The 532544-nt window shown below is 44.2% G+C and overlaps 1 protein-coding gene across 14 annotated transcripts; it reads right to left on the bottom strand.

Moving 5' to 3' along the window:
• Window positions 1-54410: 54410 nt before the first annotated feature.
• Window positions 54411-395649, bottom strand: RUFY3 (RUN and FYVE domain containing 3). Of its 14 annotated transcripts, XM_069236855.1 has the most exons (20): window positions 328529-328738; window positions 328107-328294; window positions 290015-290050; window positions 288441-288614; window positions 249262-249379; window positions 240035-240136; window positions 223809-223932; window positions 223073-223134; window positions 221125-221190; window positions 219752-219821; window positions 195459-195551; window positions 168954-169037; window positions 138218-138385; window positions 109417-109514; window positions 104348-104467; window positions 92027-92159; window positions 81052-81128; window positions 78560-78587; window positions 71687-71761; window positions 54411-60635 (listed from the first exon to the last, which is right to left on the bottom strand). In XM_069236855.1, the coding sequence occupies exons 2-20, from the start codon at window positions 328282-328284 to the stop codon at window positions 60492-60494; spliced, it is 1950 nt and encodes a 649-aa protein (XP_069092956.1). In that variant the 5' UTR covers window positions 328285-328294; window positions 328529-328738; the 3' UTR covers window positions 54411-60491. The 14 variants fall into 14 exon arrangements, 13 of the variants coding, with proteins under 13 accessions (XP_069092956.1, XP_069092955.1, XP_069092953.1 ...); XM_069236854.1 differs by having other exon boundaries at window positions 328107-328738; XM_069236852.1 differs by lacking the exons at window positions 290015-290050; window positions 328107-328294; window positions 328529-328738 and adding an exon at window positions 395168-395649.
• Between the last annotated feature and the right edge of the window lie 136895 nt (window positions 395650-532544).

Below are 532544 nucleotides of genomic sequence, written 5' to 3'. Positions count from 1 at the left end.
TTTCTTTGTGTTGTGGAATGCTTCCGGGCTCCTAATTGAGCCCTACCATTTTTAACATTTATGTGCGCCCTCTGGCTGAGATTGTTCAGAGTCATGGGCTCTCGTTGGTGTCCTACTCCGATGACACACAGCTGGTGATGTCCATCTCCCAGAACGGCCATCTGAGCCAGTCTTCTCTATCCTTTGACCCAACGGAAGTTGCCTGCTGGATGTCTGCCTGTAAGCTGAAGTTAAATGAGGACAAAACAGATTATGCTGTTAGGGAAACACTCTAATTCCCTGGTCCCTAGCCCACTGCTAGACTACCTTTGCAGCCTTCCTAGCCCTAAAATGTCTCAGCATCTGGTTAGATGCTGGGTTGTCCATGTGTCAACATGCCACAAAACTCACTGCCAGGTGTTATGGTCCTCTGCGAATGCTATAGAAAATACTTAATCTCCTCCCCTTTATGGCCAGAAGAGTGGTCGTACAGGCCCTGGTGCTATCCCAGCTAGACTATAGGAATGTCTTATTCCTTGGCTCTACCTCCTTTGTCACAAAAATATTACTGACCATACAAAACTCAGCAGCCCATTTGTTGCTAAATATTCCCAGACATCTCCCTGTGTCCAAGGCCTTACGTGATCTATAGTGGCTCCCAGTGACACGTTGAGTTCAGTTCAAAACGCTCTGCCAGCTTCACAGGGCTGTTAATAATAAGGGCCCTACCCTGCTTTGTTCTTTAGCCATTCCCTGTCTTCCGGAGAGACTGCTCTGCTCTTCCTCTGCTCGTCTTCTGAAGGTGCCCAGGATCCAGAGGGCCCATTGGGGAGAGGAGGGCAAGGGGGTTCTATTGGCTTTAGGCATCACAATTCAAAAGGCAATAGATTCCAGAGCATAAACTTCCTTTTTGGAAAGCCTTGAAGGCCTGGCTTTTTGATAACTAATTCTCTTCCTGCTTATGACCCTGCTAACTTGGGTAGCCCTGCGTTCTATAAAAGCTCATTAATAGACTAGAATTCTATCCCTTAGATCAATCTTTCCCATCAGTACTCCGCTCCTTTCCTCATATCCTTCCTTACCTCAACTTTTTGATGGTTTTGCCATTTACATCAACCTCTCTCCCTTCCCTAGCCTCTTCTTTCTGGTTCTTCCCCTCTTACATCCACATTTCACCCTCCATTCTATACACAGCTTTCTACCATCTAGTCTCTTTGTTTCAGAAGTTTGCTTCCTTTACATCCACCTCTTCCCCTTCCGCTCCCCAAAAGGTTTTTACATGTTTGCATTGACTCTGTCCCTAGTAGCATTACTCTATTTTGCATGCTGTTATAGAATGGTGAGCTGCTAATGCAGAGGCCTGCCTCAGCTCAAGGTCTTCCTGGAACCACAAACCCAAAATGACCAGAGCTTTCAGAGGAGGTGAAGTGGCGTAGTGCCTACAGCTGGCCACTATGCTTCATCAGGAAGCAGGCTTGAATCCTGGCCTCAGCTCACCATCCTGTGAATCCAGGCAAATCTCTGTGATGGACAAAAAAATAAGCGTAGTCTTTGGCTCTTGTGGAGCGCTCTACTGCCTATGGACAAGGTTTGTGCTATGTAAAATTGCCAACAATACAATGTGGATCCTGCCTGTCACCTGTGCTCAGCTCTCATCCTCCAAGAATTAAAGACAAAGCATTAAGCTTTATAGTTTATAAAGAGATGCACATCTAGGCCCATATTTATACTTTTTTAGCGCCGCATTTGCGCTGCTTTTTTATAGAAAAGCGGTGCAAACGTACAAAATACAATTGTATTTTGTAAGTTTGCGCCACTTTTGCGTAAAAAAATGACGCAAATGCAGCACTAACAAAGTATAAATATGGGCCCTAGTGCCTGAATTGCACAGTAAGGAACTGGAAAAGGCTTTCCTGGTTGACTAAAATGTGATCCTTGGCAAATGCTTTATTTCACCAACCTCCATTTTGTAGTTTATCACAAATTTGTTGTTTATCATACATAAGTGCACTGTGCATACAGGTTATGCGTTTTACAGATACTGCCTGTGTTTGATATAATGGACTGTTTAATAAAAATCTATCCCACAAATAGGGTATACATGAACCCTGAAATGCCAGGGCCACTGGATTTATGCGATTTTGATTGGCAGCATTTGCCACAAAATCCATCTGCAGCTTTTTACAAAAACAATTCTGTTTCTCGCACAAACGGACCAAACGTTACTAAAAATGCAGCATCTGGTAGAGCCTTCTAGTTGCAGATTCCTTACCTTAGAAATTCCACCCGGCGTCTGACTTGATCTGGAGATTTTTCTTTGAGCAGTACCCTTGTGTGCTGTCAGGTGGCATAGGTCGATGCCGCGTCAGTCATTGGCATTGTGATCGCCGTGATGATGTCTGGGTCATTTATAGGTCAGCATAGTGAAATCAGTTCTTTTCTTTCCGTGCCACGGGCTGATCTGGAGAAGAGCTACCCTGGTCATTTGTTTTTACAGAATTTGACCTTTTTGTTGAGTTTTTGTGGTGACCCTTGGTGTGTCAGGATGACCCCGAAGACTGGGTTCAAGCCTTGTGGGTCCTGTCACCGTATGATGTCAGTGGGACCCAGAGCTACCCCTGCCCAACTCAAGGAGTTTTATGAGGCCATGGGCCTCATATTTGGGCAGTTCGACTCCTCTGCGGTGCCTTCAGGGCCTGGGGGCTCGGATGAGGGCCCTTCGGCTGCCACGCTGGTGGCTTCAGCCCGCAAGGGTCTCTGCAGATCTGCTACTAGACCCATGCAGACGCCGGTCGTACCATTGCGACCGGCACCGGCTAGGTGGTGGACACTCCTGAAGTCGGTTGTGCCCACGATCAACATTGACCCAATCCTAAACCCCGATGACCTGGAGCCAGAACGACTTAGAAGAGGCCTTCTCACCCCAGGTTGGATTCAGACCCTTAATACGCCGGGTATGAATACAAGGAAGGATTGGAGGGGACGCTGGACTCTTTGGAATACCAGCTAGATAACCCTGATTTGGACTGGGCACAGGAATTGGGCGAGGCTAGTGGTCTGGATACTTCTCCAGACACTGGCATGCTTTCTACTCCAGCTGCGGCTGAGGGAGCCTCTTATTCTATGGTGGTCAGTAGGGCAACTGAGGTCCTTGACCTAGAGCGGCCCACTGTAGTGGTCAGGACGAATCTCCTGACGGAGGTGCTTCAACCTGGGGCTTCCACCTCCGAGCCTCTCCTCCCCTTCAATGAAGCCCTAACTGATGTACTGCTGAGTACTTGGTCCAGACCCAGCAAGGTGGCTTCTGTGAACAAGACAATAGGTCGCCGCCATTGGCCTGCTCCGAACGACCTTAATTCTTGTCCCAAAGCCCCACGCCTGAGAGCCTGGTCATCTAGGCATCCGTGTCATCTGGCACATTCCCTTCCCTCCCCCCCACTCCTAATTAGGGAATCAAATAGGGTGGAATAGGGTCCTGGATTCTTTGTCAAGAGGCTCTGCGCCTCTGGACATGGCTGGCACATCAGGGCATTTTCCTGGTGGTTCAACATCTTGTGGGCTCTCTGAACGCCACAGCAGACAAACTCAGTAGTCGATACAGAGTCAATTACAAATGGCGTCTCCATCTGGAGGTGGCGCAAGGTCTCTCGCAAATGGGGAGAGCCTTTTTAGATCTGTTTGCCTTCACAGAGCACGCAATGTCCGCTGTTTTGTGTGTTGGCATTTCCAAGGCGGTACTTGCTCGGCGAAGCTTTTTGTCTTGAGTGAAACTTAGGCCTCCTTTACACCTTTCTGCCAATATGACTTCTGAAGAAGATCAAGAACGACCAGGTCCAAGTAATCCTTGTGGCTCCGGACTGGGCACGGAGAGTATGTTATCCAGAGCTAATGAGCATGGCAACCGATCCTCGAGTCAGACTGCCCCTTGGGGAGGATCTTCTGTCACAGCAACAGGGGAGGGTTCTCCATCCGAACCTGTCTAATCTTAACCTTCATGCGTGGAGATTGAGTGCCAGCAGTTGACAGCTTTTGACCTTCCACCTGAAGTATGCGATGTTATCTTAGCGTCCCTCCACCAAAAGGGTATACACCTGTCGTCAGCATAAATTTGTGGCGTGGTGTACAAACAAGTCTCTTGATTTCCCCCTCTTTGCTCCTCTCTCTTAGGTTCTTCTGCTCATACTAAGAGGGCTCTGCATTGGGCACTCTTAAAGTTTACTTGTTGGCTATCTCAGCCTTCCTAAGGTTGCTGGACCTACCTTCTCTTTTTAAATCTCCTCTTGTGGGTAGATTCTTTAAGGGTCTTACCCATTTTTTTCCTCCCACTCCATTTATCATGCCTCAGTGAGACCATAATCTTGTTCTTATCTGTTGTGTGCTCCCTTTGAGCTGTTACAAAATGGGCAGAATGCATTCCTAAGTCATCTTTCTGAAAGTCCCTGAGATGTCTTTAGCAAACCAGACTGTGACCTAAAAACTAAAATAGGCAAAATATCCCTCCACCTACCCCAAAAAACAGCCTACCAAGGGGAACGAAAAAAATACATTAATCTCCTAAAACCATGTTTAGACCATGGTCAAAGTAACGTGAAAGCAACTATTTGCCAAAATGGCACAAAACTGCTCCTAAAAACTAAGATCCTGATTTAAGAAAAGTGGCGCTGCTCACAGTGTAGCTCCACTTTTATTGCGCTCCTTAGCTTCCCCCCTAACACCACCATGTGTGTGCCATATCTAAAATATAGTGCACCCATAGCGGTAGTTAGGGGAACTAGCATCAAACGTTTTGAGGCCCTTTGAAAACAATGGCATGCCTCCTTTTAATGCCAGCTCTGAACAGGCATTAAAAATGCTGAAATAAATGCCCAAAGAAATCTTTTAGATTTCTTTGCACCATTTTTTTGTGCCGCAAACCTTCTCCCTCCCCGCCCACCTACCACTGTTTGCATCAGTGCTTAATTTGTAAATCAAGACGTGCCGGTTCCCAAAGCCCTCCTTGTAATCATGTGGCTGCTGCAATTAATAGTGCGAGCAGGGAATACCGGGGCGAAATAATCCTGAAGACACCTCGGGCCTCTTCAATCCATTTAAAGCCACTCCCTGCCCCTTCAGCTCACTCTAGCAGCTTTCTACTCTCTCCCTTTGTGACGCTTTTTCATTTTTCCCTTTCTCCGTCTTTCCACTACGTGTCTTTTGCTCGCTGCAATGCTTGAAGCAGAAGAATAAGCCCCAGCCCTCAAAAATAAGTGTCGGTGCTCAGCACCGGAAACAACAAGCACAAATTAAGCACTGGTTTGTATACATTATACCTGGTCGAGGCATAATGAGGTGCAAAGGGTTACAAGCCACTTTGTAAATTTGGCACTTCGATTTTGGACTCATTAGGCCACATTAGCGTTAAAAAAAAAAATTAGAAAATGACGCTAATCTGGCGCAAGGAGCTCTTAAATCAGCCCCTAACTCCTGTATAACAATCTTCTTTTCAACCCGCCCCCACTCTAATCCACATGCCTTTACTTCCTCATTTCCTCTTCTGAGAACAGTTCAACAGCCCATCGATGAGAATGCCCATTTTTACTTGGCAAAAACTCCTCCTACGATTGGCAGATGTCCCTCTATATTTGCTCTGTTCACCCAGTTCAATTGTTACCAATACTGCTCCTCGAGGTCCCACGTGCCGTGAATACCATATACCAGTCACTACCCTTTCTCTCTCACCTCATCCCATTTAAATTTAAAAATGTATTTCTCTCTTTCGACCTTGGGATTTTCTGAGCACAATACCATACATAAAATACATTTAAAATACTATTTACATAAAAGTGAACTTACAACAGTGCTACATTACTACCCTTCAATCTCTCCTCTCGCAAACTTGTCCAGAATCGCTTCTGAAACTACCACAACCAAAACCACCCAACAAGAACTTGCCAAACCCACACATGGCTATAGCACAGTGATACCTCCTCAAAACGTGTCAACACCGCACGTAGCAACAGTAATAACAAATGAAACACAAACTAAAACTCCACAATACAATACCAAAAATCGAAGCTGCTGCACTAGTCTGCTCTCACCCAATCAAATACTAAACTTAGGTCCTCCCTTCTTCACCTGTTCTTATTTAACCTTTTTCATGAACCTTCACCTTAGCCCATAAAATTTTTTATTACACACCCTCATAAAAGTATATTTTTCTCACGCCGACCCGACCTCGCTTCAGAACTCTTTTAATCTGTCTCGCAACCTAGGACTTTCTGTCCCAGCCATCTTGCCCTCCTTAAATCAAGACAACAAGACATTTATTCCACAATAACAGAATAATTTAAACTCCAAAAATTGCTGAGGGTAGGAGAAAGGAAAGATAACTTAAGTAACTTGAGGCCAGATTTACAAGGCCTTAGTGCCTCCTTGTGAGGCATTAGTGTCATTTTTTTTTCATGCTAATGTGGCTCAAGGAGGCTATTTTCGCCATGCCATATTTACAAAGTGGCGCAATGCATGCACAGCACACTCTGCGACCCCTGGTCCCACATTATGCCTGCGTGAGGCATAATGTATGCAAGGTGGGCGTTCTGGCATTGGAGGTCCGCAAAAACGGTGCAGTGAAATGTACAAGATTTACCTGCACTATTTTTGGCGTCATTTTTAATGCCTGCTCTGAGCAGTATGGCAAGAATGGAAAAATAAATTGGAGCATAAAACACCTGCACGGATTTAACGCGTCTAAAGCTCGGTCTGAGTGTCTGGTGGACAAGTGCCCCATGTGTTCAAGAACAGGCATGTCCAACCAATAAACCACGGACATATTTACTAAAGTTTTGTGCTGGCTCTCGCTTGATGAAACGCAACATAAAACGTATTGACAAATTAACTTACTTTATAAAATCTCGCCGTGCCACAGAAAATTGTGCTGCGCCACGCAAGTGCACATGAAAACATTAGTAAATATAACCCCCATGCATACAAAGCTCAGAAGAACAACAGTTTCCTCACTACTAGGGGGACCACCTGGCACTTACACAAATTCTGGATAGTGGCGCTAAAAATTCAGGACAAAGGGTCAAAAGTCTGGACAAAAATTCAGGACAAAAGGCCAATTTTACAGACACAGAATAAGTCAAATGAGCGTAGGTTCAATAATGTGAAAGTAAATAAACAGATAGCTGGGTTGTTAGTACCGCTTTCCCATTGGTCTGGCCCGGGAAGGCCTAGTTTGGGGCCTAGTTCCAGTCATCACTGCATTGGTCGATTGGCTCTGGATGAACAAAGATTAAAAAAATAAAAGAAATGCAGTGCATCCCAGGAAAAGATGTCATCAATTGGCCAAAGTCAGTCTAGGAAGCTAGTAATAAACAACTAGTGTGCACATATAAGGTATTTGGGCAGTGAGCATACTGTATAGAGTGCACTAGGATTTGCTGGCCGGGACATAAGCCAATCCAAGTCCAGCATACAAACCGTGGCCTCCGTCAATGGTGGTGTTGACTTCCCTTTGCTAATTTGAGTTTTTATAAAATATTTGCTGGCTGTTAAATGTCAATAGGGTCTTGGCTAAAGTCTACCTTCATATTCGATGCAGCTGAAATATTGCAGCCGGTAATACGAGCATTTTACAGAGAACAGAAGTGAGCCTATTCCGGTTGTGTCACAGTAGTAAAACAACTCATTTAGGCCCATATTTATACTTTTCTTAGCGCCACATTTGCGTAATTTTTTGACACAAAAGCGGCACAAACTTGCAAAATACAATTGTATTTTGTAAGTTTGCGCTGTTTTTGCGTCAAAAAGCGGCGCCAATGTGGCGCTAAAAAAGTGTAAATATGGGCCTTAATGCTTTAACCATGCAGTAGCATTGCAGTTTTACCTTATCACTGTCAGATGCTCTATTGGAGTGTATCACAAAAAGCCTGAAGTGCATGTTTGTGTGCCTGAATGAAGGCCTCCAAGGCTTTAAAACTACTTTGGATGTTGCGCTCAGACTTTCCTATAGGTATCAGCAGCTTCTTTGAATCAAAGTCCAAGCCAGAAGCCGTCATCCTCAGTCTGCTACAGCAAGCTGCAACTCGTAATACCACGGTTCACAGAAGGGTTATTAATACATTCACAATATATTGCTGAACAATATATTAATATTGTTCAGCATGTGGGCAATATTCATGCAGAATTTGTTCACATCTATCCAGTCAGCAATCTATCCGTCCATGCACCCACCAGGATCCATTCACCCAGATCTACCCATCCATCCAAGCACCCATCCATCCATCCATCCTTCTGTATATGCACCTACTAAGATCCATCCTTCTGTATATCCACCCCTGCACCTACTAAGATCCATCTGTCAACCTATCTCAGTCCATTCAGCTATCTACGCACCAAGATCCATTAATTTATAGATTCATCCATTCCAACATCTATGCGCTCTCAAGATGCATCCATACAACTATAAGTCTATCCATCCGAGCACCCTTCATTCATTCATTTATTCATTCTATCCATCCATGTACCCATCAAGATCCATACATCCACCCACCAAATGATCCATCCACTCACCCATCTCTATCAATCCAAGCACCTACTCATTCATCCTGCCATATATCCATCCATCCACCCACCCTGCAGGATCCATCCACTAAGCCCAGATCCATCCACCCTGATCTGTCCACCATCCAAGCACCCACCCATTCATCCATCCATCTTTGCACCCACCAAGGGCCACCCATCCATCGATTCACACACCCACCCCATGCACCATGCTGGATTCATCCACAAAGCCCAGATCCATCCACCCTGATCTGTCCATCCTCCAAGCACCCTCCCGTCCTTCCATCTATGTATCTATCTATCTTTGCACCCACTAAGCCCAGATTTATACTTTTTGACGCAAACCTGCATTAGCGCAGGTTTGCATCAAAAAAGTTTACCGCAATTCCTAGATGCCAGCCAGGTGTCATATTTAAGGAATGACGCTAGCCAGCGCTAAGGCCCGTTAGCGTCAAAATAAATGACGCTAACAGGGGAGGCATAGGGAAGACTAGTGCCAGTCTTTGACGCACAACCACTCGTCAGGTTAGTGCCCAAAATATGGACTCTGACCTGACTAGGGTCATTTTTTGACACACAACCCACATGGACATGACTCCTGTCTGAGCAAAGACAGGAGTCATGCCCCCCTGCCCAATGGTCATGCTCAGGGGCTTCTGTCCCCTGGGCATGACCATTGGGCACAGTGCTATGTGGGGGGGGGGGGACAACTTAGGCCCCCCCTATGGCACTTAGAAAACAAATAGAAATACTTACCTGGACTACCCTTGGATGGGTCCCCCCATCCTTGGGTGTCCTCCAGGGGTGGGTGGGGGTGTCCCTGGGTGCAGGGAAGGGCACATGTGGACTGCTTCCATGGTCTCTGACCATGGAAATGAGCCCACAGGTCCCCTAACGCCTGCCCTGCCCCAGGCATTAAATGAAGACGCTAAACAGGCTTAGCGCCATTATTTAAGGCCCTCAACCTCCCATGCGTCATTTTTGCATGGGAGGATAAATAAGGCAGAAATGCCTTAGAGTCATTTTTTTGGCCCGGGAATGCCTACCTTGCATCTCATTGATGAAAGGTAGGTTTCCACAGAAAGAAAATGACGTTAACTCCTCCTATATTTTGACACTCAACGGGATTAGTGTAAAAATATAAATATGGAGTTAATTAATTAATCTACCCACCCAAGCACCTGTCCCATCCAATCATAAATCCATTCATCTGTCTATGCATCCATGGAGGCACCCTCATCCATCCATTCATCTACCTACCCTTCCATTCATCAAGATCCATCCACTGAGAAATCTATGCTCCAGACCAATGCAACCATCTATTCAGCCATCCTGCCATTCACACATTCTCCATTCATGCCCAAACTCTCCATCAATACATCCACCTACTCGTAACTGTTTCTCTGTTCATCCATCCATTCATCAATCGAACCGTTAGCCACCTCACACATCAAGGTGCTCAGATGAAAATCTATTTAAGTAAAAATCATAGTGCCATTTTATATGATAGGAAAATAGTAAAAAAATAAGTTGCAAATAATAATGAAAGGCAGTACAAGCAACAAGCTAGAGCTTTTCAAATGCCTTACAATGTTACTGTGTTGTGTTAAAATATCTCTGTTACATTCAGTGCTCATTGGCCTTTGACGCTGCACTGATACCCAGTTCTGATGCCTGCATCCCGTAACTGTCGGCTGCATGAAGAACCAGAAAGCTATAAAAAGTAACTATCAAAATTACAGACAAATGCTGTCCATTTTCAGATCAATAACGGATAGCAGGCTGAAATTACGGACCATCCGTGTACTTTACAGACAAGTGGTCACCCTACTCACTACACAATGGTCCTTACCTATTCCAGCGAGGGCCTAATGAGTTCTTCTTGGTCAAAAACAAATGGCGCAAACTTACAAAATACAGTGGCCCATATTTATACTTTTTGACGCAAACCTGCGCTAGCGCAGGTTTGCGTCAAAAAGTTTAACGCCGGCTACAGCCATTCCAACACGCAAAATAATTGACGTTAACCGGGCAGCGGAGGTGTAGGGAAGACGGGGTTGTGCGTCAAAGAATGGTGCAAGTCAGGTTAGAGTAAAAAATATGGACCCTAACCTGACTAGTGTCATTTTTTGATGCACGACCCCATGGAAATTACTCCTGTATTAGCAAAGAGAGGAGTCATACCCCCCTGCCCAATGGCCATATCCAGGGAATTTCTGTCCCCTGGGCATGGCCATTGGGCACAGTGGCATGTAGGGGGGCCCAAGTTAGGCCCCCCTGTGCCACTTAAAAAAAATAAAAATAATAACTTACCTGTACTTACCGTAGATGGGTCCCCCCATCCATGGGTGTACTCCAGGGGTGGGTGAGAGTGGCAGGGGGTGTCCCTGGGTGCAGGGAAGGGAACCTGTGGACTGCTTCCAAATGAGTCCACAGGTCCTCTAACGCCTGCCCTGACCGAGGCATTAAAAAATGTCTCTAAACAGGTTTAGAGCCATGTTTTAAGGCCCTCCTCCCGTGCGTCATTTTTGCATGGAGTATAAATAAGGCGCAAATGCCTTGGAGTCATTTTTTGCCCGGGAACACCTACCTTGCATTTCATTGACGCAAGGTAGGTTTCCATTGTAAGAAAATGACTCTTACTCCATATATTTGGCGCTAGACAGGTCTATTGCCAAAGTATAAATATGGAGTTAGGTTTGCGCCGGATTTGCGTCGAAAGAAATGATGCAAATCCGGTGCAAACAGAGTATAAATATGGGCCTATATTTTGTACGTTTGCGCTGCTTTTGGGTTAAAAAGTGGCGCCAATGGGGCGCTAATAAAGTATAAATATGGGCCGAAGTTTTGCCATGATGGGACACTACCCTTTGCTGAATGCACCAAAGATGCATGAATGTTCAGGATCTTCAGTTCTCTTTTAAACCAGCTAAAGACCTTTTACTCGAAAAAAGATTCCAGACAGGGAACATGTAGGTATGCTGCTTGTCATTACTGTCTTCTGTATAGCTGCTGGTGGTTTTTTTTAACGTTATTAGGGACCCTCTGAACCGGAAGAACGGTATCTCCGACTGCTTCTTCATTTTTTGACACTTAACTGTCAGTTTGAAGGCCTTCACTGCTATTAGCAATACTGGCTACTCAGTTGCTTCTCCATGGCTATTGTTAAAAAATCTCCATTTCCTAGGTTCACGGGCATACCCACAAGTCATACATGTGCCCCTTTGTTGTCAAATGTCTCAATTTATTGTCTTGACTGAAGTTCTGGTAAGCACATAGCTCTAATTCTGCCAAACTCCTACAGTTCAAGTTTATTGAAAACAAGGTGTGTAGTTAGTAAAAACCATTACACTGTTATTAAAAAGAAAGGTCATATTAAAACACACAACATTCAAAGCAAAACAAGTTTACACGTTTTCCACATGGCCTAAGGTGCTGCAGCTGAAAGGTGCCAAAAGTTAACGTGCCCAAGTGTTAAGAAGTCATACTCATATCCTGTAACCCACAGTGTTTGCCTTTAGGAAGGACAGCCTTAAGTATGTAGCCACTTTGCGCCTGTAAAAAAAAAAAAAAACGGTATATTTTTGGTTACAAACCCCCCAGCTTTAAAGTACAAAGATGAGTAAAAAGTTCAAACAGCCGTCCTTACGTCCTATAACCATGTTTTAACCTACAACATGTTACGCATGATTGGGGGTGTCCTACATTGTCATTACTGATTAACCCTTGTCTTAACTCTTGCTCTACTCGTTTCTTGTAACAGCAGGGGATTATAAGCAATATCACTCTGCTACCCCTTTAAGCACACCTTTGTCATGGTCATCAAGCTTTTTTGATGCCTGCCGCAGAAATTTAGTGAACTTAAGATTTACAAGGCCCTTGCACCACATTTGTGTCAACATTTTTGCCACTATTGTAACGCTAACGGGCCACTACCATAGCGCCATATTTACAAGTTGGCGCAAACTAGGTTTGCACCACCTTGTAAACCCTTTGTGCCACATTATGCATAATATTTGCATGATGTATGCAAAGGTAGCGTTCCCTCATTAGTGGGTCGCTAAAAATGTTGCAATGGAATCTTCAAGATTTCATTGCGCCATTTCTAGCATCAGTTTTAATGCCTGCTTAACGCAGGTGTTAAAATGAGGCTCCTATTGATTTCAATGGGCCTCTTAACAATGTACTGGAGTAGCATCTTTTTTTTTTTTTTTTACGCTAATCCAGTATAGCGTTACAATAGCGTCAAAAAAATTACGCTATTGCCCTTAACATGCGTCACGGCACACCGTATTGGGAATACGGTGCTACCATGGTGGCATTAAGGGGCGCAAGGGGGGCCACAAGAAAAGTGGTGCATTAGTAGTGATGCGCCACTTTCTTGGAAATATGGCCCTTAGAATTTAAAATAGTGCCTGTTGTTTTAAAACTGCTGACCACTGCTTGTCTGCAGGTACGAATACCTCGATGATTAAAAGCAACCCTTAACAAATGCCTTTTCTCGTTTAACAAACCACTACAGATACAAGTCAGGTCGGTAATATTTTCTTCTCCATGCTTGCATTCGCCAGGGACTGTGTTTGCCCATACTGGCAGGAGGCCAAATTGATGTCTGATAAATTAATCGTTTCCCCCTCCTTGTCCACCCCGTCTCCAGGTGCAGCAGGGGTTTGAGAGCTTTATAGTAATTTATTATCATCCAAGAGTGAGATCTGTTTGAGAGGAACCCCTTGTCCATCCATAACGATGTAATCTTCATTGTCCGATTACTACCTTTTGTAAAAGTCTCAAGGGGGGGTACTCCTGTCCCACAGTAATCGAACCCCCAGATCCTCCAGAGCCCTGGTCCAGGTACTGCCTTGATGTTGCCAGTGGGTTCAAACTGACCTCTTCCTAGAGTGCTTGACAAAGCCGATCCCCTGTGTTTAACTGCAGGTTCCTCCATACTTTTAGGGAACAAGGACCTTAGGATGTTTGCCTTGATCCAGTCTGAAATGCGTGCGTCTCTCCTCTGCAATGCCTCACTTCAGTGGCTTATGTTTTGCACTAGTTCGGCTCCAATTACTTGTAACGGGGCCGTCTAACGAGCTCCACAGTGGACAGAAGGCAAGCACAACCATTACCTTTCCCCTGTAGGTCTTGCTTTTGAGGCAAAAAAAAAAACCTTCCAAAAAATAAGACTCCCCTGTAATTCTAAGATTTGCCCAGTCCTAGTTCTTGGCCTTAAAATTACCATTTTGGGGTTTTATGTATTTTCTTATTTATTACCATTCCGTCTCTGAATACTCAGACAGCCTGTCGATAAGCCGCAGGCCTATTTTCATTTGGCTAAGGAGAATCATGTCATCTGTGTACAACATCTTTGAAATAACCATTTCTCCTAGTTTTGGGGGGGGATACACATTCACCTCCTCTAGGGATGGAGTTACGTCTGATTTAAAAAAATAAAATAAAAAAAAAGGAGATTAATCAGGTATGATGCAAGCCCGCAACCCTGCTTAAGCTCTTGTTTTGTCTCTAGGTTCCTAGACAAAAAGGAGCCATCCCCGATCTTCACCCTAATCCAGGAGTCGTGTATAGCATCTGTATTGTTCTTAATAAACAGGCAGGGATACCATTAAGGGCTAACTTTTCCCAAAGATGGTTACGCTGCACCAGGTCAAAGACAATCTTAAAGTTCACAAAGCACAGATTTAAAGGTTCATTTTATAGATTCCATTTATCTATAATAATTAACAGATAAAAATATTAGTGGCTGTCCCTGCCCCCTTTAGCGAAGCCTGATTGATTTGCAGGGATAATGTCAATTGCAGTTGCCCAGGATAGAAGGTCTTTTAAAAGTAAACGTGGGTAATACTTTGCCTTAGTGTCTGTTAAAGTAATTAAACAATTTCCCAGACAGGAGCGGTTCCCCCCCCCCCTTGTAAATCAGCATAATTATTGTATTGTATTGTAATCTTATTTATATAGCGCTCACTACCCCTGACGAGGCGTTGAATCACTTTTCGATGAGTAGCACGCTACTCCGGAACCCAACAAGAATTAGTGATGGATTAGTATTGTTTAATAATGAGTACAGTTTTAGTATTATTATGAGTTAATTTGAGCCGCGGATATGAGAGTTTGTTAGTTAGATTGACTGGAGTAATGGAGGGGTGGAGGAGGAAAGAAATCCAGAAGTGTTAATTGGGAGTATATCCTTCATTTACTCAACCCAAAGGCTTGGGATGAATAAAGGGGGGCGGAGGGGGAAGAGTATGTGGAAGGGTTAGGGAGAGCATAGTAGCAGGGTAAGATGAATGCAGGAGAATTTAGTAGGTTTGTGTGGGAGGTCACAGAGGTAGAGTGAGGTTTGGTGAGTTAGATGTGGAGGTGGAGGGAAGAGCTTAGGCAGAGATATTTAGGAGATGAAAGTGGTAGAAGGGATTTGGGATGAGTCAGAGTGAGAATGGAGGATAGTTTGATAGAGACATGACATAAGAGTGATGAGTAGATAAGTGTGATAAGATGAGAGCAGGAATTCATAGATATCTAGTATAACAACCCAAAACCAGGAGCCATGCAATGATCCACGAACATGCCAAGCACAGAAACAACATATACACATACATACACACATATATATATATATATATACACATATACACACAAATACACACACATATGCACATACAATACATAATTAGAATCATGGGTAAAAAATACTTAGTCAGACAGGTTTAAAGAGTGTGTGTGTATTTTATTGTTATGACAGTAGCAATACATATTTTCCAAAGAAACTATAAATAAATAGAAATATACATATAATCTGAAAAAAATATTTATCCACATAGGCATATGCAGTTCATAGTTGTTTGAAAAAGGTGGTTATGAAGGAAAGAGCCAACTCTTGAGTAGGTTTCTGAAGACAAGAAAGTTATCTGTGGCTCTTATAGTTGGGGTAATGAATTCCATAGTTTGGCTGCTTGGACGGAGAAGGATGTACCACCTATAGTCTTTTTCTTGTATGGTGGTGTTCTAAGGCGGGTGCCAGTCTTGAGCGGAGGGTTCTTTGTTGGATGTATTTGGTAATTTTCTCTCTGATAAAAAGCGGTCCTGTTCCATGTATAGCTGTGTGGGTGATACAAAGCAGCTTGAAAGTGCATCTTCTGGAAACGGGTAACCAGGGTAGTGCTCTCAAGGCAGGGGAAATGTGGGCTTGCGGCTTTATATGTAGTAGTAGCCTGGCTGCGGAATTCTGGATACGTTGTAGTTTTTTCATAACAGATAGAGATGATCCATGGTAGAGGCTATTGGCATAATCCAGTTTGGATAGTACAAGCGAGATAGTAGCTTGCACCTTGTGTGGAAATCCGAGGTGGGGGAAGATGCGTCGTAAAGTCTTTAAGGTGATGAAGCTTGTGCGTGCTAATTTGTCTACTTGGGCATTCATGGCGAGCTTGGAATCCATGGTGATTCCTAGGCTTTTAACTTCCTTGGATAATTGAGGAAGTGGTCCGAGATAGTCAGGCCAGACGCACAGAGGGTCATAATTTTTCCAGTCACCACATATGAATATTTCTGTTTTGGAGGTATTTAGTTTGAGATGGCTCCAGGTCATCCACTGATCAACGGCTCTGAGGCAACTGAAGATTTTTGAGTTTTCAATGTTTTGGGGGTCTTCTAATTTAAGTAGTATTTGTGTGTCATCTGCATAGTTGTAGCATGTGAGATGGAAATCATTGATCAGTTCTGGTAAAGATATCATGTAGATGTTGAAAAGCAAAGGTGAGATGATTGACCCTTGGGGGACCCCTGCTTTTGTGAGGTAGGGTTCGGACGAGAAGGGGGGCGAGTGGATGATATTCGCTCTTTTTTGGAGATAGGAAGTAATCCAGACGAGAGCAATCCCTTGTATGCCGGCTTCGTGGAGTCTTTGAGTTAGGGTGTCATGGTCAACCGTATCAAAGGCAGCTGAGAGGTCCAAGAGAAGTAGTGCAGCAACTCCATTTCGGTTGACTGTGTTTTAAAGATCGTCCCAGATTGCCATGAGTGCTGATTCAGTGCTTCTTCCTGGGCGGAATCCAGTTTGGAAGTCTGAAAGTATCAAGCCCCTGTACGACTTTGGGATAGTTGCAAGTTCTAAAGCACTATTAAAAACAATTTCCAACTTTCCGCCCAAAATTTCGGGTTTGTTTTGTATAGCGTATTTGGTACACCATTAGGACCGGGCGCCCTCGCCTTCCTGCTTTTCCTAATCTGGCCAAATTTCTATAGGAAGTCTATGCATCACTGTGGAAGATCTTAAGGAAGCTAACATATTTTTCCATCCTAACCATACTATGCTAACCTTCCTATTCAGAACCTCCAGCCTGTTCAATGCTGCCAGTCTGTGCAGTTAAAGAAGCATGACTGGAGTTAATGGATTTCAGAAACATCTTCTCCCCACTGGATCACTCCAGTTCATCCACCACTGAATTCTGTCTGTTCCTCTCCTCTGGGGGAAGGTAACAGAATCTTGGAGTTGAAGCTGCTCTCTTCTTTTTCTGTGACATTGCTGCTACATGGAGATTCGTTAATGATTAATGATAAAAACTTTCTTGAACCAGCCCATTACGATTTGATGTCACAGTAACAGATTCGTATATGCAAAGCAGTCATCTCAAAGGCAAAAATGAGCAGTCTATCCCAGCATCTAATCCCTGCCATCCTCTCTTTACGCCTTACCTTAAAACCACTACTCTCTGCCTTCACTGGACTTGGAGTTCCTCCCTGCTCCATGAGCTCTTCTGCGATATCTGGCGTCTCCTACCTTGCTCACAATATTCCATATGCAGTCTACTTCCCACTTCAAAGAGAAAGCCTGGCATGGAGTTGCTCTCTTGGCATGGATCTCAGTGCTGTCATCAGGATCAGGGGAAGGCAAGGATCCAGACTTACTACAACATTGGTGCTTGGTTGTGCACACCAGTGAGTGAATCCTTTAGCACTTAAAAGATCTCAGCACCCAAACAGCATAAAACACCACCTTGCTGACGCACTATTTCGGAGACAGCCAGGTAGGAGTGTTAGGGGAGCCTTATCACTGAGCCAGATATGAAGTGGCCATATTCAAACTCATCTTGTAATATTGGCTTCTTGTGTCCTTTTTGGCTATGGTTGAATTAATATTTTGAGCTATCTGTCAGGGGTAACATTAAAAAAAATGTTCCAAACATAAACAGATTATGTGTGTATTCCAATGATAAAACTACCATTGTTGAGTTAGGTTAAATCCATCCCTACAGAATACCCTCTTTTCATATAATATATTGTGCACATATATTCTACAGGTTTAAAAGGGTATCCCTCAGTTTCAACTATGTGTTAACACCAGAGTTGGTGTGAGGATTTCAAATAAATACTTGTATTTCTATGTGAGAAAGTATGCGAGCTCACTGATCAGTGAGATTGGCACGAAGAGAGCACAAGATTAGTTAGCATTTTCCATTGTGACTGTGCCACGCAGAAGTGAACAGGAGCGTAACGAAATTGAAGCAATGGAAAAATATATTCTGGGAGATAGCAGCATTAAAATGCTAAAAAATTGATAGATGACAACTATGCAAATAGTAGAATTTAAAACTTTTTCAGTTTATCTGAAAACCACCAAACTTGCTTGTGGCAACAAAATTCCCATAATGAGGTCACAAATCCATTATTGAAAGAGGATTTCTTCAAGAACAATAATCCCAGTAACTCGAGTTTTGAGTGCCAAGGATTTTCAAGATGATGTCTCATTACCTTCTCTAACAAAAGAGACCTCCACGTTCCAGATACATATATATATACACACACACACACACACTCACACTCCCACTCCCCAAGGTACATAAAGATGCCACAAACCTACCCATACACCAATAATTTCTGAATGTTGATCTTTATTGGAACCACTATCATAATACACCCATGTCTTCCTTAAACCTTTCCGGAATCAGTGTTACCTACACCAAATGTACAAATTGTAATACCAATAATGTCATTCACTGCATAATGTGTAGGGAAAACTACATTTGATAAACCACGCAACCAGTTAGAAATCGTATCAAGAATGTGTTGCCACATGCTAGCAGCACAATTTATAGAACATTTTGAAGAAATGAAAAACATTGAGAACAAGGTCAAATGGTCGGTTTATGTTGCGACACATGATGTGAGAGGCAGTTCAATTCTTTCCAGTTTATCATTGGCTGAAACAAAATATATAGAAAAATGTCATAATGCAGTGGATAACCTTAATTAATATAACAAACTCTGGTCACTAATTAGGAAATAAGATCCCCTGACTATGCTGTAGTTTATACTGTACTTGGATGGGACACATGGTCCACGCACATAAGTGAGCCTATTTTTATGCCTCGTAGACCTGCACTGGAAATAGAAGTTGCTCTCCCAAACAACACTGTAATTATGTCAGGGGTCATGTTGGTTTATCTTATCATATATAGTACTAATGTGCTTAGACATTGGTTTTACTACTGCCCTATTACTGATAATTTAAACAAGTAATGTACCGATTCTTTTGATTGTAAACATTACTATGACCCACCACTTAAACAATGTTTTAATCAAATTTAATGTTCTCGATTAAATGTAAGATTTTCTGATTTCGAATAACTGATTTATTCTAGTCAAATCATATACACATATTTTGTCTACAATATGTATTTTTTGTATATATCTTTAGATATTATCTGAGTATTTTTTATAAGCCAGTGTTCCGCCCACACCTTGCTGTTTGACACACTTTGCAACATGAACTCATGCCAGCAGCGTTCTTGATAGCTCTGCACCCTGTATAAGTTTTATCACAAATTGGTGGTGACTTTGGAGAACAGGTGCGGAGACCCACACAAATCTGTGACAGCATTTGTTTCAGCTATGCAGGCTGCAATAGCTCTAACCCGGATAACTAGAGCTCCCGCAGTCAAGATGCTACTGGAGTTGAATTTTACTAATGATGGTAGGAGTTCCCCTTTGTCACTCATCTGTCGAGCTAACACATTTAATTTAGTACGAGAGATTTTTTTTTGTCTCATTCATCCTCTTATGTGCTTTGAGCATTCTACAAAGAAAATGTACTTAGAAAATGTACTTATGCCTCTTACATCTAATTTGGCGCTTTGAGGGTTCCTGTACAAACGCCAAGTATGTTTGTCCGTGTACTATGGCTGAGTATTTCCAGCCAATCTGTGCAGTAAGAAAGTAGATGGCTTGCTAATATTTTAATAACAATATGCCACATGTTCATTCACATTCTATGTGGCACAGCTATTCGAGGTCTAATCCACTTTTCGTCCCCACCCATTCTATCACTCGTTTGCTTGGTAGCTTCACAGGGCAAATGCCAATTTACCCTTTTTATACATCAGCTTGATGACCAATATAATGTATGGGCCCCTCAGTTTGTACTTTGGTGTGGCGGTACCACAGATTATTGTTTACTTTTTTAATATTTCATCAGTCACTGGGTTTGGTTCTATTGAAGGCCTTTATACAAATATAGTCAACAATTGTTACATTTACATTGTAAGTAACTAGTACCTTGCCTTGTTCTGCCCTGATGAGGCCTTGAATTATGTGGATGAAATGCATCAACCATATGTAAATGAGGTTCCGACAAAGAAAAAGTACTACAAAATTCGGATTGTTTCAAGGAGGCACTAAGAAAAGTAGATTTTCTTTCGCCTTCTCCCTCCTGGATTGCATTGAACTACCTCAGTGTGCATTACAGATAATTAACTTTGGAAAGACAAGGAATGGTAGTTATTATGGACTCTAAAAATCTACGTATAATACACTCTGGAAAATGCATTAGAACTGCATATGCGTTTAATTGTTTCTCTTGTTTGTTACAATGTTGCCTTATTGTGTCGTTTTGGACTATGTTTGTACTAATGTTTGAGCTGTCTGTCTGGGGTAGCATAAAATAATCTGTTTATGCTGCAATTTGGAAACAATTAAGTCTGTAATCCAATGATAAATCCGACTATCATTGTCAATGAATGATACAGATCATATCTATTTAAAAGAGGGTTTTCTGTTGGCGTGAATTTATTGTGGCCAGGTGTTACGGGGTTATATAGGCATCCCCTGGTTTCAAACAAATCACCAAGCAAAGCAGGTAAGATTGCCAATTCTATTATTAATTGTTGTTAGCTAACTTCACAGCCTCATCTGTGTTACATACCTATTGCCGGGATTCCGCTCTCCATAATCCTCATAATTTACAGTCAACCAGTGTAGCTCTGATCCTTCCTGTCTAAAAGTTACATTAGCATCTATAACAGTCATTTCCATCACTTCCTCCAGTGGGAAAACTGCATTCCATGTTGACCTACTGCAGAGTAACAAAGCTCATGAGGAAACAGTGGTGAGAAGTCTGAACCTACAAGCTGATACGCATCACATTGCAGAAAATCATTGGAGAGTTGGACCTTACATATAGCAAAACATACTGAAAACCCAATTAGATTCTGCACTGTTGCCTAGGTTTACTATTTAGCCAGTTTTAGACAAATTCTAAGCCACACTTCCTACTTTACCTCCCTTGAACCACCACCATCCTCTAATCAACAACACCTGAGAATATTACATCAAAGGGGCCATTAATCAAAAATGTAGACAGACATACACACCCCTAGGTGACCCAATTTAATAAACCGAATTCCGGGATATGACCAGACACTGAGGGGCTTAAACAAAAGATCATGTCACAAGAATTAATTACTTATTAAGTTTCTTCTGCTTTAATGCACAACAGCAGGCCAACATGTTTTGAACAAACAAAAATACAAATTATTAGACCTCACTGTAACAATGAATTAAAACAGAACACTAACCTATTAAATACATTTTAAAAAGACTGCAACATTCATACCACTTTGTCTTCCAAGACATTCTTGTTGGAAATGGCCTTTCTGCAGGGTCACACCCAAATGTTTTGCCTTCCTTCTCTTTTTCTGACCTCATTTTTGCTGGCTTTAGGACTCTGCACACTTTACAACTGCTAATCAGTGCTAAAGTGCATGTGCTCTCTCCTTAAAACATGGTGATATTGGCTCATACCCAATTAGCATATTTAATTTACTTGTAAGTCCCTAGTCAAGTGCACTACCTGTGCCCAGGGCCTGTGAATTAAATGCTACTAGTGGGCCTGCAGCACTGGTTGTACTATTCACATAAGTAGCCCTTTAACCATGTCTCAGGCCTGCCATTGCAGGGCCTGTGTGTGCAGTTTCACTGCCAATTCGACGTGGCGTTTAAAAGTACTTGCCAAGCCTTAAACTCCCCTTGTTCTACATATAAGTCACCCCTAAGGTAGGCCCTAGGTAACCCATAAGGCAGGCTGCCATGTAGGTAAAAGGCAGGACAGGAACATGTGTGTTCTATATTTCCTGGTTTCCTAAATTTGTGTTTCACTAATGTGAGGCCTGCTCCTTTCATAGGGTAGCATTAGGGCTACCCACATATACTGTGAGTGGTAGAACCTGATCTGAAAGGAGTAACAAGGTCATATTTAGTATGGCCAGAATGGTAGTAAGAAATCCTAATGACTGAAGATGGATTTAATATTACTATTTCACAAATGCCAGTTTTAGAAAGTGAACATTTCCCTGCACCTAAATCCTTCTGTGCCTCACAATCCACATCTGGCTGGGTTAGTTGATGGCTCCCTTGTGCATTTCACTCAGACAACCCTAAACACAGGATGCTCAGTCACACCTGCACACATCTGCATACTGAATGGGTCTTCCTGGGCTGGGAGGGTGGAGGGCCTGACACTTACAAGTCAAAGGATAGTGGCCTGCCCTAACACACACAATGGACTGCCACACCCCCTACTGTGACCCTGGCAGACAGGGTGGAACTAAAAGGGGACCTTGTGCACTTCTAAGCAACTCTTTGAAGTCTCCTCACTTCAAAGGCACGTTTGGGTATTTTAACAGGGCCTCCGACCCTACCAACTCGGACACTTCTTGACAAGATACTTACTGGGAAAGGAACTCTGAACCAGAACCTGCAACCTGCTAAGATAAGCTGTCTGACTGCCCAAAAGACTCACCTGACTGCTTTGCTGTAAAGGACTGCTGCCTTGCTGTTGCCCTGCTGCCTTGCTGGCATCTTGGTCTGCTGAGAAGTGTTCTCCAAGGGCTTGGATTGAGCAAGCCTCCTGTTCCTGAAGTCTCAGGGCCAAAAAGGCTTCATCTCTGCAAAAAAAACTCCTTGTGCAGTGAAAATGGATGCACAGCCTGCCGGAATCAACGCACACCCTGCCCTGCGGTGAGAAAATCACTGCACACCAAACCGGAACGACGCAGCCCAGCTCCCCGAGTGGAGACTGACGCAACATCAGCGTTGCAATGAGAACTCTGATGCACAGCCCACTGGATCGACACATTGCCGACCCAGAACAACGTAGCCCGACTTACTGGAAGAAGAATCGACGCACTGCCTGCCGTGCGACAGAAATTTTCCTGCATCACCCACTGCACTGACCCAGCTCCTGTGACTTTGTCCTGCACTCCCAGGATTTCTCTACATCATCTCCGGGTGTCCAAATACTCCACAACCTGAAGAGGATCCAAGCCGGAAATCAACGTAAAGCCCTTGCTGCGTGGAAAAACATTGATGCATCATCTGTGTGCGCCCGGGGAAACCAATGCACACTTCACAGTTTTTCACGCATCTCCTCCTCTGCGGTCCTGTGAGGATAATTTAGACGCAAACCAGGTACTTTGTGCTTGCAAGAGACACTTATTGCTGTTTGACAACTAGAGACACTATCATTACAAAAGTGATATTTCAACTTGTATTTATCAAACCTTGAACGTTCTGACCTTAATCTACTCAGATAAATATTCTATATGTTTCTAAACCTGTGTGGTGTATTTTTGGGGTGTTTATACTGTGTTATTGCATGATTTATTGCACAAATACTTTACACATTGACTTCTAAGTTAAGCCTGACTGCTCAGTGTCATGCTACCAGAGGGTGGGCACAGGATAATTTGGATTGTGTGTGACTTACCCTGACTAGAGTGAAGGTCCTTGCTTGGACAGGGGGTAACCTGACTGCCAACCAAAGCCACCATTTCTAACAACTCTAATTAAAGTATCCTTTCAAAAAAACTTATATTAAACCTCAAAGAGAGATTATGCCTATTAGGAGGACTAAGGCAGCTGCAAAAGACAGACAAAATATTCAGAGTATGGACACAAAATGATGAAGTAGAATTAAATGTGGAAGAGTAGTATCAGGTTTTAATATGGGTGTGAAGCACAGAGTAGATTATGGGTTGAAAATAAAATCTATATTTAATATTAAAGGACCTTGTGAGGGTGAATTGACATGTTCCAAAAATAGTGCAGAACAAAATGTGGAAACATTAAATACAATTAAAACTGATAATCTGACCACAGAAGACCTCTAAAGAAATTTTCATAACAACATTATTATAAGAAAGGAGAATATGTGATATTGAATCATGCTGAGTATCACAAAGAGGTTTTAAAACAGTTTTCTGATAAAGTAAATTGAATAAATAATTCATCTGTGGAATTAGTAACATCATCAAAATTACCTCTCTGAAACTGCAAAGCAAGCTGCATTCAACTGACACCTCATAATACCGAAGACCATGATTTTTTTTCCTTTCTACTTGGGCTGTATTAAATATATGTCCTGTAAAATATGAAGTATCTATGGTATTTTTCATAATCGTTTTTAACTTAGTCTCACTAATACAGTAATCAACACAAAAAAAGAAAATCACATTTGCCTGTCAGCCTACTCCATCGAAAGTCATTTATGCACACAGTAGTAGTTGTAAAAAATGCTTGACTTTCATAGTTTAAATATGTGGCTTGGGGCAAACTATTCCTGCAGGCAGATGGCAATGATCTCGCACCTCAGATTTTGTTGGAACAGTCAGCTGTCTTTGACCCTGCTGTCTGCCTGCAAGAGTAGTTTTTCCCAAGCCTCAAGTAGGATGTAGTGTACTCCTGAAAATCCTCCAAAGCATAATTCATTTCCAGATAATTACTGACCTTTCACAAAGACTGCACGAGGTTACCTTCTGCGGAAGCAAAGGAACAGAAAAGTAATCAGAGGAATACATTTGATTTAGGGAAGTTTCTAAAAGAGTTGTGTGGAAACACTTCTGGATTTAAAGTATGGGTTCCAAAAGGAAGAAATAAATCAAGTGTATAATAAATTATGAAAATGAGCTATGTTCTGGTCAAGCGGCCACACTTGCCTCAGGCAAGGATGAAGTAGAGAATCCAATTTGAGCATTAAAAGATAACACATTAAAAAAAAGATTTTAGAAACCCAGTACCACATCTTCACGATTGCCACAGTCTTTCCTGATCTTGGAAACTTTAGACTTTAAAAAAAGTCGATTAATTATAAAGAACCCTGGATAGTTTAGTGGTATTGTTTAGACCACCTCCATAAGCTATATCCTAAATAGTACTAAAAGCTTCATTTCGCTTATTGCCAGCTCAGGAACTGTAGCTTTCCTTAAGACTTGATTTTATTTCCTACTCATCTTCTCAATAATTCACTCTTGCAGGGGGCCTTAATTGTTTATCAATTAGGTTTCAATGCTTCTAGTTGTGATGTTTGCTGATTTAAGATAAACTCCAATGAAGCAGGAGAACATGCTAACTCCTCAAGGTTGATTGTTGACTACTCATCAACTCGCCGCCATGAGATTTTGTATATGTGCCCAACAGAGTTTACTTACTAGATTACTCAAGTGGTGCAATAATGATCTGATTGGGCTGAAGTTCCAATATCCATCAATAAAATGGCATGGACCAGGGCATAAATAAGGTCCCCAGAGCATGACCGGACATTTTTACACTCACATTTGTTTTAATTATTTAATTTGTCATATGTTATATGGTGGATATCTTGCTCATCCTATACACTAACATATCCAAGAATATCAGTTTAATGTCTGCTCACTGATATTGGTAAAGAGCATGTGGTTACATTCTTTCGTCATTGTCTCTTGACAAAAAAGAGGCCACAATTGAGAGACGCTTATCTGGGAATTGAAGAAGTTCCTGTTTGTTTCTGTATTTGTTTAGAGACATCGTTTAGCATTTTGATAGCTCAAGGCCATAAATGGTGACAACACAACTATAGAGTTACCATTTCCTTGCAAGCCCTTCGTAACGCTGCTGTACTTGTTGAAAGTTCACCCAGTCAGATGATTGCATCTGAGTATTAGGCAAACAGTTGAGGCTCTAGTGGGTTGAAATGTCCACCCCCAGGTCTCAAGTCACGCCTCCCCTGACTTTTCAGCAGCATTTTAATTAGCAAAAATGTTTTGCAGGCAGGCACCAGCAATTTATCTCTCAATTTCAGCTTACAGAAATTAGGTTACAGGAATACTGGAGAAGTGAAACATCCAATTCCGAAGCGATTCCCCCACGAAAATCCAGGTACTATGAGTCTCCCTACCCCAGAATAGGGAATAACTCTCCAAGCCTGGGTCTACGGAGCCAAAATCTACATAGTTTTGTTCATCTCTGGATAATGTCTCTCACTTGAGCAGACCAGATGTGAAATGGGAGTGGTGAGGTGAGGCGTGTGGATCCACGGGTCTCAGGGTCAAGGGAAGGACATAGAAGGGAAGCAATAGGCCTATTTGAGAGAGCACTAACAGCTGCTCCTGTGCTGCAGGTGGATGGGGTGCTCTCATCTCCAAGGCCTCTGCCTATGGCTATATTTAATCGTAGGGGCAAGTAGGGCATCTGGGAGTTGGGGCAGCAAGACAGAAAGGAATGTAGACAGCTCTTCCTGTGGTGTTGCATGGGGCAGGCAGGGGTTGGCCTGTGATTCTGTCCCCATCCCTGCCCTAAGCAGATACCTGGCCAGCCACCAGGTTTTACAGGGTGTGAAATCACTCTGTTACAGTGATTGAGTAATAAGCACACAATACTTCTACTGTAACAGGGGACTCATCCAAGTCTAACAATATTCTAGATATTGTGGTCTGCACAAGCAATTTTTAAACCAGAGCAGGAGCTTCTAATTCCCCAAGTATCTTTAGTCCGAATTCTTTAAAGGTCTTTTATCATGGGATAATGAAAATTCATGACATATGGAGGACAAAACCTAAAGGAGTATGGTCTCTAAACCTTCTACAGATAATTGTATCATCTGTGACTCCAACAGCTGCCTAAAGACAAAAATGTAATCAATAATATTGGAGGGCTCCCTGACTTGGGAATATTTATGATGGGGATAACGGCATTCTAATGAAAAGTGGTTAGCACTGCAAAAATTCCAATTAATAATTAAATCAAGTAGACATTACTCCAGCTGATTTAATGTGCCTTCGGGTAAAAGGTTACCAAGTTGAGTACTCTGCATTGTCAGCTAGTAAATCACTTTTTTTTTGCATTAAAATCGTCTTCTGAAATAGTAGGAGGCTACCTTCCAGGATAGCTCAAACTAGATTATTTCTCTTGAGGACTAGACCATGTTAGTAAATTGTAGCACTGGAAGGTGTAAAGATAACATTATACAATGGGACTCCAGCTGGCCATTCGAAGACAAGAGTGGAGAGTTACAACACAATCCAAATAAGGAGAAACTCACTCTTGCTGAGGGAGAATGTATAATTGGAACCTTATACACACGTCTAAGTCAGCAGCCTTTGTCGCCCAGGTGTTTTGCAACAAGATAATATTGGATTGCTAATACAAAATTAGCCACTCGCCGCTATCCATTGTGGAGTGAAGACCTGTAATATTCTAAGACAAGTTAACATTAGAGACTTTATAATAGGGCTTTAAAACTAGGCTAGCGGGCATTGTGGAGGGATTATGAAAATAATTCCTAAAAGGGCTGCTTGTCTGCAGTTAGTCCTTATCTTGCAAGTTATTTACTTTTGGTGATGTTCTTTCTTGTGGATATTCCAACCACAGATTCCTCACCTTTTCAATTGCCAGGATGAATCCATATTGATTTCCAAAAACTGTTTCTGCGCAACTACAGGTGGTGCCGTAGGACTCCATGGTGGCCTCATCCAGTCTCTAAAATAGATAGTGCTGAATCATATATAAGCTTCACCTCTGCACACTGAGGTCTGTTTTCAAAGCATTCCGTGCCTTTACACGCAGAGCATCAGAAACATGTTGAGAACTGTGACAGTGTGCAGAATCTAACATAAAACCTTATTAACGTCATGAAGTCCACAGGACAGGGAGGAGGGTTGGCAGGAAGGAAGTGAGGTAAGTAACTTGTTCTTCTGATGGATACTTCCAACCACAGGAGCTTCACCTTTTGAATAAATCCCAATGCAGTACCACCTAATAGTGGAAGGTCTGAGGACTGAACTTCACACATTAGAAATCATGCTGGACTGAGCAGGCACAATATTCCTCCCCACGGACCTGAGAATTAAGGGAGTAATGCCTGGTTAAGGTGTGAGTTGAAACCGATGTAGCTGCCTGCCAGATGTCCAGCACCAGAACACCCGTGGCAAGGGCGTTAGTGGTGGTCTACGCTCTGGCAGAAGGAGCCTTAAGGCCCTATGGAGACTTTTTTGGCCAAGGCATAGCACATTATTATACAAAGAACAATCCTTCTGGCTAAGTTCAGTTTCTGAAGGTAAAAAACCTCTCTCTCCTGAATCCTACAAAAATCAGCTCAGTCCCAATGGACACGAAACTGTAATATCACAATCCAAATTATCTGTAACACATATCATAAAACATTTAAACTATTGTCCAAATCATGATAAATGTCTCAAGGATTGCAAGAAAGCAAAACAACATATATACAAGTACTGATGATAGTCCTTCAAAAGTTCACTGACTTTATTCAATCCACTGTATCCTGAGAGTGAGAGGCCTTTCCAACTCCTACTCTCAATTCAACATAATTAACATCCAAATGGCTTCTAAAATATCATTCATTCCCATATGCAGCATCCAATTCTATAGTAAGCTATCCAACTCGCCGACGCGCATTTCTGTGGACTTGCGCAAAAAGTATGTACAGCTTAATTGCCGCCACCTTCCTCAGGTCATTTAATTCTTAATAAAGCATGGAATCTTCTTGGCCATTCTGTATCTAATCAAAATCAATATACATATATCAATCACAAATGCCTATAATGCCAAACATCTAAGTATAATGCGTCTGTTCACACCCACTGCCACATCTGAAACAGTGTCAGAAAGAAACCTCAAACCTCATGCAACATTCATCAAAAATCCAAAACCCATTTATCAAAAAATGCGAAGCCACCTTTTGAAAGAGGAAAAAATAAATAAAGGCTGCCCGATAACAGAATACCAAATAAAGCTGCTTACCAGGACCAACAAAAAAGAGAAGAACGGCTTGTCACTTCATTGTCCGATGCAAATGCCATTTGATACTACAAAAAGAAATCGCAAGGTTTCTAACACATCCAAAGCAAACTACACTAGAACATGTGCCTGACTCGCTTGCCTATTCTACCATATGCCTAGAGACGCCTCTTACCTCAAATTCATGGAAACGGGAGTTTTCCAACTATCAAGTCCAAATTGAATCGAATTAAACAGGACCTCCGCGTAACCCAGTTATTTAAAGCTGCCGTAAACGTGCGGCAGACCAGGATGTCATCAACAAAGAAAACGGATCTGAGTCAGGCACATGTTCTAGTGTAGTTTGCTTTGGATGTGTTAGAATCTTTGCGATTTCTTTTTGTAGTATCAAATGGCATAGGTATAGGGGCAACACAAACCATATACTCCAAAAGTAGAATACGAACCACGAATGGACCCCAAACCTATGTGAGCTTGTAGAGGGTTGCTGGGACTGTAAGAAAACAGTGAGGGTTAGAAAAATAGCCCACCCCAAGACCCTGAAAGGTAGGTGTAAAGTGCACCTACAACCCCCAGAGAGCACAGAAGTCATGATAGGTCTGGAAATCCACTGTTGTTGCTTTGCTGGTGTTGGTTTTCCTTGCAGAATACCCCCCCGAGTACCTGTAAGACAAGGGGACCAAGTCCAAAAGTCGCGACAGTGTCGAGAGTGGGCAGATGCCCAGGAAATGCAGGCTGAGTGTGCAAGGAAGCTGCCACCGGATGGAAGAAGCTTGGTGTTCTGCAAGAACAAAGAGGACTAGGAACTTCCCCTTTGGAGGATGGATGTCCCACGTCGTGAAGAAGCTTGCAGAGGTGTTCCCACGCAGAAAGACCGCAAACAAGCCTTGCTAGCTGCAAGGGTCGCGGTTAGGTTTTTTGGATGCTGCTGTGGCCCAGGAGGGACCAGGATGTCGCCACTTGGATGAGGAGACAGAGGGGGCGAGCCCAGCAAGTCAGGGAGCCCTCAAAGGAGCAGGCAGCACCCGCAGAAGTACCGGATCAGGCATTAGAAGAGGAGTGAACCGGAGTCCACCCGAAGTCAGAAAAGGGAGTCCCACGATGCCGGAGGACAACTCAGAAGGTTGTGCACTGCAGGTTAGAGTGTCGGGGACCCAGGCATGGCTGTGCACGAAGGAAATCCTGGAAGAGTGCACAGGAGCCGGAGCATCTGCAAATCACACGGTACCCAGCAATGCAGTCTAGTGTGGGGAGGCAAGGATTTACCTCCACCAAACTTGGACTGAAGAGTCACTGGACTGTGGGAGTCACTTGGACAGAGTTGCTCAGTTCCAGGGACCACGCTCGTTGTGCTGAGAGGGGACCCAGAGGACCGGTGATGCAGTCTTTTGTTGCCTGCGGCTGCAGGGGGAAGATTCCGTCGACCCGCGGGAGATTTCTTCAGAGCTCCTGGTGCAAGAAGGAGGCAGGCTACCCCCAGAGCATGCACCACCAGGAAACAGGCAAGAAAGCCGGCAGGATGAAGCAATACAAGGTTGCAGTAGTCGTCGTTGCTACTTTGTTGCGGTTTTGCAGGCACCCTGAGCAGTCAGCAGTCGATCCTTTGGCAGAAGGTGAAGAGGGAGATGCAGAGGAACTCTGGTGAGCTCTTGCATTCGGTATCTGAAGAATTCCCCAAAGCAGAGACCCTAAATAGCCAGAAAAGGAGGTTTGGCTACCTAGGAAGGAGGATAGGCTAGTAAGAAAGGTAAGAGCCTATCAGAAGGAGTCTCTGACGTCACCTGCTGGCCCTGGCCACTCAGAGCAGTCCAGTGTGCCAGCACACCTCTGAATCCAAGATGGCAGAGGTCTGGGGGCACGCAGGAAGAGCTCTGGGCACCTCCCCTGGGAGGTGCAGGTCAGGGGAGTGGTCACTCCCCTTTCCTTTGTCCAGTTTCGCGCCAGAGCAGGGCTGGGGGATCCCTGAACCGGTGTAGACTGGCTTATGCAGAGATGGGCCCATCTGTGCCCATCAAAGCATTTCCAGAGGCTGGGGGAGGCTACTCCTCCCCAGCCCGACACCTATTTACAAAGGGAGAGGGTGTAACACCCTCTCTCTGGGGAAGTACTTTGTTCGGCCTTCCTGGGCCAGGCCTGGCTGGACCCCAGGAGGGCAGAAACCTGTCTGAGGGGTTGGCAGCAGCAGCAGCTGCAGTGAAAACCCCGGAAAGGCAGTTTGGCAGTACCCGGGTTCTGTGCTAGAGACCCGGGGGATCATGGAATTGTCCCCCCAATGCCAGAATGGCATTGGGGTGACAATTCCATGACCCTAAACATATTACATGGCCATGTTCGGAGTTACCATTGTGACGCTGTACATAGGTAGCGACCTATGTACAGTGCACGCGTGTAATGGTGTCCCCGCAGTCACAAAGTCCGGGGAATTTGCCCTGAACGATGTGGGGGCACCTTGGCTAGTGCCAGGGTGCCCTCACACTAAGTAACTTTGCACCCAACCTTTACCAGGTAAAGGTTAGACATATAGGTGACTTATAAGTTACTTAAGTGCAGTGGTAAATGGCTGTGAAATAACGTGGACGTTATTTCACTCAGGCTGCTCTGGCAGGCCTGTGTAAGAATTGTCAGATCTCCCTATGGGTGGCAAAAGAAATGTTGCAGCCCATAGGGATCTCCTGGAACCCCAATACCCTAGGTACCTCAGTACCATATACTAGGGAATTATAAGGGTGTTCCACTATGCCAATGTGAATTGGTGAAATTGGTCACTAGCCTGTTAGTGACAATTTGGAAAGCAGAGAGAGCATAACCACTGAGGTTCTGGTTAGCAGAGCCTCAGTGAGACAGTTAGTCATCACACAGGGAACACATACAGGGCACACTTATGAGCACTGGGGCCCCTGCCTGGCAGGGTCCCAGTGACACAGACTAAAACAACATATATACAGTGAAATATGGGGGTAACATGCCAGGCAAGATGGTACTTTCCTACACCTGCCTAGAGTCATTTTCTGATGCAAAACCATCCATACCACGGCTCATGTCTTAGAAAAGACAGGAGTCATACCCACAACCCCAATGGCCCACAAAGGGGACCAGGGTTCCCTGGGCATGGGCATTGCACCCTGTGCCATGTATGAGGGCCCATTTCAGGGCCCCCTATGGCACTTTAAAAAAATAAAATAAAATACTTACCTGTACTTACCGGGGATGGGGTCCCACATACTCTGCTGTCCGTCTGGTGTGGGTGTCCCTGGTGCCTGGGTAGGGCACCTGTTGGCCTGTTCCACCATGGAAATAGGCCCACAGGCGCCCTAACGCCCGCCCTGACCCAGGTGTTATAAAATGGGGCAAAGCAAGCTTTGCACCATTTTTTGACCCCTCCTCCCTCCTGTGCACCATTTTTGCCTGGGAGTATAAATATGGCGTAAGGCCATAGAGTCATTTTTTTGCATGGGAATGCCTATCTTGCATCTCATTAAGGCAAGGTAGGTTTCCACGTCCCAAAAATGACTAACTCCATAAATTTGGTGCTAGACGGGTCTAGCGCCAAAGTATAAATATGGAGTTTTGTTTTGCACCGAATTAGAGTAAAACAAAAAAAAAATGAGGCATCCCTCACAAACTCAGCATTAGTTTTGAGCAGATTAGAAATGGGTCTGACTAGCGTTGGAAAATACTCAATAAATCTACAATAGAACTCGCAAAGTCCCAAAAACGATTTGACCCCACCTTTGTCCTGAGGAGCTGGTGCACTTACAATCGCATCCACCAGACCTGGTCTGGGATGCACACCTTCAGCTGTGATGACATGACCGAGATACTCTACAGACGTTTGTAAAAACTGACATTTTTCTCTTTTCAACACCACACCAGCACCATCAAACTTACTCAAGACCTGTTTCAAAATTGCATCATGTTCTTCTCGGTCACACGCATGTATCAACACGTCATCCTGAAAAATACACACCTTGTCTATGCCTTTGAGAAGTGTAGCCATTATCCTCTGAAATACAGACGCCGCTGACGCCAACCCAAACGGCATACGGCAATATTGATATGTTGCCCACGGGGAAACTAAGGCCGTGAAGTGCCGAGAATCCTGTGTCAATTCAACTTGGTGATAAGCGGTAGCCAAATCAAGTTTAGAAAATAATTTCGCTCCATTAATACAGGAGAGCATCTCACCAATCTTAGGTAAAGGATGGGAGTCTACCCAGATCTCTTTGTTAAGTGCCCTCAAATCGACACACACTCTCAAATCCCCATTTTTTTTCTTTGCGACCACCAATGGAGATAACCATAAGGAAGAATCAACGGGTTCAATAATTCCCTTTCTTCGTAAACTTTCTAATTCTTTTCCCAACTCATCTCTGACACTGAATGGTACACCTCTCAGCTTATGTTTAATAGGAATGGCCTTGTCCTTCACCTTAATCTTGTGCGTAAAGCCTTTTATCTTTCCTAACTCACCTGAGAAAATCCTTGGAAACGCATTCAACAAATTTTCAATATCAGAGGAGTCTCTAATAGCTGTCACCTGTTCACACGTACCTGGGCGCAAAACCATTCCAAACAACCCTTGGTGAAACCATCCTAAAATGTTCAGTCCTTTCACTGCTACATAGACCTTCCCAAAAATGCGTCGACCCTTGAAAACCATGATGTCTTCAAAGAAACCTACTAAATCAATCCTCCTTCCCTCATAAGAAATCGGAGTCCTATCCGGTGGGTTCAACTTTCATGGGCCCCAGTTTTGTTCAAAAAGCTCCCGAGTGATCATAGTGATTCTGGCACCCGAGTCAGCCAGTAACTTAAAATTTTTGTCTCCAACTTGAACAAAAATGTATGGATCAATACAGTGCTCGGGATTACCAGTTACTATGTCCTGGTCTCCCACAGCCAGAATCATCTCTTGCATTTCAGTCATCAATTCAGCCATCCTGTCATCATTATCATCACTGACCGCATTAACCTTAGTGATACTATTTTTGTTACTTTGACAAACCCTTGCGAAATGACCTATTTTGCCACATGATCTGCATTGTCCACCACCACCCTGCTCGACAACCTCGCCAACCTCGGCCTCAAACAACTGGTGAACACTGCCACCCACATCGCCGGACACACACTCGACCCTATCTTCTCTGCCAGCAAACACGTCTTCTTCAGCCACGCCTCCGCCCTTCATTGGACCGACCACAGCTGCGTCCACTTCACATTCCGACGCGAGACCCGCCACCTCCGCACTCAACCCATCCCTCGCCGACAGTGGAACAAGATCCCTGAAGAGCAACTCTTCGCCGCACTCGCCGCCAACCAACCCACCCTCACCACCGACCCCAACGTCGCAGCCCTCAACCTCACAAACTGGATCTCCAACTGCGCAGACAACCTTGCTCCCCTCAAACGCTCGCAGCGACAGAACAACACCAAGAAACCCCTCTGGTTCTCTGACACCCTCAAAGAATCAAAGAAAACTTGTCGCGCACTTGAGAAAGCCTGGCGCAAGGACCGCACCGCTGACAACATGACCGCCCTCAAGAACGCTACCCGCAAACACCACCACCTGATCCGCCCTGCCAAAAGGAATTTTTTCACCGACAGACTGGACAAAAACAGCCACAACAGCAGAGAACTCTTCAGCATCGTCAAGGAGTTCTCCAACCCCAGCGCCAACGCCGTCACACCCTCACAGGATCTATGCGAATCCCTCGCCACTTTCTTCCATCGCAAGATCAGCGACCTCCACGACAGCTTCGGACACCAGACCCAACCTAACACCACCGAACCCACATCCCCGACCATCACCCTCAACAACTGGACCCACATCAGCACGGAAGAAACCAAATCCATCATGAACTCTATCCACTCCGGCGCCCCTTCGGACCCCTGCCCGCACTTCATCTTTAACAAAGCCGACAACATCATCGCCCCGCACCTCCAGACCGTCATCAACTCTTCTTTTTCTTCTGCTACCTTCCCCGAATGCTGGAAACACGCCGAAGTCAACGCCCTACAAAAGAAACCTACGGCTGACCCGAGCGACCTGAAAAACTTCCGCCCCATCTCCCTTCTGCCTTTCCCAGCCAAAGTAATAGAGAAGACCGTCAACAAACAGCTGACCACCTTCCTGGAAGACAACAACCTGCTCGACCCCTCACAGACCGGATTCCGAACCAACCACAGCACTGAAACCGCCCTCATCTCAGTCACAGACGACATCAGAACCCTGATGGACAACGGTGAAACAGTCGCCCTCATTCTCCTCGACCTCTCGGCTGCCTTTGACACCGTCTGTCACCGTACCCTAATCACCCGCCTCCGCTCCACCGGGATCCAAGACCAGGCCCTGGACTGGATCGCCTCCTTCCTCGTAAACCGCTCCCAAAGAGTCTACCTCCCTCCGTTTCGCTCAGAACCCACTGAGATCATCTGCGGCGTACCTCAAGGCTCATCACTCAGCCCGACACTCTTCAATGTCTACATGAGCCCCCTCGCTAACATCGTACGCAAGCACGACATCATCATCACCTCCTAAGCCGACACCCAACTTATACTCTCCCTCACCAAGGACCCCGCCAGCGCCAAGACCAACCTACAAGAGGGTATGAAGGACGTCGCAGATTGGATGAGGCTCAGCCGCCTAAAGCTGAACTCTGAAAAAACTGAAGTCCTCATCCTCGGCAACACCCCGTCCGCCTGGGACGACTCCTGGTGGCCCTCGGCACCGCACCGACCCCCGCAGACCACGCCCGCAACCTCGGCTTCATCTTGGACCCCCTTCTCACCATGACCAAGCAAGTCAACGCCGTGTCCTCCGCCTGCTTCCTCACCCTCCGCAAGATCTTCCGCTGGATCCCCGCCGACACCAGAAAAACCGTGACCCACGCCCTCGTCACGAGCCGCCTGGACTACGGCAACACCCTCTACGCTGGGACCACCGCCAAACTCCAAAATCGCCTGCAACGCATTCAAAACGCCTCAGCCCGCCTCATCCTCGACGTACCCCGCAACAGCCACATCTCCGCACACCTGAGACACCTGCATTGGCTCCCAGTCAGCAAAAGGATCACCTTCCGACTTCTCACCCACGCACACAAAGCCCTCCACGACAAGGGACCGGAATACCTCAACAGACGGCTCAACTTCTACGTCCCCACCCGCCCCCTCCGCTCCTCTGGCCTCGCACTCGCCGCCGTCCCTCGCATCCGACGCTCCACGGCGGGTGGGAGATCTTTCTCCTTCCTGGCGGCCAAGACCTGGAACTCCCTCCCCACCAGCCTCAGGACCACCCAGGACCACTCCGCTTTCCGGAGACTCCTAAAGACCTGGCTGTTCGAGCAGCGATAACCACCCCCTTTGTCCCTAGCGCCTTGAGACCCGCACGGGTGAGTAGCGCGCTTTATAAATGCTAATGATTTGATTTGATTGAACACTTTTTGCTGGACATGTTTTTCCTCCTTTTACATGTAATGTGTAGCCACATCTAAAACAAATATTAGTCTGCTTGAAAAAGCGACTTGATTTGGTCACCTCGACTTTGTTGTGAGAAAACCCAGTATTCTTGCGTCTGTCGTCAGATCTCTGAACTACATTCACCTGTTCAGCTTGCACACATTCCAATTCTTTAGCAGATTTAATAGCAGTCTCAATGTTTTTAGAAATCCTGATGGAATCCGACAAAGAAGGATCTCCCAAGGACAATAACTTTTGCTTTATAGCTTTATCAGAACAGTGACAAATGAATTGGTCACGTATTAACTGATCCGTAAATGTGTCAAAACGACACTCTGACGCAGGTTTCCTCAATGCAGAAATGTAGGTATTAACATCTTCTCCACTTTTTTGCTCTCTCCTAAAAAACTTATGTCTTGAAATAACTAAACTCGGTGGAGCACCAAATCTGTTGGCCAATTTCTTAAGAGCTTCATCAAATTTGTCGAGTTCCTCGTCTTCATCCGCCTGTACATTTGGTAAATGTTTAAACACTGACCTCCCCTCGAAACCTAAAGAATGGTGTAACAAGCATTTTTTTCTTTCCGGTCTAAACCTTGATGCTCCAATAGCACCCATATACGTTTCAAACGCATCATACCATTGCTTCCATGGTATAGCTGGTTCACCAGGTGTTTCCAAGAAAGGTGGCGGAGGGTTGACCGACTGCATGACTGGAGAAAGAGACAACACAGACACAGGGACTATATGAAACCTAAAAAAAATAGTTTATAGCAGAATTGGAAAGTCCAGTACAACTTCTGCTTGATCAAAAACACTAAGAAGGTTGAAAGTCACTGCCATTCAAAGATGGCCGCCACACTTTCCATCCAAAATGGGCCTCCCTGTACCATCACCTCCTGAATGAAGGTTCATGGGAGGAAAACAAAAAAAACTCACTGTTATATGAGCAGTCTAGGAGGTCATCAATGAGAAGAGCAATAGTACTAGCACGAGTGGGCTACGCAATGTCTGCCTGGGGTGATTCAGTTTCACAGCTCGTCGCCAATTGAAGTGAGCTAGAAACAATGCGAGCAGAGCTTGGTGAGTTCCAATTTCAAATGTTTATTTGAATAAAATAAACATAAAATGAATATCATCACCCCAGCGCACAGCAGTCGGCCCCCTGATGTCGCAGCATCCAAACCCTGCGTCCAACTGTTGCCCTAGAATCTCCGGTGTTCCCCGTTGCGTACTTAGCGCGAGGAACACTGAGAAACCAAGACACGGCCAGGTGTCAGCGTCTCCACTGCGCGTGCGGCATAACAGCTGACCGCCCCGCGCAGCAAGAACGCTGCTAATACATTGTGCTTTTTACAAGCACTACAAAGTCCCACACTGGAACATGAAGATCCATATCCAAATAGAAGATATTCCATTTAGGACGAACAAGCATAGTCCAACGACCACCACGAACTGAAGATTCCAGAATGATTTCTGCTCAAACCCTAGGAAAAAAATAGCATAAAAAAAAAATCATAGAATCCATGTAGGATATGACAAGCTTAAACATGTGAAAATCATTGATATAACATTTATCATAACATGGAGGGTAAAGCAAAATTGACATCTCAAGGTAAAATTAATACTTAACTTTTAAGACGATACATCAATTACAACAGGGTGGGATAATCCTCGCCTTTGTGTCCTTAATAGAATTGAAAATTCTTGAGCGGAAGCTCAAAATGTTTTTATTATATGTCAGGACCGGAGGTTCAGATTATGCTTGTTCAAAGCTGATCCACCACCACAGATGCAATATCTACAATAGGCTTGTAATAAAAAGCCTTAAATGTTGATTCAGACGACCAATCTGCCGCTCTCATAGTATCCTCTAACCTGACCCCCAAATTAAAGGACTTAGAAGCCATAGCTCCTCTAACTGAATGGGCTCAATGCCAGCTTCGGATAATAGCCATCTAATCCACCAACCATGGTAGCAGAAGAACCCGGATTCAACAGTTTTTGGAAAGCAAAAAGACCTGACCACCCGGGTCTCTCCTGAATTCACTCCTAGCTGCCTCGTATGCCTTCAGACATTGCACCACACAACTTAGAATTGTGTGGAAACGCTGGATAGGACACTGATTTAGTACTTGTTTTAGCACATCTGGAAATGGAAAAGGAAACCCAGTCAGGGGAGAAAATCCTTCCTGCTAAACATAGAGCCTTGACATCCGCTACTCTTTTGCAAGAAATAAGACATAAAAGTAAAGTGAGTTTGTCCGACAGCTGTTTGCGAGACAGGTATTTATTTTCTGGCCATGATATAAGAAAAGATAACATCACATTAACATCCCAAAGACACGAATAACGAGACCGAGGAGGATTAGATAAACGAATGCCCCTCTCAAGTTTACAAATCACCAAGTGATCGCCTATTGGTCTGCCAGAGATGGGTACATGCCCGGCCGAAATCGACGATCTATAGTTATTAATAGACCTATAAGCAAAACCAGATGCTGCCAAAGATGCTAGAAAATTAATAACTAAATGGACATCGGCTTTAAAGGGATCGGAATCCCGTTCTGCACACCAATGTACCCACTGTCTCCAAGAGGAGGCATATCGTTTGTGTGTGCTAGAGGACCAAGCTTGGTGAATGTGAAAGGAAGCCTGCGTTGAAATGCCTGGCAGGGGCCACTGTTACCGGAAATTCTCCATGCTACCAGCCGGAGTTTGCCTGTCACAATCAAGGGATGAGGATTCCCCAACAGGTCCTGTAACAGGGTGTCCTGAAATGGAATCAGACGAGGAAAGTCGCATACTAGTTCCAGAGCAAGAGGGAACCAAACCTGAGCTCTCAATAGAGGGGTTACAAGGAGAATCTTGGAACTCTGCCGGCAAACCTGCACCAGAACTCACAGAATCATGCTGAAAGGAGGAACCACATAACCCAGGAGAGAGGACCAATCCTGAAGAAAAGCATCGGTGGCTAACGCTTCCGGATCTGGTCTCCAACTGAAGAACCTTGGAAATTGATGGTTCAGCCGAGAGGCAAAAAGTCCACAGAACATGGGCCCCAACGCTGGTTGGGGCAGTGAAACACTCTCGGATGGAGTTTCCAATCACTGCCATCCCGGAGAAATCTGGAGTTCCAGTCCGCTACAGAGTTTTTCATCCCTGGGAGATAATCCGCAATCACCGAAATTCGAAGTTGAAGACAAAACTGCCAAAATTCCTTGGCAATCTGCACTAGAATCTTTCATTTCGTAATACCCAACTTGTTGACATATCTGACTGCTGACATGTACATCCGCAGCAGAATGCAACAATCCGACTGAAGATGCGACAGGCTCTGGATTGCAAATGAACCCGCGAGTATTTCCAAGCAATTGATGTGAAGCTGGATTTCCTCCTCTGACCACCGACCTCCTGTAGTCAGGGTCCCGCAACAGGCTCCCCAACTGCATATGCTGGCATCGGACTCCAGAATGACATCCGGAGAATTTCCAAAGATCGCCCTGCCATTCCAGGCCTCCAAATGTTCAAGCCACCAGGCTATTTCCGTCTTTGCTTCATCTGAAAGAGGGACCTTGTCCGCATATGACAATCCCTTTCGAAGACGAGATATCTTGAGCCTCTGAACAGCTCTGTAATAAAGGGGACCGGGAAGATAGCGTGGATTGAGGACAATAGGAGTCTCACCATCCAAACTAAATTCCCTAAAGACACAAGGTGTTTGGACAACAGGAGCCGTAATTCTTTCTTTATGTTGCAAACTTTCTGTTGGGGCAAAACCAACTGAGACTTTAGAGAGTCTATCTGGAATCCCAAGAAGTCTTTCTGCTTGGATGGAAGAAGAAAAGATTTGGATTGGTTGATCAAGAACCCTAGGTCTTGGAGAAGTTGAATCGTCCACGACAGGAGAACTAAGGGGTTCTGAGCCATGAGATCAAATCGTCGAGATAAACGATTGACCTCACTCCTCGGGTGTGGAGGGACTCTACCACAAGTCTCATCACCTTGGTGAAACACCAAGAAGCGGAAGAGAGTCCGAAGGGAAGGACCTGGAACTCGAAACATTGGCCTAGCCAAATGTATTGGAGAAAACACATATGAGAAGGAAATATCGGAACGCTCAAATACGCATCTTTCAGGTTCAAACGAACCATCCAATTTCCTACTTGTAGGATATCTCTCAGAAGATGGATTCCTTCCTTTTTGAAATGCCTGTAAACTATCCAGGCATTGAATTCTTTTAGGTTGGAAACTAACCTTGAACCTCCTCCCTTCTTGTCTACCACAAAGATGGGGCTGATAAAGGCCCTGGGGTGTGGAGAAGACCGACAAATGGCCCCTTTTTTTTTTTTTGAAGAGTTTGCACTTCTAAGCTTATGATCTATTGATCGTGAAAGGAAAAATGAGAAGGGGAGGAGGGGAAAACTGACAAGGGGATTGATAGAATTCCAGCTTGAAGCCCTGCACTGTCTCCAACACCCAAGGATCCTTGGTCAATTTGTGCCATTCTGTCAGAAATAACTGAACTCTGCCCCCAAGAATAACCTCTGTATAAGGAATAATTCTCACCTGCATTGCAGGACTCTTGAGACATTCTGTTGTCCTTTATAGTAGTTCTTGTGATATCTAGACTGTCCCACACGGGAACCAGTGGAGTAGTAAGTTGGATCTGCAGCTTGCCTCCTGTTGTAACCTCGTCCCCAGCCAAAGGACTCACGTCTGGGGCCTAGGCAGTAGTAACAGCCCAACAAGAGGCCCCACATACATCCAGCCCTTCAAAAAAGAGTATCTCGAAATACCTTCTTGAGAGACAACTGGGCTTTATCCATGGAGTTAAATGTAGCTGCGAATTTTAAAAAGTCCTTGATGAAGGGAGCTCCAAAAAGCAGTCCCTGAGCCACTGGCCCTGCCTCTGAGGTAGCCAGTTAATTTATTTGAGAATCTATTCAAATAAGGATGGATCATCTCCTTTCTGTAGAGATTGCCACATTAGCATTACCCAGGTGGCAAATAGCTCTTTGAGCCCATCGCACCAGAATATCAGGATCAATAGGGAGTTAGATTCTTTAGCAATGAAGGCCTGATAAATCAAGTAACTTGTCTTGACAAGATCTCCAAGCATGGTCTAGGGCTCTCTTAGGGTGTTTCAACCATTTCTTCATGAATGTGACCATCGTGGGTACATTATCTGGAGTATCGGTGACCTTTCCTTCAAGGATTGGTCTGGGGCACTCTGCTCGAAGTCTGGCTCTCACCTCCCTATCAAAACCTGCTGTGATATATTCTTGGATGTACAACGCCACCTCAGGAGGCAGGTCCAACTAGATGAGCGAGGATGGACAATGTCTTCAGGGTTGAATGTCAGAACTCAGGGAACCTTTGTGGCTTGACCTTTGGACTTATCAGCCCTTTTCCGCTTACTTGGACCAGGAAGGTCCCCTTGATCTGAGTTGGAATCCGACACGGGATCTGAGACTGACTGATCCGAAGAATGATCAGCCTCTTGCCAATCTTGTTGGTGAGAGGCACTATACCCATGCTCTTTCTGAATGGAGGCTGATAACCGATCAAAGATTTCCGAATGGACCCATTTTTTGGCTCTTGATTTACCCTTAGTGGTAGCAATTTGTCCAGATTGATCGTCATCTGATGGTGTGAGTGAGGGCAGCCGGCCTTTATGTCGGGCAAAACTTTCAAAATGGTAGGTAAGGGGCCCTAGAGACTTCGCTAAGGCTTTATTGACAGAGAGTTGTACACTATTTAAGGCCCCAACCAGATTTTCCTCTAAAGAAGGAATGTCACCACCAAAATATTCATCCTCATTGTAGGAATATGATTGAGCCATAATTTCTTTCGATGGGGTCCCAAAGGACTTTCAAATATGGGATAGCCAATGGCTACAGCCAAGGGGAGTGCACAACCCCAGCAGGCGGAAGATTAAACAAAGCGTGAAGGGAGCTGCCTGCAGCACTCTAGGAAGAGCCTATGCAAATTTTACAACCCTGAGCAATCCTGAGCTTCTGGGCCTAAGGGAGCAAGAAGAGCTCTTTGAAGCTGGTCCTGAAACAGAGCCCAGCAATCTATTAGACCGGATACTCAGCCATATAATCACAGGGCCATGCAAGGGTAAAGTAAACTTCCTCTCATCTTTTTTTAAATCGGAAAACGAGTGCATGTGCTCATAGCCCAGAGGGACTAAAATTAGGACTACGGGCGCAAAGCTCCGCCGTCCGCTCCCACTCCACCAAAAACAATGAGCCTATGTGCTCCACCCATCCTCTTCTGCTCATCGCCTTTGCCTTTGACTTGCTGTGCGTGTTACTCTGAACACCGCAGCTCCTGAAATAAATTCACCATGGAGTGCGGTCGCTGGATCGCCGTTTAGACGGTGCTGCTGCTGAAAAACAGCAAAGTCTGTTTTAAGCTTTTTATTGACTAAGTTGGACTGCCATCCTGTGTTTGTTTATAGCTGAAGGAACTTTCTTCTTCTTGAGTGTCCCAGTGTCTTGACGTGGCGGCCCTGGCCTTAGCCCCCTTTGGGCGTGGTATAGAGGCTTCCTGTGGGCAGGGGCCTGGCTAGTAAGCACAATAGAGTGAGACAGAATCCCTAGAGATCTGGCTCGCCAGGCCCTATCCGACCCCATCCTGGAGAAGAACTTTAGGCATGAAGACCGTGGCCAACAACCTGCACCCCCCAGGTACCCATCGGGCACCCCCCATCTGTGATACCGCCACTGTGGTGTATGAAAAAGCAGCCCTTGCTACCAGCAGCCCTGTTAGGGTGACCACCTAGCATTGAGGCAAATTCTGGACAGGACTGTAAAAAATTCAGGACAAAGAGTCAAAATTCAGGATAAAAATCCAGGACGAAGGGTCAAAATTCAGGACAAAAATTCAAGAACAAACGTCAGTTTTACTGACACACCCAAGGGAGGCCATGGCCCATTACATTACCAGTGTATTTGTTTTAATCTTTTTTTAACATAGCACTATTTATTTACTGTGAAAAAACGTATGGGAAACATTCAGGTAATTAACCTTCTGCTAGTTTAAACAAATTGAACAAAAACATCTGTCTCACCCCAACCGTCCATGGACTCAACCAATTTTTTTTTTTAATGACGCAGTGGAGATGGTGTGGGCGACAGTCTCACACCTAATGTCAGCATGTGAGGTACCCACAACTTTTCTGTAGTCTCACAGCACTAGAGTGTATGTTTGGGACTCTAAATTTATCTCAGAACTGGGAGCCCAGACTACCAATCAAAGATAATAAAAGAGGAGGAGGAAATTGAGATCAAATGGGAGGTTGTTGCTAAGAACTGGATAAATAAGGAAGAGAAGAACAAGGTGTGACAGCTCCTAAAATCAGAGAAGATAGGTCCACAAAGACTATCAGAAGGTATTGGGTACCTGGGCAGTTGTCTCTGCAGACAGGAGAGAAACAGAAGGGGCACTGTCAAGTGGTTGAACAAGCAGCACACACCCACCAACCTGGCAAACTCTTCTGGTGCAATGGCCGCTGTCTGAGCTTGTGAAGGGTGAGCAGGGTCAGACCCCTTGCAAGGTTGTGCAAGGCTATTGCTCGCTCTGTCCATGCTTTAATATGGTTTTGAAATTGAGCAAAAGCCACACTAGTGATCTGGGTTATCCCCAGGTGTCAAGTACACACAGAATCTTCAAAATAGTTGTGATGTAAATTGCACGAACAAAATGTAAAAATATAATTAATGTTTCTTAAACAGATGGCACTGTTTTCCCCTTGACATACAATTAAACCTCAGATTGAACGGGGAACCAGTTACCTTTCAATACCTAGTGATTAATATCTACCATTCTCCCACTGATTTGCAGTATGGAAATCTTGGCAGTGTCACAGTCCCTTCAAGCCCAGTTTGCTTTTTGGTCTTCTCTTCTGCTTTCTGTAGTGGGCCACGTGGCACTAGTGAAGATGGTGTGCTACCCTGATGATAGTATTATTTTGCAAACCTTCCCCTGCTCGTCGTCCTTTCCTTCTTCAGACATGCCACACATCTTATTTGGTCACTGGGGCGCCGTTGGGTAGCTCTTTCCACTCTAAAGCTAGCCAGGACTGCAGGTGGATTAGGCCTTCTGGACTTAGAACGCTAATATGCAGCTGCACAGGTCCAATGGGTGGCTCGCAGGCTTTCTGTCCACTCCCTGCATAAGACGGGGTTTTACCGTATAGACTTCTAAGGAGGGATTACTGCTCATTATTTCCTACTGACCATTCTATGGATCACCATCCAGGGTGATCATGCACACTTTTCTCTTGCCTTGCTAGAACCTGTAAACTCACTGACATGAAGAAACCCTGTGCTCCTGCACTACCTTTGCTAAGCCTTCCCACTCACACAGGACTGCTGTGCTCAGAGTAACTCCATCAGTGACATGCTGCAGGTGTCTTAAATTGGGGGTTTTGTTTCTGGACGGCAAGCTACTAAATTTCCAAACCCTTGAGGGAGACTACCGTCTTCACCCCAGTCAATTCCTTACTTAGAACCACCTTAATCATGAAATGCCCTATTTCATGTCCGTCACCTAGCACTAACCCTACATGAGGTGTGCCAGAAGCTCTACACCATAGGGACTTGTGTCAAACTGATCGAATGGATGTACAGACCTTTCCTGCAACACTGAGACCACTCCAGGTCTTCTCGTCATTTTACCTGGGTGACTGATGTGGCCAAACCTCTGCAAGATACAGAATGGACTAAAATACTGGACTTTCCCCACAAAGTATCCCACGGCCATCATTTTAAGTACATTTATAGAGCTTCCGTGCAAATGCATTCCACCCGTTGCTTGCCATTGGCTTTGTGGTTTGTAACTCACATTTCATGCTTTCACTTTGTTGGCTTTATGTGTTTTAGGCTATGCAGCTTGAATTCGTCCCTTCTCCTGCCCAAAGCTTATTTACAGTATCCTTCAAGAGCTCTTTTTCTGTAAACAGGCCTAAAAACCTTGTTCTTATCTCATCACATTTGCTGTGCATTCAAATAACAAGGTCAAATGTAAGGCTCTGTCTTCGGTGGGAACTTAGTGTTTACTTTTCTTTCTCGGACTTTAAAGTGAGAGGATTTATGCAACGATCTTGCTGGATACTGGGGTTAAGAAAGAGTTTTTTTCTATATCATGACAACATGTAAATACACTTCAGAATATATCAGAATTAGGAGTACAAATGAAGCACATTTTTGTTCATTCTGAACTGTGCTGGAAACAAATACCTTTATATGATTAAAACAAATCATTGCATTAGGTGATGCAATTTAAACACATTGTCTGGGCACTGTATAGTTTTATTTGAAAAACTGTATGTCTGTGCAATGTAATGGTAATTTCAATCAAAAACATGTTGTCTGTAATGGCAGTGTTACCGCACCATGCATACTCCACTCTGCACCACTGCACCCTACTCTGCATCACTCCGCTTTACACCACTCTATGCCACTGCACTCTCTCCAATCCACTCTATGCTACTTCACACTACACCTCTGTACGCCAATGCACTTTACGCCTCTCTACACCACCGCGCTCTGCGCCTCTACACGCTATACCACTCCAGTCTAGGCAACACCAATCTAGTATGCACAACTCCACTCTATGCCACTCTGCAACACTGCACTGTACTCCACTGCACTCAGTTAATACACCTTATGCTAGTGCACTTTACTCTGTAGCACTCAACTCTATGCCCCTGCAGTCTACATCAATACATTGTATGTCACTTTAACCTACTCTATGCCACGGCACGCTACATCACTTTACTTTATGCCATCACACTCTATGCCACTCCACTCTATCCTGCACCTTCAACTCTATGCCACTTCACTCTACTGTGAAACAATCTACTTTATGCCACTACACTCTGCGCCACTGCATTCTATGCCACTGCACCCTACCTTACAACTCTCTACTCTATGTCACTACACTCTACTCTGAAACAATTTATTCTACGCCACTCTGCTCCACTGCACTCTACGCCAATGCACTCAGACACTCTACTCTGCAACACTGCACTGGCTGCCACTATACTCTATACCACTCTACTCTGTACTACTGCATTCTGCACCAATACACTATTCCACTGCACTCTATACCACTCTACGTTACCACACTTTACAGCACTATGTTCTGCGCCACACTAAACTACTCCACTCTGCACCATTCTACGCGACTGCACTCTATGCCACTTGAGTCTAATATGCACTCTGTCACTGCACCAATCTACACTACTACACTACTACACTCTCTGCCACTCTGTTGTACCACACCACTGTTCTCTGTACCACTCTACACCACTGCATTGACACTCTACTCTGCAAAATTGCACTCTTTGCCACTGTACTCTACACCACACTACTCTGTACTACTGCACTCTGCATCACTCCATTCTACGCCAGTGCACTCTGCACCACTCTACACTACTCCACTCTGCACCACACCTCTATGCCATGCGAATCTACTCTGCACTCTATGCCACTGCACCACTCTACACTACTGCACTCTCTGCCACTCTACTCCACCACACTGTCTGCCATTCTACTCTGCCCCACGCCACTCCATGCCACTGCACTCTAAACAACTGCACTGTACCCCCCTGCACTCTACTATGCACCACTGTGCTCCTATGCCACTCTACTCCACTGTACACCACTATGCCACTACCTTTTAGCCATGCTGAACAGCAGCCACTCTGGTGTATAACATGGCTAAAACACATTGGCAAAGCCACTAACTCTTGCGGAGATGAGACCTATTGGCTTTGCCAATGTTAGTTAGTACTAAGAGGTACCTAGGTCCCTAAAAGAACTGTGAATGTGTAAGTCCTTATTTTAAACATGCATTCGATGCCTCGTCAGGGGTAGTAAGCGCTATATGAATACAATTACATCATAATATAGGCTGCTACAATGTTTGTTAGTACTATGAGGTACCAAGGTCCCTGAAAGAACTGTGAACGTTTAAGTCCTTTTTTTTAAACATACATTACACACATCACAATATAAACTGCTACAAAATGCGCAAATAAATTTCTGTTAGATAAAAAAAGTCCTTCAAAAATACAGATTTGAATACATTTATACCTAGTACTAACATTTTTTTAATACCAGTCCAATAAAACCACACACTCCACAGCTCACCTTGGAACGCCCTTACAGTGCCTCTCTAAAAGAAAATATCTTTGTCAACAGAAAGCTTCAAGCGATTCCTTAGATTAAAGTCAATGGAGGTTTCCAAGCCCCTTTACATTTGCAGATTTACCAGTTGTGCACATTTGCATTTCCTTAGGGAAAGAGACACCCTGGCAAGAAGGCCTTTTCTTATCTGTCTGCCCCTCCCTACCTCCCTTCCTCACTCCCTCCCTCAGCGCACAGGAGACTTCCTGCCTTTCAATCCAACTGGGGAAACTGATCTGTCCCAATTACATTTTGTCCTCTAGGTGAATGGATAAAATTATGGACAAATGCTGTCCGTTAAGTCTTTCATCAGAGACAAAGGCCTGTGGCCTATAAACCCCTAAATGGCACCCACCTGGAGAGACTGCTCCAGGGGCGGCACTGGATGGACCTTGAAGTCAGTGACTTGAGGCTGGAAACTAAAGGGGGTGGGGGTGGGGGGGGGGGGGGTGGGAGAGGGGGCGGGAGGATGAAATCACACTGGCTTAAGGGGCTGAGAGAGGACAGTTCCAGCCCTGCTGGGACGTGCTGCCCCCGGTAGCACTGTGTGGACTGGAAGACAGGTGGGCGGCCTCACCTTCTCCCACACTGATCCTGGAGTGACCCCTGAGCTCTGCTGGGGCATGCTGGGATGCGCCCTCTGCTGCTTGGGATCTCCCCTCTCAGCTTGTTGCAGTGCCAGAATGGTGTGTCATCTGGACCACACCCCCACCCCGGCTCCTGCGGAGAGGGATCAGAGGAAGGGGCCAGACACTGGAGGAGAGGTGAGCAGGTGGTGAGGGGGATGCTGCAGAGTGGAGCAAAGCGGTGGGGAGCCCATGGGCTGCAATCGGCGGTAGGGAGCCAGTGCCCGCACCCCCATATAACCACTTAGTTGAGTGTGGCCTGAATACTTGGAGGTGGGCCCACGGACTGCAATCAGCAGTGGGGTGCTCACCAGGGGGGTGAAATGCGGGAGTCAGGGACCTGGCCCTTCAAGAAGCCTGCTGAAGCACTGAGTGCAACAAACTCTGCCTACTCCTGTGAGCATGACATGTAAGGAGGTGAGTCCCTGCTGGGGCTTCCTGGCGGTACCCTCTGATGACTCACTGGCATTGCAGTTCTCTTTGGAACTAAAGTGGATTGGGCCTGTGGCTGGTGCCCCGTCTGGTGACTCCCTGGGGTGACCCTATGCTACCTGAGGGGGGTGCTTCGCCTGGCTTCAGCAGTGAGTTGGGCAGTTTTGGCGCCTGCTGTGGGGGGCCTGGGACACAGACATCTACCCACTGGGGGTGGGAGCGGCGCTGGACCAGACTTCCTCCCTGGTGTACTCGGAGGTTCCATCAGCCAGACTTCCAATCTGCATGAAGAACATTCTGGACACTGTCAGCAGCTCATAGCCCTCGCCTCCTGTCTCCTCTGGGAGGCGAGGACCTATCCCTGAAATGTCCCACTCTCTTGCTGCGACTAATATCTTGGTCCCGCCTGGGAACCCTTCGTACGCGTCCTTGCCAGCACTACTGCTCGCTGTGGGTAAGAGGACACGGAAACGGGACACGGAGGCATGGGACCGTCCATGCCTGGACACTGGACAGGGCCAGCCCAAGGACATTATTTGCCCAGACGTCGAGAACTTAACCCCCATGTTACAGAATATCTTGCAAGCAATCACAGCCTTGCTGGAGGCCTTGGAAACTAAAATAGATACCCTAGGCACAGACTTAGGCCTCCTAAGGGATGCCCACAGGAAGCTTTCCGAGCGAGTCACCACAGTTGAACGGGGCATTTCGGGGGCAACCCCCACCATCTCCAATTTACCACCATGGAGTCCCACCTACAGACATTGGAAGTCAGGGCAGAGGATGCAGAAAATAGGTCTCAGCATAATAATATCAGGCTAGTGGGACTTCCAGAAAAGATTGAAGGTTCAGACATGATGGCATATTTAGCGAAATAGCTCTGCACTGAGGTGGCTCTGTAAGAGTTATCACCTTTTTCGCATTGGAGCATGCACATAGAGTACCGTCTCGGCCAACCCCACCGAGCCCCCATCTCCCCCGCAAGCCATTCCTCCCCAGCCCCACCCCGGAACACCTCGTATGCCAGCATCAATGAAGGGTCAAGCTTAGTATACAAACCTACTCTGCCTTCACTGGGGGGTGGGGAGGTGGGCCTCATATGGGTTAAAGTAGGGCTCCCCTTCCAACATCTGGCATCAGTAGCTGATCCAGAAGGTAAATATATAGCAGTGGCTGGTAGGCTAAATGGGCGGGACATCACCATCACAAACCTTTATGGCACAAACGTTGACCAAAGTGCTTTTCAGATGGGACTGGTGACACAGTTGTACCCCTTCCTAACCCAAAATGTTATCAATGGGGGCGATTTTAATTGTGTTTCAGATCTGGACCTGGACTGCACTCACCCCCAGTTATGTGAGCCCCCAGTACAACGATCAGCCCGATTATTCAGTGACTGGCGGGCAAATTGAGGGCTCAGTGATTTTTGGCATTGCACTAGCTTCCACACCAGGGACTACTTCTCCCCTCTTTATGACTTACATGTGTTTCATCCCAATTATTTTCAAGGAGAAAAATGGAAGAACTCCAAAGGCCAGGCTTAAATCCCACCACACACTAAAAAAGGAACATAATGGGGAGCCACGGGCAATAGGTCAAGAGAGCTGCAGGTCGAAAAAGTATGGTAACCATTGGATTATGATGTAACCCAAGAATTAAATCATTTAACAAGGTCAAGTATTTAATTTAACAAGGTCAAGTTTTTGATAGAAATTATTTTTTGATAAAGTTTCTTTTATTGGGCTTTTAGAGACATAGCACAAAAACAAAGTGAGCATATTGTGACAAGTAACAGTCTGTGGCGACCTCCAACAATGACAAGGATTATATATTACATTCCCAAAAGCCCAAAAAGCGAAGCCAAGCTTGCAAGTCCGGTGCCTTCGTCAAAGCCCAGTGCTGGGCAACCTCATGTCTACCCAACAGGATACCTAGACCCACCAGATACCTTTCAGGCCTCTTCCCACCCAGCTCTTCTAGTAAACCTAGGATCACAATCTGAAGCAAGCAGTCAATCGGACTACCTCGCACAGCAGACAAGACTCCCAGGAGTTTGGAGCACTATTGATAGATAACAGGGCACAGCCAGATCACGTGATAAAAGTCTGCATTATCCGCCCCACATCAACAACAAGCAGGCGTTAGTAGCCTACCTGCACTCTAAAGCCGTAATGGCATCAGTTTGTGTGGATGATATTCATGTGAATCATACAGAGCTGGGAGGAGATGGCTAACTCCTGAGGGGCCATAAATGCCTCTCACCAATCCCCATAGTACCCAACCATGACTCCCAGCAAGCGTGGAGGTCTGGGAATAAATCTGAGGAACGAAATACCAGCGAACGGGAGATCTGGGAGACTCCATCCTGTCCCAGTGGCGACATGAGAATCTTGACCTCCATGGGGCTAAACTTGGGATCTCCAGTAGGGCAGACTGATGAGACGGCAAGGCATGGTGGCTATTCAAAAAGCAGAACTGGGAGTGGTGTGAGTGAAAATCGTTCTGTAACTTAAAGAAGGGGTGTATATTAGAACGCTGCTACACTTCTCCCAGATGGTAGATGCCAATTACACCCCACCTCCCAATTCCCTCCAGGCCTGCCACATGGTGCAGTAGTGAGACCCTCCAAAAGGGAGTCTGTAGTGCAATCCTAACCCGAACTGGTAGCTGCCTGCCAGATCGTAGACCACCCCAGTTAAATCCAGCAAAGATCAGGGAACCAGCGACCCGTGTAAGTGATCTATGATAGTCTCCCACTTTATGAGTGAGAGTTCCACAAAGTATGCTGGGTCCTCCCACCCACCATGAAGCCAGTCATTCAGGACCACCAATTGTGAGGCCCAGTAATAAAGTTGCAGGTTAGCACCCAGACGTCCTGTCACAGGTGGATTGTACACATTTGCTGAATGCTACATGTGGAACCCAATGGTTCCATATAAAGGGATGCACCATAGCCTGAACGGAGCAGAACCACAATTTGGGGACATTGAGAGGGACGTTTTGCAAGTCACAGAAATCAGAGTAGCACCATCATTTTGAATAGTGTGACCCTCCCCATGAGATTAAGGGGCAAGGAAAACCATTGCTTAAGATCTGTTTTGACAGAAATTGTAATGAGATGCTAGTCAATTTGAGACTGGTATGCTTGAATGGGAGATTTTAAGGGGTATTCTGGCAAAGATAACTTTTAGATTTGGGAACAGGAGTGTCTCATTGATTATGTATATATTCCCATATAGCATTTTGATCTAGTATATAAGGTTTTAGGGTTTTACAAGAAACTGGGAGAGATCACTCCCCTTTAAGCGTGCATTTGAGACCCAAAATAAGTGAGGGCACCAGATCTCCCCCCTCCCACTCTTGGTGGAATGTTCCAGAACAGGCATAATCTGTCTCAGAGAAAAACAAATTGAGCTACTTGCCCATTTGCATGTTTATATTAGAATTGATGTATTAAGGATATCTACAGAAATTTTTTGTAATTGGTATAAGGAATTCATGATAAGCGTAGATGACTGTCTGAAGGATGACTATAGGAAAAGGATAGGGTGCAAACATTAGTAATTATCATTGAGAGACAAACCATGTTACTAATTACTTTTTCTGATAGTATTTTATAAACAGGAAATTTAGAAAAATGAGATTGTGGAGAGATGGACCTTCAGATAGTTACCAGAAGATGAGGTTTGGTAGGGTCAAACAGGAATATAGGTTATTACGTAATAAGAAATAAATGTTGGGGGTGAACAGAGAAGGTGGACAGCATGGGTGTGCAAGGAGGGTCAGAGAGCTCAGGAACCTCAGTCAAATAAAGGAAACTGGTATCAGAGGTCTTGCAGTGGCTAAACAGCCACTGGTAGAACAAAGCTTTGGTTCAGAAATTGAAAAGCCAACTGCATTTGCTGGATAAGGGCCTTGAAAATATCCCACTGCATGCACGACCATGGGAACAGTGACAATCAGAAAATCACCAAAAAAAACAGTTTGACTCCAAATTTAAGAGGGGTGGAGGGAAACTAATAGCCTTAGCATTCATCACTGCCTGCATTCTCCCCTCACGCCTAAGTCCCATGTTTCCTCTTTGCTACATCAAATGTAATATATTACTTTATCTTAATTGTAATAGAGTGACTAGAATCTGTTCGTATGCATGAAAGAAGCCATTAAACCCCATGGTCATCCTTCTCTGGGAGTTTATCTACCATTGTTACTTTAGTTTCACATTTGCAATTTAGAAAACCTTTGCCACTGACCCAGTTCCCTGTCTTACATTTGAGATAAATGCCTATAGCATACATTCCTTTCTGGTTACCTCTTCTAGCTTTCTCTGTAACCATCAATAGTTTCCCTTTAATCTTTAACTTAGGCCAACAGCTTCCATCATTTAACAAGCCAAACCTGGGCACTGAAGACCTTGAGAACCTTTGTCCCCTAACATGCCTGTCTTTCCTAAGTCACTATCTAAAAAAGCTGCTTCTAGCGACAAGCATTTCTGCACATAATCAGCTGAAAACCTATCGATGTGCCTTCCAGGCCAGCTTTGACAGCTAGACAGACAACATTCTGGTGGTGGATGATCTCAGGAGCCAAAGGCCTAACCTGACAGCAGTAGGAGGCTCTCCGTTTCATGGGTCTACTCTTTGGTAAGTGATGTCCAAGTTGAAAGCTTGTAACAAATATGCACCTTTGCTTTATAATATCACCCACTATAGTTAGGGAGGAAACCTGGCCACAAAGATGCTTGTGACTATAGGGATTTGCACACCAGGCACTGGAGTAGACTATGCTGGGCAATTATGTCTTAATTTAGGCAGTCTTAAAAGCAGTTACCAGATCAGAACCGAACACAGGCTTTAACAAACTGAGAGTGGAAGTGAGCTAAATGTAAGAATATCAAAATGAAGGTAACACAGTTAGTAATTTTGTATTCAGTGGATTTTTGTATATTAAAAATCATCAAGTTCCAGATTAAACTTGTTTTCTTTGTTGCACAGCATTTTCCGTAGGGTGCTTTGCCAAAGATGTTCTTAAAATTTAGATCCAACTGATGCCACGTTCTAAAAGATGGTTAATGTCAGCTAACAAAAGCAGTGGAATACACAGAGTAAAAGATGCCACTGGCCATCAACGAGTCAATTCCATCAGAAATGCAGCACTTCCAAGGACACCTTGATATTTTTTTTGCAACATGCAGAAGCGAAAAAGATGTGATGCACTACTTTTTATTACTTCTGCAGCATTTTGCCAGCCCGTGGATTGTAGAGGTTTGGGTCTAGGTTGGGGAGAATAGAAAATCCGCAAACATTCTCTGCAATTGCAACATCTGCCTTTTGGAATACATTAACTAAAGAGTGACCATTTTTTCTGTACATATACTTTCTCTCGCAGGCCCATCTTTAATGTTCCCAGGATGCCCATTCTTACATGTATACACAAATAGGTTCAAACAGCAAAATAGGCAACAGTAATGTGTATTTGAATAAATGAACTAATTATTTCTAAAGCACACCCCTAGCCACCTCCCTCCAACCTTAACAAAAAGGGTGCTATGGCGCTATTAAAGTGTTTTCTTTGTATGAAATGTTTTCATGGAAACCTTGCCTGGTATGTACTAGACATGTTTTGGAATAGCTGACCAAGCACAAAAACAATAAGGGACCTAACTATCCAGAATTCTATACTCAGATTTCAACACTTTATTGCAAGAAAAGTCTTGTGAAATAAGCAAGTTCTCTGAAGTAGTCTTTTAAAATTAACAAACAGATTCTTATTTCATTAATTAAATCTAATGAATTACATACAGCCACGCACCTTCATAGTTAACATTAATTTATCTTTATTATTTACATGAGCAAATACAAGCACCAGTACTCAGACTGAGAGTTGAACAATGTTTTTTCATAATATAAGTAGAATCTTTCCAGCAATGTTCCCCCCCAAATATAAATAGGATCTTCTTATCGATTTTGTTCTCGAATTCCCCCCTACCCCCCCAAAAAAAACCTTCTCCTCTCCTATCTGCTCTATACATGGCGCACAGATAGCAACACACTAACTAGAGCAGACAGGATATCAGCTGCTGTTTGGAAGACATCCGTCATTAGCAAGACTGTAAAATAGTCTTTAAGACTTTAATCCACAGGATACGCCGGTGGGCATCAACATAGCAGCCTCTTACAAAAAATGCCTACATTTATTTTTGCATCAAACGAGGCAACAGTTTAAAATTATCACTTTATTACCATCACAAAAGTATATTAAATGTTTCTTTGAGGGTTTCCTTTTCCACCCTTCTCTTGCTCTGGCCGACATAAGGAACAGAAAGCAATTACTGTAAGATGTATTGTCTATTAACTGAGAATATTCTTCACATTACAAAATAGCTAGTAAATATTTGATGGAGTAAAACCAGCGATATCGTTTTCTGCTAAGATGGAGACAGGCGCACACCTCATACTGTTTATGCACCCTCTGGTACTGTATACATTCACCACTGCTTCAGCAAGCACATAGCATAGCCAGAAGGATTACTGAGCGACCTAGACACTGATTTAAGTAGGGCCTTCTCCATGAATGATAGAGCCGAATGACTAAGAAAACAGACAAGTAACTTGTTTATTTTTTATGCTAAATGTTTCATATTCATGTGTGCCAGAGTGGCAGATAAGTATAAAGAAAAATGTAAAAGTCAGGAGCGCTGATTTTGCTTTTCTTCTCCAACACAATTCAACAGCCTGGGGCACCACAGTTACCTGATTGTTTTCCAGAAAGTGCCCCTGAATGATAACAATCCAATAACACTTGCCCAAAAAAAGGGGAGCTATCACGTAAGTGAAAACGCAATAGATGCACTTCCTTGGACTACAGAAAGCAAATTTTCATTGTTATTAAATTACTTCTTTGGAGACCATCTTTTTCAGGGCAGATAAACATTTCTTGGGGAGAAATACTGAAGCATTAAAGATGTAATAAATACAGTGGAAATGTAACTGTAGTGCTAACCTCTGATAATTTTAATTATGTAAATCAAATCTTGCTATGGTGCTGATTCCAAGTTACTAGTTTTGAATGGTTTCTGTGGATCCACCGGATACCATATGGAGCTGTTAGACATATAGGGCCTCATTACGACCCTGCGCCGCGGTGGAGGTCGGACTGCTGCCAAAGCAGCGGTCCAGCCTTCATATCACGACCCTGGTGGAGCCACAATGGTCCGACTGCCAGGTTGCCACCAGCCGACAGCCTGACGGTGCCGGCAGTCTGAATCCTGGGGATTACGAGTCCCCTTTCAGCTAGCCTTTGCATAGCGGTAGCCCTGCCATGCAAAGACTGTCAGAAAGGGGATGCTGGGGGCCCCTGCACTGCCCATACACTTGGCATGGGCAGTGCAGGTGCCCCCATGGACATCCCCGTTGCGCTTTTCACTGCCCCAATTAGGGGCAGTGAAAAGCACGACGGGTGCTATCACACCCAACGCTCCGCCACATTGCCGCCAGCTCAATTATGAGCTGGTGTCAATGTTAAGGCCCTGTTCCCTGCTGGGCCGGCAGGCAGAAACGCTGTTTCCGCCTGCCGGCCCATCAGGGAACTCATTATAGGGCTGGCGGGCGGAAGACCGGCGTGGCGGTCTTCCACGCAAATGAGTTTGGCGTCCGCGGCCCGTCTAACTTATAATATGGGCCATAATCATCACCTGCCATAACAAAAAGTTAACGTGCCTCAGTGAATAAATCATGAGTGTTTATTAGCTCCACTCCATATCTTTTTGTTCTTAACCTTTAAAATTTCCCACACATCTGGCTGGACACAGGTACACCAATGAACACAATTGCAAATGGCTTCTACTGGATTCAGTAGAAACAATGTGCAACTAGTTGAGTACCACTTTCATCAGAATCCCTAGACAACGAAAAGCTCAAGAGTACCCCCAAGAATGGGAGAGAGGATGGTAAGAGTGAGTTGGGATATAGAAAGAGGTAGAGGGCATAAGAGGTCCATCCTGCTAGCTGGAGGTTGTTGTTCTTCAGCTTTGGAAGACAGGACCTACCAGTTGGGAGGGAAGGAAGACAAAATGCAGCAATTTTCTCCAAAACAGTTTCTCTGCAACATTATTCTTAACAAGCTAATGCTTCTGAGGGGGACATTATTTCAACCGCAGCCAGTTTACTGCCTAATCATTTAAGGGCAGTCAAGAAGAAAAGTGCTTTTTGACACAGTACATATTGAACTGAATCTCCAGAAGGGCTTTTTGATAACAGAGGGTAGTGATTTTGACAAAGTGCTCGAAATTGAAGTGCTCTTCACCAGTTCAAATGAACAAGTTACCTACCTTTGGTATCACGTTTACTGGTAGAAACTATCAAATCTCTGATTCGAATCTATTCTTAGAATATTCCCCAGGTGTCATACTGGACCTGGAAAATCTTGAGCAGTACTTCTGTACGCAGGTAGGTGGCATTGTTCAGTTCTGTGTCAGAGCGTGTTGCGTCAGAAGTGATATCACAGTGCCTTTATATAGGCATCAACCCTGGTGGGCTGAGACAGACAGAAAGACACACACACAAAAAAATGTATTTTCATGCATAGGGAATATTGCCCAAACCACCCTTCAGTGGCCTCTCACTGACTGGTCACAGGTCATATTACGAGCAGGGCGCAGCTTTGCCTGGGTGCATTGGGCACAGAATGAGCTACAGCGCCCTATGGCAGTCAACGTACTTGACCACATGCATGTGAGAAACAGTTAATTAGTGAAAGGCAGTCTGATCTGCTCTTTACTGAGATACCAATCCAGCCTCACATTTAAAGCGGGACAGGGATCCCCCTTCAGGAGGTTGCAATAAGTGACTGTCCCACATCAAGTGGGATGCCTGGGGTCCCAGTAATAAGAGGTGCCCTGGATTGGTTTATTGAGTTTATCTCAGCTTTATGTAGTCTAACAGCCTCTCTGCTCGCATCTGTAATATGTTGCATGTGCAAAGGATTCACTTGTTTACAGAGAGCCACGGCCCCCTATATAAGAGGCCATGTCCTCTATGGATTGCATTGGCACTAATTGTGCACCAGCATAATATATACACACAAGCGTCTGCAGCCTCTTCTGTAATATCAAAGTGGCCCAGAGGCAGATGCCCATGTGGCTACTGAGGCAGTTTATATAGTACAGCCCCAGATCGCCAGTGGGGATGCCAATTCCTCAAGAGAGGACTGTTCTTTGAAATCCTTCAAAGAATTCATGTTCATATTGAAAGTAGACTCTGCAAAGACATTCTTGTGAGTATATCTGCTAGGTGAACACTAGTCTAGAGAGCAGGAAGAAGAAAAGTGGACAAGATTGGGTCCGGGCTCTCCAAAGGATTTGACTTATTTGTCTTATGTAGCATCCAAAGAAACAAGTGAAAAAGTATCTGAAAGTGGTGGTCACATAGTGAGGCATTGTGGGCTTAAGGTAGACAACTTCAAAGGTCACGCAGAATCCTTCTATGAATGACACCTAAAACAAAAGTTTCCTTTGTAACAAGCATGTTTGCCCAGACCTGACCATTAGATGGCTGAATATTGCAGAGTATGTGAACACAGAACAGGTTGACACTGCAAAAACACAAAACTCAGAAGATGAAAGAAATTCTCACTACCTGATGTAAAGGTCAGTGCTGTTAACAGCTCATGACAAGAATGTACAAAGGATGTATTTTTTTGGGGGGGCGGCAATGCACTGGAGGCTAAGACTTAGAATGCTCTAGCTTGGATTTGTGCATCTTTACTGAACCCAGCACAGCCTTCGAAATATGTGAGTAGAGCAGCTCACTAATGTCTAAAGCCCAGAACACATACAGGACAAAATTAATAATCATCATGGAAGTCTGTGGTCTGTACAAATTCCCCTTGAGGTTTTCTCTATGCTGCAATGAGATCAAAACAAATTACTGTTACCACAAATTTGACAAACCCAATGTACGGTTCATATTACTCAATGAAGACCTGTGTTGTCAGATGTGGAACTCTAGAATGCCACTTTCTCTGTTGTATATTAATTAAATGATCAATTAAAGGGATTTCATTTAAGCAGCAGCTAGCAACATGACAAAGGTTTCTAACTTCAGAGCTCTGTTGCATGTGGATCAGTAGGAACAACTAGACTGCATGTACACATTGAACTATTTGGTACCTGGGATACACAAGATTATTTTCCATGAAAAAGGTTTTTAAATTTGTGATTCAAGCAGATAGTATGGGACAGCTCTCTCCATAAGTTTACTGACATCAAAACAGATAACTTGTGAGGATGTTGCCAAGGGCAGGCATGCCTCATGAAGAAAAGGATGCACGTGTGAAAAAGTAGGCCCAAGACTCATGAATCAGATTCCCGTTGCACTACTACCAATGGAATGGTGTGATCACCTGCAGCACAGGTTTAAAAAAAAAAAAAAATCTGTAGCAGAAAAACGGGGTTAAGAATTTCAGAATGAAGCATGTTTCTACACACTATTTGAGTCATTTTTCAGCCTCACAAGAAGAGTGGCCAAAGGTATTGGATATTTATTGGTGGCATCTAAGAAAATGTTGACTATATGGACCACCAGTAAGGGGAAAATGGGATAAGATACAGCACAGTATCTCTAAATAGGCAATTTTCTATACACATAAATACATAAGTATTAATACTCCGGTACCACTAATGCTACTGTCCGTAGAACCAACATAACAAACGGATAGAAAGGGAGATATCCAGTCCAATATTATACAACTATACATATTTATATATAATAATAATTTCTGAATATTCTCCTAACAGTGTCTTTATACCCCTGCAAATTAATAAATTGCTAGGAACATACTGAAACCTTATCTAGTTTCATATATGTATATTTTTAAAAATAATAAAAGGTATTCATAAACAGGAGGTATGACGGTCATGGAGAAATGGAATGAATTTGTACACTTAATATGTGCATTTAGTAATCCCAATTGAAAGCAGCTTATTTAGTCAGTTATCCAGTTCCAGTTATTCACAGTATAAAGAAAGAAACATTTACCATGTCCCAAGAATCTGTACATTATTGCTTGAAATAGTCACTAAATATATGAAGCGGTACCATAAAATACAAATTCACAACTGTACAAACAGCAATACATTCATTGGTCTCAACAGAAAGTTAAGTACATTCAGAATATAAGCATGACATGTTGTTAGGAACAAGCAGAAGGGTGATGGAGGTCTCCAGAACGCCAACTGTGCAAGGGTAATTTCCTGCAAAATGGGAAAGCAAAGAAAAAAACACTTTTGGAAGCTACCTTTTGTTATAAGTTGTACATTTTCATTTCACCCACAAAGAAAGAAATACTGCCTTACCAATCAGTGCACAAAGTTGCACCGAGAATTTTTTTCAACAATAAAATGAAGAATAACATTATTGAAGTTTTTCATGCACGTAGTCGCCAGGTTGGTTGCAGTGCTCGTGCAAATGTGCAACAATTGACCATTATAGAAGAGGTAAAAAAGCACACATCCTTTCTCAGTGAACCTTGCCATCTCATTTGGAAACGCACGACTTTAATCAACCTCACTTCTTCCTCTAGCTGCCTAAAAGCATTTTAAGGTCTTGTTTTAGTAGCACATTGACTGTCGCGCTTAAATGTAACAATCCAACATGATAAGACAGGGAATTGAGAGCACATACTGAAATCAGTATATTTAACTTTGCGGACCCTGAATGCAGAGAACTGCACTTGCTGGAACAGTGATGCCACCATTTTGGGTGAGGGCGATTTCTCAATACCCCTTTTCGAACACTTCAAATGTAAGTGATGTGTCCTCAAAGTTTGTCTTGCGATGGAATCTCTGTAGTGCACCTGGTCCTGAAAACATGTCTGCAGACCTGTGTTTGCGTCTTCACAGTGGGCTTAACGAGTACTGCTGAATCAGCTGCTCATGGCAAGGGTTACAGACACGCTCTGGGTTGATGGAGGATGGAAGCGGTAGTTCATTGGCTGAGCAGGCATCACAGAAAACATCCCCACAGTTCTTGCACAGATTCTGAAGGGTAGGAAAACACAATATATAAGGTAAATGTATTCTCTGATCACTTTTGCACACTAATATAGTTAAGGAAATTAGCTGTCTTTACAGTCTCTTGCTTCATAAAAAAATAATCAGAGTGTCTCTCTATCACCCACTTTATATCAGTTGGGTCCCTCAAAAGTCATTCCTACGCCTATTCCTAATCTCCTTATGCATCGCCAACCCTGGTGACATGCTTCAGCATCTTCTATCATCTTTACCTTAATACCACAAAACGTCTTCTCCTATTCCAGCCTAAATATCACTGGATGGCCTTTGGATCACTCATGTTGAACTCATTCAAAGTCGAGGTCTATTACTCTCCCTCCAATTCACCAGCCTATATGCATAGTTTTATCCACTTTCCTCTTGAAATATGACATTCTTATTCTCGGCCTGAAACGCCAGGCTTCTCTTTAACCCTTGTGTATGTATGGAGTCATCTACTGATGCCACGAATGATTGCTATTGGATACTAATTATTAATAAAATTCACCCAAATCTCTTGTTTCAAACTAAAATACAAGGCACAAATTAATTCACTAAATCACATTACTGCAACGTCCTGCTTGTGGTTCTCCATTAATATTTCCTCTCCCCACTGTCTCCACCCCCCATATATTTTGGATAAAACACTGACACCTACAGATTATTGAAAATAAACAATGATCCACTGCACACCTGTAAGAAATTTGTAATCTATCACTCAGAACTTACTGGGCACACTAAAACTACCTTGTGTAATGTCCAATCTCTTCACCTTGAAGGCTCCCATGACTAAAATTCATTACCCCAGCGATCCAAGCATGACCCAATCTCAATTAATTAAAATTTACCCTGGAATGCCTTCACTGGACACCAAACCAATGCAACAATAATGTACCAAACATTAAATAGGTCCACTGACTTTTTTTTCTATTTATGATTGTGGCTTTGTTGTTTTCTCTCCCTTGCTGGCTCCACCAGAAAGCAGTGTCTTGATTCAAAATCCTCTCCGAGTTATGTAGTTTGTTATCAATATTTACCTACAAACCACACTTTAAGTTAACACATTTCTGCTCAAAAATATCCTCCCACTTGTTCCATAATAAATAAATAAAATATTTAGGTAGCTCTTCTTGGTGTCTCAAGGAACATTAGTGTTTCTAATTATGAACAACACTGTGTAGCTGCCAGAAGTGGCCCATATGAGGCCTGCCTCTTCAGATTACTTTTCCCGCTCTGCTTTTCAAATGATAACATTATTTGTCACATTTATGTGAAAAATATCCATAAGTATGTTTTCTGTGCTGACAAATTTAACCCTACAAAATGTGTCATGGTAGCTAAAGACTTCAGGGCAATAGCATACTTCTTGATATGATGTTCCCAAATAGTTTCAGAACAAAACATAGGAAAGGTTTGAGAAAACCTATTTCTATTATAACAAATTCTAAAACATGTAAATGGCATATGAAGAGAGGTCCACCAAAAAAACAACTCTGTCAAACAAATCAATCCTGATACAGCCTTATACAGTAACCCATTACTTCGTCTATTCTCTTTATTGAAAAATGTAGATCCACAATAGAAGCACATCAGAAAAATATCTCTCAGATATAAATGCAAAATTAAATAGAGAAATAATAAAGAAAGAATGGGATGAACTGTTAGAAAAGAGCATTCAAGTTCTAACCCTGTACGTGCTTCAGCATGTACACTTATGGGGAAGTATGCATCTATTAGGCCGGGAGTGGTCATAAATTCCCATGCTGTAGAGGGGGTATGACATCCTGGAAGGTGATCATGTGAAAATGTTCTGAGAGAATGTATTTGTTGAGGGGGGATCAGGTCTAAAATGGGCCTGAGAGAATTGGATTTGGAATTAGGAAGTACAGGGAGTACACACCAGAGCCTTGGTGCTGAGGTGGTACTTGCTCGATGGCACCTTTGTGAAGGAGTAATTGCACCTCTTTGAGCAGTTTTACTTGCTCTGGTGAGAGTCTGCTTGCTGGATGGTATGGTGGGTGGTGTGGAAGTAAGCTCTAGACAGTAACCACATTCCATGATGTCCAGCAACCACTAAACAATGGTGATATTCTGCCAAGTGGGGGAAGTACCCTTGAAAATGGCCCCTGACAGATGGTAAGTGATCAGGGGCTGTAGGGGGTGGGGAGTCAGGATTGAGTGGCTGTGGCTGCTTTTGGGAGGGACCCTTACCTCTACCCCTGGAGCTAACATCTCTATAGCTACCTCTAGAGAAACCTCTACCTGAGGGTGACAGGGCCTCTGGCCGATTGTACACCATGAGGCTTCAAGGCAGGTTTGTTGTGAACCTCTAAGAAAGAGAATGCAGAGAAAGGAGCTTCTAAAAGTGGGTGTCTGAAGTGCGCCCATTGCCTTAGCTGTTTCAGTATCTTTTTTTTTATCTTTTCAAGGATTTGGTCCTCCTAGGGCCTGAAAAAGGTTGACTGTCAAAAGGAAGGGCCAACAAGTTTTGCTGCACCTCTGGTTTGAACCCTGATACATAAAGCCATGCCTCACATCTGAGAAGGAGGCTGGATTTGATGCCACAAGCAGCATGATCAGGGGTCATGTTGGAAATTAAATTTCCTTTAGAAACAAACTCCTACACTCTTTTTGTGTTTTCATCAGGAAGGTACTGAAGGACTTTCTCCATTTCATCCCTAGTGGCTGTGTCGTATCTGCCCAAGAGACCTACAGAATTAACAGTGTACCAGTGGTTAGTGGACTGCACCACTACTCTGTTCCCTGCGAGCTTCTAGTCCTTTACCTTCTTTATCCGGCTGGGGGATTGGGGGTGGGGGAGGAGTGGGAGGGGGAACGACATCTCTGGTTGTTTGGAAGTTGGCCCTCTTCCACATTGTGTGAAACACAATAGAGTCCGGAGGAAGCTGACCTCAAATATAAAGAGAATCTGAGGGGCATGCCTTATACTTATCTCACGGAGTAACTATCCAAGGGTCCTGGAAAATGTTGACTGTGTGACGCAACACGCCTTTTAGCATAGGGAGGTATTTTATAGTGTATGGAGAAGAGGATCTCAAATAGGAAATCGTCTTCCACGTGATCTGAATAGAGGCGGAATTTATGGTAGGCTGCTGCTCTGGTGAGGAGTGCCTGTTATGTGGAGGAATCATCAGTTGGGGAGTGGAATGAGATGGTCGAGCTTTGTAAAAATCAGGGTTGGTGTCTTTTGGGGGCTCCACATTGTAAGTGGCCCAGGGGTCTGGTTGTGAGGAAACTGGAGTAGGGCACCCCTCCCCTCCCATGCCATGCCCCAGTGTATGGAAGTAGTGATTGCTGTGAAGTGTTGGAATGTGCCACCATGAGAGTAGTGAGTGGAAGGTGAGTCCTCCGTGGCCTGTGTTGGTGATGAGGAGCACTGGTGGCCTTAACTGCCCTTCTTTGTTTAGGAGCAGGGCTACCTCCAGGGCCTCTTGGAAAGAAAGATGCCTTTTTTGGTGGCTGTCTGGCAGTTCCTGGTGGGTGGGCGATGATTTGGCCTGTCTGATGATAGATTGCCAAATGTCTCTCTGTCAAGCATCAATCCTCTTGGAGCCGATGGAGAAGTGGCTTGACCGTTTTGTCGCCAACTATGGTGGAACTCGACCAACAACAAAGGCTTCAGGACCAACGGTGTTTCAGAGCTGATGGTTTCTGTGCCACTGGTTTCGGCTCCAACAGTTTACTCGATGCGCACACTACACTGGCTTCCCATAGAGAAAAGAATCACCTTCAAGATCCTCACCCACGCACACAAAGCTCTCCACGACACCGGACCAGCCTACCCAAACAGGCAACTCAGCGTCTACATACCCAACAGGACCCTATGCTCAGCCCAGCTCTCTCGAAATACCCTGCATCAGGAAAACAAGAACAGGGGGTCGCTCCTTCTCCCACCTCGCAGCCACAGCTTGGAATGCCCTTCTGCTCCACCTCAGATGAGCTACCCCCCTCCTCAACTTCACAAAGGAGCTGAAGACATGGCTTTTCAAAAAACCACCTCACTGATGGATGTTACAGGCACCCCTTCCACCAGCTCCTTGAGACCCTTGCGGGTGAGTAGTTGCGCTCAACAAGCACCTGATTGATTGACTGACTGATGCCGAGCTGGTCGCAGTTAGTGCTGAGGTGGCTGGCTAGGACTGTTTTTACAGTGACAAGCCAGAGCTGGCCATAAGTCGATGGTCAGTGCTGACCATGGTCCACCGGCAGTGGTGGTTTGATGGCCTGCTGCTAGTGTTCCCTTGTGGCTGTACAGCCTTTCGTGGAGGCCATGGAGTTGTACTGAGGAGAGAAAGGGTCTTTACTCGCAACCTATTGAGTGGCTGGAAGTTCTTTGATCTCCAGGTCGGAGCTAGCTGTCCTCTGGTGAGTACGGCTCCTCGTCGATTGCGGGTGCCTCAGCGTGATGATCTTCAAACTCTTCAGAGTCGAAGAGGTCCATTGGCTCTTCGCTGATCCTCCTCGATATCTCCAAGCATTGGACCCGATGGGTCTTCTTGGCTCTGAAGGAGTGGCAAGCATTGCAGGCAAGCTGTTTATGCTTAGGCAAAAGGCAAAGGTTACAGACCTCATGGAGATCGGTCAGTGGATATTTTGAGTGGCACAGAGAATGGTATCTAAAAGATTTTCGTTCCTTCAAGCTTGTGACATGGTATGGAACCAATCTGAAGTCCAGAGAAAAGAAGGACCCAAATGGCAAGGCCCCACAAGGGGCTGAGATTGATCTGAGGATAAGCCGGGTGCAAGGTGCAGCTGGAGTTGTCGACCCGGAACGGAAGGAAACAATACTGATTGTTAGGAGTTACCTGTGGGAATAGAAAAGATCACCAACGGTCTTGAACTGGAGCATGGGAGCACACATCCGAACCTGATAGCAGATAGAAAAAACCTAATAATGGAATTGACACCCATGCACATTACCAGCAAGAGGAGGAGTCACCAAACTTCAAGACTCGAAAGAGTTCTTCAATGAAAAAAATGTACACACAAAAGGGACCAACATTAGATGGCAGGAGTATGCACAGCATATGCATTTAAAGCTGCACAAGCCTCAAACATTCAATTTACAATTAACACACATGTTCTGGCTTGTCCTTCGAAATTAGCTCTTTTGCCCCACTGTTCGGAAAGGTAAGAACCTTCTACTAGAAAAGGAGGCATGATTGTCTGAAAATGGAAAGAACTCAGGCAAGATAAGTGGAGATGATTTCTGAAACAGGAGGGCATATCAACTCTTGTTGATCTGAAGGACCTAAAAGTTCAAAATAATGGATTTTCAGCAAGCCAGAAAAGCTGTCACCTGCTGTCCCATAGGACCCATCAGCTCCCTTTGAGAGTGAGGTATAGCAGCCTCGAGGGCGGAAGGAATACACCTGCTGTTGTCCTCACTGGTCCTTGGAGCTGCCACACCATTTCCATCATACACCACCTCAGCTAAGTGGTCACGAAGATGGTCTGGAAGACTGGAAACCACCTACTGGGCCATCTCCCAAAGGGCCTGGGAGTAACAGACCAAAAAGTACATGACATCAAAGTAGGGAAAAGCCAGGCTTCCAAATGAAAACACTTTCTTGAACCTGGGTCCATACATTTTGATTTTCTATCAAAAGGAGTGGAAGGAAAGAAGTTATGATTAAGTTTTATACAAGTGGAGGTCTGAACCACTAGGCTCTCAGGCGAAGGGTGAGATGACAAGCACTTTAGTCCATCCGGGATTGGATGAGAGAAGCAGGAAACTGGGAAGCACACTACTGAAGTGGACACCAGCATTTTTCTGCAGCCAAGACACGATCCATGGTGATATCACTGAAGGCCGCAATAGCGCTGGAAAAGAAGATGAAGGCTGTAGGGATCGCTTGACGATAGTAATGCTTTCTTCTAAACAGGTTAGGGTAGATCTAGGACCTCAGCTCATTGCACAGGGCTGCCACAGATGAGGTGATGTCCTCTGTAAGTGGATAAGATGGACAATTAAAATCAACTTCTAGTGAAGTGAACCTGCCACTGGCATTTGTAACACCAAATAAATACCTGATCATTGTCATACATGAGAAGGTTGTTTGCATCATTACTGCCAACCTCATCATTTACAAATCTGAATAAAGTCAGTCATCCCTAACAGTCTTGTGATGTGTAAAACCCTGAGCATGAGGCAGAGGCTCATCATTGAAACAGAATTTAACCTTCTTCTTGGCTTTGAAAAAATTGATTTGGTTCAGAATTTCAGGTGACTCCGAGGCTGGATTAGAAACCAGTGGCAGCGAATCAGAAAGCATCACTGACATCAGAGTCAGGGCCGAAAAAAATGTTAAAACTAAGCAGAGGACCAGGGTCTGTCCGGTCCTCAGCAGTGGAGTCCAGAGTCACTCAGTGCTAGGGAATAGGGCCTGCTGCCAGCAGAGGGATTGCTGAAGGTCTCAGACGCCTTGGGGATCAAGATACATAAGAGAGCGCTGAAGTAATATGTCTCATCATAGCATCACTGAAGGCTGCCACTTGGATGAGGTCAGAGCCAGGGAGGGGGTTTGGCAGCACTGGGCACACAGCCAGATCACAGCCAGGACTCTGACATATGTGTTAAAAAATGAGGACAGTGTCACATGGCTCTATCAGGCAGTAGATGCACTTAGTGTCACCACAGTCACTTACTTTTACTCATATTTTTTGCTGTTTTGTGTGGCAGGAATGCCAACCCAGGGTGTTATGTTTAATTACACAAAGTTCAAAACTAGAGGTAGTAGGACACATACTTAACAGGAAACTGCAGAACTGAATGAAGAATTGGGTGCCTTTCTCATAAAACATAAATCTGTTGAATACCTTTTAGCTGGGGGTTGAAATGTTTCTCTTTGACACAAGTTGGCACCTTTCAAAAGAAGTGTAGAACATAATTTGCGGCAAAGAGTCACTGAGCTTGTCCAAGCTAAACCATGGTCAAACTATATCAGATGCAATACAAAAAGCCAGTAGGTTTAGCTTTTGTACAGTGCAGGACACATTCACATAAATGCACAAAGACCAACAGGAGAGGGCAATGTAATGGGCAGTAGAGATAAGCTAAGTTATGTTAGTGGAAGAAGACCTACAAGACATGCCTGGGAGGAGAGGTAAAGTGCTTGGGGGGCAAGAAGTTGGGTGGAACCCAGGTAATGTGCCAAGGGGATTAGAGCGCGATGATGTGCCTGAGAGGAAGAATGATGGGTGATGTGTCTGAGGGAAAGTGCCAGATGATGTGCTCTGGGAGGAAAGCCCCCAGGTGATGTCTCCCAGGGAAAGAGCTCCAGGTAATATGTTCAAGGCGAAAGATGTTTGGTGATATGCACGGTGGAAAGCTCCAGATGACGTGCAAGCGGGGAAAAGCATCAGGTGATATGCCTGGGAGGAAAATGCCAAAGGATGAGCTTAGGGGGAGAAAGATGATCAGCCTGATGGGGAAAAGCAATGGATGATGTGTCCAATGGGAAGAGCCCTGGGTGATGTGCCTGGTGAGAAAGCGGTCAGCCCCTTTCTTCAACCGCAGGCTTTCTTCAATCAGCTTCTTTCAGCCTTTGGCATGAGAAACTGTAAATCAGTTCCTGGTTCACCGAGTGGATTTTTTATCTCTGTCCTTCCAAATGCTACGCACTAGGGGGTTAACATGGTACATTAGTACTGGTGTCAGTATCAACGCACTGAAATGCTAAGTCAAGCCTGAAGCTCCTCTGAATTGCGAGATGAAGGAGGCACTGTAGCCCTTAGAGCAGTGGTTTGCATCTCACTTGCTGTACTGCCCCAAGCACATGGAGTGTGATCTGTGCCCTGGTTTGAGGAGAGGTGAATGGTATAGTGCACCCAGGCAGCAAGCGTGATGTGCAAGATGTGGCACAATTATCTTCCAGACAGTGTGGTGCTGGGTCACATTTGCAACTAGTGTATATCAGATCAGAGGCCAGGTGACAGATTGTGATAGTCATGTTTGCACTGCTCCTGGACCTGCCAAATAGTTAATAGCAGCAGTAGCTTCTACGTCATCTGTCAGCAATGCAGTTCCTGTTCACATTTCACTTTATCTTGCATTCCCTAAGAATGTTTGTATTTTCAATATGATGTTTTTCTGTACTTCTTTCATGAGGCCCACTTGTGCACCAAGCCTGTTGGCCCTTTTGTGCAGTCACACACAAGCTAATTCCTGGACACTCAGTCAGATCCCCTGTGCACCCTGCAGAAGCCACTGTGGAAAGGTTTGCATCAAGGCGTGGGACATGAATTAATTATGGTAAAAGACAAGATGGAGGCACAAGACCTGGCTTAAGGTAATGGAGTCAATCCCCTTGTTCGAGGCAGCTCATGCCACTGTCACCCTTGGTGCAACAGAGAAGAGAACATGTGCTGTACTCCCCTAATTTCTCTGACATATATTATCACAAGCTGCATCCCCCACAGCACAAGAGTTTATTAGGAAAACCAAACCGTGATAAAAAAAAGTGACTTTAGCTAGCATTTCCCAAGTGCATTTGCATTTTCCAGATTATATTGTTTGATGCATTTTAATTTAATTAAACATATGACTTGTACAGCGCATACTGTGAACCGAGTTGCCTTCAGGATTATGGGTAAATTCAGGCTGTGGATAGGTGTTTACAATGGCTATGATTGAAAACTCTGGAGTGGAGACTGAAGACAGAGTGAGCTTCTCACAGTGCAGGTTGGTGGGTAATACATATGTTCAGAATATGAGCTCTTCCAGTGCTGGGGCTCTCTGGTACCCATCTATAAATCTATAAATAATACATCGGAGCCTGAAATTCCTGCATAAAGGTCCATTTAAAAAATCCTTATTGCAGGAGACTTGTAACATCTCTAGTCCTGTATAAACATGGCCACGAGATTCTGCGGCTGTAGCGTTTTTCGCATAATTATAGATCTGACCCATCTGCTACATAATCCGTCATCACTTGCTGCATAATCTGCAGATTTTATCAAAGTACAAAAATTATTTTTACCTCAAATGGATCAAAAGTTAATAAAATTGCAGTGGCCTGTGTTGATGTGAAGTAAGGAGCTCCTAGACCCAAGTTTGTTCTCTTTTTTAGCTTTGTTTTATATTTTACACCTTTTAGCTGCATTGCTTTTAGCATGGCTGTTAGCAGTGACATTTTACACATTTTGCGTAGATGATATAATTCTAGGAATACATTGTATGAGTTGCTTGTTTAGGTAGCCGTTTCTCAACATATAATCAGTACATTCTGTTCAAGGCTAGGAGCTCAATACACGATAACCAAGTGCCAGAGTTCCCCTTCAGGAGGGAGCTTCTAACATCTAGACACAGCACTGCATCAGGGCTGTGCTTCTAACACAGGGAGGCTTTTATTATATAAATGGTGCACTGACCTGAAAGAGGCAGAGGGTACTCCAGCCGCAACCGTCCTGGGACAAATGCTGTGTTTGACTTGCAGCTCTGCTAGTGCTAATCATCCAGCTTCTCGAGAGAGTTGCCACCCATACTACAGGCTGACTCATGATGCAGTTTCCAGGTATGGGGCTAGGGCTAATCCATTAGATAAGGGTACACCTGCTATGCTCTCAGTATAGATTGAGAGTTAGGTAGGAACCCCAAGAAATCATTTACCATAGGATTATCTTTACCATGTGTTCAGAATGCTGATAACTTGGCTCTGTTTTATCTGCTCAATGATCTTACTCTTGCTCTGCACAAATACGACTGTTTCAATAAATGTACTGAAAATGTATCTCATATTTCTCTTGTGCTTTTGCCTGGGCATACACAAGTAATACAACGAAAGGGTGAGATCTGTTTCAACAACTTCCTTGAGAGTCAGAGTGTCATGTTTAGGTTGTCATACTCACCTTCCACCCCAGTAAAGCTAGGGGTTTGGGTGAGGCACTGAGAGTTGGACTGGAGTTGGGCTGACAGTCTCTGATGGTGTGGAAGAACTCAGTCCCCTACATTCTAAAGTTCTGCTGTCCTAACATGCAGTCCTATTATCTTGGTAGGAACCGTATAATATGGACAGCCCTATGCAAGGGTTAACTAGTCATCTCTCAGGTGCTTATTACTGTATTTGGATGTGAAACTCGTACTAATGAGGTGAAACCTTTATCCAACAGTGGTATGTGAAAAAATGACAAAATTATGCAATAGTACTATCACAAAATATGCTGCATAATTTGCTTTTTCTTGCTGCATAATTTTGTCAATCCTTCTGCGTAATTTGACCGTTCCCTGGCGATAATTTAATTAACCCTGCCAATAATAAAGCAATGACATAGCCACTCAATTGTAATAACTTATTACAGTTGAGTTCTGACATCACAATACCTGCGGCCAGAGCCAGCAGCTAAGGTGAAATGCATAACACATAGCACAATAAAGCTGCAGTTTCAAAAATAAAAAACAAGCACAGCCTTTTCTTTCTTATGCTCTGTTTTTCTAGATGCACAGCGATAAGCAGAAAGGAAATATTTCTGACAACGTGCATTGTTTCTACACTTTAGGTAATTATTTGAATAACATCTCTTCAGGTTTCTTCGCATTCAGAAGTGCAGCATTTTCTAATTAAATTATATTAAACTAATTGTAATAACTTTTGCTTCATTTAATTTTGTGTTAGGGTTTCTACTTTTATTGTTCATGTTTGCAAACGTCTTACTTCATTCACATGAAAGAGCACCACCCCGTTTTCTAACCAAAACATCATTTTGATATAGAAACCAATACAAAACTAAACTGAAAACAGGGAGCCTTCAATAAAGTCCTGCTACCATTTCTTGCACTGCATCTTATCTGCCTTTAGTGTACTAATGCATATTTTGCACATTCAAACCAGACTTACTAGCTTTGCTTGACCATTGCTTTTTTTTTTCTCCAAACTTCACTTTCTAGATTCCAACACCATCATACAGATAAATACATGATTTTTGTAACAATGTGGATTACATTGTGATCTTGTTCTAAAAAAACATTTGAAGAGCAAGGAATCATTTGTCTAATGTACTATCCTAGGAAGCAAAATTACCTTATGCTGCATCAAGCTGGCATCATCTTTGCAAAGTGAGCACAACTGAGCCACAACAGTTTCTGTTGGCAGGTCCTAGTTCATTGATGGTTGGAGGAAGTAAGAAGGTGACACATTGTAAGATTCCTCATAAAAAAAGTTATATACACATATTTCATTTTAAGAACAAGTACTTAACTTTGTTAATACTCTTTCTCGTAGAAACTATCTACCCACAGATTCCTCACTGTTTGAGCATTCCCCTGGCGTCAGACTGGATTTGGGAAATGTTTCACCAGTACCTGGGCACACAGATAGGTGGCGCCGTTTGGCCTCGCACTGACGTCGCTCCACTCGGGAAATGACCTGTGGAGCCTTTATAGGTGCCACTTCCAAATGCAGCTGTCAGCTGCTTTCGAGGCTGTCTGCACCATCAGACACCGAGTCCCAATAGCAAACTGGTTGTGACCAATGTGCAGATTCCTGGACTTGGAAACTTAATAATGGATAGAGTTCAATCACAGAAACAGTGAGGATGTAAGTATCAGTGATGAATCTGTGGCTAAATAGATTCCCTATCAAAAAAGCCTTACCAAAGGTAAGTAACTTGGACTTCTGATAGAAACTTCTAGCTACAGATTCCTCACCTTCTGGGTAAATATAATAGTAGTACTTATTCGGAGGTGGGTCTGTGAATGGACTCAAACCAGAAGATCATGCAGGACAGAGTGACCAAAGTGCCCCTCTCTGAGAAGGTGCCTGTCCACGTAAGAAGTGCTTTGTGAATGTATTGAGGGATGCCCACGTAGACAATGTCCAGAACAGTAGCTCAGCCTGCCAATGCAGTAGTAGCAGCTTTTGCCCTGGTAAAATGGGCACATACCCATTCTGGAAGATGCTGTTTTTTGGTTCAATACGAAGAAGATCATAAGGCAAAGCCGATCAGCGAGAGATGGTTCTCCTCTGCACAGCCTTGCTTTTTCTCGCTCCAGAGAACCCCACAAAGAGCTGGTTGTCTACCAAGAGTTCTTTGATACGATCAATATAAAAGCTTAGAGCTCTCTTGGGGTCTAAATTGAGTCGTCGCTCCTCCTTAGAGGGGTGAGGTGGAGCATAGAATGACAGCAGGGTGATGTTCTGATCGACATGGAATGGAGTCACAACTTGCAAGAAGGATGCCTATGTCTGCAAAAGTAGCTTATATGGGAAGGTGGTGGTGTACATCCGGTTGACACAGAGCCTGAAGCTCACTCACACGCCTCGCTGATATTATGGCAATTAGGAACACTGTCTTGAGGGTCAAAAGCCACAAGGGACAGCTGTGAAGCACTTCAAAGGGAGTGCACATCCCATATGGAGGACCAATTCAAAGGCCCACTGTGGAATGACAAAGGGAGAAGGAGGAAACATGTTCTAATCCTTTCAAAAAGGAAACAGCAACATGAAATAAATAATGAGGGCTGAAAAAAGGCAGAAAGAGCTGAAAGGTACCCTTTAACTGTGCCCTGAGCAAAGTCTTGCTGGACTAGGGTCCAACCAAACAACAAAATGTCATCTTCTGAGAACCCTACTAAACCACAAATCTGTTCCAACAGGCGTTTACAGTTTTTGTAGAGGGACATCTGGCTGCCAAGATGAGTGTATGATATCAATGACCTGTGGAGTAAGGTCAAATGTGATCAGCTGTCACCAGTCAATCTCAATGCATGAAGGTGGAGAGTGTGAAGTCCTGGGTGCAGAACCTTGATTTGATGTTGTGACTCCAGATCCTCCCAGAAGGGCAGCCTGGTCGGAGGACAGTTGCTCAAGCCCACGAGTTCTGGACACCATACTCTCCATGCCCAATCCACTGCCATTATGGTAACTTGGGCCTGGTCAGTTCTTATCTTTTTGAGAACTCAGGTCATGAGTGCTATGTGCAGAAAGACATACAGGAATCCTGAGTTCTAGTCATGACAGAAGGCGTCTCAGAGTGAGCGACACCTCGGAAGCTCAGGAGTGTAGAAGTGCTGATATTGCGCTCTGCAGTGGCAAAAAGACTAAGACAAAGTTCTCCCCATTCGTGGAAGAAACCTTGCGCCACCTCTGGGTGTAACTGCCACTTGTGACCTGATAGGCACCAACGGCGGAGTTTGTCTGCCCTTGCATTCAATGATCTTGCAAGTTGGTTCACTACCAGGAAAACTGCTTGGTGGTTCAACAAATTTCAGAGGTAAAGGCCTCCTGACACACGGTCGGTGACCCCCACCCTGCCCTGTTTGTTGCAGTAGCATTTATCGGTGGTGTTGTCTGTGAGTACCTGTACCAGTCTCCCCTTGATGGATGAAGGAAGGTTCTCAGCACCAAGAGGATGATCCACAGCTCGAGAAGGTCGATTTGGAGCAGGCCTTCGCTGGAGACCAGAGCCCTCTGATTTCCAACTTTCCCAGGTGGCTGCGTCACCCCAGTAGGGAAGCATTGGTCACCGTTGTCAACTCTGGTTGGGGAAGGGAGAGGAATCTGCTGCAGACAATTGCGGTCCAGTAACCACTACGGCAGATTTGTCTGCAGTCTCTTCTGAGATCTGGACGTGTTTGGAGAGGTCCCCTTGATGTTAGGCACACTAAGAATTCAGAACCCATAGCAGAGCCTGCATATACCACCTGGCATGATTGACCAGCAGAATACCATCAATCTCAGTAGCTTCAGAGTCAACCTCTTTGAAATCCAGGACAGAAGCTGAAAGACTGAGATGACAGCCTGAATGTCCTGGACTCTCCTATTCAGGGCAAAGGCATGAAACCGAAGAGTGCCCAGAATGGCTCTGATGAAGGGGAGCGTCTGTGGAGGATTCAAGTGGGACTTCAGCACGCTGACAGTAAAACTCAAAGATGACAGGAGGTTTGCCATCATCTGCAGGTGGTTAATGATTGCCTGAGACAAGTCTGCATTCAACAGCCAGTTGCTGAAGTAGGGAAAGACCAGGACCCCGGACCACTGAATATGCTGCTACCACCACCACCACTTTTGTGAACACCCGAGAGGCACTGGTGAGACCAAAGAAGAGCACAGCCAAATACAAATGCTCCTACCCCAGTACAAACCCACTAATGGGTCTGCAGGACGGGTATATGGAAACATGCATCCTGCAGGTCCAACACCACCTTCCATTCTCCATGGTCGAGGGCTGACAAGACCTGGCCTAGCATGAGCATCTTGAATTTTTCCTTCCAGAGGAAGGCATTTAGAGGGCACAGGTATATAATAGAAGGAAGGCCTCCTTCCTTCTATCACACCAGAAAGTAGCACCAATAACAACAACCTATTTCTGCCACCAGCACTTTCTCAATAGCCCCCTTTTGGCAAACGTTCTTGCACTTCCCGCATCAAAATGGAGAGATGATCCTCTGTCCGTCTTTGGGGAGGGGTGATGGAGAAGAAGTAGAAAGTGTGGGAACACAGAAAGAAAGGGTAGGATATATTCCTTCTGAATGATTTGCAGGCTTCACCTGCCTGATGCTATTGTCTGCCAACCTGGCAAGAATTGTCTGATCCTGCCTCCCTTCAAGTGGCTGTGATCCACTAAGGGCACGCTAAAGTGGTTTGGTCAGTCCAATGACCTTGACAGGAGCAGTGAGCACCATAGCTACAACCACAAAACTGCTGGGCTCCTTGTTGAGGATGGATGAGCTGATGGTACGAGGTGCCTCTACTGAAGTTGTGAAAGGGGCAATAGGGCTGATACGATTGGAAAGGTGTGGCAGATAAGCCCAGGGAGTGTGCCTTGGCTCTACTCTCATTGAACCGTTTTAGAGATCTGGCTTGCTCCCAAACAGGCGAGTCCTGTAATAAGGTATGTCCAAGAGGGTTTGGACATTGCCTGAAAAACCAGTGGACCACAGCCAAGCATGTCACCGAATGGCTAGTGCTCAGAAGACGTCCAATGGCATTGGTGGTGTACAAGCCACAACGAACTGTGAACTTAGGACAGGAAGGTGATTATTAGGAACACCTAGGAGGACCTGGGCAACTAAATCCCAAAGGACATGGGAATAGCAACTAAATAGGCAGCTGGCATGCTATGATCTAAGAGCCAATGTTGCTGTACAAGAAGATTCTCTTTCCTACTGCCACATCTGTCTTAACTTCCGATCATAGGGGAGTAGTGGGAAAAGTGTTTGTCCTGCTTGTAGATGCTTGCACCATGATGCCTTTAGATAAAAATGCACAGTTCCCTGGTGCAGGGAGGCGGCATCTGGCGGTTGACTGGAGGGCCAGAGCAAGGTCCAGCCCACACACCTACAGGATATCTGTAAGTGCCTTTTTAAAATGTAGGAGTGGCTCAGTGGATGTTTGCCCACGGTGGAGGACTTCTGTCAGGACACTGGTCTTGACCCCCCCCAAGGTGGGAAGATGGATGTAAAGGACTTCAGCTGCCCTATACATCACCATGGTGTAAGAAGTGCTATTCTCAGTGGCAGGACTGAGGTGAGGATGGGGGGAGCCCCCAACTCCAAGAGGTATCAGGGCCACTAGGTCATCTTACTAACTCTCTTCATGGTATGGATTGCCAACCAACACAAGTTTCATAGTCATTGCCCAAATCTGTGCCCAACAAGGAATGCAGGGTATGTGTTCTCCCTTGTGAAGGCTGTAGATTGACTGGATGAAGTGGTGCCTCTAGAGAGCCTGAACCAGCACAAACTGAGTCATAAAGGACAAGTACCTTGGTCTTCCAGCATTGATGCAGTCAGCACCAGTGTCAAAGTGCTGGGAACCGGTGTGGATCATGCCACCAAAGGCAGAGTTGGACCTGGAACTGGAGACAATCCTGGGATGTCTTGGAGATTCCAAACAGCACTGAGGGTGACTCTGATGGTGGTTTCCTATTTGGAGATCTGCTCACTCCGTGGGGCCTGAAGGCGAGCTAGGAGGGAGCCGGCAAGGATCTAAAGAGTGAGAGCATAGCCTTGCAGACAAGCTGTAGGATAGGCTCCAAGATCGATTGACTTCAGGACCTACCATCTACAGATGTGCAGAAGTACTGCTGAAAAGTTTCTGGAACCAGTCTGACACCTGGAGAATATCAAAAGGTGAGGAATCTCCAGCTAGACGTCTCTAAGAAAATGTCTGTATGCAGGACTAGGCCATATACACAAATTACCCATACCCTCTGAGCAAGACAAAGATCCGTCTAAAAGACAGCCACTTCACACTGGTACGCTTATGTACCACTGACCCCCCAGTGAAGCGAAGCAAGGGTCTGGGCACCATCCTTAAACACATTTTATGCCTCCACAATGTTAGAAGCATCATGTACTTTGTCATCAATTGAAGACATTTTAATAACCTTCTAGTGTTTTGCATACTTGAGTTTGTCCTTCACTCTCAAATTACCCATTCAGTCTTGCTGGCCTAATCTGCTCATCACTTAATAATGGCACCTCTCCACATTTCAAGGCATTAACAGTCATTGCCCAGACAAAAAGAAACAAAGAGGACCAGCAGCTTCAAACTCACCAACTGTTGTCCTTCTCTTACATTATTTAAAATCCACGAGCAACCAGATGAGAACAAATTCACACTGTTTTTTCAAGACTCGAATTAACCTCTCCCAATTTGGCTTTTGCCAACTGCATCCCCTTAAGTGCTATTATAGCCATTTATCCCCTGATACCACTTTCACAGCAACCTCCACTGTTTATTACCTTATACTACACCCTACTTTTATTATCCTGATCTCACCTGCTCATCAATTGCTTCTGTCACATTCAATCAGTTTGTTCTTATTTAGTAACCTTGTGCTCTCCACACGCTATACCCACCTGACTTAGAACGACCTTAAGGCTCTGCCCTTGATCACGTTTTATCTTCAAAGTATGTCATTCCTCTTATGAACACTCCCTTTTTTTTTTTTTTTTTTTTTAGTTTTCTTCATCACAATTTTAGAAACTTTTTTTTCACTTAGCGAAATTCAGACCAACATAATGGACTGTCATACTATTCTATGTTGCTTCACACCTAAACTGTTTAATGGATACCAGTTTGTTCAAATGGAGGCCTCCATGTCCCCACATTCCACTTCACAGTGTATGCAGCATAAACTATGCTCCTTTCTATCCCCAGTGACCATCCATGTCTTTATGGAGCGGTGTCTGGTTGTACTAGCTTATCAGGCAATCATGGAACAGTGATAAACGTTGGCTTTATATCCAAGTGCCACAGCCAGACAAGGTGGAAGTGTTAGACCATCTAACTAAAGGTGAATCTCACTGAAATAGAGCCAAAGCCCATGACTGCTTTAGAAGCTGCGTGGGGGGAGATTTCGGTTTTTCCCAAAGCTCCACCTCTGCCTCAAACTGGGCTAGGGCATGAACAAATGATTAGTTGTTTGTCAAGACTTCCAGGTGGTGTTAAGTGAACAAGGGAACCGTCAGAGTACTGCTAGTGAACTGAAAATGACGTCCTGCCAATACATTTTTTTAGTTAAAAAGAGATGCAGCTTTGACTGCCAGTGCAATATCTTCAACCTTGCCTGTTACCCCACTTTGTTTCTTCATTACCACCGTAAATGTAGGGTATGCCATCGGTTTTAAAAAGGCCTCAAAGTGGGCACATCCAGAAGCTTTGTGATGCACAAATACCACAATGCTCATGTGAAAGACGTTGTAAGCAAGGATACATAAACACTCGCATTGGAACAGAGGCTCCCTATCAACCTCGGAATATGTGCTACAAGTACAGAGTGCTACTGAGCCACCGCAATTAGTGTGTTCAAATTGTTCCAAAGCAAAGCAGAAAAACAACAAAAGAAGCATTTGGATTTTAGATTCCAGAGTAAAATAGATTTTCCCATTGTAGGACACCGAATGCACAATGCAGAATATATTAAAAGAAACATGTTGTGACACTGACCTGTTCCTCTTTCATACTGGATGACACCCTACAAGGAAAAATTAACACGTCTTTGCAAGATATCCCAACCATTACTGCCTTAACAGGAGTGCTTACAAGAACCATATTTTCTGAATGCTGTATTTAACAAGAAACAAAGCCTATTTTTGTATTGCACCAAACCTCAAGATATGCCAAACAGATCTGCAAACACCCAAAAATACACACTCATATTTACAGATCTCTAACTTATCACATGCGCATTACATGAATGCAGTGCCTAATTTCTTAGAAAAACAAAAATAAGCAGGTGGCTAAAGCTTTTCTGACAATCTGCTTGATTCCACCTTATTTATGTTTCTAACAGCAGTCAGTATGGCCTCCGCCGTCCTAACTTTTTTGTTTTGCCTTTCTCTCACTTTTTTCTATTCAAAATTGAAGTTTATGAAGTCTTCCACCTCCATCCTAATCTGGAGAACAATATGAACACATTCCATTTATACCTTAATATGCTTAATTCACAATTACAATTTAATCATTAATTAATTAAAAGTAATAATATGCTTTAAACTATTCAAAACTATTTCATTTTCATTAAGAGACTCATGTACAATGGAATAGATTGGTACATTTTCAAGTCCCAAGAAATGTGAAAGTGAAAGACTTTAGGTACTGTACTAAGCATTTCTTTTTTTAATGCAGGCATTAAATATTTCTTCCTCTAAGGAAAAATAGCACAGCAAGAGAAGTGAATTAGTTAGTTAGCTCTTCAGACCAAACACTTGCACATTAATGGCTTCTGCTCACTGTTATTATTCAATATTTTTACTAAATTGCCCCACCTGAAAGAGCAGTAGGTTTCTATACAAAGTTGGCTGGGGACACCCGATAGATAATTAACAGCTCTGAATCACTACTGTAATGAGTATGATAAAGACTGTTTGATTTAATATAAATCCATATCAGATTCAAATAACAGTACTGTGTCTCTCTCTCTCTCAGAGTCTTCTTTTCATTACAAGCAGCTTACTTCTCACAGCTGAATCTGAGACATACCAAGGCCCATATTTTCTAAAACTCTACTAAATATATTTCTTTATTTTTCTTGCTAGTATTACCTCTCAGCGGCAGACAGGCTGAGGGCACAACTCAATGTTCTTCCTTCAAACCATTTCAAATTAAGTGGGTCTCCACAGCTAACCAGGAAGGACATGTGTAATAGAGGGCCACATTCACTGAGTCTATCCTTAACTAGGCCTTATGGAGAAAGTGCCATATTTCCTCTTGAAACTGCACCAGCTCTTCGTCACTGACATCCTAACACTAAACACAGATTGCTCATTCTCTTTAAATACAAACATTTCATTAAAAACAATTCTTATATATATATATATGTAATTTTCAAGGAAGTACTATCAAATTTCTAGTTACATTTTTTACTTCCAAGTTTAATACGTGCATTTTGGAAATGTTGATTCTTAAAATATTTAAACTGCAATATTCATTTAGCTGCCTTTGTAGCCTACTAGGGTACAATCCACAACTGCCAAGTCATTCGCATATAATAAGATGTTATAGTGTATCTTATTTTTTTCAGTGGTTTGTCATTAGCTGGCTTTAAGAATTTTTGAAACCAAGTTTCTACATTGCGCAAACAGATGCTGTGTGTAAACTGTACTGAAATTTTGCATTCATAAATGTATGCTAGAATTTATATTGTTTGCAGGCTCTGAGAACATAAGCCTAGGCATACATATCGCATAACACGGGTACATCAACACTTAAATGCATGAGAAAACAAATGAGGTTGCTCTTCGCCTATAAAGAGTGAGATATTTCCTCCGATCTGAATATTTAGGTGCTCAACACCACAAATGTTTGCAATACAGAGCTGATCGTCTACATCATTAAAAAAAGTACGCCTTATTGTACATAATAAGTCTTCCTCATTGGTCATTTATAATTTAATCAGCCACTTATTTGCCAACCTCTCAGGCCCCATGTGCTACTGGGGTAGGCTCTTTCTAGGGAGTGATTTTGAAGTTGTCTTTATTCATCTTGGTTTGTAAGCTACTTATATTCAGTTCTGACCCTGGACAGGATGTGTATATTCACTTATGTTTTGATTTATTTATGTGCGTCTGGTCAATATTCATGTTTCTACGTGGGCTCTTTTGTAAAACACAGTAACACCAGTGGGCTATGTTAATGCCACAGAAAACTGCATAAATAAAATATTCACTCTGCACACCCACCTGATCGGACATAAAATGTTGGGAAACATGTTCTTTTGAAATATATGCAGTGCTGCCTGCTTAACTGGTGCAATTAGTTAATCCATCAGACAGTAGTAACAAACGAACTATGAAAGGCTTGGAGCCAGCCTGACACAACAGCTGTTTTGATTGCATTTATGGTCTCCTTGAAACATCAAATCAATTAGTCTCGACCAGTCTACACATGTTAGCAAGTTGTGAGTGTCAAGGGAAATCAAAACAAATATCAAACCATACTTGTTTACATGAAAGTTGTTTTTTTGTTCTATTTCTTCTCGAACTCCAACCTTTTCTTCTTGCTTGTATTGCCTATCCTAATAAAAGAAGTACAACATTATTTGAGAAATCCACCATTAATATAAGCCACTTTTAAAAAATAAGCCACGCATTCTACTCTGTAAGCAAAGTGGAATTAGAAATTACCATGATGTGAATTTTCATATGTACAAAATTTGTCAGTTCCTACAAAAACATCTGCAGTGAAAATTAGTGAACTTGTAAATTGTGCTAATTACCATGGGGTTAAATGTTCATATTTACTATGACCTATATCCAGCTAACAATAATAATGTTAACAACCAATGGAGCTTCATTTTGTAGGTTTTAATAATTGTGTATAATGTAAACAAATCATTTCATTAAGGTATAGCTTACCATACAATCTTAAAATATCTACCCCATATATTAACAAGAACCAAAACCCAAAAAGCTGGAACAAAGTCATTGTACACATTTAGATTAACAAGAACCAAAACCCCAAAAAGCTGGAACAAAGTCAATGTACACATTTATTTAGATTAACAAGAACCAAAAACCCCAAAAGCTGGACCAAAGTCAATGTACACATTTGGACGACTGATATTGTTGTTAGAACTAGAGCAATTATACTTTACATCATTGAAACCTTATAAAATATTTCCTCATACGTGTATCTAAAGACTTGTCTCATCATAAATGGCCTAATGTAATGATATTAAAAAAATACACATTGCAACAAAAAAGTAATTGAAATTTCCCCCATTAACAAAAGAAAAAATCTTTGTTCTGTATAAAGTTGTGCATGTTTTTATAAATGGCCTGATATAATTAAAGCTGAAATTGAAAAACCTTGGGCAAAATAAACTGATCAGTTTTAGGTCCTCTCAACCTCAACTCAAAATGTACACCGATAAACCTATTGGCAGCAGTTTAGCACACTGATTTGTAACTGATAGTTTCTAACTTGGCCCAAACACATTGCCATATATGTCCTTCTAATTAAGGGATAACCTAATGTAGCAAGTGATTCTGGTGTGATATAACTCTTAAATCAATTACAAAAGACTTGACATTCATTTTCCCCCCTTTACTTGAAAGCTCTATTAACAACCTTTTTCTTTCAAAATAGCTTACTTTTAAATGCCCCGCAGCTGTTAAAGCCCAAAAAAGTATGTACTCTGAGGTAGTAAATTCTTACCTGAAAAGATGTGTGAAGATCTGAAAATGTTAAAGGAAACATGTGGCTATGGCTCTGGGACTTGTCCCACGTTCCTCAGTTGCACCTATGAGGATGGAGCTTGGTACTAAATCTAACATTTGTAAAGTAGAAAACTGTTTTCTGAGCTTCTTCCAGGAAATGTGAAAAGCAATAGATAACTTACTGATTCATCAACAGATGAACAGACTTCCGTTCACAAATCCTGGGAGTAAGAACATACCTCCACTCCACAATGTACCTGAAGAACTTAACTTCACAAGTTCCAAAGTGCAGTAGCAGAGACATACCACTGTCCTAATACCTACTTATTTACAGCCTTCTACTGGCTTAATGTCCCATTTCTTCGGACATACTTTTTCCCCCAATCAACAAACAGAAGCCGATATGTACAATATAATATACCAAATGGAGTACCTACTTTCCCCCCCCAAAAGCTAGTCTCAAACTCCACAAATACACTAAGGCACTGACCAGTGATCCGAAATTCCAGCGTAAACTAATATGTAGTCCTTAACCTTTCCTACCAGAATAAGATTTACAGGAACTAGTATAGTAATATTATAGGGGGCATGGAGTCAGATGAGATCCGAAGAGCTCCTGGTGAAGCGCCAACATTTATCTATAACCTGGCCACACAAGGCCACAAATCTGTCCCAGGGCAGGAAGAGTGATATCTACCTCTTCAGGCAGCAGATAAAACACAGTCAATTGTTGATGCTCAATCTCCACATGTGTAGGCAAAAATAACTTAAGCCAGGGTTCTCCTCTCTTTTGGAAGATGTCCTGTGATACTTTGGGGGGTAGACTGTATTAGTGATCTTCCTGCTTAGCTCATCTACTTTAGCATTCAAGGACTCTAGCAGGTGGTTCCCCAATCAGAGAAATTGCCTTGACACTCTAAGCAACTCCAGAGGCGCAAAACCTTTGCAAAGGATCCAGGACCCCACTTCACACTGCTTGTTGCACTACCACATGGCAGAGGTGTTTTCTATGAGAACCTGCACCAGCCTCCCTTGATGGAATGCAGAAAGGCCCCCAGTGCCAGATGAACGACCCGAAGATCCAAAAGACTAATCTGGAGCCAGGATTACGTGGAAGACCAAAGGCCTCTAATAGCCATCTTCCTCAGATGACCTCACCAGCACAGCAATGGCAGGTTGTCACTACCATAAGCTTGGATGGGGAAGGAAGAGTGACCTGCTGCTGGACCCGTTGTATTCGAGCTGCCGTAACTGCTTATCACAAGCCATGACCTCCGAGATTTGTATACTTGCCAAACCTTTGTTGATGCTGGGTCAACTGGAATTTCAGAATCCACTATACAGCTTGTATGAATCCTGGCATAGCTGAAGAGGAGGGTGCAATAGGCTGAAAGGCAAAGAAGTCTCAGAGTGGTGGCCACAGAGAGCCAGGACCAAAGCTCAAACACCTGGATCATAGCCTGAATGTCCTGGACTTGTGACAGAGGGATGGCTCTGAACTGCAACCTATGAAGAATAGGTCTGATGAACAGGAACCTCGATGTTAGGAGGCTTGCTGTTGTCTTATGGTAGTCTAGGACTATGGCAAGTCATCCTTCTACAGCCAGTCATCGAGATAGGGGAAAACGTGTATCCCTGAAGGAGGGCAGCAACCACAGAATCACTTTTGTGAACACAAAAAGCATGCTGGTAATGCCAAAGGGAAGCACAGCAAACGGAAAATACCCCTTGCCTACACCTTAAACCATAGATAACGTCTGCAGGACTGTACAAGAGGTTTATGAACATATGGGTCCTAGGTGCAAGGACACCATTCAGTGACCAAGATCCAGACCAGACATGAGCCTGCATGAGCATTTTGAATTTGTCTTTTGACAGGAAGGCACTCAGATGTCAAAGGTCCAAAATAGTAAATATGCCCCTATCCTCATTTGGCACAAAGAAGCAGCAAGAGTAACACAACTACTCTCTTTTTGAGTCCAGAACCCTCTCAGTAGCACCTGTCGGGAGTAACATTTGCACATTTCATAGCAGAATGGACAAGTGCTCTTTTGAAATTCACCCTCATGTGGGGGAAAGATTTGGTGGGGCAAAAAGAAACAAAAGGCATATCCATGCTGAACAATTTGTAAGACCCACCTATTAGAAGTTATGAATCGCCACCCAAGAATGAAGTGGTAATTCTTTCCCTTTGTAGGATAAGTAGGGGTCACTAGCATAAATTAAAATGGGTTGGTGGTTGCTGCTGCAATGGAAGGAGAATGGGAGGACCAAGAGCCCTGTTCTTCTGCATGCTGTCTGCCAGACTCACACCTTTGCAAGGCCTGGGATGAATAATGAACTAGTTGGGGAGACCGTCTTTGCCTCTACATCAACACTCTGGCATAGCCTCTAAGCTTCTTGAACTGGTGTGGTACTGCTTGCAGAGTCAACAGACCCAGGGAGCTCTACTTTGCTTAAAGCACTGCAAAACATAATCTACCTTTTCACCAAAAAGGCATTAGCCATCAAAAGATATATCCAAGGGAAACCTGTAAACCTCTGGAAAATCTGGTGGGATGCATCCAAGGGGGTAGGTGAAGCACAACACTGCTGCACCAGGTTGTATGATGACCAGTTATGTTTTTTAATCTCATATCATGACATCGATTGAGATCGAGCTGAAGTTGGTTCAGTTTACAACATCAAAATAAGCACTGGATCCTCTTCAGTATTGAGGCGTTTTGATGTGGAAGTGCCCGGTGCAGGTCTAGGTCCCAGAATGGAAGCCCGTACTCGAGTCCGAATGGGGTCTGAAGCGGGTCTCAAGGGTCAGGCAGAACAGAGGATGGATCTGCTGGTTCTTTGGGGCCCTAAAGGCATGACAGAGAGAGCCAAAAGTGCACCAAACATCTGCAGCATGACCTTCTTGGGCTACACCAGAATCAGTTGAAGAATCTGCTTCTTCATCGCAGACAGGAGACTACTTCCGATCATGACACCCTTGTGCCTTCCCTTTGGGTTCAGAGTGATGGGATTGGGTCTAGTTCACTTTACTTTTTAATGTTTGCTTTTGGACTCTGACCACAAAGTTGACTGCTCACAAGAACAGCCTCAGGCGCAGCATCAACTCCACAGCTGGAACTTGGAGGGAGGACAGGGACCATAACTCACAAAAGAGCTGCAGCTTCTTATGATCAGCGACATGCAACTTTACTTCTCGTCCCGGATCGACTTGGATGCAGGAGGACGCAGTTAGTGCAGGAGTGCAAGTCATGGCCCGAGCCTGGAGACATCTCGTGTGGGTCTGTGACAAAATCTGTTTCCCACAGTCACTGCGTGGTTTCAAACCTGTCATTTTAGCAGGGGACATCATTTCCTAGCACACTTTATTTGTTTAGAAATTGTAGTCGCCACACTGGGTTGGCACTTCTATGCAGCTACCATCTAGTTGGGTGCAAAAGCATTGCTGGAGAGACATTTCTAGATCTAGTGTGGTGCATGGGAAGTAATACAAGATTGGGAATCTGTAGGCAGAATCATCCATCTGAAATGAGAGAATTGGTTAAGATGCACTATATGTTGAATTTGACATGGCTCAAACAAGATTTGGGGTCCAACATGGTTGTTTTTTTATTTACACCTGTCTGGTACAACTCAAGTTCTAGCCTTTCCTTATCAGGCCCACTGAGTCCAAACTGCAGAAAAGTAGTGGTGGATAAATCTCTTGACAATCATGCAGCATCTACTGAACAAGTTATGTATCTTTGGTAACATGCTTTCTGGTGGATAGCCCAACTGCAGATCCCTTACCTTCTGAATTACCACCAAGTGCCAGAGTGCATCCAGAAAGCTCAAAAGCAAAGGGGAGAAACTGTTGAAGGAACTGTTGTGCCAGTGTTGAGAGGCCCAAGAAACATGCCATACTTTAGCTCCCTTTAAATTACTCCAAGGTGGAATCTGCTTTCGTGAGAAACAGGCGAGAGCTTGCAAATGGCATATCCATAGTGGGTGCATGGATGTCCCCTGAGAAGCATACAGATCTCACTCCAGCAATTTGTAGTGTACAAGCAGCTCAAGTTAACTTATTTGGCCACATCCTAGCTATCCTGGATAGTTTTAGCCAGAGAGGCCTGTAAACCTTTATGGACAGCCATCAAAATCTCACCAACCATGTCCCAAAGGACATGTGTGTAGCAACCAAATCAACAACTAATGTTGACCACCCTAAAGGCAATGCTGGCCAACAAGAACATCCATTTTCTGAATGACTAATTTCTTAAATTCTCTGTATGGTGACGACGTCAGAAATGCATTTTGGTTCACCTTGCTGGTGAAAACCTGGATCAGCACACTTTTAGGAGCAGTTTGTTACATCAGAAATTCAGGCAAGTCAGTGCCCAGCCGTGTGTCTGGGAGGAATTCATTAAAGGGTAGAAGAGGTACAGAAGACGTTTGCCCAGACATAAGTAGCTCTGTCAGCATATTAGTTCTGACTTATACAGGGGGGAGCTTGAGGTCAAGGATCTCAGTCGAACACCTAATCACAACAGCAAAAGATGTGATCTTTTCTAGCACGGCTGGATGGGGTAGCACCCAAGTGGTAGGGAGAGTGTCTAATCCTCTGGCCTCTTGTAGGTCCATATAAAATATTGTCACAAGAGTGTGGTGGAAATCTACCCGCTCAACTCCACAATGTTGACTGATCTGAGAGCGATCCAAAAAGCTGATGGAGCACCTGAGGGCGGCTCCGTAACAAAGCCAATGTTCTAGCTTAATCAGAATGAATGGAGTCTATGAGGCTGCAAAATTGATTTGCAGAGAGGCCTTGATCAAGGTCAGGATGAGTATGATTTTGAGTTGGACACCACTTTAAGTGGAAGTTCCTCCTCGGTTGCCAGTGGCGTTGAAGCCAGCATCAATGTCAAAGGAACTGGAGCAGATCTTGGCACCAAAACCCAAGTGAGCGCAGATATCCACCGGTGGTTACCCAACTAGAGGCCACTGAGGGCCCGAAGGCGAGTCAGAGGGAACAGGAAGAATGTCAAGGATACAACATGGCCTCCCTAAAGGCCTCAATTTACTACAAGGTCACTGATGGCCTGAGAAATTCAGGGTGCATCGGGAATAGCTGTAGAACCAGCTCCTCTGTGGCATAGAAGAGAGATGACAGAGTGGCATATGGACATCCTCATACCTTCTAAGGACACGGGGAGTGGCAGGATGGGGACCAGTTCAGCTTAGCCTTCTTGTGTTTCCTCCTGGACTTTGATTTAGACTTGCGAGAAGACTTCTGACTGTGATGAGGACATGTCACGGAAACAAGTCTGTGCTCTAGATTTCAACCAGGAATCGCACATTTTCTCTGGTGTTTCACTATTTACAGCTTCGCTTGATACCTGCATCTGCTTGGTGTTCATATGGACACAATCCTGGTATGATTTTGAGTTGTGACCCAAGCACCAAAGACACACCTTGCGGCAGTGGTTTGTTTGTGACAGACTCAGCAAGGTTGAAACCCTGTAGTGTTTGGAAGGGACAGAGTTCCCTTGCATTCTGGTTTAAGAATTTCTTTGTGAAAAAAATCTCGTCAACGAACAAAGGAAAAAGAGGAAGCAAAACTTTGGAGCCACATCTAAAGGTACAGAATGAAAGGAACTGACATCAGCGCACAAAGATGGTGCTTACATGTGGCTCCGTTCTTCTCTTCCAGAGCAGAATAAAGTCAGTGCGGACATGCAGGATACCAGCTAGTAGCACCAGGAAGAAAAGCTGTTAAATTTTCCAAATCCAGTCTGATGCCTGGGGATGGTCTAGCAGTAACGACTTTGGAGTTAGAAGTATCCATCACAAATTTCACATTTGAATTGATGCAGTACAAATTCATAAAAATAATTTATCACACTAATTGTGTTATACAACATTTATACTCAACGTATGAATGCCTGCTTGAGATGTCAGAAAGATGGGAGAATGTACATACACATGGAGAGGTCCTGTCTCCAGAACATGGTACAGAGGGAGGAAGTGGTTTGTATGCTGTGATTCATACCCTGCAAATCCTACTGAATATATTAAGCTATGTGTTATTGGTCTGAATCCAAGGCTACCTAAAAAGACATTTTGATGCATGTTTGCTGTTCTTTGCCTTTAACTTGCTCACAAGTAAAGTGCTGTCCATTGGCTGCATGCAGCTGGCACTCTGGTGAATTTGATGCATAAAGAAATGTTGGAAAGAAATGTAATGAAGGAGGTATATATGCTCAAAACTATAACTGACCCTAAAATAGGTGAAGATGTGGAAATGTAGTGGGAACAGTCACAACATTTGCTGCACCTCCAGATCACCTTCCCTTTACACTTCCGAGATATTGTCCGCAATATATAGAAATGTAGACCATGTTAATTCCAAAATTATTTTAAACCTTTTCAATCGTTAAAGAGAACTTTATGGTGATTGCTGTGCAACTATTGATATGGAACTAGTTGCTCTCTGATTGTTAAGATCAGTCAAAAGTTTTTTTTAAAGTGATAGAGATGGGTGTTTATCCTAATCTGCAACTTTGTATACCTTTTTTAGGAAAATCGTCATGGGATCCAAAGTCGTCTTTAGGCTCAAAGAAAACCTGAGTGATTTGCCACAGCATTTGAAGCTTGGGCTCTTTCTGGGTGATCAACTCAGAAAGGGAATGCCATGAAATTAAAGTAGGCAATCTTGGCTGACTTTGTAAGAAAATGATATAGGGATGTTTACATTCCTTAATGCTTTGTATCTCAGCTTCATAAAGACTTGCAGCTGTTGAAACCTCAGCACTAGATCTCTGATAAAACCCTACACTAGCCTTATGGTGTGTCTTTATTTCAGGGGAGACCCTGATAGGTGACACTCTTCAAAACAGGGACAGAATCTGTGTCAAGGACACATTTGTGCCGATTTTGTCCTTGGGACAAGTAGGCTGAATCCTCTGCAGCACAAACCCTTTAGCAGACTGTTTACATTATGGAGCAGGGAAATGGAATTGCCTGTAGTTGATGTAGTATTTGTGCCCATATGTTAATGCTGTTCGAACTTGTATTTATGGTTCATTAATGCAAAGCCTTTATTGTTAGGATGAGCCCTGTAAATAACACAATGTGTACACACACACACACACACACACACACACACACGTTTGAAGGGTTTAACAATATGAGGCTATGTATAATGCTCCCAGAATGCTCTCTGATTAGATGCAAATACTGGCGGATGCTTGCAAGCCACCTTGATTCTTTGCTTTCAAAAGAAACTGTTCACAAAAAAAAACAAAAAAAAAGCAACTAGGAAAAACATGTTTTGCAAGATTACTGTGAAATGTTAGGTACCACTTCTTTGCAGCATCATTTAGTAGAATGTGTTGATGCATGGCAGTAATTAAAAAAAAATATTCATAGTGGAAAATAAGTGTGATCAGTTTCAATACGAATTTGGGAAACACGAAAATAAACAAGCACTGGCAAAGCCAAATTGGTCTGACATTTGTAATTAGTCTGATGGCAGGGCCACTGAAATTATGTGATTGTGAGGCCGTATTTATTTTCGCAAAATTATAAATAATCCTCCTTTGTGACATAATCCCTTATCTGCTACGTAATCTGCAGATTTTAACAACAAAAAAAAGTGTTTCTAGTTCAAAAATTACAAAAAAATTTAAGACATTTTCCCACTCCGTGAAAGGTCATTTGCAAAACTGGATTGGTCACTTTTCTATTGCTTATTGCTATATTTGGTGATAAACCGGTACTAATAAGGTGCAATCAATGTCCAAAGAGTGTTACTAGGCTTAGAAATGACAACATTATTAAGTACTACTATTACAAAATGTGCTGCGTTATGCAGCATATTTTGCCTTTTCTTGCTGCATAATTTACTCACCCCTGCTGCATAATTTCAGTAGCCCAGTTTATGGCTTTGTCAATGCATGTCTTCTTTTGACATGGCGTTTGTAAAACTTTGTTTGTGGGAGCTGCCGGGCCCTCACCATTGTAACAAACATTGGCACAAAGCAAAAACACACATTGCCACATTAGTTCCTAGCACTGAACAAAACTACTTTGTGTGCTGATATGCTCCTTGTGAAAGAGCAGGATGCTATTACCCACAGTGAGAGAGATAGAACTTTAATAAAAACAAAAGGTCTTGGTTAATGTCAGACCCAATTAGGGGCTCAATTATTAAAGAAAGTCACAAAAGTGAACTCATTGTATATGTGGTTGCATTGGTGCAGAGTTCCGCATTTCCTGAATTCACAAGAATTTACAGAAGTAGACCAGGAAATCGTACTAGCAGGAAACATTTGTGAACTGTATTTTAGCATGAGTAAATATGCATGTGCAGATTTGCTCATGCAAAAATATGTTGAGCATTTACAAGTTCACTTTCCTCTCTAACCACTTTTACCCACCCCTGGAAGAAGTTTTACTTCTGCCCTTGTCAAGTTAATTGCAAACGTTTATCAGTAGGGGAAAACATTAGAGAAGAGCTGGTGAAAACCCTAAAAACATGCAAGCTAGTAGGTTTGGACAGACTCAAAAGGGCATTCCAACTCTTGAACTTTTTCTTACCGCTACCTCCAGCACCAGTATGTAGAGCTGCAGAAAGGTGGCAAACGAAGGTAATTGCTAGTATTCAAGCCCTAATATAGCAGTAGCATTGCCATAATCAGAGAGCCTTACATCAGAGGTCTTATATAATGAGATTGCTGCCATGTATTGCCACACTACATGGCGCCGAAGGGACAAGTAGATTTATTTTTTACAGGATGAGTAGATTCATGAAGCTACCTATACCATGAACAAGTAGCTATTTTAATTAATTCCACACCCCTTGTGTTTTGCAGAAGATGACATTTTTCAGCTATGTCTTTTAATGGACGTTTTATTGCAGAGTGCTCCGAACACATCTAGTAATGTGCATTATGTAGGACTAAACAGAAATTGTGTATGTTTTCCATATCAGCGACACTTTTTTTTTTTTTTTTTTTTACTGTTGTGCACTTCCAACAAAGTTTACTGTGAAAGACGGCTGCATTTGTAATTTCAAAATTTGTAACAAAAAACTAATTTGTAGTTAAGATTTCTTCTCGTTTAAAAAAAATAAGTGGTGAAGGCTGACCATAGCGAGAGTAGCTAATCTTTGTAGATTTACACTTGTTCATCACATGTGGACTGGTTGACAAAAATCCCATATTTATGTATGCCTGAAAACTTATGACAGTCCTAGATTTTCAGAATCACTCCTGGACCATAATTACTCGTGCACATTATATACCATCTGTTAAGGCCCCCTCCCCCTCAAACATACACAGACAAATATTTACCTTGTGGCACAACCTCATACTCTGCACTCCCCTGAATCAATGGGAGTGTTTGGTGTAACTTCACCTCGTTTACACATCTCACCATTCATTTTTTGGAATAGTTGTAGATATGTAAATGCTGGGGAAACTCAATTAGAAACGTGGGTGAACACCCACAGTTACAACTTGTGGGTGTTCATGTTACATGTAATGGCTAGGCACCTTCAGTGGAAACATCCACGTCCCCACCCCTAACCATAAACTTACTTTTAGGAAAAGCCTCTGTAAAAGTTATACTTCCAACATTATAAGAGAAAATTATCACTAGTCATACTAGAAGGAGAGATGCTAAACACATTTATCTTTAATCTGTACGTAATAAACTAGAATAGTGAATTCTAAAACAAACGAGCAAAGCAAACATGCTAAAAAGTCCTCACACTTTTGGATTCATTCTTGTGGGACTGCTGGATACCTCTACTTTGTGCAGGTGACGTTCTGCTTGGTTGGATGGTATTGGGACCAGGTGACCGCTTCTCCTTCTCCCGTTTTAATTCAATCTCAAGATGCAATCTGCAGAGAAGAGTATTACCAAAAATAAGAACCGCATCGTCCTGTCCAACTATTATGCAGCATTGCCTCTATCTATTTGAAATGACGCAATATTCAGACAATATAAGGTAGACAGGAAGTGGTGTGTATGTGGCAGTTTGTGGATAACAACCAGCCACATATGTCACCCTATAAACCCACGTGGAGCACAGTATCTGGCTTGCCTGTCACAGAACACAATCTGCACTGTGGCCCCCTCAGGACAGGTGCAAATTAGGTAAAAATAACAGAATCCCAAGACAAGAAAAATAAAACATTTAATTGTGCTAGCCTATCAGCCAATCTTTATACAGCACATATCTGAAACCACATTTTACAGGAATTCTGTGTTCTGAGTTGAGACTAGGTCTTGATTGGAGAACAGCCAGCAAAGTCGAATCTCCAGATGAACAGGACGTTTTCACTTCATGAGAGGCAGAAGCTTTCGACTCTTAGAATTGCCTGATTTCTGCTACAAGCTATGGCTACAAGGTACTTTGCGCCTGCAGAACGAGGCCCAATCAGAACAAGAGTGAACCACGTTTAGGATTTGTTTATAATCTGACTGCAAAGGACGCCTGGGATGCCATGCCCTTTGCATCATCAAATTTATTGTGTTGGGGCAAGAAGATGATAAACAAATCAACAACCTGGATTACAGTTTACTGAAGGAAGGCACAAACAAATTATTTCCACCTGGCACTCCTATAATCCACAAACACTGTTTAGGCCATGTTCTGCAGAAGGCCACCATGCCTTGGCTGGTCTAGTCAAACCAAATTTGCTACCAAGCAATGTCACCCTAAGACGACGAGAGGTTTCCCAAAAGAAACACGTAGTTAGGAGCATGAATACGAAATGAAAGCTAGGTATACCATTCTTGGTGCAGGATTCTGATATTACACTACAGTTAAATCCCACTGGTTTAATAACCTAAGCTCTCCTTAATACATTTTTAGGCCCCACCTCAGTACATCCAACAAGCATCCTGGTATTTGTTTTCACATCAAGCTTTGTGTATACGGAGGTGATGTGGACTGCAGCATGAAAACCAAGGTCTTTCGATCCGCTAAGTATCAAGAAAAGCTAATGGAGAGGCAAACTTTGTCCCCTGTTTGCAAACAAGTTTGGTAGGCCTTGAAGGCGGGGTTGCCATTCTACTTGTAACTGTACAATTACATTTGTGTTTATTTCTAAAAATAAAGTTATGTAATCACTCTTTTCTATTACCCCTAGATTAACAACACCATGCCTCTGCCCTAAGGAGATCTTCAAATTGTGGTGGAGACGAGAGGTGAAAACACATCAACACCCCTTTCCGGGATCAGGGCTTCTGAATATTTCAGAGATGCCCACGTTGGTGTCTGGCAGATGTGCAAGATTGGAGCTCTGTGTGCTAATGCAGTGGTTACGTTAGCTCAAGTAGAATGAGCATGCAAACCCTCAGGGGGTTGCCTTTCTGCCAGTCCGTAGAAGATCTTAATGCATCGTACAACCCATCTAGAGATGGTCCGCTTCTGCACAGCCTGACCTTTCTTCACACCAAAATACTCTACAAAGACTTAGTCATCCACTCGGGACTCTTTTTGTATGATCAAGGTAGATCACTAGGGCTCTTTTTGGGTCCATGCGGCAGCGCTCTCCTCTTCCTTAGGATATGGGGTGGGAAAAAATAGACAAGATGATGGATTGGCCGACATGCAAGGGAGTGAACATGCTTGACAGAAAAGAGGCCCTACTGCGAAGCACCACTTTGTCAGGATAGGTGGTGAGGTAGGGCAGCTTAGATGGCAATGCCTGCAGCTCACTCACTCTGCTGGCAGGTGTAATTGCCACAAGTAAGGCTGTTTTCAACGTGAGAAGCCTGAGAGGACAAATGTGGAGAGGCTTGAAAGGAGTGCACATCAGAAAAGACAGAAACAAGTTAGGATCCCATTGAGGCATAATGAATGGGGATGGAGGAAAAAGATGTGCAAGACCTTTGAGGAACCTATGTACAATAGGAGACTTAAACAAAGAAGGCTGATCAGGAAACTGCAAAATGGCAAAAATAGCAGACAAATATCCATTAAGAGTTCCCAGAATAGAGCCCTGCTGGACAAGGGACAGAATGAACAACAGGACTTCAGAGAGAGGGGCAGAAAAGGGGTCAGACTTGTCTATGCACCATGCCTCAATTAAAGAAAGAAAAAAAAAAAACAGAGTATTGTATTTATTGTTTATGCCCATGTAAACATTTTTATACAGGCAGTACTATCCACAATGGTAAATAAAGCAATACCCCATCATCAGACATTTTGCTGATAGCCATTTCAGCAATATGAACCTGCTCCATTTCATAGTGATTGGTACTATTCTGTCAAATAGTAGTGGAGGGGATGGAGAAAAAGCAGTGCGAAGATTAAAGTCCAGATACATTTAGGATTTTGATACTTTAGCACCTCAGGGCCCACAATGTGATTCGCAGATGGCAGTACATTTTTATTGATGGGGCTGCCAGATAATGTTATCCTTTCTTGAACTTTTGTTTTTGCACGTTAATACGTTATTTTAAATGCGAATCGAAAAAATAATTATAAATATATAGGTGAAGTGGCTGTTTTCACTGCTCAACTGCCTGCTTATCAGATTACACAGCCACCCACTATCCAAATGCCTACACACAAAATTCCATGAAATGAACTGAAACACAAACCTTTATATTTTCTGACTTAATCACCTACACCCAATGTGATCCAATGGCCACATTACCACCTTCTGCTTTATTTTTTTAATTTGCAGATGTATACAAACAACATACATCCTTTACATACAAGAGCTAAATCATTGTACTAAAATCAGCCCCTACAGACATTACATCCAAACCCCCCCCCAAAAAAAATCTCTACTTCTACTTCCCTCTCTCCCTTATCTTATTATGTTGTTATTAACCCCCTACTCCTCAAATAGCCTTGAACTTTTTCTGTGTACCTATGTGTTGGGCATACAATTGTTCACGCCCATAACTCTGCTTCATCCTTACTACGCATGTGGAATATGTAGGTGGGACACGTGACTTCCACGCTTGTAAAATCAAAGATTTTGCAATAAGAGGGGCAATGAATAGAGTTTGCTTTGAGCGTATTGTCAAACCCGGATGATTAGATATACCAAACAGGGCACCCGCCGGATCCGGGGTCAGCAAAACCTGAACTGCTGAACTGATCCACCAAAAGATTTTCCCCCAGTACTATGTCAGATAAGTGCAAGAAAAACATATGTACCCAATCCCCCTTGCACGTCCCGCAATGCTGGTAAAGACCTGTCATGTCTGGAAACATTTCTTTTAACCAGGCCGGAGTATAGTATAGCACCTGTTTAGAAGAAAAAAAACATCTTTTTAAGATTGGCCCCCCAAATTGCTTTACATGAAAAAATATTAAATCTCCTCCACTGTTGTAAATGAATTCTAACATCTGTTGCAGCCTCAACTAACTTAAAAAGTGATATATAATTTCGGGGGAGGACCATAAGATGGAAACCCGATACCAGCAGCCTATGCGCTGGAGATTCCCATAAAAAGCCTCAGACATTGAAGAGTTGGATAGCTCCACAGTCCTATCCACTGATGAAAGAAAATGCTGAAATTGCAGGAAAGGAAACCAGAGATTATCAGGAAGAGACATCCCTTCAGCTAGATGCTGCTCCCATGACTTAACCTTTTGGTCTCTTGTTAGGAAGTCTGAGAAATTAACAAAACCTGCCTGCTCCCACCTTTGGATGTACACCTGACTTAGGTCGAGTCCCAGCAGTGATGATTCCCGATGCTTTATCGCTGGGCAAAAAGTAGGAATTGTATACTTTTCCTGTATTGACTGAATTCTGGCACAAATTTCGCGTGGGAGCCTATACATCATGCGTTCGCGGAGTCTTGGTATTTTTTTAGAAAAGGGGGAAGCTGATTATTGCTCTCCTTTATCATTTCTTGAAGATAGAAATTAAGATTATGCACTAGAACAGCTCTTGATGCTCAATCTAAATGGGAGGCCTCATAGTATCTCCTAAAATCCGGAAGAACAGACCCCCATCCTCGACCGTTAGGGCCAACTTTGCCAGCTGTATACGCGGTTTTGTGTTAGCACAAATTAATTGGCGAATCATTAAGTCTATATCTTTGAAATACTTATAGGGAATTTTCAAAATCAGACTAGAAAAGACAAATAAGAAGGGAGGGATTATCATCATGATGACTAGCACCACACAGCCACATTGATACTGATGTATAAGCTCTTGAACTACCAATGCTGTCCTAACAGACAAGATTTTTGTAAAGAGCTTATAATCGTAATTTAATAACCTAATACGGCGATATGAATTGGGCTGTTTGGAAGGCTTGTCCTTTTTTTAAAAGCTCACCACTATGGCCTGCGTGAAAGAAGAAGGAATCTCAGCGCCCTTTAGTATCTCCTTAAAGAGGTCCACTAAAACCGCAACTAGTTGGCCCAACAGGGCTTTAAATACGTCTGCCGGAAGAGCAGGGGTTTTACCACTGGAAAAGACCTGAATTGCACCTGCAACTTCAACGAGGATAATAGGAGCTAATAATGATTTATGCTGTTCCCCATTCAAGCCTGGCAGTCGCAGTGAATTTTAAAAATGATAAATCTGTGATGGCTCTGCTGAGGACGTGGCCAAATACAATTTAGTGTAGTGGGCAAAAAATAAAACCTTTCAATGTCCCTAGCTTGATAGACAATTCGCCTAGTGCCTTCTTCAAATACTGATTTAATGACATTGTTGTTAGACTTTTGCTTGACTGACCATGCCAAGTATTTACCCGTATGCTCACTTTCCTCGTACTGTTGCTGGAAGCTTGTGCGTTGGTTAATTATTGAGCATGAGAGATAATACTCTGGAAAATTAGCCTGGGTCTCATTTAATCTACAGAACGTCTCCGGGCTATAGAATCCCACATGATTTTGAAGTGCTAGATCTAGATCTTCCTGGAGTTTATACTCTTTCTCTTTAGCTAGCCTAGTAATTTGTGCTTTATACGATATAACTTCACCTCGCAAATACCTTTTTACTGGCTTCCCAAACATTCAATAGGAAAGCCAAACCCTTATTAAGAATAAAAAAAACTCTAACTGATGTTTTGAAAGAATCAATCTAGCCTTCTTCTATCAGAAGGGATCTATCAAAGCTGCATCCTGAACATCTCCTCTGTTCTATACTTTTATCTAAGTCGACTATTGGCATGGAATGATCTGAGAAGGGTTTGGCAAGAACTGGCAAACTGCAACTTAGCAATGAGAAGGAAAAAGGAATAAATATCAATCCTCAAGGCAGTATTATATTGTTTTGAAAAACAGTTAAATTCTCTGCCCCTGGGATGGTCTGCCCTCCAAACATCCACCAATGCCAAATCAGAAATCATCTTTGACAGGAGGTAAGCAGACCTTGGTTTATTCTGATTTTTATTCTTCCTCGTGGAATCCACTCGAATATTAGGGACTGGAGTCTCCTCCAATAATTAAGAACCTGGACAGAGATTAACTGCTCATAGAGTGTCTGCAGAGAGCTAGCATCATCTTCAATAGGGCCATAAAAGCTCACATAGTGGATGTTCCTCGTTGGCACTGAAGTAGTAACGACTATCCACCTTGCCTGGGGGTCCCTGTAAACCTGGTCTATCTGTCCCTGGAAATCCTGTGTAAAGAGGACGGCCACCCCTCTCGTTGCTAGATTCCCCCGATGCAAAAAACAATTGCGCAATAAATTTAGGGAGTTTTGGCATTTTGCCCCAGAGTTTTAGATGCGTCTCCCGTAAAGGAAAGATATAAGAGCGAGATGCCCTTAGCAAATTGAGTACTCATGTGGGGTTGGGGGAGGGGGATGGGGTGTAGGGGAAGGATGCCACCCATTGGGATGGGAAGGCCAGGACGGGGATGGCCTTCATCGAGGAGGGGGGCACCTTGGGAGGCTATTGGGGTGGTTTCAGGCAGGGGGTAAGAGGGGAAAAGAAGCAGGTGTAGAATGGTTAATCAGGTGTGCAATATGGGGGTTGAAGGCCAAGAGCTAGGCCGAAAGACCGGGGGGTCCAATGCTTAAATACTCAACAAGAGGGAGATTGATTTTGGTCATTGTTTATTTTTCTATTCACCTAGTTGTTAGGGAAAGATCTAAGGATTACAGCCTGTAACTTGAATTGGGCTAATAATGCGGTTAAATTTCAAGCTATACCATGCCACAAATTTCTTCCAATGAGAGGCGTATACAGTTTTGGCAGAGGGACATATGGCTGCCAAGATTATGTGACAGCTTTCAGAAGGAAGGTCAAAAGCTGTCAACTGCTGTCGTATAATCTCCACGCAAGAAGGCGAAGAGTAGAGAGCTTCAGGTGCTGAACCCTTCCTTGCTGCTGAGACGGAAGATCCTCATAAAGGGACAGTCTGATCAAAGGATTGATGGAAATGCTCAACTGTCCGGGATACCAGACTCTTCCCATGCCCAGCCCAGTGGCACAAGGATTACTTGGGCATAGTCGTTCTTGATCTTCTTGAGAACTCTGGGCAGGAGTGGTATGGGCGGAAAGGCCTGAACTCAACTCGAATTGAAAAGCGCCTCTGAGCAATTGTGGCCTTGGAAACTCAAAAGCACAAAACTGTTGACATTGCACGTTCTCTGCGGAGACAAACATATCTGACCAAGACTGGCTGAAAGAAAACTTGCACCTCCAATGGAGGGAGACACCATTCATGGTCCCCTAGGAATTTTCAGCTGAGTTTGTTTGCTTTGGTGTTTAGAGAACCTGCCAGGTGTTGAACCACCAGGGATATGCCCTGCTGTTCCAGCCACGTCCAGTGGTGTAGAGTCTTCTGACAAAGGGTCCACGTACTCACCCTGCCCTGTTTGTAGCAGTACCACATGGAGGCAGTGTTGTTGGTGAACACCTGCACCATCTTTCCCTTGACAGAGAGAAGAAAGGCTTTCAATACAACACAGATCGCAGGAAGCTTCAGCACGGTGCTTCCACGACAGACCAGATGTCTCTGATCTCCACCTCCCGGACGGCCACCCCGTCCCAGAAGTGATGCATCTGCCACTACTGGCAGATCTTGTTGGGGAAGTGAGAGGGATCTTCCCCGGACCCAATCACTGTTCGTTAACCACCACTGCAGATACTTCACAGTTCCCCCCGAAGATCTGGACCCTGTATGAGAGAGCCCCCTGATGTTGAGCCTACTAGAGAGCTTCAGGTCCCACTGCAGAGCCCACATATGCCATCTGGCATGTGCCACCAGCAGGATGCAGGACACCATGAGGCAGAGTAGCCTCAGAGTCATTGTCACGGAAATCCAGATAGAGGCTGAAACATCGATATCATAGCCTGAATATCTTGAACTTGCTGCTTGGGAGGATAAACCCAAAACTGCACTGTGTCCAGAACAGCTCAGATGAAAGGGAGCGTCTGAGAGGGAGTCAGGCGTTACTTTGGCACGTTTATATTGAACCCCAACGAATGCCAGGGGTCCGCTGTAGCCTGGAGCAGGACGATGACAGCCTGGGGCAAGCTCGCCTTCAACAGCCAGTCACTGTGATAAGGGAAGACTGAAATCCCTGCTCTTCGAAGATGAGCTGCAACTACCACCATCACCTTGGTAATTACCCGAGGGGCGCTGGTAAGGCAAAGGGGAGCACGGTGAACTGAAAGTGCTCATAGTCTAAAGTGAACCGCAAGTACAGTCTGTGGGCAGGCAGGACGGGGGATCCGAAAACAAGCATTCTGCAAGTTCAGCGCAACCATCCAGTCTCCTTGGTCCAGGGCAGATAAAACTTAAGCCAATGTGAGAATATTGAACTTCTTCTTGAGGGGTTTGAGATTGAGTGATCGAAGGTCCAGGATAGTGTTCCTGGGGACCAGAAAGGAGTAGGAATAGCAACCACATCCTGCTTCTGGTGCAGTAACCTTCACTATGGCTCCCTCTGCCAAGGAAGTCGTACCTTCCTCGCGGAGAAGGGACAAATGGTTCTCTGTCATCATATCGTAGGATAGTGGCAGTGATGGAGAGATAGTCTCAAAGGGGAGTGGATAGCCCCTTCAGACTATCTGCAAAACCCACCTTTCTGAAGTGATGGATTGCCAGTGAGGCAGGTGATGGTAAATACTGCTGCCAAGTGGTTCATGGTGAAGGTGGTGTGGGGAGGGGGATGGAGGGTGGATGTGAGACAAACAAGGAGGGTTTAGAGGCTGCTGCAGATTCAGGGAGGTGGGACTGACTGGACCGCTGGCCACGTGACCCACGAGGTCGGGGAGTCCCGCGCCCTCAGGCATGCAGAGGCTGGGCAGCATGTGCGGGACAGTAGCTGACTGGAAAAGGGTGCAGTTGGAGACCGCATCAGGAAGTTAGTCTTGATGGCCACCGAAGGCAGTTGAATATCCAGGATCTCAGCTGCCCTCCTCACTACCATAGTGTAAGAAGTGCCCTCCTCCTTAGCCACAGTATGGGAAGAAAGCATGCCAGTATCTGGAGAAGTCAACTGACCTCATCCAACTTCACTCCAGTCCATTTTTTCATGAGGCTGGTATGCCAAAGGGTCCAGTGATCCCTCCCATTCATCCCTAAAGTCTAGCTCACAGGAAAAGGGCTCAGAATCAGAACGAAACAAGGCTCCGTTCAGCACTGGAGTCGGCATCATATGACGCACATCCGGCTGACATGTTGGAGTTGGGAATTACAGCAGGGATAGTGCCACCTGTGGGTACAGATGGCACCAGGGCATTGGCGTCAGGACTGGCACCGAGGAAGGTCAGGGTGCCACAAGTGGCGCCTGTCCGGATCCAGGACTGGATCCCCGGAAGTCCCAGGGACGGAGCTGCCGGCACAGAACCCAAAGGGGCCATCTCCGACCCTGCGGGCCTGAAGATGCTCCAGAAGGGTCTTTGCCCAAGAATGAGGAGCAAAGCCTCATAAAGCTCTTGACCTGGACCTCGACTTGTGTGGAGTTGAGTGCCAGGCTGCCACCAGATTTAGGGACTGCTCACTTGAAGCCTTTGGATGTTGGTCTGGCACTCAAGAGCATGACTTTGGGTTGTGGTCGGGCTCCAGACAACAAAGACACATGCAGACACAAGGACATCGCCTGATGATAGGATCTGCAGGGCTTGAATGCTGTCTTCCTAAAACACATCCTCGACACACCAGGAGTGAAATTCAAACAAAGACTCAACAAAAACTGGAAAAAAGCCAGTCAAAAATTGTCTGAGGAGTAGCTCTCTTTGGACAAGCGATTTGCTGGCGCAGAACGAAAAGAACTGACGTCTGTGCCCTTGGGTGGCACCTACATAGGACCCACAATGTCATATCTGTTGCGGATGATGTCAGCAACAGACATGGAACCAATCAACGCCATCCAACACCGCGGATGGGTACTGCTCACGAAAATCTTCCAGATCCAGTCTGACGCCTGGGGAGAATTCAAAGGTAAGGAATCTGCAGTTAGAAGTCTCTAACAAATAGGGGATAAACTGTCCATTACTAACTCACAAAGCGTTACCAGTAAAAAAAAAGCTAATAGAACAAAAGATCAGTACCATACCCACATTCTTTACTTAATGAAAGAGGGATGCATGGTAAGTTACTGAATAGGGCATACCTAGTAGTAGTCCTAAGCTTACGGTTAAGAAACAGTTGAAAATTATTTTAGCCACATCATTACTAGCAGCTAAGTAACTCAATGGCTCTGCTTTTTTTTTTTTAAAGAAAAAGATTTCTTGTAAAAGCCAGCCCAGCTTACACAGTAGGACCTGAGGATTCACATACGTTCTGTGAAACGGATATATTCTGCTGCACAGTGTGACCTTTTCTGGCAGCGGTATGCACATCAGGGTCCAGATAGCAGCAGTTCTTGGAAAAATGAGGTCTACGTTTGCAAGCACAGATCATCTGTTTTGAAGATATTTTGCAAATGCTGGAGCCCAGATAATCTCTTGTGAAATGAGGTTAGAAGCAATCAAGACCATGGATTATCTTCTGATTTACAAGAGACCATGAAACGTGAAATTGCCAATTTGATGACGGCTTCTCCTTTAAACTCACCGAGAAGCTGTAATTCACTTTTGGACTCTTAATTTTGAGAATTGTAATACTAGTAACCCTAAGTGCAGCCCAAGTTCTGGAACCTTTTCTTCCGGCTTTGAAGTAGGAAAGAAGATACATTTTCAAGGATTGGTTAATATATGCCTAATACTTTTAAAACTGTGCTTCACAAGACAGATATGCTGCTTTTGCATCAATTTTTAAATCTGTAGGGCAAAACAGTGTTCCCCCAAAAGTGCTATTTTCCATGACAATTCTGTGGAGGATTACGTAGCCTGAGTCTATGGAGTAGAAAGCTGTGGATATAATTTTTTGTGGGAAAATCTGATTTTTACATTCAATGATAAAAGCATAATCTAAAGATTGCACAGTGAACCTGACTTCGTCGCAGAAAGAGAGATAACTCACAACAAACACAGATGAGCTTTGCTTTCTTTGTGATTGGCAGTGTGATGTAGCAACGTCATTGGTGTTCAAGCTGTGACTAAAACAAATACACTGCTTCTAATGAGGGAGGGAGAGGAATAAACATCAAAGATGAACTGCAGCAGAAAAGAAAGCTTGCCCAGCGTTATCTACTGTATGCCAAAAACTGTGCCATGCTGATCAAAATACATTCAGGCAATGCATATATTCTGAAATGATGGAAGTATTTATCCCTATTTTTCAGGTTCCACATGCAGAGGAAGAAAAACCAGTGGTCATTTCTAAATTCCATAGCTTTAGGTGGAGCAATATCAAAAATCAGAAGAAATTTTAAAATTAATTCACGCACTTTTTTTGACAAGTGAAAAATTAAAAGTAATGAAGTACATTTATAAGGTGGTGTGATGTACGGATACTTATAAACAGGATACTGTTGCTAAAAGTGATGCTGGTGGCATGCAGGATCTGATGGACATACTTGGAGTCTTGAGCTGTGCGGTAAATATTTGGTGGTCTATGTACTGCACAGGAACAGATTTCAAAAAGTGAAGAATTTGCAAAGGGGTGGCATTTGTGAGAAGACACTTTTCTTTTTGACAATGCTAACTCCCTATTTGTGTGCCGCTACTCACACTTTTAGTGAGTGCCAAAAAACCTTATGGCAGTACTCCGTACACAAAGTCAAAATACAAGTTACGTAATTCCCTTCTTCTGCTATTTATTTGCTTTGTCTTCTACAGATAAAGGGTCATAGATCCACCATGAACAGTTCCTGCTTGATGTTTACTAAACAAAAATTACTTTATTTTCCCACTTCACATTCATTCGGTACAACATCCTTAAAAAACTTCCCCCTCATTTTTATCTAGATCACTTAACTAACAGGCGCACATGCCCATTACTCACAAATTCCTTTTACTAACCCACTTACATCATTTTATCCATACTCAAAACACTACCACACACAGGAGCACGAGCTCACAAACTTAAACTTACCACACCTAGGTCACAAGGAAAAAGTAAGCCCATATTACTAATCTACTAACTATTTAACTCTAATCTTGGGCTCCAGAGTAGAGTGATTCTCGATGCAAAGCGCTTAAAAGAGGAGAATGTCAAGAATCAGCTACTGGTGACATACAGCCAAGAGAAGGTTCCGAAATACAAAAGGCATCATTTTTGTATCAAACAGTTCACAATTACTAGGTAGATGCCATTTCTATGCAATATGCCCCAGTCGTATTAGCCTCATTATCTGATGGATCAAGCAGAGTAGTTGTCTATGTTGTGTAATTGACCAAATAAATTTGCAGGCCCACTACTGTTCTTGAAAGCCTGCCATTTTGTGCTTAAAAGTAAATCACCCACTTGATCTGAATTATTTATGTATGCAGTGTTTTTGGAGTGCTGCATATCACTGTTAAGCCACCCAAGAGAGCTTAAGAATAACAAAGCATAGGGTTATGCCATAAAAAAATAGAAAAGCCTGTATCACTAAAAATCATGTTTTGAAGGGAGGATCATGCATTTAAGATATACATTCTTTTAAAGACCCACACACTCAATGTTTTACCACAGCCAGCCTTCCCACCCATGAAGCTTTAGCAGGATGTTTCAATGAAGCATATCTATCACTAGAAGAAATCATGCAAACAATGTCTTCACCGCTGTTTCATGAGCTGTTCCACGTGTAGCTGCAGGCTGTCGATCTTGTCCCCAAACTCCTGCTTGAAGAGCCTGTTAGCCTCCTCTGCTGACTGGCGATCCCGCTCTGCCTGTCGCAATCTGGATTTGAGCCACATGAACTTGTGATAAAAAACAAAAGCCATGGCGGGGAGGAAAAACGAGTTTAAACAACAAAAAATAATAACCCAAATGGAATGGTGTAGAGAGGAAGAACAAGTAAAGCATGAAGAGGGGAAAACAAACAGTACAGAAAAGACAGAGATGGAAGGGTTGAAGGAAATAAAAGAAACAATGTGCTGTACAAAAAAGGTGGTGAAGCAGGCAGAAAAAAGGTCTAATTTTCAGTTCTTTAGCTTTGTTTAACGTGTCCAACTAGTGACAGATTTCAAAATCTAGCTGCAAACATCACGTACACATTTTTTGCTTTTTTAAGTTAAATCCGATTTTAATACAAGTTACATCTAATCTTTACAAGAGTAACTGGAAATTTCAACATAGGATATCTGTACTAATATTGGATTTGGTGCTTGTCCGAGCTTCTTTCACAATAGGTGCACCTGACAAAGTGCGCATGGGCAGTCACACATACCTAGGCATTTTATGCTCCTCAATAAAACAATACAGAAAACAAACAAAATTAATTGGTCCTCAAGTTGTTTTAATTTCACACCACAACATTTCTGAAGGAAGCAAGGATGATTTCTGGTAATATGTATTTTTCTAATGACGACAAAAACAATTTAAACAAATAACCTTGGGCACATTGTGGCCCAAGGTTTCACCAAGCGTACAACTAAAATCTCAAGAAAGAAGAGATGAGAGGCCAAGCCGATACTGGATGCCTAAGTAATCTGTATATCTGTGATACATCATATCCAGCTGCCATTAGTGCTTTAAATGTGAACAGGCTCTTAAAAGAACTTGGCAGGATGACACAAGTTGGATCGCCCTGCTGTCAATCTTCCCATAGAAGCACAAGCTCAAAAACAAGGAAGGACCCTTTCTGTGCAATTCTATTAGTTTAAAGTGGTCAATAAAATCCTTTCGACTGGGGTATCAAGTTTTGTTTAGAGGGCAAGGGTACATCTAAAGTAATTCATAAAGTGGAAAAACATGCCAACGTATTGCTCAAGCCTAAAAGTCTGCAAATTATTTCTAATGGGATCCCCCTGACAAAGGACCAACAGGAATTCATAACCATGAATTATTTTGAATTCAAAGGTTGAGGCGTCACGCAAATGGTAACAGAAGGAAAATGGGTAAACATCAGTTTAAAGTTTCAGAACCCAAGAACTGGAAATCACAACCTGTGATTGCACAATCTTCTGCATAGATCTCAGCACTGAACTAGAAGCTTCAGAATCGGCCAGTAGCCAAGGAACACATCTTGGTGAACTGAAGCCCCAACTGTAACACAGTAATAAATGTCCTCGGCTATAAGAACTCAGCTGTAGTTCCCAATACTGATCTCTCTTTCCATTTTAAATACCTTTGGAAGCAAAAAGAACCTCTACAGAGTAACATGCTGCATTTGGACACTGTTGTGGCAGACTGCTTAGGTAAAGGGATGTGAATATCCGAGACAAACTCAGTTACTCCATTTTTACAATGCTTTGAAGCAACAATAAGGTGGCATGTTGGAGCTATTTAAATTATCTTAATAATAAAAAAATAAAAAAAAGCTTTTAATGTTTTAATGAGTGGCATTTGGGAAAGCCGAATTGTCTCAGGGCGGTTATGCAATCCTTTGTTCTTGTTTATTTTTCACGTATTAGTCATTACAGAACCTTCAACTTATTACAAGGCTCTATCTGCATCCTAGTAAAAAAAATTATGAATTGTCAAATCAAGAAAAAAAAAACTTAATTAAAATGTGTGGTTGATGACCCAGGTGCAGGGGAGGGGCACTTGACTTCTACAAACCCAATAACCAGGAAAGTAGAGAATCGTAAGCGGTGGATATTCCACCAAAAATGCACTGTTAAGGATCACAAGCTTTATCCCATTGACAAACTGCACTTTACAAATCTTGTTACTATTTCATTGTAGGATAAATTGCGCATACACGGTCAAACTCGATGCCTTCTCTTTTACCAGAAAAACAAGGGCCAGTGCTCCCACAACAAAAAATGTTTGTCAAACTTTTTCAAATTTCAACAGAGAAAAGGACCTCGACTTTTTTTGTGTGTGAAAATTATCAAATTCACCACCCAAGACTGCCATTTTCCACCAAATGCAAACCGCCTCGAAAAATGGCAGCATGATCTGAATATTCTGTAGGCTAAAAGAGAAACGTGACGCTTTGCTTTCCAAAATGCAATTATCAGTTTGGGACACTGGCAGAAAAATCCTAGCCTGTTCCCTGCCCAAATTAAAGATATAAAGCATAAGAGAATGACTCAAAATATAATAAATTATCTTTTTAAATGTTTGCCTTCTTCTGTACGAGACAGATTGCTTGTAGATAGACTAGCAAATATTACAACTATCGAAGGAGTCTTTTTAAATCACCCATACACAAAAAGTAGAAACTATACTGTTCTACACAACCAAAGCGTAACTAAGGCGACAAAGTGAGGGCAAAATGAGCCCAATGCCACATGTGGGACGTGATCTGTGGTATCCTGAAAATATTTTGATAACAGACACGCAAACTGCATGACAAATTGGCATTCAGAGGAATAATGGTTTAGTGCAAACACTCATCAATAACAATTTTTATGTGCACATCATTTTTTTATCATTAATATATACATCTCATGATTGGAAGCAGCAGCAAGTGTTCTTAAGTTAGCAGAGGATGCAAAACTGATTTGCGCCCAAGACCTGACCATGGTTGAGCCGGGATGCACTTCCTTGAGAAGTGTAGGTGCACTTAGGTCAGAAGTAGCAGTTACTACAAACCTAAATGGACATGAGCTTCTGAAGGAGAGTATCCAAGCTCAAAGCCATGGCCAGGCTATTGGATGCGATGTATAACACTTGGCTGGTGAATGTTGTTGATATACATCTGTTTGCACACATAAATTGTGTTTGCACTGAACAACTACTGTCCTTTGGTGTGCTATATTGTCATAAAACCTTCTGTTCTAACACCACTTTTACATATTGACTATACCCACATATTTGTCAGAGCGGAATTTGTTTCTCTCATGGTTTCCAAAGCATGTGCAGATTTGCATTTTCTTAGTCGGCTTCTTGATGGGGCCTCCTCACTTGTTGAAACTCAATACAGTACAAACATGTGTCTTATCTATTTCCTTCCCACCAGCTGTGTATCGAAATTATCAGGGACTTCCAATGAAGAGTAATAATCAGTGGCACTTAATCTGGTAATGTGGTTGATGCCCTGTACTCTTGTGCTTTCTTTCCTCAACTTCTTCCAACTGCTTAAAATGAGTGAAAGAAATCATATTTCGGCGACATTGAGGACTGTTCCTCAGATTTCTTAAATAAACTATTCTAGGGACTGGGGTTGACGGACCACATAAAGATGTTCCAGATGTAGGAAGAGGCTTACTCCATCAGGGTGGGCGAAGAGGCTAATGCAAGGCAGGAAGGACACATGTTGAACCAGACTGCAGCAAAGGTGCACTGCTGTCCCATCATCTTACTGCACTAAAGCACCACTTAAAGTCTACTAGGATGTATGTTCTCAGTATTCTCACTACCCTTGTTTCCAAATGTGGTTTAAGTAAGTCTGTCTGGCAAAACCAAATATTAAAAAATAATCAGAAGTTCAGAATGCAGGTAAACATTTTCCCAGATCGCTGGATTCCGCTCTGACTAGGGTGAGGTCCTTGGCCCCTTTCCAGCCCTCCCCCCCACCACACTTTCCAAGCCACAAAAATCAAGTAATGTCAGTTGTGAGGGGACCGGTTGCAGAACGTCTACTGGTGCTTCTGTACGAGTTTGTTTGCTGCACTATTTAATTTTTTTGCCTGTTTCACCAAGTCCTTTTCACTATTCAGACATACAAAGGGTTCAAAGAAGATGTGAGTGAGGGGATAAAAATGAGAAGAAAAAACATAGCAAGAGAAGAAACCAGTTAAAAACTGTTACTATAGAAATAACAAAATTACTGCATAGATCACAAAATCAATGGGCGGTGGCATACATTAAGAGCATACTAATTCGCATGCCTGCATTAAAAGCTCATTAATTACCCTCCTCTGGAGCTCTTAATCAGACAATTTTCTTAAATGACTTACAGCTTTGATAAAACTTCCTCATGAATGAAACCTTCATGAAACAGCAAGTTCTGATATTTTTGATTTGTAAGATAGTTACTCACTCAGTGTTAAATAAGATTCTCTTCAGTGGTACACACGCATTTTGAAACATTCACACCCGTATAAAAATGTCCTGAATCAAAAATTAAGCATGATTCGTTCTAAGTCTAACCTACATATAGTTGGTTTTGATGACTTTCCCAAGGATATTCAGTCAGAGGTAGGCAACAACGTGCAAAGTAACTGTCAGGGGGATATCAAGAGCTGGAATGCAAGTGAGTTATTAGTTAGATCCACCATTTACAATGGGCAAACTGATGCACATCACAGACTATCCCTACTACGTGGTTTATTTTGCTTAAAGTAACACATGATGAGAAAAAAGAAAATATCTCAAAACCAAGCCTTTATTTCAAGGCATTCACTTGCACAACATAAAGGTGGTTGACATATCCCCACTCAAACACACTTATTGGGATGCTTTATTTGCCCCCTGAGTCTGACTGCAGTTTCAGTCTGTCACACTTCTTGAGGTTTAATCCCACACATACATTTTGTCCTGATCACATTTGCTGTTTTTGCCAATTGCTAACTCGCATATCATCATCAAGGGAGCATGGAATTAGACTAAAATGTACCCGAATAAGCAGCTACTACCAGATAATTGTGCAGACGCTCGTCCTCTGACAGATACCCATTTCTTCATATCTGTGGTAATGCTACTATGAAAGCCCTGAGCCACCCTCATGCTATATAAGATACTGTGTCGATTCTCATAGCACACTGTATCCCGACAGACGCATTCTTCAGTGTTACCTTTGCTCCAGTTGTTTAATGGTAGCCGCCATCTGATTTGTCTTCTCTTCCAAGCGGCTGTTTAATTCACTTTTCTGCTTTGCTGCCAAGTCTGAACTCTGAAAAAACATCATTTCAGCAATGTATTGAATGTTTAATTAAAAATACATTTTGAACACATCTATCTATGCAGAAGAAAAAGGCTGAATTTACATTATCACAAAATGCTAAGGCCGTATGTCATTCAAAAGGGTCGACACTTCTATCTTGCTGTGCCAAGGTGACGTATAAAGCAAAACAACTTTCAAAGATGGAGCTACGTTACTCATTTTGAAGGCAGGTACTCTGACCTCCTAAGCAATTTGGGAAATGTACATATTGGTATTGGCGTTCCCTTTAAAATCCCACTCTAATGCCAAAGTGTGGGTTCGAGAGCCGCTGATGCAGTAGCCAAGCAACATCCTTCTGCTCATCATCTCTCTGTGAGTTACCAATTATGTTTTTCTTGAGGAGACTCATGTCTCAAAAAACAACATGCGGAGTGGCTTCCATGGCTGGACTCAAACCTTCTTTAATTAGAGTACCTTTGAAATGCTACATATGCGGCTACTGCACTGGGGAAGAAGCATGAAGCATCTGAGGAGCCTGAAATCTTAATATCATACAAATTTACTGACAAGTCATTTTCCCGTTTTAATACCTGGTGAAAAGGCTACCAGATCATTGGCAGACACTCAGAGCTCCTAAATTGATTTATCCTTTCCACAAAAAAACTGAGGAGCAACCATGCCAAGGAGAAACTCGTTTTTCTTGAAGACAATGCAGGGCTCTTTACACGAAAGAACTTAAAGCTGATTCTCCTGGCAGAAGTAATCAACAAGAAAGGGGTCTCTGCAGTCAAAACATTTATGTCACAGGATATCTTATCCATAAATGGTTTGTACATCTGCACGGCTAAAAGCTGGTTAAAATCCCACTACGAATCACAAGACAGGGAAACAGAATCGGACATGGTCCCAGGGCAGAGTCACGATCGACATTATCTGTGGGATATAGTTTCTATTCCGAGGAGCATTTATGAGCAGAGACTTTGGGCGGTAAGTGAAAATGTTCCTCTGGGAGTAGGGCAGCCCTAGTGCTTGTGAACACAACACTAAGGGCTTCTCAGAATGAAGGGCTGATGTGGACCTGTGGTTGTATATGTAGGAGTTCCTGGTGTATTGTGAATTTGTTGTAATCTGGAAAGCCGATATGCCAGTGCTCAAGTTAGAGAGCATTTGTGTAGTCTGGGGAGGAGTGTGTGTGTGTGGGGGGGGGGGGGGGGCGGCGGGGATGAGCCTGAATTCAATGGAAAGCCTTACATTCCAATGCCCAAGATTTCTTCAATCACATAAGGTGGTGAATCATATCAAATGCTTCATTCTTGTCAACCTTGGACCGGGGTTAATTCCCTATTGCTTATATGGAGGATTATGTCCCACAACAAAGACGGAAGATCAGTACATCTAAATCTATCTCTAGATGTAGCACATTATTTAAAATCTGAACTGAGGTGCTCATTGTGGCCCAAAGATTTCTGGCCTGTATTATTTCGCTGCAAACACCACACTCGATCACACCATCTGAGTTTTTAATTTGATAAACTTTCTAATAGTGCTCTACTTGACGGGGTTTCCAAATTGGTTCATACATTTGTCTTATTGTTGTCCATAGTGTTATTATTTTCCCCAGTACTCCTGACTTCGGAAGGTTCCATCCCCTTGGAGGGGTTGCCCTTCTTTTTTTTTTTTTGTGGCCCAGGGCCTCACCCGATTGTGTTTAGTCCTTTTTTTGTGTCAGCACTCGCTGACTCGCGTGAACCGGAAGACAATGTTTTTCAGTATCGCGCGGCGTCTATTAATAGACTCTGACAGCGCCCGTTCCAGGTTGTTGCGGGAACGCTAGCCAGAGGTTAGGTCCAGGAAAAGGACCTCCAACATAATTGTGAGTATTATTTAGGTGCGACAGTATGATTTTGGCTTTGACGCTCGTATTTTTTAAATGTCCTTTGCTACTACCGATTCTTAGTCTTTAAGCCCCGGAGAGCGGACCGTGCATCTTTTGGACATTATAGCAACTACGGAAACTTTGTAAAGTACTGAATCTTAATTATGACCAGTTTCCACTTCTGTACAGGACTTTTTATAAACCTTGTGACTAGATTACCAATTCATATACCCAAAAACTTGTGTTTGCCTATACATAACTCATTATTATTTGTTTTATTATGAATAGTGCCTTTTGGAGTCCTTGGCATGAGTTTTCCAAGGGGCCCGATCTCAAATTAAGGGTGGTAAGCCTGACCTTATGTATTTGAACTATGTTTCATCACTGATTTATTTTCACATATGCACCTTGGCAATCACTATTTGTGTACCTCCGGTGTTGTAACCTTTCTTTCTTCTAGGGTGACTTTGTTTTGACTCAACCATTTTCCTTGACGTAAGTGACTGATTTGCACGCCTAAAATGTGGGTTTTTGTTTTATTTTGATTGTATTTTTGTACTTATTGGAGAAGAAGTATTGCTGTTTGGTCCTGATGAAGCGTCAATGGATCCTGTTGGACCGGAAGACGCTAAACATGTTGACCCTAGTTCAGAGGTACCTTAAGTGTCGTAGTCCTCTGTGGTTTTTGCTCTTTGAAAGTAATTGAGCATCAAACTCAATTTATGACTTTCATGGTCGTTTTTTAACCTTGGTCTTCATTCCCTGACTGAACTGAATAAAATTTTGATGGATTTGTTGGGATGAATAACCAATTTTAATTTTTTTGATTCTCTCCACTAGTGCTGGTGCCTGAATGCAGGCACTTGTAACTTAAACCGATTAGCTATAACTTATGCAATACGGTTAAGAGCCCCCATCCAGGGTGCCCGTCAGGTGTTGCATCGCAGGCCTGGCGTGGAGCATTCCCCGATGAACTTGCCAGTCATCCAATGTGATGCTTGAGGGCTTTGCTCCAGAGACTTTAGGTCTCCTAGAATGTTAGCATAGTTTGGAACAGTGTACCTTTTGTTTATATCCTTTGGACAGAAGGCCATCAAGTTTTACAGAAAAGCCCCTGGTTCACGCATAAGACAAGCCTAGGAAGCTTTTTCTTATGTGTGCGACTTTTTAGAAATTCATATATACATTTCTAAGGTTAGCCAAAAGATAGCTTCCACACTTCAATGGAGTTACAATACAAACAAGCATTTTCAATGCAACAGGTCTTGCATTTGCTTGAGTTAGAGCTATTAGCATTGTAAAGAAAAAAACACAGCGTGATGGCACTATTTGAAATGCAGCGCGATTGCGCTGCTTGGGAAAATAAACAGATAAAGTAGTCCGGATACTATGCTGAAAACATCAAGCCTCGTATGTTTTTAGTAGTTTACCGGTGCTGTGTAGGTGGGCTAAACACTGGAAAAGGCATGACATATGCATGCCTTTCACAAATGAAAGCAAATGGATTTTAAAAGGCAAGCCCACGAACCAATATAAGTGATGGACGTGACATGGGCATGGTTGGAAGCCCAAAGAGATAACAGAATGGGACGGAGCGCTTTGCGCTCGCACATAAAAAGGAACATCTCTTCTACTCTTTTGTAAATTAAGTCAAGAATATTCTTCTCCAGAATCTGATACAATGATTGTGGGATCAACATGCCTTTTTTTGAAGAGAGCCTTCTGGTGCAATTACAAAATGACGATAGACAACCATTTCTGCCTTAAACTGTCCTGCACCATCTTGAACTACAGTGTGACAAGTCCAAAATACAATATGCTGGTTGTGTGTTGAAAGAGCCACACTTTACACTTCCTCTAAATTCTAAAATGGCACAGGTCTTTACTTCCTGTTAAAAGATGACAATGATGAAGCATGTATCACCAGCGCAAAAAATCAACCTAATGGTTCTTTAAGGGCATTCCTGTATGTGAAAGTACATCAACGGTCATCAGCCTTTAAACAATGTCTCTCCAATCAGACCCTAGACAAGGGAATGTGCAATCAGATGTAGTGGCTGAAATAAAGTTAATCAATCAGTTTTTACATCAATTAATTTTAACATCCTATTCCAGATTTACAGGTTTTATTAATATAATTTTCAATTTATATATGTGTAAGCACTGCCATGGAGGAATTGTAAAATGAGGTTTTCTAAGATAAAAAAAATACCCCAGAAATGTCAAAAAATCACATTCTAAACTGTTGCCTGTTGTCACTTTGTATTTCAGAAACCACTATTCTGAAGCCGGCAAAAGGTAGTATGAGAACTATATAAAATCATTATTTCCATCAATCCTGTCTGCTATTAACACAGTTCAGACAGAAGTCTGCATTGATAACTAATTTTCCAGTAACAATCTCTCTCTCTACTTGCAGATTCCTCACCTGTCGAATCTCCTCCAGTCACAAGACTAGGATAAGAAAATATCAAATATCACCTCAGTGCATCGACTTGCGTTCCTATTCTGTTTTTTCCCTGCTTAGCCACTTCTATCCACCACATATGACCTCTGCAAAGTGGCCTCTTAAGTGGGCAGAAAGCTTGCCACAGCCATAAAAGTCAACTCCTACAGGGTGTGCTAATAGCATGCTAGTAGGCAGGTTACATTTGTGGAGAAGAAAGCAAGGCTCCTGAGGTTCCCAGGTTTGCTTTGAGTAGGAAGATGCCTCCTCCATCAGACTCCAGGAAAGGATGAGCAGACAAAACCTTCAGGTTTCCAATCAACGGCGAGTGTGACAAAAGACAGAAGGTAGTTTGCCCTAAACAACTAAGATGGGTTTTATTAATGTCTAGCTGGAAGGAAGTATTGGCACTGAGACCGAATTCAAAACCTATGTCAAAACGCTAGCCTCTTTCCCTGTCACGAGCAAGAGTAGTTCCAGCACCTCAGCCGTCTTCATCAGGACAGCTGTGATTGTAATCACGTCTTTCAACAGGAGTGCTGCAAAACACTCAGTCAACTTCTGGGAAGTATCCTGCCAGATGGCTTTTTTGAGGCAAAATAGTCCCCATCAACATTGCTTGCAAGAGGGAGGTTCTCCGCCTCACTACTGCCATCATCATCAAGCTGGACAATGCCAGGGATCTGTATGGCATCAGAGTGTCACTAAATAATTGATGCTTCCTTTTGAAAAACTCATCTCTAGATAGGGGATCTATAATAGAGTCTGACAGCTTCTCTGCTAGGTATTCAGAAAGCTTTATAAGGGGCTTGGTTTTGGGAAGATTCACCACACCATGCGAGGACTCCAAAGATGGTGCTGATCAATCCAAAGATGATGCAGTGCCAGTGCATGTACCACCAGCAAAGCCTTCTGCAGAGGGAAGACCTCTCCCAGCACAGAAATGGCATTAAGAGGAAGCTATGCGGGAGCGTACCCGCTGTTAGAGGTCCACTGGCTAAACCCATTACCACCATGGGGGCCATGCTAATGAGAGCCTGATGGAATAAAGCTAGCATTGCCTGAGTGAAGACTGTGATTTGTCCGCAATCAGATCCAGGGGCTGAAAACTCCAAAAGGACCGGAGAAAGCTTAAGGCTGGCATCAAGTTGACATTGACGTGCTCTAGCTTAGACAATAAGGATGTAGTCTAAACATGGTGATAGCTGGGAGACCTATCTCAAGAGTGGGAATAAGAGCACTGGCTTGATCAAGATCTATGGTATTTCTTGCACTTTTACTTTGCCGAAGATCTCAGGATTTGCTTCTGGATGGCAAATGGTCCTATCTGTAGAGAGCCCTCAATCTATAATAGCACGAAGGTCCTCACTCGTTGAAAAAAAAGTGGCATTAATAACCATACCTCCCGCTTATGGACAGCTATAGTGTGGTTTAGGCAGCATTTACTGCACTACCTGAAGTTGTGCTTTGGATGCAGTCACCATAAACACATCATGGAATTAGAAACAATGATCTGTTTATGGTAGAACTGGCATTTGTACAACCCAGATTTCTTGGAAGATGACATCCTGCCGACACTGCAAAATTTGAACCTGGTGAACAAAGGGTTCCAAAGAGAGACCTCCAGATCCCTGCTGAAGAGCACCAACAAAATTAACTGTGCACCCATGTGGGGCTTACATGGCTCTGTTGTGTCATATCTGGGTTGGTGTGGTGTCAAGCCCCCGATGCAGAGTCAAGAACCAACTACCAGATAAGGAGAGCTGTTTTGATTTTTCCAGATGCCAGTCTGGCGCCTGAAGGGCACTTCTGAACTGAAAAGGCAGTAAGAATCATAATTTACATCCAGAGACAAAAAGAAGCACTAGTACCATTTAAAGTACTCATACTAAGAATACAGATATACTGTGAACTTTGTACTAACAAAGAATATTAGCCTTGTTCTGCCTTTTCAAGGCACACCAGGAATGAATTATAATTTAGTCTTAATCCATCTGAGTTACCAAAGTCATTATGCCGAGATAAGATTGCACTCACTCACTCTTGGGGCCCTTCACCAAGATAGTTATTGTATTCACCATACTAGCACCAGAGTACACTCCCTGCTTTTCATGGCTTCTCACTATGAGATTGGTGACTGCACTCTTGGAATGAAATATTCCCAACAGCCTAAGACCATAAGAGGTAATCACAGGGGGTGTGGCCAAGACTGGAATGGAGTGAGACGTGCTTTGCTTTGGCCTTGGATCTCTATGGGCCTTTCACTCCTCTAAAAGCACTCAACTACCTGCCTCGCCTTGCCTGGAAGACTGCTCAGGAGTCTTCTGGACGTGGTTGCGGGTTTTGTGTCTTGGCTAGCGTCGCTCTGTGAGTGTCACTAAGCCCCAGCACAGAGGTGCCCCACCTGCCCACCATTTTGAAACCCCAGCTCAGGTGGCAGCCTGTCACAGAGGCTCCCACTGAGCTCCTGCAGGTGTGCTGATGGCATAACACCCTGTCGTTAGCTGGGGTAAGGAGGGGGTGGGGGGGGAGGGCATTTGGGTCTGCTGACCCCTGTGCTGCCCCAGTTCGGATGCCTCACTCTTGCCAGCGATCCTGCCTCCCCTCAGTCGGGCGGACTTTCCCTTCTGCAGCCTTACGTGTCGGCCTATAGGCGAGGTGGCTTTGGCATGACCACTCCACCCTCTGACACCACACACCGCAGCTGGTGAGTTTTGCAGCCTGGAACATGACTGTGTGGGGGCGTGCCTGGCCCATTTGTTCCAGACGCTGAGGAATGCGACAGGGGCCAGTGCTGCGGGCTGCACGGCAGGGGAACTCTCTGGGGCTGGGCATGAACTGGGTCCTCTGGCAGCCCTACGATTCATATAGGTGGACTTGTCCTCACTGCTGTAATGCCTATGCCACAGACAGATGGGGTGCTGACTGGGCCTCCAGAAGGCCAAAGAAGACATCAAAACTCACCTCCAAAACATGAAGAAGGCATCCTCACGACTATGTCCAAACATGGCTGACCTATGCACTCGATCAAAATCTCTTTTTCAAAGCTGTCATTCCCTGAGGCCCCTCACCTCGGTTTATAACCAACGATCGTGACACTTCTAGTGGGATCAGAGGGCTTCTGCGCCGGCCGCTGCTTGGACTTGAATACACTGTTGGGCCCTGCTGGCTCATTGTGATGTTTTACTTATTTTTTTAGCTCATCATTTCAGCCATGTGTCCCCTGGGAGGGTGGGGCTGGGCTGGGCCAGTCTCCATCCACTGTACCATACAGGGCCAGCTTTCATAGATGAGGAGCACAATGGCAACATATACTTAGCTACTCTGCTGACCATTCACACCTATGGCACCTTCACAAAATCATTTTCCTTCACTCAGTCACTACATGGGAAGTCAGGGTCAATTTAATGGGCCACTCTGGCTATGCAATACTGCTTACTAGCTCAGGTAGACCTAAATGTTTAGCTGCTCTGTTCACCTACTACTACTAAGGACTCCACACAGCACACTAAACTACTCTCCCTCAATGTAAGAGGCTTGAATTTGCCTAACAAGCATAAACAAGTCTGGCTCTACCTTTCCCAACGGGACCTAGATCTCATCTTTCTTCAGGAGACACACCTCGTGGGGTGTGACTGCACTGTGTGGCATACTCAAAATACCCCCACCGTTTCTGGGTGTACACCTCTACAAAAACTATGGGATTACCCATCATGTGTAAAGTGGGCTTTTGCTCTAAGATTTCAAAGGTCACCAATAATAAGCAGTGCGCTTTCTGAAAATGAACATTCTGAGTGCACTCACAGTCTAACCCTGCTTAGCATTTACGCCCTCAATCAAGTGCAAGACTCCTACATTCGATGTATATTCAAAGCAGCTTGCTGGTGTGGTGGGTGACATTATCATGGGTGGCAATCTCAATCTTGTATGGGATCCAGACCTTACCTGCAGCACTGCCTCATACCAGGTCACTGCTGCAATGTCTTCTGAACTTAAATGGGAACTCACAGAGCTGGGGTTTGTGGACGCTTGGAGTTATAGGCACACGAACCCAAAAGACTACTCCTTTTTACTTCTATGTCGATGCCTCCTATTCCCATATTGACTATGAATTCCTCGCACACCCTCTCCTCTGTGACCTTGAATCGGTTGCCATCTTCGACATTTCTGTATCAGATCATGACCACAAGGAGTTGGTTTGGACAAACAGCGTGCCCTCCGGAAAAGTCTCCCCCTCCCCTCACGCTTACCCCCGTAGCTAATGAGACCACCGTCGACACAAAGGAGATATGAAATGCAAGTGCGGAATACTTTGTGCTAAACGCCTCTTCAGACACGCCTCGCCATATGCACTGGGATGGGTTGAATGCATCAATCAGAGGTGTAATTCATCCATTTCCATCGTCAGAGCGAGGAAATCCCGATTAGTAAAGGCCGGCCTCACAGCAGAGATTAAAGCCCTTGAACAAATCTAACCGAACAGACTACTCCCAACAGATGCAAAAACGTCAGCTCGCGATCCTGCGGAGACAGCTACAAGCTTACAGCACTAATAAAGCAGAGCATTCCCTCCTAGCCCTGAAACACAAATACGAAGAAGAGGAAAAAGTTGGCACACCACTGGCTCGTAAATTGCACCATCAACACTTTAAAACTCACATCTCTAAAATACTGATGGGACACATGACCTGGGTAACCACCAAAGGGGCCAAACCACAAGCATTCAATAGCTATTACCACTTTACATGCAGAACGAGATCCCTCAGGCTCTGATTGATGCTTATCTGAGCGAATACATCAGGGCCCCAATTGACCCTCGTCATGCTGAACTCCTACAGGCCCCAATCACCTTAGCAGAGATCTAACGAGCCTTCAGGGAGCTGACCATCTGAAAAACTCTGGGCCCAATTGTCTTCCTATTATCTTTTACAGAACGTTCCTCTCGATCCTCCAAGATTGCATGCCAATACACTATAGCTCATTCAACTGGGACACTGGTCTAATTCCTGCCATAGCTGCCACAGAAATTACCCTTACACCCAAGACCGTTGAGGATCATACATTATGGTCATCATACTGCCCCATGGCTCTTTTAAACTCAATCGGCAAGATCTTCACGAAAATCTTGGCTAATCTGCTTAAATTACACTTCACCGGTCTTATCGACCGGGACCAAATTGGATTCATTCGTAATCAGCAGGGTGCAGATGATATTCGATGGGACGCACACTTGGTTGAAAAGTTCCGTTACCACACATCCCGGATTGCCTTCTTTCACTACATGTGGAGAAGGCATTTGACAGGGTAAGCTGGACTATCTCTGTGTAGTTCTTAGCAAGCATGGCGTAGGCCCTGGGATAATAGCCAAAACCAAACGTAATCCTGCCAGCTTCCATTTGTCTCAATAGACAGCACACCTGGCCCATCATACTAATCAGGGGCAAACGTCAAGGGTGTCCATTATTATCCATGCTTTTTGCCCTAATAGTGAAACCTTTAGCCATCAATATCTGCTAAACTGCTGCCATCGCTAGTATCCTTTTTAGCGGTCAATTGCAGAAAGTCAGCCTCTTTGTGGATGACTTGTTACATACTGCTACCTCTCTACTTTTAAAGCAGTGTCTGGTTTTAAAATAAACATGATTAAATCCTATGTACTAAACCTTACTATAGCAAGGCAGGAATTGCCCATGCTGCAATCTCAGGCCCCCTACCATAGGGCATCACGCTTAATGTGATAACTAGGCCTTAATATTAACCCCACATTGGATTCCTGGACACAGCCAACTGGCCAGAGTACTGGCAATCCATGCTAGAAGAACTCAGTCGTTGGAATCCACTACACATCTCATGGCTGGGTCTTATTAATGTTATTAAAATGAATGTCCCACCAGAATACTTAATCTTTTCCAAACTCTGCCCACTGCCTTTCCCTCCAACGCCATCATGAGGTTACAATGGGATATACTAATGCTTCCTACAGATTCAGAGGGGCGTGGATGGGGGGGTTGGAGGGGTTGGGGCGGAAGAACTGGTCTGCCTAACTTAGTCGAATACTACTGGGCAGCTCATCTCTGCTTTATCTCTTAATGGGTCGTTTGTGAAAGTGAAAAACACTGATTTCATATGGACTGTGTAATGGCGTGTCGTCCTTTGTGGGATTTAGCCTGGCTCCCCAAACACACCCGACCTAGAAGCGCATAACATTGCTACCCCCGCCAAAACAGACCTTGATATATGAGGTAAACTTGTCCTTATGAGGGGCTTAACTACATTCCCGTCTCCCAACACGCCAATTGCCCTTCAACCCGTACTTCACTCCAGCCCTTCAACCCCACTCCTTCAACCGTTGGGAATCTGGTGAATGTAGAACCATGCGTGACAGCTTTGCAGGTGACACCATTAAGTGCTCTGAGCAATGCAAACTAGTTTATAAGATCCCTGAAGCTTCTTATCTGCAACACTACCAACTGAGACATTGGGCACTCCATCCTCTCAACACTGAAGAAGCCACGCTGGCTTTCAAACTATTTGAAAATCTAGTCCGGGTCTTTTATGGATTCAAGGGTATCATATCTAAAACTTACCAAGTCATCTAACATTCAGCATCGCCCTGCAACCCCCCTTCCCCCCCCCCACCTTATCAAACGCAATGGCACTCTGGTACCTCAGAGTATCTTACAAAAGCAATGGGAAACACTTTGGTGTGACAATCCCAAGGATATACAAAAGCATACCTCAACTAGAAACGGCTTATAAAATTATGGTACTACACTTCGAGGCATCTGCATGCAACCTTCCCCATGGCACCTGCTACATGTTCAAATTGTGGACTGGTACAGGTGGCTGCCAACACATCTTGCCCCCTTATAATCACATTCTGGAAGGAAATCCTTGGGCACGTAAAAAGCGCTGAAGGGTTCCCAATCCCTGCGTCCTATCTTACTATTATATTCGGCATACTACCCCCCTTACATGTGAGGCTATGACCCATGCACAATGGAGGGATATTAATCACGTTATGCACTGCAAAACAGCTCATAGTCTATGCATTGAAGAAACCCACAACCCCTCCTATAGCCCTTTGGTTTATGTGTCTTTGACGCACAACTGCAAAGGAGCAATTATCCTGCAAACTGAGGCACACTGATCAAAAATTCACGTGTCTGGTAGCTGTTAGCAGACTACCTCTCCCAAACTGACAACTCTCCGAATAAGAGGTTTACTCTTCAACAGAACTGTGACTATTGTACCGGGCCTCCATCCTCGCACCTCTCAGATTGAGTAGTGTAAGTTTGTCCCTCCCAAGGTTGTATTTGACTCCTTCATTTTGTCGGTTACTCATACCTGTAATGTGTTCCACACCAGTGATCTCTAACAAAATATAGTAACAATCCTGTTCAGCTGCTTACCAATGTGCTATGCTATGTGAAAGCATTGTGGCTTTGACTCTGAAACCATGTCTTGTTTTACTTCTTGATAAAAACTTTAAGAAACAGATTTCTAGTGGAAAAAAACGTAACGAAAAAATAACAGTAGTCAACAATAATACACAGCTTCATCCCCTTCTACAACTTGGTTGTCCACTTTCATTTTCTTTGTAAAAGGGATAACAAAGCCGTCTGGCCCTGGTGCTTGCAAAATGGGCAATTACACCGAAATAGAAAAAAAGTGTGTCACAACCCAGCAGTGCAGCTTGGAAATATGTAGGGCCAAGCGGTGACCCTACGTAAGGAGGAGGCCAGGGGTTTTTGCTGTTACTCAATGTGGGTCTGCTATGGTCACCGAATTTTAACACAGTATTGTATCACAGAATGTTTTCTGGGAAATTGACCACCAGGTGTTTGGGGTGGTTATTTGTGGAACTATACCTTATGACTTGAAAATCTTTCACAAAGATTGTTCTTCCAACCCAATAAGTTGGCATGTTGCAATCATGTTGAAAAACACATTTTGCCGACTTTTGCTAACACTCCAACACCTTACATCAGTGAGTCCCTTACTACTACTGCTTTCACACTTAAGTAAAATGTGACTTTGAGTGTGACTTATCACCATCCAGGTGCCCCTTATTGCTTTCCTTCAACCTATACAGGACTGTTCGGAGTTTTCACATGGATCAAAGGTATACCACTAGGTGATTTCAACCTACAAACCAATGGTTTCCTCTCCAAATGTATGTGTAATATAATTTAACACCTAAGCACAATAAATCTTCAGTCATGGGCAAATGATGCTAAACATTCACCTCCTCCCACATTCTTTGCCCCAATATGTTCATGGAGATTATAATATCATGGGTGATCTGGTCCTAATAATTCCCCATTAATGCTGAACATTCAATGGAGAGCTTCCAATCCCAAATTGAATGAGGGAGGTTAATAAAGCAGGACAGGCACAAACTGTTGCTATAGGCCATTACACAGTGTCTGAGCAACTCAATGAACGTAGAGCTCTTCTTTAATAAAGAAGCTTACATCACGTGTTTTGTTTCAGCTCAGCTAAACTGACTCCTGTTAAATCAGAATTATCTCCTTAAAGTTGGAACCAGCCCCTGTGGGTCTCTCTTTCACTGGCAGATCTAAAAACCCAAACTAGTTGTTGATAGAGTTTGGAGATGTTATTATTCTAATGCCAACCATCTGTTCTTTAAGGTGGTGCTTTAGAAATGTAAAGGTGAACTTATTAGCCCTTTAATTCCACATGTTGCCATGAGGTGACCCAAAAAGAAATATTTTCCACTGTTCAAAAATTTACCAACCATCAGCATGGTGTCATATTGCCTGCTCTACCTCAAGAAATGTGTGATTCTTTGGATTTTTTAAGCTAAAAAGTTTGTAGATATAAGGCATAGCATTTTATTTTTTATGACAGACACGCTCGGCTAGGAGACAAAATACTGATTGATGATATATTGTACTATGACGGTTCATATATTTGAAACCCATATAGGAGTAAAGATCAATATCCTGGATGATGCAGTTTTAAGTTTCAGCATTTATCAAATATGAAATTAGTCCTATTTGCCATTCTAAATGGTCTCCGGTTAGTTGTAGGCAGACGCAGAATCATGCTGTTATTTTCCTTGATCTCTCAGCTGCATTTGACACTATCAATTACGCAATCCTTCTGGATAGACATGGAGAAATGAGATCGACTGCAGTAAGCATGAAATGGAAAATGTCACTTACCCAGTGTACATCTGTTCGTGGCATTAGTCGCTGCAGATTCACATGCTGTGCATAGTCCGCCATCTGGTGTTGGGCTCGGAGTGTTACAAGTTGTTTTTCTTCGAAGAAGTCTTTTCGAGTCACGAGACCGAGGGACTCCTCCCACCTCGGTTCCATTGCGCATGGGCGTCGACTCCATCTTAGATTGTTTTCCCCGCAGAGGGTGAGGTAGGAGTTGTGTATGCTAGTAATAGTGCCCATGCAATGGAATGAATACGTATGTACCAAATGAAGGTTAAAGTAATATATTTACAAATTTACAAATGTTGAAGATATACTTCCAAACGGCTACAGGCTCCCGGGGAGGCGGGTGGGCACATGTGAATCTGCAGCGACTAATGCCACGAACAGATGTACACTGGGTAAGTGACATTTTCCGTTCGGTGGCATGTGTAGCTGCAGATACACATACTGTGCATAGACTAGTAAGCAGTTATCTCCCCAAAAGCGGTGGTTCAGCCTGTAGGAGTGGAAGTAGTTTGAAATAAAGTTCTTAGTACGGCTTGTCCTACTGTGGCTTGTTGTGCAGATAACACATCTACACAGTAGTGTTTAGTAAATGTATGAGGCGTAGACCATGTTGCTGCCTTACATATTTCGTTCAATGGAATATTTCCTAGAAAGGCCATAGTAGCACCTTCTTTTCTGGTTGAGTGTGCCTTTGGTGTAATAGGCAGCTCTCTCTTTGCTTTAAGATAGCAGGTTTGGATGCACCTAACTATCCATCTGGCAATACCTTGTTTTGAAATTGGATTTCCTGTATGAGGTTTTTGAAAGGCAATAAATAGTTGTTTTGTCTTTCTAATTACTTTTGTTCTGTCAATGTAGTACATTAGTGCTCTTTTGATGTCTAATGTATGTAGTGCTCTTTCAGCTATGGAATCTGGCTGTGGGAAGAACACTGGTAATTCTACTGTTTGATTTAAGTGGAATGGTGAGATAACCTTTGGTAAGAATTTTGGATTTGTTCTTAGAACTACTTTATTCTTGTGTATTTGAATAAATGGTTCTTGTATGGTAAACGCCTGTATTTCACTTACTCTTCTTAGAGATGTGATGGCAATGAGAAATGCAACTTTCCACGTTAAGTATTGCATTTCACAAGAATGCATGGGTTCGAAAGGTGGACCCACGAGCCTTGTTAAGACAATGTTGAGGTTCCATGAAGGAACAGGTGGTGTTCTTGGTGGTATAATTCTCATTAGGCCTTCCATAAACGCTTTAATGACAGGTATTCTAAACAGGGAAGTTGAATGAGTAATCTGCAGGTAAGCAGAAATTGCGGCGAGATGTATCTTTATGGAAGAGAAAGCTAGATTGGATTTTTGCATATGTAGTAAATATCCTACTACATCTTTTGGAGACGCATGTAACGGATGAATTTGCTCATTATGGCAGTAATAAACAAATCTTTTCCATTTACTTGCATAGCAGTGTCTAGTGGAAGGTTTTCTAGCTTGTTTTATGACCTCCATACATTCTTGTGTGAGGTCTAAGTGTCCAAATTCTAGGATTTCAGGAGCCAAATTGCTAGATTCAGCGATGCTGGGTTTGGATGCCTGATCTGTTGTTTGCGTTGTGTTAACAGATCTGGTCTGTTGGGTAGTTTGACATGAGGTACTACTGACAGGTCTAGTAGTGTTGTATACCAAGGTTGTCTTGCCCATGTTGGTGCTATTAGTATGAGTTTGAGTTTGTTTTGACTCAATCTGTTTACTAGATATGGAAGGAGAGGGAGAGGGGGAAAAGCGTATGCAAATATCCCTGACCAATTCATCCATAGAGCATTGCCTTGGGAGTACCTGTGTGGGTACCTGGATGCAAAGTTTTGGCATTTTGCGTTTTCTTTTGTTGCAAAGAGATCTATTTGAGGTGTTCCCCAAATTTGAAAGTAAGTGTTCAGTATTTGGGGGTGAATTTCCCATTCGTGGATTTGTTGGTGATCCCGAGAGAGATTGTCTGCTAGTTGGTTCTGGATCCCTGGAATAAATTGTGCTATTAGGCGAATATGGTTGTGAATTGCCCAATGCCATATTTTTTGTGTTAGGAGACACAACTGTGTCGAGTGTGTCCCCCCCTGTTTGTTTAATTAATACATTGTCGTCATGTTGTCTGTTTTGACAAGAATGTATTTGCGGGTTATCATGGGTTGGAATGCTTTCAACGCTAGAAATACTGCTAACAGTTCTAAGTGATTTATGTGAAAATTTCTTTGATGTATGTCCCAATGTCCTTGGATGCTGTGTTGATTGAGGTGTGCTCCCCACCCTGTCATGGGAGCATCCGTTGTTATAACGTATGTTGGCACTGGGTCTTGGAAAGGCCGCCCTTTGTTTAAATTTGTACTGTTCCACCATAGAAGCGAGATGTATGTTTGGCGGTCTACCAACACCAGATCTAGAAGTTGACCCTGTGCCTGTGACCACTGTGATGCTAGGCACTGTTGTAAGGGCCGCATGTGCAATCTTGCGTTTGGGACAATGGCTATGCATGAAGACATCATGCCTAGTAGTTTCAGTATTATTTTGACTTGTACTCTTTGTTTTGGATACAAGGTTTGTATTACATTGTGAAATGTTTGTACTCTTTGTGGACTTGGAGTAGCAATCCCTTTTGCTGTGTTGATTGTTGCTCCTAAGTATTGCTGTGTTTGACACGGCTGCAGGTGTGACTTTGCGTAGTTGATTGAGAAACCTAGGTTGTGTAGGGTTTCTATGACATATTTTGTGTGTTGTGAACACCGTTTTAGCGTATTGGTTTTGATTAACCAATTGTCTAGGTATGGGAACACATGTATTTGCTGCCTTCTGATATGTGCAGCCACTACTGCCAGGCATTTTGTAAAGACTCTTGGCGCAGTTGTTATTCCGAATGGCAACACTTTGAACTGGTAATGTATTCCTTTGAATACGAACCTTAGGTATTTTCTGTGCGAAGGATGTATCGGTATATGGAAATACGCATCTTTTAGATCTAATGTTGTCATGTAGTCTTGCTGTTTGAGCAGTGGGATTACGTCTTGTAATGTGACCATGTGAAAGTGGTCTGATTTGATGTAGGTGTTTAGTGTTCTGAGATCTAGTATTGGTCTTAGAGTTTTGTCTTTTTTTGGTATTAGAAAGTACAGTGAGTAAACTCCTGTGTTCTTTTGATGACGTGGTACTAGTTCTATTGCGTCCTTTTGCAGCAATGCCTGAACTTCTAGTCCTAGAAGGTCTATATGCTGTTTTGACATATTGTGTGTTTTCGGTGGGACGTTTGGAGGGAGTTGGAGAAATTCTATGCAATAACCATGTTGGATAATTGCTAAGACCCAAGTGTCTGTTGTTATTTCCTCCCAAGATGTGTAGAACTGGCTTAGTCTTCCCCCCACTGGTGTTGTGTGAAGGGGTTGTGTGACTTGTGAGTCACTGTTTATTTTGAGGGGTTTTGGGACCTTGAAATTTTCCCCGGTTTCTTGGGAATTGGCCCCCTCTGTATTGTCCCCGAAAACCTCCCCTTTGATATTGTCCCTGGTAGGTTGGTGGTCTTGTTTGTGAGGTGCTGGTTTCTGTGGGTTGACCTCGAAACCCTCCCCTAAAAGTTGTTTTACGAAATGTGCCAAATGTGCCTCTGCCCTGCGGGGAGTAGAGTGCGCCCATGGCTTTGGCTGTATCGGTGTCCTTTTTTAATTTTTCAATTGCAGTGTCGACCTCCGGCCCAAACAATTGCTGTTCATTAAACGGCATATTGAGCACAGCCTGTTGTATTTCGGGTTTAAACCCAGATGTGCGCAGCCATGCGTGCCTCCTTATGGTGACTGAAGTATTTATTGTCCTTGCAGCTGTATCCGCTGCATCCATGGAAGACCGTATCTGATTGTTCGAGATACTTTGTCCCTCTTCCACCACCTGTTGCGCTAGTTTCTGGAACTCTTTGGGGAGGTGTTCGATGAGATGTTGCATCTCATCCCAATGAGCCCTGTCGTATCTCGCCAGGAGTGCTTGCAAGTTGGCGATGCGCCACTGATTTGCCGCTTGTGCTGCAACCCTTTTTCCCGCTGCATCAAATTTGCGGCTCTCCTTGTCCGGAGGTGGTGCGTCGCCTGATGTATGCGAGTTGGCTCTTTTACGAGCTGCCCCCACAACTACTGAATCTGGTGTCAGTTGTGATGTAAGAAAGACAGGGTCTGTGGGCGGAGCCTTGTATTTTTTCTCCACCCTTGGAGTTATGGCTCTGCTTTTAACTGGCTCTTGAAATATTTGTTTCGAGTGCCTTAGCATTCCTGGAAGCATGGGAAGGCTTTGATAATGGCTATGGGTGGAGGACAGGGTGTTAAAGAGGAAGTCATCCTCAATAGGCTCCGAATGTAGCGTGACATTATGGAATTCGGCTGCCCTAGCTACCACCTGTGCATATGATGTACTGTCCTCAGGTGGTGACAGTTTAGTTGGGTACGACTCTGGGCTATTGTCCGATACTGGAGCGTCGTAGAGGTCCCATGCATCCTGATCATCCTGGCTCATTGTGGTATGAGCTGGTGAGTGTGTTAATGGTGGAGTTTGTGCCGGTGATGCATGAGTTGATGGTGGTGGAGAGGGTGGTGGAGTTACCTTTTTTACCACCTTCGCTTGTGGTTGCTTGTCTCCTTGCTGGAAGTCAAGTTTCCTTTTGATTGGGGGAAGAGTGCCAATCTTCCCTGTATCCTTTTGAATAAAGATCCGCTTTTGTGTCTGGCTGAGTTGGTTGTAATTCCTCCTCAAATCTGTGTTTTTTTAGTTGAGAGGACAGTCCCTGTTCCTCTGAGTAGGAACCAGTTTTCGGTTCGGTTGCCGGGCGTTTCGGCACCGAAACCGTGTCCCTTGATTTTTTCGGCTCCGACAAGATCTTTTGTCTTTTCGGCATTGTGACCTCTCGGTGCCGACCAACTTCGGAGCCGCTGTGTCGGTGCCGAATTTTGTCTGCGTCACTCTCTCGGTCCTGAGAGTGCTGCGTGCCTGTATCTCGACCGGAGTCGGATGACTTCGACAGCAGCTCGCACTTTTTCGGTGCCGTTGGACGGTCACCTACTTTCCGGGTTAAGCCATGGCCTGTTGGCGGTGGCGTCCCCTCGGCTTTGTCAGTCTTTTCGTGTGATGTGTGTTTCGACGTCTTACTCACGGTTGGTTGTTCTTCGACGTCAAATTCTTCGTAATCCGACTCGTGGATGGAGAAAGATTCTTCTTCCTCCTCCTCGAACCGTTGTTGTCCTGTCGGCGTGGACGCCATCTGCAACCTCCTGGCTCTTCGGTCTCGGAGCGTTTTCCTCGACCGAAACGCGCGACAGGCTTCGCACGTATCCTCCTTGTGCTCGGGGGACAGGCACAAGTTACAGACCAAATGTTGATCCGTATAAGGATACTTACTATGGCATTTAGGACAGAATCGGAACGGGGTCCGTTCCATCAGTCTCGATGTTGTACGCGGTCGGGCCGACCAGGCCCCGACGGATGCTCGAAATTACCCCAAAGGGCTCCCGAAGCTCTTCAAGATTCGGTGTCGATTGGTTCTAACTACCCCGATACCGAACGAAACAATACCGACGTAGTTTCCGAGATTCTGACTAACTTTCCGACCCGAAACACGGAGCGAAAAGGAACACGTCCGAACCCGGCGGCGGAAAGAAAACAATCTAAAATGGAGTCAACGCCCATGCGCAATGGAACCGAGGTGGGAGGAGTCCCTCGGTCTCGTGACTCGAAAAGACTTCTTCGAAGAAAAACAACTTGTAACACTCCGAGCCCAACACCAGACGGCGGACTATGCACAGCATGTGTATCTGCAGCTACACATGCCACCGAACATTATGTTATGTCGATTTGTAGAAAGAGACTAATCACTTGTCAGTGTATCCAGCCACTAGAGCCAGCTTGTAGGTCAGGATGGGCTCCTAGTTAAACAGCCAGGTCTTCAGATTCTTCCGCAAGTGGAGGAGGGATGGGGAGGTCCTGATGTCTGATGGGAGATTGTTGCAGGTATTGGTGGCAAGGTAGGAAAAAGCCCCTCCTCCTGACTTGCTTCTGTGGATGCCCAGGACCTGTGAGGGGGCAAGGGATGCTGAGCATAAGGGTGTGGAGGGTTGGTAGAAATGTGGACGGGTTGTTGAGGTATGTAGGTTCGGCATCGTTGAGGGCTTTGCACACCTGCGTGATCAGCTTAAAGTAATAGTGTTTCAGGACAGGAAGCCAGTGAAGTTCTCTTAAGTGTAGAGTGATGTATGCACTGTGGAGTACATCCAGGATGAGTCTGTCTGCATTCCGGATGGTCTCGAGTATGTGCATGAGATGTTTGGATGCGTTTGCATACATTCCACTGACATAGCCCAGTCTGCTGGTTATGAGAGCTTAGGTTACTGTTCATCTAATGTGCATAGGAAGCCACATGAAAATATTGCAGAGCACTCTGAATTTTATAAAGGTGTTCACCTGTTTTGTCATCTCGATCTTGCAATCTAGGATGATTTACTGGTTTTTGAAGTGGTCAGTGGGGAAAGGGCATGGGTCCAAACTCTGCTGGCCACAAGGACGAATCCTGCAGTGAGTTCCTGGTTCCAAAAATCAGGACTTCTGTCTAGCCAGTGTTGAATTTGAGGCAACTGTCACTCATTGAGTTGGTCACGTTGGTCATGCTGGTTGTGAAGTTTTGTCTAGAAGTGCTTTTCTCGTCAGTGAGGAAGAGGATAAGCTGGGTGTCATCTGTGTAGGAGATAACATTTATTCTGTGGGTTCTGATGATGCGGGCGAGGGGGTACCATGTAGAAGTTGAAAAGTTGAGATGAGATGCTTGTATTTGATGAGTAAGGGGAAGTATTATGCATTTGATTCTGTTGTACAGGAAGAAAGTGATAGATCTAAGTGTGGGCCCTTGGACTCCAGAGTTGTATATTCTGGCAACGAGGTCACGTGGGATAAGATGTTGAAGGATGCTGCGAGGTTGAGGAGGAGAAATGCGGCGATTTCCCATTCAGCCGTGATGATCCTAATATAATCTGTTGCTGCAATGAGCGAGATCTCAGTGCTGTGGTTGCTGCTAAAACTGACTGCATGAAGTCCAAGAGGTTGTTCTGTTCAAAAGGTGTAGGAGCAAATAGCTGATTGTTGAACACCTTATCCATGACCTTAGAAGGGAACGGTAGGAGCACTGTATTCTAAAATATCTGGCAGCCTCGTTTTCTAGAAAGCATACAAAAATATCTTTCAGAATCCCATAGAGCTCTGTCCCACAAGACTATTTTTTAAAACTTTTGAATTGGACATCAAGAAGCAACCTTCCAACAGGCATGCTCATTCAGTAACTCTCTGCTGTATATGACTAAGGTGTCATCTGTGTAGTCATCAGTGATGTAATTTGAAATGTCATCAGTTATGTCATCAATGAACCTCATTTAATGTGTCATGAGTAATGAAATGAGGTGAAACAGTGCATCAGGAAGGGCAGGGATGGGGTCCTACTACCTCACCCTTAACTCGGGAAAGACAGTGATGAAGACAGCTGGTGACCATTCCAAATGTTGATCCCTAAATTATTCACCTACAGAGAATGGAACCTGTCCTATGTCTGCAAATATTGTTGTGAACCTGGACTTCAAGTTTGACTCCGAGCTCTAGCTCTCTACCTAGATCAACTCCATGACCACAATAAGCTTTAATCATCTAAGGCGGCTATAACACATCTAGCCTATCTTACCAAAGCTGATCAGAATGCTTCAAGATCAGAAATTCTTGGCTGTAGATAAGATTACAGCAGGTCGCTTTAACGGGGCACCACTAAAGTTGTATTAAAGCGAAGTCAACCAACAAAGAATGTGGCGGTTATAATCACTTTGAGGGCTCTCTGATTTTGCTCATGGTACTCCCCCTTCTGAGATCACTGTACTGGATCCCTGTCGAGGTCCGGATATTTTAAGGTGCTAGGCACTGTGCACAGAGCAGCACTGAGCTCTACTCCCTCCTTTTAAAGACATATACGGTTAGGTATTCTTTTGCCCACACTTAAAGAAATATTTGTGACTTGCCACCTTCACTAACAAAATGACTCATGTTAACACCTGGTCTAATAAATGTTTTGTTGGATGGCAGTCCAAATCTATTAGTGTCAGAAAAAAACCCTGGGTGAATGTGCACTCTTACCAATGTTTTTTTCTTGGAAAATACTGTAGACTTAATACAGGTCTATTTTAATTTTCAAAATTAATTGACGTGGTAGTGGTTGTCTATTTCCATAGCAGTACAGCCACAGACCTCTTAAGGCTCCAGTAGACAGTTCTGCACTCTTGCACTGAGTAGGACCTTCTTCACAATTATAAATGCTGCCTTGAATGTCCACAGAGTCTAATGTATTTGGCCACTCTATACTGTGTCAGAACTCCTATAACAGATAACTGGGTCTCAGGGACCCACTACCATGGCTACTTCTAGACAGACCCTCCTTAAATGCAAGGTAAAACTACAGCAATCAATTATCAGCTAAGGGTACATCCTTTCACATGATTTCATCATCTGCATATACATGGCATATACGTTACACAAAACACCTATATTCCCTCATAAGACAATGACACTCAAGTCTATTGACATGTAACAGACTCCCTTCGGACAGCCGCCTGTTTCCACAAAAGTCTGGGCAGCCTCAGAAAGCTGATTTAATCATCAAAACCTTAAACTTAATTCTGAATAGTAGTTACACCTACACCAATATATATACACATACATACATACATACATACACACATACAATTACACACACACACCCCACACACAAGTTTCAAACAAAAGACAATGAGCACTCATGGGGCGCTCAATAATCCAATTTATCAATTTATTCTATGGACACCAAAGGAAAAAAACACAAACACATCCCTGCAAATCGCCTTGTTCACTGTGCACGTCAAACCTATTTTCTGTTTTTAGATATACCATTATTTTTGCTTGTAATGGGTGACACAGAAACTCTACATTCAAAAACACTGAAAATGCATAATTCACTTCATGAAAGCAAGGCAGATAGTGGTAAAATGACAGACATGTTTCAACAATAAAATCTAATATAACTCACTTTATCATATATCATTTTCCGTTACTTGATTTTCCCCATTAATTTGGCACACCCAAACTTGCGGACATTCATATCAACAAGTTATTGTGTCTCATCCTGGTAAAGAAATTGACGATGGGGCACAGTTCAACTGATCCATAATTGCATGACCTTAAACTGGTTTCAGGTGGCAACAAAGGCAACATTAAATCTTAAAAAGACACTAATCATGCCCTGAATGGGCATAGTTCAATTGACCCATAACTGCATGACCTTAAACCAGTTTCGGGTATCTACAAAGATAACATTACCACATCCTGCAATTTAAAAATGAATCCTGGTAGTGAGAGGCAGAAACTGTTTAAAGTCACAAACAACTAAACCTATAAGAAACAAATAAAAACAAATATAAAACAGACAACCTAAAACGAGAATGTCACATTTTCCTATGACAAAGGGGTCAGCACATCGCTTACTCTTCTATATGCACCCAAAGTTTTTCATGGCTGTTGCGACCTTGTGGTATTTAAGTGCACACATTTATAGTGTATCTGGTTTCCAATTTCCTTAGCGCTAAGACTCTACTGCCTCCCCTTTCCCCCAACTGTACTATGTCCAAGCAAAATAATCTCAGCTAGTCTTGGTTGCTAGAGTGCATAGTTTCAGAAAGTCTGGCAACTGGGTACATTGGATCCCTTTTGTCTATTACCCGCATGTGTTTGTGCTTTTATCTTTGGTCCTCATGGAATAAACTGGATTATCAAGTGCCCCATGAGTGCCTGACATCCTTTGTTTGAAAGGGATATCTAATTTGAACCCGCCATCATAGATAGAGGCACCGTCCCGTTTGGATTGGCAACCACAGGTGGAGACGACAGTATATATATATATACACACACACACACACACATAAATATAAAGGATTAAGTGGAGCTACACACAGGCCTCATAATAATAAAAAGGTAACTAAAGTTTAAAAACCAATGAAACACTGAAATTCACTGTTAACACATAACTGACATAAGTAGAACTTGCACCACCATAGGTTACAGGTGTCATCAATGATATGTGAGGTCAAAAGCAGTGCGCATTGTACTTATGTGAGTTATGTCTAACCAATTAATTTCAGGGGGTTTTTATATTCTTTTTTATTATTAGAAGAACTGCATATAACTCCACTTCAACCAACGGATTTTCAGTAACTTTCAAAGGTTTTTTTGTTTAAAGTAAGTTAAAATCTTACTAGCTTACTTACGTTTAACTCAAATTTAACCTTTTGTTTCACAGAATTTTTATGTTTTTATTTTATGTCAAGTAAGAGCTTATAACCATAAGTCTGCGGCCAATCTCCTTGCAGCACATGGCCAAAGGCAGTGCACAGCAAGGAATTGGCCACAGGACCTGATCTATGGCCAGCCTTTAAACCCAAACTCCGTGGGTGGCCAACACCCCACGAGTGGCCAACCAGCCACAGTCCCTCACTCTATATTTTCCTTCTTTTTTTTTTTTTTTTTACAGTCCCACAGGGATCTTCTCCCTCTCCACCCCCCCAGCAGCACAGGGGTCCGCAGTATCCACTGAGGAAGCCCGAGAGACAACACAGTTGTTTATGCTGGGTCCTGCTGCACTCCTGCAGGAGCCGTCAGCTATCTTTTTTTTAACCTTAATTTATTAAAGAGATTTATAAAAATCACAAAAAGCACGCTTCTTTGGTAAAGATCCGGCTTTCTGCCAAATTTAGTAGAATTCTGTTCTGCCTTTTTTTCTGTATCATTGTCTACAATTCTCTATAGAAACTGCTTGGGGTGGGGAAAGTGTTTTGGGACCCCATCCTTATTTCTCAGCCCCTGCTTGATATATCACCCCAAAACTTTCCAGTAAGGAGATGAGGTGGATGAATTGTTTTCTTTTTACATTTAAAGTCTAATGAAGGTTTGTCAAACAGACCCAAAATTGCTAGGAGAACAAAAAACGCTCTTCCTATGAAACTGACTCACATAGAATTACACAGTTGCAACTGCCAACTGTGACATATATTTATTAACTAGGGGCAGTTACAACTGGGTAGGTACAATTAGGCTCACAATTCCATAGGAAATGGTCTGGTAGGGGCAGGGACACCAGCAACCATTGATTTTAATTTTGTGGCAGGGCTGCAGGGGGTGCAGTAGCTCCTCAGCAAGATCTAAAAAAAACAACAACAAAAAACAGTAAGTCTCATGGGTCACTGAACCCATGAACCCAGGAGAGATTACCATATACTTAGAGCTAGGCTCTATGCTGTTCAGATGCAGTGCAGGGCCCCTTCGTGATTGTTCCATGGCTACACTTTGTGACCTGAAGACATACTGATGTGCTATTTTCTTAAATAAGGCTATACTGAAAATATTTGATTCCAATCACTTTAAACATTATGGGTGTACTCTTATGATCTAATCACTGATTATAGTTATTGATGACTTTTTGTAAAGACAATAGGTCTGCTTTATATATGTTGATGAGCTGACCCCTTGATTAAGCCATAAAGCCCGCTTTCTATATTTTGGTTTTCTAACTCTTTTGCAAAGTCATTCATTCTGCCTTACTTAAAATGACACCCTTTATATTGTTACATCACATATGAAGCCGTGAACACCTACAGGGGATTGGATGCAAGGCCCGGACACAGGCCAGGCGCCAAGTCCCACACTGCGCTCCCCAGAGGCCATACGTAGTAGGGTGTGGTAGGCATTTATGGAGGAACACACAGTGCATGGCCACAAGCACCCACCCCTACGTCGCACATGGAGATGGACAACTTACTTTACGTTAAACAAACCATGGAAAATCACTGGGTGGGGAAAAAAAAGGTTAAAGGGACATTATAGCCGTTTGAAAGTGACAGTTAGAAGATACCGTTTTAAACTAACAAAACCACTGAATTCACCCGTTATAGTTATCTCAAGTAACTAAATTGCGTCTTTGCCATGAACTGCTAGCTACTTCTCATATTACATCACTCATAACATGTTTATCACATCACTTCAACATCTGAAATTACATTATTGATGACAACACTGTACGAGGCAGGGACGTAAGCTATAGTTGCTTTAATGAAAGAGTTGTAGATGCTTGAGATAACTAGAACTGGTGAATAATTACTTTGTCCTTTTCAGTGACATGTATACAAATACATATATTTATACATATGCAAATATTCACTGAAAAAACTAAGGTTAAAGTAACAGTTAGGTGCTGAACTACAAAAACAAAAGTTGATAAAGATAAAAAAAACACTATCATTTACTGAGCTAACTATATGTTGTGTCTCTGCCATGCGCTAATTTTCATCTCACATTTTATTACTCATGACACGTTAAATGAGGTTCATTGATGACATAACTGATGACATCTCAAATTACATCACTGATGACAACAACAGATGACAACTTAGTCATATACAGCAGAGAGTTACTGAACGAGCATGCCTGGGTACAGAGCATGGAAGTGCAGTTGTATATGGTGAAAGTTACATGGTGCACCATTTACAAAGCACAAATATTTGAAGCAATTTACAGAAAGTAGGAAAAGAGAGGAAGAATGTTAGCGTAACTGCAAAGGTGAAAAAAACATAAAACAGATAAAAATACATCCACTGAGGGGTGGTGGGAATTATGCACACCACTGGAAAAGAAAAAGAGTACATTCTATTGGCAAAACCAAATGGAAAGGTGGGAGCAGGTTTTTAGTTTACTTACATGAGTTTGCGATGGATCGATAACACTATGCTTGTCGAAGTAACCAAATATGAAAATGTACTGCATTATCAACTCAATGAAAAGTTATGTTCACTGAAATACGTATCAAATACTGTCCTGCAGTATTCCAAGAGATGGTCTGAAGGAAAAATCAGGAACTGTTTCGAAGCCTGAGGCTACTAGGAACAACTTATAAACTAGACTTGGACTTTTATAAAGTGAGATAAGGGAGCAGCCTTAGATTGCCATCTAATACTAGTGCCATATTACAATAAAAAGGCCAGGATGAACATGTTACCTAACTTCATTAAAATGTTTTCTGGTGGATACTCTACACAATAAGGCTTCACAGTGGGCATTGTAAAAAGGTATTTGTCAGCCCTTAGTACGGCTGCTGAATCATCCATCCATCCTTGTTCAAATCACCTGTTGTGATAAGATTTGCTAAAGTTTTGACATGTATATTCCCTCCCAGCCAGAAGTGGCACCTTTACTTTGTCTTGATTCTCTTCATGTTTATGTCCTTTAAGCCTATACAAAGCTGTTGCTGTGTCTCCTAACCCTGAAGACTGCCCTTCTCACTGCAATATCAGAGTGTTGCATGAGAACTGTAGGCACTGTGGGTGCACTCAACCTACACCAAGCTTTTCCAGACACATTGGTGCTGAGAAGTTGGGTGGTCTTCCTGCCATAACCGTCACTCTACCAGGGTTCTCTGCTTCCCCCTCTCCCTTCAAGAGGAGTAGCGGTCTCATCGGCTGGACCTCAAAAGTGCCTTAAGCTTCTGCGTTTTACAAGTAGTCTCTGTCCTTGGTATTTGCCACGCTCCTCAGGGGGCCGATCCCGACTGAACTCCTTTGGCTCCCTTGCCGGCCTGTACCATCTTAAAAAACAGATGCATCATTTACAAAGCCATCATGATCAGCACGCATTCTCACCATCTCTGGTGGTTCTCAGCACAACATAAGCCAGGACAATATCAGACTGGAGACCAGAAAAAAACAAGGCAGCAGGCCTTTTCCATCTTCACCCACAGGATGTAGAACTACATCTCCATGCCCATTAGGACTGTCCCCCAACGCTGCTCCAATTTAGCAAATAGTTGATGACTCACCTCTTTAGAGAACACTAATCACAATGCAATAACCTGCTATCCCTCGGTTCACTCATTAACTTTATACTGGTCTTTGACCACATACAGCGCGCTCCTCTGCCTTTTGGCTAGGTTGGCACTACAAAATAACATACACATACATGGGCACAAGCATATATTTTCATGTAGAACTACTGCCTTGACAGCCAGGTCCAGCTGGAAGAGAACTGACCCCACTCAGTTCTGCAAGATTTTGTGGTCTGAGCCCATTCCACAGCCCTTCCACGTGGGGGAGGTACTGATTCAGTATCTATTCTAGGATGAGGAATGTGCAAATAGAAGTATCCATCAGAAGAAAAAATTACTTACCTTTGCTAATGTTCTTTCTTATGAATACTCCAATTGCAGATTCCTTACTAATATCTCACTCCACCTATTCTATGGAGTGATCTAAACATATAAAAATGGCCCAAAGGCAGTATTCAGCACACTGTAACCAGTTGTTCATGCTACGCATCTGAGGGCGCGGAAAAGGAAAGTTAAGAAACTGCAGTGGTGGTACTTATATGCAGCTATGCTCTGTTCTTTGGAGGGGATGGAGCCCACACAAAAACCTGCACAACGCCACCTATCGGCCCACCGGAGAATTGCCACAAAATTCTCTGGATACAGTCTGGCACCTCGGGGCATTATAAAATAAGGAATCTGCAGGCAGACCTACCAATCACAACTGGCCTTTTTGACAGTGCAAGGGTGTTTCAGCTGGAGCAACTCTTCAATCAGAAGCACCCCCGCTATGCAAATGTTGAAGATCCTGTGCCCTAGCTAGTGTACTTAGGGTTCAAATAGATCCAGTACACTTACGTTAAATAGAGCTGACAGGATATCCAGCATGAAGCTCTTAACAAAGCCCGTAGTCTTAAGTAACTATAGGCCTGATTTAGATTTTGGCGGAGGGTTTACTCCGTTGCAACAGTGACTGATATCCTGTCCACAAATCTAAATACCATTGTTTCCTAAAGTATTTAGAATTCGGTGGACAAAAAAATCTGTCATTGTTGTAATGGAGTAACCCCTTCGCCGAGATCTAAATCAGGCCCTATAGTTAATGTATTACATTCACATTACGTGAGAGGCACAGAATACCTTGAACTCGGAAAACAGTGGCTGTGTTTCTACATAGTTATACACCAAACTAGATATGATTGACAGTTTCACATAATTTGCCTTAACTACATAATCTACACTACAGTAAAAACGTCCTCTCTCTTCTCCATACCTGGAGCTTAAAGGTCAGTTCCAGCTTTATTGCCCTGAGATCATCGAGTTGCTGCCGGAGAGCTGCTAGTGCATCCTGCTTCTCACACACGTCTTTCTCCAGCATCTTCATGGCCAGCTCCATTTCTTGTCTCATTCCAATCTGGACTTCTAATTCTTTCTCCACATCCTGAAAAGCAGACCAAGTGATACCAATTACTATAAATCAGGAAGAACACATTTCACAAATCAGAAAAATCTTACAAAAGACTGCATTGCTTGATTGATTCAAGCAATGAATAAGCATATCTGAGAGTGATCATTAACACAGACACACTTGTTATTCAAGTCCTATGGCACACTTTTGAAAACTGTCTTCATACGGTTACACGACATTCAGAGTTGTCACAGCACATGAGAAGGAGCAATGCAAACAACACTGGAACCAAGGAATGTGCTATAATGAACTAAGACGCCCCCCACCCCACCACCACCTTTGAAATAGCCTCTTTACAAACTCCCAGATCCACTGGACTCAAAGTGTACAGTTCACCCCTACCACAATGTCAAGGAAGCCAACAGCCACGCTGAAATTGTGCTTCAATCACTTCAAGATCAACCACCTTCTTTCTACTCACTAACGGCAAAGCCAGATTTAATACAGACATTGCCAAGATTCCTCTTATAAACTTAGGGACTCACACACACGCACTGTGGAATGTTCTACTGGCCAGGATATTTAATTCACCACAATCATCCATGGCAAATGGTTTGCAAACGCCAAATGCATGTTCTTTTTGATCATATGATTTACTGTCTCAAGTGACTTGCTCTAGAATTGTAAAATGTAGTCACACCTTTCCTCTTTTCAACTTTCCATCAATAACTCATATTTCTTCCAAGCAAAGTTCTATCTTAATACAAATTAAAGTTAACAGGGAACCTTAATCTTTGAAACGTACACTCTAGGGTTTTGAATGCTCTCCGTACTGTACTTTCCTTTACAAATTCTACATCTGGTCACTTAAGAGCATTAATCAAAAACAAGAACAAATTCTGCTTCTACCATCTAAGATTTGTATCACTTTGCTCCAAGGCTGACCTTAACACCCATCAAGATCAGGTGCCATAGTATATGTCCAGTATACTTGGTTGCTACTGCTACAAGCATGACACACTATCTGCCACTTCCACTTGTGTCAATCTCTGCCAACCATCACAAATCTTGCAGTTTCCTTTTAGTTGCGCTGTGTTTGCTGTCACTCTAGGATGCCATACTCAACGTACACCCAATTGTTTTATACACCTTCATGGTGCCACCATTATGGCCTAACACATCCACTACAGACCTCCGACAGACTGCAAGTTCTGGAATTGTCTCCACCTCATTTTTCTATTCTTCTACCTAATGGCAGCCGGGCCACCTTCAGCCATACCTGCCCAACAAAGTGTTCCTTCTGATACTTAGTTACTTCTTCATTCATCCTACTAATAACCACTCCTGCTAGAGAGTCAAGCTACTCTCCTATTGACAATATATACTACCAAGAAATTATATTATTGCAGCTAACAACCATCTAGCAATAATTGGATATCTATACCAGAAACGTCAGTGGAAACCAAAAGCTATAAAGATATTTCCCTGAATACAGCACTCCTCCTAAATACATTTTGAAATGTGCTCCTTATTGTGAAATTATCTGTTCTTTATTTAAGCATACTGGTGATTTTGTTTATTAAGTTAGGGGGAATGATATTCCATTGGAACTTTTCCATCAATGCTTTGCTTTTTTTTTTTTTTTTTTTTTTTTTACATTTTTCTTGATTTTATTTGTTAACCATAGAGGTCGCATGGGTGGTACCTGTAAGTAACTCACAGTCAAATCTTTTCAACAAGATCACAAAGTCCAGAGAGCAAGGGTGGCGAGGCAGATATTTTTATGAAACATACAATGTGGAAGAACTATATTTGCAGTATTTTATCAAAGCAATATAATACAAATATATGGGGAAACTAGGTAGTTTAAAGGTAGCTGAAACTGGAATTCTCATGTCTCCCACATCAAGCTCTGCCTCGAAAGGCTTAAGAACAGTCAATAAAATGCCTGGCATTATGATTGCAAATTACAACATTCTTCTAGGATATTGTTCTTTTCACTGACCACTTCTAGTGGAAGTATACAGAATGGCAAGCTGCTGCATTGTTTTTAATGAGTCGATTGGTGCTGCTGCACATGTGCTTTCTGTGGTGCACATTGCTGACTAAGCAGTGGCGTCTGGTGATCTCTGAAAATTATGGGGCATAAATAAGTGACCAGAATCGCAAAGAGTGAACAAGCATTATTTCTGCAAGGACGACGATTAGGTTCTTATCCTCAAGGAAAGTATGAAAAAAAAAAAAAACAATTGACTCTTATCTTGACTCCTTTTGCCTATATCTCTCTTGCTAAGTGTATTTATCTCCCACTCACTCTACCCTTCCTTCACTCAGTCTCCCACTGTCTGTGTCTACCTGTCAGTTACTGTTTCACATTCTGACTTATGTTTTCATTTCCCGTGTCTCTCTCTGGTTCTTTTCTCTCCCAATGTCTCTCTCCAGTTCCCTCTTGCTTTCTATCACCCTCTGCCTCTATTTTCCTTTGTTCCCCTCTAGTCCTCTCTCCTGTCTCCCTCCCAACTCTCACTCCCTCAAACTTACTACAAGTCTTTCCCCATTCTCTTAATTTGTTTCTTTATTTTACTCTTCCAATCTTGCTATTTCCCTGTAATTTTTTCTTGTGCCCGTTTCCTCTCATGTTTATTTTCTTACTGTTGCCCACACACTCTACACCCTATGCCTTTTATGTCACTCCTGCTTTTTTAACACTAACATTCCTGCTTCCCTGTTCACTTCATCTACTTCTAATCATAACCTCCATCTTCCTATCTCTTAATCCCTTACTTCCAAATTCTCTCTTGTTCCTCATGTTCTATTTCCATTTATCATATTCCTCCCTCTCAACTATTTCTGTCAATCTCATTACCCCTCCAAGACCTTCTGTCTCTATAACCTTTCATTCTTACAGTCGTCTATCTCTATTCCTGCCTCTCTGTAATTAATACACTTCCTCTTTATATAGATTTGCTCCTCCCCCATCCTGCCCAGTATCGTGGGCTCAAACCCATGGGTTGTAATTCAGAGTTGGGAAGATGAGTAGAGGGAATCACAGTGCAGGATTGTGTTTTGGTGCTCACTACTGAAGCCTGTCAGCAATACAAAGTAAAAGGCAGCTAGGTTGTTTATAATTCATGGAGGCAACAAGCCAGGGGCCCTGTAAAGAACCGAAAGGGATGTTTTCTTTTATATAACAAGTAAATATGCCTTGTTAGCAACATTTTTAACTTATGTATTCCCTCTATCACCTCTGTGACCCCCATCCCCCATTTTATTCACCAGAAATCAGGACTGACTTCTACAAAAAACATAACGTAGCTAGGGCAAGCATACCGATTACTGCAGCATGGGCACGGCAAAACGAGTACACCGCCTGCTTAAATGCTTCCATTTGATGCCATGAGTAACTTGGAGAGCGTCCCGCAGTTTGAAAAAATACATCACTGATACGAGGGCTTAGAATAGTGATATTCCCTTCATTTGATGATTTATCAACCAGACACATGTTAGAGTAGGAACAATTACTTTTTGAGGCATCTAAAGGAATGATGCTGATATTGGTACAACATGCGGAACAAAAGAGAGAAAATTTACTTAAGGAAATACAGGACTTAGAATTAGAGATACGAAATTTCAATTTATCAGAAGTGAAAGAAAAAAATTATAAAATATTGAAAGATGTCCTAGAAAAACATCAGTTGTACATTAAGACCAAAAAAATTGCCAAAATACAGAGGGATGATAGAGATTATAAAAATGGACAGATTTACACCTTTGCCAAAAGATTTGATGGCATTTCAACAAAGTCCATAGACAAAGATATTGATGATAATAGATATGCATCAGAAAGTGAATCAGAAATTTCTATCACATCAGGTGAACAGGAGAGAGAGGTACTAAGGGACAGCTCTAATGTAGCTTCCAATATGGATCCAAGTGCTTCCTCAGGTTTTTTATGGGAAGGCAAGAGATATCGATTAGGCAACAGAAGAAATTTTCCTCAACAAATGCAGTCAAAACAAAGACAACACCCAGTGGAAAGAGAAAAAAGGGTAGTCGGGGAAAACAGGACAACTGGAGTACAAACCAGAGCAGCCAAAATCATTCAAGCAATTGACATTAATGTGTCCTCAGGACGGCAATGTAACCAATAGCAGTGTATGTAATGATGGTATTTCCATTGATAATTTATCTAATTATGTACTATCTGAAGAACAAATAAATGTGCTAGGAAATGGTTTAGGATTTTGTCTTTCTAGTCATTGTAACATGACAGGTACATATTGATCTTTTCAAATTCTTACGACAATTGAAACTCAAAAAATATTTTGTTGAGAAAGAAAATAGTTCACACGTGGACATGAAAAATATATTGCCTAGCACATATACAATAAAAGATATAGGTGACATTCAAACCATACTTTCCGTAGATGCCATGGACAATGATGAAATCAATACACAACAGGTTCTGAGTGATTTAAACGTCAAACAAGGTCCATCACTTAATAGTGGATTCAAACCAAAATCTATCTTTACACCTGTACTACCCAGTGATAAAGCTTTAGATATTTTTAACAAATTGGTTGTGGATGACCTAAACAAATTGGAACAAAAAATCCATCATGGTAAATCATACATTTCACATATCATAACATAAAAAAAGAAAGATTGGCGTTACAAAAACTATGTGATAAACAGACACTGATTATTAAAGAAGCCGATAAGGGGGGTAATATAGTCATCCTAAATAGATTGGACTATATCAATGAAATTAATCGACAATTAGCTGACAAAACATTGTATACTCAATTGAAGGACAATCCATTACCCCAGATTGTCCGTGACCTAGATGTATTATTACAATGGATGGTTGGAACAATGTCTAATTTTGCTTTTGGAATACAGATACATCTTTAATACGTATCCAAAGGCACCATGCGAAGATACATAAACATAAGACATCGCCCCCTGGTAGACCGATATCATCGGGCATTAGTTCACCTACTGAGGCACTTTCAGAATATATTGACAGTTATCTGCAACCTATTGTAAGGAATTTACCGTCGTATTTGCAAGATACACGGGATGTCTTGATGAAACTAGAAGACATTACGTGGTATCCTGAAATGATTGGGGTTACCATGGATGTCAGTTCTTTGTACACATACATACCTAAGAAAAAGGGTTTGGAAGCAATTCGACAATTTCTTTCAAATCGATCAGCTTCATATCTGGAACATACTGACATGCTATTAGAAATTATTGATTTCAAATTGGAAAATAATGTGTTCATTCATGAGGGAGAATGATATAAGCAGGCTCAAGGAGTAACGATGGGTTCACGATTCTCACCATCATATGCCAATTTATATATGGGCCTCTTTGAAAAGACACATATTTGGTTGAATGGTCCGCCCAACCTAACTGAACATATCTTTTTTGGGGGAAGATATATTGATGATATATTAATGATTTGGACAGGAATTGAATCATTATTATTAGAATTTGTGAATTATATCAACAAATGATTTTAATATAAAGATGACACATGAATACAGTAAGGATCGGATACAATTCCTGGATTTGAAAATATTCATTGAAAATAACCATGTCCATTCAAACCTATATCGTAAACCAACTGCTTGCAATGCATTATTACATGCTGAGAGCTCTCACCCCAAAACCCAAATAAATGCTATTCCATTTGGGGAAATGATCGGGACAAAAAGAAATTGCAGCAAACCAGATATCTGTGAATTAGAATTGGATAACTTAGAGAACAGATTAATTCAAAGGGGATATTCAAAGCAAATTATAAGGACAGCTAGAAACAAAATTAATAAATTGCAGAGATCATCTCTCTTAAAGAATCGAAATAAGAGCAAAAATCTAGCATCACAGAGACCAATATCCTTTTGCACACCTTACAGCCAGAACAGTCAGGATATCTATAAAATCCTCTCCAAACATTGGAATGTTTTATTCACTGATCGCACTTTAAAACAAATGCTACCCTCTAAACCTAGTATGATCCATAAAAAGGGTACCACCATTAGAGATCTAGTCTGTAAGAGCTATTTACCACCAGTTAGGGAAAAATCAGAAACTGCAGTAAACGTAATATGTGCAGTATAGCTCTACACAGAACTCCTACTTTCAATTTCAATGGCAGTAAAACATATAAGATTCAGACTTCTCAATTGCAACACCAAATATGTAGTTTACATATTGGTGTGCGATTGTAATAAAATCTATGTAGGAAGTACCATCAGATCTTTAAAGGAGAAGATTCAAGAACATATACGTGCTTTAAGGAATAATGATTCATCATCACCTATAGTTTGTCATATTAAAAAGGGACATCGCAAGACAGAGATCCCAAAGATTAGATATATGGGCATTAGCTAGACTCTCGCACATCCTAGAGGTGGCAATCGTGAGATTGAACTTAGAAGAAATGAGGGAAAGTGGATAATTAGACTGAAGAGCATAGAACTGGGTATGAATTTAGATCATGAAATGCATCACTTTTTATAATCATATATGAGAGCGAACCCATGACCATCTATTGTATGTTTAAAAGTATGTTTTAGAATGTTGATTAAATCATTGAAATGAAGATTTTGGAAATATGTATCTTCACAATATCACTATTTTACAAACTAATGAATCTAACTGTATATACGTACAGTATAACTTTTGCATGGTCTCTGCTCTCTGGTTTCACTTTTCCTCCTTACGTTTTTCCATACTAGCATATAGAATGAAAGTTCTTATTATGAATATATATTATCCAACATTATATTATTGGATGATATGGGATTCACCATTATTAAATAATGGATCACTATATTAGGCATTTATATTCTACACTATGCTACATGCATGACTTGATGTTGATGGCCCTTTTCTTTAGGTTAATTTCTTGCTGTCCATTATCTTTATTAAAATAACGATCCTTTTTCAAAATGGCCACCGCACTCGAGAATTGAGGTTTATAGACATTCTCTGATTGGTAGTCAGAGTCGCTTTAAATGGTGATTTAATAGGTTTATTTAGGAGAGCTGCCATGTATGGACTGCTTTTTGAAAGAAATTTGGCGATGGAGAGTGTTCATGTCGACATCTTGATTGGGGGGCAGTGTTGCTTTCATCCGTGGCGGGATGAAGGCTCAGTGTATAATGGCCACCATGTTTGGGCGGATTTTTCTGACAGGTTTAGAAACAGCTGAGTATTTTTTTTTAAAGTTGGGTGATGTTGCTAGTGATGATGGATCGGCAGTGAATATGTTCACTATTTGTGATTGGCTGTTTAAAGATGGTGCTCATAAAAAACACAATGTTTTTATGACGCGTTCTTACGTATACATGTGATCGTCCCCTTTTTCTATTTGCACACCCTATATGAGGGCGCTCTGAGCCGCGAGTTGATTGACGCTGAATACACGTCGTTTGTTCTCCGTGAGCTTCCGCAGTTCATTAAGGTAATTAGATGTAACATTTCTCTCTGTTTTAAGGTGTCGTTGAGCACATTGAGTAAGGGTTAATACAATACTTAAAGAGATGACAGAGTTATTTCATCTGGTTGTCTTTACAAAATAATTTCTGATTGTGACATTGTTAGTTCTATTGGCAGAATATGTCACTTCATGCAGGGTGCTTGAGTTTTGACACCCGTATTATGGCCTTTCTAGAACTGCTTTGTACTGCAATACTCGAGTGCTAACTTTTTAAAGTAGTTTTAAACAATGGAGAAAGATCAATGATGGTAATATGGAGATCGGGCATTGATTTATGAAGAGGACAATGAGTGTTAATCATAAGGCTTGAGGACATAAATACAGACACATGGGGTGTCCATGTGGTTTAATGCCAATACTGTTACGTTATCAATGTGGTTCCCACTTGGTTCATTTCAGATGTATCTCGCTTGAGATGTTTTGAGGATTGTTGGGACATATGAATCTCTCCTTACGACTGAGAATGTTGATGTACAATGAAGAACATTAATTCTAAATAAAATTCGACATATACAGGTTGGTGGACATACTGAGTCAGATACTTTGTAGTAATCCAACTTTTTATCATTCTATGACAAAATACAACATCTTTCCGTATACTTTTAGTGACTTTTTGGAATACTATGGATCACATTATTGATAAGGAGGTACAATTAACAATTTAATTCATGTCAGTGTGGAATTCTGTCACTTGCAGAACCGTTCTCTTGCTCACAATTTCAAATTATGGATCGTCTATGCTCTCCTTAGAATCTTCATCCCCTTTTTATGTTTGGTCACTCTTCTAATTTCACTTGGACACTAGGTTGGAGGTTTTGTTTGGATTGGATTTTACACATAATGTGGTGCTGGTTTTGGTATGTAGCTTGTCTTTCTGCACAGCTCTTAACAGCTACTAACTTGACACTTGTATTGTCACATATGGTGTCAATATATTGAGAGGTTTTAATCTTTATCATTTTTGGTGATTTGTAATTACATTTTTTATAAGAATATTTTAATCAGCCTTGATAAAGTCCTTAACATGACTAAACATGTGTCGGCTGAATCCTGAAAATACAAGCAAGATTGTTCTTGGATGGACTTATTTTTGATTCAATTGTTCGATTGGCTGAATTTTGTAAATACAAGTGTATGGGTATTTAAATGGACGCATTGTTGACTCATTTTTCTAAATAGGTTGGTTATTATACTAACTGTAGGAAGTTGGCTCTGTATGTACTATTTCAAAGTAAGAAATAGCATGCACAGAGTCCAAGGGTTCCCCTTAGAGGTAAGATAGTGGCAAAAAGAGATAATTCTAATGCTCTATTTTGTGGTAGTGTGGTCGAGCAGTAGGCTTATCAGAGGGTAGTGTTAAGCATTTGTTGTACACACACAAGCAATAAATGAGGAACACATACTCAAAGACAATTCCAGGCCAATAGGTTTTTATATAGAAAAATATATTTTCTTAGTTTATTTTAAGAACCACAGGTTCAAGATTTACAAACAATACTTTAAATGAAAGGTATTTCACTCCAGTATCTTAGTAACTTTGAATTATCACAATAGCATGTACAGTTGTGGCAAAAATGGCAATAAGCTATTTTAAAAGTGAACACAGTGCAAAAATCAACAGTTCCTGGGGAGGTAAGTAAATGTTAAGTTCACAGGTAAGTAAAACACTTACAGGGTTCAAAGTTGGGTCCAAGGTAGCCCACCGTTGGGGGTTCAAGGCAACCCCAAAGTTACCACATCAGCAGCTCAGGGCCGGTCAGGTGCAGAGCTCAAAGTGGTGCCCAAAACACACAGGCGTCAATGGAAATAGGGGTGCCCCGGTTCCAGTCTGCCAGCGGGTAAGTACCCGCAACTTTGGAGGGCAGACCAGGGGGGTTTTGTAGGGCACCGGGGGGGGGGGGACACAAGCAGGCACAGAAAGTACACCCTCAGTGGCAGCTGGGTGCAGAGTGCAAACAGGCGTCGGGTTTTCAATAGGAATCAAAGGGGAGACCTGGGGGTTTCTTCAACGATGCAGGCAGGCACAGGGGGGGGGCTCCTCGGGGTAGCCACCACCTGGGCTACGAAGAGGGTCGCCTGGGGGTTGCTCTTGCACTGGAGTTCGGTTCCTTCAGAACCTGGGGGCTGCGGGTGCAGTGTGTTTTCCAGGGGTCGGGTTCCTTGAAGCAGGCAGTCAAGGTGAGCCTCTGGATTTCCTCTGCAGGCGTCGCTGTGGGGGCTCAGGGGGGGGGGGGGATCAACTCTGGCTACTCACAGGCTCGCAGTCACCGGGGAGCCCTCCCTGTAGTGTTAGTTTTCTGCAGGTCGAGCCGGGGGCGTCGGGTGCAGAGTGGAAAGTCTCACGCTTCCGGCGGGAAACGTGTGGTCTTTAAAAGTTGCTTCTTTGTTGCAAAGTTTCAGGTTTGTTCAACAGGGCCGCTGTTCTCGGGAGCTTCTTGGTCCTTTTAGATGCAGGGTAGTCCTTCGAGGCTTCAGAGGTCGCTGAACCCTATGGGATGAATCGCTGTTGCAGTTTTTCCTCGAAGTGGGGAGACAGGCCGGTACGGCTGGGGCCAAAGCAGTTGTCGTCTCCGTCTTCTCTGCAGGGCTTCAGGTCAGCAGTCCTTCTTCTTCTTCTTAGGTTGCAGGAATCTATCTTCCTCGGTTCTGGGAGCCCCTAAATACTCAATTTAGGGGTGTGTTTAGGTCTGAGAGGATAGTAGCCAATGGCTACTAGCCCTGAGGGTGGCTACACCCTCTTTGTGCCCCCTCCCTGTGTGGAGGGGGAAACATCCCTAATCCTATTGGGGGAATCCTCCGTCTGCAAGATGGAGGATTTCTAAAAAAGTCAGAGTCACCTCAGCTCAGGACACCTTAGGGGCTGTCCTGACTGGGGAGGGACTCCCTTGTTTTTCTCATTATCTCCTCCAGCCTTCCCGCCAAAAGTGGGGCCAGTGGCCGGAGGGGCGGGCATCTCCACTAGCTGGGATGCCCTGTGGCGCTGTAACAAAGGGGGTGAGCCTTTGAGGCTCACCGCCAGGTGTTACAGTTCCTGCAGGGGGAGGTAAGAAGCACCTCCACCCAGTACAGGCTTTGTTCCTGGCCACAGAGTGACAAAGGCACTCTCCCCATGTAGCCAGCAGCATGTCTCGTGTGTGGCAGTCTGGCAAAACTAGTCATCCTACACTGGAAGTCGGGTATGTTTTTAGGGGGCATCTCCAAGATGCCCTCTGAGTGTATTTTTACAATTAAGTGCACACTGGCATCAGTGTGCATTTATTGTGCTGAGAAGTTTGATAACAAACTTCACAGTTTTCAGTGTAGCCATTATGGTGCTGTGGAATTCGTGTTTGACAGACTCCAAGACCATATACTCTTATGGCTACCCTGCACTTACAATGTCTAAGGTTTTGCTTAGACACTGTAGGGGCATAGTGCTCATGCACCTATGCCCTCACCTGTGGTATAGTGTACCCTGCCTTAGGGCTGTAAGGCCTGCTAGAGGGGTGACTTACCTATGCCACAGGCAGTGTGAGGTTGCATGGCACCCTGAGGGGAGTGCCATGTCGACTTAGTCATTTTCTCCCCACCAGCACACACAAACTGGCAAGCAGTGTGTCTGTGCTGAGTGAGGGGTCCCTAGGGTGGCATAACATGCTGCAGACCTTCCCTGGCATCAGGGCCCTTGGTACCAGGGGTACCAGTTACAAGGGACTTACCTGGGTGCCAAGGTTGTGCCAATTGTGGAGACAAAGGTACAGTTTAGGGAAAGAACACTGGTGCTGGGGCCTGGTTAGCAGGCCTCAGCACTTTCAAATCATAACTTGGCATCAGCAAAGGCAAAAAGTCAGGGGGTAACCCATGCCAAGGAGGTATTTCCTTACACTAACATTCCAACATTGTTGAAATATGGGTAACATGGGATGCATTTCAAAATTAATATAATCATGTTAATTCAAGAGGTTTTATTTGTACTTGTCACATACTAGTTGTAGTATTTGTTAATCTTTTGCTTCTTCTTGTATTTAATTATCTCACTATAATTTTTGTTACTGTTTATAAATTCTTGAATCCACTACAATTGACAGCTAAGTACGTGTATATTCGTGTGCTCCAAAAGTTGTATTAACAATGATGAGGAGAGACATTCCTCAGAAAGAAAAATGGTGACTAATGTCACTGGGTTATGGCTGCACCCTTGCAGGTTCAGAGAGTTTCACCCTTTTGTCATCAACTGAATAGAATTTTTTTTTATTGACAGAAACAAAGCAAGGAAAATCCAGTTTGATTTTTTGAAAAAGATGCATCTATTCAGTAACGGCCAAAACCACTGCAAGTGCATTTTTTAACCAATAGAGACCCTCTATTGCGTCAATAGACAATTCAACATAAAAAAGGTCTCGCTAAACTATCCTGAAAATGAAAGTTCCCAATGGAGTCATTTAAAGGGAGTTTGAAGGGGCACATTACTGCACGTGCAATTCAATATTTATGCAATACGGCCTGTAACAGACTGCAATATTCAAATTTGTTGTGCAAGGGCTTATTGCATGAAAATCATTAATATATAATTTAGGCATCACTGTGTTTAATGGGAATATAGATATAAAGAGACTGTTCACAATAAAGTGAAAATAATCTCCAGCTGCCCCTGAACCAATTTTAACAATTCATGTACTTCTATCTTTCAATTTTATTAATTTTTGCACCGCTGCATTCACTGCAACGTCCACTTGGATGGTAACAAGTTTTACCAATGCTCCTAATGACAAAAGGGCTGAAATAATGTCAGAGTGTGCTCGGAGTGTTACAAGTTGGTTTTCTTCGAAGATATCTTTTTTGAGTCACAGGATCGAGTGACTCCTCCTCTTCGGTTCCGCTGCGCATGGGCATCGACTCCATTGTTTTATTGTTTTCCCGCAGAGGGTAAAGGAAGGAGTAATAGAATATATAGGTATAAAGTAAGAGATGTCCATGCAAATGTAAATGTATAAACAAATGTGTTAACTTAAACAAATACAGGCTTCCGGGGAGGAGGCAGGGTGCATATGAATCTGCAGTGGAACATGCCACGAACAGATGTACACTGGATAAGTGACATTTTCCGTTCAATGGCATGTGTAGCTGCAGATACACATGCTGTGCATAGAATATAAAGCAGTCTGTCCTCCCAAAAAATAGCAGTGACTAGCCTATAGGAGTTTAAGTTGTTTGAAATAATGTTCTTAGAACAGCTTGACCTACTGTGGCTTGTTGTTGTGATAAGTCTACACAGTAGTGTTTAGTGAATTTATGTTGTGCTGACCATGTAGCTGCTTTACATATTTTAGCCATTGGTATATTCCCTAAAAATGCCATTGTTGCACCTTTCTTTCGTGTAGAATGTGCTTTGGGAGTAACTAAAAGCTGTCTTTTTGCTTTGATATAGCATGTTTGGATGCACCTTACAATCCATCGTGCTAAACCTTGTTTTGATATAGGATTGCCTGTATGTGGTTTTTGGAAATCTACAAATAGTTTAGTCTTTCTAAATGGTTTAGTTCTGTCTATATAGTACATTAAAGCTCTTTTGATGTCTAATGTATGTAGAGCTCTTTCTGCCACAGAATCTGGCTGTGGAAATAAGACTGGTAGTTCCACTGTTTGAATAATATGAAAAGGTGATACAACTTTTGGTAAAGATACAAAGTTATGTTTGTCTACTTGGAAAAAAGGTTCCTCAAGTGTAAAGGCTATGATTTCACTTACCGTACTCTTCTTAGAGAACTAATTGCCACAAGGAAGGCAACTTTCCATGTTAGAAACTGAATTTGACACAAGTGCATTGGCTCAAATGGTGGTCCCAGAAGCCTTGTAAGCACTATATTTAGATTCTAAGATGGAACTGGTGGTGTTCTGGGTGGAATGCCGCGTTTCAAGCCTTCCGTGAAAGCTTTACTGACAGGAACTCTAAATAAAGAGCAATGTTGTATATTTTGTAAATATGCAGAAATTGCAGTAAGGTCTATTATTATTGAAGAAAATGCTAAATCTGATTTTTGTAAATGAAATAACTAACACAATATCTTGTATTGATGCTGAAAGAGGGTCTATATTTTTTGATCGACAGTAATATACAAATCTTTTCCATTTGTTTGCATAGCACTGTCTAGTAGTGGGCTTTCTTGCTTGTTTAATAACTTCCATACATTCTGACGGGAGTAGTAAATATCCTAACTCTATGACCTCAAGAGCCAAATTGCTAGATTGAATGCTTTGGGAATTGGATGTCTGATTTGACCTTTGTTTTGTGTCAATAGATCTGGTCTGCATGGGAGTTTGGAGTTTGGTACTACCGATAGATCTAGTAATGTTGTGTACCACTGCTGAAGTGCCCATGTTGGTGCTATGAGTATCATGTTGAGTGAAGTTTCACGTAACTTGTTGACTAGAAATGGAAGGAGTGGGTGAGGGGGAAAAGCGTACGCAAATATCCCTGACCAACTGATCCATAGAGCACTGCCCTTGGATAGGGGATGTGGGTGTCTGGGTGCGAAGTTTTGGCATTTTGTGTTTTCGCTTGTTGCGAACAGGTCTATGTTTGGTGTTCCCCACTTTTGAAGTACTTGAGGATGAATCTCTCATTCAGGAGTTTGTTGGTGATTTCTGCTGAGGACATCTGCCAACTGATTGTCTATCCCTGGGATGTACAGTGCTAATAGATACATTTGGTTGTGGTTTGCCCATTTTCAAATTATTTGGGGGCTAGAAGGGACAGCTGGAATGAATGTATCCCTCCCTGTTTGTTGAGATAATACATGGTTGTCATGGTGTCTGTTTTGATAAGAACATTCTTCTGTGTGAGAAGAGGTTGAAAAGCTTTGAGTGCTAGAATGACAGCTAATACCTCCAAGTGGTTGATGTGTAGCTGTTTCTGTTTGACATCCTATTGTCCTTGAATGTTGTGATTGTTTAGGTGAGCTCCCCAACCAATCATTGATGCATCTGTTGTAATTATGGTCTGAGGCGCAGAGTCTTGAAATTACCGCCCCTTGATTAGATTGGTAGAATTCCACCACTAAAGGGACATATATGTTTGGCGGTCTATCAACACTAGATCTTGGAGTTGACCGTGTGTCTGTGGCCATTGTTGTGCAAGGCACTGTTGTAAGGGCCTCATGTTTAGTGTTGCGTGTGGAACAATTGCAATACAGGATGCCATCATTCCTAGAATTTTCAGGACAAATCTCAGTGTATTGTTGATTTGGTTGTATTTGTGGAATTAGATTTTGGAAAGCTTGTATCCTTTGTGTATTTGGATATGCTGGAGTTTGTTGAGTATTTAGTATTTCACCTAAATACGGTTGTATTTGTGCTGGTTGAAGGTGTGATTTAGGTAGTTTATTGAGAAACCTAGTGTGTGTAAGGTTTGTATTACATAACGCGTATGATTTTGGCATTGTGTACGACTGCTTGATTTTATTAGCCAATCGTCTAGATATGGAAAGACATGTATATGTTGTCTTCTTAGGTAGGCTGCCACTACTGCCAAGCACTTTGTAAATACCATTGGTGCTGTTGTTATTCAAAAGGGTAATACTTTGAATTGGTAGTGTTTTCCCTGAATGACAAACCTGAGGTATTTTCTGTCGGCAGGATGGATGGGTATGTGAAAATACACATCCTTGAGGTCTAATGCTGTCATGAAATCTTGTTTTTGTAGTAGTGGGATGACATCCTGTAAAGTTACCATGTGAAAATGTTCTGACAGGATGTAAAGATTGAGGGGCCTGAGGTCTAATATTGTCCTGAGGGTGCTGTCTTTTTTTGGGAATTAGAAAGTATAGTGAATAAACTCCTGTTCCTATCTGAGACTGTGGAACTAACTATTGCTTGTTTGAGTAGCAGAGATTGGACCTCTTCTTGTAATAGAATTGTGTGTACTGTGGTTAGTTTGTGAAACCTTGGTGGAATAGTTGGAGGAGTGTTTATCAATTCTAGGCAATAACCATTGCAGATAATTGATAGCATCCAGCTGTCTGTGGTAATATTTTGCCAATGTGTGTGGAACTACTGTAGTCTTCCCCCCACAGGAGAGGTGTGGAGTGGAAGGGAGTGAGTGAAGTCACAGTTTTGGGTGTGCTGCAGGCTGCTTAGAGCTCTGGAATTTTCCCCTATTTCTGGAATATTGTCCTCTATATGTGCCTCTAAAACCACCTCATTGGTATTGTGTTTGGTAGGCTGGTTTTGTTTGGGAGGTTGATGCCTCAGAGCTGTGGTCTGAAACCACCTCGAAATTGAGGTTTTCGAAATGACCCTCTATATGGTGTAGAATAGAGTGCACCCATTGCTTTAGCTGTGTCGGAGTCTTTTCGTAGCTTTTCTATTACTGTGTCTACCTCTGGCCCAAAAAGATGTTTTTTTAATCGAAGGGCATGTTTAACACAGCTTGTTGTATTTCTGGCTTGAATCCAGAAGATTGGAGCCATGCATGTCTACGGATAGTGACTGCTGTGCTGACACTCCTTGCAGCGGTATCTGCTGCATCTAGGGTGGATCTTATCTGGTTATTTGTGATAGTTTGCCCTTCCTCCACTACCTGTTGAGCCCTTTTCTGGTGTTCTTTGGGGAGATGCTGTATTATATCTCGCATCTCGTCCCAGTGGGCTCTATCATAACGAGCTAGTAGTGCCTGTGAGTTTGCTATCGTCCATTGGTTTGCCGCTTGGGACGAAACCCTTTTCCCCGCAGCATCAAATTTCCTGCTTTCCTTTTCAGGAGGGGGTGCATCTCCTGAGGACTGACTATTTGCTCTCTTCCTGGCAGCACTAACCACAATAGAATCAGGTGCTACCTGATGGGTGATATAATCAGGGTCAGAAGGTGCAGGTTTGTACTTCTTTTCAATTCTAGGTGATATAATGCATGCTTTCACCCGCTCATTAAAAATATTTGATCTGCATGTCTTACCATGTCTGGGAGAATAGGGAGGCATTAGTACCTAGAATGAGTTGAGGATAGTGTGTTGAATAAAAAATCCTCTTCTAGTGGTTCTGTATGCATTGTAACCCCATGATAGGCTGCAGCCCTAGCTATGACCTTGTTATATACAGTAGTATCCTCAGGTGGTGATGGTTTAGAGGGGTAGCTGTCTGGATCATTGCTTGGGATGGGATCAGGGTCATAAAGCTCCCATGGATCAACAGTGTCCTGTTGTGAGTCATATGAATGAGTTGGTGAATGCATTGGTGTAGGGCTGGCGTGAGGAGAGGTAGGCAGGTGCAGAGAATGAGGAGAAGACTGAGGAGGTGCTGACTTCTCTTTCTGTTTTGGCACTTTAGCTGGAGGCTGCATAGTGTCCAATTGCTCCTGAAATGCTAGCTTCCTCTTTGTTTTTAAAGGAGGTGCTGAGACAATCTCCCTGTTTCTTTATGGATGTGGATTGCCTCTCATCCATAATTTGTAGTATTGGTTGTATTTCTGACTCCTTCTCAGAGGTTTTGTGGCTTTCTTTAAGTCTTTTCGAAAGTCCGTGTTCCTTTGTATATGCTGGCTTTTTCGGCTCCGACGTGTGTTTTTTTGGGATCGAAAAGGTTGAGGAAGGTCTCGGCTCCGAAACAGTTTTTCTTATTTTGGACTCTGAAATTTGGTGTTTACTGGAGTCTGAAACTGAGCTTTTTGTCGACTCTGAGGTTTTCAGAGGGGTGGCCTTTTTCGGTGCCGAAGTGGAGGGTCAGTCACAGACAGTTCTTTTTTCAGGGCCGGGCCATGGCCTTCCGGCAGTAGCGTACTCAAGGCGTTTTGTTTTTTCTTTTGTAAGGGTGCAGGTGCAGACGTACTCACATGCTAGCCGGATGTGACGGGTCTGTCTTCATCAAATTCCTGCTACGACTCAGAATCTCGGACTGAGACCGCTGTGTGCAGTAGTTGTTCTTCCTCTACGTCAAAATGTTCTCCACTCTTCGATGTCATTTCAAGCCTTCTTGCTCTACTCTTAAAGGCTTTTTCGATTGGAAGGATCAACAGGCCTCGCAGTTTTCTTCCCGATGGTCCGGAGAAAGGCAGAGGTTGCAAACCAGATGCTGGTCTGTATATGGGTACTTTGCGTGGCACAAAGGGCAGAATCGGAATGGAGTCCGATCCATGAGGCTCTACACGCGGTTGGCCCAAGTAGGCTCGAGTTGGGTGCGCACGCACGCCCCGAAGGGCGAACAAAGTTGTTTCCCGACTGTACTGCTGTGTCGATGCAAGAATATTAACCCGATCGATACAATACCGAAGAAAAGAAAGTTTTGCAAAGTTTTCCGAACTGAAATCTAGGAGCGAAAGGAAACACGTCCGAACCCGACAGCGGAAATAAAACAATCTAACAGTGGATTCGATGCCCATGCGCAATGGAACCAAAGACGAGTCACTCGATCCCTTGACTCAAAAAATACTTCTTGAAAGAAAAACAACTTGTAACAATCCGAGCCCAGCACTAGATGGCGGACTAATGCACAGCATGTGTATCTGCAGCAACACATGCCATCGAATATATATATATATATATATATATACGTGGCATGAGACGCTGCAGATTCACATGCTGTGCATATCCCGCCATCTAGTGTTGGGCTCGGAGTGTTACAAGTTGTTTTTCTTCGAAGAAGTCTTTTCGAGTCACGAGATCGAGGGACTCCTCCCCTTTCGGCTCCATTGCGCATGGGCGTCGATTCCATCTTGGAAGTTCTCTCTTTGCTTTAACATAACAGGTTTGAATACATTTAACTATCCATCTGGCAATGCCTTGTTTGGATATTGGATTCCCTGCATGAGGTTTTTGGAAAGCTACAAACAATTGTTTTGTTTTGCGAATTTGTTTGGTTCCATCAATGTAATACATTAGTGCTCTTTTTATGTCTAATGTATGTAATACTCTTTCAGCTACAGAGTCTGGTTCTGGAAAGAACACTGGGAGTGCCACCGTTTGATTTAAGTGGAACGGTGATATAACTTTTGGCAAAAATTTGGGATTTTTTCGTAGAACCACTTTATGTTTGTGTATTTGTATAAAGGGTTCCTGTATGGTAAAGGCTTGTATTTCACTTACTCTTCTGAGAGATGTGATAGCTATTAGGAAGGCTACTTTTCAGGTTAAGTATTGAATCTCACAAGAGTGCATGGGTTCAAAATGGTGGACCCATGAGTCGTGTTAATACAATATTGAGGTTCCACGAAGGAACTGGTTGTGTTCTTGGTGGAATGATCCTTTTTAGACCCTCCATAAATGCTTTTATGACTGGGATTCTAAATAGTGAAGTTGAATGTGTAATTTGCAGATAGGCAGAAATTGCTGTGAGATGTATTTTAATGGATGAAAAAGCTAACTTAGACTTTTGCAAGTGTAGTAAGTAGCTTACAATGTTTTTCGCGGACGCATGTAATGGTTGAATTTGATTATTATGACAGTAATAAACTGTCCTGCGAAGTTTTGGCATTTTGCGTTTTCTTTTGTTGCGAATAGGTCTATTTGCGGTGTTCCCCAGTTTTGGAAGTAGGTTTGTAGTATCTGGGGATGAATTTCCCATTCGTGGATCTGTTGGTGATCTCGACTGAGATTGTCGGCTAACTGGTTTTGAATTCCTGGTATGTATTGTGCTATTAGGCGAATGTGATTGTGAATCGCCCAATGCCAAATCTTCTGTGCTAAGAGACACAACTGTGTTGAGTGTGTGCCTCCCCGTTTGTTTAGGTAATACATTGTTGTCATGTTGTCAGTTTTGACAAGAATGTGTTTGTGGGCTATTAGTGGTTGAAATGCTTTTAATGCTAGAAACACTGCTAGTAGTTCTAGTTGATTTATATGAAGTTGTTTTTGCTGCGTGTCCCATTGTCCCTGGATGCTGTGTTGGTTGAGGTGTGCTCCCCACCCTACCATGGAAGCATCTGTTGTGATCACGTATTGAGGCACTGGGTCTTGGAAGGGCCGCCCTTGTTTTAAATTTATAGGATTCCACCATTGAAGCGAGGTGTGTGTTTGGCGGTCTATCAACACTAGATCCTGAAGTTGACCCTGTGCTTGTGTCCATTGTGTTGCTAGGCACTGTTGTAAAGGCCGCATGTGTAATCTTGCGTTTGGGACAATGGCTATGCATGAAGACATCATGCCTAGAAGTTTCATCACTAATGTTACTTGATATTGTTGGTTTGGGTGCATGCTTTGTATTACATTTTGGAATGCTTGTACCCTTTGTGGACTTGGATTGGCAATCCCTTTTTTTGTGTTGATTGTCGCTCCTAAGTATTGTTGTATTTGACACAGTTGTAAGTGTGATTTTAGGTAGATTTATTGAGAACCCTAATTTGTGAAGGGTTTCTAGGACGTATTTTGGGTGTTGAAGACACTGTTTCTGGGTGTTGGTTTTTATTAACCAATCGTCTAGATATGGGAATACGTGTATGTGCTGTCTTCCAATATGTGCCGCTACTACTGCAAGGCATTTTGTAAATACCCTTGGTGCTGTTATCCCGAATGGTAACACTTTGAATTGGTAATGTACTCCTTGGATTACAAACCTCAAGTATTTCCTGTGTGAAGGATGTATGGGTATATGGAAGTACGCATCCTTTAGATCTAATGTTGACATGTAGTTTTGTTGTTTGAGCAAGGGGATCACGTCGTGAAGTGATCTGATTTGATGTAAAGATTTAGTGTTCTGAGATCTAAGATGGGTCTCAGAGTTTTGTCCTTTTTGGGTATTAGAAAATACAGGGAATAAACACCTGTTCCTTTCTGATGGTTGGGTACGAGTTCTATTGCCTCTTTTTGTAACAACGCTTGGACTCCTAGTTGTAATAGATCCAAGTGCTGTTTGGACATGTTGTGTGTTCTTGGAGGCACATTTGGTGGTAATTGTAGGGATTCTATGCAATAACCATGTTGGATAATGGCTAGGACCCACGAGTCTGTAGTTATTTCTTCCCAATTTTTGTAATAATCTGAGTCTCTCCCCCCACTGGTGTTATGTGTTGGGGATTTGTGACATTGAAGTCACTGTTTAGTTTGTGGGGCCTTTGGGCTTTGGAATTTCCCTCTGGTTTTAGGGAACTGTCCACCTCTATATTGTCCCCGAAAGCCTCCTCTTTGACACTGGCCCTGGTATGTGGGTCTGGCTTGTGAGGTTGAGGGTTCTGTGCTTTGGGCTCGAAACTCCCCTCTAAAGTGTGGCTTTCTAAAGGTGCCTCTTCTCTGTGTGGAGTAGAGCGCACCGATGGCTTTGGCCGTGTCAGTGTCCTTCTTTAGCTTCTCTATAGCTGTATCCACCTCCGACCCAAACAACTGTTGTCCATTAAAAGGCATATTAAGCACAGCCTGTTGGATTTCTGGCTTAAATCCGGAGGTGCGGAGCCATGCTTGTCTCCGAATAGTGACCGCTGTATTCACAGTCCTGGCAGCTGTGTCTGCTGCGTCCATTGCCGATCGTATCTGGTTGTTGGAGATACTTTGGCCCTCCTCCACCACTTGCTGTGCACGCTTTTGAAACTCCTTGGGAAGATGTTCAATAAAATGCTGCATTTCAACCCAATGAGCCCTGTCATATCTTGCCAATAAAGCCTGTGAATTGGCAATGCACCATTGATTGGCTGCTTGTGCTGCAACTCTTTTCCCCGCTGCATCAAACTTTCGACTTTCTTTGTCGGGTGGTGGTGCATCCCCGAAGTCTGTGAGTTTGCCCTTTTGCGTGCTGCGCCTACTACCACTGAGTCAGGTGTTAGTTGTTGTGTGATGTACACAGGGTCCGTAGGAGGAGGCTTGTACTTTTTTTCCATCCTAGGTGTAATGGCTCTGCATTTGACAGGGTCTTGAAACACTTGTTTTGCGTGTTTGAACATCCCTGGTAACATCGGCAGACTCTGGTACTGGCTGTGTGTTGACGACAAAGTATTAAATAAAAAGACATCCTCAATAGGTTCAGCATGCAGTGCTACATTGTGAAAAGTAGCTGCTCTGGACACCACCTGCATGTAAGCAGTACTGTCTTCAGGTGGTGACAGTCCTGCCGGGTAGCAGTCTGGGCTATTGTCAGATACTGGTGCATCATATAGATCCCATGCATCTGGGTCATCCTGGGTCATCCCTGTGTGCGTTGGAGATTGCATCATAGGGGGTGTTGCAATTGGTGACAGTTGCGGTGAGTGCTGTGGCGATGGTTGTGGCGAAAAACGTGGTGGAGTTTTTTCTTTCGGCACCTTTGCTTTTGGCTGTTTCTCTGTGTCTTGGAAAGCAAGTTTCCTTTTCATTTTAATAGGGGGGGAAGAGTTCTTATTTTCCCTGTTTCTTTTTGAATATGGAGCCTTCTTTGTGTATAGTCTGGCTCCCCCATCTCTAATTCTTGTCCAAATTTATGGCCTTGTAGTTGTGCAGAAAGGCCTTGTTCTTCGGAATAAGAACTTTGTTTCGGCTCAGATGCTGGGTGTTTTGGCACTGAAACCTTTTCCACAGTCTTTTTCGGCTCCGAAGCCACCTTTTTCGGTTTCGGGGTGCCGATCTCTCGGTGGCGACTTTGCTCGGAGCCGGTATCTCGGTGTCGAGTTTGGTCGGAGCCAGAATTTCGGTGCCGAGTATACTCTGTGCCGGTATCTCGACCGGAGTCGGATGTCTTCGACACGTGTGTGCCCTTTTTCGGTGCCGATGGTTGGTCACCGAGTTTACGGGTTAAGCCATGGCCTGCCGGCAGTGGCGTCCCCTGGGCCTTCATGATTTTGGCATGAGTTTTCGCTGGCTGCTCACTTTCGGACTCGGAATCGGCAATAGAGAAAGTCTCCTCTTCTTCGAACTCGTGGTGTCCTGACGGCGTCGATGCCATTTGTAGCCTTCGAGTTCTCCGGTCCCGTAGCGTCTTCTCCGACCGAAATGCCCGACAGGCCTCGCAAGTATCCTCTTTGTGTTCGGGTGACAAACACAAATTACAGACCAAATGCTGATCTGTGTAAGGATACTTATTGTGGCATTCGGGGCAGAAGCGGAATGGGGTCCGTTCCATGAGCCTTGAAGACGCACCTGGTCGGGCCAACCAGGCCCCGCCGGGGTATAGAAGCCCGAGGGGCTACTGGAGCTCTTCTTTTATTCAGTGTCGATCTGCTATAACTAACCCGATACCGAACGCAAACAATACCGTCAAATTTTCCAAGATTTAACTAACTTTCCGAACTGAAACATGGAGCGAAGAGGAACACGTCCGAACCTGATGGCGGAAAGAAAACAATCTAAGATGGAGTCGACGCCCATGCGCAATGGAGCCGAAAGGGGAGGAGTCCCTCGATCTCGTGACTCGAAAAGACTTCTTCGAAGAAAAACAACTTGTAACACTCCGAGCCCAACACTAGATGGCGGGATATGCACAGCATGTGTATCTGCAGCTACACATGCCATTGAACATATATATCTATCTATCTATCTATCTATCTATCTATCTATCTATCTATCTATATATATATATATATATATATATCGTGTACCCAAAAATTGCCAGTAGGTAGTTATACTTAGGACCTAGTTCGCATAGGAAAAGTGTTTTTTGTTTGCCAATAACTTCTGCACCATTTGACGAATTCAGACAACATTTTAAAAACTAGTTTGTCACTCACTTAAGGTACGGTCTGGAAAGTTTCAGGGTGATTTGTCAAGCGGGGCTGAGAAAAAAGGTGAGGTCCCAAAATGCATTTACCCCCATAAAATTCCCATAAGGAATTTTTAGACATGGCTACAACCTGAACCGGTGAATGGAATTACACCAAATTTGGTGGTAGATCTTAGTCCAGAACCTTCCCTTTTTCATATGTGGTGTAAATTTGTTCAGTAGTTTTAGAGATATTAAAGGAAGAAGGAATTTGCATATCTGGGTGGAGCCTAAGCACAGGTTTTATGGTGAAATCTGATTGGCTGTCAGCACTGCAACAAGGAAGAACGGACAGCCATCTTGGGACCAATGTAGATGATAGCACCCCACTGAAATGCATTGTAGTGAATGGCAGGTTTTGAGGGTCACAAAAAGGAGAACGTATAAAGGGTGATAACAGAATTTAGTTACACTATAAATCATTTGTTGATGGTAGCATACTAATTTTATCAATTGTGGTGTGTTCTAATGTGATTTTACCCTGGAAGAAAGCCTTCTGCTATAATTTCATGACTCAAGTTGGAGACAAAGCTGTTTTCTCATGATTTTCCCCATAGAGGTTATGGAAGGTGCCCCAGAAGCTAAAATGAGAGCATATATTATCTGTTATTTCACTCTTATCTTTCGCATCCATATGAGAATGACTGCTGACATTTTCAGTAAAATGTACTTCCAACAGGAGCAGCCTGTCAATTGATTTCCTAGTGTTCTACTGCAGTCTCCCAGTGTTTCAGTGTTGCCAGATTTGTATACCCATCCCAAGCCCAAATCTGTCCAAGTTAAAGCCCAAATTCAGCCCAACGCGTACAGATATCAGCACAAATTCAGCCTAAAGTGACAACTCTCAAATAACGCAAAAATAGTCTACAGGAAACAATTTACACATCATTCTAACATCTATTCAGTATGCATATAGTGAGGGGAGGTTCACTGGGCACCTGTGTACCTCCAAAATCCTGTCCAAATTTACTTAATTTCTACTCATTGTGAAGCTCAGTGGCCACTGTGACTGTCACGGTTCCGGGCTCAAGTAACTCCCACTGTCCTGTCTAGCCCATCCGGTACTGCCATAGGGAATGGTGTGCTTAGGGTTGCGAATGTTGCCTTAGTGCACCGCAAGGATGGCAGTATCCAGTGCTGCATGCATGTAGCACATGACCATTTCCAGGTTAGCACTGGTATGCACTGTACCAAAATGACTTTCTCCAAGGTCACAGCAGGGTAGTCAATCTTCTGGGTTGTAACACGCATAAAGCCGGCATCCACAAACCTAAAGCCACTTCACCTCTAACCTGGCCCGCCGAAGCAGCTCTCAAACATTCCTCTGTTTGGTGTGATGAATGAGCTGGAGTGTGTTATCTAACAACTCCCAAAAGATTTCTGTGAGTAACCGTGCTTGGAGCGCATAGTTATGCCTTACTTGTTATTTGGGAGACACACGCATGGAGCACTTTAAACATTTGGCAAACCATCAAGAGTAAGCGCAAGGAGTTCATTATGGTAAAAGCGAATTGAGCAATTCATATGATTATTACGAACCTTTTGTAAAAAGCACATGGAGTGCTTTATCTGATTAATACGATCATGCTGGTGAAAGCACACGGAGCACTTACTATTGTTTATACTTCTGGTTCTAATACACGTGCATGGAGTGCTTACTATTGTTTATACTTCTGGTTCTAATACACACGCATGGAGCACTTACTATTGTTTATGATTCTGGTTCTATTACATGTGCATGGAGCGTTTACTATTGTTTATGCTTCTGAGACTGGGCTGGGTGGGGTCACACCGGGTGGAATATGTACTCCTTTGATTATTGACCTTGTTCCTCCTTATTTAAGGTGCAGTAGCATAAACACAGAGGAAATACCACTTCAGAACATTCAGGACCTACTCCCCTGTTGACACACATACACAAGTAAGAGGAAAGGGACTGTGGAATAGGTTTACATCGTCTCTGCGAGGCCAAACAGCAGGCTTAAGGTAAGATTTGCGGTGTCTTGACAACGACCTTTCAACTGGTACTTACGCCACCCAAATCCAAATCTTGCACAGGTGATGAACTCTACAAGAGCAAATTATAATCCTCAGTAATAAAGTCTATCAGCCTGAATGTCAAAGCACGATCAGAAGCGTGGATCGAAAAACATCACATTGAAATGGGTGTTAAGCATTTAAATCCTGAATCTTTTTGCAAATGTTGCGACGTCTATCTTATACTATATATTTTTTTAAACTTCAGCAGCCTATCTTACACTGGGTGCAGTAACTTTTTTAATCTGGTGGCTTACATATTCATAGCACTTTCACAGGCTGGGATCTTGCAGCACTATAAATACATGTAAACCAACCAAGATTCAAATCATCTAGATATCTAAAAGGATCACATTAACAAAGTGATTTACCTACGAGATCAACGCCTTTGCCCCAGATTAGTTTAACTTGCATCTATTTTTCATTTTAGGTGTGTTGATTATATTTTAAACAGTTAAATGTCGGTGAATGGGCAACAAAACTGAAAATACGTTATTCTGTGAGGCCACATGTCAGACCTTACCCACAACTCACTGACCCCACCCTCGTACTCTGGATCATAGCAGCTCTAATTTATTTTTAATGTATTTTGACTGCTGCCTGCCCACTCACCATTACGCATCAGCCTTTTGGCCTTGAACTCCATACAGCCCTGGTTGCACCTTGGGAATGGGCATGCAGAAATGGCTGTGCACCATGCCTGACTGCACATATGTAGTGCTGCATCCATGTTTTCGATGTGAGAGGAGGGGGCTGGAGAGCTTCCCAATGCTACATCTTAATTTAACATGGAGGGAAAGGGAGAGTCTGCTCCAAATTATGGATTGGTCTACATGCACCATCTGGAACTACTATGTGGGCTAGTGAACGTAGGTAAAAGGGTTCAGGGCAAGACATGAGGAAGACAACAATGTGTTTCTAAGATCTGACAATGAATAAGATCACTAGCAAGAGTACTGGGTGATAGGGGGAAGAAACTGGTCAGTTATTAAGAATATTAGTGATGGGCTAGATTTTCTTTCTCCTGTGACTGTAGAGTGGAAGCAGCACCTCAAGTGAGGCCTGACCCTTTCATCTTTCCTGTTTTTTCCACCTGCGCCTCTCTGTTTCTCCCATACTGCCAGAGACACCACAAGAAAGAAGGCTGTGAGGGTCATGATGAGGAAAGGGGCTACCAAGGTGAAAGGGACCTAAAAGCAACATGGAGTAGCAGGCCAGGGATGAAGATGGAGGGGAAGTGGCCATCCAGTGCACCAAAGGGAGAGTGATATTTGTGGCAGAGGTGGCTAATGTTAATTAGCCTGGGTATTGTTCTGGTTTATATGTGCCTCAGGTTCCTACCTGCAGTACCTGTTGTTTACCAGCTCCCAGTCACCACTCAAATGATTGCAGGAGTTTACAAAGAGCTCCCTCCTTAGCTATTCTCTCTGCCATCAGTGGCTAAACAACTGGGCTGCAGCAACTCCTCTAGTGCCATGACTTAGAGGTTTCCACACCAGCTGAAGGAGCGCAGAGGTCTTCAGGAGGGATGCAGGGACTATGGGATACAAGAAAGCAGAAGAAAGAGGTGTAGAGTTTAAAGTCTCCAAGAGGGGCATGAAGTTCAGAAGACAAGCAGGGACTGGGGAAGAGAGCACAGGCTAAAGGCTGTCAAAAGAGCACAGGTAGTGAATGACATGGTGGGCTGTGATGTGACCTGGGATGGTCTGCCACAAGAAGGGCCTGTGAATGCTTCCAGTGACCTTGGTGGGAAAAAACATATAAGCTTCTCCTTGCACGATACTGTGATCAGTCTATAGCTCCTTTCCTGAGACCAATGTACCTTGCATGGGGCCTTGCAATACCTAATAACTAAATAACTTCCAACTTGACATATCCATTGGCGTATGAAATATTTTGAGCTGCCCAGTTTCACCCACAAAAGCTGCATTTTCTTTGCCTTCCCACGCTTTCCAATTTGACCATTTCTATATTAGCTCTACAAAGAGTTCAGAAATTAAATCAGCACGCTGTTTGAAAAACCTTTATCACACATTTATGACACAGCCTTTAGTTGTGCAGTCCATAGTCTATCCAAGCTTGTATGTTGCAAGAAAAATAAATCTAAAGAAATGTATGGGGAAATTTTAATTGGGTCGTAAATAACCACTGCTTTGTGTGCTCTGCATAGAGGCCAAGCTAAGGATTGTATGAGCATGTAGTTTGAAAACCTTTTTGACAGGCATATTTTGAAAAACAAGCACACATGTTTTCAGCCACAACTTCAAGTCAGTCATGCCCCATCATAAAAATCCATCCATAGTCTGATTCCACCCACACACTTAGTTGTATGAAAATGAAAACTACAAAACCACATATGGAAAATTACAATTGCCATTTAAGTAGCCATCACTTTAATGAGGCCAAGGAGTAGATGATCATGTATTTTTAACACCTTTATGACAGTGAGAGGGAGAAGCTCACACGGATTTTAGTTTCAGCTTCATCTCTAGAGCTCTTAATTATGCCCTGCAGTAAGCACTGTACAAGGCTCCCATGTTGCACTCAAAACAAAGCTAAAAAAAAAATTGGGGAAATATCAACACATATTTACACAGTTGTTTTTATATAAGGTGAACTCCAAGTTACATTACGTGCTTTGCCGAATGAAGACAGGAACTTAACCGGGTTCCCCTTTTGTAACAAAGTAAGCAGTTCTGGCCGTCAGGCCAAACCTCCATCATGTTCACAAATCATGCCAAATGAAAAGCAACATGTAGAACGTAAAGGTCAGCATAACTCCTTTCTGCACAGAGCAACAATTTGCAGCAAACACTCCAAGCCTAATTTAATACGGCATCACTGATTCTCAACAAGGTGTTTTATGGAGGCTCACCCGTGCCAGCTTGAGGTAATGGTGGCACCTGGCAGGCCTGCTGTATGGGAAGTCTAAGGATGGTGGCGGGCCCTGTAGAGTGGCACATGCAGAGAACTTCCTTTTCCTTCACTATGCTCCAATAAATGACAGTGTTGGACTGGACTCAAGTCCATCCAAATTAAAACAGAAGTGAGTGCACTGCTGATGCAACTCTGTAGTTTTACTTTTATCGACTTATCTGGGCACCGAGACAGCCTTAAAAAATGCGCACAAAGGGCAAATATAAGCCCAAAAATAAGGCACCCCCCAATTGAGTTTTTTCCCCACACAAATGGGTAAAATATTGTCCATTTGTGCGTGAAATAGCCCAATCTGGCAACACTGGAGTGGTCAAAGTAACAACTAGAGCGCTAAATCTATCTTATGACAAAAGTGTGGCACAACTGAAGCCATCTTGATTGATAAACCTAAAAACATTTGGTAAAAGTAAAAACATTTAATTTGAAAGGAGCAAAATGCGGTGTTCATTTTGTCAGAAATTATGGTTAGTGCTGTAGAAAGAAAAATTAGGACATGTTTTCAGTGAGTTCTCAAACATCTTCCTATTCCATTTCATTAAACCTTTTGAACATGTAGACTGATTCATGCTGTACGAACACCAGCAGCAGACTGCCAGTTAACTCAGCTGTTACTACAGTGTTCTAATGCGCACCTAGAGTGCTAACATCCTGAATTCATGCCAGAAGTGTGGCACGTCTGAATGTCATCTTGATGGAAACAAAAACTGAAAGAATATTCTTCCAAAGGACACTACAGTAAATGAGGAAATTAGAGAGCTTTGTAACAAACAAATCTCTCAAGATGGCCGTTAGAGAAAAAAAGAGCCCAGAGCTAGCACACATATCACGAAAATGTAGCCTAAGAATAGACCAATGACAGAAGTGTGCAACAAAATAATGTTTTTTGCAGTTTTATATAGCAGAGACTTAACCCGAAGGTATTGGATTGCTTTACATGAGCATCAGTTACATTACACAAGGACACATTTATTTTGGTTTTAGGCATGGGGAGATTAGGTGATTTGCCCAGAATCACAGGATGTCAAGCTGATGCCGAAACTCAAACCTGGCTCCCCAGTTACAAAGGTATGTAGCTCTTGCCATAATGCCTCATTCTCGCCCCTAAATGTAACATATAATCAAGTGATCAACTGGATAAAAAAAAAAAACATAGCAAATAATTTAAAAGTGCTCTGTTGCTATTTGAGAAGTCAGAAAATGTCATCATTTTAGTTTTTTAGGGCACAAATCATTTTCTATGCGAGTAAAATCCTCTAATTTTCATATTTTTTAAAGGAAATGCTTTAGGTATTACAGTTTTGATTACATCAAGATGACATCAGGTGTGCCACACGTTTGTAATAAATTCAGAATGTTAGCAATCTAGTTGTTCATTAGAATACTGTGGGTAAGCAGAGGTCAGGGGCATGGACTTTGACAATTCAGGGCACGGAGGAGGGTGTAGAGGCAACAAGTTGACCACGCTGGGCGGGCAGGCAGGAGGGGCAGTGCCAGCACAAAGGACCATGGAAGGCAGGGGAAAGGGGGCAGGGGGAACAAACCAACCATGCAGGACAGGCAAGAGAGCTGTGGCAATATACCAGACCATTCAGGCAGGAGAGTCACAATGTTTTTAAGCCCAGAAGGGCTTCATTTTATCTGGCTTCTACATACAATTTCCTCTTTTTCAATGTAAGTCAATGGGGGAAATCAATTCCCTGTTTTTTTGTCCAAAATCTCCCTCTTACCAAGTTCATAATATTGACAAGTATAGTATACTGGATCACGGAGGGCAGGAGGAATGGAGTAGACACATGGACTCTGATAACAGAGGGAAGAGGCAGATGGGCAGGGGCCCCAAACTGACCTTACACGGCAGGTGCTGGGGATGCAGCAGCACAATACACCATACAGGGCAAGCGGGACAGCAGGGCAGGACAACAGAATATATTAGAAGCAACTGCGCCCTCGACATGCACTGCTATGGACTGCAGATATCACATCAATCATGACTTCTTTTACGACATCATTGATAATATCAATGTAACATTTGCAGTGAAATTATTGATGAGAACACTGTGCATGGCGCAGGTGCGAGTTTTAGTTAACTCAGAGCACAAGTTATAGTTACTTGAAATAACTAACGATAACATCTTAATTTCTATGGTTTTGTGTGTGTAAAACCTGAACCTAACTATAACATGTCACCTTTGTTTTTTTAGTGAAAAGAAATATACACACACACGCACACACAACTGAATGCATTCACAGTGATGCACTTCTGCCAAATTGTCTTGAAATGACTCAATTGAGAACATGCATATTTCTGGATATATTTAGCCTGTTCTTATATTGTATTTTGGGTAATGGAGTCATTTTGATGTGGTAAATAAACCTCACGTTCTGATATTATTGCTGAACACAAATACCATGTGCCAGATATTATGCCTTCTTACAAAGAAATACATCAGGAACCCTTTATCTAATGTCTCCAAGCTTTGCATGTTCTTACCAATCTAAGTTGGGTTTCCTCTTTCAGATGCTTCCTTGCTTCACTTACGGCACTTCCATTTCCTGTTTTGTCAGGCTTTGTTGCCTTTAAGAGAGAAAGAAACAGAAATGCAATTAGGCCTCTAAGTAAAGATTGTAAATATTTTAGGACACTTAACAAAATGAATACCACCTGTAAAAGCCAAAAATAATTATTTTAATAAAACTAAGTTGGAGCTCTGATGTTCATTGCTTACAATAAACGGCCAAAGCCGATTTGTCTGGGATTAATGTGCTAATGCATGCAGGGTACATGAGAATAAGCCCACAGGAGGGGACAGAGTTGGGTATATTTGTAAAGTAGCCTCTTGTGAAGTTCAATGCAAGCTTCTAAGTGAAGGTGGAAGCATAGATCCAAACAGTAGTTGAGCAATGAATACTGGCCTGAGCCAAGCCATGATTGACAAAGTCTCAAGCTAACAGCTAAAAGAGGTAGACAAAAAACAAACTTATGTGTCCTGTAAACCATAGGTACGTTTGACAGCTGCACTTTCACAGCCCAGATCTCAAAAGTAGAGACATGGGCAAGATCTCATCTCCCTCTTAACTAGCAAATATTGAAATAAATCAAGACAGTCCTGGTGCACTCTTTGAAACTGCACAGTTTCAGTAAGAAAGGACATGCAAACATCTCCCCAGTCAGTTGGCAGGAGCTTCCTGCAGTGCAAATGCCAATATAACATTTACTTAGTATCAAGATGCATTGAAACAGATGATTTGTGCATCATATATCTGGGTCACACAAAAAGACTATCATTTTTAAAATGAAAAAACAAACAATAGAAAGTGGGGCAGAGCAAGATAATGCGTTGTCACAATAGTGCTAATCGATGGGCCAGCATCATGGCCAGATACGATTACTACAAGTTGGGCTAGTTACCAGTCATGAAGGCCTCACAGAAGTCATAGATCCTCTAAGAAAGCCTTTGTTTTTCACTCAGCGTCAGATTGGCACCAAAACAAAGACCAATTGCGTAATCAAAAGAAGATGCACATACTCTGAACACAGCTTGAGCATCCCTTACTGAGTTTGTGTAACAAAAGTAAAGAACAAGTTACTTACCTTCGGTAATACTCTTTCTGGTAGGGACTGTCTAACCAAGGATTGCTTACCTTTTTTTAAACTTCCCCAGGCATCAGACTGGATCAGGAAACTTTTCAACAGTATCCCTGCCCAACGAGTGGTGTCTGCAACTCTGCTTTGACATTGCTTTGTGCTGAACGTCAAGTGCGTGGGCCTATATAAGCACCACCTATGAGAGTTCACCTCAGTTGGATTTGATTAGTCCACAGATGCAGACCTAAAATGAATCAATCATGGCCAGTGTGTGGATCTCTAAGATGGAACCTTATTATGTGAATGGGGAGGGTTAATGAGGAATCGGTCATTAGATCTTGTCTATACCATTGTTCTGAGTCACAGGATTGAATGGCTCCTCCGCTTGGTAAAACTGCGCATGGGCATTGATTCCTTTGCTAAATTGTTTTCCCGCAGGCAGGTGAGGAAGGAGTGGAAGGAAAGTGTAGGTAAAGTATGTCCCTGCACTGTATAAATACATATGTACAAATATATACAAGGGTTTAGTAACTGCAACGGCCACAGGATTCCAGGGAGTAGGGAGGGCAGATGTGAATCTACAGCAGTACATGCCACAAACAAAAGCTTACAGGGTAACAATCCGTTCGATGGCATGTGTGGCTGTAGATACACATGCTCTGCATAGACTGTAAAGCAGTCCCTCCATAAAAGCGGTGGCTAGCCTGTAAGAGTTGCAGTTGACTGAAAAGGTGTTCGAAACACAGCCTGACCTAAATTAGCTTGTTGGCGTGCTAGCACAACCACACAGTAGTGTTTGGTGAATATATGTGGTGTTGACCATGTAGCCGACTTACAGATGTCAGCTACAGGGATGTGACTGGTAGTGGAATGTGCTCTAGGGGTAACAGGTAATGGTCTTTTAGCTTTAGCATAACAAGTCTGAATACAGTTAACTAGCCTTCTCGCTATGCCAGATTTGGATATTGGGCTGCCTTTGTGAGGTGGTGAGAAGGCTACAAAGAGCGGCTTAGTTTTCTTAAACTTGTTAGGCCTATCCATGCAAAACAGGAGCGCTCTTTTACCATCTAGAGTGTTGAGAACCCTTTCTGCAACAGAGTCAGGTTGTAGAAAGAAGACTGGTTTGTTCAAAGGACTGATTTAAATGAAACTGTGAAACCACTATAGGGAGGAACCTAGGGTTTGTGGAAAGGACTACCTTAACTCTTTGCATTCAGAAGAAAGGTAAGGGTTGGTTCATGAAGTTCACTGACACGCCTGAGTGAAGTGATGGCAACTAAGCAAGCTGCCTTCCAGGAAAGGTATTGAAGAGGACATGAATGAAGTGGCTCTAAGGGAGGATCCATGGTGAGCACAATGTTAAGGTTCCATGACGGAGCCGGGATACCTTTTAAGGCCTTCCATGAAAGCTTTAATGACTGGGATTTTGATCTAAGAAGAAATATGTTGTCTGTTCTGTAGATACCCAGTTATAGCTGAGAGATGTAGGCAAGTGGCAGTGTAGGCTAGATTCGCCTTTTGTAAATGGAGCAAATAAACAATCTCGAACAGTAGCATCAAAGGGTCAAGACTTTTAGGCTGAAAGTAGCAAACAAAACGTTTCCATTTTGCAGCGTAACACACTGTAATTGTGGGTCTATGGGCTTCCGCGAGAATGTCCATATATTTCACAGAAAATCCTAGGTAAACCAAACTCTATGAACTCAGGAGCCACATCGCAAGGTTAAGTTACTTTGGGTCTGGATGTCTGATTTGACCTAGATTTTGAGTGAGAAGGCCAGGCCTGTGGGGGAGCTTCTTGTGGGGGACTACTGAGAGGTCTAGAAGTGTTGTGAACCATGGCCGAAGTACCCAAGTGGGAGTTACAAGGATCATGGTGAGAGATATTTGTCTAATCCTCTAAACCAGAAATGGAATGAGAGGGAGAGGTGGAAAAGCATAAGCAAATATCCCTGTACAGTTCAACCGTACAATGTTGCCCTTGGATAGATGGTGTGGATACCTAGAGGCGACGTTTGGGCATTAGGCATTTTCCTCTGTGACAAAAAGATCTATCTGAGGAGTTTCACACTTGGCAAAATATGGTTGAAGCACTGGGGGGTTGAGTTTCCGCTCGTGGACTTGCTGCTACATCCTGCTGAGCAGGTCTGCAAAGTTACTGTACGTCCTTGGGAGCTACTCTGCCACCAGGTGAATGTGGTGGTGGAGAGCCTGCCTCCATACTGTCAGAGTTGTGACAATTGGGACAACTGTGATACCCCGACCCACTTCTGCAAATAGTACATGGCTGCAGGGCTTAATTTGTAAATAAAAAATTTGCCGGTGCCCAAAGCCGCCCTCGTAAACACACAGCTCCTGCATTTAAATGTGCAAGCACGTAATACTGGAGCAGCGTAATCCTGAAGCCATCTCAGCCTCTTCAATCCATTTAAAGCCACTCCCTGCGCCCCTTCAGCTCACTACTGCAGCTTTCTGCTTTCTCCCTTTGTGACGCTTTTTCCATTTTCTCTTCCTCCGTCTTTCCCAAATGTGTCTTTTGCTCGCATCAAATGCTTGAGGCAGAAGAATAAGCGCTGGCCCTAAAAAAAAAGTGCTGGTGCTCAGCACCGGAAACAACAAGCACAAATTAAGCACTGCAATGCTGGCTTGTACTATGTGCGGACTAAGACAATCTTGTGAGATATGTGATGAAGAACGGCTTTGAGGGCTAGAAACACTGCCTAAAGCTTGAGGTAACTGATGTTTAGGGATTGGTGACCAGAACCGGAGAATCCCTGTACTGTGAGGTCTTAAAGGTGAGCACCCCAGCCTGTCAGTGAAGCGTCTGTAGCCAGAATGACCTGAGGCATACGGTCCAGAAAAGGCCACCCCTTCAACAGGTTGGTGGTGTTCCACCAAAGCAGAGAGCAGTGAGTATAGCAGTCTTATAACACTAGATCCTCCAGGTGACCCTATGACAGACCACTGACGAGACAGACACTGCTGTAGGGAACACATCTATAGTCTGGCATGGGAAACAATGGCAATGTAAGAGGCCATCATTCCCAATAGTTGCATAATGGTCCTGATTGTGGGTAAGCTAACCCTAACACCGCGTTAAGGATGGCCCCTAGACAAGGCTGTACCTGAAGAGGTTGAAGATGGGACATGGAGAAGTTCAGAGTGAAACCCAGTGTGTGAAGGAGGTCCACTGTCAACTGATGGTGGCACTGTTGTAAGGTACTGGCTTAGATGAGCAAGCCGTCTAGATACTGCTAAACAATTTGTGAGGACTCTGGGAGTGGTAGTGACCTCGAAAGGCAGGACTCTGAACTAGTAATTTTTGCCTGCACTAATGAACCTTAGGTATTTTCGGTATGCAGGGTGAATGGGAATATGAAAAGTAGGTGTACTTTAGATCTATGGCTGTCATAAAGTTGCCTTACTGTAAAAGTGGGATAATGTCCTGAAGGGTAACCATGTGAAAGTATTCTGACAGGATGCATTTGTTTAATGGTCAGAGTTCGAGAATAGGCCTGAGAGAACCCTCCTTCTTGGGAATCAGGAAGTATACTCCTGTCCCTTGGTGTTGTAGTGGAATGGCCCCTTTGAGAATAAGTCATTGACCCTCCTATTTGAGAAGGGTTAGGTGTTCCTGAGATAGCCTGTTACTGTGAGGGGGAATATTGGGAGGAGTGGTTATGAGCTCCAGACAGTAACCATGTGGGACAATGGAGAGGACCCATTGGTCCAGGGTAATATTGTGCCAATGTGAATAAAAGTGTTGTAGACTTCCTGCAACAGGTGTTGGATGAGCAGGGGGAAGATGGAGGTAGTCACTGCTTTGCAGTGAAAGAAAATCTGTGTAAGGTAGAACTCTATCCTCGTCCCGTATTGGTGTTGCGTCTATGGGAGCCTCGGTGTAAGCCCCTAGAATAGGTGGTTTGAGACTGTCTGAGATGTGATGTAGATGCCTCAGATGTCGTGAAAGTGTCTCTAAACCCAGGGGGACGAAATTTGCCTCTGTGTGGGGACTGAAGGGCTCCCATAGTTTTTGCTGTGTCCTTGTCCTTTAGGAGCATTTCAATGGCAGTGTCCACCTGAGGCCCAAATAAGAATGTCCTTTTCGAATGGCATATTAAGGACCACTTGCTGGACCTCTGATTTGAAACCAGAGCTTTGCAGACAAGGGCACTGGTGTTATTGCCGCTTGCAGCTGTGTCAGCAGCTACCAGGGCACAGCAAATAGAGTTAATAGAAATTCTCTGCCCCTCCACAATTATTTGCTGTCATCTTTTTCGATGATCATCTGGTAAGAACTGGAAGACCTCCTCCATTTCGACCCAGTGAGCCTAGTCGTATTTGGCCAACAAATGCTTCTGAGTTAGTGATACTCCAGTGATTGGCTACCTGTGCAGCAACCCTTTTGCTCGCAGCATCAATTTTCTTACTCTCCTTCTCAGGAGGAGGAAAGTCTCCAGTGGCCTGGCTGTTAGTATGTTAGCTGTGGTAGCAACAATTAAGTCAGTGGGGAACATGAGACCTAATGTATATAGGGTCAGAGGGAGCAGATTTGTATTTTTTGTCAACACTAGGCATAATAATTCCAGAGCAGACGGGCTCCTTGAAGATTTTGTATGCGTGACAAAGCATGCCAAGGAGCACTGGGAGGAACTAAATATATCTTTATGTTTAAAATGTTTAAGTATATCTAAGAGGAAGTCCTGTTCGATAGATTCTCTATGTAATTCTACATTATGAAAAGCAGTCTCTCATGCCACTACTTATTGGTATGAAGTAGTGTCCTCTGGTGGTCAGGGGTGTGTGGAGAAGAGGTCAGAATAATTAGAAGGGATAGGTTCAGGATCGTAAGTATCCCAAGGGTGTGGGTCGTGTTGTAGCCCACCTAAATACCCCCAGCAAAGGAGCCCTGCAGACTATCTCCCGGTGCAGGTGAAATGGGAGAATGAGGAGAGGAGGGAGGTGAAGGGGAAGGAGGCAGAGGAGGTAGTGAAGGCCTACGAGGTGGACTAGTGCCTTGTCCTTAGATCTCTTCTTTCGAGTTGGAGGAGTGCTCAAAGTTTCCTAGAAGGTAAACTCCCTTATCAAAACTATAGGTGATGGTGCAATTATATGCCCTGTACTCTCCTGAATATGGAGACGGCACTGACAAGCATCTATAATCTCCAGTATTGGCTCCATAAGAGAAGGGGTAGCAGAGGACTGGCCCGAGTACCTCTTTTCTGATGATCTTGGCTCTGTGTGTTTGGGCACCAAAGATTTTGTTCGATGTGATTTAATCGGCACCAAAGTGGAGACTAGAGGTGATTGATTCAGAGCGGAACTCAAATCGAGATGGAGGAGACCTCTCGGTCCGATGAAAGGGAGGTCAAAGTCACGGAGGGTGCCTTGGTCTTGGTAGATGTTTTTGGTGCGAAGCCGGAAGGCGAGGCAGCCGAAGTAGCCTTTCGGTTCTGACCGTAGCTTGGTGGCAGCAGAGGGCCGGCAACCTCGAGATGGGGCCTATTAAAAGTCTTGGTGTGGGCAGGAGGAGTCATGGTTCTCACAAGTTGTGCCAAGGTGATCTTGTGGCTTTCAATGTCCGATTGGACATCGGAGTCTGAAGAGTCCTGAATAGAGAGGGCCTCCTCATCCTACGTGGGCTTCTCCTGTGCATGCGCATCCCCAGAGAGGTTCGAGGTGTCTTGTGCGCCATTTCCAATCGACATGCTCTTCGGTCCCTAAGCTTCTCCGATCAGAAAGATTTGTAGGTGTCACAGGTAGCCACTTGATGATCAGGGGAGAGGCAGAGATTACACACCAGATGCTGGTCGTTGTGTGAAAATTGTGTGTGGCACTGAGGGCAGAGGCGGAATGGAGTCCGTTCCATCAGGGTGACATATGCGTTGGTGCCGCATGGAAGATAGACAGAGTTGGGCGTGGATGCCCAGAAGGGCATGTAGTCAGTGCCTGAACCGACGAGTTGAGGCACGCGATAAGGTGGAACAAGCACGAGCGAGGGTAAAGTAAAAGGAAAGATTTAAAACTGGAACGACTCGAAAGATGAAGCGGAAACACACGTCTCAACCCGACAGCGGAAAGAAAACAATCTAACCAAGGAGCCAATGCCCATGCGCAATATCACCGTGAGGAGGAGTCACTTGATCCCATGACTCGGAACACTTCGAAGAAAAACAACTTGCACTACTCCGGACCCAACACCAGTTGGCAGGAGTATGCACAGCATGTGTATCTACAGCCACACATGCCATCGAACCTTGTTTTTCTGATAGAGACTTCAAACTGCAGATTCCTCACCACAGTGACTATGAGACGCAAAGGGGTGGAGTTGTAGGCTGCCAGCACTCTGCTACACGTTCTGTACGTTTCATCCTATGGAAATACTTTTCTTGCCTTTCATGCTTCTTGCTTAGACCCACCCTGGCCTCTAGGTGCTCACAGCACTCGTGTGCACCTGTGCTCCCCGGTGTGTTCTGGCACCATTATTTGACTGTAGTGAGGTGAGGAGAAGGGAAGGGGAAAAGCAGGCAGCCTAGGAGGTAATTTGGCTGGTTAGGAGGTTGCAGATGGCAGCATTACCAGTAGTGTTAGGCTCTGGTATTGTCGGATGCCGACCAGGAGCTTAAAGAAGCGGCCAGTGCAGGTACTGGTGCAGCTTGCGTCCCTCGACAATGCTGCCCCCGCATTGCCTCCCTCAGCACCCCTATCATTCCACTGCATTCCCAACGCACAACTGCCCTACACACTGGTCTATGCAGTCTATACAAGGCACCTGTATCAGACGACTGTGTAGTGATTGATTCAATTGTAAGAGAAAGCATCAGTCCCCTGCAGAGCTGAACATCACGGAGCCCAAGCCTGTAATGGCCCTGTTGGTGCCCACTTGAGGCGTCCAAGAGGGACTAGGTAGAGGCACTCTGATGCCGTGACTCGCTCACGGAGTCAGACATAGTGTAATTTACTGATACAGCCAGCGATGTTTCACAACAATTTTGAGACAGCTCTTAAAAGTCCCCAGGGCATGGGGGAGAAGTGCACCAGTCCACCAACAGTATCAGGAAATCATGAGGCCAACAGAAGGGAAGTCACAAGAGTAGTCATAAGGGGACACAAACAACCATAAGAGAATTTGCCTTAAGTATAAATAACATAACACTTTCAACCTAACAAGTACAAGACGCGTCAAACAAGAGCAAGTAAAAAGGGACTTAAAAGCAGAAAGTTCATCCAAAAGGCCCAATGGCACTGAAACCTCCCTAACAAATTATTGGGAAAGCACTGCCAAATATCAACAAAAATAAACAGGTATGTGGAGGTTTCTATGCGAACAAGAAAGCTGTGCTACAGCAACAGTGACGTCACAGAAGTCAGCAAACCCAGTCTAATTTACCCACAGTTATTAATGCCAGTCAGCCATGCCAAAACACTTAAAGCGAATTCAACAGGGAGTGGAACCCCCCCCACAAAGGTGCTCTTAGACCAGTTTAGGATAATGTCTGATGGTCCCAATGATGTTCTACCTCTTCAGAATACTGTTAAATGCGAGGTGGGTGAGTCCAGCCGTGGAACTGCCGCCATGAACCAGGGTGGGATGGAAAGGATGAACCAAGACAAACATCACATGAATCATCAGTCACAGATAATGAGGTACTGCCCACACTTAGCCTGGCTTGCAGATTGGGCCCCGAATAGATCAAGGCAGGGATCATCCAAGGGCCTGACAATAAGTACCAGGATCGTAACAGGCCAGAGATCACTTTATCAATCATTGGTACATGAAGCACGATACTAGTTGAAGTTCATAGGGAAAAGCCAAAAATCAACTTCAACTCCAGTTTATCTACTTTCCCTGCCTTTAAGAAAGAAATGATGATTCATCCGCCCACTAAAATCAGATCAGACCACAAAGGGGACCCACTGAACATATACAATCACCTAACAACATCATCAAGTAAATCAGAGGAAGGGAACACTCTGGGATAGTCTCCAATGACTCCAAACTTCTCTAATTTGGCAGAGACTAATTACAGATGTGGCAAAATAGGTAATTATGGCAACAGCAAATCTCTCTTTTGTACCATTCTGGCATGAACATGAAAAAATACCTATTCATGGTATTTCAACATCCAATGACCTGGGCAACCTCAATCTGGAAATAATGACAATCAGTCATAATGCCAAAACAAATTAATTCTCCAAGCATACTATTAATCCAAAGCCAATAGCCCAATTAAGCGAATCTTTCAGAGACTTATAAACAGCCACTAAGGCAGCATGATGTAATGACTGAGTTCAATGACACTGCTCCTGACCTCGACAGCAGAAGCCCTGAACATGCAGTCACTTTAGATGGAGGTCCAAATTGGCATACTTTCAAGAATGGTAACCCAGCTGCAAGGACTTGATGAAAAAATGACATCCAATCTGCACACTTCCCTTTCTGGGGCTCATTGTTTCTGTAGAGACATAATTGAGACACTAGGGGTGTTACCCAGAATTTTACATATAAAGCTAAACGGCTGGCTGCAGACTGAAAAGAAAATCAGGTCACAAGCGAGGATTCATCTCCATTTAATAAGGTCATCATTAGTACTGCCTCAAAACCATAGACCAATAACATTTACCAAGTAATATCTGCATTTTCTTAAATAACCAAACCAATAAGCAAAGCCACCAGTGTATTATCTACCACTCATGAAGACAGTCTATCAATAACTTTGCTATTTCAACCAACAAGCGACAACCTAGCGGCCACAAGTACTGGATCACACCGTGGAAGATTCTAGGTTGGAACAAATTGGCCAAAGGAGGTCAGAAAATAATTCTATGCCGGAGGGGGTCACAACCCAAGTAAAGCTTACAGAAACATCTCAACCTTCTTCCTAACACTCTGATGGCTTGCCGCCGAGATGACAGAACCAGGGAATGATAGCAATAGCCCAGGAAATGAAGATAAACCCTCAGAGCACACTACCAAGTTAAAAAGAGATCCTGTGGGTCAATCAACAACAGTCAAGACCTAATGAAAAGCAGTGGCACTAGAGGCAGATCAGCCACTAGTGATAGGACATGTGGAAACCATTGTGATGAGGGACAAAGTACCCAAAAGGCCAAAATGACCACTGACTAACCAACAATAACAGAAGCTGATTGCATTGGGAATGCTGAAATGCCTCAAACTGAGTTGACTAGTAAATCAGTCCATCCACTGGCAAAGCAGAAATTCGATGTGGAAACACAATGCAATCTAGCATAACTAAGGGCCAGTTGACCCACCACTCAAAGAGGGGTGAGAAAGCAACTAGTACCGACTATTCACGGCACAACAGCCAGGCTTCAGCAGTCTCTGTTCAAACAATACAAACTGAGATTGCATCATCCTACCAGACATCAGAAGTAGTACCCATTCTGAAACAGAAAATGCAGCTGTCAGCTGAAGTAACAGACCCAGACAACATACATCAGCCTGGGAACACGACCTGGCCATACACTCACTCGAATGAAGGTCGTGACAGCAACTAGCAGGCGAGGCAGTGCTCAGTGCTGTTTCTGCCCTTATACCATAGTGAAGGTTTGCATGACTCTTTAATTTGGGGAAGTATTCCATGTCTTTTCACTGCTATTGTCATAATTTCCAACATTAAATCATGCAACACGGTGTGTGTAGACTTTCTCGAAGAGATATTCCCAAGTATAAGAAAAACATCTAGGACAGACAAAAATACCACCCTTATGTCCCAATGAAAAATCTTCCCCGACTATGGACCTGACGTACTGTACGAGGCACAGCCTAAATATCCATTGCCACTAAGACAGAGCAGAGCCAAAGGGAATATTTCCCCCCAAAGACCTAAACATGAGACAGCGAGTATCCTTTGATCTGCCCATGGTCCCAGCGAACCTCTGGGAAAGGGGAGAAAATATCAATTATTGAAGCAGGTGAGGGCCATGGTCCAGTCAAACAGAATATCATCAGTAACAAAGCAGCCCATGGAGAACCATCAAGGGAGTGGGAATGGCTGCCAGGGATTTAATCACCCACCGGCAATTGTTGGCTACACATGGTTCAAGGGAGCCCTGATCTAATAGCTAATCAATTATCCCTTGTTTCTTGGCATCTGGCAGTCCAATAATCTTAAAAATTATACCAACTGTATAAGATTGCTCAATGGATTTTCAGTAATGAGCCTGCAGGAAATCTGGGCAAAGGATGAGATGACACTAACTGGTTACATCTCAAAGGTTAAGTCTGCAATGAGACTTTCATAACACAGGTGATATTAAGTGGTCTCGCTACTTGTATTTCATCCAAAGTGAACTTCACCTGGTCCTCGTTTTAGATTAATTCAAATGATATTTCAGTGTCTGAAATAATTTCATAATAATGTAGGGGATTTTCTATATAATGTTTTCATTCCGCATGAACTGGTAAAAAACAGACTTATTCAGGACACATTATTAGTAAATCTAAAAAGCTAACAATCAGTATTCCCAGACCATGAAATCATTGTAATCGGGCAATTCAATGAGGAACTGTCTTTTGAATTCAAACAATCTCCGGTCTTCCACAAATAAAATATTTTTTACTGCATCCCAGAAACTGTGTCTAACCCCATACAGCGAAGGATCTCAAATACAAATGGTCGCTTTCAACCATATATAGCCAGGTCAAATCACGAGACACACCACTTAGCAAAAATCGCAGACTACACACTAATCACCCCACGATTACCAGAGACAATAGAATCCTTCCAAACAGCTTGTAGTGACAAAAGTGATCACTTTAGTTCTTAAAATTAAATGGAAACTGGAACTTAACAAAAACTTTAAAACAACCTCATCTGAGGACAAGATCTCTCACCAGTGCAAAATAAAATGAAACTTTTTTTCACAAATTAATTACAATAAGTGGAAGCAGGTTGAAGGGAATGTTCTCACAAACAGATCAGAGGAATTTCTGGATGGGCCAAAACGATTAAATCATTGGTAGACCACTAGCTAATGAAAGAGCACTGAAGATGCCCAATAAAATGAGGTGCGAGTGCAAAAAGTTAAAAAGTGACAGCAACTATATGGCACTCTGTAGAACTAAGAGTGCTCTTCAAAGGACTAAACAAATTAATCAAGCACCACCGAAAGTGCGGCGTGAGCCCAGCAAATAATCCTTGCATACAGAAGCGAACAAAAATATATAAAGCAAAATGCTGGAAAGCTAAAGCAGAATTCTAAGCCAGGAATGGTTTGATATCAACGAATGGGCCCTATACATGGGCTCCAATGCATTCTAGAGGTTAATCCACATAATAATTTTGCCTGTGTTGTCAGCAAACTGACAAGCAGACATGGTAGGAATTATTGTTAACCCTTTATTATGTTCAATAAAAACATTATTTGATGCAGCATGTATGAATTCTCCCTGACCAAACCTAGGGAGCCAATAACACCAATCGTCTCAAAACCCACAATCTTCTATTGCCTATCACTAGTGGCAAAGTGGCCAGAGCCATAAATGCATTGAAAACTAAAGGAGCATTTGGTCCGAACGGAGTCCCTATAGCAGTATTCAAGCAAGATTTAGTAACTCGGACAACCCCATTGTCCGTTCTGTAATAAGGGGAAATTATCTAACAGCATTATTCGTGACAATTAGCGAGGACTGATACTTCATCCCATCCATAAGAAGGGGCCAATAAACAACCTGCAAAACTACAGAACCATTGCCTTTCTGGATGTAAAAGCAAAGGCATTCACAAGATTCTACTAGGTGAACTAGAGGACTGGGCTGCTAGCCTGAACATACTTCCAAAATTCCAGATTGGTTTAGGAAATGCTGTAAAGCACTAGCCTACATCAGAGCCATAAGCCTACCGCAAACAAGGCCTGAAAGCAGAATTCCTCTCTTATATGCTTTTTTTCTGGAATACAGTGTGATCTTTGATAAAGTGATCTGCAATACCCTGTAGGAAAAACTGAAAGGCTGGGGAGGGGGCTGAGGGCGAGAGAATCCCCGAGATATTATTCAAAGCTATCCGACTTCTACATATGATACATGGGTTCGAAATGAACTGTGCAATGGTCCAACAATTTCAAAGAAAATCTCCACTGATCGTGACCTGAAACAAGACTGTGTACTGGCCCCAGTACTTTTCAATCTCTACACTGCTGATTTACAACCATCCTTGGCTGACCTGAGAACTTAGCCTCCTAAACTTAGGGGACAACATGTGAAAATATTAGGTCCCCAAGGACTCCACCTTAACCCCACTTTTTTTAATATATAGAACCTAATTGGTATTTCTTGTCCAATCCTTCAGTATTACGATCCTATCATACGTGGATGGTACTCAGCTCCTGATCACTTATCACTTCTGATGGCGACTCAGAAAGCATAAAAGAAACATTTACACTCTGCATGAAGGCGCTACTTGACTAGCTTAGGGCAAACAAGTTAGAATGAAACCCAGACAAAACAGAGATGTTTGGGTTGACCCCTCTCCCAGGATGGACAGGAGCCGACCCAGAGTTCATACTTCTGTATTCTTCACATGCTCAGGAAATCCTGCCTCAGAAATCCCAGGCTGCAGTGGTCAAGGTCCTAATTTTACCTAGGCTGGACTACGCCAGCATTCTGTACCTGGGTATTCCAGACTACTTAGTTCAGCATCTGGGGTTCCTCCTTCACAGTCATGGTAGCAGGCATGTGGAATTAGAAGCCTAGTAATTTGAGATCAATTATTGACAAAGTAACTTTTAAAGAGGCAATGAAAATGTAGCTATTTAAACTTTAGGGACTTTGGGATACCTGTCGGAATCTGCCTCCTCTTCACCTGTTCTTGATACAAAGCTCTGGGGCACTCACTGAGTAGCTGAGTGCTATACAACAGTCATTCATTCATCTCAAACAATCGCCACAACTCAGTTTTATAAGATGCAAATTCCTGCTTCTAACTCTAAAGTCTATTCAACCCTGCAAGAATCTGGATGCCAGTACCTACGACAGATGCTGCAGAAGTAGTCCTGAATCACTATTGCATTTATTATGCCTCTGTCCATTCTTATTGTTACTCAAAAGGGAACTTTTGAGTCCAAGCTTCATTTGACTGGGAGTGAGATCAACCAAAGCAGTACTTGACGAATGCCTGAGTGGAACAGTTGTGCAAGTTATGACAAGACTTCTTAATTTTTTTTGTTCTAGCAGTGACACAACCAGGGAAAACAAAAGTAAAGTTGCACATTCAGTCATGCCCTACGCCCACTCAAGCTTCAGGCCAAAAAGTATTGGTTAAATAAACAGCCAAGTCTTCCAAACACAAAGCACATGATGATGAATGTTCAACAATTATTAACTTTCTCTGCTGACCAGGACTGACCTCCATTGGACATTCATGGTATCTTAAAAGGTCTATTAATTATGTCTGCCAGAACTCGGATCAGAGGGCCACAGGGCACACAGGCTAGTGGACCCAACCCTGGTGGTTGAGGCCTTTCACTCCTGATGCCCTGGGGCCCGACCTGCTTGGGATCCTTCTCAACTGGGTCAAGTGCCCCTTTCTGCACTTGTCTCTCAGTGGTAGCTCTGGTCGAGCCTTCAAGGCTCCCTCTTTGGGATGTAGATTCAGGTCAGTGAACATGACTCCTAACTCAAAGAATTCCAAAGTCCAGTTCCTGTACTGCGAAGTCAGGCCACTTGAGATGGATGCAACAGCACCCGGCAGCGCAAGATGTGGAAGCGGGAATAAGGGTGAGTCCTCTGTCTCCCGACTGGAGCTCCAACAAAGGTGCGATGTCTAAAGCAATGTACTGCGATCCTCTGTTAAACAGTTTGATGTAGTTGGCAGGCTAGACTTGCTGGTCACAGCATTATTCCTCTTGTCTGGGCCACGACCCAAACATTTACCCACAGTGATACTAGCAGCCCCCTCTGGCATACAGGGTTGCACAGCTGCTCATTATCAGGCATACACTGTTGGTTTAGATTGCCCTAATCACAGTGGACAAAGGTCTAGTGTTCTAGACAAATTAAGTTCACCAGTGGCCCCTTCTGGCATACGGGGTCACTGAGGTGCAAGCCTGCTGCATCGTGCATGGAGCACTTTACATGGTTGAGATCACAGTGGCACTCTCCTGGCATACAGGGATCGGTCTTTTCACACGTGCAACGACCCAATCAGTGTGCAGCCCCTGTCCTCAGACCTCATACATGAATTCCACTCAGCAGGGCTCCCCACTGGACCTCATTCCCTCCAACGCTCTCCTCTTCCTCACAGGGCACAATGGTCTTGGCTAGTAGGTGGGCAATGGTACTCCAGAGCAGGGGGTTTTGGTTTCTCTTGGTATTGTCCCCTCACCCAGCAGGGAGACTAGCAGGCCTTGACCCCCAGTCCAGGTCATAGGCTGAAGTCTTGCAGAGCTTCCCCTCCTCACACACTCCGCAAGGCTGTTTGACAGAAGACACATTATTGGGGACTCCCCTTCTTATGGTCCTTTTCCAAACACCAAATCTGATCTAGGGTCTGGGTCTCTGAAGAAGGTTTGTGCCGGGGTTCTGCTTCTTCTGAAGTGGGCCCTTCTCATTTCCATCTTTCATCATGAAAGAGGTCTGTCAAAGCAGGCAGGATTCTGAAGCGGATTGTCCACAACACAATTAAAGAGAATGACCAAAGTTCACACCTGGGTGTCTGCCACAGTGATCTGAGAATCAAAAGGTTAATCACAGACTCCCAGACTGACTCTGTGATTCTCTTATCAGCCGCATCTCCCTTCCTGGGATGTGTCCAGGCCCTTTCCTTGTGATCTATCACTGAATCTAAAGCAATCTTTTGATACGTAAAGGAAGTCTCACCTTTTCTCTCCAGTGTGTCCCACCCAGCTCACAGGAATGCAACAATAAACAAATTTGTCTGGGGGGATTCCTCTCCTCCTTGTGTCTTTAACAGACATGCCTGAGTTCCTCCATACACACTCTGGGCCTCATTACGAGTTTGGTGGGCGGAAACTTCTGTGTTCAGGAGGCGAACTAGCACCTGTCACGCAAATCACTGTCTGCAAAGCAGAGAGTGATTTGCGCAACAGGTCTGGCCAGGGGGGGCCCCGGCACCCAGTCTCCGCCAGCCTTTACATGGCAGTGACACCACCATATAAATGCCGGCGGAGAGAGGGGTTGTAATCCACAGGGCAGCGCTGCATGTAGTGCTGCCCTGGCTGATTGGGACCAGCAGGCCGTCTGGCGGCTGAAAAGTGGCGGTGCTGGCGGTCTGACCGTGGCCGAACCACCACAGTAATAATGTAGCAGTCGGACCGCCACCGCGAGTCTGGCTGCCCCAGGACAGCCAGACTTGTAATTAGGGCCTCTGTGTCCAGCACTGTACCTCGATGCATTGTACCTTTACATGTACCCATGCATACATCATACACACTCAGTCTGCAAACACAGTTCAGCAATGAAGCTTTTGTATATTTAACCAGGGTGTGCTCACATACATCAACGCAAATCAACAAGTGATGGACGGAATGCTGAACATTGTCAAACATTCACCCCCAGTACAGTGATCTCGGCCTAAATCCATCGTTTTTTTGCTGCCCATGCCATTCCAGTTTGGACCCAGCCATATGCAAATCAGTCTTGACCCTGTTCCCCATGGGAACAGTCCAGCCCGAACTGCTAGGCCAGGTCTTCCCTGAACTGGAAACAAGCATCCTGGGACCGGTTTCGGGGTTTCACCCCTCATCAGCCAGGCTAGCTTGAATCCAGTGGCATCATGGGAAGCACGGGACCCACGTCTGGGCATACCCTTCCCACTTAGGGCGACAAAGCAAAAACAACAAGTGATGGACGGAATGCTGAACATTGTCAAACATTCACCCCCAGTACAGTGATCTGGGCTTAAATCCATCGTTTTTTTGCTGCACATGCCATTCCAGTTTGGACCCAGACATATGCAAATCAGTCTTGACCCTGTTCCCCATGGGAACAGTCCAGCCCGAACTGCTAGGCCAGGTCTTCCCTGGACTGGAAACAAGCATCCTGGGACCGGTTTCGGGGTTTCACCGCTCATCAGCCAGGCTAGCTTGAATCCAGTGGCATGGGAAGCACGGGACCCACGTCTGGGCATACCCTTCCCACTTAGGGCGACAAAGCAAACATACATACTGCCAGGACATACACTCACTATGTGTGCGCTGCACAACACTTCACCCTTCATATAATAATTCATGCAAGCACACATACACTAAGAGCATGCTTTATTCACACATGCACTGCACAGCCTTACATCTCTCATGTTATGTATTCCTCGGGAGTTTGTAGCCTCACTCCACGGACACAGAGTAAAAGGGTCCTTTTCACTGCTACCGATTTCTACATGATATGCTGCCACCACCGCGCTACTGCTACTCAACTCCTGGTGAAGGCAGTATCCTTCAACCACTATGACAGTAGCACCTTGGGCGCCCCTCCCAGTCTACCAAGAACGCAATATACGAGAAAAGCCGATGTCATTGTGCACAAGTATGATCTGTGTTCACCTATGACAACAACAAAAAGATCAGCATTAAGGATCCGGACAACTGTGCAGTTGGAGACTCAGGCCAGGGGTACAAGACTTTATCATGCAGAGAACTTTTCCATCCCAACGTCTCTACTGATTAATGCATTATAATAATATTCCATTGAGCTTCCAAAGCACAAGACACTTTAAGCACTGACTGCGTTTTAACATACTGTTATAAGGTCTCAAGATACTTTATGCACTGATCGATGATTTTGCCCATCTTCCATTGAAGAACATTATTTTTACCTAAACGTTTGTTTTAGACAGAGAGGGAATAAGTTATACAATTGTTTTTATGCATCTTCTACTGTAATGATTTCTATTAAGCAATCAAACTTTCATTCATTCACCTTTTGAATAGCTACCACACCATTACCTTGTAGGAGTTGGGTCTGTGGATTGGCTCAGTCAAAAAAGTCAATGGTGAGCAGGGTCAAGAATGATTTCCATATGGCTGGGTCCAAACTGAAGTGGCATGGTAGGCATAAAAAACAATGGATTGAGATGGGGCCCAAACGATTGCCAATAGCTGAGATTAATTCAAGCATTCCATCCATCACCTTGTTGTTTCCACATTTGCCACCCTAAGTGCGCCGGGTATGCCCAGACGTGGGTCCTGGGCTCACTGTGCCACTGAATTCAAGCTAGCATGGCTGATGAGGGGTGATACCCCGAAACAGGTCCCAAGATGCTTGTTTTCGCTTCAGGGTGGACCTGGCCTGACTGTTCGGGCTAGACTCTTTCCATGGGGAGCAGGGTCAAGACTGATCTGCATGTAGGTGGGCCCAAACGGGTGGCACAGTGGGCAAAGAACCAATAGACTGGGATGCAGCCCAGAGTAATTGGCAGTGGCTGAGATTAATTCAAGTATTCAATCCATCACTTTGTTGTTTTGGCATTTGCCGCCCTAAGTGTGCCGGGTATGTCCATCCGTGGCTCCCAGGCTCACTGTGCCAATGGATTCATGCTACCTGGCTGATGAGGGGTGGTACCCTGAAACTGGTCCCAGGATGCTTGTTTTTGGTCCAGAGAGGACCTACCTTGGCAGTTTGGGATGTACTGTTCCCATGGGGAGCAGGGTCGAGACTGATTTGCATATGGGTGAGTCCAAACTAGGGTGGCCATAAAAACGATGGATTGGGATAAGGCTTAAGCGATTGCCAGTGGCTGTGATTAATTCAAGCATTCCATCCACCATCTTGTTGTTTTTGCCCCATCTCCCCTGGAATACAGGAAAGCTTTCAACGCCAAGAGCACAGCTCTAAGCTCCAGCAGGCTGATATGGAGCAGGGCCTCCACTGGAGACCAGATGCCTCAGATCTCCGTCTATTCCAGCTGGATCCCAACCAAGAACTGATGCATCGGTCACCATGTGAGCTCTGGTTAGGCATCTGCTGCGGACCCAATATCGGTCCTGCAGCCATTGCCTCTCTCCTGCAGTTTCCTGTGAAACCTGAACCAGATACAAAAGATCCCCCTGGTGCTCTGCCCACTTAGATTTCAGACCCCACCACAGAGCCTGTAAATGTCATCTGGTGTGCTTGACCACCAGGATGCAGGAGGTCCTTTGTCCCAGCAGCCTCACAGTCATCAATGAGATTCAGGACAGAAAATGTTGGATTCTGCCTCCGACAGGGTGGCTGCGTGTTGGCAAAGCCAGGCTAAAGTGACTTGGGGGGTGTGGCAGGTGGAGGGATAGAAAACTAGGCCATGTGCTGTCCCTATTGCCCTCTCCTATGGGTACTGTGGCCATGAAAGGGCTGGGGAGATTGTTGCACTAGTTGAGCCTGTTGGTGATTCTGGGAACTCCTAGAGTAGCTATGGAGGAGGAAAAATTGTTGCTGGGAGCCGAGAGGTCCAGAGGGCATGCTTGGTCTCAGATACATTTAAAGCACTCAAGGGCAGAGTTTGCTTTTCCCCCAAAAAGATGGGAGTCATCAAATGACATGGCTGTAAGGCTAGTCTGGACATCTCCCGAAATCCGGGTGGACTGCCTCCAGGTGTGCCTGGGAAGGGCCACACTAGTGCCGATAGCACTTCCCAGAGAATCAATGGTATCGAGTCACCGCCAAAATGTGAATCTGCTGCATCACAACCATCCATCATGGCCTGAGAAAACAATGGCACTGGCTTCCTCTAGGGACCGTGGGCAATAGCTGGGCTTCAAAGTCCCACAGGGCATGAGAGTAGCAGTCTAGGGGGCAGCTGGTATTACCTGCTTTGATTGTCGGTCAGGGGGAGTAACGGGAAACAAGTATGGATTTAAGTTACTGGCCAAAGACTGTACCACAAGGCTCTTGGAGGTAGAATGCGAAGCAATAAATTCAGGATGACCAGGTGCAGGGCGGTGGCACTTGGTGATCTGCCAACTGACAGGTGGTCCTGAGCTGGGTTTGGCTCGGGTGCCAAAAAGCGTGTTGGTTATAGCTGCACTTAACAGAAGAAGAGGCTCAGAACTTGTTTGGCCAGGCTGAAGTCAGTCAACACTCTGCTCTTAACTTCATGAGTAGGAAGCTAAAGGTCGAGAGCCTCCACTGTCCTTCAAACAACCATAGCAAAGGTGGTGCTGTCTTCAGTGGCAGGGCTTGGGGACAAACTAGCTCAGTGTCTGGGGAGGTACCCAGATCACTGGCATCTTGGAGATCCTTGTATCAGGTTTGACAATCTCATCCTCAGCATCATACCTTCCATAATCAGAATCTGTGCAAAATAATTAATGGAGGACATAAGCCCTTTTGGAAGGTAGAGGCACCATGTCTGATTCAGAAGTGTGACTAAATGGTTGCAGCTCAGATAAAGGAATGTGCTACTTCATTTGAAGTTGAGACGGCGTAATCCCAGAATCGGACAGAACTATGGCTTGGCCCTCGCTGTCCAGTGTTGATGGCACCAACATAGGTGTCCACGGATCGCATTCCGGCATGGTTTGTGGTGCTGAGAGATACTGGTACAGAAGTCAGTCCAGAGCCCGAAGCGAATCTGGAGGGCCCAGCTGGCACTAAAGGCTGGCCCGCCAGCAGAAGTCCAGCTGGGAGGCTTCTCAGCTCCTTGGGGCCTGAAGATGTGCCAGAGGTAGCTGCTAGTGTGCCTAAAAGCCACAGAATGGCTTCGCAAAAGACCTCAATTTGATGTGGCAAAGCTGACAGGCATGGAAATTTTGGCTGGCACAGGACAAGAGCTGTAATCTGCTTCAAAGTACAGTGATTTCAGTAGCACATCCTGGAGGCACAACGATGCCCTCACAACCTTTCGGGAAACTGAGTGGCTGGACAGGCCAGAGTCTTGCTTGGACTTCTTACACTTTCTTTTGGATTTGCACAAGATTTTAAATCGCAAAGACGATCTGTTGCAGTACCGGGACCTACATTAAGACCTCAACCAGTCAGAGTGTGGGGAATTTCAGTGCTTTGCAATGAAGAGCTTCACATCACGGTCTTGAATGGCCTTAGAGCGCATTAAGGCTCAATCACTTACAGGTCTTGGAGTGGTAGCACGACCACTTAGGCAAACCACATGCGGGTCAGACATTTGTGTTCGACATTCACAACATGGCTTGAACAATGTACATTTGGGAGGTAACATATTCCCTTGCACAAAGTAGAACTTTTTTTGTCAAAATTATGCGTCAAGGAGAAGCATAGCTCAGAATCTGTGTCTGTTGGTGATGAAGAAAGGAACAAAGGTCAGTGTGCAAGGGTGGCATCTATATAGGTCTGTGTATGTCACATCAAGTGAGGAACAACATTGACGCAGGGTTGCTGGCCCCACCTATCAGTGCACAGGGGTACTGCTGAGATTCTTTTGGATCCAGTCTAATGCGTGAGGAATATTCAAAAGCTGAGGAATCTGCAGTTAGAAGTCTTTCAGAACTGTAAATTAATCAGATATGGTTAAACTCAAGACTAAAAACGCAATGTGTCAATTAGCTATAAGATTCACAGTGAGACCTGTGTTAAAAGAGGGTGACCCTAAGTGATTTACGCCAGGATTCTAGAACAGGGTCTGACTGTTCCGCTGTATCACATACCACAGCTAGTACACAAAACGAGACAAAGTCTGATTTGAACATGTTGAACAGGAGTAAAACTGGACCAGAGATCTGCTTGAGTTCTGAGTAGTTACCACCAGTTATTCCCCAAAAGTGAATGAATTAATTTACCCAACACTTTGGCCATGAAAACTACCCACTTTACTTGGAAGCTACCCAGACCCTCAGAAAACTAATACAAGGATTATAAAATCTCCAACCTAAACAGAAGATGGGAAACTTCCTTAAAAGAGCACCCACCAAGATTCAGGGGATTTACCACTCTCTAAGACTTGGCAATGTAATGTAATAACGCAATGTAATAACGAAACAGGACTAATCCGAGATGTAGAAGGGTCTGGGAATATCTCTGTGTTTCAAAGGCATCAAGGACGAGTAACAAGGCTACAGCGGGAAGGGATAGCCACTTACACATGATCAGATGAGGAGTTCCTCTTTAAAAAATACCTGTATAGCCAGATAATCTCAGGTTGTAGGCCAAAAGGTGTCACCAGCTGGGAATGCCACAGAGCTAGAATCTGGAATCTTCACACCAGTGATAATGGAGAAACTCTCTAAACTACAAGGTTAGAGTAATTAAGATAATCTCCCTGTGGTAGATTCAGAACCAGCAGCCTGAGAAAATTAAATCAGTCTGCCAGGAGCTGGTGCCTGGATCTTGCTTCGAATGAGAGAACAGACAGACTGCTCAGGAGTGACACTAGAGACGCCGTTGTACAAGGAAAATGCTACACTTAAGAAGAGGCACTGCATGGGGCCCAGGCAAGACAAATCAATGCCACTGCTGCAACAAGTGGAAAGGTCTGCATCGCTGTGCCAATGGGGTAGTCCAAGGTCCCCAAGGCAGGCCCACAGCTTAGGTGGCTAAATCAATACGTGAGCCCAAGGGTTTCATGGAACTTGTCAGGTATGACTTCTGACAATCTAGCACGCAGAAGCATCCAAGCATTAAATAAATTCTGACCTCAGTGTACAGTTCTACTACAAAAGGGCTCCAAGTGCAGAAAGATCAGCCTCAAATTAGGACTTTATGTCATAGGGTGGATACCTAGCTTATTTGGGTGGTGAGTTTTTCAAGTGGGCGCTAGGAAGAACTCAAGAAACAAGATTCCTGGGACTAAGCACCACTCCCTTGGAGCAGCATTCTCAGTTGATGCAGGTGCTGTGAACCAGAGTCAATGAACATCAGCACACTCATCTTAGTAGGGTGAGGGGTTAGCGATCAAAAAGTAAATGGAAGAGGGGGACAAGAGTTGGGCACCATCAACAAGCCAGGTTGGCTCCAACCGATACAATACTACTTCATTTCTTAAGATTAAGAATTGGCTGGGCATTGATTTACGGACCTGTCTTGGTTGCCTTATGGAGCTCTGAATCTATAATCCCATACCACGTCCCCGATGAGTTTTGGACTGCTTGACTTCGCTACTCTGAAGGTCAAACGGTAAAGAGGTATATTTGGTGCTCAGTTTTGGCCTCAATACCAAGGTTAAGCCCCAGAAAATCAGTGGTAAAATGCTATGGTTGTCACAGTCTAGAGCCAGTAACCCCAGTCTGCCCTTCGAGTGACACCTGAAAAAGCTCCACATGTACATTAACATCTTTCATTCAACTTATGTTTCATTTTCAAGTTCAACTTACAAAAAGATTATTTTCTACAACATTTCAGTTATCTTTAACTTATAAAAGCACACATTTTCATTAGTGTCCTGACCTGCAGGACGCCAGTCTAAATAAAGTGTAGTAGTCCTAAGAATGAGGTACAGGTCTGGGGAATTCCAACATCTCAAATTTAACTTTAAGTGTCAACTTACAGGGTTGTTTAAAATCATTCTTAGCAGTTTCAGTAGTCGTTAATCATCTCTTTACCATACAATATTTTACTTTGGATTACAGTCATTGATGTCATTTTTATCACTGCGATAACGGATAATCCGAGATCTAGGGTAGTACCATTATCACTCTCCACTACACCGTTCTGGTTTAAATGTACTTGCCCTGATAATCGAGAGGCAGAGGTCAATAGCAGTAACAGTATCATTTGGGTAGGGTTATTTCAGAATTTAAGGATGAGGAGGTTCCAGGCCGGCAGACATCCTATACCGGATTGGACATTCAGATATTTGCTTCTGAGGAGGTTTTTCAGTGATTTACTTGAGAATGAGGTAGGAAGGTGCATTTCCATTCTGAACTGGATTGGTATTCAAACTTTTTGAAGCATTCCTTGAAAAGGATGTGGATAGTGTAGATTTTCTGATGTTTAAGCAAGGGTAGGTAATAGGAGTTTATTTTGGCTTTTCAGAATCAGGGACACTCTTGGAACTTTGAGTTTATTTCTGAGCTATTTAGGAATGTTGAGATGGAGGACTTTGTAGGATAGGTAAAGTGTTTTGAAAGAGAATGTAGCGTTGAAAGGCAACACTTTATACAAAACCAATGTATATAAAATGACATCAGTTTTGGAGGGTGTAAAGGAATCTGGCTGTGACACCTGGAATTTGCCCATTAATTGCTTGGTTGACTGTGACTGATCTTATAAGGTCTGGTCTTTGGGCCTTTCTCAAAGCATATTCTTCTTTCACAAGGAGTATAACAGACTACTGTTCTTGAACTAGATAGATTGCAAAATCCCCAAAAACAGGCAATGGGTAATCAGAACAGCATACTTTAAAATGCAATGCTCAAACGCCTTGACATTAAGGAGCAAATTACAGCATATGCCTCACTACTTATTCTACCAAAACTGCTGGGTATGAAAATGGCAGACTGGTGTTGTGATGAAGAATCAGAGTATCTCCTCTGCGAGCACGGATTAATGAATTTAAGCCTAAAAAATCATTTAAGGGTCAATGAAACATGTACAGCGTACACTGCAAAATCTAGTAATTAAGAGTTTAAATATATGAAACTTGGGCAGATAGTCCATACTTGTGAGGAACAGGTAAGTGGCCTGGCAAACACACTTCGACTGACAGGATTTGGAGTTTACATAGAACAGCAACTTATTTTAAGTTCATTTTTCTCCATACAATACCCGCAATAGCAGTACACCAAGAGTCCTGCGAGTACTGGCACATCCTCATTCACAGGAACATTTTCCAGATTTAATACATTAATTGCTAAACTGCACTGCATTTTTCATTTGAAAAGAGAACCCTCAATATTTTGTGAAGCTGAGTAAGAAAAAAACAACCTTAAGTGAATAAATCTAAAGTGATATGTATAATTTAAAAACAATGTAACTTGAAAAATACCCTAAAGACTAGATATGATGGATAAGGAACATACTTCCTCCGGTCTCCAAAAAGGGGGGTCTGTGAGGACTATGTCTTATTTTTTATGTAAAATGCTTCAGCATCTCAATGGAAACAGTGATGTGTGTACACATGACTGTATACAATGATCAGATCCAGCCACCAATGCAGAAGCTGAGGAGAACACCCACCCTCAACCATTAGCTATGAAGTAATCCCGTGATCAGCCCATTTTCAACAGGTCACTCATCTGATTCCTGATACAGGCTTTCCTCATGCAGAACACAGTTGTCACACATTTCATCAGCCAGCCTAGAAGGTCATACATGCATGTCATATGTGCAACATTCACGGTATCCTCAAATGCCACACCTACATACTGCAGGTTCTTTCAGCTTAATTTTTTACAATTTTGAACATTTCTGAAACATCACAAAAATGTCAAGAGTTTAAAACCTTCACTGAAATGAGTGTATGCAAAACTGGCTAAATTCACATATTTCTACAGATAATTCCTTTTGATTCTCAATCGAAAATGCAAACAGCTATGAAAGATACCAAAAGTAACTTTCTTTAATCTCAATAAGGGCAGAAGTACGTATCTATGAATACGAAGAGGTGTAAATCAATGAAGTGAAGAAGATACAATTTTAAAGACACCACACATCAACTAGAAAAAGGAACTAATTACGTTTCGCTGTAGTATTTTCATGGAACTGGTGTCTGTGCGACTTAGGATTCACTTTCTGTAGATGGAGTGGTTCACCAGTGAGAATGATAGTATGTAAAAACTGACTAGAAATAGATTTTTGAAAACACAGGATCGAAAATCCACTGATAAAATATGTAACATACATTATTCCCTTAGAAACATTTCGACATGCATCCTCACCCCCAACACTAAATTATGCCAGGGCTTATCTTACAACATTACGTCAGCCCATTCTGCATCAGAGATGATGTGTTTGTAAAAATTCAATCACATTTTTATAGTATTACGCGTATAGCAATAAAGGTTTTAGAACAAACGTTTTAGTAGTCTCTGTTTGTTGGAACAGCATTTGGGAGCAAAAAGAAGCCTGCAACAAATTATTTTAAATCAGTTGTAACAGTTTCCACAATAAACAGAAAGCCAGACACAAACACAATGCATATATGAACATTGATTAAAGCTCAGTGTTATTTAAAGATAGCTGAAAAGAAAATATTACTCGGAAGGAGCACATGACTTAGGCTGCGAAGATGAGTTTAAACAAACTGTGCCAACATTTTTACATGAGGTCTGAGTGGTAGAAATGTCGAGTTTTTTATTACATGGCTTAAAGAACAATAATGCAGTTTATACAATAATTTTAAAGAAAGGTTATCTGTGAACGGATTATTCAATTAACAAAAAAGGGAGCATGCATTATAAAATGAAGCACACAATTTAAATGAACGCCACTCAGTGCTGATTCATGAATGCAGAGCAGGTTTATGACTGCAGCATCACATTAAGAAACACACACTAAGGCAGTACAGCAACCTTTTGATTAGTGTAGGAAATATGACTACCAACCTTACGATTTGATTCAAGCATGTAGGAACTTTCATCCTTCATTCTTTCCATCTCTTCTTGCATGGTTATGATCCTGTTGTTTGCAACAGCAAGCTGTGGATATGCAAAACAAGACAACATCTTTTACGAATGAAGACACTGTTTAAACTGCATCAGTGTTTACCAGATCTACCTGGTGGGTGATCGGTGCGCAGTCGGTAACATCATTGAGTGATATGAATTGTTAAGTAAACTGCTTGAGCCCACTGTGGCAAATGAACAGTGGTATTCAATGAGGACCAGGTTCCATCTTTAAGAAGCACACATTTATTCATTTAGATGGTACTTTGAGCTGCCTAACAGCTGCCTCAGGGCAGTCAATGAGCAAGACAGAGGACCAAGGAGAAAGTGAGAGAGATGGTATTTGGCGCAAGAGGAGGTGAGGGCAGAAGTGTGGTGAATACCAAGAGTAGAAAAGGTGCAATAAATCCCAAAATACTGTGCAAGAAGTGGTGTTAACCTGCCGGTATGCATGCTGAGAGAGGTGCAGGCAATCATAGCATTTTCTGAAAGGATAATTTTGAGATTCTTAAAGATGTCAAAGGAGGACCCCTGGATAATTTAGATATGCCACTGAATTTACAATTTTCGAATCCCGGGAAAGTGTTCTGGAATAGTTTCCTTAAATGTAGTGGCCGGACGGTTAGTAATGAAAGCCGCTGACGGTTACGCGCTTGCTGGAAAGGGCAAATAGTGCACGGGATTGTGACTCTACTTGCAATATGTGGCATTGCATGTCTTTCAGAAGGGAGTGCTGCGAACTTGCATGTTGGACTGGTGAATGAGTGGGCCTTCAGTATTCTGTAAATGGTTGTACAACAATACATTCTCTAAATAGCAATCTTTCTATAGTACAGCACGCACGACAAACAATAGATTGTTACTGGAAATTAGTAAAATCAAGAAGCTGAAGACTGAGGGCAAGCATTCTGGAATAATCTGGAGCACCATCCTTGTCAAGATCGGTTAGGCCCTAGTGCTAACCACATCAGAAAGAAACACTTCATCAAAGTGCAACAATGAAATGCCAGACCACCCATGAAGAGTTCATGCTCATACCGCTTCTTGCATAAACTCTCCTGTTGCTGCCTGGCCCTTATGCTAGCTCCCCTCACCCGGTATGTTTGCCTCTCTGCTAAATACCATTACCAGTGACGCAGCATCTCCACTTCCCTCCTTTCTTCTGCCCTATCTATTGCTTTGAAGATATATCCTCACTATATATCACAAACACATAAAATATCATTAACATCTCAAAATTCCTCTGTTACCATTTATTTAACTTTTTTTTTTTTTTAAATCTCATTTGCAAAGATACCGATGTAGAGGTTGGGAGCAACGTCTTATCTTTTGCGCATGTAGAAACTCAAAATGTCAGTCATTTTGTTCAGATCAGCAATCATGTTCAATTGTTTGACTGGAGTCGGGATAAACTTGCAATCTGGCTTGACCTAAAATGTTTGAATTATCTATTATCTTGTAATAAAGCTACATTAGTTACAAACTGGCATTTTATCGCTTTCCTGTTGTCATAGCCATTAGGGTCCAGAAACGCAAACATTTTTATACACGCAGGTGTTGTCAATCAGTGATCAAAATACAAGATTTCTGCATGCACAGGAGAAACTCTATTTCACATTAGAATTTTGATGTAGATTTCTTCTTGGTCTGGCGTCAATGTGTTTAAAAAAAAACAGCCTATAACACAGGCAAGTGCTTTTAGTGATGTTATAGGAAACCACGGGCAGGAAAAAGTGGCAAGCACTGGCAAAGTTTCACCTACGCAAGATCAATTGGCTTTGTCAATATTTTTAGGTAGAGCCTAAGTGTTCGACCTTGTGTATACTTTTAAGTATACTTCTTTTGGCTTAAAACGATTTCATTTGTTGGATGCAGTATCCTTGAAAAATTCTTGCTCGCTAGTGGTCAAGTTCTGGCTTTTTCTCCCTTCGAGCAGTAACCAACAACTGTATGTTTCCACTTTGGTTTCTTTTTCTGTTGCTGTGATGGACTACTTTCGCAATTCTTTGTTGCTGCCTTTTCGCTGTGGGTGTTGAAGGCTGCTAGCTGCCTGCGTTTTATTGCAGCATTCCATTCCTCCCACCTCCTTCCATGACGTTGACATTTGTTTTGGCTTTATTCCAGTGCTGTCCTCGTTTACCTTTGCTCCACTATTAAATCTTTAATAAAAGTAGCTCCTAGGCTTAGTTTTTGTATTTAATGTTGTTTTACCACTGCTCCGCGTCTGTTGATTAATGTTCTTTCAGACCAGCCCAGCGAGTGTTGCTTTAATCTTGAAGTAAGCTTATTTTTGCACCTGTGTATGTAACATTAAAATAAGCTTATTTTACAAAAGAAACACCTGGTGCCTGAACGTTTAGCTCACTGCCCAGGAAAGCCACAATATGCCTTTTCTCATAGAATGTAGCTAAACCTTGAAGCAATTATGTGAAACTTGCTTAGCCTGGCATCTGGAGTCTCTCCAGGGCCCCTACCGACAACCGCACACAGGGCATTGTTTATCCCCTTTATGGGGGCCATACATTTTCTCAGACTGCTCTGCTATTGTTAAGTTCATTAGAGTTTTGTTGAAATGCGAGGCAAGAACGCTTGGAAAAGTTTTAATTTTGTTAACATAAAAAGAAAATACTTTTCCAGCCTTATTTTCCAATTTCTGTTCAGACGTTTACACAACTCAAGGTAGTGCAGTCATCTTCTCGTATCTCCTCAAGGTCTTGTGTATGCATTGTGTTCTCTTTCATCATTGTTTCCGGGTTCTTTGCATGTGTTTTTTAGCCACCACTTTTAGAGACCTCTTGTCGGTACTGCAGTAAAAACTACCAGGAGCAGATACATTCTTCTCAATCTATGCAGCTCACCATTTGTTACACCCGCTTTGTGGGTCTCGCTCTTTGCATTTGGCAATGTTTTTGTATGCTTTGTGGAGCCCGCCCACTCATGGGAAACTGAACTGCCATTTCTAGTTACCCAAGTGCTTATAAAAACCAGTAACAGGATTTGTGTGGGCCTTTTGGGTGAGAAAGCCTGTGCCAATTTGGAGTCAGACAAGTACAGACCCTACGATATTGATAATATGTGCCAAGGGCCTTCTTGGCTATATATTCGGACCTCCCTGTAATGGAGATGTTTATTTCTTCTGGCACTGCAGTATCGCATGTTTGTGCATTTGTTAGATGGGAGCTCCAAGTTCGGTTCCTATATCATTGGTGTTTTGATGCAGGTTGTTCTTCAGTGACACTAGCACTATTGAAGTCTACGTCGACTTCAATATCTACCATTGTGCCCAAAATACCTAGTTGGTTAGGAAACCGTAATAATGCCCGGCTGAATAGCAACAGCAATCGTTGTGACTGACTAGTGGTAAATACTTAACCTGGGGTGATATTTTTCTATTAAGGAGTGGGTCGGCCTTATCCAAGTGATTCGTGGGTGCCTAAGGGACTTTAAAATCCTGGTGAAGATGTATGTAAATTCATTTTAAGCAAATAAGGATTAAAAGGCAATGTTTATAAAGTTTAAAAAGTGCACAGGGGGTCTTTCCTACTCTACACCTACTAGACTCAGGACGCAGACAATAATGGTTGGATATATATATATATATATATATATATATATATATATATATATATATATATACACACACACATACATACATGGCATGAATAATGTTCACACACCAAATTTAATTCTAGCCCTGTAATCTGAGGATTACCAAAGGGATCTTGTTGGTCCTGAAGAATTCATGATAATGAATAACCAAATGAAACTTGTCAGCCATATATATGCAGCGACTCAAAATATACCTCACAGCATTTCAACTTAAACTTTGCTTTTGGTTCCAACGAATGAAAAACAGATGGGTTCTTATACAGGAAATTTTAACTTAACCCTTAGATCCCGTCATTAAACAGTGGAAGAGAAGTACCTATAATGTCCTCCTTCCAAAAGTGGGACTGAGCTCACTGGAAGTCAGAAATTGCATGAGGTGTGAGCCCAATGATGAAGCATGCTGTACGAATAGCACTTACGTGAGTTTATAGGAAACAAGGGCTATTTTGTCCTCCAATTGAATCTGGTAGTAGGAAGTAGTAACTAATATATTGGGGACGGAAACTCTGACTTTTCAAGGGAAACCTAGATTTGTACCCCCATAACTCATCTTTCCCTCCATTTTTAGGTTGAGCGCGCAAGCTTTGACCTGGTGTAAGTATTGTGGGCTTTTAACCATGCCGATGTCACGCTTTTACTCATTTGTGGGCTTGCCTTTCAAAGATCACTTGACTGTCCCTGTTACATGGAATATTGCACGACTGCCGATATACTTCAGCATGGGCGTACTATTTCTTTTGTCTCTCTCCTTCGTGCTGCATGGCGGCCATGGCGCTCACAATGTGAACAGGCACAACAGCGTGAACTTGATCATAGCAGATTTAAATTAAGATGCTAAATGGCAACATTTTCATTTTTTGCTGCAGATAGAGGAAGAAGTTAAATGGAAGTGCTTTAGTTGCATGCAGGGCCACTGGATTTGTATGGCAGGAAAAGACAAAATTATGAGGCAATGTACGTGGCAAGAAAAGTCCAGTTATGAATTTACAATGCCAATAGCTCTAACTCAAGCAAATTCGAGACCTATTGCATTGCAAATGCTTGTTTAGATATGTTGCACAGCAGTGCGGGCTACTGTGCCAAATGGTTTAAAGGAAAGAAAAAACAACAACAACGATGCCAGTGTTTTGTTTTTTTAAAACAGTAGCCCTGTTTTCTTTAAGGAAATCAGGCTTTAAAAAAAAAAATATATATATATATATATATATATATATATATATATATATACATACATACATACATATACACACACACACACACACATATATGGAAAATGTCACTTACCCAGTGTACATCTGTTTATGGCATGAGACGCTGCAGATTCACATGCTGTGCATATCCCGCCATCTAGTGTTGGGCTCGGAGTGTTACAAGTTGTTTTTCTTCGAAGAAGTCTTTTCGAGTCACGAGATCGAGGGACTCCTCCCCTTTCGGCTCCATTGCGCATGGGCGTCGACTCCATCTTAGATTCTTTTCCCCGCAGAGGGTGAGGTAGGAGTTGTGTATATAGTAATAGTGCCCATGCAATGGAGTAAGTATGTATGTACATAATGTTATTAAAAGTGATATATTTACAAATGTACAAGTTCAATTTTGTATCAACTTATAATGGCTACAGGCTCCCGGGGAGGTGGGAGGGCACATGTGAATCTGCAGCGCCTCATGCCACGAACAGATGTACACTGGGTAAGTGACATTTTCCGTTCGATGGCATGTGTAGCTGCAGATACACATGCTGTGCATAGACTAGTAAGCAGTTATCTCCCCAAAAGCGGTGGTTTAGCCTTTAGGAGTTGAAGTTGTTTGAAATAATGTCCTTAATACTGCTTGTCCTACTGTGGCTTGTTGTGTTGTTAACACATCCACGCAGTAATGTTTAGTAAATGTATGAGGCATAGACCATGTGGCTGCCTTACAGATTTCTGTCATTGGTATGTTTCCTAGAAAGGCCTTGGTGGCACCTTTCTTTCTAGTGGAGTGTGCCTTTGGTGTAATAGGCAGTTCTCTTTTTGCTTTTATATAACAGGTTTGAATACATTTAACTATCCATCTGGCAATGCCTTGTTTGGATATTGGATTCCCTGTATGAGGTTTTTGGAAAGCTACAAACAATTGTTTTGTTTTGCGAATTTGTTTGGTTCTATCAATGTAGTACATTAGTGCTCTTTTAATGCCTAATGTATGTAATGCGCTCTCAGCTACAGAATCTGGTTCTGGGAAGAACACTGGGAGTTCCACCGTTTGATTTAAGTGGAACGGTGATATAACTTTTGGCAAGAATTTGGGATTTGTGTGTAGAACTACTTTATGTTTGTGTATCTGTATAAAGAGTTCTTGTATGGTAAAGGCTTGTATTTCACTTACTCTTCTGAGAGATGTGATAGCTATTAGGAAGGCTACTTTCCATGTTAAGTACTGTATCTCACAGGAGTGCATGGGTTCAAATGGTGGACCCGTGAGTCGTGTTAATACGATGTTGAGGTTCCACGAAGGAACTGGTGGTGTTCTTGGTGGAATAATCCTTTTCAGACCCTCCATAAATGCTTTTAGGACTCGTATTCTGAATAGTGAAGTAGAATGTGTAATTTGCAGATAAGCCGATATTGCTGTGAGATGTATTTTAATGGATGAAAAAGCTAACTTGGACTTCTGTAAGTGTAGTAGGTAGCTTACAATGTTTTTTGCAGATGCGTGTAATGGTTGGATTTGATTATTATGGCAGTAATAAACAAATCTTTTCCACTTATTTGCGTAGCAATGTCTTGTAGTAGGTTTCCTAGCTTGTTTGATGACCTCCATGCATTCTTGTGTAAGGTCTAGATGTCCGAATTCTAAGATTTCAGGAGCCAAATTGCTAGATTGAGTGATGCTGGATTCGGGTGTCTGATCTGTTGTTTGTGTTGAGTTAACAGATCTGGTCTGTTTGGCAGTTTGATATGATGCACTACTGACAGGTCTAGTAGTGTTGTGTACCAAGGTTGCCGTGCCCAAGTTGGTGCTATTAGTATTAGTTTGAGTTTGTTTTGACTCAATTTGTTTACCAGATACGGAAGGAGTGGGAGCGGGGGAAAAGCGTATGCAAATATCCCTGACCAACTCATCCATAACGCATTGCCTTGGGAGTGAGGCTGTGGGTACCTGGATGCAAAGTTTTGGCATTTTGCGTTGTCTTTTGTTGCGAATAGGTCTATTTGCGGTGTCCCCCATCTTTGGAAGTAAGTTTGTAGTATTTGGGGAGGAATTTCCCATTCGTGGATCTGTTGGTGATCCCGACTGAGATTGTCGGCTAACTGGTTTTGAATTCCCGGTATGTATTGCGCTATTAGGCGAATGTGTTGTGAATAGCCCAATGCCAAATCTTTTGTGCTAAGAGACATAACTGTGTGGAGTGTATCCCTCCCTGTTTGTTCAGGTAATACATTGTTGTCATGTTGTCTGTTTTGACAAGAATGTATTTGTGGGCTATTAGTGGTTGAAATGCTTTCAATGCTAGAAACACTGCTAGTAGTTCTAACTGATTTATATGAAGTTGTTTCTGTTGAGTGTCCCATTGTCCCTGGATGCTGTGTTGGTTGAGGTGTGCTCCCCACCCTACCATGGAAGCATCTGTTGTGATCACGTATTGAGGCACTGGGTCTTGGAAAGGCCACCCTTGGTTTAAATTTATAGTATTCCACCATTGAAGCGAGGTGTATGTTTGGCGGTCTATCAACACTAGATCTTGAAGTTGACCCTGTGCTTGTGACCATTGTGTTGCTAGGCACCGTTGTAAGGGCCGCATGTGTAATCTTGCGTTTGGGACAATGGCTATGCACGAGGACATCATGCCTAGTAGTTTCATTACTAATTTTACCTGGAACCTTTGGTTTGGGTGCATGCTCTGTATTACGTTTTGGAATGCTTGTACCCTTTGTGGACTTGGAGTGGCAATCCCTTTTTTGTGTTGATTATTGCTCCCAAGTACTGTTGTATTTGACATGGCTGTAAGTGTGATTTTTGGTAGTTCAGTGAGAACCCTACTTGTGAAGGGCTTCTATGACATATTTTGTGTGTTGTGAACATCGTTCTTGCGTATTGGTTTTGATTAACCAATCGTCCAGATACGGGAATACACATGTATGTGCTGTCTTCTGATATGGGCTGCCACTACTGCTAGGCATTTTGTAAAGACTCTTGGCACTGTTGTTATCCCGAATGGCAACACTTTGAATTGGTAATGTACCCCTTGGATTACAAATCTTAAGTATTTTCTGTGCGAAGGATGTATGGGTATATGGAAATACGCATCCTTGAGATCTAATGTCGTCATGTAGTCTTGTTGTTTGAGCAAGGGGATTCCGTCTTGAAGTGTCACCATGTGAAAGTGATCTGATTTGATGTAAAGATTTAGTGTTCTGAGATCTAAGATGGGTCTTAGAGTTTTGTCCTTTTTGGGTATGAGAAAGTATAGGGAGTAAACACCCGTTCCTTTCTGATGATTTGGTAATAGTTCTATTGCATGTTTTTGCAGCAACGCTTGGACCTCTATTTGTAATAGATCCATGTGTTTTTTGGACATGTTGTGTGTTCTTGGAGGCACATTTGGTGGGAATTGTAGGAATTCTATGCAATAACCATGTTGGATAATGGCTAGGAACCATGAGTCTGTTGTTATTTCCTCCCAGTTTTGGTAAAAATCTGTTAGTCTCCCCCCCACTGGTGTTATGTGTTGGGGATTTGTGACACTGAAGTAACTGTTTATTTTGAGGGGTCTTTGGAACTTTCCTCTAGTTTTAGGGAACTGTCCACCTCTGTATTGTCCCCGAAAACCTCCTCTCTGATACTGGCTCTGGTATGTGGGTCTGGTTTGTGAGGTTGAGGGTTCTGTGGTTTGGCCCCAAAACTCCCCTCTAAATTGTGTTTTCCGAAATGTGCCTCTGTTCTGTGGGGAGTAGAGCGCGCCCATGGCTTTTGCTGTATCGGTGTCCTTTTTTAGCTTTTCTATAGCAGTGTCCACTTCCGGCCCAAACAACTGCTGTCCGTTAAAAGGCATATTAAGCACAGCCTGTTGGATTTCGGGCTTGAATCCTGAGGTGCGTAGCCATGCGTGTCTCCGAATAGAGACCGTTGTATTTACAGTTCTTGCAGCTGTGTCTGCTGCATCCATTGCCGATCGTATCTGGTTATTTGAGATACTTTGGCCCTCTTCCACCACTTGTTGTGCACGCTTTTGGAACTCTTTGGGCAGATGTTCTATGAAGTGTTGCATTTCGTCCCAATGAGCTCTATCATATCTTGACAGCAAAGCCTGTGAATTGGCAATGCGCCATTGATTGGCTGCTTGTGCTGCAACTCTCTTCCCCGCTGCGTCGAACTTGCGACTTTCCATGTCGGGTGGTGGTGCATCTCCAGAGGTGTGTGAATTTGCCCTTTTACGTGCTGCGCCTACTACTACTGAGTCAGGTGTCAGTTGCTGCGTGATGTACTCAGGGTCTGTTGGGGGAGGCTTGTACTTTCTCGCCACCCTAGGAGTTATGGCCCTGCCTTTAACGGGCTCTTGAAATACTTGCTTTGCGTGTTTCAACATTCCTGGTAACATTGGAAGACTCTGGTACTGACTATGTGTTGACGACAGAGTATTAAATAAAAAGTCATCTTCAATTGGTTCAGCGTGCAGTGTCACATTGTGAAAAGCAGCTGCTCTGGACACCACCTGTGTGTAAGCAGTACTGTCTTCAGGTGGTGATGGTCTTGCTGAGTAACAGTCGGGACTATTATCTGATACAGGCGCATCATAAAGATCCCATGCATCTGGGTCATCTTGGCTCATCCCTGTGTGCGTTGGAGACTGCATCATAGGTGGGGTAGCAATTGGTGATGGTTGCGGTGAGCGTTGTGGTGATGGTGGCGGAGTTTCTTGTTTTGCCACCTTTGCCTGTGGTTGTTTATCTTTGTCTTGGAAAGCAAGTTTCCTTTTCATCCTTATAGGAGGGAGAGTTCTTATTTTCCCTGCCTCCTTTTGAATATTGAGCCTGCTCTGTGTATAATCTGGCTCCCCTGCTTCCTGCTCTTGTCCAAATTTATGGCCTTGCATTTGTGCTGAAAGGCCTTGTTCCTCGGTGTAGGAACTTGTTTTCGGCTCCAAAGCCGGATGTTTAGGTATCGAAACCTTTTCAGCAGTCTTTTTCGGCTCCGAAGCCACTTTTTGGGGTTTCGGTGTTCAGATTTCTCGGTGCCGACTCATCTCGGTGCCGGTATCTCGATGTCGAGATTGCTCTGAACTAGGGTCCCGTGCGAGTCTGTTCTGTGCCGGTATCTTGACCGGAGTCGGATGACTTCGACACGTGTGCCCTTTTTCAGTGCCGATGGACGGTCACCGATTTTTCAGGTTAAGCCATGGCCTGCCGGCGGTGGCGTCCCCTGGGCTTTCATGATTTTTACGTGAGTTTTGGCCGGGGCTGTTTTACTCACGGTTTTCGGCATCTGCTCCCTTTCGGCATCGTCTGAGTCCGAATCAATGGAGAAAGTTTCTTCTTCCCCTAACTCGTGGTGTCCCGACGGTGCCGACACCATTTGAAGCCTTCTTGCTCTCCGGTCCCTTAGCGTTTTCCTCGACCGAAACGCTCAACAGGCCTCGCAGGTATCCTCTTTGTGTTCGGGAGACAAACACAAATTACAGACCAAATGTTGATCTGTGTAGGGATACTTGCTGTGGCATTCGGGGCAGAAGCGGAATGGGGTCCGTTCCATTAGCCTTGAAGACGCACGTGGTCGGGCCGACCAGGCCCCGCCGGTGAATCGAAAACCCCGAAGGGCCACCGGAGCCTTTCTTGATTTGGTGTCGATCTGCGTTAACTAACCCGTTCCCGAACGCAAACAATACCGTCAAATTTTCCGATATCTAACTAAGTTTCCGAACCGAAACACGGAGCGAAGAGGAACACGTCCGAACTCGATGGCGGAAAGAAAACAATCTAAGATGGAGTCGACGCCCCTGCGCAATGGAGCCGAAAGGGGAGGAGTCCCTCGATCTCGTGACTCAAAAAGACTTCTTTGAAGAAAAACAACTTGTAACACTCCGAGCCCAACACTAGATGGCGGGATATGCACAGCATGTGTATCTGCAGCTACACATGCCATTGAACATATATATATATAATTTTAAAACAATCACAGCATGGTGGTGTGCTGATCCTTGAAGACAACCATCTCCGTAAGGGAGAATAATCAGAGCGAGTTGCCATTTCCAAACAACTTAATGAATATTAAATGAAGTAGGTTGGACTGCAGTCCACGCCACTTTCCAACTTTTTGAACCTAACTATCAGATGATCGGTTGGTTCGCAAAATAAATGTCAGGACACAAACATTACAATAAAAAATGACTATGCTGTTTGTGACCAGCAAATTCGTAAATCATGTCCTTAGATTTTTTTTGCGGGAGACAGCTTCAAATAACTAGCATTGGCAAAGCCATTAAGTCTCGCTTTTGGGACCTAGTGGCTTTGCCAATGATTTTAGCTATGTTGTACAGCATTCCTCAATGGTGTGCACCATTACTAAAATAAAAGAGAAAAGAAGTGTATGATGCAACCCCCTGTATCATTATCTAGGTGCAAGCATCAAAATGAAGCAAGTGCTTTTTTTTACAGATCTCAGTTGGATCAGTAAACAAAAAAAAAACAACGCACAAGCAGGTGGGGAAGCAACAAGGGGGCTAGGAGGAGTCAATCACAGGGGGTGTGGTGGGGAAGCAAAAAGAGGACTTTAATAAGTGTAGCAAAATATAATTGGTGAGTTGAGCAGATGCCATAGAAATAGAATCACCTGCGCGTAAAACGCCACCAACCCTCAGGAGGATGAATGTCGGTTAAGGGAATATGCACATAACAGGTAGACCGCAAGTTCTATTTGGATTTGGATTTATATTGTGAAAAACAATGCTAGTAAGGTAGCTCGGTGGGTTAATCTATCAGCTGTACAAACAAATGTATGTGTGTGGGAGGGTGTTTGAGAGTAATCATATGACTTATGATTTGTATATGAGACAGAATCAACCTAACCCAAGGAGCAGTTAATGCATTTTACAGAGAGCATTATTATATTAGCAGTAGCATCTGAAACTCAAGGTGCTGCCATTCAAATCACAACCATGCATGGGATCTGATCGAAACCAGATGAAAATCAACAGACTTGTTGTAAGTATGGGGGAAATAGCATTGTGCTACCCTCCACCATATCTTCATCTTACATCCATTCACATAGTAATGCACTAGGGCCATAGGCCATCACCAGTGGACTATCCAGGGCTCTATCCTATTAAATGCTACAGCAGACAGCCGTAGATGGGGCAAACACGCATATGGTTTGCTGCTGGTAACCTGCACCCGTTGCCAATTCCTCAATTACTGCCTGTGGTCATACCTGCCAAAGCTGAGGCGATGCAGACTCAGGGCCTGGATGTAAACAGGAGATGCTGAGACAGACTGATGGGATTAGAACATTCAGTTCAGCATCACGAATGGGAGCTGTGTAGGTATATTTTCAAGGAGTAAGTGGTGCTGACATGTCCCTGGTTCCACCAGTAAAAAAAAAAAGTGAAGAAAAAAGTACCTGCATGAGCCTGCGGCCAGTGGAAGTACACTGGCAGTGGACAGGAAGCTACTCTAGGTCCATGATCCATGGTAGATACAACACTGAAGCCACTGAGGAAGCAGGAAGGAGGCGCTTACCAATCAGAAGCAAGGAAACAAGAGTAAAGTCGAAGCCAACCAACATTAATGAGCAGGCTCCAGGCCAGTTTAAAGCTTTTTATTTTGTCAACAATAGATTTAGCTGGGTGTGCAAGCACATTGTTCAGGCGAAACCTAAAATACGTGTATGTTGTGAAGGAAAATGCTTGTAACAGCCACAAAGTTAAACATTTTGTGGTTAGCTACAAGCCTTTTCTATGCGTTTCCCTACCCTGAAAATACAGAGAAATTAACTGGATTCCATGACTGTAAAAATTAATTCTGCCTCCAATCTCATTATTTTGCAAGATCCTGGAGCGGTTTGAAAGGTTGCTATATCCCTATATTGAAAACTAGATGTACACTTGGATCATTTAATTTTAAATGGGGTATAAAGTTAAGTTCTGAGTGATGTAGACCATGCTTTCAGACAACAATACACAATGAACGAAGCTCCACTTCTTTTTCACCTGTCTTTTTATCCTTGTGCTAGAACAGATATTTGTTAGCAGTTTGAAAGGTTAAAGTCTATATGTAATGTAGACCAGCATCATTTTACTGCTTATAGTTATCTGCTGATCTAATTTCCCATGCATTACAAAGAAGTATTGCAGAGATCAATTCCTAATCGGTCTGTTGGTGCTAGGTTAAGAGCTGGACTGAAAAACATCAAAAATAATCAATGGTCCCTAACAAAGGCCTTGCCGCTCAAGCTTTGCCTGTAATCTCTCATGCTCTCCAAAAAAGCGTTAACATCTATGTTCAAAAGAGCCAAAAGAACCATGGAGAGAACACACTGTTAATCCCCATAATGGAATTAATGTACTCCATAAACCACATAGAAATAACCCAATATGCCTGTACCAGTTAAACGTCAAGGAAGCCCTAGCTTCTGATACACACCTCAGTGAAAGTAAGATTGTACTCTCGAAATAGGAAAGAAAAGACTCCATGTCTGCAGTCTTCTTTTCATGCACCTTCAACATAGGAAGGTCTAGGAGTTAAGAGTCAGAACAGTTCTAAAAAGGTAGATTCATTCATGATAAAGGACAGCAAATGCTGCAGATCCTAGAATCTCTGAGTTGCCAAACATCATGTTGGATCAGAAGAAGACATGTCAGGCCAGATTACCAAATAAATATGTACTGGAATCTCCGCTCTTTGCAGGTGATTTGCAATGTACCCAACCAAGTTCACGAGCATTGACGTCATACCTAAAGTCAAAATCTGGAACAAGTAATTGCCCACTACAGCTGCAGATATTTTCTGTAACTTGACTGAATCAGAACATACACATATAAATGCCTCAGATAGATGTCCACAGAACAGTCCTCAATGTCCTAGGACGAAGTAACCTCATGCACCAATAGGATTTTAAATTTTACTTGTGAACAAACTGGCTCACAAAGACAAGGAACTGCATGCAATCCCTCAATTCTGCCTGGTAACACAAAAGTATTGGAAGCATAGTGGCATATTAAAGAAACAGGATGTTTCCTTTGCCTGAGATGAGAAATCTATTGGAGAAGGGAGGATGCCACAAAGTCGTGCAACACAGAAACAGTGTCCTGGAAAAAACACATTAACCCTCAGTGCTAAGGCCCACACTGACCAATCCCTGGGGGCGAATTCCCAAGCCTGAAGATACAGAAGAAGGTATCTTCCTACAGGAGTCTCAAGGACAGTGAGGATAGGCGTATGCTTCGTCTGACTAGCGCAAGCATAATATGCCAGTTGTTGATGGTTTAAAAATGCTGATATCAGTGCAATGGGTTGTACTTCAAGCTGAGGGTTCTTGCACAGCACTCAACATCTGCAATGTTATTCTTAGCATTCACCAAAAAATGAATGAGCGCAAAATAATGGGTCTTTCTTCAAAAGATCAATTTTATCCTATGTTGGAATCCAGGAATGGACAACTAAAATGGTGCCACTACTGAATAAGTGAGGGCAAGATATCCCTCATCCAAAAATACCTCCAAGCATAAAGAAGCTATAGCGCGGTCTTTTTGACTTTGTGTCTAGGTTTGTTGTGCCCGTAAAAACAGCCTCAAATGAAAATAAATTAAGTGATGGTTTGCCCTGTATTGAACAAATCCCGAAAAAGGTGGTTAATAATGCATGCAAGTTAAATATACTTGTCCTGATAATTTCCTACTTTCTCCTGACGAGTAGCTGCAGGAAAGTAGTACATCTCCATGGTGAGCTCCATGTAATTTTCTGAAGAGGAACAATACAGTTGTTAAAGTATCTACACCCTTCACTTCAGAAAACTACTGAAAAGTGAGCTCAAGAGTGTGGAGTTAAGTAGATTTGCATCCTAACTGCAACAAGAATCTGCTCTTCCCATCAAATCAATTCTCTCAAAAATTGATGTATAACATCTACTAAAACAAAGACAATACTTCTTTTGATCCTTAAGCGTGTAATGGTGAAGAGAAATCATATGTCTATATAAAAATAGTGCTGTGAGGTCATACTTATAGCAATACAGCACTAGATACTATAATCTCTGCAAATAATCTATACTAGGTTTGCATCGTAGTGACCAAGTTACTTACCTTCGGTAATGCCTTATCTGGTAGAGACATTGTCTAGTTGCAGACCCCTTACCTTAGAACCTCCCCCATGTGTCAGTCTGGATCCGGAAATTTTTCATGGGCAGTACCTCATGTGCGCCATTAGGTGGTGTCGGTCGGCTCCATGTCCATTGCTGCCGTCATGTGCGCCGGATAGGACGTCTCGGGTCCTATATAGGTGCCACCCCAGCGCACTGATGTCAGTTTCTTTTAACAACCTTCCACGCCAGAAGCACAAAGCCATGAAGAAGACTGACTATTGGTGTGTAAAAACTAAGGCCCTGACAGGGAAGTCCCTGTCCCTAGAAATCTGTTCACACAGTGGAGAGAATGGGTGGGTGGGTAAGGAATCTGTAACTAGAATATGTCTCTAGCAGATAATGCGTTACAGAAGGTAAGTAACTTCTTCATCTGATAGAGACTTCTAGTTGCAGATTCCTTATCTTAGAATAGATACCAAAGCAATACCATTCTTGGAGGTGGGTCTGCGAACCAAGATCATACTACGAAGTTCTACGGGACCGAAAGGACAAAACAACGGACCTAACTGTCCAGGCAGTAGTTTTAGTAAACATGTGCAGGAAGGCCCATGTAGCTGCCTGACAGATGTACAGACATGTGCTAATGCAATGGTTGCAACAGTGATTGCAGCTCCTGTTCTGGTAGAGTGACCGTACAAAGCCTCCAAGGGTTGCCTTTTAGCCAATGCGTAGCAGAACTTAATGCAGAGAACAACCCATCTGGAGATATTTTTTTTCCCCGCACTGCCCGGCCCTTCTTTGCACCCATATAACCCACAAAGAGTTGATCATCCACTCGGAGCTCTTTGGTGCGATCAAGATAGAATGCCAAAGCTCTTTTTGGGTCCAGGCAGTGGACTCTCTCCTCTACCTTAGAAGGATGTGGAGGGGCATAAAAGGTAGGCAAGGTGATGGATTGGCCTACATGAAAGAGTGTAACTACCTTAGAGAGCAAAGACGCTCTAGTGCAAACCACTACTTTATCAGGATAGATGGTGACGTAGGGGGGCTGAGATGACAATGCCTGCAGCACACTCATCCTGCAAGCAGAAGTAATGACCACATGGAAGGCTTTTAATGTCAGAAGCCTTACAGAACAACGATGGAGCAGTTCAAAAGGAGGGCACATAAGAAAGGTCAGATCCAAATTTAAAACCCATTGGGCCATTATGAAAGGCAATGGAGGAAACATGCGGGAAAGGCCCTAAAGGAACCTATTAACAATTGGGGACTTAAAAAGGGTTGAGCAGGTAATCTAAAAAATGCAGAGAAAGCTGATAGATAACATTTGAGAGTGCCCAAAGAAGAGCCCTGCTGGGCCAAAGTATGAACAAAAGGACCTCAGCGAGAGGGGCAGAGAGGGGTCAGACTTGTCCGTGCACCATGTCACAAATTTCTTTCAACAAAAGGAGTATATCATTTTGGTGGAGGGACATCTGGCTGCCAAGATAACATTACAGACTTTGGGCGGAAGGTTAAAAGCAGTCAGCTGCTGCTGCTCAACCTCCATGCAAGAAGGCGGTGGCTGGACAGGTACGGGTGGAGAACCGTCCGGTGCTGCTGCGACAGAAGATCCTTCTGAAGGGGCAGTCTGATCAGAGGATCGATAGCCATGCTCAACAGCTCTGGATACCAGACTCTTCATGCCCAGTCCGGAGCCACAAGGGTTACTTGGGCCGGATGTTCTTGAGCTTCCTGAAAACTCTGGACAGAAGTGGTATGGGCCAAAAGGCATACAGGAGGCGTGAACTCCACTCACAGCGAAAAGCGCTGCAGAGCGAGTGCTGCATTGGAAACTCCAATGCGCAAAACTACTGACATTGCACATTCTCTGCTGAGGCAAACTGATCTACCCAAGGCTCTGCCCACTGCTGAAAGAGACCTTGCGCCATCTCCGTATGAAGACGCCATTCATGATAGACTAGGAATTGTAGGCTGAATTTGTCCGCTCTGGCTTTCAGAGAGCCTGCCAGATGTTGAACCACCATGGAGCAGCCCTGATGTTCCAGCCATGTCTAGTGGCGCAGAGCCTCCTGACAAAGGGTCGATGATCCCACCCCAGCCTGCTTGTTGAAGTACCACATGGCAGTGGTGTTGTCCGTGAACACCTGCACTACTTCCCCTTTGAGAGAGGGAAGGAATGCTTTCAATGCCAGCCTGATCTCCCGGGGATCCAAAAGACTGATGTGGAGCCCAACTCTGCCAGAGACAGATGACTCTGATCTCTGCCTTTCCCGTGTGGCCGCCCCATCCCTGGAGTGACTCATCTGTCACTACTGTCAGATCTGGTTGGGGAAGGCAGAGGGATTTTACTCTCACCCAACTGCAGTTAATTAGCCACCACTGCAGACCTTGCGCAGCTCCCTCCGAGAGCTGGACCATGTCAGAGAGATTCCCCTAATGCTGCACCCACTGGAACTTTAGATCCCACTCAGAGCCTGAGTACGCCATCTAGCATGTGTCACCAGCAGGATGAAGGAGGCCATGAGGCCCAGCAGCCTCAGTCATTCTCATCAAAACCCAGGATAGATGCTGAAACATCAATATCATAGCCTGAATATGCTGGACTCGCCGCTCTGGAGGATAAGCCTGAAACCGCACAGTGTCCAGAACAGCTCTGATGAAAAGGAGACCCTAAGAGGGACTCAGGTGTGACTTTGGCACGTTTATAGTGAACCCCAGAGAATGCAGGAGGTTCTCAGTCGTCTGGAGATGACAGCCTGAGGTGAACCCGCCTTCAACAGTCATCGAGGTAGGGGAATACAAACTCCTGACCTGGGCAGATAAGCTGTGACCACCGCCATCACCTTGGTGAACACCCAAGGGGCGCTGGTAAGGCCGAAGAGGGGCACGGTAAACTGAAAGTGCTCATGTCCTACCGTGAACTACAAGTAAGTTGTTAGGCAGGACGGGGACATAAAATTAAGCATCCTCAAGTCCACCACTACCATTCAGTCTCCTGGGTCCAAGACAGATAAGACCTAACCCAGAGTGAGCATTTTGTACTTCTCTTTTCTGTGGAAGAGACGGAGGGGCCAAAGGTCTAGGATAGGGAGGAGGCCCTTGTCCTTTTTGGGTACCAGGAAGTAGAAGGAATAACAACCATGACCTACTTCTGGCACAGGGACCCTCTCTGTGGCATCCTTGGCTAAGAGAACTGTAACTTCCTCGTGGAGAAGTGCCAGGTCATTCGATCAAAGGATGGTGGCATGGATGGAGGGGTAGTCTCGAAGGGTAGGGAATAACCCATTCTGACTATTTGAAAAACCCACCTATAGGACATGATGGACTTCCAACGGGGCAGGTGATGGCAAATCCTGGCTCCGAGTTGTTTCTGGTGGGGAAGCATCAGATTAGGAAGGTTTGAAGGTCACAGTAGAGAGGGTTAGGGGATGGATGGCAGTTGGACTGGCTAGACTGCCGACTCCCTGATCAACGAGCATGGTGATTCCCATGTCCCCGGCCACACATAGGCTGGGCAGCATGCGCAGCACGGTGGCAGTAGGGGAACGGATGTGGTTGAACATCCCTTCTGTAGCCATGAAAGGGGTGAAAAGCAGACTGAGGTGGGTGAGGGAGTGCTGCAAGACCTAAGGACCTGGCCGTAGCTCGGGACTCCTTAAAGCGCTAGAGCACTGAGTCTGCTTTGTCTCTGAAGAGACGGGTGCCACCAAAGGGCATATATACGTAAGGTTGGCTTAGACATCAGCCAGATGTCCTCAACCAAGCATGGTGCCGCAAGGCCACCGTTGATACAACCGATCTGCCTAGTGAGATGGTCGTATCCAACCCATATTGATTTGTGAACTTTGATGCATTGCTCCCATCAGCAACAACTTGAGAGAGAATGACCAAGCCTCCACAAGGACCTGAGGTGGCACTCCCGGAACGGTTTCCCATGAAGTGTGGGTGTAACGGTCCAAAAGTTATGCGGTGTTCATGGACCACAATGCCAGACATGAAGAAGGAAAAATCTTCTTCCCAAGCTGGTCCAGCCTCTTGGTTTCCCTATCCAGAGGTAATGAAGGAAATGTGCCAAGGGACGTGGAGGCTTGGATAACCAATCTCTCGGGTTGGGTGTTGCATCAGGGACACTGGGTCATGTAGAGCAGGTCTACTGTGCCGGGCGATGGTCCTGTTCACAGGAGCCTCTGTGCTGGTTTTCGACACAGTCTCCAGCAGGACACCAGGACAAAAGGGTTTCGGAAGAGGAGGCCCCACGCTGAAGCACCTTGTCAGGACGTTAGTCCTGACTGCCACCAAAACAGCTTGGGGCCCAGGACCTTGGCCACTCTTCGCACCACCATTGAGTAGGATGCTCTCTCCTCCGTAGCCATAGAAGGGGGAAAAAGCATGCCAGTGTCCAGACCACTGGTATCACACAGGTTCATGCACCAGTCCATGGGATCTGCTAGCTGGTATTCTAAAGGATCCAGCAACCCCTCACTGTACCCCCAAACCATAGGAAATAGGGTCAGGATCTGACATAGGGGGCAAGGCCCTTGCCGAAGTATGAGTTGACATTGGGCGATTCCGATCCGGCTCTGTGTTGCAGTCGACAATAGGGATGGGGTCGACACCATCAGAGAGCACGGGTGGCATCAGGTGCATCGACACTGGAACCGGCATCGGGGAAGGTCGAGCTGGTGTGACTGGCACCTGTTCGGATCCCATAACAGGTGCATGGAAGCCCACTGGAGCTGAGGCCGCAGCTGCCAGCGATGAACCAGAGGGAGCCCCAGCCAACCCCATGGGGTCCCGAAAGCGGTCCAGCAGTCGCACTGCCCAAAGATGAGGTGCAAGGCCTCATAAAATTCCTTAAATTGGGCAGCGGCCGCTCCTGTTCCAGGAAACTCAGATGCAGAGTCGGTTCAAAACGAGGCTCTGAGGATAGAGATCTCGAACTCTATAAACAAAAGTGGGGACTGGGAGATTAATGGTCCAGTGCACAGTCTCCCTACATGAACCTATACTATCAAAATAAGTGCACTGTTCCACAACAGAGAGAGAAACAAGAAAGATAATAGAGTTTAGAAGTGGCGGAGCTATACTAGATATTCTTTAGGAGTACCCTCAATCACCCATTTGGGTGACAGGTATCATCATCGGGCTTGCTCCTCGCCAGACTGGTGCTGCAATGCCTGGCGGTCCACCCAGCATTTTGGGTGGCACTCAACCATTGTAAAATTGCTAACAACGAAGGTCTGGGAAAGAAACTAAATCAGAAAAGGAGAGTGTAGAACAAGAGACAACAATGTAAAATTAGCTCTGAACCTAAACCACTGTTTTAATGCGATAGAAATAGGGTTCAGGCCAATATTAAAAACAAAAATGTAAGAGTGTTACTGAAAATAATGTATCATTACACTCTATAATCAGGGAAGGTAGTTCACCTAATCCTACATGGTCAACATGTTTCGCGTCTATGCTTGGTCACAAAGTGATCCAGTGACGCTTCTTCAGGACCCACGAAAAAAAGCCTTTGATTATCAAACTACTTCTCCTATGTATCAGTAATTTATCAAGTGCACATACAGTCACTTACAGAGTCGGAGACACAATATGTCTAAGTCAATCGGTCAGTATAGTCAGTTTACAGGCGTGCAGCAGAGGGCAGGTTCCCAGATGAACTGAGGATTCAACACATTCGTTTTCCTTGGTTGATGCTAGCGCAGACCTAGGGAGCCCAATCTCTAATATGGGATGGGCGACTATACTGACCGTACTGAGTGTAATGATACATTATTTTCAGTAACACTCTTACATTTTTGTTTTTAATATTGGCCTTAACCCTATTTCTATCGCATTAAAACAGTGGTTTAGGTTCAGAGCTAATTTTAGATTGTTGTCTCTTGTTCTACACTCTCCGTTTCTGATTTAGTTTCTTTCCCAGACCTTCGTTGTTAGCAATTTTACAATGGTTGAGTGCCACCCAAAATGCTGGGTGGACCGCCAGGCATTGCAGCAACAGTCTGGCGAGGAGCAAGCCCGATGATGATACCTGTCACCCAAATGGGTGCTTGAGGGTACTCCTAAAGAATATCTAATATAGCTCCGCCACTTCTAAACTCTATTATCTTTCTTGTTTCTCTCTCTGTTGTGGAACAGTGCACTTATTTTGATATTATAGAGATGTCGAACAACAACCCTCCCCTTCCCTCATCACAATGGCCGAAGGATGGGGTGAAGTCCAAGAACGTTTGCGCTTCTTTGACTTCTTATGCCTCGACTTACCCGACCGTTCCAAGGACTTGGAATGGGATGATGATGAAGAAGGGGGGCCCTGCGACTATTCAAGACTTTCCTTGCAACTGAGAATGGGAGCGACGCAGAGCCAAGCACTGGAACACCAGGAGCTTTAGGGACCGCTCCCTCAAAGCTTTGGGATTCAAGGCCCAACACTCTGAGCACTACTTCAAGTTGTGGTCATGCTCCAAACACCACAAGCACACAAGGTGGGGATCTGTCACAGACATCGCCTGATGACAGGATCCGCAGGGCTTAAACTCTGAGGGGAAGACCTCCTCGATGCACCAGGAATGTAAGCACTCAAAGTTCTTTGACATAAAGTTGAATAAAGGCAAATCAGAAAGTGGCTGAGAGGTAGCTCTTATCAGATCAGCGCTGGCTGGCACAGAAAGAAAAGAACCAACATCAGCGTGCAAGTGTGGGGCCAATACAGGACCTGCAAAATCATATACAGCACACACAATACAGACGATGGATGCAGAGATGACAGATGCCACCTAACGGCACACAGGGGTACTGCTGAAGAAAAATCTCCGGATCCAGACTGAAGGCTAAGTAAAATTCTAAGGTAAGGAATCTGCGACTAGAATTCTCTATCAGATACACCTGCTTGACATGACCTAATTCACAGACTGGTCCTCCTATGGCTCTGCTGCATCACTGATTTGGTATCAGAGTGGGAACCTTCAGCCAGACAGCCGCATGGTGAGTTGGCAGATATCTCTGTTGTAATTAAAGTACAAGCAAAAGATTAAGACCCAGATGAAGACCAGAGAGAGTCCATATTGACATGTATGATGTTGCGCTAGAGATACTGAGAGTGCACAGTAAAAGAATCCTAAATAGCTATCAGTTAGTGTGCTAAAGTCCCTTCTACAATGACCAAATTAGAGGAGAGCATGTGTCTTATACTATAATTGACTGATGCTAACTGAAATTAACCAAGAATAATAAAATATATAATATACTAAGAGACTAAGCTCTGCGTAAAGAAAGGTTGAGGGAGAGAAGGCAAACTAGCGGTCTATCAGAGTTTTTTGTTTAATTTGAGAAGCTTCTACCTGCTATTCTTTAAAAAAAAAAAAAAAAAAAAAAAAAAAAAAAAGACACCTTACTAAGCACTGTACCAGACTAAATGTACTTTGATTTTAGCTAGGCTATTGGAAGATACCATTTCAAATGGACGGGATTAATCACTATGAAAGTAGGAGTGAGGGTATTTAGCTTCACAGATGAAAGAGTACTTGTAGCCAGACTCACTACACACTTTTGGATAGTAGGAATGCAGACGTGACAGCGTGAGAAACGGACTTTAAGGTATTCACACCATACATAAACAAGAAAGCTGATTAAGGTCTGTTATAAAAGAAACCCCCTAAAATGGATACACAAGGATCTTCAAATATGTTCTTCCAGCAGAGTGAATAGACAATAAAACCACTGTACTCTTTATTTTGAACAAATTCTTTCTGCCAGAGATCAAGTTCTAGCTAATCTTCTCAGTCTCCTGTGTGTTAAAACTACACAAGACCATGTCCTAGTAACAGAATACATTTTTATGAAGTTCATGTAAAATTTCACCAAATATTAAACATTTCCTCTAAGCCTACTAGAAGCAAGAATCAAGGTTTTACAACATACTTAGTGTATATTAGAAAAATAGAATTAATCGGCAAATTTAGCATGCTTAACGTCTATGCTGAAGGGCTTACGAAAGGATCCCAAATGTGCAAGGAGAATATGAAAAGTTATACTACAAAACCAGATCACGTTGCTTAGGCAAGTATCAGTGACAGAAAAATTATGAAGGCACAATTTACATCATGGACATATGAACACAACATGGAAGAAGATCCCACTTACATGACCATGTAGAAATATGCCCCAAAATACTATGCTTCATTACAGAGCAAATGGGGGATGATCTGGTTTAGTATTAAAAATTACTGATGTAGGGGTTAGTGACCACTTTGAGGATAGTCAGAGGGGAAAGGCTAAATAATCCCTGAAATACGATTTTCTGACAATGTCTTCCAGAGCAAAAAGACAAATTGAACTCTCTGAAGAAATAAATATGGCTCATGGGCAATACAAAACAATGTAAACCTGAATGATTTGAGACTGATGTAAAATAGAAAATACAAATCTGCAGCTCAAATAAGCAGAAACGTTAGTCAGCAAAACTGTAGCCAAATCTCACACCAACAAATCACACATTTTGCATCAACATTTACCTAAGGTGTACAGTTATTGTTGAACCTTAGTACTCATTTATTATTTAAGCCAATTTCTTTCAATTCTAAGCTTTTGCTGAAAACTATGAGCTGCAAAGTAAAAGAAATTCTCAAATACAAATGACAGGCATGAACTTATGGATTTCATCTCACAGCATACAGGAAGGTTTACAGAAAAGTATCTAACCAGTAAGGGAATAAACAGTTAAAGACACAAAACACCAGCTGGGTTTATCAACAAATGTGCACTGGAGTACTCTCTGTTTCATACAGGATACTATAGGAGTCTAACATACTCTTTTTGAAAATCTTTATAGCAGGTTTTGCAGGTTTGAATGGAAAGATAAGTCTACAATCAACAATACACAATAATGTATGCGTAACAAACAGGAGACAAAATAAATGAGTTCTCCATAACCGATTTGCTGCATGCAACAGATATTACCTTACCCATGAAAATTCAGAGGCCATTCTAGAAAGCGGTCATTAGATTTCTCAGTTGTATGGGCAATAGAATGCAGTGCACAAAACTTTTGCAAACAAAATAGATGTAAGCTACATACCAGTGGAAGTAAATAAAACAAGGTACTACCCACTGCTGGTGGGAAAACTACAGGGAAAAAGTTGAACACTGGCTCTGAGAATATATGCTCCCAAACATACAGAACTCGATTGCCACAAGTAACGAAGAAAGCTACATTTTGAAACCCAATTTTAACATGAAAGATTTTTTATAGGTGAATTTTAACACCAAGTTAATCTTTTTTTTTTGTTTTTTGTTTTTTTAACAAATCCATAGTAGCGATATTGTGCCATTAATGTTCCATTTACCTCTTCAGTCAGTTTGGTGTTTGATTTTTCTAAAGCATCCACCTTGGCCTGAAGGTTATTCACAGTAGCACTGTCAAAAAAAGGAAAACATTACTTTTTTTTTTTAATTTCCTAATCCAGATATCATGCCACATACAAAAAACAGTTCCCATGTTGCGATTGATGACTAAAGAAGATGGTGAACAACCATACAAATGAAAGTGCAGTAAAACTAAAAGAGTCCACATGATCATTCAGGAGCTTCTGAAAGCAAACAACACATACGCTGTATAAAAGCCCTGAACACTAATAACTGAAAACAAATAGACTGACTGTATATATTTATAGTATTTAGGAGCATATTTTCAAGTGTAGATATAACACTATGGGAAGAGGAATGACTTACATAAAATGGGGAATTAGATGTAGTTACTGACAGGGAACAGAAGCATGGGAGACATCTATTAAAATAATGCAAGAGTTGGTTGGCTCCAGGAGGGAGGAGTAACAAGACCACACAGCAACATTAATTACGTTGGTCAGAACATCTGTGTGGTTTTGGAGACACAAAATGTGCAGACTTTTCAGACCTTATATAGTAACGCTGGTAAAACCGTATTAGTGATGATTAGGGTAAAAAAAAAAAAAATAAAGGCCTCATATTTCTTTTTGAAGACTAAGTGAGACGGAAACCATCTTAGATGTCAGGAACGTTCTTCCAGAGCGGTCCTATACTTATTTCCATGTTTTTTTCTTTATTCTTTACTCGTTTATGAAGTGATTTAAATCAATGGTTGATGCATACATTTTACAATATTGGCGCATGAAGGAGAGTTTATTTGCTAAATAACCATGTTTCTGTGAGTGTATTACAACACATGTGATTCACAAGGATTTGTGTCTGTTGGGAGCAAGTAGTGGGGGCCCAGGAAGATTCCACAGTTGGGATGATATGGTCAAATTTTCATTCTTTGTTATTCGTCGGGCTACTGATTGAAAGGTGTCTTTAAGTGGATTGAGTCAGGAAGGCAGTGATGACATAGGACAATATGGGGTCTTCCTCTGGACAGCAGAAGGTATTTGTCAAGCATAATGATTTCATCCTGCATTGAAGGGGTATTTGATGCCAGGCAGTCTCTGCTTTCTAACTAGCCTGAATAGTTCTTAAAGGACAGGAAGGAGTCCAAGACAAAAGCCAAAAGATTCAGCGTTAGTGGCAAGAGATGGTTTATCTTGTACTGCTGGCTCATCATCTATTGCCATAGTTTGCAACCACAGTTTGAAATTCTTATTCTGTAGGATTACGTTCATTTTGGTGGATCGCATGTTAGACTCCACAGTAAAAAAAATATTAAAATGGCCTGTCCAACAAAACAATGTAAACTACAACTTACCTTAATTGTCTGTTAAGTTCCTCTACATAATTCTTTTGGTCAAGAATGGCCGTAATTTGCCCATCACTGTAAAATAAAAAGCATACCTTGAGAACTCACCTTATTTTTTGGTTATGTTTGTTAAATAACTTTGTGGAACATAAAACTGCATGTGCTGAAACAATTCACTCTCAAAAATATTTCTGTAATGTTTGTCGCAAGTAATTACACATCAGTAAAATTACATGTCTAGGGCACTGTATAGTATAATTACATTTTACTATTAACAACACTTCAGAAGTGATCCACTGACTTGCTTTATGGTCAGACATGTCAACAAAACATTCTTTCTATCTGTTTTCTATATTAAGGTATTTACTGGGGAGTTTCTTAGTAAAAGTTGTTACCTCAGGTTTTGGTCAGCTTCTTATGGTCTGAAATATTTACTGTAAATGTTATTGCTTGATGGGCTGTTTGGCTCATTTTCAGAGTCTGGCATCAAGAGGGATTTGGTCTGATGGCCAAGTGGTTCTTCCTCTCTAGTATCTTATCATGCTGGCTAACAGCTTTGTGGAAAAAGGTGAAAAGCTACCCCGCAAATGCTTATCACACCAGTTATAATAAGAACAGCATGTAGGTCATATTATTTGAAATAATAATTCACTTGGGCCTTTAAAGATTGTTTTTCCCTTTTTTTTTTTTTAAATGAAGAAAGACAGTGGAGTCAGTGAGGTGTTCAACCTTGTTAAACTCATTAGCTGCTGTGCATGCAACGGAAACTAAGAATACTGCTAGTTATGCTCCATTATTTTTCAATTATGACATCTGTCTTCCTGTGCTCCATGCGTGAAAATTATGAAGATGGATTTTTTTGATTCACTGAGCGAGTGTGTGAAATGTCAAAAACCAAGTTCGACTGTAGGGGGCAAGATGTACTCCAAATCAACCTCCAAGTTGAAATCCGGATCCAGGTTGACAGATCAGAATAGACCTATGTCGGGGAAATTAAATGCTTTCAAGCTTTGCACCATCACTTGAAAACAAATACAGAAAAGCAGGGTTGCAAAGGAATGCAGGTCAAAAAGTTGAGCCTCCTGAGAATAAAGCTAAACGCACATTCTTATGTCTTCCTAGGTGTTTCTGATGCCTGTAGCAGATCCTATTTTTACCATGCAGTGCTAAACTCAAACAGCAATAAACAATCCCAGGGCTGCCTCCGTTCCCACAGGACCTCCAGTGACTTTTTATAGCTTTTCACAATGCAGCATGTGCTGTGCTGTTCATGCCGCTAGAATGTATTATTGGGCCACATCTGAACCCAACCGGGGGTCAGACCCAGGTTATCCATGGTCACCTTGGCTTCCTAGCTTTCCCAAGAGAGTAGATTTTTTTTTTGCATACCTCCCTCTCCCTGGTGGAAAAAACATGTAACAAACGGCCACACAGTCGCTAGAAAATATATGACAGAATAATTTAGTAACCACCTGACAACTTAAGTGTAAATCATATGCTTCTTCTTGAACTCCCATGCTTGCTTTAAGATTTTTCGAGATTTTCCATCCCTTAGTTGTAGGATTTCTATACACTTTCAAATAATTCAACAGGTTCAACTACTGTAATTTGACTTCTTATGATATCCTTGGGGAGAAAGGTCTTGTGATGCAACCTCATATGAAACAGAGTTTAAAGTGTTTGCAATACCGCTTCAGCTACTCAAGGAATTAACAACTGTGATTGTTTTGCTGCATACCTTTACTTAAACAGAGAGGATGCTTTGGCTCGGTCACGCTTTTAGTGGCAGAAAACCAGACCGTGGCTTGCACGGCCATGCACACATGCTTGCAGAAATGAACATGCGAAATCAGTACCCACGCAACTGATACAGAAACTGGTGCTTCCGTCACATCTACTTGTTAATTTTCACTATGAAACCAACTCCATGGGACAGAAATACACAGGTAGAACTCACCCTTCACTGCCTTTCGCTATGCTTCCGTCTTTCAAGTACATAGAAAAATCTATGACTCCCACCTGTCGTAGAAACGTAAAGATTTTACCATTATTATAATTCTATCAGTGTTATTCACTCATCCATGAAGCGTTTAACCATATTACTGACTTTACAGACAAAGGGATTACGGCCAACAATCCAGAAATGTGTTAGAAGATTTGACCATCAATAAATGTCATGTATAGATCTGTTTCCCGGTATACGAGAGGTTGTTCTGTGTAATTGGTTAACTAAAGTAATCAAATTTGAATGCCACATAATTAATGCTTTATGCAGACAGAAGACAAGACTGATAAGAAAAGAAATCCCAATTTTGTTGAGATAAACCAATAGAAACGCATAAAAAGGTTTAGCTCTCAAAAACACAGGTTGATCAAGGGATTCCAGGTAAGAGAATTCTCATCATTTGAGAAGAAATAGCTACCTGCAGAGACAAAACCCTCCAAAGTGGTGCACTTAACTCTTTTTTGACACACACATAAATTTAACTGTATCAAAGGCATTTATCCATACTACATTCTGGCCACGAGATTAATGACATGAAATGGTGATGCCTTTAAGATGCATACTATCTATCTCATAACATCAGAGCACCCACTTAAATCTAATCAAAATAGAAAAACAAAACAAGCAAGCGTATGTTTGGATCACATTGTTCATCCAACGTCCAAATGCTCTCACTTGCAAACTGTACCTGCGAATCCAAGTCTTCGCCTTTCATGCAGAAATTAGCATCAATGACATTCAATCCGACTAAGAGCCCGGCAATAATGGCACCTTCTTCTTCCATCATTAAAGCATTGGGTTCATAAAATTCACTGTGAAAGACAAACAAAGGGATTAATGCAGTAACCAGACTTCACAGTAAAACAAGTGAGCTTTTGCTTGAGATTGCATTAAAGACTAACAGACCAATCTCCCAGCTACTATTCCCATCCAAAGTCTTAGAGCAAATCAATAGATGCCTCACTAAATACCTCAACGACCACCAACTCCTTGACACCACTCAATATGGTTTCAGACCAAACCACAGCACAGAAACTGCTCTCACTGCCGCCACGCATGACATGAGCTTGACTATAAACAGAGAAGGCAAGGTGGCCCTCATCCTCCTGGAACTCTCTGCAGCATTTGACATGGTCTCCCACATCCATCCTCATCCTATGCATATACGATATTGAATACAAGGACATGCACTCCGATTAACCTGCCCCTTCCATACTAAACCCACTCAGTCAGCCTGAAGGAAGCCTGCAACTTTGTCGGCAGAGCTCCCCAAGTATTCTCAATGTGCCTGACATGCTTCAACGCATAGATAATTCCTCTAGCCTGTATCATCTACTCTTTTTAAATCAACCTTCTCTCCGACACAACAACACAGAACCTATTCCCTCCCTCACGTACAAGATGCCCAGTAACCAGATCAAGTTTAAAGCCTGCATGATTGAAATCGCTCACTGGATAAAGACTAACTGTCTGAATAACACCGAAATCATGATCTTCAAGAAGCGCATTTCACTGTGGGGCTCCACCTGGTGGCTAACAGAGCTAGGACAGACACCCACCTCCAACACTCATGGCAAGAACATTGCTATCGTCCTTGACCGCAAACCTGACATGATTACCCAAGTCAACACAGTCACCACTTCAAGCTTCCATACCCTGAAGATAATGTGGAAAATGTTCAAATGGCTCTCAATCTGCACCCAGAAAAAACTACATACGCCCCTGTCACAAGTAAACTGGACTATGGGAATACCCTCTAAGCCAAGATAAACAAAACGCACCAAAACGCTGCAGACCATTCAGAACTCAGTGGCCAGAATCACACTCAACCTTCCACACCTGAATGAGTTACACTCACTCTCCATACACAAACAAGAACAATTGAAACTCCTCCCCCTCCTTTTCAAGGCACTTCATTAAAGTGGCCCAACACTGCACCCAAATTCAATTCTTAACATGGAAGGTTGCCTTCCTAGTTGCAATTACGTCTTTACGAAGAGTAAGCGAAATACAAACCGTCACTATTGAAGAACCGTTCTTACAGGTACACAAGCATAAAGTTGTACTAAGAACAAACCCCAAATTTTTGCAAAAAGCGGTCTCCCCTTTTCATATAAATCAAACAGTGGAACTACCAGTCTTCTTCCCACAGCCAGAGTCTGTGGCAGAAAGAGCTCTACATACATTAGACATTAAAAGAGCTCTAATGTACTATATAGACAGAACAAAACCATTCAGAAAGACTAAATAACTGTTTGTAGCTTTCCAAAAACCTCATACAGGTAACCCCATATCAAAACAAGGGTTGGCAAGATGGACTGTAAGATGCATCCAAACATGCTACGTTAAAGCCAAAAGACAACTCTTAGTTACTCCTAAAGCACATTCTATAAGGGAAAAAGTTACTACAATGGCTTTTTAGGAAATATACCAAAGGCTGAAATATGCAAAGCAGCTACATGGTCAACACCACATACATTCACTAAACACTACTGTGTAGATGTTTTAGAAAGACAACAAGCCACAGGAGGTCAAGCTGTACTCAGAACATTATTTCAAACAACTTCAACTCCTACAGGCCGAGCACCGCTATTTTTTTTTTTATGGGAGGACAAACTGCTTTGTTGTCTATGCACAGCATGTGTATCTACAGCTACACATGCCACCGAACGGAAAATGTCACTTATCCAGTGTACATCTGTTTGTGACATGTTCCGCTACAGATTCACATGCACCCTCCCACCTCCCCGGGAGCCAGTAGTCGTTTAAGTTAAAAACATTTGTACATACATATATATATATATATATATATATATATACATATATATATATATATATATATATATATATATATATATATATATATATATATATATATATATATATTGAAAATGTCACTTACCCAGTGTACATCTGTTCGTGGCATTAGTCGCTGCAGATTCACATGTTTGGCACAGTCCGCTGCCTGGTGTTGGGCTCGGAGTATTACAAGTTGTTTTTCTTCGAAGAAGTCTTTTTGGCCACGGGACCGAAGGACTCCTCCCTCCTCGGCTCCATTGCGCATGGGCGTCGACTCCATCTTAGATTGTTTTCCCCGCAGAGGGTGAGGATGGAGTTGTTTGGTATAAATAGTGCCCATGCAATGGAGTGAATATGTATGTACGTTAAGAGTTTCTAATAATTATTTACAAATGTTCAGATGTTTAAGATTTATGATCTACTTCTAAACGGCTACAGGCTTCCCGGGGAGGTGGGAGGGTACATGTGAATCTGCAGCGACTAATGCCACGAACAGATGTACACTGGGTAATGAAAATGTCACTTACCCAGTGTACATCTGTTCGTGGCATCAGTCGCAGTAGATTCGCATGTTCTGCAATAGCTCGCCATCTGGTGTTGGGCCGGAGTGTTACAAGTTGTTTTTCTTCGAAGAAGCCTTTCGAGTCACGGGACCGAGTGACTCCTCCTTTTGTCTCCATTGCGCATGGGCGTCGACTCTATCCTCGATTGTTTTTCCCCGCAGAGGGTGAGGTAGGAGTTGAATTGTAGTAATAGTGCCCATGCAATGGAGTGACTAAGTATGCACCTATTTAAGGTTGAGATGATACATATATAAATAAATGAAGGTAACTTCCAAACTGCTACAGGCTCCCGGGGAGGCGGGTGGGCACATGCAAATCTACTGCGACTGATGCCACGAACAGATGTACACTGGGTAAGTGACATTTTCAGTTCGATGGCATCTGTCGCTGTAGATACGCATGTTCTGCATAGACTAGTAAGCAGTTATTTCCCCAAAAGCGGTGGATCAGCCTGTAGGAGTGGAAGTAGTCTGAAATAATGTCCTTAATACGGCTTGACCTACTGTGGCTTGTTGTGCGGATAACACGTCTACACAGTAGTGCTTGGTGAATGTGTGAGGCGTAGACCATGTGGCTGCCTTACATATTTCTTGCATTGGGATGTTTCCTAGAAAGGCCATGGTAGCACCTTTCTTTCTGGTTGAGTGTGCCCTTGGTGTAATGGGCAGCTGTCGTTTAGCTTTAAGGTAGCAGATTTGGATGCATTTAACTATCCATCTGGCTATACCTTGTTTTGAAATTGGGTTTCCTGCGTGAGGTTTTTGAAATGCAATAAAGAGTTGTTTAGTCTTTCTGATGTTTTTTGTTCTGTCAATGTAATACATTAATGCTCTTTTGACATCTAATGTATGTAGTGCCCTTTCAGCTACGGTATCTGGCTGTGGAAAGAACACTGGAAGTTCCACTGTTTGATTTAGATGGAACGGTGAAATAACCTTTGGCAAAAATTTAGGATTGGTTCTTAGGACGACTTTATTTTTGTGTAGTTGTATAAAAGGTTCCTGTATAGTAAACGCCTGAATCTCGCTTACTCTTCTTAGGGAAGTAATGGCGATGAGAAATGCCACCTTCCAGGTTAGGAACTGTATGTCGCAGGAGTGCATGGGTTCAAAAGGTGGACCCATAAGTCTAGTTAGGACAACATTTAGGTTCCATGAAGGAACAGGTGGTGTTCTTGGTGGTATAATTCTCCTAAGGCCCTCCATGAATGCTTTAATGACTGGTATCCTATATAGGGAAGTTGAATAGGTAGTTTGCAGGTATGCAGATATTGCTGCAAGGTGAATCTTAATGGAAGAGAAAGCTAGGTTAGATTTTTGTAAGTGAAGCAAGTAACCCACTACCTGTTCTGGAGTTGTGTGTAATGGTTGTATTTGATTAATATGGCAGTAGCAAACAAACCTCTTCCATTTACTTGCATAGCAGTGCCTGGTGGATGGCCTTCTGGCTTGTTTTATGACTTCCATACATTCTTGGGTAAGTTGTAAGTGCCCGAATTCTAGGATTTCAGGAGCCAGATTGCTAGATTCAGCGATGCTGGATCTGGGTGTCTGATCTTTTGGTTGTGCTGTGTCAACAGATCTGGCCTGTTGGGCAATTTGATGCAGGGTACCACTGATAGGTCTAGCAGCGTTGTGTACCAGGGTTGCCTTGCCCAAGTTGGTGCTATCAATATGAGTTTGAGTTTGCTTTGACTGAGTTTGTTTACCAGGTAAGGAAGGAGAGGGAGAGGAGGAAAAGCGTAAGCAAATATCCCTGACCAGTTCATCCATAGGGCATTGCCTTGGGATTGTTTGTGTGGGTATCTGGATGCGAAGTTTTGGCATTTTGCGTTCTCCCTTGTCGCAAACAAGTCTATCTGAGGTGTTCCCCAGAGTTTGAAATAAGTGTTCAGAATTTGGGGGTGAATTTCCCATTCGTGGACCTGTTGGTGATCTCGAGAGAGATTGTCTGCGAGTTGATTTTGTATCCCTGGTATAAACTGTGCAATTAGGCGAATTTGGTTGTGAATTGCCCAATGCCACATTTTTTGTGCTAGCAGGCTTAACTGCGTGGAGTGCGTCCCCCCCTGCTTGTTTAGATAATACATTGTTGTCATGTTGTCTGTTTTGACGAGAATGTATTTGTGAACTATTATTGGTTGGAAAGCTTTTAGTGCTTGAAAAACTGCTAGAAGTTCTAGGTGATTGATATGCAGTTTTGTTTGATGTACGTTCCATTGTCCTTGTATGCTGTGTTGATCGAGGTGTGCTCCCCACCCTGTCATGGAAGCATCTGTTGTTATTACGTATTGTGGCACTGGGTCTTGGAAAGGCCGCCCCTTGTTTAAATTTATGTTGTTCCACCACAGAAGCGAGAGGTAAGTTTGGCGGTCTATTAACACCAGATCTAGAAGGTGACCCTGTGCTTGAGACCACTGTGATGCTAGGCATTGTTGTAGGGGCCTCATGTGCAGTCTTGCGTTTGGGACAATGGCTATGCATGATGACATCATGCCTAGGAGTTGTAATACCATCTTTGCTTGTATCTTTTGTGTTGGATACATGCGTTGTATGATGGTGTTGAAATTTTGAATTCTTTGTGGACTTGGAGTGGCTACTCCTTTTGATGTGTCTATTATGGCTCCTAGGTATTGTTGTACCTTGCGTGGCAGAATTTTGGATTTTGTGAAATTGACGGTGAACCCTAGTTTGAAGAGGGTTTGTATGATATGATTTGTGTGATTTGAGCACTCTATTAACGAATGGGCCTTGATTAGCCAGTCGTCTAGATATGGGAACACATGTATCTGCTGCCTTCTTATGTGTGCTGCGACTACCGCTAGACATTTGGTAAAGACTCTTGGTGCGGTTGTTAATCCGAAAGGCAGTACCTTGAATTGGTAATGTATTCCTTTGAATACAAACCTTAGGTATTTCCTGTGCGATGGGTGTATTGGTATATGGAAATAAGCATCCTTGAGGTCTAAAGTTGCCATGTAGTCGTGCAGCTTTAGCAATGGCAATACTTCTTGTAGTGTGACCATGTGGAAGTGGTCTGATTTGATGAAAGTGTTCACTACTCTGAGGTCTAGGATTGGTCTCAGTGTTTTGTCCTTCTTTGGTATCAGAAAGTACAGTGAGTAAACTCCTGTGTTTATTTGTGTGTTTGGCACTAATTCGATTGCATTCTTTTGCAATAGTGCCTGCACTTCTATCTCCAGGAGATTGGAATGGTGTGTTGTTAAATTTTGTGCTTTTGGTGGTATGTTTGGAGGGAATTGTAGAAATTCTATGCAATAACCATGTTGGATAATTGCTAGAACCCAAGTGTCTGTAGTGATTTTCTCCCATGCTCTGTAATAATGACCTATTCGTCCCCCCACTGGTGTTGTGTGGAGGGGGTGAGTGACATGTGAGTCACTGTTTAGTAGTAGGGGTTTTGGGGCTTTGGAATCTTCCTCTATTTCTAGGGAATTGCCCTCCTCTATATTGTCCCCGAAAACCTCCTCTATACTGTCCTTGGTAACTGGACGGTGTGGCTTGTGAGGTGCTGGCTTGTGTGCTTTGACCCCGAAACCCCCCTCGAAAGGGCGTTTTACGGAATGAGCTGTAATTCCCTCTGCTCTGCGGGGAGTAGAGTGCGCCCATGGCTTTGGCAGTGTCCGTATCTTTTTTGAGTTTCTCAATCGCTGTGTCCACTTCTGGACCGAACAGTTCTTTTTCATTAAAAGGCATATTGAGAACTGCTTGTTGAATCTCTGGTTTAAATCCAGACGTTCGGAGCCATGCATGCCTTCTGATAGTTACAGATGTATTAATTGTCCGTGCAGCTGTATCTGCAGCGTCCATGGAGGAGCGGATCTGGTTGTTGGAGATGGCCTGTCCCTCCTCAACCACTTGTTTTGCCCTATTTTGTAAGTCCTTGGGCAGATGTTCAATGAGATGTTGCATCTCGTCCCAGTGGGCTCTGTCATAGCGCGCAAGTAGTGCCTGGGAGTTCGCGATGCGCCACTGGTTTGCAGCTTGTGCTGCGACTCTTTTACCAGCTGCATCAAACTTGCGGCTTTCTTTATCTGGGGGTGGTGCATCTCCAGATGTGTGAGAGTTGGCCCTTTTCCTAGCTGCTCCTACAACGACAGAGTCTGGTGGCAGCTGTGTAGTGATGAAAACCGGGTCCGTAGGAGGCGGCTTATACTTTTTTTCTACCCTTGGTGTGATTGCCATACTTTTAACCGGCTCCTTAAAGATGTCTTTTGCGTGGCGGAGCATACCAGGGAGCATAGGCAGGCTTTGGTATGAGCTGTGGGTGGAGGAGAGTGTGTTGAATAAGAAATCATCCTCGACCAGTTCTGAGTGGAGGCTTACGTGGTGAAATTGTGCTGCTCTAGCCACCACTTGAGAGTACGCGGTGCTGTCTTCTGGTGGAGATGGCTTCGCAGGGTATGCCTCCGGACTGTTATCTGACACTGGGGCGTCGTATAGGTCCCATGCGTCCTGATCTTGGTCACCCTGGCTCATGGTGGTGTGAGCTGGGGAGTGTGATGGAGTTTGTGCTGGTGAAACGTCAATCACGGGCGGAGGTGAGGGTGGTGGTGTAACTCTTTTCACCACTTTTGGTTGTGGTGTTTGTTCCGTCTGGAACTCCAACCTCCTCTTTCTCCTAATGGGGGGAAGGGTGCTTATTTTTCCTGTCCCCTGCTGAATGAAGATACGCTTTTGCGTATGGTCCACATCAGTTGCTTGTAGCTCTTCCTCAAACCTATGCTTCTGCATTTGGGAGGTTAGCGAGTGCTCTTCTGTATAAGAGCCTGAAGCTGGGTCGCTTGCAGTTTGTTTCGGCATCGAAACTTTGTCTGCGTGTTTTTTCGGCTCCGAGGTGACTTTTTTCCTTTTCGGGGCCGAAACCTCTCGGCGTCGATCTGTTTCTGTGCCGCTGTCTCGGCGTCGAGCCGTGTCCACACCGGCATCACGGTGTCGAGGCTTGTCTCCAGCACTTTCTCGGTCCCGAGAAGGCTGCGTGCCGGTGTCTCGACCGGAGTCGGACGATCTCGGCACTGTTTGGGCCTTTTTCGGTGCCGATGGTCGGTCACCGAATTTATGGGTCGAGCCATGGCCTGGTGGCAGTGGCGTCCCCTGGGCCTTGTAAATGTTTCTCTGTGTGGTTTTCGACGTCTTACTCACGGTTTGTGTATCGTCGAATCCTTCGGAGTCGGAGTCTTGGATCGAGAAGGTACCTTCCTCTTCCTGTTCCTCGAACTCCCGTTGGGCTGTCGGTGCGGACGCCATCTGAAGTCTTCTGGCTCGACGGTCTCGGAGTGTTTTTCGGGACCGAACGCACGACAGGCCTCGCAGGTGTCTTCGCTGTGCTCAGGTGACAGGCACAGGTTGCAGACCAAGTGTTGGTCTGTGTAGAGGTATTTATTGTGGCATTTGGGGCAGAAACGAAACGGGGTCCGTTCCATCGGCGTTCTTCAGCACGCGGTCGGGCCGACCAGGCCCCGACGGAGGATCGAAAAAACTACCCCGAAGGGCACCGGAGCTCTTCGATCTTCGATGCGGTGTTGAATGTAAGTACGCCGATCCCGAACGCAACAATACCGACGAAAATCTTCCGAAATTAGCTAATTTTCCGTTCCGAAACTCGGAGCGACAGGAACACGTCCGAACCCGATGGCGGAAAAAAAACAATCGAGGATAGAGTCGACGCCCATGCGCAATGGAGACAAAAGGAGGAGTCACTCGGTCCCGTGACTCGAAAGGCTTCTTCGAAGAAAAACAACTTGTAACACTCCGGCCCAACACCAGATGGCGAGCTATTGCAGAACATGCGTATCTACAGCGACAGATGCCATCGAACGTGACATTTTCAGTTCGATGGCATATGTTGCTGCAGATACACATGTTTGGCATAGACTATAAAGCAGTTACCTCCCCTAAAAGCGGTGGTTTAGCCTGTAGGAGTTGAAGTAGTTTGGAATAATGTTCTTAGTACAGCTTGGCCCACTGTAGCTTGTTGTGCATTTAGTACGTCTACACAGTAGTGTTTAGTAAACGTATGAGGCGTAGACCAGGTTGCAGCCTTACATATTTCGCTCATAGGAATGTTTCCTAGAAAGGCCATTGTAGCACCTTTCTTTCTGGTTGAGTGTGCCTTTGGTGTAATAGGCAATTCTCTTTTGGCTTTAAGATAGCATGTTTGAATGCATCTGACTATCCATCTAGCAATGCCTTGTTTAGAGATTGGATTTCCTATGTGTGGTTTTTGAAAAGCTATGAACAGTTGTTTTGTTTTCCTGATTAGCTTTGTTCTGTCAATGTAATACATTAATGCTCTTTTGATGTCTAATGTATGTAGTGCCCTTTCAGCCACAGAATTTGGTTGTGGGAAGAACACTGGCAATTCTACTGTTTGATTTAAATGGAATGTGAGATTACTTTTGGCAGAAATTTTGGATTTGTTCTGAGAACTATTTTATTGTTGTGTATTTGAATAAATGGTTCTTGTATGGTAAATGCCTGTATTTCACTTACTCTTCTGAGGGATGTGATTGCAATGAGAAATGCGACCTTCCAGGTTAGATATTGCATTTCACAGGAATGCATGGGTTCGAAAGGTGGACCCATGAGTCTTGTTAAGACGATGTTAAGATTCCATGAAGGAACTGGTGGTGTTCTTGGTGGTATAATTCTTTTTAGCCCTTCCATGAATGCTTTAATAACTGGTATTCTAAATAGAGACGATGAATGAGTAGTTTGTAGGTAAGCAGATATTGCTGCGAGGTGTATTTTTATAGATGAAAAAGCGAGATTTGCTTTTTGCAAATGTAGTAAGTATCCTACTATGTCTTTAGTAGAGGCATGTAATGGTTGTATTTGATTGGCATGGCAGTAGTAAACAAATCTTTTCCACTTAGATGCATAGCAGTGTCTAGTGGAAGGTTTTCTAGCTTGTTTTATGACCTCCATGCATTCTTGTGTGAGGTCTAAGTGTCCGAATTCTAGGATTTCAGGAGCCAAATTGCCAGATTCAATGATGCTGGGTTTGGATGCCTGATCTGTTGTTTGTGTTGTGTTAACAGATCTGGCCTGTTGGGTAGTTTGACATGCGGTACTAGTGAAAGGTCTAGTAGAGTTGTATACCAAGGTTGTCTTGCCCATGTGGGTGCTATTAGTATGAGTTTGAGTTGGTTTTGACTCAACTTGTTTACTAGATATGGAAGGAGAGGGAGAGGGGGAAAAGCGTACGCAAATATCCCTGACCAACTCATCCATAGAGCATTGCCTTGTGATTCGCGGTGTGGGTACCTGGATGCGAAGTTTTGGCATTTTGAGTTTTGTTTTGTTGCGAACAAATCTATCTGGGGTGTTCCCCAAATTTGAAAGTACTTGTTCAGAACTTGGGGGTGAATTTCCCATTCGTGGACTTGTTGGTGGTCTCGCGAAAGGTTGTCTGCTAGTTGGTTTTGTATTCCTGGGATAAATTGTGCTATTAGGCGAATGTTGTTGTGAATCGCCCACTGCCAAATTTTTTGTGTTAGGAGGCACAATTGTGTTGAGTGTGTTCCTCCTTGTTTGTTTAAATAATACATTGTTGTCATGTTGTCTGTTTTGACAAGAATGTATTTGTGTGTTATTATGGGTTGGAAGGCTTTTAACGCTAGAAATACTGCTAACAGTTCTAGGTAATTGATATGAAATTTTGTTTCGTGTATATCCCATTGTCCTTGAATGCTGTGGTGATTGAGGTGTGCTCCCCACCCTGTCATGGAAGCATCTGTTGTTATAACGTATTGAGGCACTGGGTCTTGAAATGTCCGCCCTTTGTTTAAATTTTTGCTGTTCCACCATAGAAGCGAGAGGTATGTTTGGCGGTCTACCAACACCAGATTTTGAAGTTGACCCTGTGCCTGTGACCATTGTGATGCTAGACACTGTTGTAAGGGTCGCATGTGTAGTCTTGCGTTTGGGACAATGGCTATGCATGATGACATCATGCCTAGAAGTTTTAGCACATGTTTTGCTTGTATCTTTTGGTTTGGAAACATAGCACTTATTACCTTGTGGAATGCCTGCACTCTTTGTGGACTTGGAGTGGCAATTCCTTTTGAGGTGTTGATGGTTGCTCCTAGATATTGTTGTGTTTGACACGGTTCTAGGTATGATTTTGTATAGTTGATGGAAAACCCCAGTTTGTGAAGGGTTTGTATGACAAATGTGGTGTCGTTTGCGCATTTTTTTACTGTGTTGGTCTTGATTAGCCAATCGTCTAGGTAAGGGAACACATGTATCTGTTGTCTCCTGATGTGTGCTGCTACTACTGCTAGACATTTTGTGAACACTCTTGGTGCAGTTGTTATTCCGAATGGCAACACCTTGAATTGGTAATGTATTCCTTTGAATACGAACCGTAGGTACTTTCTGTGAGAAGGGTGTATTGGTATATGAAAGTACGCATCCTTTAGGTCTAATGTGGTCATGTAATCTTGCTGTTTGAGCAGTGGAATGATGTCTTGTAGTGTGACCATGTGAAAATGGTCCGATATGATGTAGGTATTTAGTGTCCTGAGATCTAATATTGGTCTTAATGTTTTGTCTTTTTTTGGAATTAGAAAGTACAGGGAGTAAACTCCTGTGTTTTTTTGTTGTACTGGTACTAACTCTATTGCATCCTTTTGCAGTAGTGCTTGAACTTCTAGTCCTAAAAGTTCTAAATGTTGTGGTGACATTTTGCGTGTTTTGGGGGGGATGTTTGGTGGGAAGTTGTGGAATTCTATGCAATAGCCATGTTGGATTATTGCTAATACCCAATTGTCTGTTGTAATCTGTTGCCAAGATTGGTAGAATTGGCTTAGTCTTCCCCCACTGGTGTTGAGTGAAGGGGTTGCGTGACTTGAAAGTCACTGTTTAGGTGGAGGTGTTTTTGGAGTCTGGAATCTTCCCCTACTCCTTGGGAATTGACCCCCCCGATATCCCCTGAAACCTCCCCTTTGGAAGGAACCCTGATATGGTGTGGTTATTGTTTGTTGGCTGGTGGTGTCTGTGGGTTGGCCACGAAACCCCCCTCTAAATGGAGTTTTTCTGAAAGAGCCTCTGCTCTGCGGGGAGTAGAGTGCGCCCATGGCCTTGGCCGTGTCCTTTTTAAGTTTTTCAATGGCTGTATCCACTTCAGAGCCAAAAAGTTGTTTCTCGTTGAAGGGCATATTAAGGACAGCCTGCTGGATTTCAGGTTTGAAGCCTGAAGTGCGTAGCCAAGCGTGTCTCCTTATGGTGACAGCAGTGTTGACTGTTCTTGCTGCAGTATCGGCTGCGTCTAGTGAAGAGCGGATTTGATTGTTTGAGATCGTTTGTCCCTCTTCCACTATTTGCTGCGCCCTTTTTTGGTATTCCTGGGGAAGATGGTCTACGAGAAGTTGCATCTCGTCCCAGTGTGCGCGGTCATATCTGGCCAGCAGCGCTTGTGAATTTGCGATGCGCCACTGGTTGGCTGCCTGTGATGCTACTCTTTTCCCTGCCGCATCAAATTTTCGGCTTTCTTTGTCCGGAGGTGGGGCGTCGCCAGATGTATGTGAATTTGCTCTCTTGCGAGCTGCCCCTACTACCACGGAGTCAGGTGGTAACTGCGAAGTAATAAACACTGGGTCTGTGGGTGGTGGTTTGTATTTCTTATCCACCCTTGGGGTGATGGCTCTTGATTTTACGGGCTCTTCAAAAATTTGTTTTGCGTGCCGTAACATCCCTGGTAGCATTGGGAGACATTGATATTGGCTGTGTGTAGCCGAGAGGGTGTTAAATAAAAAATCATCCTCTATAGGATCGGAATGCAGTTGGACATTGTGGAATTCTGCTGCCCTAGCCACCAGTTGCGAGTATGAGGTACTGTCCTCTGGCGGTGACGGCTTTGTGGGGTATGACTCGGGATCATTGTCCGGCACTGGGGTGTCATACAGGTCCCAAGCGTCTTGATCCTGATCGTCATGACTTATGGTAGTTTGCGCTGGTGAGTGCATTTGTGGCGGTGTTTGTGCCGGCGATGCCTGTGGTGGAGAGGGCGGAGGCGTGACTTTTTTAACCACTTTGGCTTGTGGTTGTGCGTCATCCTTTGGAAGTCCGATCCTTCTTTTCCTCATGATTGGGGGAAGGGTTGATATCTTCCCTGTGTCGTGCTGGATGTACAGTCTCTTTTGTGTGTAGTCCGATTCTACACTTTGGAGCTCTTGTCCAGATCTGTGCATTTGGCGACTTATTCCTTGTTCCTCTGAGTAGGATGAAGGTGTGGTATTTTTCGGCGCCGAGAGAGAATTTTTTTTTCGGTTTCGGCACCGACAGAATTTTTGTTCCTTTCGGCATGGATTCTCGGTGCCAATGTTTTTCGGTGCCGGTATCTTGTTTTTGTCTCTCGGAGCCGCTTTCTCGGCTCCGAGGTTGCTCCATGGCGGTCCCTCGACCGGAGTCGGGTGACTTCGCTATGGGCGTGCCCTTTTTCGGCGCCTTCGACGGGTCGCCTGTTTTATGGGTCGAGCCATGGCCTGTTGGCAGTGGCGTCCCCTGGGCTTTCGGTTTGTCGATGGATTTACTTTTCGACGTCTTACTCACAGTTTGTTGCTGTTGTTCGACGTCGGAGTCTCCGGATTCTGATTCCGGAACCGAGAATGTTTCCTCTTCCTCGTCGAAACGTTGTTTTGTCGACGTGGACGCCATTTGTTGACGCCTGGCTCTTCGGTCCCGGAGTGTTTTTCTGGACCGGAAGGCTCGACAGGCTTCACAGGTATCCTCCTTGTGCTCGGGGGACAAGCACAAGTTACAGACCAAGTGCTGATCTGTATAAGGATACTTACTGTGACATTTTGGGCAGAAACGAAACGGGGTCCGTTCCATCGGCTTCGATGTCGCACGCGGTCGGGCCGACCAGGCCCCGATGGGGGATCGAAACTACCCCAAAGTCTTCCGATGATCGGTGTCGATGTACCTAACTATCCCGATACCGAACGGAACAATACCGACGCTTTCTTCCGAGATTCTGACTAACTTTCCGAACCGAAACACGGAGCGAAAAGGAATACGTCCGAACCCGACAGCGGAAAAAAACAATCTAAGATGGAGTCGACGCCCATGCGCAATGGAGCCGAGGAGGGAGGAGTCCTTCGGTCCCGTGACCAAAAAGACTTCTTCGAAGAAAAACAACTTGTAATACTCCGAGCCCAACACCAGGCAGCGGACTGTGCCAAACATGTGAATCTGCAGCAACATATGCCATCGAACATATATATATATATATATATATATATATATATATATATATATATATATATATATGTATATATAGAGAGAGAGAGATTTGCATTAGCATGGACATCTCTTTTCTTTTCACCTATATACTCTATCACTCCTACCTTACCCTCTGCGGGAAAACAATCTAACATGAAGTCGATGCCCATGCGCAATGGAACCGAGGAGGAGTCACTCGATCTTGTGACTCGAAAACACTTCTTCGAAGAAAAACAATTTGTAACACTCCGAGCCCAACACTAGATGGCAGAAGTATAATGCACAGCATGTGTATCTGCAGCTACACATGCCACCGAACATATATATATATATATATATATATATATATATATATATAAATACACACACACACATATAAATATATATCTCTCACTCCCTCCACAATGAAACCGTATTACACTGACTATAAGAGCAGACTAACACCAAGTGACAACTGCTCTTTCTTTCATTACTAAGCAGGGTAGCCACCATTAAAATGAAGGTGATACCTAGGTTGCTGTATCACCTTTAGCAAAAACAAAAGTAAAAGGATGTCTCTTCATCGGGGTGGGGGTTAAACATTCCTTTGTTAGGGCTGGTTGAAAATCGAGAATCTCTAATTTGCAATGTTTTCTGCAAGGAAGCCCAGGGGACTGAAGCTCTCTAACAACATTCAGTACCACTAAGCAGCTCACTGTTTACCACAATGAGAACTTAGGCAATGTACAAGAATGTAAATGGGAAATGTTATCAGGATTACAGCCAGGTTGGAGATGTGCTTCATATCTAGTGCGCATACCTGGTAATGTAGCCTTTCTGCAAGGAAATCTTAGGCCACACCAAAGCTTTTCAGGGTACTTAATTCCTCTGAACCCAGCACTAATTAGGATTGGAGATTATTTGTAAATGAGTCACTAATGGCTAAACAACTATTTACCCTGAAATAGAAGATAAAGTCCCCACCAAACACCTATGAGTGGGTCCCAAATTTATGGGTATTGACAGCAAAGTAGAGACTATCATGGGATTGGTTGGATCGTGGAAAATGTGAAATTGGAAGCCTTTACTGAAATATTTAAACAAAGGCTCACAAACTTTGGCTGGTCTTAGATCTCTTTGTTCCTTGAGACTTGCCAATGACTTACTTGATAAGCGAGAAATGGGGAGTTTTAACCTACTTACCTTTAAAATGATATAGCTGGTGGCTATTCCTAGGTTGAAAGTAGGGGTACGAGGATATGGGACTGCTGCTAAATGAGATGGCATTTTGTTTTGTACAAGGTGTCATATACAGAAGTGGTTGTTATAACTTCTGTTCAAACTTAATAAAACTCTCTGTGTGGAAAAAAATATTTTCAGTTTCAGGTGATGCATGGTCAGTGCACATTGAAAATCACTGTAAGCCAAGTCCAGCTCCTGGGGCTTGGAATTGTCTAACTTTGGACAAACTATACACTTCTGCGTCTGGAAAATGATAGAGAATTTATCAGTAAATTATGTTTGTAGAGTGGCCTTCAGGACAAATAGTTACAGGTGTATAATAGGTAACCCCTTATGGGTTACAACATGTCTGATTTACATTTTTGAAACCTTGCAGCACTATGGTCGAGATTTATTTGATCATTTACAAACATGAATTGAACATACCATAGATCAACCTACAAGCTAAGAAAGGTTTGCATTGGCATAAATTAGGTTTTGTGATTACCATACTGCTCCAGAACGTGTCATTAGTTCATGAAAGAGGGTTAGCTGAGTCACTCAGATGTCTTCAGTGCTGCAGTTACTTACCTGCATGGCTCCTCCACTTCTGCCAATAGTTGTTCCATTTTAAATAGACTTTCCATCGAGTCTTGCATTTTCAGTCTAGCTCGAGAGAGGCTAGCCCATCCATGCAGTTTTCAGTTCATCTGGTATTCTGTATTGTGTGACTATCAACTGTTATGGTTCAAGTATTATGCATAACTTCCAAAAGTGTTTCTCACATAATACACAGGTGCTAAGGATTTCCATTAAAATGTACGGCAAAGGCAAGTTGCTATGGCTCAATATGACAGTTTTAGTGGCTCCCATGAAGACTTGCTGGTTTTTCAATGCTTAAAATTATACTGTAAAGTTCAGCAGCTTTAGACACAAGCTATTAATGGTCTTCTCTGGAGAAGTGTTGTGTACCAACACTCATTTCACTATGGAGAGATATTTAATCAGCAGCACAGTATAAAAAATTGCCACTGAAGCAGTCTTAAAACACGCTATGCTCAGTCATGCTAGCAAAAGAGGTAGCTGAGAAAAGGGGAATGACTCACCTTAAGAGATCTTTTCTGTTAATAAGGGCCTTCATGTATTCTGAAAGTTTCTTTTGCATTAGTGCTAGGCGAAGCCAGGCTCTTCCTCGACCCACTGGTGTCCTATAAAAGTAAAAAAACACAAATATGTCATTTGGCAGTGGTAACAGAAAATGTACAAATAAGAATGGAGGCCATCGCCTTCCATGTCACAAAAGTCACATCACAAATGAAGTATTGTGCTGCAAGAGCCAGCTCGATGGCAAGACTCCAAGGGACAAAGGACATCAGTTTGCACACTTTGACCTCTGTTTATCTACGTTCTGAGTAACTTTCATTTGAAGACCCTGTTCTTACAGCTGGGCTAACGCCTCACAAACAGTGGATGAAAAATTACAAAATCAAAAAGAACATTTTACCTACCAGGCAACAGCAGCGATTGAAGGATGAAGCCTAGCAACAGACCAAAATTACTTACGGCCATTTAGTAAATTGAATACACAATATTTTGTAAACGAGCATTGGCAAAGCCAATAGGTCTCACCTTTCTGACTTACTAGCTTCGCAAATATTCTTTGGCAATATTGCCCAGCATTGGAAAAAGGTGTGAAGACACAAATGTACATGTGTCATGACATTGCTGTCTGTGCCATTCCACAGATTCACACATTTGTCAACAAGCATGTGCACGCCGACAGAATGAGGCGAGTGCCTCAATTTTTTTTATTTAGCTATTCACTACATCAGATGCCACTTGAAGCATTTAAAAAAAAACAAAAAAAAAACACTTTTGTTAAAGTGGAACAAGCCTGGCAGAAAATGACAGCTGGTGGGCCCTCCAAAAAAAGATTGTCATTTTATTTTTTTAAAGAACTCAAGAGATGAGGAAGCAAGTGGGAAGGATGTAAAGGGGAGACAATGGGAGAGCGCAATGGACAAACTTGAGGCATGTGAGAGTAAAAAAAAAAAAAAGCAGATGGGAAGAAATGGACAGGTTCGGGTGGAGGGCTGATATTGGAATGCAGAAAGCAACCTGAAAGGAAAAGAGCAAGTGGGTATGGCGCAGCAACACGCAGGGGGGTGGTAGGTAGTTGTAGAAGGGAGCATGACGGAAAAGAGATCGAGAAAACACATGCATTCTCAAGGGGTGCTTAAAGTAAAGTAAAAATAGCTCCCTAAACGTGAGCAGTGGAGGGATTCAAGTCAGTCAATTACACTGATAGAAAAAAACTGCTATGCTCCAAGGATGTGACAAACAAAAGAGTAAGGCAAGCCACTGGTGACAATAAGGCCAAACAGTAGTAAGCATTGGCAGGCTACACACAGATTATACGTTTTTGGTATGGCCCACAAAAGGCGTTTTGCAATTAGGCAGCTGAAAGTTGTCTGCAGGCAAGACCTCACGGAAAGTATTACTCTCGCTCCCATTTCTGTGCACATCCACTGGGTCACTGTTTTCCCCAGCCTGCCCAATTTTAACTCTCTTGTTTTCCTTTCCTACATGGCCAAAAGCTTAATGAGGGCAGTATGAAGGTATAGCAAAGATATCGGTCATGGGAGCCATCTGCACAGTTCAGTAAAGAATTGTTTTCTTATATGAATTCATTAAGGAGACACCTGAAAGAAAAGGGTCCTGGATCACAGCCTAGTAAAAACTGTTTCCAGTGCTGAAGCCTGTGTCCACAAAGTAACAGAACATGTGAAGAAAAGAGAAGGGTACAGCTCCCAAAGGCAGTCAAACCGTATAAACAAGTAGTGTCTATTTTGAGACTACGACAAACTGAAAAAATGGTAGTGTCATGAGTTCTGATTAATAGCTGGAAGGTACCGAAGGATGTATTAGTAACTCTGAACAGCTGCAAGTCAACATATTTTTAAATTCCTTTGTACGGGTTTAGCTCCTTCTTCGTATGAGGAAAGAAGCAAAAAATACAGAAGTAAGACGATTTTTAACAGAAACGTTTATTTATACAGGGGCTTTACATGAGGGTAGTGCACGGAGTTGGTATAAATAATCACCGATGCCCAAGCAGGTTTATCTGACACAGTGTAAACAAAAGGAGGATGTAGTATATGGGTTCTGGGAGCAATGTACTGAAACATGGGTGCAGACTGGACAATGCAGCATCCCCACAGAAGGCTGGGCATTCTATAAGCTGATGATAAACAGAGGCATAGATTCAGCTGCACTTTTCTCTAACCTAGTATACAGGCAGCCAAAAGTGCAAACCTTCACTCATTCCTACATTATGTTTTCTTACAATGTGAGTTCTAAATTCCAGCTAACTCGATGTAAAAGCCTTGGGATTTAACTAACATTTATGTCCCCAATTTGAAGGGCGTTACCCCATTACACAATAGTAGTTGTTGCATAAAATACACACCGACATTCCTCGACTGAGATGTTAATATACTGCTATTAGTGGAGTGAAAGGTTCAGCAGAAAACAACAGACCTCATAGTATTACGCACGTTTTGTGAGAGCACCTTTGGGAACATGTCCACGGGTCTTAGGCAACATATCCAATGCTGGACATCTAGGACAATGCAGACTGTCACCTAAGTACAACTTGCTGTATAACCAAGTTGGCAAAGAGAGGCTGAGAAAAGGAAAATAAAGAAGGATCTCTGGTAAGGATGTACATAAAAGGGAAGGCTGTAGGAGAAACCCCTAGAAATGGGAAATGAGTAATACGAATAAAAAAAGAACAAAAACGGAAAAACACCAAAGCAGGAGAGTAGAGGCAAAATGGTAGAGGTGAATAAAGAAAGATAGAGACGCCACCGGGATCTCCTTGACTTGGGGGGTCACTTGGGGGTCAGTTTGCTGAGAAAACACACTAATTATGTTCTGCAGTCAGCACTTTACATTCCCTGTAAGCCTCCGAACAATCTCTAAGGTGAGAGTCCGTCCTGTAAAAAATAAGCAACACATGAATAAGGAAGAAGTGCTGTAGGAGTCCGTTGAGGACTTATTTCAAAGGTTTCATTGTAGATGGGGAGATGGGAGACAGGCTAATGGTGGCATAAGTGGCTGAACAGGCACAACAGAAGGGCGTAACATGAGGGTGTAAATAATTTGGGGCATGACAGCTGAAGGATGCTGTGAAAAAGTAGCCTCTTTCTATAGCATGATTACCCCCACTTTTGGCCTGTTTGTTTGTGTGTGTGTGTGTGTGTGTGTCAGTGTGCTTTACTGTCTCACTGGGATCCTGCTAGCCAGAACCCTGACGCTCATAGTTTGTGGCCTATGTGTGTGCTGTCAGTCGTGCTTAACTGTGTCACTGAAGTTCTGCTAACCAGAACTCCAGTGCTTATGCTCTCTCCACTTCCAAATTAGTCACTATAGTTTAGTGACTTCATATTCCAATTCGCACACTGGACCCCCCATTATAAATCCCTAGTATATGGTACCTAGGTACCCAGGGGACTGGGGTTCCAGGAGATCATTATGGGCTGCAGCATTTCTTTTGCCACCCATAAGGAGCTCAGACAAACCTTTCTGCAGGACTGCCATTGCAGCCTGAGTGAAACAGCACACACTATTTCATAGCCATTTTCACTGCACTTAAGGAACTTGTAAGTCATCTATATGTCTAACCTTCATTTACTGAAAGCTAGGTGCAGAGTTACTAAGTGTGAGGGCACCCTTGCACTAGCAAAGGTGCCAACATGCTGTCCAGGGCCAATTCCCTGGACTTCGTGAGTGTGGGGATACCATTACACGCATGCACTACATATAGGTCAATACCTATATGTAGCTTCACAACTGTAACTCTGAATATGGCCATGTGAGGTGTCTAAGATCATGGAATTGTCCCCCCCTTACCAAATCTGGTATTGAGGGGGGGGGGGGGGGGGGGGCATTCCCAAGCATCCTGGGGGCTCCACCATAGACCCCCAGTACTGCCAAACCAGCTCTCCGCGGGTTGCACCGCAGCTACAGCTGCTGCCACCTCACAGACATATTTCTGCCCTCCTGGGGTCTGAGCAGCTCAGTCCCAGGAAGGCAGAACAATGCATTTCCTTTGGGAGGAGGGTGTTAAACCCTTTCCCTGTGGAAATAGGTGTTACAGGCTTGGTAGGGGTAGCCGCCCAGAGCCTCTGGAAATGCTTTGTAGGGCACAGATGGTGCCCTCCTTGCATAAGCCAGTCTACACTGGTTCAGGGACCGCCAGTCCCTGCTCTGGTGCGAAACTGGACAATGGAATGAAATTGACCACTCCCCTGTCCATCACCACCCAAGGGGTGGTGCCCAGAGCTCCTCCAGTGTGTCCCTGGCGTTAGCCATCTTGTTTTCCAAGGTGCGGGGACACTCTGGAGATCTGAGTGGCCAGGGCCAGCAGGTGACATCAGAGACCCCTACTGATAGGTGCATACCTGGTTAGGTAGCCAATCCCCCTCTCAGGGCTATTTAGGGTCTCTCGTGTGGGTTCCTCTTCAGATTCAGCTGGAAAGACTCCTCTAGGAATCCTCTACATTCTCTGCTTCAGCTTCTGACCGTCAGATCAACCGCAGACTGCTCCAGGAACCGCTGTAACTGCAACAAATTATCCAGGACGACTCCTGTGACCTGCAACTTCAACTCCAGCCAGCAACTGCAACAGTTTCCAAGGTGTGCACGCTTGGAGGACTCCCTGTCTTCACCCTGGGAGCCCCCTCTGCCACCTCAGTCCTAGTTAAGGCCCCCAGGTCCCTCCTGGGCCCAAGCAGCGCCATTTTGGCGGAAACTGCGACCTTCCTTGAACCAAGGATTGTTGGACGAAACCAGCAACAAACAGCCTGCATCCAACATCTCGACGTGGGCCATCACCTACACACGCACGAACCCGCAGCCATCTTCTTTGGTGCTCTTCTGCAGACTTCTTCTAAGCGGAGAATCCTCTTTTGCACCATCTTCTAGGTTGGCAGGGGCTCCTGTCCTTCCTGGAAACTTCTGAGACTTCTTGAATTGGTCTCCTCTCTTCACAGGTCTTCAGGTCCAGGAATCCACCATTTGTTGCTTGCAGTCTTGCTTGGTTCTTGCAATAACTCTAATCACGACTTGTAGTGTGTCCTGAGGGAACTTGCAGTACTTTACTCCTACTTTCCTGGGCTCTGGGGTGGGGTATTTTACTTACCTTTGTTGTTCTCTTACACTCCCAGCACCCCTCTACACATTACACTTGCCTAGGGGGGAATTCGTGATTTGCATTCCACTTTCTTAGTATATTGTTTGTGTTGCCCCTAGGCCTATTGCATTCTATTTTACTTTCTACTGTTTGCACTATTCTATGACTATTTACTTACCTGATTTTGGTCTCTAGTGTATATATTGTGTATAATACTTACCTCCAGAAGGAGTATTGTCTCTAAGATATTTTTGGCCTTGTGTCACTAAAATAAAGTACCTTTATTTTTGGCAACACTGAGTATTGTCTTTTATTGTGTTTAAGTACTGTGTAACTATAGTGGTATTGCGGGAGCTTTGCATGTCTCCTAGTTCAGCCTAAGTTGCTCTGTTACAGCTACCTCTAGACAGCCTAAGCTGCTAGAACACTGCCTACATTTCACTAATAAGGGTTAACTGGACCTGGTATAAGGTGTAAATACCTTGGCTCCTCGATATCGGGACTCTGCTCCCGACCTTTGAGACCCCTGCTCGAGCCTGCTGCTCGCCCGCTGTCCTAACTGGAGTGGCACTGAAGGTCTCCCCGGCCCCGAGTGCGCTCCCAGCTGTGTAGGTACTTGTCCTTGAGTACTTAGTTTTAAGTGTTTAATTTTATTCTTGGTTTTACCTTGGTTTCTGTTTTATTCTCGGTTTTACCTTTAGTTTAGTCGCTTGTCCTCAGTTTGCCGTCCAGCTCTTCCTGCTCCTGCCTTTTCTCTCGCCATGCCCCCGCCTCCCGCACTGCCCTGCCCACCCCTCAGATTACTTAAGAGGCAGCTGAGTGGCTCCACCAGTAGCTCATTGAGGTCTGGTCTCTGCGCCACTCCTCTACCTGACTCTTTGATACCGGGACTCTGCTGCCAGCTTCTGAGCTCCCTTCTCGAGCCTGCTGCTCGCCCACAGTCGTCCTCACTGGAGTGGCATTCAAGGTCTCTCTGTTCCTGAATGCGCATGCAGCTGCGTGGGAGCTTGTCCTTGGGTACTTAGTTTTAAGTTTTAGCATTTTGTTTTATTGTTGGTTTTACCTTGTATTTTGTGTTATTCTTGGTTTTACCTTTAGCTCAGTCACTTGTCCTCAGTTCGCCGTCCCGCTCCCGACTTTTCTCTCGCCCCACCACCGCACAGCCCCACCCAGGACTACTTATGTTGGCTGGGCACAGTAGGCACACCGCGGGCGTGCCTACAGCACACCAAATGCAAGCACGTCTGCGTCCAGCGACAGAACCCCTGGCTCTCCCACCACCCTCTACTACATTGCCAAGGGCCTCCGGGCCCTAGACTTCAGACGCCAGAACAACTGCTTCACTGCCTCAACTCGCTCAACCAAAGGACCCTTCACCTGTCACCTCTGCTGCTTCACCTGCCACACAAGAATTCCGTCCTGCACAAGAGCCTGCTTGAACGAACCCACGTTCACACCAGCACCCCTTCAGTGCATCCTGCTCAACACCCGCTCCCTCTGAAGCACTCCACGGAGGACCCAGACACCATCTCCACCCTCGTCCCTGACATGGCCTTCATCACAAACTTGGCTCAACCCAATTGCGAAACCCAACATCTCAGTAGCAACCCTCACCAGCTACAACATGTTTCACAAAGACTGTGCAAACACAACACAGTGGAGGAATTGCCATATTTAAGGACAGCGTCCATTGCACCATCACCAATCACCAACAACGACCCAACTCCCCGCATTGAACACCTCAATTTCCGACTACATACACAAGACCACAATAGAGGCACCCTCGACTGCCGACCATCGGGACCCCGTCCGTCTTCTGTGACGCCATCCCAAAGACCCACCCCCAATAAATTCCCAACAATACATCCGGCTCAGCGATCGCAACTTCCACGTAGACGACCCCAAAGACACCAGCACAGACACCCTCATTGAGAACCTCAACAACACTGGCCTCACCTAGCTAGTCACCGCACCCAGGCTCAAAGCCGGTAACATATTCAATGCCCTCTTCAACTCCAGCAACATAATCAAGTTCACCCACACCACAGAGCACACCTGGACCGACCACGCCATTGTGCACTTCATCTTCACAGGCAGAAATCAACCCGCACTCACCACAAAACAACAAGGCCACCTGCCGCAGTGGGGGAACAATTACCAAAACGCAATTGACCCAATCCCTCAGCACTTGAACCCGAAACCGCAGCAGAGCTCTACCAGGCCGTCTAGAATTTCACCACATGGATCACCAACTGAGCTGGTGAAATCGGCCCACTGAAACCAGCCAAATCCACCAAAATCTCGAAACAGGCCAGCTGGTACAGCCCAAAGCTCAGAACCTCCAAGCGCAGCTGCTACCAACTCAAGAAGCAATGGCGAGCCTCTAAAGACCGCTCCGACAGAGCCACATACAAGGCAGCCCTCAGTGAATACCACCAACACATTAAAGCAGCCAAGAGAGGCCATCACTAACTGCATCAACTTCATGGCCAACCACACTAAGGAGCTTTTCATGATTCATAAGGACTATGCCAACCCTCCTGCCACAGAGAAAGCCATTCACCTATCCCAGGAACTCAGTGACTCACTCTCTGACTACTTCCACTGCAAGATAACCACAATTTACGACAACTTTAACCTCCAACCCCCTTCCCTTAGTCTTGTCAACCGCAAGCAACCAGGAAACATCAATCAAATGATCACCGCCGGGACCCCTCTCACTGCCCAGACCACCATGGCCATCATGTTGTCCATTCACTCTGGGGCCAAACCGACCTTGCCCCACCATCTTTTCAACCTCAGCACCAACCCTTTCAGTACGGAACTCAGCTGCTTGGGACCACAGCTGGCCACCAGCTGAACTGGGACTCACGCCCACACCTACAACCCAGGTGTGCAACCTCGGCATAATCCTTGGCAGCCGACTGACAATGAAACACAAAATTAAAACAGTCACCTCTGCATGCTTCCACACCGTCCACATGCTCCGCAAGATCTTGAGATGGATGCCCATCGACTCCAGAAAAACAGTCACACCGGCCCTCGTCTCCAGCTGCCTTGATTACTGCAACGCTCTCTACACCGGACTGCCCACCCAACTACTAAGAAGACTCCAGACCATTGAAAACACAGCTGCCAGGCTCATCTTTGACCTACCAAAACTGACCCACATCCCCCATATCTAACCTCAGCCACCTCCACTGATACCCCATCCAGAAGAGATGCCTTTTCAAGACTGTCACACACACCTACAAAACCCTGCTCAAACAAGGACCATCTTATATCAACCACCGCATAAACTTCCACCAGCCCGGAAGACACCGTTGTTCTGCCACACTGGCCCTTGCACACACACCTCATAGCCGCTGCAGCTACACAGGGGGCTGATTGTGCTCCTATACCACGGCCAAGACCAGGAACTCCCTACCATTGCACCTAAGAACAGCACCAATCCTGACAGTTACGGAAAAAGCTCAAGACCAGGCTTTTTGATGGAGAAAAGGCACCAAAGCGCCCAGAGACCCGCACACGCTCTACAAATGGACTGATTGATTGATAAGTCTGTATGTGGGTAGCATAAGTGGACAAATGTGAGTCTGGCAGATGTTTAAAAGCAGCTAATCAAGTGTTTGAATGAGGAGTTGAGGGGGCATGGATTTGGAGAGGGGGCATGGATTTGGAGAGGGTCCTTTTCTGGTCGAGCAACTAAATTAACTATTGATTCTGCTTTGAGGACTGTAGTGGTGGTGGTGCCATGTAACTGCACCCAGGCTTGTAGAGAAATGTTAATTAGGGAAATCACCACATTTGAGAGGTTAGTCATGGCGAGCAAGAATGGATAAAAGGTGCAGGAGGATGATAGATACTGAGGCAAAGGAAATGTGAGTAATATGATGTAGTAGAGGATTTCATGGTCTCATCTGTGCAGGGTCAAGTTGATAGGGTAAAGTAGGGCAAATGGTGCAACTATAACAGAGATAGAATTGTTGTTCTTGAAATAACTGAAACATAATTAAACTTAAACCGTGAACAGATTTGTTAGCATAGGACATTAAATGAATCCACCATTATAGAATAGGAATTTAAACAGCTAGTTTTTTTTTTTTTGTAAGGAGGAATTATCTATATTTTCCTTACTTGAGACCGGGCAAATCTTTAACACTTGCAGTGATTTCTGAGGCTTCAGGGACTAGCTTTTCCACCAGTTCCAAAGGTCCCCAGAATGACTTGTTTTGTCCAAGGAATGTCTTCTTACCTAATAGAAAAATATTTGCCAAAGTGAAAAAAACAAGTAAAGAACAGAAGAAAAACTAAGATCAATAAATTATGATCCTGTACATCTGTGTCATCCTGATCAAAACCTACAGATTTTTCTCCAGCTCCCCAGAAGGACGTAATCTAGGAGGCACATGGATAATTAGTTTTGTACTTAAGCCCATGACACTAAATGATAAATAAAATGCACATTAGAGACGTCAGTGCCAGCAAAGGAAATTGTTCCCATAAAAAAAAAATATGTATGGAGTTATGACGTCTCAGATCAAATATCACAATAAATTCATGTGTCATAGCAATACATCATGATTGGAGAAGGCAATTTTCAAAGTGGAGGAATTTGATTTCTGAAATTTGTGGGTGTGTGCAGTGGTGGAGCTAGAATATTTGCGGTCAACTTAGCAGGACAAAAACACAGGCTCACCCCTTAACCTGATATTGTACATGCCAAATACCCTTAATCCTTATCCTTAATCCTTAGCCTGTCAAAAAGCAAATGTGTCAGGCACATTAGAGCCAAAGCAGCAAAAGGATGGGAATATGAACTGCTGCAGGCTAGCCATGCTTGCAGCGAGTAACTTACCTTACCAGCACTAATGTTATAATTGTGGTCATGGTGGAAGTGACAACAGATGTGATCATCAATTTGATGGCTAGCAATAAAGAATAAGATGTGTACTTAAATAGACCTTTGAGATGAAATATTTACTTCTAAACACTCAAGGATTCCTTAAACTTGTGGTGTACACATGTTGGCAGTATTTAAATGTCTATTGAACCAAAAGGTAAAATAAATGTGTCCATTAAAATCATTATGCTAACCTGTAAATACTATTTTCTATTTAAACGCTCTAGAAATGTACTAGCCCTCTTTTGAGACATACAGCCTTGCTCCACTGGTTCCCTTGGCTTAATATTCATTGAAAATCACAACAGCCACAAACAAGCCTTATCTTACCTTATCTGTTGAGATAAGACTGACAGAACAGAGCCATAAGGTTTCTGCATTTATTGCCTATTAGTTCACTACTACCATCAACACAATTTGTATGCAGGCTTCCACTCTTTGAATTTAACTCTATGGCAGCATACCTGGGACTGGAGTGCACCTTCTTTAAGACTGGAGTATGGCAAGAATTCATCATACTGGCAACTACCATTCCGATACCTCTAATGGCTGATACTTTGGTGGCATTTTTTTAACCACTCATCATGTTTACTAAATAGTGTGACAATGCCGCAAACACCTTAGCACATCAACAAATTTACAAGCACTTGCATGAAAATCGGTCCCATTTTTAACTATGTGTAACATAGTACACCCAGCTGCTCTGCTCAATGATAGAACCTCTTCTAAAGTATGACGATTTTATGTTTTGTTAAATCTGTATGTTCCGGATAATGGATCTAGGCATTAGTACAATGCAGGGTGAAAAATCAACTTGTCACTCGGCAGGACAAAGTACATTAATACCTTAATGTTTTTAGATTTGAATTTCGGAGCTAGATACATCTTCTACTCTTTTTATTTTTCTATGTAATTTTATCTTTGCAATGTGTAGATGATAAATGTCGCACATAAAATGGCTAACATACTATCATGTTCTACTGATTTGCACATTTGTATATTATCACCATTTCACTGAGATAAAAGAACGCTTAGTTGAAGAAACTTCTTGTAAATACAGTTGTGATCCATTAACATTTAATAATACTGTTCATCCTTTGTAGCAGCCTTCATAAAAAATACATTTATATTGGCAATTACCCTCTCTGGCAGAATTGTAGAGAAGTAGAACAAATGTCAAAATATTGACCCTTACCAAAGTTTAATTCCTATTAATAATTCTTTAGAGCTAGCAATCTAAAGGGAAACATTAAACCAATTGCAAACCATTTCACAAACTTCCAGTCAACTCATTCATATCACCCCAATAGCACACTCATTTTCATCATACGTCTATACATTTCTTCAAATCATTTGGAACCCTGGGAACCATCGGCACTGGGAGTACACTGTACACATCCGGAATCTTAGATCTCAAAAATGTAAGATTCACTATAGTATTCTTTAACTAGCAAAGGCTGCTGAAAAGCCACCTCTTTTTTACTTTACATATTTATAATTCCCCTTGTTTCTTGTCCTAGTGGCCTGGCACGACCTACCATTTGGAATGCTGTTGCTGCATAAAGCATCCCATTAAACTGACAAGCTCTACTGTAAATATTCTTGGACCACGATCAGTGTACAGACCCACTGTACAGTGACCAGAGAAAGTACATCAGTGCTGAGGCTAACGCAAGCCAGCATGTCAAAATGTACTAAGGTTGACCATCTATTTCATCTTGCATGGGGAAAGCATATTATTAACAAGGTGTCAAAGCTGTAGGAAGAATAGGATTCTGTTCAAGTAAGTGCAATTAATTTTCTTAGCTATCTGTTAACATGAATCCAGTACGACTGAAGGGTAACTTGGCATTGATCAGCCCCGCTTGGATGAAGAGACTTGCTTCAGAGTTCAACAATGACCAGTGAACGTTTGTGTGTTACAATGCCTTTGTGTTCTTCAGTGAATTCCTTTTAAAGAGGCTTTGGCACAAACGCTGAATGAGCTGGTTTACGGAATGGGATTTATTTTTCCAGGATACCTCTCAGCTTTAGTAATGCCTTGTGTTCTGATGGATCCTTACTAGCAGCCATTGCGTGATGGAACGAAGACCTTCTGTTAGTTCCGGGGAGGCTCTTGAGCTTATACTTACTTACCTGTGGGCTTGGGCACGTCCTGTCCCTTCCTTATCACTTTGCAACTTAAAGTAACATTTAATTCCTGACAAGTGCTTTTATAAAGGAGATTTGAGGAAGATTTTGAGGTTGGCTTAAGAGGTAGTCCAATGAAAGATTTAAACTTTAGCTTAGGAGAAACAGGGTTCTCTCAAACTTATTACTTTGTGGGCCCCAAGACATAATGTAGTCAACACTAATATTAAATCAATTTTTTGTCATCTTTGTTATACAGGGTGATTTTGACAGATGCTTTCTGAATTACCATTGTTTCATGTGTCCTCTAGTGGTGGTTGTCAAGAGAGAGAGAGTGTGAGTGTGTGTCAAACACATATAAGCTTGCTTTTGTTTGAACAGATTTTATGCTGTGGTACATCCCATATCAAAGTAGCCGTGGCTTTTTACTTGCAACTTAATATCCTATTCCACACCCTTCCAGTAACAAAGGAAAAAACAGGCTGTGGTAGAAGCTAGATATTGTTAATTTGGAGGACCCAAAACATTTTAATGTGCTTTGTGGGAGGACATGTTCAGATTAAGGCAAGTGTTGCTGGAGCAAGTATTTTAAGCAATGTTTCAATAAGGAGGAGATTGGTTCCATATATAATTCGAAGAAAGCAGCAGTCAGAATGGAAGCTTGTGGAATGCTCTGTCAAAGGTCTGCAGAGCTGGAGAGAGACTTGGCCAACTTTACATGTTGGTAACAGTTTTGAGACATGCTGAGTAGCACCCAAGGATTGTGCCCTTTCACTCCATTATATCGTTCGGAATTTGAAGCATCATGGGGTGATTTACTGAGCAAAATGCTAATGACAGATTCAGGAGAATAAGACATAAGTAACCTTCATCTAGAACATTAACTGACTCCACAACTGTTTTTACAAGTGCTGTGCTGCAGCTTTCCAGAACTCTATATAAGTTGGGGATCTTAAGAGACCGAACAGAAACTGGTTAGGTCCCTATTTGCCACTACTGGTTTATTTAAAGTGGGAAGAGGCATATTTTAGGCAATACAAGACCGAGTCTTGGGCTCGGGAAGTGTTATTATGGTATGTCCAGAAGAAAGGCACTGAACTGAAGAGCTAATCTCTTTGAGAACATAGATGGTATGGTTTCAAGGAAATAAGATGAAAAATTGATTTTGGCAATTTCTCTTAGCATCTTCAAATCTTTGACCTCTACGAAAGATTACCAAGTGGTGACTCATTTTTGTATGGCATCACAAGAATGTAGGACCACAGGTAGGTACAGGAGGTTGGAAAGTGCCAATTTACCTTAACCTAAAATAATATTTATAACTTTTCTCATGTATTTAAGGACTAATTGGAATTCTATCATATACTTATGTGTCACTCTCAATACTATTTCTCGAAAACAAACTGGACAGTTTTCTGCTTGGCCAATCTCTCTTCTCTTTCTTTTTTTCACTCCTTATTTTTTGCCAAAATGGCAGTACTTTTGTACCATTGGTGATACGTTGCTGTCTTCATTCTGTTTTTTTTTTTAAATACCATTGTGCTGATTTTTTTTAGAATTGGTTCTTTTTAGTTTTTTCGGGGCTGATGTGTATTATCCCTGTCGTAATTTCAGAGTGTTGGTTGACTGGTTTATTCCTTCTTAGAACCTTTGGGATAACATCAATAGACGAGATTACATTATCAGTAAGGGTGTCAAGCTCAATGTTATTGAGCTCTTTAACCCACTGTTAGGGTCTCTTAGGTTAGCCATATGTTGTCACTTTGAAGAGGAGGAAAGCAATAAGGAATGAATGACTAACCTAGAGGGAACGGTGCCTCGATCTTAAACTACCCTTCCATAGCAATTAAGAGAACTAAAATGGAGCATTTGTAGTGTGTGAGAGTAGTACATACTTGTGTATAGTTGTGGTCTATTACGAATGTAGAGACTTGTGACTCATCTAAGAAAGATAATGTTACCCAAGTAGATTGTGTTATTTGTTCTATTCAGTTAGGTTATCCTTTAATGGTATGTTGTCAACCATTTGAATGGTAGATGAGGTGGTTTAGTGGGAATTGGGTTAGTTATTTTGAATTCCACTGAAAGACATTCAAAAGGTGTGAATTCATCATTTTTAAAAACTCACATTTGATCAAGTCGATTTTAAAAATGGAATGCTGCTGTCTATTTTGGAGGTGCACATCCAGAGTGTACTCTGATAAGATGCATATGCATGGCCTTATTTTTGTAACTGTAGAAGATTACAAAACATTCTGCACAGATACCTCTAGCAGTTTAACGCTAAGATCAGTGCAGTAGTGTGCACACATTTTTCCATTTAGTGACTAAATATGCCCTTGTGGTGGATTTCCAGTCCTCTTCTAGTACTGCGGGTTCATTGACATATCTAGCAGTAGCAAGTATTATAGTTGTCTTGCTAAGCGGGTGCTTAAAAAAAAAAAAATGGCACTATTGACTCTGTTCTCACTAGATACTGAATTACTGATAGAAATGGAAAAAGTGTTGGGAAAAAAATTTGACCAGCTGATCCAAAAGGAATTATCTAGTGACTCCGGGTGTGGCTATCTGGAGGCCACGTTTTGCCATTTGGCATTTTGCCTTGTGGTGAATAGGTCTACTGTTGATGTTCCCTAATGTTGGAAAGTGATGATTTAATACAAGGAGTTAATGTGAGGTTTCTGAGGACTCCTACTGAGCATACTGTCTGCGAAGTTGCTCTTCTTTGTCTCTTGAAAGGAGTTATTTTAAGAGAAATCGCCATTGACAGATTTTGACAGTCGTATGGAGCGCACCCCCGTCCCTTTGAAAGTAAAACAACTTTGTGTTCAACTCTTTGTCTGAAAAGCTCTTAATGCTAACTCTAACTTTTAAGTAGGGGACGTTGTTGTGGTGACCAGAGAATCTGTATACGGAGATTGCCAATGTGAGCTCCCATCAAGCCTGTGTCAAATTGATTGTCCTTTGCAGTTGCGAGCCAATGAACAACCCTGTCCAGTAACAGTTTAGTCAGGTTCCACCATTGCAGAGTAGCTGAACAATGGACTCCGACACTAGATCTTCCTAATTCACTGGAGCACGTGACTACTGCCTGAACAGACATTCTTCTAAAAAAAAAAAAAACGCATGTACAGTATTGCATTTGGGACTTAAGCAGTAAAAAACACCATAATTCCCAACATCTTCACTATCATTCTAACCATGTAAGGTTTTGACATCTGGTAAAGAGAAAGCACCCTTTGAAATACCATCACTCACTCTAGACCTGGGTAGGCTTTGCCTGTTAAGGAATTGAGTGTGGCTTCCAAGAATATAAGTATGATTTTTTTCACACTGAATGGGAAGTTGAATGGTTTGTTGGGTGTGGGAAAAACAGTGACTGTCCCCATCCATCCATGCACGGAAAGACCCATGTGAATGCGCCTCAGGCGCACTGCCACTAGAGCTAGGCATTTGGTGTGCACCCATGGGAGCTTTGACTCCCCAAAAGGGGAAAACTTTGACTTGATAGTAAGCTCCAGTTATCATTCACCTAACATACTGGAAGTGAGCCAGGTGTATTGGGATATGGAAATAGGCATACTTCAGATTATGGGTATTCATACAATCAACTACATTCAGCAGAGGTACAACATCAGGCAGTATTGTCATCTTGAAGTAATGTGATGTAATGTGATGGTCCTGTGCTTTTTGACTGAGGAGTGGATGCAGATTATCATCTTTTTTTTTTAGGGATTAAGAAGGATTAAGAAGTACATTGAATAGACTACCTGTGCTTGATATTGTGTTTGAACGATTTCTAATCACTCCTTTGAGCACAAGTTCTTGAACTACTCACCTCCTCTTGCAGTGCCTTGCAATATTCTTTGCCAACGCTGTGCCTTCAGGGTGGAATGCTTGGATAGGTTCTACGAAGTTCTAGGCACTAACCATAGGCAATGATTGTGCGCACCTACTGGTCTGAGGTTATCTACCCCTCCAAGAAAAATATAACCTGTCTTCCCTCAAAAGGTCTAGTATGATCAGGGTATGCAAAAGTGTTTCAATGCTTGCTAGCAGGGGTGTCTCTACCTTGAGCGCCTCTAGTTTTTCCACAGCAGTTGCTGTGAAAACTGCCCTACAGACATCTCTGGTTCCTGCTCTAGAGGTAACTGATGTGGGTAGACGTCTTGGCCCAAATCTGAATGCACAGAGAATGGGGCTGGCTGTTGTGGTGGTGGAACATCTTTATTTCTTTTTTGGGACTGGAAAGGTTCTAACCTCCTTTGAAACAGCTTCCTCAAAGATGGGTTTTTTGTTTCTTATGAGGTGCCTGTTTGCTAGTTATGGGAAAGTAACTAGATAGCCCTTTCCTTGGTCTGTTTATATTGTCTCCTGCCTGTTATGAGGATAATCCCATTATTCTTGTGGCACTAATACTGCACAAGTGCCCCTTATCTTTGGCACTGGCCTCAGCAATGAAGACAGCTCATACACATCTTAACCTCGAAGCTTGGAGTCTCTGCTACAAGAATCTCCAAGTGTTGATGGATGTTTCGTTTTTGAAGCATCACCTCTGTGGGTAGGACAAGTGGAGGTTGTTCAGTCTAATAGTACTCAAAGACTGGTTTTGAGGTCATTCCTCAAAGGTCAGATCCTCCTTTGTTCTCAAGAAGTTTGAGCTATTTCCCCTTAGGGAAAATCTTTGGTTGAGAAAGTTTTTGTCAGTCTATGGCTGAAAAACAGGGTGAAGTCTTTGCCCTGGGTGAGTCTGTGGAAGTCGTGGGCAAAGTCCTTGGAGATTCTTGGTCTGCTGAAGCAGGCAATGAAGGAGACATATGTTAACTCCTCTTCTGTCTTTGGCACATCAGGTGGAGGCAAACTTGGTAGAGACGCAGAATAACACACCCACCACTGATCTCTTTGGTACTAAATTGTTTCTTCATGAGGAAGGCAATACAATCTGGACACACGTCCCTCTTGTGATACCCTCTGGAGGGAGTGGTCGAATACCCAAAGTTGGGCAGACCATGCAAATTTATTATTGCTCGAGGGATAGAATTTAAAATGTTTTTTTCTCCTTATCCCACGCCACACAATTTTCATACAGCCTCCAGCATGCTGGCTGTGAAGCACCACTGCCAGAAAATTTGAAGTCTTATGATTCAACGTCTTTGGTGTCTCGATAAACCAATTCTCCTGTACACTAGTGTCAAAATATCTTTTGAGTGCCCAACAATAATGAAGTTTCAAAAACATGGGCGAACCAGGTGGCAGAAAAAATAATCTGAGGTGGAGACTGTGTGCGGGTGCACTGTAGGTTTCAGGGGTGGGATTATGAATCACCTTGAAATCAAAACCTTTTCTTCAAAGAAAAACAACCTGATGGCAGGACTGAGCACAGCATGTGACTGACAGTTACACAGGTTGAAGATTTACTGCTCGCAATAGTGCGGTTTACAGTAAATATGTAGGAGCGAGAAGGGCTGTCATCATCCAGGGGGTGCCTGAGGTAAATAGTCAGAGGGAAACCCCACCATTATTTTCTGTGAAACTAGTTGCATTGTGTTTTTTTTATATAGTTGCCATTGTACTGGGTGTATTTTTAGATTTATTTAAATTCTATGGCAGGATGTTATCCCTGTCACTTTCCCTGTGCTACTCTCCACAGTCCAACAGCAACTATGGGATGTAATCTAATGCCAAGTTGTCCAGCCTGTTAGGGATGACCACCCAAGTTTAGCAAAGTATGGTTCAAATTTCCAACCCATGAGGTGCATTGAATGAAGCTCAAAAAGTGGCTGCTACTAAAAGTAACAGCTCACTAATAAGGTTTGGAGAGATAAAGGCTTAAAACCACCCTGTAGGGATTACTGATCTGTTACGCACACATCTCTGGGGCAGGCCACAGCCAGCTGTGTCATTTTTGTGGTTGGTTGGACACTACATGATCTGTGTTAATCAGATATGACTTAAATCTTACCTTTCCTCAGGCTTCCATCATCACAGCATGAAGAATTTACAGCTCCATAAATCACAGCGTCTTTTTGTCTTGGCATTTTAACAGACATAAACCTTCCGACCACTGTAGCATTTGAAAAAAGTCTACTAGCATTCCTCAAATTCATCTACAAAACAACCAACTCGAAATACAACTCTAATACGATTATTTCCGACATCTGGTTTCTGCAGTGCTAAATTGTACCACCTCTGCCAAAATCTGCCCTGGGTTTTCTTTCTGGTAAGCAGTGGTGCCCAATTGCCCTCTTTAGTTTTGACGTGGTAAGGCTTGGAGATATTAGGTACAAGCTCCAGCACCAGTAATAGAAGAGTGGAACCTCAACTAGAAAGTGATGTACTGCAACAGATATTCTGACTTCTCCCTTTGCTTTGATTCATGCCACAATGCACACTGATGTATGCATAGTGCACTGTTTGATTCATAAAAATGAATGTTTAAGTTTTATTGGAATAGGAAGCACTTGGTCACGAGAAAAATGGTGCTGAAGCAATTTTTATTTTCTCTTCCCCACTTTGAGGATTCTCGGTGTTGCGTTAAAAGTGATTAGAACTTAAGAACGATTCAAACACAATGATAGTTCGAAATGCCATTAAAATGTGTGGCAGTAACTAGTAACACATGCCATTAACAACTAAGATTGAGATGTACGTTAAGTGACACAAGAGGTATTCACTTCAATATATGAATGCTTGGAGTTCTTCTGTGTAAAATGCTTGACAATGGAACTATACCTTTATAGACTTGGTTGAAAACCAATGAAGCTTTACCAGCGTTCCCATTCAAAAGAAAATGAACTGCTTATAACAACAAAGCAGCTTTATGATGTAAGCCCTGCCTGACAGACACAAGAGACAGCACCATTTCAAAAGGGCCAAAAAACAATCTGGTCCTAGTGGGGAAACTACGGACTGAGGATTTTGGACTTCGTGAATTTATGGGTAGACGTACTGCCTTCAAAACTCAAGAAGAGAGAAAATAAAATACGGACAGGTGGAAGTAGACTAAATGACAACACTAGAATCATGCGTTTAACTCTGGCTTGCTACACAGAACTCAGGCAAGAAAGGGTAGATTTTGCCTGCCTATCTTGTCCAAGTAATCACTCCTACAAAAAAAAAAAAACAGGTGCTTGGTTCGCCAATAAAAAATAAAAAAAGACACTGGGGTGTGGCCTGGCCAGCCAAGATGGCAGACAACCATGGTGCTGGTGTGCTGTGAATGGCAGAAGCAGGGCCAACCCTTTGATCCTTCTCCTGGCAGGCGAGGTCGGTGAAATTCAGTACGCGGGCTGCAACCACCCATACTCCAAGATGGCAGAATGGGCTAGCAGGATCATCCCGGGCCAGCGGCAGTGCAGAGTTTTAAGGGTCACTGGCCCACCAACGAGACCTTCACTGCATTTGCTTCACGCCGCAGGAGCTGCTGAGACAAGTGACTGCCTGCGTTCAGGGGTGTGACGCTGTAACCTCCCTGGTGCCTGCGGGCTGGGCTGGCCTGCCCTACTGCTTTCATCCCACATGGGCTGCCTGATCTGGGCTTCAACAGCCCCCACTTTTCCTGTGCCCAGCACCTGAGCCAAGGGAGCAGCCTCACACTACAGTATTGCTGTTGGGGGTGAGACAGCCCCCAGCTGCTGGACGGCTCATGGCTGCTGAGATGGCGGTAATGAGGTCTTGGTCTTGGGCCAGGAGCCTGCAATAGCATCTTTGAGAACCCAAGGGCCCCCTTGAGGGGTGCCCCTTCTGTTAGTTCAACACCGCGGCAGGGACCAATCCATGTGCGAGAAGGGTGGTCTCCCTCCCCCCCCCACATAACTGAGTTTTGGAAGGGCCCACGCACCACCATTGGAGATACGTCCGACGGTGGGTCACCCTAGCCCCAAAAGAAGCAGTGGAAAGATGCCCGAGGCATAAATCCACAAATCTGACAGGGGATGTATGAGGGGGACTGTGCGGATTTCCTTGCCGCCCTTCTCTGTTCTTTCACAGCACCTACCTACCCCCCCAGGAGCCAGCGCCTTGGGTGCCAGGGTTTTGTCTGGACTGGATGGGCCTGGGCAGAGAGCAGCTGTGATGTGCTACAGGTCCTCTCTGTGACTCTAATCTGACGGGCTGGGGCCTACATTGCTCTCCTGTGGCTCCCCTGGACCAGTGCGCCTTCTGTTTGCTTGTGGTGTGACAACAGAAAAGGGCTTGGTGGCTGGCTGCTTATGCTGCCTGTCAAGCCTGTTGGTGCACGTGGGCTGGCCCTTTCCCTGTGGTGCGGCTGGGTGCAGTTCCCACTCCGCGGAAGATGTGTGCTAAGGTGGAAGGGCCCAAAAACATTCACCCTTGCTGATATTTCCTGCCCTGGGAGGACTGGTCATCATGGTTAGGGACAAAACACCCCAGGGCCAAGACAAGATGGACAAGTTCATGGCCCCAGTGGGTGGTTTAAGGCATACTCGGGAAGACTAGTTGCCACCAAGTGACAATACTGCGGTTATCCTGCACATGATCCAGGACTCCGAAGAGACACTAAAGGCTATGAGAGAGGAAGCTGGGGTAGAGGCAGCCCTATTGCGTCAGGACCTTGGCCACACTTTAGACCAGGTTAAAGAGGCTGAAAGGAGGATATCAGAGTTAGAAGACACTGTACAGAACCTTTTGTCAAACATCAACTGCCTGTCTCAACACAACAAAACCTTGATGGCCTGTGCGGAGGACGCTGAGAACGGAGGACGCTGAGAACAGAGCCCGTCAGAATAACCTCTGCTTCACTGGATTCCCAGAGAGGGCTGAGAGCTCGACCCCCAGAGGCCTTTTTGAACAGTGGCTGAGGGCCTGGATAAACCCTGCAGGGTTACCCCTCCTGCTTCGTTCTCAAACGGGCTCACAGATCTTTGATCCCAAAGCCTCCACATGTCTCCCCCCCAAGCCTGCGGATAACAAGATTCCTAAACTATAGAGACTATGACGACATCTTGCAGGGTGCCACCGCAAAGGAACACCTGATGTTCCAATTAGGAGATATGAGTTTCCCAGAATACACCAGGCTGGTCCTAAGAGATACAAATCTTATGATCAAGTGAAACAGAAGCTTTGCGCTATGCAAGTGCAATACATGCTTCTATAGCCTCCAAATCTTTGTTTTTTGAGTCTCCAGAGGAGGCCTAGCCTTGGCTTAACGAAGAAAAAACACTATCTACTAGCACCCCACCACAGTGGAAGTCGACAACTGCATCGCCATCCAAAGCTGTTTCTCTGAAGGTGCGAAGGGGCAGAGGCAACGGAAATGTTCCCACCAGTGACAATGCGATGGGTCATTGGAGTCTGATTGGGACAAGGCCAGCCGTCCAGCGTATGGGCTCACCCTCCCAGCTTCATCCTGAGCTTGAGATGGTGGAGGACCGAGATGCCACAAATGGGGGACAATTTATCTTCAGGTTTCTGCATACCAGTACGCTTGTATCCTATCCTATGAGGATGTTAGCTGTTGGGGGTTCTGGAGGTATGGGAGGGGGTTTCTAGTCCGACACACCTAAGTTACATCACTCCCTAGTTAGTTTTATGGTTTGGCTGGCGATGGGCGACAGATGCTTCTACTGCATGGGAAGTATAGGGTGGGTTGGAGTTAGGGGGTTTGTTTTCTGATTGCAAATGTTTGGCCTGGTCTTACTTGGGTTCTCCTGAGGGAGGGCTGTTACCGCCTCCGCTGGGAACCCTGTCTTAATCTGTGCTCTTACTCTGATTGGGACAATCTCTATTATGACCTGGAATGTTAAGGGCCTGCTAGATCGAATTAAAAGTGGGGCCGTACTTCAGTTTGCCCATAGACATAACCCTAAAATCCTGTTACTCCAGGAGACCCATTGGAATGATCACACCTGAAGTTTCCTGGCCCGCAAAGGGTATGACAGGATATTTCACACAGGCTACACTTGCAGTTCCGGAGGGTAGATATTCTTCTTCATAGGACACTCCAGCTAGCAGTGACAAGGATAAGGTGGGATGACCTGAGAAGGTATGGGTCTCTGGAAGGCTCTTTGTAGGGCACCCCCTAATACATCCTAAGTGATTTCATTCCCCCAGCCACCCACAAGTCCCAACTTGGTCTTTCTCAAGGACTTGATAGCAGACATGCCTCCTGGAGTAACCCTAATAAGAGGGGACTTCAACAATGTTGTGAGCTAGTCAGACTGACACAAACCCCAGGATGAGATGCAGTGGGGAGGGGGGTGGGGGGGGGGGGGGCAGCAATGGCGGACTGGGCAGCAGGATTGGGACTCTGATTCTTGGAGTGTCTGGAACCCTGGTAGACAGGCCTACACACATGCTTCGGTGCCACATGGCTCGTGGTCTCACACAGATTATCTGCTCCTCTTCGCATCTGTTGTGTGGTGCACTATGGGGTTACAGATCGTACCCAGAGGGATCTCTGACCATGCCCCAGTTTTTACTTTTATAGTGGGCCCTCCAGGATCCCACCCAATATGGTGGCTCAACACTTGGCTTTTGTTGAACGATGCTTTTGTGGAGCACTTATCCACTGAGCGGAAATTACTTCTTGACTTCAAATATCAGGGTTGTTTTATTTCAGCATTTGTTTAATTATTGGAGGTATGTCACAAGTTAACCTGCATTTTGACTTTGCATTTGTAAGGGAACCAGAATGGGCCGTGTTTAGAGCCACTTCCTGGTTGCCACTGCTTTTGACAATAGCCGGTAGTAAGTAAAGTGTTGGAAAACCACATCAATTAACACTTGTCCAGTTTTCTAGAACTGCATGATATTCTCCTTCCAATGCAGACAGGTTTCAGGTCTGAGTATAGTACTGATACCACATTACTGGTAGCCACTTTGCTCCATTCTGGATCGGGGAGGCTCAGCGGCAATCATCATACTTATTCAAAGGTTGTTAGAGATCGGCATTAAATGGATCTCCATTAAAGGGCTGGAAGCTTTTCTAGCTAGCAGGAGTTTCCAAGTATGCCAAGAATCGTTTGGCACTTTCTTTCTTCCTCTGTCGTGCGGGGTCCCACACAGATCTTCACTTAGCCCTACACCGTTTAATGTGTGTGTTCGCCCCTGACAGATATTGTCCACTCACATGGGCTTGCCTTAGTGTCATGTTAGATAATTCTGCCCCTCAACACCAACATCAGCCAAACTACCTCCCAACTAAATGTATGCCTCAGAGAAGTCAGACTGGATGTCCAGCAGTAGGCTAAAGTTTAAGAACAATAAAACTGAGGTCTTAGTGGTAGGCAATAACAGCCCGAGGTGGGTAGAGCTTTCATGGCCAGAATATCTGAGCCAACGCCCAGCCTCAGCCCAAGCTGTGAAAAGCCTGGACGCCTGGATAGATAACAAGCTCACGATGGAGACAGGCCATAAAACTCGCAGGTTCATACTTTGGCATTTTAAGATCTCGAAGGAAGTTCTTGCTAAAGCTACCATTCTCTACAAGAAGGGTAGTAATGCAGAGTTTAATAAACTCTTGCCTTGACTATGGCAACTCTCTCTATCTTAGGAGTCCGAAATATGTGATGGAAACGCTCCCACAAGAATCCTTCATGAACTACTGAAGCATCATTCAAGCTAGACCTGCCCTTCTAGCCCTGCACTGATTAACAATCCAAAAAAGATTCTATTTCAAGGCCCTCTGTATTGCAAATCGGGCCATTCCTGGAAAAAGCCCACTTATCTTTTAGTCCTTACGCTTACCCTATGCTCCAGGAAGGGATTTGCGATCCAGTAATCAGGGATTCAGGACCTAAGATCAAAAGGGCTAGAAGTGGAGGCCATTCTTTTAGGTTCCTCGCCCCTAGACTCTGGATGCTGCCAGCATCCCTCAGAAGCCAGCAATCAGAAGCCTCTTTCATAAAGCATTTAAAAACTCACCTTTTTACTCTGACCTTGAGAAACTGGTTTATTATAATGTAGTAGAAGGGTTGTTTCGCAACTAGCCAGGGGAGGCCCGTTTGGGTAGTTATGCACTATATAAATATAACTGAATTGACTCAACTGGGATACTCTGGGGGGCTTGTAAGGCCTCTATGAAAGAAATAGCCCGCTCCTAAGTTGGGGAAGGGACAGTGGGGAGAGGGAATGTCACATCGCTGACTTGAAGCTTCGCTCCTGGCACAGAAATGAGAGGACCCCAACAGGACCAGGAGCAACGTCAGTTGGAACCTGATAGAACTACCCTCTGTCAGGAATGTATAGAGGAGTCTAGGAAGTGCTGGGTGGCCTCTACTCAGTGAGTGTATGAGTGGGGGGACAAACTGAGTAAGCTTCTCCACTGGTTGGCTACAAAGAAGATTGAGACTAGAGTGATAGCCATTATTATGGACGAGATAGTGAGCCCAGTAGATGATTGCCAGGAGATTGCAGAGGTGTTCACTCGATATTATGAGCGGTTGTATGAGGCTCGGTTTCACCCAGAGGGTGAAGCAATAGATCCACTGGTGGCAGATATTTTGATGCCACAGCCTGAGGCATCCAACAGGGCTGCTTTGGAACAGGAGATTACCCTGGAGGAGTTTGGAGGTGCTCTGACAAAACGTAATACAGGGAAAACACCGGGGCCAGACGGCTATCCGATGGAATTCTACTGCAGGTTCCGGGCCAGAGATTTACCCCTCTCCCCCACCCCAACCCCCCTAGTGCTTGACCAGTTCCGTGAGGTCATCACTGCTGGGCATTTTCATTCAGACAATGATGTTGCGACGATAGCTGCCTCACTTAAACCTAGCCGCCCTTGCAGGATCTGTGGGTTGTTTCGGCCCATCTCCCTCCTTAATACAGAGGTTAAATTGTTTGACAAGTTACTGGCTATGAGACTGATAAAAAGGTTATCTTCCTCCTGGTGCACCGAGACCAATGTGGCTTTATTCCCCGCTGGAGTACTAGACATTGCATTTGACAGATACACTTGGCATTAGATCAGAATAAAGCACAGGGAAGCTCCACAGGGCTCCTTCTGATTGACTTCGAAAAGGCCTTTGACACTGTACACTGGTCATTTCTGGAGGAAGCTCTCTCAAGTTCTACATGCATATTTGAGTCCTGTATTCCAGACCTCAGGACCGTGTGCGCATAAATGGGGTGTTGTCCCACCAGTTTCCCATTGGTAGAGGCACCAAACAAGACTGTCCGTTCTCCCCCTTCTTGTTCGCCTTGGCCATGAAACATCTGGTGCCATTGATTCGCTGCAACGCCTAGGTATGGGGCTTCTACTGGGGCCTTACTACAGAGGACCGAATAGCCCTCTACACCGACATGGTGTTATTATTTTTGCCCAAGCTGGCCAAAATGGGGCTGCAGCTCCTTCACATATTGGACATGTTTGACATAGCCTCTGGCTTGCAGGTCAACTGGGATAAGTCCTTGCTGGTGCTGCTGTGAGGTGACAGTCGAGACGAAAGTTGGCATCGTCGGATCATGAAATGCTGCCTGAGCTTTCAATACCTCAGGGTCCATGTCATATAGGAGCCGGGACTCACATGGAGTCTCAATCTTGCCCCACTGACGCAGGATGTGCGTGAAGAGCTGACAAGATGGGATAAGCTCCCTCTCAATCTTTTTGACAGGATAGCACTGTTAAAGATGATGGTCCTTCTGAGGCTACCGTATGTCCTTCAGAATTTCCCGCAACATATACCTGGGTCATGGCTTACAGCCTTGGCTGCAATGGGATGCAGATTTATTGGGGCCAATAAACCCCTGAGGGTAGCTTTGGGAAGGTGTATTTGATCAGTGTATTACGGTGGGCTTGCCATGGCTGAAATCCACCTTTATTACTGGGCAGCCCAACTGGTATCTGTTAATGAACGGATGGATGGGGAGGCCCATCATATCAGTGCAAATTGTCCATTCTAGCTTTAGACACAGTCACAACTGTGCTCTATAGTGCCCCTATTCCAGACCCTTGGCTGGAGGTGACCCAGATGGTATTTCGGACAAGGAGACATGCTTTGCGCTGGATTGGCTGGAACCGTAAGCTCATGCTTGAAAACCCCTGTAGGTAGGTAAATGGCTAGCACAAGTAGTGAAGTTACAGAAGTTGAAGGGCTGGGACTCCATAGAGATCTCAAAGTTGGGGGATGTTTAGGACCAGGATCATATTTGAGCATTTCAAGACTCACTTAACGAGTTCCAGATGCCAGCTGCGCAGTTCTTTTGATATCTCCAGCTCCACCATGCTCTCCAGGATTACCGCAGCTACCTGGATGGGGTCCCTGAATATAGTCCACTTGAGGGACATATCACCTACTATTACCGGCTGAAGGCAAGATTACTTCACTAATGCTATTTATTGGAAAGAAAAGGTCAGTGATTATATGTGAAATCACTCTCTGCCTAGAAGTAACTGGGGAAAGTTTCCTTTTCGGAAGGGATGGTCTCACACACCTAATAGTGTCATGTTCATCATAGGCCTACCCTACACACCCTTGTAGAATCATATCACAAGGGCGGACTCAACCATCGTGATTGGCCCTACCAGAGGGAGTTCTTATATAAAGCAAACTGGACAATACAGGGATAAAGACATTTAAAAGACCTAGTGGATTACCAGTATTTCACCTTTATTATGACATCCACTGGTATGATTGAAAAATCCAGGAAGAGAAGAGATTAGCTTGAGTGCAATGACTCCGCTCATCTATAGATAAGCCAATATGTTTCTGCCCACGTTTCAAGCCTCTGCTGGTCTGGGGCATTCATCAGGGATATGGATCTCTATCGAACGGCACACTGGAAAGGTGTGGAGTTAGTAGTGAGATCTAAGTATGTATATGTGGGCCATTTTGGGAACGAAGGGATCTTGCAGTTCTACAAAACTCTTGTGATACACTTACCTGATCTGCTGGGTTCTCTGAAAGAAAGAAGGCACAAGTGTGCTGGGGATTTCGATGAGGCAGAATGGAGAGATGTGTGCATGGCCCCCTAAGTCCTGGCTATCTCAGCAAATCTTTGTCTGGTGCAGTTTAAGTGTTTGCACCAATCTTACGGTACACCCCTTCCACTGTGGAGATCTGGGATTTGGGACATCCCTGAATGCCTGAGGTGCCGAGACCAGAGGGGAGTTTATCATATGGTCTGGTCTTGTCCGGTAATACACACACTTTGGGCTGCTGTGCTTAGATTTCTTTCCCAGGTGGTGGGGCTCCCTACTACACACCACAAGAAATCCACTTTCCCACTCGCTTTGGGGAGTCAGATTTTATCAGGTCAGGCTGTAATGAAAGTATGGTATCACATCATGCTTTAGTAATGTATTTATTAAAAGAGAGCATTTAGATATGAACTGAGAAACTCTTTCGCCCCTGTCCTGATAGCAATGCTATAGATAAACTAAGAGGCAAGACAAGGATCCTTTGTACCCTATAAGCGGGCCAGATTTTGATTATAAATGGAGCAAATGTTTAGTCTATTTAATCAAACAAAAGAGTTTTTTGTACAGCATAAACGCTGAACTCATATTTGAAGGTGCACACGTGAGAATGAAGAAAAAAGGTGGTTCTGTAAAAAAAAAAAAAAAAGGGACAAGTTGACAGGTCAACTACATTTCAGTTCAGTCAAGTAGATTATTCAAGTTACTCGACTGCCAGGTCTAGTAACATTTTTATGATTTTTTGAGGCCTGCATTGAGATGAGCTCCAAAATTGTTCTCCTAGGAATACTGGACGATGTGGGATGGCCTAGAGGTGACAGGCTACTAGTGGGGTTGGGGACCGCGGCGGCCAAGAGGGATACTGCTTAAACATGGACCTCTCGAACAGCTCCGCCCATGGCGGCGTGGATTAAAAGCATGGATTGGTGTAGCAAACTGGAGGAACCAATCTAAGTGGCGAGGGGATACAAGTACGAGGCCATATGAAAGAAACAGTGGACATACCAGGGCCTCCAGAACTGACCACTAACATTCACCTCTTGGTGCACATTGGAGGGGAGCAGGCGCAGGTTGAGGGCATAATTTCACATTGGGTGTGCATGCTATGTACGTGAAAGAGCAACTATGATCCTTAATGCTGTTTTACAAAAATAAGACACCGATTTAATGAAATGTAAATAGAAGTCCGAAGAATTCATCACATTTTAAGGGTCAGCAGTCGTATCTGGCAAAGGTGTAGGAGGGTTAAAACAAACCCCCATCAAAATGAAAAAAAACAAGACCAAATTTAGGTCCATTAGGGCATAATAACGAGTGTAGGGGCAGATATATATGTAAGCCTCTTTAAGAAAAAAATATCCAGGGACTTAACAAGGGAAATTGATTAGGGAGGTTGATCAAAAAGGCACACAAAATATAATCTTTAACTGCATCCACCAAAGTAACTTGCTGCACTAGGGAAAGGAGAAATCATAACACATCACAAAGGTGTGCTTTCAAGGGTTCTACGTTTTTGATGGCAAGCCAGGCAACAAAGGGGTTCCACCTTACAGCATTCACCGACTTCATGGAGGAGCATCGAGTTGACAATATAACGTTGACCAGCTCTGGCAGCAGTTTACAGGCGGCCATATGACCCAACTCAATCTGCAGGCATGAAGATGAAGGCCTGGGAGATTGAGGTGCTGAACCTATCCCTCTGACCAGAAAAAAAAAAAAAAAGTTCCGAGAAGCAGTTAGAAAGGGAAACACTGGGAAAGGTGCCGAAGGCCAGTACTTCCTCGATAGTTGAGGCATTAAGAATATTGGGGAATTGGGGATCTTTCCATTTCACTGCGCATCACTGACATGCATCCTCAAAGTCTCCCTGCAACACAAACTGGAGGGTACTGCCCTGTGAGCACTGCACATTGTTGCAAGTAGCAGGTATGTTCACCTGAAGAGTGCCCCAAAGGGTGAAGATGACCTAGACACTTCTGGGGAGAGAACACTTGTGGTCTGCAAGATGATGCCAATTTAGGCTGTTGGCTCTGGTGTTTAGCGAGTCTACCAGTTGGTTGGCAATGAGCCCGTCCCACATGCCTGTGCCCAAAACGAGAGCCAAGGGTCTTCCGGGCAAAGAAGAAGAGAACCCATGCCTCCCTCCGCTAGTTGATATAATACTTTGCAGTTGAGTTACCTGTCATGCTCTGGACAGGTCAATCACAAAGTGAAGACAAGAAGGAATCAGGGGCAAGCGAGTCACCCACTGCTCTTGTAGGTTATGCAATTACTGCTCCTCAAGCCTAGAATCCTCTGACCTGCAGTTCCTCCAGATGCAAATCCTACACCAGAGTGGATGCAAATATCATTACTGTCTCCACTGCTAGCGGTGGGTATAAGAGCTTCCCATACACCAGATAATTTTCTACCGACCACCACAGCAAATCTATTGCCATACCTCTTGGGATTGTGATGACGTGTGTTGGACCCACTGCACAGCCCTCACATGTCAGCATGCATAAATGACCAATAGGATAGAGGAAGCTGGCAGACCTTGTAGGTCAAGAACCGTTAGGAACTCAACATGAGCTACCTCCTAAATAATGGAATCCTATTCTGAATTTCCCGGATCCTATGGGCAGGAGTGAAAGGTTGCAGAAATGTTAGGTCCAGGAAGGCACTGAGAGAGCTCCTTATCACACTTAAGGAGGTTGATGGGAAAGCCCAATTCAAGAGCAGAGATATGGTGTTGCCTGCAGGTGTTCAGACACCAGCTGCAGAAACCACACCTTAAGTGGCCAATCCTCAAGATCCCCAACCATTGAGATGTGCCACAGTTACAGATATCACTTTGCCAAAGACAGGAAGTGCCGATGTCAGATCAAACAGGACTACTGCGAATTGGTAGTAGGTCCTACCTACCACAAATCAGAAGTATATTCTGTGTGACTCCAGGCTCAGTATGTCTGCAGTCAAGGGATCAAATCGACTCTCCTGGTTCCAGTCACAAAAGTAACAGAACCAAGGGACAGGATCTTAAACTTTTCCTACCAAAGTTAAAAGTTAAAGAACTTAAGGTCTATGATTGGATGCAAACTGCTGTCATTCTAGGGAACTTGAAATTACCAGGACTAGCACCCGTGCCCAAAGGTGATCTACTGACTAAAAGGACTAATGGGGGGGCAGGGGCAGGAAGGGCACATTCTCTCTTTATGATCGGCCAGACCCACTGGTTCAATACAATGACCAACCAGGCTTGCAGAGAATAAGACTACCTCCATCCAGCTGGGTGCATATACTCATGGAAGGGGAAACTAAAGTGACTTTTTAGGTGGCAAAGAGGAGGATGATGAAGAGGAGGAGGAGGAGGAGGAGGAGGATTGCTGGCCTACCCACGTTATCCTTTGCCTCTGCCCTGATAAAGCTGCAGAAATCAGTTTGGCTGACTGTCAGGCTCGGAGAGTCAATGCTGGCGAAAGACAAACCTCTTGTAATGCCTTTAAGTCCTGGCTGGGAATTGTAATCTTAATGATCAACCTATAACTCTTCCTGCCAACAATCTCTACACTGCTGAGTGCACTTTATCTCCAAATAAATGAGCACCATCAAGTGTCATTTCCATCAGACTCACCCGCACATCACCTGAGAAGCAGTTGGAGGCTGAATACTGCAGAATAGGGCTGAGGGTGAACCCATCATTAGTATCCCAAGGAGGACCCAAATGGTCCGATGGTGCCTAGAGGGGACTACTGCATTCCTAAAATCCATAGTCATGTCATATTGGAACTGTGTCAGGTCAGCGCTCTGAGCCAGAAACTCCGAGTCAGTATGGGTGTTGAAGCCAGGAATGTCATTGCAGATTTGAGACAGGGCAAGCCCTGGAGCAGGCAACAGAGAAGGTGGTGGCACTGCTGGTGGATCTTCCAGCAGAGTGATGTCAAATAACTCCTGCTCTGATAAGGACTCTACTGGAAGAAGAGGCTATTGAGGTGACCTATCTCAAGATCCCAATTGATACTGAGGGAAGTAACTGCCTTTCCCACCTTTGCTGCTTCTTCTCCTTCAAGACCTAGAGGGAAGAGAAGGATGTAATTTCGAGTAAGACTTTAGCCTATGTTGGGCTCAATGCTCGTCATGTGGACCACGAAAGTCTTACTATCCCACTCCTCGATGACTTTAGCATACATGAGACTGAATTCTTTTGCACGACCTTGAGTCGCATTTCGGCCCGAGGTACCACAGGCAGACTTTGTAGCGTCAGATATGCACAGCCCATGATAGGAGTGACAGGGCTTGATCTCTAATTTCTTTGGGAAAGGCATCGCTGAAACACTGTGGAATTTGAACACTTTAGTTTGAAAACGCATCTGAAGATAAGTTCGAATAATGTGAAAATTCATGGTGGGCAGCTCTATATCTTCATTGAAGGGTGCAGGAAAAAAAGAATCAACATCAGGGCGCCAGTTATACGGCTCCAGTGGCGTCGCACTTGTGTCGAATCTGGCATCAAGATGGAGTCTGCATCACCAACTGGTGAGAGGGAGAGCTGCAACATATATTTCCTGATCCAATCTGAAGCCTAGGGGTATTCAATAAGTGAGGAATCGGATACAAGCGTTTATCCCCCCCCAAAAAAAAAAATCATTAGTGACTCAATTTACTATAGCTAAACAAAACTGTAAAGAATTTTAAACTTCTATGGAGGGTTCAGAACATCAACAAAAAGAGGTTGACTGTTTGGCCAAGGTTTATTTAGACAATAGTATTTTCCCCACGTTATTTAAAAACAATTAACAGACCCAATGCAATTGAAAGGACAATTCTATAACTACTATGGCAACGCCCAATATTCCAAACAGTAATGAATCCTGGTGATATTATTTCAGCAAATCTTTCGGTTGCAGAAAACCAAAAGGGTTTTGGTTAAAAAGAAATGGGCCTACACTCTCTGCTGCCTTATCCACATTTTGGGTTGCCTCATAGGACCTCTGGAGTGTTAGTTCCTGTTTCCAACACTGGATTAATGACTTGCAGGCCAAGGAGAAGTATATCTGCCAGCAGAGGAAGCAAGGCTAGTGTTAAGAAGAAAAAAAAAAGAAGTCTAAAAGTTCCCTATGTTGCTGTGTGTGTTTGCATGTGTGAAATCAATGTGCACGTTTCTTATGTATGGGTCATTCTTACAAGTGTGTACTGGCCCTGACATAATGTAATTCTTTACACAGAGGGGCACCCAAGGCATGATGGCACCCACCCATGGAAAAATGCTGGAGCTGGCATATTGGTGTTACTTTCTGCCAGGTGGTGGGGGAAACCATCGTATGATGACCCCCACCCCAGGAAAAATGGTGCATGTAGCATATTGGTGGGAGTTCTTGCCGTAAGGAGTGGAGAGAGGAAGGCTGGCCATAATCTATTGCTTGGAATATTTTGCTAAATGATGGTGCCTGTCCATGGCACTGGATGACTGGCATTATGGTGGTAATGTTAGGCATCCCTGCCCAACCTCCGTGTAATTTTCCATCTGGCATAAAGTTGGCAATTCCTGCCCTATTGTGGACATCCATTTCACTATGTCTCCCACTTGCAATGTTACTGGCCCTAGCACATTTACTTGCGTATTTATTTATTTTCTAAAGTGGTGCATATCACTATGTGGTAGCCTCACAGCACTTGGCACATTGCATGCATCCTTGCCTTAGATGTAGATACAACAATATGCAAGGTAGAAAAGTGCAAAAGCAGTACTTGCGAGTATTTTAAAATTAAAAAAATGAAGATTGGGCACCAAATTTGAATGTGCTACAAATAAAAATATGTTTTTCTTTGGGAAACAAAGTTTATTTTTTCAAAATGAAAACCATGCATTTGATGGGAAATGCGGATTCTTTCCTAACCTGTTACAATGACCGCATTTCTAAATATATACTGAAAGCACATATTACTGAATTATTAAATATATACTGAAAGTGCATATTTCAGTGATAAAGGGTAGCTCAAAGTCAAATCTAAAAAAATACAAGTACTCCGGTCTGGTGTCTGAATATGCAAGTGGCAGGGCTTTTGTGCATCTAATGTCAAATGTGCATTAATAATAGTGTGCGGAGTAACTGATCTACATTTGAATTTCCGTGTGCATACTGACATGAAGCTATTACAACTGAAACAAATGTGCTACAACATGTTAAGGTGTTTCAGGCTTATGCTAACTAGACTTCAGTTAGGTCTCGACGCCATCTTGTCCAAAATGGATGCTGTATCATCATGTTTATTCTCTATTTACATTTCTGACAGACACAATGTGCAGCAAGGTATGGATATGTTTATTTCTGAATGACAATTATCTTGAAGAGAGCCTGCTAGAGAAAGCTTTCGTAATAATTTCCAAGACATTCTACTTGCACATAGTATTATTGCCTTCATTCACAATGGCTCACTGCTGTTTATGCAACCAGTTTCTTCTAACGACTGTGGACGACATGAGGGACGAATGTACAGGGTTAGGGCCAAGGTGATAGGGTTATATAATGATTCATAAGAATGTAATAATATGAGTTGTTGAACATGTAATTCCTTGCTAACCCCATGCGGACTTTGCAGTTTCAGTGCTTTCTTATACAGAAATTAGCTATATAAACTTTTGCATTTTGGGTTAAGACTGACACGTTTTACCTTCTACTAGAGTTGCTGCCCGATTTTTTACTGCACGTTTGAAACTTACTTTATTTCTGAATTTGCCTATTATTCTGCATTGTTCCCATTACTGAGAGCCTTTCAGGCAAAAACATCTGCATTTGCACCTGCATTTTGTAATATATGTATTATACCTTCGATTTTTTGTAATACACCTTCATTATTTTTCTAAATGTTGCTCTAGAACTCACTTTCAGAGTCAGTCTGTTTTTTATTTACTGTATTTTGAGATGCTGTTTTGAAACTTGTCTCTGGGATATATTGCCTTATGATCTGAGGTTAACACCATCTCTACTTTACCCAACATCTGGACGCTCCAGTGAGATGCAGATTTGCTAGGGGTACATATAGTACATCCAGACAAGCTGCACTTTACCTAGTTGTCAACGAGACAGTGAGTGTGCGCTCGATTCCCGATTCTCCATTAATTGAGGTTGCACACCTGAAAATGTATTTTCCCTTGTACATAATGGGAGTCGTTTGAGCGGAATCCTGTAAGCGGTTTGATTCCAGCAAGGTGCTTCGCCATTCATTCATAATTAGGGATTGCTACATTTAAATGTCTTTGATCTTGTTTGATGACTGTGCCCTCAATTAGCTATTCAGAATCAAACATCAATACTGCGTATCCATTCATTGTACAGTTCATCTCCCACCTTTAGGGACCTACTCAAACACAGCATTTATACTCTTTCCTGGTCTCTTGGAAACTAGCTAGAGACTCCAATTTGTCCTACTGTTTTCATACGTTCTGTCACTAAAGTTGAACATTTGGAATGGATGAGGAGGAGAGACATACTAAATAAAGTACACAAAAAATGATGAATGGAATGCTTGAAGTAAGCGCAGACATTGGTAATTACTCTGGGCTGCATCCCAGTCCATCGTTTTTATGCACACCGCGCCATCTCAGTTTGAACCCAGCTATGTGCAAATCACTCCTGACCCCACTTCAGTGGGAACAGTCCACCTCGAACTGCCAAGCCAAGCACTCCTTGAACCGGAGCACAAGCAACCCAGGACAGTGCTGGACCATGCAGCCATTTCGAAACCATTCCACAGATCATCTTGCCTTTCATATGCTGATTTATCGTTGTGGACGTCAGGCCTGCTCGCTGCAATTATGAAAAGAACTTAACACCCCAGTAATCATCCTAGTTCACTCTAAAGACAAAAACTGTTGATCTAATATACTTTGTTTCTTTATGTGGCTTGGACCACGTTTGGCTGTCCTACTTCCATTGAAGGCTATCGTGACCTTTCATGATTCCTAAGTCAATAAAACTATTGGCATTAAATTGTGTGATAGTATCACCTGCTAAACAAGTTATCGTTGTTTTAGCTGTCATCAGTAGAAACAGTCCACATTCTGATAAATTCCTTCTCTAATTTATTTATCACTTAACTGTTGTTGCCCTGCGAACCAACTCTTGAGCTTCAATCTTTGACAGAAAGCAAGCTTTCAACACAGTGAGCCATAGACACATTGGAGGGACATCGGACAGACGTCCTTTAATATTCTGAGTAGCTTGGGGATCTCTCGCGTATAATGCTGCCAAATATATGCCATTCCTGTATATCCCACGAACCGAGGGCCAAGTCAAGCCTTACATGCTGTCGAAACATTATCAAGTCTTTGTTCATAATTTATTTGAGACTCCTTAATTTAAAAAAGGCATCTTGTACCAACCTGTATCAAAGAAACACTCTTTATGTACAAGCAGAGTATTATCTGGCGATATATTTGTTGTTTCAGTCAGGTTTTTAATACCCACATGCCTAAAATGTGTACGTCCCAATCTGCAATGTACTGGTGCTCTCCACCTCCCCATCCAAGTGCTGCATCAAGAAAACTAGTTAGACAAAGAATCTGCAGTACACACAGGGAATACTCACAAAAGTATAACTAATTACACATCATACAATAAATAGCTAGATAGGAATCCCTTTGGAGCGGGGTAGGCAGTCCAGAGTCATGGAGGAGAGGAGAGGCTAGGCTGTCGTACGCCAGTCACATCGAGGTTTACGGGGTTGGTTTAGGAGGACGTGCTTGAAAATAAGGTGGTGGGGGGTTATCAGGGCAGACTCAGGTGGGCATTCTACTGGAAATAGGTCAACAGTTTCAGTGGCAAACTACGCAGGTGTTGGTGGCTGGCTGAGCAAGTCAGGGTGTGCCAAGGGACGAAGGCGATGAGCCAGGAATGATGTTCCGCACTAGAGTGACTAGTTTGCCCCGAGTCCTGTGCTTGGCCGACAGCCAGCCATCCTGCACAGGGTCACAGAGCAGTTGGGAAATGTGCACAGCTCATTTGTTGTGCAGTTAAACATCTGGTCAAGAAGGAAGTGAGAATATGCCACGAGTCCAATGTACAATTGAAGAAGTCCTGCTCACTTATAAATAAATAGTGATACTCAATGGCCTGGCAGTCTGGATGGAAAGGTATGGAGACTTATTTATAACATTCAGTAAACGTAACTGGTGGCTGTGGCAGTGTATTAGATGAAGGACTACTGTTGTATACAGGAACTAAAGTGGCGAGAGGATCCTGGCGTATTGGAGGGTTTCAGGGTGTCGCAGGAAGAAGGTGTGTATAGGGTGATCCATTAAGGGAGGGACGTCGGCACAGTACAGGGAGGAAAGTCAATCTCAGTTTTGACAGAGCTGGGCATAAAGAAGTGGAGGCCTGCCAAGCTCCAGGTCGCTGTGATGGACAGAGGTTTTCATTGGACTGTGGGATGCGACTGACAGTAAGGAGGTGAAGGCTAGACTGTCACTGGCACAGCGGTGACGCGAGCAAGCAATGGAGAGGAGACCCCTGAGCAGTATGAATAAAAATAGGAGAGAAACTAGGACTGTGCCTGGAGGAACATGGCTGACAGAGAATAAGCGATTGAAATAAATAGACTGAACAATTTAGAACTGTGCCACTAATATCTGGGAGGCAGGGGTTGCAAGCATTATCATTTGACCCACACTTCGAATGCGGCAGAGAAGCTAGGGTAGAAGAGAACAGAACAGCTGGCAGTGGGTAAGAGGTTAAGAGAGATGAACACCTATCAGGCCTCTTCACTGAGGGGAGCTCCTTAAAATAGGATCATAGTGGGTTAAGCAGGTAAAAGGAGTGTAAGTATATGATATAATCATTTTCCTTTGTACCATCTTCACATAGTTCCATCTGGGTGCATGGACATGCGGGTGTTAGTTTACTCATAGTAGGTTTTTGAGGTCCCATGACAGCAGCAGGTCACTAAAAGAAACCAAATGACATTTCGAAATAACAATTGTTTTTCAAGAAAAGCCCTGTCTAGTGTACAGATAGGTGTAGCCTAAAGTTTGCCCCTATGGGCAGGCCGCTTTTATGTAGGAGTAATAGCTCTACTTTGCCTCTAGTACTCCTGCTACCCTTCGTCTGTGTGGTGTTTGCTAGCTTGCTGTGAGACAACAAAGTGACATTTGGAGGGAAAGAGGCTGCAAATCAATACACTTTTACAGCAAAAGGAAAAGACGCAAGACAAAAAATCTTGCATGCACAAATAACTGACAGTACTTCAGACCACAGTTGTGTATGTAAACCACAGCCGCGTTTTCCTGGTAGTTGCTTTGCCCAAAGATTGCCTGAGAAGGACACAGAAGTACAGAAGTACCATGTGATGAAGATAAAGATAGGTCAATGAAAAGGTAACCCAAGCCTTCTGTCAGTAGTAGTCTTAGTACTTAAACAATCCTTTACTGAAATATTATAAATAATTCAGAACTCTTGTTAAATGCAATTAAGGGTCTCTCCTGCTCTGCCATTTCCCTTTCAGTGAAATTTGAATGGAAAGAATCTGAGGTCTGCAATGGCACACAGGGTCGAAAAGGTTAATCTGAAAATAATATTAATTTATAATAAAAAGAGACACTGATGGACCATGTGACAGGTTGGCTGGGACATGAGACTTGATAGAGAAGTTACGACATGAATGAGGAGCACTGATAGGAAGAGGGGTAGATTTGCTGGCCCACTAACTAACGAAGAGTAAGAAATTCATTTTCCTGGCCTGCTTTGTGGTGTCTTGGCAGCTATCTGCTTTAGAGAATCGCTCTCTTTTCTGTTTCATGTGACTTCGTACTTTAATTGCTAAATTAAAATGAAGCTCTCCCATGGCATGCCTATGTTGTGATTTTGTGCAGATGCTAAAGGGATTTATTATGTTTTTCACGACCACGAAATCAAGAAAATAAACTTTATTAGACTATGGTAAAAAAAAAAAATTAAAAAAAAAAAGTATGCTGTGTGAACATTAAACCCACACCCTGAACCTTTACCGGAACAATTATACGTCTCATAATACAGCTCCCTCTTGTTAACTGTACACAAGTGAAGTGTTTCTCTGCAGCTATGACTTTTCTTGCTTTGAAATATGCAAACATAATTATTTTTTCCCGTTTGTGTTCCCAATTCATCAACTTTGACATGAAGCTAGAGTTCTTCTAAAGTTATAGCAGTTTATAGTCAACACTGGGGCACTGGGGGATCTTCACCTCAACCATACACTCTTTGGCCACTAATACAATGACAAGATGCACCATTAACTGAAAATCGAATTTCGATTGAACTTAGACTGGCAGTCAGGAGGTTGGTGAATACTGTGCACCACTTCAATGCTCCTTGTCGAAAATCTCACATCATCCCTAACAACAAATTCAACCAGTATTTTCCCACCTCTGCTCTTGTACATGTAAGAATGAGCTCACAATGGGACGGAAACCCCACCTTTCTCAAGAGAATCAAACGTAGGCTTTGTAGAAAGCTACATACTAGTTATTGCACAAAATATGAGCAACTGTGTGTGAGGTCTTAGTAGTAAAAGCTAACATAAAATAGGAAGCACAGAAACAGGAAACCGAGCAATCATGAAACCAAACGAACAGGCATAGAGTGAAAAACATGTTCAGTAACAGACAAAGGAGAGGGGTAACCCTGAAGCGGGTGCAGGACAACCGAGTTAGCATCAGGATCTTTCTAAATCAATATTTTGACTCCATATTCAAACAGGAATGAGTACTAATAGTCATGAGAAGAATGGCAAAAGGAGTAATAGTACCGTGTAGATGCCAGCCTACTTACTCAACATTGTAACAAAGCTTAAACAGTAAGACTGAGCGATGGGATCATACAGGACATATTACATTATAATGGGTGGCTGTCAACAATGGGTTTACCTTCCACTGAGTGTTTCCAAGTAACATCAGACAACAAAAGGTGGAAAACTCCTAGTTCGTGACCGTTACCCAAGTACAATTTTTATTTCTGTATTCCCCCTGGTCAAATTCACTCAGAAGGTTATCCTGCAACACCTTACCCACTATCGTACATGTCAGCACTCCCAATTTAGGCAAGAAACTCAATTTTGGTTTTATTTCAGTTTTCTCTAAGTTAGAAAAATTCTTAATTTCAACGCTACTTAAGGGGAAAATTAATCTCCCATATAAAACCGGGCTTCCTGTCGCACCACCATCACCTGCAACCTGCCTCTCACTGCTCATCTGCCATATTTTCAAAGAGCGGAAGTCAAGCTACAAGCGAACAGCTGTCAGCAGGCCTGGAATTTTCTGCGTGCCATAAATCTATGCAGAACCCACGGCGGACCTGAGAGGAAAAGAGACACTTGAAAGCAACCTAGATTGTATTGAATACCTCCGGCATGTGGTGACCTGGCTAAGGAGGTGGTTAGAACCCAGTGGAGCACAGGGTTCACAGCCTAGTTTTTCACCTGTTTCTTGTCCTAACCGTGAATAACTGGGTTTAGGAACTTTTGTTCATGATAATTGCTTCTTTTGGAAACCACCCATATTCATGATTAAACAATTTAAGAGAGATTCTATCTGTATGATTAGCAAACCTTTGTTACTTATTGCCTGAAAAAATCAATCTAGGAGTATTTATAAAATCCAGACTTAGTTCAACACCCAGAAACCTATAGCTGAACATCGCCTAGTAACTCTGCAGCAATAAGCATGGTCTCAGACAAGGGTTTAAAAAAAAAGGTACCAGTGGCTACTCCAGAATTTTGCAACAATAAAGACGAGATTTTCAAAACCTCTCTCTAGTGCCTTGAGAGCCAAAAGGGAAAGGAAGAAGAACATAGAAGCGCTAAAAGGAGAAATTAAAAGAAAGAGGTAGGTAAAGGTCCGTAAGTGCCCACAAGCACACATCACTGGAGAAAAGGTTGGTGCCTGTCCAGGTATTCAGCTCGATACGCAGGGTAGATTGACAGGTACAACTGTAGTGTCCCACCAGTAGTATGACGTTGGTAATGTAGTCCCTGGGTTGCTTCTAAAGATCTCAATATCTTCACTGTCCTGAGATAAAACGTGGTGACATCACAAAGACACAATGGCAGAACATTGCATCAAAGCAAAAAAGGTAGACTGATGGGCTTAAGACATGAAACCACAGCAAAAAGTCACTGAGAGCGAAGAAGTATAAAACTCTAAAGCTCTTTGGGTTATGCAAATGAGGGCCACAATGCTTCCACAATTAGACATTACACCAGGTGATTCTGACTAAAGATTAGATTGTGTGGACGGAGGACTGGATAGGCAGTGCATGTGTTCTCTTGCTTACGTCAGCTAAGACTTGAAAGCAGTCCTAGCACAAAGCTTTTCAGCTTGTTTGCTTCAGACAGTTATGAGCTATGTTCTCAGATGTGAATTGTAAAATTTGTAATTCTGTTGTCCGCCTCTGAAAAAGAACGGTGGTTGGGAAATGAATCTGGAAGCGTGAGGTGGCTCAGTAAATAAACTACCTGTCTACTTAGTTATTGAATCATCTCTTACCAAGCTACGACATGAGCAGCACGAGCCGCACCAGGCCACTCAAGAGTCCGCGAACCCCATGTGGTCCAGGATCTCATGCCGTCTGCAGGGCATGCGTCGTATAACTCCTGCTTTAACCGAGGGCAGGGGAAGCAGAGTGACGCGTGTGGAACTGCTGGTGAAAGTAATGCTGAGCAGAATTAGTGGGCCTCGTAATAGAAGTCCAGCAGAGTGGAATACAAAGAGGAGAGAATGTAACGCAAATACTAGTGGCTGACTTTGGAGATGGGGAACTAGTTTGAGTCTCGGCAGAGGATCAACATCTTGGGATTCTGGTCATCTTAATCTAGATGAATGTGCCTCTCTGTAATGCAACTGGCATCTATACCGTCGGGTCCGGTTCACGCTATATGAAACTACCCACAAAAAAAAAAAAATGCTGGCCTAGAGACAGCCTACAAATGATCCACAGTGATGTAGTGCTACACTTCAAAACAATAAAAATGTACCTTTGCAGGCACGAAGACACTGGCCACCGAAAGCAGTACTTAGTCCAGGCTCTACAGCAGGACCACAGCAGTGAGTACGAGGTGCTGACCAGCAGAGTGACTTGGGAGCCAGTCAATGGTAAGTAACAGGAGGAAGCCGCGTGGGAGACGGGCAATGGTAAGTTAAGTGACCGAGAAGCCACTGGAAGCCAGCCAATGGTAAGTAGTGGGTTTTAAGACCTTTTATTTTTTTTTCTAAACGCAAAAGGCTTCCGCAGGCAAAACCTAAAAATATGAATGATGCTCAGCTAAGTTGTTTTGCAGGCACATCCTTGCGTTCATCATGCATGCATGTCCCTACAAAAAGACACAGGCTGTTCTTTTTATTTACCATCTGAAGTCAGCAGTTCAAACAATAACATTCCCGAAAGTGAAATCTATGTTGGAACTAGTCCGAAACTAAGTGTCCTTTGAAAATACCTAGCACTTACTGTCCAGTCCCATCCATGTGCTGAATGAAGTTAAGGAGCCCTATACTCTGCTCCACTACAATGTCTATAACTTAGCAGGAGGGAGAGGAAATACTTTCAAAACTTAGGTCCGTTAACGGTCAATTCTACACAACAAAGAGTAGCATCAGTGGGCCCCAAAAGTCTCTGAACTGCTCAGGACTTTAGTATTCTCTCAGATGCTCCTTTTTTTAAAATACGTTAACCTAATCTGCATCTAATGTTGCCATTTTTCTTGCTGATTAGAATCCCATTACACAGGCCTGTGTTGATACTATAAAAATCAATAGTAAGGTGGAGAGCAGGGGTCTGCCAAAGCACACAAGGCTTGAGATCAACATGGAGCGCAGAGGTGCAAGAGGGAAAAGCATACAAGGGAGGCATCTGTGAAACAAATGCACACTTATGGAGTGCTTCACAAGAAAATGGGGGGGTTCTGAAAAGCAGAAATTAGAGGAAGCATAGAAGGAGCTAATTAGAGAGGTGGTAAAGAGGCTATGTTACACGGAGGGAGAAGTAAACGCTGGAAAGGCTAAAACAAACAAAGCCAACAAATAGAAAGAAAGCAAATGTGAGTGACAAAACACAAAGCCAATAGTAAGCAATGAGTGGAATGCATTCCTAGGCAAACATTCTGCATGTCCTTACTATGCCTTTGAAGAGCAATCCAACAGCTCAAAGTGCAGAAACAAGAAGAGACATCAGTGAGGCGAAATAGTGCGATAAGTTTTTAATGATAGAAAACAGTTCAGAAAGAAAATATTGTGTTGCCACTGTACAACTCAAAACTTCATTTAGCACAAATTTCCAGAATAGCATAAGATCAGAGGATGTCCATAAAATAGCGTTCAAGGAAGTGTAGGGTTTGAAGCAAAGAGCTTAGTGGACTAATACAGATCCCTGCAGCAAAAACGAGAGAAGGTTTATGCTAGATTTTATTACAAGGCACGGCACGGAGGCTCCTATTACGCTTTCTTTTCTTGTGTTTAATTCAATAGCAGCCAAGATAAAACTACAACTTCCAGCATTCCTAGCTGGAGAAACTACATAATGTCAAAGGAAAACAACCAGTATGCACAGAGTATGAATATAAACGTCTTTACTGAGAGCAACAAGTCATCTTTTCATGCTGCTCGCAGTCAAGATAAGTACCACTTTTTCTTTGTCTACATTTAATATATTTATGTACGGTGTATAATGTTCTAATGGTCTTTATTATTGTATACATTTTATTACTGGTGCTCGTTTTGCCTTTTCTGCTCATGTAGACGCGACGTTCTAAAACAAACATTGCCATCTTGTAGCGCGCTCCTCCAACCGTTGTTTTCAACGGTGGTGCTCTTACCGGCCTCTGCGCATCGCGTCTGTGGAGAAAGCTGCCGGCTCCTCTCCTGTTTCCCGCTCGTTAATTCGAGCCAGTTTTCATCCTGTCAGGCTGCATTCTTGCCTCAGTCTGCCTTTGAGTTCAAGTTCACGCCCCGTTTTGTACGGATGATGATTTGGGTGATTCCGATAAGGATAAGTATGATCCAGACATATTCATCTGGTCAGGGCCTGTGGAAAAGAGTCATAAAACTTCTTTCTGAATTGGGAGTCTCTTCAAAGGCTAGTAATAATAATACTAATGAAACCATTTTAGACTTTTCAGGTCAACCGATGTTTGATCCTGCACTTATCCGTCATCCAAACTCCACTGAGTGGTTGCCTTGTGAACATGTTGCCTCTTATGTCTCTAATAAATTACAACAACCTTTGGATAAATTGTCACGCAACAGACTTAAATCGTAATGTCCTAGACCGTCTTTAGCTAATAATATCTTGTCTACTCCAGTTATTGAGCCTAATATGAAAATGTTCTTTACCAAGTTCAGAAAAGACCCCAAACAAGGGGTAGATAGAGCCTGGACCAATTGCCAGGACAGATTGTTGGATCTTTCTGGTCCTCTCATGAGGATTTTAGACTTGGCTGAAGAAGCCAGGATGGAGGGCACCAAAGTCGACCCTGTGATTCGATCCAATTGGGCTCAGAGAGCGATATGCCTATTAGGTAATACCAATGCGGCTATGGCGCAAGAGAGGCGGAAAAGCCTTCTTTTGAAGGCTGAACCCAAGTTAAGCAACTTAGCTTCAAAAGGGATGGGTCAGGACGCTAACTGATTGCCTTTTGGAGACTCCTTTATCAAGGAACTCAGCAAATATGTGGCCACTTTTGCGTCTGTGGAAAAGGCTCAGACTTCTTTAAAAAAAAAAAAAAATTAAACTCAAGTGTTTTTGGCAGGGCTGGCAAAGGTAGGAGCCGCTTTGCTGGCCGATTTGGCCACAGAGGTGCGGTCAATCAGACCAGAGGCTCCTTTGGATCCCAGCATGATTTCAAGCCACAATTCTCTCCACAGAGGAATTGTTCTTTCAGACAACGTGGATAAAGAGCCAGAGTGTTCCAAAATTCAGGTAAGAGATCTGTTTTCTCTCCCGTTGTTAGTCGGGGGACGGGCAAGTATGTTTCTACTGAATTGGCAAAAGATAACTGCAGATCTGTGGTTTTTGCAAACTATTTCTGGTTATTCCATAGAGCTCTATTCCACTCCAGTGCAGGAGTTCCTACCAAAACCGCTGGTGTTTTCCAAAGAACAGGAAAGGCTTCTCTCTCAAGAGATTCAATCCCTAATTCACAAACAGGCTATAGAAAAATGATCCCCTCACTCTTTAGGTTTCGTAAGTACTTTGTTCCTAATTCAAAAGAAGAACAAAAAATATCGCCCGGTGCTGAATCTAAAGTTATTCAAAAAATTTGTGGTATATGACCATTTCAAGATGGAAACTATCCTACAACTCAGGGATTTGTTGTCAGAGAAAGATTGGATGATTTGTCTAGACCTCTAAGATGCATATCTTTCACTTCCAATCCATCAGTCTTTCAGAAAGTACCTTAAATTTCAATGGAAGGACCTGTTTTACCATTTCAAAAGCCTTCCCTTTGGTCTGTCTTCAGCTTCATGGTGCTTTACCAAGGTTCTGAAGCCAGTTGTAACTCACATAAGAGCTCAGGGGGTCAGACTCCTGGCTTATCTAGACAATTTCCTAATTTTACATCAAGACTGATTTATCCTGATAGAACAGTTAACAAGTTTTATGTCCCTCTTGTAGAGTCTGGGTTTTAGCATCAACAAAGAAAAATAGGATCTCAACCCTTCTCGTCAGATGGCATTTCTAGGATTTCTCATAGATTCAGACAAATCGATTCTCTAGCTTCCGGTAAAGAAAATTTCTTATATAAGGAAAGAGTTTCTCCATATTCTGAACCAGTCATAGCTAACGCTCAGGTTGTTAGCGCGCATAATAGGTCTTTTAGCCTCTTCTATCCAGGCTATTTTTCCAGGTCCTCTTCATTACTGAGCACTTCAGGGTCTAAAGATCCATCATCTTCGCAAGGATTGCGGTTATGGAGACCTTGTCTCGTTAGATCAAGACTCGCCGGTCGAACTCCAGTGGTGGCTAGATCATCTGGAAGCGTGGAACGGGAGAGCAATTTTCTCTACAGCACCAGATCTGGTCTTAGAATCCGATGCAAGTCGGACTGGTTGGGGTGCAAGATGTGGTCAGTTCTCGACTGAAGGAGTATAGTCAAAAGAGGAGTTATCACTGCACATAAACTGTTTAGAGATTCTTGCAGGTTCCTTTGCAATCCAAACTTTTGCCAAAGACAAGGTAAGTTGTTCTATACTCCTTCGAATGGATAACCTATCCAAGGTTCCATATATAAATCATTTAGGAGGCACAAGATCCAAACCATTGGCTGAATTAGCAAAGTGTCTTTATGAATTCTACCTTCAGGATCAGATATCTCTTCCAAGCAGAATACCTTCCAGGGAACCTGAACACGATGGCAGACTGGTGCTCCAGTTTCTTCCAGACTCCAGCGACTGGCATCTTCATCCTTCAATTTTTAAAAATCTTTCTTCCAGATTCAGTCCCTTCTCTGTGGACCTTTTTGCCTCCCGTTTGAACACCCAACTCCCTCTCTTTTACAGTTTGAGACCAGATCCACAAGCCTTAGCTACCAATGCATTTCTACAAGATTAGTCCAACCAGACAGATTATGCCTTTCCTCCCTTCATTATGATATCCCGAGTTTTGGTTCAGATCAGACGCCAAGCTACCAAGGTTTTGTTGATCACCCCATTCTGGCAGGGTCAACCTTGGTTCCGGTCAGCTCTGCAATTGTCAATAGACTTTCCAGTCCTTCTACCACAATTTCCTTCCCTGCTTCAGGATCCTCAAGGTGCCCCTTTCAATCTAATCATCGATCAATCGCTATGGTTAGTAGCATGGATGGTTTCGGGTCTTCCTGGAGAACCCTAGGAATTTCGCAGGAGGATGTAAGCTTCATGTGACAAGCCTGGGCTCCTGGAACAGGCAAGGCTTACAAGTCAGCCTGGGGAGTGTGGAATAATTGGTGTATGGACAGGGGTGCCAATCCCTTTTCAGCTGATGTAATTTTGATTATCAATTTTCTGGCTTCCTTAGCTTCTCAGGGCAGAGCGTACGGAACGGTTAATATTTATAGGTCAGCAATCTCTGCTGAACACGCTAGAATCAACGACAAACCGGTTGGAGAGCATCCATTGATATGCCGTCTTTTGAAGGGAGTAAGATTTTCTAAACCTCTTTTACCCAAGTATAGTTCTATGTGGGATGTTAATGTAATTTTACAATTTTTCCTAAAGGAACCAGCTAATTCCCTTTTGTCTCTGAAATTTCTTTATGCAGAATTAACTGTGCATTTATGTTTAGTATCATTAAAACGTATTTCAGATGTTAAAGCTCTAGATGTCTCCTCTGTACAGTATACTGCTGCAGGTGTTTTCTTTCAGGTTCGAAGAAAAACAAAAACAAATGTAATGTCTGTATTCTATCCGTATTTCCCAGAACATCCAAACTTGTGTGTGGGAAGTTGTTTAAGAGAATATATTTCTAGAACTAAAGATTTGAGAAAGTCAATGAAACCTCAACTCCTCATCTGTTTTAGAACCCCGCACAACCCTGTTTCTTCCACCACTCAAGCCTGTTGGGTGAAATGGATTAAGAATTTGGTGGGTATTGATATTTCTGTCTTTGGGGCACATTCTACCAGAGGTGCTATGGCATCCAAAGCCTTTTGAGTGGGTTTGAGTTTAGCTGACATTCTCCAATCAGCCGATTGGTCAAATGTTGCAACTTCTAGGACTTTTTATTGTTAACCGGTGTCTCATGTGGCCAGTTCTTTCGTTTCTATGCTTTGAACTAGCATAATAGGAGCCTCCGTGCCTTGAAATAAAATGGAGATTTCTTTAGCTTTCAGTGAAAGAAAGTCTTGATTTTATTAAAGACACAGAGGAGAGTATTATCCCTCCACTTGTGTTAACCCTCCCTTTGTTTTATCAGGTACAACAGATACTCCTAACCAGATGTCTTAAGGAGGCACTCCAACCTCACCTCTGTCATCCTACTAGTTCAGGTGCAACTGCTCCCAAGTTGTCATTCATGGAGAGGCACAAGGATATGGCCATGTTCTCGGACTTTGGCGTTAAGACTCTTAAAGTAATCAATTGTTTGGAAAACATTTTTACGATTTTATTAGCTTTTTCCATTTTGATGCTTATTTTTCCTTTATTCAGAGATTATAAACTGCTCAAGCAAGAAAACAGGACTTGTTGCTCTCAGTCAAGACGTTTATAGTCATACCGTGTGCTGATTGGTTGTTTTGATTTATGACATTTTGTCATTTCTCCAGCTAGGAATGCTGGAAGTTGTAGTTGTATCTTGGCTGCTACTGAATTAAACGCAAGAAAAGAAAGCATAATGCTCGCCTCTTTGTCTTTAATAAAATCAATACTTTCTTTCACTGAAAGAAAAGAAAATCTCCATTATCTCATATAAGCTATCTGTACAAAGGGCACACACTTTCCAGCAGGTGATTCAAGGTGTTATAGATTTTGATAGGAGACTGGTGGGAGAAGCAAGAGAAACAACTTCAATTCAGTTGCAGTGAGTACACGTAACTGCATGCAAACGATGGTGGTGGACAGAATATAATTAAATAAATTTAACTCTGCCCGGTACCGCAAGAGTATAAATAATTGTTCAAGATACAAAAGGGGTTAGTATGGAGAGCATTCAGGTGACAGAGACAATTAAAATGAGTCGCAGTTCTAGCTCTCAAACATCTGGTATGAGCAAGAACTTATTTTAAATGGTGACCTTCAATCCTCAAGTCACATTTACAACAGTCACAACTTCACAGAATGGCCCCTTTTCTCTGTGGCCTAGGGATGCTCAGAGGGCACTGCAATTAACACCACAGCGTAGGGAGATGTGCTGAACAGCTGCTTGGTATCAGCTTAAGAGGGATGGCAGAGGATGGAAGCAGACAAACTGAACATCTAAATCTTATAAGCTAATGCATCATGCCAACATTTATAGGCAACGTCCGGACACTGTAAAGTAAAGAGATAGGGCATTGTGACAGAACCAATGCTTGGCATTTAAAAGCTTGGATGGATAGAGTTTAACTTGGATAAAAGTAACCAAAGCTTCCACTTCGATATCTGTACTGAGAACAACCGCAAGACTGCATTATTATTAATATCAAGCAAGCTACTTTAAGATTAAAAATGAGTAACTGAAAAATATGAAATGTTCATTTCATATAACTGATTAGCCACACCAAAACCCTCATCTGTTTCTAAACAGGTTAAGCCTTTCTACTGAAAAAAAGCACGGTAGATACCAATTAAAACCTGCAATTTCAGGTACAGCAGATAAATGGGGAGAATGAAGATGTTGCCTGTTCCACTTCTTTACTCCAAAGCATGTCTTATGTTTATCCTTTCTCAAAACCCGCCTTTGTTCTACTTACTGTGAGTGGAAATATAGATATAAAGCATAAGCTTCTCACCTTTCAAGCCGTGCTTCAGGCAATGCTCCATCACCACAAAGAACTGCTGGAGCGGTGCGTAGTCCGAGTCCAGGGTCCTGCCCAGGTTCAACGCAGATTCAATCAAGCCTTTGATGCTCAGTTTGGCCATGTTCATCAGGTTCATCCGCTCATTTGCCATGAGGTAATTGGGATCTGAAACAGAAGGCCAGGGACAAGTTAAGACAAAGCTAGGCAACATTTATGTTAGAAGAATCAAGTCTCCGACCTCACTTTAATCAACTGGGTGATATGGAGATGACTAGAAAAGAATGCACAAGCTAAGCAAATAGTCATCATTGCTTACACAAACAGGGCACAGATGGAGGGATGCGGGTGGGCTTTTCAAACAGCAGCTGCACATGGATTGACCGATGCTGAGCTATTTATTGGATGCAGTGCCATATATCTGACTAAGACATGCGTACAGTCACCAGCAACCCATCCCAAGCTATGACAGGACAAATGTCCTATGTACCATGGCGCATTTTGGATTTTCACTTTTATACTGCAGAATCACAGAAGTCAAAGAACTTTAATATTTACCAAAAAGAAACAGACTGTCTCATAATATCATGGATTTAAGGGAGCAGGTTTCACGCAGGAGATTTTTAAGGCTGGCAATGTCAAAGTTGCCAGGGTTCACCATTGCTTCTCCTTTCCACTGGGATCTTTTACATGAGTCAAGCATGGACATTCTAGTTTCTTAAATGTTAGAAAACAGCATGTTAAGAAATGTGTCCGTTCGTTCTGTGGGTGAGCACTGTCCATTTGGGATCAGCCACCCTTCTAGGTGACAACAAGGATCCAGCAGAAAAGAGGTACTTGACTGCTGCAGAAACGAGGTAGTTGACGAGACACAAAACACATCTGGTTTCTCAAGTGCGTTTTTAAAGTTAAGGCAATTGGTATCTTCTCAATGCAAAGAGTGCTAACTTTCCGAATTACAAACTGCACCAATTTCAATGAGCGCCACTATGGAAATATACACTTGCACAGTAGCCTGCCAGGACATAGTTGGGCTTTACTAAGAAAAAGAATGATAGAATATTTTTAGAAGATTTTTCTAACCAAATCGCCATAAGTCAGCATTCTATGCTGTCATTCAGCCTCTTTGATATCAGATTCGTGGCACATGAATGCGAGGCAGTTAAAAGGAGTTCTCTAAAGGCAGGTCTAGGAGTCACGCATGATAGTTCCAATGCCAACCTGAAGAAAAATATAATGTGGATTGGAGAACTGCCCCATGTGATTTCCGTAAAAAAATGTTTAGCTCTTAAGTTAGAGTAGAATCCATGTATGCTACCTAGGTCAAAGTAAAGGGCTGCTTTTAAACTTTGTGTTAGAATCTGTGTGAAAGGGAAAAAATAAATACAAAGTGACTTTTACGCATACCTTAACTGCAATGACCAAAGAGAGATTATATGGGAAGACTACAGCTGCTAAAACGCGAACCATAAACAACTACAAAATACAATGTGGAGAAGGACCCTGCACGTACTGAGGGCAAAGACAAGAATGAATGATATGTATGTTGCAATGAACAAGGTACTTGCCTTGCTCATATGTTCTCCAGTGAGGGGACGTCGCTCCTTTCATATACAATAACAAGCAGTAAGTGGGCAAAGAAAAAAAAATACATTTTAACGGATTGTTCTCTGAACAGCAACTGCAAGTATATGTTACGACTGTAAGAAATATCAAAGCGCCTCTAGGAAATGTGAGAAAGTCACTGAAAGTCAGGCTCGGCATTTAATTAACAGCAACAAGTTTATACACACGCTCACAAAATGTTTGGTGCAGCTCCGGGTGGAAGTCAGGAGAAAAGCAAGCGGTTACCTACCTTTAGCCGAGTGCGCCAAGTCAACTTTCGCCTCTGTACACTGGCAGTCAGTCACAAAGAACCACACAGGTACGGGACTCGGACTAGCTAAGTCTTGAACATAAAGGACGCGAAAAGGAAATATCCCCGGTTTGCCAAAGGAAAAAAAATCGACTTCCTTTACTCCGAGGCGGGCGAGTTGGTCCACTGCTAGGAGTTAGAAATGGTATCACTGGATTCTAGAGGGAGTGTGTCTAAGGGTTTCAGAGCTCACTTTATATGAGCCACACGAGCTGTACCCACAGAGACTGCACTTAAAGCGAGCTGCAGACCAGTGAGATTGGCTGTAGATAATTAGCATGCCCAGAGCACGAGTCCCAAAATACACAGCTTTCATTCTCCTCTATATGAAAGGGCCACCACAACCACCCTAACAGAGGTCGTGCAGGTCATATTTCATTTCACCTAATAGAAGGGTGGAGACCAGACCATTACTGTACCCACAGGCGTCATTATGCAGGGCAGCTTTTTCCTTTAACGAAAAACTACAAGGAAACAACAAAAACATACAACCAGTCAAGTGGAAATATCTAAGTCGTATCCAGGTTTAATCAGACGTCAGTCACCAACAAATAGTTTGAGTTACTACACCAGAGCAGAAAAGATTAAAATAAAATAATGTCATCTTCCTAAATTATATGTAGGGATGGATTCTCTTTTACAAGCAGTAATTATTTTCTTACTTAATCACATTTTGTTGCAATGCGGACCTCTTTTACAGCAAATCAACAACGATAATACGATCCAAAATGAGTGTAATCTGCCGTCCAGCTTTGGATGACTTATAAACGTTCATGGGCCCATAACTTATTCTCAAAGAGGTTTTATGTTAAGCAGCTGTTCAAACTATGATACCGACAGGGGGCAGCCAATTGGCCAAACGAAATATGGGTTCTAAGAAATCAAGGCACTGCAGATGGCACAGCAGAATCTGGAGAGTGAAAATTGGGTGCCCACACTTAGAACAAGTGTGCCCGTAAAAACAAGCATCAACTCTCAATCGAAGCAAGAATGAACAAGGGACCAGCCCTTTATTGTATTAAGAACATCCAAAAGCTAAATATCCGTATCACCTCGAGATATTAAATCCTAACTGCAAATCACAATGCCACCCTGTATCCAAATTGCATAAATAAAGTTTTCTTTAAAAATTATTGATTTTCAAAATAAAAAAATAAAAACTGATAAAAGCATAACTGAAAACACTGATGTTACGAAGTACTGATAGAGTTGATACAACCAAATCCAGTGTCATCACTCTTCCAATAACAAATGGCCCCCTTGTCCCAGTTAGCAACCCTCATTACAAACCTCAAAGTCATCAACCCTGTCAGTGCAAGTACTCGCCTGATAAACAAAAATGGTCTAGCAATGGCCCACAGATCTTCTGGAATTTTTCTGGGGCATCCCTTTTACTCATACACCACCCCTAAACCACCTTTTTCCTAGTGGGCGATGCCCTACTTCCCCATTGTCTCATAATGGTTCACACATGCTTTTTTTTTAACATCGGATACATACCATTGTTTTGACATTGCTAAAAAGAAACAAATGACAATACCAGCCAGGATAGAGCAAACAATCCAATCGAATGTCCGCGTCTTCGCTCAACCATTATGCCCAAATGCACGACCCATGAAAAAGTAGGCTTTCCTTTCAAACATGAAATCCCCTCATTTGATGACTTAAAAATATTGCCTTTAAGAATAAACTGTGCTCAAAATTCGGACAGAAAATCTAAAATGGTTACTGCCCATGCCAGCATGGTGTTTAAAAGAGTGTTTTTCATCTCTGCGCTAAAATAACTGGCCGAGAAGGAAACTGTTTAACAAGTGATAAAGTCAAAACCAAATAACGTTCTACTTGTGATAAAGATATCTGTTATTTAGTGACAGGCTATGTCAAGGACACTTCTATAGTCAGAACGCTAAAAATAGATTACGAAAATGGTAATTCATTCTTGATTTTAAGGCCTTCTGGTAGTGATCAAATAGTGATGGAATTAGGAAAATTACTGATGCGACTGTCGAAGACTAACTAGCCAATGCAGACAATATTACAGAATTAATTAGGGAGATGGGATTTTGTGTTTTCAAACGTCCTAATTCGCTGTTGGAAAAAAATAAGAAAATCATTTTAGTATTGCATATAGTTTTTGGAGGAGAAACGAGATCTGTACAAATTCGGCACCAGAGAAGATGAAGTGAACTGCAGTCTACTCAATCCATAATACTGTGTGGCGATACTATGAGACTGTGCATGAGATATGCAAAGAGGTTTCTAAGAAAGAGGTATAAAACAAGGAGGGGGTGACTTATTAGTAACCTTTGCTGAAAAGTCGGCAAAATGCGATAAAGCAATTACGTACAACGTGGTCACTCAAAAACGTAAAGAAAGCACAACTCTCATATATACGCATTCATCGGGACATCATTTAACGTTATGGAGGTTACTGCAAAACATATATATCCCAGTTCAACAAAGTTTTACAGCAAACGCTGACATCATTACAGTGAACAAAGAAACGATCAGAGACAACACTTTTTCACTAAATGATAAACAAGTGCTGTGAGTCCCAAAATCAACAAGCAAAGATGTTTAAGCACAACTTCTAAATAAAGTGACTGTACACATGAAACCAAGATGGCTTCCAAGTATTTCACGAAGAGTAGCCGTAGACAAGATTCATGTGACACCTCAGACAAGATTCCAGGTATGAAACCCACTGGTTCGCTCGTGAGACCTCCTCCTTCAGAGAGTACTACACTAAAAAAAAAACTGTCAACACAGGTGACGGCAAACATGGCATAAATACATGATTGCAACAAAGTGCATGCTTTGAGCATCTTCCAAAGTAAATCTTCGTGCCTCACTGAGTAAATAGAGTACTCTGCCAACCCCAAACTTGCAGTTCATGGAATCCATTACCTAAATCTGGCGGGAAAAATCTGCAAGTAATGCATTAAACCCCGACTTATGATTTTCCTTTTACTGATATGCAGTCAAAAACTGAGTTTCCCCACGCACTTCCGCTCACACTTTCATTGCCCGGCAGTTATCAGACTGAGTCCTTTGCTCCACCCCAACCTCTAATATCCTTTCCTCCCACAACACACACAAAAAACTAGGCCATTTGCACCTTGTATCCTTTAAACCTTTTGAGATAGTTTGGAAACAGCTTCGTAATTTGACGTAAATTTACACTGGAGAATATTCGGCAGTTTTTTGGGGGTCCAGGTTAAACAAATGTTTAAGGTTATTGAATCCAAGTCACTTCCAATGGCAGGCTTCCACATTTCAAAACACACGGCAACCTGCAAATAAAATTACTGTTCTCCTGCCTTGACCTCAAACAATGCATTGTTAAATACACATACAATCATCCATATTTTTAACATCTGTCATAAGTTATTAAGTCAAGCAATGAAGTCACTTTCTTAGTAAGTAGTGATGTCACAGTATTAATAATGTAATCAGATCTGTAGCCTGATATTGTGGGCTTAGCACGTAAGTAAATCTCCCATATACTATCAAATATATTGGTTTCGTAAAGGAAATGGCACCAAGCTATAAAGGGAAGGACTTGCACAAAGTAAAAACATGGACCTACTAGTACCAGAAAATATAAACTATTATGCGGACAAGCTAAAACAGCATCAAAATAGATATATCATCTGTGTTTATGTGCAATTCTACGCCCTCTGGAAGATGTTGGCATTTTATGTAAACAACACAGCTGATTGAGTCACTCCAACAATTACGCATCCAGGTACTAAGATGTGGTGTGTGACATAGTCAAACTAATACCAATCCTCAAGTATGGCTTGAAGGAGTAGAACACAGATCAAGAATTAGCCAGACTACAGGAGATATTTAAGGATGGGATATTTGTGTAAAATAAAAATACAAATCCACATTTATATTCTCCAAAAACATGGATCGATTTTTTTAAATTTTAAAAAAGAAAATCGATGTAATACTCCAAAGTAAACTGGGTTAAAATAATAAAAGACTAAAATAGGAGGGGTGAATGTGCAGACTCCAAGGTAGCTGTAAAACTCAATCTCTCAGGCATTCTTGTTACGGCTGTCCTGCTGCGATTTGCATTTGACAACAAGGTACCATAAGTGGGCCTTGACAAGATGGACGTGTTTTGTGTTTATGTCATGTGCCGCTCCCTTTGGCTATTCTGAATGTCAAGCTGATCTTCCCCTTCTCTTCCACAGCGTTCCTTATGTGTAGCCAATGTGTTAAACAATGAGGAGTCTCCCGAGGGAACACAGTGAAGTGCCTTGCAATGGAGTCCAAGCCAATGATGTCGCTGGGTTGGGCAGCACTGAGCAACTTCTATCCAATCCAGCTGTGACCACTGAGTGCTGATGGTCCCTGGGCAGCAGTGCACAAACGTTCTTAGGCTGTACACTGCAAAGCTGCTTCGCCCAGGCTGGAAGTCGGGGTGTCAGGTGACCTTGGCGGAGTGACGTCCTGGAATGGGCGAGTGGATTGATACATACGAGATGGCTGGCTGGCCCAACTGCAGACTGATGAAAAGACTGACTTGAACTAAGCCCGACTTCAATTCCTCCAACAATACACAATGTATAGACCTGGAAAGAAGCTGAAAGAGGACTGGAAAAGATGACTTTTTAGCCTTTACACACAGAGTTCTGGGTGCAAGTTCTGTTTATAAGATAATCCTAGTACAGCAAGTCTCACCAAAGAAGAGAAAGTCATTGGGGCTTCCCTCTCATGCTCTCCCCTATACTTGTGACACCTCAGACACGAAACCTGTGGGGCTGGGATCAAAGCTTGAGAGTTTGCATGAGTGGTTGGTTCAAGACGAAGGTCTCTTGCTGCATCTGAGAAAACTGGCAAAGATGTGCAATTCAGTGAGGCTCAGTTGCTGGTACCCAAGCTCACCAGGGGTAACCTCAGGTAATGAGATGTCAATACTACCGGTGGAATAAAATCTGCAAGGCTGGAAAACAAACAAAGCCATTCATTTTTCGGAGTTTAAAACAGAGAATGTGGAAAAATATCTTTGAACTGCTGTGGGCTATGTTTTTACTAAAATGGTTAACCCTGTTAAAAATGGCATATGGAAGGTCCTGTCTCAAACGTGACAGTACCCCTGGGTAATTGAGTTACAACTGAGTTACTAAAGAAACCAGAGTACTTGGGCATTTGCAGACTAACAAAAAGTCTGCAAGAAGAAAGGCAAAATGACTGGATGTTCTCCTTGATTTTGTCCTGAGACTCTGAGATTGAGGAACAATTTGGTCAAAGCAGGTAAGTTGCTGGTGGGCTTGGAAGTCTCGGACTCCATCAGCTCTGTGGTCAGGATGAGGGTTTAACATGATGAAAATGATTTATTTTCCCTTCTGTGTTTATGCACCAAGGAACTTTTCTGAGGACTGGTTAGAAGACGCCTGATCCCGTTGCATAGGTTTAATGCCGGATGAACATGCATTTTTCAAGGCCTTTTAGGGTATTCTGTGAAGTCATTTTGTACCCAGCTGTTTCTTTAAGAGAGACTGTCTGTTAGTACAGTGGTGCTAAAGGGGTCCATGCTGGGACCTGGTCAGTCATTTAAAAATCTATGAAAACATACTCCCCTAATAACTGGCAAGGAAAATTATATAGATCAACTCAAGAGTAACAAATAATATGAACTTATAACAAACCCACATGATCCTAAGAGCAATATTGAGAACACACAGCATATAAATCTAATTGCAGTCCTTGCCCAAAATAAAATACTTTAGGGTGATGACTTATTTTGGGAAGGAGGATGTGGGGGGAGGGGGTTATGGTAAGTTAAAGAAATGGAGCTTGTAAACCTGGTAGTAATATGTCAAAAGAAGGAGACATCTTTCCCTCCCACAGATGGGACTAAAGTTCACATTACTGAGATTGGCAACTGACCCCTCGAGCCCACAAGGGTTTTACCTGTCTATGCTCCTCCGCCTGGTTTCAGGCAGGCACCTGGGAGGTGCCTGAACACAACTGGTGTGGACTACAGGACATGCTAAAGGATAAAACTGTTATGCCATCTTCAATAATTTCTTCAATCAATAACACAACAGATTGATGAGCTCGGCCTTGTTATGGTTTTATTCCGTGCGTTAGTCTTAACTCAAAATTACCATGAGGGAGGGGTATGCACGTGCTACTAAAGCACATTAAACATACTATTTAATCCACCACACTGTGGGCAAAATTACACAACCGGATTATTTTTTTTAAAGAGAAGTCCAGTAGGTAAATGTCATTCGAAAGTGCAAGTCAGTTTAAAAGTGCAAACACCTGAAAGATGTGGGTGTGACACGCACCTTTAGTCTCACCACGTATTTGCTCCACCAACTCTGTCAAATCCTCCCAAGAGTCTTTGCAAAGAGCAAAAAGAAAGAGGAAAACATGAGAAAATGACATGCAAACAAGGATTCAAAGAGAAAAGCAGAACAAAGAAAGTATTAAAGGGTGATGCAATGTTGGCAAGCTTTGCCAACACAAGGACAAATGAATGAAGCGAAGCTGGGATTTAGTCCAAAATAAAACAAAACATGACTTTGCCAAGGAGGAGATCAGGAAAGCTGTTATGGTTTGCAATGTATTTGGAAGGTGTTTACCACAAGGTGGTAAGGCTTTCGTGAAACGATGTGAGGGATTGTTAAAAAGTGCCCAGCACAAACATTAGCTCATCCTGATCAAAAAGAACACAAAGCAAGCCCTGAGCAAACATCAATAACTCTTGGAAACCTATTATCTGTTTCAGTCCAGCGTGCGTGACCGTCTAATCATGTAACCCCAGCCCTCCGAATCACTATAATAAAGGGCTGAGTGCTCCTCAATGCTATACAGAACCCAACATTAAATGGAGCCTAGATAAAAGGTGGCAGTGATCCATGGAAAGTTAATGCACTGAAAAAAATGTATATGTTCCAATCCCAGTACAGCACTACACAGAGTGAACGTCAGCCAATCTGTGTAAAAACACTGCATGATAAATGCACACAGGAAACATAACTACTATAGTTTGATAAGGTCGTCACAAGGTTTGTGCTTTTTGCATGTTCCCAGAACCATAAGACAACATTATAGAACTATACGGAGAACATTTCAAAAGTAGTAGTAGTAATCTTTATTGTTTAGCTAATAAAAACCATAACAATATATATAACAATACATACATTATAAGAAAAGTATAAAATAAGGCAAAATAAATTAGTTTAAAAACTGAACCGTCTGACCTGTTCTAATTCTAGCACTGGGGAAACATGCTAACGAACAATTAACTTTTTTTTTTTTTTTTTTTTTAATATCAACAGAAGTGTAACCACTTGTCCCAGTATTCACCAAGGAGTCCTTCTAGTTTCTTTTGGGAGACCCTTACCAGCTATTTTTTTTACCGCAAGTATATTATTACCCCGGTGTACTCATAGCTAATAGCATCATCATGGGGTCTCCTCCTTCCTCTTACCAAGAAGGATTTTCTAAGTCTAAAAAACACTAAAGCATATTTTTCTTTAGGTGGTTTCTGAAATATTGAGCTAACAAAGGAATCAGAGATTTTTGCACCTAAACAAAACATAGGTGTGCCAACTAAAGCCATTTAAATTGGCAAAATCCCCAATTCATCAGCAAGATGGAATGTCCATGTTTAGTTCATTATTATTATTGCACTATTAATTAAAACCGATGCCAAACAATTAAAACAGTAAGACACAAGAATTAACCATAAAATTTCAAGCACAACTGAACACTGAAAGGCATCGATAATAGAACGATGTCGGATACACCATAGCCACAAGCGACCAGATATACTTTACCAGCCCAGCAAGTGTTCTAAAATAAGCCCAGCACAAACGATTGCCAAATTCCAAGTAAGATACATACTGGAAATACCTAGATACACCCTGCTGCTTTATGGACTCCCTCCTAGTATCTTGGTTCATGCGGATGAGCAGGACTCAGGGCTGGTCTGTCTGAGAGCCAAGTTAGGTAGTTATTAGAAGCAAGATGATATCCATTCAGTAAGCTGTCCATGCCAGACCCTTGCCTATTTAGACTTCGAGAGACTGTTGCTCAACATTTTGGCAGAAGTGGTAAGTTGAAAACGCAAAAGGTTCTTGTCGGGCAAAATGTCCAAAAGAGCGAGGAGAAGGCAAGGCTCAGGGCCGGTCTATCTGGATGCCAAGTTGCGTTCTTATTGGATGCAAGATGATGTCTCCATGGGAGCAAATCCGCATGTAGCGGCAGTACAGTGGGCTTTCCAGACGGAGACCACCTGTAAACACTAACCCCCACAAAATCACTTTTGCAAGTCTTCAACTGTTCGCAAATAGTTTTACATGTATGTTTACATCTGTCAACATTCGAGGTAAACGTATGTTATATTCGCTCTGCAGACTTTGAAAATAGGTCTCCTTAGACTCAAGTTGTGTTGATCTCACGCTAGAATGCTGATTAAAGGTAACGCTTGGGATGGGCAGGGTGCATCAATGTTTCAATAACTAATTACACTGTCATGCTTAAACACTAGTTCGCCGTCGAGAAGGAAATCGCACCCAAAACCTAATTTCCTTGGCTTCACATGAGTCAGTAGACAGAGTGATCTTAAAAGGTAAAAAAAAATATTCAGTTTAAAGAAACCGGATCAAAGAGTGATTTAAAAAAGTTAGCAGAATCTTCAGATGGAATCAGTTGACTACAATTCACATATACCTCGTGAAATGCATACATTTTAATACATATTTTAGATATTCTAGTCTTCGTATTGTGATGGTGAGTGTAAAACACGGTCCAGGAGGGTACACACAGGACTGACGGTGGGCATGCCTGGATCAGCATGGTATGAGTAAGGGAATGGAGCGCAAGAGTGGCTCAAGTTTTTGATCACTTTCCAATATCTCAAGGGTAAGACTGTTATATGATTAACTGAAAAGGAATACTGGGAGCTTTCTTATAAACAGCACAGAGTTGTGATTTGCAAAGCAACAAATATATTGCAAATATAATAAAAAAACTATCAAATGAGAAATAACAGTTTTGGCAAGATGCACAAGAACATTTAGCTCCCTACAAGTAAACATATCTGTGCAGATAGTCCATCTTCATCCAACTAACTAGTCCCTGACCATTTTCAGATCACCAGCTGTTGCACAGCACTCCACCTGTAAATATTTTAATGAGAGCTCTAAACCACAATACTGTTAACTACTCTACTCTTAACCATTGGTCTCTATGCCACTGCACTCTACTCTGCATCACTGTACTCCATGTCACTGCTCTCTACGCCACTCTACAGCACACCACTGCACTGACTCCTTTCTGTGCCACTGAACTCTACATCACTCTGCTCTGCACTACTCCTAGCCACTGCACTCTATGGCGCTATACTCTACTCTGCACCACACTACCTCACTCTACACCACTCTACTGTGCGCCACTGCCTTCTGCATCACTCAGCTCTGCACCCCTCTACTCTAGGTCCTGACACTCCTCAGTATTCCATTCTACTATGCACCACTCTAATCTACGCCTCATTTTAAGATGCTGCATTGTATGCTGCTGATTTCAATGCCACCGCACCCAACACCATAATACTCTGCTAATGCACCATACACCAGTCTAAGCTATTCCACTCCAGTGTATGCCACTCTATTCAACTCCACACTATGCCACTCCAATGAATGACACTCTCTGCCACTCCACTCTAACATATTTGTTTAAAGGTTTGTCAGTGATAAGTATTTACAATTGCAGTTAGGTCTGCAGATGTCTGAAAGCATTATTAATTCATTCATACTCTCCGAAGAGGAAATATCAATGTAAATCTACTGCAAACATCCCCAACACCCCTAACCTCCCTCCTCAACCCACCCGAGTGAGTCAGATCCTCGCAAGTTTGTGAAGTCATCAGTAACACTGGATGACTAGTCAATGTTCCATGTGTTTAACCATGGCTCTTTGTGTAACAAGATTTTAATCTACTGATCTGTAACATGTGGGTGGACAACATAAGGAGATATAGTCTACTAGTCACACCTATAAATCTAGTGTTGTGACCGGGTGGCACTGGTGAACCCTCCAAAGATGGCGTGTGGCGGAGCTGTGGTTCCGGTTCTTTTAAACTGTCTGTTAATACCTCCCAGGCTCGTGCTACGTCTATCAGGCGCAATCCTCTCCAGGCCTCTTGGAGTAAAACTTCCCCCTCATATCTGGCCCAGCACCCAAGCTCCTTACTCCACACAGTGATTCAGGGTCCCCTGGGGGCCTTCCAGATTTCCCTCTTAGCTAGAATGAAGGCAAGGTCTTGAAACCTGCTTGTGACTTTCGTTTTGGAGGTATGTGGAAACCAGTGGAGTATGCAATGGCCAGGGAACTTCTTTGGAGATAGTATCTGCTACCACTGTTGTGACCGCCTTCCAATAACCAGTCAGGTTGGGGCAGTCCCAGGTCATGTGCTTAAGTTCAGCCCCTATCAGCCTACATCTTGGACATGCTACTTCTGCTGTATGGAAATATTTGTTAATGTGCCCAGGAGTAAGGTATGTCTGATGAATGATGTAATAATGGATCAATCTAAATCAAGCACTTCTTGATAGTTTAGGTACCAGTTCCAGTATATCAGTCCAGTCTTTTTTGGGTATAGGGATACCCAAATCAATGGTCCTACAGAGGTATGTGACCGCTTCAACAATGCTCACCAACAAAGCTATGTATTGGCAGGGTCGATGTGGAAGGGGTTCTGCCGTTTCAGTATTCTAATGATTGTGGAAAGCTGTTGTCATGGCTCTTTGCAGTAGGAAATGTCCCTGCGGAAGGTCAAACTCATTGGTTTGGAACAAGTTCACCACTAAGTCGTTCCCAATTTCCGCCATGTGGCAGGAGTCTTACTAATCTAATTAGTAGATCTGGAGAGTAAGGGATTTGTGTGTGTGTTTTTTGCAGGCACCGGGTCCAGCATCAGCATATGACACTAAATTCCTGTGTATACTCAGAGAGGTGGCTCGTGCACAGCAGCACCCCCACCAGACTAGGGAGCTCTGACAAGAACAGCCCCACCTCACAGTCCGGTGTTTGCATGCGCGCTATCCACTGTGTGTACCATTGGAGCTGTGCGGCCAAGTAATAGGACTCAAACTCCGGAACCACCAAACCTCCATCACCTGATGGTCGCTGTAGCTTAGCGAGGGCCTTTCTTCTCTGGCCAGAACCCCACAGGAACCCTGTGGTCAAAGACTCCAGGTCATGAAACACAGCACAAGATATCCAAACAGGAAGTGCAGAAAAGAGGTAGAACAGTCAGGGGAGGGCAATTATTTTAAGTAAAGCTACCCTTCCCGCTACTCCTAATGGGCACATTTGCCAGAAATTCTGTCCTTGATCTCAGTGATCAAATGGCTGAACCCACATTCCCATCTAGTAGGCCCGGTCTGTCAAAATAAATTTTGACCCCTATATAAGAGAGGCAGTGAGGCTCCCACCTCAGTTCTCTTAGTCCTTCCGGTTGGCAAGCCAGGCCAGAAGGGTTACGGTTCTGTCACGCTCAGCATGTCCCCGTATCCTATATTGTTAATAATCAAAGCAGCAGAGCCTCTTATGCGGCCTGCTACTTTTCTTTGGAATCGAGTAGGGTGTGCTGCACTTTAGGGTGTCCTGGCCTATCTTTCTCTACCCTTCTTAGCTCCAGTTTAGGTTCTACTACCTCCTACAGAAGAGTACCTCTGATGCCTACTGATTCAGCAATGCACCATCCTCTAATCATCACCACCTTCAAGGCATCCCACTCCACTAGGGGAAAAGAGGCAGTCCCCTGATTATCCTCAAAAAGGCATCTGATGTGTTCTCCAATCGCCTCTCGGAACGGTGGGCCCTCTAGTGAATCTAGTTTTGTCACCATGTCAGAATTCTTGGCTGGGGCACTTCCACCCTAGTTGTAACAGTACTGGGTTATGATCTGAGATTGTGCATGCCAAATATTCCACTCCGTGGGTTAGGCTGTGAATGTTTGGAGTGCTGAGGAATGTATCAAGGCGTAGTGTAAATCATGTAGGTGGGAGGAGTACTCTGCCACTCGACTCTACAACACTGTACTCCACTCTTTGCCATCCCACTTTGCGCCACTCCATACCCCTCTCCTCAATGCCACTAACCTTTAGACATGCCGAACAGCAGCCATGGTGGTAAACAACATGGCTAAAACACAATGGCAAAGACAATAAATAGCTCCTGCATAGGGGTGACCTATTTGCTTGCCAATGCTTGTTAACATGGATATTGTTACCATTATCACGTAGTTAAACCTGACTGATACTATGGGCAGAGTAGTGAACACAAGTTGTTTTTCACTACTGTGATGTCACTAGGGGAAGTGCTTGATTCGCAGATGGCTCTCTACACTCACTTAAGTATCCAGAGACCTAGAGGAAGAGTATGAATGGCAGCTGAAGTTCTCATCCTCTTTCTCTCACATCTCCTGGTCTCCACAGATCCAAGGAAAGTGGGAGAATATGGGCAGCACACACTGCTTCCGCTATCTGTTACATTTGATGTCATCCACAGGTATTTGTGGACATGTGCTGAAAGGTAACAAACCTGCACTGACAGCTCTCAAAGTGCCTATCAGCACATCATAGCGTCTTTGCTTCATGGAGAGTAGGAAGCAAGGGCTTCAGCAGGGAGAGAACGCATGGAATCCAGAACGACTTTTTTTTTTTTTTTTAAATTAATTATTTCGGCACAGATTTGGAGAAATTGAAGAGAAGGTGGTGTAGATGGTGTTGCCGGGTGTATTTTCAATTAAGGCTGGGATAGGGGTGGTTAATTCAGAAAGTGGGTGACAGAAAATCTGGTCAGTTAAATGTGCTATACACTAATACCCTTCACAATGTTTATAAAAGATACAGTGATCAAGTCGGATTTCTCTGAAGGTGCAGAATATAAAAAAGAAGTAAGAAGGGAAGTTCATGGAATTAATTACTTGAAAAAAATCTCATGTGGTTGATGAACAACATTCAGGATGTTATTATTCAGATAAAGAGATGTGTCACGGGTAGTAGTATATCTTTCTAAGCAGTTCAAGTGCAGTTTTTAGCTTTGTCAGAACATCGGACAATATTAACTTCCTTCTGAGTTATTCATCTCCAGCAATCCTCTGACAAAGCTGGCCAGGAAAGCCCAAACATTCTTCTACCAGTCCTCAAAAGTGCTAGATTACCATATTCTTGCCCTACATGAGCAGTAAAACGCTGCACACCATTCCTCACTGTTGGTCTTATCACATAGAACTGTTATGCTCCGGTAAAACTCATTATAGACAGGGAAGGGGCAATAGGAGTTCTTCCTCATCATAGGATGCGGAGACCACTTTTTGCTTAACCTCTACTGAGGCAGCTCTGATGATCTGTAATTGAACCTACATAATGCATGGTCTGACTGACCATCATTGAGAAGCAAGGGAAACGTTTTGGTTTTTGAAAGGAAAAAAAGAAAGCGCCAAGGCAGTGGACATTTTAGGGTTTTGAAATAGTAAACAGTGTTAAATCCTGACCTTCCATAATGTCTATGAATTTCATAATTACTGCCTCAACTGGAATATTCAGACAAAGGTTGAAAAACTGCAAATAGGAGAGATCACCTGAGCCAGCAAGCCACCTCATTTGGTCCAAAACATATTTCCACCACTTGGGGATTTTTTATTATTTTTTATTGTGGTATGTTTATCGTCATCGAGTTGTAATTTCAGGCCCAGGAGTTCTGCATCGTCCAGTCCTCCTTATATTATCAACTAATGCAAACTGTTAGTTTTAAAATAATCTTAAAACTTATTTTTTAAATACTTGCTTTGCAAGCAAAATATTACATTATTTGCATGTTGTAACAACACCTGAAAATATTCCACTCACATGAAAGAGCACCACCATGTAACCTGTGTCCCTCGCGCCTCAGTGTTCACCCACAAGCACCGGACTGAAGAATTTTGGATGAAAAACATATTTGCCTTTTTTGAAAGGATATCGCCCTGACACCATTATTGGAAATGCACAAACTATCCTGACTGTAACTGAAGCCTCAGTCTATAGGGCATTTCCTAAGTGAGAGACAGACACCATATAATTTCCTGGTGTTCTTTACTTTACCGTAATACTATTTAATAGCTCTTCCGATGAATACATTCTGAGATGTCTAGTTTAGCCTAGAGGCACTGGTTCTCAGAAGAAGTATGTAATTAGAGCTTCTGTTTGATGTGCAAGTTGAAGAAAAAAAGTGCAGTCATTTTAACATGCCATCTAAATCCTATTTACAGACTCACCAGTTTTGTGGAACTGCCTAGCACTGGTTCAAATGGAGGGTCAGACAATAGATCTAGAACTTTATATGCACATCAGGCTGCCTTATTTGCTATCAATAAATACCAGCAACGTGTCTATATACATCAAATATGGTTAATTTACATCTACACAGAGCTGCAGATCACACCACCGTTAAATCCACAAACATGCTCAAATGTTTCAATCCTACTACATGCAGTACTTCGGCACTCCAGTTTCAGCCCCTTCACAGTAAGTATCAAAGCCTCCTCTGGGCACTTCTCAAAGCCCAAATCACCACCTCTGCCTCCAGAAAATTAACTATACTAAACCTTCTAGACATCTCCGCTATCAGGAGCAACATCTTACACCAACTCTTGAAGAAGAAAAAAACGGATCTCGATGCAGCCATTGATCACACTCCAGAGGTAGGCTAGGGGAAAATATCACTCGGCCAATAGATCGCAAAAGTTCCATACTGCTCTTACTACGAGCCACTTAGGATGTCCCCATCTGAGAAGCGAATACAGTCTTCAGTCATGCACCGCACTTGCGACATGCAATTCTACCAAATTAATTATTCAATTCGCATCCTTGAGGTATAAAAATGAACATCATAGAACTAACAGTGGCTAAGCGATAATAAGATCAATTAAATGTAAGCAGATGGCAACTCGGAAAAGGCCACACTTTACTAAAAAAAAAAAAAACATACTTCACACGTCAAATTTTGAAATCCTATTTCAATCTGTATAATTCTCCTGCCATCATATAAAAATGTTTTTTCTGATTTGGCTTACTTGTGATCGATTGTAAATAAAAGAAAAAAACAAATCAGTAAGAAACTTATCTGTCACTTATCCTCAGGTAACATCATAACAGTAATGTTTCAGTTAAAATCAACCATTCTCTAAGCATAGTACCAAAATAATCAACACAGATGGCACGACTGGTCCACAGATCGAGGAAATGCAAACTCATCTACCCTACTTCCCATCTCCTCTATGCCTCCTTGTAACGTTAAACATAAAATTCAGGGTACTTATAACCTACAAGCCATATACCTGGTTGACAAGTACACCAATATGACTTGTTATTGTGTTTATTGCATATGTGCTCTTAAATTAAAGAAATAAATGTTAAACAATAAAGAAAGAAATAAGGTCAGGGGAATGTGTAGTGCTTCCTCACTCAAGGCCCACTCTGGTTTTATGTTACCAAACTGGCCAATATCTGCAGGATCTCTCTATAGGTCGGCTCGAGAAAGCGACTGTACACAGCAGCACCAGTCCTCTTCTCAGCAAGGGTTGAAGCCTAGGCCGATTCTTCTTGTGGCATCAGGAGGCAATTGGGGACTCTGTAGCATTTAGGGGCTTCAAGCTGACAGTGATTCTATTTCCACCTAGTCGGTGTCAATACCACCTTTCACTTGGCCCAGGGCAGGCTGCCAGGCACTGCAGACTTCAATTTCTCATACACTCTGATACACTCTTCCAGATCTTCAAGAACTGCAAGAAGACACCGGGTTGGACACTTCACAGCACAGGTCACTCCTGAATTTCTCTCCTGGGGTTCTCAGCTTCCTCTGGGTGTTCAACATTCAAAGAATACAGTGGGGCCTCCTCTTGGACAGTCTCTCCTTCTGTAGGACCAGACACCCTCTCAGCAGGCAGTTATCTGGGGTTGTCAGGCAGATCCTCAGCAATAAGTGCTGACTTCAGACGAGGACTCCTCGCCGGTAGGGTGACTCACTAGTAAACATACACCATCCCTAGTTACACAGTGGCTCCAAGTACTCTTGGGAGAACTGCCTACTTTGGTGAAGAAGAACCCAGGGCTGGAACAAATTTAGGTGGATGGAGACCACTTTTATCCATTTTCCGGACAGGGGATGTGAATCCACTCTCTCATGATTCAGAACCTGTTTGGGTTGGTTCCATTTGAAACGTTATTCATAGGCTGCTCTATAGACACAGACTTTGTGTAAAGTGATGCTTCTCACAGCGGCTAACACTTAGGCCAGCTCCAAGCAGAAGTATCTACGACAGGGGCACCATGAGAGTTCATCACAGCTAGCCATTATCTGCCTTCCTGAAGCTTTTATCAGAGCCACATAAAGGGAGCCACCTGGCAAAATCTACCTCACCATCCAACAGCTACTTTGACGTTTTGTCACTCTAAGGCAGATTTTTCAAAGATAATGAAATGGAAGGTTTTGATTGTACTGTAAATGTTTCCTTGCTCGTGGCATTTTGAATTTACGTGCACAAACCAATAAATCTTGTTTGTAAAGATAAACCTCTTTACTGTTACAACACTACACCACTGCACATGAATGATGTCGCTATCCATTGAAATACGGCCCATACTCCCAAAATTTAAGGCAGCTAATTTTTTTATTTTTTTTTAAATACGTTTCAGCATTCTTTCTTCAAAATATACAATCCTTGCAAAACTGCATCAAAATATGGCTGGGCGACTAGGCCATTATGAGACAAGGAACATGGTCCCTGCTCTGGCCATGTAGTTTTACCACTCTTCTCCTTGTAGCTTTTTCCTTGCATACCCTGATTTCTCTCTCCATGACCTCAACAGTATCGAGTCCCATACAAGTGCTCCATTTATTTTTCAATTTTCTAAATGTATTAAACAAAGAGTGATCGTGCCCACCCTGTATGTTTCTCATTAAAAAGACCCTTCTCCCCACACTTCAGTATGCATATGGTCTATGTCTGGAATACTGTGTGGTGGGCAGTGGGGCTGTGTGCAGTATAAAGGGTGTCTTAGCAAAGGGAATATTGACTATAGAACACACTGATGGTTCTCTGCATAGTTTGAGGCTACCCCACAATTTCTGTCCTTGAGCAGCACTGGACCTGCACGTCAGCCAATCCAGGAGTTTCATCCCTCTGTGTTTTTGCCTACAATGCATGTCCAGCCTAAAGCTGTGCATGAACTAAAAAAGTAGCCAAAACGTTTCTGCTGCATAGCGACCCTCCCTGCGAAGCCTCGAGTGATGTCAATACAAGAGGGATGCCTCAACTGGCCTGGAGGGATATTTCTCGGGCTGCCCTCCGCACTGTAAACATAGGAAGAGGTGCCTGCTAAAGGCCAGCGCTTTTTTATCATTCGTATTACTAAATACAGCTTTTTTGAACTACCAAGTATCTTTTTTACTGAGATCTTACTCCTTCCCGGGCATGTAAGATAATCAAACCAGGCCTTGTTGGCAACAAGTGATTTACTCCAGCATTGCGTGTGGTGGAGGCTCACTTCCACAACTGCTTCTATGGCCTGATACTGCTGCAGCTAGAGTATAAACAAGTGAAACCACAGACCATGGTAACACCACCTTCCTGGGGTGAGCTCTTCTCTGGAAGCTGCAGCTCGGCCCTGGTCTATCCCAAAGTGCTGCAGCAAAGCACGCCAATGAGGGAGGGGGCGGAGTGTTGAGGTGAGAATCACTATATAAAAAGGCCTAGATGATTGTGATTCCTCTCCGTGCAACATGGCAAGCAATTCCTTGCTCAGGTGCAGAGGCATTCCCCATGTCACAAACAGCAGCGCCATCTTTCACTTGCTGCAGACAGCAGAGCTACTATTGTTCCGTCTATCTGCATCCATCTATTACATGGAGCCCTGGAGAGGAGGGACTCTAAGGAGAAGAACTTTCGGGGGCAGTGAGCAGGGAGGCTTAGAATACTGGACAGTAGTTACATAGAACCCCAAAGATAACAAGTCAAGAGCTGCCCGCAGAGGAACATTTTTAGGTGGGCAGGGGCTTAGCGTCGCAGGCTTCACTTCCGTGGTGTGGTAGGTGTGTAGGTAGTTGGGGGGGGGACCACCTGGTCCCCATCCTCTTTCGGTGGGCATTCTATGCAAAGCATGAGTTCTGTTTCTCAGACTATGGGGTCCACGGTTTGGTATACAAAAGGTATAGCGCCTGGTGTGTAGTCCAGGCTCACGTTGGCTGATCAGGTGGGCAGTCAGTGTATGTTAACCCATGTTGTCTTGCCTATATATGCAATAATAAACCTGAAGCAAAGTCTTCTCCATCACTAACCTGTGAGGTTGTCTTTTTTTTTCTGATTGATAGTCTACGCTTTCAATCAGGGCAGCATGTGTGTGTGGTGGGCTATGGGACATCAACGCTATGGTGGGCTATGGGACATCAACGCTATGGTGGGACAGTGAAGGCAAGAGGCCAGGGGAGAATTGGCTACAGTGACGGAGGGGTCACATTAGCACCAGGACAGGAAACAAGGATTATTCAATTAGAGAACTGTCTAAGAAATTTACAGCCCTCTTCCACTTTAGAGCAAAAGAGGAAAAACAAGAACCCATAGCAACATATTTTCATTAGAGCGCAGATTAGAAAACAATACACCCCAGGTGAAAAATGGAAGAAACACAAACATTGCACTATAAAACTCAAGACATACAGCCAACTAGAACAGAGGTTCTAACTTAACCTGTGGTCAAGGGACCCCTTGGGGGTCCGTGAAGCCTACTCAGGAAGTCTGCGATTGCATAGAAAATTAAATAGTATTAACAGATTACTAGAGTATATATAAATAAAGAAGCAAAATGTACATTTCAAATTTTAAAACATTCTGTCATTGTGAAGGAATTTGAAATTGGAGGCTAAAATTTAAGTTAGTATCCTCAGTCTGATTCATAAGAGCAGTGCAGGTTTATCAAACAAAAATAGTATGGATAACGAGTGGCCCCAATTGAATTTAGAAAAGTTACATTCTTCCCATTAAATTATTTCTTTTTATATGTGTTGGCTAATTGAACACATTTCATCTTCTGTGTATCTGTTTGATGAATGTTTGTTTCTGTATTGTTAATTTTCCTGTACTGCAAATCATTAAAAATGCTTAGACTAGGGCCCGGATTCTACTAATGACTCAGTGGGGGGTCCCTGGGTTCCAGTAATGATTAAGTGAGAGTTCACACAAATCAGAAAGTTAGGAACCACTGAGCTAGTGCATTTGGATCACCACAAGATCCAATCCCACATACTGGCCAGCACTGCCATGGCTGACATGAGTTAAGTGGAAAGCTGTAAGACTTGCCTGTCTTCTCCCTTTCCCTGCAGACTACAATGCCAGCGAAAGCACACAAGCAACTGTCATTTTTACAGATTAGGTTGGAGGGTCACACGTTCTATTTCCCCATACAAAACACCTTAGTAGGAAAACTGTCATATCTCAGACTGCTTTCACCCACTACGTCCAACCGATAAACACACAATAGTAGAAACAGGTCTGTCCACAACAAAGTAGTGTGTCATAAGGTCAAGATCTCTAGTTGGCAGTGGTTTTTATCCTATCCAAGTAGGGAACCGCACTCTAGTCAGGGTAAGGGGGGTCAATCAATCAATATCAATCAGTATTTGTAAAGCGCAGCTACTCACCTGTGAGGGTCTCAAGGTGCTGGTCACATATCTAAGATAACCCCTACTCACCCCCTTGGTAGCTTGGCACAATCAGTCAGGTTTTTCTCAGAGGGAATGTGTGAAGTATTTGTACATACACACAATAACAGTGAAAACACCACAAACGTCCTCCAAACCAGTTAAGAAAAATAGCCGATATTTATCAGAGTAAAACAAGACCAACCAACAACAATCCAACATACACAAGCAAAGATGTGAATTTTCAAAGATTAAATATTAATATAGTGCTTAGAAACACAATAGCTCCAACTGGGGCTATCACGCAGTCTTGACGGAGTCATTCTCAACAGACGCCACTCACGAGGAAGTGAAGGCAAGTCACAGAGTCACACAGACCCCAGGTACAGTACCTTGGAAAACAAGATGTTGCACAGAGTAGGGGAGGTGAGGTGCCACTAGAGCTAGTGCAGCATTGGTTCCATGCTCCTACTGGGGAGGCGTCAGTTCCCTCCTGCTAGGCAAGGGAGGTGAGGCGTTGGTTCCTTACGACTGCAGGGGAGGTGATGCGGCATTGGTGGCGAGGCACCAGTTCCTTTGTACAAGGCGGGGTCGATGAATCCAGCAGGTCAAGATGAGAGGCGTCGACTTTGCTGTGTTGCAATCACACCATGGGGCCACAGGTGCTACAGCATAGTTGGGTGTCACAGACGTTGGTGACACAGCACTCTGGACTCACGCTCTGGCAGGACTTCGGCGGCGCTGTGGTGGCATCAGGCCTGCAGCGTCAGAAACAGTTGTTGTACTCAGTGGGGACCATTGCTCCGTTACATGCAGCGGCATGGAGTCAGACAGCGGCACCAGTTTTGAAATCGCTCTGAAGTCGATGTACTTGGTCTCTTCTTGCTTGCACCAGAACTCATTCCCAAGGGCCCAGGAACTGGATTTGGTACCACTTGGCAAGTCAGGACTCTCAGCACGAAAGCCCAGGTGCTGGCAGATGAAGCCTTTGATGTCCCTGAGACTTCTTAACAGGTAGCAAACTCAGTCCAAGCCCTTGGTGAACCTTTGGAAGCAGGATGCAGGTTGTACAAAGACACGTCCACACCTTTCACTCCTAGGACAGAAGCAGCTGACTAGCACAGCAAAGCAACATTTGGCAGCCCCTCCTACAGCATCCATCTCTTCTTCCCGGCAGAATGTCTTCCGTCCAGAAGTGTTCTACCTTTGCGGGGTCTATCAGGTGCAAGTGTCAGCTCCTCCCTCCACGCTAGCCCAGGAAGATCCATCAGAAAATTGAGGGCACACCTCTGCTTCCTTTGTGTGACTGTCTAAAGTGAATTCACAAACAGTCCAACTGTCATCCTGACCCAGAAGTGTATTCCACAGACATGCAGAGGCACAGAATGGTTAAGCAAGAAAATGCCCATTTTCTAAAAGTGGCATTTTCAAGCTTACAATTAAAAAAACTACTTCACCAAGAGATGTATTTTTAAATTGTGAGTTCAGAGACCCCCAAACTCCATACCTCTATCCGCTCCCAATGGGAAGTTACACTTAGACGATATTTCAAGGAAATCCCATGTTACCCTATGGTAGAGATAGTCCTTGCAATAGTCCAAAACAAATTTAGCAGTATTTCACTATCAGAACACATATAACACACCAGTCCATGTCCTACCTTTTAAACTCTGTACCCCACCCATGGGGCTGTCTTGGGCCTACCTTAGAGGTGATGTACGTGTAGTGAAAGGGAAGGTCTGGGCCTGGCAAGTGGGTGCATTAGGCAAGTCGAAATGGCAGTTTAAAACCGCATACACAGGCACTGCAATGGTAGGCCTGAGACACGTTTGCAGGCCTACTCATGTGGGTGGCACAACTAGTGCTGCAGGCCCACTAGCAGCATTTGATTTACAGGCCCTGGGCACACCTGGTGCACTATACTAGGGACTAACTGGTAAATCAAATAATGTCAATCATGAATAAATCAATCACCAATACCATTTAGACAGGGAGCATTTTAGCAGAGGTCAAGAGTGGTAAAGTGCCCAGAGTCTTAAAGCCAGCAAAAACAAACTGCAGCACACAGTCAAAAACAGGGGGTCAGTGGCAAAATGTTTGGGGATATCCCTGCAAAAAGGGTTATTTCCAACATCTTCCGATTAAATAAAAAAAAAAAAAATGATTATATTTGTTTGCTAACTAATTAAACAAAAGATTTAATCAAATGTGTATATTTTGATGAATGCTTGTTTCTGTATTGTTAATTATTTTGTATTTCCAATCATAGAAAATGCTTAGACTGGGGCCCCAGGCATTTACTAATGTCTCAGTGGGGGTCCCTGGGTTCCAGTAATGATTAAGTGAGAGTTCACAGCAGTCAGAAAGTTAAGAACCACAGAGCTAGTACATGTGGAACACCACAAGATTAACTCACCCTACTGATCATCACTGCCATAGCCCACATGGGTTAAGCAGAAAGCTGTAAGATTTGCCCCCGGTCTCCTCCGTTTCCCTGTAAAGTACATCAGAGAAAGCATGGAAAATAACTGCCACTTTTACAAATTAGGCTGGATGGTAACACGCTCGATTTCCCTTTATAAAACCCCTTAGTAGGAAAAACTGTCATCTCTCAGACTGCTTTAACCCACGCCGTCCGTCGGATAAACACACAATTGTAGAAAAAAGTCTGTCAACAACAAAGCAGAGTGTCACAAGACCATGAAACTACAAACTACTGGGCTGTACAACATCATCATAGCATAAAACGCTGACTTCTGACTCCAGCATCCCTGTGACAAGAAATTGCCCAAAGAAAGAAGCCTCTTGCATGACCACTTAGTAGCTCAGCTGATTTGCACCTTAAATCCAGATTACAGTGCATTAACCTTATTTCATCTCAGTAAGCCAACATAGCAAAGTACCTGGATGAAAGAACAAAGACCTGGTAAGCTAAACCACAGACTGTCTTAGCTGTACCTGGATGATAAGCCCTAAATATTGTGAAACCAGTCCTGGGTTGCTTGTGTTCTGGTCCATGGAGGACCTGGCTTGGCAGTTCGGCTGAATTTTTCCCAAAGAATTAGAGTTAAGACTGTTTTGCCTATGGTTGTGTCCAAACTGTGGTGTTATGATGTGCAAAATAACAATGGACTGGGATGCAGCTTGAGTAGTTCCAGTGGCCGAGATTAATTCAAGCATTCCACCCATCACATTTTTCTGTATACTTCCGAGAGAGGGAAGGCACCTACTGACCCTGTAGTTATCGCTGCACTGGATTTTGCTAGACGGGATCCAAGAAAGGGATTGCTGGTTATATTTTCCTTTTTACTGCCGTCTGATCGATGGTGGAGAAGGGAGTGAGCCAGAGGATTCTGTTTTTAAAAGGTAGGAAGTTCCTAGGCAGGGGCTTTCCTTTTGATTGTCCAAAATTGCTACTCGAGGAAGGTTGGTTGAAGCCAGATGCAGAGTCCTCACACATCTTTGGGCCCCTGTTTTGGATATTCCTGCTTGCAGTCAGAATCACCACATGCTGCACGAGTTATCAGCTTGCAGAAAGGCGGTGTCTGAGCTATAGCCAGAAGGTTATATTTGAAAGAGAACCACCACAAACCAGTTTTGAAACCTAAACAGTGGATCCACACATTCTGTGTGGAAAATGAGAATGAAAGTGGGTTCCAAACCACCCACATTGTTTCTGTTCTTCTGGACCAAGGAAGGAAGCACTCCAAAATCTACTCTAATAGCTGCAGTGCAACCAGGGCCAATGTGCGCATGACAGCCAGTCTTCCCTGAGGTGGGGGATAATCCATATCATCTGCTCCTTCCTGGAGAAGCTGTGTTTCTGTCTAGAAGTGTGCCTGCCTGCTAAGAAAGGGAAAGAGTGCCTGTCCGTGCAGGAGTCCAAACTGTTCAAGTGGAAACACCCAGCTGTCCCCACAATGTGTGGGACACCCAGATGAAACAGCCTTTACAGCGGGAACATATGAGAGATCTACCTGTGCTGCAAGAGACCAACTACTCTCCCCAAGCATGGTTCTAGAAGAGTGAAGAAGTATTACCCCATATGAACCACTATTTCTACAGAGGACTTGTGCTGCTGCTACTACCACCAGAGTGCGATGCAGTCACTACCAATGAGACACATCTGCCACAGAGACCTCACCTGCCACAAATGTCCAGCCTAGCAGCCACAACTCCTGTAGGCCAGCCCTCTGCCAGTCCTACTGGCCAAGCCAGTGGCTGAAGCAGTTTGTGCCTGCGGTAGAGAAATGTGACCGCCACTAAAGATGCACCAGTGAATGCCATTGCAAACACCAACCAGCGCTAGCTAGGCTGAATCTTTCCCTGACCAAGTAACAGGTAGGCGCAGTTTCCGGGAACAGAGCCTGCAAACAAGAGCAAAGTCAAACTGCACTAAGGATTTATATTTATCTGTAAGACACGTTTGGGTTTAACAATTATGCAAAGTTATCCATCAGGGACAACTGCTTAATAAAATTTGCACCTCAACCTAATTTTGCCTAAAGTCGGCTCATGGGAGGGGACCACCCTGATCATGGGTGTGGGGAAGAGGGAGCACTGTAGAGTGTGGAAGAGGGCATTGGGATGGATGCAGCCTTTCAGTATAAAGCTGGGGGAGATAAGTATCAGAATCAGGGTTTAAACGTATATAATGGTGTACTATTTCACACCACTGTGGTATTCGACATCCTTCCTTAGCTTAAAAAGGAAAAAAAAGGCAAGCACTGGGCTGGAAAGTGACTGAATGGGTCTGCTGATTGATTGCCGAGTTCAGAGTCTTTACTTCCATAATTCCTCCATAAAAATCATTTGACTGCTTGCTCAAGCTACCCTGAGAGTGTTGTGCAGGAAATGTTGTACACTGACCATTTTGCAGAGAACAAGTTGAATGGTATCCAGGATACCAATGGGAAACACACAAACACCACAGTTGGGGTCCAGTAACCCGTCTATCATGTTGCAGACTAAACTGGGCCTGACTGTATATGATACACAAATTAATGAATCTGATGTAAGGCTTGAGGACTCGGTGCAAATCACAGATATATAGTATAATATCCTACGACCTGTGATTAAGCCGAAAATAGAATTGAATATTAAATTTGAAGAGGCCAGGGTCGAATATGAAAGGCTACTCTATAAACCATTCCTTCCATCAGTGAGGAGAACACGCTAGTGTCTCTATAGCACATCACATGGACTATGGAAGAAGTATTTTGTCTCCAGAATGAGGCTCAAAAGCCAAGCAACCTTGAGCATGGGGTGAACAGTTATGAGCCCCACATGGCTATGATAAGCACAACTGTACCAATGTGTTGTCGAGTTCCAGATGGAGGAGACTGTATGTCGTCTTTGTTGGGTTTAAGGAGTCATAAGATGATCTCAGGTGTTAGTCTTTTGCAGACGACACCTTGACGTAAAACTATGCATTGTCTCTGAATTAATGAACTAGGACTGTACGTGCATGGATGGATCCCAAGCAAACTTGTTGATGAAACGGTGACAAGACACCTGAATGAGCGGTTCCTATGAAAAGGAATATTGGTTAGCTGCTGCTAAATTTGGTGTTGTAGGAGCAGGTGAATGGGATGGGTGTTGTAATTAGACCATTTCAAGGAGGGTAATGTCTATTGTACATCCTTTGAAATGGGAGGTGGTGTTGTAAGAAGTGAGCTTCATGGATGTTGTGGGAGTGAAGCAGACGTCCATCATCCTGGTATCTCATTTTCCCACAAGATAGAAGCCACTGATGTATAGTAGGCGTTGATACAGGGACAGATAGTGACGGATGCTCTGAACGGTGTGAAAACCTCTAATAAAATGTCCTTTGCAACGGAGGTGTACAGGCAATATAGAAAGTTAGAGAGGCTTTTAAAAGGAAAAGTTTGATGGGTGTGAGGTGGGGAGGAAAAGGGGATGAATTATTTTATGTGATGTGCTAATAAAAAAATAAAAAAAAGTGGTCACCATCTGGAATGGTACGGTGAAGATTTGCTTCATGTTTGATTTTTGTGCACGCAGAGTTTATGTGATTCAATGTGCTTGTGGAGGCTGAATGGGCAACAATTATTTTGGGGAGGGGGATTAACAATGAGATAGTTGTAGGTTCTTGTGTGTGGACACTAACTCAAATATGTGCAATCAGGGTGGATAAACAGATTGATGCTTAACAGGATGACACTGGCCAGGGGTTCATATGCAAGGTGCAACATGGCTTAAAAAATACACCAAAAGATGAAGCCACGGAAATTGCTACTGGTCTTGATTGACGGTTGCACAAGGTTCCCAAACAGCTGGGATCAGAAGGATATACATATCAGGAATGGTTGCATTAGTGTTGTGAACAACTACTTCCAAAAATGAAAAAATTAATTCCTGTTGTTAAACGCAGTACAGCCAAGTTACTTGTGGAGTCATAATAGCCTTGGGGCTTACCAAGGTCCCTTACACAGACAAGGTGGCTTAAACACGTTGACTCCACCAGAGGGCTCTTGTAAGAATATTCCCAACCTTTCCTCTCTTACCTCTGAGTGACCTAGGTCATGGGGGCCTTCTGCCAAGGTTATTGTCAATTTGTTGTTCATATACCACTGAGCCAGTGCTGTCAAAACACTAACAGACAGAAGGAACGGATTCATACTGGCCAGTCAAGACCACGTGGACCACTTTAAATTGCCCTAACTCAATTACCATAATCAGATACTTCAACATCAAATCCTTATGTGTCACATGCAATGCCTTTCGCAGCACTACACAAATATTCCTCCCTAGATTAACCCAGTTACTCCCCTTTAAGCTCTGTGCTCAGAAAATGCTAAATTATTTTGTCAAAATCTGGTATAACAAATGCGTGATGGATGGCTGATTCGTCCCAGTCCTAGCTGAGAAAATTCAGCAACCGCTTCAAAACTACTGTTGTCTCCAAACATGGAGTGATTTGTGAAACGCAAAGGTGATCGTACCCTAATGTTTCTCATTCTAGTTGCAGGTCCAAAAAGTCAAGCCTATGATGGACACATGCATTTTGTAACTGAGACAGCCACTGCAGCTAGATCTACCGGTGACTACATAACTGAGCAGTCTTAATGGTAATTTCCTGCTCTAGGCCAGCACAACATATGATTCAGCATACGTTTGTGCCCAAAGCTTGTCTCTAGGTCAGTGGCTGATAATGGAGAGCATAGGGCTCATGCTGCCAGACCAACAGAATGAAGCAAATAAGCTGCTGTAACCAGGCTGAACTGTAGTTAGTCCCTTGATCCTTACGCAATGACGAATGGCCTTCAGCCGGAGTCATGGATACACCTGTCATGAATACCCTACTGTTCATGCTTCTGTGTGCAATCACATGAACAACGCACACTCAACTTCGGTGTACATGTGATACTTGACTTACACCTAATCATATTTCTGGGAGTCTCTGGTGCAAAACAGGAGTCTCGATTGGTCATGGAACCTCATCCCGGAGACTTAACAGTTAGAGATCTCCAGTAAGTTGACAGTTCTGACTTGAAAAGCTGTCACATTACTCAAGCATTTATACAAGCTGTCTTAACCTGCTTCCAAACATCTAGCTTTAGAAAGTTTTTCAGAGGTCTTATTTTTGGAACCCCCACCTCCCCACCAACACAAGTGTTTTAATTTAAAGAGTCTGTTCTATACAATTGTTTTGTACCTCAAAGAGAACATTCATAGTGGGGGCAAGGATATTATTACCGTCTTGCGCTGTGACAATGGTGTACAACCAGCAGGTTTCTAGAATTTGCTCATCCAGTAGTCTAGCTATGAATACCCATGTTCTCAGGATTGACACACAGTCAAAACACCTGATTTGGAATTGGATGGTAATGGAAAAGGCTCCGATTTCTAAAGGCAGTGCTAAATCCAATGTTAAAATTTACTTAAATACCAACAAGCAAATTCCAAGCAGTAGGTTCTTCTCTTGCACCCTCACTTAGCCAGAAATCGGAAAGTTTTGCATCAACATTCAAACTATAAGCCAGACACAAAATATTTTAACTGGTTTTCTCATGAGACAATAGTTCCATCAAAAGACATTATACACCAGGCCGAAAATTGATGGAAAAAAACGTTTATAAAATTACAAAAAGCACTGCATGATTTGGTTAGGGAGCGACAGGGCCTCTTAATACATGTTGAAAAAGCTCCAAAATGGATTTGTTGTACGAAACAAAGTTGTATCAAAGAAATCAAATCATATGGGCTTTTAGTAGCTACCTTTTTCAGGACAGTTAAAATTCGGAACTTGGAGCCATGAAGAAAGAGAACCATGAAAGGGCAAACACAGTCTTTGGTGCCCAAAACTGATGTTTAGACTCATTAATTCACACTAGCGGACAGGCAAATTTGATAAACACTAGTAATTCGGGCTATGCGACAATGAAAGAGTTTGAATTCTCTCAAGATTGTTGAAAGGTCTGCAAGACAGGGTTTCCCATGAAAACATTGAGTGCTGTGCAGTTAACATCCCAAGTTGTTATTTTCCCATTTATTTAGAGGTTTGTTTTTCTTTTCTATTGTATGGCTGGGAACAACCCTTGTATCTTGTAGCCTAGATGAAGTTATCTAAAGCAAATTCTTGCTCGAGCATGTGCAATTCACTAGCTGGAAAAATACCTAGTTGTTGTGGACAATTCCTTGTTCAATTTTAGACTCGGGTTGTTCAAACAGAGTAATCTCATTGTTCAAAATTGGAACGGCGCCAAAGAAAATTCTTAGTCTTTTTCTTCAACCTGATTAGTCGGTTTGATCCCATCAAATAGGTTCTTTCAGTTTCCACAGTCAAGGATTCACAACTCCCCGATGAAAAATTAATCTGCGAAGCAATACCTCTATTTGAATAAGGGAAATTTAACAAGGCGTAAAGCTATTATTGCTGTCTTGGAAAAAGTTATTTTATTTGCTGCTTATTTATTTCACTTTCTAGCTGCAGTCCCGTTTTTGTATGCTGCCTTTGGTAAACTCGAGTTCCACTATTTTAATACAAACTCAAGAGGTTTTGTCAGGTTGTGAGGATGGATTCCTAGCACTAATTTTTTTTTTAACGAATCTTGCCTTGCAATCAGATTTAATTTACTTTCGCCGCTACTATGCCCTTCCAAAAAACAAATTTATGAGCAATGCTAAAAGTTGGTGATTTAGTTCCACAACAGTAGAATTAAGGCGAGTAAACAAACACACAAACAACTGAAACAAGTCAACTTAAATAACGTGGTACACATTCATAATAAAGTTTGAAAATGCTAAATACTTTAATGTATTAAAGTAAACACACTATCCAGCTTCACCCTGCCACAGAAATACCTAAGGCGTCCGTGTTCAGCAAAGGATGATGTGAGATACAAGTAAAACGTCTTCTGCTGCAGATATAAAACACCTTCCCAACTCTCTACAGTTCCTTCCTACAATACTGAGGCTTGTTCCAAATGGACAAGTCAGAAGGCCACCTGGGAGAAATGGTACAACTGTCCCCCATTTGTTGTTCTATAAAGGGCTATATGTTTGCTGAAGGATACTTCTGTAACCTCAAGAAGGAACACAAGCATTAGCAAAGAGGCCACATTTTGTTTTTGTATAGCACATGGGCACAGAACACTAAAGGTGCAAAAAGTAGGCACACAGACCAAAAAAATCAGACACCCACCTTCATGAAATGTAAAAGATTTGCAGTCAAACACGGCGATACACTACGCTGTGCAACAGGAGGGGTGCTGGGAAGTGGGATGTGGGCAGGAAGAAATACATCAGTGGGCAAAGGATAACGTGCACCAAGGTAGCACACAAAGACAATCTTGGGGTATCAAAGGGAGCGCACTCCTGGAGCCCACTGGGTGATGCACAGAATACAGATGGGAGTTCGCCATGGGGGTACGGAGTGATGTATAATAAGGGGATATATTAATGTTTCCACTTCACGTGGGCAACTTCGTGCAGTCCTGTGTAGTTGTCTAGCAGGTTGTTGCACACTAGATTTTTCAAGCTAAAACTGATAATGCTAAAATAAACAAGCATGTGTAAAGCCAACAGGTCTGGCACTGGCTTCAAGCAATTTTTGTTTTGTCATGTTTTCGCAAAACATTATTATTTGGGAATATGCCAAACCAGTCCTTAATTTGTAAATCAAAATGTGCCGGTGCCCAAACCTCTCCTGTGAAAAATGCAGCTGCTGCAGGTAAATACGCAAGCACAGAATACTGAGGCAGCCACTACTCTGCCCCTTCAGCTCACGCCTGCAGTTTTCTGCTTTGTCCCTTTGTGACTATTTTCGTTTTTCTCTTCCTCCATCTTTCCCATATGTGTCTTTAAGCTTGCAGTAAATGTTTGACGCACAAAAATATGTGCCGGCCCTCAAACATAGGTGTAGGTGCCCCACACCGGAAACCACTAAGAAAAATAATTGTTACTGGCAAAAAACGTTTTTTGTTTTGCTATTTTTTTGTTTTGTTTTTTAACTACTGGGCTGATGCATTACCCCTTAATACATGCTGGGGTGAGTAGAAGAAAAATGTGAATGGCACCAATCACAAACTAATGGATGAAGCCTGACTGAAACACCATATAAGTAACTGTGTTAATACCCATAACTGTAGTTAAATCAACTAGCACAGACCTAAAAAAGCCAATTACTCTGGCATTGGCTGCAAGTCTCTTGCCTTTAAGAAAGAAAGGCAGAGAAGACAAAGAAAGAAAGGGAAAAGAAAGAAATGAGGATAAAAGAAAGGAGGGAAGAGAAAGGAAGGGAAGAGAAAAGCTATGAGAAAGAAAAAGAAAAAAGGAAAGAAAGGAAGGAAGGAGGCAAGAGAGATGATAAGAGAGAAAGACAAAGAAATACAATAAGAGAAAGAAAGAATGAAAACGAAAAGGGAAAAGAAAAAGTGTAAGAGAAAGGAAATAAATTAGAAAAGAAGAAGGAAATTAGCAAACAAAAAAGGAAGAGTATAGGGTAAGAAAGAAGGAAAGAAAGATCAAATTAAAACGATGATAACAATACAGAACAGTTTCAAACTGACACAATCTGGTCTGGTATGTTGTGAAATTGCAGAAGTCAGAAAAGCAAAACACTTCAAAAGTAACGTACAGCTGTATTGGCAGAAGATGGGATCTGATAAAGATAGAATGTGCCTGAGAAGCTTCTTGCTATCACACCAGGTAGTAAACAGAATGTCACTGAAGGAACTAGCTTGTGTGCTTATGTGCTCCTTCATAGAGAGTAAAATGCAGCCACTTAAAGTAAAGTTAGCAAGTTGCTTAAGTAGGCTGCCCCATGCTATATGATGTGCTGAGTGGAAGCAAAATGTGAATGACAACAGACCAATTGATGGAGAGGTGGTTGAAAGTCCCTATAGGTAACTATATTATACATATATTTTTAGTAAAATCAAAAGGTCTTGCCTAATACCAGGCCTAATAATACAAGACACAGAACACCTCGTTCTGCTGGATAAGCACCAGAAATGACTGAAGGTATCACACGTGGCCTGAGCCACTGCACACTAAGAGAACATATGTCTTAAGTAATATATTAAATCACAAAAGAGAGTACGGGGTTTTGGAATTACAAATGGATTGAAAGTGTGCTAATTGCGTCACTATACCAATCTTAAATCTCGACTAAAGATAAATTGTGGATGGAACGAGGGGTGGTTTGAGGTCTGAAGAGGGGGGATTTCCTTTACGGACTAGGTGGTCTCACACACTATATAGTGTCATGCTTCATCATATGACCACCTAGCCCCACCCAGGTAGGACAATACCACCTGGGCGGACTCAACCTCGCTGTTAAAGGAACAGGAGGGAGTGCGTAAATGAGTTTGATTTCTGGAAAGGAGGGATCCAGCTATGCTATGGGAATAAAAACACCTACTCAGATACCAGGGTGAGTTTAATAGAAGGTTCTGTGTGGTGTGATTAAAAGAAGTGGGAAACCAGTGTGAGAACAATGACTCACAAGGTCACCTATCTAGAGAGAGTAGCCGACATGTTTCTGCCCTTGTCTTTGAGCTATGGAGGGTCTCTGGGCATTCATCAGGGCGTTGGATCCCTGTTGCAGATGCTTATAGCGCTGCAGGTTTAATCGCAGTAGGAAAAAAGGTGGGAAGGGAAGGAAGGGCCTACCTTAACCAAGGGAATACCTGGGGAGGACCCTAACAATAGAGGCTACTAGCCTCTGGTATCCTGGAGAGGGAGCGTCCCCTTATAGTCAGACTTGCATCAAAGGTGGGCGCTCTCTGTGCGCCTAAACCGACCTCTCGCTTGTCCTGGTAGAGAGGTCGGTATAGGCGCACAGAGAGCACCCACCTTTGATGCAAGTCTGACTATAAGGGGACGCTCCCTCTCTAGGATACCAGAGGCTAGTAGCCTCTATTGTTAGGGTCCTCCCCAGGTATTCCCTTGGTTAAGGTAGGCCCTTCCTTCCCTTCCCACCTTTTTTCCTACTGCGATTAAACCTGCAGCGCGCTATAAGCATCTGCAACAGGGATCCAACGCCCTGATGAATGCCCAGAGACCCTCCATAGCTCAAAGACAAGGGCAGAAACATGTTGGCTACTCTCTCTAGATAGGTGACCTTGTGAGTCATTGTTCTCACACTGGTTTCCCACTTCTTTTAATCACACCACACAGAACCTTCTATTAAACTCACCCTGGTATCTGAGTAGGTGTTTTTATTCCCATAGCATAGCTGGATCCCTCCTTTCCAGAAATCAAACTCATTTACGCACTCCCTCCTGTTCCTTTAACAGCGAGGTTGAGTCCGCCCAGGTGGTATTGTCCTACCTGGGTGGGACTAGGTGGTCATATGATGAAGCATGACACTATATAGTGTGTGAGACCACCTAGTCCGTAAAGGAAATCCCCCTCTTCAGACCTCAAACCACCCCTCGTTCCATCCACAATTTATCTTTAGTCGAGATTTAAGATTGGAATAGTGACGCAATTAGCACACTCTCAATCCATTTGTAATTCCAAAACCCCGTACTCTCTTTTGTGATTTAGTATTGTGTTTGGGGAGTCGAGTACGATGGGTGTCTTTTCCCGCTCCCTTAAACTCTCCCGTTGTGTACTAATTAAGTAATATATTCACAAATCCAGTTATGGCGCTCTTCTCGTACATTTAAACAAACATTCTGTATTCACATAGTAATTATATATTAGAAATCATGTTCCGTGCACGCTGACGTAAAGATATTTTTATGTTCTGTTTATAAATAGCACACCACAAATGGCTGCACTATCCAAGATTTTCCTTTCCCACCGGCCCTTTACTTTGTGTTGCAAAATAATAGATATCCGATGCAACAAGCCTCTACACAACGCACAAGTCACAGTCAAACGGGTACTTGGCCAGCCGAGGACAGCAAACAACCTGGCTTCAAAAGCGCCGCTTTCAAGATAACTTCCTTCCTATCAGTGTCAAGCCAATAAAAACACCATGTAGTGCATGGAGAACGTGGCGAAGAAACAAAAATTAATTCCAGTTCAACTAATAACAATGCCATCATTTAACAATAATACACCACCTGTGATTGTGGTTGTACTATGCACACAAGAAACTAGGATTCTAGGTCAAACCTAGTAAGGAAAAAAAAAAAATCACAAAGGCATTCCTTTTAGTCACTCACTATGGTTTTCACGTATGTGGGATCAAATAATAAGAAGCATATTAGCAGAAGGGAACATTAAACATGGTCAAGTCTTTAGGTTTATTCGAAAAACCAAGAGAACAGAAGGCCTTCAGACCCTCTGGGAGTCGTTAAACAACACAGAAACCACCAGATCCACTGATATTTTAATCGGAGGAGAGAATTTGGGATTTCCAAGTTAAGAGACTGAAAACAAGCTTTTTACTGTTGTCCTGTGGATAAATCTGCCTTCAGGTCACCTAATCCCTTACTTTTGATATATCAAGTTATTTTTGAAGGCTTTCCCCAATTGATGCAAAAGTAGGTATGCTTTTATCAACACACCGTGGTGGGACAATGCATCTCCTGACCATGTTAATGAACAGTAGTCCTGGCATTTTAGAGTCAATTATAAAATATTACTCATTCCAGATTTCCAAAATGCAATTATATGACAACAAAATTACTTTACCTGGTGAATCATATGCAAGAAAAGGAAGAAAACGCTCTACTCACTATGAACAGCTAAGAAATACGCTAAACAAACCAAAACAAAAACTTCAAGTGGTCTGCAGCACTGCCGAAAATTCAGGACCATTCTTCGAAAGGCTCATTTTCTCTGCAAGGTTGTATTCAATAAGCATTTCACCAAAGCATGGACATTGTAAAGGCCAAGAAACTCAAGGTCTTTTTCACACACATCTGTGCATGTTGTTTAAAGCCCAATTTAGCAATCCCATGCCCCTCTCTGCCACTGTTAAGACAGAAATCATTTGTTTAATAATTCTGGAAAATGTTGCAATACTTTTCTTTAACTATGAAGGCATACATATGTGCGGTCGAGTGTTCTCCAGACCCCAGATACTCTAACAAGCCATAGATGGTGTTGAACCCTTTACAGCAAAATCCGGACCTTAGACCAAAGACATGTGGCAACTTTTCCAGCATAAGAGGACATAAAAATGAAATCTTAAATGAATGCGTGAATCCTGAAGGCATGCAGTCATGGAGGCAGGTTGTCAAAGTCATTTTTACTGCAATCTTTAAATGCTCCTGGAGTTTTCCGTGCAGCACCAAACAGCCCCATAGCACAGTACTGGTTTTAACATAAAGCATGATCTACTCGAGTACAATTCGGGGAACCCTAATTAAACTAATAGGGTTGGGCGGATTTCCGCAGAGTTGCAAGAAAACTTCTCAAGATTCCACAGAGTTCCGCAAATGGGCAGAAATCGTCATGTTACACTGCTCGTCCTGATTTTTAGCACCGTGAGCTCACTGAGCACTGAAAATTCAGTGCGAACGGCACCATGTGGTGTGCCAAAGGGCACTGCTTCCCAAGTTGGTTTGGCTGCCACTTGAGTAGATTTTCTACTCGAGCAGCAGCCTTCTCACCACAAACAGACTACCCGCGACAACCTACACTGGGAAATTCTCACTGGGTGCCCGTCTAACACCCATAAATCATGTTAGAGGACACCAATTCTTGCTCGCCAACTTTGTGATGGCGAGCCGCATGCAGGAAAAAATGCTGCCACGGGGCGGTTGGCAGAATTTGCCCGGAACTCGGGCCAAAATTGGGCCAACTCCGCTGACAGGAGAATTCATCACCCAATCATCAAAACTGATGGGGAACATGCGAGTAGGCAAACACACCTAGTGTAGAATTCTAAATAGAAACCAGCATAATACAGAAGTGTTCTCATATAACGATCTAAGTTGCGATTCATACCAAGCACACAGATTGCAGTGCAGGTGTACCAAGGCTCAGCAAAATACTCCATGCTATGCTTCACAACAAGAATGAAGCCCTAGGACGGGCATGCCTTGTCCCATCTTTGTCATGAACTTTCATAACAGCAGACAACTAGGAGTGTGCGAAATTCACATAAACTTGCTTTTTCGTGATTAAGCAATTTTTGGGAACAATTATACAAAATTACACATTTATGCAACATGCAATTCCTTCGTTCAGCGCAACAGTTTAAAATGAAATGTGCCCATGTGTCATTTCATGCCAACAATATAGTAAGAAAAACGCAATTACCTCAAAATACTACTGCTTGCATTCCGGCTATAAGTGCTGCCATCCTGCTGCAAGTGACAACATAATTATGCAACTTGGAGTAAATTTGGGAGTTTCACATTAACAAGCATAATGCAAGGTTCCCAAAATTATGCCAACGCGATTTAAATTTCACTTTGGCCTACACACAACTCCATTAAATGTTCTCCACTTAGCTGCAAGACAAAACCACTCATTCAAGAAAGGTATGGTGATTTTAGGGCACGATATTCTTAGTTTGACTTGTGTGGTCCTTGTGTCAGATGCCAAAGGTAAATTGGACATAAGGGTAGTGCCCGATACATCTTTAACTTACATGTCAACACTAACGTCTTCGAATAGCGTCTTATAAGGAACATGTACTAGCGGTCAATTCACTTAACTATTCTCCATGTTAAGTCATGCGTCCCTATCGGTGTCTTGGCTATTAATAAGTCTTATAAGTCTTTCTGCATGTAGCCAGCGTTAGAAAGTGAATCAGTAAACTCCCCATTTAGCCTAGTTGTGAATCTGAACTTTTCACACTCCTGTACCGTGCCTCAGATTCGGAAGTCTTTTTTTTTTTTTTTTTTTGCTGTGCGCCATGACACTTCTCACTGAATGTACATTAAGCATGGCCACCAGTGTGTTCATTGACACTGGATTATGTACACCTGCTGCTTGTAGGCAATTAAGTTACAAGGCTGCCCTGGTGTTCAGGAAGTCTATAAATTACATGGTTTACCACGAGAACCAAGACAACGCCGATATCTATGCACAAAAAGTGTTAGAATCAGCCTTGTCGTTGTAGGTAGATTTTCCTTTTATCAATCAGTGTCATCACCTCCATGAAAAAAAACATAAGAACGCATTATTTCTACCAACTTAAACCATAAAAAATGCTTTTTCTAGCTCGTCTTGTTCACATCGCCCCTCGTTTTAAATCCTCTTTTCCGTAGCTTCCTTACTCAAAATGTTACAATTTTGCAGATGTCCATTTTGTCGACGACATCCAATTACTTCCTCAAATTAACAGAGCAGAATTTTTAAAATGCCTTGTGGGTAATGTAGTGAATGAGCCCCCTGAACTGCGATGAGACTGAAGATAGATGAGCTGGGCGCTTACCCGGGAGATACCCGGGCAGGCATGGACATGGGTCAAGACTCGATAGGCCTTAATAGCTTCTCAAATATTCAAATTAAATAACTAGCATGGCTGAAACAAGAGAATGCGTCTCATCTGTTAAAAGGCTGGGACAAAGGGTGATAACATCTTGATATTGGACAGCTGAATGGTTAGGGAAAGCAGAGTGTCAGAAGGTACGATTCTATGACTGCAAAACGTTGACAAGTAAGAGAATTTACTGAGGCACATTGTCAGCCACTCAAGGTGCACCCTGGGAAAATACGGAAACCAATGAACGGAATGAGCTGCAAGCAGCTGACAGGCAGCGAGTCTTGCTTACTCAAGCCCTGCCCTCCACGGTGAACAAGGAGTGGCTGTCGGGCAGCAAACATCTCTTATGTTCGGCTTGTGACAGCACCCGACTCCGGGAGTCCAACAGCACTTTTATGTAGGATTTCTTTCAAAAGACGGTTCTGTTTTACATTACTTGAGTAATCACTAACGAAATAAGACATCTACTTTGAGCAGACCACTAAGCAGTGCTTCTTTGACGTGTACAATACATTCCACTTCAGTTACGAGTTACAAAAGAGAACAGTTGCTTCAAGGTTCCCAAAATATCAATGGTTTCATGCAAGCTTCAAGAATACAGCCGCATGAAAAGATGAACCTTACGCTGCAGGTTAGACGGCGGCTCTCATTAGCAGTCACCAGCGGTTTGCATGCCTATTAATGCTTTACCACTCGTTTTTAAATTCTTCTTCGTGTTAAGTTCTAACGTTATAAAATCTGATCACATATGGTCGTTTGGAAGTTCAATAAAAAGGCAGTGTTTCTGCACTGGACTCGGGCAGACTGTTCGCAGAATGAAATGCTTCTGTGCGTTTTCCTACAGAGGCAGAGGAAAGCTAACACTGCCACAGATATCTCTGCTGTCAAACGAGAATGCACCCGCCACCCCTGGTAACGAGTGCGTAGACCCAGAGCACTACAGGAAGACAACAAAATATAAAGGCAAAGGCTGAAAAAGCAATGTTGCAAAGGGCGGGCATAACACAAATCATAGCAGTGAATTACAATGCCATTTAGGAGTTGCACGTGAGCGCAAGATGTGGCAGTGACGCCACGGGTGCCGATGAGAGATGCTGCAGCAGGTGGGGGAGGAGCGGATGGGGACAGAGAGAAGGGGCAGCCATGGTTGACATTTCCACCATACCTTCATGGGTAGGCTCGGGGTCGGGAGTGAGCGAGATGTCGTCCAGCTCGCGGAGACACAGCCATTCCCCGTCCATCGACACCCGGAATTTGCACAGATAGATTGTCTCCATTGCCGCCTGCGTGATCTTGTCTGTCGTGGGGGTAGGCATGTCACTTTGAGGCGTCAGGGCAGACATGATGACTCAGCTGGCACAACAAGAAAACAGAATCCTAAAGAGAAGCCTTCAAAAGCAGGACAGGAAAAAATACAACGCACAAATACCTCACCGTGTAGGCTAAGGACAAATGAATATCTTTGGAAAAGGGTTTTTGAATATCAAAGGCCACTGGCGGTCATCCCTTCTCGTCGTTAAAATCGCACACGCCTTTCACCAGCCGTACAACAAGCTATTCATCCCCATCTAGCGCCATAAAGCAAACCTGTCTCCCGGACGATGGGCTCTGCCTCAAGACTAAAGAGCCTGCTGGCTGCTGAAGAAAAACTGGAAACAAAAAGGGTGGAAAAAGAAAAAAGGATTCCAGTGGTGCTGAAATGGCAAGCAGTTGGTCCTCGCATCAGCCCGGACACCAAGTGCTGGAAGGATTGGCGGTGCGCAGTAAGCAGGGTGTTGACCAAAATGGCTGACTAATGAACTGAAATAAAAATTCACACTCATGTGACCAGCTGCTCCCAGCGTAAGCAATTCCCAGGATGCTGTATGGATGCTGCTGATGCAGGGAGAGCGATTAAGCTGATCCGCCCCCCCCCCCCCTTCACCGTCTCCCCGCCTCTGCTCAGGCTGAGCTAGTAGAATTGCCTCGAACAGGCATGACACAATGTACCTGCGCTCATCCATCCTCATGCGGAAACAAAGACCCCTGGATACGAAATGTTGATAGCAGTCTTCTACAGTACACATTTCAACAGAGCATACTGTGTGTACGTTTATGTCGTGTGTGTTTATTAGGAGTTTTCCTGATCATCTGTATATTTTTTTTGTAACGTTTTATTTTCCACCCTTTCAAAATGCATTCTGGTATTTGAAGTCCACACACGAAAAAGAGCATTCGTACCTCCAGGACCTCTCCCCCCCTTTTTTTATAAAGGGTACCAGGACATTGCTTATATTGCAGTGTCTGTATAGCACTTACTACCCCTACGTGGGGCGCTGAACCGCTTACACAGATGAGTACGCAAGCTAAACGCGAGTGGCTGGAAGGGTTTTTTCCCCATACTATGTGGCAATTGTTTTCATGTCATGCATGATGACCACTGATGTGCTGTTATCGTGTTATGGGACAGAGCGACAGACACTGTGATGGGCGAGGGCATGTGAGAGACAGGTACGCAACTTATAATGCTATGGGAACTAAAATATATGGGCAGCTACACAACACCAGCCTAACCATAGAAGCAGTAGGATGTTGTGAGAGTATGCATCAAAAAACGGTGTTAAGCAGAAATGGCCCACTGATCTGTATGGAAACATGTACCAGGCACAGATGGTGTCGAATGAGTAAAATGATGCCATAAAGAGCCAGAATGGGAATTGGTCACACGATCAGTAGCCATAAGCCTTTTATGTTTGTCTTTATAAAGGCAAAGAAGGATACTGCCTGCAGCTAAATAAATGCACCCAATGAACGAGGCAGGAAGTGGAAAAGCAATAAACATTCAAACCTGAGCAAAAACTGTAAATCTTTAAAAGGCTCAGGTTCCACCTACCACTGCTAGGTTGAAGGAACCCTAAACTTTGAGCTGGATTTTTTTTACCCAAACCCCTCAAGCTCCAGAAGGCTCCCAAAGGAAGGTAAGCCCTGGCTGGGTCACGCCTCAGACCCTAGCCAGACTGGCACCCTGCAGATGTGAGCATGAGACGAAGCACTTGGTAGGTTGCTGTCTTGATAGGGCAAGAGCAAATAAGCAACATGTAAAGAGAACAAAGGAGGCGTACAACCACACCAGGAGTGATCTGCGGCAGAAACCTAAGCCTCCGAGCAAACACAATGAAACATCATACTGGAACATGTGAAAAACACAGGTGTAGCTCAAACAAACAGAACCATACTGAGGTGTACACTGTCGCAACGCATTTCATGAGGATCCCATTCAAAACAGTGTCTGTAGAATTTAAAGTTGCAGGTCCACATCGAGGGCGGGCACAGTCTTGCCTTTTTACTACAGTTACTCCAAGTGTATTTAATACACTACTCCCACAAGGAGTAATGAGTACCACTCTGTTCAGCAAGTAATGTTAACGGACAACTCTGCCAGTGGAGAATCCCAGCTCAGCACACGCTGCATACTGGATCAGGGATACACATATAACATGGCACATGCACATACATAGCAAAGCACAGGGCAGAATCTTTGTGGAACAAGCATGCTCCTCCTAGGATTATTCAGAAGCCTCAGTAGAAATGTCAATGACACTGCTTTAGGATTTATATTCAATTCAGTCGGAACACTAACACTTTCTACGGCAATTTTTCCAAAACATTATCAACTGAGTAAGTAACCTGGGCCAACACAGAAAACATCAGACGTATAAGACCTTTTAATCAGTGATTCACTAATGCTGGAATCATTAAAAACTATGCACCAGACATAAATGATACAATCGTAGCAACCTTGCTATAATATTTCTAGCTCTCAGATGGCAAAGGCTCTCACTCTAGGTCAGTCTGGAGAAAGCATGCTGAAGCCTCAACTAATCAATTTTCAGTCACAAGCGTAAAAAAGTTAAAAAAAAAAAAAAAAAAAAAAAAAACTTCTGATCTAATGCCTCTATATTTGCATCATATCATTAGTGATTGCCCATGGGTCACAGAAAATTTAACCACGTCCACCTAACCATTGTACTACTTGGGCAAGTTGCAGTCCTCTGTTACCCTGCCCGATCGATGTATTGGAACACGCAGGCTACACGCCTCCTGCATTTACAAAATGTACTAGATGTAAGAAACTGGGTTATTAGTTGAGGGACATAAGAACCCACCTCAAGTAATAAATACAGCTCTTGTTCAGGGTGAACCACTAAGTCCCTAAAAAAACACCCTGAGCTCACCCCCCTGGTAGCAATGGCACAAGCTGAAATATGGAGGCAACGTGTATTATGCAGTATGTAAACAGCAATGGCGTCAAAATCCATAACAATACAAAATGAGTGAGAAAGAGTGCAAACTAATAAACAAATAGACAGCAAAAATAAAAAAATACAATAAGGGGAGCCAGAGACACAACTTTTAAAAAATTTCAGTAGCAATAGCGCCATGAAGCAGAAAATTCCAATGATAGTCAGTAGTCTCAGAAGAGCGGGACCTAGGCACAATTTTACACCAACACAATCGAGCAAAACTCAGATATACTAACCAGGTTCATCCTAGTCAAAAATGTTACCTTCTCACTTCAATACTTTAAGTCCAAATGCGCTACAGGAGTATACTTCTAAAGCCTCCTAATGATCTCAGGGGAGGCACTTAAGAGACTCGCATGGTGGCAAGTAGAGGGCAACAGGCGAGTCCAGTCCAGGGGCTACTGGTCAACTGGGCAGTTTCAGGAAAAGGCCTCTTGTAGCTTGTTGTGCCCCTGTGGCTTTAACAGGAGTTCAGCATTATGATCCTCCAAGTCCACTTCTTTGTCCTGGGGAAAGCAGGTCCAGTCTTCACAGCTCTTCTCAGGTCACAAACAGCTGGTCCAGTCCTCTTCTGTTCTTCTAAGGTCCAGAAAGTGTTCTGAAGTTGGTGCCTGGAGATAACATTTATACTTGGCACAAGCTAGTGGGTAGGAATAACCTGGGGACACACCCTAACCAATGGGGTAAGGGTTACCTGGACTAACCCTACCCACATGAAGCATTCCCAAGATGGCAGTATTCTGTGGCAACACAACACTTAGGCTATGAAGGTTGAGGTGTGCATCTATGGTAATCCTAGTGTCCTCCCATATCCAACACCAAAATCCAGTTTGAGGCAGCCCCTCTACCAACAACCACCTAAAAAACAGAAGTCTAGCAGAACAAAAGTAGAGTTTTCAGTAACCAGACGGACTGTTTTACTATTCCACTTCCCTTCTTTGAAGTGTGCCCCAAGTATTCTATGTAAACGCTGCAAACCTGTCAAACAGGCTATGACATTGTAATGTCAAAAAGACATTCACTGCCTGGCTGGAGGGATAAAAGAAGGACCCTACCAAAATATCAGCTAGCACATGCCTGTGACAGGAGGAGTCTGTAAAGTGTGTCCCAAGTGTCATATCAAAATCCCAAGAGACCCATCACGTAGGATTTGACATTTACGTGCCAAAAGGGATCTTCACAGCCCCACCTTGCTAATTCAATCAGGTTCAGAAGGGTCACCACTGCCCATTTACATAAGTGTATTGTTTGCTCCTGCGAGTCACTTCACATCAGTTCACACCTATATGAATGATAATTATTGGCTGCTAGAAGTGGGAGAACAAATGCAAAGGGGCCTCCAGACACTTTAGGCAGGGAAAATGTAACTTTCTGAAAGTTTTGCTTAATTGATATTACACTCTTGATTTTACCATTAACTTGTATTTCAAACTTCATCCAAACCAACATCAATATTAAAGGTAATAATGTGACCCAGAGATTTCCTTGCAACAGTGAAAATATTTTTTACGGCTTTTACACTGAAAGGACATGCAACAATAAACAACTGCATGCCCCACTTTTAAATACCATGCACCCTGCCTGATGAGCATCAAGGTCTCCTTAGGGTGATACATAGATATTTAAAGGGAAGGTTTAGACCTATCAAAAGGGATTATTCCGGCAGCTCAAATGCAATTCAAAACTGCACAGCCAGGCTAAACCTGTGGTCATGTTTACACAGCTACTGCGGTTGCTGGTACAATGCGTGCTGCAGTCTACTTATAGCATTTAATTTACAGGCCTTAGGTACAAATGTGTACCATATACTAGGGACTTACTGGATAGTTAAATCTGCCAATCAGTGGTATGCATCAATTCCATCATGTTAGAGGGAGTAAAATGCACAGATTTCTAAAGCCAGCAAAAACAGTCAAGGTAAAAATCTGGAGTCGCATCAAGAAAAAGATGGTCATTTCCAACACCATCTAATGCCTCTGTGCCTAGAAACAACACAGTTCTGCAAAGCGTGCAAACTAGCAAAATAAAACAAACAAACTTAAGTCCACACTCCTCCACCTAAATACTATGCTTCCTACCCAATACAGTCACTACTGCAGCTCAGGTTACCTTTAGAGTCTTTGTGTCCACATCGTCCACATCAGTGGTGACTGGAGGTCTTGTTATCAGTGCCTTTGCAGGACACAGTTCAAGTATATCAAACGATTGTTAAGGCCAGAGAAGATTATTTGAAGTAAGGGGGGGTGTGGTGGTATGGTGAGTTAGCACAAACTATGAAGTATCATGTAGGTATCAATCTGTAGAAGCTTATAGCTAGAAAAGTGGCATTTGCTGGAATTTCCCAGTGGTGGGTGTATCCACTGCACTGGGACATCCAGTGAAATGCTAGAGTTCGCCAGTTCCCCATGGGATCTGAAACTTAGGGTTAGGGGCCAAACGCAAGTAGATGACAGACTTTAGAGTTGTAAGTACTAAAGACATGATTAGAACAATGTCAGAATGAGGACTAACTGGTTCCTGCCAAAAAGGCTAGACTCCATGTCAGAAGTCTGGATGCACAAAGCTTGCTGGAGACCTTTGGGAATGCAGTAGGAAGATACTGGGTAGTTAAAGTGTACTGGCTGGGTTGAAAACGGTACAAGCTCATAAGGCAAAACAATTCTGCAGCTATGCAACAGAGGCTGTGCTTACCTTTGTCTGTTTTGCTCAGTAATCTAGGCTGCAAGCTTGAGTGATCCTTGGGAGGTTTGGTTTCGTCCTCCACATAGATTATCTAATTAGTTGAGACTTGCGTAGATGCTCTCCGGATCAAAACAGCCTGCCTCATTGGTGGAAAAATCCAGATTCTCTTATTTTGAAGAGGGGGGGAGGTAGGGGTGCACTCTCCAAAGGTCATGCGGGCATCGTTTCTTACAAGAGTACAGCCTATGTCAGCAACCTGTGTAGGAGAACTGTAAGCCAGCAGAGGACAACTTACTGGAAACAATATGATTGGTGCACCGAGCCCCATGGAAGCCCAAATGAACTACAACTCACTGAACCAGGGATTGACTGTTCTTGCCACTTTTGATTAAGCAAACTAAACATCAGTATTTTAAAGGTTCAAGCAAACCCAGAGAAGCACATCTCCCAGTTTGTCCTCTAGTTTCTTTGAGCTTGTACAGCAGTCTGGTCAAGGTAACATATTTTAATTGGTGAACTGTGTGCATGTTGATTGCCCTCAAATGAAATCCAGCAAAAGGCTATAGTTCCTAGATAACTGTAAGCAATTCTTGAAAAGTGGCGGTACTGGAGCAAATGAAGAGAACAGAAAGACTCCCCCCACCAAACTGGTGATAAGAAGTTTGATTTTAATTTTAGCAGGGGGGGGGGGGGCGTGGGTTTTGAGGGGTTTATCACATATGGACACAAGACAATCTTCAGGTAGAAACCATCTTGTGCATCCATGCCCACAGTAGTCTAAAAAGACACCATTGTGACTCTTACCTTATGGAACACAAGGAAGTACACAAAGCATATACACCCTATTTAAATACATGTATAGGCATGGGAATTGTACAGTGGAAAGACTCCCAGGCAGGGCTAAATGTAAAAAAGAGCCTTAGTTCCCTGAACGATGATCAAGCGGTCACTACTGCCGCACAGCCTGAAATGATGGGGGCAGCAGCTCCTCTCACTCAGGTTTTAGGTTAACTTTGGGTCACTCCTTTTCAGCAGAGCTAGGATTTTTTTGACAAACAGTAGAGCAAAAACGTGGTGCACCTCCAGCGTACGTGCAAACAGTTAATTCACTGCAAGTTAAACTTTGGTGCAGTTCAGAAAAAAAGTTGAGGGCAACACACCTTTGCCAAAGCATGCAGCGATAGAAATGTTCTCCCAACATATATTTTTAATCCGAGCCTGCAGTATTCATTTAAACTAACAGAATGGGAGGGAATGGCAAGTCACTAAATGGAACAATTAGACAGCCTGTGCACTTCCTAAACCAGGACATAAAATACTGACAAGTGGTTCTGCTCCTGAGATGAAATGATCCTACCACAGCATTCTGCTCATTTCCAAATATAACCTCTAAATGAATCTTGGATTGCTGACTGGAAAGCATTAAACCAAGCCTCCAAAATACAGTGTTTCCTCTCACTAGGAGGCAAGAAGCCATAAGCCCTATTCCCCTGGAACGACTAATTTAAGAATAGAAGACTAGATCTCCTCTGGTGAGAGCCTTGAAAAACACAAGGTTACTTTAGTAAATATCTCATAACTATGCAAAAATGATGAATCTCCTTTGTGACAGGAATGCACAGAAACCCGAGAGACACCTACTGAAGTAGGATAAATAACAAAAGAACCAAACTGGGATCTGTTCCCAGGTGAACCATAATCCATGACTGTAACATGGCCGCTTCCTGCCAGCTACATGGTTTGCAGGAGAAGATAAAGCCAAGATATTTTAGATTAGCGTATGGATGACAGGGGAAATAGTGTTTTGTTAGGGAATCTGAGGAGCGCTGAGCTGTAATCTGAACATTTTTTTTCCTTTTTAAGAGCAGTAATTCATCACCTTAGGGGATTGTTTTTTGGTACACTAGGAGTGTATGTACCACAGAAGGTCATAAACCGCAGAACGCCATACATTTGTGGTCATGATCATGAAATCTACCGCGGTGACCCTCTGTGCATCTGCTACTACTCCCACTTCCCATGTGGAGCCAGTGGGTGTAGCAAGTCATTGCAATCATGCCCATTCTGTGGCTTTGCAACACAAAGAAGGACACAGCTACTCAAGCAGCCAGGTATCCAAAAGAGCAGAGCGGCCCATGGTACACAGAGCAAACAATGTCTCAGAAACACATGCCTCTTTCAGCAGATGCCCATCCAAGAAGAGGCCTCTCCTGCTCAGAAGCAGCAACCCTGTCGGAGTATTCCATAGTGAACCAAAAAGAGGCACCGAATGGACGAACCATCTCCAGATGAGACACAGATTTCATCATAGTCAGATGGCAGCAGAACCAAGTGGGGCACTCAATGTGGAGCATCATCTACAGAAGGCAACTGGTTCGAATAGAAGCTCAGCCTTCACATCAACTTTGTGGAACTTCTCTTAGGATCCTTAGGATGGTCAAGTGTTGGACCAGGTAAAAAGCAAAATGTTATGTACTATTCAAGATGGACAACATTTCGGTTGTACACTACAAAAACACCTGGGGTGAATGAAGTCAAAGATCCAGACAGAGATACCTATGGATTTCTGGCACTTTTGCCTGGGCAACCAGGTCGTGATGACAGCAGAACTCCTTTCAGGTATAAAAATATGGTGGTAGACTGGCCCTCCAGATACTGTTAAAAGGTGATTAAATTATCTATGGCCTGTTGCTCCATGAAGTGTGTTTCATGCATTTCCATGGGCCAGTGCCTTAAATGCCTTAACTGCTTTTTTATTTATAATTTTCCAGGTACAATAACCAACCAACATACAGCGCCAGTAGTGCCAAGCAGAATACTGCAGCTCATTACAAATATAACCTCACATTTGTTAACATAATCAGTACAGTACAGCACAGGGTCATGTTTCGACAGTGACAGAAGTGGATACAAGTCCTGGGGTGTCAGATAGAAGCAGGAGAAGACAGGTAGTGAAGGGGCTCCATGTGTCATTTGGTCAGGATGCCAAGGGAGGATCATCAGCAGTGTTCCTGCTGATCTCGGCAATATGACATAACCCCCAACCAATGTTGGCATGTAGGGGTCGCTTTCCCACCCCAGTGCATTGAAAGTCTCCTATTTGCATGGAGGAGAGTCAATGCCACTAATCTACGGGTAGACAGCTGTAAGGATTTAACAAGTTCCAATGAATACATTTGGGGAGTTTCTTCTACACGCTCTAATATTATTTCTCTTAGTGTTCTTGTCACATATCCCCTATAGCATCGGATTGTGGGACAGCACCATACTAAGTGCATAAAATCAGCAGCAAGTGCATCACATCTGAAGCAGCCCACTCCTTTCTGAAGACCAAACTGGTACAATTTCGCTGGTATGTAGTATAGGCGATGAAGGTACTTAAAATGAATAATTCTGAGATTACAATTGTGTTGCTTGTAAGGTTTGCAGCGCCCCTACAGCCCACAGCTCTAACGGGAACTGTGGTTATAGGGAGCAAAGAGCTTCGCTAAGCCTATTATACTTGAAAGTGAGCATTGGGGGCGGGCGATCATTCTGTTGTAATTCTATAGGAGAAACAAATGTCTACGGGGATATACATCCTCCAATGTTTTGAGGCCTACTTCCCTCAGCACAGCCAGTGCCCCTGGTTCTTGCATCACTGATATTTCTGGGTGGTAGAGGAGTGGCATTGCTGGCGCATAAAGTGGCTCTACTGCTGCACGTTTGCCCAGATTTTCCATGCCTGTGTAGTGCAACGTATTGGATTAATTTCAGTGAGTGGGATGTTCATGCGCGTGTGTGGTATAATTGCTTTGAGAGGAAAGGGATAAGCATCATCACTTTCTATTGCCACATGTGGAGTATATTTCGGCGAATAAAGCCAATAGTGTGCAAAGTGAGCTTGGGCACAGAAGTAATACAACTGTAGATCAGGGGCACTAATCCACTCTGGTTATATTGGAGGGCAAGTGTTTCCCAGCTTACTGTAGGTTGTTTGCCAGCCAATGCCAGTCGGAGTAAGATTGAACATATAGTCTGAAAAAAAGGCCAGAGTTAAAACTATAGGGATATTTAGGAAGAGGTATGAAAATGATAGTGGTGCCAAAATGTTTATAAGTGCAATTCTATCTGCAAATGATAGATGGAGCTGGGTCCACCTTACCACCTAATCCTCAAGCCTAGAAATAGGGGTGCCATAATTATATCTTAGAACTACCTCTGGGTCTCTGTGCATCCACACACCCAAGTATTTAACAGGTTCATCACACCATTTAAGAAGAAACTCCAGTGCACCAGGTCTGATGCTTTGCGTTAAAGGGAGAATCACAAACTTAGGTCAAATAATGCATAATCCTGAGTGCCATGCATGTTATACAGATTCGCATATAAGAGGTGTCAAATTTTCGTTGGGGTTTCCGACAGAACCATGTAATCGGCGTATAAGGAAATAGCCAGTGGTCTCTGACGCATACCCATGTCTCAGCAGTATCACCCATGTCAAGGGTTCTAATGCGACCACAAAGAGGAAGTGTCGATAAAGGCCACCCTTGCAGTGTCCCCCTGCTAATGGCAAAGGCATCAGAGATATGCCTGTTTACTCTTGCTCTCGCTGTGGGAGCGGTATATAATAGTCATATTCAGTGCAAAAATGACTGCGGGAGACCCATGCGCTGCAGCACTCCAAACATATATGCCCATTGTATGTAATCAAAGCCCTTGATGGCATCTAAGGGAACCGCCTCAGCCGCAAGTCCGGGATCAAGATAATGGTACAGCACAGAGTATGTAAATTTTGAGCAGTTAACCACACTGGTATAAACCATGATTGATCTGGTAATACTACATTTGGAAGTAGGGGGTCACAACCTGGTAGCCAAGATGTTTGCCAATTTTTTAGCATCCATATTAATGAGGGATAGTGGTCTATATGACTCACAGTTTTCTGGGTATTTATCAGGCTTCAATAATATTGTTATAAGGGCCTCTTTCAATGTGGGAGAGAGAATGTGTTTGATACGCCTACAGATATACCGCATATAAATGTGGTGTCAGTATGGTTGCGTATTCTTTATAAAAAAAAACTCTCCTGGCAGCGCATCATTGCCAGAGGCTTTAACATTTGACAGCGTATGAATAGCTTCCTTAATCTCCTCAATCGTGATGGGCTAAGCCAGAAATTCTTTTTGCCCTGGAGAGAGCCATGCTAAAGCTATATCCTCACGATATTCTGCTGTTGCATTCACCCCTGCTGAGGCCCACTCAGCACAGAGCTTTTCATAGACACACTCAAAAGATGCCAGAATGTCTGGCGTGCTGTGGCACATCGACCCAGATTCAGCGAATATCTGCATGAGTTTGTGCCCACTGCTTTTTTATTTTAAAAATCAGGCTATGGCCCGGTGTGTCTCCCTTACCATATGCCTTGGCCTTCCAGTGCCTAGCCATATGTCGAACCTCTAGCTCTGCAGTGTCGCTGAATTAGTAATCTGTTCTCGTATTTCTGTAAGGGTGGAGGGACTCAGAGTATGCTCATACTCCCGTTCTAATTTTCTAAATGAAGCTTCTATGGCCTTCAGCTAATTTCGTATCGGTTTCAGAACCCCAGCATGCAGACCAATACATACCCCCCCAATGGTTACCTTAAAGGTCTCCCATAAGGTGGTAGCACTGTCCACAGAGCCAACATCGTTCTCACAATATTCTATAATCACTGCCCTCAAATTCTCCATGAAGACCTGGTTCAAAGGGGAGGTGGATTGCAGTCTCCACTGAAACTGTGGCGGGATGTGGTTGGAGAGAGTTTTGGACATATGCTTGATAGTACATGTCCATGCGTATACATCTTTCGTCGCTAGCCAATAGTCTACTTAAGACCACGAACTATGCACTGCAGAGTAGAAGGTGCTTTCCCTGCCCACAGGATATTGCGGTCTCCAAAGATCTACAAGTCCCCATTCCTGTATGTCCTCCCACAGCACCTTTGCTGTTTGCTTGTCGCCTCCCAACCCAGAAGTCAATCTGTCTTTCTTGGGATCAGGATACGTGTTGAAGTCTCCGCCCCAGATTATACTAGAGGGGGCAGTGAATGGGTGCGTCTCTATAGGCACATATAAAAATCACTCAGGAGTGTCTGTTTTAGGACCATACACATTAGCAATTGTAACCTGTGTACCACGCAGTTGTACCTGCATTATGATGTATCAACTCCGATCATCAGTCTCCGTGTGTGTCAGGACATTTTGATCTGCACCATTACCCCACATGAGTATAAAGAGTATGACAAGGCCACTCCATCCCCTGTCCACCGGTTTCCAATATTGCGTTCTGTATATCACGCAAGATGGGTTTCCTGTATTAACGCAATCTGAATCTTGTGCTTGCCTAAGTATGCCAACATTTGTTGAGTCTTCTTAAAGTTAAGCCCCCTCACATTCTATGTAAGGAAAGTAATGTGACCTGTACTAAGTGTTAATTTAGTGTGATCTTGTTGTTAAGTCATGTTCTCTTGGAATGGTGTGAGGTGCTATTGCGGGTTTGCTAGTGTGGCAATAAAGCAACATTTTACTGGCATAACAGTTAATTAATACAAACTTACCTCCCCCTACCCACTTCAGCATCCTAATTATGCTAAAGACATCCCAGCAAAAACAGGAAAAATAAAACCAAGTCACCATCTCTGCAGGGATCTGATAAAGTTCATGGCCCCTTTGGGCGTAGGGAAGACTTTCTGTGTGCCGTGTCGCTCTATTCGCAAAAGCACTGGATATAAAATGGCATATGTGATTCCTGCAGCCTAAAGTTTATTTTTAACCTGTAAGAATTATTTGTGAGCTGATTGAACTGTCACTGTAAATTTGGGGTTGAAGTTGATGGTGTTCCCTTGGTATTGTATATTCTGCTTCTCCCTTGACAGCCTGAGAACCGTACTGCAGTTGCGGTAATTTAACAGTTTAGCAATAATGGGGCATGGAGGTGATCTAGTCATCAATGATTTGTGTGCTCTTTCTACTATTAGAATGTTAGATAGTTGGTCCGCTCCAAAGATCCCTCGCAGCATATTTCCAACATAATGTTATAGTCTGCCCGTATTGATGGATTCAAGAATACCTACTATGCGCAAATTACTGAGCCAGGAGCATGCCTCCTGGTCTTCATTCTTTGCTTGTATAGACATTAGCATCTTCTCCATGTTGAGGCACTTTGTCGTGACAGATTGTATGCTGTCTTCAGCTGTTGCTACCCGTTGCTCTACTTCTGTTAGTCGCTGCGCTTGATTATCGAATCGTGCCACCATATTGTCCATGCATAAATTCAACGAGTCAATTTTACAGTCAATTGACAGACTTTGCTGCATTGCTGAGAGTGTAGATTCTAGGGACAAGGCGCCTTGAATATGGGGTTCTTGCTCAGAGTCAGACAAATTAGCTTGTGAGGGTCGGGCGTGCACTTGGTGCCAAAGGTGAGGCGAGATTGGTGTTTGTCCGTTTTCCCTATGTGCCTGTTCCTTTATGCTCAGGTGGGGAAGGGGAAGAGTCCTCATTTGTAGCCAGCAAGTTAACAGTCATCAAGAATGACAGCCAGGGGAGAGCAGCACACCCCGTAGTTCTCCCTAGATTATTACATCTTCCTTGCTGCAATTGCCTCAATATGTTTCAATGCCCACCTCTCCTACAATGCAAATGCTGCACATAACCCCTTGATTCTGCAGGTTTTAAAATGCTTCTCCGGCTCTCCTAGTATTGCCATATCAAATGCTGTTAGCCCACTCAGGTAATTAGGTATATTGGTATGTCACAAACCTGTGGCTGGGCTTGGGAGAAGTCCTCGCATGGGCAGAAAGTAGCAGTACTCTAGCGCTATGGAGGCCAGGACGCGCCGCAGAGATATGCCGCACTCTAACAATCCAGCACGGGCGGCGAGCACGGCCTTGCTTGTTGGGTAGTGCGGGAGATGATAGGCCTCAGCTACGACACTGCACACGTTTCAAGTCTTCCACGTGGTCTACTTTCTCCGCCCTGGCGCCCCAAGTCTGCGACACTCAAAGCAGTCAGGTAAGCGCAAGCTCTGCAGTACCTCAGAGGGACGTCCGTGCCATTTATAGACACCGTCCCACCAAAAGCGGACCCAACCACGCGTGGAGGCCGAATACTGGTCTTCACCCACTTCTCCCTGCTGAGTATGCACGTGGCTGGGACCCTCATTCTGGTATCCGCGCTCCCCACCTTTCAGTCCTGCACAGGGATCTCTCGTCCAGTCCCCTGGTTTTCTCTTAATACACTGCAGCACAGGGTAGTGGGATGTAGGCTGCCGGTAGAGCAAAGTATCCGACGCTTATGGCCGTCACAAGGCACGAATGTAGTCACTAAGCCCAGACTGCTGAAAGGTTCAGAAACCGCCACAGGCAATTCTTTTCTTATTCTTCGCAGTGTTGGTAGTTTCATCAGCAATATGTTGTCACAGATGCAGTTGAGTTGCTGACCTACTGCAGGATTTTGAATCATTTGTGCTTCTGACCGGCAGAGCTGCACTAGTGTGCGGCCATCTTTCTGCTGGAACACTGGCGCCTCTCCAGCCAGTGCCTTATTTGATACATGTGCAATATGCTCAGTGTCACTCAAGTTTGCTTACATTATTTTTCCAAGATAAGGGTAGGATTTTACTACTTCTAAGATGGAATTTATACTTTATGCTTATCTGACACCCCTTTGGACGAAAGCCTCATGACCTTGATTTTATCTATATTTACCTTCAGGAACTGAGCATCTGAATATGATGACAAGGTATCAAGACGTCTCTGAAGACCCTTAGAGATCAGGTCTAGGAAAACAATATTGCTTGCATAAACGAGTGTATTTAAAGATTAAGAGCCTAATTTTGGGGCACTGACAGCTACCTTACTCAGCACATCAGGCAAATCCACCATGTAAAGCAAGAAAAGGAGGCAGGCCAACAAGCAACCCTGTTTCAAACCATTCTGGTAGGGATTCTCAGAGTCATACCCTGCCTGCCTTCTAACATAACAAGACACCAAGCTTCAGTATGAAGAGAAATACGTTTCAAAAGGCCCTCTGGCATTTCCACAGCGCTCAACTTCCTCGAGAGGGTCTGCCTGTCTACCCTGTCGAAAGCAGTTGAGTAGTCAATATAGGCTGCATGCACAGGCATCCCCCTTCGCTTCACATATTTCTATATAAGATGTACTGCAGCTTTATTATCCAGAGTCGAATAGCCTGCTCTAAACTCTGCCTGCTCCAGTGGTATAATATTCTTTTCTTCCATCCATTTTAAAAGATTAACAAACACATTTACAGAAAATCTATCCTGTGGTGTCCAACAGGGTAATCTGCCTATAATTGCTAGGAGAATTTAAAAAGGCCTTTTTGTAACCTAACAGCAGAATAACACTTCCCTCCAAGAGCTAGGGACCACTCCTGTTTAGCAGCAGTAGAGAAAAGGTGCCACAAGGTAGGAAGCCCATAGACCCAGATCCAATTTTATACTAGTAATAGATAATTTATCTGGGACTCTTACACCTCTGTTCCTGGTACTCCAGACACCTACCGAATTAAAGTATCTGGACCCAGATGTTTTCCACAGGCCCAACCAGAAGTGGGGCACTTTATCAGCCTCTTTGCCTCACAGCTGAACCACAAGGCGAGGAAATAATTCAGATAGAGACCTGACCCTGGCACAACTGCTGCAGATGCATTCCTGCAGGACTGGAGCCAAGACAAGGGTTATGCGCTCCCACCAGTTGTTATGATCACAAAAGTGACAGAACAGGTCACAAGACATGTGGTTGAGGTGGTGATGTTCACCCCATTTTTGAAATCTCAAATGTGTTAGTTTATCTGGAGCTTTCTTTGGATTCTCAAAGCAACCTCCCCCATCATCCACACATTCTGTGAAATACAGAGGGTCTTCCACACCATCTGGTGATGGAGGGTAGCTTGCGACTAGTGGCATGGAGGATTACAGGGGACCCTGGAAGAGCCCCGTTCTATTGGCACAAGCTGAAGAGTTCATCTAGAAAGCGTGGGCAAAGAAAAGTCAAAAACTGTAGATCGGCATGGAAAAGACAGCTACATTGGTGTATATGATGCAAACAGATCCTGTGGAGCCAGAACTAGTCCACATTTTGAATTTATGTCAGCAAATGCTATGCAGGGTCTTGCTTACTGGTCAGTAAATACGTTTTGCTCTGGACATATACTGATTGATGGCATTCAGGCAGGTGAACACCAGATGATGAGCAAGATAATAAAATGAATTTGACCTTCCTTACCGCACATGCCAGTTTTCTCTACCTAGTGGGATGTAAATAAGGTTCTGAGTTTCTTGGCCATAGAATGAAATACATGAGCAGGAAGCAATAGCCAAGGAAACTGGAAATGATGCTTTGCATGATCTCCAGGTGAATTTCAGATACACAGGCCCTAGATATATCAGGGATAATGTTTAGCCTGGGCTACGGGAACAGTGCAAGACATTTTGAAGTCACTGCAGATGTGGGGGAAAAGAGGGAGCACAGGAATTTTGAGAGCCTCTTCAATGGAAAGAAGGACAAAGATTGAATGAAAACGGTTGTCTCTTCCCAGGTTTTATGGGATTTGTATTTTATACATGTTGACTTTAAATGGCTGTTGAAAAAAAAAAAAACAAGAAAAAGAAATGCATAATCCTTGTATCCATTATTAATTGAACTGAAACGTTCCTTTACATTAGCTAGGACATTTTCATTACCACTCCTTACAATTCTTTATTAGGATCAGTTATTCATTGTTGTTAATGAGATGCAGCTCATAACAGTGGTTATGGTTTGGCAAACTGGCTCACCTGTCAAGTTATATGTTGAGTCCAGTGATTCACTGAGTATTTATTGATTCCTGAGCAGTCTGTCAGGATTAGTGAAGGACATCTTGTGCATTTAAAGGAAATAAACGGAAGGCACTGTGCTGAGAAATGTTGAAAGTACAGCATACTTGTATTTAGGTAGTGGAAATGCAGTATGGCCAGACTTAGCAGCACAAAATAAGGCAGACAGACACCACACATAGAAGTAAGACTTTTGGTGCAAGCTGCCCAGAACTCTGGTTATAGGTGTGCATCAGGGGACCAAGAGTGAACAAAAAACCTATTTTCAAATAGATATATGATTGAGCATACTTGTAAGGAACATTTCTTACTGATTAATTCGCTTGCACATTTCTTTTTAAATCTTCTTAATTTGAATTAAAAAAACATGTGTTCAGAAACAGTGCACCAAACAAACAAATTCACATCACTTTCACTTCAAAAATACCAGTTATTGTAGATAAATTGTGTCCAACTTCTTCAGCCAAAGCAACAAAGAAGTAAATTCTATGTACATTAAAGATATTTTCTCAACATGGTGTGGCAAACACAAATAAGTACCCAATGTATATATTTTTTAATCTTTACTATAAACAGTGAGGTAACTATTTACGCTAAACTGTAGATCATATAAACAGCGAATACTAAAGCAGTTTGTTACGCATGAAATGATATCATAAAAAATGTTCAATATGATCAAAGATTAACTGCACCACAAAGTGGGCTTAAAGCAAGATATGCATAAAAACTATCATCAACATTGTTAGAAATGGGTTTTTTGGTTGGCAGTCAGGTTGCCCTCTGTCCAAGCAAGAACCCTCACTCTAGTCAGGGTAAGTCACACACAATCCAAAATTAGCCTGTGCCCACCCTCTGGTAGCTTGGCACGAGCAGTCAGGCTTAACTTAGAAGGCAATGTGTAAATCATTTGTGCAATAAATCATACAACACCATAATATAACACCACAAAAATACACCACACAGTGTTTAGAAAAATATATAATATTTATCTGGGTATTTGCAGGTCAAAACAATCAAAGTTGCAATATGAATTTGTAAAGATATCACTGGAAAGTGATATAAAGTGTCTTAAGTCTTTAAAAAGCAAACAAAGTCTCTTTCAAGCACAAAGTACCTGGTTTCTGGTGGAAAATCTCCGCAAAGGGCCGCAGAAGAAGAGATACGTGGAAAAATGGTGTGTGCGTCGATTTCTCCACAGCACACACGGACTTGCGTCGTTATTTTTCACGCGGGGAAGTCGTGCGTCGTTTTCCGGCACGCGGACAGTCTCTTTCTGTGGATCGCGGGGATTACCAGATGTCCCGGGTCTGTGCGTGGATTCTCCTGCTTGTTTTCCGGCTGCGCGTCGTTCTGCGGGGCTGTGCGTTGAAATTTCGCTCTCACGGCAGGCATTGCGTCGATTTCTCCTTGGAAGTCGGGCGGCGTGGTCCTTGCGAGGCCGTGCGTCGAAGTTCCAGTCGTCCCGAAGGCGTCGCGTCGATCAGCGTCGGTGTGCAGCGTTTTTCCTCGCCGCGGAACCAGCTGTGCGTCGAACATTTCAGCGCACGAAGCGTCCAAGTGAAAAAGAGAAGTCTTTTTGGTCCTGACACTTCAGGGAACAGGAGGCAAGCTCTATCCAAACCCTTGGAGAGCACTTTTACAGCCAGACAATAGTTCAGCAAGGCAGCAGGCCAACAGCAAGGCAGCAGTCCTTTGTAGAAAAGCAGACAGGTGAGTCCTTTAAGCAGCCAGGCAGTTCAGCAAGGCAGCAGGCCAACAGCAAGGCAGCAGTCCTTTGTAGAAAAGCAGACAGGTGAGTCCTTTGAGCAGCCAGGCAGTTCTTCTTGGCAGGATGTAGTTTCTGGTTCAGGTTTCTTCTTCAGCAAGTGTCTCTCGAGGTAGGGCAGAGGCCCTGTTTTATACTAAGTTGTGCCTTTGAAGTGGGGGTGACTTCAAAGAGTGTCTAAGAAATGCACCAAGCCCCCTTTCAGTTCAATCCAGTCTGCCAGAGACCCAGTAGGGTGTGTGGCAGTCCTTTGTGTCAGGGTAGGCCCTCCACCCTCCCAGCCCAGGAAGACCCATTCAAAATGCAGATATATGCAAGTGAGGCTGAGTACCCTGTGTTTGGGGTGTGTCTGAGTGAAGGCACAAGGAGCTGTCAACTAAACCTAGCCAGACGTGGACTGAAGGGCACAACAAGATTTAAGTGCAAAGAAATGCTCACTTTCTAAAAGTGGCATTTCTAGAATAGTAATATTAAATCCGACTTCACCAGTCAGCAGGACTTTATATTACCAAACATTATATAAAAGATCAGCATGACAGAGTAGCGGAAACAATTAGGGAAATATGAAAGCCAGATTCAAAAAGTGCTTTAATCAGTAAAAGCATTTTTCAGTTGGCGTAGTCCATGTGTAGGCAGCAAATCTTGCTGGCAACTTGGGCACACTTGAAAATATGCCACCTTGCCAGAGTTCATTAAACAGGCCAGAGACACATAATAAAGGCAGATACTTATCGCTGCAAGTCTAGACTGCATAGATGAAGTACGATTAGCTGTGTTTGCAAGCAACAGGACAACACTAACTGAACTTTCCTTATAGTGCCATACAAAACTACAATAAAGGTGGCTCCAAGAGAGTCTTAGTAAAGCAAGATAAAATCAACGATTTAAGAGCCGAGGGGTGTGTGAACATTCCACTGACACAAGCAAACAGCACCACAAGGTTCCCCTGAATAAGGAATCGTATTGTTCAGTTTGAAAGGAAATCCCAGCATATGTTGCCACACCCTCACCAGTTTTTCAGAGCTAATGCCTACCATGTAATTCTTGGAATGGTTCAACTTCAACTATTCTGCTCAATCAAAGTGACCACCATTTTAGTGTGCTCTTACACTTTAACAGAGTCAAAAGTATTTAGCCTAGGTTAGACAATTGTTCTGAAGGGCATGCCACTTGAGGAACGAAATTTAGACCTCATTCTTGGCACAAAAAGCACAAGTTTAAGAGGAACAGGTGCCACTTACTGACTCCTGCATTGGTTGATAGTATCTACTTGAGAGTTGTTCCCTAGGAAAGTGAAACATGCAGTTTTGCCAAAGGACATCTCTCAAGTTGTATTTAAAATGCCTGGCCTTTCCAGCATAACAAACACAGAAAAACACAACCCATCAAGAAATAATAAATAATTAATAATAATAACACATGGCCCTCAATTACAACTGGGTAATATGAAGTAAGCCTCTAAGGCCTCGTGACCGAACTAGGATACAGTCACCTTATAACGGGACATATTGAAGACCAGAAAGCAGGTGACAGCTTGCCAGATATTCACAAAAATCTGCTGACAATAAGTGCCTTACCACAAGCCCCTCGTAAGGTGAGTAGAAGTGACAGAGGGATGCAAGGCAATTGCAGCCAATCATAGGGACATTGTTGTAAATGCCTCCTTTGGCGATCGTGAAAGACAGTGTTCAGGTCATGGATGACTACACTAGCTGCTGCGACATCCAAACCTTGCTTCGTGCATACTACACATGCTTCTTGTAATGCAAATAAAGAAAACGTGAATGTCCCTGAAATGCCATTCCTACATTGAGATGTCAGGATGAAATCGGACTGTGAGCTTAAAGAGAGCTGTGATACAGCTGCCTGCTCCATCAGGCTGAGGTGCGACAAAAGATTTCTTCACACAAAAAAAAAAAAAACAGTTTTTGAAAACCTCCTTTAGTAGTCCAAAAGAAGTACATGATCCACAAAGCCAAAATATATGTTGCCACTGCTCCTCTTTATGCACCTGTTTTTTCTCCTACAGAAGTCTGTTATGACCAAGAGGTGGGACCTTGGCACAGATGTACAGCTTTGTGAAGAATCAATTTTCTTGATGACTTTCTAGAGTGAGAACAAGTACTTCTCATCCGGTTGGTTTCCCATAACTAACTCTGGTGGATCACCCCCCATTCAGATTCAGTTTAATTTTATTATAGAGATCATACAATCAATTAGGTTGTAGATCCATCACTAGCAAAAATACATCTGAACTCAAACGAACATAATGATAGCTAAAAAAGTAAAGGCCACCAAGATTAATGTTAAATAAATATAGAAACTAAAATCAAGTCATTAATCACAATTGGGGCATTAATGGTTAACTACATGCCAGTTTATATAAACAGCGTCATCGCTTCCTGTACAACTTTAGCCTCAAAGCCCACATCTTTATTTGAAGCACCCGGGAAACAATTTCCTAGTGGAATAAATGGAATTATAGGTAGATATTGGTTGTGGGTAACTAGACCTCAAATCCAATGGAAAAGGTCCAAAACAAGGGGCGTGTGCTATTGTTCCCTTGAAAATTCGGACAGAATCTACCCTCAAAGTTGTATTACAGTAGGAACAGAAGGAAAAATCAAACACAAGCTGTTTTAATCCCAAGGTTCAGTACACCAACCTGGCCTTTCTGTTGCGAGTACTCATATATACTAAACATATTGTGAATATTAATATTTATCACAGGCTACCAGAACCGTTGCAAAGCTATTCCCAGTACAAAGTTCCTTAGAACAGCTCTCTCTGTAGTTTTTTTTTTTTTTTTCTCAGAACAGTGCCTTGACAATCACAAAAATACCCCAGAACAGGTGCTTTAAGAATAGGTTGCATTTGTTATTATGTGCCATTTCTGCAATTTGGCTAAGACATTTATCAACCTTACCACAAGTAACAAAGTCATCATGCAATAAAGACACTTCTCAGATACCGAACACCAGTCAAATGAGGCAGAATGGGGTGGAGTGTCTACGATTAAAGAACCGTCAAAGGCAGATTGCACTAACTACGTCCAGTCTTTGATTTAAGGCACACAATAATGCTGTTAACCTGTAAAACAGATTCGGAATAACTTTAAGTGCAGTTCTTGCCTGATCTAATGTTTTCCATTAAAAATAAATCCACATCTTTCACTATACACAACATATATTGCTTTCACCACAGCCTCTAAAAAGTGATGCAGGAGTTATAGAACTAAGTACGTTAAGATACTAATCATGTTGAAGCCTACTGATTCTAATTTAGAAACTGTGCCCAGGTCTATTGTCAGCAGGATACTAAAACACCGTATGTAGATTAAAGTGAACTAGTGCCAACTCAAACTTTGAACTGGTACAGCAGTTGTCAGAATACATTGTCAGAATACAATTTTACCAATTCACAGGGGCAATGTTACAAAGCTTGTATTATAAGGAACGAATTGGCTTACTCTGAGAATATTATTGCTAACCTGAGCACCTAAATATAAATATAGCTTGCCTTTTACACATAATTTGGCCAACAGAAAAATATCATAGAAGAGAGTATGCAATGGTAGTAACATGATAACTAAAACTTTGTTCATGAATTAAAAAGTATGAAATTACTTACTGGATAGACATTATGATTAAAAGCTTTCAAGTGGTGGAGGGCTGGTCAAACTGTAGAGTACAGTAGCTTCTTCTTCACTGTGGAACTCTTCCCTCGGGGCCTACAATCCTGCATTACCCGTCCCCAAGGCTATCATTTAAAGTGGTATTAGACAGTGGAAGACTCCACTGACGATAATGGCTAACATTAGGACTGGGGTGCCTAAGACTGCTTATAGAGCAACACACACGGGCACCATGGCCTGTCTGACATTCTCGGTGGCTGCCCTTTTGCCGAGCCCAGCTGTGGAGTTTAACTGGTGATTGGTGAGGTACTTTCAACTAGGCATTGCTGGGGACTGGAGATTGTTGGGACACCAGTTGCTGATGCTGCTGATCGTGAGGGTCCCTGGGTTGCCATTGGAGCATTGGTTCCCATCTTTAAAAGGGAGAAGTGCAGCGGGGTGGACTCCACATATGAGGTTTTGGCCTTAACTTGGATTTCACTCTGTACAGCACATACCTACAACTTCTGAGCAACTGACAGATGACCGAGTCAAGGATATGTCACATACACAGCCATTGCACAATACTGTGTCTTCTGACTTGTGTACCTGCTCCCAACCACTTTGAAACATACTGCCTCATCCAACTAGTTCCCTAAAATGCGGTGACAGATGACACCTCCGTGTGAAAAACAAACCCAAAGAGGGCAAACTATCCTTCAAACACAAGAAGAATGCTAAATGACCTGGCACGGACACTGAGGCATCAGCGATTGCTCAGCAAATGTCAGACTTTGGAGATGCAGATCTGAGAATAACAACCTCAAAGCAACAGGTGTGAAAAACTGACTTGCTCCTAGGCTTGCTTAATCACTTGAGAGACAGCATAGGCAAGCAGGACATGCAACTGGGCCTAGCAGAACAACTAACTCCACCCCGGATTTACTAAGCTCCCCAAAGCCATGCTATGAATGGGACACACCAGTAACATAGCTCCAATGTTAAATGCTGTGATGTAATGATGGTTTTGCACACTTTGTACCAATTCGAAATGTTTTCTTAACACTTATCACACTTCAGTCTCTTGCCTTGGTTCAACTGTCTTGGAATGGTTGACACAAGAACCCAAGTGTGATATGTACTAGTTTCCTCGCTGTTTTCTCCATTACCTAGTAAATGCAAGTCTTCAAATGTACAATACGTTTAGCTATAGGTACAGTGCTTTATCCCCAATGTGCAGCTCCTTTAAGGGTTACTGTTAGAGGCTCTTCTTACTGATTGGTAGGGTCATCAGAAGGGGTGACTTACAAGAAGGTATGGACAATTGTTTCAGTTTAGTGCCAGGTGTCCTTCTCACCCAATTTACATCACACCATAGTCTATCGATCATACTTGATGCCATATTCCACTTAAATACATATGCTCAAATATTCAGCCCAAAAGTAACCCAATTCTTCACTTCAAAAGGGAGCTACTTTAGATATTCTTGACCATATAGAACATACTCAGTACATACAACCATCCTGATAAGGAAATCAGTCAACTTAAAACTCTGTAATGTATACTATAACCAGGCTACTTATAGAGTTTGGCACAATGTTCAACACTCCATACAGATTACTAAAGACCTATGCTCCCGACACAGACTCTCAAAACGTTTTGGATAAGTTACCAGGGCTCGAAAAATCTGAAAATTTTTACTAGACCTGCAGGTCGAGTAACTTAAACAATCTACTCGACCTAACTGTAATGTACTTGACCCGTAAACGGGTCTCAAATTGTGTGATCCTAGGCAAATAGTTTACAGAGTCTTTCTTAATTCTCACATATGATTGCACCTTCAAATATGTGAGCTCAGCATTTCTGCAGTGCAAAAATCACAAGAATCTAGCCCACATGCCCATATGACCTAGCCTACATAACCAAGGACTTCTTTTAGTTTACAAACAACATTGCCATTAGGGCAGGAGTGTTTCTCAGTTTGTTTAAACACTCAATTTTAATAAATATATTACTAAACTATAATGTGGTAACATATTGTCATCTACACACAGTAACTTTCCAAGAAATGTCCAAACACCTCCCCACTAACTTGAGGCTTTACCTATAAAACTATAAAGTGTATTAATCTGTGAAAAATGGGTTTCAGAAAACATATCCTTTGCACATCAACAAGTGAAGTATTCCGATTTGTTTTCATCCCATTAAAATATTTTTTCATCACACAACTACTGAAATATATTTTGAAATGTTTGCACAGTTGAATTAGTCAAGTAAATGTTGTGTGTTAGGAAAAACCCAACGCCCTATATCCTTTTATTTTACATTCAAAGCAGCAGGTCACACAGGTAACCTTACGAAGTCCTGGGACTCCGCAGTCAGAAGGAAAATTATTTGTAAGAAAAACTGACTTTTGACCTCTGTGAACACAGAGCAAATGTGACATAAGAACTAGATTTAAAGGCATCTTTTATTTCCCCTCCACTTTTCAGCTGAACAGAACACCTGTTCAGTGACAACTTGCCAGAAGGGTCGGGTAAATATTAAAAATAGCTCGACCTGATCAAATAAGACTCGCCAATGCGAGTGGTCGAGTGGAGTTTTCGAGCCCTGTAATATATTTATTAAAAGAACTGAGAAACATACTTGCCCCCACCCTGATGACAATATATTAGTGAACTATGAGACAAGGGGTGATATGTACCGCATAAGTGGGTTAGATTTATATTAGCAATGGAGCAAACATTTAGTGTATTAAATAAAACAAGTGTTTTATATACAGCAGTCATGCTGAACTCAATTGAAGGTGCTCTCGTATGTAACAATGAGGAAAAAGGGGACGTGGTGAAATACATTTTTTGGCTATGATCACACAATTTGAGACTAGTTTATAGGTCACGTGCATTACAGTTAGGTCAAGTACAGTGCTCAATTCGAGCTGGTGGTTTCCAGTGGGGTGGGGGGTCACCGGCACTTACTTTTGGGAACCAGCACATATTTTTGCTTATTGTTTATTTACCATGCGCAAGAGAGGAAAATTACAGGGATGGGAAAGGAGGAGTGTTGCAAGGAAACTTAAGATAAATAAGACAAAACACTTTTTGTCAAGGCAAAATACAGCTTCTTACTGTTACGGCAGGAAGAGTAGCTATCTCAGTACAGGTAAAGAGCTGGTCTCAATTTGCTGCTTTACAGGCAGCCGCTTATATAGCAACATATTTAATACTCAACTAACGCTTCACTACTTTTGAATGCATGTGTATTTCTGAGTGTGCCTTATCACTCTGCTCCCAAGATCTCTCATCAGTTTTTGCATACCCTAGGCTAATTCAGTTTCCTGCTTCCATTCTTCAATCACGTTTTTAAATTACTGAGGCAACAGAATACATGCTTGTGTGTTAAAAACCATAAATTCCATTAGTCTTACAAACACAGGTTTTCCTTTAACTAAGACCTTTCTGGTCATGATTTCTATTTTCAAGTGAACTCTTCACCTCTCTAGCATCAGTAAAAAGTTTAGACCTACACTGTTTTTTCACCACATATGATTTTATATTGCTTTCTACTGATGTCTGATGCAGCGTAATTTCTTTATATTTTATTTTCTCTCCAAAAAGAGAAAGGGAAAGTTGTCAAAACCGTCACAAAAGGAGAAAGCAGGAACCTGCAGGAGTGTGATAAATGAAGGAATGAAACTGGATTTATAAAGCGCAATGGTTTTTCCACCTGGAGTGTCCCCGCACTCTGGTCCAGCTCAAACTTCACAGGAAGAATTTGCAAGCTTAGCCCAGAGTCATCTGGAACAGCCAGGTTTCCTGTTTCTTTCAGAACACCGAGTCCTGCTTCACCAACCTCAGGGCTAATGGCAGCATGTTCCACATTTTAGGAGCTAGGCGTTTAAAAGAGCACCCTCCAATTCGTACTCTCTTGACTCAATGCTAGAGCCATGGTGGAAGATCTAAGATTCAGAGCGGGACAGTTACCCGGGCACCATAGGGAGGAGATCTTGTGGGCCCTTGCCCTATACTATGTGGTGGCAGATAGATAACTCCTTAAAAGCCATCCTCTTCTTTTTTTTTGTGGAAGCCAATACAGAGAGCTAAATAGGCTGTCCATAGCAGAAAATTTGGGAAGATTTAGTATCAATCGGGCTGCAGCATTCTGTACTCTCTGTAACTTCAGAAGTCTGCTTCTGGTGACTCCTAAATACAGGACATTGCAATAGTCTAAGCCTGAGGTAATTAGGGCCAGTGTAACCACACTTTCTAGCTTCTCTTGAAAGTAGGTCCATGATTTTGCAAAGCATCTTTAAAATACCAAAACAAGTACCTACAAACATCGAGATCAGTTTGTCAAAACTCAGCTGCGAGTTGAACTAGATCCCGAGATTCTTCCCTGACGGCTTAGGGACCGGAACCGACCCCATGATGTCCAGCCACCAAGCTGAGGACTAGCTTGAGGGTTGCTTACCAATCACAACCACTTCAGTTTTCCCAGCATTCAGTTTAAGGCAGCTCTGCTCCATCCAGCTTACCAGACTAACCAGGCATGACCGGAAACTTTAACTAGAGGACCCCTGATTCTGTGAAAGGCTGATAATCAGTTGCGTGTCATCAGCATATGACACTAATTTGACATCCCACCTCTGGATCACTCCAGCTAAGGGGCACATGTATAGATCGAATAGAGTACGGCTCAAGCTAGACCCCTGGTCACCCATTGCTTTAGTGACAGTCTCTTAGAGGCGCATGATTGGTGAACTACGTGAAATGTGCGGTCAAAAAGATATGATGCAATCCACTTAAGAGCCAGTCTGCTGATGAACACGGGCAAAAGCTGTTCCAGCAAAATGCCATGAGAGACAGTGTTGAACTCCGCATTAAGATCTAACATTATTAGTGCGTCAGTGTCACCTTCATCCACACTTTCCCTCAGTGTTTCTGGTGTTAATAACAAGACAGATTCAGTGCTGCCCTGTGGGAGAAAGCCCGACTTGCCCACATGCAGTACCTCTTTATCCTTTATAAATTGCATCAGCTGTTGGTGAACGCATTTCTCAGCAACTTTAGCCACTAAAGGCAACAGGGAGATAAACTTAAAACCTTCTGTCTTACTGGAATCTAACAAGGGATTTTTTTCCCGGAGGGGGACCAAAGTAGCGTGTTTCCAGTCAGAAGGGACCTCTTCTATCTTCAGCGACCAGTTTATAAAGCTCTAGAGCAATGACCCTCACGCCTCATTGAAGTATCCTAGGTGGAGCAGGATCCAGATGGGCATGGGTATCAATGGGAATGGAGCGTCTGGTAGTGGATTATGAGGCATGAGGTGGTTTTAAGACTACATAGCTTTGGTAATTTGTCTAATCAATGTTTAATTGCACCGGCCGCGGGCAGTTTCGGGAACTGGCACTCGTTCCTTCACAATTTAAGCACTGGTCAAGTAGATTATTCAAGCCACTAGACCTACAGGTCTGACAAACGTTTACTGATTTTGAAGTCTTTACCTATATTTATCTGCAATACCACTTTTGGATAACCCCATACTTCCTCTGTCTGACAAAAATTGGCAAAGAAAGCACTGGTCAAAGATGCCTGACAGAAATACAGCACTTATTCAAAGAAAGCACACTTCTAACACTAGAAACACTCAGAGAATTGTACTACTTCATCTCTGGAGGTTCTGTACTTGTTTGATTGTGGCATACATCACATTCCCTGCAGAACCCCTATATTTTATTCCCCCAATGTGCACAATACCACACTCACAGTAGTATAAAAACTGACTGTCAGAATGAAAATGACCTGGAACTTTCTATTAGTTATTAATGCTGGAAAGTATGCTATTCATAAACTGAACTACAGACAAACGTCTAACTCAGAATACACTATACTCTAACAACTTTACAAAGAATCAACCCTGCTGCGAGTCCAGTCTTTCACAGATGCATGGGCAGGTAAACTGGCTTTATTCACCTAGCACACTGCCCAGCATGCAGGACATTTGGTGAATATTACACTACTACAGCAGCAATCATACAGACCATATTGAATTCTCTTATCCCTTCAGGGATATGTTGCCAATATTCCTAAACAGTCAAGAAACTTAACAGTGATGCCACTGCTTGCTTGTTAAACATCAGCTGGCGATAGCATGACTGCATAGGCCTTTCCTCAAGCAACAAGGCTGTTTTTGGGACACTGTTTCTCGCAATCAAGACATACTCCTCATTTTAGCATCCATCATCAAGTCCTCAGACTAAATATATTAATGAGATTCCCTTTTAACAAAGAAGAGAATACCCAACAACTACCTGAATGTATCCATGGCTTGTGCTGGTGTTGTTTGCTAGGATTCCATTGCAACAATTTCCCTAGACGGTCTTGGTAGCATTGGGGTTATGTTAATACTGATAGTTGATTAATAGATATGTCAAATTGTGAGTTAATAGAACAATTTGAATTCTGTAGGGTGGTTACAAGCAGAACGTATGTATTATTAACAATAATTCACAGGGTAAGCTTGAACTGGCGGATATGTGTTTGTGGCAGTATTCTGTTGGTTTAGTGTGTGTGTGTGTGTGTCTCATAATATGGCGAACGGATGTTCGCTGCCGCGATGGTATGTTGGCGGCTGTCACCGCGGCGGTAAGCGGCATTTACCGCCAATGTCATAATGACCCCCTAAATCCTCAGAGCCCAGTTTCTTTGACTCTCTGTTTGCACCATATAGAAAACATCTGTCTCAGGGATGATGTTTGGACAACCAACCATCCACTGATGGGTGACAGGACAAAAAGTGGGGACCAGCTGGAGCTGGCCTATTAAGTCTGGCATTCTGTCTGTGAATTGTTAGACCTTCATAAGGTTTCTCCCGGGCAGTCATCTAAGAGGCACACACACACACTAAACCATCAGAATACTGCCACAAACACATATCCGCCAGCCCAAAGGTAAGTAGTAAAGTGTCGGTAGGAACGCCAATACCGTCACACCACAGAACAACACCCTCCACATTATGACCCACGAATCACCACGGCGCACATTCAACGGCGATAAACTATTGGCGGTACACACCGGCGCGGTCAGACAGGCCACCCAAATACAAAATAACATAACATTGGCCAATTCCAAAAACACACAACTGACACTGATACACACACCACACCTACCCACCCACAGCACAATACAACACACACCCACATTACCCACAGCCCTTTATGAACACGAAAATTAGCCAAGAGATAGCCACACAAATCACAGCAACAACTACACACACCACTAACACCCAACCATCTGTCACGCACCCCACACCGCACCACATTATACAACACCCACTGCACAACCACACAACACCCATGTCCCCACAAAGGCACTACTGTTTCACTGACGAGGACTTCCGGGTCATGGTAGAGGAAATAGTTAGAGTAGAGCCACAGCAGTTTGTAGCACAGGTACATCAAATCACCATTGAAAGGAAGATGGAGCTATGGCGGAGAATCGTGGACAGGGTGACTGCCGTGGGACAGCATCCAAGATCAAGGGACGACATCAGGAAGAGGTGGAACGACCTACAGGGGAAGGTACGTTCCATGGCAGCAAGGCACCAGCTCGCTATCCAGAGGACTGGCGGTGGACCCCACCAGTTGACAGCATGGGAGGAGAAAGTCTTGGCAATACTGCATCCTGAGCGAATCACTGTAGTTGGCAGAGGACTGGACACTGGTGAGTCAATATTTACTACCCATCACCACCCCCATACCTGCATGCCACCTCACCCCCTCACCCTGACTCCCATCACTCCATCCCACACAGTGCACCTACACATTTGACTAACCTCAATGCCAAGCCCTGCATGCCATACCAATGCACGTAGAGCCCTCCCAGCCCTGCATGTACACCCACCACCAACGCATGCACAGCATGGAGAACTAACAATCCCACAATACATCACCATACACAAACAAAAGTGACAGGGCAACAGCAACGATAAAGGAGAAGCTAGGGATGTAGAATATGTCACATCATGAAGCATAATAAATGACTTACATCCCCACAGGTGCCCCAGCCAATCTCAGCGGCGAGGACGTGCCATGACTATCGAGTCCCCCAACAAAAGATGCCCCCAAGTAATGACAGTAACTCAGGACTTCTGGATGAACTTCCTTGCCCGTCAGGGAGCACTGGTCAGTCGGCCACCTCAGCCCAGTCCACCATAGAGCCTCCCCCCTCAGTATCAAACACCACAGCACCCACCCAACGTCCCCATACCTCTGTCCTCAGGACACATCAATCAGCAGTGTGCCCACCTGTACAGGGACCCCAGTCCGCATCTCACAGCCATGACAGTCTGGGTCCTGGGGTCAGTAGCAGTCAGCACACCGTCCAGGGGACACAGGCACAGGGACACTCGGAGGATACCTCTGCGCCAGGGGGAAGACAGGCCCAGGGAACAGGCTGCCCAGGAGGCACTCAATGTCCTGGGGGCTTACCGACAATCCGAGGACAAGATGGGCCCGATTTTTAACATCATGCAGGAGAACCAGCGTCTGAAGGAGGAACACCATCAGGAGATCCAAAAAGATATGCGGGCCCTCAACACCACCATCGTCTCCATAGCAGGGCTGCTGGCTGACATGGCCAACATCATGAGGGAATCTACAGCACACCAGCAGGCCCCTTCCACTAGCCAGTCAACTGAACAGCCCACCACATCTGCTGCAGCTAGTGGACAGTAGGCCCTGCCACAGGACCCAAAGGCCACCAGCACCCCTCCCCCTGCAGAAGGTGAGCCCCCCCGCAAACATTCCCTTCAACCCAGACAGATGCCAGAGACACTTGCCAAGACCACTGCAAGGAAATGAGACCCCCCCCGAATGTCCCCTTTGTGTTCCACTCTGTTACCTTGTCCACTTTGGACTGCCATTGCTCCCCTTCCTATGGACCCTTGGACACTGGACCTGTGCTACAGACTAGACCAACACCCTGGACTTACCTCTACCATCTCCCATTCCATAGCACTATCCCTTCTATAACTTTCACTACAACAAACACCCTTGAACACAACTTGAATGATAGTGCTTTATGTGATGAAAATGTGCAATTATGGTAACTGTTACATCTTGTGCAATTGACCTCAATTTTGTGATAGCATACAAATAATGACCTGTAGCTGTCTGTAGCCATCACATCAATACACAGTTGTAATAACACCAACATCTGCAAAATGAGAAGGCATAGGTGACAGTCAGTTGAGATGCAAAGGAAGTGACTGCCATCCTGCTACAGCCACACTGAAAACACAAATAATCAGAGGAATGTTCAATTCTACTGCCTTACCTGTGTCTCATTGGAAGTACTGCTGTATTACTGATGTTCTGTTGACCACATCCTCATCCTCACTGTCCTCAGGGTCCACTGCTGCCACAGGGGCATTTCCAATCTCCTCCTCCTGTAGATAAGGCACATGTCGTCTGATGGCCAGGTTGTGCAACATGCAGCATCCAACAACTATCTGGCTGAACTTCTCAGGGAAGTAGCACACGGATCCCACTGTCTGATCCTGGCCTTCAGGAGGCCGAAGGTTTGTTCTATTATCTTCCTGGTTCGCCCATGTGCATCATTATACCAATTCTCAGCCCCTGTCCTGGCATGCCTCACAGGAGTCAGGAGCCACGACAGGTTTGGATAGCCAGAGTCACCTAGAAGAATTGAGGGACAACACATTAGCCTTACAAAATGGTATGGGGATGACTCCTGAAGGCATACACTGGGTGGGGACTCAGGCTCACCTATTAACCACACCCTGTGCCTCTGTAGTTGTGCCATCACATTTGGGATGCTGCTATTCCTCAGGGCAGAGGCGTCATGCACTGACCTAGGATACTTTGCAGTCACGTGGGAGATGTACTGGTTCGTCAGGCACACCAACTGCACATTGAGTTAGTGGAAACTCTTCAGATTCCTGAACACCTGTTCATTGTGCTGAGGGACAAATGAAATATTTGTTCCGTCAATCGCCCCAATAATATTAGGAATATGTCCCATTGCATAGAATCCAGCCTTCACAGTGGCCAAATCTTCCACTTGGGGGAAAGCTATGTAGCTGCACATGTGTTTGAGCAAGGCAGACAAAACCCTTGCCACGACTACTGAAAACATTGGCTGTGACATTCCTGCTGCCAAGCCCACTGTCACTTGGAAACCAGTTGCCAGGAAATGGAGCACTGACAGAACTTGCACAAGAGAGGGGATCCCAGTGGGAGGACGGATAGCTGATATCAGATCAGGCTCCAATTGAGTACACTGCTCTGTGATTGTGGCCCTGTCCAGTCTATAGGTCAGTATTAGCTGCCTGTCCTCCAGGGTAGCCATGTCCACAAGGGGACTGTACATGGGGTCTTGTCTCCTCCTCCTATTCCTCCGCAGTGGTAAATATCTAAGGGACACAAGAGTGAGAAGGGTGTCACAAACTGAAAAATGGAACCACTACTCAGTTTAACTGAGCATGTATGTAATTGGATAATGTGAATGGCAAGGTATGTACAATTTACAGCAATGACGCAGTTTTCAATTCCTGATTGTTGTCCACCACCATAAAATGGCGAGCACCTGTCCTGTAAGTATGGACAGGTGGAAGTGATGTAACTTCATTGGGCGTCATGGCAGAAGGCGGTCTTGCACCTCCATGCTACTCCCCATTGGCTAAAATGGGGCTCTATGGAGTACAGTGTCCAATGGGGATCACCGGCGGCGGTGACCGTGTACATTGCCACGGACATGATCACCATTTTCTGTCTATAACCTCACTTGATTCCTGACTTTCCACAGCACAACACCTACACTGTGTGTGTTGCTGTGACCTGGGTCTGGGTCCTGCCAAGGCCCATGTGACAGGGGAAAGGGCCCCTGCCTTCACTTTGGAGGAGTTAGAGTGCCTGGTGGATGGGGTCCCACCCCTGTATTGACAGCTGTATGGGAATCCAGACCAACAGGTGAGTACACCACGGGGATGATGCATGCAATGAGGTAGCAAGGAGATGTGTGTGCTGGCAGTATGTCATTTGGGTGGGGGATATGTCTGGTGGTAGTGTACATGCAGTGCTCCAGGTGATGTGTGTGCGCCAATGGAGATGGAAATGGACTTTGTGGGCCATATGTGTGACAGGCTGGATTGTATGGTTAATGGTGTCCTCCTGTCTGTATTATCTCTGCAGGTCAGTACCCATCAGAAAAAGGAATTGTGGCATGCCATTGCCAAGGAGGTGCAGACCCCGGTGGATTATAGCAGGCAGAGCACCTATTGCAGGAAAAGGTGGGAGAGCCTGAGACGCTGGGCCCAGAAGACCACGGAGGCCCTGCTAGGGATGGGCTCCCCACGAGGGCAGGGTGCCCGTCGGAACCTGACCCCCCTGATGGCTGCATACTGGTGGTGGCCTACCCAGACCTGGAGGGGCGCTTAAGGGGCAGCACATCAGCCACAAGGAGGTGAGTACAGCGAGCGTGACAACCATTTTTGTTGGTCTGTGTGTGATGGTAATGTGTATGCCCTCTGTGGTGTCGGTGCTTTAACTGAGCCAGTGCTCCCTTTCTCTCTCTCCCCTATTTTCTTCTGTCATCCTGTCCATGGGTGCATTAGCATCATATGGCAGTAGAGCAAGGGCACCGGCGACTGAAGGAGCTGCATCCCACAGGACTTAGGAGGCAGAGTCCACAGACACCGAGGGGACCAGTGGGATGGAGGGCGAGGGGAGCACCACAGCAGAGACAGGAGGTGACAACACTGACTGATTCCTCCTCCGTTGGAAGCTCCCTAGTGGTGGCGGACACCTCTGGAATCACCCCAGCTAAAGCCGGCACCCCTGTACTAGCGCCACCCTCCCAGCAGCCCCCCACAGAGTTACCCGTGCCTGCCCACCCTCCTGGGTGAGTGGGCAAGGGTATCTCCTTTGCCCCCGGCACCTCAGGCCCTGCCCTAGTGAGCCCTTCTGCCCTCAGTGAGGAGGCTATTGACCTCCTGAGATCCATCGCTGTAGTGCAGTCAACCAAAGTGAATGCCATACAGGGGCTGGCATCCCAGATGCAGCAATGCCTACCCGGAAGGCATCCACTGTGGGTTAGCTGCCCTACAGAGATTGTTTCAAGCTCTGGCCTCCTCTCTAATGGCAGCCAGTGTCCCCGTTCCTACGTCCCCCACCTGCTACTACCACTTCCCAGTCCCAGTCTCCTCAACCCCAACCCATCTCATGCACACATACAGACAAGCATGCACACCCAAGAGTAGCACTGTCAAACACAGGCAGCACACTTCAAGCCACAAGCACTCACACAGATAGACATTTGCACGCACAACATCCACTTCTTCCACTGCCCCCCTCCTCCTCCTCCCTCACGGTTACATTTGCACTCAACTCACACCTGCATGCACTGCATAAACAGCCACCACCACCACTATCACCACATCAAGCAGCACACACACCTCAGTTGCAGACACTGCCACAGCCTGTCTGCCCCCCCCTCCTAAGAGGCACAAACGCACACACCCAACAGCCATCCACCTCACACACGCACACTGTCCAGGCACCTGCACCCAAGTCCAGCCCAAGTCCTGTGAGATGTACACCTCTGACAGCCACTCCCTCAACCTCCACTCCCATCCCCCCTCCCACATTCCACTCCAACGTCCCTAAGAAGCATTTCTTTGCACATCTTGACCTCTTCCCTTCCCCTCCACGTAAGAGCAGGTTCCAACGACCCAGCACAGCACCTCAGGCAAACAGTCTGCCACTGCTCCCATATAAATCATTAGCTGCTGGCACAAAGGGGCCACAGAGTGTGACAGCTGCCACTCCTACTGAGAGCACACCTCCACCTCAGAAAGTGAGGACTAGGGTGGTGAAAACCAAGGGACAGGAGAAGGGAACAATGGAGGCACCTCCTAGTCCTAGAGGCAAAGACACAAGTGACAGGTCAAAGGCCAAGGGGACCCATCACAAGAGGGGACACATGGATCTCCCTCCACCACCAAAGAAAGGGAAGGTTCCCACTCCACCACCACAGAAAGGGAAGGTTCCCACTCCACCACCACAGAAAGGGAAGGTTCCCACCCACTCCACCACCACAGAAAGGGAAGGTTCCCACCCACTCCACCACCACAGAAAGGGAAGGTTCCCACCCACTCCACCACCACAGAAAGGGAAGGTTCCCACCCACTCCACCACCAAAGAAAGGGAAGGTTCCCACCCACTCCACCACCACAGAAAGGGAAGGCTCCCACCCACTCCACCACCACAGAAAGGGAAGGCTCCCACCCACTCCACCACCACAGAAAGGGAAGGCTCCCACTCCACCACCAAAGAAAGGGAAGGTTCCCACTCCACCACCAAAGAAAGGGAAGAGGCCCCCTCCACCAGCAGAGGGCAAGGAGCCCTCACCTCCAGCAGAGGGAGCCAGGGTCATATGTCATATTATGGTGGGCGGTACCTTGTCTTCTGCCTGGCTGTTGATGGCTACCACCGTGGTCAGTGGTGTTTACACCCTGGCAGTTGGTGTGGTACATTGGCTGTCTATGGAAGGTATCACCGCCATGGTTATAATTTGGCGGTATTTACCACCAGCCTGTTGGTGGTATTACCACCACTTTAACACTCACCGCCTATGTCATAATGAGGGCCTAAGTCTTTTCTTCTGGTAGTCTGCCTCTCCACACTGCTAATGCCACCTGCCTCCTGGTTCAATAAGTTCATACCATGTATAAATTGGTGAAACCTACAGCAATCCGCATGCAAGGCCATATTCAAAAGCAGTTCATGTGCTTAGTGAAACTTGCAGTAATCAGCTTGCCACACTAAATAAAAAAGCAGTTTATGGACTTGACCAACAAGAGCTTGGATACTTCTTAATAGAGCTTGCAGTGTTGCCTGGGCTCTGCAGACACTGCTGCTTGATCTATGAGCTCATTAGTCACATTGCTTCTGCACACTTGGAAAAGCTCTATTAGATTCTCTGGCGATCTGCTAGCTATTCTCAAAGACAGGCTCTTCAATGATGAGCAGCGTTCAGGAGAGAAAATTGACTCTTCCCTGGAGCAATCCGAAAACAAAGCTATGGTTGGCATATTGCCCCCAACCGCCCCAGAGCAACACCAGCGAGTTTCACCAGTATAGGACGGTTCAGGTCTACTCCAGGACACAGATAACTTTCTCAGACTGTCCAGACACAAATATACCTCCTTTCAGTGCAGGGGCTGGATATAGGGGATAAAACGATCAGTAGCAGCAACAAATACAGTACCCACTAATCTCTGCCAGCTATGTAGCCACAAATCCTCTCCTACTTTCCCCTTACATTATTCTCTTCTGCTTGGGGTGGGAAGGGGGGGGGGGGGGGGGGGGAAGAGGCATTCCCATTTTTCTGTCAACTAGTCATTATGAGATATAGCTAACCCGTAAGGGTTAAGCCTTACCATTCTTGTCTATCCCACCGTGTCAGCCTCCTTTCATTGGGAGGTGTTTTCCATCTCACGCCTCAATTTTGAAGGTCGATGTCCTTGACCTGTTGAACAAAAGGGTGACAGAAGCAGTAAGAGCCACAATATACTAATCCCTTCACTTCCAGATCCCCAGGAAGGAGGTCTGAGACCCAACCTGGATCTTTAACATCTCAAATAAGCAAGTTCAGAAGGCAAGTTCAAAGTTGCTGTCTCTGAGCCTAGTCCTACTGGCCCTGAATGAGGGACTCTGTTGTCTCTGGACTCGAGGATGGCAAGTTCCATCATTAAATTATTTCTGTCCACTGGCATTGCGCCTGAGGTTAAAAGGTAAGATCCAAGCAATCTCATTTCATGATCCTGACATATGGACTAAAGAGAGCTCCACATGTCTTTATGAGAAAAGCTGGTGGTTGTGGGGGCTTCACTGCAATGGTCAGGAGTTCTTATATTTCCATAAACGGACAAGTGGGCAGTTAAAACCACGCCCTTGGCATTGGTCAGAAAACATCTTCAGCGGCAAATTACTGCTTTCCACGACATGGGTTAAACGGTCAGCGATCAAAAGTATCACCTTTCCCCTACGCAGATGTTGACCTGCTTAGGAGTGGTAGAGGACACTATCAGTAAGAAAAATGTTCCTTCGCCTCAGGGGATGGCATATATTTGGGGGATGATTCTGAGATTTCTGACTGAACCCGGTTCTGCAGGTCTTGTCCCGCTAGGGTCTCATGACCTTGTGCATCAGTTAGTGCCAGATGAGGACGGCTCTTCAGTGGTGTCTGAGATCACACGTGCAGCAGCAGCAGGAAAGCCTTACAGCTCAGATGCAGCTCTCCCACTCTGATCATCAAGCTCTGCATCGGTGAATGGAGGCCTCCCGCCTTTTGGTGGGTTGTCCTTTCAGCCATTCTCAGGCTCAGACTTCTGTGGCCATGGACACCGCCAAGCCTACCACTGGAAGTGGACACAGTGATAGGGGATATTCCCTGTTGCAGCTCACATAGCAGGATCCCTCTATACGAGGGAGGATGGTACCAGCTGCCTCTAACAGGAGGACCACATGTGGGAGGTACTCCTTCAAGCGGCTGAGGATATCTCCTCCAGACTGGGATTTCCATTTATGCAACTCTTTCCCACATCTTAGAAAGGGAAGTGGCCTCCGTTTTGTGTACCATACTTCCCTCTGAATAGTTTCCTGAGGGAAGACTTCAGGTTTAACTGGTCTCCAGGTCCGCTGTACGTTTTTCCTCTGCTTCGATCAGGAGTTCCACAGAAGGTATGGGAAACTAAGCAATCATTGCTGATCACACCTTACTAGGCAAGGGAAATCTGGTATTCTGATACATTCATGTTCATCACTCTCCTGTGCAGAACAGACCTACTTTCACAGCAGGATGGTCAGGTACTCCACAACAATCCTAAAACAGTGCAGCTGCAAGTGTGGCGATTCAGTGGTGACTGTTACAGTCCTTTTGCCTTCCTGATGAAGTTACAGCCATCATCTTGGCATCCAGGAAGCTGCTACCAAGTACAACTGTGCAGGTCACTGGAGTAAGTTCATTCAGTGGTGTGTGAAGGATGTCTAAATCCCCTTTAATAGTGACAATCTGCAATGTCTTTTGCACAGAAGAGTGTAGCTGTGGCCACAATTAAGAAGTTTTTCTAGTCATGCCTGCCTGAATAAACATTATTATTTAGATCACCAACTGTGGTGTTTCTCTCAATGTTTGCTTTACTTGTTTCTGCCTACTCCATTTAAAATTCCTCATTGGGATTTAGATATTGTGTTTACTTGATCTCTATTCACTCTGATGCACTTCTTAGTTTATTTGTGGATTTTAACTTCAGAACATACGGTTAGAGAACTTCAGGCTCTATCAGTCTGTTCACCTTTCAAAGTTCACTACCAGGATAAGCTGGTTCTATCACACCTTCTCACTCAAAGTGGTTTCTGTATTTCTACTACCTTTCCGTCTTTCTTCCCTCCTCCACAAGGGACCTGAAAAGAGGAGCATCTGCACAGACTTGGCCCCAGTCTTGCAGCATCTTATTCCATCAACCACACTTATAAGGATAGAGGTGATGATAAGCTGTATGTGTGTTCTGCTGGGGCTAACAAGTCAATCACCAAAAGCATAATTTCACGCTGGGTCATTCTCTGTATCAAGACTTGCTATGCCTTAATAAACAAAGACCCTCGAAGGGCATGCATTTCTAATCCTCAGAAGGGATAGCTGCCTCCAATGCCCTCTCCACAAGAGTGCCGTAGTTGTAGTTGTCTGCCAGAAGCTACATGGCCATCTTCGCATACCTTTCGCCAGATCTACAGCCTCACATCTCAGGTGTACAATGATGGGTACTTTGCTAGAGCTATGTTGCATGACTTCTTTATTTAACCAACACTAACCCATCCCATCTCCTGATGAGGAATTTCTTTGGGACTCTTTTATAAGGAATCTGTGGAAAGGTGATTTCAACAGAAGGAAAAGGTATTTTCTTTTGGTAAGTTTATCTCTCCTGGATACACAATCTAATGCAGATTCCTCGCTGCATTCTATCCTCTCTTGAGGAGTTAGTGCTGTGGCTAATAAGGCCCCAAGGTATGTAAACGTGTGGCATTTGTCACCTTCATTGCTCTCAAAGTTCCTTTCCACAAGCCTTGATGGGGTGCAGATAAAAATTAATAAACTGACACAAGCATGGAGGTTGCCACCTAATACACACCAGTGACCTTATGTAGCAGAATCGCCACTAAGACAACATGTGCCATTCGTCACACTGGAGAGATGTTGCTGTGGAAAAGCCAAACACCTAGAAAGATAATTCAGGAGGTGAGGAATCTGTAGTGAGATGTACTCAATGGAAGCATGGTGAAGACTTTAATTATTTGTTTGGGAACCTAGCGGATAGGTTTTTGCACTGTAGTGCTTTTATTGGAGCCACAGACAGCTGGCGTGTTGCACCTCAGACAAATTTCCGTTGTAACAAATCACCAATGGACTTGATGCCAAACAGTGTTCTTGTTTTAGGTAAAGTGTGAATGCGCAAAGCCAAACTCTTCTAAAAAAAGCAATCAGGGTTTTCATCATTTGAGAGGTTTGTTCGGACTTCTCTCGTTGAACGTCTATAGTGCAGGAGCCCTAAGAAGAAGTGGCCATAAAGAACAAAGGGAGCATCTCCAGAGACCTTAATGCAGTTAGGCCCCTCTGATGATCGCCAGACTGAGTGGATGTCCTTGAACACGGATTTCCACTGGAGGGTCACTATGGAGAGGATCATTGGGAGACTCAGGGAAGTTTAGCACATTACGTAAATGGACAGGTGCAATCAGTGGAGGGAGAATGTGCACAAACATGGGCTGCTGGAGGGTGGTTTTCATGGAAGAATGAGGAAGGAATATGTTACGTATCCCGTAAGCATCTGTTTATGGCATGTATTGCTGTAGATTCACATGCTGTGCATACTCCTGCCATCTAGTGTTGGGTTCGGATGTGTCAAGTTGTTTTTCTTCGAAGACTTCTTTCGAGTCACAAGGTAGAATGACTCCTCCTCTCGGTGATAGTGGGCATGGAAATTGACTTTATTATTTGATCGTTTTCCCACGGGTGGGTGAGAATGGAGTGTAGAGTAAGTGTAAGTAATGAAATGTGTCCATGTGAATCTACAGCACTGCAGGTCACAAACAGATGCTAACAGGGTAGGTAACATATTCTGTTCAAGGCATGTGTGGCTGTAGATACACATGCTTTGCAGAGACTAATGCAGTCCCCCTCAGAAATGGTGACTAACGTATGGGTGTTGCAGTAGTTTGAAAAAGTGTACATAGCACTTTCTGATATACATTGGCTTGTTGACGTGCTAAAACATCCACACAATAATGTTTTGTGAAGGTGTGCGGTGTGGACCATGTTGCTACTTAACATATGTCAGCTATTGGGATGTTTCAAATGAATGCCATGGATACTCCTTTCTTCCCAGTGGAGTGCGCTCTAGGAGGTACAGATAAAGCTCTTTTGGATTTAGCATAGCATGCTTGAATGCACCCAACTATCCAACCTGGCTATGTCCGATTTGTATATAGGGTTACTTTTATGACGAGGAGATAAAGTAACAAATAGTTGTTTTGTTTTCCTGAAAGTTGAAGTTCGAGCAATGCAGAACATAAGGGCCTTTTTAACATTTAATGTGTGGAGACAACTGAATCTGGCTGTGTGAATAACTGGTAAATCAACTGATTCAGGTGAAAATAGGAGGCAACTTTAGGAAGAAATTTAGGGTTGGTGCAGAGAACCACCCGGTCTCCGTGTAGCTGGAAGTAGGGTTTGTCCAAGGTTAAAGCCTGGAGCTCATGAATACATCGAACTGAGGTGATAGTGACAAAAATGCCACTTTCCATGAAAGGAACTCAAGGGAGAATGTATGTAAGGGTTCAAACGGAGGGCCCTTAAGTCGTCTAAGAACAATGTTAAGGTTTTGTCAGAGTGCAGGTGGAACCCGTGGTGGTACACGAAGGCTTTAATGACTAGTATTTTAAATAATGAGACATGCTGCCTATTCTATAGATAGGCAGATACTGCAGCAAGATGTGTACACTAACCCAGCTTTTTGTAAAGGAAGCAAGAAGTAGACAATATCTTGTACATTGGCTTTGAAAGGGTCAATGTGTTTTGAATGACAATAGCAGAAAAACGTTTTCCATTTTGCCAAGTAGCAAGCTCTAGTAGTAGCTCTACAGGCTTCTTTAAGAATGGTCATACATTTAGTTGGCAAGTTAAGGTAACCGCACTCTTTGACCTCAAGAGCCAAATCCTTAAGTTAAGAGTTTTGGGATCTAGGTGCCAGATTTCTCCATGATTCTGAGTGAGAATGTCCAATCTGTTGGGAAGCTTCTTGTGGAGAACTACAGAGAAGTCTACAAGTTTTGTGAACCAGGATTGACAGGCCCAAGTGGGAGCTACTAGATCATTGTGAGATGTTTGTCTGAGCTTCTGAACCAGAAATGGGAGGGAAAGGAGAGGAGAGGAGGAAAAGCATAGGCTGACCAACTCATCCATTGTGATTTTCCCTAGGATAGTGGGTGTGGGAACCTGGAGGAGAAGTTTGGCCATTTTGCGTTTTCTGCAGTTGTGAAAAGGTCTGCCTGAGGGAACCCCATCTGTGGCAGTATGGGAGGACTTCTTGTGGGTGGAGTCCCCCTCGTTTACTTATTGCTACATCCTGATAAGCAGGTCTGCAAAATCATTGTCTATGCCTCAGAGATATTCTGCTAATAGATGAATGTTGTGAGGTAATGCCCATATCCAAATGGTCTATGATAGACCCGATAGTTGCAGAGACTGTGTTTCTCTACTGTTTTTGTAGATAGTACATGGCTGTTATTTTGTCCATTCGGACCAGGACAACCTTGTGAATGAGCTGAGGTAGGAATGCTTTCCAGGCTAGGAGAACAGCTTGAAGCTCAAGAAGTTGATATGAAGACCGTGGTGTCTGGTGTCCCAAACACCCTGTACTGTGAGGTCCTTCAGATCTGCACCCCATCCTGTAAGCGATGTGTCCGTCGTGACAGTTATTGGGGGGAGCAGGTTAACGAAAAGGCTGCCACTTCAACATGTTGTTTGTATTCCACTATTGCAGAGAGTGATGAGTTTGGTGGTCTAACAGAGTACTAGGGAAATACAGGAGGCCATCACCCCTACGCAGTGGATGCCTGCCCTTACTGTTATCTGCTGATTTATTTGAAATTGAGTGTTTGAAAATTCTGAACTCTTGCAGAATTGGGATAAACTAACCCTATTTGTGTGTTTAGAATGGCCCCTCGATATGGTTGTATCTGTAGAGCTTGTAGGTGAGACCTGGGGACATTGATGGTGAATCCCAAGCAGTGGAGCAGATCTATTGTAATCGGAGTGTATTGTTTTCACTGCTGTGAGTGTTGGTTTTGATAAACCAATATACTAAGTATGGAAACACATGGATCTTTTGTCTGTGTAGATGTGCCGCTACTACAGCTAATCACTTGTTGAATACTCGAGGTGCAGTAGTTACCACGAAGGGAAGGACTTTGAGCTGATAATGTTTCCCGCCTACCACAAACGTGAGGTACTCGCAATGAGCTGGGTGTACTGGTATGTGACAATATGCGTCTTTTAGATCTAGTGTAGTCATAAAACCGTCCTGTTGGAGGAGTAGAATCACATCTTGCAGAGTGACCATGTGGAAATGCCATAATAGGATACAATTTGTTTAGTGGCCTTAGATTTAAGATCGCTTGCAAGAAACCATCGTTTTTGCGTATTAGGAAGTATACCCCTTGTCTAAGGAGTTGAAGAGGGACAGGTTCTATAGCTCCTCTGAGGAGAAGAGCTTGGATATCCTGTTTGAGCAATGTTTGATGTTCCAGTGATAGCCAGTGAGTGTGAAGTGGAATACTGGGAGGTGTGGTAGTGAGCTCCAGACAATAGCCATGTTGTACAATGCCCAGCACCCACTGGTACGAAGTTATTATTTGCCATGAGGGGAAACAATCCTGTAAATCAACCCAGACAGGTGTTATAAGGTCGAGGGGGAGTAGTCACTGTTTGGTAATGTGTGTTCCTGCACGGAGGGAAGCACCCTTGCCTCTACTCTTGTCATTTTTGCCCCTGTAGGGGCCTCTAAAGTAACCTCTTGGAGAAGTATGTTGGATCTGACTGCGTTGATAAGAGGTGGAGGCCTCAGGCAAGGTGGCTTTGGAGCCTCCATGAAAGCTAAAGTGAGGAAAAGAGCCACAGGTACTAAATGCCTGGAGGGCCCCAATTCATTTTGCAATCTCAGCGTCTTTTTTAATTTTCTCTAAGGGCTGATCGACTTGGGGACCAAAGAGATGCTCTTTGTCGAATGGGAAGTTAAGTAGACTCTGTTGCACCTCTCGTGTGAAGTCAGAAATATGAAGCCATGTGTGGCGTCTAAGGAGAAACCTGGTGTTGATGACTGGCTGCCGTATCAGCAGCATCCAGCGCAAAGTGTATGGAGGTGTTTGATATTAGCTTGCCTTCTTGGACAAGGTCTTGTCCTTTCTTTCTATGTTCATCTAAGAGATATTGGAGGAGAGCCTTCATCTTATCCCAGTGTGTGCAGACGCATCAAGCAAGCAGAACTATTGAGTTGGCAATGCTTCAATGACTGGCAGATTGTGCTGCAACCCTTTTCCTGGCTGCATTGATACGTTTACTTTATCAGCTGTGGGGAGGCCGGGTGGGAAGGTTGCTTTCCGCTAGCTTGTAAACTGGGACGATTGAAAGCAGTTGTAATCACTTGTATGTATGTATATATTTTTTCTTTTTTTTTCTCTTCTCTCTCTCTCTCTCTGATGGGGAAGGCTTGTATTATTTATTTATTTTAAATCGACTGTGTAATTAATCTAACTCTAACCAAGTCTTTAAAAATATCTTCAGTATAGCTTAATGCGCCCTTTAGCATGGGTAAGTATTGGGTGGACCTTTGTATAAATCAAAGAGTCTCAAAGAGGCAACCCTCTTCTTGAGGTTCCCTGTGGAGTGTTACACCATGAAAGGCCTGCAGCCCTACCTATTAACTCCTGATAAGCTGTAGAATTATCAACAGGTAGAGGAGTGGCTGGATATAAAAGTCTGGGTCCGTGTCACCTGGAGTGTATCATAGTTGTCCCAAGGGTCGGTGTGTGGTGGTATCCCAAAGGTGTCATGCCCTGCATCGTGGTAGTCTATATAAAATTGTGGAGGGAACCCTGGGGTGACATATCCAGGGGATCTACAAGAACGTGTGGTGGAGACAATGTATGGGTAGCAGTACCAGTGGTGGAGATGGTGGTTGTGGTGATTATGATATGAGAATGAGGGTGGTGGAAGAGGCAAAGCACTGGCTTCTTTGTCAGATTTCTTCCGCTGTTTTGGTGGTACTGGAGAGTCAAGAGCCTCCTGCAAAGAATAATGTCTTTTGGATGGAGGAGGAATGGTGGCCGAAGCTTGGCAAGAATACAACCAGTATTAGGCTGAAGTGGATTTGCTTCTGTTGAGCATCCAACTTCTCCTTCAGCTTGTGAAGGATAGGCTTGACTATCTTGCTGGAATCAGGTTTCAGAGTTGGCTTATAATTTTTCGGGTCTGAGCCATGTTTGTGTTGCAGCACCAAAGTTCCACTCGAAGTCAATGTGGTGGACGTAGACAGCTGGCTCGGCACCAACGGTCAGTTGAGTGCGGATGTGCTCAATGCAGAAAGTTTCAGCTTTAGTTGGTGTTACAGTGTCTAGCTTCAGGACGGGGTGTCTGAAACGGTTACTCGGTGTCGACCATTGCCAGAGGGCAGTGGTGGACCTAGGGTCCCTTGATCAGAGTGGGCTCTGTCTCTCTTCGAGTGCTCTGCACAGGGTTGAGGGAACTGTACTCACGAACTGTTAAGCCGGTGTAACTTCTTGCATCTCCAGGTCGCATTTAAGACTTACTTACCCAGTAACCATCTGTCCGTGACATGTAGTGCTGTAGATTCACATGCTCTGCATACTCCTGCCATCTGGTGTTGGGTTTGGAGTCTTGAACGTTATTTATCTTCCAAGAAGCATTCTTCCAAGTCACAGGATTGAGTGACTCCTCCTCAGCGATACTGCGCATGGGCATTAACTCCTTTGTTAAATTGTTTTCCTGGGGGCAGGCGAGAAAAGGAGTGTAGAGGAAGTACAGAGAAAGAGATGTCCATGCATATGTACAAGTATATACAAATATAAAGTAACTGGAACGGCCACAGGTGTCCAGGGATAAGGGAGGGTGCATGTGAATCTACAGCACTACAGGCTTACCGGGTCAGTAACATTTTCCGTTCAATGGCGTGTGTGGCTGTAGGTACACATGCTCTGCATAGACTTTAAAGCAGTCCCTCCATGAAAGCGGTAGGTAGCTGTGGGATTTGCAGTTGACTGGAAAAATGTTCTTAGTACTGCATGGCCTACATTGGCTTGCTGGTGTGCGAGTACGTCCACACAATAATGTTTTGTAAATGTATGTGGTGTAGACCATGTAGTTGCTTTACAGATGTCAGCAAAAGGTATGTTTCCAAGGAAATCCATAGTGGATCCCTTCTTCCTAGTACAGTGCACTTTGGGAGTGACCGTAAGTTGCCTTTTTGCCTCAGCCTAACAAGTTTGTATACATTTCACTACCCATCGACCTATGCTGTTTTTGGATATTAGATAGCATTTGTGAGGTAATGAAAAAGCTACAAAGAGCGGTTTGGTTTTCCTCAAGTCTTTAGTTCTGTCAATGTAAAACATTAATGCACATTTAACATCTAAAGTGTGCAGGTCTCTTTCTGCAATTGAGTCAGGCTGTGGAAAGAAGAGTGGTAGTTCAATGGATTGGTTTGTATGGAACTGGGAAACCACTTCAGGAAGGACCTTCGGGTCTGTGCAAAGGACCACCTTGTTTCTATGGATCTGGAAGAAAGGTTAGGGCTTGGAGCTCACTACCACATCTGAGTGATGTGATAGCAACTAAGAATGCCACTTTCCAAGAAAGACATGGAAGACTGCATGAATGAAGTGGCTCAAAAGGAGGACCCATGACCCTGGTAAGCACAATATTGAGGTTCCAGGATGGTGCAGGAGGCACTCTGGGTGGAATAACCTTTTTAAGGCCTTCCATGAAAGCTTTAATGTCTGGGATTCTGAGCAAGGAAGTGTGCTGTCTACTCTGCAGATATGCAGTTATATCTGTGAGATGTAAGTAAATGGAAGTGTAAGCTAAATTTGCTTTCTGTAAGTGAAGCAAGTAATAAATGATGTCTTGCACAGAAGTTTTAATGTGATTAATACGTTTGGGTTGGAAGTAGCATATAAAGCACTTCCATTTTCAGCATAACATGCTCTAGTTGTGGGTCTACGAGCTTCCTTTGAGGCGGTCCATACTTTCCACAGGCAAGCACAAGTAACCAAACTCTATGACCTCCGGAGCCATATCGCAAGGTTTAGTGACATGGGGGTCTGGATGTTTGACCTATCCTTGATCCTGAGTGAGAAGGTATGGCCTACAGGGGAGCTTCTCATGGGGAACTACTGAGAGGTCCAGAAGTGTGGTGAGCCACGGTTGACGAGCCCAAGTACGAGCTACAAGGATCATGGTGAGAGATGTTCATCTGATCTTCCGAACCAGAAATGGAATGGGAGGGAGAGGTGGAAAAGTGGAAGCAAATAACCATGAACAGTGCTTCCATAGAGCGCTGCCCTTGGATAGAGGCTGTGGGTACCAGAAGATGAAGCTTGGGCTTTTTATGCTTTCTGCTGTAGCATAAAGGTCTATCTGAGGAGTTCCCCACTAAAGGAAGTATTTTTGTAGGACTTATGAGTGGAGTTCCTATTTCTGGGCTTGTTGCTGCATCCTGCTGGGCAGGTCTGCAAAGTTGTCCATTCCTGAGAGATATTCTGCCACCAGGTGAATATGGTGTGGGAGAGCCAATTTCCATATTTTCGGAGAGAATGACAGTTGGGACAATCATGCCCCCCTTATTTCTGTAAGTAATACATGGCTGCCATGTTGTCCGTGCATATTAAGACAACTTTGTGAGACAGGTGATGAAGAAATGCTTTCAGGGCCAGAAATAATGCCTGAAGCTCAAGGTAACGGACATAAAAGGATCAGTGATTGAGATCCCAAATGCCCTGTACTGTGAGGTCTTGAAGGTGAGCGCCCCAACCAGTCAGTGATGCGTCTGTGGTCAGAATTACCTGAGGCACAGGATCCAGAAAAGGCTGCCCTCTCAACAGGTTGGTGGTGTTCCACCATTGCAGATAGCGGCAAGCATGGCGGTCTAAGAACACTAGATCTTCAAGGTGACCCTGTGACTGAGACCACTGACGAGACAGACACTGCTGTATAGGACGCATGTGGACTCTGGCATAGGAAACACTGGCAATGCAGGAAGCCATCATCTCTAACAGGCGCATGACAGTCCTCACTGTGCATGTATGATTCTCCTGAAACTGGGGGAGAAGAGACTGTAAAGTGTGAATCCGAGCAGGATTGGGATATGCTAGCCCCAATTCTGGATTGAGAATAGCTCCCAGATAGGGCTGTACCTGGAGAGGTTGGAGATGGGATTTGACAGTTGATTGTGAATCCCAGTGTGTGAAGCAGTTCCACTGTCATTTGAGTGTGACGTTGGCAGTGTGGCATTGATGAGCCAGTTGTCTAAGTAAAGGAACACATATATGTTTTGTCTTCTGAGGTGTGCGGTGACTCTTGCTAAGCACTTTGGGCCACACGTATGAAAACATTTTCCTATGGACACAGAATAGGTAAAAACCTTTGATACATCTGGCCCTTTGTGAAGACTCTGGGAGCAGTCATGACTCCGAAAGGCAGGACTTTGAACTGGTAATGTTTGCTGCAACTATGAATCTTAAATATTTTTGATGTGCTGGATAGAAGAAGATGTGGAAGTAGGCATCCTTACGATCTGGGGCTGTCAAAGTCACCCTGTTCTAGGAGGGGAATAATGTCTTGAAGAGTGGCCATGTGAAAGTGTTCTGACAGAATGTAGTGTTTTAAGGGTCTGAAATCTAGAATCACCCTGAGAGCCATCCTTTTTGGGGATAAGGAAGAATACTCCTGTTCCCTTGGGGTGTAATTGAACAGGCTCTGTGGCCCCTTTGAGAGGAAGGGATTGTACTTCTTGTTTGAGAAGGGCGACATGCTTGTGGGATAGCTTCCGAGGGGGAATGTTTGGAGCTGTGGTAATGAGCACCAAAACAGTAACCATGTTGAATAATGGAACGGACCAATTTTTGAGGTTGACCCATTCTGTATGAACATTTTTAAGTTGTCCCAGACAGGTGTGAGTGGGGGCGGGTGGGAGGGGGGGGGATGTAGGTAGTCACTGTTTTGATGTGAAGTTAGAGCTGCGGGTGGAGGTGCTCTTACCTCTGCCTCAGTTGTTATTGTATCTAAAGGCTCCCCTCAAGAAACCTCGAGAACATGAAGTTGAAGGCTGTCTGGACTGGGGGTAGAGGCTTCTGAGGTTGTTGATTTGTACCCACCTCTAAATGTGGGACGACGAAAAGTGCCTCTTTATGAGGGGGACTGAAGAGCACCCTTGGCGTTTGTGGTGTCCGTATCTTTTTTTGTTTTGTTTTAACTTTTCAATGGTGGAGTCCACTTGAGGGTCGAAAAGATGCTCCTTGTTGAAAGGCTTATTGAGGAATGCTTGCTGGACCACTGGTTTGAAGCCAGGCGTGTTGCCTAACTGGGATACTGGATTTTATACCCAACTGTGTCTGCAGCATCCAGGGAACAATGGGCGGAATTATTTGTAACTGTTTGCCCCTCTGCAACAATGTGTTGTCCTCTTTTGCATTGCTCATTGGGGAGATACTGGAGGAGTGCCTCCTCTTCATCCCAGTGAGCCCGATCAGATCTTGCTAGCAATGCCTGTGAATTGGTGATGTGTCAAATTATTGGCCACCTGCGCAGCCACCCATCTGCTGGCAGCATTCAGCTTTGTGCTCTCCTTGTCTGGGGGAGGAGAGTCCCCTGTGGCATGACTATAGGCCTGTTTACTTGCAGTGGTGGCCACTATGGAGTCTGGCGGGACCTGGTATCTGATGTATAGTGGACCAGAGGGAGCAGGTTTATACTTTTTGTCTACTCTGGGGGTGATAACCCTAGAGCGAACCGGTTCATTAAAAATGTTCTATGCATGACGAAGCATGCTAGGGAGCACCGGGAGGAACTGGATATTCCTAGGTGAGGACATTAGAGTATCAAAAAGGAAGTCCTGCTCAATGGGGTCCCTGTGCAGCTCAACATTATGGAAGGTGGCTGCCCGAACTACTACCTGCTGGTATGATGTAGTATCTTCTGGGGGGGGGAGGGTCGCGTAGGGTACAAATCTTGGTCTGTGCTTATCATGGGATTGGGGTCATATGTGTACCTTGGATCTGGGCCCTGTCCCACCCAAATCCTCTCTGATAAATAAAGAGGAACCCTGAAGTGCCAGATCTCCTGCAACAGAAGAGGAAGGTAAATGGAGTTGGCGGGTGGGGGAGCAGGGAGTGAAGGAGGTGGCAAAGGAGGATGGGGGGGGGGAAGGAGAAGGCTTGAGAGAAGAGGTGGTAGCCTTGTCTTTAGTGACTTTCTTTGGTGGTGGTGAGGTGCCCAGAGCCTCTTGGAAGATCAGTTTCCTCTTGAATGTGATGGAGGTGGGAAAGCAATAAAGTGCCCTGCCCCTTCCTGGATATGGAGGTGGCACTGTTGAGTGTTCACAGTCTCCAAAATATGCTCAACTGGTGATGGCGCAGCTGAAGAATGGCTGGAGTCTTCATGCTCCGAAGAATTTGGCTCCCTTGCTTTTTGGCACCAAAGGTTTCAGTTGGTGTCCTTTTGTCCGCACCGAAGCAGAGGTGGAAGCTGGTTGGCTTGGAAGTGATGGCCTCTGTGCCAAAGTCCGGATTGAAATGGTTCAGACCGAGGAGCTAGAGGTCGTTGCCGAAGATAGTGATGCAGTCTTGGCTATTTTTGGAGCTGAGCCAGAGGCTGGGGCAACCAAAGCAGTTTTTCGGATCCGACCAGTCTGGTGGCAGTTCAGGGACCTCTGTAAGGGCCTTTTAGCAGCTTTAGGGTGGGCAAGAGGGCTTACGAGTTGCACTGCTGTCACCTCGTAGCTTTCGGTCTCCAACTGGAGGTCGGTGTTGGAGTCCTGCATGGAGAAGGCTTCCTCTTGTTTTGGCTCCTCCTGGGTGTGCTCCTCCACAAAGATGTCTGGGGTGTCGTCGGGAGTTTTGTGAGCCATCTCCAACCGGCGAGCTCTTCGGTCCTGAAGGGTCTTCTTCGACCAGAAGGAGTTGCAGGAAACTTCCTAGCGAACGGGGAATGGCACAGGTTACACGCCATATGTTGGTTGGTGTGGGGGAATTTCGAGTGGTACCAAGGACAAAAACGAAATTGCATCCATTCCATCAGCTCAGCGTATTCACTATGCCACAAGATTCAAGCTAGCCTGGCGGAAGAGGGGTGATACTCTGAAACCGGTCCCAGGATGCTTGTTTCTGGTCTGGGGAGAGCCTGGCATTCAGGCTGGACTGTTCCCATGGGGGACAGGGTCAAGACTGATTTGCATATGGCTAGGTCCAAACTGGAATGACATGGTGAGCAAAACAACTGATGGATTAAACCCTGATCTGTGACTGGGGGGTGAATGTTTGATTTGGTCTACATTCTGTCCATCAACTGTTCTTTTTGCATGTTTGAGGTAGACTCGTACGGGCAAGGTCAGCCCAGAGGGTGCCCAGTCCCTGCCTGGACCGACAAGTGGAGACGAACCCAAAGATGGAAATACACAATCAAAAAAACAATAACATTAATAAAGGAAAGACGGTAGGAAAATTTTGGAGCAAGTCGAAAGACGGAGCGAAGACATACACATCCGAACCGGACGGGAGAGAGAAAACAAGCTAACAAAGGAGTCAATGCCCATGTGCAGTATCACCGAGAAGGAGGAGTCACTCGATTCCGTGACTCAGAAAAATGCTTCTTCGCAGAAAAACATCTTGCAACACTACAAACCAAACACTAGATGGCAGGAGTATGTAAAGCATGCGTATAAACATCTACACGTCACTGAGCATACATTTCTTTAAAAACAAAATTACTCTGCTTCTCTTCCTTCCTTTCTGTTGGTTTTTCTGCCTTTTTCATCTTTTCACCATTCACTTTTATGTCCCTAAACTCTACAACTTCCTGCCGCAGACATATTGCTCTTTACCAACTACAATCTGTTTACTCACAGAAATTTTTTGTCCGATTTCTATTCACTCCTATACAACCTCTTAAGATACGTCATCACATTGTATACACAAATAAAGCAACTCAGAAAAAATACTTATAAGTCATCTGTGTCTGCAGCTGAAACCGCTATATTCATTTCAGAGTGCATAAATAATTGCCTTGCCCCCTTTAAGCATTTTCCATTGTACTACATAGTTAATATTGAGAATTGCAGACCTTCTACTTTGAAACATTTGAGAAATATTACTCCTACAAAATAGGTGTTGGTGACTAGTGAAAATTCCAAATACTCCCAGGTTCACTGTGTGTTTTATATGCATCCTCAGGTATCCAAGTGTTTTGCTTCTTCTGGGTTTGTGACATGGCTTCCAGGTGGTGTCTTAGTGCACACTGATGATCGGGTGACTTTTACTTTTAAGTTAATGTTTGTCTTAAATGGATCAGGGTGGTGTAGCTATAAAGTGCTCACCAATATCAGTATTTGCATATCAGTGTGTGTAGCTGGCAACTTAACATCATCCGATTGAGTGTGTCTTTTCCAACAAGATTCAGCCTCCTCCAAAAATAACCTCTGAATCCTATTGACAGTTTCAAATTCTAAAGCACTACAAACTGTTTTCTAGCCAGATCAGAGGCAAACATAGTTGGTTGTATAACACAGTGATAATTAAAGAGTGGGGCAAGTAATTTTATAGAGAGACATTTAGACGAGTTAGCTACAATAAATTTGAAGAAAACATGAATTATTTTTTCATTGGGAGGTTGATTGCTTTGATTCAAGGAAACCTTTTAACCTCCTGATCAGCCTATCTCAATACCACCTGATTTACAAGTACTTGCCATTAACACATTTCCATTTTTCAAGATATTTGGTGACTTATAACTTGTGGTGCAGTAATTCATATCCAAACCTTTTTATTAACTTACCAAATACACCCCACACTCACAACTGCCATCACCGAACGCTAACAGTCAAATTACAATTGGGCCTCCATAAGACATTCAAAAGGATGTTGTGCCTTTCTTAGGACCTTATATTTATCACATGCACCACTGGAGGAATCATGATTCAGGGCAACAGCAAAAATACAATTGGCCTTTCAAATGTCCTTTCACAGACTCATATGGGCCAAAAAGGCAAAGTCAGTAGTCACAAATAATCAAAGGTTTTACAAACAACCAGCCATGAAGACATTTTAGTAATCTTTGACTACTGAGTAAACCGTAGCATAGTGAAACATCTGATTCCATGTACAGGGAATACTGCAAAGGTTTTATCAAAAGAAGCACCCATATGAAACCTTGCTAGTGAATCAGCTGTCAAGAGAGTTTCCAAGAAGATGGTTTGTATCTTAATAGGATGAGTTGCATCTGTTTAGGAAGGGCAGATCTGCCGACATGACAACAGATTACATGTCCCATGCATGAGCTCTCGCCTCATATTATCTGTAAAAGTACAGTTAAAAAAAACAGAAAACCTCTTGCTGGTTTGCAGACTCAACAAAAACTCAAACATACATATGAAGTTACATGACAACCAGATAATGAAATGTGATTACACAAACAGAAGTTCATTAACGCAGTAAATTAATGGTCATGTTAAGGTGATTATCATTGAAAAAAATGTGGAAATGGACAAGACGGAAAAGCATAAAACAATGGGGGTAAATATCCACTGAATCAGCTTACTTGTCATTACAAAACAAACAACAGAAAGGCGAGAAGGCTTCACCATTGAATGCAATTGTTGATCTATAGGTTTTGTAAATGTTTGTCTATCTTTAGGTCAAGCACGCAAGCACTGACCTGTTGTAAGTATTGTGTGCTTTTAACCACATCCCCCTAACGCCCTTCACTTTAACTCATTCATGGGCTTGCCTTCAAAAATCACTTGATGTCATTGGTAATTGCTTTACGTTTCTCTCGCCTTGAGGCTGGTTTTGTCACTCCTTGCAGACTGCCCCTCTTACATGGATTACTGCACGATTGCCGATAAACTTCAGAGTGGGAGAACTATTTATTTTGTGTCGACCCTTCGTGCTGCATGGCAGCAATGGCGCGAACAGGCACAACAGCGTGAACTCGATCGGTGCTATTAGAGCGCTGGTCATATTGTTCACAGTTACCTAATCAGTCATTTTTTGTGGCTCTCCCCTTAAAACACTTGAAATTGGTGAATGTTTTACTGAAACAGAAATCCTCAAAGCAAAAGCGGCTCTCTCAGCCCAGTGGGAGAGCCGATACTACAATATTCACTGCACACGAGACACTCGTACCATAATGCTTTAGAAGCTTTCTTTTTCACAACATTTCTGCTCATAACTCTGCCTGTGGTGGTCCTGGGACAACTGGACCACACCAAAATGTCCACAACAACGTGCTCGGACTACATCATCCTTGGGACCCACACTAGGTTAGTGAGGACCCCAAAATAATAACCCCCCCCCCCCCCACCTACCATATTTAAGCTTCCTCATGGCTACAACTTTTATTTTACAGCTGTGAGAAGTTTTGTTTTAAAGGCCTTGTTTGCAATATCATTGCAGTAGGTGTGCTAGCCCTAAAAATGCACTCCAGGGGCTAAGCATATGGTTAAACTGCATTACTTTCTCCTGTATTTTTTCATGGGGTTTTCCCCTCTTGGGGCTAACAATAAGGTCGCATGACCATGGTTCTTACAAATTATATTTTTGTTATGGTACCCTCTAAGGGATGTTTTGAGCATTACAGTCTCATGCAAAAAGTGTATTTCTGATAAAGGTTTATATGATAATTGTATACATTTTAATAACCTCTCTTTAGTACAATTATGACCATAATTCAGGCCAACTTAATTAACTATTTATTATTACACTTTGACAGTTTGAACATTTTTTTATATGTTTGAGTGACAGTTGTACTTTATTTCTCTAATTACTCCTCCATGGATGTCTTGTATCTTTTTTGGGGGAACTGTGTTAGCCAGCCAGCAACTCTGATGGGGTGGTGAAAGTGTCATTCTATTGGAATTAGCATGGCAGATTTATATTAGGATGCTAAATGGCAACATTTTCGAATTTTGCTGCAGACAGAGGAAGAAGGCAAATGGAAGTGCTTTAATTATATGCAGGACCTCTGGCATTATATGGCAAGAAAAAACGAAATTATGAGCCAGAGTTGACCAATTTATGTGGCAAGAAAAGTCCAGTTATGAATTTACAATGCCAGTAGCTTTAACTCAAGCAAATGAGAGACCTATTGCATTCCAAGTGCTTGTTTCCTCATCATTTTACCCTGTCAGATGCCCACTTAAAGCAGCGAAGAGACAGAAGGGTTCACATAGGGACGTTATCAAGTATACTGCATGAGACAAAGTGCAGACATGGGATTATGGTTTTTGTGTTATTGTAACATAAAATATTTTATTTAAAAAATAAATAAATAAAAAAAGCAGTAAAGTAAAAATAAACCAGGCCTCTGCAACTGCAGTTCCTGCCAGACACTGGCAAGTAATTACTGCAGGCCTGCTGATACTCTGGTCTAACAGTCCTCTCTTCTGAGAGCACCACAAACACCGGGGAAGCGCTGCTTCTCTCTCAATCCTGGACAGCCTCTCCTTCTTCAGGGTTGGCAGGCCCCATCCCTCTCTAAGCAAGAAGGCTTCTAAGCACTTCAGGGTACATATACAGCTCCTCACACAGAAGATTCAAACTGCAGGTGATGTCCCCACGCCTCTGGGAAATTGAATGTCAGGGTTGGTTGCACAGCAATATTCAAAGCACTGCCTTCAATGAACACAGAGGACTTGGAATAATGTCAGGTAGTGGTTCCCACTTTTATACACGCACGTCAAGCAGGAGATATGCATCCACAGTTCAGAAACACAAAACCTGTTTAGGGTGGTTCTCCTTTTGAGCTTTCTTTCCAGGCTGTTCCTCAAACACCGCCTTTTTGTGCAGAGTGATGCATCTCACAGAAGGGTACGCCCCAACCTCGAGCACACACAATACAGAAACAAAGATGTGAGGTTTCTGCACCTGGCTGTCAAAAGCTCATCTGAATAAGTAATCCAAGTAAGAGAAATGGCCAGCCCTCACCTAGACTTCTCCTCACAGTGCCCCACACAGTCTGCAGTTCCAGCCATCATCCTTCCTATCCCCAAAATGGCAGTGTTCAGGAAGGTTAATCAGGAGCTCCTTCCTAAAGAAAAGGCCTCTCAAATTTGTTTAAGGAGCCCTGTCTCTAGTCCATTCACTTCAGTGTCTAGATTTCCTCCCTGCAACTTCAGGAAACTAAGCAATACACTTCCACTTTCTGGGAACACAACTGTCACCTTCATATTATGCAAAGCCAGGCCAGGGGTATCAAAAATAGATATCACATGCCATTATTTTGGCTCACATATACACCCGGCATGCACCATGCAGACTACACACATTAAGATGCATAACACGGACTCAGGATGTTAGCACAAGAAACTGGGAAAGCAGACAGAAGGTGAACTTTACAAGAGTGGGCCAGGAGGCTTTCACTCCAGTGACTCAAATAAAAAGGTCTGGTCGCTCTAAAGATTATCAAAAAATGGTACGCTGCCACCACCACTCTACATACTTCACCACGATAGGGACGGTAGTCCACTTTCAGTAAAGGAAAGCACATTTGGTGCACCCCTCCAGCTCAAAGGATAAGTCCATGGCCTACTCATGTCAATGACAGGCCTAGGACTCTGTGCATATACTAGATTAACGGGATGCCAGGGCAAAATAATCACAAACTCTGCATTGTTTGGGTTGCATTTCAGACACCCGGGTTTGAAGGGTATCTGTGTAAAATATGAGGTGCAGTCATTGGCTGATTACGCTTTCAGGTGTAGTTGTGTGCATTTGTGTAGTGGTAAATGCAGATATCCTATCATGTGAGCAAACTCCCAAGGGTACCCATATATAGACTGAATATCGCAGGTGTTATTACGAAGACATGAAGGCCAACAAATGAACAGAAGGAACTAGTGCTCTCCATTTGTACAAACATATCTGGCCATAAGAAAGAAGTGAACCATATAAAAGATGCCTTTGTGGGAGGAGAACCCACAAGTATAGTCAGTCAGTGGAGACCATTGACACGTCTAGCCGTGCCTAGAGACAAGGGACTACTTTCTTGGTTAGTCTTAAAGAAATCAGCAACTAACTCTATAGCTGCCGATTTAATGCTGTAATAGGAACTAATAAGCTTCAAGAAACTGTTATAGAAAGCTATACAGCAGCCACTCTTCAAGCATTTTCCTAACAAGAGCTGTTAGGTGACGGGTTGTAACTGGAGAATTGATATGTATTTAAGTTTGGATCTTGAATATGATATCAAATAAGAGTTTATTGAGGTGGTGAATGGGCCAGGTAGGAGAAAGTAGTGGATAAGTCTGAGGACAGAGTTAAGAACATCAGGGCCCGTATTACCAGTAGGGCGCACTTTCCCTGTTTGCAGCACAATGCACCTTAAAGTAGGGGCTCTGGGTGCAAACAAGGAAAGTTCGCCCTATTAGGCAGAATGTGCAGCTCTCAGGGCAGCCGCGTAATTCTGAGAGAAATACAGAGTAGCTATTTAAAAGCAGGATGAAACTCACCTGTGCTTTTCAGAGGGAATAGAGAAGCCTTTGTAGGCAGGTGTATTGGGGTGGGGGGGGTCCATGGGACTGCTTTTCATTCCTCCAGATTAGAAGGTGCACTGCAAGGGCGCCATCTGATTGTGGCACACTTTCAGTGCACTGTCTAACGGCATGTTTGCCTCTGCACCCATGCCAGTAATACGGCACAGAGACAAAGAGCTTCCCTCATTTGCATGGGGCCACACTCACATGCAAATGAGAGAATGACCTCTAATGATAGCGCTGGTGCAGATAAAGGTGCCAGCGCTATCTGTAATATAATACAGAAGGGGCCACATAAGCCTCTGCAACCCTTTATGTAATACAACAGTGCCCCAGGGGCACACAAAGCAGGAGCCAACGCCTCTTGCGCCCCTGTGGTACTCGGTGTAATATGGCCACAAAAGTGATTGTTTTGATGATGATGGATAACGATATCATCTTCCTAAGAAGTTGTTTTTCGAAAGTATAAACATGTATTAGGATTCAATAGTCAGGTTTGCAGACTTGCTTGAATAATATAGATTTCTGAGGTACCCAGAACATAAGCCATGATGTTTTGACTGTTCCAAAGCCTCTTTCTTTTTTGTTTAGTTTTTACCTGGATTGCAGTGCCCAGTGGTTCAGCTCTAGTTCACGGGAACATGGTGACCTGACATGGATCAGAAAACAGTGCTACAAGTAGTAAAGAGGGAGCTACTTTTGTGCAAAGTACTCCGTTTAGAACTCACATGCAAGGCATTGCACCTTATCCATTTAAGGGAAGTCTTATAATTTAGACCCAGATTCTAGAAATTTGGTACGTTTGTCCTAAAAAAAAATTGTGGTTTTCCTAAGACAAATTAGGTTAAAGGGATATAAAATAGTCAAACTTAGGGTGTGCCACCAAACAGGCCCCATTGCACCCTATACTATAGTCAACCTCCTTTGAGTGGGTGTGAGAAGACCATTTGCAAGTAATACTGCAGAGACAGTACTGAGACTAACTAACAGAATGTGAGTGAGTAAAAGCGCCTCAGCCACTAGAGACTCCATAACTGGTAACAAGTGAGGAATGAGGCAAGGAGTCCTCACCACAAAGAACATCACTATCATCATGGCAGTGTATATGTGGGAAGAGAAGCACAAGGGACACCACAAACACAGACATTCAAGATCGCAACAACCTTCGTCACCTTCTGAATTATTTCCCAACACATTCCATCTAGTGCAGGGATATTGGAATTGAGCTTCGGTCTCGAAGGGATGAGGTTTGCATAGCCTTACAATCATTGCTGAATCTGATGAAAGCTTCCTATTCCACCACCCCAATGGTAACGGACAAACACCTAAGCAGTGAAAATAGGAAAGTTCACTATGAACATGTGTAAAATGCTATGCTACTGTCCCAATAACTGTCATTTTGTATGGTTTATATTCCTGAAAACGTGGATTTGTTAATTCTCCAAATTCACTTGAATTTACCTTTAATTATTATTATTTAGCTGCCTGAGTCACGTTTGTTTAACAAAAGGCAACACCATATATTTTAGCTTCTAGAACCTGTTAAATAGCAGGAGGCTTGACATGAAAAAGTTAGCTGTTAAACTGGTGAATGTGCGGGTATGTTGCCTTTATACAACAACGGGTCGAAGCTCAGCTCGCATCCTTCTTGTTAATAACCAACAAGGGGTTATTTTCTGCACTACAGATCCCAAGTAACCTACAAACCGAGTTAAATGCCAAACCAAAGTTGAGATTCCATAGCCAAGGTCAAGCTGCAAGCACTACAACACTGCATACAGCAGAGTGGTTATTAAGGATTAGATTTCTGCCAGCTCTGCACTATGCGGATAGCTATTAGATGACAAATTCTCTGGATCTATTGCAAGGTGGATCTGTACAATCGCTTCAAACCTGCATGACGCCGGAAGTGCACTGAGTGAACGCAGCTTCGCAAGCCACCCTTACACTACATGTCTACAGCGTGCAGGCATGGACTTGCATGATGTGTACTCAGCAGATGAGCTGTGCATACAGCAGCACTGAAGCAATTAAACATCTCTATTGCTAAGCGGTGATTATGGTTTTCCCAGTTCAACATCAGATTAAAATAAAAACATGTCAAAGCAGACTGCAGAGAACAGTGTTATGTCACGATGCGGCGGTCACAGAGTGGAATACAGTCATGACATAAGAGCGTGTCATCCTCCTGAAATCTGATAAAACATGCACCATTCGTCTCGGTGACAATAATCCCGATTATTTGGGCTCCTGGAGTCAATTTCCTTTGTTTGAGGTGCTACATAAACATCAGTTATAACTATATTCTTTAGATACAAAAAAAGATTTTCTGTTGATTGGTGGGAGGCGTAAGATCTATGTGGTAAAATGTAAAGCACGCAGTCCTTTACTCAAATAGTTCTCCTTCAAACGAACGGATGACCTTGAACAAAATGAGGTTGCTCTTACTGCTGCTTTAATTCCTCAAGTGACTGAAAATTCTACCTGGCAAATGGACAGTCCAATCGCTCGAGGCAGCTGATGACTGGGATTCGGGTCTTTAATTAAGATCTCACTGAACAACAACTGTTTTTCTTTAAACATGAGATTTGAGTGTAAGTAAACCCAACCCCAAATCCCTCAGAGAGAAGAGAACATCACATAATGTGCGACTTGTTCGTTTAGTGCTCTGGAATACGATTAAGGGACAAATGCACTGGAAGAATATCATGGAGTACGTCAGAAGAGGTTACTTATCTAAGAATGCAAAAGTGCATTTCTTCATTACAGTCATCAGCCAGAAAATGATTGACTTACACAACAGGATGCGGTCTTAAAAATATCCTGCTAATGCCCTTGAAAGAAAGAGGCCCAGGAAGTCCAAGTAACAATCATGTTGCAATGAGCAATCAAAAACCGAGGTGCCATTTTGCATCTGGTCCACCAACAAAATGGCCATAATGGCGCAGAAATGTAGTGCCAAAAAGCACGGCATGTCACTTGTAACAGGAAAGTACCTTGGAATAGTGACTGGAACTATATTTGCAGGTTTGTGGAAGACAGCCAAAATAAACCCTGTACCCGTAGCAATTGTACCAATCAATCCGAACAAGCTGTGAAGTCAAGAATTGATGGGATGGGAGCGAGAGATTAATCATGAGATAGAGCTGTGAGGTAAACGGGGAATAAATACATCTAAAAGCATACCCAGGTGCAAACTACAAACCGAAATGAGAAGTACCAGAACAACTGTACAAATTGAGGTTTATCCATAGTCAACTTAAATTCTGGGACATATTATCCAATGCAGCACAATCACAACTCAAAGTGACAGACATCAAACCTCTACGTGGTTTTCTGGGTCCTCAGAGTTCTTGACGAGCACAAACATTTCATTTTACTGTTTTTTTTTCTTCATATTACCAGTTACAGGAGTCACTGTCCTGCAGAGCATGTAAGGCTGCAAGAACTACTGTACACATTAATTGGTTACAGGAACGAGTAAAACGTTCACGATTGATTCAGTAATGCAGATGTCATGATGGTCAGGTTGTTGGAGCCAGAAGTGGGGTATGATTCATTGGTATGGACATTTGTGGGGCAAGCTGAACGCAACTCAAATGGATGTGAGTAATTCTGGAAGGCCGCTGTGCTTTTATATACTAATGCACGCACCTTATATTTTAGCACTAAAATTTATCAAGTTCATCCAATGCTGTCACTGCTGTAAAGCCTATAACACACAGTATCTATACTATGCACATGAAAGGCCAATGAAACAACTGTTTAGCCAAATGAAATTGCCTAGAAACAGTGTCCAGGCAGAGGTCTATGTACAAACAGGACAGATGCAGGTGTAGCCTCCTTTGCTTAAAATACACCTTTCTACTCAACAGACCAATGGGCGAATGAGAAACAGAGGACCGGAAAAGATCTCTGCATGGTTCTTTAGGGTGAAGTGTCCCCACCTTCAAGAAACCTACCAGAAGAAATGGAAAAAAAGATTCAAGAGACAGGAGTTGGAATTCTCTTAGGCACTGTTATTATAATGAGCTATGAGACTGGCAGATGCCATTGTGGGACTGTCCAAAACTGGCCCCATATTGCGTGGGGGAGTGACTGAGACCGTCGGTGGGGTGGTAAAACTTTTGCCCCCCTTGGTCACACTAGGAAAATGGAGAGATCACACATTGGACCACTACACCCTAATTTTCTGTTACCTAGATCTGATGGTAGCTCACAGGGACATAATGAAAATGTGGGAGGCACCCATCCCACCCTCACTGTGGGACTGGGAGGAAGGATTACACTGGTGCATGGGAGCTGAAAATGTGGTGTACCAGACAAGGGGCTGTCTGCGTAAATTTGAAAAATATACGGGCCCATGGATAGAATGGAGGGATAAAGAACTAAATAGCCCAATTAAATAAAAACAGGAACCAGATGCCCCTAACATGCGACAGAGACAGAAGCCCAAGCCTCTGGGGATGGGGAAAGGGGAACATTTTTACAGTGCAAAATGAGTTGATCCTTGTGACGTCTTAGCGGGGAGTTATGTCAATTATCCATCATGACAATTTGTTTTTGCTTCACGGTCATGTGCCTCCAAGTGCTGAGTGAAGCTGTGCACCTTGCCCAGACACAGAATACAGTGGGAGGAGGGCTGCTGAGAAAAAGGCTAGTGCCAGAGCAGGACATGAGCCAGTTACAGAAGGAGGGCGGTCAAAGAATCTGACATGGGAGGAGGGTGGGAAAACGACGATTTGCTCGAAAAGATAAAAGTGCCACAGTCCTGCTTCGGAATGAAACAACAAAATTAGACTAACAAAAAGAAAGAGTAAACCTAGTCCTCCACTTCCAGTGGCCCCGCATCAGTGAGCTCTTACTAATGAAACAAGTAACGCAAGCGGTCTCCGGACGTATTTACAACTGGCTGCGTGCACCACGCAGCCTGCCAATACCGTGCCATGTCCCATAATACACATCACAGAGCATACAGATGTGGATGCCTGCTTTGGCACCAGAAAGTGCACAAAGACAACAAGAGCCCGCAAGGAGGTCCTTCGGTAATCGGGCAGCGCTGCAGAGGTGAAACATTACTTTGGAAGTAGTTAACAAGCGGGCCTTGCAGATCTTACAGACAGCACAAGTACTGCCTAGGCTCAACCTAAAAAAGTCCCACAAAGCGGATGAAAACAGTACTTTAACTCTGGGAAACTGATAAGATAAGCACACTTCGAAAAAGCATTGGTAAATGCAAGAAAAAAAGTGTCCCAACCAATAGAAACTGGGCAAAAGTAAGTGGCAATCACAGGAACCAAGGAAAGCAAGGAGGGTGGGATGTAAGCCCTTTTAAAGATTTTAATGTAATGCAATCATTTCACAAGCACAGTGCAAGCGCTGTGCAGGCGAAACCTATAAAAGGATGCAAGAACATAACACGTCATGTTGTTAACAATGGCTGTATCTGACCCAGAGAGGAGCTATGCACCACCTCCTCCAGCAGAGGAAGTACGTAGCATGATCTAACCCATCATATAACACACAAAGTCGCAAAAAAAGCCCCACACAACCAACTGCCACAATCTGAAAAACAACTCCGCCTCCGGTGGAAACAATGTGTATTCCTATGCTCTACAAACCCACTCGTATGTGAGCCTTTTAGCCTGGCGCAGTAGAATATTTTAATATTGGATATTTAATGCATGAACATTAACTACGTTGAGGTGTGCAAAGAAAGTCTTTCTTCTGTCAAAAAGATACATGCATTACAAGCAGCGGATAAAGCGGTACCCAGTGTGTGCTTGAAGGCCACGAGATGAGGAGAGTAGCATTTGGTGTGGGGCCTGATGTCAGTGACAACGAGACCCTTCTTTGCTCCCAAGGGAGTTAGAAACACAGATGGTGTTAGGAAAAAACAAGCTATCACAGAGCATGTGCACTTTTACAAATTTCTTACCCGTAATCCTCAAAACGCAGAAAGCGTTCCCAGATGCACATCAGAAAATCTATTTCATTGTGTGGGCTTCTCAGACACGGCAGCAGTAGGTTTGAAATTTTCGATGTGTCCTCATTTTATACATCAAACTTTATTTCTTTGCTTCTACAAAACATATTGTAGCTTGAGCTTCGGCTGAGATTTTATCATATATTTTGTTAGGAATTAAGTATAGGTCCAGGGACAAATAGACTAGCTGTTTTCCTTGGTGGATGACGTGCAGTCGTGGTGTTCATTATAGAGGAGGAATGTGTAATTAGTTTGCATGCCTGGTTTTGCTGTCACTTGCGACTAGCTTCTCTTGCAATTTATGAAGAATCTGAGGAACAAACTTCCTATTCCAGACAAAATAAAACTGTGACAGCGAATTGTTGTGTACGCTCTACTTTTCAGTCCAATTATTAATTTCAACAGAGATCAACAACATGTCCCTTACACGGGGCTGGCCTCTGTGCGGATAGCACTCTAGGCAAAACCAAGTTTGGCGCCCCTTAATTCTCCGCTTTTCATCTCAGGTGTAGTCTGTAACTTGAGATCTATAGAGCTCAAACCATTATCGCCACAGATTTAGTAAATATGCATTTTCTTTGGGAAGAGAAATGGTAGAACTTGTTTTCCAACATTTTTAAATAGCACAAACTCGAGCCCTTTACATCAGCACCACTTACATTACACAAGGTCAAATTCATTAAAGCATGGGTGATTTACCTAGATGTTGTGCTGAAGCTGGGGACTGGAACCTGGTTCCCCAGTTCCAATGCCATACACTACATCCTCTCCCTCAATAAAATATCAGACCGAGCAATACAGTAATGTTGTATTTGCAACAATGCCAATACAAGTATCTAAGATGTTTCACGTCTAGAAAACGATCATTAGAATTCAGTGTTATAGAGGTTCAGCAGCTTCAACTGGGACCTTGCTGCCCAGCTGTGTGCTGTCCTGCCCAACATTTTCTGCCTCCGCTGTCTGCATTCGTGTCCTAAATTTTCTTCAATGCTGATGCTACTAAGTAAAATTTCCCGGGCAGGTGAGGGGGCGCTGTATTTAGGTCAGGCCTTGACTGATGACAAAAACTTTGGGTAGAGGGTGTTAAGGGATGGGAGGGAGAGGGGATTTTAAAGGAGCGTCTGTTGGCTGTACAAGAAAAAGAATGACTAAACACAACGTGGGCTGAATTGTAGGAGATATTTCAGAGAGTCTCTGCTGCATGATCTGCATTCAGGCAGCTCCTTGAAGCCCTATGAATATCAACGCCCGGGGCGTAGGGCCAGCTCTCTCGTGCTAAGGCCTAGGCCTGTTCTTACACATGCTCCATGAAGTTACAGAAGCAGGTGCTGGGCATAGGCAAACTGCAGTGAGATACATTCAGTGATGGGTTGGGAGCTTCTGCTCCTCACAATGTATTTAGGGGTAGGCAAAATGTTTCATTCCGCCCTCGGAATTGGTGGATTTTGGCGACCCCGGCCAAACGACACAACTCCCTGTAGCAGAATTATTTTCCCGCCAGGCTCCAGAAGTGTAAGTGTGGGTGAGACATGCCTTCCCTTAACACCATTTTGTAACATGGGGGTTTGTGGTTAGGGGGCTCCTTCTCAAGTAGATCTGCTGCCACTGAGTAGCTCATGTGCACCGGATGGTGCCATTTGTGCTGATTTTTCAGCGCTGTTCATGCTAATGCTGCTAAAATGCAGCGCAACCTGCATATTTCCGCCCCTTAGCAGAACTCAGCATAATCTCGTGGAATTTCTATATAACTCAGGGGAATTCAGCTGATTGAAACTCTGCGAGTTCCACCCACCCCTAATTGTGCTGTAATTGCGCTTATAAAGTGCTTACTATGCTCGACGAGGTGCTGAAGCACTTTACTGCGAGTAGCACACTGCTTTAATACCCAGTGATAGTTGTACATTCAGTGGGTGTCTTTTGGTTAACGTAATGTCTTGTGCTCTCAAGCAGACAACTTATGCGCCTGTTTCTTAGTGGCAGGCTGCATTAATTGGAGTTATGTGTGATCAGTTGTGGGGGCTACTAAGTTTATACAAGGTTGGTGGGGTGAAAAGATAAGCTAGAAGTAATGAAAGCAGATTGTTTTTTCTATCACACTTGTTCCCAAAACCATACAGTGTAGAAGAATAGGGTCTATTAAGTGACCAGGTTCACACATTCAGAGCAACTGCGTGAGCTTCCCTAAAACATGGTGCTTTTTTTCCACAAAAACAGGCACATAATCCAACCTAATAACCATCTATTTATACACATAGTCTCACAAACTAATACTAGACTGGATATCTCAGTTTTTGTCAACAAAACCAGATCACTTTATTTGGAACACTATTTTACAAACTATGCAGAAGCATTGAAAAAGTGCAAATGCCCAATAAAAGGTGGTTATTTACTTTTATCATGACACCAGACAAAATATGTCTTTAGTTGAAAACAGGGACTGTCCCAATAGGTCCACCCACATGATCAGTTGAGGTAGAAAAAATAGAGAGCATGGGTTGGCTGTACGTTAAGCACATGGAGTATTAATAATTGCTGACCTCGGATGGCATCACAAGATATGAATTAAGAGCCTTAGATCGGAAAACAACATGTTTGCCTGTGGCAGTGTCTTATTCATAGGCCTGCCCACCAGCGTTCATGACCTGCAACTCCCAAAGTCTAACTGAGTGAAGACCCTGTTCCACTGGATGTGTGCCTTCAAATGAACATACCTGCAACTGTTAAAGAGAGAACAGGATGACCTGTGCTCAGTCTGAACTGATGGCTGCATTGTTTCTAACTGGAAAGAGGAATAGTGCATTGTATTGCAGCATTTATACAGCAGTTACTACCCCCCCCCCCCCCCACCCCCCCGTGGGTCACTGAAGTGCTTGGCTACATGGGTAGCACTCTAATCTACACCGTGCAGGGTGTGGGTTGGACGGATGTTGTCTTTGTTTTGATCCTATGTGGGAAATGTTTCCATGTAATGCATGATAACCACTGAGGTGTGGTTATGAGATGCAGTGAGTAGCAGTGTGGTGGATGATGAAGTGTGAGACAGACACGTATTGACATTTTGGAAGAAGGTAGCCAATTATTTCCTAAGAGCAGCGAACGGCCATGACGCTGAAAGGGTAGGTAACAAATATTATATAAACGAGGTACAACTCTAAAATTTATATTTTGCTCACTTCTCTAGAATGGCCGAAGGTCTGATCAAAGTCAGTAGGAGACTAAAGTTAATCTCCTTACAACGCTCTACATTTCAACGTCTGTAGATGTAATACTTTTACACGTGCAGGAGACTGTCATGTGAGACAGGCAACGGACTGGTACTTTTCTGGACATTGTACACTGTTGCATTTACTAAAAAATTGAATTGCCAATGTGCGTCCAGTGCATACGGACAGCATGGTGCTTTCATCAACTACGCCAGGTATCTGTGAAAAAATATTCAAACTGGTTGCCCGCCTCCTACTGAAAATCCAAACCAAAAGTGCCTAAATAGTATCGTAGTGAAAGATTTCATATCGCAGCATTTATCACGATTTATGGCAAAATCTCTTTTAAGGATTTAAGAGAACCAGAGGACACCATGTAAGCTCATTACATCCAAACCGTGGACATCACTCTAGTCGCTTTCGAACCAAACTGCTTAAAATATACCTAACAAATATCACTTTAGAGTTCGCAATTGCAAACTACATAAACAATTACATATTACGTGTGTGATACTTTATATGCGTGTAATGTTTGTAAAGATGTTTACAACGGAGAACTTACAAGTAAGTGGACTTTAGGCTTATATGTAGGGCAGAAAAAAGAGATCAATATCTAATCCAAATGTTGCAAGAATAATATTTCCAGTCTGTTTGTCCTATTTATCTCCTAAGTTTGCCTCAGAAGCTCTATAAACAGGGACTCTTGCCGTGCACTCGCCGGTGCCATCAAGGAGGAGGAGACAAAGCAAAATGACACTAAGCTGAGGCAGCGTAGACAGCATGTGACAGCTCCGAGTACACGAGGATCTGGTCTTCAGTCCGATCACAACTGGAGCCTTCGCTCGCTCAGTTCAAGGGACTGATACAGGTCCACAACACTGCCCTGCTGCACCCACAAAGTGTACCCCCACCTCCCCGAACACGTCCTCGGCGGTACTCACACTTCTTGGACAGCGCCCCTCGGTCGCCGCTGCCGGGCACCCCCGGGTAGTTCATCATCATCATCAGCAGCGGAAGATTTGAGGAGGGAGACAGGGGGGAGTCGCCGTCCCCTGCCACTACCGTCCGTCCGCCACCGAGCTCTGGGCTGCTCCCCGACGCCGCCTGCTGCGGGCGCTGCCGAGCCCCGGGGTAGAGGAAAACGGGCGGGGGCAGCGGCGACACCGGCGAGTCGCACCGGGCGCCAGCTCCTTCATCGTGGTCCCCGCGACGCCGCGGTCCCCCCACCGTGGCAGGTCCGCTCCAGCCCTCCAGCGGCCGCGGGGGCTCCGCCATCTTCAGCCGCGCTTCCTGCCTGTGCTCACGGGCTGCAGCCAGGCCCCGCCCCGGAGCGCCGCGCCCACCGGCCTGCGAGAGCACGGTGCGCACCCCGCTCAGGACGCCACCTATTGCAGGGGCGGAGCCTGCAGCTCCCACATCTCACCTCCCGCTTCCTCATTTCATCACGACAAAAAGTGCTGTATTTCAGAGGCAAAGAAGAAAAATAATAATGTTTTCTCTGTTCTTCAAATGTAAAACGTGAAAAAAATCTACGAGTTGACTGGTAAGGATAAGCAGTATTTGCTGTTGTGAAAAGAAACAGAACCTTCGTGGAAACAAATATCACAGGCGCTAAACTGAGATGTTTCATAGGCAACAAGCATTTTACCACACATTAAACGTGCTGCTTCTTTGAGGTTACCAATACACAACATTCACACACTCCAATAAATTTCAATGGAACATTGAAACCGGACCAGACTTATATAATGGTTGGGATTCCATAAATGTAGAGTTGGAAAGTGGGGACGTAAAGAAATAACATACTAAATGTGGGTCCAGTTGTGGAAATGGAAATTTTATTTAAGGATCTTGCTATTTCGGTGGAGAGGAGGGGGCGTGGCTGGGGTGCCCGACAAGTCCTTGTGACACGGGCAGACAGATATTTGACTGGTGTGGAAATGAAAGCCCAGGGCGACCCCGGTGAGGTAGATGCTCTGCACAGCACTTAAGGGTTGATTTCAGCTCTGGGAGGGTCATCAGCTTTCTCAGAGCAAAATACCAGCCATCTGTTCAGGTTTGGAAATTCTGCAAAGGCCTTGTCATGATACTTATGTAGAACTTCACAAGAAATCGTATGTATTTATGTTTAACAGGGAACTTCTGTATTAGTTAACTTTAATAATAATACGTGGGTCTTTAACCCCTTTGTTATCGCAGAATTTTAAATGAGTTTATTAATGAATATTCATGTATCTTGAGTGCTGGATTTGCATAGAAAATGTAATAACAGTGAAAAATAATGCATGCATTTGAAGGTGCGACTATGTGAGTGTCCGCTAATATTAATGAAGTGTACTTATTAATGGTTTATTAATATGAAATGTTGAGCTTATGTTTGATTATTGTAGTAATATGTCATACTGAGGGTTATGCATTACGTATTAGCTTTATTAATCGTAGGCCTTAACTCAGCGAGGTCTTGGCCTAGTTGCACGGCCTCATGCCAAGCTGCATTTCTTAGGTGTATTATAAAATGTCTGCTTAGATATTTAAATTGTGATTGTCCACTGTACTGTCCATGTGCTTGTAACTGAAATCTTTTCTCATGAGAACTGCTTGCTAGAAGATGCTGTACTTGCTAATGCAACAATGCTTAATGTAACGTGTGAGACTGACTTTCCCAGGAGAAGACAATGGAGACTCTGAGTGGAGTATAAGCTGCAGTAAAATTGTTACTGGATGAGCCAAATTATGGGAGTGGAATAAGAGGAGTCAATCGCCGACATGTGAACCATGTACTAGTAGGAATGTAGACTTGAAGTTTTAGTTTCATTGAACAAAGTGTGAACATGCGATCCCCTGACCAATTAGGATGTGGGAAATAATTGTAGGAACTATAACATAGCTAGACTGCACTGAGGGAAGACAGACCATTTGCACATTTTCTATCTTGCCGTAAGGCCATTACTTTCTTGATTGTCTTGAGAAGAGACTGCTTAACTTTACTGCTTAGAGACTTTGCTTTTCTGAACTTAGGTACTGTATCCTGATGCCTTGTTGACCAGACTGATGTCCTGATGACGAAGACTGTCATAGCTTGCTGATCCTTACTGAGGAGAGGTATACTGACTATGATATTGACTTCTATGTCTATTTGATTTTGTTTCTAGGTACCAACTGCTACATTTTGATAGAGCCATAGTTAGATGTTTTCCAAATTTGTGTTGACTAACTTGTTTTTCATGAAGCCCAAACATGTTAATTCTTATCTGGTGTTAGTTATGATCCTCACTGATGAAGTTCGCTACATGTAATAACAACTGATGTCTCTTATTTGTTGAATGTAAATGTATGTAATATCATTTGCGCAGTTATTCTTGCTATTAATTTTTACTGTTACTTTATAGCATGTAGTTGCTCAAGCTTTGATTAGATTGGGATTCTTTTGCCACTTTGGACAGCCAGTATTGTTTCTGTATGTTTATCATTTGATTTTGAGAATAACCTACGTTACTTTAGTGTTGTTAATATAGTGAAATAAACATTCTAACTTTTACACAAGGTGTGGTTATTCATGACTGGTAGGTCATGGTATGTTACAATTACTGACTCCTATTGATTTGCTAATGTTATTGATTGTTATTGGTTATTGATCTGTGCATGTACGGGATATATGGTGGGAAAACCTCCAAGACATTCAAAAGGTTCATCGGCCTATTTGCGTCTCCATTGGAAGTTTACTTAATAAGGTCTGATGTGCTAACAACTGCTGTGGCCACAGCCCCCCTCCACTGCTGAGTGAGCCCTTTTTTATGTCAAGCGCACAGGCGCTTTAACCTGTTGTAAATATTGTGGGCTTTTAACCACGCCCATGTCATGCTCATCACTTTCACTCGTGTGTGGGCTTGCCTTTCAAAAATCCCTTGATGTTCTTGGTAATTGCTTTGCGTTTGTCCCGCCTCGAGGCCGTTTTGGTCACGCCTTGCAGACTGCCCTTGTTACATGGACTTCTGCACAATTGCCGATATACTTCAGCGTGGATTAACTATTTTCTTTTGTCTCTTCCCTTCGTGCTGCATGACGGCCATGGCGCTCACAGCGTGAGCAGTCACAACAGCATGAACTCAATCGGCGGTATTGGAGCACTGATCACATTGTTCACACCTACCTAATAAGAGTCAATTCTTGTGGCTCTCCCCTTAAAACACTTGAAATTGGTAAATGCTTTACGTAAAACAGAAATCTTTAAATCGAAAGCGGCTCTCTCAGTGCAGCAGGACAGCCAATACTACAATATCCACTGCACTCAGGAAACTCGCCCCATAATGCTTTGCATGGCATTACTTTTACAAAACATTTTTGCTCATAACTTTCACTCGTTCCTGGGCTTTCCTTTAGAAAATACCTTGATGTCATTAGTAATTGCTTTACGTTTGTCCCCCCTTGATGCTGTTTTTATCACACCTTGCAGACTACCTCTGTTACATGGATTATTGCACAGTTGCCGATACACTTCAGCATTGGCGAACTATTTTTTTTTCTCTCCCCTTCGTGCTGCATGATGGCCATGGGGCTCACAGCGCAAATAGGCACAACAGCGTGAACTTAATCAGCAGTATTGGGGCACTGGTCACATTGTTCACACTTACCTAATCAAAGTCATTTCTTGTGGCCCTCCCCTTAAAACACTTGAAATTGGTAAATGCTTTAGGTAAAACAGATATCCTCACAGCTAAAGTAGCTCTCACGGCACATCAGGAGAGCTGATACTACAATATTCACTGCACTCGGGACACCCGCCCAATAATGCTTTGCAGGGCTTTACTTTTACAAAACATTTTTGCTCATAACTCAGCTTGTGGTGGTCGTAGGACAATCAGACCATTACCAAAGCTTTCAGAACAATGCGCTCTTTCTGTCTACATCGTCTTTTGGTCCCCACACAAGGTTAGTGGGGACCACCAAATAATAACCCCTCCCACCATTCAGTGTCTTTTTAAGCTCTCTCATGGCTGGAACTTTTGTTTCACAGCTGGTAATAGCTTGTGCTTTAAGGGCCTTGTTTGCAATATCATTGTTATAGGCCTGCTATCCCTGGAAATATGTAATGCACTATGCTCTCTAGGGGTTAAACATATGGTTATACTGCATTCTTTTGTGGCATTTTTTGTGTGGTTATGCCCTGTAGGGGTTAACTATATAGTTACATGACCATGTTTCTTACCAATGCTATTTTCATTGTGGTGTTCTCTAGGGGCTGCTCTAAACATTACAGTCATAGTAACATAACAAAATATTTGTGGCATGAAACCTGTCCCATAATGCTTTGCAGGGCATTACTTTTACAAAACATTTGTTTCTCATAAGCCAGCTTGTGGTGGTCCTAGGACAATGGGACCACCTTCAAAACATTGACCACAATGTGCTCTTTCTGTCTACAAATAATAACCCCTACTACCACTCATTATCTTCTTAAGCTCTCTTATGGTTGGAACTTTTGTTATACAGCTGGGAGAATTTATGTTTTATGGACCTTGTTTGTAATATCATTGTAATAGTCCTGTTATCCTTGAAAACGAGTAATGCACTACACACTCTATGGGCCAAATATATGATTACACTGTATTACTTTCTCACATTTTTCTTGTGGTTACGCTCTCTAAGTTCTGACTATATGGTTACATTACCATGTTTCTTCCAAATGCTATTTTTATTGAGTTGTCCTCTAGTGGCTGTCCTGAGCATTGCAGCCAACATACTATAATATTTAGGGCAAAAAACTTGCCCCATAATGCTTTGCAGGGCATTACTTTTACAAAACATTTTTGCTCATAACTCACACTGTGGTGGTCCTAGGACAATGGGAACACCTTCAAAACGCTCTTGCTGTCTACAACATCTCTGGGTCCCCACACTAGGTTAGTGGAGACAGCAAAATAATAACACCTCCCACCATTCAGAGTATTTTAAGCTTTCTCATGGCTAGAACATTTGTTTTACAGCTGGGAGAAGTTTTGTTCTAAAGGCCTTGTTTATAATATCATTGCAGTAGGCCTGCTAGCTCTAAAACACTCTCTGGGGACTAAGTATATGGTTTCACTGCATTACTGTTTCCCATTTTCTTCCATGGGGTTATCCCTTCTAGGGGCTAACAATATGATTACATGACCATGTTGATTACAAATGGTATTTTTGTTATGTGTTCTCTAGGGGCTTTTTTGAGCATTACAATCTAATGCCAAAAGTTTATTTCTGATAAAGATTTATTTGATAATTGTATATGTTTTAATAATCTCTCCTTATTACAATTATGAACATAATTCAGGCCAAATTCAATCCTTATTACACTGTGACTGTTTCAACACTATGTTTGGGTGACCCTTCTAGTTTATTTCTCCTCTGTGGCTGTTTTGTGTCTTTTTTGGGGAACTGTGATAGCTGGCCAGCAACTCTGATGGTGGGATGGTGAAAGTGGTATTCTATTGGAATTAGCAAAGCAGATTTAAATTAGGATGCTAAATAGCAACATTTTCATTTTTTGCTGCAGATACAAGAAGAGGGCAAATGGAAGTGATTTTGTTATGTGCATGGCCACTGGAATGATATGGCAGGAAAAGATGAAATTATGAGGCAGGGTTGACCAATTTATGGGGCAAGAAAAGACCAGTTATGAATTTACAATTCCAATAGGTCTAACTCAAGCAAATGCGAGACCTACTGCATTGCAAATAATTGTTTGGCATTTGGGATAGTTTGCGCTTTGGAGACATAACTTTTTTCCTACATAAGGTGTCCACACCACATGTGTGTCCTTTTTTCCAACATCCTGAGGATTCTAAAAGTACCCAGGGTTTATGGGTAGGTAAACTTTAAATTTTGGGGGAAAAATAGTTGAAAGTCCACTAGGTAAAAGTGTATTGTTTCCCTAAAAATAGCATCAACAAATGGTTTGCTGTGCTAAAGTCACCATCTTCCCAGCTTTCAAGAAAATGCAGAGCTGAATAAAATAAACTATTTTTTTACCACACTTTTGGCATTTTTCAAAGAGGTTGCCAATTTTTCCAATTTTTTTGTGCTCTCAATATTCTTCCAGTTTGTCATAGAAACCAGTGTAACTCATGGATGATCTAGAAAAGTTATAAAATTCTGAAAAGTAGTCACAATTCCAAATTCAGCAAGGGGTGTAAGTGTAGATGTCTCAATGTTTTCCCAAAGAAACTAACTGTTAAAATAAAGAAATATTGAAATGAGTAGGAAAAATGGCCATTTGTGACAACATTTTTATCTATAACATTTTGTCACAATGGCTAATTTACAAAAACAAAATACCGTTACATCTCCTAGATCCTTCTGTTTTCGGGGATACATAGGGATTGTATGTTCTCTAAGAACCTAAGGTACCCAGAGCCAACATCTGAGCTGCACCATACAATCGTTTTTCATTGTGTGCTGAGAATAGACCAAGTCATATGGTCAAATATATTGAGTGAAAAATGCCTATCAAGGAAACCTATGTATTTCTGAAATGGGCACATGATATGGAGTTTTGGAGCAGTGGTTATTGGTGCATCTCTGAATTTGTGGGTATTTGTGGGTACCCATATTAGCATATGATTTAGAGGATACTTTTCAAAATGCCTTCTTTCTTACACACTGGCTTTTATTTTTAAGGCACAAATGAAGCAATATCCAAATGGTAATGTCAAAATTTTCTACTATTCTTTAATGTCAAACTTCTGCCGATAAAAATGGCACCCACCCCTATATTTATTTTAAAAATCGGCCCGTTGTTGAGTGGGCTTTCTAGCCCCGGAGCCAGATCTGTGGTAATTACCCCAATCTCCCCACAAAGAGAAGGCAGAAAGACAGTATTTTGTCTTGTTGGGTGGGAGCATGGCCATGCCCATGGTGGGCAGCCCCCACTCCTTTATTTCCATGGTGTCTAGTGGGCCTTCCCCCTCCCCAGGAGGGCAGATTGGGAGTAATCACCCCATCTGCCCTCAAGGGGGACGGGGCAGAAAGACTGTTGCAATATTTTTTTTAGGTATGGGGGTGCGGGGCATGACTATACCCAATATGGGCAGCCCCACCCCCTATAATTAGCTAAAACATGGACCCTGGTGTCTAGTGGGCTTACTGGGGTTAATTACCCTCATCTATACACCCAGAGGGGCAGAAAGGCTCTCCTGGTATGGGGTGGGGGAGCAAAAGTCGTTGCCCAAGGGGCTGCACCCCCAGAATCCCTGGTGTCTAGGGGTGGATCCCTGCTTGGGGATCTCTCTCCTTTGGCGATCCCCAAGCAGGGATCCACAGTGAAAAGGTAGCAGTGGAAAGGGGAGATTCTCCCCTTCCAACAATACCTCTTTGACCCAAACCGAGTGCTTTAGGAGCTGAGTTATGCTCCCCCTCCCCGGACACTGATGCAGTGAATGTAAAGCAAGCACTTCGACTTCTTTTACTTTCAGTTTAGTGAAATGACACCAGTGCACCCAGAGCTGATCGTCATTACACTAGTGGAAAAAAAGACTCAGGCTGCTAGGGAAGCTCTTCTCGAGCAGCCCGAGTTTAAAATGTAATAAAGGAATCCCTCAGGTCCTCCTCACCAGAGGGTCCTTTATGTTCCTCCCCAGTATCGGCCAGTAGCCAACACATGCACTAAAGGGGTTAAGGCTGCTGTATAACACATTTGAAAGTGCTTTCTTCTTATAAATACTGTTTTAAGTATGTACTGATAATGGGGAAAATACCCCCTTTAAGTCATTTGTCTAATTTGTGTACCGACATGGACAACAAAATACTGGTCATGCCAGGTCAAAACCAGCTAGGTGGCAGTCCTAGCACTCAGTGCAGGAGGCAGGGCAATCTCTGGATGTCAGATTTGCTATGACAGTCATGACTTAAATAATTAATCTTTTTCTTTGTTGACTTGTGACACATTGTCACAGTTGAGTTAATACAGAGGGTTAGCACTATGATGGACTACGGCTAACAAACAGTCAAAACGGGGTTGCAGTAATGTTAGCAAGTTTCTTGGGTATTCTGACAGGAGTGGTCCACCAAGATGGCCACATAGTTGAACTCCCGGGAGCTCCTGCCAGCTGAGCTTTTAATCCTCAAGCATCCCGGGGCCACGATACCTGAATTCAGTCCCAGCACATTTAAAACAAAGGGTCGGGTGAGGCCATGCTTCTGAAAATTGACACGGTGTTTGTGAAGGTAGGCTTGCTGCGAGAAGAGTTTCACAACATCTCAGAAAGGGTCTCTGAGGCTGAAGGACATTTCTCAGAACTCCAACAAGAGGTAGTGGCTCTAAAACAGGCAGTGACAGCACTCAGGCCTCTCAGTGTGACTGGAGGACAGGATTGAGGATGCAGAGGGGCACGTCAAAGGAACAGTCTTCACTTTGTGGGCTTCCCTTAGAGTGTTGAGCGGCAGTCAATGAAGCTGTTTTTAGAGGACTGGATCACGAAAGCCCTGAAACCTCAGAGACTCTCTAAGTTCTTCACTGTGGAGCGTGGCCCCCGGGCATTGGTACCTGCACCTCAGCTTAGGTTGCCACCTCGCACCATCATTTCCCACTTATTTAACTTTAGAGACCATGACGCTCTTTTACAACATGTCTGAGTCCATGAGCCCCCCAGTTTGAAGAGAGGAATATTATGATTTTCCCAGACTACTCCTGAAAGGTGCAGGTGCTCCATAGGGACTTTATGCCTGTTAAAAAATAACCGAGGGAGCTTTATGTTTCCTTCAAAACTGAGACTACAACATGAGGGTAAGGTGGATTTCTTTGTTTCCCCAGAGGGGGCTTGATATTTTGGGTTTAGTGAAATGAAAGCCTTCTGCTCATTGCATGACAAGTGGTAGTGGTGCTAGCTGTCGGTCAACTTGGTCACGCAGGCATTCAGAGGATTCTGTAGCCCAAACAGGGACCCGACAAACTGGGAAGATCCTCGTCTGCCTAGACGGGACACTGAATGACTCAAATTGTGCACTGGACAACAGGGTATTGTTCAGGACCCACAGGGGGGTCCAGGAATATCTGAGCAACAGTACTGATCTGGGCTAACATGAACACTGCAAGGCATTGCTTTGCAGTTCTCTGATTTTTGTATTTCCATATGCTTTAACATAAGAGTTCTGGCATTGTTGGACCTTCTTTTTGCCAGTGCGGTTGCAGCGGTCCTAGATCATTACTTTGAAGAAAACTGGGGAAGTACAGCAGCGAGGGCCACAGAATGGAATGCTATGAAGGTGGTTTTGCGTGGGGAATGTATGAAGGTGACCTTTGGAGTGAAATAGCAGATATCTTGGTCTTGTGACGTCCTGGAGAAGAAACGTAGTGTTCTAGGGGAGAGCCTGGTAGTGGAAGGAATGTAGGCGGGAGTTGTTGGAAAAGGTGGGATCACCAGTTATAGGCAGCCCCTCCGTATGGAAGGGAATAAAGCTAGCAGGATGCTTGCCAAGCTTCTCCATAGTGAAACGCTTAGAGGGTGTATGCAGTGCAAGCTAACCCCACTTGTCTATCTGCTCCAACCAACATACTCGGCCCCTATTCTATTGGCTCTCCTACCCGAATTTGGCAAAGTGTCCAGGCAGTGTGTTAACCATGCCAAATCAAAGTTGTTCCCATTGGGTGTGTTTTCTATGAGACAGGTGCATGATTTGCCTTGGTTGGGCCTTCCTTGGGAATCGACTGGTGTCCGATATCTTGGGATTAGAATCACTCATGGGGAAACAGCATTTAAGGATTTGAATATCAGATGGGTGTTGGAGGGACTATGGCCCACAGTGAAGTTTTGGAACACTCTCAGGCTGTCTGTGATGGACAAGGTGGCATTGGTGAAAAATGACTGTTCTGCCACATTGCCTGCATGTTTTTCAGGGGGCCATGTTCGAGATCCCTAGAAAATACTTTGTTGAGCTGAACAAATCGATTGTAGAACTGTTATAGGCCTCGAAAAGAAAATGGTTTGTCTGGCCACACTCAAGCACCCTTGGAAGAGTGGGGTCTTTAATTGCCTTGCCTGGATCTTTACTACCTGGTGGCTCAATTACAGCATGCTGTACATTGGTTTGATGACAGTTTAACTTGGGAGAAGAGGTTGTTGCGTGGTACTTGTGATGGTGTTCCTTTACCTGATGTTCTGAAGATGGGGGCGGAGTTCCTGCTTCCATACCGTTTGTGGTTAAACAAGTGTGCAGAGCATGGGAGAGGGCATCTGGCTTGTTTTGCATAGGGACCCGTATGCACCAGATTTTAATAGTTGGACAATGCGCCTATTTGCTGTTATTGTGTGGACTATGTCAGTTGATCGGTGGCTTTCTGGTGGGTGTGATTCCTTGTGGGACTTATACCTTAATGGAAGGTTTATTATCCTAGCAGATGCCATTAAGTCCTTTGCCCGGTACTGGCCAGTTTTTACAGTTTGTTAAAATTGGAGCAATGCCTTGAGGAATTTGGCCTTCCTTCCCTGAGGCCCTGGAAGAGTTGCAGCCTCTGGGGACACTGCTGAATATGGCGGGAGGACGGACACTAATTTTGCATGTTTATAGGGTGTTGCGAGAGGATTTACCACTCAGTGACCATCGAGTACATAAAAGGTGGCATGAGATTTTGGGGACTCCTCTTACTGCAAAGGAATGTGAGGGAATTCATGAAGGGGTGAAGGGGACCTCTAAGAATGCAAAATTCAAGCTGCTTCAATATCATATAGTGCATCAGGTTTACCTTACTCCAACAATGCTGCATGCTATTTACCCAGCAGGATCGCCCTCCTCTCCCCGCCGTGCCAGACGGGGTGCAGACTTTCTACATATGTTTTAGGGGTGTCCCGAGTTGGATGCTTTCCAGCAAACAGTTTTGACTTCCTTGAGTGCAGTAAGGGGGTGGTCCATTCCTCTGGATGTGGGACAGTGCTTGCTGGGACAGATCCCACCTCCAAAGAAAAAAAAGCTTAGCTGGAAATTTCTACTCTTGGAATTGGTTCTCACCAAGCGGAGAATAGCTATTAAGAGTTTTTCTTCTGAAGCCCTGAAAGTGTTTGAATGGCTTCAAGATATGGCTGAATAGGCAGTGGCTGAGGAAAGGCACATGAAAAAAACATGTAGAGACAATAAATTTACGGATGATCTGCAGGCGATGGCAGCAATGCTTGTTGAACATCTGGATCCCCCTGATCCCTTGCCGCCATGAGTCATGGGTAAATAGGTGAGTGTGAGAGCTTGACGTTTGGCTGAGGGAATGGGATTAAGGAGTGTTACTTCTGTGTAAACTGGGATTTTTGCATTGTATTGTGTTCTCTAAGCATTGTATAAGTCACAGGGGTGAATAAGTAGAGCACATTGGGGTGAGGGGATGAGGGAGTCACTTTTGCTTTCATGTTTCACAACAATGTTTATGTATGACAATCCTGTCATGTTTAAAATGGCAATAAAACTTATACCAAAAAGCTTTCTTGGGTATTCTTTTCCATCTAGTCATCTGTAGAATTTCTTGATGAGTTTCAAGGGTGTTCATTTCATATTTAATGCCTAGATCTCTGTGGAGGTCCACTATCCCTGTGAAGCAGGGAGCCCCTATTTCTACTCTTAGGGCATTGTTTTTAGAGTTTTAGCAACAGCTTCCGATGTGGATCTTGGTGTTCATTCCACACTGGGAAAGGCATAGTAACTCACTTATTTATAACATCCCAGACATCATGAGGAGAGTACCAGACTACGCAGATTTTGAAGGGTTTGTGTTGCGGCTCCTGATAAACCCACCTGAGGTTGTGGACACAGCATTGATCCCAAACCACGGTTCTTAAGAACATTACTTAACTCTAACAAAACATATGGGAGACCCTACACCATGTCAGTTAGATATTGAATTTAACTAAAAAGACACCATATTTCTGCAATACAACAGAATCTGGTCTTTGTCCCATATCTTTTTGTTAGTGTCCCTGTTTGGCCAGCTCTCTAAGATATTTTGACTTCAATGTTGACTGGTGCATTTGTAGAAACAAGTGTAGCTAAAGTGTTGTTTTCCCCACCTTCCAGCAGTCCCCGTGAAAAAGTGAACTGTCTCTCTAACTCACAAACGTTTAACTCTCCATCTCAACCTTTAATGTATTATTCAATATTGTTTGGCATCATGGGGCTTGAATTAGCAGAAAATGGGTAATAAAATGCTAAGCTCTTCTGGACAGGGGCCCCAAAAGTATGTTTTGTGAGGGCACCCAAAATACTTAAGAAGACACTGCAGCACTAGGACTTTTTACAACAAACTTTTTAGAATAAGACTCATTTCTCAGTATTCTTGTATCCTTCAGGTTTCCTGACACAACAGTTTTTTTTCCTGGGACAGCTATCCAAAACTGGGGTTCAAACATCTTGTAGGATAATAAGGTCTCCAGGCAAGATGTATCTTTCCTTTGCTTTCCTTTCTTGCTCATGCAATCATTCTGCACTTTGCAATAGATTCATGGGTAGACATATTTTGGTTCCATGTGGCATGTGTGTAAATTGAGTCATTCAGTGTAAGGGTGAACAGCATCAATGCTGGTGCATTCTTTGTGGAAGCATGCAAAGTAATTATGTGTTCTCTTAGGGAAGCTACAAATCATCCATTTATTGTCTCTTTTTAACTCAGAAATGCTCAGGACTTTGTGAAGAGTTTACACAGACCTCCCTACTGTCACGTTCCTTGTAACCACCAGAGAGTAAATTTTCTAGTGGTTGATTTTGAGTTAAAAGAGGTAAGAAGCAATTTCATATCAATGAAATTTAGGGCCATTATCTATGGGAAATTCTTGGGGAGTTCTATGTGTTGCAATTGTTTTGTCTGGTTTTGGAGTCACCTCCTCTGTTGTCATCAATTGTGTGATTTCAACTACTTGATATTTATGCAATGAAGAAAGCACACACGTATGTGAATTGTCTCATTTATTCCAGAACAAAGCCCCATCCACAGTATCATCCTTACATCCCCATAGACACTCTTAACTGTTCGCTATCATCTTCTAAACCCTGGTATATTCCACATTCTACCTTACCTCACCACATTCTAATTGTTACTTCTCAGTCTCAAGATACCACACATTACTATTGCCATTTACTAATACAAGCAGGTGGTGGCCATCTTGCAGGCTTGCAAAGTCCGCACTGAGGTGCAACCATGGCAGCTGAGGTATGTTCTTTGAGATGGTTGGCACATAATTCTGTGTAGGTCAAGCTACCTTTCACAAAAGACAGCTCACTTTTAAGTTAACCTGCTGGTCCAAATAAAGAAACCATACCTTTTCCCACAATCACATTTCTCATTTCAAAGATCGATTGATGTCCAGTTTTAATACCGGTGGAATCAGTGAATGTAGAATGACAATGCGGTATAAAAGCCCTTCCTTCATTTTGGACAGCTCTTTACAGACATTATAGAGAGCCTGTAGTCTTTCCTACCTTCCATTGTATGGTTTGATTGTCTTTGTAGAATGGACTACAAGTTATTTTTCTGTACTGCCTTTTGGAGATGGCCTGGTGTTTATCATCTGAAGCGGCTGTCGTCAGCTCTTCCTGAGTCAATGGATGGGGTCTGGTGTCTTTTACAATTGAGAGAGATCAAATTGTATTAATATATTAGTGGCATAGAAGTTCGCATATGATGACAAATTAACCTACATTTAAAGCCTAATAGAGAAAATAACACGAGTTTTAAAATGTGCATGTCTGAATTATGGTGGACCATGTGGCTGCCATTCGAATAAAGCACGTTTTAACAATAGATATTTTGCATTCATATTAAGTGAAGTACTAAAATGAGTTAACGTTAAGAGTGTTCTTATTTAGATGAATATTAGAAATGGAAGTATTAAATGAAAATGAATTAAACATGCCTATATTGAATTAAATTAATTTTTATTAATGTGAGTTACATGTGTGCAGAAACATAAATGCACGTTTAAATCAGCTTTAACATGTCACAAATAATGTTTGCAATTACATCTTTGTTTTGCATATTTGATATGAATTGTAAGGTGTGCCATAGGTTTTATTAATTAATCAAGTGTATTATTGTGTATTAAGGCTTCCTTACCTTGACTAGTCCTGAGAGATTCATTTGACAGTAGTCATGGAAAATCACTGTCCCCTCTGACCTGAATTATTTTCCTAGGTTGCTAACGTGATATTGAATGTCCTATTGTATTGAAGACAAGGAACATGTTTGTCGCTAACAATGTTATATTATCTGTTTTAGCTGTCAAACAAGACAGGAAGCTTATAGTTCCCATGAAATTGTATTAGTTCATTTAGTGTACCGTGAGAGAAGATCATGATTTTGCAAATTATTTGATACTTTAATATTTTGTCAGAACTGTGTGAAATCATTGAAAAGACAATGCACTTTGCTGAGAAACTCTGGTATAGTTGCAAATGTAATGGTGCCATTGACAGCTATTGGACACTGAAACTAATGCCTGAAGTGAGCCCAACTGAAGGACTAACGGATGGATCGTGCATACGTCTAATTAGTGAGGAACTGTGGAACTGAGAGTTACTATGTGTTGGTGTGAGTTTGAGTCGTTCCTCATGTGCTGAAGATGTCCAGCTGCTCTCTGCTTCTTCTGAATCCCTTTAATCCTTAGCTGCCTTCTGATGAATAAAATCTAGTCTTAATTGCCCTATTCTGTTATGTGGTTCATTACTAATAAGACAAACTAATTCTGAACTGCTTATCTGTCCTATGTGCAGCCCGTGTTCTGCACTGTCCTAATGCTGCTGTCAACTGACGTCGGGAGAAAGTGACCATTCTGCTTGATGAAGTATTACTGTCTGCTGTCTCATAAGGAGAGGTATAACTAAATGTGGTTTCTTTTTCCTTTTCAGTTTAGATAATTATACCAGTGTATTTTTATAGTGAGTTTCCTTAATTATATGATTATTTTTGGCTTTCTATTATTTTTACTTTTGCCCACGTGTTAGCCCGTTCCCACACATGCAAGTCTAAATTTGTGCCAGTGATATAAATGGCCCAGTCCTGGAATCTGAAATCTTGATGTTAAACTGTATTTTGATGATTTACTGATATCACCATCATCTGCTTTGAAATCTGATAATAATGTGCATATTGTGTTGTTGCTAATTTATATTATTCTTTTGTAGTGTTCAACAGTATTGATTCTTAGTGGGTTAAATCTTTTCAGATGTTTTGGTTTTCATGTATGTTTATAACTAAGGGCCAGATGTAGCAAGGGTTTTGCGACTCGCAAATGGCGAAAAACGCCGTTTGCGAGGCACAAAAGCCTCTACGAGATGCAGAAACGCATTTTGCGAGTCGGAACCGACTCGCAAAATGCGTTTCCGACTCGCAAATAGGAAGGGGTGTTCCCTTCCTATTTGCGACTCGCAACGCTATGCAATTTCATTTGCGACCGCGAAAGCGGTCGCAAATGAACTCGCAGTTACCATCCACTTGAAGTGGATGGTAACTCATTCGCAAACGGGAAGGGGTCCCCATGGGACCCCTTCCCCTTTGTGAATGAACACAAAAATATTTTTTCAGAGCAGGCAGTGGTCCTATGGACCACTGCCTGCTCTGAAAAAAACCGAAACTAAAGGTTTCGGTATTTTTTTCCAAGTGCAGCTCGTTTTCCTTTAAGGAAAACGGGCTGCAGATGGAAAAAAAAAATGCTTTATTGTAAAGCAGTCACGGACATGGTGGTCTGCTGTCTCCAGCAGGCCACCATCCCAGTGAGTGCCCAGACTCGCAATGGGGTCGCAAACTGCGACCCACCTCATTAATATTAATGAGGTGGGTCCTTGCGACCCCATTGCGAGTCGCAGAAGGTGTCTGAGACACCTTTCTGCATAGCAAATTGCGACTTGCAATTTGCGAGTCGCTCGGACTCGCAAATTGCAAGTCGCAATTTGCTTTTTTCCTACATTTGTCCCTTAGTCTTGTGCACCATATATGTGACATTGCTTTTTGGCTTGTAATAAAGCTTTGAAATTTTATTTAGTTTGGAGTTTGATTTAATGTTAAATTGCTCATGGTTTATGGTTTATGTGTCTAAAAGATGGGGAAATAACCCATAACCCAGGGACTCTGGTATAAAATTTATTGGCCAGAAATGGTCCCCAAGGGGGAAGTGTTACCCTTGACTTCCACGGTTACTCTATTAAATATATTGTGTGTAGAAGGAAAGAAAGGGAAATATACAATTTTATTCAGTATTAAATAACTTAGAATGATATAAAAATAATAATATAACAATAAGGCGCTCCTGTATGGTGACGGCGCAGTGCAAAATGACAAAGTGAAAAAGTGCACTGGTGTTATAAATATATACATCTGACTAGAAAAATAATAATGTTGTCCTGGGATATCTATCCTTTAGATATCCACATATCATCAATTTGAAAGCCAGTCCACAGTTATGTATTCTGTCGACATTTCAACCCTATATCCAGATTAATCAGTGCAAGGTCACCATCAGGACGATAAAATTGAGTGGGAACACCTTGAAACGCAAGGTAGTAGCGGACAGAAAATTCTGGAATGAGGTAAGCGCAAATCGTGGATGGCATAAACATGCACAAGTAACCATTGTTCAGACACGTCCAACCAGGAAAAATTGAAATTTGTGCACTTTAAAACTAATCCTCATGTGTGGGGAAGGCAAGTGAGTAGTGCAATTATTATAATCTAGTTGCTAGAGAGGGCCTGGGACGGAACTCATGTGTGCTCAAATAGTTGGAAAAACCAACCTCCATTGTATCTTTACATGTGGAGAACCACAAAATACGCAAGAGTGCAGGTACCAAAATATGTCCCACAGTGTCAAGTATCAGTAAATGCAGAAAGACTAACCTGCAAGCAGTATGCAGAAGCGTGTGATGTAGTTATTAACATGCAGTGGTTGGTGGGGCTGTGAGCAGAACCTGTAGTGCCCATACAGATGAAAACACACATCTCCATTGTGTCTATACATGCTGAAAGGCAAAATATGCAGTAACGTGGGTATCCAGGTGTGTGCCCAAACTATCGAGGGCCAATAGATGCAGAAAGACTCACCCTCATGGTATCAACATAAATGCGGGTGTATGGCCACCAATTAAAGGAATAGATGCTGAGGTGGGCTGTGTATTGCCAGCAGACGGGCACCAATCAACAACTGAAAAGTAAATAACATGGGAGTTTGTGAAGAACTCTTGAATAATGGAAGAGTATCAAGGAGATTGAGAAACATTCTAAACTTACCCTGAATGTGAAAATGACCGGGAGTCCAGCTCTTGAGACGTGTATCCAGCCCGCTCTGAGTGGCTGTGACTGGTATAAATACGTTATCAGAACTGACATCATACCGTCAAGGAGAACAATTAATGCTTTGGGTGCCTGTTCATGTAGCTTCAAGAAAAAACAGGGGATTACAAACGGTATAAGATGCTATGGTGGGATACTGTCAATGAGAACTATGCATCTCTCTCCTATCGTCAATTTTATCATCCTGATGATGACCCTGCACTGATCAATCTGGATATAGGGTTGAAACGTCGACAGAATACAGAACTTTAGACTGGCTTTCAAATTGATGATATGTGGATTCAAGCTAGCCTGGCTGATGAAGGATGATACCCTGAAACCGGTCCCTGGATGCTTGTTTCCAGCCTAGGGAGGACCTGGTCTGGCAGTTCAGGCTGGACTGTTCCCATAGAGAATATGGTCAAGACTGATTTGCATATGGCTGGGTCCATACTGGGGTAACAAGGTGAGCAAAAGAATTGATGGATTAAACCCAGTTTGGGGGTGACTGTTTGATTGGTTCTGCATTCCGTCCATCATTTGCATATGCATCTCTATATCCTATTTTTGCCTTGAAAACAAGCAATCTGATAAGATTCAGAGTAGTGTGTTGGCAGAACTGGTATGCAAAGGTAAGAATGTCTTGTGCTTTATAAACATTATAAAAAAATCTTCAGCTTGACTATCCCTGAAAACATCCCTTCCTCTACTTATTTCTGCAAAATTCTTAAAGAATTGACAACAAATTTTGCAAACCATAGGAAACTCGGAGCCTTTTGATAATAGCCGTTGAAGGACGTTCCAAACTTGCCAAAACCTTCCTTGGACCATAGAAAGACCAGAGGTTTCAATCTGAATCCAAGATACTATATCCACCTTATCTCTCTCAAATTCACATATCTGGGGTTTACAGAACAAATGATGTTGCTTTAGTCTTGATAGTTTCACACTTACATAGACTTGATGTTCCACCAGAGACTTTGAAAACTTGGATATCATACAGGCTAAAAACTTCAAACTGATTGAAAACGTCAGAAAATCAAGAATCCATAAACATAAATGCCCAAATGGGGTGCAAAAAGCGACTTTCCACTTGCCACACTCTTTGATGCAAAGGGGATTACCAACATCTCACAGCTCAAGCTTAGTATAGGCTTGTGCTTCTTGGACAGGCTCAAATAAATATAATAATTTGCAAGGGCAGGTGTTCTAATCTTTCTTGGATACAAAAACATAGGTGTCCTACAAGGTAAAGAAAAAATACAGTTAACTTATTTTGTAAATTCCCCTTCAAATAGGTTGGAATGGCACATTCATATATCATGGGAGAGGAAAGTGTTGTGACCTAAAGCTCACCAAACAGTGTTGTAGAAACATGGAACTAAAGTGACTAAAGTGAAAGATTAGCTACAATCAAATTTGAGGGAGAATTTCTTAACTCAACATTAGATGACAAATGACTTCTTGAAGATTAACAGTGATTATTGCAGGGCTGTGATGTCTAATATATATCATTCTGGCAGACCAAATAACGTATGGGAAATGCCTTTTAACCAAGGAATGCTAAAACAAAATACAGCGTAACAGGGAGTGGCAATCATCTCAAAATATAGCACTTCTGTGTGATCCCTAAAAGTCACTTATGGTGGTGATCAGCATCCCAAATGAGCCTGGAATTCATCACAGAGCCAATAACTAACTGTTTGATTAACTTCAGCAGAATTGGATCTTATTCTTAATGGCCAAATCAGGATCAATGAATATTCCAGAGGGACCACTATCCAATAATGCATTAATGTCTTTCTCTACCTCTGATCTCAAAACACAGGGAAAAGGAACAAATAAATATCAAAGTTATTTATTGTTGCCCCAATTTAAGGAAGCCAACACACTCCTGTTTTCCTCTTTTTCTCAAAAGATGACTGAAATCTTCCTCAATTCTTGTGAGGCTGTTTTGTTTAGGTCTAAATCATATGCTCAGCATCACTACAACATAAACATCAGCTAGCTTTTTAGCAGCGTTCCTTTTCATTTTTAAAGGACCTCTTACTAATCCTCTGTGCATATATTGTGTTGAGATAAAGAATCCACTGGAAAATCTGACTGGCCACACAATGTAATTCTGTATGAGTTCAGAAAAAGGAAGCAGAGCATTGGGAACGAACAAACTCTTACATAATCTCTTGTTTCAAACCTCAATAAAACAGAGTAATTTGAGTTGTCTCCACCCAAGCAGTTTTGGCTGCCAATTGACAAAAACGAATAACATAAGTCAAAACAGCCATTCTATTTTGTTGAATATCACACAAGGCTTTTTCAACAGGGGACTACAAATTAGAACATTCAAACACAGAGCACGGCATCATACGTTTCCACTTATTTAAACATGTTACCCGATGGTCTTCTCAAGTCAAAGAAGGTCCAGTAAGGCATCCGAAATGGGTAACCCACTTTAACTTAATTGTCACTAAACTGTGCAGGGCACAACAAGCAAAATGCACTATCACAAAATCCAGAAATTCTCTTACCTTCACAGGATCCCCAGGGCCACTGGAAGGGACTACTGGGATTTATGTAACCTAGAAACTGTCAAATTGGCACCAGCCCTATGCACAGGACCAAACAGGAATGATGCTTTTTCTACCTCTCACCACCTCCGCCACTAATTACATATGCCATAATACGAGGACTTGTGGTAGGAATAGGGGAAGGGTAATGGCATAAGTAAAGAAACATCGGTACAGAAATCCACCACTTATGCTTTATCACACAGCTGGTCAATGAGGTCTGCGAAATGTAGTGAGCCCTACAAAATAAAGAGATATCTTGAGTGTTCTAACTTTCAGGACTGTAATTAGTTTCGTAAACTTATTTATGATGGCCACCAACTCTCTGGAACACCCAAGAGTTTGGCCAATTTGAAGTTATAGTTCACATCAAGTGTGCTGCCACGCAGTGCGTCCTCCATGTGTGTACTACTTCAGTCCACATTGTACCAGCATTCTGTGAAGACAACTGATCTCGTATTGACTGCAAGACAACCAGCATGCACAGCCCTGATAAACTGGCTATATGTACATAAATCATCGGGAGCGGTTAGCAGCACCTCCAGGCTTGCTTCTTGACAGAAACCTTCATCTGTTTTAATGGAGAATTCTCAAGGGGTCATTTTTGTAACTGTTGTGCTAGGTCTCAAAAAGGTTTCAATCCATCAGCAATCCTAAGGTATTATTGGTTTTGTACTATGGCGAGGATGGGATATCGTGACATTTCCTTCTTGATTGCCCAAGGAAACTCTTTCCGTCTAGCCACAGTTTCACCGTGCACAGTATAACACACTTGAAAGGTGTCAGTGTCTCCTTAACAAGGTCATAGTTAGGAGGAAAAAACACAGGGGAAAATCTCAAAGGCAATTTCATAACACTTTACTGAGAATGGCAGTGCTTAATTTGTAAAAAATTATAATAATAATTTCCAGGGTCCAAAGATTTCCTCAGAGGCCCCCGGTGCTGAACACCAAGTCTGCATAGTCTTGATTCCACTTCTTGGGTCAGTCATCCACCACCAGACGTGCCCTGCTACTTTATTTCTCTTGCAGGTTCTTCTTCCACTCCTGCTTCCCCCTTATCACTGTTTTTCCATAGTTCTCTTCCTCTCTCTTTTGCCCTTTTGTATGCTTTTTTTCTCTTGCTCTGGGTGAACGTCTAATGAAGAAAAATAAGTGTTGGCCCCTAAAAATGAATGTTGGTGGGCCCTGCCTGCAACCACCTTCTCAAATTAGGCACAGCCCTCAGGCAGTTTTACTTACTATTATTCTAACAGCAATTACAAAAAATGGTGTTGGGGCTAACTGAAGCAGTAACAAGCAATTAACTAGCATCCAACAGCAAGTTCCCAGGATTCAAGCACTAGCCTTGATCTATTGATGGGCATCAGATGCAACCAATTATTAAGAAACACAGACTACTGTAAGAGCCAGCGACCTTTCAGCCGCACAAAAATTGAGACCTTTTGATACCAGAACAACCAATTCAACAACTAAAGGAATGCACAAAAGGCCCCTGACTTCAAGAAGAAAGACCACTTGCCTGCCATTTAGCCCATCCCACCAAAGGCACCATGCACATCTCCACGTCACAAGGAATACAAATCCTTCTATGAGAACCTTGGTGTCCAACTTCCAAGACAAATCTAGGAGAATTCCAGGAATTACAGCATGATTACTGACATGCAGCTAAATAAATCTATCTGAAACTTTGAAAGATGGAACAACATATCTGTGCCAGCCACCACTTGTTATGTATGCTGAGACCAATCAACTGAATAACTTCTAAAAACAGACTATCTTACACAGAATACACACGCAGACAGATCAACAATGAGGCATATCGTATGAAAGAAAAAGAACAAATTACCAACAGAGACCACCCAGTGCATGCCTAACAGTATCCTGCATTCGGCTTCTGCACATCTCTTTACCCACAGAGTATGTAAATAGATCGGACCTGAAGCCAAGACCCAGGGAATTCAAGGCCCGAAACTATGCAAGCTAGTACAAAACAGTGATCCATAATATACTAATAAATAAATAACAACCTGATAGCACATCAAAATGAAATGTAATCATAAAATGCAAAAAAGGAGAATCTATTGCAACCATGCACTAGATGTCAGTGAATAAAATATGCTTGATGCTCTCCTAAGCGAAATACAAATGTGTGATGGCAGTGCTTATTAAATAATCATGAACAGCGAAGCCTGCTAATATATGATACAAAATATTTTTAAGGATCTGCACCCCAGTCAACAACATTTAGATCCCCGTCAAGGATATGGAATCATCATCAGGAGTTGGTATTGTGGAGCTCGATGGTACAGCTCATATTTGTAGGAAAAAAAGCAAGTAAGAAAAGGGAGGCTAATATGTAGGGTTAAAGAACCCCATGCATAACTTGCAAATATTCAAAGTCAGAGGAACTATTTGGAAAAAAAGATAAAATGAGAAAATATGAAAAGAGGGGAAAAAGTGGCCACAAATTGGCCAGCAGGAGCAACAGATAAAATAAACAAGGGGAAAAGGCTTACCAGATGTCAGGTGTTGGTTGGCTCCGGGTTCAATTAAACAGTGTCACAAATAATAGTCAAGCCCTGAAAGGTTAGAATATGCTCCTTAGTTACCATACCTGCATCAATGCGTTGAGATGGAGGGAGTGAAACAAGGAAAAGGGATTACCTTAGTAGGGAGTTCAAAAGAAACTTTGCAAAACACTAATAACAAGTTTGATGGCAAAGCCCAACTAAATGCACAAGAAGGGCATGAAAACTGAAGTGTTCCTTCTTACTTTTAGGTGAACTTCCTGTATTAGGGAATGTGGTAAAGAAAATTGTCTTGTCCATCACTCGTGGCTGTGCTGACACTTGTTGCTCCACGTTGAAAATCTGATACTCCTAGCAGCCATGTAAAGTAACTGAAAGGAGAAATGTGGTCGATATACAACACTTATCAATAAATAAATAAATTCATAATTACATAGATAAAAGCTGGCCTTCAAACTAAGCCACAAACCCCAGGGTCATAAACCCAATCATACCAGACACTACAAAAATGACCCATAGTAAGAACACTTTGGGCAGAAAACATGGAGGTAGCTGTTCACTAAAAGCTGGTCAAGAGCTCTGACTTTGTCACAACACATGCTTTGTGAGGGACCATAAAGTCAAATGAGAGGAAAGACTGTCAAGCAGGAACCAAGAAAAATCCCCAAGTCAAGAGCACTTTATTACTGATAAGTACAGAAAAATGCAAAACTGAGGAAACTTTTTCTGGAATCGCAGGGCAGGCATGAGTAAATCGGTCGAACTGTAACAATCTGAGTTTTTTACCACTGGTATCCTATGGTTTTACCTTACTGTTGATCCTAAAACTGAGCACCAAGTATACCCCCTTAGCACTTGACCCTCAACATACTCACGGTAAGTGGTCCAAGGCTTATTCGGAAACAGTGATGAGTAGACACTGAGGACTCAGTAAAGTGAAAACCATCTGTCAATAAATCACAATCTTATAGGAATATTTAATTTTAGGAGAGCAAGAGAGGGTGGGGATCACTTGGCAATATTGTGTAACATGAAACATTTAAATTATTATTTATGGCATCTTAACTTTGATCATAGACTTTCAGTCAAAGGAGGAAGAGAGGTAGGATGGCAAGATGGAAAGAAGGACGGAGAGTTGATGGATGAATGGATACAGAGATAGATGAGAAGAGGGTGGATGAATGCATGGAGAGAAGGATGGATGATGGATAGAGGAGGAGAAGTGTGAATGGACAGCAGGGTGAATGATGGAAAGAAAAGTTAGAAATAGTGATGATGGAAAGAAGTATGGATAGATTGATGGATGGCTGGAAAAGGAAGGAAGAAAGAAAAAACAAAGAATGTTGGCAAGAAAGAAGGATAGATAAGAATAAAGAACGACATAGAGAAGGAAGGTTGAATTGATTTGACAACATCGAAGGGTGGCTGGATGATTAATTGGATGGATGGATGGAAAAAGTGTAGAAAGATGGAAAAAGGAAGCATGTTGCAAGAAGACAGAAAGAAAGATGAAGAGAAGGAAGGACATTTAAGAATTTTTAAATTCCTCCAGGGTGGAGCAATCTCACGAACAATTGCCAGATCTGCTTGCCTCCTTACTTGGTCAGAGCTATTTGAGACATGGTTCAAAGTGGAGGGTAAGCTGTTTACCTGGCTACTCTAACCAGTGCTTTACCTTAAAAAGGAAAAGTAATTTAGTTCTATGCACACAACACTGTATGCTACATGAAAGTTTAGAAGGGCATCATTATGGACAAAGTTATAACTGTGGAATATTCACTGTTGGGGAACCCGCTGGTATGGTCTAAGCGGTCCCCGGAGGTATTAGAGAGTTCATGCAAAGTAAGTCGTCTTTAGGCAACTGGGACAGCAAATAATGTCCTCTTTGCTCTCAGGTGACCCCACCCACCACTGGGTGCAGGTCATGTCCTAGGTGCACAGTGTATTGGTAACTTGCTATCTGCTCTTTCTATTGGTCACAGTCTGTGCACCTGTTTTAAAGTTCCTCGATCCTGGACTGCTGTCATTGGTTCAGGTGAGGGCTACACTTATCCTTCCCACCAGCGTCTGGCTGCAGGAAGAGGCTGTCTTCTCGCCTTGTTGACATTACTACTGTCCTTCGGCTACAGTTGCATGATCTATGCATATGAGAGATGGGACAGCCTGGTGTGGATGTGCAGCGATCACGCTTCAGGTGTAGCCAAGCCATTGGAGAAGGAGTGTCCTCCTGCAGGGGTAAGATTCCAGGTCTAATCTCGAGCCTCCCACTCAAACAAACTGTAGAGTCCATCATAGGTTGCAGTATGAGGAGCGGGAGAGCTTGATGATGGCGTGGCTTACAAGGCAACATGTCAGACGTGCTCTAAGACAGAAAGAAAACTGGGGACAGAAAGGAGATACTACAACTTCCTGGCATACACAGCCAGAACCTACTCTGAGGTGGGTAAATCAGGCCGCCTCCCGCGTCATTTCAGAGAACCAATGCAGACACCCCATCCCCACCCTTAGAGGTCACTTGGATTCACCTATATACACCCAACATGACATTTGCCACATGCTTTTTCAATATTACACGTACCTCTACAAAGACCCACAACCTTCCAGGGAGTTGGATATCCAATTTTTTCTGAGGGACATTGATCTACAAGAACTTCCTCCGGATCTCCATGCCGTCACGGAGGAACCATTTCTCCACAGACCTGACAACCTCCAGACCGAGTTTTATAAAGCATACTCAACACAATTGCTCCAAAACTGTCCAGACTCTTTCAAGAAGCCCTGGATACAGGAATACTTTCTTCATCCATGCATGAAGGGGCCTGGGTTCCGAAACTTAAACCCCACAAGGACCTCCTGGTCTCCACATTGTACAGATTAATTGCACTACTAAATAGGTGGAGAAGTGTGGCACAATGGTTAGAGAGGCAGACCCTGATGCAGAGATCTGGCCTGGGACCAGGGTTCAATTCCCGTCTCAGCGGTTCTTGGGCTCAATTTCCCTGGACAGGATATTTCTCGCCTCGCTGCCTAAACTAACTCATGGGTCTCACTTTGCAACTCTGGGCAATAGCTTGCTTAATCTCCACAACGGCCCCAACAGCGCTGGGATGCCTGGCTTCACCTTGGGGGTTGCCCAGGACTGGGCATCTTACAGGGAAAGCCAGGAGGGGTTCCACAGTGGTATGCGTTCAGCGCCTCGATACCTCCGGGTCGGAGTGCGCTTTACAAGTACACATTTACATTTACAATATAAACACTAAAATACTTACTAAAATCTTAGCAGGATGACTTTTTGGGGTCACCTCCCATCTGGTCTATCGGAACCAGAATGGATTTACACCAACCAGGTCAACTTCCCTTTTACATCCAAAGTTTATACAGACTCATGGGGGCAGCCACAGACCAATGGCACTATATGCAACACCAATTTGGGACTTAGAAAAAGCTTTTGATACCCTCAACTGGTCATACCACTTTGTGGTCCTCTGAAAATTTGGATTAGGAGCCAGGTTCCTACAAATAGTTTGCCTGTTTTATCAAGCTCCACAAGCAAGTATCAGGCTTGGGATGCCGTCTCTCTCCCCCTCCCCCCACCCTGCCCCCATGGGGATCAGCAGGGGAGCCCCATCAGGGCTGCCCTCTCTCTCCTTTATTATTTGCACTGGCGATCGAGCCCCTTGCAGCCCAGACGTATACTGAGGGATGTAGATGGGGTATCTTCCTCACAGATGGCCTACAGGCCATATCCCTATATGCTGAAGATGTCCTCCTATACATCCACAATGTTAGAGATGGACTTGACACGATTACTCAGCCCTTGGAGACTTTTGGTAGGGCCTTAGGGCTCCTTGTCAATAGAGGCAAATACTGCCTTTTCCCCTTGTTCCAGGACAAAGGTAAGCTACGAGTAGTATCTTTACATCTGCACTCACAGTGGATCATCCGCACTCGGGCCGGATCATCCGACCCGACCCTGAGCCGGAATCAATGTAATTACATGCACCTGCACATTATCAATCCCACCCGCAACCCAGATCCAAAAACCAGATAAAAGCAGCACACAAGCAAGGGTCTGGTTTATCCACAACCACACTGTGCCTGCCTGTGCTGCATATCGTGAAGCCATGCGGTCCACTAGGAGGAAAAGAAACTATACAGAGGAGGAGACCACCATATTCCTGAAATTTATTGTGTGGAACTTCAAGAGGCTGCATGGTCTCAAACCCTACAGCAGTAGTTCCTCACAGATTTCAGCCTTATGGCAGCAGTTGGCCATGGCAGTCATATGATGACATCAAGAAGAAGTGGCAGGATGAGAAGAGGGGTGAAAGAGAAGTGCACCAGGATAGAGGTGGCCAGAGCTCTCCCAGGTGTGCATATTGGAGCCTGCTCCTGACTCACCCCACTTGAGAGGAATGTCCTCCCAACCATAGACCCCCACCTTCTCCATGGGCTGCCTGTGAGTGATGCCCGCAATGTGGTGCCAGGGAATATGCAATGATACTAACAATTACACCAAATGATTAATGTTTGTGATACTCAAAAAATTTGACCATGAGTGTTGTCTCAAGTAAGTGCAATATGCATGGTTACTCAGACCCTCATGTGTCTCAGCCAGTCCATAACACTGCAAGTACCAAAATCCTTTGTGATGGCAACTGCAAATTAAAAAACCTCAGTCCTAAACAGCGACCCAACACTGCTGCCTCATTCCCTTTACACTGGTAAATGGCAATAGATAACGTCCCTCATTCATTTACCACTGCTGTTGGCATGTAGATGCAAATGTGTAGTTATGTCACAGCTTGCACATAATCAAATATTTTTGGTCATGTCTGATGGCCTTTCCCTTCTGTTGCCACATACAGCCAGAGAACTGTCACACACTGGAGCACAGGTCCCTGTACCATCAAGGAGGCAATGTCATGCAGCACAGCAACCCATACTATTGGCACAAACTGGTATGTAAATATGGCTAGAGGAGGACATTATCTCTTACACTGATACCAGTCAACTCATAGTTATAATACATGGAATTCATAAAACGTGGCAAACCTGTGAAATGAACTAGGTAATGTTGTGTATCATGTGTTACCTAGTATGTTAACTGAACACACACATATCACTGTAAGCCCTGTGACATCGCCCAGAAGGGAACAGCCTGCAGTGGCCTCTGTAAAATGCATGGGTGTGACATCTGGTCAGGCACCATACACTGGGCGGATGTCAGACACCGGTAAGGATACATGAAAATGACTTTACAAAATGCTCATACTCCAAAACCGTGGTGTAAATATCAGCAGTATGTGGTGTTTGTCTAAAGTCACTGTTGCCACTCATCCCCATATGCTCATATATGGCTAATAACAGCATACCACGCACCATTCTGACATGTTGGCCGATGATAGGTCATCCAAAAATGTATGTGTACAGTAAGGGCCAGATGTAGCAAGTCGGCAATTTGCAAGTCGCAAATTGCTATGCAGTACGGTGTCTCAGACACCGACTGCGACTCGCAATGGGGTCGCAATGACCCACCTCATGAATATTCATGAGGTGGGTCGCAAATTGCGGCCCCATTGCGAGTATAGGCACTCGCTAACATGGAGGCCTGCTGACGTCAGCAGGCCTCCATGTTAGCGACCTGCTTGTCAATAAAGCAGTTTTTTTTTTTTGAAGTGTAGCCCACGAGCTGCACTTCAAAAAAACCGAAACCTTTAGTTTCGTTTTTTTTTACTCCCTGCCCTGAAAAATAATTTGGGGTCCAGTCACAAACTGGAAGGGGTCCCATGGGGACCCCTTCAAATTTGCGAGTGGGTTACCATCTACTTGAAGTGGATGGTAACTGCGACTCCATTTGCGACCGCGTATGCGGTCGCAAATGGAATTGCATCCCACTGCGAGTCGCAAATAGGAAGAGAACACCCCTTCCTATTTGCGAGTCGGAAATGCATTTTGCGAGTCGGAGCCGACTCGCAAAATGCATTTCTGAATGGCAAAGTGGCTTTTGCGCCTCGCAAACGGCGATTTTCGCCGTTTGCGAGGCGCAAACACTTTGCTACATCTGGCCCTAGATACCTAAGGGTTCATATGGGCCCTCATGTAGGTTAATTTTGCATGGGCCAGTGCTGCAAGTCTATATGTTACAAGTCAGTATGCCTCACCTCATCAGGTGTAAGGTGTTTATGCCTTCCCACGTATACATGGCTTTGTCACTCTGGGGAACTGTCACAAGTGTTCCCATTGTTCATGGAATGTCATTCAAGTGATGAGTGAGGCAACACAGTGATTTGTTCAGTTTTGACACACTCCAGGAGGCCACTTCAAACCATGCAGAGTGGCTTGCTGTAGCCTCACAGACATGATTTACTGGTGTGTACAGCTGGAGATGCACAAAGAGTGATCCTTCGGTGCCTTGATCGGCTCATAAATTTGTCTCCAAGTCCATCATAGAGAAGCAGAGTCACAACCTGTTTCTAAGTTCATGACATTGACAGTTGCTGACAAAATGCCAGAAAACAACAGCTAAAGTTATGATGTTGTTGAGGGGTGCACTGATACCAGCAGGCTTGCATTTTCGGAGTGTGGTAGTGGCTGGCAAGTTGGGTGTAGAGGGGAAGCCTAGACATCTAGCGGTTGAACTGCATGTAGTGGGTTCTTGCTTGAAACAGTGTTGCAAAAAATTCTGGAGACACTGAATTTGGTGGTATCGTTCTTTTTTTATTGCAATATGGGTTAGGGGAATTGTACGCTCTGTTCCGGTTCTTTCTTGGGAAAATGTCTATGATATTGCCGTCTTCTCAGGTGATCAGAAGGATAATATTTTGTCTGTTCTTCTTCTAGGGTGTTCCAGGTGACTGTCGGGATCCCAACCAGATGATGGTCAGGAGGTGTATGGATCCCGTCTTCAAAGGAGGTTGACGTTCCCCAAAAGAAAACGGAAAGAAAAACCAGGTAAGTGTAGACATTTGGGCTTGAACTAGATAAAGGTTAGTAGGGAGGTGAGGATAGGGTGTGGGGGCTGGTGTGGGAAGTAAACTGATTTACCATGTATCACCCGTTTCCCGTGGTACTAATTTTCTTTCTCTCTCTCTCTCTATTATTGGATATATATATAGGAGAGTGGTTTCCTTCACCACCTCCTTGCGCGTTGTTAGGGGAATCTGAGCGTTTTTATTTAGATCCCCTCCTCCCGGTCCCTTCCCGGCTCCTCAATCCCCTTTTCCCTCTTTCTTTTTACCCGCATCCACTCGGGTAGGACTTTTGCATTAAGGTACGCCCGTGCATGAGAGCCACGCCTCTCCAGGGACGTGGCGGGGTTGTTCGCTATTCCTTGGTTCCCCCGCGTCTACGTCGTCGGCTCCTTCGACTTCCGCTATGCTCCCTCCTGCCGGTCTTGATTCAGTACTCGGCTTGCTCGCTCCTTCCTCAGGCTCCGCTCCTTCCGTCTCTCCAGTGCGCTCTCAGTCTCGTCTCGTCTCTCCTCCCTTCTTTTAGTTTCTGGATCACGGATATCCGCATCGGAAACTACTTCCGGGTTACGGATTCTCCTGGGCGTGCCCCCGGGGTATGGGCCGTCAGGTTTGGGGCTTTGTTATGTAACCATGGCGACGGGCGCCCGGTTACATGTCCCTTCCCACAAGTGGGGCTGTTTGAGTCTCCGAGCCAACGGATAATGGGATAGATAGTCGGCCTGGCCCATTAGTTTTCCCGGAAGGTGGCACACCTGAAAGGAGAAAGGTTGGAGTTCCATAAACCATCTAAGTATGCGGTTGTTGGTATCTTTATGGCGCGATAGCCATGTCAGAGGAGCGTGATCAGTATATAGCAGAAACGGTCGTCCCAGAAGAACCAGCCCTAGAAAGGAGCGCACTTCTTTCTTGGTAGTAGGGCTTTTTATGTGAGTAATGGCTTCCACTTTGTTCAATTGTGGTTTTATTACACCACCTTCTATGTGATAGCCTAAGTAGGCGATATCGGTATAAGCTAGGCGGCTTTTCTTATGATTAGCAGTGAGTCCTGCTCGCTGCAGAACAGAGAGATGGTTCAGATGGTCCTCCCAGGTTTCGATATATATTACAATATCATCCAGATATGCGGCTGCGTATCTGGTATATGGTCGTAAGAGGGAGTCCATAAGGCATTGAAAGGTGGCGGGGGCACCATGTAATCCAAAGGGGAGGACATTAAAGTGATAAAGCCCAGAGGATGTTGAGAAGGCTGTTTTTTCTTTGTCTGTGTCTGCCAATGGAATATGCCAGTAGCCTTTGGTTAAATCAAGGGTTGACATATATTTGGCCCTCCAGAGCTTTTCTAAGAGGTCGTCTACCCTGGGAAGGGGATATGTGTCTAACTGGGATATAGCGTTGACCTGTTGAAAGTCAATGCAGAAACGGATTGACCCATCAGGTTTGGGGACCAATACAACCAGGGAGCGCCAGGGCCTCTTGGATGGTTCTATAACTCCCATGGATAGCATTTTCTCTATTTCTTCTTCCACTAAGATTTTTCGGGCTTCGGGTATGTGACAGGGTCGCAATCGTATTATCTTTCCGGGTAGTGTTTTAATCCGATGTTGTATTAACAAAGTTTTTCCTGGTTGGGTGGAGAACAGTTTGTCATGGTGGGAGAGTAGTTGGATTAACTGATCTTGTTGTTTTGGCAATAGACACGCATTCTTTTGCGGTTCTTCTGGAGTTAGGTTTACAGGAGTAGGACACCACCCAATATTAAGTTCCCTTACAGTATTAACCAGGTAACCGGCTAACGGGGTTCTTATAGGTTCAGGAGGTTCTTCCCATTTCTTTAACAAGTTTATATGAAATATTTGGGTTCTTTTAGGACTCTCTGTTATTTCGATGGTATAGGTAACAGGGGTTACAGTTGCTAGAACCTTATAGGGTCCTTGCCATCTAGCCAGTAGTTTATTGTCAGAGCTGAGTAAGAGGACAAGTACTTTGTCCCCCTTATTCAAGGTTCTCATTTGAGTATTGTGGTCGTAATAATGTTTTTGTTTACTTTGGGCTTTCTCTAAACTTTCCCTGATGTCTTCCCATACTGATTGGATTTGGGACTTTAGGTCATTAGTGTATTCCAAAAGGGCTTTTTCTCCTCCATCCTCCTCTTCCCACAATTCTGCCGCCATGTCTAATAGTGTTCGGGGTTGTCTCCCAAAAAACAACTTAAATGGACTATGTCCGGTAGGAGCTTGTTCATGTGTCCTAATGGCATAGAGAACTAAGGGTAGTTTCCTATTGCAGTCTTTGCCTGACTCGGAAACAGATAAAAAAAAAAAGGGGTTTTAAGGTACAGTTGTATCTTTCTACTAAACCGTTGGTTTGTGGATGATAAACTGCGGTTCTCAGGTGTTTAATCCCTAGTAGTTGACATATCTGGGCCATTAAGTTTGACATAAACTGTGTTCCTTGGTCAGTTAGTATTTCTTTAGGAAAACCTACTCGGGTAAAAAACCCGATCATGGAGTTAGCTACGCTTTTGGTATTAATGCTGGAAACGGGGAATGGCGTCGGGGTATCTTGTGGCGTAGACCACTAATACCAATAAGTATCTATAACCCTTGGAGGAAGGTACGAGGGGTCCTATTATGTCCATTCCCGCTTGGGAAAAGGGTACTTCAATAATGGGCAAGGGTTGTAGGGGAACATTTCTTTTGGGTCCGGGATCTATAATCTGACACTTAGGGCATTGAGGCAAAACTTCCTAATCTGGGAAAACACCCTGGGCCAATAAAACCTTCTTAAGAGATATTCTTCAGTCTTCTCTCTTCCGTAATGACGACCGCCAGGTTGACTATGAGCTAAATGTAATACCTGGAGACTATAAGGTTTGGGGACGAGCAATTGTTTCTGTTCTTGGGTATTAGAGTTGGTAATCCTATATAACAGATTTTTAATAATGGAAAAAGAGGGACCTTTATCTCTCGGATTTTGAGGTCGCGCATTTCTCCAGGCGTTAAGGAGAGTGGGAGCCTCCCTCTGACAGGAGCGAAATGGGGGAAGATTATTGAAGGTATCGACTTGTGTAATTACCCCGATTGATTCCTTATCCTTAGGTCCATATAATCTTTTGGTTTCTCTTTTTTCACTCTTACTCGGTTTATGATGGGTTACCGTAGGCCCGATTGGTTCATTAGAAAAAGGAGCCTCTTTCCACCATGAATTGCTTTCTTCGCTGTTCCTTGTGCTATCTAAAAGAGTAGCAAAATCCATAGTTGGTTCCGATTATGGCTTCCTCCACCAGGTGGTCTACTACTCCCATCCGGATTTGGGTTTCTCTTCCCTCCCATAGTAGGGAGACTCATGTCATGGGATACTCTCGGGAATCCCCGTGAATGCAACAGATCCTCACTGTGACCCCAGGAGTAAGGGTTCTACTATCTGTCAAATTGGCTCGGATGACTGACTGGCTGCAGCCCGAATCGATAAGGGCTAAAGTCTTGCGTCCGTTGAGAAACAACTCTTTTTTGTATTGTGTATTTTGGCTTCCTGTATAATAAACCCTACCCCGGGTAATGCCTATTTCCATGGGTTCTGCTTTGTCAGTCTTGAGGGGACACACTTGGGCTATTTGGCCCCACTCCCCACAACTATAACACTGGGGTTGTTGGGGAAAAGGCCTCTCCATTATCTGGGGTTCCACTGTATCGTCAAGGGGTCTTCTCCCCGAGGAGTTTACCTGTCCAAGGGTCTGACGGGATGGAGGGGGGTTAACCCTAGGATGGGGGTTTTTAAATTCCATGGAACGATGATAGGCACATGCTAACTCAATAGTGGTAGTGGTATCTGGGTTAGGGTGTTGCTTAATCCAGTTATGTGTGGAGAGCGGCAGAGCATCCAGATATTGTTTTGATAAAATGACTTCTATAATGTCCTCGCGGTTGGTTCCTATGAGACCCAACCATTTGAGACCCAGGTCCTTTATCCGGAAATACAAGGCTCTTGGGTTTTCCGACGATCCCCATTTGGCCTTCCTGAATCTTAGCCTATAATGTTCTGTGTCGAACCCTACCCGTTCTAGTATACTTTTCTTAATGTCCTGTTAGGGTGTGGTACTTCCAGGGTTCACGGCTTGATAGGCTGCCTGGAGGGTGCCAGTCAATAGAGGGGCTGTGTACTGTCCCCACCGATCTTGGTGCCAAGTGGCGGATGTGGCAACTCTTTCAAAGTTGGTAAAAAAGGTGTCCGGGTCTTCACCTTCCTGGTACCTTTGTAACACCGAACTAGGCACATTGGGATGAACCCGGGTAGCCGCAATGGTATCGGTCAGTGACTTTAAGGCATTCTCATGGACCAACTGGTTGTTGGCCATTATAGTCGCTTGGCTTTTAAGAGCATTTTGTAGGGCTTCCCGCTCCACTCTGGCCTCTTTCTGTTGCTCTTCCCACACAATCTGAAGGTGCCTCTGTCCCTCGGCTAGTTGTTGCATCATATCGGCTATGGTGGGAGCACCCTCCATTTTGGACAACGTCCAGTATCCTGGTGTCTCCAAATCCCACTTCTGACACCACTGTAGTGGGTTCTCGCTTGAAACAGTGTTGCAAAGAATTCTGGAGACACTGAATTTGGTGGTATTGTTCTTTTTTTATTGCAATATGGGTTAGGGGAATTGTACGCTCTGTTCCGGTTCTTTCTTGGGAAAATGTCTCTGATATTGCCGTCTTCTCGGGTGATCAGAAAGATAATATTTTGTCTGTTCTTTTTCTAGGGTGTTCCAGGTGACTGTCGGGATCCCAACCAGATGATGATCAGGAGGTGTCTGGATCTCATCCTCAAAGGAGGATGACGTTCCCCAAAAGAAAACGGAAAGAAAAACCAGGTAAGTGTAGACTTTTGGGTTTGAACTAGATAAAGGTTAGTAGGAAGGTGAGGATAGGGTGTGGGGGCTGGTGTGGGGAGTAAACTATTTTACCGTGTATCACCCGTTTCCCGTGGTACTAATTTTCTTTCTCTCTCTCTCTATTATTGGATATATATATAGGAGAGTGGTTTCCTTCACCACCTCCTTGCGTGTTGTTAGGGGAATATGAGCGTTTTTATTTAGATCCCCTCCTCCCGGTTCCTCGATCCCCTTTTCCCTCTTTCTTTCTACCCGCATCCACTCGGGTAGGACTTTTACATTATGGTACGCCCGTACCTGTGAGAGCCACGCCCCTCCAGGGATGTGGCAGCGTTGTTCGTTATTTCTTGGTTCCTCTGCGTCTTTGTCGTCGGCTCCTTCGACTTCCGCTATGCTCCCTCCCGCGGGTCTTGATTCCGTACTCGACTTGCTCGCTCCTTCCTCGGGCTCCGCTCCTTCCGTCTCTCCAGCACAGCCTCCGTCTTGTCTCTCCTCCCTTCTTTTAGTTTCTGGATCCCAGATATCCGCATCGGAAACTACTTCCGGGTTACGGATTCTTCCGGGCGTGCCCCCGGGGTATGGGCCGTCAGGTTTGGGGCTTTGTTTTATAACCGTGGCGTCGGGCGCCCGGTTACACTGCACAATGTGAAAACAGTAAATGTGGGGATCAGTCCAGCTTTTCCACTTGACCAAAATGTGGAATCCTATGATAATGTTCATTTCACTTTGCCGACATGATCACAAACAAGTGAACCTCTGAAAAGAGGAATACATGATGTGTGCTGAACATGACCGTATTCTGTGTCATGTGAAATAGACCATGAAGTTGTACACGTATATTGGAAACACAGGCCAAAGGGAAAGTGCACACCAGAAATGGCTGACCTCACAGTCCAAAATGAGTAATGTGGTACTGTTAGTGGGGGGGTTGAATAATTGTTACCCATACCTTGGTTGATAATTGAGTATATCAAATATGTACTAGTCAATGTGTTGACAAAATCTGGTGTGCAAAGATTAACCAGCTCTACATGTTCTGGAAGACTCCTTCACAAATTAGCAAATACCACATCATACACAGGAGGCATGATGCCAATTAAGATGTAGGTGATTCCAGAAGCAGCCAGTGCAGGACACCCTAGTTATTTCCAAGTTATAGCTCTCAGTAACCTCCAAATACGTTTGCCTTTAAGTGTGATTCCTGGTTGATCTGGGGCTGCCTGTAACTTGTTGTCATGATCCATACCTCTGACATGTACATGCGGACTAATCACCATCATCCTTTGCAATCAGTAATGAATACGTATGCTACATCAAAGCTGCTGCCAGGACTACTTCGGTACTATGGATGACACCATCCAGGAGTTTAGGAGACATCCTGGCTGCTGCAGTCAAACCCACTGCCATCCGTCCATCAGGTAAGTGTGCCATATAGAGTTGTAACCTATTGATACCCAACCCTTGAACAAGAACCAAATCCATGTGGAAGTGGATTAACAGATATTGTCATTTTAGCATCTCTCCTGTAGCTGGTATGTAAAATGTACATTATAAGATCAGTGATGTTGATGTCAGGTGTGCAGAATTACATATAATACATGGAAAACATTACTCATGGTGTCATTTCTTTTCAAAGCTGCTGGATCACAGACCAGTTCTTCTGCTACACACTCAAGAAGCCCGGTCCAGCAGCTGACATCTAGGAGTATATCAGTACCACACATACTTGTGGTTAGAACTGGTGAGTTTGCTTTTGTATTTCACATCTGCATTGAACACCTCAATGTGACAGTGTGAGCTATAACGTGTAGGTGTATATAAACCAAGGGCCGTATGGACCAAAGCATTTTCCCATTGACACAGAATGGGTAAAACCCTCTGATACATCTGGCCCCAGGTCACATGTAGAACATCCATTGACATGAAGATAATTTTACCCAATCCCTGTTTTGCATTGCAGCATGTTGAAAGCCAAATACTTACCCCGTTGCAACCTCTGCCTCACAGGTGGTGAGGACGAAGCCTTGAGTCTGGAAGAAGGATCATCTACCAGTGACGGGTGTCAGGCAATCTGAAGGGAGAACCCAACCCACTCCTCTTCGATGCTGCCTTGTCAGCTGCCAGAACCGCACGGAAGGAGGAGGAAGAGAAAAGAGAGGTTGTGGAAGATCAGGGGCTGATTTCAAGTGATGTGAAGGCCAGTCCACTGACCACTCTTTTTGGCCCATGTAGCTCACCATCAAAGTCCTCATCTGCTTTGACTGGCATGGTGTCTCATTCTGCACCCTAAAGGATTGCCCATTCCCCACAAACCCCACCCCAAAGCTCACATCTTCACAGCCTTCACATCAAGGTCAAACATGTTGGTTCCCCTACACACTCCTACTCTGACAGTGTCTCCCATACTTTCTCTCCAACATCTGAGGGAGATACCAGCCCTGGTGAGGAGCAGGTAGCTCCTAGGCACAAATCTACTTGTCACAACCTCCCACTTGCAACCTACCCCCCGCTGGTGGACCTGCTGGTCGTATCTGAGGCCGTCCCACACGGAGATGGCTGGCAGATATAAATGTCGGAGAGTGGGAGAAAGATTTTTTCCAGCAACAGTCAGATGTGAGGCAGGACATTTGTGACATAGGGGCTACACTGTCTGACATGCCTGACTCATACAGTTAGTGCACAGAATGATCCAGGTGTTGGAGTCGATAGATAGATCTGGGCAAGACATGGTAAAGAGGCTTAATGACATCATGGCCTTGTAGAGGGAAGTGAGTGCAAAATACCATGCATTGGATATGAAGATGATGGAGGGGATACTTAAGATGATACAAAATCCTTCACAGTGAATGCATGGAGGGGAGCCAACACATCTACCTGCACCATCTCTCCCCCAACCCCTGGTTAGGCAACCTGCACATGGCCCCAACGGATCCACGATGGAAACACTCCACTTGCACACGCCCTTCACTACATAGTCACGTCCTCTCCCTGTACAGGATCTGAAACCCCCTGTCCTGGCAGACCCATACACTGTACAGGCTCAGACACCCCCTGTCCAGGCAGACACCCACACTGGACAGGAACCACACCCATCTGCAACTAAGAACCCCAGGAAATGCGCCACGTCACATAGATCCCTACCATCAAAAATGAGAAGACGCAACCAAGATCCCCCATGAGCACTGTAACATATGCTTGCACAGCACTATGTAAATAAATGACATATACCACATTTCAACTGAGTTGGGCATTAGTTGATGATGTTCAAATGCTTAATGTGGCTGTAGGCCATGTAAGTGTCATCAATGTGTGTAACACATGTTCATCACTAGAACCATCTGTGTACAGTTGTGTCATGTGAAAGGCATAGCTAACCAACTCCAGATGTATACTTCCATATTTTGGTTCCAGCTCAGAAAATGAACTACATGACACAGTTCTTCTTGTTTTTTTAAAATATATAAATATACTTGTAAAGTAAACAAGCACTGTCCATTGGGAAGGGAGAAACAAAATCAAATATTACTCTTCACAGAGTAGTGGCCGGGGACATTGAGGGGGTTGGACCAAAAAAAAACACGTCAGGAAACATCAGGGAAATCAGTCTCTGCACAAGGGGCAAAGAGAAAGTCCAGTCAAAGGCTAATGTCCAGTCAAATGTCATTCTTGTCATCCTCCTTTTCAATGACAATAAGATCCTCTTCTGTCATGGCCGTCTCCTGGTAGGCCGTTGGAGGACCTGACACCGCACTGGACTGAGACACACGGTGGGTAAGAGGGGCCTGGAGAAACAGAGTGGGAGGATCAACAGGGAGAGACATGGATGGTGGTATGGGAGGGATGCTGACACAGGGCTTATATCATGGCTGCACCAAAGGAAGTGAGGGTGCATTAATTGAATCCAAGGAACAGGTAAACTCCTCTCAGGTCCTATGCTGTTCATTAATCAACAACTGTAGGGGCAGAGAGAGGTTGCCCAGTTTCCCCTTAGATGCCACCATCCCTTCCTAGGATGCAGCCACAGGGTTACAACACAGGGAGTGGTTTGCATGGAAAAAGAGGGATGTGGGGTGTCAGGGATATGTGAGGTCTTCGTGGGACTGAGACAGGCAGTTGGAGGGGGAGTGGTGGAAGGGGTGTTAGCTGGGTGCCCTATTGGACTGGGGGCCTTATGTTGTAGGGAGGAGTCAGAGGCAGGCCCAGGTGTTGATGTGTCCCGCTCTAGGGATACCTCCGGCTGGTCCAGTTCTTCATTGTCTGGGGGAGAGGCGACATCCCTCCTCCTCCTGGCCAGAGGTGTCCAGTTCATGGGCCCATCCTACAGTTTCCTCAGCCTCCACCCAGTCATTGTCTTCAGAGTCTGTCCGGGTGGGCGCCTGTAGATGTTATGGTTCCCTCCTCCTCTGTTCGGTAGATGAAAGAGGCCATGCCTGCCGTAGTCCCAGGAAGCTCTTCTTGGTCTCTGGTCCTCTCCCTTGTCTTTCTGGCCAGCCAGGTCCACTGAAATGGAAGTGAGAAAATTATGTAGTTGGTGTCCAAATCAAGACAAGGTACATGAGTACAAGAAGCAAATGCTGACTTTGTTCTCCTTTGATCTCACTGACCAATTCCAGCTGACCTAGATCCCAAATGCATGTGTACTATCACTGAGATATCCAGACATAACACACACATTGACATCTGTCACAATTGTGGTGTGGTACCCTTCTGTTGTGACTAAGCCTAACCATAAGCAAGATTGCTGTATCTAGGCCAGATTAACAAGGGCCATAAACGCTGTATGTGTGAATGATTGGACAGGAGTTCTAAATTACCTAAGTAATTTGGGCGAAGGGTTTCCTGTCCTCACTACCTAGTCATCTTCACAAGTCAGTTTACAAGAGGAGATGGAACTCAGTCTGCATGGAGCTGTCTGCCCCAAAGACATGTGTCTATGGTCACCCTGTCAAGTGCAGACTTGATAGTCTCAAACTATTGCATGTCATCTGCTGTGTAGCATGGCCTGAGTCCACATAAATGCTTAAATGGGTGTACATGTACAAACCAGCCCTTGCTTCTGACCTTTGCTAAGCTGTGAGTACATGTATTTGAGGATCCCTGAAACCATCAATCTACATGGCATGTGCCACACTGTTATTGCTGTACACCAGTTGGCACATGTGCAAATTTGGCTCAGCTCGCTATATGTTACATGTGACATACGAGTCACTGTTGTGAAGATGTGCATTAGTTTGACCTTGGAAATGTTGGAACCATTTTGTGTGAGACAATTATTCCAAAGTCAGCCATTACTCCAAGATACATGAAATAATATTTTACACTGATAATACACACTAAAAAGACATGCATGTCAAAGCATCCAACACAAGAAATGTAACCTCTTGACCTCGCATTGAACAGTGTCTGGACTATCCCTTTGCCATTGCACCCAGCAGTGATAAGACCCTTGTTTCACTAGTCATGGTGTTGGCATTGCATTTCTTCATGTAAATGTAAGAGCGATGGCTATGTCCCCTGTAGTGTTCAGGACACTACAAGTCCCAGGATGCACTTTGGTCAGTGCTTCCAATGTCATCCAATGGGGCATTGGCCTTATGACTGCTGTAACAATTGCTGGGATTATGTAAAAAGAGACATGAGAGGCACAAAAAAGCAAGCATGTCACAGCATCCAACACAAGAATTGTAATCTCTTGATGTCCTGGCCTGCTGGTGGTAGACATCCACTGCACTGCAGCGCTGCACAATCTCTGCTCAGATCCTGGCGCGCTGCATTGCTCAGCTGCTCCTCTAGGCCCCCATAAAGCTAAGGGTAATTGTCCAACATCCCCCCCCCCCCAGCTAAAATGTCCAATCCCCTTTGACTAAAGGGGGTGCCCCCTCCTCAGCTTCCTTAGCAATGTTGGGGGCAGTTAGGGTAAACAGACCAGCAGGATGGCACAGGACCATGTCTGTAGCAGAGGATGACTCTGAATGACAAGAAAATGACAGCCTGCCTGCCTTTGGATTCTACTCCCCAAGTGTGGATTATCCGCACCTAGAGTGTACGCTCCGCACGCGGAGAGTAGGATCCCCTTGTGGAGTGTAAAATCTGTAATTAGAACAGATTGTTTTAAAAAAAAAGACAAGTGTGACATGTGAAAAGGAAGGGCAGGAATACTAAGGGAGAAAGAGAAGGTTTTGTGGATACACTCTACACTACAGCAACTTCCCAGCACAGTTTGGCCCTTTGCATTGCATTATGGTACCTGTGGTCAACATATTTTGCTTACATCTAAAAAAGCTATACTGTATCACCAAACCAGGCGCAGGTAGCGATGTCAATCCCTGAGCACATAGTACCAAGTACACCAAAGGACAGAGGTACAGGGTAAGACTGGGAAGCCATAGCAGCACTGGCTAGTTTGTCACACCAACCCCAACCACAGAAACAGTAAACACAAGTGTGTGGATCATGCAGGATTTCTGATTTGAAACTGGTGGCACATATTGCCGTGCCAGTTCTGAACCCAAGCACAGCAGTGAGACCTGCCCCCTCTTCTCCAGCCCCCGTGACAAAAGTCCAATAACCCCCCTGGCCAGCCTGGACATTCTCACGACCTACGCACTAGTGGCAGTGACCCCTCCAACATGGCACATGGGGTACAATCACTGCACTGTAAAATCTCATATCAGGAATTCCCCCTTGGTTACAGGTACTCCGCCTCTGATGTGGCACCTTCACCCCAATGGGCTAGGCCCTTTGTGAAGTAGAGCCCTCTTGTGCCACTGTCCAGGGAGGTCTCACACATGCAGATATTTGATCCCCAGAGCCAATGACACCCTAAGAGACGTCATCCATGCTAGTCCATTTCATGTGCACATGACGTACTGCACTGTCAAGCTTTTGACTCTTGGGAACAGCTGTTGTATACAGACATCATGTATGGCTCACAAAGTAGTCTCAGGATGGCATATGTGAACAGAATGTTAATAGTCCACCAATCATTATCGACAATAGACTGCAAACCACATGAGGGCCATGACACAACATGTTGCTCAGGTGAAAAAAGTGTCAACCAGCTGGTCACACACCTGCATACTATGCCCTCTGTTTTGTACAGTGGCCTGGTTGCCTGGAATCAGACCTAGCTGAGGGACCAGGGGTACGTGTAAGCCAAGTTTTAATGCTATGTTGTGCAAAAGACAGCGGGCTACTATAATCTTGCACACAACTTGAGGGGAGTACAGCAGCACTCTCCTGTATGGTCAAGACATCTGAATATTGACTTCAGGAGCCCAAAACTGCTCAATGATGGCTCTTGTACGTCTGTGTGCCCTAATGTGCCGCTGCTGCAGTACAATGGTTGCACGTCTGTATGGTGTGAGGCAATGAGGGGAGAGTGCATATGCAGCATCACCTGAGGAAGGAAATGGAGTGATATTTGTAATTGTCTCTCATGCATCTGTACAGTACATGCTGTTTGAAATGGTACATACCATGGCTATTGGGGGCATGAATGTGGCATGAAGATCAGTGTTGTCTAATGGTTGTGCACATGTACTAACACAATGATACATATCATACTTGTGTGGTGCCTGGTACTTACCCAGTAGCCTTATGTTGCCAAGTTCTCCCGCTGCCATCCGCCGGGCAAGAGGTGACCTGCGGAATACATAGCTGTCATGGGTACTACCTGGGAACACTGCATGTATATTGATGAAGCTACCATTGGCATCACAGACACGCTGCTTGTTGATGGAGTGCCAGCAGTGTCTGTTGCAGAAGATGTGTGCATTGGAGCAAGGTGCCTGTTTAGCACATGAGTGCAATCAATTGCATCCAGCACACATGGGAAGCGGGAAATGAGATAGAAATACCTAGCTGCCCTTTGACTTCTGGCCAGTGTACAGGGCATTGATATGTGGTGATAGGCTCTCCTATTGGTGCAGCTCAGTACCTGATGCAGGCATCGGGACTGGGTTGCTATGAGATGCTCACAAGGTCACCGGTGACCCTCTGGAATTACCCCGTAGCAAAGAAATAGAGAGCTTCCAGGATCTTGACATAGACTGGGATAGCATGGGAGCGGCTCGTCACAGAATCAAGATCCTGCTCCCACTCACACACCGTCTCCAAGATGATATCGGGGGAAAACGGTATTTGGCCGTCACATCTTGGCTGGACATCCCAAGAGGTTTATCCTTTGTCTGAAAATCCTCTCTACTGTCCTCCTCCTTCTCCTCAAATACTCCTGTTGCATAGCAAGGGGCAAACCCACACACACATTCAGCAACATCTTGAAAGGTCTGAAAGGGTTTGTTTGTGGCAGCTTTACTATTATGTGTGTAGCAAGGCTGAGATTGGGTGTGGGCAGATGAGTTTCAGCTGGAGCTGGGTGGGGGATGGTAGGCACCTACACAGGTGTGTCATTTTGCACCTTTGCCTCATCTGGCCAGAGTGTAGATTATGCAGCCCGAGTGCGGATGATCTGCCCTGAGTGCGGATGATCTGCTCCGAGTGCGGACGCAAAGATACTACTCATAGCTTACCTTTGTGAATACTTGGAAGTCGTAAACTTACACTTTTGGCCTAACCTTAGACCAAAAGTTTAAGTTTACCTTTGTGAATCGGGTCCTGTGTGCCCTGGTTGTACAAAATGCAGTGCTCCGACCCACAACCCCTTCTGTGGTGCCTCCAAGTTATGTGGGAAACCAAATTTCGTCAGGTGCGAAATGATAAGAAATGGGCAGCATCCCTGGAATAGCCATGCACCATGTTGCTTAATACACGCTTCCAATTAATCCGATTCTACATGCTCCCTCAAGACTATCTTTCCCCTGCTAACCCCAACAGGTATCTTTCCCAGGGCATCTGCCTCTTACTCACATGCTTTGGGGCTGCCCATATTTGAGGACCTTCAGGACACAAGTCTTCAAGACACTAACATGCTGCACTAGCACACCCACCCCACCATCCTAGTAACATTGTTCAAAGGGGATCTTCCGCTGCTCCCATTCACACAAAGCTTTCTCACGATTTCTGGACCTAGCATTAATACTGGCAAAAAGAGCGATCACGTCCTGTTGGAAATCTGTGGGGGCTACTGGTCTCTTAATTGGGCACACAAAGTTGCTGCGATGGTCGCAGGTCAAGAGCAAGGCCTGCACTCACCAGAGAGCAGAGGTATGTGGAAACATCAAATAGCGCAGCAATAGGACAGCTTTTGGTAGTCCCTGTCTGAGACTCCCAAGCATGACACTTTACCCCCTTGACAAGTATACTTACCAAGAAATCATCCTCTACCACAGTCAATTCATATGAACTGAAACTCTCACTCAGCCAAACCCAGTAAGAAGTTTGCAAGCAACTGGCCCCTCAGGCCTCCCTTCCCTTCCCTGCACCAGCTCCTCTATGGCTCATTCCCCCTCTCCTGGTGCCTCCCTGGCGCTATCTCAATAAACATTGTCCTCCAGATCAATGCACACCTATTGCCTCTCTGCTTGCCTCCGCACCCTACAGGCACCTGCAGATGGAAATCTTAACCCCTAAACAATATTTAGAACATGCAACTATGACACCATATGGTTGTCAAATATGCATGTGCTTTGATGATTCAAATGATGTTAGTCATCCAGATGAATATGTTCTGTGTCCATTTTGTGTTACCTATGTTTCAGTAAAACAAATCAATAAAAACATAGGGCCATATGTACGAACACATTTTCCCATTGACACAGAATGGGAAAAACCCTTTGCTACATCTGGCCCATATTTTTTTTAAATGGGCTGCAGTGTTGGAACGTAAATTTTAGTAATGCTTTTAGGGCACCAGGAGTCAGCATTTAGTAATAGTTATATTTATGTTTAAGAAGCCTAACCTAGAGAGAAAACTTCACTGACACGTATTTTAAATGCTCATGTTATATTTTATGGCAGACATTATGCCTGCCATGGCAGACGTTGTGCCTACTCGTGCCCCAGCCACGTACAGTTTTTTCTTCAATAATTTGACTTATGTTTCATTGATACTTTTAGTGACGTTATAAAAGTTGTCATGAGTGCTGTAATATGTGAGGTAATTAGCAGTGCATGGCGAGGGCACAAGTTATTGTTACCTTAGACTGCGAGTTATAGTTACTTGAAATAACTCTAACTATACCTGCTGAAATTCTCTGGTTTTGTGCAAGTAAATTCAGAACCTAACTACAACATCCCTGTAAGCTTTGTTTTTTCAAAGTGAATTTTCAAGTTTTAAAAAAATTCTTTTTCCTAACTAACATCCCTGTAAAATTGTATTTTTATTCAGTGAATTTCTAGGGCTTTTTAACATTAAGATACCCATCACAATGCACAGTGGGGGCCACTTCCCTCCTGCCCTTCATGGTCCGCTAAGCTGCAATTGTCCCTCCTGTCTGTCCGGTATGGTCAGCCTGCTGCTTTGCCTCTTTACTCTCTGCTCTGTGCTGTCCATGTACAAGCCCTATCCCCTCCCTATTACTTTCCATGGTCTGTTATGCTGCACTGCTGTGCCACTAGCCCTCTGTGGTGTACTGCGCTGCTGCAATCCCTGGCTCTTGCCCTGGAAGGCCATTATGGTGTCCCTGCCCATCTCCCTCCTGCCCCCTGTTATCCGAGTTCATGTCCCTACCCCATTCATTCTTCCCTCCGTGATTCAATGTACCATACTTGTGATAAAGCATTTTCAGGTATGCTTTTACCGAGGTCAAATGATCTTTCCACCCAGCATAAATGGGTAGAAAGGTTAGGCATCAAAACTCAAATGATAATTCTAAATGACAGTGTGACCCATTCGGCCATACAAGGAAAACCCCAGTCAGGGATAACGTTAAGGATTTTATTGCAGACTTGTGCTCAAATTTATGTAAATGATTCTCAAAACAAGACTATAAAGGTACAGAATCACCATGGGTTGTCCAAGGCTTCAAAAGAAGTTTAGGCAAACTAACATAAAATGGACTAAGCACTCAACAATAGCAATACAAAACATCAACAGAACTATCTAATGATTTGAAAACAAGAGCTGTCCAGTTCTTTTAAGCATGAAGGCAATTTGAGAGTCATCTAAGTTAGCTAGCTAGGACAAGGAAAATTCCTACAGATTAGCAGGTCACTGGTTAGCATGTGCTGAGCTACAACACATGAGGGCAAAAAGTAAAAATAAAACAAAGGACGAAAAGAATTTGGTAAAAAGACACCTGGTGCAAAATGTGGCTAAACAAGGTTGGCAAAAAGTAGGTAAAAAGGGAAGGGATTAGCATTTCGGAAGCTTGGTCAAGAGTCTTCTCCTTGGGTCAAGGGAACATTTCTACGTTTCAGCAAAACATTGAAAATGAATGGTAAGGCAGAAAGGTCTGTACCTCTCAGAGTCCATAATTTCTAAATGAGAGGAAGTAGATATGGTATGTTTGGTACCTATGAACTTGTAATGATAAACCCTTTTTAATGGTAGTCAATTGTATCTTTACAAGTTTTAAAATGCCAGTTTTAGAAAGTTGGTATTTTTCTGCCCTTAGCTGTCTGTGCCTGAAACTTGCCTTAGGTCACATGACTGGGCCAAACTGACAGTTGCTAATTTGTGAATTCACCCCAGACAGTCACACTGTAGTGGGATTAGCAGTCTTAATGGCAGTCTGAATGGCCTTTACACTGACAGGATGGTGAGTCGGAGCTGAGCACAGCCCACTTGCACCTGAAACAGGCTGTGCCCTGGCACGACACAGTGGGTTTAATGACCCTGTATTGTCAGTGCAGCCAGCTAGGAGCCAGGGGAGGCAGTAAACTCCTTGAATTTCAAAGAACCTTTCTGGAAACTTCACCTACCTTCTAGGAGCAGGTCAACAAGGAATTAAATTGGTCTCTCAGACCCACTCTTCAATTCACTACTGGAACTGTGGAAGGACTCTCAGATGATTGCCTGCTGCTGTGATCTGCTGTGCACTCTACCAGTCTGCTGCTGTACCTGAAATGTCTGCTTTGCTGCCTGGAGCCTGTCTCCAGAGATCAGCCCTGCTGTTGAGCACTGCATCTTCACCTGCACCTAGGACTTCCAGAAGTGACTTCAAGGGATAGTTTGCTAGCCTCCTTTTCAGAGCCACAGGGACTCACTGATTCCCACAATCTTGAACCTGCACCTGAACCCAGCCTGAGTGAGTCTTGAACCCCCAAGAGATTTCCAACCACTCCTAGACCCTTGATTGTGGTGCTAAAGGTGGCCTGATGGCCAATTTCCAAAACTGGAGACAAGGCAAATTGTGCCCAAAAAGTGCTCTGAGAACCACAGGAACTAACTTGCTTGCCTATCGGCCCAATGTGCACCACTGGTCAGATTTACTTTGTGACTTCTTCCGCTACATTTGCCTCCGCAGCAGCGAATCTGTTTCAGCGTTCCTTTGGCAAAGGGGTATCCGACCTCGAGGAACTGCCTTTGTCTACAGCCTTCTGCTTTGTCCTGCTGGAGATATTTAACTTCCATCTCAACGACTAATTCCAAGGTACAAATCTTTCCCACCGCTTCATTCCATGGCTATCCGACGATGACTCTCCCTCCTAGGACACTCTTGCAGCCTTTTCCCACTGTATTTCTACCTTCTCAGGGACTTTTTCTTCCAAAATGTTCTTAGTCTGAAGGTAAGCCCTGACCAGGCCCAATCCACTTTGTGTATCTGAACCACACTCCATCACGGTCAGCCATAACTTTCGACTTTGCCCCAGTCTTGCGCAATCAGATGTCCGTGGTTGGCGCCTTTTCCTTTTAGGCACTGTTTTCAACGCTAAACTTAAAAAATTCTAAACTCCGGTTCAGCTAATTAGATTTTTGTCGTTTTGGTGTCAAATAATTTATTCCAAATTACTCTATTTTTCTAAATTGATTTGGGATTTGTATTGTGTTTTATTTTCCCTTTATTACTGTGTGTGTGCTGCATAAATACTTTACACATCGTCTCTAAATTAAGCCTGACTGCTTTTTGTGCCAAGATACCCAAGGTTAAGCACTGGTTTATTTAGTGACTTTTTCTGGTTCACCCTGCATGGGATAGTGGCTGTTGCTTGACCAGGGCTTAGACCCCAGTCAACCAACAACCCAATTTCTCACATGAGTAATCCTGGGGGGCATACTTCTCTTAATGACCCCCCCTCAGTATAGCCCATAAGAAGTAACTTAACAGGCGCCTGTTGCAGTTGACTCTGGAATTGATCTGTACCCGTATTGTCCCCTCCTGCTGCACTCTTGTTTTCTCTTTGTAGCCCCATCCCAGTCTATATCACACAGGTATTCATTATGTGTGCAGTTGCCTGTTATAGAGTACCTTGTTGTCCCACCTCCTTCCTTTTAATTGACCCAGTGCTCCACCTTAAAGTGTATCAGTCAAACCTCTTGTGAAATGGGATGCTAGTGCCTCCTGCATTTCTACAAAATTATTGATAGAGTGGACTAATACTTACCGCCACATCTCATCTAAAAGGTGAATATATATCAGTCTTACAAAGCCGCATTCCTTTTGTGGCCTTTTTTCCTCAGCCTCCTGTGTTGTTTGAGGCCTGGGGGTCTGCCATTCACATATGACGGTTTCTGACATCTTACGGGCATCATTAGGAGCTTGGCGGTCAGACGAGACGACTACCAAACGCTCTGGGAGGATGCCACCGTCATACCGGTGGCGCTCCTACCAAGCATATTACAATGTTCCCACAGGGCTGACCGGCGGGAACATTGTATTACGCATTCTCACTGGGCCGACTGAGGGGAACAGTGCTATTGTACTGGCCTTAGCTCCTTGAGGGGAGCGGCCCTGTGGCCCCTAGTACTGGCTTTCCACCAGCCTTTCCAGGACAGGGTCCCCACCATATAAAGGTTGGAGGAAAGCTGAGTTGTAATCAGCCAAGCAGTGCTGAATTCAGTGCTGCCCTGGCTGAGTACAACTCAGACTGCCATCACACAGGGATGGCAGTCCCTTCGCGGGTCCGCCCACCAGGGTTGTAATGTAGTGGTCGGACCGCCACAGTTGTGGTGGTCCGACTGTCACTGCAAGGCTAGCGGTCTTTGGACCACCAGCCTCGTAATGAGGCCCTTAGTCTCATGCCTCTCCCACTGCCGGACTGTCTCCTCATGATCAGATTCTATGTGCAGTATTTTACCAGTATCTTTGTTATTCATCACCTGATGGGGCCTGCCAACAAATTAGAAAAGTAGACCATATGGATAAGTCCAACGATTTCACATATGATCACATTTCAGTTTCTTGTGATGGGTTGAAATCCTCAACTCCTCTGTTGGTGGCCTGAGCAATATCTTGGTATATCACCCAGGGGGGCCCCTTGGAGCATTATCTCCTTACATGTTTTTGAAGACCTGAAGATCTCTTTCTTTTCTGATAAGAATTGGAATTTTACCACCATTTCATCGTGCTGTGATCATCTAAGGCCTACTGTGTGTTCTCTGCCAATTGCCATTTGTGGATGGAAGCTACGTAAATAGCACTACCACAGCTTATCATATCTGAAAAATAATTTGAAAATTAGAAAGTTTTTCTGTTGTTTTTATAAATACTTGTAATGTTCCAATTGGATAGCCTGTGTTTATTCCAATGTCTGTATTCCTAGTATGTGTCTCATCTTAATATTAACATTAGTTCAAATATAAATGAATGATTAAGGAAAGAATAAACATTTACATAGTGCCCTCTATAATGAACACCCTCAAGGTTGATGGACAGCCGTCCCTATGTCAGGGTGAACTAGGTCATTGTAAAGAAATGGCTCCCTGTTGCAGTTACCCCCCACTTTTTGCCTGATACTGATGCTGACTTGACTGAGAAGTGTGCTGGGACCCTGATAACCAGGCCCCAGCACCAGTATTCTTTCACCTAAAATGTACCATTGATTCCACAATTGGCAGACCCTGGCATCCAGATAAGTCCCTTGTAACTGGTACTTCTAGTACCAAGGGCCCTGATGCCAAGGAAGGTCTCTAAGGGCTGCAGCATGTCTTATGCCACCCTGGAGACCTCTCACTCAGCACAGACACACTGCTTGCCAGCTTGTGTGTGCTAGTGAGGACAAAACGAGTAAGTCGACATGGCACTCCCCTCAGGGTGCCATGCCAGCCTCTCACTGCCTATGCAGTATAGGTAAGACACCCCTCTAGCAGGCCTTACAGCCCTAAGCCGGGTGCACTATACCATAGGTGAGGGTACCAGTGCATGAGCATGGTACCCCTACAGTGTCTAAACAAAACCTTAGACATTGTAAGTGCAGGGTAGCCATAAGAGTATATGGTCTGGGAGTTTGTCAAACACGAACTCCACAGCACCATAATGGCTACACTGAAAACTGGGAAGTTTGGTATCAAACTTCTCAGCACAATAAATGCACACTGATGCCAGTGTACATTTTATTGCAAAATACACCCCAGAGGGCACCTTAGAGGTGCCCCCTGAAACTTAACCGACTGTCTGTGTAGGCTGATTAGTTCCAGCAGCCTGCCACACTAGAGACATGTTGCTGGCCCCATGGGGAGAGTGCCTTTGTCACTCTGAGGCCAGTAACAAAGCCTGCACTGGGTGGAGATGCTAACACCTCCCCCAGGCAGGAGCTGTGACACCTGGCGGTGAGCCTCAAAGGCTCACCCCTTTGTCACAGCCCAGCAGGGCACTCCAGCTTAGTGGAGTTGCCCGCCCCCTCCGGCCACGGCCCCCACTTTTGGCGGCAAGGCTGGAGGGAACAAAGAAAGCAACAAGGAGGAGTCACTGGCCAGTCAGGACAGCCCCTAAGGTGTCCTGAGCTGAAGTGACTCTAACTTTTAGAAATCCTCCATCTTGCAGATGGAGGATTCCCCCAATAGGGTTAGGATTGTGACCCCCTCCCCTTGGGAGGAGGCACAAAGAGGGTGTACCCACCCTCAGGGCTAGTAGCCATTGGCTACTAACCCCCCAGACCTAAACACGCCCTTAAATTTAGTATTTAAGGGCTACCCTGAACCCTAGAAAATTGAATTCCTGCAACAACAAGAAGAAGGACTGCCTAGCTGAAAAACCCCTGCAGAGGAAGACTAGAAGACAACAACTGCCTTGGCTCCAGAAACTCACCGGCCTGTCTCCTGCCTTCCAAAGAACTCTGCTCCAGCGACGCCTTCCAAAGGGACCAGCGACCTCTGAATCCTCTGAGGACTGCCCTGCTTCGACGATGACCAGAAACTCCAGAGGACAGCGGACCTGCTCCAAAAAGACTGCAACTTTGTTTCAAGGAGCAGCTTTAAAGACCCCTGCAACTCCCCGCAAGAAGCGTGAGACTTGCAACACTGCACCCGGCGACCCCGACTCGGCTGGTGGAGAACCAACACCTCAGGGAGGACCCCCGGACTACTCTCCGACTGTGAGTACCAAAACCTGTCCCCCCTGAGCCCCCACAGCGCCGCCTGCAGAGGGAATCCCGAGGCTTCCCCTGACCGCGACTCTCTGAAACCTAAGTCCCGACGCCTGGAAAAGACCCTGCACCCGCAGCCCCCAGGACCTGAAGGACCGGACTTTCACTGGAGAAGTGACCCCCAGGAGTCCCTCTCCCTTGCCCAAGTGGAGGTTTCCCCGAGGAAGCCCCCCCTTGCCTGCCTGCAGCGCTGAAGAGATCCGTTGATCTCTCATAGACTAACATTGCAAACCCGACGCTTGTTTCTACACTGCACCCGGCCGCCCCCGCGCTGCTGAGGGTGAAATTCCTGTGTGGGCTTGTGTCCCCCCCGGTGCCCTACAAAACCCCCCTGGTCTGCCCTCCGAAGACGCGGGTACTTACCTGCAAGAAAACCGGAACCGGGGCACCCCCTTCTCTCCATTCTAGCCTATGCGTTTTGGGCACCACTTTGAACTCTGCACCTGACCGGCCCTGAGCTGCTGGTGTGGTGACTTTGGGGTTGCTCTGAACCCCCAACGGTGGGCTACCTTGGACCAAGAACTGAACCCTGTAAGTGTCTTACTTACCTGGTAAAACTAACAAAAACTTACCTCCCCCAGGAACTGTGAAAATTGCACTAAGTGTCCACTTTTAAAGTAGCTATTTGTCAATAACTTGAAAAGTATACATGCAATTGAAATGATCCAAAGTTCCTAATGTACTTACCTGCAATACCTTTCAAACAAGATATTACATGTTAAATTTGAACCTGTGGTTCTTAAAATAAACTAAGAAAATATATTTTTCTATAACAAAACCTATTGGCTGGATTTGTCTCTGAGTGTGTGTACCTCATTTATTGTCTATGTGTATGTACAACAAATGCTTAACACTACTCCTTGGATAAGCCTACTGCTCGACCACACTACCACAAAATAGAGCATTAGTATTATCTCTTTTTACCACTATTTTACCTCTAAGGGGAACCCTTGGACTCTGTGCATGCTATTCCTCACTTTGAAATAGCACATACAGAGCCAACTTCCTACATTGGTGGATCAGCGGTGGGGTACAAGACTTTGCATTTGCTGGACTACTCAGCCAATACCTGATCACACGACAAATTCCAAAATTGTCATTAGAAATTGATTTTTGCAATTTGAAAAGTTTTCTAAATTCTTAAAAGACCTGCTAGGGCCTTGTGTTAGATCCTGTTTAGCATTTCTTTTAGAGTTTAAAAGTTTGTAAAAGTTTGAATTAGATTCTAGAACCAGTTGTAGATTCTTAAAAAGTATTCCAACTTTTAGAAGCAAAATGTCTAGCACAGATGTGACTGTGGTGGAACTCGACACCACACCTTACCTCCATCTTAAGATGAGGGAGCTAAGGTCACTCTGTAAAATAAAGAAAATAACAATGGGCCCCAAACCTACCAAAATACAGCTCCAGGAGCTTTTGGCAGAGTTTGAAAAGGCCAACCCCTCTGAGGATGGCAACTCAGAGGATGAAGATAGTGACTTGGAGGGAAATTCCCCCCCTCCAGTCCTACTTAGGGAGAGCAGGGCTTCTCAAGCCCTGACTCCACAAATAATAGTCAGAGATGCTGGTTCCCTCACAGGAGGGACCAACAACTCTGAAATCACTGAGGATAACCCCAGTGAAGAGGACATCCAGTTAGCCAGGATGGCCAAAAGATTGGCTTTGGAAAGACAGATCCTAGCCATAGAGAGGGAAAGACAAGAGATGGGCCTAGGACCCATCAATGGTGGCAGCAACATAAATAGGGTCAGAGATTCTCCTGACATGTTGAAAATCCCCAAAGGGATTGTAACAAAATATGAAGATGGTGATGACATCACCAAATGGTTCACAGCTTTTGAGAGGGCTTGTGTAACCAGAAAAGTGAACAAATCTCACTGGGGTGCTCTCCTTTGGGAAATGTTCACAGGAAAGTGTAGGGATAGACTCCTCACACTCTCTGGAAAAGATGCAGAATCTTATGACCTCATGAAGGGTACCCTGATTGAGGGCTTTGGATTCTCCACTGAGGAGTATAGAATTAGATTCAGGGGGGCTCAAAAATCCTCGAGCCAGACCTGGGTTGATTATGTTGACTACTCAGTGAAAACACTGGATGGTTGGGTAACTGGAAATGAAGTGTATGACTATGTTGGGCTTTATAATTTGTTTATGAAAGAACACATTTTAAGTAACTGCTTCAATGAAAAGTTGCACCAGTATCTGGTAGACCTAGGTCCAATTTCTCCCCAAGAATTGGGAAAGAAGGCAGACCACTGGGTCAAGACTAGGGTAACCAAAACTTCCACTGGGGGTGACCAAAAGAAGGGGGTTACAAAGCCTCCCCAGGAGAAAGTGGGTGACACTAGAAACAAAGAAAAAGAGTCCCCTGTAGGCCCCCAAAAACCAGACCAGGTGGGTGGGCCCAGAGACACAACCCAAAACAAAGGTGGGTACCAGGGTAAGAGCTGGGATGCCACTAAGGCATGGTGCCATAACTGTAAACAGACAGGGCACCACACCAAGGACACTTCTTGTCCCAAAAACAAACCCCCTAGCAAAATCCCAGGGGTGACCAGTGTAGCCATTGGGGATGACTCCTCAGATGAGGAGGTCTTCATAGCCTTCAACTGGAAAAAGGGCCCAACAGGTGAGTTGGAGATTCCAGAGGGAAGTAGACACTTCCACCACCTACAGGTGAATGGAATCCCAGCCACTGCCCTGAGAGACACTTGTGCCAGTCACACTATTGTGCATGACAGGCTGGTGTTCTCAAACCAGTACACCCCAGGTGAGATGGCCAGAGTAAGAGTTAGCCCAGACAGGGTCACTAATAGGCCTGTGGCTTTTGTGCCCATAGAAGTGGGTGGGACTTTTAGCTGGAGAAGGGTGGTAGTCGGTACAGACCTCCCCCTTGATTGTCTCCTTGGAAATGACTACCCAGAGGTTAGTCAGAGCCCAAGAGAGGAACTGGTCCAGTGCCAGTCCTCTCCCAAGGATTCTGGAGTGCCTGCCTCTGCAGTAAATGCAAGTAGGCCCCAGAAGAAAAAGAAAAGGAAACAGAGTAGGAAAGGTGGACAACCTTTAGCCAAGGTTCCAGTAAGCCAAGGAGATTCTGCTCCAGTAGGGGAGAACTCCAAAAGTGGCTCTGATAAAGTCCAACCTGACCCACAAGAAGTCCTGGCTAGTCAGGCAACTGTTAAGCCTGAGTGGGTGGCTCCTCAGCTAACAGAAGAAAGAGTGGAAGAAGGGTGTTTACTACAAGATGTGGTAACCCCCCACTCTAATACAGCAGACAGGCACCCTGAACCCAAAGAAGCCTGTAACTTAGCCCCTTCCCTTGTAGGTGAAGAGCTAAAGGTGTGGTTCTGGGCACTGACAGCTGTCAGTGGCCTCTGCTGGGTGTTAGCCTTTATGGCTGCACTATCCTTGGCATGGTGGTCAGACTCCATGCCAAATAGCAAGTTAGGCCCCCTGCCCCTGTTGGTCATGGTGGGGTTACTCCAGCTCTGGGTAACCTCTTTGGGTAAACTAGGGGTGACCCTGGCTAAGATAAGATTAGCAGAGGTGGATACCTCTAACCCCAAAATAGAGAGAATGGGTGAAGACATAAAAAGCACAGACAAAAGGCAGTTCAGACTAGGTCCTATCACTGTGGAAGTGGGTCAGTTCCCCAGAGGGAATGACCTGAACAGGAGGATGTAAGGCAGAGTAGGCCCTGCAACAAACCAGCCCATTTCCTCTACTCTTCCTCGCCTGACAGACTAGGAAGACTTTCCCAGCTTTGGCTGAGTCTCCTGGCCTGTGGGCTGGGGGGGGCTTGTGTAAAGAAATGGCTCCCTGTTGCAGTTACCCCCCACTTTTTGCCTGATACTGATGCTGACTTGACTGAGAAGTGTGCTGGGACCCTGCTAACCAGGCCCCAGCACCAGTGTTCTTTCACCTAAAATGTACCATTGATTCCACAATTGGCAGACCCTGGCATCCAGATAAGTCCCTTGTAACTGGTACTTCTAGTACCAAGGGCCCTGATGCCAAGGAAGGTCTCTAAGGGCTGCAGCATGTCTTATGCCACCCTGGAGACCTCTCACTCAGCACAGACACACTGCTTGCCAGCTTGTGTGTGCTAGTGAGGACAAAACGAGTAAGTCGACATGGCACTCCCCTCAGGGTGCCATGCCAGCCTCTCACTGCCTATGCAGTATAGGTAAGACACCCCTCTAGCAGGCCTTACAGCCCTAAGGCCGGGTGCACTATACCATAGGTGAGGGTACCAGTGCATGAGCATGGTACCCCTACAGTGTCTAAACAAAACCTTAGACATTGTAAGTGCAGGGTAGCCATAAGAGTATATGGTCTGGGAGTTTGTCAAACACGAACTCCACAGCACCATAATGGCTACACTGAAAACTGGGAAGTTTGGTATCAAACTTCTCAGCACAATAAATGCACACTGATGCCAGTGTACATTTTATTGCAAAATACACCCCAGAGGGCACCTTAGAGGTGCCCCCTGAAACTTAACCGACTGTCTGTGTAGGCTGATTAGTTCCAGCAGCCTGCCACACTAGAGACATGTTGCTGGCCCCATGGGGAGAGTGCCTTTGTCACTCTGAGGCCAGTAACAAAGCCTGCACTGGGTGGAGATGCTAACACCTCCCCCAGGCAGGAGCTGTGACACCTGGCGGTGAGCCTCAAAGGCTCACCCCTTTGTCACAGCCCAGCAGGGCACTCCAGCTTAGTGGAGTTGCCCGCCCCCTCCGGCCACGGCCCCCACTTTTGGCGGCAAGGCTGGAGGGAACAAAGAAAGCAACAAGGAGGAGTCACTGGCCAGTCAGGACAGCCCCTAAGGTGTCCTGAGCTGAAGTGACTCTAACTTTTAGAAATCCTCCATCTTGCAGATGGAGGATTCCCCCAATAGGGTTAGGATTGTGACCCCCTCCCCTTGGGAGGAGGCACAAAGAGGGTGTACCCACCCTCAGGGCTAGTAGCCATTGGCTACTAACCCCCCAGACCTAAACACGCCCTTAAATTTAGTATTTAAGGGCTACCCTGAACCCTAGAAAATTGAATTCCTGCAACAACAAGAAGAAGGACTGCCTAGCTGAAAAACCCCTGCAGAGGAAGACTAGAAGACAACAACTGCCTTGGCTCCAGAAACTCACCGGCCTGTCTCCTGCCTTCCAAAGAACTCTGCTCCAGCGACGCCTTCCAAAGGGACCAGCGACCTCTGAATCCTCTGAGGACTGCCCTGCTTCGACGACGACCAGAAACTCCAGAGGACAGCGGACCTGCTCCAAAAAGACTGCAACTTTGTTTCAAGGAGCAGCTTTAAAGACCCCTGCAACTCCCCGCAAGAAGCGTGAGACTTGCAACACTGCACCCGGCGACCCCGACTCGGCTGGTGGAGAACCAACACCTCAGGGAGGACCCCCGGACTACTCTCCGACTGTGAATACCAAAACCTGTCCCCCCTGAGCCCCCACAGCGCCGCCTGCAGAGGGAATCCCGAGGCTTCCCCTGACCGCGACTCTCTGAAACCTAAGTCCCGACGCCTGGAAAAGACCCTGCACCCGCAGCCCCCAGGACCTGAAGGACCGGACTTTCACTGGAGAAGTGACCCCCAGGAGTCCCTCTCCCTTGCCCAAGTGGAGGTTTCCCCGAGGAAGCCCCCCCTTGCCTGCCTGCAGCGCTGAAGAGATCCGTTGATCTCTCATAGACTAACATTGCAAACCCGACGCTTGTTTCTACACTGCACCCGGCCGCCCCCGCGCTGCTGAGGGTGAAATTCCTGTGTGGGCTTGTGTCCCCCCCGGTGCCCTACAAAACCCCCCTGGTCTGCCCTCCGAAGACGCGGGTACTTACCTGCAAGCAGACCGGAACCGGGGCACCCCCTTCTCTCCATTCTAGCCTATGCGTTTTGGGCACCACTTTGAACTCTGCACCTGACCGGCCCTGAGCTGCTGGTGTGGTGACTTTGGGGTTGCTCTGAACCCCCAACGGTGGGCTACCTTGGACCAAGAACTGAACCCTGTAAGTGTCTTACTTACCTGGTAAAACTAACAAAAACTTACCTCCCCCAGGAACTGTGAAAATTGCACTAAGTGTCCACTTTTAAAGTAGCTATTTGTCAATAACTTGAAAAGTATACATGCAATTGAAATGATCCAAAGTTCCTAATGTACTTACCTGCAATACCTTTCAAACAAGATATTACATGTTAAATTTGAACCTGTGGTTCTTAAAATAAACTAAGAAAAGATATTTTTCTATAACAAAACCTATTGGCTGGATTTGTCTCTGAGTGTTTGTACCTCATTTATTGTCTATGTGTATGTACAACAAATGCTTAACACTACTCCTTGGATAAGCCTACTGCTCGACCACACTACCACAAAATAGAGCATTAGTATTATCTCTTTTTACCACTATTTTACCTCTAAGGGGAACCCTTGGACTCTGTGCATGCTATTCCTCACTTTGAAATAGCACATACAGAGCCAACTTCCTACAGTCATTATCTACTGCCCACCATATTTGGAGATCTCCCCTGGCATGGAGGAGATTTCTGTACTTTCAAATGAGAAACCGCCACAATGGCCCCACTGAAGGCATATAGGTGGTCATTACAACATTGGAGGTAAAAGCCGCTTACCGCCGTGCAGAAGCCCGCCAACACACCGCTGTGGAAAACCGCCACAGCTATTACGACCCACATTTCGGAATCCGCCAATATTCAGACACCCACACAAGTCCGCCACACCAAAGGTCAGTGATAAACTGGCGAAAACAAAACCTCCACCGTCACGGCAACAGAAAAACGCCCACACTATCACGACACACGAATCCACGCGGCGGTCTTTCAACCGCGGTATTCCATTGGCGGTACACACCACCCGCTCAAAATACCCACACTCCTACAAAACACAGCCACATTGGACAATTCCAAATACACACACCTGATACACATACACACACCACTCCCACACACCCATTACAATATAAAACACACACCCACATCACCCATAAACCCCTACGACAAACAATTCAGAAAGAAGGGCAGAGAGAGACAGCACCACCAAGAACAACAGCATCCACAGGCACACAACACCATCACCTACAGAACTTCCACGCACCGCACACAACACACCACTACATATCAGCACACTTATCACTACACACTCCACCCCATACATCACCCACACCACCCCATGGCACGGCAAAGACACCCCAGGATCTCAGAGGAAGAGCTCAGGGTCATGGTGGAGGAAATTGTCCGGGTAGAGCCACAGCTATTCGGAGCACAGGTGCAGCACACCTCAATAGCAAAGAAGATGGAGCTATGTCGAAGAATAGTGGACAGGGTCAACGCAGTGGGACAGCACCCAAGAAATCGCGAGGACATCAGGAAGAGGTGGAACGACCTACGGGGAAAGGTGCGTTCCGTGGTCTCAAGACACCACCAGGCGGTTCAGCGGACTGGCGGCGGACCCTCACCTCCTCCCCCACAACTAACAACATGAGAGGAGCAGGTCTTGGCGATTCTGCATCCTGAGGGCCTCGCAGGAGTAGGTGGAGGAATGGACTCTGGTAAGACAAAAAGTCTTAGGGCCTGATTACAACTTTGGAGGAGGTGTTAATCCGTCCCAAATGTGACGGATATACCACCAGCCGTATTACGAGTTCCATAGGATATAATGGACTCGTAATACGGCTGGTGGTATATCCGTCACTTTACCGTCACTTTTGGGACAGATTAACACCTCCTCCAAAGTTGTAATCAGGCCCTTAATTCTTACATCCCCCGCCCTACCTGCATGCCAGCACATACCCCCACCCTCACCCTCCACCCCAGCACCCCAACTCCTCACATATGTCCCAACATCACAAACCACACATCCCAACACCAAGCCCTGCATGCAACAACAAAGCATGGACACCCATCACTAAAGCATGCCCACTGCACATACCCATACAACCCCCTAAACCATCATCACACAAGGTCCCACACAGGAATGCAAGCACTGGGGTACAGGGCCACCCACCCATTGCACACCATGACACACACAAATGAAATAACCATCCTTTTATACCCCTGCAGGACCTCTACCCAACGTCACCGGACAGGAGGGTCCACACATGTCCACACCACCAACAGAAGAGGCCCACAGTGATGACAGCAGCTCTGTCCAACTGGATCTAGATGACCAGCCCGGCCCATCGGGGACCTCGAGACAGTCGGTTCCCCTCACACAGTCACAGGCCACCACAGACCTTCCCCCCTCTGGAAACACCAGCACAGCACCCACCCAGCGGGCCCATACCTCCGTCCCCAGGACACGTCAATCAGCTGTGTGTCCACCACTACAGGGAACCCAGGATAACCCACCACCCCCAACAACAACAGGGACCTGGGGGCAGTGGCAGTGGCAGTGGTCACACGGTCCAGGGGACGGAGGCCCAGGATCACAGGGGAACTGGGAGGGCTGCTGTGCGACAGGGGGCGGACAGGCCAAGGGAACCCACTCTCCACGAGGCCCTCTCCTCCATCATGGGAGCCTATTACCGCTCCCAGGAGACGATGGCAACAGTACTGGCCAAGTTTCAGGAGACCCAGCGCCTGCAGGAGGAACAGTATATGGGCTTCAGGGAGGAACCCAGAACCATCAGCTCCACCCTGGGAACCATCGTAGGGGTGCTGAAGGAAGTACTCAACACCAGGAGGGACACTGTGGCACAACATGGGGCCCCTGACACTAGCATGGACGATGAACTGCCCACGACCTCCGCCGGCGCTAGTGGACAGGACGCCCGCCACAGGACCACCACACCAGCATCCCACCCCCTGCAGAGGGAGAACCACCCCGCAAACGGTCCCTGAGATCCAGGACAAAGACAGAGCACAATGCCAAGACCCCCGCCAAGAAATGAGACCACCCTGAATGTCATCCTACTGTCCCACTTTGTCACCCTGTCCATACTTAAGCTGCCCCAGCTCCACTTCCTATGCCCCTATGGGCAATGCACCTGTGAGACTAATAGACTGGACTCTGCCATGGACATTCCTCCGCCATCACCCCTCACCATTTCACTACCCCCTCCAATATTGAGCACTTAAATAAACACACTTAAAGCACAAAACAATCTGGAGTCTGTCTGTGATTTCAAAATAGTGTATTAGCAATTACAGTGACAAAATGCTCTTCCAATTGTAATGTCAACATACCTATGTCACATAGCTCTAGTCCATGAGGAATCTAAGGAGATGTCACACAGTGGGACCCACATCTGTGAAATCGTAAGGGAAAGTGACAACTCAGTGACCATACACTGGGTGAAAACAACAGACAGTAGAGAGGTAGTAGTGTTAAAGTACATGTAGTAGGCAGGTCTGTACTCTTACCTGTGTCTCACTGGAAATATTGCTGGATCACTGAGTCCCTGTTGTTCATGTCTTCTTCCTCTGCTTCCTCCTCTTCACTGTCCACAGGCTCCACAGCTGCCACAACACCGCCATCTGGACCAACCTCCTGCAGAAAAGGCACCTGTCATCGCAAAGCCAAGTTGTGAAGCATACAGCAGGCCACAATGATCTGGCACACCTTCTTTAGTGAGTAGAATAGAGATCCACCTGTCATATGGAGGCACCAGAACCTGGCCTTCAGGAGGCCGAAGGTCCGCTCGATCACCCTCCTAGTTCGCCCATGGGCCTCATTGTAGCGTTCCTCTGCCCTTGTCCTGGGATTCCTCACTGGGGTCAGTAGCCATGACAGGTTGGGGTAACCAGAGTCACCTGCAAATGGTGAGGGACAACTGTTAGACACGCACTAACCTGGAGGGATATCCCCAGACCCAGATAACCATTCCCACTGTCTTGCTTCCAGGTGCTCACCTAATAGCCACACATGGTGCCTCTGGAGTTGACCCATCACATAAGGGATGCTGCTATTCCGCAGGATGTAGGCGTCAAGCACTGAGCCAGGGAACATGGCATTCACATGGGAGATGTACTGGTCTGCCAAACATACCATCTGTACATTCATGGAATGATAACTCTTCCGGTTTCTGTACACCTGTTCACTCCTAAATGGCACCTATGATGTTGGGGATGTGTCCCAGGGCATAGAAATCACCTTTCACTGGAGGCAAATCCTCCACCTGAGGAAAAACAATGGAGCTCCGCATGTGTTTCAGAAGGGCAGACAACACTCTGGACAATACGTTGGAAAACATAGGCTGGGAAATCCCTGATGCAATGGCCAATGTTGTTTGAAAAGACCCACTTGCAAGGAAATGGAGCACTGACAGCACCTCCACTTGAGGGGGGATTCCTGTGCGATGGCGGGTTGCTGACATCAGTTCTGGCTCCAACTGGGTACACAGTTCCTGGATTGTGGAATACCTCAACCGACGCCTCAGCTTCTACGTCCCCACCCGCCTCCTCCGTTCCTCTGGTCTCGCACTCGCTGCCGTCCCTCGCATCCGCAGCTCCACGGCGGGTGGGAGATCTTTCTCCTTCCAGGAGGCCAAGACCTGGAACTCCCTCCCCACCAGCCTCAGGACCACCCAGGACCACTCCGCTTTCCGGAGACTCCTAAAAACCTGGCTATTCGAGCAGCAGTAACCCCCCCTTTCCCCTAGCGCCTTGAGACCCGCACGGGTGAGTAGCGCGCTTTATAAATGTTCATGATTTGATTTGATGGTCAAGCCTGTATGTGATAATCACATGTCGCTCCTCCATTGTTGACAGGTTCACCAACGGTCGGTACACCGGAGAATGCCGCCATCTCCTCACATGTCCCAGCGGACAGTGCCTATGAAGGACAACAGCGAGCACAGAGTCAAACAACTTAGAGGTACGTACACATAGCTTACACAGTACACGAATCATAATCCGAAAAGTGGCCTGTATGTGTGTTGAGGCAAGGCCTAGGTATGTGTGACGCAGTTAAAAATTAAGCCATGTGGGACCTTGAAATGGCAACTGCCTGACCTCTAAAGTGGGACAATGGGATGTGAGGTAACTGCGCTGGCGTTGTACACTGTCGCGGTAGGCGGTCTAAGACCGCGGCGCAATGCTGCATTGGTTAACATTGGACCCAATGGGTCCCAGGTGCCAATGAAGATGTACGCCGGCGGTGACGGTATGCACCGCCGCGGACGTGACCGCCATTTTCTATCTGTTCAATCACTCGATACCTGATCTTCGGCAGGAAAGGACCAACACTGCAAGTGCTGCTGTGACCTCGGTCTGGAAGAGACAATGGCTCGAGTGTCTGGGGAAAGGGCCCCTGCCTTCACATCAGAGGAGTTGGAGAAACTCGTGGATGGGGTCCTCCCCCAGTACATGCTACTCTACGGTCCTCCAGACAAACAGGTAAGTACACAGGGAGCATGTTGTATGGGCTATGCCTGTGTGGAGAGGGCTGGATGTAAGAAGGAAGGGGGGAGAGTGCTGTGTGCATGAAAGACAGTGAATGCATGTGCCACATGGCAAGGGTAGCGATGGGGGCCAATCAGTGTGACGGTGCACTTGGTAATAACTTCTCTTTTTACCCTGTACATTTCATGTAGGTCAGCGCCCACCAGAAAAAGGATATTTGGCGTGCCATCGCCAAGGACGTCCGGACCCTGGGGGTCTATCACAGACGGAGCACCCACTGCCGGAAAAGATGGGAGGACATTCACCGCTGGAGCAAGAAGACAGCGGAGGCGCAGTAGGGGATGGCCCCCCAACGTGGGAGGGGTGCCCGCCGCACCATGACCCCCTGATGTTCAGGATCCTGGCGGTGGCCTACCCGGAGTTGGATGGGCGCTTGAGGGAATCACAGCAGACACAAGGGGGTGAGTACACTCTCATTCTGCTGACTTTGCGTGCAGTGGAGGTGTCTGGGTGGGGGAGGTGGGCTGTGGGTTTCCCTAGGCCAGGGCGAGTTCCGTAGGCAAGGCCCCTCCGTAAGACAGGCCACGTGGCACCCCACACCACCTCTGTAGAGTGGCAAGTACACCTAGTCATGCCCCTGTGTCTTCTATGTGTGCAGATGTCGTCCATAGCCTTGTAGGCCATTTCCCAGGAATTGAACAGTGGAGCCCAAGAGCGCGGCATAGTGCAGGGGGCTTCTGTGTCTGTCGTGTCCGCCAACGGTAGTGGTAATGCATGCACTCAACATGTTTTTTTTCTGTCGTCTCCCCCATTTTTGTGGCCTCCCTGTTCTTGTGTGCATTAGCATCATCAGGCGGAGGAGCAGTGGCACCGGAGCACGAGGGAGCTGCATCCCACATGGCCCTGGAGGGCGAGACTACGGACTCAGAGTTCACCAGTGGGACGGAGGGCGAGGGGAGCTCCACGGTGGGGACAGGAAATGACACCAGCCACACGGACTCGTCCTCTGATGGGAGCTCCCTTGTGGTGGCAGCAACATCTGTGCCCCCTGCATCTATAGGTACAGCCGCCACCCCCCCTACCAGCACCGCCCTCCCTGGAGCCCCTCATCCTTTGCCCTGTGCCCAGGAGGGTGGGCATCACCTTCGCCCCAGGCACCTCAGGCCCTGCCCCAGTCACCCCTGCTGCCCTCAGTGAGGAGGCCATTGACCTCCTCAGGTCCCTCACTGTTGGGCAGTCTACCATTTTGAATGCCATCCAGGGTGTAGAGAGGCAGTTGCAACAGACCAATGCATTCCTGGAGGGCATTCATTCTGGTCAGGCGGCCCTTCAGCGAGCTTTTCAGACTCTGGCCTCAGCACTGATGGCAGCCATTGTCCCCGTCTCTGGCCTCCCCCTCCAACTTCCTGCATCCAGACCCAATCCCCTGTACCTCAGCCTATCCCAAGCACACCTACAGACCAGCATGCACACACCTCAACACACAAGGGAAGCTCTGGCAAACATAAGCACCACACATCCCACAGGCACTCACGCAAGCATCACACACATGCAGACACACCAGCATCCACTGCCTCCACTGTGTCCCACTCCTCATCGTCTCCCTCCTCCCTCCCAGTCTCGTCTACACTCACACCTGCATGCACTACCGCTACAGCCACTACATCCCTCTCCAGCACACCCACCACCACACCCCGCTCACGTGCAGTCACCAACCCCACTACCATTCACACGTCCCCTGTGTCCTCTCCCAGTGTGTCTGTGACGCCCCCTCCCAAGATACACAAACGCAGGCACACACCCACCCAACAGCCATCCACCTCACCACAGCCTCCAGCGCATGCACCTTCACCCAAAGTCACCAAACGTAAAGCATCAGAAGTTGGCCAGTGCCCGGCGGGAGAGGGGGAAGACTCCAACCACCAAAGCCGCTCCCAGGGGCCGCGGTGGGAGTGTGGAGTCGGCTGTGACACCTTCCAAGGTGGGGAAGGGCCACAAGACACCCGGCAAGTCTGGGAAGAGCTGCACGGCGGAGAAGACCGCCATCATCCCCGATGCCCAGGAGGCCACCTCCAGCACCAGCCCAGCTGCCCAGGAGGCCACCGCCAGCACCAGCCCAGCTGCCCAGGAGGCCACCGCCAGCACCAGCCCAGCTGCCTAGGAGGCCACCGCCAGCACCAGCCCAGCTGCCCAGGAGGCCACCGCCAGCACCAGCCCACCTGCCCAGGAGGCCACCGCCAGCACCAGCCCACCTGCCCAGGAGGCCACCGCCAGCACCAGCCCAGCTGGGCCATGAATGACCGCCAGCAAAAGCCCCGCTGGGCCATGAAGGACCGCCAGCACAAGCCCCGCTGGGCCATGAAGGACCGCCAGCAGCTGAGACCCTGCAATGGAAACCGCCATCTCAAGCACCGCTGAACAGGGCACCGCCAACTCAAGCACCGCTGAACAGGGCACCGCCGTCTCAAGCACCGCTGAACAGGGCACCGCCGTCTCAAGCACCGCTGAACAGGGCACCGCCAACTCAAGCACCGCTGAACAGGGCACCGCCGTCTCAAGCACCGCTGAACAGGGCACTGCCAACTCAAGCACTGCTGAACAGGGCACCGCCGTCTCAAGCACCGCTGAACAGGGCACCGCCAACTCAAGCACCGCTGAACAGGGCACCGCCGTCTCAAGCACCGCTGAACAGGCCACCACCAACTCAAGCACCGCTGGCCCATGAGCGGCAAGGGCACTGACGCAACTGAGTCCGTCACGGGGTGAATGATGCACTCTGGGCACCATGCCCGCTCCAGAACCAGTGGAGACTGTCATCCACTACCTATGTCCTTAGCAGGATGAAGCACTCTGGGCACCATGCCCCCTCCAGAACCAGTGGAAAAATGCATCCACTACCTCTGTCCTTAGCTGGATGAAGCACTCTGGGCACCATGCCCCCTCCAGAACCAGTGGAGAAAAGCATCCACTACCTCTGTCCTTAGCAGGATGAAGCACTCTGGGCACCACGCCCCCTCCAGAACCAGTGGAGACTGTCATCCACTACCTCTGTCCTTAGCAGGAAGAAGCACTCTGGGCACCATGCCCCCTCCAGAACCAGTGGAGAAAAGCATCAAGCGTCACCCAAAGTCACCAAACGTACACCTCCTACAACCACCACCTCTTCCTCCACTCCCAAACCCCGCCAGCTACCCGTCCCAGTGTCCCCCAAAAACTTTTCCTGTCCACCCTTGACCCCTTTCCCACACCTCCCCCACCCCGTCCGTCTCCTAGGTCCCGAATTAGCACCTCAGCCACAACATCTCAGGGACCAGTGGTGCCTGTAGTCACCGGAATCTGGAGTGCACCGGCCACCAGGGCAGCCAGTGAGGCACGGGCCACAGCACAGACAGTCCCCACCTGTAAAGCATCAGAAGTTGGCCAGTGCCCCGCGGGAGAGGGGGAAGACTCCAGCCACCAAAGCCGCTCCCAGGGGCCCCAGTGGGAGTGTGGAGTCAGCTGTGACACCTTCCAAGGTGGGGAAGGGCCACAAGAAACGCGGCAAGTCTGGGAAGAGCAGCACGGCGGAGAAGACCGCCATCATCCCCGATGCCCAGGAGGCCACCTCCATCACCAGCCCAGCTGCCCAGGAGGCCACCGCCAGCACCAGCCCAGCTGCCCAGGAGGCCACCGCCAGCCCAGCTGCCCAGGAGGCCACCGCCAGCACCAGCCCAGCTGCCCAGGAGGCCACCACCAGCACCAGCCCACCTGCCCAGGAGGCCACCGCCAGCACCAGCCCACCTGCCCAGGAGGCCAGCACCAGCCCAGCTGGGCCATGAATGACCGCCAGCAAAAGCCCCGCTGGGCCATGAAGGACCGCCAGCAAAAGCCCTGCTGGGCCATGAAGGACCGCCAGCACAAGCCCTGCTGGGCCATGAAGGACCGCCAGCAACTGAGACCCTGCAATGGAGACCGCCATCTCAAGCACAGCTGAACAGGGCACCGCCAACTCAAGCACCGCTGAACAGGGCACCGCCGTCTCAAGCACCGCTGAACAGGGCACCGCCGTCTCAAGCACCGCTGAACAGGGCACCGCCAACTCAAGCACCGCTGAACAGGGCACCGCCGTCTCAAGCACCGCTGAACAGGGCACCGCTGTCTCAAGCACTGCTGAACAGGGCACCGCCAACTCAAGCACCGCTGAACAGGGCACCGCCGTCTCAAGCACCGCTGAACAGGACACCGCCAACTCAAGAACCGCTGGCCCATGAGCGGCAAGGGCACTGATGCAACTGAGTCGGTCACGGGGTGAATGATGCACTCTGGGCACCATTCCCCCTCCAGAACCAGTGGATACTGTCATCAACTACCTCTGTCCTTAGCAGGATGAAGCACTCTGGGCACCATGCCCCCTCCAGAACCAGTGGAGACTGTCATCCACTACCTCTGCAGGGGTGTGGAATTTATTAAAATATTTACTTGTCCACGGGACAGGTTGCTTCTCAAATCTACTTGTCCTGTAAAAAGATCTACTTGTCCCTTTGGTGCCATGTAGTGTGGCGCCAAATTATGGCAGCAATCTCATTATGTAAGAGCTCTGACAATAGCCTCTCTGATTATGCCAGGGCTACTACCATAGTAGGGCTTGAATACTTGCAGTTTCAATCCCTACTGTAGCAATTTCCTTATTTTTCCACCTTTCTGCAGACCTGCATACTGGGGCTGGAGGAAGCAGTAAGCAATAGTTCCAGGGCTGGAATGCCTTTGAGTCTGCAAACTTACTAACCTGCATGTTTTAAAGATTTTCACCAGCTTCTCTCTAATATTTTCCCATAATAAGAAAGGTTGGACATTTACTCCTGACAATTTCAGAATTAGAACTTCTTCCAGGGTTGGGAAGAAAGTGGCTGGAGGGAAAATGAACTTGCAAATGCTCAATAGATTTTCACATGAGCAAATCTACACATGCAAATTTACCCATGCTAAAATACAGTTCACAAATCTTTTATAGGGGTACGACATATACCATGGGTGCACTTTTGTGACTTTCTTTAAGAATTTGGGGCCACATGTAGGTAGGTTCAGATTTGCGACCCGCAAATTGCGAGTTGCAAATCCGAATGTAGGATCGTGTCCCTGACACCATCTGTGATTCGCAAGGGCTTCGCAAATGCCCACCTCATGAATAATCATGAGGTGCGAATGGCGGCCTCACAAGGATGGTGGCCTGCTGGAGACAGCAGACCACCATGTCTGTGAATGCTTTTCAATAAAGCAGTTTTTTTTTTTTTGTAATGCAGCCCGTTTTCCTTAAAGGAAAACGAGATGCATTACAAAAACGAAAAATGAAACGTTTTCGTTTCATTTGGACCACTGCCTGCTCTGAAAAAATGTTTACAGTGCCATTCACAATGGGGAAGGGGTCCCAGGGGGACCCCTTCCCTTTGTGAAAGTGTTAGCACCCATTTGAAATGGGTGCAAACTGCGATTGGTTTGCGCCCGCGTTCGCAAAACAATCCTATATTGCACTGCGAGTCGCAATTAGGAAGGGAACACCCCTTCCTAATTGCGAATCGCAAACCCGTTTTGTGATTCGGTAACCAGGTTACCGAATCGCAAAACTGGGTTTGTGCATCGCAATGTGCTTTTTGCACGTCGCAAACAGCGAAAGTCGCTGTTTGCGACATGCAAAAAGCTACCTACATGTGGGTCTTGGTCCCTAATTAGGTCTGGTGTTAACAAAGACATTTTGTTTTTATTAAACTTCTATTTCTCTCTCTTTCGGCTGGGTTTACTGTGAGTGATCGCATTCTGCTCTTCCACAAGGAGCATAGTGGCACACAAAGTATTTTTGTTCAGTGTCAGGAACTACAGTGGCAATCAGTGACGTAACAAAACTGGAGGGTGCTCCTTTGCAAAGAGCATGGAGGAGCCCCCTCTCCAGACTCACTCAGGGCAGGTGCTGTGCTGAAGGGCCCCCCTGGAGGGCAGCTGCGGGCCTTTGTTATGCCACTGGTGGCAACGTGTGCTTTTAGAGTTAAAAAACGTTTTTTTTTTTTTTTGCCAGTGTTTGTTACAATGTTGAGGGCCTGGTAGCTCCCACAACAATAAAGTGTTACAAAAGCCATGTCAAAACAAGACACGCATTGATGAAACTAAAAGACTTATAAAAATATGTCAGATCAGTTGGCTTTGTCAGTGTTTGTTTATTTTCATGCTTCCCATAATCGTGTTGAAAATGGTTACACTGATTTTCCATTAGAAATATTTTTGGGAAATACTAGCATGCATCAAAACTTTTTACTAAATGACACTTTATTTGCATCTAATCAGAGAGCATTCTGGGAGCATTATACTTAGCCTCATACCCTAAACTTTTCAAACATGTGTATACACGTTTTTTTTTTTTGTACTGGAACCAACGTCAGTAGTGAAGTGTGACCTTAAAACATTTATTTACAGCACTCACCCTAATAATGAAGGCTTTCAAATAATGAACCATAAATACAAGTTCGAACTGCATTATCTTTTGGAAACACATTACTTCAACTGCAGAGAGTTCCACTCTCTGTAAACAGGCAGCCAAAGGGTTTGTGCTGCAGAGGGTTGGGCCTACTTGTCCCAAGGACAAAGTAAACATAAAAACTTGTTGCCCTTGACCCCAAACAAGATGTCCCGGGTGTCGGGTGATAGGAATTCCACATCCCTGCCTCTGTCCTTAGCAGGGTGAAGCACTCTGGGCACCATGCCCCTTCCAGAACCAGTGGAGACTGTCATCCACTACCTCTGTCCTTAGCAGGATGAAGCACCCTGGGCACCATGCCTCCTCCAGAACCTGTGGAGAAAAGAATCCACTACTGCTGTCCTTAGCAGGATGAAGCACTCTGGGCACCATGCCCCCTCCTGAACCAGTGGAGACTGTTATCCACTTGTGAGACTGTGGCTTTGCACTCCCCAGGATGGAACAGTGGGCAACCCATCCACTGTATAGACTTGAGAGACTGTGGCTTTGCACTCCCCAGGATTGAACAGTGGGCAAACCACCCACTTGTGAGACTTGAGAGACTGTGGCTTTGCACTCCCCAGGATGGAACAGTGGGCATGTGGCCCCCTCGTGGATTTGGCGTTGTGCACTCATCCGGCTGAGGTGCCCCCCCCCCTTTCCCTTCCCCCGAGGTGCCTGTTTAGTTGCTGTCTGATGCCCCTGCAGTGTTCTCTCCGTCATGGTCGGGGATCTTGTGTGGGCCTCGCCCATACCGTGTGGTCCCAGTGTTCCACGGACTTTCTTAGAGCACTACCTGGACTACTGGGCTTGGTATATATTATTTACATGGTGTATATATATATTTCTGCCTACTTGCTTTTAATATATTACAATGGTTACACTCATTTTCTATTGTCTTTGCATTCTTCCGGGGGATTTTGGGGGTGTAACTGTGATGTACTGATATGCATTAGCATGTGTGTTGTAGTGGGTGAGGGTGGGGGTGTTGCGTGTGTGTGTCCCTGTTTTTTGCCTCCCCCTCCCCTGTGTCGTAAGTGCAGTACTCACCGTGGTCTTCGCCGCCGGCGTTCTTGCTCCTGGTAGAGGAGCAGGAAGACTATAGCAGGTAGAATTTGGAGTTCCGGGTCCATGGCGTCCTCGTTCCTCGTGGGGTGTGTAGAGGTGAGCGTTTTCCCCTTTGGGATTTCTGTTTCCGCTGTGTTTTTATCCACGGTGAATCCACCCCGGAAAAGGTGGCAGATTGGCCTGTCATAATAGTGTGGGCGGTACATTGTCTCCCACCTGTCTGTTGGCGGTGACCGCCAAGCTGTTTGTTTGTACAGCCGTGGCGGTCTGAGTGTTAAGGTGGCTGTCTTTGTTGGCGGTTTCTGCCACGATCGTAATTGCAAACTTTTTACCGCCGGCCTGTTGGCGGTCTTACCGCCGCTTTAACACCGACCGCCAGGGTTGTAATGACCACCATAAAGTTTACTAAGCGGCCATCATCTTTCATGTGGCTATTCTGCAAACTTCTTTACTTTACAAAAACAAACTCCCAAATCAAACTTTGTTTCTGTAAAAGAAAATACTAATGATCCTGACAACCAAGAGTTTTCCCCGAGGGAGTGGGTTTGTGACTGGAAGCCTTTAACTGATGATTTTAACAGAAAAAAAGTACATCAAACCTTCTGCTCTAAGTGGGGTGGGCAGTCTGATAAACGTGCACCAACAGCCCCATCCCATTTGAGCCATTGGTGTTAGTTTTCTGCTGCCAGAGCCAAAAAGGTCTGTCCAACTCTAGATACTTTGGCAGACAGGGTGCTTCATCATGTTTGTGGCAGAGTACCCTGCCCATCAAACTCTAAATAACTCCCTAAGTTGTCTCTATTCCACTGCCAAACTGACCTCCTACTGCCACACAGATCAAGGCAAGAACATTACAATAAGAATTGTTTTAATCTACTTCTAAAGGTTTTCATTGAGGTGGACTTTCCTATAGACCTTGGAAGTTTATTCCACATGACAGAACCCACTGAACCCTTGCGTCTTTTGGCCCTACATTTTACCTTCAAATGTGTGCATGCTTCTAGTTCTTCATACTTGCACTCAAGAGATCTTTGGGGAACATAAAGCCTCACCTTTTCTGTCAGATATTTATGGGAAATGTTATGGAAGCATCTACAAATTGCAGCCTGCACTACCAACCAATGTACAGCTCTTCTGGCCTCCAACACATGATCATACTTCCTAGTCACATATTTGCTAGATTTTGAATCCTACAAAGCTGATCAGTTAGCATTTTAGAGGCAGCTTAATAAAGAGCTTTACAAGAATCAATATGTGAGAGATTATAGCTTTGAGGTCCTAGCTTTAGAGGGATACAGTTGACAACTTTAATATAACAGGACAGATGATGTAAGAAGACTTTTCACTCCTGCTTTTACCTGTTTTTCAACAGAGTCTTTCTTCCAAAATGACCACAGGATGCTAATATGTCACTTAAGGGTTATACCCAATCCAAACATTTTCAACTGACAATCCCCCAGTGACACCTGCTGGGCCCGACTATTATTTATCCATACCAGAACCACTTCTTTTGTTCTTCCAATAAGCTCAAGGTAGCCCTTGCTCAGCCAAAAACATCACCACCCTGAGGCAATCTGGTAAGACACTGTAATTTCAGATACTCACACAATTACCTCTTTGCCATCAGTGTGAGAGTGGAAGGGGAATGGTGGTATTCAAAGATGTTCATCTGCGGTCTGGGATAAATATTAAACAAGACTGAGAAGAGTGGAGAACCTTGTGGAACACCGCATATAACATGGAAGCTGACAGACAAAGAAGGGTACATTTTCCCATAATAAGCCTCATTACACGTTTCATGGTAGGAATTGGGGTGGTGATACAATCATGTAATTACTGTTATTGTGCAGTAACTTTGCATGATTACTGTACAATTATGAGTAAATCCCCCTGGAGTGGGGAATTACAGTGTAGTTTTTGGTAGTAAAACCACATGCTCTGAGCAGATGGTAAATATTTGTGGGGATCTGTTGGTGGGTTGAGGTGGGGTAAGGGAAGGAACTGGGGAAGGGTTAAGTTGAAGGTTTCTTCTAGCAAAGAGAATGAGGTTTGGCTCCTGCTGCTGCTAAAGCCTCATTTGATTATTCCGGCTGCAGTTACTGGCTGGAAAAATCAGGCATAGTTCTTCCACATTTGGAAAAACTGGGTGTTGAAAAAATCTACCCACTCTGAATCAAGCAGAGCAAATATTCATGTGGTAATTTTGCTCTTCCTGACTCAGAATCAGGGTCTTTGTGTACTAATTTCCATGAAGGATGTAAACCATGCGAGAGAGCTGTCCTCAAACCCTCCTACATTTTGCTTACAGAAGACCAATATTGAATTCCAATGAAAGTTCCAAAAAGGATTACAGTACTGCTTCCCCCTTCACTACATCTACAAAACAGCTATCTGTAACATGCAATAACACCAGATCCTCATTCAATTGTGCAACAACCAGCTTTTTGATTATATTATTGGTTAGTGGCAGACCTACACTGGGACAATAGTTCCCTTGTTCTGCCACATCTGGGATATTTTTTTAGGAGCAGTGTAATGTATTGTAATGAAATGTAACAATATTTATTAGTGCATGTTCACTAATTTCTTGTTTGCTTTGCGCACTGGTGCAGAACGTGTCTAAAGGTGTGCATTTCCCTACATGGTGAGGCTTTCTGATGGATGTCAGTTGAGAAGTCCGGGATCAATTAGGAAGCGAAGTGTAGAATATGTGGACGATTTTCCATATGAATACGGCCCATATGGGGGTGGGTCTTGCAATCATTGTCCAAACTCAAGTGGGGTTGATATCTGTTTGGGTTGTCTCAGTGGCAGTGTATTACAATAGGTGTGTGGATCTGCTGATCCTCATGCTAACCCAAGTTAGCAGTGGAAGCATAGTTGGTTGCTTGGTGCCACACTAGATCTCATTTGGCACAGGCTACTGTATTTTATTTAGGTTGATGGGTGATTATGCTAGTGATGAGGTGGCATAGTGCAAGCTGCTAATAGTTGTTTCACAGTTGTCTTTCGAGTAAGGCTACAGCTGACAAATTAAGAAAGTAACCTGATATTCTATTCATATATTGTGTTCAATGCATTGTCTAGCTCAGTTAGAGTACTTTAATCTCTGCTGTGTTCTGAACAGTAATCCAGTTAGCCACGTGTCCTCCCCCTCAGCTTTAGTGTTTTCTTGTACCCATAAGTCCTCTGTGTTTCTTAAAGGCTCTGCTCTCCTTCTCCCTTTCCAGCTGCAGTGATTTGGGTGCCATCTGAATTATTGTTGATGGTTTTCTCTCTTACATCTTTAATTGCTCTTTTTTTCTATTCCCCTCCCCTTGGTCCTTTTCCTCTGTGATGGATCAGTCAGTGAGAGCATAATATGCCTCATGCTGTGATGCTCTTTTCATGATAGTGGTGTACTCAATGGTGCAACAGCTTATTTGTTTGCTGTGGGATGTGGAATGGTGAACCAGTGAATGTTGGTTGGGGTGGTGAAGAGTGATTAGTCAAGTCTTGTATGAGAGATGAAATGTACCCACAGCAAGCAGATACAAGGCAACGTTGCAGTTTTAGAATCAATACTCCCTGGACAGAAGAAGTAAAGCAACTAATATGAACAAAGCATGATTTAGAAATGATGTTGTATTGTCTGAGTACCGTTGTTGTGATGCAGATGCGCTGTGCACCAATTTTCTCTGGACGATGGCCCACCCTATGGGAATAACACATATCGATCTAATGCAAGATGCCTTGACAAAATATTTAATGACTGGGGTAGTATCCATTCAGAAAATGACACTTTTGCTAATATGGAAGTGAACAGTTCAAAGGTACTAGCAACATTTATCAAGAGACACAGTGGGTGAGGATGTCTCCATACAAGTTAAGTTGGTCGGATTCACAAACTGCATTTTGTACTACATAAAGTAGCACTACAGTAGTACTACTTACTACAAAAGTTATGGCACAAACCTATGAATGGGACTCTTTACAACCATCTCTCCCATCTTTTCTATGGGAAGATCCCACAAATGTAAATGTACTACTTAGTAGTAAATGTGGGAGAGACAAAGGGAGTGGCTGAAAAATGGGGACTACTTCCTACTAAATGGGAGGGGTTTAACAGGGAGTAGGGAGTGGTTTAGGGAGGCTGAAGAGGAGGTTTAGGGAGAGACAGACACTGACTCACAAAGAGTAAGCCCACTGCTTTTCACAGACGACTCATTGAAAGTTACTACAGCCAGAGAGGACCCAACACAGTAGTGAATGCACTCCAGTGCAGAACTAGAGTAATAATAATAATAATGATTTATGTTGATTTAGATGAGTTATTAGTTTAAAGTTATACGTGAGCAGAAAAATAAATGCACGTATCAGTCATACGTGGGGTGTTAACAAGGAGTGCAATTAATATTGAAATGCGTTGCGGAACTATAGTAAGGCAAGCTCCATTCATGGCCAACCACTGGTACTGCAACTCCCTAGAAATTAATGGAGGTAGAGATGTAAAAAGGAACCCCATAGGAAATGTTAAAAGAAATTAATGTATTACACTTTTTTCAAAATGTATATAAATTGAATTGAATGGAAGAAACATAACATTTATTAAACAAATACCTTAAATTAATTCTATACATAACTTTTTGTAATTTGTAATACCTAATAATTAAATATAAACATTTCATTTTAACTCATCCTCTCCCTCACTCCCAACCCCACCACCGCCAAAACCAACCTACACGCTGCTCTCCTCGACACCGCCAACTGGATGACAACTAACCACCTCAAGCTTAACTCCAACAAAACCGAGATCATCATCTTTGGCCCCAACAAAACCATATGGGATGACTCCTGGTGGCCCACCACCCTAGGCCCTGCACCCAGCCCCGCAAACCACGCACGCAACCTCGGCATCATCCTGGACCCCTCCCTCTCCATGACACAGCAAATCAATGCACTAACCTCCTCCTGCTTCCACACACTCCGCACTCTAAAATAAATCCTTCAAATGGATTCCCCCAGAGACCAGGAAGACAGTCACCCATGCACTCATCAGCAGCAGACTAGACTACGGTAACGCCCTCTACGCTGGTACTACACTCAAACTCAAACGCAAACTCCAGAGAATCCAGAACACATCCGCACGCCTCGTCCTTGGCCTCCCCCGCCATGAACGAATCTCACCACACCTCAAATCCCTTCACTGGCTCCCCATAGACAAGAGAATCACTTTCAAGATCCTCATCCACGCACACAAATCCCTCCACAACACCGACCCGACCTACCTCAACGAAAGAGTGAACTTCCACACTCCCAACCGCAACCTCCGATCAGCCGACCTCGCACTAGCTACAGTCCCCCACATACAACGAACCACCACAGGAGGCAGGGCCTTCTCCTACCTCGCCCCCACAACCTGGAACTCCATCCCCACCAACCTCCACAAAACCAAAGACCTCCTACTCTTCAGAACAAAACTCAAGACATGGTTGTTCGAACAGTAACCCCCCCTCACTCCCCCAACAAGCGCCTTGAGACCTTCACGGGTGTGTAGCGAGCTCTATAAAAAAAATTGATTGATTGATATTGATTTTTTAATAAGACTTTATACAATTGTAATTTAATTTATATATTTAAATTAATTACATATTTAATTCAAAATTAAGAGAACAGAGTTGCAGCTTTTTTTCTTTTGTTCTACAGTTAAACTAAATATATAGAAATAATTTACAGTTATACTTAACATGAAACATTTTTTACTTGTTTTTAGTTTTAGTTTTTTTTTTTTAAGTGTTCATTTTATTTGGGGCGTGGCCAAGGACCCGGAGATGGCGCACGCCTGAACTCTTGGCTCCGGAGGAGCCGGCGAATAGAAAGTCAAAATCGTGCCTTCCCCGGGCCGGATGAGGTCCAGGCTGCGGGGCGAGACCAGAGGAGGGGGCCGAGCGTGTGTGGGCCCCTGCGGCGACCCCGGGGGTGCCGAATCTGCCCGTCGGGGACTTCGGAGTCTGCGGGCCTGAGCACGTGACAGAGGCCGCGGCCTTGCGTGGTGCCGAGAGCCGAAGTGGTGAGTGCACGGACGGCACAGAACAGCGGGAGGCGCCGAGCAGGCTCTCCGGCAGCGGCGGAGGTGCTGGCGGGGGCCAGGGGGCCCAGGTGAGTTCGCGCACAGCTGAAGCGCACAGAGACTGTGCCACTGGAAGCGCGCGGCCCCGGAATAACAGAGGGGGCAGGAACGGGATCGAGGTCGCGGCCTTGGGCGGGCCGTAGGTTGAGGCGGCCCGGAGGCCTTGCGTGGACCAGAGGAGAAGGCCGAGCGTGTGTGGGCCCCTGCGGTGGCCCTGGGGGCCGAAGTGGTGAGGGCCCAGGTGAGATCGCGCACTGTGGAGGCGCACGGAGATTGAGACACTGGATACGGGTGACCCCAGAAGAACACAGGGGGCAGGCCCGTGATCGGGCCCGCGGCCACGGGCAGGGCTGCAGGTTGAGGCGACCCGGAGGCTGAAGAAAGCGGAGGTTGCCGGCGGAGACTACGAGCTGGGGTGGAGATGCCATTTGGGTTCTGGTGGCCCAGCGGAAGTCGCACTCTGACGGGTGGTGAAGTGGTGCTGCTCTGGGCCACGGACGAGGCCCCTAGGAAGGATTGGGGACGAAGCGAGGCCAAGAGCGAGAGAGAGGCAGTGTGGAACGATTTCGAGGTAGCGACGTGACCCGGGGTCAAACTGCGGGGCTGCTTGACTTGAGGTGGGCCTTTGGGCCCTGGTACACACCGAAGAAGCGGAGAGAACGAGGGATAACGGGACCTGGTGGACCCCTGCAGACACCGGTGAGCTAGATGCATGGTGGCTGGTTTGACCGAGCCGGGGGCCGGATCGGGGTGGCCCCGGACGGAGGTGGCCTGTGACCCATGGGGGTTGAATGAGTACCCGGGGCTGAGGAACCCAGAAGATAGGATCAAGCAAGCGAGGAAAAAGGGCCGACTGATGAAGCTGGCGGATGGCGGATCGCGCCCCCGGGGGCGAGGGGCGGATTGCCTAAAAGGTTGAACCGTGGACTCCCCCGGGCGCAGTGGAGTACTGGAGATCCATAAAGGAGTAGGACTGAGCACAGAAGTGTCCCTGGTGCAACAAGGGAGACAAGCGGGAGGAAATTTAGTGCCACGATGAAGAGTGACAGTTGAGAGTCCATGACGGGCTAAAGGACCTGGAGCTGAGATGGATAGCGCTTAAACGTAGAGCGCCTGGGGAGAAGCATTCCGAAGCGGAACAACTGAAACAGCTGGGGCAGCTGTCGGGGCGAGGTCCGCTGTTGATCAGATGCCCCCCAGGAGCCGCCACAAGAACAGAACCATGGCCGCTGCAGCTCAGTCCGGGAGCGATGACTCGGACCCACAGGGCCACATGCAGATCAAAGTCCAGGATACTTTAGATAAAATACTCGGGGCGATCGAAGACACCAAAACAACGTTGTAACGGGAGATCAGTCAAGTAGCTGTGGAGGTGAGCTTACTGAGAGCGGACCACCATAAACTGGCAGACAGAGTCAAAGAGACAGAAACTGTACTGGCCGAGATAGCACCAAAGCAGAAAGACCTGAGGGCTGAAGTGACCTCCCTGGCCGACAGAGTGGCGCGACTCGAAAAAAGAGCTGAAGATGCGGAGGGGAGGAACAGAAGGAACAATGTGCGCGTGGTGGGCCTCCCGGAGGGGGCTGAGGGGGAGAACATTGTTGAATTTCTGGAGAAATGGTTCAGTACCTCAGTGGCGCCGGGGCGCTTGACCCCATTCTACACGCTGGAACGAGCACATCGGGTGCCGGCGAGGCCCCTTGCCCCGGGGAGACCCCCCCGGGCCGTGATAGCTAAACTCTTACACTACAGAGACAGGGACTCCCTCCTGCAAAGGGCCAGGGAGACGGGCCCATTTAAAGTCGCAAATGGGGAGGTGTCACTGTTCCCGGACTTTACCCTGGAGGTGCAAAACAAGCGGTCTTTGTTTCTGGCAGTTAAGAGAGCCCTAAGAGAGGAGGGAATCCAGTATTCGCTACTCTACCCAGCCACATTGAGAGTGATGCTGGAAGGGAAGACAACATTCCTCCAATCCCCTGAGGAGGCGTGGGAATGGCTTGAGTCACGTGGCCCTCAGGCGGGGGTCCCGTTGGAGAGGGCCCGACCGGTGGCAATGCTCGCCGAGCCCTGAAGGGAAGGAAGACCAGAGACCGCAGACGACTGGCGCCCACACAAACACAGAAAGAGAAAGGCAGGAAGGAAGCACTGGAAGCGGCAGCACGCATGGGTGGGGAGGCATCCCCTCAGGAAGGTTCTGGGAATGAAACGGACGACACGTTGGTGTCCTCTGCGGAAGACCTGGAGCATTCAGCCCGAGCCCCGAAGGTGACCCCACAAACAGCTGACGAACTTGGCTAGCCAGGGCCTGCGGAAGGCGCCGGGGACTGGGCATGTCAAGCGTAATGGCGGCCCCTCCGGACTTGGCCACCCCCCGGAACAGAACCTCGCCCATTCAAAATGGCGAGTACCGCTGATCAAAAGTTGAACAAGTTGCACGGTTGCATAGTTTACTGGGCAGCCTACAGGTTAGGAGGTGCCCTGGGGATGGGGAGTCGGGATACACAGTTACAAGTTAATATGGCAATGTGGGTGGCGGAATTTGACTGCGGCAAAGACATGATGATGTGGGAAAATATCCTTGCGACTGGGGAGAAGCGGGGGTATTGTCACCAGAATGAAATCATGCAATGGCGGACTATAATTTATTGACCTGGAACGTTAGGGGGATGGGCACTCCAGCTAAAAGGCACAAAATACTCTCTTACTTAAAGAGAAGGGGAGTACAGGTGGCATTACTACAGGAAACACACCTGGCGTCAGGAGAGGGAGAGAAGTTAAGGCGCAGGTGGAGGGGGCAGGTGTTTGCAACAGAATACTCAGCTTATGCAAGGGGCGCTTTAGTATGGATCAGAGCGGGGGTCCCCTTCATATTGACCTCTTCCAATATAGACCGGGAGGGAAGATTCGTGATATTGGAAGGGAAGCTACAAGGTATCCCAATAGTCTTAAGCTGCATATACGCCCCCAACCAAGACCAGGTCCCCTTTATGACGAGCCTATCGAGACACCTCACACGCCAAAGCGCTGGGGAGCTATTAGTAGGGGGGGACTTCAATGCAGTACTAGACACAAATCTGGACAGGTCGACCCCGCCTCTGCATGGGGCAGCGACAATCAAAACAGCCAGAAGGCTGAGTGAGTGGCTGGACATGTGGGGGTTGTCGGACGTCTGGCGAATGCACCACCCAACGTCTAGTGAATATTCATACTACTCGGGTCTCCACCGAGTGCATACCAGAATTGACAGAGTAGTCTGCACAGCAGGCCTGATAAGTAATATGACACGCTCAGAATACTTAGCCCGCACTTTGTCTGATCATAATCCCTTGTTAATAACGATGAGGATGTCGGAGGATAGACCCCTTATACCATCATGGAGGCTTTCTCCCTCGGCACTTGAGGACCAGGCGTACAGAGAGGCCCTACGCGGCCACTTGGCAGAATATATTGAGACGAATAAGGGGTCTACTCCTTCTAGGGCCTTAGAATGGGAGGCGCTTAAGGTAGTGACAAGGGGCTTCTGCCTGGGGCAGTCGGTGGGGGTGAGGCGTACACTTGAAAAAGAATTGAATGACCTGGAGAAGGATATGCACGAGAGGGAGTTGGGTCAAGGGAAGACAGCGCAGGAGAATGAAGAATATAACCAAGCTTGTAGGGAACACTCCCGCATTGAAGAGCAACTCCGGTGCCACGACAGGCAAAAATATCTAGCATCCCTACATGCGGAAGAGGGTAGATCGGGGAGACTACTGGCGTGGCTGGTCCGCCCGGGAGAGCAGGGTGAGCCCATCACATGTGTAATAGACGGGGAGGGGTCTCGCAGACTCAGACCGGGCTCCATAAACGATGCGTTCAGAGAGTATTACTCGCAGTTGTACGGGAAACCCAGCGAATTGCAGATGGAATCTTTCAATAGATACCTACAGCAAATCCTACTACCAACACTGAGCGCAGATGAGAGAGACAGCCTGGGGGGACCAGTAACGCTAGAGGAAGTAAATGAAGCTATAGAACAGTTAGCACCCGGAAAGACCCCAGGGACAGACGGTCTCCCCATGGATTTCTATAAAAAATACAAATTGCTGCTGGCCCCCCAATTGACAGGGTTGTACGCGGAGGCGCTGCAATATGGAGAACTACCACAGACAATGCGGGAGGCTTTAGTGGTACCGCTCCCCAAGACAAAAGACAGGGAAGCTCCGGTGACGGACTTTAGGCCTTTATCTATGTTAAACAGCGACTTCAAAATACTTAGTAAGATAATGGCTGCCCGGTTGCTCCCTCTCATGACAAAGTTAGTGCACGCTGACCAGAATGGTTTTGTCCCCGGCCGTAGTACCTCCCTGAACCTGAGAAGGGTGTTTACGATCTTGCACATGCCCAGGGATCAGAGACCGCCAGAGGGAGCCTTACTCGCGGTGGATTTCGAGAAGGCCTTCGATTCCATCAGATGGGACTATTTAAGGACTGTGATGCTTAAAATGGGGCTGGGGGACAACTGGGTAAAATGGGTGGACTTGCTGTACTCATCCCCGTTAGCAAGAGTTAAAACCGGAAGGATGATCTCCAGTGCATACCCAGTATACAGAGGAACTAGGCAGGGCTGCCCCTTGTCCCCGCTACTGTTTGCTCTGGCAATCGAACCCCTGGCATCGCAGCTGCGATGTGAAGGCGTGGGCAAGGGAATTATCTGGGGTCCGTCCGAACATATAGTCTCCCTGTATGCAGATGATATACTTATTTACATGAGGGACGCGTCAAGAGGACTCACGTGGGCATTGGGAATACTGGAAGACTTCGGGGGCCTATCGGGACTCCGACTTAATCGGAGGAAAACATATGTATTCCCCGTGATGTCAGACAGTGCACGCCCAGGTGCGTGCCCAGCTGACGTAAATTGGGCCCCGCGGACATTTAAATACTTGGGCATACAGATATTTCACGAATTAAACGATCTTAGGGACGGTAACCTCGGCAGGACGCTTAGATCATTGCGCTCCTCGGTGGGGTTTTGGAGATCATTAAAACTAACAATCATGGCCAGGGTGGCGCTCTCAAAAATGGTCATGCTACCACGCCTCCTCTACTATTTTGCTAACTTACCACTACAGATCCCCGCGGCATGGTTCCGAGAGTTGAACGCCTTGCTCAGAGAACTAATATGGGATGAGGGCCGCAGAAGAACTGCGCTCTCGACCATTTGTAGGCCGACGAGGTTGGGAGGCCTGGGCGCCCCAGATTTCGTAGGCTATTACCTGGCATCTCAGTTACAATGGGTGGCCGGCTGGCTAGCGGGTAGGGGGCGGCTGGACCTGGCCACCGCGAACGGTGAAATTGACATAGCTCAGATTGCAGCAAATATGGCGGGCAGGAAGATGGCCCCCATTAGAGGCAACATAATGTACAATGTGGCGATGAGATGCTGGAAACAATGTGAGAGGAGGACTGGAGTGGGGCCACCATACTCTCCCGCTCTGCCGCTGGCGGCCGTCGCTCTGGACGTAAGGGCGGAGGGGCCAGGGGGACTGGGTTTGGGGCCTTGGACGAGAGCAGGGATAGAGACAGTGGGGGAGCTATTCAAGGAGGGGGTGCTGAGGAGCTTTGCTGATGTAGTAGAGGGGGGGGTCCCAATAGGACAGTTTTTACTCTTTGGAAGGCTGGTGCATACCCTGAAGGAGCATTGGACCACGGTCAATGCAGAACCCGCTCCCCACGGAGTGTTGCACCTCCTGCTGACAGAGGGAGAGGAAACTCACCTAATAGCAAAAATATACAGGGCCCAGATAGAGGTAGCAGTGGATCCCCTGCGACCCCTAAGAGAAAAATGGGTGAAGACAATTGGGCGGGACCTGACCGAGTCAGAGTGGACTAGAGCACTTGCTTACCCTGGGGTGATCTCACGCAACACTAGGCTGAGATACATACAATACAACTATCTACACAGAACATACCTTACTCCTCAACGACTGCACCGCATATACGGGGGGGAGCCCAGGACTTGCCCCAGATGTGGAGACGGGGAACCCGACTTTGATCATATGATGTGGGGATGCACGATGCTCCAGAGGGGATGGACGGCGATGACGACTAATCTCATGGAGCTGTTCGGTACGGAACTCCGGCCAACCCCCGACATTTGTCTATTGGGCCTCAGAGCTAGTGCCAAATGGAGCAGGGTAGAGAGTCGCTTCCTTGACCTGTCCCTGGCCCTTTACAAAAGGCTGATTACGAAGGGTTGGAAATCGAATGCACCCCCTTCATTGACAGAATGGAGAGGCGATGTCACAAGATGGTCCAGAGCTGAACTACAGGTCCTTAAGGCCGAGGAGGCCAGGGGAGCCCGCCAGACACCCATCGCCCCGGAGTGGGAAAACCTAGTGATAAGGTGGGACGGCCTAACGAAGGGACTAATGGTACCTGAGGGGATGGGAGGAACCACTTGAGAGGGTCACCTGATGTGCTTGTAAGCGAAAGTTCCAGAAAACAGGATGGGAGGAACATCAGGAGCCCCGCTGGCCCGGGCGCAGAGGGAGCGAGTACAGAGGACAGGACGCAATAACTAAAAGAACGAAGGAGGGAGGGGAATAGTAGATAGATTGCTCCTACATAGTATGAAACTCTATGTCAACCCCCCCTCTCTGAAGTTAAGCAGCCACACCCACATGAGCCATTAAGCCTATATACAGTTTGAAGTGGAGTTAAGTCTGTTATCAGGTCACCAATATTAAAAGTAACGAGGGGCATTGTAAGTACTGTCTCCATAAAGTCGGATTGATTAAGTGATGGGAGCAATATTACACAAGTATTATTAAACTACTGAATTGAGCAAGTAATTGTGAAACACAATGCAAACAAAGCAAAACAGTGGTGCGGACAACTTAAGAGATGTGTATAATAATGACAAAACGTTACTGTAAAATGACCTACAAATGTAAAACAGCAAACAGTTAAATAAAAATATATTTGAAAAAAAAAAAAAAAAAAAAAAAGTGTTCATTTTATTTAAAGACTTTACTATAGAAAGAGCTCCTCTGGTTGCGGAGAACTTCGCCTACTATATATGCCACTAGAAATGGCTTTAAACTTGCAAATTTGGCTATGCCCCATTTCAGTGGCTGTAGACATGTAAGTCTACACTTTATAGAAATGTTACCAATGGTGAACAGCCAAAAGTAGTCAATTTACTACAAAGTTTCAGCGTAAATTTACATGTGTAGATTTACTTATGTGTACATTTACATGAGTAAGCCCCAGTCTTTCAATGCTTTTTTTCATAAACCAAACTTTATTGATTTTATCCATTTTTTAATTTGAACAACAAACATTGTGATGCGAGCAGTCAAGTGCAGTAGAGTTGGTAATTAAGCAGTGGATGGCCTTGTGACAATCAGTCCAAATCATAATGTCCCACAACTTTCCCCAAATTTTCTTGTGCTTTTGGGAACAGCCAAGTGCCACGTATATTGGTTCCTCCATTTACACACACCAATTCATTGCCCCATGCCAGGCTACCAGTGCATGTGCAACTGCATAATTCCCAGCCAGATGATGTCTTCCTTAGGAACCACAGCACTCAACCCAACCAGGGCCCTTGTCCACCCCCCAAATCGTCTATAAGCCCTAGGATGGCTGTACATGGTGAAGGGGTCAACAGCTCTTCCCAACATGCACGCTCTTTACACTTTGTAAGCAAAGAGTCTTTTTTCTCACCTACCATTTTGGTGTTGCTAGAAACATATGGGAGAACCTAATTCTGAGCACAGTCAGGGCTTGAAAAATCATAAAAATATTACTAGACCTGCAGGTCGAATAACTTAAATAATCTACTCGACCTAACTGCAATGTATTTAACCCATAAACGGGTCTCAAATTGTGTGATCCTAGGCAAAGAGCTTACCGAATCACCTTTTTCTTAATTCTCACATATGATTGCACCTTCAAATATGTGAGCTCAGCATTTCTGCAGTACAAAAAAAACCTTTTTTGTTTGATTAAGTAGACTAAAGTTTGCTGCATGCATCACAAGAATCTAGCCCACATACCCATGAGGTCTAGCCCACATAATCTACGACTTCTTTTAGTTTACTAACAACATTGCCATCAGGGCAGGAGTGTTTTTCAGTTTGTTTAAACACTCAATTTTAATAAATATATTACTAAACCATGATGTGGTAACATATTGTCATCTACACACAGTAACTTTTCAAAAAATGCCCCAAAACCTCTCCACTAACTTGCAGCTTTACTGATAAAACTATACAGTGTATTAACAATCTGTGAAAATTAGGTTTCAGAAAACATATCCTTTGCACATCAACATGTAAAGTATTCTGATTTGTTTTCATTCTATTAAAATAGTTTTTCCATCACACAGAAATATAAAAAATGGCTTTCACAACTACTGAAATTTATTTTGAAATGTTTGCACAGTTGACTTAGTAATTTAAATGTTGCTTGTTGGGAAAAGCCTGACACTCTATAACCTTTTATTTCACATTCTAAGCAGCAGGTCACACAGTTCACCTTACAAAGTCCTGGAACTGTGCAGTCAGAAGGAAAATTAGTTGTACGAAAAACTGACTTTTGACCTCTGTCTGTGAACACAGAGCAAATGTGACATAGGAACAAGATTTAAAGGCATCTTTTTTGCCCCTTCACTTTTCAACTGAACAGAATACCTGTTCAGTGTCAACTCGCCAGAAGGGAGGAGTAAGTATTAAAAATAGCTCAACCTGATCAAATAAGACTCACCAATGAGAGTGGTCGAGTGGATTTCTTGAGCCCTGACAGTGTAATCCTATTGTTGTTGCTTCATACATCTCATAAAGTAGGATGGCCCTAATAATGAAGGGCTCACTAAACACTTTCCACTATGGGCTTGTGTAATGAGATGGTATAGTAAGCCACTAACACAATTAAAGTAATTCCTTTTCAGATTTATGCTGCAGTCTCTCCAAGTATGTTAAAATGGAATGTGATTCAGAATGAAGGATTCAATTCTGCAGCTTCTTTTAACTTACTCTGACAGATGTCAGTATGACCACTATGATTTGCTTTGAAAAAAACACACCCACTGTCTGTATGTGCTAACCCCGAACAGATAAGGTTATTTATTTTTGTACGCTCTGTACACTACGCCAATTGGGTTTTATGGTGGCACCATCTTTCTTTGGTATAAGTTAGACTCACTAAATTATCAGAAGAAAGATATTTTCAGCCCCACAGTGGTGACCCTGTATCTATGTTTACACAGGTTGGTGACAAGAATAAAGCCTAATGTGAAACTAGCACTTGACTGCTATATAACAACACTGCACGGAGCGACTCATGGGATAGAGAAGATGTGATGTGTGTGTTCTCACGAGTGTGGGAGGCTTTTATTTATTTTTTTAAACACATTTTCAACATAAAAAGATGTTTTTTACAAGCTTGGTAAACAATCAAATGACATAATGGCAAAGAAAGAGCAAATTCAAGAAACTGCCTATTAATTAACTGCAAACAATGGAGAAGTTCATCAAAGTGTTCAAGATTTTATTTGCTTAAATCATTTGGTGCTACAGAAATCTAGGTGAGTTTTGTTACTCTACATAGGAGAAAACTTGAAGGTTAAACAAGTATATGTTCTCCACATTCCCTGGCCTAATGTTGTTGTGTTCCCCAAAATTATTGTAGCCACACCCTGTAAATTTCCTAATCCACAAAAGGAAACTGTAATCTGCTCAGGGAAAACAGGCAGGTGTCTCTCACTTCTCTCACTCCTCCTAATGATATATGCTCGTGTGGGAAAGTGTTTTAGGAATCACTAAAACTTGTCAGACAATCTCTCATCTGCATGTCAACTTTTGCCTTAGATCCGAGAAAGTGTGCATGTTACTTCAGTCACAGATATCTCCCAGTTGATGTACCATTGTTAGAGTGAAATTTTTATTACTACATTAGTGGCACAGAAGTCAGCATTAGGCGACTCTATATTCGCATTTAAAAACCTAACTGAGCCGTTCCTTCGGATTCTCTCCGCAGAATTTACCGAGCCTACATGCCCGATCTACCTGAGAGTCTTGAGGCTGATTTGAATTCTTGGTTGGAGGGCTGGGGGGTAGGTTGGATGGGGGGGGATGAGCTTGGACGATGCAAGGGGTTGAGGTGTGGAGATACAGGAAGATGACATGGTTTCTGGGAGGGAGGCATAGTTGAAGTGTTTGCGTTTATATGTTTATGTGTTCTCATCTGTGGGACTAGCACCTTGGAAGACTATTGGATACGGCCGGTGGACACATGATTCTGCAACAAGAAGACTGGCTGGGTGGTTCCTCTGGGTGTGGTCTTTTGATTACGAGAGAGACTTCTGCATGAAGATATGAGATTGCTATTGTGCTGATATCTTGCATTTATGTCCCGTGATGAGCTGTGTTTTGTATGTTTATATTTTTTTGCCTTTTTTTAGAAACAATAAACAGATTTGATCCTAAAAACCTAACTGAGATTAACTTATTTGTAACTTAAAGTGTACATGTTTTGTCTGATGGTGAACATTGTACCTACATAGGTGGGTATCGTATTTACCATGGCAGATGTTGTGCCTATCGCCTTTATTAAAATGCTAACCAGATTAATAACAATGTTTAAAAATAATTAATCAGTAGAATTCAATATTATGAGTAGAAAATAATAATGATTTATGTTGATTTATATGAGTTATTAGTTTAAAGTTATATGTGAGCAGAAAAATAAATGCACGTATAAGTCATACTTAACGTGGTGTGTTAACAAGGATTGCAATTAATATTGAAATGCTTTGCATATTTTAGTATATATTATTAATGAGATATATTCATGATTTTTCATAATTTGTGTGTTTTATTCATTCTTATATTAATGCATTTATTTCTTGTGTTAGCATGACTAGCATGAAATTTCAAATTTGCTGCAGTAATGAAAAGGCTGAATCATTTGTTTCCCTTTAACCTGGATTCTGTAAGTCTTCATTGAGTCCCCTTTTGCTTCCCTTACTAAGGCGGTCATTCCGACCCTGGCGGTCATTGACCGCCAGGGCCGGGGACCGCGGGAGCACCGCCAACAGGCTGGCGGTGCTCCCAAGGGCATTCTGACCGCGGCAGTACAGCCGCGGTCAGAAACGGAAAACCGGCGGTCTCCCGCCGGTTTTCCGCTGCCCTGAGGAATCCTCCATGGCGGCGGGGATTCCGACCCCCTCACCGCCATCCTGTTCCTGGCGGTCACGACCGCCAGGAACAGGATGGCGGTGAGGGGTGTCCTGGGGCCCCTGGGGGCCCCTGCAGTGCCCATGCCAATGGCATGGGCACTGCATGGGCCCCCGTAAGAGGGCCCCTAAAAGATTTTCAGTGTCTGCATTGCACACACTGAAAATCGCGACGGGTGCTACTGCACCCGTCGCACCCTTCCCACTCCGCCGGCTCCATTCGGAGCCGGCTTCCTCGTGGGAAGGAGTTTCCCGCTGGGCTGGCGGGCGGCCTGCTGGCGGTCACCCGCCAGCCCAGCGGGAAACACAGAATAACCGCGGCGGTCTTCTGACCGCGTAGCGGTATTCTGTTGGGGGAACTTTGGCGGGCGGCCTCCGCCGCCCGCCAAAGTTAGAATCACCCCCTAAGTCCTTTTACTGAATACCTCCATACTTTTGTATTATTAATGCCCCTTGAATTTAATTGTTAATTTGTCCCATGCATGTTGCTGATATGCAGCTTGTGTTCTGCATTTTCCTGAAGGTGTTCTTGGTACAGTCTGCTGGATCTGACATGTTCTGTTGCCGAATCTAACTTGAAAGCTGTTTTCGGGAGAGGTATAAAATTGCAATGTTATTTTCCCCTTGCCTTATTTTAATTAGTTTAGCATGCTGACACCTGTTTTCTTTTGATTTTTATTAGCTAGTCTAACTTGACCTAAGATAGATGATGTTTCCAAATTATTGTTGTCTTCTTTTTCTTTCTTCTTTTGCCCGCATGTGTTAGTCAGTTCCCACACATGCTTGTCCTAATTTTTGATAGCAGTAGGGAAAACCCTCGTCCTAAAAATTGTTATGTTGATTTTTAAGAACCATCCTCATGAAAATGAATATGTTACGTTTTGATAACCATCCTCATAAGAATTGATATGTTGAGTTTGAGCGTTGACCAATGTCACCACCTAACGGTTTGAAATGTGTTTCTGTTCTGCAAATTATATCATTGCTTGTTTGCATAATTCGTTTGGAATGGCTAATGGTATTCATGTTAAGTAGATTACATTTGTTTCGCAGATTTTGTCAGGCTATGATTTTCATTTATTTTTATAACTTGGTTTTACGCATCATTTCCATGATTTTGGCTTTGTGGTTGTACTAAAGCTTAGAAACTGTTCATTGATATAGTGTTTGAATTTGATGTTGCATTGATTGAGATTTGATTGAATGTGTTTGGTTTTACCACACTCTTCCCTGGGTCCAAAGATCCCATCACATCTGTGCAAGTGTTTTCAAATCCTGACCCGGAGGAGAAAACAACCTCACAACCTTCATAAAAGATCTTAGTAAGTTTGGCAGCTGTCTAGGACCCAGGACGGCACCTCAGGAATATCTTAGGAACATAGATTACCTTTATTTTGTACATTTCATGCAACGCTGCCAGATGTGTGTATTGTCAGTGTTAAATTAGGAAGATGGAAGTTATGGCAGCATATATCTCACATCACCTATGCTATTGACAATGGCCATATTTCACTTTTTCATCTAGCCATCTAGAAGCCCACTGTAGTTGTGTTGCAATATAGCATAGCTCAAAATCGGGTAGCCAAGTCTTCTTCCATTAACGGAAATGAAGCTGGTCCATTACCACACATTTCCTGCCCTGTATTTTGTTATCAATGATTGAGGTTCCTATAAAAATCTTGGCGGCACTCCAAGTGGTATGTTGAGAAAGTAGTAAGAAGCACGGTAGCATGATCATTTGTTAAGTCGAGCATAAGAGTACGACCTCTTGTATACTTTTAAGTATACTTCTGTGGGCTTCCAGCTATTTCATTTGTTAGTTTCAGTGTAATTTAAAAATCCTTGCATGCTAGTGGTCAGTAATACCTCTTTGTCCCTCCTTCTTCTGTGTGGGAGCAGGGACCAACTACTGTATAACTACGTTTTGTCTTGTTTATCTGGTCTGCAGGGGACTTTGTTTACTTTGTTTCCTGCTCCTGTCCAGGGAAGCTTCCCTTTTCATTTGCAGAGCATTCTTACTCTGAGTTTAGATGTAAACAAGGCTATAAATTAGGCTGTTATCTTGGTCACATTTGGGCTTTGAGGGCTTTCTGCACCCTCTCTCAGCTGTCGGGCTATCCCCTTCCTTGGCTTGGATTTTCTTTACCAAGTGTGCCTCACTGTGTGCTGAGAGGAAGGGTGGAGGATCGCTTGTAATTGCTTATAGCCTAGGCACCCAGCTGTACCATGGCTCCCCAATTCTTAGAGACAGTGCCCACTTCTGCTCCGTACTGGGATCCCACTCGCAGCTCCACCAGTGCACTGCAATTCACACACTACTGGTCCTCAGCTGTGCCGGTGCCAGGAACCACACACACTTTGTCTGCTAGACCACCTCAGTTCTTACAGTCAGTACACTCTGCTGCTCCAGTACTGGGACCTCGGGCACAGCTCCATCACTGCACCTCAGTTCGCACACTCCAAGCCCTCAGCCATGTCGGTACCAGGAACTCTACACACACTGTCTGCCAGAGCACCTCATTTCTCACAGTCAGTACACTCTGCTGCTCCAGTACTGGGACACCTGACGCAGCTCCATCACTGCACTGCAGTTCACACACTCCAAGTCCTCAGCCGTACCACAGCCAGGAACCCCACATATGCTGTCCGCCAGAGCACCTCAGTTCTTACAGTCAGTACACCCTGCTGCTCCAGTACTGGGACCTCAGGCGTAGCTCCATCAGTGCACTGCAGTTCACACACTCCAAGCCCTCACCCGTGCCAGTGCCAGGAACTCCACACGCTGTCTTCCAGAGCACCCCAGTTCTCGCAGTCAGTACCCTCTGCTGCTCCAGTACAGGGACCTCTGGTGCAGCTCCATCAGTACACCTCAGTTCACACACACCAGGCCCTCAGCCATGCCAGTGCAGGAACCCTAACACAAGCTGCCTGCCAGAGCACCTCAGTTCTCGCAGTCAGTACTCTCTGCTGCTTCACTCCTGGGACTTGGGGCACAGTTCCATCAGTGCACCGCAGTTCACATACTCCAAGCCCTCAGCCGGGCCAGTAACCCCACACACGGTGTCTGCCAGAGCACCTCAGTTCTTCCAGTACGTACATTCTGCTGCTCCAGTACTAGGAACTCGGGCGCAGCTCCATCATTGCACCGCAGTTCACACTCTCCACGCCCTTAGCTGTACCAGTGCCAGAAACCCACACACGCCGTCTGCCAGAGCACCTCAGTTTCTGAGCTAAGCTGTAAACAAGGCTATAAACTGGGCTGTTATCTTGGTCACATTTGGTCTGTCTGCCTGTGGTCCCTGATGCTGAGAGCAAGGGAAGACAGCTTGTAATTGCTTTTAGCCTAGCCACCCAGGGCTTCTTACATCAGGGTCTAAAACAAAATTACCAGTGTTATCTGCACACCACAAAATTGTTTTCATGAACTTTGGAATAAACTGTGACTGCTTGATGTTTCCTACTTTCTTAATCAGATGTGCCTGACCTTTTCTAATTAAGTAATTCAGTAGCATTGTAAATTAACCTGCTACCTCCACTTTTGTCCCAACAAGCATACAGGAATCTTCCCCCATCCAGAGGCCCCACCCCAGATGTTACCTGATGTCACCTAGGAAACCTCTGTATGGTGACCCTGCTCTTTCAGCTCTGCTACCCGCATGCAGCTCAGCCAAAGCACCTCCTTCCAAGCACTCAGTGCCCACTGTTGTTCCAGTGCTGGGGCCGTCAACCAGCTCTACCAGGGCTCCGCAATCCTTAGAGATAGTGACCACTTCTGCTCCAGACTGGAATCCCACTCACAGTGCCATCAGTGCACCTCAGTTCACACACTCCAAGCCCTCAGCCATGCCTGTGCCAGAATCCAACACACACTGTCTGCCAACACACTTCAATTCTTACAGTCAGTACACACTGCTGTTCCAGTACTGGGACCTTGGATGCAGCTCCATCAGCGCACCTCAGTTCACACACTCCAAGACCCTCTGCCATGCCAGAACCCCACACACACTGTCTGCCAGAGCACATCAGTTCTTACAGTCAGTACACACTGCTGTTCTAGTAGTGGGACCTCAGGCGCAGCTCCATTAGTGCGCCTCAGTTCACATACGGCAAGCCCTCAGCCATGCCCATGACAGAACCGCACACACAACGTTTGCTAGAGCACCTCAGTTCTTACAGTCAGTACACATTGCTGTTCCAGTACTAGGACCTCGGGTGCAACTCCATTAGTACACCTCAGTTCTACCCCGCCGGTGTCACTTCCTTTCCTATACTAGGACCCCACTCATACAGTTCCATTACAGCAGCTCAATTCTAATATTCAGTCCCACTGCTAAGCCAATACTGGACCGAAAAGGGCAAAACACAGCTTAGACAGTGCAACTCAAGTCTAAAATGCAAAGCCACTGTTGATGGGAACCAACACAGCTCAGCCAGAATGCATCAATTCTAACATTCAATGGACATTTCTTTTCAGTACTAAGGCTCACACACATGCCCTTCAGGACTCCTCGCTTCTGTGGTTCAGAGGCAATGCCACTCCCATACTGGTCCCTACTCGCAGCTTCACCAGTGCACCTCCAGGCTAACAATCGGCAATGCTGGCACGCCAATTCTAGGTTCCACACATAGCTCCATTAACATACCTCACTTCTGACCTTGTGTGCTCGTTACTGTTCCAGTACTACAGCCCAGATACAACTCTGTCAGTGAACCTCAACCCTAGCCTGAAGCGTCCCACTATTCCAATACCAGGAATTGCACTGCGCTCCATTTCTCTTTCCTCACCCACTGCCTTTCTGTTCTTCCAGCACTGGGCCGGGACACAGCTCTCTCTATACCCCCATCCTGATCTGAAGTGTCCCAATATTGCTGTATTGGAGTTCACATACAACTCTGCTAATGCACCTCCTGCTGTTCTGCAATGCCCCCTGATGTTCCACACTTTGACTTCTGTTTGAGGACATGGTTGAGCCAATGAAATCTATTTTTAGCTGCCATTTTTATTTGAGATGATCTGTTTCACCTATCCGTCCTTTTCCTTTACTCTGTTTACTCTCAATGTTTTCTTTCTTCCCCACTTTTCTCTTTCCAGCTCTTAAAATCCACATGTTAACAGTTTCGCTCTTTCTTTGAACTGTTTATTTCTACTCCTCTACTTTTTTTATTTCCCTCTTCCTCTTGCTACCTCCTCTTTCAAACTTGCACAAACTTGGTTATTTCTTTCCTTGTTTTGTTCCTCTTTTTCCTTCATCAGGCGTTTATTCTTTCACTGATTTTTTCTCTTACCTTCATTCTTTCTTTGTCTTTTTTATTTGCTTTTTCCTTTGAGTTGGGATGAGCCCTTTCACTTTTTTTTTTAGATCTTTTTTCCTTCCTTTCTCTGGTGTTTTACTTATCTTTGTCTGTCAATTCACGTTTGACTATAAATCCTTCTTTTTCCTTTCTGGATGTGGAAGCCACAAGTTACTTGTCAGGACCTGAAGTGTCAAAGTGGTTTTCCCATTCTGTGTCTGTGGGAAATGTGTCAGCACACACATGCACTGGTTCTTTCGCTGCTTGTTTCTCTCACCATCTTTCTTTTTTCTCTAATGTTTTTTTCTCTTACTTTTCACAATTCTTTCATTATTTTTTCTTCTTTATCTTTCATTCACTACCTTTCCTTTTTTCTTTTGTCTCACACGTTTGCTCCATTTCTTCTCTTAGTTGTGTTTTCATTTTCTTTTTCTTTCTTTCCCATCTTTCTTTTATTTCTTAGCAACTCCTTCTCTTTCATCCTTTGGTCTTTTGTATTCCTTTTGCTTCTCTTTTTCAGCCCCATCCGCTTTCTCTCCTGAGGCCTAGATATCAATGGAGCAATAGGTGCAGTGGCACTGGGGCCCAGAGACCTATGGACATCACTAAACTCTAATTACTGTTGTACTTTCCTACCAAAATTGCAGTCAACCATTTTCCTTTCCTACTCCAGGGCCCAGGACACTGTTACTACGCCACTTGTCGTCGCCATCTTTACTCCCGACTCCCTCTTTCTTTCACTCTCCAATGCCTTCCAAATTATATTTTTATTATGGTGTTTTGAACATTACACCCTTATGCCAAAAGTTTATTTCTGATAAAGGCTTATATGATAATTGTATATGTTTTAAGATAGAGGAAGAATGTAAATGGAAGTGCTTTAGATAAATGCTGGGCCACTGGAATTATATGCAAGGAAAAGATGAAAGTATGTGGCAGGGTTGACCAATTCATGTGGCAAGAAAAGTCCAGTTATGAATTGACAATGCCAATAGCTTTAAATCAAGAAAATGTGAGACCTATTGCATTGCAAAGGCTTGTTCAGATAATGCAGCTTTTTCTATGTCTCTTCATGGGAGCTTCTGCCAAAAAGCCAATGAATATTTGAATGCGTAAGTGCTCTATGAACGTTCCCCTCTATTATGTCCCCACTTTCATATTAAATTCTGTTTCTCAGATATTTAAAGGTGGAAACTGCCCACTACAATGGAGGACATGGAATTATGTACAAATCATAGCCAATCTGGAGTCTCAAGGTAAACAGGCACTACTTATGCCAGATTACTCTTAATCCAGTTCAGAAGCTAAAGTTGTTTATAGTTATGATTATTTCAGCTTTTTTGTGAATCATGTCCTGAATGTTGATAACCCATGTCAAAGGGTCAGTGATTTTACTGCCAAAGCACACAGGAGCTTGGAGAGTGGCCCTCTCCATTGACCACTGGGTGTAGACAATACAACCCATACAGACCCTCGTTTTTCATTCCATATATAGTACATAAATCCACGCAAGAAGTTCATAGCTTCCAGTGCTGCACACATATATTACTCCCATGGCATATCAATGGACGGATGTATGAAGTTCTTTTAACGGGAGTCGGTAACCTGTTACCGACTTGCAAAATAGTGATTGCAAATCACTATTAGGAAGGGGTGTGCAGGTCCATGAATGATTGTTCCACATACCCATCAAAATGTAATTATTCTTCCTAAAGAGTCACTGATGCATCAGTGTCCCCACAAAGCATTATAGAAAGTGGGGTAGGCACTGCTAGGGTTTCCACCTGACCGGTATCTCACCAGCATGGCCAGTATTTATTGGTCTGGGGCGGCAAAATAGGGAAAATCAGTCAATGATGGGATGTTTTTTTTTCGTTTTCAATATGTGCTTAAAACAGCAAATACAAGAAGAAATCACTTTAATTTCTATTAAGAGTGTTCAAAAGTAGTCTAAATGATTCCTGAATGATAATGTAAATAAAAACAGACTTCTTATTTAAAAACCGAGACCAAGCCCAGTCTTCCACAAAATCTTAAAACCTGAGCATATGGCCAATATGCTTTTTTTCTGATAAAGTGGCCAGCCCACTGGCGCCATTTGGCTACTAGTATTAGGCATACGTGCCGAAAGGACAAATGTTAGTGTTATATTACTGAACATTTTCAATTACAACATATTCCAGAATGGTATGCAAATCATAACGTAAAATTCGATTCAAGAATAAATAACAATAAACATATTTACAGATTGGCTTGCTGGTGCTGCCAAATGGTTGTTCACCTTTAAAACTATGCATCATGCATCTCTCGAATTGTTATGGCATAAAGGGAAGCGGGTTTGCGAACCTACTCGGTCCGAAATATGTTTACCTAATACAGTAAATGAACGACTTTTTAACAGTGCTTTCAGATTTAAAACGACGCCAGAGTGCACGTTTCAAAGGGCTCCCAGGCGGTTCCTAGGTAGGGCTGAGAGTAGGTTTCATAACAACGTGCGCTCTATCTCATTTCCCTCTAGGGAAACACGCCACCCTTCACTGCCTTCTCTTAAGGCCACAACGAGGGCTCCTCTAAATTACACCCACTTACCATTTTTTCAATTAAATATACCAGCGGAGAAAAGATCGAGACTCACGTTTACCTGTATATGCCAGTTTTTTTCCACGGATGTCTGCGAAACTCAAGCGACTCGGCTGCTCTGTTGCGACGCCACCTATTTCGCACTAGCATCTGCGTCACACATTAACACGCCAGAACAATTCTTTCCGAAATCTCCAAGTTATGTCCGTGTAGTTGTACACTTTTGCCTGACAGATCGTCTTCCTTAGGAACGGCTTCTTTATGTTTTGTTCTTAAACCCTTGACGCGTATATATTTTTCGCCATCTAGTGGCTAAATATTGGTATTTCTTCTCACTGCAAATTAAACAATTTTGATGAGAAATAAGAGCAATGTGTAGAGTAAGCACCCAGGTGAAGACACAGACACCCGTGACCATTCCTGGAAAGTTCCACCTGTTTAGGTCATACCCAGGAAGCAGATGCAGTTTCCTCAGGGTTAGACATACTATGTTTCTGTTTATTCAAGAGTATCCTCATTTGGGGTCATCCCTTTCGCCTTATTTGCATTTGGATGTTACTCACTCCCATTCCTGTGTGCTACCAGCAGTTGTTAGGGGTGCTTTTCATAGAAAGTCTGGTTTTGGTGGAGTGAGTTGGTTTGGTTAATATTCCCATAATAGTTCTAGTTGCTATTTAGACTTATGCCTACCTAACATGAATTCTGTTATGGTTATTATAGTGTGGGCCCTCGCCCTCCTCCTCGCCAAAGTACACCTTACTCATTAACAGTTGTACACCCGACCGCCGGGGTCAGCAGCCCGTCCTCTATTTAACAACTCGTGCTTGACCCCCGCCCTCTTGCCCTCAGAGGACAACAAAGAGTAGGAGAGTCTGGGTGGCTCTCTACATCCCTCCAAGGGTTTAATCACGAACAACAAGAAATAAACGAAACAAGAAAACAAAATAAACAACATAAAGTATATATATATATATATATATCATTGGAGCGACCGCTCCATACACAGTTTATTTTTGTCAACAGGATCTCCAGGTCAGGGTGTCCCACCCACTCTTGGGCTTCTGAGTTCTCTGGATTTACATGAGTGTTCAGCAAACAAAGTCTTTCAATCTCTGGCTGGGTGCAGGATTGGGGCGAAGATGATACCTCTCACTCCGACCGTCCTGTATTTCCTCTTCAGCTTCGCCAGATTGATCCATCCCTGCTGACGGTAAGGCCTCTCGAGTGTCCGTCCTTCCTTATGCTCCACATTTGCTTTCCCCAACATCACCACCCTCTTCTTCCTCTTGAGCCATCCTCAACTCACCGGCACACTTGTAGTGTGAAGCATTTCTGGTAACCTGTCTACCTCCTCGACAGGCTGTCACCATGGACCTATGGACCTTTACGACCTCCCACAGTTCCGTCTCCAACTGTGTCTGAAACTTCCCTCCAGGGTGCTGATTTTTCACAATCACACGGTCACCCACCTGGAAGTCGCAGGGACGCGTTTTTCGACCCTCGTTTGCCTTTTGATTGGTCCATACATTGTTGGGTGGCTTCCACATTTAGCTCCGGATATTCCCACTGAGAGTCGGCTGGTATGCAATCCTGCGGGGCCACCTTTAACATCAGAGCAGCCGGAGCACAGCTAGTGGTACTATGAAGCGTCTGTCTGTAGGCTCTCAGGAATTGGTGCAAACAATGTTCTGCATCTTCGCTCTGCTCTACCCTGATCCACAGGGCACGGTTCAGGGTCCTCATAAATCTTTCCACATCCCCATTAGCCTGCGGCCAGTAGGGCGTAATCTTGCGGTGACATATTGCAAACCTTTCAAGATTGTTTTTAAAGTCTTGGCCCTGAAAGGGTGGACCATTGTCCGTTCAGACTTCATCTGGGAGCCCGAAGACTGCAAAAGTTCTGTCCAGCACTGGTCTCACGTTTTCAAAGGAGGTGGAGGCTATCACCTCCACCACTAGAAACATCATGTACGAATCTATCATGACTGCCGTCAGCCACCCGTCGGGAAAACTTCTGAAGTCCATGCTTACTTTGGACCATGGCTTTTGACTGGGAGGTTCAGTGACTATTGGGCATACCAGTTGTTCAATGGAGCTGATGATGCAGGAATGACATCTGCCAATCAATGTGTCCGCCTTCATGTCAATACCCGGGAACCACACCTTGGCTCTAAGCCTTGTTTTTGTCTTGGCAGCACTTTGGTGGGCCTGATGGGCGAGCTCTACCACTCGATTCCATAGGCACCAGGGGAGGACTATCCTCTGCCCCCGAAGGATGAGACCATTACCCCACATCGACAATTCATCTTTTACCTTCCACATCCCCTGCATGGTGGCTCTTTCTTTGTGGTCATGTGTTCTCACGCCTTCAAGGAAATGTTTCCATCGCTTTCTGCTGAGCTCTTCTTGGAATAGGGTGAGAATTGGGTCGGCTTCCGCAGCCTCCGCAATGGGCCCAACTGTTAGGGGTACGGGGCAGGTGGACTGGATGATCATGCTCACAAAATTCTCTGTGCTATCTTTATCTCCCTCCAGAGAAGCGTCCAGCTAGTCCAATGAGGGATGCCTAGACAGGTAATATGCCAGGTTGTTCAAACCCGGCCTGTAGGTGACTGTGAACTGGTAGGGTTGGAGTAGAACAGCCCACCGCTCACTCCGTGGACGAGCCAGACGCATGGTCCCTGAAAACAATGAGACCAGAGGCTTATGGTCCGTCACCACTTGGAACTTATGCCCATGAGGTACAAGTGAAAGTGCTTACACGCCCACCGTATCTCCAGTGCCTCCCTCTCTACCTGGACATACTGGGTCTCTACGGCAGACAGTGCCCTGCTGGCATACGCCACTGGGGCCCACTCCTGGTGACGTTGTTCTTGCAGGAGGATGGTCCCCAGGCCCACGGTGCTAGCATCCACCACTACATCAGTCTTTCTTTTTGGATGGAAGTAGGCCATAGTTACTTTGTTAAGTAAAGCCTTCTTCACATCGTGGAAGGCTTTGTCGGCGTCAGGGCTCCATTCCCATTTGTGACTTGCTTTTGTGAGCTGCCGCAATTGTTCCACCATTGTGGCCAACTGGGGTATGAACCAGCCACAGTACATCACCATTCCCAAGAAACTCCTGACCTCTGTCGCATTTCACGGGATGGGGGCCTGGCGAACGGCATCAGCTTTCCGCGGATCTACCTGGAGCCCTTCCCTGGAAAGTATGTACCCAAAGAAGTCAACTGATGTTTGGTAGAACGCACATTTCCTCTTCTGAAGGGTAAGACCTGCGTCAGCGAACCTCTGCAGAGTGGCTCTCAGGCAGTGATGGTGCTCCACATGTGTTTCAGAGAAGATCTGGATGTCATTGCTCAAGTTGATTACTCCTGCCAACCCCGAAAGTGTCTCCCTGATGATGTTCTGAAACACTTCCGTGGCTGATGACAACCGGAAGCTCAACCTCTTGTAACGTCTCAACCCCACGTGGGTCGAGAACGTGGTAATATTCCTACTGTCCGGGTCTAGTTCTAACTGGTGATATCCAGAGTTCAGGTCTAGCTGCGAGAACCACTGAGCTCCATTGAGGTCTGCGATAATGTCATTGTGGGTGTTATGTGACGTTCTCTCTTGATGGCATGATTAGGTAGACGCATGTCTATACAGAGGCAAATGGATCCCAGCTGTTTGGGTTTGGGAGCAATTACCAACGGTGAAACCCAGGGTTTGGGCCTGTCAACTTTTTGATCACCCCTTGGTCTTCTAACAGCTGTAGTTCTCTCTCTACTGCAGGCCTGAGGTGGAAGGGCACCCTCCGGTGTCTCAGTGCCACTGGTGTCTCATCTGGGTTGACGTGCAATTTAACACACTTGCCTTTGAGCTTCCCTAGCCCTGAGAATAGCTGCAGGAGTTCACTGTGGAGAGATTCAGTGTGCAATTCATACACCTGGCGCGCAAAGAATACCAGTTCTAGGTCTTCAGCGGTGTGACACCCCAGCAGAGTGCCTCCGTCTCTTCTGTCTACATAAAACTTTGCATTGGTAGTGCGTTGTCCATTTGCTATGGATACCTCGATGGTGCCTTGCAAGGGAAGCGGGTCACGTCCTCCATAGGTGTAGATCTTTGTTTTGCTGGGAATCAGGCTCGGTTTGGGCGAGAATTGTTGATACATAGCATTGTCCATGACATTAACCGACGCCCCTGTGTCAATGAGCACCGTTGCCAGAGTGTTATTTATTGACACTGTGCTCATGGGAGGCGGTCGTCTCTTGTGTTGCCTCCATCCTGTGAATGAGATGACGAAGATGTCTTCTTCATCGTCCTCCTCATATGTCTGTACATTGGTGTCCATGTGCCCACGCGGTGTGCTCTCTCCCGAGCTTATGTTTCTGACCGTGGCCGCTTTCACTTTAGGCTCCCACTATTTTTCTTTTCCCATCCGGCACATCCTGGCAAAATGGTTGCCCTTGCCACATTTATTGCACGACTTTCCTCTCGCCGGGCAACTTCCCTGCACTTTATGCTCGAGGCCACAGCTGCCACACGTATCCTCTCCCTGTCTTGGGTTACCTTGACGAAGTGCAGGAGGTTGGCTGGTCTGGATGGCGTAAACTTGCTCCTCCTTCATGGGCGAAGGGCGTGGCGCGGCGGCAGCCGCCATGGACTGACCTCTCACAGCGGCCATGGTATCCGCTTGGACAGCAGATAGTTTGTGGGAGTGAGCCAAGATCAAGATCTCATCGAGGAAGTTGCCTGGTTGCCTCATGATTAATTTTCGCAGCATGTTGGACCGGCACCCCTGGATAATCTGTGCTCGAATCTCCTCATGTTGGTTCAGGCCTACACACATGCTGGCGAGTTTCCGAAGTCTGGCGTAGAACAGGTCTACCGACTCGACGTCTGTCTGTTGAGCCTGGCACAATTTGAAACATTCATAGTCCGGGTTGAGTTGGGGGTGAAAGTGTCGGTTCAGCGCCGTGACAGCAGCGTCATAGTCAGCTGCATCCCCCGTGTTAAGGAGCGTGTCAAACAATTTGTGAAGTTCATCGCCTCCCATGAGTAGCATCAGCGACCTTCGCACCGCCCCATCCATTTCTCTTGTGGAGCAGAAATAGTTGTCCAAACGGCCGAGCCAGAGACGTCAGCGTGGCGCAGCTGTGGTGGGGTCAATAAGTTGGCTGAAGGGGGTCAGTGCCGCCACCAAGAGTGAATATTTTGGGGGAGCAGGGACAGGTTGTTGCTCATGGCTCTGCTGTGGCGTGCTCATCTTCACCCCTGGACTCTTAGTGTCCTTTCGAGAGAATTTTGGAGTACTTGCTGAGGCTCAAACACGGCAGGATGTGCACACAACTGTCCCCGCAGCAAGAGTGGCACACTGTGAACCAGTGTGATATGCTGACAGGCCTACTATAAGGTCGTGGCCCTGCACGCACCTCCTGGGGTCACCAGTAGGCCATGTGCACTTGTTCCTTCGTTAAATGCTGGGCACCCCCTGACAGTGAAGGAAGTGTCTGTGTCACTTCCAGCATGTGTTTCCTTTAGGATTTATTTTTTGTTTCCACTGTCTGCTTCTGTTCATATGCACTGTCCACTTTGGTGTGTTTTTGATTTTTTCTCTGTTTCCCTTTTTTATTTGTTTAAAAAAAAAAAACGTCTGCAGTGCTCTGGTGGCTGACACAACGTAGTAAGCGTTCATTGGGGAGCAGGCCGAACCTGCCTCACTTCTGATCACAGTGCCGGCAGGCACTGCCACAGACACCTGCCAGAGTCCTTGCAACCGGCCTGTGTTGGGCAGAGACGCTGCGCAAGGCGCCTCACTCTCCTGCCACCTCCAGCACAGTGCCCACACTACAGCGCATCCACGCCTCGCTTGGATCAGTGAGCGCACTTACCTCAGTGTGTGAAGCATAGGGCTCCTGGCCGTATTGGCAGGTAAGCTGCTACTACTGACGGGTGGTGTCGCACGAGGGCTTGCGATGTGCCTGCGGTCGCTCCGCTGTTCTCGTTTTGTTTTGTTTTTTCAGCTTTGTGTTCTGTCGTGCCGCTGAGTAGCAAGGAGGGGTGGTTCCACTACATTGCTTTTTATTTTTCTTGTCCTTGTTACCGTGGCTTCGCGGATCCCACATGCGGCCCCAGTGTAGTGTGGGCCCTCACCCTCCTCCTCGACAAAGTACACCTTACTCATTAACAGTTGTACACCGGACTGCCAGGGTCAGCAGCTCTTCCTTTATTTAACAGTTCGGGCTTGCACCTGCACTCTTGCCCTCAGAGGGCAACAAAGTACAGGAGAGTCCAGGTGGCTCTCTACATCTATCAGAACACAAAGTGTTGCTTTCCCTTAGAGCATTGCTTCTTTACCATTGGTTTGATTGACTGGCATCTCTATTTCCACTACTGGCTTTTCAAAGTACTACTTTTTTATTTTTTCCATGAGAGTGTATCTTTTTGGGTCAACTCCCATGTGTACTCATCTCGCCTGCACTCTGTGTAGTTCTGTTACTTAAGGGATTCTCTCCAACCTCTCCGGTGTTGCGGTCACGCACGCCATCCCCCACCAATGAGTTTGCTTTGACAATGATACATAGGTATTTACACTTGCAGAAAGATAGCACAGCTAGGTTGCACCCCAGGACATATCACACTGATGACAGCCAAGCCACAGTGTGGCAACGAAGCAGTGCTTTTTTATTTAGGGCAGTCTCTATTTACCTGACCGCTGACTAAATGGTACACAATTTCTGCTATTTATCCAGCGGGCTGCAAAATTGTACATCATCTCTGGTGTTTAGTTGACAAAAGATTAAATAGTAGAGATGATGTACAATTTGACTAGTGCAGGATAAATAGTGTGAAGAAGGTCTTTATCTAGTTGTAAAGGAAAAAGATACTGCTGGCAACGGTAGTGTGGTGAGCATGAGCATCTTTTAATGGGGAAGCAACATGTGTGAGCATTTGAAATTAAGTGCATATACAAATGAACAATAGGTTGTAAAAAGGTAAGTGCTGCAAGTAAGCTAATCTGTTTACAGATAAAAAAAAACACAAAATCGATTTTAAATAAAAACATTTATGTTATTTTAATATTAAAATGAGACATGTAGAAATCAACTGGAAGCTTCAGAATATGGCACAGAGATATTTTGCTCTTTAGCCAGGGTATATATGGCTGCCAGCAGAGGTTTTAAAGAATGTTACATACATGTTGTATTCATTCATGAGAATACATTGTTTCGTGTTCATGATACTCTTTTTGATGATATTTGAAGGCTGGGCTTTTTGTAGTAGGCCTTAGGCTAGCTTTAGGCTTCCGCTCTAGGCGGATTTTGCTTGCTTAGTATTTCAAATATGGTAACAATACACCAGTCAAAAAGCAAGAGCAAACTGGGAATGCATACAGATAGGTGGTATCTGAGCCTGAGAGGGACGAACAAAAGCAATAGACACAGTGGAGGCACAGTGCTTTGTGGCATGTGCAGGAGGTAAAATGAGTGAAATACCGTAATGGGGCAGTGAAAGCAGGAGGCAGGTAAGTAATTCATCTGTGTAATTCACAGGAGGAATTAATTCTTCTGCCTGTGAATAAACACACTTTTTCATACTATTCGCCAGCAGAGTATGTTTAGAGCATTGATGCTTATTGGCCCTACGTCATGAGAAGCCCCTTCAACCACACTCACATATATGTCACCTTCACAATTAATTTTCGAAATGGTAGTTTTGATTTTTACATGCTAAGCAGTATTTTAAGTGGGGTGGGCCCTCATTTCTGTAGATGACAATGCTGTCTCAACAAAAAAAATCTGGAAGCCAAAAAAACAATATCTGTGTGATAGGTTTGGAGGCATTGACTGAATAAAGTCATTGTGGAAGGGGGCTGCTGGGGAAGGAAGCAGTCGGAGGAGGAGGATGAGAAGTAGGAGAATAAGGGCAAAGAAGTGAATCACTAGGAAGGTTAGCATGACTAGGGCCATGGGAACCAGGCCCTGGGAGCCCTAATCTATGAGGACCAGAGTTATCAGTTCTGACAGTGAAAAGCTGCACGGGGCCGTGGCAGGGGGCCCGCGACTCCCCTTGCCGCCAGCCATTTCATGGCTGTTCAAACCGCCATGAAAAGGCTGGCGGTAGGGGGACTTGTAATCCCCTGGGCAGCGCTGCAAGCAGCACTGCCCTGCCGGATTAAAACCGGCGGTGTGACTGCAGCGCTTCCGCCGCAGTCGTAATTCCCTGTGAAACAGCGCCAGCTTGTTGGCGGTGCTTCCTCCAGAACAGCCCTGGCGGTCTTTGACCGCCAGGGTTGTAATGACACCCCAAGACTAAGATAGGAGGTGGGTGAGGTCCAGAAGAACTAGGTTTAGGAGAGCCAAAACTCTAAGGCACAGGACAAAGAGGAACAGGGGCAGTAGGCAAAGAATCTAGAAAAGGGCAAGGACTATGAAAAACAAGAATACCATGACCTTGGTCATGAGCGCCAGGTAGCTGAGACCAGGTACACAGGCTGCCAGAGTCAGAAGGAAAAGTTCTCAGAGGACCGGGAAACAAATGACTTAGAGGACCAGGAAGATCAGGGCAAAGAGGATCAGAACCTTGAGTACCAGGTTCAGGAGGACCGTGGTGAGGAGAATCAGGATAGGGGTCATCAGGACCAGGATCATTACAGCCTGGAGGTCCAGGTCACTGGGCTAAGAAGATGGGCAGGAAGAAGAGGAACAGGATGGCCAGACCAAGGAGGATCATGATGAGATTATGTAGCAGCACAAGAATAAGTAGCAAGAAGACCAGGGCCAAAGGGATCAGGACCAGATCTAGGAAGACAAGGTCCAGGGTGATAGGACTGGGGAGCAGAATAAGAAAGGAAGGTGAGGGAGTCAATACCAAGAATACCAGGAACAGAGTCAGGAGGAACAGAGCATAGAGGATTAGAAGGATCAACACTAATAGGACCAGGAACAGGCCTAGGAGTGCCATGGCACCATGACCATAGGGCCGGGGCCCAGAGTACCAAGTGAAGCAGGAAGACCAGGACATGGCGGGGGTGTAACAGGACCAGGGTGAGGAAGATCAGGAGGACCACAACAGCCAGAACCAGAAAGACTAAGGGAACTGGACCCAGATGTCCAGGAGGATGAGGACCAACCTGATGAGGCTCAGAAGGACCTAAACATAGAGAAACAGGACCAAAAGGGCCCAGACCATTGGGTGCAGTGTCAGAAGGACCACGAGGACAAGGCACAAGGCCAGGAGGACAAGGATGAAAAAGTGGTAAAAACGCAAGGCCTAATACGGTCAGGTCACAGGAGGACAGGTTGACCGAGGGGCATAACAGGACCAGGAACTTATGTACTGGAAATCAGAGGAGCAGGGTGGCAAGGTTCAGAAGGACCATGTTAAGTAGACGAAGGTCAAGTGGATCAGGAAAGAAAAGAAAGAGCTAGAAGAAGGGGGCTTGAAAGGATCAGGATAGCCTAAAGGACCAGAACCAAGAGGATTAGGCATATAAAGACCTAAACAAGGAGTACCAGAAAGAAAAGTATCAAGTCTAGTGGGCACAAAACCAGTCAGACTGTGAGGACAAGCAATAGGAAGAACATTGCTAGCCAAACCAGACTGACAGTGAAAGTGAGTAAGACTAGGAGAGATAGACTAGAAGAATAAAGAGGAGATGGCCAGGCAACAAGAACCAACAGGACAAGAGCTAAGAGGACCAGGTGAACGAGAGTCAGTGTGACCACAACCAAGGGGAAAAAGGAAGCTCAGTCCACAGAGACCCAGAATATCAGGACCTGGCATACCAGGAGAAGCAGGACCAGGGTGAGGAAGAAAAGGAGCACCAGGGCAAGAACGACCAGGATGACAGGAGCCATGATGATCAAGGTGGGTGGCTACAAGCGGCTAAGAACAGGATGACCTGAACAAAGAGGATCAAGATAATGTGGACAAATTAGCCTAAGATGACAACGAGCAGGAGGACCAGGACCAAGAGTATTATGACATGTTGGAGGGGGACCTGGAGAACAATTCAGGTCCAGAGTAGGTGTTCTAGGGCCTTTAAAACCAGGGATCAGATGAGGGAGGATTAGGTGGCTAGAAGGATCAGAATAAGCAGGACTAGGAACAGGACTAAGAGGACCAGAGAGTCAGAACCAAGGGACCAGGACATGAAGTTCTGAGCAGAGCAGGAGGACCAGGAACTGGCATATTAGTGCCAGACTGGTGAGGATCAGGGGAACCAGGACACCCAGAGCCATGAGAGCCAGTGGGACCAGATCAGGACCAAAATGACCAGCCCAGGCCCAAGAGGACCTAATAAGGTAGACCAGGACCAGTGGAGGAAGTATCACCTGCACCACAAGGACCAGGGCAAGGAGAATCAGTGTGACTCAAACCAGGCAGACTAAGAGTGCCAGCTCTAACAGAACCAGGAAAACAGGGTTACATGGATAAGGTACGATCCAACCAGCAGTATCAGTATGAAGTGCAGAAATGCCAGGGTCAGGAGGACCAAAAAGGGCTAATATAAAGATGAGTCAAGAGCAGGACCAGGAAGCCAGGGTCAGGAAGGACCACAACTAGGACCTCCAGATTCAGGAAACCAGTACCAGGGTGACCAGAACTAGTTAGAACAGAAGAGGATCAGGAGAACCAAAACATCCCAGAAAAGGAGAACTTCGAACTGGAATAGGAGGGGGGCCAATGCCTAAAGCCACATAAGAGCCTGGAAGTGAAGGAAGAAGACCAAGAACAGGAGGACATCTGTGTGAGTCTATGCCACATGCATAAGGATATCCCTATTGTAAATGGGCCTTTTTCATGCCTATTTTGCCAACCCCTAGAAACCCCCACCTCTTCAGCCCATGTATAGAACTGTATTTGTTGAAAAATGCAAAGTGAACAAAAAGCAGAGACTGTTACACACTGAACTCTGAGGGTAAAATACGCAGTCGGATGCTGGCACAGTAGTCTGAGTGTGGATATGAGGGTATGGGAACTGAACTACATTTAGAGAAGGGTGTGCTAAAATGAGTGTGGTGTGTGACGAATGGCAGAAAGAGTTTGAAACACAGATAAATGAAGTCAAGAAAAATGGTTAATGGCTAACAAAGGAGCCAAAGGGACACAGCAACCAGCAAACGGAAACTTAAGATCATAAGAAGGCTCTGATAAGCAGAACAGGAGACTCCAGGTAGATTTTCTCAGATGCCCTGAACAGGGATTCTGTATGACTCCCCACATTTTTGCAGTGACATTCTATGTGTGTGTGTATGTGATATGGGTATGTAGCAATGGGCAGATTTACTAAGAAGTCATGAAATGCAAGGCAGAAAGGCAACTTGCTGTGCTGCGTTGCGTGACAGGGAGAGAGCAAAAATGTCTCATATGTAGTAATATATGATGTATTTATGTTCTCTCCCTGCGCTGGTGCACTGTGTGCTCCCTAGTGCCAACACACGCACCCTTGGGCCATGATGCAAGGGTACCTACATTACAAGTACAATTGTTTTTGTGCAAAAAAGGGCACCTTCCTGCACAAAAATAATCCTTTGAGGAATTTTCATCTTCTATGTGTGCAAAGGAGCTAACGAGGAGCAATACAAGTATTTCTCCTCTTTATGACTCACTTAGGAAGGCGTACCAAGTTGACACAATATCAGGATTACACACCTTAGTAAACCTGGAATTGTGTCAAAATCCATGGATGTGTGCATGAGATTCTTCATAGTCACCTGTGGAAAGCCTTCTCAACACAGGATATTGCAATGCAGTGATGTGTGCTGCCATCTGTTACTCTGGATTTATGAAAGTGGCTTTGAGTGGCTTAGTAAATCACATTAAAGGGTTGTGCCGCAAGTCCTTTGTAAATCTGACCCTAAGTGCATAGAAGTAAGACTCCTTATGTGATGACAGGCTTAGTGCATGGACCAGTGGGATTCATTTTGCATGAGTAGATACAGCTTCCCTATACAGTGGGAGTGTTTTGACTGCATCCCTGTGGATAGAGGGTGGCGACCCATAACTTAAGTGAGAGAGAATGGAGAAAATGCATGGGAGTGTTTTGACTGCATCCCTGTGGATAGAGGGTGGCAACTCAGAACTTAAGTGAGAGAGAATGGATTAAATACTACCCAGAACAAATCTATGAGGTCCCTTTTAGCAAGGGTTGCTGATTAGTCCTTCTTGAGTAACGACACAGGGTGGATAGTAGAAGAAAGGGGTAGGTCATAGGCTTCTCTTTTTAAAGGTGTCAAAGTTTCTAAGTAGGACTGCCCTTTTGCCTGTGCCTGATGACTACTCAGAAAAGCTGATGACAGCCAGGTTCTGATATCTCATACTTCTTTGTGTCCTTGTTTTCGATACTTCTGCTTGGAGCCAGCACTGTTGCCACTGATGTGAAAGCCATCACCTGGCACAAAGGGTGTGTCTGAGCGACAGAAGAAGTTATTTGAAAGAGAAACACCCCAAATTAGTTCTGAAACCTCAATAGTGAAGCCACATCCCCTGTCTGGAAAATTAGTATTAAAGTGGAACTGTGAAATGATCAATCAGTAGGTCACAAGAATGGAGGTAACAAAGGCCCTCATTACAACCCTGGCGGTCCGTGTTAAAGCGGCGGTAATACTGCCAACAGGCCGGCAGAAAAAAAATGGAACCATGACCATGGCGGAAACCGCTAACATAGACAGCCACTTTAACACTCCGACCGCCACAGCGATAGAAACAAATACCGCGGCGGTAACCGCCAACAGACAGGCGGAGGACAAAGTACCACCCACTGTATTTCAACACGCCTATCCACTACCTTTTCCGGGGCGGAACCAACGCTATCAAAAGCACGGCGGAAACAGTACACAGAAGGGAAACCATTCACCTCTCGACACCCAACAATCAACCAGGACGCCATTGAGCTCGAACTACAGGTGTAACCAATGCTGCTCTTCCTCCTGCTCTATCAGGAGCAGGACAGACACCGTCGACGACCACGGTGAGTACTGCACCTACAACACAGGGGAGGGGGGAGGGAAAAGAGAGTGTCACACGCACGCAACACGCAATACCCCCACCCCCACCCTCACCCACAACAACATACACACAAATACATGCAGCAACATTACATATACACCCCATCACCCCCTGGAAGAACGCAAGGACAAAATTAAATGATTGTAATGATTGTAATCATGAAAAATCTGATAGTCCAAAATCAATATGCAGTATATACAAATATGTGCACAAACTACACAAGTCCCGATAGTGTACCAATCATTGTCCGTGGACCACTGGTCCCAAAATGCATGGGCGAAGCCCACACAAGATACCTGACTGGAAATGGAGAGAACACTGCTGGGGCATCAGATCGAAAATAAACAGGCACCTCAGGGGGAGGGGGGGCACCTCAGCCAGATGAACGCACAATGCCACTGCTGCACGAGGGGGCTCCATGTCCACTGCTGTATCCTGGGGAGTGCAAAGCCACAGTCTCAAGTCTTTCCAGTGGGTGGTTTGCCCACTCCTTTATCCTGGGGAGTGCAAAGCCACAGTCTCTCAAGTCTCTCCAGTGGGTGGTTTGCCCACTGCTTTATCCTGGGGAGTGCAAAGCCACAGTCTATCAAGTCTCTCCAGTGGGTGGTTTGCCCACTGCTTTATCCTGTGGAGTGCAAAGCCACAGTCTCTCAAGTGGATGTCATTCACCACTGGTTCTGGAGGGGGCCTGGTGCACAGAGTGCTTCATCCTGCCAAGGATTGAGGTAGTGGATGTCATTCTCCACTTGTTCTGGAGGGGGCATGGTGCCCAGAGTGCTTCATCCTGCCAAGGACTCAGGTAGTGGATGTCATTCTCCACTGGTTCTGAAGGGGGCATGGTGCCCAGAGTGCTTCATCCTGCCAAGGACTGAGGTAGTGGATGTATTTATTTCTCCACTGGTTCTGGAGGGGGCCTGGTGCCCGAAGTGCTTCATCCTGTCAAGGACTGAGGTGGTGCATGTCATTCTCCACTGGTTCTGTAGGGGGCCTGGTGCCCAGAGTGCTCCACGTGCAGTGTGGCCGGTACCATTCCCTCACCTGGGTGTGTGTGCCACGAGATTGCCGAGGAACAGGTAGCATGATACGCCATGGAGGCAGCGACATACACCACACTGCTGCGGCTTCGCCTTCCACCTGCAGGTGCAAACAGTGATGGAAGTCATGCCTCATGGAAGCTGGCCAGGGTCCAGGAACTCTGCTCCAGCCTCGGACGACTGACCACTGGGGATGGTAGCCATGTCAGCGGGGGTGCCCCTGGCCGAGCACCTCGCAGGGCTGGTGGCGGTGCTTGCAACAGTGTCATGGTGGCGGTGCTATGGCTGCAGTGCTGGCGGTGGTGCATGGGTCAGCACCTGCTGAGGGACACAGCATGATGTCTCCTGCAGCCTCAGATGGCTGCCCACTGGGGAAGATGCTGGGGACTGTCGTTGAGGCTGTAGACGTGCCGGTGGCTGTGCAGGTGGCGGTGCAGGTTGCGGTGCAGGTGACGGTGCAGGTGGCGGTGCTGGTGGCGGGGCATTCGCTGAATGAGAGTGTACTCACCCCCTTGTGGCTGCTGTGATGCCCTCAAGCGCCCATCCAACTCTGGATAGGCCACCGCCAGGATCCGGTACATCAGGGGGGTCATGGTGCAACGGGCACACCTTCCACATTGGGAGGCCATACCCAGCTGGGCCTCCGTCCTCTTCTTGCTCCAACGGCACAGGTCCTCCCATCTTTTACGGCAGTGGTCGCTCCGTCCGTGGTAGACCCCCAGGGTCCAGACGTCCTTGGCGATGGCATTCCAAATAGCCATCTTCTCGTGGGCGCTGACCTAGAGGAATGGTACAGGGGGAAAGGAAATTACTCACCCGTCCGGACCGTCATACTCATTGCCCACCAGTTCCCACCCATGTCCTGACACACATACACTCACCATCTGCACATGCAGGCCTCAGCCCCCCCATGTATCTTCCATCCACACCACTCAAAACAGGCATTGCCCATGCAGCATGCTCACAGTGTACTCACCTGTTTGTCTGGAGGACCATACAGTTGCGTGTACTGGGAGAGGACCCCATCCACTAGTTTCTCCAACTCCTTCGAAGTAAAGGCAGGAGCCCTTTCCCCAGACACTGTAGCCATCGTCGCTTCCAGACACAGGTCACAGCAGCACTTGCAGTGTAGGTCCTCTCCTGTTGAAGGTAAGGTATCAAGTGAGTGAAAAGACAGAAAATGGCAGTCACGTCCGCGGCGGTGCGTGCCGTCACCGCCGGCGTACATCGTTATTTGCTCCTGGGACCCATAGGGCCCAATGTTGACCAATGCAGAATAGCGCCGCGGTCTTCGAACGCCCACCGCAACGGTGTACAACGCCAGCGCAGTTACCTCATTTCCCCTTGTCCCACCTTACAGGTCAAGCAGCCCCCATTTCAGGGGGCCACATGGGATGGATAAAAACTGCATCACACCTATCTAGGCCAGGAATACAGACAGATACCGGCACATTGCGGATTACAAATGTTTCTGCAAATAACACATTGTGATACCTCAGTGTTGGATGACTCTCTGCTCGCTGTTCTCCTCCATAGGGCACGTCTGCTGGGGCAGATGATGAGATGGCAGCATCCTCCGGTGTACAGACCCCTGGTGGACCTGTCGACAATGGAAGAGAGACACATCATAATCACATACAGACTTGATTGTGCAACAATCCTGGAACTGTGTGCCCAGTTGGAGCTAGACCTGATGTCTGCTATCCGCCATCCCACAGGAATACCCCCTCTAATGCAGGTCCTGTCTGTACTCCATTTCCTGGCCAGTAGGTCTTTTCAAACAACAGTGGCCATGGCATCAGGGATGTCCCAGCCAATGTTCTCTAACGTGTTGTCCAGAGTGTTACCTGCCCTGCTGAAACACATGTGCAGCTACATCGTTTTCCCTCAGGTGGAGGATTTGCCCACAGTGAAAGGTGACTTCTATGCCCTGGGACATATCCCCAACATCATTGGTGCCATTGATGGTACACATGTGGCATTTGTACCCCCCCACAGGAATGAACAGGTGTACAGAAACCGGAAAAGCTACCATTCGATGAATGTGCAAATGGTGTGTTTGGCAGACCAGTACATCCCCCATCTGAATCCCAAGTATCCTGGCTCTGTGCATGACGCTTACATTTTGAGGAATAGCAGCATCCCTTATGTGATGGGGCAACTCTGGAGGCACCGTGTGTGGCTAATAGGTGAGGCCAAGGTCCCAATACAGTTGACATAGGTGTCTGAGTATGGGGTTGTCCCTAAGGGTTAGTGTGTGTCTAACAGTTGTCCCTCGACATTAGCAGGTGATTCTGGTTACCCCAACCTGTCATGGTTACTGACCCCAGTGAGGAATCCCAGGAGAAGGGCAGTGGAACGCTACAATGAGGCACATGGGCGAACAAAGAGGATAATAGAACGCACCTTCGGCCTCCTGAAGGCCAGATTCCGGTGCCTCCCTCTGACAGGTGGTTCCCTATACTACTCACCGAAGAAGGTGTGCCAGATAATCGTGGCCTGCTGTATGCTGCACAACCTGGCTTTGAGACGACAGGTGCTTTTTCTGCAGGAGGATGGGCCAGATGGTGGTCTTGTGGCAGCTGCGGAGCCTGTGGACAGTGACGAAGACGAGGCAGAAGAAGAGGATATCGACAACCGAAACAACATCATCTGCAATACTTCCAGTGAGACACAGGTAAAAAGATGTAGCTGCTTCCCACATCTCATACTATTGTTGGCGCTAACATAAGTCTGTCATTTTCACTCAGTGTATGGACATTGACTTGTCACTTTGACTTTCCATTTCACAGATCTGGGTCCCACTTTGTGCCCTCTGCTATGCTTACTGCTGGCCTACAGCTGTGTTACATTGGTATGTGAACAAGTACATTGACATTGCTACATTCCATAGATATTGCAATTACACATTTGTGAAAGCACAGACTGACTCCAGATTGTTTTGTGATTGAAGCGTGTTTATTTCTGTGCAAATAAGTGGAGGGGTTGTAAAATGGGCTGGGGTGCTGGTGGAGGTATGTCCATGGCAGAGTCCAGTCTATTTGTTTCACAGGTGCATTGTCCAAAGGGGCATAAGAAGTGGAGCAATAGCAGCTTAAGGTGGATAGGGTGACATAGTGGGACAGAAGGGTGACATTCAAGGGGGTCTTATTTCCTGGCGGGGGTCTTTGCAATGTTCTCTGTCTTGTTCCTGGATCTCAGGAACCGTTTGTGGAATGGTTCTCCATCTGCAGGGGGTGGGGTGCTGGTGGCCCCTCCTGTCCGGTGACGTTGGGTATGGATCCTGTTGGGGTGTAAATGCATAGTTATTGTATCTGTGTGTGCCATCTTGTGCAATGGATGAGTGACCCTCTACTCCTGTGCTTGCACTATTGCCGTAGCCCGTGTGTGATTGGTGATTTTGGGGCATGAGTGAGTCTCTCTACTGGACATGCTTTGGTGATGGGTGTCCATGCATTGGTGTTACATGCAGGGCTTGAATTTGGGATGTGTGGGTTGTGTTAGTGGGGTATCTATGGGTTGTTGGGGTGATGGGTGTGAGGGTAAGGGTGGAGGTATGTGATGGCATGCAGGTGGGGTGGGGGGGATAAAGTAGTAAAGATTTGCCTTACCAGATTCAAGTCCTCCTGCTACTCCTGCGAGGCCCTCAGGAAGCATGATCGCCAAGACTTCCTCCTCCCATGTTGTTAGTTGTGGGGGTCCACCGCCAGTGTACAGCAATCTGGTGTCTGGATACCACGGAACGTACCTTCCCCCGTAGGTCGTTCCACCTCTTCCTGATGTCATCCCGTGTTCTTGGATGCTGTCCCACTGCATTAACCCTGTCGACAATTCTGCGCCATAGCTCCATCTTCCTGGCAATGGATGTCTGCTGCACCTGTGATCTGAATAGCTGTGGCTCTACCTGAATGATTTCCTCCACCACGACCCTGATCTCCTCCTCAGAGAACCTGGGGTGTCTTTGAGGTGCCATTATGTGGTGTGGGTAATGCGTGAGGTGGTGTCTGTTGTGATGTGTGAGGGAATGTGTTGGTGTGTGTTGTTTGAGGTGCGTGGATGATGTGTAAGTGATGGTGTTGTGTGTCTGTGGATGCTGGTGTTGTTTTAGGTAGTCTCTCTCTCTGGCCTTCTTTCAAATTTTGGGTTGTAAGGGTTTGTGGGTGATGTGGGTGTGTACTTTATATTGGATTGGGTGTGGTGTGTGTATGTGTATCAGGTGTGTGTATTTTGAATTGTCCAATGTTGTTGTGTTTTGTTAGTGTGTGTGTATTTTGAGCGCGGCGGTGTGTACCGCCAATGGTTTACCACGATTGAATGACCGCTGCGTTGATTCGTGATAGTGTGGGCGTATTGCTGTTGGCGTGACGGTGTTGGTTTTGGTATCGGCAGTTTATCACTGACCTTTGGTGTGGCGGACTTGTGTGGGTGTCTGTATTGTGGCGGATTCCGAGCTGTGGGTCGTAATATCTGTAGCGGAATTCTGGGGCCGCAGCGGTATGTTGGGGGTCTTCTGCACGGCGGAAAGCGGGATTTACCGCCAGGGTTGTAATGAGGGCCAAAATGTCTCTGTTTATTTAGTATATTATTTCTTACATTATTTGTAATAAAGTTAATGAATAAAAATCTCTATGAGTTTCCTTTCTTCTGTGTTTTGATGCCTACATGTTTTTCTCTGATTTATTGGGAAAATTAATTTATATTCCAATGACATTCAGTTCAATTAACTATAGTCCCATTCCTTTGATTGTGGCTTCTTGACAGAATACTTCCTCTGATTGCCCAACACAGTACGGGTCGTCGAAGGAAGTACCTCATACCATCCAACCTATTTAGAGTAAAATCTGGTTGTAAGGGATAGGAAAAAAATAATGACCCCGTTACCCTAGAAGAAAACTCCCAGCATGAGGGACCATTTCTTTTTTGTTTTTGAAAAACAAACTCCTGCACTGGGAGTTTGTTTTTGAAAAACAAACATTTTGTTAAACGTTTGCTAGCCAGCCATCATGCCCGACTATACTGTCCGTGAAATGTTTTGTGCATAGAGAAGACCCGCCATGACAGCAGTTCCTATCAATGTAGAGAGTTCTACAAGGCCAGCGGACAAGTCTAAATTTGGTGGCCAGTGGTCCCTCAGGATGTCGGAGGTATTGTCTTCTGCCATCCTGAATGAGCTAACTCCATCCTACAAACCCTAAATCAGGCCCATAGTTTTTCTTACTTTGCAATGAAGCCTCTCAATTATATTGTGTTAGTCACTTCAAAAGGGGCCCTATGCAAATGTTTCTATTTTGATAAAATCACCTTAAATATCAGATGGCTTTGTGTTACTGAGAGACAACATTTACATTTCTGTTTTTTGCTTTTACAAATCATTATTTTCAGGTGTTTTAGTCTATTTTGTTTAATTGAACTGAAGCAGAATTAATAATTCCAGGATGCACTTGTGCTGCAGAACAAGGGATATTCTTATAACAAGAAGCCTTTTGGCAATCCTATATCTGGCCCTAGTACATTCCCATTACTTTGTGAGTAACAGGGAATATATAACTTTAGAAGAGTAAACAGCTTTAACTAGTTGTACAAAGGTTATAATCATCTTTATCATTGGTCACATCTAGAGGCAAATGTAAAGCAGTAGGGGCATTTGTGGAGCATGAGACAGCTCCATAATGGGCCTCCCTAGTCGATGTCCCTTGGCCCATGGTGTAATGGAGTGGCATTCTGTGCCATGTCTCTCAAAATAACTTGGAAATATTCAAATATTGAAGACCTTTTGATCTATTAGTTAGTGCCTGCATCTAAGCCAGTTTTAGTACTAAGGGTCTCATGTTGTAAAATCACAAGGTTTGTGACCACAAAAGATCTTATTATTGTATTCATGAGCTTGAACTTTCTTTAGATTAGTAAAAGGACTTTTATGATCATTTCTGAGTTGTAAATAGGAGGGTTTACGAAAGATGTTTCCTCCTTCCTCTTTCCAATTCATAAAGGAGTTTAATGATAGTTTGTGACTGTAATTGCTGTTGCAAACCATTGATGAGCTAGCGGCCCCCAAGATGAGGTGGTAATTAATTTGACAAGGGGAGGAGGTTTGCCCTTAGGGCAGGATATTGACAACCTCAGGGGGAAATATTCCAAATCTTGCCAGCCAAACAGTACAGAATCTCAACTATTTACACAGCAACTGGGAAAATAGTGGTGTTTTTCTGCTATTTGCAGGGCTGCAGGCCAAACAATGCAGAATCTCTACTGTTTAGCCAGCAGACAGGTAAATACTGATGATATTCTGCTATTTGCACAGCTGCCAGCCGAACAACGCTGAATCTCTACTTTTCAGCCAGTCACCGGGTAAATATTTAAATTTGCTGCTATTTGCACAGCTGCCAAACAAACAGTGCAGAATCTCTACTGTTTAAACAGTGACCAGGCAAATAGTGAAGGTTTTCTGCTAATTGCATAGCTGCCTGCCGCACAGTGCAGAATCTCTACTGTTTAGCAAGCAGCTGAGTCAGAATCTGGTAAATAGTGACATTTATCTTCTATTTGCCGGGCTGCAAGCTGGATAGAGCAAGCTCTCTACTATTTAGTCAGAGGCCTGGTAAATATTTAGTTTACCTGCTGTTTGTATGGCCACCAACCAAACAATTCAGAATCTGTACTGTTTAGCCAGAGGTCAGGTAAATAGTGAAGTTTTTCTGCCATTTGCACGTTCATCAGCCAAACAGTGCAGAATCTCTATTATTTAGTCAGTGGCCGGGTAAATAGTTGAGTTCCTCTACTATTTTCAAGGCTGCTGGCCAGATAGTAAATAATATCTACTATTTAGCCAGCAGCCTAGTAAATAGCAGAAGAAATCACGATTTGCACTGCTGCCAGGTAAACAGCTGCTACAAAATTAGATGTTATTTTGAGTTGATGCCACAATAAACGTAATCTGGCCAACACCACAGTACATGTATATAGTGAAAGAAAGCACCTCAGTGACTTGGCCCTTTTTCACCTATGAAAAAGTGAATACAAAAATTTAGATTTGTACTACATTCCAAACAAGTTATGTACTGCTTCTCATATTTTAGGGGCTTCTTTTAAAAGATAAATGTTCTATATAAAGTGCCCGAAGCTCCGCAGAGCCCACTCTGCACTGTTTAAACTTGGAAGGAGGCACAGCCATCCACAGCCATCAAGGTCTCCATAACGGGGTGCTCTATAAAATGTGGCAACATGTTTTTGGCCTATTCCCTGGCTTGTCTTCGCAGTGCTTCTGATTCACCTCTTGAAATGTCACCACCACTCACGAGGAGTTACAAGTTCTTCTTAAGTGGAAAATGTTTTGTGACAGAAAGGTGATGGTCACCACTACCTCTCACTCTCAGAGAAGACGGTGGAGCCTATGCACAGAGCATTGCTTTTAGGAGAAAGTGTTCTAGTGTTTGCCACATTTCGTAAACTTTCCCTGCTCTTTGCAGGGCTTCTGCCCCTTATGCTGAAAGCTCTCCTTTCTAGTATAGAGACTGGCAAACCACTGAAGGCTATGCCTGGCTCGCGTTGAGGACCCTTTGGGCCCTTGAGCCCAAACTAGACAAGCTTTCACGTGGCTTCTACCTGCCCCTCATGCTCTAAGCAAATGCATCAAGAATTAAAGAAAAACACTAACCTTTGAGGTAAGACAGGAGAGAGAAAGGTGTACCAATCTAGTGACTAAATAAAACAATGTGAAATCAGAAAATCTCAGGATTTCCCAGCTTCCTTACTTTACCAAACTGTGTGATTCTGAGGAAATATTTTTATTTTCACTTTTTCCCTGTTTTCCTTTTCATTGTTATATTTGAGAGCACTTTGAAATGTGTGAGTTCAGGGTGGGTGCTATGCACCCGCCTCTCTTGAGTCCAATTTAAATTGATGATAATCGCAGACATTTTAAGGCATGAATAAAGTGGGCTCTGGCACAGGGACACAAACTTTCAGGGGGCCCCTTGCTGGAGCCAGCTCTGTTCTCCAGAGAGTCTTGCTCTGATGAACTTGAATAATTCTTAAACAGATTGTTTTAAATACTGCTTTCCTTTAATATATTTTAAATGTGGGTGATGTGTGAGAGTCTACTGCAGACATTTTGCAGAGAAATATTGTGTTTGTTTCATGCAACATCCATAATACGTTTTTTATATCAAAACAGAACCTCATATATGAGAAATGGAAGAGTTGAAGTACACGTCAATATACCTGAATGTTAAACATAAACACATTTAGAATTTGGACGAGTGTGCCTTTGTACTGCCAGTGACCTGGCCAAAGAGCACACAAAATAGCTGTAATTCGATCATAAATTCAAAGCTGTTTCAAACAGGGGCTTTCAAAATACATTTGGTCCAGGGCCCCCAAAATCTTTAAGATGCCCCTGATTATAATGTTGCTCCATGAAAGAATCTAGGCCACATAAAGGATGCACATGACAACTGAGTGGGCTCTTAATTCACTAACTGCATAGTTGTCATGGCGAGGTGGGGGTCGTTAGAAAAGGATGAATATTTTTAAGTTCATGTTTAAACAATTGCCACTTTTAATAAATGCCTCTCAATGAAGAGCTATATTCAGATCTACTAAGTTAGAACACTTCTGCATGTTAAGAAAATACACTTTTCTGAATTTTTAATAGTCTTTATCGTATTCTATATATGGCGTTTGTAGAACTATTTACATGTCAAACATGTTGAGGGTTCGGCTCATACATGAGCTCTTAGAGAACCAGGCAATCGGCTCAGATCTGGCTCAGCTCTCCCTGTTAAATTGTTGGCTTGCCCATCTGTAGTCTAGTTGTTTAAGAAGTTATCTCTGGAGATCTGCACTTTACTAACTGTTGTTAGTGTACATTAGGTAAATAGTTACCATAGCACATTTGTTTTAAGACTGGGAAATGGTGTAACAGGATAACTTCAGAATTATCCTTGCAGAGGAATTCAAGTTTAGTATGTGCACACCATAGTGAAGGGGTATCTTGACAGCCCGTCTTGATGGTGAAGGTTGCGATGGAAAAAAGCCCTGCCAGCTAGTTCTTCATCCCTCGCCTGTGGTGGAGTGTACAAGCTTGGGTACTGAGATCCCCGAGGCAACTTCAAAGAGGGAACAGAGAAAGTTTGGCTTCCACCCACATCCAATCACCAGCAAATAAGACCCAGGCTTCTAGTACATTAGCAGTGCCCACAAAATGCTGTCCTCTCACTGCAGACAGGAGAACCAGTGGCATGTGGCAGGGCCCTGAGCATGCTAGTATGGGCGGGGTCCTCACCCTTTGCAGGGTTCGAAAAATGCTTCCTTTCCTTCTCCCGTCAGGTCAATGGATCTTTTCTCTCTGTGTGGTAACCAGTTACAAGCAACTCAAACCCAATCAACAAATTAAAACACCATGACCCATGTGGCCACGGACGAATACTCCAATCAATGAATGTTTCAAAGCTTTATTTTATAACCACAAAACCAAACTTACTTAAATTGTGCGAATGATCAAACTGTGAAGATATATGAAAACCATAGGCTGACCAAATCTACGAAACAAGTTTAATCTACTCAACCTCAACACCATTAGACATCCAAGAAGAACATTGCATATTAATAAAGCAATTACTTGTGAGACAGAAACATGCTTCAGTTTGGAAGGAGAATGCATTAATCAAATCAATTGCAGAGATTCAATATTCAGGGATTGGGACATAGGTTCTCCCTACTACTAACCAAATTAGATCAAGCATCTGTGGGAGCGGGCCACACATGCGGGCAAAAGCCAAAAAGGAAAGACAAAAATAATTTGGAAAACATCTATCTGGCTAAGTTAAACTAACTAAAACAAAAGTGGCAGGTGTTAGCATGCTAACTCTACTCAGGAAGGCAGGTCAGGGAAAAATGTTTTGCATTAGAATATACATTTCTTAGGTTCAGCATTCAATACAGTATTGTCAGCAAAGCAGGTAGATCATCAGCAAAGTCTGTTAGAAGCACCATCGGGGGAAAGAGCAGAACACGGGCTGCACATGGAAATCAGGAACATCCTAGGGGACAAGTTAACAGAACGAGATTTAAGAGGGGCCTGCCACTATGACTCACAAGACCTTCCTTTACTTGGAATTACTCAAATGAATTTGATTGGTCCATTTCATGAATCCACATTATGCAAAAGGGGCAATGTCACATGGTAAATATTACACAAATCAAGTTTGCAACATCCTGTTAAGTTCCCAGGTTTGGTGTGAAGACATCTATTCTTTCCGTGTGACTCCAATAGTTTGATAATTTGTATATCATTTGTTGTAATCCACATTCCTTTCCATGGAAAAATATGGTTTTCTCCTTTCTCATGAGAACAAGTCTTTTAAACAATATTGCTACTCTCCTTTCTGTCATCATGTTCCAATGTTGCAGCATCCAAGGACACTGCAGTGTAAAACTTACACACAATACAATAGGACTCTTTACTGATCACGTGAAATAGCCTAGTGGAAAAAGTCATTTTAGAGGAAAAGAAATGACTCAACATTTTATGCTGCTGCATATATGAAGACATCAGGCCTAGTTATGCTAACACAAGAAATACAATGCATTAACATTGGCATTAATAAAACACACATAATATACAAACTTATGAATTCAGCATTGATAATATATCATCAAAATACATACAAGCATTTCATTATTAATTGCAAACTTGGTTAAGGCATCACATTGAGTATAACAGGGATGTGCATTTATTTTTCTGCATACATGTAACTTTATACTAATCATAAATCATTATAAATCAAATTAATTTCTACTAATATTAGTTAATTTAAATAATTTAAATATATTTCAACCTCGTTTTAAATCATCTTAGCACATTGTCAGTTCTGGTACGCACTACGTCTGCCATAAAATGTAAACCTTGATTCCCATCCACACAATCAGGAATTTAGTATGTCCAGCCCAGTTTTACACACAGGAACAATACGATTCAATAAATCTCTGTAGTCAATGGGTGTACACAACTGCAAATGCATCTCAAAGTGAGATGGAGGGAAGTGAATGCAGAAACTGAATACTGGAACCTAAAAGTGATTTAGTAAACTAGACATTAAAAAGCCACATGGCTGTTTTTTAATATGTAATGTCAAGCATAAATATGACCAAACACTCCAAATGTTTGTATCAATGATCTCCCATGACCTACTAAACAAAACTATATGTTTGGAAGAATAACCACATGTTAATTTAATTAAATAAATACCTAAAACAATACAGTTAGAAGTCTCTGGCGCTAGCAGTGACGTTACAAGCTTCTGATTGGACTGATTTGTGACATGCAGTTAAACCTTCACATGCTTGTTGTGCATTTAAACTGTAATTTCACAGCAAGAGGTAACCCTCCTAACACACACAGAATTTGAACTTGATTTATGCCCACATAAAATATACTTGCTATCTGTCCATCTAACAAATGTATTTTTAGGCCTTGCCTACCAGACAGCGCAAATCATCTGTTGGCAAAAATACCATTTGTCAGTTTAAAGTTAGCTTAGTGGCCACCCTTTTCTTACCACTGGTTGACTTTGTTGTCAATCTTGTTTCCTTGTTTTTTATTTATCATTTTGTGTATGCTTTACTTCCTCTTCTTGTGTTTGTCCTTCCCCTGCAGTATGGATGCAATACGTGTTTTTCGACTGCTCACTTTAGAAGCCCTCCATGAGAGTGCCAGTCTCCCTTGTGTACTGCTCTTCGCTCCTCTGCAACGCTCCATGTTGCTCTGTTTTGACCATGTATTTCTTCCCCACTGTATGTTGTCCTGGCCCTTATCTGCTTCTCCTCCCACATTGCTTTCTTGCCCAAGTGCTTCCACCCACAACAGCTTCACATTTGTTACCTGAGGCTGTGTGCTTCTCTTTCTCCCCTGCACCCCACATTCCTATTTCTTGCCCGTGTTGCTTCCCTTGGCCTCCATATTGCTTCCCCAACCCGCACTGCCTATGTTGTTTCCTTACCCCTGCCTCCATGATACTTCTACCTCATGTTGCTTTACCTTGTATTGCTTCTTTGCACCCTGTACCCTCTGCATTGCTAACCCCAAAAGAACTCTCTGTGTTCCTTTCCCCCACCTATGCCTCAAAGAGAGAAAAATGATTTTGCCCAACTTTTTAGGTCACGGCCTACCAGACAGCACAGTTGCCTGGTTTGCAAAAGACATCTTGGGGAGTTTCTGAAAGTTGACCTGGAGAGGCATTCTGTCCATTGCTTGCCGTTAGCTTTCTGGTTTGTAACTCACCTTTTCTGGGTTTCTATATTCTGGCATTTTTTGCTTAAGTCTCCCAAGCTTATGTCTACAGTATACTTCCACAAACTTGTTTTCAGTAATAAACAGGCCTGTAAATCTTATCTCATCACAGTTGTTGGGCATTCAAAGACAGAGGTCAAACATCAAGCTGTGTCTTGAGGGAGTCTGCTGTTTATTGTGCTTTCGGCCGACTTCAAAGTGAGAGTGTTTACAGGAAAAAGGAATGCAGTGTACATATCCATGGAGCCTACATGTACCTTTATTTTAGTTTTATTTTAGATATGACCATCACAAAAGGTATCTCGTTCTTAAGTTGCACAAAACATTTGCCTTTTATTTGTGGGGCATGAAGTTCACAATTGGCATTGTCAGAGTGGATGAAAGCATGAACATATGTAAAATTATGGTTGAAAACTATTAGACAATTTACGCTGTTCATTGCCCATTCACTGTCAAGCACCATAAAATATCCTTTCACAGGAAAGAGCCAGCCAGTTTATAACACAATTTAACACTGCTTGGTTTTCATTAGCTGTTTAAAGCATATGCTTTATTAAGGACATCTGTGGCAACCCATTTTGAAGAGTTAGGTAAGTTTAAAGGCAAATTTTATGAAAGCCTTTGGGTTTACATTTAGCTACATAATATCTATGCATTACATCTGCAACTGTGCCTATATTTGGTACTAAACAAGCAGTCACAAGTGCAGTTACCTTGCAGGCACAAGGGCTGTGATTTGAATGGTGCAGCAGATGCAGTGGCCCAGGAGTCAAAAGCTTTAGGAAACGAACTGAGCACCAATTATTGCTATATTTTATACTAACCATGCAGTTACCTAGCAGGGGCTAGGACCTTGATTTGAATGGTGCAGCAGGTGCAGTGTCACAGCCGCCAAAGGCTCTCAGAAACCCACTGAACACTGAGTACTGCTATATTTTACAAGTATACAAGCAGTGACAAGTGCATTTACCTTGCAGGCACTAGGACCATAATTTGAATATTGTAGCAGGTGCAGTAGAACAGGGATCAAAAGCTCTAGGAAAGACAATGAACACCGATTATTGCTATATTTTACTAGTAAACAAGCAGTCACAAATGCAGTTACCTTGCAGGCACTAAGACCATGATTTGAATGGTGCAGCAGGTGCAGTGGCACAGGGACCAAAAGCTCTAGGAAACTTACTGAACACTTATTATTGCTATATTTTGCTAGTAAACAAGCAGTCACTAATGTGGTTACCTTACAGGCACTTGGGTCATGATTTGAATGGTGCAGCAGGTGCAGCGACACAGGAGCCAAAAGCTTTAGGAAACCCACTGACCACTGATTATAGCTATTGTTTACTACTAAACAAGCAGTCACAAGTGCAGTTACCTTGCAGGCAGTAGGCCCTTGATTTGAATGGTGCAGCAGGTGCAGTGGCACAGGGGCCAAAAGGTTTAGGAAAGCTACTCAACACTGATTCACTGTTGGCATTGTCAGGGTGGGGGGTAGCATGAACGTTCCAAAATTCAAGTTTGAAAACTGTTTCTTAAAAAACGATTTGCACTGATTTCGTCTGATGTACTACTACTACTAAGATGAAACAGTTCTGCATCGGAATAAAATATTTTTTGCAAATATTTGAAGATACTTTTTCATATTTTACACATTTGTTGATGAATGTCTTTAAAAATGAATGTGGCCCAAAAGTTAACCTTGCCGGACACTCTAGTTACTAGCCTTCTTTAACATTGATTAACTCATAAATTAATGCTTGCCTGTTTTGAACAGGGGGCAGCGTGCAAAGGTCAGGAGTGCACTTGTGCCCACGGACTTTAGATCTACTGGGACGTTATAGTATAGATTATACAGCAGTGCTGGCTCAGTGCAGCGTAAATGCAAGTACATTTTTTATATAATGCAGTCAATGTTGGCTGTGTCCTAAAACTTTTTATCCTTACTTTCAGCCATTTACAACCTGGCTAAAAACAATGGCAAAGCCAAAGCATAGGCGAGCTTATTGGCTTTGCCAGTGCTTGTTAATTTTTGTATTTACCATTCCAACTTCAGTTTAAATTGGTGAAAGAAAGAAAGCTTCTGGATCATTTTGGAAGCTGGCGCATGTGTGTTGCTTAAGCCTCTAAAATGACAAAGGTAATTTGTTATAGCGCTTTTTTTTGTTCTCTTTGGCCATGCTGCGCAGCATCAGCGATGTTGTACATCATCGCTAAAAAGCATTGGCAAAACCGATAGGCCCTGAAGGTGACATCTACTGGCTTTGCCAATACTTGTTTTAGTAGCATCATGGTTGAGTTAATCTGTAAAATGTTGAGAGCCAGGTGTTAAAAATGTTGATACAGAGGAAAGAGCTATTTAAGTAAAGTGATTTTTCTCACTACTTGGCACTGTTGTTAATTTTGTTGTTTCGAGCAACTGTGCTGCTCACCTATGGTTGTAGCATTATAAATAAGCGAAAATGTTGATTTATCTATATGCAGGGCTTCCGTGGGGGAGAGGAAGTGGGCAGGTGATTTTGTGACCATTGAGTCATTTTCACCTGAGCCCCTTAGAGAAGCAGCAATGTGTTTTTCGTAACCCCTCCCCTACAAGGAGATCGCCCTGTGATTATGGTGGGCTGGAAAGAGGTGACTCTGGACGAGGTGATTTTGTGGACTTTGGTTTCCACCTTTCTGTTGCTGGAGCAATAGCAGCTGTGTGCTTCACCTGACCCCTACCCCTATCACATTACTCTATAAATTAGTGCAAACAGTATTTCATGAAAGGGCGCTGTCCAGGAATGTGGGCCACTTTTTTGGGACTGCATGGGCATAATTATGATCCCAATCCGATTCTTTGTCAGGACCGGAGGCTCTGATTATGCTTCTCAATTCTTTACTACTTCAAAACAGCAGCCAATGAAAACAGTAAACATTAAAGAGGCTTTGAACCCCGCCTCCCATGACCACCAATAGCAGACCAACATAGTCTATAAACAGGGGAGGCACCAACTGATGTCCTCTTTCTGTGCTGCTTCACAGTCAGATAAGTGCCTTCCCATTTATGCTTACTTGCATCTTGTTAATTGCAATGGTGTTTACGAGTCAAATTGTCTTTCTCGCGTTTAGCGTGCTAGGGTGTGTGTTGTGCCCGTAATTTCTTTTATTGTTTTAGCTTCATGCGCCTGTTACACGGGCGTTTGTATTAGCGACGTATATCCTGCTACTTTTTCAGTGGCGCCTCTCCATCGCACAACAGGGTTTTAGACGGGCGGTCCCCCGGGGCTCAGATTATTGATTTTCCTTCTTCTCCGGCAGACTTTTTCACTTTGCTGCTTCGTGACTTTGTTTTTTCCTGGCGAGCGAGCGCACCAATACTCTGGCAACAAACGGAAGGTCAGGCACGGCTTGCCTGACTTCCGGGTCGCGGCGCTTCCTTTCTTCCCCTCCAGGAGACGTGTGTGTTTATAGCACAATTGGGCTATTTACACACGCATACACCCCACGAAGGAGGGAAGTGACGTGTGTCAACTTCCCTCTCTCATTGGATCACGGATGCTGGCTCCGGGCTGATTTCAACAGGGGCAGTGACTTTCATATATCAATTTCTCTACTGTGCCTCATTTTTCAACTTCGTTTTGTCAATAGCTTCTGCTATTGTTTGCTTGTACAGGCACTCGTCTCCTGGTGCACCATAATAATATTAATTATTATGATTTTTCTCACTTGATTGTGGGACCCTGACGCCCTTGACCTGTGCTGGCTGGGGTTGTAACAATTTAAAGCTTGCTTTTTCAGCAATTTTGAGCACTTCAATCTTTGAAGTTTGGCTGGGACATAACCATGTCTGATGAAGAATATTATGGGCAGGGCCTGGAGATGTATGGCCCTTATGAAGACGAAGATTACTATTTTGACCCCTGTTTTGAACAGGCTATTGACTCTTCCATTAAAAAATCTCTGTATAAAGCGATTTCAACGGCCCTTGTACCCTTATCCAAAAAGATTGATGAACTTGCCGGCCCTTCTCCTTCTCTTCCTTCTGGAGATACCTCATCTCCTTCTGTTCCTTCTTCTGAGCAACTGTGGCCTCATAAGAGTAAATTGGCCAATATTCCCTTTCCGTCTACCTCTCAAAACATTTACGCTTCAGATCCTTCCACGTGTCTTACTATGCCTACTAATGTCTCTGACTCTGATTCTGCTTCCTCCCAGGATTCTGCACCGCCTAAGATACGCACGAAGAAGCATAAACTTTCCTCTTCTTTCTCCCCCTCTCCCTTTTCCTTCGAGCCATCTGATATTATTCATCCCACAGTCATCAGATTGGGCTCCTGCCCCGGCTGTAGCGGATTATATGCATCTGCATATTCGTAAAGGGTTTGAGAAGGAAGTCAGATCCAGATTGAGATCGGAGTGTCCGCGCACACATCTACCTCATAAAACGGCGCTCACTCCTGAGATTGATAACACTATGGTGACATTCCTTAAAAAGTAAAACAAGGATCCAAAGAAGGGAATTGACAGGGCCCTCAAGGCTTGTCAAGACAAATTGCTGGACATATCTGGCCCCTTGCAAAAATTCTCGAATTGGCTCTTCAGGCTGAGGAGACTGGGGCAGCCATCCATCCGGAGATGCTGACGGGGTGGACGCAACGTGCAATATGTTTCCTGGGCAATGCAAATTGCGCTTTAGCGTCAGAACGAAGAAAATCCATCATACTACGTATTGAACCTCAGTTATCAGAATTCGCTTCGGAGGATGCAGACCCTCTAGCCGAGGGACAACTTTTTGGGGACAAGTTTGTCAAAGACATTGCAAAATTCATGAACACTTTTACCTTGTTGGATAAATCAGTCTTCCCTTAAAGGAATGTTCAATCCACTTTTGGACGGGCTGGTCGATTTCGAGGACGCTCGACCGGCCGGGGCTTCCAACAAGGTCCTGCCAGAGGTACTTATCCAAGATGCAGGGGTTACACCCAAGACTCTTCCCAAGCAGGTTTCTATCCCTCCAGATATAGAGGAGCGCCCAACCGCAACAATCGTGGCGCGAACAGAGGTTACAGAGCCATCAATTACACCCCCCACAGGTAATGAATCTTCCTCTTCCTTCTATCCCCTTAGGAGGCAGACTAAAATATTTCTTTAAAAAATGGGCTTCCATCTCTTCAGGCGCATGGGTGCTAGATGCTGTTCGAGGTGATTCCATGAAGTTAATTTCAGTCCCTCAACAACAGGCATTGCCTCATCCTATCCTTTTTCCCAACTAGACAAATCCTTTATAGATGGCAAAATTCAGGAATTGTTAACAAAGAAAGCCATTTCCTTAACCTCCCGGCATCCACAGGGTTTCTGCAGCAACATTTTTCTGGTGCAAAAGAAGGGAGGTGGTCAGAGACTAGTGCGCAATTTAAAGCATTTGAACCCCTTTGTGGTATATCGTCATTTCAAGATGGAGGGCATCCATCTGTTCAGAGGTGCAGCAAGGAGATTGGATGGTTCATCTAGATCTGAAGGACGCTTACTTATCAGTCCCCATAGTGCCTTCTCACCAACGGTTTCTTCAATTTCGGTGGAGAGACAGTTGGTACGAATACCTGACTCTCCCTTTCCGGCTGTCTTCAGCTCCGTGGGTGTTCGCCAAACTCTTGAAACCAGTAGTGGAAAACCTTTGCGAGCGAGGCATCCGATTGATAATCTATCTAGACGACATGATTATCATGGCTCAAGAGCAATCTCTGTTAATGACACACCTGTTTTGGGTGAGTTCTCTGCTTCAGGATCTGGGGGTTTTGATCAATCACAAGAAATCCTGCATGATTCCATCCCAACGGTTGGAGTTCCTGGGGTTCCAGGTGGAGTCTGTACAAGCCCAGTTGCTTCTTCCTCCTCAGAAAATGAAATCGATCAAGAGAGAGTTGATGCTGGTGTTATTGAAACAGATGGTTTCTTTGATCCCTAGCTCGGATTGTGAGCCCTTTGGCCTTTTGAATTCAGGCGGTTTTTCCAGGTCCTCTCCATTACAGAGTCTTCAAGAGATTGAAGAACCGTTTCCTTCCACAGGGTTTCTCTTACGAACACGTGGTTCCTATATCTCTAGAGGCCCAGGAAGAGCTTCAGTGGTGGCTCTCTGACATGGAGGCTTGGAACGACAGGGGCATATTTGGGGACATCCCTGAGGTGGTGGTAGAATCAGATGGCAGTCGTTGGGGTTGGGGAGCGAGATGCAGTCCTTTCTCGACAGGGGGGAGGTGGTCCTCGGAGGAATTTCATCTTCACATCAATTGTCTCGATCTCCTAGTGGGTTCTTTTGCCATCAGATCTCTATCCCCCCTCAGGAGCAATTGTTGTATTCTCCTGTAAATGGACAATGTGTCCGCAGTCCGGTATATCAACCGTCTTGGAGGAACGAGGTCTCGCCTCCTGGCGAATATTGCCAGGGAATTCTGGCATCTTTGTCTGGATCGAAAAATCATGGTGATAGTGGAATCCCTTCCAGGCAGAGACAACCTAGTGGCAGATTGGAACTCTCGATTCCTGAGGGATGCCAGCGTCTGGAAACGTCTACCTTCTGTTTTTCAGAGGGTCATTGGGTTATTGGGTCCTTGCCAGGTGGATCTGTTTGCGTCTCGCTTCAATTTCCAGATCTCAAAATTCTTCAATTGGAGGCCAGAACCCCGGGCCATGGCGAAGGATGCGTTTCTGCACGATTGGTCATCTCAGATGAATTATGCGTTTCCTCCATTTGCCATGATTCCTGGAGTAGCAACGTACTTGCGACGGCAAGCAGTGTCTGCGGTCCTCATTACCCCCTTTTGGAAGAGTCAACCTTGGTTTACATCTCTTCTGGAACTCTCGATTGCCCTTCTTCTTCAGCTCCTGGTGTTTCCACAGCTCCTTCTGGATCCGGTGGGTTCCCCACCTATGAGGTCAGCTGTGTCTCATGGCCTGGAAGATATCGGGAGACATTCACAGGTGCAGGGCCTTTCGTTTCAGTTTGCTTGTGTATACGTCAAGTTTGGGCTCCTTCCACCCACAAACGTTACTCCCTGGCATGGAAGAAGTGGATGGGTTGGTGCATTCAAAGAGATGTGGATCCCGTGGGATCCGAAGTCAAGGACATTATACATTTCCTGTCTGAGTGTGCAGACTCTGGTTTATGTTACAGGTCAGTAAATAATTTTAGGTCAGCTATTTCAGCCGGACATTCTTGGATCAATAATAAACAAGCAGGGCAACACCCTTTGGTTTGTAAATTGCTAAAAGGTATCAGAGTGGCCAATCCACCTAGACCGCGCTATTCTCAGCTTTGGGATGTGAATGTTGTTTTATCTTTTTTGTCCAGAGAATCATTTGTTATCTCTGAAACAATTGTCCGCAAAGTTAACTATGTTACTCTGTTTAATTTCTTGTCGCAGGTTGTCAGATGTGAAAGCCCTTGATTTAGGAGGGAGGTTGTTTTCTCCTTCTGGGGTGTCCTTTATCATTGCTAAGCGTACTAAATGTATGTCTTCTTCTGTTGAGTATCCAGGTTTTCCACACAATGCCAATCTGTGTGTTGTCAAATGTTTAAAGATATATGAAGAACGCACTGCAAGTTACTGAGCGGATCCTTTGGATTCTCTTCTTATTTCCACCCAGAAACCCTTCAAACCTGTTTCAGCGGCTACTTTAGCACGCTGAGTTCGTTGGGTGATGTCCAAAGCAGGTATTGAGATGTCTCTATATGGGGCCCATTCTACCAGGGAACCCATGGCATCTAAAGCTTTTATTTTGGGTTCCAGATTAGAAGATGTTCTGAGAGCAGCTGATTGGTCTAGTGATTCTATGTTTAAAATGTTTTAATATAAACCGATAGTACATGTGTCTATTTTGGTGGTGGATCAGCTTTGAACTAGCATAATCGGAGCCTCCAGTCCTGACATAGAATACAACATTTTCTAGTGTAAAGTTAAGAATTTTAGATTCTTTTAAGGACACGGAGGCGAGGATTATCCCACCCAGTATATTTTTTTAATTGAATGATATTCTTCAATGATTGTGTTATAGTCTTTTGTTTCCTGCCCTGGAAATCTTTATTGTATTATTCTCGAGTCTTAACATAGATTTTTCTTTCAGAACGAATGGCAAACAAGGTTGAACCTGTGAGGAGCTGTCGTTTGGTCGTTCATGGCGATCTGGATTTTGCTGGGTTGTTCTTCATCCCAGAGACTTTGGTTGGATTTGAGCACTTTTTGGTTTTCTGATTTTTTCAAAGAAAGAGGACATCAGTAAATGCCTCCCCTGTTTATAGACTATGTTGGTCTGCTATTGGTGGTCACGGGAGGCGGGGTTCAAAGCCTCTTTAATGTTTACTGTCTTCATTGGCTGCTGTTTTGAAGTAGTAAAGAATTGATAAGCATAATCCTCGCCTCCATGTCCTTAATAGAATCTAAAATTCTTAACGCTACACTAGAAAATTTTGTATCCTGCAGGGAGACTACCGACATCAAGACAGACAGAGGTTTTAGCAGGAGGACGTAGTCTCAACTGGGTTGCCTTCACACGGTCGGAGGGCAAACTGTGAGGCCTAAGGATTGGCATCCGTTAGCCCATGGAGCATTTTGGCCGTGTTTGTTGCTTGTAGATGCTGCGCATCATTGGATTCGACACCACGCATATAAATGTTGCAGAGAACGGAAAACAGTACCTTATTGCCTCCGAGTCACGAGTAGCGTTTTCATTCCTGTCGTGCTATTGGTTGAATGTAAGAACTCTTCATTGATCGGGCTTACCGCTGGATCAGCGGATTGGATACAACAGTGTGTATCTGTGTTGAGCCAACGGATTGGATAACAATATTCAACATAGAAACAGGACTGTGAAATGTTTGGTTAAGTGCAATTTGAGGTGAATGATTGGACTGTCTGAAGGATCTGAGGAAATGGTGTAGCTGGCACATCAAGGGTAATGTTTGTCTTATCTACTATGACATCTTCATTGTTCTAAATAAGAGGCAATAGAAGAAGCATGATAGTGACTACAGGGCAATGGTAACTACTTTTCTTATTTTTCGTTTTACTCTCCTACATGATGGTGACTACTTTTCCTATTTTCTGATTATTTTCGGAAACTGTCATACTATGGAGATGTTCAATCCATTGTACCTCCTTCTCCATTCTTGCATTCATTCATAGCATAGTGTGGGAGGATTAGAAAGAGTCGTTTAAGACTTATTTCGGAGCTGCTGGGGTGATGTTTTTGTAGCAAAAACAAAATTAGCCATTCTTAAGCACAATTTTGGTGTAGAGGGCAAGAAGGTTTTGAAAACGTTGCCTGTACCAGGAGACAGGCAGGATGAGGAAGGTGATGAAGGAAATGATGCTAAAGAGTCTGTGAGTGAAGATTAGTATGTGGGGCCAATGCGGGCCCTAGAAGAGAATTTTGGTAAGAAAACGAGGATAGTAGTGCAACGATATACAATTTTTACACAGGTGCAACTGCCAGATGAGTCTATTAAGCAATACTTGTTAGTCCTGAGCACTCTAGCTGTGTCATCTAAATTCAAAGACTTACTTGAAGAGATTGTAAGAGATCTGACGATAAAAAGAACCAGCAACACCAAATTACAGGAAAAGTTGTTAGGTCTAAAAGATCCCTCATTAGAGAAGTCTATAACTATAGCTCACTGAATTGAGAACATATCTTGATATATTAAGGCACTGAATCAAGATCAGCCAAAAAGCAAATCTGAGTGCACTGGGAGTAAGGAAGTGAATGCATTACGTTCTGTGGAGAACAAAAACACAAATACCAGGAATGAGAAAGTGAGTGAATGGCGTCTGAGGTCTAATACGAAGAAATGCTTCTGGTGTGGAAGAACAACATATTTGTTTGAGTCAAATTAAACCAAGGGTTTCAAGTGCACAAAAGCAGGACACTTTTCAAGAGTATGTAAGGATGGGAAAATGGAAGGGAAGAAAACTAAAGTGTGTGTGTTGAGTGAATGAAAGTTAAGAGATGACTACAGATTCTGACACTGATGGAAAAGAAGTAGAGGTACTAGTATTGTGTGGGGTGGATAATAGTTAAATCCCAAAGGTCTACTATCCACCAAAATGTTTGGTTGAAGTAAATGGTGTAGGAATTCACGTGTGGGCTGATTTGTGCTCACCATACACGCTAATTGACATGGCTGTACAGGAAAACATCAGTGGTTCTGAGTTAACTCCAACGGATGTTGAAACAGAGGGATATTGAGGAGTTAAATTGTCAATTATGGGCTATTTCATGACTTAGTTGAAACACAAAGGCAGGAGAGTTTTTTCTCTAGGAATAATACTAGATCCTAATCACTGTGACCAGGTACTCCTAATACCACAAAGGGATGTGGAAATGAGGGGTTCTCAGTTTCCCAACATACCTTAGGAAAACTGGGGTGTCTGAGAAAATTTGAACACCACATTGTTTTGTAAAGGAATGCAGTGCCAAAGGTTCAGAAGGTTCGTAATGTCCCCTTGGCTTTGCGAGGACAGTTTTGGACTGCTTATGTAGTGCTGGGGTTATTGAACCCATTGGATCGTTAGAGTGTCTTATCCCAATCATGCTAGTGAAGAAAGCCAAAGGAAAATTATTTTCTTTCTCTTCTGGAAGGGGTGATATGTTGTAATGATGTATGCTTTTATGTGTGTCCGTCATAGAGATTGTTGCTAATTTGCTGTGGAATAATGCAATGGGGATTCTGGAATGTGGGAGTGAGCAGTTGTTCCTGCCGGAGTTGCATTGTATGAGTTTGGTTTAAATAAAGACCTTATTTACATCCTTCAAAGTGTTCGTCTTTGGAAAATTGGCCACAAAAATGGGATCCGTTCAGTATAGAGTCAAGGTGAAGACTTCCTGAGTCCCTATGTAACCCTGATGGCAACTCCTGTGTGTTAATCTTTAGCTAGGCTTAAATCAAGACTTTTTTTTTACATCCTTCAAAGTGTCCGTCTTTGGAAAAGTGGTGAATACACTATGAGTGCGTATGACTGCTGATTGTGAATTGTGACAAATCACAAGTTGTATTTCCTTCTGTCGAAGTGCTTGGAATTATTTTGGGATCTGTTTAACACTCAAGTAGATCTTTTCATCAACCGTTAAGGCCACCACATTGAGGGAGAATCTTTCCGGGAGATCAAGTCTTAACTGGGTAATGGTTTTGACATGTGACTTTGGTTTTCCTGCAGTGAAGATGACTCTTCCTAGTGCCATAAGCACATCAGCGTTCAGGTCTCCCGTTGTGCCATGTGCATCAATTCTGAAGACCATTTTTCTAAGACTACAGGCTCCTAATTGCAGTGTCATGATAGTTTTCTTCATTTTTTAAGTTTATGCAATGTTGACCTCACCACCCATATCTTTTTAAAACACTTTTTTATTTTTTTGTACACAATAACATTAAATTATATAATTTGAAACAAGTTTTTCATTAAATCTGAGACATTGAATGATTCAGTCACAAAATGATTAGCAGATTCTCTGTCCTTAAAGAAGTACTTTTGCCACAGGTCTGCAGATCCTGCAACATGCAGTCCTGAAAAGCACCATCTAACTGATACCTCTCCATGGGGTTCACATCTTTTCCCATTTATAATGACATCGCTATCCTTCTTAGACTGATTTCTCTGCAGTCACATATCAGTCCACACCTCTGCGCAAATTGTCAACATCTGGTATCCACACTTTATTGATATTGACATAATTTTATAAAGCGTAACAAATGACCGGGGGCATCTTGGCGTTGACATCCAGTACACATGGATAGCACTGAAAAACAACCAAAAGTTTTAAGGTTTTTTCTAAAACTAGCTAAATTCTCCTGAGTTCTAAGATCCAAGGGGAGTAAGTTTCCATAACTTGCATGTGGAGTACACAAAGCTCCTGCCTCCCCATGAAACTTTGTTGCAGTTAGATATTACCAGAGTTCTAGATACAGTTGTGCGCTGGTGAATTCTAGGTAGGTAGCACTTGAAACTTTTCTGCAGAGGTTTTGGGCCAATCCTATGAAGGGAATGATGAGCCATACATAGTGCCTTGAAGGCCACCTGTTTCTTAATCAGGAGCCAGTGAAGGTCAACTAACACTTAAGACACTGAGGGCCTCATTATGACCCTGGCGGTACAGAACCACCAGGGCCAACGGGGGCGGGAGCACCGCCGACAGGCCGGCGGTGCTCCCTTGGGCATTCCGACCGTGGCGGTAACGCCGCGGTCGGACCGGGACAACTGGCGGTCTCCCGCCAGTTTCCCGCTGCCCAAATGAATCCTCCAAGGCGGCGCAGCATGCTGCGCCGCCTTGGGGATTCTGACACCCCCTACCGCCATCCTGGATGGCGGTAGGGGGTGTCGCGGGGCCCCTGGGGGCCCCTGCAGTGCCCATGCCAATGGCATGGGCACTGCAGGGGCCCCCGTAAGAGGGCCCCGCTAGTATTTCACTGTCTGCATAGCAGACAGTGAAATACGCGACGGGTGCAGTAGCACCCGTCGCACCTTCCCACTCCGCCGGCTCGATTACGAGCCGGCTTCATCGTGGGAAGGTTGTTTTCCCCTGGGCTGGCGGGCGGCCTTTCGGCGGCCGCCCGCCAGCCCAGGGGAAAACTTGGAATACCCTCCGCGGTCTCTGGACCGCGGAGCGGTATTTTGGAGGGGGGAAGTCTGGCGGGCGGCCTCCGCCGCCCGCCAGACTTAGAATGAGGGCCTGAATGTGATTTCTGTAAAAGACAGACAGCAGCGTTCTATAAAAGCTGGAGTTTAGTAAATGTGCCTAAATGAAGGTCCTGATACAGAGCATTGCAATAATCCAGCAGATATAACACCAGTGCAATAACAACTGATTCCTGTAATTCAAAGAGGATGAAGGGAAGAATCTTCATTTTAAAAATGAAAAAACAAGACAAAGCAATTTTGCTAACCTGGGGCCAGATGTAGGTACATTGGGTTTTGTGACTTGCAAATTGCGAGTCAGAGCGAATCGCAATTTGCGAGTCGCAAATCCGTCTGCACAGCAGTGTCCCTGACACTGTTTGCGACTCGCAAGGTGGTAGCAAATGCCCACCTCATGAATATTCATGAGGTGGGTCGCAATTTGCGACCCCCTTGAGAATCGCAGTACTCACAGGGATGGTGGCCTGCTGAAGACATCAGACCACCATGTCTGTGACTGCTTTTAAATAAAGCAGTTTTTTTTTTTGTAATGCAGCCCGTTTTCCTTAAAGGAAAACAAGATGCATTACAAAACTAAAAAATGATACTCAGCGACTAGGGCCACCAAGAAGAGTTCCAGAACGAGGTGTCCTTGCCAACGAGGAGAATCTCAGTCTTGTCAAAATTTAGCTTAAAGCAATAAAGCTTCATCCATTTGGCCAACTCACACTTACAAATATTGAAACTCTTTGCAGCCTCCTCAACAATATTCTGAATGGGCACAATAATTTGTGTTTCATCTTTGTATGAAATGGTGGAGAAGCTAAAGGATTTAATAATTTTCAATAAGGGCTTAACATAAATATTAAACAGTGTAGAGCTCAAAGATGAGCCCTGGGGAATGCCACAGGGTAATGAGAAGGGCTTAGACCTGAAGTCCCCCAGATAAGCCAACTGTTCCCTGTTGGAAATAACAGAGGTGAAAAGGTCTAAAGCTAAACCACAAATCCTAACGTGGGCTAAAAATTCAGTGAGGATGTCATGACTCACTGTATCAAAAGCCGCAGACAAATTGAGAAGGATCAAAACCACATTCCAGTCATTGTCTATAATGGTTCTGATCTCTTCTGAACTTTCTGTACTATGGTTGGATCTAAACCTATGTTGAGCTTCATCTAAGAGTTTGTACCTATTCAAAAATTCTGACTTTATTTCTTACCACAAACATTCCTCCCTATATTCCATCTGCTAAGCTATAAGACCTCATGCTGCAGATGGCTGGGAGGGAGTGCCGAGTACCAATCTTGCTCTAGGACATTGACTTACCGAAGAGGCTATCCAATTGTAAAGAGTTTGTAGCAGCCATTGGCAGACCTGCCAACTTCACCAAAAACCTCACAGTGTGAGGAGGGGGCGGGGTCTTTGTGGGGCGTGGCCTCATGCTGAGAAGCACCTAAAAGGCACTTTAGCCCTCACCCCAGTTTCAAACCTCCTCCTCTAAAAGAAATAAGCAAAAGCTTGCTGAGGCTGCTGCCAATGTCCTCTTGTGTTTTCACACCCATTAATGGGCATCAACAGTTAAAAGCCTCCAAAAACAAGCTGAAAACCACTATTTACAGTGGTTTTCAGCTCATTATTCCTTCTACTGTGTGATGTTGACTCCTCACCGGGTGATCGTGTCAAGGGAGCTGATATTGTGTGTCACACTGTGGCATCATGTGAGTTGGCAGGTCTGCATTGGGCCCGCGAAGTTTTTGTATCAATAATATAGGATTGGAATTTAGTGATTAGGTTTGACGACATCATGACCAGGTCTTTTTTTAAAAGGTTGCAGAAGTAAGAGCCGTGGGCTTTGGCGTTCTTCATCTTCCTCGCTGATCCCTGTGAAGATCGTCACCTCTTTGCACTAGCTGGGGTTCACAGAGAAGGTACGACTCAGTGATGAGCTACTACTGCAGGCCTAAGGGTGCAAGAGGTCCAGAGGACCCAAAGAGACCAACCAAACAAATGACTAGACATCCACAACCACTATTGGATGCATTTTCATCTTCCACACTGTACAGACGTCTGTGCCCACCACATATTTCCTCTGCCAGCCTACCAAGTCTGAGTGAGCGGTAGTAGCCATCGAGGCCAAGCCACACTCTGTGGACAGGAGAATTCTATCCAGAGGGACAGCAATGCACCAGAGATAGAAAGTGATGTAGGCACTGTTCACTAGCACAAATGACCTTGTTGTTTTTGGGCATTATAAAGCTTGTGTATTTTCTTTCAATAAATAATATTTTTTGTTTACACACTTGCTGTTCATAATACCTTATAACAAATAACAGTGTGCTAAACAGACAAAACATTATGCTGCCGCTCTCTGAGCCAATATCAAACCTGGTAATCAAAGTCAGTGTGCACCCTTACAACTGCATCTTGGAACGTGGCGGGCCTTAAGAAAATCACAAGTAAGTCTGCATTGCTCTACCTGGATAGAAGCAACATATTTTCCCTGCAAGAGACCTGGGAGTCCTACATGGATACTACAAATTCTTCAAGCGTGCACCATGCTTAACTTCTTGGTGCACCCATCGGGTGGTCTTTCCATTTTTTGCCAAGCATATGTGTAACATTGAGGTTGTGCCACTCAATTCAAATTCATCGGCTTTGCAATCAGTAATAGTCTCCGTCACAACAATCTGCCATAAAACACCTCTGTGGCGATAAACTGTTACCACAAGTCACCAAAATAAATTACTTACATTGTCTGCATTTGAAGATCTCTGCGAAAGCTTGGAGGACCTCTTTTTCGGGTTTGCAACATGTGAAATCTTGCTGGTGGGGAATTTTAATATTAGGGGCTTGGGGAGCCCAAGCAAGTCTGCCCCCAAAACCAAAGAATGGGAGAAAATGAATGACCTGTCGGCAACTTGCAAATTAACTTCAGCCCAAAAACTATACATGGCCCAAGACCATCACTGCCAGTTTTCTTCAACCTTTAAGGGAATCTCAACTACTGATGACATCTTTCTGTCAGACTCTTTAGCGAACTGTCACACTAACTTTGAGATTTATAACAGGCCTGAAAGTGATCACAATTCCTTGACACTCACCCTTGAATTAACAGCTCCCATGGCAGCCAAATGCTCTACAAAGGCTTCTTCTATGGGTGTTGAAATAACAAAGCTTGTAAGGAGGATTAAATGGAGGAAGACAGACATGTCAGTGGTGGTGAGGTGGCTAGCAAAGCTGACTGAGGAGTCCAACACTCACGTTAATGTGGCTGCATCTCTTGTGATGCTCTCCCATGCTGGATATCTTTAGGAGGTCCCTGCTGAAACCAATCTACCTGACTATGGTATTATGTACTTGTCTGGAGGCCTCATCATTATGTTTCAGCCACACTGATGTAAGAACTTTATTGCCATGTGGAAAATTTGTCACAGAACTCAGAGCTCAACTTCGACCCCAAACAACTGAGCCCCAGCATATTTCCTCTACCCAAAAGCTGATAACGGACTATTGCACACAGAAATCCTGAATCTGGCCCACTGCCTAACCTTAATAATGGAAGTGGGAGAGGGAGGATCATCAGCATGCCTTTTTATCTGA

Source organism: Pleurodeles waltl, chromosome 1_2 (genome assembly GCF_031143425.1).
Source record: "Pleurodeles waltl isolate 20211129_DDA chromosome 1_2, aPleWal1.hap1.20221129, whole genome shotgun sequence".
Lineage (NCBI taxonomy): Eukaryota > Metazoa > Chordata > Amphibia > Caudata > Salamandridae > Pleurodeles > Pleurodeles waltl.
This window is presented reverse-complemented; position numbering and strand designations above follow the sequence as displayed.

Coding starts and splice junctions, on each gene's coding strand:
- RUFY3 (XM_069236852.1), bottom strand. CDS start 395,501: ATGGCGGAGCCCCCGCGGCCGCTGGAGGGCTGGAGCGGACCTGCCACG. Junction 240,137..249,261: donor AAAGATTTGCCCGGTCTCAA/GTAAGGAAAATA, acceptor TTACTTTTATAG/GACACCAGTGGGTCGAGGAA. Junction 223,135..223,808: donor GCGAAGACTTGGATTCGCAG/GTACAGTTTGCA, acceptor TTTCTACGACAG/GTGGGAGTCATAGATTTTTC.